The sequence below is a fragment of the Lagenorhynchus albirostris genome, chromosome 1 (genome assembly GCF_949774975.1).
Source record: "Lagenorhynchus albirostris chromosome 1, mLagAlb1.1, whole genome shotgun sequence".
Taxonomy (NCBI): domain Eukaryota; kingdom Metazoa; phylum Chordata; class Mammalia; order Artiodactyla; family Delphinidae; genus Lagenorhynchus; species Lagenorhynchus albirostris.
Genome location: NC_083095.1, coordinates 72826622 through 73403337, shown reverse-complemented (window position 1 = coordinate 73403337; position 576716 = coordinate 72826622). Strand labels below are relative to the sequence as shown.

Sequence of the window (576716 nt, the reverse complement as noted above, 5' to 3'; positions counted from 1 at the left end):
CCTTCAATTTGTTAATATGGTGTATCACATTGATTGATTTGCATATATTGAAGAATCCTTGCATTCCTGGAATAAACCCCACTTGATCATGGTGTATGATCCTTTTAATGTGCTGTTGGATTCAGTTTGCTAGTATTTTGTTGAGAATTTTTTCTTCTATGTTCATCAGTATAATGGCCTGTATTGGCCTGTATATTGTTCTTTGTAACATCCTTGTCTGGTTTTGGTATCAGGGTGATTGTGGCCTCGTAATATGAGTTTGGGAGTGTTCCTCCCTCTGCTATATTTCGGAAGAGTTTGAGAAGGATAGGTGTTAGCTCTTCTCTAAAAGTTTGATAGAATTCTGTGAAGCCATCTGGTCCTGGGCTTTTGTTTGTTGGAAGTTTTTTTTTTTTTTTTCTTTTGCGGTATGGAGGCCTTTCACTGTTGTGGCCTCTTCCATTGCAGAGCACAGGCTCCGGACGCACAGGATCAGTGGCCCCGGCTCACGAGCCCATCTGCTCCGCGGCATGTGGGATCTTCCCGGACCGGGGCACGAACCTGTGTCCCCTGCATCGGCAGGCGGACTCTCAACCACTGCGCCATCAGGGAAACCCTGTTGGAAGATTTTTAATCATAGTTTCAATTGCAGTGCTTGTGATTGGTCTGTTCATATTTTCTATTTCTTCCTGATTCAGTCTTGGCACATTGTGCATTTCTAAGAATTTGTCTATTTCTTCCAGGTTGTCCATTTTATTGGCATAGAGTTGCTTGTAGTAATCTCTCATGATCTTTTGTATTTCTGCAGTGTCAGTTGTTACTTCTCCTTTTTCATTTCTAATTCTATTGATTTGAGTCTTCTCCCTTTTTTTCTTGATGAGTCTAGCTAATGGTTTATCAATTTTGTTTATCTTATCAAAGAACCAGATTTTAGTTTTATTGATCTTTGCTATCATTTCCTTCATTTCTTTTTCATTTATTTCTGGTCTGATCTTTATGATTTTCCTTCTGCTAACTTTGGGATTTTTTTGTTCTTCTTTCTCTAATTGCTTTAGGTGCAAGGTTACGTTGTTTATCTGAGATGTTTCCTGTTTCTTAAGGTAGGTTTGTATTGCTATAAACTTCCCTCTTAGAACTGCTTTTGCTGCGTCCCATAGGTTTTGGGTTGTCGTGTCTCCATTGTCATTTGTTTCTAGGTATTTTTTGATTTCCTCTTTGACTTCTTCAGTGATCACTTCATTATTAAGTACTGTATTGTTTAGCCTCCATATGTTTGTATTTTTTACAGATGTTTTCCTGTAATTGATATCTAGTCTCATAGCGTTGTGGTCGGAAAAGATACTTGATATGATTTCAGTTTTCTTAAATTTTCCAACTCTTGATTTGTGCCCCAAGGTATGATCTATCCTGGATAATGTTCCATGAGCAGTTGAGAAAAATGTGTATTCTGTTGTTTTTGGATGGAATGTCCTATAAATATCAATTAAGTCCATCTTGTTTAATGTATCATTTAAAGCTTGTGTTTCCTCATTTATTTTCATTTTGGATGATCTGTCCATTGGTAGAAGTGGGGTGTTAAAGTCCCCTACTATGTATGTGTTAGTGTCAATTTCCCCCTTTATGGCTGTTAGTATTTGCCTTATGTATTGAGGTGCTCCTATGTTAGGTGCATAAATATTTACAATTGTTATATCTTCTTCTTGGATCGATCCCTTGATCATTATGTAGTGTCCTTCTTTGTCTCCTCTAATAGTCTTTATTTTAAAGTCTATTTTGTCTTATATGAGAATTGCGACTCCAGCTTTCTTTGGTTTCCATTTGCATGGAATATCTTTTTCCATCACCTCACTTTCAGTCTGTATGTGTCTCTAGGTCTGAAGTGGGTCTCTTGTAGACAGCAAATATATGGGTCTTGTTTTTGTATCCATTCAGCCAGTCTGTGTCTTTTGGTGGGAGCATTTAACCGTTTACATTTAAGGTAATTATCGATATGTATGTTCCTATTCCCATTTTCTTAATTGTTTTGGGTTCGTTATTATAGGTCTCTTCCTTCTCTTGTGTTTCTTGCCTAGAGAAGATCTTTTAGCATTTGTTGTAAAGCTGGTTTGGTGGTGCTGAACTCTCTCAGCTTTTGCTTGGCTGTAAAGGTTTTAATTTCTCCATCAAATCTGAATGAGATCCTTGCTGGGTAGAGTAATCTTGGTTGTAGGTTTTTCTCCTTCATCACTTTAAACATGTCCTGCCAGTCCGTTCAGGCTTGCAGAGTTTCTGCTGTAAGATCAGCTGTTAACCTTATGGGGATTCCCTTGTGTGTTATTTGTTGTTTTTCCCTTGCTACTTTTAATATATTTTCTTTGTATTTAATTTTTGACAGTTTGATTAATATGTGTCTTGGCATGTTTCTCCTTGGATTTATCCTGTATGGGACTCTCTGTGCATCCTGGACTTCATTAACTATTTCCTTTCCTATATTAGGGAAAGTTTCAACTATAATCTCTTCAAATATTTTCTCAGTCCCTTTCTTTTACTCTTCTTCTTCTGGAACCCCTATAATTTGAATGTTGGTGCATTTAATGTTGTCCCAGAGGTCTCTGAGACTGTCCTCATTTCTTTTCATTCTTTTTTCTTTATTCTGCTCTGCAGTAGTTATTTACACTATTTTATCTTCCAGGTCACTTACCTGTTCTTCTGCCTCAGTTATTCTGCTATTGATCCCTTCTAGAGTATTTTTAATTTCATTTATTGTGTTGTTCATCATTGCTTGTTTCATCTTTAGTTCTTCTAGGTCCTTGTTAAATGTTTCTTGCATTTTCTCTATTCTATTTCCAAGATTTTGGATCATCTTTACGATCATTATTCTGAATTCTTTTTCAGGTAGACTGCCTATTTCCTCTTCATTTGTTAGGCCTGGTGGGTTTTTATCTTGCTCATTCATCTGCTGTGTGTTTTTCTGTCTTCTCATTTTTCTTATCTTACTGTGTTTGGGGTCTCCTTTTTGCAGGCTGCAGGTTTGTAGTTCCCGTTGTTTTTGGTGTCTGCCCCCAGTGGTTACAGTTGGTTCAGTGGGTTGTGTAGGCTTCCTGGTAGAGGGGACTGGTGCCTATGTTCTGGTGGGTGAGGCTGGATCTTGTCTTTGTGGTGGGCAGGTCCACATCTGGTGGTGTGTTTTTGGTGTCTGTTGACTTATTATAATTTTAGGCAGCCTCTCTGCTAATGGGTGGTGTTGTGTTCCTGTCCTGCTAGTTGTTTGGCATAGGGTGTCCAGCACTGTATCTTGCTGGTCGTTGAGTGAAGCTGGGTGTTGGTGTTGTGATGGAGATCTCTGGGAGATTTTTGCCATTTGATATTACTGGAGCTGGGAGGTCTCTTGTGGACCAGTGTCCTGAAGTTGGCTCTCCCACCTCAGAGACACAGCACTGACTCTTGGCTGCAGCAGCAAGAGCCTTTCATCCACATGGCTCAGAATAAAAGGGAGAAAAAGTAGAAAGAGAAAGAAAGAAAGAAAGAAAGAAAGAAAGAAAGAAAGAAAGAAAGAAAGAAAGGAAGAAAGGAAGAAAGGAAGAAAGGAAGAAAGGAAGAAAGGAAGAAAGGAAGAAAGAAAGAAAGAAAGAAAGGAGGGAAGGAAGGAAGGAAGGAAGGAAGGAAGGAAGGGAGAAATAAAGTACAGTAAGGTAAAATAAAGTTATTAAAATATAATTATTAAGCAAAAAAATTTTTAAGTAAAAAACAAAACAAAAAACCCCCTAAAAACCCAGGTGGATAAAGCCCTAGGACAAATGGTGAAAGCAAAGCTATACAGACAAAATCTCACACAGAAGCATACACATACACACTCACAAAAAGAGGAAAAGGGGAAAAAATAATAAATCTTGCTCTCAAAGTCCACCTCCTCAATTTGGGATGATTCGTTGTCTATTCAGGTATTCCACAGATGCACGGTACATCAAGTTGATTGTGGAGATTTAATCCGCTGCTCCTGAGGCCTCTGGGAGAGCTTTCCCTTTCTCTTCTTTGTTCGCACAGCTCCCGGGGTTCAGCTTTGGATTTGGCCCCGCCTCTGTGTGTAGGTCGCTGGAGGGCGTCTGTTCTTCGCTCAGACAGGATGGGGTTAAAGGAGCCGCTGATTCGGGGGCTCTGGCTCATTCAGGCTGGGGGGGAAGGAGGGGTACAGGGTGCGGGTGGAGCCTGTGGCGGCAGAGGTCTGCATGACGTTGCACCCGCCTGAGGCGCGCCGTGTGTTCTCCTGGGGAAGTTGTCCCTGGATCCTGGGACCCTGGCAGTGGCGGGCTGCACAGGCTCCCCGGAAGGGAGGTGTGGAGAGTGACCTGTGCTCGCACACAGGCTTCTTGGTGGCGGCAGCAGCAGCCTTAGCGTCTCATGCCCGTCTCTGGGGTCCGCGCTGTTAGCCACGGCCCGCACCCATCTCTGGAGCTCCTTTAAGCAGCGCTCTGAATTCCCTCTCCTCACGCACCAGGAAACAAAGAGACAAGAAAACGTCTCTTGTCTCTTCGGCAGCTCCAGACTTTTTCCTGGACTCCCTCCTGGCTAGCTGTGGCGCACTAACCCCCTTCAGGCTGTGTTCACGCCGCCAGCCCCAGTCCTCTCCCTGCGCTCCGACCAAAGCCCAAGCCTCAGCTCCCAACCCACGCCCGTCCTGGTGGGTGAGCAGACAAACCTCTCGGGCTGGTGAGTGCTGGTCGGCACCGATCCTCTGTGCGGGAATTTCTCCACTTTGCTCTCCGCACCCCTGTTGCTGCGCTCTCCTCCGTGGCTCCGAAGCTTCCCCGCTCCGCCACTCCCAGCCTCCACCCGCTAAGGGGATTCTAGTGTGTGGAAACCTTTCCTCCTTCACAGCTCTCTCCCACTGGTGCAGGTCCCGTCCCTATTCTTTTGTCTGTTTTTTCTTTTGCCCTACCCAGGTACGTGGGGCGTTTCTTGCCTTTTGGGAGATCTGAGGTCTTCTGCCAGTGTTCAATAGGTGTTCTGTAGGAGTTGTTCCACGTGTAGATGTATTTCTGGTGTATCTGTGGGGAGGAAGGTGATCTCCGTGTCTTACTCTTCCGCCATCTTCCCCCTGTCCTGAATTGTGGGTTTTTATAACATATGTAGCTGTAATGCATATAACAAATATGGCCAGAGAGGATAAGAATGGTGGAGATGTAAGTAAGGGCCAGATTTTGACAGATTTTCTGTGCACTGAAACAAGGTTGGAATTAGCATGAAGACCAGGGAGAGTCCCTGCAGGGTCTTGATCTTGGGTCAGGTTTGATTTGCCCTTAGAAGGATCACTCCAGGTCCAATCCAGATGCGACTCTCTCAAATATACCAGTACATGGCCCACTTTTCCATCAAAGAGCCTCAGAGAATAGAATGAGGATGTACAGCACAGGGAACTCTGCTCAATATTCTGTAATAACCTGCTAGTGTTGGAGGGTCTCCTGCAGAGTTGGAGGTGGCTGTGTCTCACCGTGAGGACCAGGACACTGGCAGCAGAAGTTCTGTGAAGCACTCCTTGGCATGAGCCCTCCCAGAGTCCACCATTAGCCCCACCAAAAAAAAAAAGCTGGATCTTGTTTTTGTATCCATTCAGCCAGTCTGTGTCTTTTGGTTGGAGCATTTAATCCATTTACATTTAAGGTAATTATTGATACATATGTTCTTATTGCCATCTTGTTAATTGTTTTGGATTTGTTTTAGTAGGGCTTTTTTCTTCTCCTCTTTTGTTCTCTTCTCTTGTGTTTTGATGACTATGTTTAGTGTTGTGTTTGGATTGCTTTTCCTTTTCTGTGTGTGTATCTATTGTAGATTTTTGGTTTGTCATTTCAGTGAGGTTTTGATACAGCCAGCCATATATATATATGTATGTATGTGTGTGTGTGTATATATATATATATATATATATATATATATATACTGGTCTCTTAATTTCAAATGCATTTCCAATATACTGCATTTGTACTCTCCTCTTCTCATGATTGTTGGTTTTGATATCGTATTTGTGTGTGGATGATTTCCTACCTTTGCTGTATGTTTGCCTTTACTGGTGAGCTTTCCCATTTGTAATTTTCTTGTTTCTAGTTGTGGCCTTTTCTTTTCCAACTAGAGAAGTTCCTTTAGCATTTGTTGGAAAGCTGGTTTTGGTGGTGCTGAATTCTCTTAGCTTTTGCTTGTCTGTAAAGTTTTGATTTCTCCATCAAATCTGAATGAGAGCGTTGTTGGCTAGAGTATTCTTGGTTGTAGGTTTTTCCCTTTCATCAGTTTAAATATGTCATGCTACTCCATTCTGGTCTGCAGAGTTTCTGTGGAAAAATCAAAAGATAACCTTATGGGGATTCCCTTGTATGTTTTTTGTTGCTTTTCCCTTGTTGCTTTTAATATTTTCTCTGTATTTAATTTTTGTTAATTTGATTAATATGTGTTTTTGTGTATTCCGCCTTAGGCTTATCTTGTATGGGACTGTCTGTGCTTCCTGAGCTTGAGTATTTCCTTTCCCATGTTAGGGAAGTTTTTGGCTATTATCTCTTTAAATATTTTCTTAGTTCCTTTCTCTCTCTTCTTCTGGGACCAGTATAATGTGAATGTTGGCTTCTTAGACTGTCTTCATCTCTTTTCATTCTTCTTTCTTTATTCTGTTCTGCAACAGTGATTTCCACCAGTCTGTCTTCCGTTTCACTTATTCATTCTTCTGCCTTATTTATTCTGTTATTGATTCCTTCTAGTGTATTTTTTTATTTCAGTTACTGTATTGTATTTTTCAGTTACTGTATTGTATTGTATTATTCATCTCTGTTCTTTAAAGCTTCTAGACCTTTACTAAACATTACTTGTATCCTCTCTGTCTGTGCCTCCATTCGTTTTCCTAGATCTTGGATCATTTTTACTCTCATTACTCTGAAATGTTTTTAAGTTAGATAACCTAACTTCACTTCACTTGGTTGTTCTCCTTGGGTTTTATCTTGTTCCTTTGTCTGGATCGTATTTCTCTGCCATCTCATTTTGTCTAACTTTCTGTGTTTGTGGTCTCTGTTCCTCAGGCTGCAGGATGGTAATTCCTTTTGGTTCTGGTGTCTGCCCGCTGGTGGGTGAGGTTGGTCTAGAAGATTGTGCAGGCTTTCTGGTAGGTGGGACTGTTGCCTGCCCACTGGAGGGTGGAGCTGTGTTTTGTTCCTCTGGTGCGCAGGGCCATGTCAAGGGATGTGTTTATAGGCAGATCTTGGCTCAGGATGACTTTAGGCAACCTGTCTGCTGATGGGTGGGACTGTGTTTCCACCCTTGGGTTGTTTGGCCTGAGGTGTCCCAGGACTGGATTCTGCAGGCTGTTGGGTAGGGCCAGGTCTCTGTGCCAAAATGGCAACCTCTGGGAGATATCACACCGATGAATACCTGGGGTATCTGCCACCAGTGTCCTTGCCCCACAGTGAGCCACAGCTGATCCCTGCCTCCCCAGGAGACCTTCCAGGACCCACAGGTAGGTCTGACCCAGGCTCTTATGGAGTCAGTGTTTTGTCCTGGGTCCTAGTGCACGTGCAACCTTGCATGTGTACTCCAAGAGTGAAGTCTCTGTTTCCCCTAGTCCTGTGGAATTCCTTCATTCAAGCCCCCTGTCCTTCAAAGTCTATTGCTCTCGGGGCTCCTCCTCCTGATGGCAGACCCCCAGGCTGGGGATCCAGATGTGGGGCTCAGAAGTTTCACTCCTGTGGGAGAATCTCTGAAATATAATTATTTTCCAGTTTGTGGGTTGCCCACCTGGTGGGTATGGGATTTGATTATATTGTGTAAGTGCCCCTCCTGCCATCTCATTGCAGCTTCTTATTTGTCTTTCTGTGTTGAATTTTTTTTTTTTGGTAGGTTCGAGTCTTTTTTGTCAATAATTGTTCAGCAGTTAGTTGTGATTTTGGTGTTTTCTTTTGAGGAGGTAAGATCAAGTCCTTTTACTCCACCATCTTGTCTCTTTTCCTACACGAGTTTTTTTCAATAGTAAATACTACCATACTACACTATCCATGGTTGATTGTATAAGTGAATGCAAAACCACAAAACGGGAAGGCTGACTATAAGTTTTATTTGAATTTTCCACTGGGTGGAGGGTTGATCCCCTTAACCCCTATACTGTTCAAGGGTCAAGTGTCAATAATGAGTCAAAATATAAAGCATAATGGAAAAAAATGAGTTCAAAATGATTAATAGTGTTACAAATAATTTGTAGTAAAATTTGTCAAGTATGTATGAATAAAAATAAAACGACCATTTAACACTATATCTCAAATTAATTAATTTAAAGAAAAAACTTTTAGAAGATAGGAGAATTTCTTTATAAACTTGACATTGGGAAAAAATTTAAGATATAAAAAGTACTAACCTTCAGTAATTACAAAGTAAAAATGGATAAATTGATCTATATAAAAAATTTGTTGGGTAAATATGAATAGAGGTGAAATTCTGTTTATCACAGATACTATTAAGATAGTGAAAAGGAAAGCCACAGGGCGGGAGAAGATATTTGCAATAACTGAGAAAGGGTTTCTATCTAGGAGATATGTGTGTATATGTATAAATCATATCTATGTTATCTTATATGTCATTGGGAAGGCAATAATTTGAAAATATACATTAAATTGACAAATCCCTAAAAATATAAATTAATGAAATGTATCCAAGAAGTTTGAATTTTCCTATAAACAAATAAACTGATTCAGTTTTCAAAAACATTCCATCAAGGAGAGCCCCACGCTCACAAAGCTTCACTGAACATCTCTACAAAATAGTCAAAGAACATTATATAATGTCTACTGGAGAGCAGGCACTACTGATCTCTTTTATGGGACTAGCAAAACCTCGATGCCAAACCCAGTGAAGACAATATGGGAAAGGAATATTTCAGGCTAATATCACGAATATTGAGGTAAGTCAAATCATTCAATAAGGAAAAATATCATCTCAGGACTAATTTGGGTTTAGGAGTAGGTGGCATTGTATTCAAAACCCAATTGCTATAACACAATACATTGATTGATGAAATGATTATTCTATTAAAGCAAAACAGAATAAGCAATTTCTGAAGTTCACCCTCATCAATTAAAATTCTAGCAAACTAGAACTAAAAAAAGAATGTCTTTAATTTGATAAAATGTCTCCATAAAAATCCCCAAGCAGGGGCTTCCCTGATGGCACAGTGGTTGGGAGTCCACCTGCCGATGCAGGGGACACGAGTTCGTGCCCTGGTCCGGGGGGATCCCATGTGCCACGGAACGGCTGGGCCCGTGGGCCATGGCCGCTGGACCTGCATGTCCGGAGCCTGTGCTCCGCAACGGGAGAGGCCACAGCAGTGAGAGGCCCACGTACCGCAAAAAAAAAAAAAAAAAAAAAAAATCCCCAAGCAATCATTATATGCTGAAACACACAGTGTTTTTGTTTGAGAGCAAAAAATACAAGGACACATGGATAGCCATAATCACCATTTGTCTTCAGTATTACACTAGAGATTTTACCCAGTGCAGTTAAGCAGGAAATAGAAGTGAAAGGCATAAGGTCAGGAAAAGAGGAAATAAAACTTTGAATATATGATATATTATAGTGTACACAGAGAATGCTCAAGAACCTGCAGATCAGTTATTACAATTAATTAGACAGTTTGACAAATTTGTTGGGCACAAAATCAACTTAAACTTTAATCATATTTCGATATATACTGTAATACTGTTGGAAAATGAAATTTGAAAAGATTAACGTTTAAACCATGAAAATTATCAAGTAACTAAATATAAATCTAAAAAAGATGTTCAAGACCTCTTTGGTGAAAATTATAGAATTATATCAAGAAGACCTAAGCTTAGAGATATTCTATGTTCATGTTTGGAAGAGAAAATATTTTCAAAATATCAGTTCTCCAAAAAGTGATCTATAGATTCATTGCACCCAAGAGGTATTTCATAGAACTTAATTGATTCTAGATAGATGTGGAAAAATCAATGGCCCACATTAGCCAGGACAGTCTTGAAGAATGAGAATAAGATGGGAGGTCTTGCTTTAGCAAATTAAGTCATAGTAATGACAATAATGTGGTATTGATGAGGGCATAGAGACATAGACTAAGGGACAAGAAATAGAGATCCCACACAGATATGGGCACTGATACACACATATTGAACACTTGGTTTAAGATGGAGGTTTTATGGCAGAGAGTGCGGGAAAGACTATTTTCTTTTTCCCTCATAAATAAGTGGTGCTAGGACAATAAATGTCTCTATGGTGTCTTATAAGAACACATATTTATACATGGAAAAAATCCCTGACCCTTATTTCACACCATGCCCAATAATCCATTTTAGGTGGATTATAGATCCAAGTGTGAATAAGTATTTGAGAATATAATGCAACAATATCTTCATGATAGGTAAATATTTTAAATATGTTACATAAAAGTATTAATCATCAATAAAAGTATTGATGACTTTGACATTAAAATAGAGAGAAACAAAAGCCAGAGGTTAGGGATTAGAGAGAACATTTGGGTGGAGAGGGGATATATGACAGTAGAGAGAGGTATATATGCTTTTATTTTCTGTTTTAATGAAAGAAAGTATAATAGTTGAACAAATAAGACTGTGATACATTTCACAATATCCATAGCTACTTACATCTACTTTGGACTGTTTTATTACATTTCCATAAGTTACAATTTTTTTCTTCTCTGGGATGTTGGGACATTAGAGAGGGTGTTTCCCATATCTTCCCTGGGCTCCAAACACCACCAACAATCCAAATATTCTGGGCAGGCAGTTGCCAGATGGTGCTGGATCACTTCCCCTTCCCTCTTTTGCTGCTTCTTTGGTCAGAAATCAACATAGTTGGTCTTGGCTTTCTAGGAGACCAGTGTACTCCTGAGGCATTCTGGACATCATCAGGGCTGTTTTAACATCACTCTTAGAAGGACATTTTGGAAGCTCCTTGGGGGAACTTCTACTGATGAGCTTGTGTTGCCACCACCATTGTCTTTTCACCACATGTGTAAAGAAAGACAAATGAAATGGAAACACAACACTCCAAAATCTATGAGATGCAGGAAAAGCAGTCCTAAGAGGGAATTTAATGCAATACTGGCATTCCTCAAGAAACAAGAAACATCTCAAATAAGCAAAGTAACCTATCATCTAAAGGCATTCAAAAAAAAAAAAGTCCAAAGTCAGAAGAAGGAAGGAAATAATAAAGATCAGAGAGGAAATAAATAAAATGGAGACAACAAATAATGGGAAAAAAATCTATGAAACCAAGAGCTGATTTTTTTGAAGGAATAAACAAAATTAATAAACCTTTAGCCATGCTTACCAAGAAGAAAAGAGAGGCCCCAAGTAAACAAAATAAGAAATGAAAGAGGAGAAATAACAACTGACATCACAGAGATACAAAAAATCATAAGAGAATACCACAAACATATATGTGTCAACATATTGGTTAGCCTAGAAGAAATGGACAAATTTCTAGAAAGTCACAACCTGCCAAGACCGAGTCAAGAAGACACAGATAATTTGAACAGACTGATCACTAGTAGTGAAATTGAATGTCTAATTAACAAAACTCCCAGCAAACAAAAGTCCAGGGCCAGATGACTTCACAGGGGAATTCTACCAAACATATAAGTAAGAGCTTATACCTATCCATCTCAAACTATACCAAATAATTAAAGAGGAAGATACACTCCCAAATTCATTGTATGACGGCACCATTACCCTGACACCAAAACATACCAAGGCACTACAAAAAAAATTATAGGCCAATATCTTTGAAGAATATAGATGTAAAAATCCTCAACAAAATATTAGCAAACCAAATTCAGCAATATATAAGAAGCATCATACAATGTGATCAAGTTGGATTTATTCCAGGACACAAGGATCATTCAACATTCACAAACCAATCCATGTGATACATCACATTAAAAAGAACAGATAAAAATCAAATGATCATTTCAATAGATGCAAAAAAAGCACTTGACAAAATTCAACATCCACTCATGATAAAAACTCCTAGCAAAGTGGGTATACAGGGAACACATCTCAACATAATAAAGGCCATTTATGACAAACTCACAGTCAAGGATGCCCATATATGGGGATATATGTATACTTATAGCTGATTCACTTTGTTGTACAGTAGAAACTAACACAACATTGTAAAGCAATTATACTCCAATAAAGATATAAAAAAAATAAAATTGTATCAGAAAGAATAAAATTAAGGAATAAACTTAACCAAGGAGGTAAAAGACGTATAGAAAACTATAAAACATTGATGAGGAAATTGGAGATGATACAAAGAAATGGAAAGGTATCTGGCACTCTTAGATTGGAAGAATTAATATTGTTAAAATGACCTTACTACCCAAAGCAATCTACAGGCTAATGCAATCCCTATCAAAATACCTATGACATTTTTCAAATAACTAGAAAAAATCGTCCTAAAATTCATATGGAACCACAAGAGACCCCAAATTGCCAAAGCAATCTTGAGAAAAAAGAACAAAGCTGGAGTTATCACTCTCTCTGACTTCAGACCGTACTACAAAGCTACAGTAATCCAAACAGCATGGTACTGGCATACAAACAGGCACATAGAACGATGGAGTAGAATATACAGCCCATGCACCTACAGTCCATTTAACCTAGGAAATAAACTCATACACCTATGGTCCATTAATCTACAACAAAAGAGACAAGAGTCTACAATGGAGAAAGACAATCTCTTCAACAAGTGGTGCTGGGAAAACTGGACAGCTACATGTAAAACAATTAGATTAGACACTTCCTCACACCATAAACAAAAATAAACTCAAAATGGTTTAAAGACCTAAATGTAAGACCTGAAACCATAAAACTCCTAGAAGAGAACATAGCCAGAACACTGCCTATTGTAACAATATTTTTTTGGATTTATCTCCTAAGGCAAAAGAAATAGAAGCAAAAATAAACAAATGGTACCTAATTAAATGTAAAAGCTTTTGCATAGCAAAGGAAACAAAAGAAACCAAAGAAAAGGCAACCTACAGGATGGAAGAAAATATTTGCAATGATAAGACTGACATGGGGTTAATATCTAAAATATATAAACAGCTCATACAACTCAATATCAAAAAACAAACAACCCAATCAATAAATGGGCAGAAGACCTGAATAGACATTTTTTTCCAAAGAAGACATACAAATGGCTAACTGGCACATGAAAAGATGCTCAACATACAAATCAAAACAACAATGAGATATAACCTCATACCTGTTGGAATGGCTATCAACAAAAAGAACACAAATAACAAATGTTGGAGAGGATGTGGAGAAAAGGGGTCCCTCCTACACTGCTGGTGGGAATGTAAGCTGGTGCAGCCACTATGGAAAACAGTATGGAGTTTCCTCAAAAATCTAAAAATAGAACTTCCATATGATCCAGTGATTCCATTCCTGGGTATATATCCAGAAAAATAAACAAAAACACTAATTGAAAAAATACATGCACCCCAGTGTTCATAATAGCACTATTTACAGTAGCCAAGATACAGAAGCAACCCAAGTGCCAATTAAACAAATGGATAAAGAAGATATGGTATACATATACAGTGGAATATTACTTGGCCATTAAAAACAATGAAATTCTGCCATTTGCAGCAGTGTGGATGGACCTAGAGAATATTATGATTAGTGAAATAAGTTAGAAAACAAATACTATATGATATTTATATGTGGAATCTAAAAAATAGTACAAATGTTTGTATATGGAAAGTGGAAACACACTCACAGATATAGAAAACAAACTAGTGGGGCTTCCTTGGTGGCGCAGTGGTTGAGAGTCCGCCTGCCGATGCAGGGGACACTGGTTCATGCCCTGGTCTGGGAAGATCCCACATGCCGCGGAGCGGCTAGGCCCGTGAGCCATGGCCGCTGAGCCTGTGCGTCCAGAGCCTGTGCTCCGCAATGGGAGGGGCCACAGCGGTGAGAGGCCCACGTACCGAAAAAAAAAAAACAAAAAAAAACAAACTAGTGGTTACCAAAGGAGAGAGGGAAGCTGGGAGTGGCATTTAGGGGTATGTGATTCAGAGGTACAAACTATTGTGTATAAAATAGATAAGCAACAAGGATATACTGTACAGCACAGGGAATTATAAACATTATCTTGTAATAACTTTTAATGGAGTATAATTTGTAAAATACTGAATCACTATGCTGTATACCTAAAACAAATATAATAATATAAATCAACTATACTTCAATAAAAAGACATAAAAAAATCTAAAAGCAAAAACAAATAAATGAAAATTTATCTAATTAAATCTGATTTTTCTATAAAAAAATAAGCAGAAGAAAATTTTGGGGCCCATGATCCTTTTAAACAGCAAACCGTAGTAAGTATCATGGTAGAGAAGATCTGGCAGCTTAGCAAAACCAATTTTCTTTTCTTCCAGGGGGCATGGGTGAACTCCACTGTCCAGTCTACCTTGAGGGTAGGTGTGACTCTGTCACTATCGCAGGAAATGAGATGTGAATGAAATGCTGTGAGCCTCTTCCAGAGCTGGGCTGTAAACTCCCATGCCTGACCATCTAGTTTCTTCCCTTTCCACGATTTGACACAGATGAATACAGGGAACTTGGAAGCATCTTTAGGGAACTGAGACTGTGTCTCATAATCTTGGGCTGACCATGTAATTTATTACCCAACTGGAACACTTGAGAGTGGAAGGGGGCACTGCTCAGCAGGAATACTCACTTTGGACAGTGCCTGAGCAAGAAATAGACCGTGCCTGAGCAAGAAATATACTTCTATTGTGCTAGCCACGAAATGCTAAAGTTTATCTCTTAGAATTGTCAGGGTTATCGTAACTAACAAGTGCCAACTTACTTAAGCCAGCATTTTTCTAACATGGAATGTTTTTAAAAATAAAGTTGTTTTACTAATGGTAAATTTTAAATAGTGAATAAATTAAAAACAGAAAGAAGAAAAATGTCAGCCTTAATCTCACCATCCAACTGACCACTGTTAATGGATGTATTTCCATCCAGATTTTTTACATGTGTATTTTTTATAGATGTGATTACAATACTTTCAGTTTTGAATCCTATAGTTCATTCAACAAACATTTTCCTCATTTTATTAAAAAATCTATTAGTGAAGATCATTTTAGAATCTCTTCATATTTAATAAACAGGCATTTAAGTTATCTAAATCATACATAAATGTTGTAGAAAAATTAGATAAGTGGATGTGCAGGAAGAAAGAAAGGCCTAAAAGGAAAATGTATGTATAAACAAAAATTGACTGCAGTATATGCTGCTCTTAACCTGCCTTTGACTTAAATCTAATGAACATTCTTTCATGTGGCAATTGTAATTCTATATCATGACTTTTAAGTTGCCATAGTGTTCAAAGCTATGAAACTTCTAAAAAGCAAAACCCCAGTTAGTGTTGGATTAATTAGTTTTTCTAAGATTTGACTTGTGTAACTTTTTTAGGCATTACCTTCTCCACTTTTCTCGGTGTGGTTGATGGTTACGTCAGGCACCTTTTTTCCTTTTTTTTAAAAGATGTTTGTGTACAAGGTGTGATAGTGCATTTTCTCAATGTCCATTCTGCATCTCATTATTATCATTTTTGTCGATCCTTCTCAATTATATAAGCAAAAATTATTAATATTTTCATTTGCATTGATTAATTAGTGACCTTTCACTTTTCCCCAAGTGTTTATTCAGTTTTTTTAATTATGATTTGCCTATTAATGTTCTTAGCCTAGTTGACTTTCTTTCGTTTTCTCAGCTTAGTTTTTGTTCTTTTGTTTTCTTAGCCTAGTTTCCTAGAGCGGTGGATAATGTAGATGGTAATGGCTACGTAATGCGAATGTGCTATACTTTACCATCTCCCTATTTTGGACATTAATACTGATTCTAATTTGAGACCTATGATGAAATAATGGTGTGATGAACATCGATATGAATAACCCCCCTAAACACACACACACGCACTCTTTAGATCTTATGTAGGTTAAAGTCCTAGAAATAAAAACCACTAGATCAAAGAGAGAAATAATGTAAATATATTTAGATATCATTTTAAGGAAACACATACCATTAAGGGCAGTCCCGGGTTCATGATGCTACAGTCATCATAAGGTAATAGTTTTTCTTCCTAATGTATCCCGTACTAGGTCAAGTGCTTCTGTCAGGTGTAAGGGGGAAGAGTGACCCATCAGGCATTGTCCCTCAAGGCCACACACCCTTGCCTACGGTGGTGGATCTGCTGCTGGCTCTGGCTTACACCCTGGGGTTCCATGGAGCTCTTCATGGCTGACTTTCTGGGCTCTCTACATTCCTTTTGCATGACGGCTTCTCCTAAGAGTGTCGTCATTTACTGCCGTGGCCTGAAGTTGTCCCTTGTCTCACGCACATCTTACTGTTCGCTTGCTCACCTCCATGCATGTATTCAGCTCTTTTGTCACCTGTGCTCTGCCGGCTCCAGGGAAGACTTGGCAGATGGATGTAGGGACTGTCTTGTGTAAAAAATAAGTTTTTATTTGCTTTTCACCTTAGTTTTCAACGTGCTGAGTTTTGCTTTTCATATTCATGCGATTTGTGTTTCTTTTTAGTGAAATTCCTTCTATTTACGATGTTGATCTCACTTTATTCAGTGTTTGTCCAGTTATCGTGAATTTGTTGTGTTCTGTTACATCCAATGCACTGGTGGTGCTGTTTGAAGGATACAGGACATCTGGGTCACAGTGAACTGTGTTACCCTTTAAGTGTGGCATTTTGTGGATTTGTGGACTGAGGTTCATGTCTCCATGTGTGATATAACTAAAGATCAGGCTGTTCTGGCTGCCTCTCTCCTTTTTCCCTCCCTCCCTCCGGACATGGACTCCACAGAGCACAGATTGGAAACCCCAGGACCTGTGGGTCACCAAGCCTCTTCCAATTTCACATTGCCCTTGTGGAATCAAGCAAGATCATGCGTGTGAAACTCTAATGTGCAATCCAGCTAAAATACAGAGAATTTAATTATTTTCAAGACAAGATTTCTTCCAGATTCCAAATACAGGTCCATCTGTGTCAAACTGAACTTCCTAGTGGAAGGAGAGGAACCAGCAGAATTTAGAGGAAATTTCTCATCACTGCAAGTTTCCCAACTGGCGGAGGCAGAGCCTGTTATGTGCCGGTACAGTGAGAGGTCAACATTTGATCTACTGATGGAGGGCAAAGTGGTACTTTCCCACCCAGCAGCCCTGGGTCCCTCTGGCTCACAAGGCTGCCATAATCTGGTTGTCAGCAGGGAGAGTCAGGGGTCCAAGGCCAGGCCAGGCTGAAAAGGGCTTAGGCTGCTGAGTGACTACACAGGCCTTGGAGGTGGCTGAGCCCCTGGGGGATGCTGGGTTGGATCCAGGGCCTGAGCTGGCCCCACCCAGGTGGGAGATGGGTACTGGCTCCTCTGATAAGCATCAGGTACTGGCTGGCAAGTCAGGTTTGGAGGGGACAGTCAAAGGAGGAGAATTCATATGGGGCCCTGGGAGCTCTGTTAGGGAGATGAGAGGGAGGCTGGCTCAAAACAGCATGAGCTGGAAGGGAAAGGAGCTGGTGGCCAGGGCACTCAGATAGAAAACAGGGGCTGGTGTGGGACAGTAGACAGGGAGCAAGGTTGACTGAGTCCCGTGTTGGGCCCAGGGCAGAGTGGGGAGATGGGACTCCAGTGAGGCTGAGGGCCATCATGGGAACATCTCAGCCTCCTAAGCTCTAGACGGTCCTGGTTATGGGAGAAGCCTGCCCTCACTGGAGAGAGAGGCCCTGGAAACAGGAAACTGAGTGTCCATGGCATGACCCCCTGACCTCCTAGGTCCCTGGAGTTATTCTCCTTCCTCTGACCTGTTCTTTGCTCTGCCAAACTGAAGAGGGGTTGGAGACAGTGGTTGGCTTAGAGAAGGTAAAAAATTTCTAAGGCCCAGAGAGGACCATTTTGAGGGAGAGAAGATTGTCGTTTTTAATGGATCTCACTTTAGACTCAGACCTGGCAGAAGGCTAAGCACCAAAGAGGCATGATTGAGAAATCAATGAGACTCTATACAGACCGCATGGGATTGAGGGAGGAGTGAGGGCTGGGGAGAGAGGGGGAAGCAATACCCAGAACTGACAGCAGAGGGCATCCTGGAGCAGTGTGGTTGCATATTGAGGCGGTTCAATGCATAAATAGGAATTCAGGTGTAATCACGCTACAGATCCATTTATTGTGGCCCTGTGATCCCACTGCTAACCCCTATGGGATTCTTGCCGCTGCCCCAGAATGATGGTCAGCAGAGAGAAAGGTCAGTCTCAAGCTGCTGTTCGAGGCGCTTCATTGTTCTCTTTAACCAGGGCAGGAAGTGTGAGACCTTGGTGAAGACTCCTGGAGATGTCCCGGTTGATTTTCCATAGGAGAAAATACCCTGGACCACGTTTTTGCACACGAGGGGCCCGCCGGAGTCACCCTGTGGGTAGAGAAAGGAAGGGCTGAGTGGGCCTCCTTCCGGTCCTATCTTCCCTGCCACCCCAGGCTGGGTGGTCTCTGTCAGGGGCCGTGAGGAAGATCTGGGCCAGAGGAGGCCTGGTCACCTCCCTCGCTGCTGGGGTCCAGCCTGGCTATGACTGTTCTTTGCAGCTCGACTCAGGTCTACCTTTCTGTCAGTCCTCATGGAAACTCTGGTGATAACGCAGCTACGGGATGACTGATCCTTCCTCACCCCCAACCCTGATCCACTCAGGGGAGAGAATTAAATTCTGGATTAGTGGACCTGCCTGCCCAAGCTCTCAGGCTGAGGATGAGGTTATGGCCCGTCCCCTACCCAGACCTCCCCAAGATCCTCTCCCCGGGGCCTGTGTGCTTAGATGCGAGGAACCTGACCTTGAAGGCAGTCTTCACCTTCCTCGGGTCCCCCACGCAAATCTGGGTGGCCTGGCTGTAATAGCCTGGGAAGAGGGATTTGCACACTGGATCCTCCTGCACCGTCAGCTCTGCCTCCTGCAGGGTGGTGGTTTGAGTGCCCACGGCCACCTGCCCCCAGCCGGCCACACTGCACGCCTTTCCTGGCTTCACCCGGACCTTGCACCTGGGCAGGCTGAGGGGTCTCACAGCTGCAGTCCCCTTGGCCTTTCTCTCCAGCTGAGGGGAAGAGACAAGAGTCCAGCTCAGCCAATGGCCTCTGGGCTTGGGTGCCAGGATGAGGCTGCACTGACCACCCCCCTCACCTGAGCCACTGGGACTGGTCAGGCAGCCAGATGGGAGGGAGGAAAGGGACAGGTGGTAGTGGAGGGGAAACGATCTGTCCCCAGGAGGGCCGGAGGAGTGGGGAGGTTTCCTTGCCTGCAGTAACATGATGTCATTGGAGTAGCTCTTAGGATCATAGTCTGGGTGGGGGACGGCTCGTCTCACTGGGATCATCTGCTGGGTCCTCTCCTGTTTCTTGATGTTGTGGGCCCCCAGGGTGACGTTGATTAAACTGCACAGAGAGCAGAGCAGGAGTGTGGGGACTCTGCCCTGTGCTTCTCAATGACACGAGGGCAGGGATCCTGGGAGCTTTCTCAGGCAATACGGCGAAATTACTCTGAGTTTGGATTGTGACTCTCTGTGCACCCTTTCATCCTCCACTGATGCTTCATCTGACCCGTGTGGGCCCTCGCTTCTCAACCTTGCCTCTTGCTGTCACCTCTGACCCTCTGACCTCAAAACTTACCTGCCCCATTTCTCAGCTTTTCGTCACCCTAGTGCTGGCTCTTAAGATGGCTTGTTTGATGAGGTCTTGTGGTCCTGAGTTACCACGATCTCAGGGTGAGGGAGGGGCTCCCCTGGGCCCAGCCCCTGGGGAGGGGCTGGGGTCCCTGTCGGGGTCTCAGGAGGGGTAGGCTGGCTGCTGCCCCTCACCTTCCTCTGCAGTGAGCAGCCGTCAGAACAAAGTCCTTTTGCACGAGGACACCGCCGCACCTCTTCCAACTCTCCTTATCCAGAAACTGAACAAACACCATGTAGGGACGGGAGTGGGGCTTGGCCTCGTGGCCCCCGATGATCTCCTCTGAAAGAAAAGGCTGGAAGATGGGGTGATGGGAGGGGTGTGGTCAGGATGGAGGCTCAGGGAGGTGACGGTCAGGTGGGTTGACAGCACCTTGCAGACACCGGGGGAGAGTCCCCCAGGTTCTCACTGCAGCAGGATAACCTTTTCTGAACCTCAAGCCTCACAATCTCCCTCTGAGAAAGGGGTCAGTGCTTGTTCTTCAGGTCCTGCGTCAGGCACATGTGCGGAGGAGGGCGGGTCTGCCTTCCCGATGGTGGAGGCCCAGAGAATCGTGGACGGGACTCCCCGATGAGCCCTCACTCCCGCCGAGTCTCCGGGACCCCTCTAATCCTCTGCTAACATCTTGACTTGTGCCATTTTCTAATAATTACCTATGAGCTTATGGAATTGGATTTTCTAAAATCCTCATGTCCTTGGGCCTAACACAACCTAGGAGCTCAGTAAATGATTTTTTGGCTGCAAGAGTGAATAGCCTCCAATTAGCTTTAGGCTGAGGTTTGGTGGGGATAGTGCTGGTGGCATTCAAGGCCATAGGGGTGGGGGGAGGGCACTGCCAAAGACAGTGGGGCAGTTGAGGGCCTGGGAGGTGGGGGAGATGGGGCAGAAAATGAGCTGTTTGCGTCCTGGGGCAGAGTCAAGTCGCCCAGAGAGCTTTGGGTGCTGTCATCTAGCCACTTCTGATCAATCAGCCCCTGGGTTCCTCTCCTGGGCAGGAGTGAGGGGTGGAGGGTACTGAGAAATTTCGTTGGTTCTTAAGCTGGGTCCACTGACGATTCCTATACTATAGTGGATTCACTTGAGCTGCCTATTCCTGGGGTGAAGTGAGGGATTTTAGTTACCTGTGTTTTGCAGCTTCACATCCTCTGCCAAATACACAACCCACTTGCCCTGCTGGTGAGAGAGAAGCTAAGACCCACCCTTCCTCTCTGCCATCCATCCTCACTGAGCGTCTATGCAGCATCGAAATTGTTAGTCTGGGTTTGGGATGGGAGCTGGGGTTGAGAAAGGTGAGCTGGGCAGAAGGGTCAGGACTACAGTAGGTTTAGTGAGATGGGCTCTGGCCTCAAGAATGGGGATTGTCACTCACCAGTCCCAGCCCGGTGGGCAGAAGAAAGGCCATCAGGAGCAGGAGAGGCTGCATCTTCCCCGAAGTTCTGCCCAGGTTGGAGCTGCTGGTGTTTCTTTCTTCCAGACACAAAACACAGGGGATGGAAGGAGGGCAGGCTCAGTTCACACACAGACCTCCCAGACTTGTGCTCCCCCGCTGAGCCAGGTGTCAGCGTGCCACGTGGTCGTCCACGTTCTCTGCCGTGGGTTAAGTGAGAATGACACTGTCACCACACTTGTACTCCCACCGCTGAGTCACAAAGCCAGAAGAAAGAACAAGAAAGTGAAGGCTGTGGTTCAGCCAGCACAGGGGCTGGGTCCCAGAAACCCCTCAGTGACTGAATCAAGAATATCTTCATTTTTCGACTCTTGGTTCTTTTTTGATTCTGATGAAATCCTGAATAATTACACAATAGGCTAGGTCCTATTGTGTAATACGAGAGACACAGCTCCTGCCCCTGAGAGGCTGGCTGTCAGCTGGAGTAGACCTAGAATCTGTGGGTAGAGAATAAGATGGCAAGGACTATGGTGAGGGGGGTCTGCTTGGTGCCGTTGTGAGGTAGAGGCTAGACTTGCTTTAGGAGCAGGTAGACCTGGACCACCCAAGTACCCCACGCAGCAACCCCATTTCTTATGTTGCCACCATCCCAGTCTCATATTTTTGAAGTGTTTAGAATTGCTTCTTTAAATGTAAACGTTCTGCAACAAAGAGAGCTTTTCCATTTTTTTTGGTGGTTTTTTGTTTTTGTGTGTGTTTTTTAAAAAATTAATTAATTAATTAATTAATTACTTTTGGCTGTGTTGGGTCTTCATTGCTGCACCCGGGCTTTCTCTAGTTGTGGTGAGCAGGGGCTACTCTTCATTGCAGTGTGCGGGCTTCTCATTGCAGTGGCTTCTCTTGTTGCAGAGCACGGGCTTAGGCATGTGGGCTTCAGTAGTTGTGGCATGTGGGCTCAGTAGTTGTGGCTTATGGGCTCTAGGGTGCAGGCTCAGTAGTTGTGGTGCACAAGCTTAGTTGCTCTGCAGCATGTGGGATCTTCCCGGGCCAGGGCTCGAACCCGTGTCCCCTGCATTGGCAGGTGGATTCTTAACCACTGTGCCACTGGGTAAGTCCAAGAGAGCTTTTCTTATCCCACAATCTTGAACAAAATGCCTGGACTTGATATTCACTTGACCAAAACAAACCATCACTGGGTCCATTGGAAGTGAGTGACTGATTGGGTTGTGCTGAGGTGTTTAGCACCCCTCGAGCCGAGATGGGGGCTATCCCACTCAAATCAGGGTGCCTGTGAGTGGGGAGGGGCTTCCTCTATAGAAATGCTGCTTACTGGTGTGCACTGAAGGGGAAACGGATGCCGGTCATCCTAATAATTACTACCCACTAAGTATTCTCTGTCCAGAGAACCACGTCTCTGATGGCCCTGGGCATAGTAATCCTAAACATTTGCAGATGATCCCACCACTCTCACCAGTATGAGGACAGAAGGAAGAGTGATGGCAGGGAAGGCATGAGGAGTTCTCAGCAACCCAACCCCAAGTCAGTTGAAGAAACAGCATTCTATGGACTTATAGAAAAAGAGGGGAAGGAAACATGCTTAAGCATGAATGATGATTATCTTGGGATGGTGGAATTCTTGGTAATTTTAATTTTCTTATATGTTCTGTATTTAATTGTCTTTCTATGATGAATGTGTTAGTTTCTATGATGAATATATGTTACTTTTATACCAAAAACACATTTTGCCAGAGATGAAGCTCACTCACCACGCATACATTCAGCCAACAAGTTCTTCTCTTCAGTCCAACCATCTCTAAGCTGCATGTTTTAAAAATGAGGTTGCTTTTCTGAATATGTTCTTATGTTAAAAATTCAGGGGCTTCCCTGGTGGCGTAGTGGTTGAGAGTCTGTCTGCCGATGCAGGGAACATGGGTTCGTGCCCCGGTCCAGGAAGATCCCACATGCCACAGAGTGGCTGGGCCCGTGAGCCATGGCTGCTGAGCCTGTGCGTCCGGAGCCTGTGCTCCGCAACGGGAGAGGCCACAACAGTGAGAGGCCCACGTACCGCACAAAAAAAAAAAAAAAAAAAAAAAAAAAAATTCAGAGATTGTTAAAAAATAGAAGAAAATATTTACTCAATAAAATATGGGCTATAGACACCTTTGAAACATTAGGATGCCCTTGAAACCAATAATTTTCATTTCAGTGAGTTTCCTTTGGAGATAAATATATTTAAACACACATAGGTGAAAACAGTAGGAGTTGAAGAGACGCTGGCTCAGACCAAGATGGAAGAGCTGAGGGCTTCCCAGGTGGCGCAGTGGTTGAGAGTCCGCCTGCCAATGCAGGGGACATGGGTTTGTGCCCCGGTCCGGGAAGATCCCACATGCCGCGGAGCAGCTGGGCCCGTGAGCCATGGCCGCTGAACCTGTGCGTCCGGAACCTGTGCTCCGCAACGGGAGAGGCCACAGCAGTGAGAGGCCCGCGTACCACAAAAAAAAAAAAAAAAAAAAAGATGGAAGAGCGTCTTCAAGGTCACTTTGGGCTGAGGGAGGATGTGCCGTCAGGGCACCAGAGGTTGCACAGGGTCCTGGGCTCAGGACTCCAGGACAGAGCTGCGACAGGCACTTGAGCTGGGCCTGGGAATACTGAAGGCCCTTCTGAAACTCTCTCAGCCTTCGGAGCTCTGGCTGCTCTGACATGGAGAGGGAACTCTGCATGGGGAGCACTACACATTTCTAAAGCCTCCCCACATTTCTGTTTCTGGGGTTGAGAAGTGCCCCCCTCAACCCCAGAGCTTCTCAGGTGGTCCTCCTTCCAAATCTGGATTCTCCTATGTTGCCACATTGGCACTGGGATAGGGTGAGGGGAGTGGGTGTGGGTTAGGAGGAGGGCATATGGATGCGATAAGGGGGTCCTCGAGAAGAGGGTCATGTTCTCCTGAGGAGGTGTCTCCCTTTTCTGATGGAGCCCATGGTCAGCCTGGCAGGGGGAGCTGGCACTGGGGACGAAGGACTGGAGGGAGCTGGCTGTCAGTGCAGCAGGAATTTTTATTTTAGAGTTGGAAGGGTGGGTGGTGTGTTGGAGGGGGAAGCCCATAACAGATCAGAAATGTGAACGGATAGTTGCCAGACACAGTAGGTGCCTAATGAATGTGTTTGAATGAATAAAATAGGAATCAATGATTTCTGCTCAAGAGATGAAAGTTTATTAAGTTCCAGGCAGTCCCCCCTTCACCCCCTTTTGGCCCAGTACCATTCTGACCTCTATCCCAGAGGAGATGGAGGGATCCACCCCAGGGGCACGTTAGTCTGGTCCCTGCCGTTTATAGTAGCTCATTGTTTTTTGGATACAGTACAGAAGGCTCGAGACTCTGGTGTAGACATTTGGAGGTGTCCCATTCTCTTCTCCAAAGGAGACGATGCCCTGGGCCATGCCGTTACACACAAGGGGGCCCCCAGAGGCGCCCTGTGGGCAGAGAGAGGAGGGGCTGAGCCGGATCTTCTTCAGGTGTGGTCCTCTGTGCTGCCCCAGGGTGGATGGTCTCTGTTGGGGGCCCTGGCTGATATCAGGGACTGTTGGTCCTGAGGATTCAGCCTGGCCTTGACAATCTCCCCTCCTCCTCCCCAAGGAAGCCTCTGCCCATATGTGGTGGTGGGACAGTCTCCATGCCCCCAGGGAAACAGGACAGAGACTGGATAGGAGAAAAGGCTGGGGACACAGGGATATGATTAGTTCCCACTGCCCTGGACCCTCACAGCTTGGCTGTGCCCAGGGCTTTGCATGGCTAACGCTGGGGATCTCACCAAAAAAGAACCCTTCCTCTTTCTTGGGTTCCCTACATATCTGGGTAGTGGTGTTGTAATCTTTGTAGCAAGAGATGCATTCCTCATCCCTTTGGACTTCAAGGTCTACCGCCTGCAGTTTCTCTGCCATGGGATTGTTCATGCCCAGGTGCCCCCAGCCGGCCACACTGCACACCATCCCTGGCTTCACCAGCTCCCTCCTCCAGGGCAGCCTGATGGGGCTCACAGCGGCGGTCAGGTAGGCCTTCCTCCTCAGCTGAAGGCAGAGGAAAGGCATTCTAACCTACTTTTGGCCCACAGAGGCCTCAGGGACAGTTATGGGGTTGCCTTCCTCACTGCCCTGGGACAACTGAAGGGGTCATACCGGAAGGAGGGACAGGAATGAGGTCATGGGGGATTCAAAACCCAGGTATGAAAGTGTGCAAGAACCAGTGTGGCTACGTGCCCTACCTGCAGTCACATGATAGCATTGACCCACTTATTATGATCATAGCCTGGGTGGGGGATGGCTCTTCTCACTAGGATGACCTGCTGGGTCCTCTCCTGCTGGTAGATGTTGTGGTCCCTCAGGGTGACGTTGATTGAGCTGCCCCGAGAGCAGAGAGGGAGGTGGAGTCGCAAGAAATACAGGCCAGGAGCCGTGAGGAAAGAGCACAGCTTGGGACAGGGTGGGACTGGAGGGGAGAAAGTTCTAGGTGTGGGACCTGGGGCTGAGCTTCTCTGTGCTGCCTGCTTCCTGGCAGCCCGGGCTGGGTGCAAGTTCCTGGAGTCCACTTAAGGTGTTCAGTCCTGCACAGAGCTTGACCGTCTCTAAGGAAAACCAGGAATTTCTCACATCTGCACTCTGGACTCCAGGGTGCAACCTCAGCTTCCTTCCATCCCACCTTTGATCAGTCCCTTCTCTCCACGGGCCACTCGCATTGACCTGTTCCTCTCTCCCCAGAGCTCACCTGTCCTCTGAAGAGCTCTCCTATGTTACTTGGTGGCCCAGGTCTGCAACCCCTGAGAAGAGGGTTCCCTGTGAGGGGTCTACAGAGGGGTGGGGGCCCAGGTGTTGCTCCTCACCTTCCCCAGCAGTGAGCTGCTGTCAGCATGAAGTCCTCATGCACAAGGAGACCCCCCACAGATGAAACTTTTCTCTGAAGCATGGTACTCAAGAAACGCCATGTAGGGATGAGAGTGAGGCTTGGCCCCGATGATTTTGCCTGAAAGAGAGATTGCAGTCTGCCCGCTGTGCTCATGGAGCCAAAGCCTGGAGAGGGGAGATGGGAGCAGATTTGCTTTTCTTTGAGGGAATTTGACCAGAGTTCAGAAAGTTCCTGGAGATGGACCAGAGCCAGGATATGTATGAGTGTAGCACCTGAGCAGGGTTTCTCCAGTGCAGGATGGGACTGGACCTCTGACGGTGGGGACAGTCACTTACCTGCCTCCCCACTGGGGGACAGAAGAAGGGCCAGCAGGAGCATCTCTCCAGGAAGGCTGCCCAGATCTGAGTCGCCGCTGCTTCCTTCTGGTCCTTTAACCCTGGGGGTCCCCTCTGGTGTTGTGACCTTTATCAAGTGAGGTTTCTCTGAAAGTTTCACAGCTCTGTCTGATCAAGTCCTGGGGTCTGAGTGGAGCATGAACTACCAGTCACCACGGAAGGACCCGTAGCTCTCCGCTCAGCGCCACCACAACAGCAGAAAACAAGAAAGGCAGCTCCAAGTAGGGGCAGTTGGAGATGTTGTTTCAGCCAGTAGCAGGTCCCTGAGCCCTAGCAGCCTGGCTCTCAGGATGATAGATTCAAGAATATCTTAATTCTCGTGGTTCTCTTTAGATCACCAGGGTGACTGTGTATTGAGGCCTCTTTTTGTGTGAGACTGTGGGAAACATTGGAGATAACATCTCTTGCTTCTGGTGGAGGAGACAAGCCGTCACGATCAGACAAGGGTGGTGAGATCCTTGGTATGGGATGGACAGAATGGTGTGAGAGTGACGCTGAAGAGGGCTTACTCCAGTTATAAAGAACTGAGTGGTTTAAGAACAGCAGCGACATTGCTTTTACCCACGAATCTGCATTTTGGTCAGGGTACAGTGTGGATAGCAGCCCTCTGTTCCCCTTGGTGTCAGGGAGGCTTGAATCCTGGAAGCTGAATCATCTGAAGGCTCACTCACACCTACCCAGTGGTTAGCGCTTGCTGTTCACTGGGCCCGTTGGTTTCCCTTCACAAGGTCCCCTCAAGTAGTCTCAGTTCATGGGATTGTTTGGCTCCCTCACAACACAGTGGTGGGCTTCCCCAGAATGAGCATCTGCTAAAAAAAGAATGAGCCAGGCAGAAGCATCTATTCTACCCTATTCCACTAACTGAAGCGATCAAGAGCCCCCACCAGATTAAAAAGGAAGGGTCGTAGACCCCACCTCCCAGCGGGAGGGGTGTTGCCGTCATGTAAGGAGAACGTGTGGGATGGGAGATACACAACGGTTGTCGTAGCAAAGCAGAATCTGCCACACTGCTTTAGGGGTCTGGAGGGTTAGTCAGAGCCATTGAAACCACTGATCCGTCTAAGCCTAGGTCAGTGCCTTTGGATAGGTTGGGGTCTGCTCTGTCCAACCCACGTGCACTGAGAATGGAAGTTTGCCTGTCCCCAGAGCTACTCTTTTTAATGAATTACTGATACCATGTGAAGTGAGAATGGGTGCCAGGGAGCCAAAGCAGAGTACCCACACCACTATCCAGAGAATTGCATTCTGGTGTCTCTGTACCATTTGCTAAACAAATTATCCTGATCATGTCCCCATAATGGAAAAGAAGGAGAGAGTCATGGAATGGAAAACATTGTTGGTTCTAAATATCGTGATCCCAAGTCTCTTAAAAAGCAACAAAACCTTAAAGAAACAAAGCACACTCTCAGTAGGGACTCTGGCAGGGGAGCCACGGTAAATGAGAGCGTGGTGTCCAAGCCAAGCCTGCGTGGGTTGGGAATGTGCCCACTCCAGGCGTCTCTCCTGTGTGGACACACTCCCTACATGGGCTCGGACACCCTGCACTGGGCAGCCTGGATGAGTAATTAGAATACATGTGAGGCAGGGAGTGGATGCCCAAGTCTGTTGAAGAGGGTGTTCAAACAGGGACTGGCTATTAGGTGGTATCGGAGCTCAAGGGAGATTTAAAGGCCTTCATGGAGTCGGGGCAGTGGAGGGGGGGAGTCTGGCGGGATGTGTCAGAGCAGGATAAATAGGGTGAGGTGGGCATGGGTATGAAGGGGCTGCCTGATGTGGATTGCCAGAGCCTGGGTGGGGGGAGCAGGGGAGGCACTTGGAGAAGATGAGTGAGAGATCTGTTATAGAAATCTCTGTGGGGATTAATCAAATAAGTCAACATATTAAGCTAATGAGCCAGGTTTCTCACTGTCTGAGGATTAGATGGTATTGGTGGCATCAATGTTAATTCCCTGGGTTTGATCGTAGGACTGTGGTTATGCAAGAGTGTCCTTGTTTGTAGGGATTACACTCTATAAGGTATTTGAGAAGTTGACGGAGCACCATGTCAGTAACTTTACTCGCAAATGGGTCTGGAAGACAAAAGTTTTTGTATTGCAATGGCAACTTTTCTATAAGCTGGAGATTATTTCAAAATTAAAAGGAAATCTGTACCTTTCATATATACAAATAATAAACACTTTGAAGATATAATTGGGAAGAAAATCTGTTATAGTAGCAGCAAAAAAAGATGAGGGGCTTAGGAAAACCTTAACCAGAATTGTGAAAAACCTATTTGTGCAAAATGTTAAAGAACTTCTGAAAAACACAAAAACAGACTTTAGAAACAGCAAGATATTCTTAGTTCTCACATATGACAGATGTACACCAAAAAGGTACTGATTCTCCCAAAGCTAATATATAAATGTGATTATAAAAATAATATATATGATGTGATTTTTAAAAACCCACCCAATTTTTTCACTTGGTGTTACACAAGGTCTAGATTGTTTCTAAAATTTGTGTAGAAAATAAGCATGAAAGGATCACTAGGGGAATTGTTAAGAAGAAAAAGGAATAGTACGGCAGAGGGTTAGCCTATCAGATCTTAAGAACGCCTATAAAAATTCTTTCCGAAAAACAGTGTGGTGTTGTATCATGAACAGAGAGAGAGTCTAGTGAAACACAATGGAAAAATTCAGAAATATTCACAGGTATATATGGAAATGAAGTTTATAATAAAGTAGAAATTCAAATCATAAGGGAAAAGATGGACTTTTAATAAATGATTTAGGAACAACTGGATAGTCATTTGTTAAGAGATTACATTGGAGCAGTATCTTACAGAAACCACCAGAATAAAGTCCAAATATGTAAGATATTTGTATACTGAAATACACAAAATAAAACCATATATTGCCTAGAAATAAACATGAGTAAAGTCCTTTAGAAAGGGAGAGTGGAGAAAGCCTTTCTAACAATGACTCTAAATTCATACACTTTAAAAGAAAGACTGATAAATAAATTATGATTTGAAAAACTAAATTTTAAAGTTTGTATATCAAAGAAGAGTGTAAGAAAATTCAAATTACATGCAGCAAACTTGTAAAGAATTATTGCAACCTTTGTCACAATTAAGGAGCTAATCTAATATTCAAAGATCTCTAAATCCAGAAGAAACAGACCAAAAACCTGATAGAATGGGCAAAAGACCTGAGCGTTCACAGTAAAATAAATGTAAAAAATAATAAAGAGTCTCAACTTCACTCTTATTCAGATAAATAGAAACAAGAAAAGGGAAAAAGAAAATAATTATTCTACTCTATCTCATCTCTCAGATGGCCAAAAGTTCTAAAGTTAAACAGCATATACCATGGGTAAGGCTTTTTTTTAATTGGTGCTGCAGGATACATCCTTTTTCCCCCCATAAGTTTACTTTCCTCCTATCCATGTCTTTATATTTAAGATGTTTCTCATTAAACAGCACAAGGTTGAGTCTTGCATTTTTATCCAGACTAACAATCTATGTCCTTTGGAGTATTTAATCTAGTTACATTTAATGCAGCTATTGATAGGGTTGGATTGAAGAATATCGTATTGCTATGTGATTTCTATTAATGTGATTTATTCTTTGTTCTTTTGCCCTACTTTTCCTGCTATATTTTGTTGTATCTCATTTTGTCTTCTTTATTGGCTTTTAGTTATATATCTATATATTATTTTAGCTATTACTCTAGGATTACAATATGCCTCCTTCACATATTACAGGCAACCTTGAATTCATGCTATACCACTTCATATGTGAACATTGTAATGATATATTTTCATTTGTCTTCCTTCTCACCCTTTGAGTTCTTTTTGTCATACATTTCACCACTATATGCCGTAAATACTAAAGCATTTTTTGCCTTAAAGTCAATAATCCATGTAAGAAATGGATATAAATACTTTTCCACTTGGTCACTTTTTAAAAATTAGAGTATAGTTGATTTACAGTATTATATTACTTTCAGGTGTCCGTATTTTTACAGTTTATACTGACTATAAAGTTATTATAAAATATTGGCTATATTCCCTGTGTTGTACATTACATCCTTGTATCTTATTTATTTTATACCTAGTGGTTTGTACCTCTTAGTCTCCTTCCTCTATCTTCTTTCTCCCATTACCCTCTCCCCTCTGGTAACCACTAGCATTTTTCTCTGTATCTATGAGTCTGTTTGTGTTTTATTACATTCGTTCATTTGTTTTATATTTTAGATTCCACGTGTAAGTGAAAATGTACAGTATTTATCTTTATCTGATTTATTTCACTAAACATAATACCCTCCAGGTCCATCCATGTTGTTGCAAATGGTAAATTTCATTGTTTATTTTATGGCTGAGTATATTCTATTGTGCATATATATATGCCACATCTTCTCTATGCATTCATCTGTTGATGGACACTGAGATTGATTCCATAGCTTGGCTTCTGTGAACATTGGTATAACTTTTTGAACTAGTTTTTTTGTTTTCTTCAGATATATACGCAGGAGTGGAATTGCTGAATCACATGGTAGTTCTATTTTTAAGTATTTGAGGAACCTCAGTACTGTTTTCTATAGTGGCTATACCAATTTATATTCCCACCAACAGGATACCAGTTTTTTCTTTTCAACACATCCTTGCTAGCATTTGTTATTTCTTGTCTTTTTGACAATAACCATTCTGAGAAGTGTGAGGTGATATCTCACTGTGATTTTGATTTGCATTTACCTGATGATTAGTGATGTTGAACATCTTTTCATGTATCTGTTGGCCATTTGCATGTCTTCTTTGGAAAAATGTCTATTCAGATGACTGCCCATTAAAAACATTTTTTAAATTGAAGTATAGTTGATTTACAATGTTGTGTTAATTTCTGCTGCACATCAAAGTGTTTCAGTTATACATATATATATATATTCTTTTCATATTCTTTTCCATTATGATTTGTCACAGGATATTGAGTATAGTTCCCTGCACCCTGCCTATTTTTCAATTGGGTTTTTTTTTTTTTTGATAATGAGTTGTGTGAGTTCTTTATATATTTTGGATATTAATTGCTTATCAGACATATCACTTGTAAATAGTTTCTCTTATTCAGTAGGTTGCCTTTTGGTTTTGTTGATGGTTTCCTTTGCTGTGCAAAAGCTTTTAAGTTTAATTAGGTCCCATTTGTTTCTTTTTGCTTTTGTTTCCCTTGCCTGAGGAGAAATATCCAAAAAACCCCAATATATTGCTGAGACCTATGCCAAAGAGTGCACTGCCTATGTTTTCTTCTGAGAATTTAATGGTTTAAGGTCTTTAATAAATTTTGAGTTTATTTTTGTATGTGGTGTGAGAAAATGTTCTAATTTTACTCTTTCACATGTAGCTGTCCAGTTTTCCTGACACCACTTATTGAAGAGACTTTTCTCCATTGTATCATCTTGCCTTCTTTGTGGTATATTTTTTGACCTTATGTACATGTGTTCATTTCTGGGCTCTCTATTCTGTTCCATTAATCTTTGTGTCTGTTTTTGTGCCAATTTCATACTGTTTTGATTATGGTAGCTTTATGGTACCATATGAAGTCAGGGAGGATGATACCTCTAGCTTTGTTCTTTTTCCTCAGCATTTCTTTGGCTATTTGGGGTCCTTTGTTTTTGCATATGAATTTTAGGATCATTTGTTCTAGCTCTGAAAAATGGCATGGGTATTTTCATAGGGATTGCATTAAATCTGTAGGTTGCTTTGGGTCATATCTCATGTTAATAATATTAATTCTTTCAATCCCTGAACATGTGATATCTTTCCATTTATTTGTTCAACTTCCTTCAATCAATGTTTTATAGTTTTTAGAGTATAGATCTTTCACCTTTTTGAATAAATTTATTCATAGGTATTTTATTTATTTTGATGGGTTGTAATTGGGATTTTTTTCTTTCTATTTCTGAGAGTTCATTACTAGTATATAAAAAAACAACAGATTTCCATATATTCATCTTGTATCCTGCAACTTTACTGAATTCATTTATTTCTTCTAATATATATTTTTTTTTGGTGGAGTCGTTTGAATTTTCTATATATAATATCATGTCATCTGCAAATAGTGACAATTTTACTTCTTTCATTCCTATTTGGATGCTTTTATTTCTTTTTCTTGTCTGATTGTTGTGGCTAGGACTTCCAATACTATGTTAAATAGAAATTGTGAGTGTGGGCCTTTTTGTCTTGTTCCTAACCTTAGAGGAAAAGCTTTCAGCTTTTCATCGTTGAATATGATGTTAGCTGTGGGTTTGTCATAAATGGCCTTTATTATGTTGAGACATGTTCGCTCTATACCAACTTTGTCGAAAGTTTTTATCATGAATCGATGTTGAATTTTGTCAAATGCTTTATCTGTATCTATTGAGATGATCATATGATTTTTATTCTTTGTTTTGTTAATATGGTGTAGGGTTGATTTGCAGATAAGGAACCATCCATCTGTCCCTTGAATAAATCCCACTTGATCTTGGTGTATGATCCTTTTAATGTATTGTTGAAGTTGGTTTGTTAATATTTTATTGAGGATTTTTGCATCTATGTAGGTCAGGGATTTTTCTATTTTTGTATTTCCTTCCTTCCTTCCTTCCTTCCTTCCTTTCTTCCTTCTTTCCTTCCTTCCTCCCTCCCTCCCTCCCTCCCTCTCTCCCTTCCTTCTCTCTCTCTCTTTCTTCTTTCTTTCTTTCCCTCTTTCTTTCTTTCTCTCTCTCTTTCTTTCTTTCTTTCTTTTTTTCCCTCTCTCTCTTTCTTTCTCTTTCTTTCCCTCTCTCTCTCTCTTTTTCTTTCTTTCTTTTTTTCTTTCTTTCTTTCTTTCTTTCTTTCTTTCTTTCTTTCTTTCTTTCTTTCTTTCTTTCTTTCTTTCTTTCTTTCTTTCTTCTTTTGTATTTGTCTGGTTTCAGTATCAGAGTAATGTTATCCTCATGGAATGTTTGTGAGTGTTCCCTCTTCATTATTTTGGAATAGTTGAGGAGGATAGGTGTTAACTCTTTAAATGTTTGGTAGAATTCCCTTGTCAAGCTGTCTGGTTCTGGACTTTTGTTTACTGGGAGATTTTTGATTTCTGAATCAATTTCAATTCTAGTTATCAGCTGTTCAGATGATCTATTTCTTCCTGATTCAGTCTTGGAAGATTGTATGTCTCTAGGAATTCATCCATTTCTTCTAGGTTGTCCCATTTGTTGGCATATAACTTTTTTGCAGTATTCTCTTATGATTGTTTGTATTTCTGTGGTATCAGTTGTAGCTTCACCTATTTCATTTCTTATTTTACTTATTTGGGTTCTCTCCCTTTTTTTCTTAAAAAAAAAGAAAAAAACATGGGCAGTTTTCAGTATGCTACCTTGGTGTGGGGACTGGGAGCAAGTCTGTGCGCTCTTCAAGAGTGGAGTCTAGGGAGAGCCCTCCAGTAAGCCCAATGATTTTTAAACCAGCTAATGGGTCTCACCTTTTCAGTGTCAGACCTCAGGGCTGGGGTGCCTAATATGAAGCTCAAACCCCCTTCTTCACAGTGAGGATCCCTGAGTCTGTGACATCCCCTCATTTTATGGGTCATCACTAGGGATAATGGTCTTGCCTAGATATCATCCCCTCCTCTTCCCAGACTCCCTGTGTGTGTGTATGTGTGCTTTAATAGCCTTGGTTGTAGAAGAGCTATTCTGCTAGTCTTCCAGTTATTCCCAGCAAGAGTTGCTCTATATGTAGTTGTAGTTTTGATGTGTTCTTGGGGGCAGGTGAGCTCGGGGTCTTCCTACTTCACCATCTTGGGTCCACATTTTACACTTTCATTTTTGTTTTTCCCTTCTTGCTTGCAAATGGGGGAATCATCTCCCTTCAGCTTGAAGACTTCTTTTAGTATTTCTTACAGTGCAGGTCTGATGGCAACAAATTCTCTTACCTTTGTTTTTCTGAAAATGTCTTTATTTTGTCTTCATTTTTGAACAATATTTTCACTGGACATAGAATTCTAGGTTGAATTCCAGAAATAGGTTGCTATTTTTTTCTTTCAATCATTTAAAAATGTTATGTCCCTGCCTTCTGACTTCCATTATTTCTGACAAGAAGCTTGTTGTGATTCTTGTTTCCCCTAAAGTAATGTAAGTTCTTTTCCCCTCTGCCTATGGTCAACTGTTTCTCTTTATCTTTGATTTTCATTAATTTGACTATTACATGCTTAGATGTGATTTTCTTTGTCTTACTTGATTAACACAGGTTCATTGAGCCTCTTGACTCTGAATAAGAAATGTAGTCTAGCAATATGCCTCTGGAAAGTAAGGAAACTTTTGTTGAATTTTTTTCATAGTGAAATGTGTTTGTTTGCCAAAAGGGTATTGTGTGGGATACCAAGACAGGAAATAAACCCTGGAAGTTCTGCAAGTCCACAGTGAGTGCTATTGGCAGAAGTATGGTCATGGGCAGGGAAGGCAGAGCCATCCCTGTTCCAATGCACATTCCCAAGAGAAATTAGCAAGAACTTGCATCCCTTTAGATCTCTCGCCCCAGAGCTGGCTTGGCAGTTCTCTCTCCAACCACACTGGGACCTGAGTCTTCTTGTGGGTCTGGAGGGCAGGAGGGGTGATGGGAGAGGGTCTTGGTGAGTAGAGGCATTTCGTTAGAGGTCATTGCGGAGATGTTTTACTGCATTTCATTTTTTATTTCCATTACAGAGATCTTGCTTAAGCAAGGCAAGAATTTTTTCCTTGAAGGTGGGGGACAGAGGATACTTCTAAGGACAAGAAGATTTGAAGGAATCAGCATGTTTCAGGTACTTACCTGCCTCCATCCAAGTGTGCCCATGAGCAGACAGACCAGCTCACCAGGAAGGTGTTTTGAATACTTGTCAGAGAATGGCTGCCACGGGGGCCCAGAGGCTTGCTCTCTGGGGAGGTCAGTGTCTGAGCAGAGGCTCATGTCTTGTCCAGGGATGCCAGGAAGTCATCACAAGGGCAGGGGTTAGAAAACATGGAAGGCCTCTTGCTGGCTTGGCTGTCAGGGAGCCTGGCTCAGTACAGGCTCTGTCCTAACCCTATGGTGCCTCCCATCGGTCACTACAGCCTCCTGGGACTTTGTCTCCCTCATCACTCAAAGGAGAATGAGGGTCTGCAACAAAGATTCTTAAACCTGTTTTAAATCATAAAACCATTTCCTCAAAATAAATGTAATACTTGAGCTGAACATGTATGTGGCTGGGCAACTTTTTAAAATGCTGTGTTTTTTTGTTTCTATATTTTCCTTTTTGTCTTTTTCAATCAAGGAGCCAGGTCCTTAGTATGTCTTAGGGTTTTTTTCAGCTCTAAATCAGAAGCTGTGTGACATCACTGCTCTTCCTTTGTAAAAGTGCCCAGCTCATTAGGAGATTACGCTGCTGCATGCTTTGCGCACAAAAATGGGAAACGGCGTGCTTTTGAGGGTTACGTGATCCCAGGGTATTGACCCCATGGCGCAGAGCAGCATGGTGTGTTTTGGGGGCAGGATGGCACCTGCACAGAGCTGGAACTCACACTCAGCTCCCAGGCAGTGCTGCATAGCAGTGCAAGACCTTGGGTAGATGGCTGCTGGGAGTGTCTGGCGAGGTGAGCCCAGCACAGGGACATCCTTGCTCAGCAAAAAATCACATACTCTACATGTGGCCTCCAAGCCTTTCCTTCCTCAGTCTGAAAAGTCTAGGTCGTCTTGGACTGTATGGATGCAGCAGCAACCGTGATGGCCTAAAGAGCAGAGACGCTTCTCCATTTGTCCAGACCACATGGGCCTCCCTGATTCCAGTTTCATCTGCACAGGCAGGAGCTTGCAGTCATGACAGGGATCATGTTTTTGGTCCATCCAACAGGATGAGCGTGTAGACTCAGATTCTGATTGCCTTCAAACAAATACTTCATATGGGTTTTCCTACCACCTGAATGTGTGCAATGACATTCCTACCCGCTACTTTTAGAGTAAAAGAAATAAGGTTGCCCTTGTTCCTTCTTCCTCCCTCCCTGCTACCTTCTCCCCTAGGGGACAAGGATGCTCCCGTGAGCAGAGCAGGATCTTCACATCTAGAAAACAAATGACTCGTTCTAGAGTCACATGTAATAGCACTTCTACAGAGCGTAACCAGCAATAAAAATAAACACAAATGCTTTATCCCTGTGGACTTCCCACAGGGATAAAGAGATCTAGGCCCCTCAAGTGGAATCATGTGAAGGTGGGAAGGGAGAGAAAAGATTCAGATGAAAGTCAACACTGTCAGTTCCACCCGCGCTCAGATGATAGAACCTGTGTTACCGAGTCCACGCGCGCTCTGCTTGCTGCGTGATGGGCCAATAAATCAGAGGCGAGGTATCGAGGTAAGGGATAGGGCTTTATTCGCAAAGCCGGCAGACCGAGAAGACGGCCGACTAAAGTCTCAAAGCTAACCATCTTGTCTTGGTTTGGATGCCAATTTCTTTTACAGAAGAGAGATGGGAGAGGAGATGAGGAAGTAAGGTAAAAAGGCCATAAGGTTGGCAACTGTCCCCTGGAATGGCCAGCCTTCGGGAGGGGATGTACTAATTTCTTCCCTCGGGGAGGGGATGTGATAATTTCTTCTTTCTTTTTTTTAAAAATAAATTTATTATTTTTTTATTGTTTATTTATTTTCATTCATTCGTTCATTTTTGGCTGCCTTGGGTCTTCGTTGCTGCGCGCAGGCTTTCTCTAGTTGCGGCGAACAGGGGCTATTCTTCGTCGTGGTGCACGGGCTTCTCCTTGCTGTGGCTTCTCTTGTTGTGGAGCATGGGCTCTAGGTGCACGGGCTTCAGTAGTTGTGGCACGTGGGCTCAGTAGTTGTGGCTTGCAGGCTCAGTAGTTGTGGTGCACGGGCTTAGTTGCTCCGCGGCATGTGGGATCTTCCTGGACCAGGGCTCGAACCCGTGTCTCCTGCATTGGCAGGCGGATTCTTAACCACTGTGCCGCCAGGGAAGTCCAATTTCTTCTTTCTTGCAGCCATCCAAAGAAGCCAGCCATCTTCTTTCTTGCAAACATCCTGACAGGGTCAGGATGTTTCCCTAAACAAAGGCACTTTCATTTAACATTCAGGCAGAGAGGCAGGGTTCCCTGAGGCAGGCCATTGTGTAGAGACAGTATCCTTTTAGTGAACAAAAGCAACGGAAAGCAAAGGTTAAAGTAAAAGAAACAGATCCAACATGTAGTCAGATTTGGCTCCTCACCGTTACACCTATCTTATGTCCACCGTACAACCCCAATGTCTGGCACTTAGTAGGTGCTCAATCAGTGCGTGTGTTGATTGGTGAAAAACATTGTGCTTTTCAGTCCTGCTAAAGACAGGAGTCCTTTCTAACTCAAAAGGTCCCGGGTGACCAGCAGGGAATCTCGGCCTAGAGGCCAGCAGTGACTAAAGGGACAGGCTGAAAGGGACTCAGGCTACTGAGTGACCACGTGGCCAGTGGACCCTGAACACATGGCGGGCATTGGGCTGCATGCGGGAATTGAGCTGGCCCTGACCAGGAGGGAGATGGGGCCAAGGGTTCTGGAGAGACATCCCTCACGGGCCCTGCCTGGCGCCAGCACAGGCCTGGTCCCCCTGATACCCCTCTCTGCCAGGGCATGAGCCGGGATGGCATCTCAGTGGTGATGCCCTGCTGGAACCCTAGGGTGCTCAGGGTGTCCTGGGTGGGAAGGCTATGAGGAAGGGGTCAGCTCAGATCAGTGTGGTCTGGAGGGGACAGGAGTCGGTGGACTCTGAGAACTCATGGTGGTGAGCAGGGATGGACAAGAGGCAGCCTGGGCACTGGAGGCAGAGCTGGTCCGCGAGCTCCAAGGAGGGCTGGGAGGACACTCAGCCTAGGTGAGAATGAGGAGCTTCTCACGAGACCCACCCCTGCTCTGCGCCGGCCTCCCTGGCTGTGGGAGAGAAACGTCTGCTCAGGAAGGCGCCTCCCCTCCCCAGTGGTGGGGCTCTGTCCCGGAGCTGCAGCCCCAGGCTGCGCCTGCTTTGTGTCCAGGACCCACGGTGTGATCCCCTCCTCTCCGCCACGTAACACAGGGCCAGGAGCCAAGAAGCTCACCCTGAGCCCCAGGACCAGAGAGGTTCATGTTTTCTCCTGATGGTGCTCAGCGGCAGCCCTGGAAGGAGGGCAGGCCCTGAAAGACAGGTGTGGGTATGCAGGACCTGGGTAACAGCTTTGCATGGGGTTTACGGGAAGAGATGGTGGGAGGGGGAAGAGGTGGAAGCAGAAAACTGCAAAATTTGGTCGTTGGCTTTCGAAACATAGAGTGGGTGCCTATGAAGAAGGGTCAATGAGTAAACAAGAAGCCAGCCCTTCGCGCTCAGCTGAGAGACATTTATTCAGCTGCTGATACCCCCAGCCCCCCAGTGTAATTCTGGATCAGTTCCAGGGAAGAAGGTCTGGTTCCACAGTCAGAGGCTTTTCATGGTTTTCTTTATCCAGGGCAGGAAACTTGAGACTTTGGTGCAGGCCCGTGGAGGTGACCCATTTTTTTGTCCATAGGAGACAATGCCCTGGGCCACATTGTTACACACCAGAGGGCCCCCGGAGTCCCCCTGAGGACAGAGAAGGGGAAGCACTGAGCCAGGTCTCCTCCTGGTCCTGCCTCCCTGCCGTCCCAAGCCCCCTCTCGGGGAAGGCCACCTTGCATGGCCTCCAGGTAGGAGGTCAGAGGGCAGGGCAGGCCCCCGTGGTCCCCTCGGCTGCCAAGCCCTGACCCTGGACATTGTCACTGCTTCACTTCACCAGGTGGCAGCACCCTCTCCTCCCCCAGGTCTCAGATCCTTTCTCTATCAAGACGCTGTGGGACTGTGGGCTCCAAGCTGCTGTTCAGGGACATGGAAGCAGGTTGGTGGGCTGACACTCAACAGGGAGGATGAGCTCATTAAGCCAGGTGGGTTCTGAGGAGGCACCTGCTTTTAACTACCACACACTCAGGAAGCCCAGTTTTCTAACACCTGTGCCTCAGTGTGTTGCAAATTCCCGCTCTGAAGGAGCACCAGGTTTAGATTCCCCATAGGTCTTTTGTAGACTTGCAGGGGCCCTAGGCACTCCCAGCTCTGGCTGTTCCCCCTTCTCTTCCTGGAGAGAAAGGTCCCAGCTTAGAGGGTGGGGCAGTTCCCACACTGCTTGGGTCCCCGGGTCCCAGATCTTCTACAAACACGTGTCTCCCCAGAGCCAGGCAAGGTAGGTGGTCATTCTCACCTTAAAGGAAGCTTTGTTTTCCTTCGGGTCCCCCACACACAGCTGAATGGCATTGTTGTAATAATTGTGTAAGTAGAGTTCACACTTTTGATCCTTCTGTATGGTCAGCTTTACCTCCTGCAGTGTGTCTGAGTACGTGCCCAGAGCGACCTGCCCCCAGCCGGCTACACTGCACACCCGTCCTGGCTTCACCCGGGCCTTGCCCCTGGGCAGGCTGAGGGGTCTCACGGCTGCAGTCTGCTTGACCTTTCTCTCCAGCTGATGGGAAGAGGCAAGAGAGCGCAGCTCAGCCAGTGGTCCCCGGGCCTGGACATGGCAATGATGCTGCCGTGTCTTCCCTCTCACCTGAGCCACAGGGACTGGTCAGGCAGCCAGATGGGAGGGAGGAAAGGGATGCATGGCAGTGGGAGGGGAAATGATCTGTTTCCAGGAGGGCAGGAGAAGCAAGGAGGTTTACCTTTAGTAACATGATGTCATTGGAGTAGTTCTTTTCATTATAGCCTGGGTGGGGGATGGCTCTTCTCACCGGGATGACCTGCTGGGTCCTCTCCCGATCCTTGATGTTGTGGGCCCCCAGGGTGACGTTGACTGAGCTGCACAGACAGCAAAGCAGGAGGTGGAGTCACAGGAGATACAGCCCAGGAGCCGAAGGGCAGGTGACACCAGGGCCGGGCTGCAGCTGAGGGGAAATGCAGGCAACAGGAGGGCCCCGGGGGCTGGACTGTCTGTGCCCTCTGTTTGTTGGCAGCCAAGGTCGGATTCTGGAGCCAGTGGTAAGGGCACAGTGGTTCCCAAGTGTCAGCCCCAGGAAAACATGTGAAATTGCATTAGTTTGTATTCTGATACCAAGGCATGCCCTATCTCTAGTCTCTCTTACTTCAGCAATGCCTCTGACACTGACCTGCCCCTCCCCGCTGCCCTCTTTCTCACCCTCTCAGGAGCCCTCCCAGCTCATGTGTTCCTAGGAGGCTGGTTGCTTCCAGAGAAAAAGGCAGGGCTCCCTGTCAGGGGTTTTCAGGAGGGTGCGGGCTACTTCCGGCTCCTCACCTTCCCCAGCAGTGAGCGGCTGTCAGCACAAAGTCCTGTCGAATCAGGAACCCACCGCACCTTTTTTGATCATCCTGGTCCCAGATCTGAAGAAATGCCATGTAGGGGCGGGAGTGGGGCTTGACCTCATGGCCCCCGATGATCTCCCCTGAAGGAAAAGACTGTTCTGCTTGTGTGCAACCACTGACTGCACCTGGCAGGCATTGGCTTGAAGCTCAGAACTGCTGGGCACTGCAGGTCCAGCCTGGCCTGAGGTTGGCAGTGTGAGGGGCCTCAACATCCTCTTCTAGAAAAGGGAAGAGCAGCAGTCTGGGTCTGTGAAACTGTCTTCCACACAGAGTTGGAGGTGAGCATACCTGTCTTAGGTACAGCAAAGTCCTAGAGGCTTCTGAACATTCCTCTCCCGACTATGCTTTGTTTTAATGAGTTTCTAAAGGCCCTGTCATCCCGTGATGTCTAGGATAGCCTAGCTTTCCAGTGCTCAGGGCTTTAGAGTAGAGATCTAGATGTCATCATAGCCTATTTCCCAGGGCCTGACATACAGTAAGTGCCCAATAAGTATTCGTTGGCTACATGAAGGAATGACCACACCCCTGTCCACCCCCCACCGACACACACACAAAATGGGCCTCTGGAAGGGGGTTGTTGGTAGGGCCAATGCTGGTGGGATTCTGGAAAGGAGAGAAGTTCTGGTCTGCCCAACAGTGGCTTCATCCTTGAAAGAGGGGAGCCAGTAATGGCTTAGGAAGAAAAGCAGATTAAAGATCTAAATGTAAGGCCAGAAACTATCCAACTCTTAGAGGAAAACATCGGCAGAACACTCTACGACATAAATCGCAGTAAGATCCTTTTTGACCCACCTCCTAGGGAAATGGAAATAAAAACAAAAATAAACAAATGGGACCTACTGAAACTTAAAAACTTTTACACAACAAAGGAAACTATAAACAAGATGAAAAGACAACCCTCTGAATGGGAGAAAATATTTGGAAACGAATCAACGGATAAAAGATTAACCTCCAAAATTTATAAGCAGCTCATGCAGCTTAATAACAAAAAAACAAACAACCCAATCCAAAAATTGGCAGAAGACCTAAATAGACATTTCTCCAAAGAAAATATACAGATTGTCAACAAACATGTGAAAGAATGCTCAACATCATTAATTATTAGAGAAATGCAAATCAAAACTACAATGAGATATCATCTCACACAGGTCAGAATGGCCATCATCAAAAAATCTACAAACAATAAATGCTGGAGAGGGTGTGGAGAAAAGGGAACCCTCTTGCACTGTTGGTGGGAATGTAAATTGATACAGCCACTATGGAGAACAGTATGGAGGTTCCTTACAAAACTACAAATAGAACTACCATACGACCCAGCAATCCCACTACTGGGCATATAACCTGAGTAAACCATAATTCAAAAAGAGTCATGGGGCTTCCCTGGTGGCACAGTGGTTGAGAGTCCACCTGCCGATGCAGGGGACACGGGTTCGTGCCCTGGTCCGGGAAGATCCCACATGCCACGGAGCGGCTGGGCCCGTGAGCCATGGCCTCTGAGCCTGCACGTCCGGAGCCTGTGCTCTGCAACGGGAGAAGCCACAACAGTGAGAGGCCCATGTACTGCAAAAAAAAAAAAAAAAAGAGTCGTGTACCAAAATGTTCATTGCAGCACTATTTACAATAGCCAGGACATGGAAGCAACCTAAGTGTCCATCAATAGAGGAATGAATAAAGAAGATGTGGCACATATATACAATGGAATATTACTCAGCCATAAAAAGAAATGAAATTGAGTTATTTGTAGTGAGGTGGATGGACTTAGAGTCTGTCATACAGAGTGAAGTAAGTCAGAAAGAGAAAAACAAATACCGTATGCTAACACATATATATGGAATCTAAGAAAAAAAAAAGTCATGAAGAACCTAGGGGTAAGACGGGAATAAAGACACAGACCTACTAGAGAATGGACTTGAGGACACAGGGAGGGGGAAGGGTAAGCTGTGACAAAGTGAGAGAGTGGCATGGACATATATACACTACCAAATGTAAAATAGATAGCTAGTGGGAAGCAGCCGCATAGCACAGGGAGATCAGCTTGGTGCTTTCTGACCACCTAGAGGGGTGGGATAGGGAGGGTGGGAGGGAGGGAGACGCAAGAGGGAAGAGATATGGGAACATACGTATATGTATAACTGATTCACTTTGTTATAAAGCAGAAACTAACACACCACTGTAAAGCAATTACACTCCAATAAAGATGTTAAAAAAAAATAAGAAAGAAAAGGAAAGCAGAGGTGAGGAAAGGGACTGAGGAGCCTGGGGACTGAGCAAAGGCAACAGCACCAACTCTGAGGTCTGCTGAGCAGTTGCTGAGGGAGCACCTGTCTCATCCTAGACGCAGAAGCCAGGCCCACTCTGCCCTGTTCAGGGGAATTGATTATTTTCTCTTTTCCAGTTTCCGACCCTCTTCCATCACTTCTAGGAAAGTTCGACTTTCCACACAGCAAATGTAGGGCTGGAGGAGGGGATAGTACCCACTGGCTTTTCTTGAGAACAACCTTTGCTCTGTCACTCCTGCTGGAGGCGTATCCAGCATCATACTTGGGGGTATGAGGTGGGACGGGAGCTGGTGTTCAGAATGTTCCCAGTGGATAGAGGGATCAGGGGTGTGCAGAAGGGGCAGGTGATCGGTGCCAACTGGGGTAAGAGGTTGGGCCTCTGAGGGTGGGGATGGTCACTCACCAGCCTTTGCCCTGGGGGGCAGTGAAAAGGCCAACAGGAGCAGGAACAGGAGTGGCTGCATCTTCCCAGGAAGGCTGCCCAGGTCAGAGCTGCTGGTGTTTCCTCCTTGCTTTCTTTTTAGCCCCCCCAGGAGAGGAAGGAGGTCCAAGTGGGCTCAGTGACCTCTTGTTCCCCTCTGGTTTTGTGGTGCTTCATCCTAGAAGGCTTTCTACGGAAGCTGCCTCGCCCCCACTCCGTCTACCTGATGACGTTCTCTGGGTGGTTGTGTGAGAAACATGTAGTGACCACATGGGTACCCACAGATGATGACTCAGCGCAGACCACTTGTTCCAGCCTAGAGCAGGAAACCAAGAATACAGGGCGGGGACTGTAGGATGTGGTATCGCCCAGTAGAGGTCCTGGAGCCCAGAAACCTGAGTCATCAGTGGTTGAACCACCAAGGCCTCATTTCCATGCTGCTGAGTCCACAGGATGATTTCTTTAGCTGATGTGAGTTTAGGCTCTTCTCTATGCTATGATCAGACATACTGCACATGTGTCTCCTTCCCTTAGAGAGCTGACTGTCTGGTGGAAGAGAAAGAAACATCTGTGACCAGATTGCAACTCGGGAAGGGCTTGGTTGAGGGACGCACAGGACAATAACAGAGCATGGCCACCATGTACTAAATCTATATAGGCACCCATTCATCACCTTAACTTCCCTTCTAGAGGACTTTTAACATCTTTTATTTTTTTTAATTACAAATGCTCAGAGTGATAGAGTCCATCTCTCTTGTTAATGTTTGGAAACAAACGTTCTGCACTTGACATTTGGCCTAAATTCATGAATCACTCTGACCCTAGAAATTGAATCCAGGGATGATTTAAGCCTAGGTCATTCCTACTTTGGATAGGCTGGGGTCAGTTTCACCCAAACCACATGAACTGAGACAGAGAAAAGGCTGGTTCGCCAAAGGAAGTTCAAATTACTAAGTTGCCTGTACCATGTGAAGTGGGAAAGCATGCTGGCTGACCAAAGACCAATAATTGTCCTTTTAGTATTCTCTGTGCTGTGTGCAGAAAGCCACACTTCTGATACAGCAGGCCTGGCACATTATAGGATGACATTGGCTGAACAAACTCTGCTAATGATCTTGCTAAAATGGAAATGAAGGACCATTCTTTCTAAATAGCCCAAGCCCAGTTCTGTTCAAGAACAACAAAGAATCTCTCAGTGATTAGACTCTGGTGATTTAAGGTTCCATCTTTACATTTCTGTACTTTACAATTTTTCTATGAGGAATATTATGCATCAAAAGACATAATTCCAGGGAAAATATCCTCCTTATGAAAACAGATACATTTATTAAGCCTCTACTTTTTTGAACTTAGCTTGCCCAGTGGTAGAAATTTTAAAAATAAAATTAGTTTTTTTATTTTAGTGGTAGTAAATGTTATTAAGAAAATTTGAGGTACTTCCATGGTGGCTCAGTGATTAAGAATCCGCCTGCCAATGCAGGGGACACGGGTTCGAGCCCTGGTCTGGGAAGATCCCACATGATGCGGAGCAACTAAGCCCGTGCACCACAACTACTGAGCCTGTGCTATACAGCCTGCGAGCCACAAATCCTGAGCCCATATAATGCAACTACTGAAGCCCATGTGCCTAGAGCCCGTGCTCCGCAACAGAGAACCCACTGCAATGAGAGGCCCACGCACCACAACGAAGAGTAGCCCCAGCTCGTCACAACTACAGAAAGCCCACGCACATAGACTGGCTGAATGGATACAAAAACAAGACCCGTATATATGTTGTCTACAAGAGACCCACTTCAGACCTAGGGACACATACAGACTGAAAGTGAGGGGATGGAAAAAGATATTCCATACAAATGGAAATCAAAAGAAAGCTGGAGTAGCAATTCTCATATCAGACAAAATAGACTTTAAAATAAAAACTATTACAAGAGACAAAGAAGGACACTACATAATGATCAAGGGATCGATCCAAGAAGAAGATATAGCAATTGTAAATTTTTATGCACCCAACACAGGAGCACCTCAAAACATGAGGCAAGTGCTAACAGCCATATAAGGGGAAATTGACAGTAATACAATCATAGTAGGGGATTTTAACACCCCACTTTCACCAATGGACAGATCATCCAAAATGAAAATAAATAAGGAAATGCAAGCTTTAAATGATACATTAAACAGGATGGCCTTAATTGATATTTACAGGGCATTCAATCCAAAAACAACAGAATATACTTTCTTCTGAAGTGCTCATGGAACATTCTCCAGGACAGATCATATCTTGGGTCAGAAATCAAGCCTTGGTAAATTTAAGAAAATTGAAATCATATCAAGTATCTTTTCCAACCACAGTGCTATGAGACTAGATATCAATTACAGGAAAAAATCTGGAAAAAAATACAGACACATGGAGGCTAAACAATACACAACTAAATAACCAAGAGATCACTGAAGAAATCAAAAAGGAAATAAAAAAATACCTAGAAACAAATGACAATGAAAACACAACAACCCAAAACCTATAGGGTGCAGCAAAAGCGATTCTAAGAGGGAAGTTTATAGCAATATAATCTTACCTCAAGAAACAAGAAACAGCTCAAATAAGCAACCTAACTTTACACCTAAAGCAATTAGAGAAAGAACAAAAAACCCCTGCAGTTAGCAGAAGGAAAGAAATCATAAAGATCAGATCAGAAATAAATGAAAAAGAAATGAAGTAAACAATAGCAAAGATCAATAAAACTAAAAACTTGTTCTTTGAGACGATAAACAAAATTGATAAAGCATTAGCCAGACTCATCAAGAAAAAAAGGGAGAAGACTCAAATCAATAGAATTAGAAATGATAAAGGAGAAGTAACAACGGAAACTGCAGAAATACATAGGATCATGAGAGATTACTACAAGCAACTACATGCTGATAAAATGGACAACCTGGAAGAAATGAACAAATTCTTAGAAAAGCAGAACCTTCCAAGACAGAACCAGGAAGAAATAGAAACTATAAACAGACCAATCACAAGCACTGAAATTGAAACTGCCATTAAAAATCTTCCAACAAACAAAAGCCCAGGACCAAATGGCTTCACAGGTGAATTTTATCAAACATTTAGAGAAGAGTTAACACCCATCTTTCTCAAACTCTTCCAAAACTTTGCAGAGGAAGGAACACTCCCAAACTCATTCTATGAGGCCACCATCACCCTGATACCAAAACCAGACAAAGATGTCACAGAGAAAGAAAACTATAGCCAATATCACTGATGAGCATAGATCCAAAAATCCTCAACAAAATACTAGCAAACAGAATCCAACAACACGTTAAAAGGATCATACACCGTAAACAAGTGAGGTTTATCCCAGGAATGCAAGGATTCTTCAATATACGCAAATCAATCAATGTGATAAACCATGTTAACAAATTGAAGGAGAAAAACCATACGATCATCTCAATAGATACAGAAAAGGCTTCGACAAAATTCCACACCAATTTATGATTAAAACCCTCCAGAAAGTAGACACAGAGTGAACTTACCTCAACATAATAAAGGTCATATATGACAAACCCACAGCCAACATCGTTCTCAATGGTGAAAAACTGAAACCATTTCCACTAAGATCAGGAACAAGACAAGGATGTACACTCTCACCACTATTATTCAACATGTTTTGGAAGATTTAACCGCAGAAATCAGAGAAGAAAATGAAATTAAGGGAATCCAAATCAGAAAAGAAGTAAAGCTGTCACTGTTTGCAGATGACATGATACTATACATAGAGAATCCTAAAGATGCTACCAGAAAACTACTAGAGCTAAACAATGAAGTTCGTAAAGTAGCAGGATACAAAATTAATGCACAGAAATCTCTTGCATTCCTATACACTAATGATGAAAAATCTGAAAGGGAAATTAAGGGAACATTCCCATTTACCATTGCAACAAAAAGAACAAAATACCTAGGAATAAACTTACCTAAGGAGACAAAAGACCTGCATGCAGAAAACTGTAAGACACTGATGAAAGAAATTAAAGAGGATACAAACAGATGGAGAGATATACCATGTTTTTGGATTGGAAGGATCAACATTGTGAAAATGACTCTACTACCCAAAGCAATCTACAGATTCAATGCAATCCCTATCAAAATACCAATGGCATTTCCCACAGAACTAGAACAGAAAATTTCACAATTTGTATGGAAACACAAAAGACCCCAAATAGCCTAAGCACTCTTAAGAAAGAAAAACACACCTGAAGGAGTCAGGCTCCTGAACTTCAGACTATACTACAAAGCTACAGTCATCAAGACAGTATGGTAGTGGCACAAAAACAGAAATATAGATCAATGGAACAGAAAGCCTAGAGATAAACCCACACACATATGGTCAACTTATATTTGATAAAAGAAACAAGAATATACAATGGAGAAAAGACAGCCTCTTCAATAAGTGGTGCTGGGAAAACTGGACAGCTACATGTAAAAGAATGAAATTAGAACACTCCCTAACACCATATGCAAAAATAAACTCAAAATGGATTAAAGACCTAAATGTAAGGCCAGAAACTATCAAATTCTTAGAGGAAAACATAGGCAGAACACTCTATGACATAAATCACAGCAAGATCCTTTTTGACCCACCTCCTAGAGAAATGGAAATAGAAACAAAAATAAGTAAATTGGACCTAATGAAACTTAAAAGCATTTGCACAGCAAAGGAAACCATAAACAAGATGAAAAGACAACCCTCAGAATGGGAAAAAAATATTTGCAAATGAAGCAACTGACAAAGGATTAATCTCCAAAATTTATAAGCAGCTCGTGCAGCTCAATATCAAAAAAAACAAACAACCCAATCCAAAATTGGGCAGAAGACCTAAAAAGACATTTCTCGAAAGAAGATGTACAGACTGCCAACAAACACATGAAGGGATGCTCAGCATCACTAATCATTAGAGAAATGCAAATCAAAACTACAATGAGGTATCACCTCACACAGGTCAGAATGGCCATCATCAAAAAATCTAAAAACAATAAATGCTAGAGAGGGTGTGGAGAAAAGGGAACACTCTTGCACTGTTGGTGGGAATGTAAATTGATACAGCCACTATGGAAAACAGTATGGTGGTTCCTTAAAAAACTACAAACGGAACTACCATACAACCCAACAATCTCACTGCTGGCCATATACCCTGAGAAAATCATAATTCAAAAAGAGTCATGTACCAGAATGTTCACTGCAGCTCTATTTACAATAGCCAGAATACAGAAGCAACCTAGTGTCCATCGACAGAGGAATGGATAAAGAAGATGTGGCTCATATAGACAGTGGAATATTACTCAGCTATAAAAAGAAATGAAATTGAGTTATTTGTAGTGAGGTGGATGGACCTAGAGTCTGTCATACAGAATTAAATAAGTCAGAAAGAGAAAAACGAATACTGTATGCTAACACATATATATATGGAATCTAAAAAAAAAAAGGAAAAATTGTTCTGAAGAACAGAGGGGCAGGACAGGAATAAAGACGCAGAAGTAGAGAATGGACTTGGGCACACAGGGAGTGGAACGGGTAAGCTGGGATGAAGTGAGAGAGTGGCATGGACATGTATACACTACCAAATGTAAAATAGATAGCTAGTGGGATGCAGCGGCATAGCACAGGGAGATCAGCTCAGCGCTTTGTGACCACCTAGAGGGGTGGGATAGGGAAGGTGGGAGGGAGACGCAAGAGGGAGGGGATATGGGGACATATGTATACATATAGTTGATTCACTTTGTTATACAGCAGAAAGTAACACAACATTGTAAAAAAATTATACTCCAATAAAGATGTTTAAAAAAAATAAAATACTTGGGATCATGTTACATATACAATGTAATTTTCTATTATCCTCACTAAACCCTGCAACTTAAGCATTTCCCCCACATTCCTAAACATCTATTAGTCAATATCACCATAGTCTCTCTTCTCTAATTATTAAAAATTTTAACATGAAATTAATTTCTAAAATTGTTGGAAAATTAAAAAAATAATTTAAGCAGAAAGAAAATAATTAAAAATACCTGATTTCCCATCACTCATTGATAATCATCTTTAATGTCTTGAAGGGTGATCTAACATTTTTTCTCATGTATATCTGCATTTTTAAAAATCATAAGGGGATTACGCTAAATACAAGGCTGTGACCCTTTATTAAAATTGAGGTGAAATTCACATAACCTACAATTAACTATTTTAAATACAATTTAGTGGCATTAAGTGCATTCCAAGTGTGCAACCATCTGCTCTCTCTAGTTTGAAAACTTTCTCATAACCCCAGAAGAACATCCCATCCACACGGGCTGACTACTTGGTCATGGTGTATAATCCTTTTAGTGTGCTGTTGAATTCAATTTGATAGTATCTTGTTGAGGATTTTTGCATCTATTTTCATAAGGGATATTGGTCTGTAATTTTCTTTTCTTTTGGTATCTTTGGTCTTGGTATCTGGGTGATCCTGGCCTTATACAATGTGTTAGGAAGAGTTCCCTCCTCTAATTTTTTGGAACAAGTCTGGGTAAGATTGGTGTTAATTCTTCTTTAAATGTTTCATAGAATTCACCGGTGTAGAAATCTGGTCCTGGGATTTTCTTTGTTGGCAGGTTTTTGTTTATTGTTTCAATCTCTTTACTTGTCATAAGTCTGGTTAGATTTCTTATTTCTTCTTGAGTCAGTTTTGGTAGTTTCTGTATTTCCAGGAATTTGTTCATTTCATCTTAATTATCTAATTTGTTGGTGTAGAAATGTTGATAGCATTCTCTAATAATCCTTTTAATTTCTCTGAGGTTGGTAGTAATGTCCCCTTCTTTCATTTCTGATTTTCTTAATTTGAGTCTTCTTTTTTTGTTGTTGTTGGTCTAGCTAAAAGTTTGGCAAATTTGTTGATCTTTTCAAAGAACAAACTTTTGGTTTTGTTTTCTATTAATAATTTTCTATTTTGGTTTTGTTTTCTATTAATAATTTTCCAATAATCAAAATGTTTTCTATTTTGATTATTTTTCTCTAATCTTTATTATTTCCTTCCTTTTGCTGGTTTGGGTTGTTTGATCTATTTTTAGTTTTGTTAGGCTTTAATTTGTGTTGTTGATTAGAAATCTTTCTTTTTCTTTAATGTAGTCATTTATAGCTATATATTTTCCTCTGAGCATTGCTTTTACTACATCCTATACATTTTGTATGTTGTGTTTTCATATTCACTTGTCCCAAAGTTCTTTCTAATTTCTCTTGCAATTTTTTCTTAGACCCACTGGTTACTTAAGATTGTGTTGTTTAATTTCCATGTTTGTGAATTTTCCAGTTTTCCTTCTGTTATTGATTTCTAGCTTCATTCCATTGTGGTTGAAGAAGATAATTTGTATTATTTTAATCTTTTAAAATGTATTGAGAAATGTTTTATGGCCTAACCTATGGTGTATCCTAGAGAATTCTTTGTATGCACTTGAGAAGTACGTGTAGCATACTGCTGTCAGAGTGTTTTGTATGTCTGTTTGTTCTAATTGGTTTATAGATGTTCTATCTACAATTGAAAGTAAGGTATTGAAGTCTCCAACTATGTTTATAAAACTGTCTATTTCTCTCCTCAATTATCTCAATGTTTTCTTCATATATTTTGGAGTTCTGATGTTTGGTGTGTTATGTATTCTTAATGAATTGACCTCTTGTCAATATATAATGTCCTTTGTCTCTTTTAACAATTTTTCACTTAAAATCTATTTTACCTGGTATTGATATAACCACTCCAGTTTCCTCTGGGTTGCTATTTGCATAGAATATCTTTTTCTACTTTTTCATTTCCAACATTTTTGTCTTTGTATTTAAAGGGAGTCTCTTGAAAGCTGCATAGACTTGAATCATATTTTTAAATTTATTCTTCCAATTTCTATCTTTTAATTGGTTAGTTTAATCCACTTAAAATTAAAATGATTACTGATAATGATAGGCTTACCTCTGCCATTTTGCTATTTGGTTTTTATATATTTTCTGTTTCTCAATTCCTCCAATATTGCCTTCTTTTTTGTTTGCTTTTTTTTTCTACTGTACTTTTTTTTTTTTTTTTTTGCTTTACGCGGCCCTCTCACTGTTGTGGCCTCTCCCGTTGTGGAGCACAGGCTCTGGACACGCAGGCTCAGTGGCCATGGCTCACAGGCCCAGCCGCTCCATGGCATGTGGGATCTTCCCAGACCAGGGCATGAACCCGCATCCCCTGCATCAGCAGGTGGACTCTCAACCACTGCGCCACCAGGGAAGACCCTCTACTGTACTATTTTAAATACCTCTTCATTTCCATTTCTGTATATTTTAAAGTTACTTTCTTAACGGTTACTGTATTTAGTGCCCTAAATTTATACCAATATAGTTTGAATATATACCAATTTAGCCTCAACAACATACATTAACTCTGATCCTATTCAGCTCCATCTCCATCTTGTTATTGACACAAATTATATCTTTTTACATGTGTGTCCATTACATAGGTTATAATTTCTTTTTATGCATTTGTCTTTTAAATCCTACAAGAAACAAAAAGAAGTTACAAGCCCAAAATACAATACTACTAGCTTTTGTAATTATCTATGTGGTTATTTTTACCAGAGATCTTTTTTCTTCATTTGGCTTCAAGTTGCCATCTCTTGTCCTTAGGTTTCAACTTGAAGGACCCCCCTTTAGCATTTCTTGTAGGGCAGGTCTACAGGGCAGGAATTAATGATTAATTCCCAAAGTTTTTGTTTGTCTGAGAACATTTTATTTCTCCATTTTTGAAGGGAAGTTTTGCCAATATAGAATTCTTGGTTGACAGTTTTTTGTTTTTTCTTTCAGCACTTTAAATATATCATCTCACTGCCTCTATGGTTACTGATGAGAAATTGACCATTAATCTCATTGAAAATAACTTGTCCATGATGAGTCACTTCTCTCTCGCTGCTTTCTAGATTTTCTCTTTGTTTTTGGCTCATGACAGTTTGGTTGTAGTGTGTCTTAGTGTGGATCTCTTTGAGATTATCCTGCTTGGAGTTTGTTGAGCTTCTTTGATACACATATTCCTGTATTTCATCAAATTTGGGATATTTTTGGCCATTACTTCTTCAGGTGTTTTTTCTGACTCTTCTTTCTTCTTCTTCTATGACTCCCATAATGCTTATGTTGATACTTTTGATATCGTCTCATAGATCCCTTAAGCTCTGTTCATTTTTCTTCATTATTTTTTCCTTTCTGCTCCTCATACTGGGTTATTTTATTTTCCCTGCAAGTTCATTGTTTCTTTCTTCTGCCTGGTCAGATCTACTTTTGAAATTCTCTTTTGAATTTTACATTTCAGTTGTTGTACTTTTCAGTTCCAGAATTATAATTTCTATCTCTTTATGACATTCTCTACATTTTCATATATTGTTCCTGATTTGCTTTAGTTCCCTTCATGGTCTCTTTCAGGTCTTTGAGTATTTTTAAGACAGTCAATTGAAAATCTGTGTCCAGGTTTCCTCAAAAATGTTTTCTGTCAAGTTCTTTTTTTCCATCTGTGAATGCACCATATTTTCTTGTTCCTTTGTATTTGCATATTTTCATTGAAAACAGGATATTTTGAATACAATACTGTACTCTGGGAATTGCACTGTCCCCATCCCCCAGGGATTGCTTGTATTGTTTGTTGAATGATACAGTCATCCATTTGTCTAGTGACTTTTCCGAACTATTTTTGCAAGGACTATATTCCATGTTTGTGTGGTCACTGAAGTCTCTGTTACCTTATCTCTGTCTAATTGCCCCTGCGAAGACTGGCTCAATCTCTGTAAGTACAGAAACCAGGGAGATGTTTCAGAATATTTTTCGTGGCTTTCAGTGTTGTCTGAAGACTAAAGTGACAGATTGATCAGACAAGATGAGGGGTAACAGAGTCAGCAGAGCACAGCTCTATGGAACATTTATTTGCTCTATGTCTATGGTGTGTGTGTGTCATTTCTGTTGTCTTTAAGCTGGAGAATTTCAGGGCTTTGTGTCCATCCCTGCCCAGGTGACTCCTCTCTGAATTGCTAGAGGTCCCACAATTTCACTAACTACTCCCTTGCTTTAGTATCAGCTTCTCATACAGGAAGGAGATGTTACAGGAGGACCTGGAACTTCAGAGTCTCAGGTCCTGCCCTTTCCTGCCACCCTCATTTCTATCCACCTCCCTATTTGGATTGATTATTCAAGAGTTCGGTTGAGGTCCTGAATATAGCCATGTTGACATGATATGCTGATTAGGCTGAAGAGGGAGGATGTAGGGAGTTTGGGAAAATTTTTCTTTAAACTTCAATGGCTAGTCAAATGGCCAAGACTGTGTAGTATCCCTCCCAAATCCAGAAACAGTAACACAAATATAAGGCAGAGGAAAGCTTACTGAGGTGGACACATGTGGAGAAGAGCATCATACAGGAAACATCCTAAGAAAGAACCCCCACCTGGAAAAAGCCTTAGTGGAGAGACCAAATTTCTTCCTAGATGTGACCAAAGGGAGCCACACTAAGAGGTAGTGAAAACAATTTGGGACTTGTAACTTTAAGAATCTGTGTCTAAGTAAAAATAAGTAATAATAAAAACATATATTTGTAAAAGGAGGTATGATTAATCAGCCCACTGAGCCAATGAAAGAATAATATCCAACATCATAATGCTGGTTAATATTTCTTTTTCCTTTTTTAAAATTTTATTTATTTATTTTTCTTTTATTTTCTTTTATTTATTTTTTTATACAGCAGGTTCTTATTACTCATCAGTTTTATACACATCAGTGTATACATGTCAATCCCAATCTCCCAATTCATCCCACTACCACAACCCCACCACCCCACCACTTCTCCCCTTGGTGTCCATACGTTTGTTCTCTACATCTGTGTCTCTATTTCTGCCCTGCAAACCGTTTCATCTGTACCATTTTTCTAGGTTCCACACATATGCATTAATATACGATATTTGTTTTCCTCTTTCTGACTTACTTCACTCTGTATGACAGTCTCTATATCCATCCACGTCTCAACAAATGATGCAATTTCATTCCTTTTTATGGCTGAGTCATATTCCATTGTATATATGTACCACAACTTCTTTATCCATTCGTCTGTCACTGGACATTTAGGTTGCTTCCATGACCTGGCTGTTGTAAATAGTGATGCAATGAATATTGGGGTGCATGTGTCTTTTTGAATTATGGTTTTCTCTGGGTATATGCCCAGTAGTGGGATTGCTGGGTCATATGGTAATTCTATTTCTAGTTTTTTAAGGAACCACCATACAGTTCTCCCTAGTGGCTGTATCAATTTACATTCCCACCAACAGTGCAAGAGGGTTCCTTTTCTCCACACCCTCTCCAGCATTTCTTGTTTGTAGATTTTCTGATGATGCCCATTCTAAATGGTGTGAGGTGATACCTTATTGTAGTTTTGATTTGCATTTCTCTAATAATTAGTGATGTTGAGCAGCTTTTCATGTATTTCTTGCCCATCTATATGACTTCTTTGGAGAAATGTCTATTTAGGTCTTCTGCCCATTTTTGGATTGGATTCTTTGTTTTTTTAATATTGAGCTGCATGACCTGTTTATATATTTTGGAGATTAATCCTTTGTCTGTTGATTCGTTTCCAAATATTTTCTCACATTCAGAGGGTTGTCTTTTCATCTTGTTTATGGTTTCCTTTGCTGTGCAAAAGCTTTTAAGTTTCATTAGGTCCCATTTGTTTATTTTTGTTTTTATTTCCATTACTCTAGGAGTTGGATCAAAAAAGATCTTGCTGTGATTTATGTCAAACAGTGTTCTTCCTATGTTTTCCTCTAAGAGTTTTACAGTATCCGGTCTTACATTTAGGTCTCTAATCCATTTTGAGTTTATTTTTGTGTGTTGTGTTAGGGAGTGTTCTAATTTCATTCTTTTACATGTAGCTGTGCAGTTTTCCCAGCATCACTTATTGAAGAGACTGTCTTTTCTCCATTGTACATCCTTGCCTCCTTTGTCATAGATTATTTGACCATAGGTGCGTGGGTTTATCTCTGGGATTTCTATCTTGTTCCATTGACCTATGTTTCTGTTTTTGTGCCAGTACCATATTGTCTTGATTACTGTAGCTTTACAGTATACTCTGAAGTCAGGGAGTCTGATTCCTCCAGCTCCATTTTTTTCCCTCAAGACTGCTTTGGCTATTTGGGGTCTTTTGTGTCTCCATACAAATTTTAAAATTTTTTGTTCTAGTTCCATAAAAAATGCCATTGATAATTTGATGGAGATTGTATTGAATCTGTAGATTGCTTTGGGTAGTATAGTCATTTTCACAATATTGATTCTTCCAATCCAAGAACATGGTATATCTCTCCATCTGTTGGAATCATCTTTAATTTCTTTCATCAGTGTCTTATAGTTTTCTGCATACAGGTCTTTTGTCTCCATAGGTAGGTTTATTCCTAGGTATTTTATTCTTTTTGTTGCAATGGTAAATGGGAGTTTCCTTAATTACTCTTTCAGATTTTTCATCATTAGTGTATAGGAATGCAAGAGATTTCTGTGCATTAATTTTGCATCCTGCAACATTACCAAATTCATTGATTAGCTTTAGTAGTTTTCTGGTAGCATCTTTAGGGTTCTCTATGTATAGTATCATGCAGTGACAGTTTTACTTCTTCTTTTCTAATTTGTATTCCTTTTATTTCTTTGTCTTCTCTGATTGCCATGGCTAGTACTTCCAAAACTATGTTGAATAGTAGTGGCGAGAGTGGACATCTTTGTCTTGTTCCTAATCTTAGAGGAAATGCTTTCAGTTTTTTACCATTGAGAATGATGTTTGCTGTGAGTTTGTCATATATGGCCTTTATTATGTTGAGGTAGGTTCCCTCTATGCCCACTTTCTGGAGAGTTTTTATCATAAATGGGTGTTGAATTTTGTCAAAAGCTTTTTCAGCATCTACTGAGATGATCATATGTTGTTTTTTTATCTTTTTTTTTTTTTTGCGGTACACGGGCTTCTCACTGCCGTAGCCTCTCCTGCTGCAGAGTACAGGCTCCAGACACACAGGCTCAGCGGCCATGGCTCACGGGCCCAGCCGCTCTGTGGCATGTTGGATCCTCCTGGACCGGGGCACGAACCCGTGCCCCCTGCATTGGCAGGTGGACTCTCAACCACTGCGCCACCAGGGAAGCCCAATCATATGGTTTTTATTCTTCAATTTGTTAATATGGTGTATCACATTGATTGATTTGCATATGTTGAAGAATTCTTGCATCCCTGGGATAAATCCCACTTGATCATGGTGTATGATCCTTTTAATGCGTTGTTGGATTCAGTTTGCTAGTATTTTGTTGACTAATTTTACATCTATATTCATCAGTGATATTGGTCTGTAATTTCTTTTTTTGTAGTATCTTTGTTTCTATTTCATTTATTTCTGCTCTGATCTTTATGATTTCTTTCCTTCTAGTAACTTTGGGTTTTGTTTGTTCTTCTTTCTCTAGTTCCTTTAGGTGTAAGTTTAGATATTTTATTTGAGATTTTTCTTGTTTCTTGAGGTAGGCTTGTATAGCTATAAACTTCCCTCTTAGAACTGCTTTTGCTGCATCCCATAGGTTTTGGATCATCATGTTTTCATTGTCATTTGTCTCTAGGTATTTTTTGATTTCCTGTCTGATTTCTTCAGTAATCTCTTGGTTATTTAGTAACGTATTGTTTAGCCTCCATGTGTTTGTGTTCTTTGCTTTTTTTCCCTGTAATTGATTTCTAATGTCATAATGTTGTGGTCCGAGAAGATGCTTGATATGATTTCCATTTTCTTAAATTTACTGAGGCTTGATTTGTGACCCAAGATGTGATCTATCCTGGAGAATGTTCCATGTGCACTTGAAAAGAAAGTGTAACCTGCTGTTTTTGGATGGAATGTCCTATAAATATCAATTAAATCCATCTGGTCTATTGTGTCATTTAAAGCTTCTATTTCCTTATTTATTTTCACTTTGGATGATCTGTACATTAGTGTAAGTGAGGTGTTAAAGTCTTCCACTATTATTGTGTTACTGTTGATTTCTTCTTTTATAGCTGTTAGCAGTTGCCTTATGTATTGAGGTGGTCCTATGTTGGGTGCATATATATTTATAATTGTTATATCTTCTTCTTGGATTGATCCCCTGATCATTACGTAGTGTCCTTCCTTGTCTCTTGTAACATTCTTTATTTTAAAGTCTATTTTATCTGATATGAGTATTGCTACTCCAGCTTTCTTTTGATTTCCATTTGCATGGAATATCTTTTTCCATCCCCTCACTTTCAATCTGAATGTGTCCCTAGGTCTGAAGTGTGTCTCTTGTAGACAGCATATATGTGGGTCTTGTTTTTGTACATATTCAGCAAGCCTGTGTTTTTTTGTTGGAGCATTTAATCCATTCACGTGTAGGGTAATTATTGATATGTATGTTCCTATTACCATTTTCTTAATTGTTTTGGGTTTGTTTTTGTAGGTCCTTATCTTCTCTTGTGTCTCCCAATTAGAGAAGTTCCTTTAGCATTTGTTCTAGAGCTGGTTTGGTGGTACTGAATTCTCTTAGCTTTTGCTTGTCTGAAAAGCTTTTGATTTCTCCATCAAATCTCAATGAGATCCTTGCCATGTAGAGTAATCTTGTTTGTATCTTCTTCCCTTTCATCACTTTAAGTATATCATGCCACTCCCTTCTGGCTTGTAGAGTTTCTGCTGAGAAATCAGCTGTTAACCTTATGGGAGTTCCCTTGTATGTTATTTGTCATTTTTCCATTGTTTCTTTCAATAATTTTTCTTTGTTTTTAATTTTTGCCAATTTGATTATTATGTGTCTTGGTGTGTTTCTCCTTGTATTTATCCTGTATGGGACTCTCTGTGCTTCCTGGACTTCGGTGGCTATTTCCTTTCCCATGTTAGGGAAGTTTTTGACTATAATCTCTTCAAATATTTTCTCGGGTCCTTTCTCTCTTTCTTCTCCTTCTGGGACCCCTATAATGAGAATGTTGTTGTGTTTAATGTTGTCCCAGAGGTCTCTTAGGCTGTGTTCATTTCTTTTCATTCTTTTTTCTTTATTCTGTTCCATAGCAGTGAATTCCACCATTCTGTCTCCCAAGTCACTTATCCGTCCTTCTGCCTCAGTTATTCTGCTATTGATTCCTTCTAGTGTAGTTTTCATTTCAGTTATTGTATTGTTCATCTCTGTTTGTTTGTTCTTTAATTCTTCTAGGTCTTTGTTAAACATTTCTTGCATCTTCTTGATCTTTGCCTCCATTGTTTTTCCGAGGTGCTGGATCATATTCACTATCATTACTCTGAATTCCTTTTCTGGGTGGTTGCCTTTGTCCACTTCATTTATTTTTCTGGGGTTTTATCTTGTTCCTTCTTCTGGTCCATAGCCCTCTGCCTTTTCATCTTGTCTATCTTTCTGTGAATGTGGTTTTTGTTCCACAGGCTGCAGGATTGTAGTTCTTGCTTCTGCTGTCTGCCCTCTGGTGGATGAGGCTATCTAAGTGGCTTATGCAAGTTTCCTAATGGGAGTGACTGGGTGGTTAATATTTTTGATCACTGATCATAGGTCCTCACTCCACCTTCCGAGTTAGCTATGGACATTTCTTCCATTTCATACATGAGAAAACTGAGACACTGAGAGGGAAAGGAACTTGTTTTACCTCACTCAGCTTGTGAGAGTAGAGAGATCTGATTCCAAAGTCTGTGATCTTATCCATAGCTCCAGTAACTTGACCATTTCCTATATTGTTCCCCCTGTATTCTGGGGAAAAATTAACAGGGTGCTGAATAATAAAAGTTTCTGTCTATGTCTATAATGTACACCTCTGGTTCTCTTAGAAATGAAAGGTGCCTCAGTGGCTACCATACTGTGTTGGAAAAGTTCATTTGGATCCCATATTCTCTTTGGTTTTATCCTTTATATCCTGATGTTTTCCCCAACATGCAAGATAATGTCATGCTTGGCTCATAATGTGTAATCCCCTTGGGCCTTAACCTCTCATAATTAGTGCCTATTGGAAGGGGGTAGGGCCATTTCTGGCAGGCAATGACAATGGCCCAATGACATGACATTGCCTCACTCTCACCTTCCCACACTCATGCATGGCATTGGAGTCTGTTGCTATAAACAAGTTTCCCTGAGCCTGATCACTCTTGTTATGGCTAAAATCAGAACCTACAGGTGCAAGGTGTCAGAACCTGACCCCAGCTGATCAACAATGAGACTGAGCCCTGTCGTTGAGAAGAGATTCCTGCCTCAGGTGTTATCCCTGCATTTCTATTAGGAGGCTAGGATGAGAGTCAGAATTTGTGGGGTGCTTACATGACATCAAAGACAGCTTTAAGGGAAAGAACTGTCAGTGAAGATGAACCTAGGTCATGTGATGGAGTGGGGAAGTGGTACTTCCATTTTGTTTCTGTAGTAGTTATGATGGAGTGAGATGGCAGGGATGTGGAGAGAAAGTATCTTTATGACAGATATACATCTATGGGATTTCCAGAGTAATGTTAAACACTAGAACACCCTTAATTTTCCCTTGTTGCCTACTCTACTCATTGCTCAGCCAACAAAGAGGAAGATCTGGATGTTGGATTGGGGATAATTCAGTAAAACTGTTGAGTGTTTAGATATCTGGGGTGATGAGTAGGGGGAAGATTACTGAGGAAAGGAGAGCAGAAGTGGGCTTGATTGAGAATGGTGTGCCTACCCCCAGCAAACTAAGGGAAAATATAAATATACAGAAGCCAAAAAATCAGTTGGTATTGACTGCACTTCTGGGTGGGAGTGAATTAGAAGGGAGTGATGTTCCAGGTTGTGATGTTGCCTTTGATGTGACTTTGGATCTCACTTAAGACCCCACTACCCTCTGCTCCCCACCTGAGAATCTTTATCTCCCTAGGATCTTTGCCCAGCAAGACCATTTCCTTTCCCCAAGCATTTTGTTCCCACAAAGCCTAAAGGTCTCACCTTAAGCTTCTCTTCCCATCTCACTCAAGGTCTAGTGCTATGTGCTTTCTCACCATGTCTGTATGGGATGTGGCAAATGGTTTGGTTTGGGGTAGGTAAGAGAGATGCTGCTGAATCATTTACAAGAACCTCCAGCATATGACTGCAAAACTGTTCATTCTTCCTTTCTCTCTATCTTACAGTTCAGGGCACATGTAACAAAGTGTTGTTTTTCAAAAATCTAATTCACACCTAAGAATTTTTGTGTCACATCTTCTATCTGTCTTTCAGTCTTGGTATGTCATCTCCTAGTTGTAGATATCTCCTACTATTATGTTTCTCTGTTTATGACCAAGTACCAAGAAGCAAACATATATATGAACCATATATATGGAACCATATATATGAACAAAGCAAGATCTGGACCATTCCACTCAGCCCTTCAAAGTCTGCCCAAGAGAAATCAGGCACTGCAGAAACCTGCTGGGCTGCTGAGAACATTTTACCAAAGGAACTCTGGCAGGATGATTTCCTGTGATACCAATGACCATATTAGTCTCTCTGTAGTCTCTATTAGCATTCATTTGTCAGAACTTCCAGGATATGACTACAAAACTCTAGATATTTTTTATGTTCCCTGATTTCAGTTTTCTAAACCTGGAAGCCTGAGGATTGATCTGTTACTGGACCATGTTTAATTCACCAAGACATTGAATTCCACCTTTGTGGTTTTCCAGCTTCCTTTGGCATCATATGCTAAGATTTTGGCTGTGCAGGTATGAGCATGTTAAATACCTACAGATAAATATACATAAATGGTACTTGGTAACTTCTGAGAATATAATGGGGATCAGAATCAGTAGAATTAGCATTGACTTGTATCCTATGGCTTGGCCCCTTTCTCCCAGGAATATCATCTTTGCTACCGTCTTACAAGGGCAGGGAGGTCAGGCTTTTTTCTTGACTCCATAGAGGTTAAAAGAGAAAAGAAGAGGAAAGCTGTGTCCTGAGATGGTGTCCACACTGGGTTCTACTCAGTGTCCAGAGGAAAGAGTCTTCACTGATAAGGTAACTCCCAGCTGACTCATGTAGGAAAAAGTGGACTGGGATATGGGTGCATATCATAGCTAGTTTCAAAAATTTTGAGGCTGGGGCTTCTCTGGTGGCTCAGTGGTTGAGAGCCCGCCTGCCGATGCAGGGGACGCGGGTTCGTGCCCCTGTTCGGGAAGATCCCACATGCCGCGGAGCGGCTGGGCCCATGAGCCATGGCCGCTGAGCCTGTGTGTCCAGAGCTTGTGCTCTGCAATGGGAGAGGCCACAACAGTGAGAGGCCCGTGTACTGAAGGAAAAAAAAAAATTGAGGCTGTCACTTGGTGTGTGTTTTTTTTTTTAACACAAATATAATGTAGGGGAAATCCAGGAAGAGGGAAGGCAAAGAGCATTAATAATAACCCACACCATATTATGTTCCAAAGCATATATAATTTATATATGTTATCTCATTGAATTCTCTACCTTCTGCCTGGTCATTATTATTAATCACATTTTAAAATGAAAATGACTCAGAGATATTAAATGATGTGCCCAAGGTTACATGGGTACAGAAACTGTGTACACACACACACACACACACACACACACACACACACACACACACACAGAGGACACATGCCTGGCAAGTTGCAAACTTTCCTCTATATCATTCTCAGAAGTGGTGGAAGTCACAGCAGGCAGATTTCAGCTCAGCAAAGAAGAGTGTTCTGACAGAGTTCTCTTGGGATGGCTGCTCAGGTGCTTTCTCTGCAGGGAACTGTTGCAACACAGGCTGGAAAACACCTTTGTCAGGAGAACTGGGAGGTTATCATGGCTGGGGGCATAAGATCAATTTTAAGACCTTTTGCAGCTCTGAGACTTTATCTCTCAGTAGGAAGAGACCTGAGTTGGGGGTTAGTAGCCCTGGTCTCCTGTTCAGTGATGTGGTGCAGTTGCTATTCTCTGGACCTCATTGTCTTCATCTCATAAAAGAGGATTGGGCTATAGTAGAGGCTTCTTAAACATCGTTAACCATAGAAACGGTTCCTCAAATGGATTATATATGTGCGAAGGTAGCTTTTTGAAGTCAAATATCTATATCTATACCTATATCTTATATGTATATTTATACTTATGTATATAGACACAAGTACGCATATTGTTTTATGTACACTTTTTATATGATTACATACACACATGTATATATGTGTACATGTATATTTGTGTGTGCATGTGTGTATAGTATGTTTTTGTTTGTTTCCTTCATTTTTTTTTCTGAACATGATCTTAGAACATTTTAAAAATTTATTAATAAAGTACAATTTACAATATAAACGTATTAGATAAATTTTCACAAATTGAACATACCCATGTAACCAGGATCCAGATCAATAACCCACACATTACCAGCCCCCCAAAGTCCCACCACTTTGTGCTCTACTCTAGTCACTGTCTCCCAATCCAAAGCATTAACTTGTCTTCAAGAAACATAAATTACTTTTACCTATTTTTGTACTTTATGTGAATGGAATCACCCAGTATGTATTCTTCTGTGTCTGGTTTATTTCACTTACATTTTTGACATTTATCCATATTGTTGCAGGTAGCAGTAGACATTTGTCATGGACTGAATGTTTGTGTACCCCTAAAATTCATGTCTTGAAGCCCTCATCCCTGTGTGGCTGTGTTTGGAGACAGGGTCTCCAAAGCAGCAACTAAAGCTAAATGATGTCATAAGGGTGGGGCTCCATCCAATTGGTTTAGTGTCCTTAGGAGAAGAGACACCAGAAAGATTTCTCTCTTTCTCTCCATACACATTCGCCAAGGAAAGGCCATGTGAAGACAGCAGCTGTCCACGAGCCAGGTAGAGACCTCACCAGAAACTAAATCAGCTGGAAAAGAAATTTCTTTTCTCAGTTCTGTAGGCTATAGGTCCAACATGACTGTGCCAACAGGACTGGTTCCTTCAGAGTCCTCTCTCCTTGCCTTGAAGATGGCTGTCTTCTCCCTGTGCCTTCACAGTGTCTTCCTTCTGCATAGACCTATACTCAAATTTCCTCTTTTTATAAGGATACCAGTCAGACTGGATCGGGGCCCACCCTGATGATCTCATTTTAACTTAATTATCTCTCTAAAGGCTCCATCTCCATACAAAGTCACATTCTGAGGTACTGGGGATAAAGACTTCAACACATGAATCCTGGGGCTGGGAGGGGTGGGGGTTGGGTGACACCACTACACAACGCAGCCCGTAACAGATGGGAATGGGCAAAAGATCAAGATTACTTATTTGTCCAATAATTCATCTGGTTCTTTACTGAAATGCTTCAGTCTTTTAGCAAAAAATGTAGGAGTTATTGTTCTGATCTCAGATTAATGAAGAACATCTTAAACATGTATTGTCAGCCTAATGATAACAGCTCTAACAAAGAGACCACTAAGGTATAGTTTCTCAAGCACTATAGAAGTTTAGTTTTCACTCCTGTAAGTTTAAAGAGGTACACATGGCTGGAAGGGTGGCTCTCCTCCAAGCAGTTATTCCAATGGCAGCCCTGTCATCTTCAAAACGTGGCTTCCACTAACCCCTGGGGGTTTTCTAACCTAATCAATTGGAAGGGAGAAAAGAGCATTGAGGTGTTGGTAGGGCTTTTTGGGTCAAGCCAGGAAGTGGCACACATCATGTCTACTCACATTCCATTGGTTAGAACTCAGCCACCCGGACACATTTAACAATACAAGCTGTGAAATGTAGTCTAGCTGTGTGCCCAGGAAGAAGAAAAAACAAATTTTTGATAAACTGTTACAATCTTCAACAAGTCTCAAAATTCACTATTGATAAAATACTGATAAATTTAACTACATTAAGATTAGGAAAAGACAAAGAAGATAGGAGGGAGTTCTCTGGTGGCCTAGTGGTAGGATTCAGTGTTGTCACTGCTGTGGCCCAGGTTCAATACCTGGTGGGGAACTGAGATCCTGCAAGCCATGTGGTGAGGCCAAAATTAAAATAAATAAATAAATAAATAAGGGAATTCTCTGGCAATCCAGTGGTTAGACTTGGCTCTTTCAATGCCGTCCCCTGGATTCAAGGCCATGAAGTGCGACCAAAAAACAAAAATAAACAAACAACAGAAACAAACAAAATAGGAAACACAGCTCATGAAGATGAAAAGATACTAAATTGCATTAATAGTAAGAGAAGTGAAAATTAAGCCACAATTAGATACATTTCACATTTTACAGATTATCAAACCTTTCAAAATCTGTCAGTATCAAGTATTGACAAAGAAGTAGAGTGGCAGGAACTCTCATCTATTGTTGTTGAGTGTGTATAATGTTATATTTACAAGGGAAAACAGTTTGGCATTACTTTTTAAAGTTGAAAATGTATATATCTTATTTCTAGGTCTTTTCACAGGGAACTAAGAAGCATGGTTTTGGGCAAACTGTAATTTTTCCGTGATGATCTTATGTCCCTTTAAGACTAAAAGCTTTAGCAAGTGGATGCTGTCTTCTTGTGAGGAGGCTTGAGAAGGAGGGCAAAGAAGCAAATCATTCACATACTGCAACAAAGTAGAACCTCTAGAGAATTTTATATCATCTAGACCAGTCTTCAGGGTCTGTGAGAAATTAGGACTCTCAGTAAAAACCCCGAGGCATTACTGTCCTGAGGCATTTCCTCATTAAAACCCTGAGGCATTACTGAATTGATTTCCTTCCCAAGTGAAGGCAAAAAAAGTATTTGCAAGCTTTATCAACAGGAATACTAAAGAATGCACTGCATAAATCACTTACAGGAAAGGATTTGTTTCCAGTGGGAATGGACCTTAGTAGCTTATGAGGGCTGGGAACAACAGGGTGTGAAGAGATAACAATGTTGTTTATTACTTGGAGGTCCCAGACAAACCTCCACCCTCAGCCCTTTTTTTCTCACCCTTAAAATGGGAGTGTTACAGGAACTAATACAATACAAGGGATAATGAGGCCTCGAAGCTTGTAATCTTCTATTATGGGTTTTATGCCTTGAGGGGCTTCATTACTCATTGGGTATTGATCAATTCTGGGAAGAGGTTCTGAGGAATCTGTTTGAATCACAGATGGAAGGTGTGCTGTGAATTTTGCCGATATCAGTTGGAAATTTTGCCTGTAAGAAGGGTAGTGGCTGATTCAATAGGGACAAATGATCAGTGTTTCCAGACTCAGCTCTAGTATCATCAGAGATGGAGCAAATAAAAGATGTCAAATGGTCATTTAATTCACTTGGTGGTGAATTGTCAAATTCTACTGTCAAATTCTAGAATTATTTTCCCTTTTTAGGAGAAAGAAATTCTGGCATGACACTTCTCCAAGAAGTCTCAGCCTGATAAATGGATAGGGGTGGATAAACTAAAGGGAAAGTGGTGTGTATCTTTCAAAGAGCCTAGATAAAAGGGAATAGGTTCAGAGACAGGAACCTTTTGAGGTTCATTAGAGATTCCTACTATTTGAATTGTTTTGGTACTCCCGAGGCAAGGACTATTTTGTAGTAGTGGGGTCAAGCACCGAGAGTGTAGCTCTGGTGTCAGTTAGGACAATTCAAATAGTAGGAATCTCTATGGGAAAGCCCTGAGAATTGCCTGATAAAGTTGCCTAAGAATTTCCTGAGCCTGATCATATAATATGTTGTTGGGCTGGTGTCTCAGTTATAATTCTAGAGACCTTTCAGGATTTTCCCAAGTAGCAGTTTTCATCCAATGCTGGGCCTGGCCTTCACTGACAAGCATATGAACTAGCTGATTAAATCAGAGAAACCAGGTTGATAATTTGAATGACTATATTAAATTTCTCAGCAAATCTGTGATGATCTTTGGTTAATTGGGGAAAATCTTTGACTATGTCTCACAGTTCTGCTTTAGTCCAGGGAATATGAGAAATTCAGGGTTTAGCCTCTGGGTCCTCAGAAGGCTTAATTTTAAAGGGAGAGGTTCTGTTAGGTTCAGGGGAAATAGGAGCGGGGAGAGTTTCAGGGAAAGAGGGAGGTTCAATGAGAGAATTAGTAGGGGGAACTGAGGGTATGGAGGAGGCATAGGTGGTATAGGAGGGAAGGAGGATGATGGTGCCAGAGGCGGAGCCTGAGACAAAGAAGCCAGGGAAGAAAAGCGTGCGGTCAGAAGCCATGTTAGCTTTCTTTAATTATTGCTTGCCTCAGTGAATCTTAAAATCTTATCTGGCAGGGAGGCAATTTTAGGCTCCCAATAACTTGAGGAAGCCTTGAAATACCAAACAAGACAGACATTCCATTCAGTTATGGAAGTTTTACAGCTATGGTTTACCAATTTTGTTTTAAGAAATGTAAGTCTCGGGTATCTAAAGGTATTTGTCATCTAAGCAATTTGGCCTTTGGTTTTGGTGATTTCTTGGGACAGAAGGATAAAAAGTCAAGGCCTTGGGTCCAACCAATATGGAGAGTCAAGAAAGAAACTCTCCTTGTGTTCATCTGGGCCCCCAAGGGCTGCCCCTTAGCATAAAAATAAAACACAATGAAATGTACCCCCAACAGAGAAGATAGCCTTGGTACTGAGCAAAGCAGAAAAAAAAAAAAGGGAAAAACAACAAGGCTCTGAGAAGCTATGACCTAGGGCCTGTCTTCTTCATGATTTACAGCTTAGGTTCTCATTGGGTCTGAAGCAGTGGTCTTGGTTTTCAGGTGGTTTACAGGGGAAATGCCTTCAGATGCCAGGTAGAAGCATTAGCAAATCCTCTCCGAAGAAGATACATTTAGTCTAGGGAATCCTGCCATCCCCTACCCTCCCCAATCACACACACAATATCTTTTTAAACATAATAAGTGGCACATAGTCAAAATACCAGAGAACACAGGAAAACATGGCACAATGAATGAGAGCCAGGAGAAATGACTTTTAGCAGGAACAGATCAGCAAGTTCTTGAGGTTTTGGAATTATCTAGCACACATTATAGCACAAATCTTAAAAGAACTGGAGGGGAGACTTCCCTGGTGGCGCAGTGGTTAAGAATCCGCCTGCCAATGCAGGGGACACGGATTTGAGCCCTGGTCCGGGAAGATCCCACATGCCGCAGAGCAACTAAGCCTGTGCGCCACAACTACTGAGCCTGCGAGGCACAACTACTGAGCCTGTGTGTCACAACTACTGAAGCCCATGCGCCTAGGGCCTGTGCTCCGCAACAAGCCACCGCAATGAGAAGCCCGTGCACCACAACGAAGAGTAGCCCACACTTGCCACAACTAGAGAAAGCCTGTGCGCAGCAACGAAGACCCAATGCAGCCAAAAATAAATAAATAAAAATAAATAAATTTATTAAAAAAAAAACTGGAGGGAACAGGAATATATGAAGTGTCATTATGATTTGATAGAGGACTAAGCAGAACTTCCAAAAGTAGAAAATGAAATAACAAAATAAAAAATTAAATGAATCATTTGCTTGCAGATTGCAGACAGCAGAAAAAATAATTATTAATTGGAAGAAATATTAGAAGAAATTATTAGAGTACAATGCAGAAAAAACAAAACTAGTAACTATTAAAGGAAAATGAACATTGTTTATATAATGATAATCACATTTTCTAATGGCACTTAAAAAAACAGGGTAGAAATAAAATGCAAAAATGTTGGGAGAAATTAAATGAGATTAAAAGTCCTGTGTTTCTTGTTTTTTCAGGGAGGAGGGTAAATCTATTGATTAAATTTAATCTTTGATAAGTTAAGAAAACATGCAGTACTTTTATGTAACCACCAAGATAATACAAACAACGTATAACTTCCAAATTAGTAGAAGGGAAAAAAGGAAAGGTAAAAAGTAATCCATCCAAGGAAAAGTAAGAAAGGAGAGGGAAATAAACCCTGTAGAATAGTTAAGACAAATACAAAGGATAAAGTAAGAGTAGATTTAAAAGCAAGTATATCAATAAATATATTAAATATAGACATACAGAATGTTCCAATTCAAAGTTAAAGAATATCAGATCAGCTATGAAAAATAAAACCATAAATACATGCTCTGTGCAATAGACAGGTTTAAAAAGTTGAAAGTAAAAACAAGGAAATGGATATATACCATATTTATAGTAACCATAGAAAACTATCACAGGAAAAAAGAAGGTGCAAATATTTAATATCAGGAACTAAAAAGGGAATTTTCTTTTAACCAATGCCACAGAACATTAAAAGATAAGTCAAGAATGTTATAAGAAACTTTCTGCTAATAAATTTGAAATTTTAGACAAAATGGAAATATCATTGCCTAACACCTACTCAAGAAGAAATTGCATACTTTCCAGGTAATACGGAATCTACCAAAGAAATTGCATCAGCAATCAAAAATTTTCCAAGTAACCTAGATGGCTTTACTGTATATTTCCACTGGAATTCAAGGAAGGAAAACGTTTCATCTACAAACTTTTCCAGAAAAGAGTAAAACAAAGAACACTACCCATCTCACTTCATAAGGCTGGCATAGTCTTGATACAAATAACAGAATAAGACAGGAAATTTACAGGTTAATCTCATTCATGATTCATAGACACAGAAATCCTACACAAAGTATCAACTCTTGAAATTAGTCCAGCAATATATAAACAGCTCACTACATCATGAGCAAATTAGGTTTATACGAATGCAGACCTCATTTAACCTTAGGTCAATTAATTTTGCCACACAGATCTAAGAGAAAAACCATATTATTATCTTAATAAACAGAACAGCATTTGATAAAATTCAACATCCTCTCTTGATAACAAAGGTAATATTTTAGCAGACCAAAATGGAGAGAAGTTTCCTTAATCTAATAATATCTTTAAAACCTATAGAAACCATTTAGTCAACTGCTTATCTAGTAAGGAAATTGGGGTTTCTATCTTCCCCACAAGAATGCAAGAAAGCCCTTCTCTCCAGGCTGCTTTGCAAATAAAGTGTGTGACACTGGTATTCTTCTCTCAGCTCTTTTCCTTGGGAGGCTTGAGTTTAGAAAATATCGCAAGTGGGATCCTTTCAAGAATGTCTATAGATAAAAAATGGGGGAGAATGTAACAAGGAGATCCAAGGGAGAAAGCATTGCATCTTTCCTTGACTGCATTCTTCTTCTCAACTGTCATTGCCCGGGGCTTGCACCTCCCAAATAAATTGTTGTCCCTGTAATCCTTGCTTCAGGCTCTGTTATCTACAGGAGTCAGGATAGGATAAGGTGGTAAAGTACAATTTGTGACATTTGTTTCCTTGTACCTCAGGCTGGAAGTTAAAACTCAGAGGGAGTCTTCTCGTAAATTACAGAGAAGATAATCCCCAGGGATATACTTCCATTAAAATCTTTCCTCCTAATGTTATCCCCTCCTGGTAGTTCTTGGATATTTCTCCCCTCTGTTTAACCAAGGTTTATGATGGAAACCCCTTTCTTATCGCTTTTTACAATCTGTTTCTGGGGGACCAACCAGGTATTTCACCTAAATACTTTCTATTGGTAGAGTAAAGCCAGTACTGCCGCCTTATAAAGAGCATTCAGAGATTCTCAGCCCCACTGAAGGAAGGAAGCACATCCTGTGCCTTTTAAGGGCACAGCATCTCATGGGGGAAAATAAGATGTCTATACTGGCAAACCCTTTAGTAATAAAAGAAGAATTGGAGTTCAGTGCTACAAAGTCACCAAAAAAACTGCTGGCCTCAAAAGAGGTTGTATTTTCCTCCACTATTCCATATTCTTCATTCTTCCTGTTTTACAGTTGTGTGATTATTCAATCAGACAGTGACAAAAACAGGCAAAGAATAACACACTGTGCACTATTGTATGCTCAATGCCAGCCTTGGGGACCACCCACATGTAGAGCTTTACTTAATGTTGCCAGGGAACAATGAGGATGATAAAAATGAGGCAAACTAGAAAAGATGTGAACTTTAAGGCTTGGGATGAACCTGGAGTAAGAAGGGGAGGGATAGTGAGAAATAAACTGATGGTTTATAAATTACTTAGTTGATACTCAGAAGACTGTTGAAGAGTCAGTGATAGAAAAAGAGACTGACTTTGCAAGAGCTTCTTGGGATCTCCAGGAAATCAGACTTGGAGGAATCTTTTAGACTTCATTGTCGCCAAGCACTTTTTTGCATTTTTCTCAATCTGTGCAACAAAAACTTTATCTCTTACTTTTTCTGTCTCTTTGTAGATTGTTTCATTTCTGGCATTTACTCTCATCCTCTTTGCCTTTTTTGGATTACTTTTAAATGGTGTGATGTGCATACCCCTTCCTGTGTATCATTACCTTCCACCATTAAGTTTCTTTTCTAGGAGGATGCCATTCTAAAAGTAGAGACCAATTGTGTAACCTCAGTTTTGCCTTTTTCCATGAAGAATAAATTTTCATCTTCAGGAATTCCACTGGACTCCCTCTTTCCTAGTGATTTCCATCCTTCTTTTTCCTTCATTATATAAAGTGACTGTACACCATGTATCTGATGTTCCACATCAATGTTACATTCTGACATCTTGCTTCTAATCCAAACTCTAGCCAAACTAAGGGAAGGAGAGTACATATGATATACTCAGGGAAACCGGTAATGGGCAGACAATGGGAGGGTTATGGGTGGGGTCCATATGTCATAACCCTGTGCTATAGCATCCAAATGGAAGACAGACATTCCAACTTGACCAAATCAGTCATCATATAACCTTGACATTCCTTTAATTGCCCTAAATCTAAAAAATTTAAGATAATCCCTTGAAAATGTGTCATAAGAAAAATACAAAATGCTTGGGGAATGAGCTAAGGCTGAGGACTCATTTTTATTAGTCAATAACCACAATCTTGCAATTACCTGCTGTCACCACAAATCACCCTCCTAGGGTTCACTGGGTCAAAAGCGCCATTGACTCTTTATAGCCATTGTTGCCACAGTGGGAACCTCATAAAGAGATTGTTGTGGGCCTTAGATCAAAGGAAGAGATGCTATTTCCTGCAGACTCTGAGCCTTTCCACTGCTTAAACTGACATGGGAAGCCAAATCATAGGAAGACTGGAGAAGAAGTCCTTAAGGGAAGGGTTTTAATATGATACAGGTGGAGATGCAATGTCCATGTCTGGGCGATTCTTTCATTCAAAAATATGTATTGAGTACTGTTAAGTACTTTCTCTGTGTATGGCAGTCTACAGAGCACTGGCAATCAGATGGTGAGAAATAACAGATACAATTTCTAAGCTTGAGGAGTGAGACCTACATTAGCCAAATCAACACACATGTATATGATTATGAATGGTGGCAAATACTCTGAAGGAAAAAAATCATTGGAGACTATAACAGGCTAACCTGACCTTCCCAAGGAGGTAAGATTTGCCAGGCATGCACACACGCAGCTGAGGATGGAAAGTGTTCTCTGATATGTTCAAGTAACTATCTTGAGGTGGTCACACACACAGAGGTTCTGGAGGGCCTGAGCATTATGAGAAGTAATGAGGGATTTTACCAAAAGTTAAATTCTTCTGTTTTCCAGAAACTATGTGGAATTCAAAGACAAGAGGCAGAAATGAATAAATTGGAATCTTTGAATATTTAAATCTTCTGTTTAGCCAAAGGCATCATAATAGTGCAAACAAACCCCCTTTGGATTGGGGGATGATGTTTACAGTATTTGTTAAAAAATCGATATCTAGAATATATCAAGAAGTCTTTAAATCCTTGACAAATGACTCAAGGGTAAATGTGCAAGGGATAGGACAGACAGTTCATGGAAGAGCAAACTCAAATGACTAATAAATAGTTGAAAAGATAATAAACCTTACCAGTAGTCAGGGAAGTGGTAAGAAAAATCACTAGGATTTACCATTTCACACCTAGTAGACTGACAAAAATGATTAAGCTTTGCAATAACAAGTATTGTTGGGAGTATCACATGGAACAGTAGCTTTGTGAAGCCATTGGGCAATATCAAAGACAAGTGAAGGTACATATACTGTACAGCCCAGCCATCCCACATTAAGGATATACCCCAGAGAAATTCTTGCACATGTAAATTAGAGGCATGGTAAAGAATGCTCACGGCAATCTTTTTTATCAGCAGAAATTGGAAACAACCTAAGTTTCCAAAGAATGGATTAAAAAAATTGTGCTATTTGCACATATTGAAATATTATGCATTCATTAAAATGAATGAATTATACTTACATGTATCAACATGGCTAAATCTCAGTAAATACATCATTGATTTGTTTCTTCCAGGGAGGGAAACTGGATGACTAGGAGTCAGAGGTGAGAGAAGTATTTTTACTTTTTATGCTTCTGGAACCTAAATTTTGTACCAACTAAACATAGTTCTTTTTGAAAAAATACAAATAATACAATGATTCAATAAATTTAGTTTATTATTAAACAATAAAAAGGATGCAGAGGGCTTTTATAGGATAAATATAGGATGTATTATTTTTGAAAAGTTTAAAAACAGACACAGTGAAGAACAACCAGGTCACTTCTGCTCCCTACATTGTTTTGACCACCCAGACTGCTCACAGTTTAACTCAGGGTCCAGACCCACCACTTTGGTTTCTGAACCTGAGCCACTGCATTGGCTGGAAACCAAAGCTCTTGATTTTCTTCCATTATTTGCTTCTGACAATAAAGACAACAGGGGAAGAAAAATATAGCGAAGACCAGTGAAATATTGCAACCCACACAAGCTGGGAGAGGCTGGGCCCACTGAGTTCCCACTCTCCTTTCACTGCTGAGGGCAAACACCTGGTGTGCAGAGCAGCTCCTGCCCTGGACAGCCTCTCTGGAAAGCCCAGCTCCTCTGGCTGATCTCGTCAGCTGTTCTCCTTCCTCCTCAAGCTTGTTTCTTTCTTTCTGTCAGAAAATTATCACAATATGCCGGCTGAGTTGGAACAAGGCACTTTGCTGAAACCTGTTTATATGTTGTCATAATAAAAGTATAAATAGGCTGATGTCTACACTGTGACCTGCTCAGATCTCTAAACCTTGGTGTGTCTGAGTTCAGCTCTGTAGTTGGTGTGTCTTAGTCCCCTCCAGCAGGAGGATAAGGTCACAAGTCTGTTCTCTATATCTGTGAGTCTCCTTCTGTTTCATAGATATGTTCATTTGTGCCATATTTTAGATGCCACAAATAAGTGATATCATATGGTATTTGTCTTTCTGACTTACTTCACTTAGTATGATAATGTCTAGTTGCATCCATGTTGCTGCCAATGGCATTATTTCATTCTTTTTTATGGCTGAGTAATATTTCATTGTATACATGTACCACATGTTCCTTATCCATCCATCGATGGACATTTAGGTTGTTTCCATATCTTGGCTATTCTGAATAGCGCTGCTATGAACATAGGGGTGCTTGCATCTTTTTGAATTATAGTTTTGTCTGGCTATATGCCCAGCAGTAGGATTGCTGGATCATGTGGTAGTTCTAGCTTTAGTTTTCTGAGGAACCTCTGTACCATTTTGCGTAGAGGGTGCACCAATTTACATTCCCACCAACAGCCTAGGAGGGTTCCTTTTTTCTCCACACCCTCTTTAGCATTTGTTAATTGTAGACTTTTTAATGATGGCTGAAGAGGTCTATTTCATTGTTTGTTCTCTCAGGGGAATTCTCTTGATCTTTTAATTGGGAGTTGTTCCTCTGCTTCTTCATTTTACTTATATTTCTCTTGCTCCATGAGTTTAGGAGAAACAACTATCTACTGTGGTCCTGGAGAGCTATTTTTATGTGGGGGTGTCCCTGTGTAGCCTGTGTGGGTTTAATATTTTTGGTGCAAGGGCTGTTGGGATGCCTGCTGCCTCTTTCCTCAGTGTATGCTGGCCTTTATCACCTTGGTAGGGAGCGTGATTGGTGTTGTGGTGACCAGAGTCTGCACTGGATATTGAGCGGGACCTCCTCTTTGCTCTGTGGTTATCACTGTCCTGTCAGTGGCAGGGTCTGCTCCCTAGTTGTTGGAGTAGAAGCCCCCAGATCTGTTTCTGAGCTGCGTTTCTGAGCTGCAGTGTGAGGTAGGCAGGATTGGAGTCCTCCCAATGGAAGAGGAGCCAGTGAGTATTCCTCTGCCTGAGATAGTCTTCAAATTTCTTAAAGAAGCCCATGGAGAAGCAAATCCTCCTTCTCTTAATCCATTGAATGTCTACTGAATGTCCCAAGCTTCTGCTGATATCTCGTGATGTCTAAGTCCTGGGACCACTCTATCAGGACCCCTCAGGTCAGAACCAGGTGAGCATTGCCTCATGTCCCCTGAGGCCTGCTCACAGTTCCACCTGCTCAGGAACCTGCTCTTGCTTCTTCATGACCTACATGCCTTTTACTTGGGTTGCTGTTTGTGTTTCCTGAGTGTCTGACCCCTGGAGGTGATCTTGAATCTGAGACAGAGAAGGTCTAATGTCTTAGGATAGAGATGACCAAACTCAACTCTTCAGGTGACCCTGAACTGTCCCTGCCCTGTTTTTCTCCCTAATTCCATTTAAAGTCTTTGTCATTGTCACTCTTGGAGTTCATGGCATTTGAGGCAGGCAGAATCCTAAAATGACCCCTGGTGACTCTCACCCTTGTATAATCTCCTCCCCTTTGAGTGTGACTGTGGTTATGTTATGTTATATGACAAAAAGGAGATGATCCAGGTGGGCCTAACCTAATCACATGAGCTCTTCAAAAGCAGAGAGTGTTTTTCCAGCTGGTTGCAGAAGAAAAAGTCATAGAAATCCCAGGCATGCAGAGGGTTTGATGTATCATTGCTGGCTTGGAGATGGAGGGGGCCACGTGGCAAGGAATGAGGGCAGCCTCTAGGAACTGAGAGCTTCCCCCTGCTGATAGCCAGCAAGGAGATGGCACCTCAGTCCTACAACTGCCAGGAACTGATTCATGCTGACATCCTTAGTGAGCTTGGTGCTAAGGCTTCCCAGAGCCTCCAGATGAGACCCCAGCCTGGCTGACAACGTGATCTGGTCTTCAGAGACCTCGAGCAGAGAGCCTAGTTGAGCCCACCCAGACTTCCGACCTACAGAACTATGAACTCATAAATGGGTGTTATTTTAAGCTGCTAAATTTGTGGTAACTTGTTACACGGTGATAGAAAATCTCCCTCCCACTTTACGGTGCAATCCTGCTTTCGCTTCTTAGCGAAGCCTTAAGGGAATCAGCAACCCAGGGAGGTGTGAACTGTGAGCTCTTGTGAGCCCCTTGCAGTAAGAAGGGGAAAATGATGAACAGACAGCGTTTATGGAGCACCTATTCTGCATTAGGTACTATTTTAAGTGCTTTATATGCCTTTCTTTGCTCCTACAACAATCCCATGAGGTTGTACTGTTATTATCACTATTTTACTGTTGAGAAAACGGAGGCACAGCCAGGTGAAGCAGCTCTTCCATGGTTGTGGATTTAGGCAGGGGTGGAGCCAGGATTCACACTTCGGTGGTTCTGGCTGTAGAGTAGGCACACTTAACCACTACACAGAAGATTTTTATCCAAGTCAAAATTCCTTTGGGGAAAGCTTAATACATTGTGTGTATCCTTGTGAATTCCAAGCTCCCTGAGCCTTCTCTCTACCACCCACATGATGACTGTCGCCTGGTCTTCTTAGAGCTGCCCCGATCTCCAGGACAAGGTCGGGTCTTCTGCACATCCTAGGGGTGGTGGTGAGAGCAGGTAGTCTTAAGTGATTTTCTTGTGTCAGGAGTATCCTTGAGCAGCTTTCTGAGTTAAACTGGAAAAGTGTCAGAAAGAAATTTTATACCTCACTCAGGCCCTCACCGGCAGCCTGGCTAGAGGAAGTGGTGGGGTCTGAGGACCTTGGAAGCTGGCCACTGCTTGGACCTATATCCTGAGATTCTGAGGGAAACTGCTCCTGCTGTGGCCCTGGGGGGACAGCCAACTCTGCCCAGGCAAGTAGTCCAAAGACCTCATTAATCCAATAAAAAACGTCCTGGTGGTCCCAGAGCAGGGTCCCTATCACCGGCTGGGGAGACAGCATAGCACCATAGCTGTTTAGGACACTCTGGTGCAGAAACAAAATGACGGGTGTGACTTTCCCCACTAACTCTTCAGCTGCCACCACCCGAGGACTTGGTGGGGTGGGGTGGGCAGATTACTTCCTGTGCACAACCTCAGGTCTAGCCTTACAAGCTTCCTCCCCGGTAACACAGCAACCACATCAAAACATCTCTTGTAGCTCCAAGCTCTAGCAGTGTTTCATGATATACAGGCGGCAAACTGAGGTACACAGTTTCATTTCAGAGTCCATCCCTGACTCCCTTAGGAGATAAGTTTTATTAAGATTCTCCCAAGCAGCCCCAAAGATTTCCCGGCTCCTGTGTGTGGATGAAGCTTTAAGACTTAGTGTCCTCCTTTTAGAAATGGAGGCTATTATTTGTGGCTGACATTGAGAGTTTCCTGCCCAATGCCCATCCTCGCTTCTTCCTCACTAAAGAACTCCAATTTTGCTCAGAAATTTGCTCATTACATTTTGTAATGTACCCAGCTAAATATACACACCCTCCCAGACTGCTTTGCACATAAGGGTTTATGTGTGACACAGTTTTAGCCCAGAAAGTCACTGAGCAGGGTTTCTAGGAGAGATTGTTAAAAGGGCACCTTCTCTTCAGTCTTCTGTCCCTTCCTTTCATGCCCAAGAAGGAGCACTACTTATGACGTGTGACCGTCAGACGATAAGATGGATTTCTCCCTCCCTTCCTCTCTCTCCCTTTTACTAGTCTGCTCTCCTTTTCTCTCCATCACAATGTCTTGTTTCCAGTCTGTCTACGGAATAGCTGCTGATGCCTGATGAAGCACGCTCTGGGATTCACCTCCCATTACACCTTCCAGACAATCACCAAAAGGGCACGAACGTTGCAGAGAGCCACGAGACTGAAGGAGACTGCACAGAGAGAGCAGATGTCTCAGCAGTGAACCGACTGTACTGATGACACGTGACTCGAGAGAGCTCTCCCAAGCCCCCAGGTCTGGCCATGTTGAAGACCCTGGAACTATGACATGACCCTCATGGTTAGTGAAGTTAGTCCCAAGAATGGCTGATTAAGGTTAGATTCCCTGCCAGCTCAAATCAAAATTACATTGATTTATAGAAAATAAGCGAGGGGATATATTTCAAATTCTGGAGTTTAAAAAATTTATACATGTATAGCCATCATTTTGAGTGCCTATATCAATGCAATACTTATTAGTGGAAAAAAAAGTCATTGGACAATCTAATAGGACCTACAAACTAATAAAAGAGTTCAGCAATGTTTCCGGGTACAAGATGAATATAGAAAAATCAACTGGGTTCTAGACACCTACAACAAACAGTCATAAAGTATAATTTATTTGCAATAAGAGCAAAGTCTCTTGGAATAAATAATAGGTTTGTGAGATTTTTATGGGGAAAGTTATTTTTAAAAAAGAAATGGTGAAATATACTTTGTCCTTGAATGAGTAGGTTCAATATTCTTCAAGGTGTCAGTTCTCCCCAAATTAACTCGTGGATGGAATAACATTCTCATCAAAAGCCTAACAGAGTTCTTCAAGCACTTTAAGTTGTTTTTAAGATTTCAATATGAAAGTAAAAGGCCTAGAATAACCAAGAAAAATTTTGAGAAGAATAAAATGGAGGCTTACCTTAGCAAATATCAATATTTGTTCAAGGCTATATTAAGACAATGCAGTATTTACACAAGGATTTAAAAAAAAAAAAAGACCAGTGGAAGAAAGTAGAAAGTTCAGAAACAGATCTCCTCATGTTTAGACTCCATAGATGACAGAGACATGAAAAATTAGTGGAGAAAAGATGAACTCTGATCAGTGGTGCAGGACGATTGTTATGCACAGGGGCCAAAATTAAATGACATCCCCAATTCATACCAAAGATACGAAAGATTGTTAGCGACCTGAATGTAAGAAACAATTTTTTACAACTCTAAAAGAAAATATAGAATATATTTATGACCTTATGGTAGAGAGGTTTCCTTAACAAGATAGAAAAAATACAGACCATAAAGGAAAATATTAATATATTTGCCTAAGTGATAAAAAGATCTGCACACCCAAGAAGCCATAAGGAGGATAGGCCTGCTCAGGCCTGTGGTCACCACAGCCCACGGTGATCAAGGCAGTGTCAGGAAGGCCAGATTTAGGTGCTGTCGGCAGGACCTGCCTCAGACCAGCACCCAGCAGATGAGGCTGCCTTGAGAATACTCAGCAGAGGGTGGACAAGGGCAGCCTGCTCTGGGAAGTTCAGCTTGTAGCTGGGGGAATCAACTCCTCTCTCTATGAAATGTAGCTATGTGATTGAACCCCTCCGTCCCCCAAATATTATTTTGGGAGATATACAAAAAAGTTAAGTTTATCCCTTGAAGGGTAGGGAATGCCTCCTATCCCCAAACTTCTTATCCATGCCAAATTTAACCTTCACCTCTTATTGACTCAAGGGATAACTGTTAACCACATTCCTACTGCACAGTATTATTTATTGTAACCTAAGGCTTAGGGTGCTTATTTGGAATAGGAAATATCCCCAAACTGGTCCATCATGCAGGCACTAGTCATGTCTGAAACTTCCTAGCTTAGTGCCTGGAACAAAACTGAGGCTTAGGGCTTCCCTGGTGGCGCAGTGGTTGAGAGTCCACCTGCCGATGCAGGGGACACGGGGTCGTGCCCTGGTCCGGGAAGATCCCACATGCCGCAGAGCGGCTGGGCCCGTGAGCCATGGCCGCTGAGCCTGCGCGTCCGGAGCCTGTGCTCCGCAACGGGAGAGGCCGCAGCAGTGAGAGGCCTGCGAACCAGAAAAAAAAAAAAACAAAAAAAAAACTGAGGCTTAATAAACTTGTGTGAAATCTAACTGACTATAATGTCAAAGATTCTGTTAAAAAGTTCTTATACTTTCAACACGTAAAACATGGAGAAAATGGTACAATAAATGCCCAGACACTCCTCACCCAGAACAAACAGTTACCAAATTTATCATGTTTTCTTTTTAAAATGCCATTCTCAATATTATTTGGGCCCTGAAATTTGTTCCAGTTCAAACGTCAGAAATAAGTTGGAAAAAATTATGGGACCCGGCTTTGTCAGCCGCAGCATCACATCTCTTGTGACACATCAGTGGGCTCTCCAGTAAGCCCACCACAAACACCTGGGATCAAATGCTGAGAAAGGCGAGGGAGGACCCTCTTCACACTTCCTCGGGGACAGAGAGATGAAAGCTGAGAAGGAAGGACCTGTGGTCAGTTGTTTCCGTGGTGTGCCAACACACGTCACAGTTTTTACTATGCTGGCGTGTGTGTCGGAGAAAGCCAACCACAGCCCAGCAAAGGCTTTTCTGCAACGTGGAAATTGACATACTACACTCCAGTTTCAATGAAAACAGTGAATGAAGAAGATAAAGCCCACACCTATGAGGAAACTTTTCAAGGAAGAATGATCCAGGGCCAATGGCGGGATTTCTTCCCCTCAGGCCTGCATTCCATTCCATTTGTGCTTGGGCCTCCGAAGAGAACACAGGCTTATAGATTCAACTTTCACCTCCAGCCTGACGACCTTCAAATCTACAGCTGCAGTCCAGACTTAGAGACCAGCTCTAGACTTGTGATCCTAATTGGCTCCAGCACCTTCACCTAGATGCCCTAAGGACACATCAAACTCAAAGGTTCAAAACGGAACTAATTATTTCCACTTCCTCTCCAAACAGAGTTTAATTGAAAATCCCAGTATCCTCAGATTTAACTTTCACAAACGATTACTAAGTGACCCTGAAAGTCCCTGACTTGTTTTTATTGAGGCAAAATTCACATAACATAGAATTAACCATTAACCATTTTAAACTGTACAATTCATTGACATTTAGTACATCCACAGTGTTGTGAAACCATCACTTCTATCTAGTTCCAAGACATGTTCATCACCCCAAAAGGAAATCTCATGCCCATTAATCAGTCATACCCCGCTTCCCCCTCCCTCAGGCCCTAGAAAACCCTAGAGCCAACTTTCTATCTCTATTGGTTTGCCTATTCTGCATGTTTAATGTAATGGAATCAGGAAATATGTGATTTTCTTATGTCCGGATTCTTAAACTCAGCAGAATGCTTTCAAGGCTCATGCATGTCGTAGCATCAGTAGTTCATAGATTTTTGTGGCTGAATAATATTCTGCTGTATGGATATACCACATTTTGTTTACCCATCCATCCGTTGATGAACATTTGGTTTTTTCCCCCTTTACGACTATTGTGTGTACAAGTATTTGTTGCTTGTTTTCAATTATTTGGGGTGTATACCAAGGAGTGGAACTGCTGGGTCCTATGATAGTTCTATGTTTAACTTGTCGAGAAACTGCCCCACTGTCTTCTGCAGTGGCTGCACCATTTTACATTTACGTTGTACATTTTGCACGCCCACAGCAATGTATGAGGGTTCTAATTTTTCCACATCCTTGCCAACACTTATTTTCCTATTTAAAAATTCTAGCCATCCTGGTGGGTGTGAAGTGGTATCTCATGGTGGTTTTGATTTGCATTTTCCTTAATAACTAATGACATTGACATCTTTTCAAGTGCTTGTTTACCTTTGTCTATCTTTGTATTCAACTCCTTTGCTCCCTTTTGATAATGATCCCGACTTTTTTTTTTTAACATCTTTATTGGAGTATAATTGGTTTACAATGGTGTGTTAGTTTCTGCTTTATAACAAAGTGAATCAGTTATACATATACATGTGTTCCCATATCTCTTCCCTCTTGCGTCTCCCTCCCACCCTCCCTATCCCACCCCTCTAAGTGTTCACTAAGCACCGAGCTGATCTCCCTGTGCTATGCGGCTGCTTCCCACTAGCTATCTACCTTACGTTTGGTAGTGTATATATGTCCATGCCTCTCTCTCGCTTTGTCCGAGCTTACCCTTCCCCCTCCCCATATCCTCAAGTCCATTCTCTAGCAGGTCTGTGTCTTTATTCCCATCTTACCCCTAGGTGATGAAGAACCTACTTTTTATTGAGACCTGAATTTGAGTGTCAGGCTGCAAGCCTGCTGTGTGGGGTGGTCACTTAGCCAAGTGCCTCGCAGTTGCTGCAGAGGGAGCTTTCTCTTCCATCCTTGTTTCCTTGTTCTCTTTTCAGGAGGGGAGTAATAACATTAATTAAGTTCCCAGTGAATCTTTTGTCTTGGTCAGGGCACTATAATCCACATAGTTGTTCCAAGGTAAAAGCTTTCAGTGACCCTCCATTCCTCTTTCTCCCTAACCACCTACCTCCACTCAGTTATCATGTAACAGTAGGAGGAGCCGAATTTCTTAACTTTAGAAACAATACTAACGTTTATGGCTACGGATTCTTGGAAACTAACTTAATCCTGGCTTCATTTTATATTAATACCTGCATTTTCCCTTTATTTCTAATTCTTCATTTTAACATTTTGTTCTTGGCACATTTTGCAAGCTGCCTCAAATTTGCTTTTAGAAATCCAAAGTAAAAGTAAAAAAAAAAATCTTATATAGTTTAATTCCTATATAATGCTGTAAAAACAAAGCAGGTTTTATTGCTCTGCTAAGTACTCATGAAATACATGCTTATTTTGGAAATTTAGAAATCGGACACAACAAGTAAACAGGTAAAAAGTAAAATAAAAATCTTCTATAAACTCACCGTCAACTACTGTTAACATTCTGGCATGTATCCTTTTAGTCTTGTCTACCTATCATCTAGCTAGCTACACTGTTTTTTCAATTTCTACTTTTGAAAATCTTCAGTTTTAAAAAAAATTGAAATATAGTTGATTTACAATATTGTGTTCATTTCAGGTGTACAGCAAAGTGATTCGGTTATATCTCTATATATTTGTCAGATTCTTTTCCATTATAGTTTATTACAAGATATTGAATATATTTCCCTGTCCTATACAGTAAATCCTTGTTGTTTATCTATTTTATATATAGTGGTGTGGATCTCTTAATCCACTACGCCTAATTTACCTTCCCCTGACCCCGCTTCCCCTTTGGTAACCATAAATTTGTTTTCTATGTCTGTGAGACTGTTTCTGTTTTGTAAATAAATTCATTTGTAATATTTTTTTAGATTCCACATATCGTGATATCGTATAATACTTGTCTTTCTGTTTCTGACTTACTTCACTCAGTATGATAATCTCTAGGTCCATCCATGTTGCTGCAAATGGCATTATTTCATCTTTTTTATGGCTGAGTAATATCTCATTGTACATATATACCACATCTTCTTTATCCATTCATCTGTTGATAGACACTTAGGTTGATTCCATGTCTTGGCTATTGTAAATAGTGCTATGAACATTGGGGTGCATGTATCTTTTTTTTTTTGCGGTACGCGGGCCTCTTACTGTTGTGGCCTCTCCCGTTGCGGAGCACAGGCTCCGGACGCGCAGGCTCAGCGGCCATGGCTCACGGGCCCGGCCGCTCCGCGTCATCTTCCTGGACCGGGGCACGAACCCGTGTCCCCTGCATCGGCAGGCGGACTCTCAACCACTGCGCCACCAGGGAAGCCCTGCATGTATCTTTTTGACTTAGAATTTTCCTCTTTTCCTGATATATGCCCAGGAGTGGGATTGCTGGGTCATATGGTAATTCTATTTTTAGTTTTTTCTAAGGAAACTCCATACTGTTCTCCATAGTGGCTGTACCAATTTACCTTCCCACCAACAGTGCAAGAGGGTTCCCTTTTCTCCACACCCTCTCCAGCATTTATTATTTTAGCTATACTATTTTAAATGGAATTTTATTGTAAATTATTTTCTGTAATCTACAGTTTTAATCTAAAAACATATTGTCACCTTTTCCCCTCACAATTAACTAGACTTAATGGTTGTAAGTTTTTACAGTGGTGAATGTACCATTATTTATTCAACCAACTACTTATTTGGGGACAAATTATTTACATTTTCATTGTTTTATTAACACTCCTGCTATAAACATCCTTATACCTACAATCCTGCCCTCATCCATGGCTAAATGTTTTTTGATTATACCCAAACTGGGTGGTATGTGTCAGTGATGCTGCTTGATAAATGTTCCTCTGGTTGTTGAATGGAAGATTGAAAGTGCAGAGGCTAGCGAAAGACTTTTCCAGAAACCATATCAGGGTCTGAAAAAAGATGGTTTGAGAGGAGTTAGGGTTTCTCGGAGAAATGAAAGTGGAAGTGGCTGAATGTGTGAGGGAGCTAGATTCAAATTCTATATAATTGAGGCTAGAAACCAAGTAAGGTGATGCACCTGGGTCCGGCCGGCGAGGTGTCTTCCTTCTCTAGAAACTAGAAGAGGGACTAAAGCAAGCCCTTTTATTGAAAGCTTCAAAGTGGAGCACCTGGCTTCGGTTAAAGGAGCAGGGATATTGCAAGGAGACAGAGAAGGACAGGGAGACAGCACAGGGTCTCTGCCCCAGCTCAGCTTGTGAAAGAGAAAGGTCATGAGCAAAACCAAAAGCATTCTTTTCCCTAAAACTTTCTGAGAGACACCGAAGCCTGAGCAGAATTGCTGCTGGAATATCAAACTTCTTTACCAAGGAAAGCAGGGGAAGAGATGCTAACAGCACTGAGGCATGTGACGCAGTGGGGTTTGGGTGCTTTTAGAACTTCAGAGAAAACACAGCATTCTTTTGGTCTCAGTGGTGCGTGTCATTCATAAGACATTAAAGAAGCTGAGGGCTCCGTGGTGACACCACGGAGAGTGCTGAGGTACCGTGGTGTAGCTTCGCAGGCTGTCAGGCTCCACAGGGGAAAGCAAGACAGGGCCAGGGGAGAGGACATTAGGAGCTCCGTGGGTTGGCAGAGCACTCGTTTGTGAGCACTTGTGAGGCAGTTCCTTTCAGGGACATCCAGGGATTATGGGACAGGAAGAGTGAGGACGTGAGTGAGGTACTTGGACCCTGACAGTTCTATGTTAGAAGCCACAAAGTACAGATACCTCGTGGACCCAAGCTACAGGGGCAAGGGCCCAAGTACGAGCCTGTGGAGTGGAGGGTGTTCCCGGAAAGGATGGCTCACCTTGGCGTGGTGTGTGCGCCATCACGGCAGTAGGTGGAGAAGAGGTGCCTGGTGAACCACTTATCAGAAACCCCCCATGAGTGACCAGAATCTGGTGGTTATTTCTGAGAAAACACAGCCTCTTTTCTCATTTTGAAGTGAGTGAGGGAAGCCAATTTTCCCTTCCACCCCCATTCCCACTGTCCCACCCTCAGCGCACTGAGGGTGGATTCTTGCCCCTGACTGTGAATCGGCTCTGATGAAGCCCCCTCAGCATTCCCCTTCACATCAAATCAGAGTGTCAATGAAGGTCGGGGACGGGGGGAACCTGGGGCCCAGGCCACTGCTGAGGAGGGGTGTCTCTGGAGTATAGATAAATGCAAAGGGAGCTCATGAACTGGTTGGGGTGTAAGGAGGGGGACAAATGCAATAAGTGAAGCAAACAGCTTCTAGGTGTCTGGGTTGGTCCTAGAAAAAGCCAAAAAAGCTCAGGACTGGATGTGGTAGCTTCCTGTTTAACATTTCACACAGCTCCAAGAAGAATAACAATGATTATCAGCCACAACTGTTTGCTTGAATTTATAAATTAATTTGGGGAGAATTGCTATCTTTAAAACAGTAGGTGTTTCAAACTGCAACATTTAGCAATATTTTGGGGTCAAGTAAGAGAAACCTGATTTACAGCAGTGCAGACAATAATGGTGTACGTTTCCCATATGACAAGCAGTCTGGAGGTGAGCAGTCCAGGGCTGCTGCAGTGACTGCATGGTGTTTCTCATAAGTAGAGAAGAAGTCTTTGACTTCTTCTATTGGTACATGTTGATTTTTCATCCCTATGCTTATTGCTTCCATGTCATAAGATGGCTGCAGCTACTCCAGCCATCATATCTGATTTCTATCAAGAAAAAGGAAGAAGAAAGAGCAGAGATGCTTATTCCAAGAAAGCAAAACAGACAAGCAGACAACAAAAAACTATTCCAGACATCTATTTACCCCTTGTTGGCCAGAACTTTATCAAAAAGTATGCCTATCTGCGTGAAAATTTAGCAAAATACATTTCTATCCCTCTCTCTCTAAATATTCAGATTTGTTAGCAAAAAAGAAGGTGGTAAATAGATTTCAAGTAGGCAATTTGTAGATTTGCTATGCCATCCATCAACATTATATTTTTGAATTTATTCAGTCTTCTTTTATGTTCTTCATATATTTTTATTATTTTATTCTGCATATGTTTTACATACCTTTGTTAGAGTTATACCTAGGAACCCTATAATTTTATTGCTATTATGTCATTTTCTTAAAAAAATACATACTCAAATTGGTTTTTGTACATGAATTGATTTTTATATATTGATCTTGAGTCTGATTAGTTGTATTAGTTTGTAGATTCTCTTGGGTCACCCATAGAGAGGTAGACTGTCATATCATTTGTGAAAATTGACTATTTCTTTTCCTTTTCCAAACTTTATAACATTTACTTCCCTTTCCTGTCTTATTAAGTTAGGACCCCAAATACAATTTTGATTAAAAGGAATTCTGGAAAGGTAAAGCTTCTAAGATTATACCGTTAAGATATTTGCTATTTTTTGTTAGTTTTCTGTCATCCATGCAAGGCGGGGGGTGGTTTGTATTAGGATAGTGGCTGTGGAGCTGAAGAGAAGGGACTAGATTGTTGAGATATTTAGGAAATAGAATCATAAGGACTTTGTTGATTGACTGCATTTATGGGGTGAGGAAAAGGAAGGAACCGACTAAAAAAAAGAAATATTTTATTTTGACATCATTTCAGGATTGCAGAAAAGCTGCAAGAATAATACATGAATGCCTGAATACCCTTCACCAAGTTTCCAAATTGTAAATATTTTACTACATTTTTTTTCTCTCATTTAAAAGTAATTTGTGGATACATTGCCTTTTTATACCTAAACTCTTCAGTGTGTTTCCCCAAAAGCAAGGAATTCTCTTTTAAAAACAGTCCCATTATTGAAATCAGAAATTAATATTGCTATAATACTATTATATAATCTACAGAACTTATTCATATTTCTCCGATTATTTCAATAATGTCCTTTGTAGCAAAAAAAAAAAAAAAATCCAAGATCATGCATTGCATTTCATCTTGTCTCTCTTTAGTTTCCTTTAATCTGGAGCAGTTTTTGAGTCTGTCTTTATATTTCATGACCTTGACAATTTTTAGGAGTACAAGCCAGTTATTTTGTAGCACGGCTCTCAGTTTGGGTTTGATGCCTCCTCAGGACTAGATCCAGGTTTTGGACTTTTCGCTGGGATACTGCAGACGTGATGCTGAGTGCTTTTCAGTGCATCACTTCAGGAGGCAGTTGCTGTCAATTAATCCTGTTACTGGTAGTGTTACATTTGATTATTCAGTTAAGGTCATACCTGCCAAATTTCTCCAGTCAAATAGTAAAGTTACTATTTTATCTTTGTAATGTATAGGTTTCTTGTGGGGAGATACTTTGAAACTATGTAATATCCTGTTACTCCTCAAATGTTCACTTACCAGTTGGGATGGTTCTTGACTCAAAAAATTATTATTAGGATGGCTGCCAAATGGTGATTTTCCAATTCTCTCACTCCTTATACATTCGTTAGTTGACTTCCTTATGTAAGAAAAAGTCTCTTCTCTCCTATTTTTTTATTTATACATTCATTTATATCAGTGTAGACTTGTGAATTTTTACCTTATTCAGTCCTTTCTTGTCATTTGTTTTGATGCTCAAATTGTCCCATATTTGAAAAAGGAGTCAGTTTTAAGCCTAGGTGTCTGGCTTAAACAACCGATGGGTGAGGCTGCATCTAACTGAAACCAAGGAGGAGAAAAATGTTTCCCATTGTTGCTTTAATTTGCAGCCTCTCATTACGTGTGAGCTTTATTTTATTTACATATGTTTATCTCCTTTGGTGAATTGTCCATTCATACCCTGTGTCCATTTTCTTTACTATTTATAAGAACTCCTTATTGTTTAAGGATATTAACCTTTCATCTGACACAAACATTACAAATTGCTAATTGAGAGGATACAATAAGCTAGGAACTTTATCAACAATATTTTACTTAATCCTCACAGCAGTCCTCTAATATAGTATTATTTTCATTTTATAGATGAGAAGGCAGGAGGGTTTAGAAATACTGCCCATGGGCCAGCAACACAGGAAAGCCACAATTAAATCCAAGTCTGTGTGATACCAAAACTTCAATTCTTTATTTACCATTCTGCATGCTGGGAAAAGTTTTTAATTTTTTAAGACTGCTAGGAAATCTAAGGTCATCCCCAGAGTCCTCCTAAAGTTTAAACCACAAGACCAATCATTGAAATGACAACTTAAGATTCAGATTTACTGTATCTTGCACCTTAGCCTGAGATGTGTCATCACACTGATGACGTGGTAGCACTCTATACTGGTACACCACAGTGCACTGGGGACTCTGCAAAATAAATATACAAAATAGCTATATGCTCATATTCAGGCTTTTTGAGGATAAAATGATCCAGCAGGCACCTGATGAACTTTATACACTTCATACAGATAACACAGGGGGTAGATGAAGGGCACTGGTTGAGAAAAAGCAACCTGGGAAGGCCTTGAACTCTAACCCCAGGAAGGCACTTCAGCCCCTTTACCTGGGACACAGACGGTTCAACAAGATGGTCTCTGAGGCCCCTCTGGTCCTGAATTCCTGGAATTCTCCGATTCCCAAAATAGGTACCTCTTGGTTTCCTTTTTGCTTGTTTTCTTATTTTTCCCTCTTTTTCTCCTTTATGCCTTTCTTATTTTCCTTTTTCTCCTCTAATGAACATTAGGACTGACAGGGGTTCGCTCTGGAAAAATCCTGTCTGGCCCTGTTACACCCTGACCAAAATGGTCACACGCCGGTGGCCTGGGGGCTGCCCTCTTGGATTCATGGTCCCAGGAGCCCTGGTTTACAAATTATGGGAGAAGGAAGGGAAGGAATCTGGGAACTCTCTCCCTCGCCGCCACCTTTTCAGTTGCTTCGCGCGCTAACTGTTTGCACGGCGCCCTCTTGTGTCCAGACTGAGTTACTTCACTGTCTAGTCCCGGGCATTTTTTTTTTTCCCCACACGAGGGAGCAATTCAGGGAAAACTAATAGTAGAAGTTTTACTAATAATAGAAGTTTTACTAATAATAGTTTTACTAATAGTAGAAGTTTTACTAATAATACTAATAATAGGGATTTAAAAAGAAATGTACATTCTTAAAACTTAGATAATCCAATTTATTGACTAGAAGATCATTTAGAATATGGGAAGAGAGTTTTAGTTACTAAATTATTAATGAGCGCATTTGATATAGCAACTGAGAGGAAGCGTTTACTCATTTATTCCTCATGCTTACACAGCTCATTAGAGAGCCCCACATATGTGAAAGTCTTTTTAACTCATTTCAGCTCCAAATAGCTAGAGATACTATCTCTAGCCTTGACCTTTTGTCTGCACTCCAGTTGGCCTGCCCAAACTCTCCATATATGACTAGTAGGCACAGCACATGTAACTGTGTGCAGAACGGAACTTTTGATTCATCTCCTTCTTTCCAAACCTGGTCCTCCCTCCACACTTCCTCCCCCCTTTGGCACCACCATCCTCTTAGTTGCGTGGGTCCAGAGCCTAGGAATGATCCCTCTCTTTCTCGCATCGTGCTTCTAATCCACTAGAATTCCTGTTAGGTCCACCTTCAAATATATACCAAATAGAACTAAGTACTTCTTACCATTGACACGGCTGCTATCTTAGTCCAAGCCACCCTTGTCTCTCTCCTGATGACAGCAGTGATGTCCTAAGTGGTCAACCTCCTTCTTCTCCGCCTGTTCCCCAAGACCACCCTGTCATCTTCTTCTCAAACAACCAGAGTGATCTTATAAAACTCCAAGTCAGATCACATCTTGCCTCTATTCAAAACTCTCCAGGGACTTCCCATCTCATTTAGAATTAAACTCAAACGCTCTTCCCATGGGCTACATTCTGATCTTATCCTCCTCCATCCTGTCCAGCCCTCACTCCCTTCCAGCTACACTGGCCTCCTTGCTGTTCCTTGGGCCTTTGCCCCTGCTTTTTCCTCTCTCTGGAATGGTCCATGTTCAGAGTTCTTTTACTTCCATCAGGTCTCTATTTAATTGTCACCTCCTCATCACAGACTCTCCCAACTGTCTGGTCAAATAGAGCCACCTCCATACTCTCTATTCCTTTGCCTTGATTTATTTTTCTTTTTACTGCTTATCACCTGATAGTATATTACATCTCTCTCGCTGTGTTTCTTGTCTACCCTGCTCTGACTATGATATAAGATTCATGGCCAGTGACTTTGTTTTGTTCCTTTCTGAAGAAAATTCTCAGTTCTAAACACATAGTTTAGGGAATTCCCTGATGGTCCAGTGGTTAGGACTTGGTGCTTTCACTGCTGGTCCCGGGGTTCGATCCCTGGCCAGGCAACTAAGATTTTCAAGCCCTGCAGTGTGGCCAAGAAACAAACAAACCACATAGTTTATACAAAATGATGAATGAAGGAATGGATTAATTATTAGCTTGAATTATGTGAAATTGTTGACATTTTAAAAATTCTGGCTTATAAAAATAGGAATTCAAGTAGTTCATCTTCACAACATTTATTATTTCCACTTTATAGGTAATGAAACTGAAGCTCGATGAAGTAAAGTGACTTTCCCACGTGTGACGTTGTGATATAATAAGAAATATATGTATTTGGTCTTCATCGCCTGTTCCTGGCCCAGAACTTTAAAATCCTTGAAACTTCCTGAGTGATAGTCTTTTTTTTTTTTAACATGTTTATTGGAGTATAATTGCTTTACAATGTTGTGTTAGTTTCTGCTGTATAACAAAGTGAATCAGCTATACATAAACATATATCCCCATATCTCCTCCCTCTTGCGTCTCTCTGCCTCCCACCATCCCTATCCAACCCTCTGGGTGGTCACAAAGCACCGAGCTGATCTCCCTGTGCTATGTGGCTGCTTCCCACTAGCTATCTATTTTACATTTGGTAGTGTATATATGTCCACGCCACTCTCTCACTTCGTCTCAGCTTACCCTTCCCCCTCCCCATGTCCTCGAGTCCATTCTCTAGTAGGTCTGTGTCTTTATTCCTGTCCTGCCGCTAGGTTCTTCAGAACTACCATTAAAAAAAAATTTTTTTTTTTAGATTCCATATATATGTGTTAGCATACGGTATTTGTTTTTCTCCTTCTGACTTACTTCATTCTGTATGACAGACTCTAGGTCCATCCAACTGACTAAAAATAATTCAATTTTGTTTCTTTTTATGGCTGAATAATATTCCATTGTATATATGTGCCACATCTTCTTTATCCATTCATCTGTCGATGGACACTTAGGTGGCTTCCATGTCCTGGCTATTGTGAATAGAGCTGCAGTGAACATTGTGGTACATGACTCTTTTTGAATTATGGTTTTCTCAGGGTATATGCCCAGTGGTGGGATTGCTGGGTCATATGGTAGTGATAAAGAGTCTTCTGTTATTCAGTAACAAGCCTCTTTCAACCATACCTGAGTTTATATGAATGCGATGACTGGTGACTGGAAGCCCCTAAATAGCTTCTGGTTGGAGGGTGGTTGCCAGGGGAACCAACCATGTGATTAGAGGGTTGGAACTTTCAGTCCCACCCCCTGACCTCTGTGGAGAGGAGAAGGGTTTGCATTAATCACCAATGGCTCATGATTTAACCAATCATGCCTATGTAATGGAACCTCCATTAAAAACCCCAAGTGAAAATGTTTGGAGAGCTTCCAGGTTGGTAAACATATCCATGTGCCAGGAGGATGATGCTACCCAAACTCCACGGAGACAGAAACGTCTATGCTCAGGGACCCTTCCAGACTTCACCCTAGTACCTCTTCATGTGTTTTTTTATTTGTATCCTTTATAATATCCTTTAGAATAAAATGGTAATAGTAAGTAAAGTGTTTCCCTGGGTTCTGTGAGATGTTACAGCAAATAATTGTACCTGAGTAGGGGGTCATGGGAACCCCTGACCTGTTAGCCAAATCAGACAGAAATGTGAGTAACCTGGGACCCATGAGCAATTGGATTCTGAAGTCGGGGACAGTCTTCTGGGCCTGAGCCCTTAACCTGTGGTGTCTCACTAACTCTGGGTTGTTAGTGTCTGAATGAATTCAGTTGTAGGGCACCTCGCTGAATTCCACAGAGAATTAAAGAATTATCTCATGTGAAAAACTTACACAGCTGGTGTCAGAAGTATTGTGAGTAGAGAAACAGTTTTCCTTTACTAAGTCAAATTTAAAAAGGAATGAGAGGCAGACGTGGAGCTTTTCATTTCTTTCAACGCAACACGGACGGAACTCTGCGGTACATGGGCCTCTCACTGTTGTGGCCTCTCCCGTTGCGGAGCACAGGCTCCGGACGCGCAGGCTCAGCGGCCATGGCTCACGGGCCTAGCCGCTCCGAGGCACGTGGGATCCTCCCAGACCGGGGCACGAACCCGTGTCCCCTGCATCGGCAGGCGGACTCCCAACCACTGCACCACCAGGGAAGCCCCGGACAGAACTCTTAAATGGTGTTCTGGACACTGTGTTAGGTTTAGAGGCCATTGCGAAGAAGGTCTTGCCCCACCTGTCTCCCGCCTCATCTCCTCTACCTTTGTGGCCGCAGGGTCTCCTGTCTGCTCTGACTGGCAGGACTAAGTAGGGCTATGTGTACGCCGAGCTACACCAAGGTTCTGCAGAAGGGCCAGCGTCTGAACAGTGTGGACTGCTCCCCGTTGCCTCTGCAACTCCTTGCACATGGGGCCCTGCCTGCAGTGGACCTTGACCCCCTTCCTTCTGGTCCCAGAGGACATGTGAACCGCCCTCCCATACTGCTGACTTTCTGTCCATCCCCAGTATCCTGTTCAACACGGTGAAGCTGGAAGGCCCACACAGGCCACCCAGTGCATTTCTGATCCATCCTAAGAGGGTATGGGTGGGAAACCACACTGATCCCCCAGTTCTTCTATGCTCAATAAACTCTACATGCACTGGAAGGGCATCTGGAAGGGGGGAAAGGGGCAGGCTGACCTGCAACACCTTGACAGCAAAGGAAGATTACATATGCCTGAAACTTTTCTCCTCCAGACTGCTACCTGTCTGAGTCACAGTGGGGAGAGTGTGCCGTAGAAGGGGAGAGGGAAATGAAAAAGCCACATCATGGCCTTTTCCTTTTAGCCCTTTTCCATGCTTTCCTTAAATTTTCAGCTTCTCTCCTTAGTCATTTTCCCTGTCTAATGTTTTGTTTCAGAATTAGCTAGAAAAGTTCTGTTTTTCCTCTTTAACTAACATTTTGCTTATCCTGTAGTTTATTGAGCTCTAGGGAATTTATGCCTTATAAATAAATAAAAGTATTATTATAAGGCCGCTCTATTCAGAGCATTAGTTAAAGGAGAGAAGCGACATTTTTCTTTATTTGCTTAGAAATATGTTGCAGTCACAATAGTTCTCCTCCTGCCTTGAATTAATGGCATAATTACTCACAATGAGTTTGAACTTGGCATGAATTAATACACTAAAGCATGCCTCCTGTTCTCTCTTATTGCCTAATTAATTCTGAATTCTGAAATTCCCTTTGAGCCACCCAAAAAGCATGGTCACTGGATTCTGGTGCAATTATTCTTTCTTTGCAGTAAAAATCAAGTGATTTGATAATTATGGGCTGTTTCGATAGAGAATATTCCAAACTTCCTGGGAGGGAGAGAGCAGACATCATAAGGGAGCTTTATGGAAGCTTTATAGTGAAGAACCTGTACATGATGGGTGTGTAAGGGTCCCAAAGGAGACAGAACTTCGGGTGAGCCAGCTTTACTCTGAGGGAGGATGGAGGGCCTCAGAGCATTAGCCCCAGTCTTTCTGTCAGTCCTGTGCCTCCACGTCTGAAATTTCCACTCTGAAGGCCGTGCCTTTGGATTAGGATATGGTCTTGCAGAGGTTGCCAGTTGGATATGAATGAGTTGCCCACGGAGAATAGCCCAGTCATCCACCTAGGCAGGTCGAGGAGAGCTTGCCATATCATGACCGACTCTGCCCACACCCTTGTTGGCTGCCCCTTTAAGGGTAGAAGAGTCACTAGTGTGAATTTTTGGAACTCAAGACGTTGACTGGGCCTTAATGGGTAATGGATGGGGCGCTGTGACATAAGTGCAAACATAGCTCCTTCTCCTTTGCTCTCTCTTCCGCTCTACGGGGATGTGTAAATGGATTCAAGACCACTTGGATTCTGACCACTGTCTTTGACTGACTTTCTTCCTGAAGTTTTCTAGAGAGATTAAGATCCCAAGAAATAGATTCAGGACTTGAAGGAGGTCTTAGTCAACCATTATTAGGCCTTTGAACTGGTGTATTGGGCACTTGAACAACCATGTAAATTATTTGTTACTCATTGTCTGTGGCTCCTTTTGGATCCTTAAGGAATTGGGGGGAAGAGAATAATTGGCGTTGCAGGATTTTAATATTTTTCTTTGGATTTCTGGCAATGGTAAACAATATCAATGTAAAAACTAAAATATAAAATCTGGCAATAGTCATCACTCATCTGAGCATCAATTAGTTTATCATATTCCCTTTGAAATGATGGCCTTCTATTGGATTTTCCCCATCAACATGCAAACCTTCTGTATTTGTTCTCATCTGGAAAACAAAATAAAACCTAATTTCCTAAACCTCTCAACTCATTCCAGTTACCTCTCCATCTCTCTGCTTCTGTTTATGGAAAATTTATTTTAAAAATGTCACTTGTACTATGGCCACCAGTTCTCACCTCATATTCTATCCAATTCTTGCCAGTTAATTTTTTCCACAATTCGCTGAGATCATCTTAGTCAAAGTCATCAATATTCTCCCTCTTGCTGAATTTAATCTCATTTCTGTGTCTTTTTCTTTCAGGTACCCTCAGGTTTTTTTCACATCACCGTCTTCGCCCATTTTCATAAAGCACTTTTTAAATTTTTTTTTTTAATTGGCCTCTAGCTCACTCTCTTGTGACTTTCCTCTGATATCTTTGTCCATGGCTTTTCATTCTGTTTTCCTGGCCTCTCCTCTTCCCTGGGCTCAGTCTTTTTTTTAAATCTACGCTCACTCCCTAAGTGATGGCGTTGAGTTCTGTGGCCTTAAATACGTTACCTATACACTGATGACTCCTGTATTATCAACTCTCTCTACAGTAGCAAATAACTCCAATATCTAAATGCCTTCCCACAAACACGTATTTCCTGTTAATGTCACATGAAGGCTATGGTTCAACTGTGGCTCTGCTTGACTTGGCTGGACTCAGTATGACTTCTCGTTCTAGGCTGAGTAGCCCTTTTCTGGACTGTGCATTTCTTATGGTGAAGGCAGAGCCAGAGAGTGCAACACAAACCATGAAGTCGCATTTAAAGCTTTTGCTCAGACATGTGCATGCCCTCGCGTTTCATTGACCAAATCATATCCGTATCCAAACATGCAAGGTGGAGACATATTTTCCCTGCCGAGGGTGCACAGATGACTCACATGACTGAAAATGAATGAGGATAAATCATCCTATTAGAAGACAGTAGCAAGTAATTGAGAACAATAGTTCCATCCACCATAATCCATCATTGATCACATATATTTACTTCCCTCCTGAATACATCACATTCTTGCCCGTAGAAAAATTGGCCCAAGGGTTGTTTGGTATTTCAAGCAGTCACCAGCTGGCGGCACTTTCGACAGTATAACTCTCTCAGACACTTCGTTGTGTTTGTTTAATCTATTTGATTCTGGTTGAATCCATGTTTCAGTAGACATAGCCACTATTTTCTTTGAGACATACTTCTCTCTCTAGACTTAATTACAGGTACTTTGAGCGTATCATGCTTCCATGGGAACATACTCTTGATCTCTTTTCCCTGACCTATTTTTCCCAATGGGAAAAAAATTACTGGGAGCCGCCTTAATCCCATCAGAAGTCTTAATCGGTTTGCTGGCGACACCCTTGGTTTGGTCTTCACCCTGAGATGTAGTAGTAAAAGGTCTTTCTATTCCAAAGGATATTCTATTCAGTTTTATCTTTTACAGGTGGTAGATGGGCACAGTTTCATTTTTCAACCTTCAGGACCCAGAAGTTCTGAGCTCTCTACTTTACTTTCCATCCATGGAAACAGGCAGATTCCCTCTGAGCCCATCTCTTGCTCATGTTACCAGAGTTCTCTCTTTCAGTTTGTTTGCCCATATACAACAAGTATATTAGAAACACTACCAAACCTTTCACCACTGCGTATCTTGAGTCTTGTTGTTTCCAGCCTCCTATAAGACTCCTATAAGCAGGGTCCCCGTGGATGCATTTCCATATGATGTGATCCTCAAACAGTAAGGCCTGAGAAATACATCCATGAAGCACTGCACGGATCTGTCACGTTTATTTTCAGACCTTCTCAATCAGCACTCCTAGCCTCTTCCTCTAGACAATAGCTCCCGGCTGCCTTACACAGCAGGAGCCCAAGCAAGTACTTGAAGCTTAATTGATCTGGATGTTGGGAATCAAAGTTCATTAGCTCAAATTACTTCAGTTTGCCTAATTTGTTTCTCTATGTGAGCTCTGATAAGCTTGCTTTAACATCTTCTAAACTATGGTGTTTAGCATCATCAATGCCTACTCAAATTACACCTGTGGAGTAATGGACCAGGAGAAAAATGGTTTAAAAGCTATAGTTATTTTGTGTGGATATTTCTACACACATGCACAGAATGTGGAATACAAGTCACTAAGGGAGTGCATTTACATCCACAGGACAACTCTGCTCTTTAAAAATGAAACACAGCCAGAGAAATTCTTTCAGTCATTAATAATATGGTTAAGTGCTTTGAATTCCATAAACTTTGAGATTTTTTTTTCTACATGTAGACAGTGATAAATCCATTGTTATGTTTTTCTTCCAATCTGTTAAGAGACTTTCAATTAACCTGTGTGTGTTTATGTGTTTACAAATACACATATTTGTGTTTGTGGGCAAAATATCCATCTGAAGAGAGGTATGTCTCCCTAAGGATGACTACTGATCTATCGCAAGTGCAGAGAAACTTTTAGCATTGTTGAAAGTCGTATTGAGTATCTGGGAGGAATTGGCAGCAGTGGTGTTTCTAAGGAAGGGCTGAGGGGGAGAATTTCTTCTATACCCCCATGTTTAATTGCACGTATTATCTTTTCCAAAAATTAAAAACAAAACATGCATTGGCAGTAACAATAATCACAAATAATCAGTTTTCCCATAATGCTTAGGCCTGTTAGCCGTGCCATATATATATAGCTTATATGTTTATGGAAATCCAAATACCTCAATTCCAGTGCATTACAGCAGCAGACAGGTAGGTGTTTCAGAATTGTAATGACAGTCTGTCCATTGTTTCTTACATTAACATGGACATTGGATGGGAGAAAGCATGGCCAACACTGAGAATGCAGAGACCTATTTTAACATCATTATACTTACCTCAATAATTTTGTGTCCTTCTAGAATCTGGAACATGCAGATTCATTCTTTCTTTTCAAATGCTGATAGAAGTTATGGGTTCACAGTCAGGTTTATGAGTCTGTCTTTTACACTGTCCAGATATCTTTCCACATTGATAAAAATCGGCTTATTTTCCACATTTGCTTGCACTCCATGGGTGTACTCCCTGTACTAGAAATGGATAAAAATAGGAAATTCAGATAACTAGGCAAATTTCCTTTCTTTTTATTTTTTATTAATTTTTATTGGCGTATGGTTGCTTGACAATGTTGTGTTAGCCCCCACTGAACAACAAAATGAATCAGCCCTACGCATACAGATATCCCCTCCCTTTTGGACTTCCCTCTCATTTAGGTTTCCACAGTGCATTAGGTAGAGTTCCCTGTGCTATACAGTATGTTCCCATCAGCTGTCTATTTTATACATAGTATCAATAATGTATATGTGTCAATCCCAGTCTCCCCATTCCTCCTACCTCATCCTTTCTTATTTTTTAAGTCATCTAAATAATTGTATTAATCCCTGACTTCGCTTGTGTACCAAGTATCCCTGGATGGACCACATGGGGGGACAAATGATGTCGGGTGTGATTGGGGTCACGTTGATGTGCACATTGTGGTTTAGCTGGCTTGATAGCCCTCACCAATGGAATTAGAAACATCTGCCCCCTTTCAAGCTTCCACCCACAACGGCTACCTTAAGGAGGCTCACAGGGGGCACACTTCTCTTAAGAATCAATATGGGAAACAACACAGGCTGCCTAGGGTGATGTGTGAACTGCTCTTACCCCTCAGGGCACCCTCTGTGCCTCATTCACTCCAAGCCTCTGTCCAGGTGCTTCCCCAGGTCAACACGCACACCACTGGGGCTGCCTACCTGCTCAGGAAATGTCACCTGCCCTGCTCTTGGGCCCTTGTACTGCATCACCTACGTCAATGGACAGGGAAACAGCCACCCTCTTGCTTGGATTTGACCCTTGGGTTCAGCAGCAAATTTGCATAGGCCCAGGGCTGCTGTAGTGCTTTCACTTTTTAAAAAACGGCTTTATTGAGATGTAATTCATATATCATAAAATTTGCCCATGGAAAGTTCAATTTTTTGGTATATTAATTTTTAAATAGCAAAAATATATGTGACAAAATTTTCCATCTCAACAGTTTTTAAGTGTATGATTCAGTGGCGTTGACTACACTCAAAATTTTGTGCAACCATCACACTATCTCTTTCCAAAACTTTTAAAGTCACCCCCAAACAGAAACTCTTAACTATTAAAAAATAACTCCCTATTTCTCCCTCCCCTCTACTGGTAACCTCTAATCTACTTTCTGTCCTATGGATTTGCCTACTCTAGGTACTTCATATAAGTGGAACGATACAATATTTATGTTTTTGTGTCTGGATCCTTTCATTTAGCGTAATATTTTCAAGGTTCATGTAGTTTACAGCATGTATCAGAGCTTCATCCCTTTTTCTGGTTGAATGATATTCCATTGTACGGACGTATCACATTTTGTTTATCCATTCATCCGTTGATGGACACGGATTGTTTCCACCTTTTGGTTATTGTGAATGATGCCGCTATGACCATTGGTGTCCAAGTGTCTCTTTGAGTCCTTGCTTTCGATTCCTCTGGGTATATGCTTAGGACTAGAATGCTGGATCTTGTGGTTATTCTAAATTTAGCTTTTTGAGGAACTGCCAGACAGATTTCCACAGCAGTTCCACCTTGTCCGTTCCTACCAGCGATGCATGAGGGTCAGTGCTTTTGCTTTTATACAAACAGTACTCCCCATCCCTACGCCAAGGCAGGCAAACTCTGGGAGGGCTGCTCGGAGGGGGCAGCTTCAAATGACAGCCACTAGTCCACTGGTGTTTGCTTCACAGGCACCCAGTGCCCCGTTCTAATCCGGCTTGTTTTTATTCCTCCAGCTCACTCCGTTTGTGCCTGACCCCCAGGCATTGATACTATTTGAGTTCTAGCCCCAGAAATCTTTTAAGCCTTAATACAAATCAGTCAATAGACGAGGACCCTAGAGAAGGACACCCACTGTCAGCTCTATACACAAGTCTCTACATGAGTTCAGCTAGTAACACCTTTTTAAAACATTAATTAATTAATTAATTTATGGCTGTGTTGGGTCTTCGTTTCTGTGCGAGGGCTTTCTCCAGTTGCGGCGAGCCAGGGCCACTCTTCATTGCGGTGCGCGGGCCTCTCACTATCGCGACCTCTCTTGTTGCGGAGCACAAGCTCCAGACGCGCAGGCTCAGTAGTTGTGGCGCACGGGCCTAGTTGCTCCACGGCACGTGGGATCTTCCCAGGCCAGGGCTCGAACGCGTGTCCCCTGCATTGGCAGGCAGACTCTCAACCACTGCGCCACCAGGGAAGCCCAGTAACACCTTTTAAAAACGTTTCCCTAGACTCTCTGATGGCTCTAACTGAGTGGGCTGAACAATTCCATGAGAAACAGTCAATCACTCATTCAACTAGAAGTGGTTACTGATGGTGCTGCGTCTGGGAAGCAGGTACCTAGGGGCGATGACAGGTGTGAGAGATTCATTAGGGAAACACCTGTGAGGAAGGTGGGAGGGGAAACAGGGGGTGCTGGGAAGCCTGTCGGTCTGAGATGCAGATCTGACCCCCCTGGAGGGAGGAAAGTCAGGTTGGATGGAAGCGTCTTAGACTGCTTGTTGGGTGTCCTCAAGTCAAAATCGGCAGTTAGAGGCGTCCAGCATCTTCCAGGAATTGGCCTGCCTCAGTACCCCGTCACGCTCCGTCGTGGCTGAGAGCAGCCTGGAGGCGGTGTGGCCTCCTCACAACTCGGTGGTGGATTTCAGAGCAGCAGCTGGGGCCGCAGTCAGAGGGGCCTCTGAGAGGCACGATTCCAAGGAAATGATCAAGGGGGTTTATATGTGGTGACATTTAGAACGATGCTTAGGAGACTTGTGAGAAAGGCATTCTACTAAGAGGGTCTTTTGCCATTTCCTGTTAGGCGTCCTCTCTCTAGGACACTCACGCTATAAAATATTTACTTGTCATAGCCAGCTGGGGTCTGGGGGCAGCTGTGTGTGGACCTTCTTGATCAGGAAGGGAAGTACCAACCACACCAGCTTTAATAGAAAATCCCTCAGCCCCGTGTCTACTGGCCAGCGTTGGGAGTGCTTTGACAACTGTGAAATCTCTCCACCCTGATGGAATCCTTTCTCAAAGGCTCACATGGCAGGGTCAGACCTGGAAACCAGGGCTCCTGACTCCCAATCCAGCGTGTCATTCAGTATCTTTAAATGATATTTCACTGTCCCCTTCAGTTCTCATTGTTTGGGGGTGGTTTGTACCCCTGAAGACTTCAACCTGGCTTGTGATTTCACCCCAGGACGTGTGGGTATGCATCTGAAAGGAGTCCTTGCCCGGTTTGGGGGATGATCTCTCGCCACCATCTCCCGTTGTGTCCGTGTCTTACTTTTCTCTGTTTCTCCCTTGTTAAAATCTTCACCTTTCTCCTTTGCCTCCAGCATCCTTTCTTGGTTCTAACGACACACCTTGGCTGTGTCACTGCTGTTTCACTGGGCTCTCCACTCTCCTCCCAGAGCCTCACTGGGTAGATCAGGTAGGACCTCAGCCTGGGGCCTGCCTATCCTTGTGCCAGGGGACCCCATCCAGGAAGGCTGAGACCCACAGCTTGGCCACATATCAAGGAGAGAATCATGGATGTGCATGGAACAGGCTTTTGGGTTCAGTGACTCTAAGATGCCTTCCAACCCTTAAAATCCATAAACCTCTAGAATGCTATTCATAGCAGGAATATATACTTCCATGTGGCACTGAATTAAATTAGAGGAAATGCACTGGCTGTGGACAGGCTTGGGAGTGGCTTGGGTAATTAGGGGCCTATATCATGTATTACAGTATACCTTCACTGCTCCTGCCAAGGCTGTACGTTAGCATTCAGCTGTTGCAGAGATTTAAATAGTACTTGTTCCCCTGAAAGAAAACTTCAAGGTCCATTCATTTGCTAAGGGCTAATATTTTCCCCAGGGGATAAAGTGCTAGACCGTCAGCCCCTGGGCTTCAGAGACTGTGTTTACACAGTACAAGCAGAGCTTAAGGAAGTTTCCTTGGCCCTGCTTTCTCTGCACCCTCCTGGGAAGGAGTTTTGTGCTTCCCATGGTGCCTCTCTTTGGTGGGAATGAGGGTGATGTGGTCTTTGCGCTTCTGGGAAAACTTCTTCGCATAGAAGACAATGGAACATCCATTTCTGCTTCAACCTTGCTCTTGTTAAAAAAAAAAAACCAGATCACTGAGATTTTTTTTTGGTCAAGCGAGATAAGGCTTAGGACTGGAAAGTGTAAACAGCAATGGCAGGACTCCACGTCTGTAGAACCTAACAAGTTAGAGCCTTTTCACACTTAGTAATTTATTTCATCTTATATCAGTCTCGATTGGTTGGCAGGACAAAGGCTGTTATCCTCACCTTATGTGAAAAGCATTCGTTCTTTCAGTAAATAGGTATTGGGTACTTACTAAGGTTTTCTTCCTGTGTTTATGGAGTGCTTACTATATGCCAGGCATGGGCTACTTGCTAACTCATCTAATGTCCAAAGTGACCCCACGAAATAGATGTTATTATTAACCCTATTTGGCAGATGAAGAATCAGAAGCCAGAGAAGTGATGTGATTTGCCCAGGACGTTAGTAAACGGCAGAGCTAAGATCGGAGTTGTGCGGTCTGACTCCAGAACCCAGGCCCTGGGCTTTTCTGCTGTATTGATGACAGGCTATGAATCTCACGAGCAAAGAGTTATTCATTGCAACTGAGAAATGCTATGAAGGAAAAGCACAGTGTACTATGAGGAAATAAAATAGGAGTGCTAGCTTAGTCTGGTGAGGAAGGAAAGGCTTCCCCAGGGAAGTAACACTTAAACGGAGACCTGAAGGGGGAACGGGAGCACGATGGGAAGGGGGTGAGGGTGGGAGAGCAGGCTAGGCAAAGGCTGAGGGGAGGAAGGATGCTGGCTCTGTGAAGGACCTAAAAGAGCCTGGTTTCTTTGCTGAGTAAAAAACAAATACCGTACGCTAACACATATATATGGAATCTAAGAAAAAAAAAATGTCATGACGAACCTAGGGGTAAGACGGGAATAAAGACACAGGCCTACCAGAGAACGGACTTGAAGACATGGGGAGGGGGAAGGGTAAGCTGGGACAAAGCGAGAGAGAGGCATGGACATATATACACTACCAAATGTAAGGTAGATAGCTAGTGGGAATCAGCCACATAGCACAGGGAGATCAGCTCGGTGCTTTGTGACTGCCTGGAGGGGTGGGATAGGGAGGGTGGGAGGGAGGGAGACGCAAGAGGGAAGAGATATGGGGACATATGTATATGTATAACTGATTCACTTTGTTATAAAGCGAAACTAACACACCATTGTAAAGCAATTATACTCCAATAAAGATGTTAAAAAAAAAGAATTCCACACACACAAAAAAAAGAAACATGGGGGATCAGGGAGAGATGGGGTTGAAGAGATACAGGGCGAAAGATGACTTTGTAGTCCATATTAAGGATTCAACTGGGTCTAAAGAGCTCTGAGAATCCACCTGTGGGGCTTATCAGGCTCATTGTGCCTGCTGTGAGGAGAAGTGGGGCAAATACAGAAGTGGGGAGAGAGGTTATGAGACTGTTATAGTCCTGCTGGTGAAGGAGCGGAGATGGAGAGAAACGGGCGGGTCAGAGGACCCTTAGGAGGCAAAGTTTGTGGTGACACATACTCAGGGAGTCTCAGTGAATGCCAGCAGGAAGGACAGATTGTAAAGAAACATTTATACAAAGCGTTCCTTCACCAATTAATCCAGTGCTAAAGTCATTCATTTTTCATTTGAGAGTGCTAATAAATTATGATGAGAATGAAGGTGGAATGCGTTACAAAGCTGCCCATGTAGTGCCTCCTTTTTTGTTTTTGTTTTCTGAGCCTCCCTTTTAGTGCCATCATTTCTTCAAAAGGAAGGAGGTACACTCTTCCATACTTGTAGAGACCTTGAAAATATTCATTCTGTGGGAGGGGGTGTGGTCAAGGAATCCTGCAGGTGTTTGGGGGACACAGCAAAAAGGGAAGAGGCTTTTTGCCTGTGTATTGGTGTGTGTGTCTCCGAGTGTGTGTTTGTGTATATTTGAAGCCAGTTTGCAAAATCAGATCGCAAAACTCCTGAGAGAAGTCCCAGGCAGTGTTTCTAGGATGTTGCAACAGCCCATATGAAAGGAAAGACATCAACTGCTTACTTGAACTTAAAGGATGTGCTTTAAGAAAAATTACTTGAATTTACTAGATGTTTTGCCATTGAGTGGATATAACCTGGTCTAAATTTTGTCCTAACTTGGCACCGACTGATTGCTCTGACCTCCAGCTATTATTATATCCTGGCTAGTGATAAAGCGGATCATCACGTATAGTTTTCCAGAAGCCTCACAGTTGAGATTGTTTTGAGCATTTCCTTCTAAGCAGCAAAAGGTTATTGGTTGCGGGTCCTAGAACTATCCTGCCTCTATTCATCCTCTTCTTGTGGTGGTGATAACAGCTACAGAATAAGCCCGAAATAGCACATCCTTCTAGGAGATGCCATCACATCCTGATGAAACCCACCTAAGTTTGAGGCTTGTGGTTCTGCAAAGTGACTACTTATTTGATAAACCAGAAAGGGAGGCAAGCCATTGAGTTCAAAGAAAGTACAAGTGTGTGTCAGGGTCTTTGTCCCCACACTATTGCCTCTTGAATGGAGTTGTCCCATGTGTGAGAGCAGCTGACCCATGAGACAGGGAGGTTGCCTTGAACCTCACTGCCTTAGGCCATGAGACAGAACCCAATGAGGCCCCAAGATGAGCAAACACATCACACAGCCCATAAAGCCCACCTGGGGGCTTCCCTGGTGGCGCAGTGGTTGAGAGTCCGCCTGCCGATGCAGGGGACACGGGTTCGTGCCCCGGTCCGGGAAAATCCCACATGCCGCGGAGCGGCTGGGCCCGTGAGCCATGGCCGCTGAGCCTGCGCGTCTGGAGCCTGTGCTCCGCAACGGGAGAGACCACAACAGTGAGAGGCCCGCATACAGCAAAAAGAAAAAAAAAAAAAGCCCACCCGACACCTTGAAAACACTTTGTTGAAAGAATCCTTCATTGTGAAATTTCTCTAAGAAATGTGATCTGCTCACTTCCTTAATAAATCACTCTGTACTTTTTCAGTGGACAATATTTACTTGATTTGAATAAATGACTAGCGACAGGCATAAGGAAGCTCCTCATTAAAGTGCACCAATTGATTAATGACTTGGGCCAGAATCACGTTACGGCTCTTTGCTGCATTATTAGTCATTTTATAATAATGGCTTCTTGTCACTTTAAAATGCAATTTCCTTTATGGAAACTCAGTTATAATCGCATGAATTTGGAAAGGTTAGCTGGTGGGTATGTGACTTTACTTGCCCTGTGACCATACAGTGACTTTGGCTTTGCAGGAAAAATTTATGAGGCTTTTGGACAGGGTGCCCTTGAAGAGCAATGCCCAGTGATGTGTAGAGCTGGGTGAGCCCTTAGATCTTTTCCTGCCAAAGCCCTTAATGTTACAGAGGAGGAAACTGAGATACAGAGGTGACGTCAGGGCTGCCCACCCTCTATCGGCAAGCGTTCCTCAGATGCCTCTGCTGTGCCTTGTACTGTGCTAGGTGCTGGGGGAAATGCACAGCTTTGGTCTTAAGCTTTTACCCTCTCGGTGGAGAGATAAAACCGCACATGTAAGTATTTAAAGACAGCATATGGCAATATATCAAGCATGAGCAAGCGTGGTCCGTGTTGTTTTATAGCCATACTCCACACTGGGATCATTCCATGAGCCAGGGTGGAAAAGGGTGCGAGCTTTGAGGCAGAGCAGAGCAATGAGAACATCATCCCACCACACAACATAAAGCTGGGCAACGTGTGGCTTCAGTCCAGGTGATGTATGCAAAACCGTTGGGAGGGTCAGAGAGTCACACTTAGAACCAGTGTGGGTGTAAGATCAGAAAAGCCTGAAATTCCTTCTCCATGGGCTTTTCTTCCTCTTCACTCTGGCAATGTCTTTACAAATGGGAGGTCAGTACAGTACAGCAGTTAAGAGCACTGGTTCAAGAGGCAGATGGATTCAGATAGGAGTCCCAGCCCTGCCAATCAGTCATTGTATGACTTTGAGCAACTCATCTCACTCGAGTTTCATTCCCTCTGTAAAATGAGAATAATAATTAATGACTGTCTCGCATAATTTTGTGAAGATCAATTGAGGTAATGCACGAAAGTAAAGCACAATAGCCATAAAAAGGAATGAAATTGAGTTATTTGTAGTGAGGTGGATGGAGTCTGTCATACAGAGTGAAGTAAGTCGGAAAGAGAAAAACAAATACCGTATGCTAACACATATGTATGGAATCTAAAAGAAGAAAAAAAAGTTCTGACGAACCTAGGGGCAGGATAGGAATAAAGACGCAGATGTAGAGAATGGACTTGAGGACATGGCGGGGGGAAGGGTAAGCTGGGATGAAGTGAAAGAGTGGCATGGACATATATACACTACCAAATGTAAAATAGGTAGCTAGTGGGAAGCAGCCACATAAGCACAGGGAGATCAGCTCGGTGCTTTGTGACCACCTAGAGGGGTGGGATAGGGAGGGTGGGAGGGAGACACAAGAGGGAGGAGTTATGGGGATATATGTATTTGTATAGCTGATTCACTTTGTTATAAAGCAGAAATTAACACACTACTGTAAAGCAATTGTACTCCAATAAAGATGTTTAAACAAAATAAATAAATCACTAAAAAAAAGAGAGAAAAACAAATACAGTATGCTAACGCATATATATGGAATCTAAAAAAAAAAAATGGTACTGATGAACCTAGTGGCAGGGCAGGAATAAAGATGTAGACATAGGGAATGGACTTGAGGACACAGGGGTGGAGGGGGAAGCTGGGGCAAAGTTAGAGTAGCAGTGACATATATACACTACTGAATGTAAAATAGTTAGCTAGTGGGAAGCAGCCGCATAGCACAGGGAGATCAGCTCGGTGCTTTGCGATGACCTAGAGGGATGGGATAGGGAGGGTGGGAGGGAGGCTCAAAAGGGAGGGGATATGGGGATATATGTATGCATATGGCTGATTCACATTGTTATATAACAGAAACTAACACAGTATTGTGAAGCAATTATACTCCAATAAAGATCTATTAAAAAAAGTAAAAAAAAAAAGTAGGAGAAACTTAGTGGAATTTATTAAGTATAATAAAAAACAAATATAGAACAAACAGACAAAAAAAGTAAAGCACAGCCCAGTGTTTGATATTGAGCTATGCTTTTTATGGGGATCCATTATTAATATACCCAACTCAACAATGATGTTAACACATTTGCTGCTAGCAAAAAGAGAGAAGGGGAGAGAGAGTGGAGAGAGAGGATGTGTGTGTATGTACTTCCATACACCATGTTCTGGCTATTTTAGCCATCAAGAAGAGATTGGGATTATGGAATCCAGCTGGTTGTACAATAAATAGCTCTTTAAATCGCCCCAAACAACAAATGATGTTAAGATATAAACAAGGAACAGCTCATTTGTAAGTGGTCCTGTCAGTTGTTAAATGTTTACCAATCAATTTCTTTTTTTCCAGGCACAAAGAAAAACTGTGTTTCCCAGACTCTGTCACAGGTGGGTTCAAACCATGTGACAGCATTTTGGCCAATAAGATGTGGGAAGGAGTGACATGCTCCACTTCCGGGTTGAATATAAAACTGCCTGTGTGATCCCCCATTCTCTCCACTCCTACTTCTTCTACCATGGTCACATGTTCCAGACAGTATAACTACTATATAACTACTAACTGGAAAGAACATACATCCCTGGGTCAGTGCTTGTAGTAGCGTCTCACCTCCACAACCATGTTAGCATTCAGTGAACTATCACATTACTGAAGGAACTTAGAATACATTCCCTAGATTACTTATTTGCAATGAGCCATTCATGGTTAGTCATTCAGTGGCATTTTTCATATTTTTGCTAACTTTTTACTTATTTGTGCCTGCCAATGAACATCCAAACTCCTCTCTCCTATAGTAACCCAGAATTGTTTAAGGTAGATGATAAGTAAATATTTTTAGTAGGGTTAAATGGTCATCTTTTGTGGTTATCCATTTATTCCTTAACTCAGATTAGATTTAGCTTTTCACCTTTGAGTATTATATTGGCTGTGGGTTTGTCATAAATAGCTGTTATTATGTTGAGATATGTTCCCTCTATACCCATTTTGGTAAGAGTTTTTGTCATAAATGGATGTTGAATTTTATCAAATGTTTTTTCTGCATCTATTGAGATGATCACATGGTTTTTATCTTTTCTTTTGTTGATGTGGTTTATCACATTGATTGATTTTTGTACGTTGAAACATCCCATGTGACTCTGGGATGAACCCAACGTGGTCGTGGTGTACGATCTTCTTTATATGTTGTTGGATTCGGTTTGCTAATATTTTGTTGAGAATTTTTACATCTATATTCATCAAAAATATTGGCTTGTAATTTCCTTTTTTGGTGGTGTCTTTGTCTGGTTTTGATATCAGGGTGATGGTGGCTTCATAGAATGTCTTTGGGAGTGTTCCCTCTGCTTCAATCTTTTGGAAAAGTTTGAGAAGAATCAGTAAAAGTTCTTTTATGTCTGGTAGAACTCACCTGTGAAACCATCTGGTCCTGGACTTTTGTTTGTAGGGAGGTTTTTAATTTTATTACAGATTCTATTTCACTTCTAGCGATAGGTCTGTTCAAATTATCTCTTTTCTCTTGATTCAGTTATGGTGGACTGTATGTTTCTAGGAACTTGTCCATTTCTTTTAGGTTGTTGAATTTGTTGGCATATAATTGTCAGATTAGATTTGGAATGATTAGAATTGACGTTGAAGGTGGTTTTGTCTTATCCCCCAAACCCACTTCCAGTATTCCAGTGTACATGAGAAAACTGCAATAGTTTTGAGTTGCTTAGGCTAACCTAGCTCACTGCTGGAAGCATTGGGATGTGCCTTTTCAGTTCAACACCGTTTCCACTGCAAAGTGCTGCCTCCAGTCATCTAATGGGGTCAGGAGGAAGTGGGACACAAAATATGTAAGTTCTGTATGAGAGAAAGTACCAGGAAATGTCAGGAAAGCAAAGTAGAATCTGGGCCTGGGGGGAATTTGTGGGTAAGGGCAACAGGAGGAGAAACATGGGGCTGGATCTGCAGGAATGGAGGGGCAACTTCATCTAACTTCACTCTTGCTGAGGTCCGGATTGGTTACGGCAGATGGCGTGTTCCAAAGACGATGGAAACAATATCACATGTCCCACAAGCTCTTCTACAGCATGACCTTATTATCCCCCATCAAGAGGTGGTGTCTCCCTTGAATCTGGACTGCCCAATGACTTTCTAGTGATGAATAGCATGTGTCCGAAGTGATGTGTGTGACTTGCAAGGCTAACTGCAGAAAGGCCACACAGCTTTTGTCTGGTTCTCTTGGAACACTTGCCAGCCTCCAGGTAAGAAGCATAGTTACCCTGAGACCACTGTGCCAGAGAGGCCACATGTAGGACTCCAAGTTGGCAGTGCCAACTGAACCCAGCTGTCCAGCCAGACATGTGAGTGACCCCATCTTGGAGCCTCTGAACCATTCCATTTGCCAGTTGGACATCACTGAGTAACCTCAAAGTATGACACAGGAAGCAAAAGAATTGCCCAGTCAAACCTGACTGAGTTCTTGATTTAGGTAAACTGTAAGAGACTGTAAAATTGTTGTGGTTTTGGGCCACAAAATCTTGGAGCAGTTTGTTACACAGCGGCAGAAAGTGGAAAACTAGCTTCTCCTATGTTTATAAACATACCACTCAGGTATGAGAGACTCTCATTTGCTTTGTTCTGGGGATATAAGTGTAAAGTTGCATGCCCAAGTGTTAACAGGCTTGGACTCTGGAGGCCTTGTGGATATCAGTGAACCCCTACAAGGCCAGTGAACTTCTGTTTGCAGGTGAAGGTTGAAGGGTGTTAAATTATGAGTCATGGCATAGATCAAGGGAAAAACTATTTCCAGTTCAGAGTACAAACAGGAATTGATTCTAATCTGAAATGGGGAATTTAAAACACCCCACACATTGCCACAGTACAGAGAAGAAAGCTAATCATGGGAGAGAGAGTACAGGTGCCAAAGAGCATTGACCTAGAATGCTCTCAGCCTAGAGAGAGAAATTAATGGCTCAGCCTAGAGAGAGAAATTAATGGCTCAGCCTAGAGCCATTAATTAATCAGGCACGATACTTCATGAAGTCTACCAAAACAGTCTTTCTGTCCAAAGTCTCTATAGAGAGTTCCACAACTCTCATTTTTGTGCTGAGGTTCTGAAAGTTAGGGATGGGAATGGGTATGGCATGGGTGGGCGGTACATTGTATCTCCAGAGATGGCCGCAACACTACCTCTCGTTCCATGTGCAACTCTCCCATCAAGAAGGGGAATCTACTTCCCCACCCTTTGAATCTGACCTGGTGACTCCTTTGACAGATACAATGTAGTGGAAGAGATGTTCTGGGACTTCTAAACCCAGGCATTACAAGGGCCTGGCAGCTTCTACTTTTGCTCTTTGGAGGAGACCAGCTTTCATGAAAGAAGTTCAACTGCCCTCACTCAGATGGCCATGGCAGGAGAATCTCAACCTTGCCATCTGGAAAGGCCACAAGGAGGAGAACTCAAGGCCCTGGCTGACAGCCCCAGCTGAGCCCCAGCTGTCAGCCCATGCCAACCTGCCAGCTAAGTGAGTAAGGCCATCCTGGAAGTGGACCCTCCCACTTCAGTCGGGCTGCCCCAGCTGCCAGCCCATGGAGCAGAGGCAAACTACACCTGTGAGACTGGCTTAAACTGCAGAATCAAGAACAGATAAATGTCATTGTGGTACCGTGAAATTTTGAGGCAGTTTGGTATGTAGAGATAGAGAATCAGAATAGTAGGAAAATAGGGCTGGCCTGTGGCTTGAGGACATGGAACAAGGGGGGGTCTAAAGCAAATGCCAGGGCAAAGGCTTAGGAATCCAGGGACAGGCCACAGCATCAGATTCAAAAGGGGTGGTCGAGAAAGATGAAACAGATCCCAAAAGGAGAGTCTGTAGCAAAAATTAGACAAAGTGGAAGAACAGGGGTCAGGGCCAAGGAGAGGATGCCTGAGACAATGGTAAATGAAGCAGGTTTTGAGTTTTTTAAGTGTCAGACTAAGAAGAATTTTTAGTTTTTTTTTTTTAATGGAAGTATAGTTGATTTACAATGTTATGTTAATGTCTGCTGTACAGCAAAGTGATTCAGTTATACATATATATACATTCTTTTTTATATTCTTTTCTGTTATGGTTTATCATAGGATATTTAATATAGTTCTCTGTGCTATGCAGGAGGACATTGTTGTTTATCTAACCTATATATAAAAGCTAACATCTTTTCCTCAGGGGAAATAGGAGCCTCACATTCCCCAGTAACTAACCTCAGTCCTCCTACGTCCATCGAGGCTTGCTCCCTCTCATGTCCTTAGAACACTAGCTCATCCTGATGATGAAATATTTTGTGATATATAAATTTTCAAGCACCTTTTATTGGCATGGTGAAATGCTAACAATATCATTTAATTTTAAAAGAACTCCAAAACAGCTATAACCCTGAAACTAACACATTATAAATCAACTATAATTTTTAAAAAAGTTTAAAATGGTAAAAAAAAAAAAAAGAAAGAATCCCAAACCAGACAATATCCACAATATTAAAAACTGTAATAGGGGTGGAAATTTCATTATTTTAACTGCTGACAGTAATATTCCTCTTAGGGGGCAAAGTATCCATGCTTTAGAAAATAACCTGATATAAGTCCTTGAGTTAGAGGGAAGACCTGGGGATGGGAGAGCTCGTAGGAGCTTGAGCGACAGCAGGAAGTGGCTAAATTGCTCTGCATGAGGCCAGGATCAGGCAAGGAGAGCAAGGGAGGTCCTCCCAGGCTGAGGACGGTAGGGCCAACGGTGGCAGGTGGGGATTCTCCGGCAGAGAACCGTAAGAAGGGCCCGACGGATGTCCTATCTGAAGCTGCTCGCTGCAGCGCATACTTCTCTCCCCAACCTTCAGCATGCCACAGGCACAAGTATTGGATGCGAGTGGGGTTGTGTGTGTGTGTGTGTGTGTGTGTGTGTGCGTGCACATACATGAGTGTGCGTGTTGTGGGGAGGGAGGTAGACCTGGCAAAGAGCAGAGACAGCATTTGTGGAGGTAAAATCTGAACGTAAGAACTGACTATGAAAGAGTGACCTTCTCAATCTGCAGAAATTGAGAGGAGGGCTTTGGACTTCGACAAGGAGAGGAATGGGGTTGGCACCATTTTACCTAGACCTCAAGATCTGTAACGACACGGCTGGAAGGAAGTATCAAATGTCATCCCGCAAGGAAGTATCAAATGAGTTCTCTTACGGTGGGGATAATTTTCTGCTTTAGAATTTTCTCTATTATCCATGTTTTCTACAATGAGCATTTGTTATCTTTAAAGTCAGAAAAAGTCAACATTTTTTTTTAAATGGACTCATTCTGAACCTCCCTGGCTTTAGCCATCAAGTTAGGAAGGATTTAACAACTCAATCTCACAGTGAGTGTTAATGACTAATAAGGAATGAGGCTACATGTGCAGGGACATGCACACTTTCGCAGAGGACTCCTAGAGACAGTAATTCTATTTTTTTATTTTATTTTTTATGTTTTGGCTGTATTGGGTCTTCGTTCCTGTGCTCGGGCTTTCTCTAGTTGCGGCGAGCGGGGGCCACTCTTCGTTGCCGTGCGCGGGCCTCTCATTGCGGTGGGTTCTCTTTGTTGCGAAGCATGGGCTCCAGGAGCGCAGGCTTCACTAGTTTCGGCACACGGGCTCAGTAGTTGTGGCTTGCGGGCTCTTGAGCGCAGGCTCAGTAGCTGTGGCACATGGGCTCAGTTGCTCCACGGCACGTGGGATCCTCCCGGATCAGGGCTGGAACCCACGTCCCTTGCATTGGCAGGCAGATTCTCAGCTGCTGCACCACCAGGGAAGCCCCTAGAGACAGTAATTCTATAAGATAAAGGAATATAATTTCAAGGAGAGTAAGACAAGCATGACTCAAACCAAGCAGCTCTATATTCCACCTGCCCCAAGACTAATCTTTCTCTTTAGCTAAAAATGTGGGTAAACCCTGGAACTGGAAAGAGGAGAATTGTGTTTCATGAATGATGTTTGAGAAAAGAAGAATTCTCCAAGGCCTACAGACACCTACCTGTGGAAATTCTGGCTCTGTTAGGGAGAATTGGCACTAATATTTCCTAGTGAGCCTTGAACTATCATGGATTGTTTTGCCTTGGAATTTTTTTATTAGACATTGGGCGCATTATTTTTCTTTGCCCTCCAGTGTGGATAAGATCCCAAGTAGCTTGAAGACCAGGATTTGTGGATGTACCTGTCATGAGGGCAGGGACCATGTTTATCTGCCCCAGCTGCATCCCTAGGACCTAGGATAAAGCCTGAGACATACAAAAAGATATAATAATGACTAATAACAACTGTTAAGTGTTTACAAGAACAGGTTTTGTTCTAAATTTTTTTTATTTTTACTGTGTGTGTGTGTGTGTGTGTGTGTGTGTGTGTGTGTGTGTGAACATTTAAGTTCTACTCAGAGAGTAGAGGCAGAGAGGGAGGGAAACAGGGAGCTCTTGTCTGGAGTTTGTCAGTTCTCTAAAGTACGTTTTTTCTCCCTTGTTGAGAGGATGCGGTAGAGGTCAGTAATTCCTTCAGAATTCATTTGGGGACCCCTTGAAAATGAACGATAGAGATTTTCGTGTTTCTTTAGCATGTGAATAAGGGCTTGGACTCCTGGCTTTCCCATTCCAACCTCACACATTAGATGGATCGTTTGGGTCGGCCTTGCCTGGGGGTTTCGTTTGGAAGCGTGAGAGGCTTCCAAACACCTCTTAGCACCTCTGGTAAGAGGCTGGAAGGCTGAGCCGGTTCCCAAAGAGGCTGCTGCCATCCCGCAACACAAGAGGGCAGTATTTCAACAGGTCTGAGATTTCGCCTGCATCATAATGTGTGCTTCCACTATCTTCAGCAAAAAGCCTGTTGGACTGATTATTTCAGCTCAAGAATTTCAGAGTCCAGGGGAGGATGCATTTTAATGACTCCAGGGAACGGATCAAATTAAACACATTATCTCGGATTTTCTTCCCTCGCCTCCTCTCACCCGCCTTCTCCGCGGCGTCTGTCTGCGCGGCGTGGGTCTCAGCCCCTGCCCTGAGTCAGTCCCTCTGCAGAGCTGCAACCCTTGCTAAGGAACGAAGGGCCAGAAAAAGTTTCTGCAGCTTGTCTCGGCGCAGATTCTCCAAGGTCACCTTCCGGCAAGATAAACTTAGGAATCCCTGAAAGTTTCCTGCCCTGCCAGCTGAAACTGATCAGGGAAAACCAAACCCAGACCCCAGCAGCTGGCGCATCTTACCCTGGGCTTCACACCGTTCTAGAGGCTTTACATATATTATCTCTAATCTTCCCAACCGCTTTGCAAGAAGAATAGTATTGCCATGTGGCCGGTGAGGAAACAAATACAGAGAGGTTAAAAAAAAAAAAAAAAAAAGTCCAAGATCATGAAACTAGTAAGTGCTGAGCTGGGACTTACACCAGGATGACTGGTCCCAAAGCCTGGAATATACATGGCATCTCCCTAAAGCTGAGTCCCTACTGCTCTTATCGCTGTAAGTTGCCCATGACACTTGGTTAGAACATGAAGTGCACGCACTAAATGATTTCTCTGGTTGAGGGCAGAGGGGTAGGCTGCTTCTTTGGGCACTTTGAGGGCAAACTTCAAGTTCTATTCATCCTCTGCAGCTCCTGGAATAACCTGGCCTTTAATGGGTGCTCAGTGCTGCAGAGACTGAATAATTTGCACTTAAATTCTGTGACCCCTTGGGTTATTTGACAGATTTACTCATGATTTAAAAAATTTTGTTTGTCTCACCTGTATATAGAAGTTGTTTCTGCCCAGCTTCTCGTTAAAACACTCTCAGAAACCTACAAGGAAGTGTTGTATTTGCTTTCTCGGCCTTATTTTCACTGATAAAATATATAAGTGATTTTTTTAAAAAAGGCAGAACTAACTAATCAATCAAAACAAACAGCTGTAATCTGATTTTAGAGCAATCTGCATGATAAGAGTAGGCTGGGGAGAAATAATTTCCTATCACAGTGGGATAACATGCAAATGGAATTTAAACTGCAGGCTCCTTCCCCTCACAGAATGTCAGAGAAGCGCCCGGCAGAATGTGTTTATGAATGGAAAAGCCAATGGTGTTATATTTTCTCTTAGGTTATTCTCAATCTCGTTTTCATAAGGGACGAAATAGCTCTAAACATTTCTAAATATTACACTCCATATGGCCTGAATCCCAAACTTAAAAATATCTACCAACTGCCCGCAGAGAAGGTTTTTAAAAGAAAAAGAAAGAATCCATTTTATTGGAAAATCTCCTCAGAAAAGTTTTCCCAGGGTTAAATATGGGCTGCCTGCCTTGCAATATTGTTGCATCTATTCACTCGAAGGGTGGACAATTGTTTGTTAGCCGTGTCATGGAAGGTGTTGCACTAGGTGGAAAGTTGGACCAGAGGACCCCTGGGGAAGGTTCCGAGATTCTTGTGAATGAAGAACATGAATGGTGATTGCCTGTAGCCTTTACAAAGTCCATCATATGATCTTGTGAAGCGCCGGGACCAGTGACCTAACCTTCTTGCGCTATGTCAGGGGGCTCTTCAGCCTTTCCCAGTCCCACTTTCAAACTCCTGCAAACTAGGACAGGCCACAAGCTGTGAACAATACTTCAAAGAAAAATGAGACAAACTACAGTCATTCAAAATGGGTCACCACTGAGAGAAATGCGTTAGGAAATCGTAGCTGTACCTAAAATGAGAAAGCTCTGTGGCCCTCCTCACTATCTCAAAAACCAGCTGGTAATGACAGATGCAATTTTCAGCACAAGCCCTGTAATTCTTTTTTTCAAATGTGAGCCCAAATGCCGGCCCCCTAGCAAGGGAACAGCCAGGCTGATACACTGACGCATGTCTCCAAGGCCTGCAGAACACTCCAAGTTTTTGGTCGTTCACGGATAAGTAGAGCAGCGGTCCCTGCATCAAGTGGCACCGGACATTTCGTCCACTGTCATCGTTTCCTTCACTTGTTAAATACTGAGTGTCTGCAATGTGCCAGGCGCTGTTGTAGGTGTGTGGGATACAGCACTGAACAAGGAAGACAAGATTCTTACATTTTAATGGGAGAGAGTAACAGTAAAATAATGCATAAATAAGAAACTAATAGTAATAACTGCTATGAGGAAAATAAAACGTGGAAGTGGGAAAGAAACGTTCTGGGTAACTTCTTTAATGTGGCCAGTGAGGGAAGCTTCCCTGAGGAGTGGGTTGAATGAGAAGAAGCCGGCCAGGCACAGAGGTGGGCAAGAACATCCCAGGCAGAGGGCAGAGTGAGTTCAAAGGCCATAAGGTGGAAACCTCCGTGGGCTCGAGAAACATAAAGAAGGCCACTGGGGCTGGTGTGTCATGAGTGGAGAAGATTGGGTATGAGATGAGGTCAGCGGGAGAGGCTGGGGAGCAATTGAATCTTGACTGCACTGTGGACTGTGAGACCAGCTTTTTTTTTTTTTTAATAAACCTCTTTTTGTTATAAGACATAACATTATTCTGTCAAATTGCTATGAAAGTATCTAAAAGCTGGCTCTCATTTCCTATACTTACATGGTTGCAGATGGGCACACCAAGTTTCTGGATCACTCTTTAAGTAGCTGGTATTGGGGAACTCAGCCTTCCTTAGTTTCTCCACTGACTCAGTTTCCCTAAGTGGTGTGAGGATTAAGATGTTAATAAAGGTGTGTAACAGACTGAAAATTGCCACCCCAATTTTTTTTTTTTTTTTTTTTGGCCGCACATCATGGCATGCAGGATCTTAGTTCCCCAACCAGGGATCGAACCCACGCCCCCTGGAGTGGAAGTGCAGAGTCTTAACCACTGGACTGCCAGGGAAGTCCTTGCCATCCAAATTTTATATTATTATGGTCCTCGTTGGGATAGAGGGCATTTCAGGACAGCCACTGCTGCTGAGTCTATTGCTCGAATTGAGCCTCATTCAGGGTACCAGTTAGAATCCAACCATAATTACGGTTGGCAGGAATGGCCAAAACCCCCCCAGAATGATTCTCTCACATGTGAGCTGGGAGAAAAAAAAAACACTCTTGTCCTTATCAACTTTGAAAAGCCCATCAAGCATCCATTTTCTCTGGGATTGTAAATTCAAGGACAATATTTCAAAATCTCCCAAGCACCAGTAATTTTCCCCATTATATTTCTAAAACGCATATGAGGGTTTTCCTCAGAGTCCCATAAAAGCAGCACTCTCTGCTGATCTGAACAATTTTTAAAACATCATATTATTATTTTTTAAATTTTGTTTACTTTTTATACAGCAGGTTCTTATTAGTTATCTATTTTATACATATTAGTGTATATGTGCCAATCCCAATCTCCCAATTCATCACACCACCACCACCCCTGCCACTTTCCCCCCTTGGTGTCCATACGTTTGTTCTCTACATCTGTGTCTCTATTTCTGCCCTGCAAACCAGTTCATCTGTACCATTCTTCTGGGTTCTACATACATGCATTAATATACAATGTTTGTCTTTCTCTTTCTGACTTACTTCACTCTGCATGACAGTCTCTAGATCCATCCATGTCTCTACAAATGACCCAATTTCGTTCCTTTTTATGGCTGAGTGATATTCCATTGTATATATGTACCACTTCTTCTTTATCCATTCATCTGTTGATGGGCACTTAGGTTGCTTCCATGACCTGGCTATTGTAAATAGTGCTGCGGTGAACATTGGGGTGCATGTGTCTTTTGGAATTATGGTTTTCTCAGGGTATATGCCCAGTAGTGGGATTGCTGGGTCATATGGTAATTCTATTTTTAGTTTTTATGGAACCTCCATACTGTTCTCCATAGTGGCCATATCAATTTACATTCCCACCAACAGTGTAAGAGGGTTCCCTTTTCTCCACACCCTCTCCAGCATTTGTTGTTTGTAGATGTTCTGATGAAGCCCATTCTAACTGGTGTGAGGTGATACCTCATTGTAGTTTTGATTTGCATTTCTCTAATAATCAGTGATGTTGAGCAGCTTTTCATGTGCTTCTTGCCCATCTGTATGTCTTTTTTGGAGAAATGTCTATTTAGGTCTTCTGCCCATTTTTTGATTGGGTTGTTTGTTTTTTTATATTGAGCTACATGAACTGTTTATATATTTTGGAGATTAATCCTTTCTCCATGGATTCATTTGTAAATATTTTCTCCCATTCTGGGGGTTGTCTTTTCGTCTTGTTTGTAGTTTCCTTTGCTTTCCAAAAGCTTTTAAGTTTCATTAGGTCGCATTTATTTTTGTCTGTTTTCTTAAATTAATTAATTAATTTATTGGCTGTGTGGGGTCTTTGTTGATGTGCGTGGGCTTTCTCTAGTTACGGCAAGCGGGGGTTACTCTTCGTTGTGGTGCGCGGGCTTCTCATTGTGGTGGTGGCTTCTTTTGTTACAGAGCACGGGCTCTAGATGTGCTGGCTTCAGTAGTTGTGGCATGCAGGCTCAGTAGTTTTGGCTCACGTGCTTAGTTGCTCTGCGGCATGTGGGATCTTCCCGGACAAGGGCTTGAACCCGTGTCCCCTGCATTGGCAGGCGGATTCTAAACAACTGTGCCACCAGGGAAGACCCTATTTTTGTTTTTATTTCCATTACTCTAGGAGGTGGATCAAAAAAGATCTTGCTGTGATTTATGTCAAACAGTGTTCTTCCTATGTTTTCCTCTAGGAGTTTTATAGTGTCTAGTCTTACATTTAGGTCTCTAATCCATTTTGAGTTTATTTCTGTGTATGGTGTTAGGGAATGTTCTAATTTCATTCTTTTACATGTAGCTGTCTAGTTTTAACAGCACCACTTACTTAAGAGATTCTCTTTTCTCCATTGTATATCATTGCCTCCTTTGTCATAGATTAGTTGACCATAGGTGCATGGGTTTATCTCTGGGCTTTCTATCCTGTTCCATTGATCTATATTTCTGTTTTTGTGCCAGTACCATATTGTTTTGATTACTGTAGCTTTGTAGGATAGTCTGAAGTCAGGGAGTCTGAATCCTCCAGCTCTGTTATTTTCCCCCAAGACTGCTTTGGCTATTCGGGGTCTTTTTTGTCTCCATACAAATTTTAAGATGTTTTGTTCTAGTTCTGTAAAAAATGCCATTGGTAATTTGATAGAGATTGCATTGAATCTGTAGATTGCTTTGGATAGTACAGTCATTTTCACAATATTGATTCTTCCAATCCAAGAACATGGTATATGTCTCCATCTGTTGGAATCATCTTTAATTTCTTTCATCAGTGTCTTATAGTTTTCTGCATACAGGTCTTCTGTCTCCCTAGTTAGGTTTATTCCTAGGTATTTTATTGTTTTTGTTGCAATGGTAAATGGGAGTGTTTCCATAATTTCTTTCAGATTTTTCATCATTAGTGTATAGGAATGCAAGAGATTTCTGTGCATTAATTTTGTATCCTGAACTTTACCAAATTCATTGATTAGCTCTAGTAGTTTTCTGGTGGCATCTTTAGGATTCTCTATGTACAGAATCATGTCATCTGCAAACAGTGACAATTTTATTTCTTCTTTTCCAATTTGTATTCTTTCTATTTCTTTTTCTTCTCTAATTGCTGTGGCTAGGACTTCCAAAACTATGTTGAATAATAGTGGTGAGAGTGAACATCCTTGTCTTGTTCCTGATCTTAGAGGAAATGCTTTTAATTTTTCACCATTGAGAATGATGTTTGCTGTGGGTTTGTCATATATGGCCTTTATTATGTTGAGGTAGGTTCTCTCTATGCCCACTTTCTGGAGATTTTTTTTTTTATCATAAATGGTGTTGAATTTTGTCAAAAGCTTTTTCTGCATCTATTGAGATGATCATATGGTTTTTCTTCTTCAATTTGTTAATATGGTGTATCACATTGATTGATTTGCATATATTGAAGAATCCTTGCATCCCTGGGTTAAATCCCACTTGATAGTGGTGTATGATCCTTTTAATGTGTTGTTGGATTCTGTTTGCTAGTATTTTGTTGAAGATTTTTGCATCTATATTCATCAGTGTTATTGGTCTGTAATTTTCTTTTCTTGTAATACCTTTGTCTGGTTTTGGTATCAGGGTGATTATGGCCTCATAGAATGAGTTTGGGAGTGCTCCTTCCTCTGCAATTTTTTGGAACAGTTTGGGAAGGATGGGTGTTAGCTCTTCTCTAAATGTTTGATAGAATTCACCTGTGAAGCCATCTGGTCCTGGACTTTTGTTTGTTGGAAGATTTTTAAAAACAGTTTCAATTTCATTACTTGTGATTAGTCTGTTCATATTTTCTATTTCTTCCTGGTTCAGTCTTGGAAGGTTATACCTTTCTAAGAATTTGTCCATCTTCCAGGTTGTCCATTTTATTGGCATAGTGTTGCTTGTAGTAGTCTCTTATGATGTCTTGTATTTCTGTGGTGTCCATTGTAACTTCTGTTTCATTTCTAATTTTATTGATTTGATTCCTCTCCCTCTTTATCTTGATGAGTCTGGCTAAAGGTTTATCAATTTTGTTTATCTTCTCAAAGAACCAGCTTTTAGTTTTATTCATCTTTGCTATTATTTTCTTTGTTTTTGTTTCATTTATTTCTTCTCTGATCTTTACGATTTCTTTCCTTCTACTAACTTTGGGTTTTGTTTGTTCCTCTTTCTCTAATTCCTTTAGGTGTAAGGTTAGATTGTTTATTTGAGAATTTTCTTGTCTCTTGAGGAAGGCTTGTATTGCTATAAACTTCCCTCTTAGAACTGCCTTTGATGCATCCCATAGGTTTTGGATCATCATGTTTTCATTGTCATTTGTCTCTAGGTATTTTTTGATTTCTTCAGTGAGCTCTTGGTTATTTAGTAACGAATTGTTTAGCCTCCCTGTGTTTGTGTTTTTATGTTTGTTTTCCCTGTAATTGATTTCTAATCTCATAGTATTGTGGTTGGAAAAGATGCTTGATATGATTTCAATTTTTTAAAATTTACTGAAGCTTGATTTGTGACCCAAGATGTGATCTATCCTCGAGAATGTTCTGTGTACAGTTGAGAAGAAAGTGTAATCTGCTGTTTTGGGATGGAATGTCCTATAAATATCAATTAAATCTATCTGGTCTATTGTGTCATTTAAAGCTTCTGCTTCCTTATTAATTTTCTGCCTGGATGATCTGTCCATTGGTGTAAGTGAGGTGTTAAAGTCCCCCACTATTATTGTGTTACTGTCGATTTCCTCTTTCATGGCTCTTAGCATTTGCCTTATGTATTGAGGTGCTCCTATGTTGGGTGCATATATATTTATAATTGTTATATCTTCTTCTTGGAGTGATCCCTTGATCATTATGTAGTGTCCTTCCTTGTCTCTTGTAACATTCTTTATTTTATTGTCTATTTTATCTGATATGAGTATTGTTACTCCAGATTTCTTTTGATTTCCATTTGCATGGAATATCTTTTCCCATCAATTTCAGTCTGTATGTGTCCCTAGGTCTGAAGCGGGTCTCTTGTAGGCAGCATATATATGGGTCCTTTTATTTTATCCATTCAGTGTGCCTGTGTCTTTTGGTTGGAGCATTTAATCCATTCACATTTAAGGTAATTATTGATATGTATGTTCCTATTACCATTTTCTTAATTGTTATGGGTTTGTTTTTGTAGGTTCTTTTCTTCTTTTGTGTTTCCCACTTAGAGAATTCCCTTTAGCATTTGTTGTAGTGGTGGTTTGGTGGTGCTGAATTCTCTTGGCTTGTGTGTAAAGCTTTTGATTTCTCCATCAAATCTGAATGAGATCCTTGCTGGGTAGAGTAATCTTGGTTGTAGATTCTTCCCTTTCATCAATTTAAATATATCATGCCACTCCCTTCTGGCTTGTACAGTTTCTGCTGAGAAATCAGCTGTTAACCTTATGGGAATTCCCTTATATGTTATTTTTCGTTTTCCCTTGTTGCTTTCAATAACTTCTCTTTGTCTTTAATTTTTTGTCAACTTGATTACTATGTGTCTCAGCATGTTTCTCCTTGGGCTTATCCTGCCTGGGAATCCCTGCACTTCCTGGACTTGGGTGGCTATTTCCTTTCCCATGTTAGGGAAGTTTTCGGCTATAATCTCTTCAAATATTTTCTCGGGTCCTTTCTCTCTCTCTTCTTCTCTGGGACCCCTATAATGCAAGTGTTGTTGTGTTTAATGTTGTCCCAGAGGTCTCTTAGGCTATCTTCATTTCTTTTCATTCTTTTTTCTTTATTCTGTTCTGTGGCAGTGAATTCCACCATTCTGTCTTCCAGGTCACTTATCCGTTCTTCTGCCTCAGTTATTCTGCTATTGATTCCTTCTAGTGTTTTTTTTCATTTCAGTTATTATATTGTTCATCTCTGTTTGTTTGTTCTTTAATTCTTCTAGGTCTTTGTTAAACATTTCTTGCATCTTCTCGATCTTTGCCTCCATTCTTTTCCCAAGGTCCTGGATCATGTTCACTATCATTATTCTGGATTCTTTTTCTGGAAGGTTGCCTATTTCCACTTCTTTTAATTGTTTTTCTGGAGTTTTATCTTGTTCCTTCATCTGGTACATAGTCCTCTGCCTTTTCATCTTGTCTATCTGTGAATGTGGTTTTCCTTCCACAGGCTGCAGGATTGTAGTTCTTCTTGCTTCTGCTGTCTGCCCTGTGGTGGATGAGGCTACCTAAGAAGCTTGTGCAAGTTTGCTGATGGGAGAGACTGGTGTGGGTAGAGCTGGGTGTTGCTTTGGTGTGCAGAGCTCAGTAAAAGAAAGCATCATATTATTGTAGCTAACTAAAGAATAGCCTAGAAGGGTAATGACATCAGTGGTGGGACTTTAGTACCTGCTGCAGCCACAGGCTCTACCATACCTAGGTCTACCTCGCTAGGATATGCATTTTCCTTACATTTTCTATATTACACTTATATCCTATTTATAAAGGTAGCTAGAAAATTCTTGGTCTTGGAACATAGCTTTGGATGAGAAACAATCAAAAAGTATGTAAAGGGAGCCCCCTTGGGTCTTGGTGCTTTGGAAGGGTGGCCCACTCACTCACACATAACGCAAAATCAGGCTCACCTTCCTTTTGACCTTCCTCTCCCATCTTCCCGTGTGGCCCTTGGATTGTAGAAGGAAGCGTCTTCCCTGCTTTGACCTCCGCCCTGTGTCCAGATCTTGCTTTGAGCTGGCTGCCAGCCAGTCCTGTCAAGTTACCCCAGGTGATGCTTCAGGAGCCTGGAGTTGAATCCCTGCTTCTAACTAGCAGTGTGTCTTGGACGCACATCTTAACCTCTCCCAGCAGTAGTATCTCCATTTGTAAGACCTCCTGACTTGCTTAACTGCCAGCACTGTCATTTGACTAGACTTGCTGATGAATAGTTTTCCTTGTGTGGAAAAACTCTAATAGAATGGGCATTTGAAAGGATCGTGAGACCCTTTGGGGTAGTGTGGGTAAGCACGTGTGCTAACCTGCAATCCTGAAATATTAATCTCTGCACTGTCTGTAATTTACTATATGTCTAGACCCTTCTCCCAGTTAGAACATTCAAATGGAAAGAGAAAGAAATTGTTAATATCCATTTTTGTTTGACTTCCAAACTAGGTTCTTAAGAATTAAAAGGAAAGGCCTTGAGGGGCGCAGAGCATAGTATACGCCATCACAGAGTTTAATAAGAGATGGAGGGTGAGGCTGAGAGCCATGCCTTTCTCTCCAGGACAGAGTATGAGGGTCATTTGGGGTGGGGAGGGTGCAGGAATCCGAAGGTAATCCTGGACACAGCTGTGTAGGCAGCCAGAGGCTATATTAAGTAGCTGACTGAGGTGAGGGGCCCCATGAATGAAAGCAGTTACTACAGAAGAGCATGACACAGCCTGCTGCCCTGCTCACTGCCTGTGGCTCATCCAGCAGACGGACACCCACTGGGATCCTAGATGTGGCCAAGCCTCCATCCAAACTGTCCTGTGTGGGACATCTCTCACCCTTGTCATCATTCCAGGATCCTAGTAAGCTCCTCCTTCATGAAATAGAGCAAGGGATTGAAGCCAAATCTGGCCTCTGTACCCTGACACCAAATTAAATCTTGGAGACAGAGTTTTGGCTGACGTAGAAAAGAATACTGCTTTGCCAGGCAAAGGGGACCACAGCAGGCTAACACCCTCAAAACTGTGTGTCCTGCCCTGGAGGGGATAGTGAGGAGTTTTATAGTAATGGTTCATAGAGGGTGTGATCAGCTCGTGGACATTCTTCTGATTGGTTGGTGGTGAGGTAAGTGGGAGTCAGCATCATCAACCTTCTGGTTCCAACCAGTTTGAGGTCTGTATGCTCCTGGGCGGCATACAGTTAACTTCCTTCACCTGGTGGGGATTTCAGTATCTGCAAAACAGCTCAAATACATTGTTATGTATATTTCTTGAGGAGGAACCAGGACCCTGCCCCAAGGTTGCGCTATTGTTCCCCCACCCCACTGTTTGTTCCTTATCTCTGCATCCCCTCCCTTCCCTGATTAACAATTGTTTGAACCTGCTCTGTCGGAACTCAGGAAAGGTCATGGAGTTCTGAAAGAAGCCTCTTTCCTATAATCAAGAAAAAGGGGTACACAGAAAGACTTTTGTGCCCAGGAGCCCCACAGGGTCCTGCTTGGTTTCAGGACCTTGAATAGTGAAGAAAAAAAATTCTGAGGCTTGTGTGGGGCTGGGTTGTGGGGAAAAGACGCCTTATTACACATTGTCTGTGATCAATTATGATGATTGGCTGTTGGGTGAGGAGGGTGATGGAGTTTGAAGGAATCCAATATATAGCATCCTTTCCCCCAGCATTTGGAGCATAATCCAGGTAGCTTGAGAGACAGACAAATAGTTGAATTTGCAACTTGGGGAGCCAGAAATATGTGAGGCTTTGAGTAAGTAGCTTTAGGCCTTAGGTGAAATAAACATGGGTCACATGATTTTATTTTTATTTTTTTGCTTTGCGGGTTTGTAGGGCTTTGTTGTGACACATGGCTGGTTTTTACAGTTATGTGATTTTCTTTTGACTAGTGGGGTTGGACTGGTAGCTTAAGGCTTTAGATTTTAGTAAGCATAGTCCAGTGGGATTTTGACCTAGCAGTTAATGGCAACTTTATCCACAAGCAAGTAGCTGGTTTTAAACACGCAGGGCAGCGAGTGCTCAGCCTCACAAACATGCTAGAGCTGCACTGGCTTCAGTAAACACAAGCAGCTGAGGCAAGGTTTTGATTAGAGGGAAAAGAAAAAGGTTTCATAGGGAATGAAAGAATTTTTGTTGTTGCTTGGCTATAAATCTACAATCAAGCTTTAAAAAGCAAAGGAAGTGGGGCTTCCCTGGTGGCGCAGTGGTTGGGAGTCAGCCTGCCGATGCAGGGGACGCGGGTTCGTGCCTCGGTCCCGGAAAATCCCACATGCCGCGGAGCGGCTGGGCCCGTGAGCCGTGGCCGCTAAGCCTGCGCGTCCGGAGCCTGTGCTCCGCGGCGGGAGAGGCCACAGCAGTGAGAGGCCCACCTACCGCAAAAAAACAAAACAAAACAAAAACAAAAACAAAGAAAGCTACATTTCATGTGTCCTAAAAGCCATTTATGTGTGAGGATCTCACTTTAAAATGATGTGCCAGGTATAAATAGGCAGGGCTAGATCAGCTACACAGCTTCTGGTCCTTTGAAAACTCAACAGGACTATAACCAGAGATAGAGATGGACATTATATATTATATGATAATGTGGTCATTTCACCAAGAGGACACACCTGTTCTAAATGGATATGACCCTAATAACGGGAGATTCGCACTCTGAAGTCCTAGCTCTCCCCACAGGATGTGGGAGGGGATTCTCTATAGGGATCTCGTCTGCGGAGAGGGCAGGGGGCGGAGTTCTCCCAAGTCCGTGCAGGTGTGCTGCTCACGGCTCCAGACTGGGGTGCCGTGTGCAGTGTCTCTGCACACGGCCCGCTGCCGCCATCTTGAATTGACGAGTCGGGCGCAGTACTTCTGTGCACGGGCCGCAGAGCTGAGTTGTCCTGCGCGGCGGTTTTGCGTGAGGAGCTCTGGTCAGAGGCCTCTCTGCCTGCGGCAACCTGTGAGCAAGTGAAACGAGATGAAGCACAAGGGAAAAATAAAAGGTTAGACTTTATTTTACTACTCAGATTCTATTTTTGTTTCCCAGGAATTGTTAATGAGCTTTGTTGGTGACATAAGCTTTTGAAATAAGAATTCAGTTTCTTTCATAGGTATACGTTGTTTATTTATCATTTGAGGTTATCTATTTCTTTGTGACTAAACTGGTAATTTGAGTCTTAAAGAAATCGCCTGTTCATTTAAGCTGTAGAATTTGACATAGGTTGTTTATTATTTTCCTTTATTATCCTTTGAATATCTGGAGTGATACCCTTTTTGGTTCTTGATATTGGTCATTTGTATTTTCTCTCGTTTTCTTGGTAAGTCTGAGTAGAGGTTTATTTATTTTATAGATCTTTCAAGGGATTATCGTATTAGTTTCCTACTGCCGCTGTAATAAATTACCACTAATGTAGTTTAAAACAACACAACTTTATTACCTTAGAGTTCTGGGAGTCAGATGTTACAAATCAGCCCCGCTGAGCCGAGGTCACAGTACTGGCAGGGCCAGTTCCTTCTGCGGGTTCTGAGGGGAACACCCATTTTCTTGCCTTTTTTAGCTTCTAGAGGCCACCTGCATTCCTTGACCCATGCTCCCTTCTTGCATCTTTCAACTTCTTGCTTCTACTATCACATCTCTAACTCTGAGCCTTCTGTCCTCCCTAATAAGGATGCTTGTGATTCCACTGGGCCCAGCCAGATGATCAGGATAATCTCTCTGGTTCAAGATCTTTAAGTAATCACACCTGCAAAATTCCTTTTACCAGCTAAAGTAATGTAGCCCCAGGTTCCAGAGATTAGGGCATGGACATCTTCAGAGGACCATTATACAGCCTATTACAATCAGCTCTTGATTTCATTGCTTTTCTCAACTGTACGTCCATTTCCTAGTTTACTGATTTCCAATGTTATCTCTATTATTTCCTTCCTTCTTTTTGCTTTAGATTAACTTACTCTTTTTCTAGTTTCTTAAGGTGTAAGTTTAGATTTTTTATTTGAAATATTTTTTCTTTTAGATGAGAAACATTTAATGCTCTACATTTCCCTCTAAACACTGCTTTAGGTACATCTCAAAAATTTTGATATGTTGTGGTTTCATTTTTATTCAGTTCAAAACATTAATTTTGGGGTGAAGTCTTCTTTGACCCCCACAAGAAGTGTAGCTTCTTTGCTTTTTAAAGTCTTGGATTGTAGATTTGCAGCTAAGCAACAGCAACAACAACAATTGTTTCATCCGTGTACTTAAAATCTGTGACCTAGGGCTGAAAATATGTCTTCACAAGAGATAGTGGATACTAAGTAACTGGGCGGAACCCTCATTCATTTCAGCAGTGGGATGCTAGCAACACAGGGCTCCAAGGCAAATGGAAATTAAGATGTTTTCAGTATGTTAGATTGTAAATAAAATAAGACCTAGTGGCTGGCACTGCCACCATTGCGGGTTTTAAAACTTTGTTAGAAGGGAACCAGGTCTCAAATTCCACCCTCTAATGGCTGAGAAAATATGCATAAAAGGCCTTCCCAGCCACTCCCCCTTAACATGGTGAAATGGTGCCGTAAAGGTCATGTTCTTCCAACAAAGACACAGAATGACCAGCCTCCTGGCAAAGCTGCAGTCAAGAATTCTGTCCCATTTCTACTTCCCTCTCTCAGATGTCACTGAGTCTCTGCTATGGTCTTTGGCAATAATAAATAGAGGGTCTGGGAATATGATTTTGTCTGGGATAGCCGCTAAGTGCTAAGGGTTGAAGTGTTTTCTAAAACAAGGGGATGTGAGACAGGTTCTTTGATAATCTTTAGTGTTCTCTTTGGTCTCCTCAAAAGTGAGGCACATATGGGTGCAGTTGAACATTTAAGATCCTAAGAGAACTACACCTATTCCAGTGGAAGAGAACTCAATTGCAGCTGCTAAAAGAACCACAGTCCTGCATAGGGATATCCTCTAGATAGAGTCAGAAGAATAAGAAATAGGAGGATAGAATTTGGGACTTTAGTTTCTTTTGGCTTTTAACACAAAGGAAAGATAATTTGATTTTAGACTTTAATATTCAAGGAATTTAATTTTGGACGTATAATGTCAACCTGGGAAATCCATGATAAGAGAAGGTTTATACTCAAATTTGGAAAATTTTTATTGTCATTTTATTGGAATATCTTAATATCTAATGAGCTCTTTTGGGTAACGTGGCTGGACTTAATTTTGGGTGGGAAATAGAATGTGGAGTGCATGCATCTAGTATGGCTTGGGGTTTTAAAATTTATGTTATCACCCACTGCATAGATTTCTAGGGACATAAATCATCACTGTGCATTAACAGTGCCATGAAAGAATAGTGGTCAATATTGAGAGAGAAACCTCATGAACTGAGAGCTACACTATTCCAAGAGACTGCTGATTCCTCCCCCTGAATGGAGTGCCACACCTCTGCTAGACCACAGAATTAGAGGGTAAACCCAATGGATTAAGAAAGAAAAAAAAGCTGAGGAATGATAGGAGGAAACACTCCTTTCTCTTGATTCCATTGCTTGTTCAAGGTTGAGAACCATTGCATTAGAGCGGTGATTCATTACCTGGGAACTTGTTATAAATGCAGATTCTCAGGCCTCACCCAGCCCCACTGAATCAGAAACTCTTAAGTGGGCCCAGTGATGTGTGTTTATAACAAGCCCTCCAGGTGATTCTGATACATGCTCAAGTTTGTGAACCACAGCAGTGAAGTAATTCTGCTGGTCTCTTGCTACCTTCTTGCCTGTTCCTAGTGGGTGAGGGGAAGGTGGGAATGACCTATCAGATTAATACATTTGAGAGAACAAAGTGGGCATATGAGGTGCTTCTGGTACTTCTTTCTTTAGACCCTTCTGGTTCTCTTTCTTTGGAAACTGCCTTTGTATGGAGAATATGCTGTTTTGGCCTATTCTCCCCACTATGTGGGAAGACTGAAGAGCAGGCACTGCCCCCAATCAGAGAGGCCTGAAGCCTGGGAAGTTTAATTTAGGCAACAGTAAGAAGTCCGTTTGCCTTTCATGCCCAAGCCAGGTGCCCAAGGACTGTATCATGAATATCATTTCTGTCTGTCTGACTCCCGTGTTTGTGTTTGTCTCTCAGTTGTTTCTGAACTTGGGCAGTGAAGAGGGATAATACTTATTAGGTCCCCTCAATTCTAACCTATGGGGGAGGTGTGGCATATTTGCCATCCTTGAATTAGGCTAATTAAGATGTTTTGAACCCTGTTAAGCATCCTGCTCTGTGAAGGTGCTTGGGTGTGTGGATACGGAATGGGAAGCAAACAGAAATCACAGTGTTCTGTCAGAGCATTCCTAAACAGTCCACTGCCATGAATTCCTTGTTGAAACAGAGTCAAGAAGAATATTATTCACATTATAGACTGGAGGCTGTCCATTAGAAATTAGTCAAGAGCAAGAAGGGACGAAAACTCAAGTTCATTATGTTGTCTGCTAGACCCAGATGTGCATTCAAAAGTAGTGGCTCATGTCACCTTGTGGATTCTCTATGAAATATATATGGAATATACTACTGTCCATTCATGATCACAGATAATCAAGAGTCAGTCAAACTTGGGAGAGATATAAAATGTAAGACATTTCCAAAATTGGATAGAAACAAGCAGCTGGAAACTTCTTCAACCTGATTGCCATGTTTTATGATTCCAAACATGTAAATTTCCCCTTCTATGAGAGTATTTTGTGATTAACTATGCAATTTTTTTTCTTTTTATAGTCTCTGGGTATCTAAGATTAGATTAGTTACATGTCAATAAACTCTATATTTTTACTATTTCAACAAAACTGTGCTACTTCCTAGTGTTGAAGTTCAGATGAGGACACAGCCTCAGGGAGGAAGATAAAATATCATGGCAGGGCTTCCCTGGTTGCGCAGTGGTTGAGAATCCGCCTGCCAATGCAGGGGACACGGGTTCGAGCCCTGGTCTGGGAAGATCCCACATGCCACGGAGCAACTAGGTCTGTGAGCCACAATTATTGAGCCTGCACGTCTGGAGCTTGTGCTCCGCAACAAGAGAGGCCGCGACAGTGAGAGGCCTGTGCACCGCGGTGAGGAGGGGCCCCCGCTCGCCACAACTAGAGAAAGCCCTCGCACAGAAACGAAGACCCAACACGGCCAAAAATAACTAAATAACTAAAATTAAAAAAAATATATATCATGGCAGTTAAGTGCAGGATTTTGTGTCTCACTGAATCTTTTCTCAGGGGCTTGGTCCCCTAACTTTTTTGCTAAAGTAATATTTGTTCAGAATCGGGCATTATAGGGGATTCCCTCGTGGTCCAGTGGTTAGGACTCGGTGCTTTCACTACCGTGGCCCAGGTTCAATCCCTGGTTTGGGAACTAAAATCCCACAAGCTTCACGGGGAGGCCAAAAAAAAAAAAAAATCAGGCATTCTAGTTATTGACATGCAGAACCTAGAAATATAACTAATCTTGCATAATTGCCCACCAGGATTCTGTGTAAGTAGGCCCAGCACTGAGGCCCACCTTCAGGAAGGATTAAATTAAGTAAGAAGTCCAAAAGTGATGGCGAGACCCATCAAGATTGACCCCTAGAGAGAAAATCTGATCAGAAGTTTACTGCAGTTTGTCCTTGGCTTGGTAACATGTTATGCTGATTGTGCTCCAAAACTTCATTTATTGTCAGTTGTTCAGAACTTAACAAGCTTGAAGGTTTTCTTATTTACAGAGATTAGGGCCCCTGTCTGGTACACATTTAATCCATAATTTTTTAAAAATTCATTTATTTTTGGCTGTGTTGGGTCTTCGTTGCTGCGTGCGTACTTTCTCTGGTTGCGGTGAGCGGGAGCTACTCTTCATTGCAGTGCTGGCTTCTCATTGCTGTGACTTCTCTTGTCGTAGAGCACAGGCCCTAGAGTGTGCAGGCTTCAGTAGTTGTGGCACACGGGCTTAGTTTCTCTGTGGCACGTGGGATCTTCCCGGACCAGGGCTTGAACCCGTGTTGCCTGCATTGGCAGGTGGATTCTTAACCACTGAGCCACCAGGGAAATCCCTTAATCCATAATTTGAATGCACATTTGTTACAATGAAATACTATACATTTGTAGTAAAAGTAGTGTTTTTATTGTAGCACCAGTAATTCAGCCCCCCCAAAAGAAATAATAAATATAAAATAGCTGTTATTTATTTTGGATGTTTTAGAGGGTAAAGGGATAGAAGAATAATTTTGATAAGATTCCAAACAGGATTTCTGTGTACTTCCAAGTGTTCTAGAATTTGACAACACTGATACCTTCAGGGTAGTTTTCTTTTACCTAAAGTTTCTAGGGAACTTTAAGTAATTGCTTTTGTTTTTTTGAAGACAAAGAGCCTTTTAAGAGGGGAAAAAATGTCTCCCTAAGGTAACCAGGCCCGAGTTGAAAGAGAGAGCAGAAGAAGGGGTTATGTTAAAGTGTGTGTGTGTGTGTTGATGTGAAAAATAGAGGTGCTTAGGTAGAATTAACTGAGTCTGAAAGCAGGAGGGTCTAAAGAAATGCGAGGCTGGTAGCATGGGCAGTCCCGTGGAGGCTATTTATTTATTTATTTTTAAAATATTTATTTATTTATTTGGTTGTGCCGGGTCCTGGTTGCGGCAGGTGGGCTCCTTTAGTTGCGGCAGGTGGGCTCCTTAGTTGCGGCATGCATGTGGGATCTAGTTCCCTGACCAGGGATTGAACCTGGGTCCCCTGCATTGGGAGCGCAGAGTCTTAGCCACTGCTCCACCAAGGAAGTCCCTGATGAACATTCGGTTGAATGAGGTAGATACATAATTTATTAAATTGCCTCTAGGTGTTCATCTAGAACTGTATCACTTCATTTTTTTGTTTTTAATATCTTTATTGGAGTATAATTGCTTTACAATGGTGTGTTAGTTTCTGCTGCATAACAAAGCTATACATACACATATATCCCCTTACCTCCTCCCTCTTGCGTCTCTCTCCCACCCTCCCTATCCCACCCCTCTAGGTGGTCACAAAGCACCAAGCTGATCTCCATCACTTCTTGATTTGGAGGGCAACTCAGGCAGTCTCCGGGCAGCTGGGTGGTCGGTGCCTTGCAGACATCCATTTGTGCATATGGGAGCTCATACGGTGAATGTTCATCTCTAGAAGGATGCAGTCAGATTGATTTGCATATCAGCTAGACCTGCTAAGTTTGGGGCATGCCATTTCTTTGTACCCTTGGTTAATATTTGGAGGCAAATCAGAAGCTTCTAGATCCTTATGGTGCCTTGGAGCCACCACTTAATTCTTGGTCTGTATCAATTTCCCCCTCTCTGTATGGGCTCAGCCAGCATCTCCATGTAAGGGCGGTGAAAGCACCAAGGGGAAGGACTCCTGCGTTTTTACACATTACTCATGAATTTTCAAGTGTGCCTGTCGGCCGTTGATAGTGGCAGCTTGCTTAGACCTCCTGCAGGCTACTGGTCTTGGACATGGTTGCTGGAGAGGCAGCAAATGAACTGAACTCCTTGTCCACATGTCAGATCAAAAGCAAGCGGCCAGGGCTGTGCCAGGTCTAATTCACGGAAATGGCCCCAAGGAAATGAATGCAAATGTAAACCTGGCTGCTCTCTGAAAGGAAAGGCATTCCCGATCTGTTCTGTGACAACAGCTGCTGCAGAGCAAATTGTCCTGGAGCTGAAAAACAATTTGAGAAACGGCAGATACCTAGGGGTCAGTGCTCACGTAGGAGCTCTCTGTCGTAGCAGAGTGTCAGAGGACCTCAGCTGAGAGGAGACCAGAACTACTGTAGGATTCATTGCTGAATTGCAAAGAGATAAGTATGAAATGCATATTTTTTTAGGGGTTCATAATTAGCAATCAAATTCCTCTTGTAAACAGAACATTGCATTCCTCTTTGCAATGTTTAAGTGCCTTTTGATAACAAAGTCTTATAGAGTGGGTTCATTCTGAGTCACTCTTGCAAATGAGTTTCCTGAGACTTTCAGAGGAAAGCCCTGAATCCAGCTGAAAGAGGGACAATCACATTTAAATGGAAAATCTGATCCTCCTGTCTGATAGCATCTGGCATTTCCAATTTGGCTTACTTATTTGCAAATTAAACTTTACAGAAATCTCTTGGAGAAACTCAGTGATAAGCTTTTATTCTTTTCCTGTGAGTATCAGCAGTGGTAAAAGGCCTTATCCCAAATTCATAAAGAGGAGCTGTCCTGATTAATAACGTTAAGTACTCACAAATCCCCAAACAAGTTCAGGAAGTTTTGTGATAAACACAAACGTATAAATACAGAGTGCCTTTTGCTGCATTCTGGTTCTAATCTGCTCTTCTGGAGTCAGGGCTCTGGGAAACCACTGTGCCATTTTTACGAAGGTAAAATTTTTAGCAGTTCCTTGGCATTTGGGGTTACCAATTATTCTGCTCTTTTTTCTTTTTCTTCTTTTCCTCTACCTTTTGTATTATTATTCTGCCTTTCTCCTTAGGAAGCAGGCTTCCAAAGCATTCCAGTGATGAGTTGCTAATTGATGGGACCTGTCCATTTGAGGATTATATTATCTTCTTCCTTTCCATAAAATCCCCTTAGGTTCCAAGTCATAGGCCTAGTGATAACTTCCCCACTGTCCTTTATGTCCTCTCAACGTCTCTGGCATCTAGCTTTGTACAAAAGCTGACTCACAAAATTGGCACAATCACTTTGTGAACCTGGAAGGATCTGCAACAGCTAATCATGTGCACATCCTTTGACCTGGCAGTTCTACCACTTGGCTTGTACCCAACAAAAATGGGTATACATGCACACAAAAGAAATGTACATGAATACTCATACCAGCACTGTTGAGAATGGTAAAAAGCTGGAATCAACTAGCTTACCATCATAGGTAATTGATTTAAAAATGTGGTATATTTATAAATAAAATACAAAGATGAGGATGAACAAACTGCAACTAACAACATGAATTACCATCACAAAAATAATGTTGAGCAAAAGAAGCCAGACACAGGAGTATAGGGTGTGGGTGTACTTCAGAAATGGCAAAGCTAATCTATGGTGTTAGAATAGTAGGGATGGGGTGTCAGATAGGGGCAGGAAGGAGACACTACTAGGGCTTCTGGTGTTCCAAGATGATCTGCTTCTGGATCTAAGTGCTGGCTATATTGTGTTCATTTTGTGTACTTTTCCATTTGTATGTTATATTACAAAATATATATTTTTTACTTTAAAGAAAAAAATTAAACACTGAAAATCACTCTGAGATACATTCCTCTTTTTCCAAAAATAGAACCATTTCTGTACAAAACTTAACCAAACAGCAAGCTCAGTTCTACCACTGAACAAGCTACCCATGGCATTATCTTAGTAGTCATAGTTATTAGTGTCCGTGGTAAAGCTTTGCACCTAGCTAAAAGCATTTCTAGGGTTGGTGAGCATAATACCTACAGAAATTTGACAAATATTTTAGAGCCTATTGTGTACCAGGTGTTGTGTCAGTTACTGGGGTTAGAAAAATGGGTAAGACCCAGACCTGCCCTCAGAGAACTCCTTGTCTACTCTATTTCTAGACTTCCCTAGTCTCCTACTTTGCTCCATCCAGGTCCCATCCCACACACTCTGCTGAGCCTACCATGTTTCTCCATCTTCCTCTCTTGTCTCCTGTGAATACATCAACTTTCCACTCATGTAGCCACACTGCAGCAGAGTTGAAACAGCTAGCGCACTGGGGCAGGAAGTCAGCTGAGAGCTGGATTTCAGATATCGCTAGAATGTACCCCTCTCCGCTCTGAGTTGCATGAGTGTCAACCACCACGACCCCTGTTCAGCTACTCATTGCTAAAAGCTGATCCCTTGAAAACTCAGCTCTGATATTTGCAACCCTGCATGGTGTATTAACCTTTCAGGCCACTATATGATCAGTTAACACACCAGAGTAATTTGAAGAATTATAACCAAGTGGCATCCAGCATCATCCAGAAGTGCTTACTAATAAAGTAAAAATTTCTCAGAAATATGCTTACTGTTTAGATACTGAGGTATATTCTAACTGTGGTTCCAAACCTGGGGCCCCTGGATCTCTAGGCAGGAAGAAAGGTCCTTAAATTATTTGTAGTAATGTTAAAAAGCCTCACAGAAATTGCCTTGTCATTAACAATAAGGTTTACAGGCTAGGTAAAAGGTAAAATTTTTGGCTTGATTAGAAATAAATAATCTTTGTATAGTGAACTTGGTTATTGCCTGTTGATCACAAGTTCTAATTGACAGTTTTTGATGACTATGATAAATGCAGATTGGTAAAGGAATTAATTATTGTTTAGCAGAATGAGTTTTCTTGAAAGATCAGTTTCAAAATGTGAGGTCCCTGAAGTTAATAAAATAGTAAATTGGCTTTGTGACTGTGAAAACTTTGGCAACTACTCATCTAGTTCAATGTCTTGCCCTTCTATAGGGCCAGCAGAGGGCGCTGGAATTAAATTATTCCCTAGAGCCATTGTTTCAAGAGCACTAGATAACTCAGGAGAGGAGGATTGGACCAGAGGAAGAGGCCCCTGCAGGATGGAGAGTGACCACACTGGGATGGCGAGTCCATTTCATGTAAGAGTGTTGAAGGAGTCGGAGATGTAACACGCAACAAGGAAGGAACAGTTTTTTCATGGCGGCACTGTTTTTATCATGTTCTTTAATTGCTCACAATAGTTCAGAGGTAGTGTTTGTCCATTTAGGGCGTAGCACCATGGATAAGCCCACCTCTGACCTGAAGTGTCATTGTCATCAAAAGCAGGTATGAACATGTTAAAACAGTGGAGTTGTCTTGACATTTCTGGGCTTGGTTCCTCCTCCTCCTCTGTCTACTCTTCCTCTAGGGAGGACCCTGGCAAAAGTATTCCAGGCATTAACATGTTGGAAAGGGAGGTTCTTTTTGGTCAGGGGGTATAAGTCTCCCACTTCTTCCTGCCCAGAATGTATAAGGAAAATGCAACTTGCTCTGTCATCCTGAAGGAGGCTCTGCGGCAGGGAACACACACAGGACCGTCTGCACACCATCATTTCATTTCCTCTGCAAGACTGATTGTCTCCTTCTGGAGAAACTGAGCATGGGTCATCTTGTCTCACCGCTTTTTTTTATAACTGCACGTTCCACTGATCACTACTCTACAGATTCACATCGAGTTTCATTAAGGCATTTAACCTACTTAATTATAAGAATTCTTGCACTCATCATTTCTTCACATTTTAAATGTTCCTACAGTGCTCAAATTTGTTTACTCAAGCTGGATACTTGAATTCCAAGCTAATTTTATATATTCAGACTTTTTCTTCTCTCTTTCTATTTTGAATAAGTGCTACACAATTGGAAATGTAACCCTTGTGTTCTGAGTCCATGTAAGAGAAATAGAATGGGCAACGCCTTCTATGGCATCCCTAACAGCTCAGTCATCTTCCTCACGTTTGAATGCTTCTAATGATGGGGTTAGGAGAGGGTGCTGTAACTCACAAGGCAAGATTTCTGGTCATCTGATATTAAATAGAAATCTTCTTTGAATTGTCCAACAATAGATCCCACTTCTGATCTTCTTCCTCTCAATTGTACTTCAGATCTTTGAAAAGCACTATCCAATTTTGCCTCTAATTTTCTCTTTCCTGAAGACTGAACATGTCTAAGATCTTTAATAATGTCTTATGTGACACGAGCTTCTTTTCTCTCCTTTGTCATCATGAACAAAAATTTTCTATTTGTCAGTATCTCTTAAACTCTGTATCCCTCTACCAGATAAGGAGATGACTAGATTTTTGAAGATTCAAGGAGCTTAGGCTGGCATGGAGGTGAGTCTGGGCTGATCATGGGGCTGCAGGATTTGCAGCAAAGAGAAAGGCAAAAGGCAACGACCTTATGCAAAGTTTGGATCCAAGGCCAAGCTGAAAATTCAAGCACAGCATTTGAATCTAATGTAACTGGGCCAAGAAGCAGAAACCAGCTAAGAGGTGGGTTCAGAACAGAGTGCAAAGGGTCCCTGATAGCCCCTGTTGCATCACCCTAGGGTGAGGAAAGGACCTTATGTGCTTAAGTAGTTTCTATCATTGTATCCACATGGGTTTGACCACATCTCTTAGCTCCAACTGAGTGCATCTGCTAAAGATACAACTAGTAGTTGCTGATGATTCCTTAGTGATGGACAGCTGGTGATAAAGGTTTGCTTTTTATGGTAAGATATTTTTGAGCTCAGTAAAGATTTTGTGGCTTTTCTCTGTCACACAGGGGGGTGTGCCTGGTGGTTTTTCTGATACCACTTATGACATGAAATATGTGTTTTACTTCTATCAATACATTAATTCTTCAATTCTCTGACACCAACTTGCTGTCCAACAATTCAATACAATTTTGACACTATCCAGAGTTAGCAAAGACCCCACAGGTTAAGGGCTCAGTCCCACAGGACTACCCCCACTTTAGACATCAGTTGCACATGGGGTGCCAACTACCCACACTTCTGTCTGGATGAATACAGATTTGGAGGTTCCTATGACCCACCCTGAAGATTGATAATTTGCTAGAATGACTCCTAGAACTCAGGAAAATAGTTTACTTAATGGTTGCCAGTTTATTATAAAGGATACAACTCAGGAACAGTCACATGGAAGATATACTTAGGGCAAGGTATGGCGAGGAGGGGCTCCAAGCTTCCATGCCCTCTCAGGGCATGCCACCCTCCCAGCACATCAGTGTGTTCACCAATCCTGAAGCTTTCTGAATCTCTTTGTTCAAGTGTCGTTATGACCCAATCTCCAGCCTCCTTCTCCTCCCCAGAGATTGAGGTGGGAGGGGGATGGAAGTTCCCACACTCTAATCACTGTGTTTGGTCTTTCTGATGACTAGTCTTCATTTGGAAACTATCTAGGGACCTCCACTGTGAGTCATCTCATTAGTATAAACTCAGGAATAGTGGAAAGGAGCTCATTGTGAATGACAAACAACCCTCCTACCTATTACTCAGGAAATTTCAAGGGTTTAGGAGCTCTGTGCCAGGAACCAGGGACAAACATCAAATATATTTTTTATTACACCATAGGGGACAGCAAGGTGGCCTCTAATATTGATGTTCAAATTTCCCTTTGAGAATGAAATTAGACAAACCAAACATGTAATGAATTGTATTGGCTCCTAATCTCTAAGGAATAATCTGGGAATGTGTGATGGGTAGTTTTCAAGAACAACTGAGCTAGAAAAATATTAACCCAGGTCAATCCCTTGAATATATGTCAGTTTTTGCTGGCCTAAAGCAGTAACCTTATCAATTTATATAAACAGACAGAAAAAAAAAGTGGCTTAAAAAGATTAGATGTAGTTATCCTATGAGATAGAAAAAGGTAAGGTACAGTTCGTTCAGCACAGGCAGGGGAGAGAAATAACCTGGATCTAGGAGAAGTGAGTTATTTGAATTATCCTAGAGGTATTCTCCATTGTGGAGCAGGAATGACTCATCAGACCTTTGTATGTTTGGATGAAATATTTCTCACAACTCTCCATTTCTCTGTGGTCTGATTCTGTGGTTACCAACAAGGCACTGATTGTGATTCAGTTTTTTTAGGTTTCTTGATTGTAAGAAGGCACCATGGAACGTAGATGTGGAGCATCTGGCCACTGGAAAGGGATAGGTCAAATTGGAAAATTGTATCAATATTTTCATTTTCCTATATAGGTAGAAAAGTTATAGTTTGCATGTCAGCCACATGCATGGCTTCAGTAACTGCTTACTCCCTAATCTATGACCTCTGGCTAGATCTCTCTTCATAGATGCACCTCATTGTCTAATACATCATCACTAAGTCACACCCACAACTTCAACTCAACCTGTGCAAAACTGAACTCAACAAAACTTTCCCTACGCATCTCCTTGAATACCTCTACTTCAGTGAATTACCCCATCTGGTTGCCTGGAAGCAGGAGCGGCATCACAGGCCCCCACTGCACCCTGCCTCACCTTTTGGAATTAACTGCCAAGTGCTGCCCATCCCATCTCATCTCCTCAGACCTGCCCCCTTCTTGACAGGATCACAGCATTAGCTCTGGTCTCATTGTCCAGGACCACCCAGGATCAGATTCAGGCAGGTCTCTTGTGTTCCATTCTGCCTCCTGCTGCCAGAATAATGCTGCTAAAATGTGAAGCAGCCCATGTCAGTTTTATACTTGAAATTCTTCAGTAGCTTTCAGGATTCCAGACTTCTAGCTTAGTGCTAGGGCCCCCCTTGAGATGCCATCTCAGTTCCCTCCCCCCCTTCCCCCCTCTGCCCCCTGCAAAAGACATCCTGCGTTACAGTCTTCCTTATAATTTCCCTGAATGCATCATGCAGTTCTGCACCTAGGCTACCTAATACAGATTGTTTCCTCTGCCTGATATAGTCTCATCTTCCGAGCAGGCCCCTCCCTTGCTGTCTTCACAGCAATGCTCTTTCTCCAGAAAGCCTTCTCCACAGCCTCCCTTTAACCCACCTTCCTCAATTTTGAGAACCCTGATTTTTTTCCTCTAGTAACATTAGGGGATTATCTATGGCATATCCCATGCCATAAGGTACTGCAGTCTTGGTTACCCATCTTACACCCAAGATCTCTTAGAGGGCAGGGATCTAACATGGTTAAATGAGTAAATACATGAGAACAGTAGCTCTCATCGAATGTTTGAAGATCTTTTATTTATTCAACATATTAGTGATTTATCCTAAGACCCTGAGGAAGAAGTAAATACCAAGGAGCAAAAGTTACAGGGAGGCCAATTTTGGTTATTTTTAGAAATTTTTTGTTGCTAACAAATATAGCTCCCTTAAAATTAAATCAGCTGTTTATGAGATGGGGCGCTTCCTGTTACAGGAGAAGTTCAGGTAAAGGTTGGACTCCTTTGTGAGGCTGTTACTGGGGAGCTTCAAGCATCTGATCGGGACTGAACTTTGTGGTTGTCATTAGGCTGGTCACTAATGTTCTGCCTCTCCCACCACAGACACAGAGAACCACTTCTCACCCTCCTTGAAGTTAGGCACCAATGTGTGATTGGTTTTGGCCAAAGAAACGGGAGCAGAAGTGATGTGTGTCATTTCCAATCCGACTCCCACTACTTTAGTCATCATAGAAGCAATGCCGAGGTGATGCGTCTGTTAGCCTGAGGCCCTGAGTGACCCCTGGGAGCAGAGCCCCTCTGCTGGCCTGCATTAGACGTGTAGAAGGAGTGAGAAATCAGTTTTGTTGTTTTAAGTCACTGAGATTTGGGGTTTATTTGTTCCCAGAGCATAACCTGCTCTCTTGACTGGTAATACTCCTATGGTCCCATCCAGGCCCATGAGTCTGTTGAGGGAAATAGAGGGGTTGAAGGGGTTCTGGGGAAGGCGATGGTATGTGAAGATCTCAGGGGAACATTGTGGAGAGGAAGGTAAAGACAGCTTGTAGGTTCTCACAGCTTGGTCTTGGCCCAGGCCCGTGGGCTTATAAGGAAACTTTGCTGTTTCAGAAAAGTTATGATAAATCTCTTTATGAACTTGAGACTGATGGACCACGTTCAGCAGGGCATCACACGCCAGACAAAGGCCACTGGCTAGAGATGGATGAAGGTACAGCTTCCCACCTGGCCAAGTTGATTGGGAGGCTATGGGGCCAGTGAAGAGAGGGACTCTGCCTGGGCCTGAACTCCAAAGTGTGACTTGAGAACTAGTGTCAAGAGCCTGGGGGTGAGGACTCAGTTCTTGCCTTGGATGTTAACTGTGTGACTTTGGGCTGTGGCTTAGCCTGGCTGAGCCTTAGCTGCCTCATACATAAAGGAGATTAGAAAAACTTCCCGGCTGCCTCACGGGACTTTTACGGTGATAATGTGCCTGGAAGTGCTTTGTAAATTGAAAATCACTAATCAGACATCAGAGACTGTCGCTCTTGTTCTTGCATTAATATTCTCAGCCTCTGCTTGCTTTGCCTGCTTTCCCTTCTTTTATACACCTTAGCTGATATTCTTCAGATACAAGGCAAAGATTGTAGTGGTAAGCTCTTCCGTTTAATAGTGCTTTCACGTATGCAGTCCTACCCTGCATACCCCATTACCAATCTTGCAGTAGAAATTTCTCCCTTGGTTTATTAAAACCCAAACCTCACAAAACATACATATTTTTTAAAACATTTTTGATTGATGTTTACATTTTTAAAATTTATATTACATCCCTCCAAATCAGTACATCACGTTTAACAAAATGGCATGAAGAAGTCTTGAGTTCCAAATATAATTGGCAGAGCTCCAGAGTTCTGTGTTTTGGAAAGCACACGCAGTGTCAACACAGCCTTGCTGGGACCACGGGGCTGAAACCGTGGGGTTATACAAAAACCGCCATGTGTCAGCAACCTTCTTAATTGTTTGGTGATAGGAGAGGGTTGTTTTAAGCGTTTTCCATTCTAGCATGAGAGTACGTTACTCAAAAATAAGTGTTTTAGTTTGGCTTTAGGATAGTAAATGGGCATTTTGGTTTCAGGTATACTGCTAAGTTTTCCATTTACAATTATGAGAGTCTCTGTATTAGTGTTTTCTTGCAGAAGAGTCATAAGTAGATTACTGACTTTAAGCATGAGAAATAGGCATTATAATTTGATTTTGATCCTCCTCATTTGTGAAGTTGAAAAGTATGAGGCTCAAAAGAGTTCAGGATTTTTCCCAGAGTCCCACAGCTTCTTGTGAAGAATGAATCCCAGCTGACTATGACACATCTGTGCTTCTACCTTGGCCTGCTGTCTCTCCAGTTCTTTCTGGGCTGGGCCTGTGTTCTTCTGGTGGGCTCTGGTGGACTCTGTCAGGGGCTGTGTCTCTGTACAGAGACAGCTCTGCAGAACCAACCTCAACCCCCTCCCCAGCCCTGGGACAGCTCAGGTGTCTAGGGAATGATCTCTCAAGTGACGTGAACATGGCATTCTGTGTCTTAGCTTGGGCTGCTGTAACAAATTCCCATAGATGGGGTGGGGCTTAAACAACAAACATTTGTCTCTCACAGTTCTAGAGGCTGGAAATCCAAGGTCATGGTACCAGCTTGGTTGGGTTCTTGATGAGGGCTCTCTTCCTGGTTTGCAGTTGTGTTTTCAAGTGAGGAAAGAATAAGGTCTAGTTTTTTCTTATAAGCACACTAGTCCCATCATGGGGACGCCACCTTCATGACCTCATCTATGCTAATACCTCCCATAGGCCCCACTTCCTAATACCATCGTACTGAAAGTTAGGGTTTCAACATATGAATGTTGCGAGGACACAAACATACAGACCATCACATCCTGGGACAGGTTTTTGTCTCAGCAGATACCAGGTAAATTCTCTTTAGTAACATTTTCTCTGGCCTTCACCCTGTATTTAAGTCTGAGTTCTCAGATTGATTAGCCATTGGGAGATAGTAGAAATTACTCAAAAATCACAATAGCCAGAACAGTGAAATATTGTATTTTAGATTGTTTGATTATGGGAAAAAACCCGATCAACTAAACAAACAAAGAGGGTTGTTGGAAAGATAACGTGATAGCTACAGAGTCCGTGGGTTGGAAGTGCAGCCTAGGCTCTCGAAGGATCCAAAGCAGGACCAGTCGGTGAGGCAGAAGCTGCCGTCTCTGTTCCTTTGTGGTCACAGTCTCTTACTTCTGTGTTCCTCTGGGAAAGTGCTCCTTTTATCCCTCTTTTTGCTACCACCTTTCTCTGATCCGTTTGAACTCAGGTTAAGGATGGCCCCTCTAGCCCTAGCTCTAAAACTTCCTAACAGAGAGTAGTAATAGCATTTGTGCACCAAATCCAAATTCTTGGGAGGCAGAAGCTACCTGATGTTACCTGAGTCATATGGTCACCCTGATTTGATCAGTTATCACAGTAGAAGGGGTTATGGATATACATGACTGCAAAGGTCCACCCCTGCCAGGAGGATGGGATGGACACACAGGACCCAGAGGTTTGGCCGAATAAACAGTCCTGCAAAACAATTACAAACGAGTTTCAGATTCACCCTTTGATTCTAAGGGGAAATAGAAAAAGGAAAGAAAGGAAAAAAAAAAAAAGACAGATATGGCCTTTAATCATATGTATGTGTACGAAGATGTGTGTGTGTGTATATACACACATACATACATGCACATCTCTCTCTAGACCTTTGGGATTGCGTTCTTTAATGAAGTAAATCCTTCTCTCCACCCCCTATCTTTATATCAGTTTATTGCCTTAGGTCTTTATTGCCTTCAGGGCTGAGGTCAGCAGGGTATATTTCAGTTTCTCAGAGTGCTGGTGACCCAGCTGAAGGGACTACACAGAACCAAGATAAAGTAGGGTACGGGGTAAGGTCTGAAAGACAGCATCTTGTCTTGTTCACCGCAGTGCTTTCTTCGTCCCCAGTACCAGAACTGGGCTTGGCAGGTAATGGGCACTCAATAATCTTTAATGAGTGAATGAATGGGGCCTAAACCATTCATCACAATATAGATAACCAGAGCTAAAATTAGAACACCAGGCCGGAGAGACCAAAGAGTGACAAGAAGGTAATCCAGGAACAGGCCTAGCAGTCACCCAAAACTGCCTGTTTCCTCTCTCTGACACATTTGAGGGTAAAGCGAGGGAGGAGTGAGGACAGATTACATTTAAAGACACACGGGCAGGGCAGAAACAATGATGACATACTTAATCTTATCTTAAAGTTGCTTTTATACTTGTTCATCTCCTGTTTCATTTGCAAGCTTCTTGAAGGCCAGAATGGTGTCTGATTCATTAATCTCTCCTTCTAGCTCCTAATAATAATATACACACAGCTCACATTCAGTAAATATTGGTTGAATGAATTAATAAATTAAAATTCTGGGAAACCAAGAAAAAAATCTCAGTTGATCTGATTTAGCTTTTTTTTTTTTTTTGCGGTACACGGGCTTCTCACTGTTGTGGTCTCTCGCGTTGCGGAGCACAGGCTCCAGACGCACAGGCTCAGCGGCCATGGCTCATGGGCCTAGCCGCTCCGCGGCATGTGGGATCTTCCAGGACCGGGGCACGAACCCGTATCCCCTGCATCGGCAGGCGGACTCTCAACCACTGCGCCACCAGGGAAGCCCTGATTTAGCATTTTTAGTGCAGAAAGTGAACTTCAATAAATTTTTTTGTCCTTAAGAATTCAAATACTTGTCAACAATGTAAGAATGTTGGGGGATAATTGTTTAGCTTTTGTCTTCTTGTAAAAAAAAAAATATATATCATCTGTAGACAGAGGACTTTTTCTTAAAAGTTTGATATACAACTGATTTCAACACTTCATGTTGACTGAGAGCATCCTCCTAGCTTAATTTCCACTCGTGATATTTACTGTATATTTTGTGTACTGTATATTCAGTCAAATAACATGAGACTATCTAAATGATATAATTTCTATACAAGTTTTGGTTGTAACCATTACACAAAATAAGCTGCATCTAATATTAGCTGGAGCAGTTTTTTATATTGAATTTGTATCCTATAAACTTGCTAAACTCATTTAGTAGTTCTAGTAGCTTTTTTGTAGCTTCCTTAATATTTTCTATATATGATCATGTCATCTGTGAATAAAGACAATTTTATTTAACTGTCGTCCAGAAAAAGGCAAACACTCTTTAGAGGAATGAAACAAATCTAGCACTCAGTAACATAAACTTACCAGTGTTCAGCACCTAATTAAAAGTTATTAGATATTCAAAGAAATAGGGAAATGGACACATAACCAGTAGAAGAATCAGTCAATATAAACAGACCCAGAAATAACAGAGATGATTCAATAAGCAGACAAGGACTTCAGCTATTCTATATCCTCAAGGATTTTAAGGAAAACCTTTACATAATGAGGAGAAACATGGAAGATATAAAAAACCAAAAAGAACCAACTTCTAGAGATGAAAAATACATATTTAGAAAAAATACTGTATGGGATTAATACTGCATGTCCCTCCAGGACCTTAGCAAGTCCACTTTCTGTCCCTTGAATTCCCTCTTCCTCTTCTGAACCCTAACAGGGTCAGGCATAACTCCCTCCCTGCTGGGATCCAGGAGGCAAGGACTGAGGGAGGTTGGGCTGCTGTCAGCCCCACCATCTGCAGTGTTTTGTGATCGTCTCTCATTCTACAATATTCGGGGCTACATCCCAGTGTGTATTTGTGAGAGGAGGGTGCGGAGGCGGCTTAGGTGATTATGTCTATAACTTGCTTTGATTTGACCCTTTTTCTTGATACTGTTTATTTACATCAGTTTCCAGTGTTATTAAGCAGCTATTTTATGGTCCTCAGTCACTTCTCCTCTAGAAGATAGATGGTAGGTTCACAGACAGAAGCCTTGGGAGGACTCCTGGTCTTTGGTTGGGGGTTGCTCAAATCCTCTTTCCCTACACATTTTTATGTAAAATATAACCATTTGGCCTCTGCTCCTAGAACTAGGGCAATCAGAATCTTGTTTATAGACACAATTGTTGAAAATTACCTTGGAATATCCCACTGTTATAGGTATATACAGAGGAGGTGAGAATTAGACCATAAAATCTATTTCCCAATTTTCAAAAAAGTTCTTCCAGCATTTCCGTAAAGCGCTTGTGTGACTAATAGGCTATAAATAAATATAACTTTGATGCATTATGCAACATGTAGTCTGACTGGAACTGAGACAAATGAGGCAAATAGAAGCTCTATTCAGAATCATCAGAGTCTTCAATGATAAAGTTCAGGGAAAGCATATGTGGTTTTTTCCCCAAGCCTGAGCACATGTAAAAGAAGTACTTTTGGATAACCCTTGTATGCAGTCGTTAAAGTTCAAGTATTTTTATTTCTCCTTTTTGTAAGACATGAGAAAAATTACAAATTTATAAAAAACATCTAGGAAAATTGGCAAGCATTCCCCAAAATATATTAATGGGAGGGGGGTCCCCTTGAGTTACCCATATCTGTCTTGTTGCTTTTTTCATTCTTGTTTTAATTTAGTTTTAATAGGTAGAAAAATCGCATGGTTCAAAAATCATATATAATTGTATACATGTGTTTGTGTGTGTGTATATATGCATGTACAGTAAAGTGACTCTCTCCCAACCTCTGTTTCCCATCTGCTCAGATCCGTACCACCAATGGCATCACTGTTATTAATTGCTTGTTTAGCCATCAGGCACATCTTTCTTCAGATTCAAGCTGTTACCAACATATATTCTTATTTTCCCACCTTTTTTTACCCAAAAGGTAACATACTGTTACACCACTGTGTACCAGTAGCCTGCCAAAGGCAGAGTGGTGGAAGTGTCCCATATAGGCTTAAGAGAAATGTCAGCAATTGTTTCATCAGCAACTTAGACCAATAAAAGAGTTTTGGAAGAAGGAGTGTTGACTTACATTGCTTAGAATTATTGGCACATGGTTATTTTTTAAAAAAAGACTAGTTTTTAGCCTGTTTTAAAAATTGCTTTAAAATTTCTACAGACAGTGAAGCTTGGATTGCCTGTATCAGTGGCACAGTGCTACCCCCACTCTGGTCTTACTACATCTGTTTTCCCAATATTCTGCAGATCCTTCCATATTAGTGGAGAGAGAACTCTATTTTTATAGCTGCAAAATAGTCTACTGTGTGGAAGAGCAACAATTTATTTACCTAGTCCATCGAGGAGAGTTGATGGTCTTTTAGGGTTGCTGACAATCTTTTATTTTTACAAAGTGTGCTGCAGTGAGCAACTCATACTTGATGTAATTTTGCGTACATGCAAAGTATCTGTAGGATAAATTCCCAGTTATGGAAAGCTGAGACAAAGGGGTCTATGCATCTGCAATTTTGATAGAAGTTGGTAAATTTCTCTCTATAGGAGAGAGTAAATTTACCCTCTCGCTGACAAGGTGCAAGGCTGCCTATTTCCCCACGCCCAGCTGAGAGAGCGTGTTATCAGAATTGCTCTATATTTGCTAACCTGATATGTGAAGAAAGATTTATCTCAGTGAATTTTTAATTTAGATTTTTATTGTGATTGAGTTTGGACATCATTTCATTTCTTAAAGTGGCATTTTATTTCTATTCCTCTTCCTGTGAACTCTCTGAGTGTGCTTTGCTGATTTTTCTAATGGCTGATTATTTTCTTATCCATCTCTAGGAGTTCTTTACATATTAGAGAGATTAGCCCTTTGTGATTTGTGTTGCAACTATTTATCCAGTTTATCATTTGTATTTTAACCTTGCTTATGGTATTTTTGATCATGCAGAAGCTTGTGTGTGTGTGTGTGTGTATGTTTGGGGAGGGTTCAGTGTGTGTGCAAAACTGCAGTTACCAATATTCTCATTATGACTTCTAGACCTTGAATCCTGCCTTTCTCCTGTGAACTCAGGATACCTCAAGGTAACCAAGTAGTTGCTGAGGGGAGATTTTTCTTCATGGGAGTATCAGTACTTCACCTAATAAATAGAAAAGGAATGCCAGAATCAGAATATCACCTTCTGCAAGCCCTAGTGGGTTAATGAATCTGGACACTGATAATCAGCGGCTACTAACATCACAAATAGGGAGAGAAGCAGGCATTAGGGCCTCCTAGTAGAAATGATAAAATCGCTGCTGAAGGGATCTTGGCAAAATAGTGAATCTGAATCTGATCAAGGCTATAGATCTAACTCTCAGTTTACAAAAAATACAGATGAGAGTAAAGGATGAACAAAAAACATTTCTTCTCCATGGAAAATTGGTACTTGGTTTAGCTCTATTTCCTTGAAAATGAGCTTCTCTTCCACAAGTGAGAGGCCAGATCTTAAGCTAACTCCATCCTGGAAAGATCAGATTAGCCAATTGTTGGGTTATCAAAACATTTTATTTCTTCCTGATTAATTACAAACGCAGGCCCTATGACTCCATGGGGGAAAGCAATATCCATTTCCAGGGACTCATGGGAAAAATTGTCTGATGGAATTGCATGGGCCCTATAAGCTCAAGTCTTTTTCTGAAACCCTTTCCCTCTGTGCCCATATTAAACTGATAGCTATTCAGAATAGCTCACATTACAGAGCAATTGCTACTCCCCAGCCAACTAAATGCCCAATTAGTCTTTAATAAAAACAGCAGCTTGTACAGCGCCCAGCAGAGAAAGGTATTTAACAAATCCTTTATTGCCCAATTCATTTAACTTGGGTGACCTACATAATATTTATACCATTTTTTTCTAAAATAAATACTACCGATGAGTTGACTATAATGGAATTATCTTGACTAACTCCTTTGTTACAAAGAAAACTAATCCACAACTGGGAAGGGATATGCATTATTCCTTTTGTCCTCACATTATCCCTGTCAAGAACAGGAGAACTGGTCATCATTATCATTTTAACATAGACTCAATTTAGGGCACAGTTTCCCTTCTTTTTTTTTTTTTTTTTTTTTTTTTTGCGGTACGCGGGCCTCTCACTGTTGTGGCCTCTCCCATTGCGGAGCACATTCTCCGGACGTGCAGGCTCAGCGGGCATGGCTCACGGGCCCAGCCGCTCCGCGGCATGTGGGATCTTCCCGGACCGGGGCACGAACCCGTGTCCGCTGCATCGGCAGGCGGACTCTCAACCACTGCGCCACCAGGGAAGCCCCACTGTTTCCCTTCTTGGTCCCAACTTCTAATCGCCTTTTCTCAGAGGTGTGCTGGAGTGCAGGCAGGCAGGGATAACGGTCCTTACTTGAGCATCAGCACAGGAAACACCTGAATGGTAAACTCCACAGGAACACGTGTACATGACAGTAACACTGTGGTATTGGGCTTCTTAAAATAGAGTTATAACCAAGAGGGTTTCTTTTTTTTTTTAACATCTTTATTGGAGTATAATTGCTTTACAATGGTGTGTTAGTTTCTGCTTTATAACAAAGTGAATCAGTTATACATATGTCCCCATATCTCTTCCCTCTTGCATCTCCCTCCCTCCCACCCTCCCTATCCCACCCCTCTAGGTGGTCACAAAGCACCGAGCTGATCTCCCTGTGCTATGTGGCTGCTTCCCACTAGCTAGCTATTTTACGTTTGGTAGTGTATATACGTCCATGCCACTCTCTCACTTTGTCACAGCTTACCCTTCCCCCTCCCCATATCAAGAGGGTTTCTTTTTAAGTGAAATATCAAAATACATATTCTTTTGGATTTACTAGATTCCTTAAATCAGCATTTCAACAATTTTGAGCTTAATTTTGACCACCAGTTCCTCTTGCCAGAGAGCTGGCCGTAGCTCTTTATCAGGAGCATCCTGATATAGTGTCCATGTTCTACTTCTCTATCATTACGTATTAATATGTTGTCCTTTAAAAATTTATGTTGCGGAGGACTCAGAAGATTCCCTCCTCAAGGTATCCAGTGTACAACTCGTAGGTTAAGAGAGATTTGCTATGCTTGCTACAAATTCTAATGAGGGCATTTTTTTTTCCCCTGCACATGGTGATAAACATGCTGTTTTCCTCTCACTTTTACTGTCTGCTTTGAGTTTGTGCACAGAGCTCTCAGCTGTGCTGCTCACCCCCACGTGCTGCCTTTGTGTGCGTTTGCAGCAGAATATTCTCTGCCATCTTATTGTTCATTCTGAGCTGACCTGCATGGGGGCAAGTGCTCATTTGTTTTTGAGACACAACATGGAAAGAACGTGGAATCTGGGATTGAAAGACTGGGGTTCAAAACTCAGTTCTGTTGCTTACCAGACATACGACTGAACAATTCAATTAATGTTTACGGTTCCCACTTCCCAAATCTCTTCAATAGGAATATTACCAACCTTGTAGAATTTTGTGACGATTAAGTGAGATAATATGTAATAGTTCAAATACATAGTCCATGCTTAACACTCTATTTCATTGATTATAAAACACACCATTATGTGTTGATAATATTTTCTGGGAGCAGGATTTAACATTAGAAGTATATGTACCAGAAGATCCTGTGCATCAAAAGAAAGCTGGTGATTTGGAAAAGTGGACAATGGCAAAAACGGGAGTGTAGAGTAAGGAAAAGCTTTACCTAGTTGTGCCTGGCCCAGGAGATAGAAGGTAGCCTGAAATTTACAATGTTTTTGAACCATGTTTTGGTTTCCTGTGATTCCTGGCTATATTATATAGGACTATTTTGACTACAAGTAAAAGAAAAAAAAAAACCCAAGAGATTCCGAGGATAAGTCATGAAGTCCAAGGTGAAATCAGATGGCCTAAGACTGCTAACCTGTCCTAGGACACCTGCATGGGTGGCTTCCTACAATCTCTTCTCCAGACATTGGGACGAATGTGCTCTGCATTAGCTTCTTCTTATTCACACACAGGGGAGGTGGGACAAAGGGCGCTGAGATTTGGGTGTGGGCCTAGGGGAAAGGGGACACGGTAGCCCATTGTTATGCTTTGATTCAAGACCTAGGTCTGTCTCTAATCTAGACAAGGAAATTCCCTAGCCACAGAGGGACAACATGGGCTTGGAGACAGCCCACTGATTATAAAATTTAAGGACTCAGGAGCCTGTATCCTGATCTTTTCCAGTGCCTTTCTATTTGCAACATCTGGTGTACTTGCGTGAAGGAAAAGACAGAATGGAGTGAATAAAAAAGAATCAAATTAGGAATTTCAGTGGTTGAAAGGGACAAAGAAAATCTTGTAATTCAGAGGCATCTAGAAGACCTGACGTAAATAAGTGCTGTCCCTTAGTTATACTTAGAAGACACTCTGCCCCTGCTGTCTCTCGTAGATCCTCCTTTTCCATCACTCTAGCAATACTTCTTTTATTTTAATTCTTTAAACATTCAAGGAAGTTTCAGGTTGTCTAAAAGAGATTCTAGGCATAACTTCTTTTCCATCCTTGGTAGAACAAATGATCTCAGGAGCTTGCTGAGAGAATCTTTGAACTGAACATCCATCAGACTGTTTATATCCATCAAAAATGCATCAAACTCTTTCCACATTCATCAAACCATTTCCTGTGAGGCAGCCTGTGGCTTCCCTCACCAGGGGGACGTCAGTCAAGAAAATGGAAGAGGGATGAGCATGAAGGCCAGGGGCTGTTCAGTCTTGCCTCAAGATAGCAGTTCAAGAAGAAGTAGCAGCTTCTTACCTCACAAGAAAAGGTATCTAGTGGGGCTGCGTTCAGGAGGGACAGAAACAGGTGGGTATAGTAAATAGAACAGACCAGAATACATGGGCTTAGGCCTGGGCAAATGGTTTGACATCTTAAAGGTCAGCATGACACCAGGATAAGGTCTTTGCCGTTTTAAGGCTAAGCTCAACTAACTGTATCCTGAAGCCAGGGGACTCCCCATGGGCATGAGGTTCTTTGGGCAGAAATAAAATGATTTCTCTACCTTTTGCTCTAAGCTCTGAGCTCCCAGCTTGCTCACCAAATTGCTGCATTTTGTGTTTGCTGACGCAGAAGAATAGCACTTCCTTATAGCATACCACCAGATGGTAATTGGATTCTAATAATAGAACAAAATACAGAGAATTCCCAGTGCTTGGCTAGGTTTTAACTGATGTGACAGCAGAGTGCCAGCCCCTCCACTGTGTGCACATGTGGGGAATTAGCTGTGAAGATTCCGGCCTGTTAAACTCTCTTAGAAACCCTGGGTCGGGGGGGAGTCACACAGTTACTGGTTGGGGTGGCCCTAGGGGGCTTTCTCTTGCTGGGTTGTCTCTAGATGATTGTCTGCTCCTTGTATTTTCAGAAATCCCCATGTGAGTTTGGGCTTCTGCATTTGAAGCCAGCTCTTTTCTCTTCTCTGCAGTCTCAGTAGGGGGAAGTTTTCTGGAACCAGTGATTCAACCTCAGGAAAGAATCCAATTTCTCTCTTCACCACCACCCTCAGACCACGTCCTAAGGTTGTGGTCTCCCAGGAAGCCCCCCTGCCACAAAACATAAAATACCTTGGATGGAATTGGTTTTTGCCCGGAGTCTTGACTTGAATTTCTGGAAAAATGGGAATTGTGTAATTTAGATAGGGGGATAAGTGACCTGTAGCACATCTCTATTTATTTATTTATTTATAAATTTATTTACGTATTTATTTATTTTTGGCTGCTTGGGTCTTTGTTGCTGCGCACAGGCTTTCTCTAGTTGTGGTGAGCGGGGGTTACTCTTTGTCACGGTGCACGGGCTTCTCATTGTAGTGGCTTTTCTTGTTGCAGAGCACAGGCTCTAGGCACGCAGGCTTCAGTAGTTGTGGCACGCAGGCTTCAGTAGTTGTGGCACGCGGTCTCAGTAGTTGTGGCATGCGGTCTCAGTAGTTGTGGCTCACAGGCTCTAGAGCACAGGCTCAGTAGTTGTGGCTTGCGGGCTTAGTTGCTCCGTGGCATGTAGGATCTTCCTGGACCAGGGCTTGAACCCGTGTCCCATTCATTGGTGGGTGGATGCTTAACCATTGCACCACCAGGGAAGCCCACATGTCAATTGATCTGTGCTACCTAGAGGACATGTTTTTCAGGGAAGCTGCTCAGCATGAGTAAGTCTTAAGAAAGTTGGACTCCCCTGAAAAAAGAGGGCCAGCTGGCCAATGCTGTCTCTGTTTTCCAGAGATCTTTTCTGAAAATGTGCCCATGATGGCAATCCACTAGTTTAGGGCCCACCTACTAAAGACCTAGGACTACAAACGGACCTAAGGTTATCACTGATTTCTTGATTAATCTAATAATATTAAGCACTAGTATTTGCTCACAGTACTATAGAAGCTCCCCCTGCCATGACCCCTCCCCCCCAAATCAGGGCATGAGGTCTCCGACCTAAAGGAACCTACAACCTGAATCATAGACTGAGCCTCAGAAAACACATAGACCAGACTTCTCTTTTGGTAGTTGAGGAAAATAAGGATCAGATAAGGAAAGTGACTGGTTCAGTGATGAAAATAAGTGGTAAAAGAGCCAGGATTGGCATTTAACTTACAGCTCATATTCGTAATTATAACCACAATGCAAATCTAAACTGTGTGTGCACGCTGGAATAAACTGGAAAAGGAAGGGGGGATGTGAGAGCAGGGGGAAGGCCAGAACTCAAATGTCTTCATGTCTGACCTCTGTGGCTAGCCTTGGGAGGGACTGTGGACAGCCTAGCAGATGGTTTGGAGAGTCTGAATGCAAACACTTTACAACCTCTCTGCTGGGTAGGCTCAGAGGGATCACTTTAAGCTGAGCAATGAGGGAAGGGTCCTACAGGTAGGAACATTTGAACTAAACTTCAAAAGTTGGCTGTAATTCAGGTGAGGAGCAATAGTAGGACCAGCAGGCCCAGCCTGGGTCAAAAGGTGAGTCCTAGACATTTGTAGAAGGACTGCAATTAGTGTGAAGCCTGGCGCCCTTTTAAATGTGGCTAGGGTGAGAGCTAAATGTCTTACTCAAGAAAACGGTTAAAAGTGCTTAAAAGCATCAGGCATTAAACATCAGTATCAAGAATGAGAAAGTTAATTGTCTGAGGCAGTTGTAGGAAGGACTCAAAAATGTTGCTGTTGATAAAGTTAACTTTTGCCCTGAATCCGGGTGTTTACATGTATGCAACTGTATTCTGGGATCCATTTCTACAGGAGACCGAGAAAGTTTAAAGATTGATATTATAATAATAGAATTCCTGTGTTGATTTTGGAGACTGAATATGGGCTGAAAGGAAATATCTGGTGAAGAGCAGAGGTTAGCACTCATGGAGCTAGGTGTTCTTTGGGGGCTTGTGTTAGTGAATAAATTACTTCGGAAATTACATATACAGATGTTTCCTGCCTAATATGACCTAATATGAGATGTTGGCTGCCTCCCTTGAACCAGCCCCAAAGATGTCACATAAACAAGTTTGATGCATCTAATAACATGGCAATGAATGGATGAATGGATGAATGAATAAAAGATCCTGGGAGGCAGAATGTGATGGGGTGGCAGGGAGAGATGAAATATGGGGGGAGAGTGTGAAGAGGGAGAGAGGATCTGGTGTCACAATGGAAACAGAAGTTTTCTAGTTGTATCCTGGGGTATCTTGCAGTGCTGGGGCAGAAAATTACTTGCCAGGCTGAAAAAGAGCCTTGCTGGCCCCGCACCAGCTAGGAACACCAGGGTGACATCAGGGAAGTATCAGAGCCCACCTGAGTGGAGAGCAGATAATAATTGGGGCAGTGGAAGGCCAGGAAAGTTCCTTTCCCAGACCTCCCCACCCCACAGTATAAATTAAGACCATGGGTTCTAAAGCCGAAAAGTCCAGATTTTAATCTTGGTTCTACCATTTACTGCTCTGTGACTTTCAGGAAGTTACCTGCTTTCTCTCTGTCTTTGTTTTCTCATCTCTAAAATGGGCATCATAATACTACCTAACTCTTAGGGTGGTTTAAAGGATGAAATACATGTAAAAGGACTTAAACCTGGACTGGTACGTAGCAAATACTCAAGAAACGTTAGCTTTTAAATTTAAAAAAAAAAAACTGGAGGAACTTCCCTTGAGGGGCAGTGTCATGTTTTTGGGAGTTGGGGAGTAAATAGGAAATGGTGGAGCCCAGAAGTATGTTTTTCACACAATGCCTGTTTCCTAAGCTCACCAGAAAAGGCACAGGCAAGGACCTGAGCTTTCATCCCTTATTCTAGATACCCGCTATCAGCCAACGCAATTGAAGCTTCCAGGGTAATATTAGTCACAGGGAAAAGGTGACAATAAATTTATACTCTCAAAGAAAAGCTACAAAAGGAAAACATATAGCAAAGGATGTAGAATTAATAAACCAAGCAGATTTAAATAAGCATTTAGATAAGCATTTAAATAAGCATTTAAATCAGATTTAAAATAAGCATAGGAAATACCCTCAATAGGATAAGGGAGGATTTTGGAAAACATGAACCAGAAACAAAGAAAAACTGACTGAAGATGCTAAGAGTGAAAAATATAATTGTTGAAATAAGGAACTTAGTGGATTATTTGGATAACAGAACGGATATAGCTATAAGAATGAACAAATGAAATGAAAGCGCAGGTCAAGAACTCTCCTGGAAGGTTTTAAGAAAGATTAAAACAGTTGAAACTATAAAAGTGAAAGTTAGGAGAGATGGAGGATAAAAATAGCAGTTAACATCGGTATGTTAGAAATCTCAGGAGATAGCAAAGATAAGTATAGGAGAGAAAAAAGCAATTAAGAATTTTCCAGAATTAGAGGAGGATATGATAGATTTTGCCGTGATGGTCCCCAGGTTGTTTCAACTCCTTATATTCATGACCTGTGGTAGTCCCCTCCACAATGACTCTAGGCTTGACCAAGTGACTTGTTTCAGCCAATGGGGTAAGAGAAAAATGGATACAGAGAATTTAAAACTGCTGCATACTGGGACTTGCCATCTTTTGTTGCTTTTAGATGCCTGAGCTACCACATTAACAAGTCCAAGATAGCCAGATGGATAAGGAAAGACATATGGCCCAGTTGACCTATTCTTCCAGTTGACATCCAGCTAACACCCAGACGCAGAACTATTTAGCTGATTAGCAGCTCACCACAGAGGAAACACCAGCAGAACCCAGCCCAAATTGCCAACTTATAGAATATAAGTTGATAAAAATTTATGCTTTAAGCCACTAAGTTTTGGTGTGTTTATTACACAGAAATAGAAAGCTGATACAGAGTATGTTAATAGATCAGGCTGAGAAGGCTCAAAGTGGATTAGACAGGACAGATTTAAACACACACACACACACCCTTATAACAAAAACATAAAAGGCAAAGGGAAAATTCTAAAATATTTTGGAAAGGAAAAAGCAGATCATCTTCAAAGGAAAAGGAATCAGTTTAACATCAGAATTCTCAACAATTCTGATATAACAAAACTGATAATATTTTTAAAGTATAAAAAAAAGACCTTCAGGGACTTCCCTGGTGGTCCACTGGTTAAGACTGCCCCCCACCGCTTCCAGTGCAGGGTGTGTGAGTTCAGTCCCTGGTCAGGGAGCTAAGATCCCACATTTTTTGCGGCCAAAATACCAAAATATAAAACAGAAGCAATATTGTAACAAATTCAATAAAGACTTTAAAAATGGTCCACATCAAAAAAACTCTTAAAAAAATAAAAAAGAGACCTTCAAATCCAGAATTTTATATCTAACTAATCATCTAAATATGAGGGTAAAATAAAGATATTCTCAGACATACCAGGCCCCAGAAGATTTACCATACAAAGGCTACTGGAGAAAATCATTAGAAGAATTTCAGCTAGAGGAGAAATTAAAATCAAAGGCTATGGTTGTGAGGATGAGAAAATAAAACAGTAAATTTAAGTTTGGTCTGAATAAGCACTGAAGAAAGGAAGGAAGAATGGGAGGGAGGGAGGGAGGGAGGAGTGGGCATATTCTTAATAATCCAAAAGTAAAATTTTGGATGATAGTAACAGGAAAAGATTGAACGCATCATGGTTAAGCAGTAGGACTCTAGAGCCACATGCTCTGGGTCTAAATCCTGCCTTGGCCATTCTAGCTGTGTGACTTTAGATGAGTTACTTAGCCTCTCTGGGACTCAGTTGCCTCACTTGTAAAATGGGATTGGTAAAACAGAACCCATATCGTAGGGTTATCTTGATAATTAAAAGAGCATCGTTTAAAAATCCTTGGATTCATACCAGGTTTATAGTAAACTTTCAATAAATGTTTGATGTTGTTAATATGAGGAGGGGACTAGAGAAAGATGGGAAATAGACACTTAAATGATCCAAATGAACCATACTAATTTAGATAGGAAAAAAAGCACTTTGAAGAAAATGACTTGAGTGATATGAGGATTATGGATGCAAAGTACCAGGGACAGAGCCCCACTTCCTTAAAGCATTCCAGGGAGGCCCAGGTTCTCAGTGAGGAATGGCTCATGCTTTCCATGCAAGTACAGCCCCAGAAAGAGGACCCAGATGTGTAAAGATTCCTGAACCTGTGTGTGGTACAGTCGCAGCAGAGCCTCTCATTTCCAAGGAGATATGTGAGCTTGAAAGATGACGTTCAGTGACCCAGGGAGCAATAGCCAGAGGGGCCTTTCTGAATAGCCTGCTCTGCAAATGAACTTCAGGACTTTCACATGTCCCTGGGGTCGGGGAGGGCAGGAGGAGAGGGAACCCTAGCAGCTGAATTTCCCACCAGGTTAGAGGAATGGGGACCTCAGAGTCAGCTTCATTAAAGAAAGTGTCACATTTCTTGCACATTGTAGTTTGTGCAGTAGGATTCAGATGTCTACTACAAAAGCAATTCTTTAACTTCCTTGTTTATTCTCCATTTCTTCCTCTTCCTTCAATCCAACCCTATAATAGTCATATTAGGAAGGAATACCTACTATTTTGACTGGATTCAGGAAATGGTGTTAATTACTAAAAATATCTCGTGACGACAGCTGTACTTTTTAGTCACATCAACGTCCGCGTGGGCTCCTGCTCAGCTAATATAATAAGGCTCAAAACAGTGTCTCTTTAGAGTGAAGAGATCTTTCTGAACCCTAACCTGAAAGTCAGGTAAGAATATATTTTGGGTCTCAATTCAGTAGGAAAGGTGACAGTGATCAGAATTCAAGACCCTCTTGCAGAGCTTCTTGAAGAGGTGACATCACCACCGCCACCACCACCATCATTCCCCTGGCCTCACCTGATTCAAAAACCAGTTCTTATTTTTAAACAATGCCTATTGGCACCAAACATTTCCCTCCTGTGTTCCTAATTTCACCAGTAACTTTAGATCTCTGATCACTCCAACTCCAACAGTGGTTTTTTTAGAGCTTAGCTCAGTGAGAATGGCCACACTATTTGGGAAATGCTCACTCAAGTCTTCCGTTGTACTATCAAAATGTATTATCATGGAAAAATGTTACCCAACTGGCCAATTTCGTAAGGATATTGTAGCTCCAAAAGTCTATGGCTCTGCATATTATATTGTGTGATTTTTGGGGGCAAATTAGCCTCTCCAAGCCTTGGTTTCTTTATCTGTAAAGTGGAGGAAGTAACTAGATTGATCTGATAAGATTATAATGAGGCTAAAATGAGATAATACATGTAGAGCACTTAGCAAAGTGACTGGCTCATGGTATTTTATAGTAAGTGCTTAACAAATTTTTGTTACACATGGCCTTGGTGGAAAGGGAGAGGTTTGTATCAGTCAGGGTCCAATAGGGAAAACAGAAGTCATGCTATGTAGTCTGGGAATTACAGTTCTTAATATAGAGAATTAGGGGCTCATACAATCACTGGAATTGCTGGGGGAGCCAAGGGTCAGGGAAACCATCCCCTAAATCTCAGATTGAAGCATTTAATGGTGGGGGGCTTCTCATGAGCTCACCAGAAATCATGGCAATTCTCAACAGTTTCTGGGGCATCCCCACCAGTGATCTCAATCTAAGTCATGCTGAAAGTACAGACATCAAGAGCTTGCTGGGAAGCTGCTAGGAATCCCAGGTTGCCACTGCCCACAGAGAGCAAGGCCTCGCCTTCTCTCCCACCTGTGTTTTCAGGTGAGAGCCTCTCAGAGGTAGACTCCAGCCAGGAGCCAGAGGGAAGGGGATTCTGGGGTATGTAGTTCCAATGCTTTGTTTGCATCCACACTAAAGCATTAAGACTTCTTCTCAAGTAGCCAACTGAACTGGTTTCTCTTCTTATATATCCACTCAGTATAGAGCAGAGAAAGAGTCCGGAAACAAAAGTCCCAGAATAACTGAGATTTTACTGTAATCTGCCTAGACTTTTTTTTTTTTCCAGAAAGAACTCTTCTCATGACCTAGGTATGTATTTCTTGTTAAAATAATGATGGCTTGTATTTGTGCATCAGCTTTCAGGTACTTCACTGGGTTGTTGTGAAGGTGAAAATGAAGACAATAGTCATGGAAGTTCTTCATATATATATATATTTTTTTATTGAAGCAGAGTTGATTTACAATTTTGTCTTAGTTTCTGGTGCACAGCAGAGTGATTCAGTTTTATCTTATTTATCCATTCATCCGTAGATGGACATTTAGGTTGCTTCCATGTTTTGGCTGTTGTAAATAGTGCTGCTATGAACATTGGGGTGGATGTATCTTTTCGAATTAGAGTTTTCTCCAGATACATGCCCAGGAGTGGAATTGCCAGATCATATGGTAACTCTATTTTTAGGTTTTTAAGGAACCTCCATACTGTTTTCCATAGTGGCTGCACCAACTTACATTCCCATCAACAGTGTAGAAGGGTTTCCTTTTCTTCACACCCTCACCAGCATTTGATATTTGTAGACGTTTTAATGATGGCTGAAGAGGTCTGTTTGATTGTTCTTTCAGGGGAATTCTCTTGATCTTTTAATTGGGAGTGGTTCCTCTGCTTCTTCAGTTGACTTATACTTCTCTTGCTCTATGAGTTTGTAGACTTTCTGTCATTTGTAGACTTTTTTTTTTTTTTACATCGTTACTGGAGTACAATTGCTTTACAATGGTGTGTTAGTTTCTGCTTTATAACAAAGTGAATCAGTTATACATATACATATGTTCCCATATCTCTTCCCTCTTGCATCTCCCTCCCTCCCACCCTCCCTATCCCACCCCTCCAGGCGGTCACAAACCAGCTAGCTGATCTCCCTGTGTTATGCAGCTGCTTCCCATTAGCTATCTACCTTACGTTTGGTAGTGTATATATGTCCATGCCTCTCTCTCGCTTTGTCCCAGCTTACCCTTCCCCCCCCCATATCCTCAAGTCTATTCTCTAGTAGGTCTGTGTCTTTATTCCTGTCTTACCCCTAGGTTCTTCATGACACTTTTTTTTTCTTAAATTCCATATATATGTGTTAGCATACGGTATTTGTCTTTCTGACTTACTTCACTCTGTATGACAGACTCTAGGTCCATCCACCTCATTACAAATAGCTCAATTTCGTTTCTTTTTATGGCTGAGTAATAATATTCCATTGTATATATGTGCCACATCTTCTTTATCCATTCATCCGATGATGGACACTTAGGTTGTTTCCAACTCCTGGCTATTGTAAATAGAGCTGCAAAATGAACATTTTGGTACATGACTCTTGTAGAATTATGGTTTTCTCAGGGTATATGCCCAGTAGTGGGATTGCTGGGTCATATGGTAGTTCTATTTGTAGTTTTTTAAGGAACCTCCATACTGTTCTCCATACTGGCTGTACCAATTCACATTCCCACCAGCAGTGCAAGAGGGTTCCCTTTTCTCCACACCCTCTCCAGCATTTATTGTTTCTAGATTTTTTGATGATGGCCATTCTGACTGGTGTGAGATGATATCTCATTGTAGTTTTGATTTGCATTTCTCTAGTGATTAATGAAGTTGAGCATTCTTTCATGTGTTTGTTGGCAGTCTGTATATCTTCTTTGGAGAATTGTCTATTTAGGTCTTCTGCCCATTTTTGGATTGGGTTGTTTGTATTTTTGTTATTGAGCTGCGTGAGCTGCTTGTAAATTTTGGAGATTAATCCTTTCTCAGTTGCTTCATTTGCAAATATTTTCTCCCATTCTGAGGGTTGTCTTTTGGTCTTGTTTATGGTTTCCTTTGCTGTGCAAAAGCTTTGCAGTTTCATTCGGTCCCATTTCTTTATTTTTGTTTTTATTTCCATTTCTCTAGGAGGTGGGTCAAAAAGGATCTTGCTGTGATTTATGTCATAGAGTGTCCTGCCTATGTTTTCCTCTAAGAGTTTGATAGTTTCTGGCCTTACCTTTAGGTCTTTAATCCATTTTGAGCTTATTTTTGTGTATGGTGTTAGGGAGTGATCTAATCTCATACTTTTACATGTACTGTCCAGTTTTCCCAGCACCACTTATTGAAGAGGCTGTCTTTTCTCCACTGTACATTCCTGCCTCCTTTATCAAAGATAAGGTGACCATATGTGCGTGGGTTTATCTCTGGGCTTTCTATCCTGTTCCATGGATCTATATTTCTGTTTTTGTGCCAGTACCATACTGTCTTGATAACTGTAGCTTTGTAGTATAGTCTGAAGTCAGGGAGCCTGATTCCTCCAGCTCCGTTTTTCTTTCTCAAGATTGCTTTGGCTATTCGGGGTCTTTTGTGTTTCCATACAAATTGTGAAATTTCTTGTTCTAGTTCTGTGAAAAATGCCAGTGGTAATTGATAGGGATTGCATTGAATCTGTAGATTGCTTTGGGTAGTGGAGTCATTTTCACAATGTTGATTCTTCCAATCCAAGAACATGGTATATCTCTCCATCTATTTGTATCATCTTTAATTTCTTTCATCAGTGTCTTATAATTTTCTGCATTCAGGTCTTTTGTCTCCTTAGGTAGGTTTATTCCTAGATATTTTATTCATTTTGTTGCAATGGTAAATGGTAGTGTTTTCTTGATTTCACTTTCAGATTTTTCATCATTAGTGTATAGGAATGCCAGAGATTTCCGTGCATGAATTTTGTATCCTGCTACTTTACCAGATTCATTGATTAGCTCTAGTAGTTTTCTGGTAGCATCTTTAGGATTCTCTATGTATAGGATCATGTCATCTGCAGTGACAGCTTTACTTCTTCTTTTCCGATTTGGATTCCTTTTATTTCCTTTTCTTCTCTGATGGCTGTGGCTAAAACTTCCAAACTATGTTGAATAAGAGTGGTGAGAGTGGGCAACCTTGTCTTGTTCCTGATCTTAGTGGAAATGCTTTCAGTTTTTCACCATTGAGGACGATGTTGGCTGTGGGTTTGTCATATATGGCCTTTATTATGTTGAGGAAAGTTCCCTCTATGCCTACTTTTTGGAGGGTTTTTATCATAAATGGGTGTTGAATTTTGTCAAAAGCTGTCTCTGCATCTATTGAGATGACCATATGGTTTTTCTCCTTCAATTTGTTAATATGGTGTATCACATTGATTGATTTGCATATATTGAAGAATCCTTGCATTCCTGGAATAAACCCCACTTGATCATGGTGTATGATCCTTTTAATGTGCTGTTGGATTCTGTTTGCTAGTATTTTGTTGAGGATTTTTTCATCTATTTTCATCAGTGATACTGGCCTGTAGTTTTCTTTCTTTGTGACATCCTTGTCTGGTTTTGGTATCAGGGTGATGGTGGCCTCATAGAATGAGTTTGGGAGTGTTCCTCCCAAACTATATTTTGGAAAATATATTTTGCTATATTTTGGAAGAGTTTGAGAAGGATAGGTGTTAGCTCTTCTCTAAATGTTTGATAGAATTCGCCTGTGAAGCCATCTGGTCCTGGGCTTTTGATTGTTGGAAGATTTTTAACCACAGTTTCAATTTCAGTGCTTGTGATTGGTCTGTTCATATTTTCTATTTCTTTCTGATTCAGTCTTGGCAGGTTGTGCATTTCTAAGAATTTGTCCATTTCTTCCAGGTTGTCCATTTTATTGGCATCGAGTTGCTTGTAGTAATCTCTCATGATCTTTTGTATTTCTGCAGTGTCAGTTGTTACTTCTCCTTTTTCATTTCTAATTCTACTGATTTGAGTCTTCTCCTTTTTTTCTTGACGAGTCTGGCTAATGGTTTATCAATTTTATCTTCTCAAAGAACCAGCTTTTAGTTTTATTGATCTTTGCTATTGTTTCCTTCATTTCTTTTTCATTTATTTCTGATCTTATCTTTATGATTTCTTTCCTTCTGCTAACTTTGGGGTTTTTTTGTTCTTCTCTCTCTAATTGCTTGAGGTGCAAGGTTAGGTTGTTTATTCGAGATGTTTCCTGTTTCTTAAGGTAGGATTGTATTGCTATAAACTTCCCTCTTAGAACTGCTTTTGCTACATCCCATAGATTTTGGGTCTTCGTGTCTCCATTGTCATTTGTTTCTAGGTATTTTTTGATTTCCTCTTTGATTTCTTCAGTGATCACTTCGTTGTTAAGTACTGTATTGTTTAGCCTCCATGTGTTTGTATTTTTTACAGATCTTTTCCTGTAATTGATATTTAGTCTCATAGCATTGTGGTCAGAAAAGATACTTGATACAATTTCAGTTTTCTTAAATTTACCAAGTCTTGATTTGTGACCCAACATACGATCTATCCTGGAGAATGTTCCATGAGCACTTGAGAAAAATGTGTATTCTGTTGTTTTTGGATGGAATGTCCTATAAATATCAATTAAGTCCATCTTGTTTAATGTATCATTTAAAGCTTGTGTTTCCTCTTTTATTTTCATTTTGAATGATCTGGCCATTGGTGAAGGTGGTGTGTTAAAGTCCCCTACTATGAACGTATTACTGTTGATTTCCCCTTTTATGGCTTTTAGTATTTGCCTTATGTATTGAGGTGCTCCTATGTTAGGTGCATAAATATTTACAATTGTTATATCTTCTTGGATCGATCCCTTGATCATTATGTAGTGTTCTTCTTTGTCTCCTCTAATAGTCTTTATTTTAAAGTCTATTTTGTCTGATAGGAGAATTGCTACTCCAGCTTTCTTTTGGTTTCCATTTGTGTGGAATATCTTTTTCCAGCCCCTCACTTTCAGTCTGTATGTGTCTCTAGGTCTGAAGTGGGTCTCTTGTAGACAGCATATATATGGGTCTTGTTTTAGTATCCATTCTGTGAGCCTGTGTCTTTTGGTTGGGGCATTTAATCCATCCACGTTTAAGGTAATTATCGATATGTATGTTCCTATTACCATTTTCTTAATTGTTTTGGGTTTGTTTATGTAGGTCTTTTCCTTCTCTTGTGTTTCCTGCCTAGAGAAGTTCCTTTAGCATTTGTTGTAAAGCTGGTTTGGTGGTGCTGAACTCTCTCAGCCTTTGCCTGTCTATAAGGTTCTAATGTCTCCATCAAATCTGAGCCACATGGCTCAGAATAAAAGGGAGAAAAAGTAGAAGGAAAGAGGATAAAAGAAAATAAAATAAAGTAAGGTAAAATAAAATAAAGTTATTAAAATAAAAAAATAATTATTAAAAAAATTTTTTTAAAAAATGAAAAAAACGGACAGATAGAACCCTAGGACAAGTGGTGAAGGCAAAGTTGTACAGACAAAATCTCACACAGAAGCATACACATACACACTCACAAAAAGAGGAAAAGGGGAAAAAATAATAAATCTTGCTCTTAAAGTCCACCTCCTCAATTTGGGATGATTCGTTGTCTATTCATGTATTCCACAGACGCAGGGTACATCAAGTTGATTGTGGAGCTTTAATCCGCTGCTTCTGAGGCTTCTGGGAGACATTTCCCTTTCTCTTCTTTGTTCTCACAGCTCCCGGGGTTCAGCTTTGGATTTGGCCCCGCCTCTGCGTGTAGGTCGCTGGAGGGCGTCTGTTTTTTGCTCAGACAGGATGGGGTTAAAGTAGCCACTGACTCGGAGGCTCTGGCTCACTCAGGCCGGGTGGAGGGAGGGGTACGGAGTGCGGGGCAAGCCTGCGGCGGCAGAGGCCAGCGTGACGTTGCACCAGCCTGAGGTGTGCCGTGTGTTCTCCCAGGGAAGTTGTCTCTGGATCCCGGGACCCTGGCAGTGGCGGGCTGCACAGGCTCCCCGGAAGGGGGGTGTGGATAGTGACCTGTGCTCGCACACAGACTTCTCGGTGGCGGCAGCAGCAGCCTTAGCGTCTCCTGCCCGTCTCTGGGGTCTGCGCTGTTAGCCGCGGCTCGCGCCCATCTCTGAAGCTCCTTTAAGCAGCGCTCTTAATCCTCTCTCCTCGCGCACCAGGAAACAAAGAGGGAACCAAACGGTTTTATTTATTATTTATTTATTTATTTATTTATTTTTGCGGTACGCGGGCCTCTCACTGTTGTGGCCTTTCCTGCCGCGGAGCACTGGCTCCGGACGTGCAGGCCCAGCTGCCACGGCCTACGGGCCCGGCCGCTCCACGGCACAAACCCGCGTCCCCTGCATTGGCAGGCGGACCCTCAACCACTGCGCCACCAGGGAAGCCCAAACGATTTTATTTTTAATTTCCTCCTCTCTTCCAGTTTTTTTTTTCTTTCCCCAAGTTGTTTGCTCTGTTAAGTGTGACTCCAGTGAAATTCAGTTAACACAAATATAAGTAAGTTGTTGTAACAGGAATCAAATACCTTACCTCTGAAGTCCTTAATGTTCATTACCCATTGTTAGCTAGTGGCATCTTTAGTTTCTTCACTTGTCAGTGGAACAGGTAGTCTCATTAGGTGAACAACCAAAACACCACCAACTGTTAAGTTTGAATATAGAAACTGATATTCCATCCATCAATTTCAAACCAGTTGTGCTGGAGAGCACTGGAGTGACGTTTCAGTCTTCTCTCTCAGATAGAAGCAAACTTGTAGGGAGCACTTGAATGAAAAACTTCAGGTTTGGCAAAGCTCCCAAGGCCCCGGACAGCAGACGTGGCTCCGCTTTCACAATTTAAAAGAAAAAAATCTATGTTCTGGCTTAAGTAGTTCACTATCCAATTGTGATTTTCTCTTTCCTATAGATTCTTGCTTCTTTTCTATTTAGAGAAGACCTGTCAATACTTATTTGAGGATAGGTTTAGTATTGCTGTATTCTTTTAGTTTTTGCTTATCTGAGAAATTCTTTATCTCTCTTTCTATTCTAAATGATAACCTTGCTGGGTAGAGTATCCTAGGTTGCATGTTTTTCCCTTTCAGGGCTTTGAATATATCTTGTCACTCACTTCTGGCCTGTAGTGTTTCTGTAGAGAAATCAACTGATAGTCTTGGGGGGGTTCCCTTGCAACTAACTCTTTGTTTTTCTCTTGCTGCCTTTAGAATCCTCTCTTTACCTTTGCCATTTTAATTATAATATATCTTGTGTAGGTCTGTTTGGGTTCATCTTGTTTGGCACCCTCTGTGCTTCCTGTACCTGAATATCTGTTTCCTTCTTCAGGTTTGGGAAGTTTTCAGCTGTACTTTCTTCAGATACATCTTTGATCCCTCTTTCTCTTCTTCCAGTGATGTAGATATTATTAATCCAGGGCTACAAGTGTGAAAACCAAGGCTCAGAGACTCTCCTAGTCAAGACCTCTTCAGAACCTGCCCTACCACTATACTCCTTAGTGTAATAAGCGAATAACTAAGTGAAATACACAAACAAATAAGAAAAGCCTATTTGTCCCGAAGGTGAAAATAATCCCAACACAAAATTTTAAAACTATGTTACTAATGTTAAAAAGGTTTCAAGTCATAAGCATCTTCTGTCAAGTTATAATCAGATTGAGAGAATATTAAATGCAGAAAGGACTCTACGGCCCAAACTCCTTAGTCCAGGAAAGCTAAACCTCTTGCCTAAGACATATCACTTGAAAATAATGGGTTTAGAACTTAAATTTAAGGGCCTGGACTCCAAGATCCAGTGATGGTTATTACAAGTTGACATAAACTTGGTGTATTGCGGTGGTAGTTTTAGCTTCTGAGATTGCCTTCAAAATTTTCCATTGTTCTTTCTCCACTGCCCATAGGAATTAATGATATCAGAAGCCTTTATATTAGACAGTAAGCCTTTGATTAAATTTGGAGGCACAAGCACAGAGGTTTGGCCAACAGTAAAGTAATCCAAGACAGGAAGTTAGCCTGACATGGGTTCTAAGGAAGGTAGCTCCAGCATGCCTTAAATATGCTGAAAACAGCTGCACCAATTAAAAGGCAATTAACCGTGTAAGAAATGGAAGTGCTACAAAATTGTTCTGTTTAAAAGTCTAAATGGGGATTGATGAGGTGTACTCACTGAGTGAGAAATGTGTGCCGAGATGAAGGTTACCCGTTTTTCAGCTGATGGGCTTGTTGCTCCACAATACCAGCAAGACAGCTTTAAAAAAGACAGCTCGAAAACAGTTCTTTCCAGAGTGTGGGAGAGTGGCATAATTTCTGCTGGCCCTGGCCTGGGAGAGAAAGAAATACAAAGGATATAAATGGGGATGGGGTTGGAAGTGGAAGGAAACAGTGAGAGGAAAACGGTCTGGCAATTCTGCCTTGGCCTGAAACCTGTGAATCTGAGCATTAAATGGTCTGAGGGGTGGGACAGAAACAGCAGAACGTGAAAATGATGTTTTGAACCAGGAAAATGAGCTAATAAGAACTTTACAGATTGTAGTAATCAATACTCCTCCTTTTGGAGAAGGGCCATCCCATCTTTTCTGTCTGATTTCATTACTCCACAGTTCAGGAAAAAATGCTCAGGTTAAATCCTGATATATCAAATATTTATCACCCATTTCTATATTATGGGCCTCTCTTGGGCACCAGATAATAGGATGAATCAGTCAGGGTTCAGTAAAAGGAACAGAACCACTATTCATCATGGAATAAAGGGTTTATTACAGAAACTAGACCTAACTCAATTATATGGTAGGATCTGAGGAGGTGAAGGTGCAGAGTGGAGTTGGAGGATCAGAGAAGGAGCCTATCCAGTCTGTATGAAATGCCAAGCACGTCTGACCTTTAAGATTGGACTTAGCAAAGGAGAAGTTCATGGGAGGTCTGTGGGCAGCTGTGCCTCTGTCTGAGTCTGCTGGCAAGTGCGTGGGGAGGACCTGGAGCTATCCTTGGTCAACAGGATCAACAGTCAGGATAGAAGAAGAGTACACAGAGGGGAGGAGAGTGCAGACAAGCTGGACCCCACTGGCACCTCCGCATTCTAATCTTGGTGACCTTCGCCAAGTAACGGACGCTGCTTCACTTCCACCTTCCAAGTCCCATGCAAGTTCCTCTCTTGGCCAACTCTCAACCAGAACCATATAAGGAGTGGATTTTAGCAGACCAGTTAATGGAGTTGGTGCAGGACAAACCTCCCCACAGGGTGAGCAGTGATGATTGGCGCGATCTGGTGTGGAGCTGAGATTTCAGGTTGCATTGCAGGGTGGGAGAGAGAGGGGGGAAGGAGGGAGAAGGAAAGGAAGACCCAGAGCCAGGTCAGGATGTCAAGGGGCAGGTCATGGAAAAGTTGGGTGATCTGAACATTTCTGAGAAGATAATACTGGCTTTATTTCACTGTGGGTGCAATGCTCATTTTAAGCACTCAGTTATGTTGCCTTGAAGGAGGGGCACATGTTCCTAGATGTTAAAAGAGTTCTCGTCAATGAGAACAGCTTGTAACCTGTTCTGTATAATCAGGATTTCTCCCTGTCAAAGTACCAGGACATGTGACAACATACAGAGTTGGCTGGAGCCACCCAGATTCACGTATCTTTCAATAACAGACATTTTTTCTACCTTGAGTTTGAATGACAATAAGAGGAGGTGCTTGAGAGGGGCTCAATTACGTTATGGATGAATTCTGTACAAGCCTACATAGGTAGGTAGGTAGATTAAAGACTTACAGATATGTAACATAAGCACTATACAAATAAACCAGCAATGTGCTCACCATCCACCGTTTCTTTCTAAATCGAGCATTAGCTACTAAGTCACGTTATTTTACTGATTCAGGTATGGGCACTTGCCCAGGAATAGATTAAAAAAAATTTTTATAGAGGTTGCCCTGGATCCCGCAGGTGGTAAATTAGAATGCCAAACCCACATGAAGGCAGGCTTAAGGTTACAAATTCTCACAGGAAATTTTTGTAAAATTTCCAACCAGAATCCACCTCAAGATAGGCCAGCTTCCCTGTCATCCTTTGCTGGTGAGATGACTCTTTTTTTCCTATTGTGTCTTTGTAGGCCTTTGAGGGACCTGAGTTTATGTGGGACCTCCCACTACCTGCTTCGCGTGGGCCTAAGGCTTTGTCTCTTGCCCCCAGCACTGCCAATAAAACCTAAATCTTAGTTCCTGTTAAACGGGCTCCTATTTTGGCTCACAGCTCTGCTTGCAGGATCCTCTTGGAATTTTTCTCCTTCCTTCTGAATTCAACCAAGCATTTAAAAAATATTTGATATATTTTATGCTATATTTCCAGGTGTTTTGTATCAGTTCAGTGATTTAAGAATTACAGATTTCTGGGAAATGAAGTTGCCAAGATAATCACTAAAATTTCTTCTGGCTGCTGCACACTGAAGCACCATTTCACTGGAATTCTAAGTCCTACACAGAATTGAGAAAGGCCTAGACAAGAGAGTTTTCCTCACATCTTATCCTCTAAGAGTGGGGGTGTGTGGGAGTATCCCCATCCCATTATCCTATATGTATCATATTGTCAGGGGTCTTTGAAATTGTGGAAGACAGCTTTTGTTTTTCAGCTTTCATTCTTTTATTGAGTTTATTGATGGTGAGAAATCTAATAATTACCGATCTCTCTGAAGGCAAAGGACCAACCAGTCCTTGGTTTAGGTGTCTTAGTGCTCAGCTGTGGCTTTGACACTCCGTATTAATGATCTGTTGAATAATGGAGACAAGCTCCTGGGAATTGCTGGATCTAGCAAACCATCTTCTCTTCGCTCCAGGTGTGCTGAAGATAATCCAAGCCCACAAGCCAATGTGCCTTTTTAGATTAAGAACCAGTCAGTACCTAGAATAAAGGAACAGGAGTGGAAAATCAACTTGTTTTTTGCACTCCCAGCTGGAAACATATAAATGTAGACTTTGACTTGCTCTTCCTTTCATTTATTTGAGTGCTTCTTCCATGAAGGTAATAAGCGTCTCTTACCTGAGAAAGCGTATGAAAGTGGAAACAAAATTTATTAAATCAATAAATATTTATTGTGCATCTACTGTGTCTGTGTTAGGCATGAAAAGGAAAGACCTCATAAAACAGGTCAGAAGGTCAAAGGAGACTGGCAGATGGTGGGCTGCTCTGGACCTACGTTTGCTAATTGTATAGATGTGGTTCACATCAGGGACTGAGTAGCCCCAGGGAATGTCCTCTTGCATATATGCAGCATCAAAGAGTTGAAACAGGTGACTGGGGTGGGGTGGGGCAGATATACTTCCCTGGTCTCCCAGAAGCATGTCCTGTTGAAAACTTGATGTGACAGTCAAAAGTACCTAAAATCAGATGATGTGTGAAATGAAAGTCACAATTCTATTCATTCTATGACAGCATAAATAAATCTTCAGGAGGATAGAAAATAAAGAGAATGATTGTGAGTGCTATTTTGTACTTTAAAGTTACAAGTGTAACTCTTCTGTATTTCTTTTACCATTTTATCTTCCTTTACAATCCACTTGGTTTATGGGTAAGTATAGGCTTCTCAGTTTCCCTCATGCTCTGACACTGGCACATATCTCCCCACCATACCAGCATCACCATCCATTTTCCTTTTTAACTGCATCATCTTTGTTTCCATTGGTATTCAACCAGTGGTAGGTATTGTCACAAACTTTTCTGACCTCAGCCCTTTCATATCAAAGCTTTGTAGAACACTGTGTTCTCTCTCCCAAGAAAGGGGTACTTGTGAGTAGGGGCAACATGAGATTAAGCAGTATGATGGAGTGTGATCTTCATGAGGCTAGGGTCAGTATCTATCAGTGCTGTAACTCCAGGATGGTAGTTTCCAGTGCCTGGAAAATAGTCACTGCTCAATAAATATTTGTTAACAAAATGAATAAATGAGTGAATGAGGAAAGGAGGAGAGCTGTAGGAAAGTCTACTGCAGAGAAGTTTAAGGGAGTCCCTGCTGCGAGAAACGTCTTCCCCCAGGCCAGGATCGTTGGGGTAAATAGCTTTCTCAGGTTCTCAGTTGAAAGAATATAGATCTGCTCCCCGCTAAAGACCAATGAAGTCCTTCCAGGTTGCTGACACCTGAGAATAGTTGGGCGTACTCTCAGGCCTTAAAACCATGATCATTAAGAGAGATAGGGGGCTTCCCTGGTGGCGCAGTGGTTGGGAGTCCGCCTGCCGATGCAGGGGACATGGGTTCGTGCCCCGGGCCGGGAGGATCCCACGTGGAGCTGCTGGGCCCGTGGGCCATGGCTGCTGGGCCTGCGCGTCCGGAGCCTGTGCTCCGCAACGGGAGAGGCCACAACAGTGAGAGGCCCGCGTATCGCAAAAAAAAAAAAAAAAAGATAGGGAGTTAAAGCTGGCAAGAAAGAAGTCAGAACAAGTGTGCAGAAGGATATAACGCATCTTCCTTATACAACGTCATCAGCATCATCAGTGGTCTTGGCGGCGGCAGCAGCACCACCAGGCAAAGTGTATTAAAAGTTCACACACCGAAGTGTCCTGCTGAGTACTGCAGAAGGGCAAAGTGACCGCCACTATAGTCTCAAATTCTGGAAGCTTGGAGAGCCCTTCTGTAATCCCACTTGATACGGACCACAAACTCACAGCTAATCGCTGTGTCTGCACTTCCCTTTCCCTGCTGAGAGATAATGCCACTCCTCCCCCTTTCCAAGATCCTCATTAAATAAGTTGATTAAATACAAAATTAATAACTAAATATAAATGGAACTTACGTGAATAAAAACAATATAAATATATAAACATAAAAAGAAATGAACATCTAAATGCACTGAGTTTTGTATCCAAATAAGCTGAAGTATTTTCCAGCAGCAGAGGTTAGGAGGAAGGGGTAAGTTAAGGAGAGGAGGATGGGGAGGAAAGAAAGGGGTCTAATAGCATAGCAGTTAGGAAACCCAACACTGAATAAAACTTGCCCAGTCATAAAATTCCCTTAAGCTAGACTCTGAAACATCCCCATTAACCAAGATAAAGTGCTCACAGATATTCAACCAGTCTAAGCAGTTGGTTTGCGGAACATCTAAATGTCTCCATTATGAAAAGAGATACTTTCTCGTTCAGAAGCAATAATGAGCTGTTTCTCATTGATTCCATTGAGAGGGAGGCTAGGGGACTTCAATAATTTCTTTCCTCTATGATATTTCTGCAATTGTAAAGTTAAAAGTTAATGTTAAGAGTTAAAGAGAATCCCACCTACCCACCCACTCACACCATGGCTGAGGTAGTTGTGCTGAGCTCCTATAAATGTCTCACTTACTGCAATCTGATTTATCGTCCTCAGTCCCATCATCGAACAATTTGAAGCTACACCAAACTAATTTAAGATCACGATGACCCTAAAATTTAACAAATACAAAACCCCCACTTTTTCTTTCTGAACCTTTCTGCTCACTTCAATTCCTCTTTTCTTGGCTTTCTTCTCTTGCTACCTGAGGTCATTTCTCATGTCTCCTTTAACAGGATGTTCTTCTTTGCTGACATTAAATGTTGTTGTTCCCTGGTGCCATCCTTGGCCTCTCATCTTCTCACTTTACTCACTGTCCCAGGTGATCTCATCCCCTCTCAATGAGTCAGCCAATCTCTAGGTTAGGCTGCTCCCCCAGCTTCATCATCATAGAGCCAACTGCTCTGTGGGCATTTTCAACTCAAATTCAAGATGTCTAAAAATGCTCCTTCATCCTCTTTCTCAAGCTGATTCTCTTTCCAAAATTCTCTCATTTTTTTTTTAACCTTCATCCATTCAGCCATCCAAACTAGAATTCTAGTAGACAAACTTTGATTCTTTCCTCTCCCTCACTCCTCATATCTTTTTTTGTTTTTCTCTTAACAGTTTCTCTGATCTGTCTCTGAAGGGCCATCTTAAGTTTCAGAGCTCCCATGGGACTAAACCCCAACCCTCTGTCCTCACTTACTTAAAGGTTCCTGAGCACTCTTCTCAGTTAAGTCTTTTGTATGTAAATCTCCATCTCAGAGTTGGTTTTCTGGCAATCCTACTTACGAAAATTGGTGCCCTGGGCGATCCAAGGAGATGAGCTCTGTAATGAGATTTTAGAGATGAGTTATTCACTGGCCAACTGGCAACTGTATGGCCATTCAACTTCTCCCTTTACCTAATCCTGCTTCCCTCACTCCCTTAAAGATGTTGTTCCTGAGACCACTACCCAGTAAACGCCTTGTACACAGATGTCTGTCTCTGTCTCAGAATCTGCTTCCCGTGAAACCCTTTCCATGGCAAACATTGAACCACTTGCATGACACCCACATGCATCACTGTTTCTTTCTTCAGTGCTTTTCTCTGGGAAGAAAACCCTTCCCCTCTTGGGTGGTCTGTTGCCTAGATCCCCTTCAGGAATGAAGGGTTTATTTCCCCATCACCTGAAATCATTACTGGGAAACAGCCCTCTTTTGAAGAAAATGACTCATCCTAAGTCACACCTCCTTCTAGGGGTAGCCTGCATCCAATGGCTGATCCACATCATGGTATGATGGCCTGGCTTTCTCACTCCTACTTGGAAAAACTCTGAAGGAACCACATCTGTCCTGGAGTTCTTACTGAATTGGCTGAAGCCTGTGTTTAGATTGTATCATTGCTCAACTCCTCCCTCTCCCCAATCCTGTATCCTTCTGCTCCCAAGAGTATTCGCTAATAAATATCTCATGTGCTAATTGCCACCTTAGAATCTGCTTCCTGGTGAACCCAACCTGTAACGTCCCTCTTTTCCAATGTAATTCTTACTCATCCTTTAAGAACTCAGACCAGAGGTCCCCGTATCTAATACCCCCCCACACAACTATACCCATACAATCTCCCCTTCCAGACTGGGTTAGTGTTCCTTTGTTAGTGTTTCCATAACATCCTATATATGGTTCCATCACAGAAATTCTCTCTCTGTCTCTCTCAATATTTATCTACTCCTGTAGTTTTCTCCTGCACTGAACAGTGAGGCTTTTATGTAGCCCAACTGATCATCCCAGGGGCAGAAGAACGAGCACTAAAGTACGCATCAGAGATCTGAATTCTGTTCTCAGCCCTCCTAGTAAATTTTCTATCTGCCCTTCTCTGTGTGTCAGTTTGCATAATGATAAAATGGAACCAGTAATCTCTACCCTTCCTCCCTTACCCAGTGAGTTTAAAATCTATCGTTATAGTTGTGATTGGGGAAACTCCAGGCAGAACTCCCTCAGGGGTGGTTATATATACTCTTCACTTAACGTTCACCCATCCAGCCTTCCACAGGGTCAACACGAGAGCTAGCTGTTTGCAAGGAGACAGGTGCAGAGCACCAGACCAGGGATATGCCAATGTCAGCAGAGGCCAGAGATTTTCTGGGGCAACTGAAATTTAATTTTTAATCCAGATCATTAATTAAGCATATTTGAATATAATTAACTCTTATGCTTGTGTAGCACTTTGCATATAAGCACATTCCTAAACCACAAAAAGAAATCCTTTATTGGGCCATGCAATCCAATTTAGGTTTGGAAAATTATAATTCTATATACACGCTGAATTAAAGTAGTAAATTGGCATTTTGATTTATATAACGGCCCTGTATGCATTCGATTAGTGTGGATCCATTCCCTGGACACCTGTGTAATAAAATTTAGTTAAATGTTCAAGGCGGATGTTGTGACTTCTTTTTTTTTTTCTTTTTTTGAACGAATAGAAATTTTTCATTTTCAGTCACAAAGCAGCAACAACAGACATAAAAATGATACAAGTGCTGTGGTCATTCAAAGAAGGCATAGAATAGATACAACAAGCATCTCCTCTATGACACAGGGAGCTATTATACTCAATATTTCGTAATAACTTATAAGGGAAAAGAATGTGAAAAAGGAATCACTGTGGGCTTCCCTGGTGGCGCAGTGGTTGAGAATCTGCCTGCCGATGCAGGGGACATGGGTTCGTGCCCCGGTTAGGGAAGATCCCACATACCGCGGAGCGGGCTCGCTGAGCTTATGCTCTGCAATGGGAGAGGCCACAACAGTGAGAGGCCCACGTACTGCAAAAAAAAAAAAAAAAAAAAAAAAAGGAATCACTGTGCTGTACACCTGAAAGTAACACGACATTTTAAATCAACTATACTTCAATTAAAAAACAGACAACAACAACAACAAAAAACCCAAAGAGGTCATAGAAGTTTTAATGAGATTCCATAAGAGAAGCCAAATGAGGACGGGAGAGATGGCTTTTGAATCAATTCAGAGGAGAAGTCGCAGAGAAACTTGTCTTTGACCTGAACTTGAGTTTCCATTAAGATTGCAACACAGGGATATTACAGATGAAGGTAATCACATAAACTTACTATACTGAAACTTGCAGAGGTTACGAGTGTTGTTCAAGATCCCAAAGCAGGTACATTGTGGAATCAGAATTTTAATTGAGACCTAATGAACTAAAAACAAAAGAACAAGCCCTTTCTGTGATACCATGTTGCCTTTGAAGTCATTTTTTCGGTGGTTTGGTAGAAACTGGTTACAGTGTTTCTTGCAGGAATGACTAGTTCTGTCCCCCCCGCCGTTCCCCACCCCCGAGTTGATCCTCAAAGTTTCCTTTAGAATGGACTTGCTAAAATGCAGACATACAAGTATTCATGACGCCTGTGTCCAATCATTTCTCCTGCCATTGCCTACTTCACTCTTAGGATTATATGAACAATTCACTGTCTTGAATTATGCTTTTCTCTCCTCCAAGAATTCCTTTCTCCCTATGGGGCATCTGGGAAACCCACTTCATTTTTCAAAACTCAATTTTGTGCAGTCTTCTTTTTAGTGTTGTGATGACACAGTCCTTTTGGCTTCCCTTGCACTTCTGCATGCCTGATTGTTGCACTCGCTACACTGTATTGTAATTGTATTTTTTACATATCTCTGTCTTCTCCTGGGCAATGTTCCTTGGGGCCAGGGACTACCTTTTTTCATCTGTTGATGTTGCCTTAGCATGTTACTTGTTGTGAAGTAGTTAGTTATAAAAATGAGATTTGATTAAAAATTGTTATATACATATTAGTTATTATCATTTACAGATATAACAGGAAAAAATATTAATGTTGGTGCTGAAAGTTCACTTCTATAAATGGTGGTGGTCCTTGACTTCACTTATATTATTTTTCCCTCTATTTTATATCTTTCTACCTGATATCTCTTCTTTATTTCCATCTGTTTCTTTATTACTAAACCAAGAAAAACAGGTATGAGGGTAGGGCTAGGCTATACTTGGCTGGAATAGTAAAGAAATTGTGTGGGGTTTTGGTGAGAAAATCCTGAAGCATACAGGTCTGCATCTTCCCTTTGAGGCATGTGGAGGGGTCTGCTTCTAAAGAGTTTTATTAGCAACTAATCAAGATGTTTTTGCACGAGGCTCCTGATTAGCTGTTGGTGTACTAAGGGTGAATCAGAGTTAGTGTAGTTTCTGATTCGTTTTACATTTTCAGTGTGGACGATCTTTATTTTTTTCATTCACACACACACATTGTATTTTATTTTTACAAGAGATAAATTGGCACCAAGCATTGTAAATGGATGACCATAACAAAAGCAACAATGATTGCAATTACCAAACATGAAACACATTCATACTATGTCATAATATTGACATTCAGTCCAGTAATCCTCCACTGGAACAGCTCCTTTACTTTGCAGTGAAAATTTATTTGTATACTTTTCGCCTCTGAGTCCTTGTGGGATTTTTTTTTTAACTCAAAGTCACAAAAATTATAATCATCCTCATCAGTTCACTCAGTCCCATGTAATTAATTTTTTTTCATCTTGATCTTTTGTTAGCACTTTTATGAATTCATCAGTTTTCCATTCGAGTTCTGAAAATGCTTATTCATTCAGTTCAGCAGTATAGGCAGTTACCAGAAACCTGTACTTGTCAGAGTCTTTTCCATGAATTCCTTGAAGATGAAACCCTTTTATAGGAACACTTTTGCAAAAGCATCAGAGTACACCCAGAACTGTCTGTAAATGACAAAAGACTTAAAAATGACCACGGTTAAAGATTTGATGAAAGTTCATAATAATGCAATTGACAAGGAAATTTAGTAATTTCTGAGGTATACATTTTAAAGTAATAACTAGAATTATGACTTATAACATCATACTAGAACATATAAGATTTTTAGAAATTTCATGTAATGTCTGAAACATTTATAAACATATTTCCATACAAATAACCCAAAGAAAGTTTAGTATTAGTTGTTTTTTTTGTTGTTTGTTTTCTTATACTGCAGGTTCTTATTAGTCATCAGTTTTATCCACATCAGTGTATACATGTCAATCCCAATCGCTCAATTCAGCACACCACCATCCCCACCCCACCGCGGTTTTCCCCCCTTGGTGTCCATACATTTGTTGTCTCAACTTCTGCCCTGCATACCAGTTCATCTCTACCATTTTTCTAGCTTCCACGTACATGCGTTAATATATGATATTTGTTTTTCTCTTTCTGACTTACTTCACTCTGTATGACAGTCTCTAGATCCATCCACGTCTCAACAAATGACTCAATTTCATTCCTTTTTATGGCTAACTAATATTCCATTGTATATATGTACCACATCTTTATCCATTCCTCTGTCGATGGGCATTTAGGTTGCTTTCATGACCTGGCTATTGTAAATAGTGCTGCAGTGAACATTGGGGTGCATGTGTCTTTTTGAATTATGGTTTTCTCTGGGTATATGCCCAGTAGTGGGATTTCTGGATCATATGGTAATTCTATTTTTAGTTTTTTAAGGAACCTCCATACTGTTCTCCATTAGTGACTGTATCAATTTACATTCCCACCAACAGTGCAAGAGGGTTCCCTTTCCGCCACACCCTTTCCAGCACTTTTTGTTCGTAGATTTTCTGATGATGCCCATTCTAACTGGTGTGAGGTGATACCTCATTGTAGTTTTGGTTTGCATTTCTCTAATAATTAGTGATGTTGAGCAGCTTTTCATGTGCTCCTTGGCCATCTGTATGTCTTCTTTGGAGAAATGTCTATTTAGGTCTTCTGCCCATTTTTGTATTGGGTTGTTTGTTTCTTTAATATTGAGCTGCAGGAGCTGTTTATGTACTTTGGAGATTAATCCTTTGTCTGTTGATTCGTTTGCGAATATTTTCTCCCATTCTGAGGGTTGTCTTTTCGTCTTGTTTATAGTTTCCTTTGTTGTGCAAAAGCTTTGAAGTTTCATTAGGTCCCATTTGTTTATTTTTGTTTTTATTTCCATTACTCTCAGAGGTGGATCAAAAAAGATCTTGCTGTGATTTATGTCAAAGAGTGTTCTTCCTATGTTTTCCTCTAAGAGTTTTATAGTGTCCAGTCTTACATTTAGGTCTCGAATCCATTTTGAGTTTATTTTTTGTATGGTGTTAGGGAATGTTCTAATTTCATTCTTTTACATGTAGCTGTCCAGTTTTCCCAGCACCACTTATTGAAGAGACTGTCTTTTCTCCATTGTATATCTTTGCCTCCTTTGTCATAAATTAGTTGACCACAGGTGCGTGGGTTTATCTCTGGGCTTTCTATCTTGTTCCATTGACCTATGTTTCTGTTTTTGTGCCATATCGCCTTGATTACTGTAGCTTTGTAATATAGTCTGAAGTCAGGGAGTCTGATTCCTCCAGCTCCGTTTTTTTCCTTCAAGACTGCTTTGGCTATTCGGGGTCTTTTGTGTCTCCATACAAATTTTAAGATGATTTGTTCTAGTTCCGTAAAAAATGTCATTGGTAATTTGATCGGGATTGCATTGAATCTGTAGGTTGCTTTGGGTAGTATAGTCATTTTCACAATATTGATTCTTCCAATCCAAGGACATGGTATATCTCTCCATCTGTTGATATCATCTTTAATTTCTTTCATCAGTGTCTTATAGTTTTCTGCATACAGGTCTTTTGTCTCCCTAGGTAGGTTTATTCCTAGGTATTTTATTGTTTTTGTTGCAGTGGTAAATGAGAGTGTTTCCATAATTTCTCTTACAGATTTTTCATCATTAGTGTATAGGAATGCAAGAGATTTCTGTGCATGAATTTTGTATCCTGCAACTTTACCAGATTCGTTGATTAACTCTAGTAGTTTTCTGGTGGCGTCTTTAGGATTCTGTATGTATAGTATCATGTCATTAGCAAACAGTGACAGTTTTATCTTTTTCTTTTCCGAATTGTACTCCTTTTATTTCTTTTTCTTCTCTGATTACCGTGGCTAGGAATTCCAAAACTATGTTGAATAATAGTGGTGAGAGTGGACCTCCTTGTCTCGTTCCTGATCTTAGAGGAAATGCTTTCAGTTTTTCACCATTGAGAATGATGTTTGCTGTGGGTTTGTCGTATATGACCTTTATTATGTTGAGGTAGGTTCCCTCTATGCCCACTTTTTGCCGAGTTTTTATCATAAATGGGTGTTGAATTTTGTCAAAGGCTTTGTCTGCATCTATTGAGATGATCATATGGTTTTTCTTCTTCAAGTTGTTAATATGGTATATCACATTGATTGGTTTGCATATATTGAAGAATCCTTGCATCCCTGGGATAAATCCCACTTGATCATGGTGTATGATCCTTTTAATGTGTTGTTGGATTCTTAGCTAGTATTTTGTTGAGGATATTTGCATATATATTCTTCAGTGATATTGGTCTGTAGTTTTCTTTTTTTGTAATATCTTTGTCTGGTTTTGGTATCAGGGTGATGGTGGCCTCATAGAATGAGTTTAGGAGTGTTCCTTCCTCTGCGGTTTTTTGGAAGAGTTTGAGAAGGATGGGTGTTAGCTCTTCTCTAAATGTTTGATAGAATTCACCTGTGAAGCCATCTGGTCCTGCACTTTCGTTTGTTGGAAGATTTTTAATCACAGTTTCAATTTCATTACTTGTGATTTGTCTGTTCATATTTTCTGTTTCTTCCTGGTTCAGTCTTGGAAGGTTATACCTTTCTAAGAAATTGTCCATTTCTTCCAGGTTGTCCATTTTATTAGCATAGGGTTGCTTGTAGTCATCTCTTAGGATGCTCTGTATTTCTGTGGTGTCTGTTGTAATTTCTCCTTTTTCATTTCTAATTTTTTTTTTTTTTTTTGCAGTACACGGGCCTGTCACTGTTGTGGCCTCTCCCGTTGCGGAGCACAGGCTCCGGACGTGCAGGCCCAGCGGCCATGGCTCACGGGCCCAGCCGCTCCACGGCATGTGGGATCTTCCCAGACCAGGGCACGAACCCGTGTCCCCTGCATCGGCAGGCGGACTCTCAACCACTGCGCCACCAGGGAAGCCCCCATTTCTAATTTTATTGATTTGAGTCCTCTCCCTCTTTTCTTGATGAGTCTTGCTAATGGTTTATCAATTTTGTTTATCTTCTCAAAGAACCAGCTTTTAGTTTTATTGATCTTTGCTATTGTTTTCTTTGCTTCTGTTTCATTTATTTCTGCTCTGATCTTTATGATATCTTTCCTTCTGATTACTTTGGGTTTTGTTTGTTCTTCTTTCTCTAGTTCCTTTACGTGTGAGGTCAGCTTGTTTACTTGAGATTTATCTTGTTTCTTGAGGTAGGCTTGTATAGCTATAAACTTCCCTCTTAGAACTGCTTTTGCTGCATCCCATAGGTTTTGGATCATCGTGTTTTCATTGTCATTTGTCTCTAGGTATTTTTTGATTTCCGCTTTGATTTCTTCAGTGATCTCTTGGTTATTTAGTAACGTATTGTTTAGCCTCCATGTGTTTGTGTTCTTTGCTTTTTTTCCCTGTAATTGATTTCTAATGTCATAGTGTTGTGGTCAGAAAAGATGCTTGATATGATTTCCATTTTCTTAAATTTACTGAGGCTTGATTTGTGACCCAAGATGTGATCTATCCTGGAGAATGTTCTGTGCGCACTTGAGAAGAAAGTGTAATCTGCTGTTTTTGGATGCAATGTCCTATAAATATCAATTAAATGTATCTGGTCTATTGTGTTATTTAAAGCTTCTGTTTCCTTATTTATTTTCATTTTGGATGATCTGTCCATTGGTGTAAGTGAGGTGTTGAAGTCCCCCACTATTATTGTGTTACTGTCAATTTCCTCTTTTATAGCTGTTAACTGTTGCCTTATGTGTTGAGGTGCTCCTATGTTGGGTGCATATATATTTATTATTGTTATATCTTCTTCTTGGATTGATCCCTTGATCATTATGTAGTGTTCTTCCTTGTCTCTTGTAACATTCTGTATTTTAATGTCTATTTTATCTAATATGAGTATAGCTACTCCAGCTTTCTTTTGATTTCCATTTGCATGGAATATCTTTTTCCATCCCCTCACTTTCAGTCTGTATGTGTCCCTAGGTCTGAAGTGGGTCTCTTGTAGACAGCATATATAGGGATCTTGTTTTTGTATCGATTCAGCAAGCCTACATCTTCTTGTTGGAGCATTTAATCCATTCATGTTTAAGGTAATTATCGATATGTATGTTCCTATGACCATTTTCTTTATTGTTTTGGGGTTGTTTTTATACATCCTTTTCTTCTCTTGTGTTTCCCACTTAGAGAATCCTTTAGCATTTGTTCTAGAGCTGGTTTGGTGGTGCTGAATTCTCTTAGCTTTTGCTTGTTTGTAAAGCTTTTGATTTCTGCATTGAATCTGAATGAGATCCTTGCTGGGTAGAGTAATCTTGGTTGTAGGTTCTTCCCTGTCATCACTTTAAGTATATCATGCCACTCCCTTCTGGCTTGTAGAGTTTCTGCTGAGAAATCAGCTGTTAACCTTATGGGAGTTCCCTTGTATGTTATTTGTCATTTTTCCCTTGCTGCTTTCAGTAATTTTTCTTTGTCTTTAATTTTTGCCAGTTTGATTCCTATGTGTCTCGGCGTGTTTCTCCTTGGGTTTATCTTGTATGGGACTCTGCGCTTCCTGGACTTGGGTGGCTATTTCCTTTCCCCTGTTAGGGAAGTTTGTGACTATAATCTCTTCAAATATTTTCTCGGGTCCTTTCTCTCTTTCTTCTCCTTCTGGGACCCCTATAATGCGAATGTTGTTGCGTTTAATGTTGTCCCAGAGGTCTCTTAGGTTGTCTTCATTTCTTTTCATTCTTTTTTCTTTATTCTGTTCCGCAGCAGTGAATTCCACCATTTTGTCTTCCAGGTCACTTATCCGTTCTTCTGCCTCAGTTATTCTGCTATTGATTCCTTCTAGTGTAGTTTTCATTTCAGTTATTGTATTATTCATCTCTGTTTGTTTGTTCTTTAATTCTTCTAGGTCTTTGTTAAACGTTTCTTGCATCTTCTTGATCTTTGCGTCCATTCTTTTTCTGAGGTCCTGAATCATCTTCAGTATCATTATTCTGAATTCTTTTTCTGGAAGGTTGCCTATGTCCACTTCATTTAGTTGATTTTCTGGGGTTTTGTCTTGTTCCTTCATCTGGTACATAGCCCTCTGCCTTTTCATCTTGTCTGTCTTTCTGTGAATGTGATTTTTGTTCCACAGGCTTGTAGTTCTTCTTGCTTCTGCTGTCTGCCCTCTGGTGGATGAGGCTATGTAAGGCTTGGTGGGGGGGACTGGTGGTGGGTAGAGCTGACTGTTGCTCTGGTGGGCAGAGCTCAGTAAAACTTTAATCCACTTGACTGTTGATGGGTGGTGCTGGGTTCCCTCCCTGTTGGTTGGTTGGCCTGAGGCAACCCAACCCTGGAGCCTACCTGGGCTCTTTGGTGGGGCTAATGACAGACTCTGGGAGGGCTTATGCTAAGAAGTACTTCCCAGAACTTCTGCTGCCAGTGACCTTGTCCCCACGGTGAGCCACAGCCCACCCCACAACACCTCTGCAGGAGACCCTCCAACACTAGCAGGTAGGTCTCATTCAGTCTCCCCTGGGGTCACCGCTCCTTCCCCTGGGTCCCAATACCCACACCACTTTGTGTGTGCTCTCCAAGAGTGGAGTCTCTGTTTTCCCCAGTCCTGTCGAGTCCTGCACTCAGTTCCCACTAGGCTTCAAAGTCTGATTGTCTAGGAATTCCTCCTCCCATAATCTCTTCTCAAATTTGCCTTTAGTCACAACACATTGGCAGCTTAAAATCAGTCCTGGTAGGAGTATTTACACCACAAAAATTGGCACATGTTACAAATTAAGGCCTTATTTATTTCCTTTAGGGAAATAAATTTCCTTTAGGGCTTCCCTGGTGGCGCAGTGGTTGAGAATCTGCCTGCCAATGCAGGGGACACGGGTTCGGGCCCTGGTCTGGGAAGATCCCACATGCCGCGGAGCAACTAGGCCTGTGAGCCACAACTGCTGAGTCTGCGCGTCTGGAGCCTGTGCTCCACAACAAGAGAGGCCGCGATAGTGAGAGGCCCGTGCACCGCCATGAAGAGTGGCCCCCGCTTGCCACAACTAGAGAAAGCCCTCGCACAGAAACGAAGACCCAACAGAGCCAAAAATAAATAAATATTTTTTAAAGAAGAGTCTGTTGTGAAACATTTACCAGCACACCACAGTTTGCAGCTAATAAGCAGCTGAGCCAAGATTCAAACTCACATCTGTCAGTCTCCAAACTCTTGCTCTGTTCCCCTGGCTAAGAGAAGCCACAGGTTGATATAGTACCTAGCACTTTCCTAAGGCTCTGAAGCTCTCTCTTCTGAAGACCCCCCAGCCTCCACCCCTTCCCAACTAAATTCTGCTAACTCAAAATAGGAAGGAAAGTTCAGCCAGGGGCTATCCAGAATTCCCTTTATTCTCTTTCAACTCTTGCCAAAAAGGAAAGTCCAGTGGCGAAACTGTTAGTGAAAAACCAAAGAGATAAAGATAATTTGGATTCTGTTTGGTCGGTATCTGTGAATAAATGCAAAGGAGGAACTGAGTAAAACATTAGTTCCCAAATGCTTTGAGGAGCCCCGCTGGAGAGCTGTTTTACTTGGCAGTGAGGAGAAGGACCCCATGGAAGCCTTAATCAACACCATCTAATTAAGGAGATGGAGTTTATAATCTCTGGGCCAAGTGTCCACCTGCTTCCCATTTCCAGTCATTTAGCACACATTAAAAGTGAACAAAACATAAACTCAGAACCACCTCAGTGATACGTTACATTTCCAAGACAGGAGTAAGATGAGAAACTAACTTCAAAAGAGAGAAAACAGAATGGGCCCAGTGCCCTGAAATCTGGCACGGACTGGGGTCAGATATAGAGAAAATGACTTTTAATAAATAATTTTGTTTTTAGTGACACTGGACTCTCCACTGGCTGAGATGATGTATCAAGCTCTAGGCAATATTAATAATCTTGCATATTCATTTTGCATATATTTTATAGTGTTTTATGTGTTAGTTCCATCTTTGGTTTTAAATAGTTCTTTGAGGATAGAGACCATATCTATTAAGTCTTGACAATAATATGTTAAGCACTTTTTGCACAGTGAATATGCCCTTAGAATGAGTTGCTTGTACTGGTGATTGTCTCAGACTTGCAGAGCAACACCCTTCAGGGCCATCCCTCTATTTTCGCACAATGACAAATTTCCCATAGCCCTTGAGCTTTGCTCCTGCTTACTCTGCTTCAGAGTAAGGGAGTTGGGATGGTCAGGCTGGAGCTGGCTTTAGCACAAGGCAATGTTCTGCTCACACCCAACACAGAAACCACCATCTGTGACCCCTGTGGAATCCTCTGCCTTCTCAGTCAGTGTAGGATGTGTACATTGCCTGCTCAAGAACAGCCCAGGCCAAAAGGCAAGTCTTGAAAGACAGCAGAGGAAGACTGTTTTTCCAACAAATCTAGGAAAGTATGGTTCAGAGGAAGCATTTGCCCTTTGAGGACTAGCAGTGAGCGCATTAACAACGTCAAGAACAGCATAACCAGGATTTTGAAAGAACTTTAGTCATAGGGTGGAATGGAAGACAACTTGATTTTCCATTTCCCCCATGCACATCTGCTCTCATATAGTTTTCCCTCACCCCTTAGATAAAATCTACAGCAGATTCTCTAGTTTCCAGGTCATTCTCAGATAAGGAAAAGTCCTGTGGCCACTACATATTACAAAATAGTACTGACTATCTCAGTAACTAAAATTTCCAGCCTTGTGTAAGAGTCAAAATTCCAATCTTCATTTAAAAAATAATGTTTAAAACTCCTCCCTCCCCCAGTTTGGCATTGTTGATTATAGAACGCTTTCAGTGGAAAGGAACATGAGGTGGGAGCAACTGAGTGGTTGGTTTCTTCTTTCTTGATTGTGCCCTCACCCCACTCCACTCCCAACTGGCTAGTTGGGATTTCTGTTCCTCTCCAGTGCTGGAGTGGTGGGGAGGGACAGGAGGTTAGGAAGTTCTTACCTGATTGGTGCAGTCGTGAGCTGGCACTGCTGTCTCCAGGTCTGGCAGATGTTCAGTGCTCTCTTGCTTTATTGCGCTAGTGAGAACCTCCAGTAAGTACAGTGTTGCTCATTTCTGATCTCAGCGTTTTTTGTTTTGTTTTGTTTTTTTGTTTGGAGATGCTATCATATTTATCATAGTTTGCTAAAAGTTTTTTTTAATATGAATGATTATTGAATTTTATAAAATTGTTTTATATTCATGTGATGATCAAATGGTCTTTTTTCTTTATTCTGTTACTATGAGAATTACACTGATTTTTAAAATGTTAACATTTGCACTCTTGGATTAAACTCCACTCAGGATGTTGTTGTCCTTTCCCAAATCACTGGATTTGGTTTGCTTTTGCTGTGTTTAAGGTTTTGCATCTGTACTTTTGAAGAAGACTGACATTTTTCTATCTTGCAATGTCTCTATCAGCTTTTGTTATCATGGTTATGATGTATTCATAAAATGACTTGAGAAGTACATACTCTTTTTCTGTTGTCTGGAAAAGTTTATGTAAGATTGTTATTTCTTCCTTAGATGTTTGATATACCTCACCAGTGAAAACATTAATCTTGGAGATTTCTTTGTGGGATGAATCTATTTCTTTTGGATTGCTCTGTGAGTTCTTTGGAGATGCCCTCATCACTAGGGACTATTTACCTATGAACCTCTGCTTCAGGGGATGCACTTTCCAGCTGACTGCCTGAGACCCCAATATTAGTCTGCTTTGTGCTGTCATAACAAAATACCACAGACTGGATGGCTTAAATAACAGACATTTATTTTGTCACGGTTCTGGAGGCTGGAAGTCCAAGATCAAGGTGCCAGCAGGGCTGGTTTCTGGTGAAGGTTCTCTTCCTTGTAGATGACCACCTTCTCACTGTGTCATCAAGTGCACATGAGGGAAGAGAAAGAGAGCTCTGATCTCTTCCTATAAGGACACCAGTCTTATCAGATTGGGGTCCCACCCTTATGACCTCATTTAACCTTAATGACCCCGTTCGAGGCCCCTATCTCCATATATAATCATATTGAGCTTCAACATATGAATTAGGGGACACAATTCAGTCTGTAACAATCCCGGTTCTCTATGACTGCCTCCACACAGAATCTCCCCACTTCTTTTCCCACTGCTCCTCCAGGTGTTCTCATGGGCAAGGTCCCTCTGAGATGGTGCTGGTCTCTCTCTCATGCTCTCATTCTCTCTCTCTCCCTCCTTTTATCTCTGCTGCACAGAAAATATCTTCATCTTAAATCCTTCAGTAGAGGGCATGAAAATTACTTCGAAGCAGGGACTTCTACACTGTTTTCTCATGATGCTTCTGCTAGCCTCTAGCTCCTTCAGATTTCTTATCTGTGAGTCAGACACCAGAGAACTGCTCTCTAGGGGGCTCATCTGAAGCCCTCTGCAGGGCCTCCTTAATATCTTTATCACTAGGCTTGAGGTGAGGTATCAGCCTCCCTCATGGAGAGGGTAAAGAGGTTCATAGTCTACTGACCTCCAAATAAAAGGCTCTCTCCAATTCCCATCTTTCCTTTTGGTCTCTTCAACCTCTTTATAGGCTGCAGCTGAGTAATGGGCTAAGAGTCACAAAAACTGGCATTCACATACCCCCATTTCCAGTTCTCCTTAAGTAGTCGAATAACACCTAACAGTCTTGAATTCTCTGCTGACATTGAGCCTGTGTCCTGTTTTAACCTGCTGCTACATTAGCTAGCATGCTATAAGAGTCTATATCAACAAATTATATAGACAGGGACACAGAGATTGACAAATATTTTAGACTGAGACAGTTTCTAAGAAATGCACATCAACAATTTAAAAATAATACTCTACAAAATTTGCAAGTCTATCATCATCCTTCTTTCTGATAATTTCCTGAGTTTATCTCAGAACTTAAAAAACGCCACCAGCGCTCAAAGTAGACAGTTTTGCATCTTATGGTGCCGGACTCGCACTGGACCACACTTAAGTCTCCCTTTGAAAGTGAGGACCCAGGATACCACATTCCAGCTACGGCATCTCTTGCTCAGATCCCAGGTCCACTGCTCCAGCATTAGAAACAGACTTTGGTTTTTTCACAAGGTGCTTTACTCATGGTTGCCTGAGAAGCTTGGGCCACTGTGCAGAGGAAATAGATGAGGGAGTGAATGTAGTCAGAGCCTTAAAAAATTTGGGGGCAGAAATGAGACTCTAACCCAAGTTTGGAGAGATGGAGAAAGGCATTCCAGTGTCTCAGCTAGAGGGAGAGCAGAGGGAGGGAACTCCATGGCTGGACACAGAAGGCAATTTCCAGTAGAGGGAAGTGTCAGAGCACAAAAATTGGTGGGGTAGAAATTTATAATTATCTGTCTGCTTCTGAAACTTGACCTGCCTAGTTTTGAGGCTGTTTGCAAATGTATGTTGGAAGCTATTATGGACGTACTTTTTTTTTTTTTAATTGAGGTATTGTTGATATACAATCTTCTGTTTCAGGTGTGCAGCAAAGTGATTCAGTTATATACATATATATAACTTTTTTAGATTCTTTTCCCATATAGGTTATAACAAAATATTGAGTATAGTTCCCTGTGCTATACAGTAGGTCCTTGCTGGTTATCTATTTTGTATATAGTAGTGTGTGTATATGTTACTCCCAAATTCCTAATTGATCCCTCTGCCCACCTTTCCCCTTTGGTAACCATAAGTTTGCTTTCTATGTCTGTGAGTCTGTTTCTATTTTGTAAATAAGTTCATTTGCATCATTTTTTTTAGATTCTACAGATAAGTGATATCATATGATATTTATCTTTCTCTGACTTACTTCACTTGGTGTGATAATGTCTAGGTCCATCCATGTTGTTGCAAATAACATTATTCTTTTTTATGGCTGAGTAATATTCCATTGTATAAATATACCACATTTTCTTTATCCATTTATCTGTTGATAGACATTTAGGTTGCTTCCATGTCTTGGCTGTTGTAAATAGTGCTGCAGTGAACACTGGGGTGCATGTATCTTTTTGGATTATGGTTTTCTCTGGATATATGCCCAGAAGTGGGATTGCTGGATCATATGGTAGCTCTATTTTTAGTTTTTTAAGGAACATCCATACTGTTCTCCATGGTGGTTGTACCAATTTACATTCCGACCAACAGTCTAGGAGGGTTCCTTTTTCTCCACACTCCCTCCAGCATTTATTATTTGTAGACTTTTTGACCATGGCCATTCTGACTGGTGTGAGGTGATACCTCACTGTAGTTTTGATTTGCATTTCTCTAGTAATTAGTGATGTTGAGCATCTTTTCATGTGTCTGTTGGCCATCTGTATGTCTTCTTTGGAGAAATGTCTGTTTACATCTTCTGCCCATTTTTTGATTGGGTTGTTTGTTTTTTTGATATTGAGTTCTATGAGCTGTTTGTATATTTTGGAGATTAATCCCGCATCGGTTGCATCGTTTGCAAATATTTTCCCCCATTCTGTAGGTTGTCTTTTCGTTTTGTTTATGGTTTTCTTTGTGGTGCAAAAGCTTATAAGTTTAATTGGGTCCCATTTGTTTAGTTTTGTTTTTATTTCCATTACTCTAGGAGACAGATCCAAAAAGATATTGCTACGATTGGGCACACTTGATTTTAAAACTCTGGAATTCTTGTTATGCTAGGGTGGTCTGGTATTGGGGGAATTGTTTACAGCCACCAGAAGTTTCCTATAAATTCCAATTTAGTGACAGTAGATCCATGGCTGATGAGTCTACTCCCATGATTTCACATGGAGAAGCAGCAGCAGTGGATGTATGATGTACATAGAACACAAATTTGAAAGACCCAAAATATTGAGGAGGTTACATTGCCAGGAACTAGCTTCTCTTTACCTTAAAATGTTCTTAATTTCTCCCACATACTTTTTCCTTGTTCAGGGTTTGGGTGCTGCACCTCAGTGACCACTGTGGGTGAGATATTATGTTGGCTCCAAATAGATGGCTTTGCTTGTGAAAAGAGTACAGCCAGCCATCATAGGGAACAGTTGAAATAATCATGTATATGATACGAGATAGTCACAGTGTACTTTTTCAAAAATAATTTTTTTTATCATTTTTATCTTTTCAAACTGATTTGTGCTTCTGGCTGTAGCTTAAAAGAAGGAATGGGGGCTTCCCTGGTGGTATAATGGTTAAGAATCTGCCTGCCAATGCAGGGGACATGGGTTTGAGCCCTGGTCTGGGAAGATCCCACATGCAGCAGAGCAACTAAGCCTGTGAGCCACAACTACTGAGCCTGCGCTCTAGAGCACATCAGCCACAACTACTGAGCCCACATGCCACAACTACTGAAGCTTGCGCGCCTAGAGCCTGTGCTCCGCAACAAGAGAAGCCACTGCAATGAAAAGTCTGCGCACCGCAACTAGAGAAAGCCCACATGCAGCAATGAAGACCCAATGCAGCCAAAAATAAATACATACATAAATAAAACTCAAAAAAAAAAAAAGAAGGAATGATAGCATGGGCAGTTACTCAGGTTATAGCGGGATGATTATGAGACTATTGGGCCACTTGAAGAAAGCTAGGATCTTTTGGCTCTTTGGGGGTAGTGGATGAGAGAAAGGGTAAGAGGTCAGGAAGGAGGTTAAGGAAGACAGTGAGGGAGAACAATTCCTTGTACCTACTGTTGCTTGCACTGCTTTCAATGTTCAATCCTAGTGAAAGAAGTTGCCCTGAAATGAAGAGAGTTTAACAGACAATTCTGGGGCTAGGGCCACTGTAACAAAAGCACCTGGTGGCTCAAACAACACGAATTTATTGTTTCACTGTTCTGGAGGCCAGGAGTCAAGGTGTCTACTAGGTTGGTTCCTTCTGAGGGCTGTGAGGGAAGGATCTGTTCCAGGTCTCTCTCATTGGCTTGTGGAAGGCCATCTTCTTTTTTGGGGGGTGGGGGGGGGGCGAGGAATGTTCCTGTTGCCGCTGTGTTATACTTTTGTTGGAGTTGTCTTATTTGGTGCCGTGAAATATGGAGAGAACATTAACAGGTTGGTGTATATGTATCTTTCTATTCAAATATTAAGCAAACGTTTTCAGTAATGAAAGCATGAATACATATCTGCATGTTTTTTAGACAAAGATGGGGAGGGGGAAGCAATCATTTGGAAATTAAAACAATGGAAGGCCATCTTCTCCCTGTGTCTCTTCACATCAGCTTCTCTCTATGTGTGTCTCTGTGTCCAAATGTCCACTTTTTGTAAGGGCACAGTCATATTGGATTAAGGTGTACTCTAATGGCCTCATTTTAACTTGATTGCCTCTGTAAAGACCTTATCTCCAAATAAGGTCACATTCTGATACATTGGGGGTTAGGACTTCAAAATATGAATTTTGGTTGGGGAGAGTCACAACTGAACCCATCAATAACAGGTACCATCAGTGAAGGATGCTGATTCATCCCTGAGGCTCTAGTGTTGATCACATCACTTACTCTGTTCACAGAAGAGGGGGCAGTGCAAAGACATGAGTGAGGCCACTTGGCTCTACTCCCCATTTTGTCCCCTACTATCCATATGGCCCTGGGCAAGTCCCTTCTCTTCTCTCAGTCTCTGTTTTGTCATATAGAAAATGAAGGAATTAGACCGAAGCCCCTGAAGTTCTGACCTTCTGTGGATCTAAAGAAAACTGCAGGAAATAGTCAGGATGTTGGCAGCTGCGGCCGCCCAGTGGATCTCAGAGACACACTTTTGTCAAGGAGCACAGAACCATTGCTCCTTCTGTCCAGGCAGAGACTTAAAGCCAGTTAACGCCAGGCTCAGGGTGAGTGTTCTTTTGAGTACTAAGTAGATTTTCAGATGGTCCAGCTCTCTCAGAATACAAGCTGTATGTTTTCCTTGGCTGGCTTTCTTCCTGTTGTAAGCCGATGAGAGGATTAATGCTGAGAGGCTTTACTTCTGATCTTTAGGAAGGCAAAGGAAAGTTAAACAAGAGGACGGGATCAATGCAGCGTCGTTTCCGCTCACAAGGACTTAGAATCACAGGTGTTAAAGCTGGAGCCCTCGATGACACCCGGACGAAGTTCCTTGTTTTATAGCTAGTGGTATCGAGACCTAGAGAAGTTCCTCGGTGTCACTCACACCCCTGGTTAGAGGGAGCATCAGGATTAGAATCCAGCTGCTTGAGGCATGATGCTACATTTCCCTCATAGAAAGGAGCGTACATTCTTGTGTCTGTGGAAATTAAGATTTGAAAATGCTTTCTGCGTCAGCAACTTTGGGAGTGTCTGCCATGCTCAAGAGCCAGCACTTCTCCCACTTCCCTGAGAGCAGCAGTGTGGTGGTGGGCTGGGAGGTGAGGCAACCATGTTAACAAACCTGACCCTTTTCCCTGAAGATTAGGAGTTGGGTTTAGCAATTCCAGTCTGGCCTTGGCTCCCCGTCAACCCTAGAGCTGGGCTGTGGCCATCTTCCATCTGCCGAGTGGGCTAACCGGCACACAGGATGGTCGTTGGCGGAAGAAGAGACGGGAGATGGCGGGACCACACTCTCTGGTCCCAGGGGCTTTCATATTGCAGTGCAGTCCTCTCAGAGGCTCTGCTGCTTTCCTGTCTCTAGGGTCTATGAAACACCTGCATCTCAATATGAAGCGTCCTCCTCGTTTTTCCCCCTAAACTGGTTTGAATTGAATTAGTGCTGTTACTTGCCACCAACAAATTTAACTAACATGGTACCTTCTTACAGGAAATGAGTCATCTTTAGGAGCTGAACACACATTTTATTTCCATTAAGTTTAATGGACATGCCATCACAGGGCACCAGTGTTCTCTTCAGCTCATTCCAGAAGCCAACATAATAGCCATCTCTCTCTCTCCCGTCCAGTCAGTTGCTACATCTAGACAGTTTTTCTTTCATAAGGACTCTCAAATCTATTGCTCTTATCCATAACTAATGCCTCTAAATTTAGGACCTTATTTCTTCATGCTGGTCATTTGCAATAATGTCCCAACTGGTTGACTGGACTCTCATCTCTCATTTTCAGTTTATTGTCCCTTCAGATGCAGCTCCTGAAGCTCACTTATTATGACCTTGTCTTTAAGTGGCAGGACTTTAGCCACCAAATAGGACAGTGCTGGGAAGGGGCTAAAGTAGTGAATTACTTTGCTATTGTTACACAACAAATTACCATACATTTAGCAAATTACCATACATTTACATTTCTGTATGTAAAACTACACCCAGTTCTGTAGGTCAGACGTTCAGCCAACTTGTTGGATTCTATGCTCAGGGTTGCCAAAGGCCAAAATCAAGACATTGGCCAGACTAGGCTCTTACCAGGAGGCTCTGGGCAAGAATCTTCTAAGCCATTCAGGTTGTCGTCAGAATTCAGTGCCTGTGCAGCTTTAGGCCTGAGGTCTCCATGTCCTTGCTGGCTATCAGCTGGGGGTCACTCTGCTCCAGGAGGCCACCCATGTTCCTTCTCACATGGCCCCTCCATCTTCAAAGCCCATCGGGGCATCTAGTCCTTCTCATGCTTCCATCTCTGACTTGCCCTTCTGCTACCAGCTGGAGAAAACTCTGCTTTCAAAGGGCTCATGTGGCTAGATAAGGCCCTCTCTTTCTGATTAGTAACCTTAATCACATCTGCAGGATCCCTTTTGCCATATAACGTAGCATAATCATGGGAATGGTATCTCATCATATTCACGGGTTCTACTCACACTCTTGGTGGAGAGATTATACCAGGCCAAGGGTCACTAGGGTCATTCTTAGAATTCTGCCTACCATAGACAGGGTCATGGATGGGATTGCTCACCTAAGCAATTTGGGAGAGGTCAGGTATATGCAGTGCAATGCACTGAAAGCATGATCGGTGACTTGAGTCCGAGGTGGGTCAAGGCAGCAGTGGGGCCAGAATTGGAGACAACAGCTACACTTTTTCTGCTGTGTGTTTGTGGTGGCAGAAGCAGTATAGGGAAAGAGAGCAGTGGGAGGGAAATGTGCCACAAGGGGAAGGTGGTGGAGAGTTATTTGTTATTATAAGCCTTATGAACAGATGGCCTAGTGGATCTAGAAAGGATATTTCTTTTCTTGGGGCAACCAGAGCTCCAGCAGTCAGCCTTCTGACCAAATTTTTCAAGAGTTTTCCCGTATTCCTCAGTCTGGCACTCAGAGCCTTCCCTTTACAGTCTCCAAGTTACATTCTGGCCTTATTTCTCACAAATCCACGTAATGCATCTTCTGCTGAGGTCTGGTACATAGTGAAATTGGTAGTGTGGTGGTTGAAGCCAGCTAATTGTTTCCCAAGAAGAATCACAGGGGGTGCTGTTAGTTCGCTGAATTTACGGTGATCTGGGATCTATCTCCAGGCTTTAGGCTTGCACATTTGATTTTGTCAGCACCCTGAAAGCAGGCCATGCCTGCGGTAGTGCTCAAATAGACACTAATAATATATGCCATTTGTGTCTCCCTTGCCACATGTACTGATCATTGCCTCTCCTCCACTGGTTCATCTCTGCTCTGTCTGGAGCTTCCGGCCTCTCAACTTTGGCCCAGGAGGTAGTTCTTCCTGAGCCCTTGCCGAATGCTCCCCTTTTCCAATAATTGTAGCAGAACAAGCTGCCAATTGGTAGGGCCAGTGCAAAAATGAAAATGCGGTGCTTTTGTTCAAAATGATTAAGAATTTCAAGATGGTGACTGCAGAGTACTGAAGCCAGTGTGGGGTCCGTGTCACTGCACAGGTCAAAGCTCAATAAGCCACCCTCAGTTGTAGGGCTTCCCTGCTTCTCCCCACCCTCATTCCTGTTCACATCCACTTAGTAGATTCTCATAGATTGCTTCTGAATGACAACTAAGGATCTCAGATGCGCTGGAATGATACGGAGCTCTCGAAAGTTCTCTAAATCCATAACCATTGCCTTGAGTTAAGTCTTGGCTTAATGTATGCTAGAAAAACAATAACAGATGTGTCTGGTACTTTAAGGAGAGAATGGCAACTCAGAATGGGAAAAGTCATCCAGACTTTGAAATATGGAATACTGATGGGCCAGACCATGGAAGCAGTAAATAGTAGGGAAGGCAAACGACCTAATTTTGGAGCTGCAAGACTTACTGGGAAGGAGGGCAGAGTGAAAAAATGAAAATATAACCCCCACCTAGCAAAAATCAAGGCTTTTACGCTCTAGAGACCTGCTTTTTCTAAGGGTGCCAAAGGTATTCTCAAAAGCGCCTTGGTGTAGGGTTGGCACGGGGGCGTTGGATGGAGGAGCAGGAGAGGTGGGACAGAAGTTCTGTCTTTAAAATAATTATCTAATGAGCTTGGATAATTAGCAAGGCTGCATTGTGCCTTCCCCTCCTGGGCCTGACAGGACAGTGAGAATTTATGAAATGGCTGCTGGCAGATGAATGGGGATTGCCTCCGCCATCTGTCTTCCAAATGATCCTGTAGGTACAGCTATTATTTCAGTCAGACGCTGGCAGCCAGGCCATTGTTCACAGCCTCTGTGAAGAATAGCGGCTGTCGAGGGTTTGGTAGGTGTTACGACTTCCCACAGACCCGTTTTCAGCCTGTCTGAGACGTTAAAACATGCAGCGGACACAGGGCCTGTGACTGACCAGGAACTTTTAGTGGTCTTTTCCCCTCTCCCCAGCCACTCTACCCCGAAATATGCAATATTTCCTGTATCCCTTCCTCCCCGCTCCTCCTCACTCCCCTCCCCCCCGTCCCCATTTCTTCTCCTCACCCCTTTCTCCTCCTTTCTCTTTTTTTTCTCTTCCTCTCACAAAACTACACAAATATCTTGGGAGAAGACTTAACTGTTGCTTCCAGGAGGCCTGGAGTGAAGAGAAGGGAGTGTTGAGGGAGAGTGTGCAAAGGAGACTAGACAGAAACCTCTGCAAATTCAGCCAGAGGTCAGCCCTGGAATCCTAGGTGGTATTATCCCAGGGGAGGAGGGATACAAAGAGGAATTCAAGAACACAGAAGACGAGGTGCCCCCAAAAGACATGCAGCATTAGTTACTGCATTAATCGTGGCTAATAAGGTGGCTAGAAGACATGGAGGCTCATCAGAATCCCCCAAAGGTAGGCGTGAACTTGAGCACACTAAATAGCTTCCCATAGTTCGATAAATGTCCTCATTTATCAGCATTTTAATTTTCATCCCTTTATGGAGCAATTTGAGTGACACGATTCGACCCGTGCCTGGTTTGATGTGACATGTGGATTTGAAGCCCCACACATAGCTCTCACCTCCGCACTCCAAAGCACCCTCCTGGCACAGACCCAGAGTTGAGTCTATCCTTCCCACTGTCTGTCCTCCTATCTGGAGCAGGAAATGTCTTTGGAAGGATAGCACCTTGAGAATCGAGTTCAAATGTAGGATCCAATGATTGCTCTTTAAGACAGGTAAATGTGGCAAGAAACCTAGAACTCACTGTCTTTTCAGTGTTGCTTATAGTCTTATAATCTCCCTCTCCAACTCTTCCTATTCTTCCTTTCCCCAACTCTCTACCCACTACCACCATCCTGCTTATTGTAATGCTTCAAAGCAAAACAAAACAAAAATCCTTCTCAGCTGCTTCAGCTGCAGGAGGTGTCATACATTAAAATCACTATCTCATTAGACAATGTAAATTAAGTTTCCTCACTTTAACTTTGCCAGGAAGAGAATCTGAGTACTGTATGTCAGGTATTGTTGAAATGTCTGTTTTACTCACAGTCAACCAAAAGTTTTTTCTAAGATTTCAGTGGCGTGATAACTTGGGTATCATTTTTTAATTCTGCATTGAGATCCAAGTTCAAAGCTATTCCTAACAGGGTATGGAGTGTCCAGTGGCTTCCTGTCTAGTGCTCTGTCATTAGAATGCCCACGTGGTTTATCATGGTGCCAGACACTTCTGAGAATGAAAGTAGTCCCTACTCATGCTTACACTAGGATGACAGTTATAAATTTGGACTGTCCTGGAAAAACCTGGGCACACAACCTCCTGCCTGTCATGGAAAGGCTGAATAGGAGAAGCATTCATTCATTACCTCCTCTAAATGCCTAAAGCCCTAGCTGAACTTGTCATCCATTTGGCACTTAGTATATTCTGCTTTAAATTTTTACTTCTCTTCATATGGATCTGTGCTTGAGGTTGGGGTCTGAGGTTGGCTCTCTGTGGTTTCAGAGGGAAACCCTACCCCTGCCACCACCTTGTGGGCGATCCCTCCTGAGAGCTCACTTACCTCCCCTTGGGGTTAAGTACTATATCAGTGTCCCTTTGCTTCTGTAAGAAATTGGCTTGAACCAATATGAATTTATTATTTTATACTTGCGGAGGTCAGAAGTCCTCAGATCAAGGTGTTGGCAAGGCTGTGTTCCTTCTGGAAGCTCAGGGCACAATCTGTTTCCTTGCCTTTTCTAGCTTCTAGAGGCCATTTGCATTCCGTGTTTTGTACCCCTTCCTCCATCTTCAAAGCCAGTGGTTTACCATCTCCAGTCAGTCAGTCCCTCTCCCTCTCCCTCTCCCTCTCCCTCTCCCTCTCCCTCTCCCTCTCCCTCTCCCTCTCCCTCTCCCTCTCCCTCTCCCTCTCCCTCTCCCTCTCCCTCTCCCTCTCCCTCTCCCTCTTCTCTCCCTCCCCCTCCCCCTGCCCCTCTCCCTCCCCCTCCCCCTCTCCCTCCCCCTCCCTCCCCCCTCCCTCCCCCTCTCCCTCCCCCTCTCCCTCCCCCTCTCCCTCTCCCTCCCCCTCCCCCTCCCCTCCCCCTCCCCTCCCCCTCCCCCTCTCATTGCTTTTTTTCTGATTCTAACCCACCTGCCTCTTTCTTATACGAACCCTTATGACTACATTGGGGTCACCTGGATAATCTGGCCATCTCAGAATCCTTAATCACTTCTGTAAAAATCACCTTTTACTCATAGGTTCTAGGGATTGGGACATGGACACTTTTAGGAGGCCATTTCTTCAGCCTACAAGGGCCCTCTCAAACCAGTCTTTAAGGTTGTTTGGTCAGACGCTTTGTTACCAAAAGGTCACAGCCATCATTAATGTTCTCATAGGTTCTTTCCAGTCTGTTTGAATAGAGGAAATATGTTCTTTCTAAGGTATTCAGGGGGAATGAGGAACGCTGGTGTGTGGTAGGCTACAGAAGTACTATCAAGCTGATCAAAGAAAAGAGAGAAATTCTTCCTCAGGTGGCTTGGGAATTCACCTGCTGGCACTGCGCACATGCTCTCAAGGTCTCTTCTGGCTCTTGGTTTGCATACCTCGGTGTACCTACATTCATGGTCTGCATACATGCTTCTTCTAAGAAGGGTCTCAGAGGAAACCTTCAGAAAACAGTAGAGCTATCTGGAATGTGAGTTCATCAGCACCCTCTCCCCAGGCCTAAGCCTCCTTAGGAAGGATCAGGTCTGTTCCTCCCATTCTCTGCCCCACTCTCATTCCCAGCTCCACCTGACTTGACAGGAAGCACCAGCTGTGCTGCAGGCATCCGTATTTCAGAGTAAAAATATCTATCACACTTCCCCCACCTACTACCACACACAGTTTCATTGGTGACCTGTTGATGTCACCTCTGTCTTAAGCTCTCACCCTTGCCTTCTGTTCCAGGGATGTTATGCTCTCATGCTCTTTCTTCTGCACAACCAGTTAGTCTTTGTACAGCATGTATTGGCACAGCTCACAGGTGCCTGTAATTTCCTTTTTTTTTCTTTTGGCCACGCCACGCAGCATGTAGGATCTTAGTTCCTTGACCATGGATTGAACCCGCGCCCCCTCTGGTGGAAGTGAGGAATCCTAACCACCAGACCACCAGGGAATTCTGGTCTGTAGTTTCAAAAGTATTTTAGATTTATTATTTGTGAAAAGGAAGACCTCAGCTTTCTCATAGCCAAACATACATACAACCACTACCACAGTAGAGTCACCGTGCATTGAATGCCTACAGTATGCAAATTGCCGTACGTGTAGTTATCTCGTTTAATCCTGACAGCACCCCTATGAGATGAGTAGTATTTTCTAATATTACAAGTGAAGAAACTAAGGTTTAGCAAAGTGATTTCTTCAGTGCATATGTGTACATACCACACATGCACACTACACATGCCCACACAGACACATACACAATTCTCAGCAGAGTTTAGGTTAAAAAAAAAAATCCAAAAATTAATATATAAATGGAAGCAGTAAACAATGTTAAAGAGAAAAATACTTTAGGTTGGTCTTTTTTGAGGGTAGAGGCATGGTAAAGCATTACAGTAACATTTGTCATTCATGTGTGCTATGAACTGAATGTTGTATACCCCTAAATTCATATGTTGAAGCCCAAATACCCAATGTGATAGTATTTGGAGGTGGGGCTTTGGGGTCGTAATCAGCGTTAGATTAGCTCATGAGGGTGAGGTGCTCATGATGGAATTAATGCCCTTATAAAGAGAGGAAGAAACACGAGAGCTCTCTCTCTGCCATGTGAGGAAACACTGAAGAGGCAGCCTTCTACGAGCCGGGAAGTGTCTTCACCAAGAGCCAAATCTGCCTGACACCTTGATTTTAAACTTTCCAGCCTCCAGAACTGAGAGATATATTGTTTAAGCCACCCAGTCTATAGTGTTTTGTAACAGCAGCCTGAGCTGACTGAGACAATGTCCTCATGTAATACATGAACACACATATGTTATTTACTAATGTGTGCTCTTAGATATGCAGACATAATTGAAATTCAGTCTCAGCTCCCTGGGAGATGGCTGTTTAGCCATGAGAGCAAATCACATCTATACATTACAGCAAAATGTGCCAGAGTATCAGGAAAAGCCATGGGAGTGTGTAAGAAGCGGTGGTAACAAGTCAGCTTGGCAGGAACATCGGGAAATTTTGGGCAAGAAAAGATGTTGACTGAAACCCTGAATAATAGACAATATTTGTTTCTTTTTTTTTAACGCCTTTATTAGAGTATAATTGCTTTACAATGGTGTGTTAGTTTCTGCTGTATAACAAAGTGAGTCAGTTATACGTATACGTATGTCCCCATGTCTCTTCCCTCTTGCGTCTCCCTCCCTCCCACACTCCCTATCCCACCCCTCTAGGTGGTCACAAAGCACCGAGCTGATCTCCCTGTGCTATGCGCTGCTTCCCACTAGCTATCTATTTTACGTTCGGTAGTGTATATATGTCCATTCCACTCTCTCACTTTGTCCCAGCTTACCCTTCCCCTTCCCTATATCCTCAAGTTCATTCTCTAGTAGGTCTGCATCTTTATTCCCATCTTGCCCCTAGGTTCTTCTGACCTTTTTTTTTCTTTCTTTCTTTTTTTAGATTCCATATATATGTGTTAGCATACAGTATTTGTTTTTCTCTTTCTGACCGACTTCATTCTGTATGACAGTCTCTAGGTCCATCCACCTCACTACAGATAACTCAGTTTCGTTCCTTTTTATGGCTGAGTAATATTCCATTGTGTATATGTGCCACATCTTCTTTATCCATTCATCTGTTGATGGACACTTAGGTTGCTTCCATGTCCTGGCTATTGTAAATAGAGCTGCAATGAACATTGTAAACCTGACTCTTTTTGAATTACCGTTTTCTCAGGGTATATGCTCAGTAGTGGGATTGCTGGGTCGTATGGTAGTTCTATTTGTAATTTTTTAAGGAACCTCCATACTGTTCTCCATAGTAGCTGCATCAATTTACATTCCCACGAACAGTGCAGGAGGGTTCCCTTTCCTCCACACCCTCTCCAGCATTTATTGTTTGTAGATTTTTTTTTTTTTTTTTTTTTGCCGGTACGCAGGCCGCTCACTGTTGTGGCATCTTCCGTTGCGGAGCACAGTCTCCGGACGCGCAGGCTCAGTGGCCATGGCTTATGGGCCCAGCCGCTCCGCGGCATGTGGGATCTTCCCGGACTGGGGCATGAACCCGTGTTCCCTGCATCGGCTGGCGGACTCTCAACCACTGCGCCACCAGGGAAGCCCTGTTTGTAGAATTTTTGGATGATGGCCATTCTGACCAGTGTGAGATGATATCTCATTATAGTTTTGATTTGCATTTCTCTAACGATTAATGATGTTGAGCATTCTTTCATGTGTTTGTTGGCAATCTGTATATCTTCTTTGGAGAAATGTCTATTTAGGCCTTCTGCCCATTTTTGGATTGTTTTTTTTTTTGTTATTGAGCTGCGTGAGTTGCTTGTATGTTTTGGAGATTAATCCTTTGTCAGTTGCTTCATTTGCAGATATTTTCTCCCATTCTGAGGGTTGTCTTTTTGTCTTGTTTATGGTTTCCTTTGCTGTGCAAAAGCTTTTAAGTTTCATGAGGTCCCATTTGTTTTTGTTTCTATTTCCATTTTCTAGGAGGTGGGTCAAAAAGGATCTTGCTGTGATTTATGTCATAGAGTGTTTTGCCTGTGTTTTCCTCTAAGAGTTTGATGCTGTCTGGCCTTACATTTAGGTCTTTAATCCATTTTGAGTTTATTTTTGTGTATGGTGTTAGGAAGTCTTCTAATTTCATTCTTTTACATGTAGCTGTCCAGTTTTCCCAGCACCACTTATTGAAGAGGCTGTCTTTTCTCCACTGTATATTCTTGCCTCCTTTATCAAAGATAAGGTGACCATATGTGCGTGGGTTTATCTCGGGGCTTTCTATCCTGTTCCATGGATCTATATTTCTGTTTTTGTGCCAGTACCATACTGTCTTGATAACTGTAGCTTTGTAGTATAGTCTGAAGTCAGGGAGCCTGATTCTTCCAGTTCCACTTTTCTTTCTCAAGATTGCTTTGGCTATTCAGGGTCTTTTGTGTTTCCATACAAATTGTGAAAGTTTTTGTTCTAGTTCTGTGAAAATTTCCAGTGGTAGTTTGATAGGGATTGCATTGAACCTGTAGATTGCTTTGGGTAGTGGAGTCATTTTCACAATGTTGATTCTTCCAATCCAAGAACATGGTATATCTCTCCATCTGTTTGTATCATCTTTAATTTCTTTCATCAGTGTCTTATAATTTTCTGCATTTAGGTCTTTTGTCTCCTTAGGTAGGTTTATTCCTAGATATTTTATTCTTTTTGTTGCAATGGTAAATGGGAGTGTTTTCTTAATTTCACTTTCAGATTTTTCATCATTAGTGTATAGGAATGCCAGAGATTTCTGTGCATGAATTTTGTATCCTGCAACTTTACCAAATTCATTGATTAGCTCTAGGAGTTTTCTGGTAGCATCTTTAGGATTCTCTATGTATAGTAGTATCATGTCATCTGCAAACAGTGACAGCTTTACTTCTTCTTTTCTGATTTGTATTCCTTTTATTTCTTTTTCTTCTCTGATTGCTGTGGCTAAAACTTCCAAAACTATGTTGAATAAGAGTGGTGAGAGTGGGCAACCTTGTCTTTTTCCTGATCTTACTGGAAATGATTTCAGTTTTTCACCATTGAGGATGATGTTGGCTGTGGGTTTGTCATATATGGCCTTTATTATGTTGAGGAAAGTTCCCTCTGTGCCTACTTTCTGGAGGGTTTTTATCATAAATGGCTGTTTAATTTTGTCGAAAGCTTTCTCTGCCTCTATTGAGATGATCATATGGTTTTTCTCCTTCAATTTGTTAATATGGTGTATCACGTTGATTGATTTGCGTATATTGAAGAATCCTTGAATTCCTGGGATAAACCCCACTTGATCATGGTGTATGATCCTTTTAATGTGCTGTTGGATTCTGTTTGCTAGTATTTGTGGAGGATTTTTGCATCTGTGTTCATCAGTGATAGTGGTCTGTAGTTTTCTTTCTTTGTGACATCTTTGTCTGGTGTTGGTATCAGGGTGATGGTGGCCTCATAGAATGAGTTTGGGAGTGTTCCTCCCTCTGCTATATTTTGGAAGAGTTTGAGAAGGATGGGTGTTAGCTCTTCTGTAAATGTTAGATAGAATTCGCCTGTGAAGCCTTCTGGTCCTGGGCTTTTGTTTGTTAGGAGATTTTTAATCACAGTTTCAATTTCAGGGCTTGTGATTGGTCTGTTCATATTTTCCATTTCTTCCTGGTTCAGTCTCGGAAGGTTGTGCATTTCTAAGATTTTGTCCATTTCTTCAAGATTGTCCTATTTAGTGGCATATAGTTGCTTGTAGGAACCTCTCATGATCCTTTGTATTTCTGCAGTGTCAGTTGTTATTTCTCCCTTTTCATTTCTAATTCTATTGATTTGAGTGTTGTCCCTTTATTTCTTGATTAATAAGTCAGGCTAATGGTTTATCAATTTTGTTTATCTTCTCAAAGAACCAGCTTTTAGTTTTATTATTTCCTTCTTTTCTTTTTCATTTATTTCTGATCTGATCTTTGTGATTTCTTTCCTTCTGCTAACTTTGGCATTTTTTTGTTCTTCTTTCTCTAATTGCTTTAGGTGGAAGGTTAGGTTGTTTATTTGAGATGTTTGTTGTTTCTTAAGGTAGGCTGTATAGCTGTAAACTTCCCTCTTTGAACTGCTTTTGCTGCATCCCATAGGTTTTGGGTCGTTGTGTTTTCATTAATAGACAATATTTGAATGGGGATGGCATCCTGGGCCAGCACACATTGTGACCAAAGCCCAGGAGGTGAGAGAACCGGCCTCCTGTAGTAGAATTAGGATTGCACTATCATATGTGAGAGTGAGGAGTAGGTTGGGCAGGTGGCTGGGGTTAGATCACCTAGAACCTTGCATGTCAGACTGAGGAATTCAGGTTTAGTTTTGCAGGTAATGAGGATGTTCTAAACGTTTTTGAGCAGAAAAGTGACATAAATGAGGGCTCCCAGAATGGTAGCCATAGCCTATGAGCCAGATACTACCTACTGATGTGTTTTGTTTGGCTCAAATGAGGTGGTTCACATAAAAATGTCTACTCTGGTTTCTCTTTTAAAAAGTTGGAGGATATAGCAGGACTCGCCTGCTTCCCATATAGCCACAGTGACTGAAACTGAGTACCAGCATGCCCTTTTAGGGCATACACTCACCACGTTCAGTTAGCCACAGTCCACACCACTCTTTACTTCCTTCTACAAATCTATTTCATTCCATTTTATTCCCTGTTTGTCCTCTGTTGGCATAAGAATATGTGAACTCTGATGTAACTGATCAGTTTCTGAAGATGAATCTGACAGTACTTTCAGGCAGGTTTGGATTGGGGAGGCAGGGAAATACTACTGCAACCCCCAATCTCTGGTGCAGCCCTCAGTTCATTTTGGGTTGTATTCAATTTGTGTGTTTGCCTTTCCCACTGGAGTAAAAAGTAGAACTCTTTGAGACTGAGTATGAATTATCTTATTATGAAAAACACATTGCATACAGCAGACTATTGATAAATGTTGACCAATTGGAGTAGTTCAGGTCAACATTAGTGAGGGTCAGAGCTAGGTTAGAGACAGAGATGGAAAAAGTCATGCAGGAAAGGTGGTGTATAAGAAATATGATTGCCAGATTTCCACTAACTGAAGCGATCGTAGTAATAAAAAATATTAACTCTCTTAATGGTTTTACAACAAAATTTTATCCCCATGAGATGAGCACTATTATTATTCCTAGTTTATGACTGAGAAAATGGAAGGGAAAGGGAAGGAAAATCAAGGAGAGCAAGTTTTTCAGCCTAAGTAGGATGTTAAGAGAAGGAAGACAGGCTTGTGAGGAGACAAGATGAATTCAGATTTGGACCTGTTGAGCTGTGTGGAAATTTCCAGCAGGAAGCCAGAAATTCAGTTCTGGAGTTCAGGAGAAAGGTCAAGGCTAGAGTAGTAGAATTGCCTACAAGTAAAAAGAATTAGCGTGTGGAATGAATTCGTTGACTTGGAAAAAGGTGTGTAAAAAGAGGAGAGAGGAAGTACAGAATTTTTGGAAAAGTATGCCGTTGGGGTGGGAAGAAGGCAAGTCAGAAAGCTAGAAAGTGGATGACTTCAGTGCGACTGCAGAGAACTGGTCATCGAGTTTTGGACTGGGTTGTCCTTGAGAGAGCAGTGCCAGCAGGATGATGGGGAAAGAAACCAGACTTTTAAGGCTTAGTGAGTCGAGACCATTCACTCACGAAATCTGTTGTGTAGGAGTCGCGAGAAGGTGGTATCTTAATGGGTAGCAAGGGCAAGAAAAAGTTTTGAACAGATTTCACGATAGAGGAGGCAAACATTTGTCCTTTAAGAGAAGGAAAAGTGGGGCTTCCCTGGTGGCGCAGTGGTTGAGAGTCCGCCTGCCGATGCAGGGGACAGCGGTTCGTGCCCCGGTCTGGGAAGATCGCACATGCCGCGGAGCGGCTGGGCCGGTGAGCCATGGCTGCTGACGCTGCGCATCCGGAGCCTGTGCTCCGCAACGGGAGAGGCCACAGCGGTGAGAGGCCCGCGTACCGCAAAAAAAAAAAAAAAAAAAAGAAAAGAGAGAGAAGGAAAAGTGAAGGAGGAAAGACTAGCGATATAAGAAAATGAGGTTATTGTTGATGGAGTAGGTCTTTGAAGAAGCAAAAGGAAGTGGGAATCAAGGGCTCCAGAAGAGGGATACTCATTAAATAGGTACAGGAATACTAAAGTTGGGAGTGCAGGAGATGCAACAGAACTTAGATAAGGAGGTGGGAGGAGTGAAATTATTTTCAATAGGATAGTCTTGATCTTAGCAAAGTAAGAAATTAGATCATTTGCCAGAAGTAAGGGATTTGCCAAAAGAGACTTGGGGAGAATGATTACAGGCCGGAACAGATGCTGTGCCCAGTTGCCTGAGAATCTACTGAGATGTTATATCAGGCAGGAAAAATAAACCATGCCAGTTATTGGAATAGACAGAATTTAACATCAGTAATCACTAATTAGTTAAAAGTGGTTAATTGCTCAGGGGTCCAAAAGCAGCAGGTGCAATGTTCACAGAGTCCAGCTCCAGCATCACACAGTAGAGCAAAAAAGTGTGGATTTGGAACTGAGAGACAGTTAACTGATAACTGGTGTAGAAGAATAAGAGGGTTGCCCAATACCACAGTTAATGCTTAGAAAAGCATTATTCCTAAAGAATAGGAAAGTACTAGAGTCAAGGAGAATGCATTGCCGCAGAAGGTGAATGGGAGCAGTGGAGTACCTGACTACACCCAATATAGAACAGAAACACAAAAACAGAGTGTATTTATTTTATTTGTTTTGGGGAATTAACTCACCCCCGATAACTGCTTTCCGTCTTCCAGAGCTGGAGAAACTTACTGTAATTCAGCTGCTTTAATGAGGGTGAGCTAAGAAACAGCGATCTGAGTGTGGATACAGTGTGGGTGGTCGAGAAAAGCTGGTGGTTGAAGACCAGCAGAGCACGAGCCTGGAGGTGTGGCTGAGTTAGGGGGGCAGGTTCAAGTGATGAGAATCTTGAGAAATGTTGACAATTTGCCTTCAAAAATGTGGTCTTCTTCAATAGTATTTGATTACCAAGTGTCATCTAACTGTGAGTGAGGCTAATATCTTTTCATGTGTTTAGGTATTTGGATTTTTTTTTTTTTTCTGTGAACTCCTACTGGTCCTGCATGGGGGCTTTAAGTGGAGGACTGGTTCATTTATGTAATAAGAGTGTCCTAAGTGCCTGGTAAATCCAAGGTCCTGATGCAACCTGGTGAACTAAATAGACATGGTTCCTGACCTCTCCGAGCTGGATGTGGGCGAGACAGTAAAGAAAACAAACGTATAAATACACGTCTCCATCAGGTCTATGAAAGGAAAGAAGGGATACTGTGAGAGGAAAAGGCAAGCGATCTCCTTGAGATGTGGTGGTCAGGGAAGGTCTTTCTGAGGAGACATTTAAGTGTAGACTTGATAGATGAGAAATGAAGGGCCACGAGGAGAGTTGGGGAAAGAAGTACTCTTGGCATCAGAGACAGCATGTGAAGATTTTACGTGCAAAAGAACCTCACATTTTTGGAGAAGTGAAAGATGGCCAGGCCAGTGAAAGTACAGTGAGTAATGAGGTGGGATTTATTTCCTGTCGTGACTGAACTCAGGGGGATCGAACTCTTGAAGGCTTAAGCAGACCTGAGCACTATATTCAAGGCTTGCTTTTCTTAGATAAAAAGCCTACAATGAAATTTTAGGCCAGTGTCTTGTGTGGGTTTACTTGTGGAATTATGGCTTAGAAGCTGACATCTGCCCACAGGCAAGGCTACTCTTGGACCATTCGTCACAGAGAAGGATGGGTTTGAATGGCTTCCGAAAGAAGGGTCAGTCCTTTTCCCTAATTGCCCCTTCCTGTCACTCACACTTTTGTAAGGATGGTATTTGGTAGAGTTAACTGCTATCCCCCCAGTGGCAACATCAGCCTCCTTTTGCCTCTCATCCACACTCGTTCCACCTCGGGGAGGAGAAACTGAGTAGGCGGAAAACTAAACAGGGGCCCTAAGGAAGCCCAGGGAAGGGGGATCGACTGCGGTTCGCATTCCCGTTCTCCATGTGGGGTCCTCAAGCTCTCTTATCTAACATAGCTGGTGAGTGGCATGTGCATGAGGACAGCCGCGCGTGCGTGTGTGTGTGTGTGTGTGTGTGTGTGTGTGTGTGTGGAGGGGGGGGGACTCACCCACCATGGAGAATCTGGTGGAGCCCAGAGGAACAGAAGCATGAGTAGGTGGCTGAGACCTGCTTGGCATTAGGCCTGGGAGGAGACAGTTATGTCCACTTCTAGCCCTTTATCCTGCTTTTTCTAAAGGGAAAATGAGGCCAGGTGAAACACGCCAAAGGGGAGAACAGAGCTGATGGCCCCGGTCTTCCCTAGTTGGGATTAATGCTGCTCCCAGTGAGTGGAGCTGAAGAGTGTCTAGTCTTTCCTGTGTCTGAAAGAACGTCCTCAGATCGCATCCTTTAATCAGTATCCTGTCTCTCTGGAATAACTGTCATTGCATTCACATTTACTCAGTGAATTCCTAAGACTTTGGCCGTTTCTGTGGCCCTCTTCATGTCAGGCTTACCTTAGGACACCCAGACACAGTAAGGACATGGACGTGCCTCCATGTAGCCCCTGGTCCTGAGGAGTATGTCCATCCTCTCTGACTGGTTCCTGAAATGTTCTGTTTTCAATCAGTCTTCCCACGTGGGTGGAGAGCACTTTATATACTAGGATGTCAGAACTCTCGAGAGTTACCTGTGGTCCTGGGGTGAGCTGCATCCAGGAGACTTGCCCAGGAGTTCTTTCCCTGAGCCCCTGGAATGCTCTGAATCTTTTCCCTTGGGGTTGCCTCTAAGCCCAGTTTTCCCCTTCCCTGAGCAGTTTGGGACTGTCTCTTACTCCTGCCTTTGTTCTGCTTCCCAGATGGCAAGTAGCCTCCAGCTGTCTGTGGGAATTTTTTTTCCTTGAGAGAGAGGGAAGAGAGGGGTAGTGATACCATCTAGTACTACAAGGATGGACCTGTAGAGGAAAGGGGGGTGGTGTATAAAGGAATCCCTTAGGCACTGGGTGGGAACAGTTGAAGATCAAGGTTTTAGTGTATAACCCACACTTCTTTAGCACTTTGTACTTCCCAGAGCTCTTTCACATTCCACACATCTTAATTTACTCACCGGGACTCTGAGCCAGGCAGGGTGTAGATTATTTTCCTTTGAAAGGTGAAAAACCACACAAAAAAATTATGTAATTTGCCTGAGAACAAAAAGCTAATGACAAAGCCAGGAGGTTCTCAGCTAGAAAGGATTTTTATAAAGAAACTTGCATGGCTTGCAATTTGTTAAAAAATAATGCATAGTGTAATTTTTAGAAAAGTAGAGTTTGGGATTTGGGGTGGGGCAGATCCATTGTTATAACTAGCCTGATCCTTCTTGCCTGGATGGTCCTTTACAAATGACTTATTTCCCAAATCATGTTGGGTTTACTTGGACATCATAAATAATAGCACCATGACAGTCGTGGGGAAACAGTATGCTGCCATCATAGTTTTTCTGGGGTCTTCTTTCCTTCTTTTAGCTGAATGTCTAAAGATGCTTCCAGAAAAGAAATGCTATACATATGTAGGCCAACCTTGAACTTCTTTTTAAAGAGGAGTATGAATTGCTGCCCAAAGGGCATATCAGATAATCTCCTAGACCATAAGACCACTCATTGCCATTCCTGTAGTTGATGCCACAGACACTAAAGACAAATTCTCTCAGTCCTCTTTCTTGTGAATTTAGTCTTTTGGGAAATTTCCTCCAGAAAATGGCTACCCCTGGGCGCCTTTAGACCAGAGCCTCTCCTTTATCCCAGGGCTGGAATATATGAAATATCAAGGGAATCTATGTCCATAGATCATAAAAATGGCCAAAGAGGCCTGGAATGTCTGCCCATGTGCCCTGTACCAACATGGATTTAAGAAAAACATGTCCATTCTTCTAGCCAGCAGTATGGTCTGGCAGGCATCGTCAGCCTGCAAGGTTTACTACTTTATTTTGGATCCATCACAGAGAATAGCCCAGCGCTGAGCTGACGTACATGAAGCCTTATGTACCAGGCACGGGGCTAAAGGCTTTACATTCATTATTTCATTTAATCGTTATGATAACCTGTAAAGTAGATAGCCACTCCCATTTTAAAGCTAAGAAAACAGGCACAGAGAGAGTCAACAACTTGCCCAAGACCACCCACCTGGTAAGACTGGAGCTGGAACTCAAAGCAGGGCAGGACCACAGGGCAATGCTGCCTCCAGTAAACCACCACAAGGGGGCGTCCTGCCCATGTCCACTCCAGTTAAAGGTGTGCTTTATTTTTAGTCCCCGGGGGGTGTGGGGTGGGACACAGTTTACACATTGTTCGTTCCCACAGTTTCTGTCCGAATGCTGAGGCTATTTCAGTATGGGAACGTTTCAGACCAATGTACAGGCGTCCACCAGTATCGGTCACTGTAATTCCAGGTGTAAAAAAAGCAAAACTCCTTGAAGGAAGCCACTGTACTGTGAATAAAAAAGTATGTTTGATCGTAGGAACCAGATTTTCCTTCCTGGGGCAGTGGAAGAAAGGATTGGTTTTACGAAAAACTAACAGAAAGCTTCAGGTTTCAATCACCAAGTATGTAGTAGTATAATTAAACAGAGCACTTGGTGCACGTGGTCAGAGCATATAAGAGGAGTTTTCTTCAGAAGCTGTGAACCATCCCAGCCATGTTTTAGCTCTCAGGGGAAAGCTGAGAATTCATGAGCTCATTTCCCTTCTTTCCATGTCATCTGACAAATAATCCGAGTGGTAAAGCAATTGGGATACAGTGTCATAGGACAAAGGCTCCTATTCAATGTTGATAAGTGAAACCTGGGACTTGTCGGAATGGCGATTCCTGTCCAGCCTCTGACACATTCAGGTATGAATGTGTGATGGGGCCAGACCCCACTGAAACAGGCGTCCTTGAACGGGTGAGCACTTAAAGACAGGAAAAGAATGTATGTTCTGTAGGAACAGCTCCACTCTGAGAGAATCAATAGCATTTAAAATGCCTAATAGACAAAACGTGAGCGCAGTGACAGTGCACCTCAGTGGTCATTTTAGAATCTCTTAGGTCTGTCCACTGGTTCCTGTGGGACTGAGGGAGACAAGGTGGCTTTGCCCAACCAGCCTACATCCTGCAGTGCCCAGTGGGACAGGCCACTGAAGCAGCCCCCCCAAAGACCTGCAATGCCCAGGACCATGACTCATCAGCAGAAAGAAGAAAATGTGGCAGAAAACTTCAGGGGTGGGAGGGGGTTGGGAAGTGAAAATCCGACTCAGGAAATCCTGAGGCTCCAGATGAGGCTCAAGGGAGAAAATATAATGGGGGTCAAGGCAGAAGGTTACACTATAGCAGTAATCCAGCTTAAAGGCACATTATGTTAATTTCCTTGACGGCTTTTTTTTTTGGTGTTACGCGGGCCTCTCACTGTTGTGGCCTCTCCCGTTGCGGAGCACAGGCTCCGGACGCGCAGGCTCAGCGGCCATGGCTCACGGGGCCCAGCCGCTCCGCGGCATGTGGGATCTTCCCGGACCGGGGCACGAACCTGTGTCCCCTGCATCGGCAGGCGGACTCTCAACCACTGCGCCACCAGGGAAGCCCCCTTGACGGCTTTAATTTGCTGGTTTAAATCTAGTAAGCATCTGGAGAAGCCAGGTGCCCCACTGCTCAGGCCTGCTGGAGCCATTTTATTTTCTTTGCAAAAGACAAGATGACTAGGGGCAACAAGAAGGCAAAATTGGGAATAAAATGTGTACATTTTCCAAAGCCTCCCCAAATAACTGTGACACAGAGCTTGGATGGAGAAACTGCCCTAAGCCACTATAAACCAGCACTGTAATACAGGTAACACCTTAGGAGGTGTTAGCTTAAAGCTGAACTTAAGAAATGTCGGAAAGCAAGGCGAAGGGCGTGGAGGGGAGAACGGGGAGAGGGGGTGATGTATAAGTAGAGATCAATTTTGCATCAGACTGGCTCTGGCTCTACAAAATCATTTTATGTATATGTACTCCCTGGATTTTCAAAAAGCAAACCTAAAGGAAATCCATCTTCTGTATCATCTTGTGGAAAGACAGCCATTAGCACACTCACGTTTACTGAAATAAAGTAAGACTTGCCTCGTGGGTGGGATGTGTCTTTCTTCCATGTCTCAGTCTTTGTATTTCTCATGCTCTGATCATGGCCCACCTGAGGCACTTTCAAATTTCACTGACCCCTGGAACTATTGTCTCCTGCCAGTCTATGTCCAGGTAGGCAATAAGGGGTCACTAAGAGAATTCAGGTGAATCTAGGAGTGCAGCTCAGCTCTTTTTAAAAATTTTATTGGAGTATAGTTGATTCACAATGTGTTGTTAGTTTCAGGTGTACAGCAAAGTGATTCAGTTATACATATACATATATTCATTCTTTTTCAGGTTCTTTTCTCATATAGGTTATCACAGAATACTGAGTAGAGTTCCCTGTGCTATACAGTAGGTCCTTGTTGGTTATCTATCTTATGCATAGTAGTGTATGTTCATCCCAAACTCCTGATTTATCCCTCCCCCACCCCCATGCTTTCCCTTTGGTAACCGTAAGTTTGTTTTCAATATCTGTAAGTCTGTTTCTGTTTTGTAAATAAGTTCATTTGTATCATTTTTAAAAATTAGATTCCACATATGATATCATGTGATATTTGTCTGTCTGACTTAGTATGATCATCTCTAGGTCCATCCATGTTGCTGCAAATGGCAGTATTTCATTCCTTTTATGGCTGAGTAATATTCCATTGTATATATATATACCGTATCTTCTTTATCCATTCCTCCGTCTATGGACATTTGGGTTGCTTCCATGTCTTGGCTACTGTAAATAGTGCTGCGATGAACATTAGGGTGCGTGTATCTTTTCTAATGCCGGCTGTGTGTATGCATATGTGGATGTGCATACATATGTCCAGCTACCACCCAGGTTTGCCCATGCCAGGGAAAGGAGGGACACAGGATGGCTATCATCAGGGAATAATATGGAAACATTTGCACTTGTTTGAAATTTATTTCTGGTATTTTTATCCTCCCTCTTCTGTCTCACCCTGCCCTCAATCTGCTTGTTTAGGCAGATGATGATTGATAAGTCAATACAGTTGACTTTTGAACAATGAAAGGGTCACCCCCCAAATAATAAGAAATCCGCCTATAACTTTACAGTTGGTCCTCCATATGTGTGGTTGGTTGAATCTGGATTCAACCAGCTATGGATTTCGTAGTACTGTAGTATGCATCTATTGAAAAGAACCCCACATATATGTGAACCTAGGCAGTTCAAACCCGTTATTCGAGGGACAACTATAGTTTTTTCTAAGCATGTTCTTGTTGACAGCAAGAAGGAAAGGCATTACTGATTTAAAAAAATATACATTTGTATTAATTCTCCCACAAAATTTGAGAGCTGGTTATGGTATAATTGCTAACAAAAATTATACTGAAAGAAAAGGTCATCTTTGCAAGTCAGTGGGTTTATAATTAGTTCACAAGAACGGTGCCTTTAAATACCTAATTAACTAAAGGCCAAGTCCTCATCTAGGCAAACCATCTCTCTATCCTTTTTTCTCTGGAGAGTGGAGGTGGTAGCCTTTCCCTTCCACCTGCAGTCCTCCCAGGAAATATTTCAAAGTCTGCCTGCTTCACTGTGTCTATGCCAACCTACAGAGGGTTGTTTTGCTACAGCGATCACCAAAGCCACTTCCCTTGAAAGCAAATGGCGATGCAATAAGTTGCATTTGCTTTCCCATAAAAACAGATTGACATAATTTGATCAAGTCTTCTTTCCAATTTAAAAGGACATGAAAATAGTCTGCTGAATGAGGGCACATACAGTAATATGTACTTGAGTTGAGCACATCACTAATATCAGCAGAAAGGTAACGACTAATCAGCTTAACTGCTTTGCCCATGAGAAGAAAATAAAAAACTTAACTCTTGCTGGATAGAAGCTCATTGTCTAAATTAAGGTTAGTTAATTCTTTAGTCTTTTTTACATTTCAAGTTCTCCCATTAGAATGTCCATGAAGAAATATTATCAGAATGCTAATCCCAACTCTTATGTCTCCTGGAGGCACACAGGGTCTTCCCATTAGCAACAAAAGTGTGACGTTGCCTACCTATCTGGTAGTGTTTGAGAGATTTCCCAAATAACTGAGAGAAACGAACTTTCATCACAGAGTTCAAATATTTAATGACAAAATTAGAGTTTGCTGTATTAGTGAATCACAGAGCAGGTGTTACTTGTCTCTGAAAGGAACAAAAATGATATTTGACATCTTAGGGAACTTCTGAAGAATTAATAACTGTACAACAGACATCAGCAGTGTCACAATTCTAAAATTTAAAAGCGAAGCCTATCTTTAATATCCTTTATTGAGGGCATTCTGTAAATATTTTACATAAATGCATAACCTTTGTTAGCCACAAAAGTAGTATTAAGACAGATTTCACTGTAATTTTAAGTCTAACACATAATCTTTATTTTTTCAGAGCTTAAAAAAGTTAACTACTGATCTTGTTACATTTTACAAATACCTTCAATATGAAACATTAACCTGAATCACTGTCTACTTCCTGTACACAGGTACCTAATAGTACTAGGGAAGAATACTACAGCTACATTCCAGGAAGAAGTGAGAACACTGGGAAGTCTCTTTTCTTTACGAGTTGTCAATACAATTTAAGAAATCCTTCACTGAAATGTAGTATTTCCAAAACTCAGTAGTGAGGTGCAGAAATGAAACAAAGAAATTAAATGTATTTTAGCAAGCCACTGAATTGGTCCCAAATAATGTGAGTCATTTTAGCAATTTTCTCTAGGTTAGATTGTATTAATATTTTGTATTGAAGCACCTTCTACAAAAGGATAGCAAAGAACCTCATGTACGTCATCACAGGACTCGCTCCTGTGCAAGAAGTCAGGAGGTCCGGGAGGGACTGGGGTTGCTCTTTGGCCTCTTCTGTGGGCAGAGGCCTAGGTAGTAGGACTTGGACACAGGGAGGTCAAGGACATGACCACAGTCTGGAAGCAAATCCATAGAGGAAGGTAAAAACAATGCAGACAGGCTTTCTTCAAATCCTGGATATTTCCAAGAAGACTTCTAAAAGGATAAGCAGAGAGTGAGGAAAGAGGGCAAGATGTGGAGTACTTATATTTATGAAGAGTGACTATCACAAGTCTACCGGAGAGGAAAAAATCTCACATTTCATAGTATGCTTATGACCTCGCCCTCTGCTACTCTAGAAGCAGCTTCACAAACACTGATGTTAGATACGTGGCGACAAATCGAGTTTGGCTGATTGTCGGGGCGTTTTAGACTTACCACTTCAATTATTTATACCAACTATCTATCTGAAGCTAGAATTCACTTTGGGAAGATGAATATATCTGTGTGTGTGCGCGTGCGCACGTGCATTTTCTATACTGAGGCCTGCAAAGAAAACCTATGCGGCGTGAGATTTTCCGCTTTTCTTAGAAATTGTAAATGCTTCTGATGGTACTCACCAGACAGCAAGTTCCTGGCTTCTTTAAACTTTTAAGACACCAAAAGAAAAGTACAAAATATTAGAGTACATTTATATAGTTTACCCGATAAATTTTACAGAGAGTTTTCTTGAACTGGATCATCTCCCTAAGAGGATTCAGAAATTTTGTCTCTGGCAAATCCCATCTCCCTTTTGACACATAGTGACTGAGATCATTTTTCCCCACAATAGCCCAATTTTCTGTCTCCCTGGGAATGCTTTTATCAGGAGAACTTAAGCTATTTAGATCAGCATAAATAATCCCAAAGTCATCATATGCTGCTCTGTAAGAGCCTGCAATACACATGGCCTCAATGGGTAGGAAGGAATAGAAAGGGGTCCTGAAGATCCAGGCAGCTTAAAAAAATCAGTGCATCACAGCGGGAGGCTGAGCATATGTATCTGGGATGTACAGCTTGCCTCCTTGTTTCAGGACGACAAAGCACAGCTTTTATATTTAGCATTTTAACCTTCTAAGAAACCGAACTCCCAGACTGAAAATCCAGGCCTGTGTTGAGTGATACAAAATCAGGAGCTGTATGAACCAACCCCATTCAGTCTGACTGCAGTGTAAAGGCTTCATGACTGTGCTGTTTTATGTCAGACCAGGCAAGTTGCAATTGCCATGAAATGCAATTTGTCAAGAAACCCACACTTTAAATTAGATTAATAGCAATAACAACATCAAAACCTCCAAAAATCAGATACCAAGAACCGAAGGCCATTTCCCAAGGACATCATGAAGGCGTCCCTAAACAGGCATGACTTTGTAAAAAGAGAAAAAAGATTTAAAATGTAGTATCTTTTCACATTATCCTTTACACAGACCTTTATCTGGACAAATCAATTCTTGATAAAAATCCAAGCTCTTTTCAAGACCGGCTACCGTAATTTGGGACAGTGACAAAGAAACATTCATGAATGCACAGAGGTTTTTAAATGGGCTTTTCCTTAGGTCTTTCATCTCAAAATTTTATTCTTTATACGGTAATTCTAAATAATCAGCCTGGAAACAAGTAATGGAAGAATTTAAACTGTAGCTCAGAAAGTAGATTTCTGTCTGTGATTCTGATTTGTTTTTTTGAATGCTGGTGATGGCTCATGCAAAAAGTTCCTACACAAAAAGCAAAATCTAAGACTGCTGTTTCCCCTGATAAATCCAATTGTTTTTTCTAATACAGATTTGTGTCTCAGGATTTAGAATCTTAACCTTCAAATTAAGAGTACCTAAGAGACTGAGTGAAGCCAATCACTGCTTGACTTTTATTTCCAACCAGGAACAATAACATCTGACGTCACCACATTAAAATGTCCTCCTGCTTAATATCAGGAAAAAAATACAGTTTAGACCTAGCTCAATATATCATTTGGTCCGAATTTCATATTCAAACTACCAAAAAAAAAAGAGAAAGCCTTAAAGAGGAAACACATACAGACACACGCATACACACAGTGGGAAAAAAATAAAGCTGATGCTTGCAGCATTTCTTAGCAAGATTATTAGGGAAACGTATAAACACAACACCTTTTCTCTCATATTAACATCTGAAAAGGAAAAATAACCTAAATGTCCACATTTTGGGGAAAAAAAGCAAGCGGAGGTCCAGAATTCTTGTAAAAACTGCTGAACAAACTTCATTTTCTCTTCAGAGGTCACCAGGAGAGGCAGTTTCTCAACATTTGTGCTTCATGGCAAGCTAAGGAGAGAAAGGGACACAAGTAAGATGTTATCAGCAGTGGGGAGAGTTCCTTTGCTGCTCCTTCCCCACATCCGCGATGAGAAGCGACACCAAGATCCTTCTTGCTGTGGCAGATCACCATTACAGTGCACAGTGGCACTCAGCACATGTGCAGCATGTCCCTAAACAGTCCACTGAGCACTGCATTTGTCACTCGTCCTTCCAGTGTTGTTGTCGGTGTACGTGTCCAGGTCAGGGAGCGTGCTACGTGATGTTCCTTCATGCCACTGAAGGAGCAAATGGAAGAGCCAAAGTAGAGGCAGAATGAGTGACCTACCCTAGAAACAAAGGCCTCTGGGCTCCCAGGTTACTAGTTATCCAGGAAGACCAACACTCTCCAAATGTATTTACTGACATCTCATAAAGTATTAAAAATCACCAACTGTAGAGAAACAAACAAGCTGCAGTAATCCACGTAATATCCTGGACATTCAACCAGGTCCAAAGCACTTGACAATTAGACTGTTTTACCAACCAGGACTGAACAATAGACCAAATTCAGACCTTGACTTACTGCTCTCACTGGTATTTGAAAAATGTGGTTTATTGAAATGTTAGATCTGTATAAATGGGAACACCAAATACCACTGTATCATTCAGTAGCTTCCCAAGCCCAGCTGGAGCCCATGATAATATATTTAAGGAAATGTATGCAGGTACAAAACATAAGATTAATCTGACATTGCTTTCCTTAGCCAGATCCCTTCCAAGGAGCCCATATACTGACGTGAAGCAGAAGCAGGGTTGAGGCTGAATTGTGATCCCTCATGTGTCTAGAGTCTGGTATTAGGGACTAGTCCCTGAGACTGGGGCTGGAGTTACTGGGGGTAGTCATGTCGCTAAATTAATCTCTACTTGGGCAGCGTCAGCTGGAAGAGCTCCAGGTGCCTGTACCTGGTGAAGCCAGCCTAAGTGAATACCCCCAAGGACCTTTTGCAGTGCTGATGCCACCAGCCAGTCAACTGTCAGATGGCGTTTGTGAAGCCCTGAGTGTGTCCAGGCTGCTGTGCTCAGTGCTGTGGGTGTCAGATGGTGTTTGTGAAGCCCTGAGTGTGTCCAGGCTGCTGTGCTCAGTGCTGTGGGTTTTTGCCAAGAAGGTTAACTCCTGAACTCGAAGAGTTTACAGTTCGGGAAACATGGTGGGTGGAAATGGCAGAGCCAGGGCTCTCTCTCAGATCCGTCCCACTCCCTGGCCACACTCTGAGCCCCTCCACTGTATGGCCTCCGCTTCTTGCTCTGTCTCTAGTTTCAATACATTATTTAGCGATGTGGACCATTCAAATCAACACAGAGCTGTTAAGCGTTGTGCATAATGAATACCCAGCATAAATATTTGATCAGTTGCTGCTGTCCTGTTATTCACTCAGTTAACCTTCAGCTAATGGGCTTTGCCAATTTACCCACAGTCATTAATCCTCAGCAGCAGTCGTGTTGCTTCCCACACCAGACCCTGGTTACCTCTCCAGCGCAGCTGGGACTGGCACTAAGGGGAGCCCCAGCCGAGCAGGCCCATGCCAGTTCAGCTTTGCAGAAGTACATGTGGATTGGGCATTTTGCCACCTGAGGTATTCTTGCATAAAGGCGCATCATTTCCACGCGACCTCTTTTTGTTTTGTTTTTTCTTTAACTTCCTGGGAGTTAGAAGCTTTAGAATATGGAAGGCACGATACGGTTGCTTCCCTGCTACAAATCTGCTGTATGACCTTGAGCGCGAAGTCACAATTGCCCCGTACCTCGGTTTCCTCCTGTCTATAAATATCATCTCCAACTCAAATGCTTATGGATTAATGTAGATGTCAGAGTTCCTACAGAAGAGAAGTTAAAAACTTCCTTTTGCTATATTTTTGTTTTCTTAATGTTTCATGGAAAGCTTTCTCTTTCAAAGCTGTGTAAATGACTCCATCTAAATAACAACAATAATAGAAAAAACAACAATAATAGAAAAAGTTGTTACTCATACAGGGGGTATTTTTTAAGAGGCCTGGACTCTTGAGGTCCCTTCTAGCTCAGACCCACAGGGAGTAGATGACCGTGGTAGGGACAGAGGCAGCCATTCCCTGCCAGTGAGGGAAATGCCACTCACCACTCCCTCCCCTACAAATGTGCGCCTGTGCAGAACAGGGCAGATCACGGTTCTTTTCTGTGGGAAATAAACAGCATCTGAGGATGCCTAGGTGTGGGTATCCCTCTCGCCTGCTGACTCACCAGCCCACGCAGGCGTCAAAGCACTGCACACACTGCACTGCTGCACTTTCTGAAGCAGAGGAGAGTGAGCAGGCTGCTCTGTGGCTGAGCTTGACTTCCCTAAGGTCTGAGACTGTACCAAGCTCATAGTTCAGGAAGGAACCACGCTTCCCAAGCCAGGCTGAACACAGCCGGTGGAGAGGGGTTGCAGACACATTTCCATTGGCTCTGCAGGAGTCAAGCGCCCACATGTCTTGATGGCAGGCTCCTACAAAGGTGATCCACTCACTAATGTACCCGGGTCACTGTAGGAGTCCTGGGAAAATCGAGAAAGCCACAGATAGCCTCTTCTGTTGCAGTCCAGAAGGTGTGCCCTACTCTCCAGCTGAGGTTGCATGCTCTTGTTCAACCAGGGAGCCCAGAGGAACTGTCACCCAGCACTGCCTTTCTCTGTCAGGGCTCTAACAAGTGCACTGTGTCTCGACGTCTAAACACAGCCCACTCTTTATGAGTCAACAGAGCCATGTTTGGGGAGGCAGTGGTGGAAGGCCTGGGTTCCATCTCTGAACTCTCTCCTCACCAGTAGGCCTGGCAGGGGCTTGGCCAGTGAAATGACATCTTCACAGACAGCCTACACTAGTGGGACAAATCAGGAGTCCTGGTCCCTGGGAAAATAGCCACCCCTTATTTCAAGAGGTCAACCTCCTCCTGAGGAATCCTGCCCATGCTGGTGATTCATAAGCACACATCCCAGACGTGCAGTTTTAGAAAACTGCAAGTCTGGTTATTACTGTGTCTCTCTCCCACTCCCTCAAACACAGTAAGAGACACTAGCAGCCCCTCCCCCCCAACCCTTACGCCACCCACAGGAGAGGAAGCCAGAGTAAGTGGAGACTGCCCCCTGCCGCATCCATCTCTACGGAAATAGGGAACTGGCTGGTACCAATCCTCCCAGTGGTCAAAGCCAGAGACCCCGGTGCCTTTGGGGGCCTAATCAGTTTCTGTTCTGACAGGTCCTGTTTGCAAGGGCTGCTCTGTGTTTAGAAAGTGTCAGCATTCAGCAGGAGGCCCTCCCACCCCCCCTTTGGAGGGCACAAAATCTTCACCACCAGTCCCTCCCCACCCCTGTGCTGGGATCCTCAGTCACATTTCTCCAACCCTCTACTGTGCTCATCACTTGATGGATTGGAGCAGGCTCAGCAGAAACCATTTTTATGGAAACAATTATAACTAATATTAACTGAGGTTTATATGCACCAAGTATTGTACTAACCAATTTATAGGTTTGAATGCATTCAATTCTCTCAGCACCCTAGGAGAAAGGTACTATTATTAGTTAGCCCCATTTTACTGATGAGGAAACTGGGGCTTAGAGAAATTAAGCCCCTGACCAAGGTCATGGAGTTGCTAAATCAAACACAAGATGTTAACTACCATACCATACTGTCTTCCCAACTACCTAGCAAACTTGGCCACAGTATCAGGGAAACAGGGTGACCAGGGCCAAGAATTCTGGCCATCTGGTTAGGTTATCCAACCCAGTGTTTGTATGACCTCCTCTGGGGCGGAAAGTGACATGGATGACCTCCAGGTATTGTCTACTCCGCATTAGGAAGAATGATTTCACAGACTTCCTTGGTAACCTGGTTCATGGCCTCATCATTAATCTAAACTCTTATTTTAGCAGAATGTTATCAGTGCACCATTGAGTGCTCTATTCTGTATAACAAGACACGAAAAAGAATTGCTGCAGTATCGCCCTTCCCAGACTTGAAGACAATTAAAAAATAATTCCTGTAGTCTTCTCTTCTCCAAATCAACACTTTAAATGTTCCCCCAGACTTCCACTGCCCATCTCCCTTTTAAATCACTACAGTTGCTGTTGCTATAAATGAAGTTGGGTAGGAATTCTAACATCTCCACTCCATCATTATTTCTATATCACGAAGGCTGCAGAAGGGATGAGGGGAACCACAATTCTGAGCTTGTTCCCTCTGTGACAGCCGCAGCAAGACAGGCTCTGGCCCCCAGCAGGGCTGCCTGCATTTTCAGCCAGGTTTGAACTCCAAATGGGCCCCTAAGGCAGCAGTACAGTAAGACACTGTCATGATAGGGAATTGATGACACAACGAGACAGGTCTGTGCAAAGGGGATGCAGGAAGGGCAGGCTAGATGCACCCACTCAGATCTGGATCTGCAGTCGGGCCTGGGCTTAAGCCTGGGGAAGGGGCCGGCCTGGCTGACCTGGGGAGATTTTTCCCGTTGCTTTTCAGGTTGTCCATTCTTGGTTCCTCAGCAAAAGCGGGGTTTTCTTTTTGAAGCACATTAATTTTTTCCCCAAAGGTCACCTGAAAAGCCTATCTTGAAAGGCCAGATCATGAGTCTGACATGCCAACAATTATCAGCAAAAGTTGTTTCTGGAAACCTAAATTCAAAATCACTAGCCAGAAAGGAGCTGCCCTTTGATCCAAAGTACAAGAACAGTAATAAATCCTCTTTTATCACCTGACCAACAGGGCTTCTCTTTCCTTTGGATTGTGACCGCCTTAGATAGCTGGCTGCCAATAAAAACTCCCCCTTCCCCTTCAGAAAGGCACATTTTCAGTGCATGTGTACACCTGAGGCATGTGGAAAACACCATTCTCTGGACCCAGAGGCAGGTGGGAATTTTGCAGGCAGCTCTGCACTAGTCAGGTCAGCCTTAGGAGGTCCAAGGCCCCTCCACAGGGGAAACTAGCCCTGCGGTGCCCTGGGACTAGAATTTGCTTTTTTGTATAGTAAAGAGATAAGAACACAGGATGCGAGGCTCATGACAGCATGGAAAAGTAAGCACAAGAGCCCACAGTCCTCTTTCAAGCACTGGCTAACAGAGGAGGGATATTCTTACACCTGTCCTGCCCCCACCCCCATCCTGTTCCCAGAAATGGGAGCCTTAAACTTCTGGGTAGGAAGTAAAGATGGTCCACATTTCCCAAAGATACGGGGTCAGAGACAGGGATGGAGACAGCAGAAACGAGATAACCAAAGAAACAGGTCCAAGAAGAAATCTTCCCAACTCTGGCACTTACTAAGTAGCAGAAGGAAACTGTATACAGGGGCCAAAAAGGCTTGACTTTGTCCCTCCCACCTGGGAAACATACTGAAATAAAGTTTTGGGCACCAAAGCTCCCTGACAACCCAGAGCTGAGCCCTCGGCCGCGCTGCGGGACCCACCTTGTGTGCAGTTTCTGCAAACTGCTGGGCGCTGTTCTTCATGTCTTCCGTCTTCTCCTCTGCGCGGCCTAAGCGCTCCCCACGCTCGTTCAAGGCCTGGCTCGCTTTCTGCACTGCACTGGTCACGCTGTCGGCCGCTGAATGGAGGATGCTATTTCCTGAAAGGGGACAGGAAGAGCATCAGAAGCTGGCTCGGCTGACCTACAGTGACACCCCCACCCAGGGTGAGCACCCCGAAAAAGCAAGGTGGGTCAGACTCTGGAAAGGCCTTGAGTGTCTAGGAAACAAGCCGGCTTTTCTTCTGACTTGGTCTGACTGACTCGCTTTTAGGAAGAATACCCACTGACGGTAGGACCTGGGCAAGTGCTGAAGGCTGCTTTCGCAGCCCCATCGCTGACAGCACTCGTTTCCGTTCTGCCGGCATTCTGTTTGGTGAGGCTCAGAAGAGCGGGGTCCATCTGAATTTAGGACTTGGCTTGCAAAGGTAGATGGGAACCCTAACAAGTCCATAGAATTAGGCAAGTTTAGTGAGGCATATCTGGATCATATGAGCATTTCCTCTTGACCTGGGGTTTAGATGGATAACCACAGGAAAATTGGGAGTACAGAACTTCTCCAGATAGGATGCTCTGTATTCCTTTCAACTGTTCCCTTCCATTTTACCCCTTCACCCCTATATGCACAGCCCCACGTAAGAAGCTGTGGATCAGTCTCAAAGTTCAGAGGAGGTATGTCAGTTCCCAACCTTGAATCCCGAGCCATGGCCTGGTTGGTTGGTCCTCTTTGCCTCTGATCTCAAGTATATGAAATATGGGGCCTCAGCACTGTACTTAGCCAGCAGGTAAAAAACAGTGACAGAAACCTGTCCTAGAAGGAACTTGGCACTCCCAGATTCATGAATGATGATACTGAGAAAGTTGAAAACCATCACATTTCAAATGGTTATGCATTCGTGACATCCCAGGTACCAGGACTGGAAAAGAGATCCAACAGTGACGAACTGGCAGGTGCGTAACCCATGGAGACCTAGAAACTTGCCAGATTACAACCAAAGGAGATTTATAGCTGTATTTTGTTAATGCTGAGTGGAAGCTAGTTAAATGGCATTTTATGTAATAGCTTTGTGTCTTTGAATACGTTTTTATTACATCATTTAACTTTGTACCTGGGATGGATGCATCTAGCCACAGACAGCTTTTAATAGAAACGTAATTTCCACTGGTCTCAGCTGCAAAGGCTTCCTCATTTCTCCTCTGTGGGAACAGTCTGTGGTTTGTGGAAAAGGATCTCAGGCAAAGAAAGTACCTGCCCCAGAGGAAGCACTTTGTAAATTGTTTTCCATTTTTCTTCTTTAGGGGTGGATTTCAAGGGCTTCCACTCTGCACTAAGGGGAGGAGAATGGAGTTAGCTCACTATTACTCAGCTGCCTCAACCACTACTGGAGCCAAGATAAGTCAGCACAGATTAACAGAGGAGGTGTGGCTCTGGAGAAACTGGCTGAATGCAAGGGCTGGAATGGAGGTCTGTCTCGGTCTTCAGAACAGATTTAGGAGGAGAAATCTGGGTTCCCATTTGCTTTCATATCATGGTTATGATTATAGCCTATCACCACTGCTTAATATTTGAATAGCATTTTGCAATCATAAAGCATCTTTACAAATATTGTCTCATTTGATTTTCATAGAAATTCTACTGAGAAGACTGAGACTAGGTGAGGTTCAGGGCTTCCACAAGATCATGTCACTAGGGAAGTGACATAGCTAGCACTGGAACCTGGTTTCCCAATGCCTTTTCCTTATTCTGTACCTTCCTCTCTGCAGGTGTGGCGTTGGTCATGGAAAGCAATCACTATGACAGAATTGTGAGAATACCAGCATAGATAGGTTTTGACAGGTTATTTCCCAAGGTAATGCCTGACTGTTTCTGTCCTAAAGAAACCTATTCCTCTTGGTAAATGAAGAGTTATTGCCTAAGCTGCATTGCAAGCCAGGTGCTCCCAAGAAGGAACAGGCCAATGGGAAGGAATAAGACAGTGAAGGGACTGAAGGTGCAGAGGAGTTGGGGGAGGGCACAAGAAAATCTCCCCTTCCTGCTTCCTTCCACATGCCCACAGCTTAGCCGCCAGAGGCTAGAGAAAAGATGGGGCAGGGTACCTGCAACTCCACAGCCAGGAACAGCTGCATTAAACCAAAGGGATTTTAGAATTAGTTTTCATAAAATCAAGAGGGTATATAACCAGGATAGGTTTTCTCCCCATCGGAACTGACCCTCATGGTGCCCTCAAAGTGAGACACATCTGTGTTTCTAGAATGAATCTGCTTTGTGTGAGCCATACTGTTTTCCTGTCATGACTTTCTTAATCTTGTACAGACGTCAGATCAACACTGCACCCAGTTTTATATGATACTGTTTAACCAAGAGTTGTTATAACTAAAAGAGAACCAAATGCTGTCTTCATTATTCAGTGATGACACTGCTGACCACTATCAATAAAAAATCCACCTTCAGTTATTTTCAGCCACGAGGATGGATTTGAACAAATCTCATCACCTCAGTTGAAATGTCCTCCCCTGGTTTCAAGTCTACCTGTATTTCAGGCTCAGTGAAGTCCCATCGCCTTTATCAAGGTTCAGGTCAATTACATTCTCTTCTCAACTTTGTAAGAACTGTCTGTATCCTTCTTGGGTGACTGATCAAGTACAGTCATGGGCAACTCTTCTACCTCATTTCTTCACCCATAGATGCGATGACTTCCCAGCTGGATTATATATTCCCTGAGGGCACCTTTCGCTCTGCTGACCATTCCCTAAATCCTGAATCTTCCTCCTCTAGATTCGGGTCTCCCGCTTGCTTGCTCTATTCTCTCTGATATCTTGCAAATGCTGTAATTCCAGGGTTCTGTCCTTGGCCCTCTTCTCTTTCTCATTCTGCAGACTCTCCCTAGGACAATTCTACTCAGCTCATGGCTTCAATGACCAAATTTTTGCTTTTTTCTAGGTTGCGCTGCTGAGGCTCCAGACCCACGTTTTCTTACTGGGCAACTTCAGGTGAGTCACCGAAAATCATCTTGAATTCAATGTCTACACCTGACCCCATTAGCACACCTGCTTGTCCTTTGGGGTCCCCTGCTCAGTCAATAACTCCCCTATCTGCCCAGCTTGCTCCTCAATTCAGAAATCTGGGAGCCCAGTCCAGATTCCTCCCTCACTTTTACCACATACAACTACAAGTCACCTGCTGTCCAGCCCTCTACTCTCCGCCCTCTTTGCCAGCTTCATTATCTCTCTATGGATCCAGTCCCTCTTGCCTTCAGAGATACAGCAATAGCCTTTTGTTGTTAGGTGTCCCCACACCTTTTCTGGTTCATCTTCCACACATTTCTGTAGTACACTTTTAAAAAGGCAAATTTGTTACCATCTTCTCACTGCTTCCAAGAAAAAATTGAGAACTTTGCCCTGCCTCACTCTCAGCTTATCTTAGAACCTCATCCATTTTTCCTCTCCCTAGCGATCTCCAATCCCACGCCTTGCCAGATTACCTAAATTTTCGCAGATGTGTCATGTTTCTTTTACCTGTATGCTTTTATGCTTACTGCTACCTCTGTGTGAACTCTGAGTCTCATCTTAGCCTTCCCACTTACTCCTATGTGCTTCAGTACACTTCAGACCCCTTTCCTAGGAAAGACTGTCATGTCTAGCCCACCCTAAACCATTGTTGCCCCCAACATACACAGTATCTTGTGTCTATTTCAAATGGTGCATTTATCATAATGCATGTAATTGCTGGGTATCTAGTGTGAGCTCCTTGAAGGCAGGGGCTGGGCCTTTCTCACTTTTGTATTTGCAATCCCTGGCACACAGGAGAGACTCAATAAATGTTGGTTGGCTTAGAGGCAGGAAAAATACATCATCCTTCTAATGATTTCTCCATGGCTTAGCAGAGGGTTGGACACATGACTGATGCTGTTACATGATCTAACTAGGTCTTCAAATTCTAAACTTGCCAAATGACTAAGGGTTTAGTCTGTGTCTAATGAAGCCAGCTATCTCACCTAGAGATTGTGCCAGGAATTCAGTGAATTAAGTCAACAACAAAATGCAAAAAGGGGAATGCTTTTGCTATAGTGAACGCGAAGAGAAAGTTGGTGAAAAATCTGTTGTTACCAGCCTTAAAATAAACAACTACAAGGTATAAAAATAACAGAAGTTAAATAGCTTTTAAATCCAATGCAAGAATAGCAGTTGCCTGACCACTTACTACGTTCTAGGCACTTACTAACATCTGCTCCTCACAACAGCCTTATGCGATGGCACATCACTGATCCCGTTTTTACCAACGCGAGCACCAACGGACAGAGAGAGGGTTAGCAGTGCACCAAGGATCCCACAGTAAGTGAAGAGCAGAGCTAGGTTTTGAACTCAGGAAGCCCAGCTCCAGAGCCAGTTCTCTTACTCACTGTTATATTGGCTCTCCATGGGAATTTTCTTGTATTTGAGATTAATACAGTCTGCATTAACTGTATGGAATGAAGACTTCAGTGTAGCAGTTCCTAAAGCATTTCTTAACGCCATAATACAAAAGAAAACATCTTGTCATTATTACAAGCTAAAACAATTTACTATAGAAAATTTAGAATACATATTACTATAAAAAGGCAATAAAATCGTGTAGTATTCAATTGCTTAGAGATAAACACATTTACATTTATGGTACATTTTATTCTAGTAATTTTTCTGTCTATGTTTTTCTAAAACATGGTTGTGGCCATACTATATATATTTAGTATTGTATCCTATTGTGGGTACTTCCCCATGCCACGAAAAATTCTTTGAAAATACTGTTTATAATGGCTACATAACACTGTTGTAATTTATTCAATTATTTCCCTTTTCATTATTGGGTGCGTGTTCAAAAGTGTCCATCCTTCCTTCCTTCCATGCACACCATTATATTTCAGCTTCTGTATACACTGCAGTGTGCTCACCACCAAAAGTTATCTATTTCATCCTCCTCCGACCCCGTTCCTCTCTGGTAACCACTACTCTGTTCTTTGTATCTATGTATCTGTTTTCCTTTTGTTTGGCTTGTTCATTTTTTTAAAAATTAATTTTAACTTAAAAAATATTCCACATATGAGTGAAATCGTACTGTATTTGTATTTTTCTTTCTGATTTATTTCACTTAGCGTAATACCCTCAAGGTCCATCCGTGTTGTCACAAATGGCAAGATTTCATTTTTTTATGGCTGAGTTCCATTGTCTATAAACACACACACACACACACACACAGACACACACACACCATATCTTCTTTATCCATTCATCCATCAGTAGGCTCTTAGGTTGTTTCCATATCTTGGCTTTTTATAAACGATGCTGCAGTGAACACAGGGGTGCATATATCTTTTTGAATTCGTGTTTTCATATTCTTCAGATAAATACCCAGAAATGGAATAGCTGGATCATATGGTAGTTTATTCTTAATCTTTCGAGGACTCTCCATATCGTTTTTCATAGTGGCTGCACCAATTTACATTCCCAACAACAGTGCTGAGGGTTTCCCTTTCTCCACACCCTCTCTAACACCTTTTTGAAAATAACCATTCTAATGGGCATGAGGTAATATCTCATTGTGATTTTAATTTAAATTTCCCTAATAACCAGTAGAATTAAGAAAACAGTTCCATTTACCATTGCAACAAAAAGAATACCTAGGAATAAATTTAACAAAGGAGGTAAAAGATCTACACATTGACAACTGTAAGACACTGTTGAAAGAAACTGAAGACACAAAGACATGGAAAGATATTCCATGCTCATGGACTGGAAGAATTAACACTGTTAAAAATATCCATTACTTAAAGAAATTTACAGGTTAAATGCAATCCCCATGACATTTTTCACAGAACTAGAACAAAAAATCCTAAAATTTGTATGGAACCACAAAAGACCCCAGATGGCCAAAGCAATCCTGACAACAAAGAACAAAGCTGGAGGTATCACACTCCCTGACTTAAAATTATACTGCAAAGTTATATTTAATCAAAACAGTATGGTATTGGCAGAAAAACAGACATACAGATCACTGGAAATGAACTGAGAGCCGAGAAACAAATCCACACACACACGAAAAATTAATCTACAATAAGGGAGGGAAGAACATGCAACAGAGAAAAGATTGTCTCTGCAGTAAATGGTGCTGGGAAAACTAGACAGCCACATGCAAAAGAATGAAACTAGACCACTATATTATACCATACACAAAAATCAACTCAAAATGGATTAAACACTTGAATGTAAGACCTGAAACCATAAAAATCCTAGAAGAGAACATAGGCAGTATGCTCTTTAACTTTGGTCTTACCAGTATCTTTCTGGATATGTCTCCTCAGGCAAGGGAAACAAAAGCGAAATTAAACAAATGGGATTACATGAAACTAAAAAGCTTCTGCACATTAAAGGAAACCATCAAAAAAAAAAAAAAGACAACTTACTGAATAGAGCAAGGTATTTGCAAATCATATATCTGATAAGGGATTAATAAAATAAAGAACTCATACAACTTAATAACAATAAAAAACAAAAATTAAAAAATGGGCAGAGGATCTGAATAGGCATTTTTCCAAAGAAGACACACAGATGGTCGACAGACACATGAAAAGAGGCTCAGCATCACTAATTATTAGGAAAGTTTTGTTTTTAAAATGAGGCTGCAGTTACTTTTTTGCAATTACATGCGCACACACACACAATCTTTGTCCATAACTCTGATAGTTCCTCGAGATTAAACTGCTGGTTCAAAGGACACACACGTTTTTGAGGCTCTTGGTGCACGCTGAAAATTGCTTCCCCGAAAGACTCATTCAGTATTCAGAGCTATTCATTTGAGTGCATGCTATGTGCCAAGCACTGCTACCTTGACAAACAGGCAGAATGACTTTGAGGGAGTGTTTTAAATTCTCTGATCTTTAGTTTCCTCATCTGTAACTCCACCTCATGTGGTGGTTGTAGAAGTTAAGATGAAGATGTATGTATACAAAGTGCCTACAGGTGCTCAGTGAATGTCTATCCCTCTACCTCCCTAAGACCACATCTACTCTAGGAACTTTGGAAAAAGTACACAATCCCACCCAGTTTCTTTGCATGTCTCCTCTTTTATCTTGGGGCTAAGGGTCTTGAAGCTCTCAGGAGACACTTAGATCTGTGTATACTTGCTGTGTGCACCTCAGAGAGAGCTGAACACATGTTCATTAAATCAAGGCATGCCTTGTAAAGAAGGATGCTTAACTCAAAAGTTGGGGCCCATCATACTGTGCTGAGTTAAATCTGGAAATAAAAGTCTCCTGAGGCAGATAGAACAGTAATTCTCTCTAAATAGGCAGGAAGCACGTTAATACCCAAATTTATTCAAACAGTCTGAGAAGAGGCTGTCAACCACTGCAAATAATGTCAACTACTTTTTGAACTACAGTCTCTGAGAATAGAGCAGAGACCAGTCTTACTTCATTGATGTTGCATTCACATTGGTTCTGCTTAATATGTGCTTTAAAAAATATATTATGCTGGCATATTTTACGTTAAGTGATTGAGAAGACCTTCCTGAGAGAGCAATTTGAGATAAAGCTATAACGTTGTGTTCAGTCACTGTTTGAAAACAATGAAAATAAATTTAAATGTATAGGAAAATGAGGGGAAAACAATAAGGTATATTGAAAAGTGACAATGGAAGAGAAAGAATTTTTTTTAAAAGCACACAGACCACACCAACAAATATAAACATAATTTCTTTATATCATCCTAGACTTCAGGTTGTATCTTGGTAATCAAAATTCCTAATTCTATAGCTAGTAAAGAGTCAATTTAAATAGAATTTTCAGCAGGTATTTCCTATATTAAACACACATGTAGATATATGAAGTGCAAAATACTCATCATGTTTGGAAAAAAGCAGGAAAATCATCTAAAAAATAAACGATTGATAAACCTATGGCAGTCTATACTCGGAGTTGAGTAAACATGGTCATCTCAGGGCACTCTGTTTTTTTCAGGGCACTCTTTTAAAACAGAAATCTGGTAATAGTTTTGCATGGACTATTTGTATTCTATAATCAGTTTAACCACTTAGGAATAACTGTACAATAAAGCCCCATTTATCCAAACTAATTTAAAGGAAAACCAATTATGAAAAAAACTGGATTTGGGTTTTAGTACCATAAAATTAAAAAATGGGCAGGGAGATCTATTTTAATTTTTTTCTATTTATTTTTTAAAATTCAAACAAAGTCACAAAAATTATAATCATCCTCATCAGTTCACTCAGTCCCATGTAATTAATTTGTTTTTTTATCTTGATCTTTTGTTAGCACTTTTATGAATTCATCAGTTTTTCATTAGAGTTCTGAAAATGCTTATTCACTCAGTTCAGCAGTATAGGCAGTTACCAGAAACCTGTACTTGTCAGAGTCTTTTGCATAAATTCCTTGAAGATGAAACCCTTTTATAGGAACATTTTTGCAAAAGCATCAGAGTACACCCAGAACTCTCTGTAAATGACAAAAGACTTAAAAAGGACCACAGTTAAAGATTTGATGAAAGTTCATAATAATGCAATTGACAAGGAAATTTAGTTATTTCTGAGATATACATTTTAAAGTAATAACTAGAATTATGACTTATAACATTATACCAGAACATATAAGATTTTCAGAAATCTCATGTAATGTCTGAAACATTTATATTAACATATTTCCATACAAATAACCCAAAGAAAGTTTAGTATTACTTGTTGGGGTTTTTTTTTTTGTTTTTTTTTTTTTTTTTGTGGTACGTGTGCCTCTCACTGCTGTGGCCTCTTCCGTTGCGGAGCACAGGCTCCGGACGCGCAGGCTCAGCGGCCATGGCTCACGGGCCTAGCCGCTCCGCGACATGTGGGATCTTCCCAGACCGGGGCACGAACCCATGTCCCCTGCATCAGCAGGCGGACTCCCAACCACTGCGCCACCAGGGAAGCCCTGGGGTTTATTTTTGTTTGTTTTATACTGCAGGTTCTTATTAGTCATCAATTTTATACACATCAGTGTATACATGTCAATCCCAATCGCCCAATTCAGCACACCACCATCCCCACCCCACCGCAGTTTTCCCCCCTTGGTGTCCATATGTTTGTTCTCCACGTCTGTGTATCAACTTCTGACCTGCAAACCAGTTTATCTGTACCATTTTTCTAGGTTCCACATACATGCGTTAACATACGATATTTGTTTTTCTCTTTCTGACTTACTTTACTCTGTGTGACAGTCTCTAGATCCATCCACGTATCAACGAATGACTCAATTTCATTCCTTTTAATGGCTAAGTAATATTCCATTGTACATATGTATCACATCTTCTTTATCCATTCGTCTGTCGATGGGCATTTAGGTTGCTTCCATGACCTGGCTATTGTAAATAGTGCTGCAGTGAACATTGGGGTGATGTGTCTTTTTGAATTATGGTTTTCTCTGGGTATATGCCCAGTAGTGGGATTGCTGGATCATATGGTAATTCTATTTTTAGTTTTTTAAGGAACCTCCATACTGTTCTCCATAGTGGCTGTATCAATTTACATTCCCACCAAAACAGTAAGAGGGTTCCCTTTTCACCACACCCTTGCCAGCATTTGTTGTTTGTAGATTTTCTGATGATGCTCATTCTGACTGCTGTGAGGTGATACCTCATTGTAGTTTTGATTTGCATTTCTCTAATCATTAGTGATGTTGAGCAGCTTTTCCTGTGCCTCTGGGCCATCTGTATGTCTTCTTTGGAGAAATGTCTATTTAGGTCTTCTGCCCATTTTTGGATTGGGTTGTTTGTTTCTTTAATATTGAGTTGCATTAGCTGTTTATATATTTTGGAGATTAATCCTTTGTCTGTTGATTCATTTGCAAATATTTTCTCCCATTCTGAGGGTTGTCTTTTCGTCTTGTTTATGGTTTCCTTTGCTGTGCAAAAGCTTTGGAGTTTCATTAGGTCCCATTTGTTTTTGTTTTTATTTCGATTACTCTAGGAGGTGGATCAAAAAAGATCTTGCTGTGATTTATGTCAAAGAGTGTTCTTCCTATGTTTTCCTCTAAGAGTTTTATAGTGTCCAGTCTTACATTTAGGTCTCAAATCCATTTTGAGTTTATTTTTGTGTATGGTGTTAGGGAGTGTTCTAATTTCATTCTATTACATGTAGCTGTCCAGTTTTCCCAGCACCACTTATTGAAGAGACTGTCATTTCTCCATTGTATATCTTTGCCTACTTTGTCATAGATTAGTTGACCATAGGTGCGTGGGTTTATCTCTGGGCTTTCTATCTTGTTCCATTTATCTGTTTTGTGCCAGTATCATATTATCTTGATTACTGTAGCTTTGTAGTATATTCTGAAGTCAGGGAGTCTGATTCCTCCAGCTCCGTTTTTTTCCCTCAAGACTTCTTTGGCTATTCCGGGACTTTTGTGTCTCCATACAAATTTTAAGATGTTTTGTTCTAGTTCTGTAAAAAATGCCATTGGTAATTTGATAGGGATTGCATTGAATCTGTAGATTGCTTTGGGTAGTATAGTCATTTCCACAGTATTGATTCTTCCAATCCAAGAACATGGTATTTCTCCACCTGTTTCTGTGATCTTTGATTTTTTTCATCAGTGTCTTATAGTTTTCTGCATACAGGTCTTTTGTCTCCCTAGGTAGGTTTATTCCTAGGTATTTTATTCTTTTTGTTACAATGGTAAATGGGAGTGTTTCCATAATTTCTCTTACAGATTTTTCATCATTAGTGTATAGGAATGCAAGAGATTTCTGAGCATTAATTTTGTATCCTGCCACTTTACCAAATTCATTGATTAGCTCTAGTAGTTTTCTGGTGGCATGTTTAGGATTCTCTGTGTATAGTATCATGTCATCAGCAAACAGTGACAGTTTTAATTCTTCTTTTCCAGTTTGTATTACTTTATTTCTTTTTCTTCTCTGATTGCTGTAGCTAGGACTTCCAACACTATATTGAATAATAGTGGTGAGAGTGGACATCCTTGTCTCATTCCTGATCTTAGAGGAAATGCTTTCAGTTTTTCATCATTGAGAATGATGTTTGCTGTGGGTTTGTCGTATATGGCCTTTATTATGTTGAGGTAGGTTCCCTCTATGCCCACTTTTTGCAGTTTTTATCATAAATGTGTGTTGAATTTTGTCAAAAGCTTTTTCTGCATCTATTGAGATTATCATATGGTTTTTCTTCTTCAATTTGTTAATATGGTGTATCACATTGATTGATTTGCGTATATTGAAGAATCCTTGCATCCCTGGGATAAATCCCACTTGATCATGGTGTAAGATCCTTTTAAGGTGTTGTTGGATTCTTAGCTAGTATTTTGTTGAAGATTTTTGCATCTGTATTCATCAGTGATATCGGTCTGTAATTTTCTTTTTTTGTAGTATCTTTGTCTGGTTTTGGTATCAGGGTGACGGTGGCCTCATAGAATGAGTTTTGGAGTGTTCCTTCCTCTGCAATTTTTTGGAAGAGTTTGAGGAGCATGCGTGTTATCTCTTCTCTAAATGTTTGATAGAGTTCACCTGTGAAGCCATCTGGTCCTGGACTTTTGTTTCTTGGAAGATTTTTAATCACAGTTAAAATTTCATTACTTCTGATTGGTCTGCTCATATTTTCTGTTTCTTCCTAGTTCAGTCTTGGAAGGTTATACTTTTCTAAGAATTTGTCTGTTTCTTCCAGGTTGTCCATTTTATTGGCATACAGTTGCTTGTAGTAGTCCCTTAGGATGCTTTGTATTTCTGCAGTGTGTGTTTTAACTTTTTTCATTTCTAATTTTATTGATTTGATTTCTCTCCCTCTTTTTCTTGATGAGTCTGGCTAATGTTTTATCAATTTTGTTTATCTTCTCAAAGAACCAGCTTTTAGCTGTATTGATCTTTGCTATTGTTTTCTTTGTTTCTATTTCATTTATTTCTGCTCTGATCTTTATGATTTCTTTCCTTCTGCTAACTTTGGGTTTTGTCTGTTCTTCTTTCTCTAGTTCCTTTAGGTGTAAGGTTAGATTGTTTACTTGAGATTTTTCTTGTTTCTTGAAGTAGGCTTGTATAGCTATAAACTTCCCTCTTAGAACTGCTTTTGCTGCATCCCATAGGTTTTGGATCATCGTGTTTTCATTGTCATTTGTCTCTAGGTATTTTTTGATTTCCGCTTTGATTTCTTCAGTGATATCTTGGTTATTTAGTAACATATTTTTTAGCCTCCATGTGTTTGTGTTTTTTACATTTTTTTCCCTGTAATTCATTTCTAATCTCATAGCATTGTTGTCAGAAAAGATGCTTGATATGATTTCAATTTTCTTAAATTTACTGAGGCTTGATTTGTGACCCATGATGTGATCTATCCTGGAGAATGTTCTGTGTGCACTTGAGAAGAAAGTGTAATCTGCTGTTTTGGGATGCAATGTCCTATAAATATCAATTTAATCTGTTTGGTCAATTGTGTCATTTAAGCTTTCGTTGCCTTATTTATTTTCATTTTGGATGATCTGTCCATTGGTGTAAGTGAGGTGTTAAAGTCCCCCACTATTATTGTGTTACCATCGATTTCCTCTTTTATAGCTGTTAGCAGTTGCCTAATGTGTTGAGGTGCTCCTATGTTGGGTGCATATGTATTTATAATTGTTATATCTTCTTCTTGGATTGATCCCTTGATCATTATGTAGTGTCCTTCCTTGTCTCTTGTAACATTCTTTATTTTAATGTCTATTTTATCTATTATGAGTAAAGCTATTCCAGCTTTCTTTTGATTTCCATTTGCATGGACTATCTTTTTCCATCCCCTCACTTTCAGTCTGTATGTGTCCCTAGGTGTGAAGTGGGTCTCTTGTAGACAGCATATGTAGGGGTCTTGTTTTTGTGTCCATTCAGCAAGCCTGTGTCGTTGGTTGGAGCATTTAATTCATTCATGTTTAAGGTAATTATCTATATGTATGTTCCTATTACCATTTTCTTAATTGTTTTGGCAGGTCCTTTTCTTCTCTTGTGTTTTCCACTTAGAGAAGTTCCTTTAGCATTTGTTGTGGAGCTGATTTGGTGGTGCTGAATTTTCTTAGCTTTTGCTTGTTTGTAAAGCTTTTGATTTGTCCATCAAATCTGAATGAGATCCTTCCTGGGTAGAATAAGCTTGGTTGTAGGTTCTTCCCTTTCATCACTTTAAGTATATCATGCTACTCCCTTCTGGCTTGTACAGTTCCCTTGTATGTTAATTTCCATTTTTCTGTTGCTGCTTTCAGTAATTTTTCTTTGTCTTTAATTTTTGCCAGTTTGATTACTATGTGTCTCAGCATGTTTCTCCTTGGGTTTATCCCATATGGGACTCGCTGTGCTTCCTGGAATTGGGTGGCTATTTCCTTTCCCATGGTAGGGAAGTTTTCGGCTATAATCTCCAAGTATTTTCTCGGGTCCTTTCTCTCTCTCTTATCCTTCTGAGACCCCTAATATGCGAATGTTGTTGCGTTCAATGTTGTCCCAGAGGTCTCTTAGGTTGTCTTCCTTTTCTTTTTTTTTTTTTAACATCTTTATTGGAGTATAATTGCTTTACAATGGTATGTTAGTTTCAGCTTCACAACAAAATGAATCAGTTATATATATACATATGTTCCCATATATCTTCCCTCTTGCGTCTCCCTCCCTCCCACCCTCCCTATCCCACCCCTCCAGGCGGTCACACAGCACCGAGCTGATCTCCCTGTGCTATGCGGCTGCTTCACACTAGCTATCTACCTTAAAGTTTGGTAGTGTATATATGTCCATGCCTCTTTCTTGCTTTGTCACCGTTTACCCTTCCCCCTCCCCATAGCCTCAAGTCCATTCCCTAGTAAGTCTGTGTCTTTATTCCTGTTTCACCCCTAGGTTTTTCATGACCTTTTTTTTCTTAAATTCCATATATATGTGTTAGCATACGGTATTTGTCTCTCTCTTTCTGACTTACTTCACTCTGTATGACAGACTCTAGGTCTATCCACCTCATTACAAATAGCTCAATTTCGTTTCCTTTTATGGCTGAGTAATATTCCATTGTATATATGTGCCACATCCTCTTTATCCATTCATCCGATGATGGACACTTAGGTTGTTTCCATCTCTGGGCTATTGTAAATAGAGCTGCAATGAATATTTTGGTACATGACTCTTTTTGAATTATGGTTATCTCAGGGTATATGCCCAGTAGTGGGATTGCTGGGTCATATGGTAGTTCTATTTGTAGTTTTTTAAGGAACCTCCATACTGTTCTCCACAGTGGCTGTATCAATTCACATTCTCACCAACAGTGTAAGAGGGTTCCCTTTTCTCCACACCCTCTCCAGCATTTATTGTTTCTAGATTTTTTGATGATGGCCATTCTAACTGGTGTGAGATGATATCTCATTGTAGTTTTGATTTGGATTTGCATTTCTCTAATGATTAGTGATGTTGAGCATTCTTTCATGTGTTTGTTGGCACTCTGTATATCTTCTTTGGGGAAATGGCTATTTAGGTCTTCTGCCCACTTTTGGATTGGGTTGTTTGTTTTTTTGTTATTCAGCTGCATGAGCTGCTTATAAATTTTGGAGATTAATCCTTTGTCAGTTGCTTCATTTGCAAATATTTTCTCCCATTCTGAGGGTTGTCTTTTGGTCTTCTTTATGGTTTCCTTTGCTGCGCAAAATCTTTGAAGTTTCATTAGGTCCCATTTGTTTACTTTTGTTTTTATTTCCATTTCTCTAGGAGGTGGGTCAAAAAGGACCTTGCTGTGATTTATGTCATAGAGTGTCCTGCCTATGTTTTCCTCTAAGAGTTTGATAGTTTCTGGCCTTACATTTAGGTCTTTAATCCATTTTGAGCTTATTTTTGTGTATGGTGTTAGGAAGTGATCTAATCTCATACTTTTACATGTAGCTGTCCAGTTTTCCCAGCACCACTTATTGAAGAGGCTGTCCTTTCTCCACTGTACATTCCTGCCACCTTTATCAAAGATAAGGTGTCCATATGTGCGTGGGTTTATCTCTGGGCTTTCTATCCTGTTCCATTGATCTATCTTTCTGTTTTTGTGCCAGTACCATACCGTCTTGATAACTGTAGCTCTGTAGTATAGTCTGAAGTCAGGAAGCCTGATTCCTCCAGTTCCTTTTTTCGTTCTCAAGATTGCTTTGGCTATTCGGGGTCTTTTGTGTTTCCATACAAATTGCAAAATTTTTTGTTCTAGTTCTGTGAAAAATGCCAGTGGTAGTTTGATAGAGATTGCATTGAATCTATAGATTGCTTTGGGTAGTAGAGTCATTTTCACAATGTTGATTCTTCCAATCCAAGAACATGGTATATCTCTCCATCTATTTCTGTCATCTTTAATTTCTTTCATCAGTGTCTTATAATTTTCTGCATACAGGTCTTTTGTCTCCTTAGGTAGGTTTATTCCTAGATATTTTATTCTTTTTGTTGCAATGGTAAATGGGAGTGTTTTCTTGATTTCACTTTCAGATTTTTCTTCATTAGTATATAGGAATGCCAGAGATTTCTGTGCATTAATTTTGTATCCTGCCACTTTACCAAATTCATTGATTAGCTCTAGTAGTTTTCTGGTAGCATCTTTAGGATTCTCTATGTATAGGATCATGTCATCTGCAAACAGTGACAGCTTTACTTCTTCTTTTCTGATTTGTATTCCTTTTATTTCCTTTTCTTCTCTGATGGCTGTGGCTAAAAATTCCAAAACTATGTTGAATAAGAGTGGTGAGAGTGGGCAACCTTGTCTTGTTCCTGATCTTAGTGGAAATGCTTTCAGTTTTTCACCATTGAGGATGATGTTGGCTGTGGGTTTGTCATATATGGCCTTTATTATGTTGAGGAAAGTTCCCTCTATGCCTACTTTCTGCAGGGTTTTTATCATAAATGGGTGTTGAATTTTGTCAAAAGCTTTCTCTGCATCTATTGAGATGATCATATGGTTTTTCTCCTTCAATTTGTTAATATGGTGTATCACGTTGATTGATTTGCGTATATTGAAGAATCCTTGCATTCCTGGAATAAACCCCACTTGATCATGGTGTATGATCCGTTTAATGTGCTGTTGGATTCTGTTTGCTAGTATTTTGTTGAGGATTTTTGCATCTATGTTCATCAGTGATATTGGCCTGTAGTTTTCTTTCTTTGTGACATCCTTGTCTGATTTTGGTATCAGGGTGATGGTGGCCTCGTAGAAGGAGTTTGGGAGTGTTCCTCCCTCTGCTATATTTTGGAAGAGTCTGAGAAGGATAGGTGATAGCTCTTCTCTAAATGTTTGATAGAATTCGCCTGTGAAGCCTTCTGGTCCTGGGCTTTTGCTTGTTGGAAGATTTTTAATCACAGTTTCAATTTCAGTGCTTGTGATTGGTCTGTTCATATTTTCTATTTCGTCCTGATTCAGTCTTGGCAGATTGTGCCTTTCTAAGAATTTGTCCATTTCTTCCAGGTTGTCCATTTTATTGGAATAGAGTTGCTTGTAGTAATCTCTCATGATCTTTTGTATTTCTGCAGTGTCAGTTGTTACTTCTCCTTTTTCATTTCTAATTCTGTTGATTTGAGTCTTCTCCCTTTTTTTCTTGATGAGTCTGGCTAATGGTTTATCAATTTTGTTTATCCTTTCCAAGAACCAGCTTTTAGTTTTATTGATCTTTGCTATTGTTTCCTTCATTTCTTTTTCATTTATTTCTGATCTGATTTTTATGATTTCTTTCCTTCTGCTAACTTTGGGGTTTTTTTTTTCTTCTTTCTCTAATTGCTTTAGGTGCAAGGTTAGGTTGTTTATTCGAGATGTTTCCTGTTTCTTAAGGTAGGATTGTATTGCTATAAACTTCTCTCTTAGAACTGCTTTTGCTGCATCCCATAGATTTTGAGTCGTCGTGTCTCCATTGTCATTTGTTTCTAGGTATTTTTTGATTTCCTCTTTGATTTCTTCAGTGATCACTTCGTTATTAAGTAGTGTATTGTTTAGCCTCCATGCATTTGTATTTTTTTTTTTTTTTTAACCGTACACGGGCCTCTCACTGTTGTGGCCTCTCCCGTTGCAGAGCACAGGCTCCGGACGCACAGGCTCAGCGGCCATGGCTCACGGGCCCAGCCGCTGCGCGGCATGCGGGATCCTCCCGGACCGGGGCACGAACCCGTGTCCCCTGCCTCGGCAGGCGGACTCTCAACCACTGCGCCACCAGGGAAGCCCGCGTTTGTATTTTTTACAGATCTTTTCCTGTAATTGATATCGAGTCTCATAGCGTTGTGGTCGCAAAAGATACTTGATACAATTTCAATTTTCTTAAATTTACCAAGGCTTGATTTGTGACCCAAGATATGATCTATCCTGGAGAATGTTCCATGAGCACTTGAGAAAAATGTGTATTCTGTTGTTTTTGGATGGAATGTCCTATAAATATCAATTAACTCCATCTTGTTTAATGTATCATTTAAAGCTTGTGTTTCCTTATTTATTTTCATTTTGGATGATCTGTCCATTGGTGAAAGTGGGGTGTTAAAGTCCCCTACTATGAATGTGTTACTGTCGATTTCCCCTTTTATGGCTGTCAGTATTTGCCTTATGTATTGAGGTGCTCCTATGTTGGGTGCATAAATATTTACAATTGTTATATCTTCTTCTTGGATCAATCCCTTGATCATTATGTAGTGTCCTTCTTTGTCTCTTCTAATAGTCTTTGTTTTAAAGTCTATTTTGTCTGATATGAGAATTGCTACTCCAGCTTTCTTTTGGTTTCCATTTGCATGAAATACCTTTTTCCGACCCCTTACTTTCAGTCTGTATGTGTCTCTAGGTCTGAAGTGGGTCTCTTGTAGACAGCATATATAAGGGTCTTGTTTTTGTATCCATTCAGCCAATCTGTGTCTTCTGGTGGGAGCATTTAGTCCATTTACATTTAAGGTAATTATCGATATGTGTGTTCCCATTCCCATTTTCTTAATTGTTTTGGGTTCGTTACTGTAGGTCCTTTCCTTCTTTTGTGTTTCTTGCCTAGAGAAGTTCCTTTAGCAGTTGTTGTAGAGCTGGTTTGGTGGTGCTGAACTCTCTCAGCTTTTGCTTGTCTGTAAAGGTTTTAATTTCTCCATCAAATCTGAATGAGATCCTTGCTGGGTAGAGTAGTCTTGGCTGCAGGTTTTTCTCCTTCAACACTTTCAATATGTCCTGCCACTCCCTTCTGGCTTGCAGAGTTTCTGCTGAGAGATCAGCTGTTAACCTTATGGGGATTCCCTTGTGTGTTATTTGTTGTTTTTCCCTTGCTGCTTTTAATATGCTTTCTTTGTATTTAATTTTTGACAGTTTGATTAATATGTGTCTTGGCGTATTTCTCCTTGGATTTATCCTGTATGGGACTCTCTGTGCTTCCTGGACTTGATTAACTATTTCCTTTCCCATATTAGGGAAGTTTTCAACTATAATCTCTTCAAATATTTTCTCAGTCCCTTTCTTTTTCTCTTCTTCTTCTGGAACCCCTATAATTTGAATGTTGGTGCGTTTAATGTTGTCCCAGAGGTCTCTGAGACTGTCCTCAGTTCTTTTCATTCTTTTTTCTGCTCTGCAGTAGTTATTTCCACTATTTTATCTTCCAGGTCACTTATCCTTTCTTCTGCCTCAGTTATTCTGCTATTGATCCCATCTAGAGTATTTTTCATTTCATTTATTGTGTTGTTCATCATTGTTTGCTTCATCTTTAGCTCTTCTAGATCCTTGTTAACTGATTCTTGCATTTTGTCTATTCTATTTCCGAGATTTTGGATCATCTTTACTATCATTATTCTGAATTCTTTTTCAGGTAGACTGCCTATTTCCTCTTCATTTGTTAGGTCTGGTGGGTTTTTATCTTGCTCCTTCATCTGCTGTGTGTTTTTCTGTCTTCTCATTTTGCTTATCTTACTGTGTTTGGGGTCTCCTTTTTGCAGGCTGAAGGATCGTAGTTCCTGTTGTGTTTTGTGTCTGTCTCCAGTGGCTAAGGTTGGTTCAGTGGGTTGTGTAGGCTTCCTGGTGGAGGGTACTAGTGCCTGTGTTCTGGTGGATGAGGCTGGATCTTGTCTTTCTGGTGGGCAAGTCCACGTCTGGTGGTGTGTTTTGGGGTGTCTGTAGACTTATTATGATTTTGGGCAGCCTCTCTGCTAATGGGTGGGGTTGTGATCCTGTCTTGCTAGTTGTTTGGCATAGGATGTCCAGCAGTGTAGCTTGCTGGTCGTTGAGTGAAGCTGGGTGCTGGCGTTGGGATGGAGATCTCTGGGAGATTTTCGCTGTTTGATATTATGTGCACCTGGGAGGCCTCTTGTGGACCAGTGTCCTGAAGTTGGCTCTCCCACCTCAGAGGCACAGCACTGACTCCTGGCTGCAGCACCAAGAGCCTTTCATCCACAGGGCTCCTTAATTTGGGATGATTCGTTGTCTACTCATGTATTCCACAGATGCAGGGTACATCAAGTTGATTGTGGAGCTTTAATCCGCTGCTTCTGAGGCTGCTGGGAGAGATTTCCCTTTCTCTTCTTCGTTCTCACAACTCCCAGGGGCTCAGCTTTGGATTTGGCCCCGCCTGTGCGTGTAGGTTGCCGGAGGGCGTCTGTTCTGTGCTCAGACAGTACGGTGTTAAAGGATCCGCTGATTTGGAGGCTCTGGCTCACTCAGGCCGGGGGGGTAGGGAGGGTCACGGAGTGTGGGGCGGGCCTGCGGGCGGCTGAGGCCGGCGTGACGTTGCTAGCCTGAGGCGTGCCGTGCGTTCTCCCGGGGGAGCTGTCCCTGGATCCCGGGACCCTGGCAGTGGCGGGCTGCACAGGCTCCCAGGAGGGGAGGTGTGGATAGTGACCTGTGCTCGCACACAGGCTTCTTGGTGGCGGCAGCGGTGGCCTTAGCGTCTCATGTCTGTCTCTGGGCTCCGCACTTTTAGCCGCGGCTCGCGCCCGTCTCTGGAGCTCTCTTAAGCAGCGTTCTTAATCCCCTCTCCTCGTGCACCAGGAAACAAAGAGGGAAGAAAACGTCTCTTGCCTCCTTGGCAGGTGCAGACTTTTCCCCGGACTCCCTCCCGGCTAGCCGCGGTGCACTAACGCCCTGCAGGCTGTGTTCACGCCGCCAACCTCAGTCCTCTCCCGCCGCCAACCTCAGTCCTCTCCCGGCGCTCCGACAGAAGCCGGAGCCTCAGCTCCCAGTCCCGCCCGCCCCGGCGGGCGAGCAGACAAGCCTCTCGGCTGGTGAGTGCCGGTCGGCCCGATCCTCTGCGCTAGAATCTGTCCGCTTTGCCCTCCGCACCCCTGTTGCTGCGCTCTCCTCCGCGGCTCCCAAGCTCCCCCACTCCGCCCCCCGAAGTCTCCGCCCGCGAAGGGGCTTTCTAGTGTGTGGACACTTTTCCTCCTTCACAGCTCTCTCCCGCTGGTGCAGGACCCGTTCCTATCCTTTTGTCTCTGTTTAGTTTTTTCTTTTGCCCTAACCAGGTACGTGGGGGGTTCCTTGCCTTTTGGGAGGTCTGAGGTCTTCTGGAGCATTCAGTAGGTGCTCGGTAGGAGTTGTTCCACGCGTAGATGTATTTCTGGTGTATCTGTGGGGAGGAAGGTGATCTCCGCGTCTTACTCTTATGCCATCTTCCCGGAAGTCTCTTCCTTTTCATTTTTTTCTTTATTCTGTTCTGCAGCAGTGAATTCCACCATTCTGTTTTCCAGGTCACTTATCCGTTCTTCTGCCTCAGTTATTCTGCTATTGATTCCTTCTAGTATAGTTTTCATCTCAGTTATTGTATTGTTCATCTCTGTTTGTTTGTTCTTTAATTCTTCTAGGTCTTTGTTAAACATTTCTTGCATCTTCTCGATCTTTGCCTCCATCGTTTTTCCGAGGTCCCGGATCATGTTCACTATCATTATTCTGGATTCTTTTTCTGGAAGGTTGCCTATGCCCACTTCATTTAGTTGTTTTTCTGGGGTTTTATCTTGTTCCTTCATTTGATACATAGCCCTCTGCCTTTTCATCTTGTCTATCTTTCTGTGAATGTGGTTTTTGTTCCACAGGCTGCAGGATTGTAGTTCTTCTTGCTTCTGCTGTCTGCCCTCTGGTAGATGAGGCTATCTAAGAGGCTTGATGGGAGGAACTGGTGGTGGGTAGAGCTGACTGTTGCTCTGGTGGGAAGAGCTCAGTAAAACTTTAATCCACTTGACTGTTGATGGGTGGGGCTGGGTTCCTTCCCTGTTGGTTGTTTGGCCTGAGGCAACCCAACACTGGAGCCTACCTGGGCTCTTTGGTGGGGCTAATGACAGACTTTGGGAGGGCTCATGCCAAGGAGTAATTTCCCAGAAATTTTGCTGCCAGTATCCTTGTCCCCATGGTGAGCCACAGCACCTCCCCCCACCTCTGCAGGAGACCCTGCAACACTAGCAGGTAGGTCTGGTTCAGTCTCCCCTGGGGTTACTGCTCCCTCCACTGGGTTCCGATGTGCACACCACTTAGTGTGTGCTCTCCAAGAGTGGAGTCTCTGTTTCCCCCAGTCCTGTCGAAGTCCTGCAGTCAATTCCCACTAGGCTTCAATGTCTGATTCTCTAAGAATTCCTCCTCCTATTGCCAAGACCCAGGTTGGGAAGCCTGACATGGGGCTCAGAACCTTCACTCCAGTGGGTGGACTTTGTGGCATAAGTGTTCTCCAGTCTGTGAGTCACCCACACACCAGTTATGGGATTTGATTTTACTGTGATTCTGCCCCTCCTACCATCTCATTGTGGCTTCTCCTTTGTCTTTGGATGTGGAGTATCTTTTTTGGTGAGTTCCAGTGTCTTCCTGTTGATGATTGTCCAGCAGGTAGTTGTGATTCTGGTGTTCTCGCAAGAGGGAGTGAGAGCACGTCCTTCTACTCTGCCATCTTGGTTCCTCTCCCCAGGGAGATCTATTATATGCAAACTGTTAGTAGTCCAGGAACATTAGTAATTCTCATATTGTATACCCAAAGTGTTCAGTAATAATTTATTCCTTGAGTAGATTAAATAGTTCCTATTCTATTCTTGTCTACTGTATTAATTTTTTTTAGCAAGAGTATTTTCATGGGTAGACATAAGGTTCACTTAAGTCTGGTCCAGTATTAGTGACATTCACATTAATTTAGGTATAAATCTATAGGATGCACTCAAGATGTGTTTTCTTTTTTTTTCTACTTCCAGTCTTCATTGCCCAGCTTCTCTACCATTAGAGGCCATATGAGCAAAAGACAAGAAAAGTCACATGGAAACTTGGTTCCCTGATGGCAGGGTCCCTTTTCAGTCCTAAAGGCCCCCTGAACCGTGTACATACTATTCTGCTTCCTGAGATGAGCAGCCATCTCCAGCCCTGTCGGTGGTAATTCAGCTGCATGGTAATTGTGATACTTCCAAGGAGGTTCTGCTTAGGACTGTGACTTGCATTAAGCATTTTATAAATGAATAATAATTTAAATAATAATGATGATATTAATTTCTACAGAGTGATTAAATGCAAAGTCCCACCTGGTGAAACAAGTTCTTATTTCACAGTCTCCATTAATTATCTGAGAGCTTGGGTAAATTACCAAGTTCTTTCTACATTACATTGACTAATCAATACTAATCACACAGCTGCATCTCAATGTAGGACAACCTGTAGGAGCCCCTTAGAGATGGGAAATTCTTCCAAACTGCTAAATTTTAAAATTTCATTTGTACTTTTGTGGTAGTGACTAATCAGATAAATTCTGTTACAAATCCAGGTTATGTTACATCAGCTTTCCAAAAGGAAGAGTTGTTAACCCATGCTGGGCACTGATGCAGTGTGAACATCAGCTAGTTGCAGAAACTGCTACAATTCACTGAATGGTTACTGTGTGCAGTGCTATGTTAAACTGTCAAATTCCTCAAAGCAATATATTCTTACCCTACTTTACAATCAAGGAAACAGGTGGTCAGGAAGGGGAGATAGCTTGCCCAAGTTCACCTAGATCTTGACCCTGAAGCTCTTTTTAAAAAATCATTTTGTAAAATAAAAATTGTATATATTTAAGGTGTACAACATGATGATTTGATATACATATACATAGTGAAATGATAACTACAGTCAAGTTAATTTTAACATAGCCTTCTCACATAGGTACCATTTTTTTCCCTTTTTTTTTGTGGTGAGAGCACCTGAAATCACTCTTCAGCAAACTTCTAGTATTCAACTATAGTCATCATGCTACGCATTAGATCTCTAGACTTATTCATCCTACATAACTTCAACTTTGTATCCTTGGACCAACACGTTCCCATTTCCCCCACCTCCCTGCCCATGGTAGCAAGGCACAGAAAGAAAAAAACCTGCATGACCTCACTTATATATGGACTCTAAAAAAGCTGAGTACATAGAAACTGAGAGTTGACCTCAAAGCTCTGAACAACTATGTCAGCATTTCCCAAAGTGGTTCTGTGGTTTAAAACAGTGCTACATAGAAAGCTCAATTCTATGGTACATGACTTTATGAAATGCCAGTTTTGGAAAACTGGCAAACAAAAACTGGGAAATGAAAGGTTTTGGAAAACCTTTAATATACGAACATAGATTGTAATCAAAAGAAGGTAGGGGTGGGAGCAGGAAAGATCTGCTAGCAGAATTTCCCCAATATATTTACTCACAGGTTCCTTCTGCATAGATTATCTTACGGTGGATTTCTGCAGAATCTGTTTTGGGAAATGCTACAATAAAGTATACTGATTGCTCAGTTAAAGCAGGAAAGATAAATCAATCCAGGCTGTCCTCATCATTTTAGCAATAGATGGACTAGTCATATAATTACATTAAAAAGGCTTGCTTTATAGAGGCAGCAGAACAGATATAGCATGCTGAGTGGCAGTTCCAGAATTATCTTTTGTCTTAAGTTGGTGGCTAATTTCAGGGACCATGAAACTTGTTTGTTTCCTGCAGCTGGATGACAAAGAAAAATGGACTCAGAGTTCAGGAATACTTTGTAAACCCATAAACTCAAAAGTCTACTTGAAGGAGACCTTGGAGTTACCTGTTGCTGGTATTACCAAAGGAAGAAGAATGGACCGTTCTATCAGGTGATTCTCTTCTGCTGGCAATGTTAAAGTAATTTAGTGGAACCTTCGCCTGTTCCCGAGTCAAAGGCATGTGCATAGCTAAGAACTCAGGAGAAAGCCCCATGGACCCTCCCTGTCCTATAAAAGGTATGAGTTCATACCCTCCTTTCAATTCACTGTCCCAGTATTTTCAATGGCAAGGCTCAAACATTTAGGATTTTATTCACGTCCTTTAAATGCTTAAACTCAGGCTATGTAAAGAAATTCGCCAGTCTTTTTTAAAAAATTTATTTTATTTGTATTTATTTTTGGCTGTGTTAGGTCTTCATTGCTATGTGCGGGCTTTCTCTAGTTGTGGCGAGCGGGGGCTACTCTACATTGCGGTGTGTGGGCTTCTCATTGCGGTGGCCTCTCCTGTTGCAGAGCATGGGCTCTAGGCACGCAGGCTTCAGTAGTTGTGGCGCGTGGGCTTAGTTGCTCCGCGGCATGTGGGATCTTCCCGGACCAGGGCTCAAACCCATGTCCCCTGCATTAGCAAGTGGATTCTTAACCACTGCGCCACCAGGGAAGCCCCACCAGTCTTTTAATATTCATTGAAACTTGGTCCTTATGAACATGCTCTTCCAGGAGTTATAGGGCATCAGGACTTCTTTTGGTTCTCTTTTGTTCTCAGAGGGCATCAGGACTTCTTTTGGTTCTCTTTTGTTCTCAGAAGGGTGGCTGAAATGCAGCTTCAAAGAGGGAACCCTTCTCCTGAGGTCAACCACCTAAAGTGCCTCTAAGTTTGGTAAAATTGATTTTGTTCTCTGTCTTTGGTGTGTATGGCAATAAGGCAGCGATGATCGGCAGCTCTCTGCTTTTATTACAGTTGGAGGCGAGGGCTTTTTACTTTAATAACCACAGTTTCAAGTCCTGATAGATACAATTTGAAAACCCTCTACAATGTTACTGGCCAAAACAAATTCTGTTCAACATGGGCAGCCTGGTACTTGCTAGCTGTGTGACCTTGAATGAATACCTTACCCTCTGGGCTTCAGTCTGTTTCCTTACCTTCCGTGAGGGTTGATCTAGTACCTACCTCAAAAGATTGTTGGGAAGAATGAATGAGGTTGTACAAGTACGGCACTTAGTGTTGGGCACATAGCCAACACTTTAGCCATTTAGACACTTCAGTTATCTGGCACTAAAGAGTCTTTCCGTTAAGCTTTCCACTTTAGCTCATCTTTCCTTCCCTACTCTCACTCACCCTGAACCTTGCTGAAGGAAGAGTCTACTCCTATTCCCAGGCACTCTACTTTTAGTGAAGTGGCTTCCAGCCCACTCTCCTAACACTGTCTCTCAAATTCATCAATGACTTACCAAGTCTACTGCTTAAGTTTCCTTCACTTGGCCACTGGACTACAAGTGGGCTGACTTAAAAGCTGCTTTTGCCCTGGGCTTCTATAACACACTGTTTCTTGATAACCTCCCCAGAACCCCCATCACTTTGATTCTTCCCAGTCAGTTTCATTCCTTTCTTGGTTAGGGCTGTGAGGTCAGAGAGGTCTGGGTTTGAGTATGTCTCTGCCATGTACTAGCACTGTGACCTCAGGTCAATTCCTTAAGCTCTGTGAGCCTGTGCTTTTCTCATAAGCATAATGGTTATAAAAACAGTACCTCTTTTTCATAGAGTTTGTTTTGAGAATTAAATAAAATATATACTTATCATAGTGTTGGTAGTGCAGTATGAACTTAATATACACTGCAGTATTAGTAATATCTGATTCATTCAGCACATTTATTGTAGAATAAACATGGGTTAGACATAATCTATACGTGTCTGCTTCTCAGATTTTACCTTAACATTAGCCTATTCTTTCCCTCCTCACCCTCCATCTGACCTTTTCCGCCTCCTGAATTCACTATTAGTTAATGGCTCTTCTGTCACCCAGCATCCTACACTCAATTCACCTTTAACTCTCCATCACATCCAAATGTTCATGCAGTCCAGGGCATTTATCTCAGCAAGGGCTCTTCACCCAGCTCTCCACTCTATCTCTAGTACCTACCAGGTCATACCGGACCACCACGGGGGCCTGGGTGGTTTTCCTGCCACTGGTCTCTCAGTTCTCTAACACAGCATGCCCGTCTTTCCATACTGCTAACCTGATCATGGTTCTTCCTTGTCTCAACCCTTTTGTTGGCACACTCATAATACAACACAGTCAGCTAAAGCAGTCCTTCCTGATTTCATGCCATGCTACTTACCGGCCACCCCCAGCAGACTCCAATCTCTTTCTACTGCCTAATTTTTTGACAAATTTTAGAAAAATCATTAAAATTTTATCAGTCTCTTACTATAGGTAGAGTGTATAATAAACGAATTTGGAAAAAATGAATGTGAATAACAAGGAACACTGGGTCCAGCTCTGTCCTTAAGAGTGTCTAAACATTGGCAATAGCAGCTTTCAGCTTTTTTTTTTCCAACACTGATAATTAAATGCAAACCTAGCACTTAGGTTTTGGTGGCTAACACGGTTTTCTGCTCGAAGAAAGCAAAGTTCTTTGGAAAGTAGTGAATTCTATGCCTTGGGGCAAGGAAAACTCAGGTCTGAAATGTCTTACTGCCAGACAACGAGGATACCTTCAAGGATGGTAGGGCTAATGCTGAAAGGAAAGAGAAGCCAGTTTAAAGCAGGTCCTACTAGACAAGTTGTGATATCAATTGTGATGTCAGAACTTCAATAGCAATAAAAGTTATGACAATGAAGAGGATAATTATAATAATTTTATATAACTTTGTGGAAGCCATAACTTTTTAATGCTGAGTTAATATAAAATGTACAAAAATGAAGTTGAAATCTAAAATAACTATAATTGGATGCTTAATTTATTGACTTTAATAAGTAAGGATTGGGACCTCAGAGAAGATGGCGGAAGAGTAAGACGCGGAGATCACCTTCCTCCCCACAGATACACCAGAAATACATCTACACGTGGAACAACTCCTACAGAACACCTACTGAAGGCTGGCAGAAGACCTCAGACCTCCCAAAAGGCAAGAAACTCCCCACGTACCTGGGTAGGGCAAAAGAAAAAACAGAGACAAAAGAATAGGGACGGCACCTGCACCAGTGGGAGGGAGCTGTGAAGGAGGAAAAGTTTCCACACAGTAGGAAGCCCCTTCGCGGGCGGAGACTGCGGGAGGCGGAGGGGGGAGCTTCGAAGCCGCGGAGGAGTGCACAGCAACGGGTGCGGAGGGCAAAGCGGAGAGATTCCCGCACAGAGGATCCGTGCCGCCGGGGCGGGCGGGGCTGCGCGCTGAGGCTCCGGGTTTCGGTTTCCAACCGAGCGCAGGGAGAGGGCTGGGGTTGGCGGCTTGAACATAGCCTGAAGGGGTTAGTGCACCACGGCTAGCCGGGAGGGAGTCCGGGGAAAAGTCTGCACCTGCCGAAGAGGCAAGAGACTTTTTCTTCCCTCTTTGTTTCCTGGTGTGTGAGGAGAGGGGTTTAAGAACGCTGCTTAAAGTAACTCCAGAGACGGGCGGGAGCCGCGGCTAAAAGCGCGGACCCCAGAGACGGGCGGGAGACGCTAAGGCTGCTGCTGCCGCCACCAAGAAGCCTGTGTGCGAGCACAGGTCACTATCCACAGCCCTCTTCCGCGGAGCCTGTGCAGCCCGCCACTGCCAGGTTCCCGGGATCCAGGGACAACTTCCCCGGGAGAACGCACGGCGAGCCTCAGGCTGGTGCAACGTCACACGGCCTCTGCCACTGCAGGCCCGCCCCGCACTCCGTGCCCCTCCCTCCCCGCCGGCCTGAGTGCGCCAGAGCCCCCGAATCAGCGGCTCCTTTAACCCTGTCCTGTCTGAGCAAAAAACAGATGCCCTCCAAAGCGACTTACACGCAGAGGCAGGGCCAGATCCAAAGCTGAGCCCCTGGGAGCTGTGAGAACAAAGAAGAGAAAGGGAAATCTCTCCCAGCAGCCTCAGAAGCAGCGGATTAAAGCTCCACAATCAACTTGATATACCCTGCATCTGTGGAATACCTGAATAGGCAACCAATCATCCCAAATTAAGGAAGTGGACTTTAGGAGCAAGATCTATGATTTTTTTCCCTATTCCTCTTTTTGTGAATGTGTATGCTTCTGTGTGAGATCTTGTCTGTATAGTCTTGCTTCCACCATTTGTCCTAGGGTTCTATCCGTCCATGTTTTTTTTTTTAAATTTTTTTCTTAATAATCAATTTTAATTTTAATAACGTTATTATACTTTACCTTCGTTCTTTCTTTCCTTCCTTCCTTCCCTCCTTTAGACAACGAATCATCCCAAATTGAGGAGGTGGTCTCTGACAGCAAGATTTATGATTTTTTCCCCTTTACCTCTTTTAGTGAGGGTGTATGTGTATGCTTCTGTGTAAGATTTTGTCTGTATAGCTTTGCTTCCAACATTTGTCCTAAGGTTCTATCCGTCCCCTTTTTTTTCCCCTTTTTTTTAAATAAGAATTTTTTAATTCAATAACTTTATTTTATTTTTACTGTATCTTCTTTCTTTCTGTCTTTTTTCCTTCTTTCCCTCCTTCCTTCCTCCCTCCCTCCCTCCTTTCTTTCCTTCTTGCCTTCTTTCCTTCTCCCTCCTTTCCTTCTTTCTTTCCTCATACTTCTACTAATTCCCTCTACTTTTTCTCCCTTTTATTCTGAGCCGTGTGGATGAAAGGCTCTTGGTGCTCCAGCCAGGAGTCAGGGCTCTGCCTCTGAGGTAGGAGAGCCAACTTCAGGACACTGGTCCACAAGAGACCTCCCAGCTCCACATAATATCAAACGGCGAAAATCTCCCAGAGACCTCCATCTTAACACCAGCACCCAGCTTCACTCAATGACCAGCAAGCCACAGTGCTGGACAACCTATGCCAAACAACTAGCAAAACCGGAACACAACCCCACCCATTAGCAGAGAGGCTGCCTAAAATCATAATAAGGCCACAGACACCCCAAAACACACCACCAGACGTGAACCTGCCCACTAGAGAGACAAGATCCACCCTCATCCATCACATCACAACACAGGCACTAGTCCCCTACACCAGGAAGCCTACACAAACCACTGAACCAACCTGAGCCACTGAAGACAGACATCAAAAACAGCGGGAACTATGAACCTGCAGCCTGCAAAAAGGAGACCCCAAACACAGTAAGATAAGCAAAATGAGAAGACAGAAAAACACACAGCAGATAAAGGAGCAAGATAAAAATGCACCAGACCTAACAAATGAAGAAGAAATAGCCAGTCTACCTGAAAAAGAATTCAGAATAATGATAGTAAGGATGATCCGAAATCTTGGAAATAGAATGGACAAAATGCAAGAAACAGTTAACAAGGACCTAGAAGAAATAAAGATGAAACAAGCAACGATGAACAACACAAAAAATGAAATTAAAAGTACTCTAGATGAGATCAATAGCAGAATAACTGAGGCAGAAGAACGGATAAGTGACCTGGAAGATAAAATAGTGGAAATAACTACTGCAGAGCAGAATAAAGAAAAAAGAATGAAAAGAACTGAGGACAGTCTCAGAGACCTCTGGGACAACATTAAACGCACCAACATTCGAATTATAGGGGTTCCAGAAGAAGAAGAGAAAAAGAAAGGGACTGAGAAAACATTTGAAGAGATTATAGTTGAAAACTTCCCTAATATGGGAAAGGAAATAGTTAATCATGTCCAGGAAGCACAGAGTGTCCCATACAGGATAAACCCAAGGAGAAACACGCCAAGACACATATTAATCAAACTGTCAAAAATTAAATACAAAGAAAGCATATTAAAAGCAGCAAGGGAAAAACAACAAATAACACACAAGGGAATCCCCATAAGGTTAACAGCTGATCTCTCAGCAGAAACCCTACAAGCCAGAAGGGAGTGGCAGGACATACTGAAAGTGATGAAGGAGAAAAACCTGCAGCCAAGACTACTCTACCCAGCAAGGATCTCATTCAGATTTGATGGAGAAATTAAAACCTTTACAGACAAGCAAAAGCTGAGAGAGTTCAGCACTACTAAACCAGCTTTACAACAAATGCTAAAGGAACTTCTCTAGGCAAGAAACACAAGAGAAGGAAAAGACCTACAATAACGAACCCAAAACAATTAAGAAAATGGGAATAGGAACATACATATCGATAATTACCTTAAATGTAAATGGACTAAATGCTCCCACCAAAAGACACAGATTAGCTGAATGGATACAAAAACAAGACCCTCATATATGCTGTCTACAAGAGACCCACTTCAGACCTAGAGACACATACAGACTGAAAGTAAGGGGATGGAAAAAGATATTCCATGCAAATGGAAACCAAAAGAAAGCTGGAGTAGCAATTCTCATATCAGACAAAATAGACTTTAAAATAAGGACTATTAAAAGAGACAAAGGGGCTTTCCCTGGTGGCGCAGTGGTTGAGAGTCTGCCTGCCCATCAGGGGACACGGGTTCGTGCCCCGGTCCGGGAGGATCCCACATGTTGCGGAGCGGCTGGGACCGTGGGCCATGGCCGCTGAGCCTGCATGTCCGTAGCCTAAAAAAAAACAAAAAACAAAAAAACCTTATAGGTGGGCTTCCCTGGTGGCGCAGTGGTTGGGAGTCTGCCTGCCGATGCAGGGGACGCGGGTTCGTGCCCCGGTCCGGGAGGATCCCACATGCCGTGGAGCGGCTGAGCCTGTGAGCCATGGCCGCTGAGCCTGTGCTCCGCAACGGGAGAGGCCACAACGGTGAGAGGCCCGCGTACCGCAAAAAAAAAAAAAAAAAAAAAGACAAAGAAGGACACTACATAATGATCAAGGGATCGATCCAAGAAGAAGATATGACAATTGTAAATATTTATGCACCCAACAGAGGAGCACCTCAATACATAAGGCAAATACTAACAGCCATAAAAGGGGAAATCAACAGTAACACATTCATAGTAGGGGACTTAAACACCCCACTTTCACCCATGGACAGATCATCCAAAATGAAAATAAATAAGGAAACACAAGCTTTAAATGATACATTAAACAAGATGGACTTAATTGATATTTATAGGACACTCCATCCAAAAACAACAGAATACACATTTTTCTCAAGTGCTCATTCTCCAGGATAGATCATATCTTGGGCCACAAATCAAACCTTGGTAAATTTAAAAAAATTGAAATTGTATCAAGTATCTTTTCTGACCACAACGCCATGAGACTAGATATCAATTACAGGAAAAGATCTGTAAAAAATACAAACACATGGAGGCTAAACAATACACTACTTAATAATGAAGTGATCACTGAAGAAATCAAAGAGGAAATCAAAAAATACCTAGAAACAAATGACAATGGAGACACGAAGACCCAAAACCTATGGGATGTAGCAAAAGCAGTTCTAAGAGGGAAGTTTATAGCAATACAATCCTACCTTAAGAAACAGGAAACATCTCGAATAAACAACCTAACCTTGCACCTAAAGCAATTAGAGAAAGAAGAACAAAAAAACCCCAAAGTTAGCAGAAGGAAAGAAATCATAAAGATAAGATCAGAAATAAATGAAAAAGAAATGAAGGAAACAATAGCAAAGATCAATAAAACTAAAAGCTGGTTCTTTGAGAAGATAAACAAAATAGATAAACCACTAGCCAGACTCATCAAGAAAAAAAGGGAGAAGACTCAAATCAATAGAATTAGAAATGAAAAAGGAGAGGTAACCACTGACACTGCAGAAATACAAAAGATCATGAGAGATTACTACAAGCAACTCTATGCCAATAAAATGGACAACCTGGAAGAAATCGACAAATTCTTAGAAATGCACAACGTGCCAAGACTGAATCAGGAAGAAATAGAAAATATGAACAGACCAATCACAAGCACTGAAATTGAAACTGTGATTAAAAATCTTCCAACAAACAAATGCCCAGGACCAGATGGCTTCACAGGCGAATTCTATCAAACATTTAGAGAAGAGCTAACACCTATCCTTCTCCAACTCTTCCGAAATATAGCAGAGGGAGGAACACTCCCAAACTCCTTCTACGAGGCCACCATCACCTTGATACCAAAACCAGACAAGGATGTCACAAAGAAAGAAAATTACAGGCCAATATCACTGATGAACATAGATGCAAAAATCCTCAACAAAATACTAGCAAACAGAATCCAACAGCACATTAGAAGGATCATACACCATGATCAAGTGGGGTTTATTCCAGGAATGCAAGGATTCTTCAATATACGCAAATCTATCAATGTGATAAACCATATTAACAAATTGAAGGAGAAAAACCATATGATCATCTCAATAGATGCAGAGAAAGCTTTTGACAAAATTCAACACCCATTTATGATAAAAACCCTGCAGAAAGTAGGCATAGAGGGAACTTTTCTCAACATAATAAAGGCCATATATGACAAGCCCACAGCCAACATCATCCTCAATGGTGAAAAACTGAAAGCATTTCCACTAAGATCAGGAACAAGACAAGGTTGCCCACTCTCACCACTCTTATTCAACATAGTTTTGGAATTTTTAGCCACAGCCATCAGAGAAGAAAAGGAAATAAAAGGAATACAAATCAGAAAAGAAGAAGTAAAGCTGTCACTGTTTGCAGATGACATGATCCTATACATAGAGAATCCTAAAGATGCTACCAGAAAACTACTAGAGCTAATCAATGAATTTGGTAAAGTGGCAGGATACAAAATTAATGCACAGAAATCTCTGGCATTCCTATATACTAATGAAGAAAAATCTGAAAGTGAAATCAAGAAAACACTCCCATTTACCATTGCAACAAAAAGAATAAAATATCTAGGAATAAACCTACCTAAGGAGACAAAAGACCTGTATGCAGAAAATTATAAGACACTGATGAAAGAAATTAAAGATGACAGAAATAGATGGAGAGATATACCATGTTCTTGGATTGGAAGAATCAACATTGTGAAAATGACTCTACTACCCAAAGCAATCTATAGATTCAATGCAATCTCTATCAAACTACCACTGGCATTTTTCACAGAACTAGAACAAAAAATTTTGCAATTTGTATGGAAACACAAAAGACCCCGAATAGCCAAAGCAATCTTGAGAACGAAAAAAGGAACTGGAGGAATCAGGCTCCCTGACTTCAGACTATACTACAGAGCTACAGTTATCAAGACAGTATGGTACTGGCACAAAAACAGAAAGATAGATCAATGGAACAGGATAGAAAGCCCAGAGATAAACCCACGCACATATGGACACCTTATCTTTGATAAAGGTGGCAGGAATGTACAGTGGAGAAAGGACAGCCTCTTCAATAAGTGGTGCTGGGAAAACTGGACAGGTACGTTTAAAAGTATGAGATTAGAACACTCCCTAACACCATACACACAAATAAGCTCAAAATGGATTAAAGACCTAAATGTAAGGCCAGAAACTATCAAACTCTTAGAGGAAAACATAGGCAGAACACTCTATGACATAAATCACAGCAAGATCCTTTCTGACCCACCTCCTAGAGTAATGGAAATAAAAACAAAAATAAACAAATGGGACCTAATGAAACTTCAAAGCTTTTGCACAGCAAAGGAAAGCATAAACAAGACCAAAAGACAACCCTCAAAATGGGAGAAAATATTTGCAAGTGAAGCAACCGACAAAGGATTAATCTCCAAAATTTACAAGCAGCTCATGCAGCTGAATAACAAAAAAACAAACAACCCAATCCAAAAGTGGGCAGAAGACCTAAATAGACATTTCTCCAAAGAAGATATACAGACTGCCAACAAACACATGAAAGAATGCTCAACATCATTAATCATTAGAGAAATGCAAATCAAAACTACAATGAGATATCATCTCACACCAGTCAGAATGGCCATCATCAAAAAATCTAGAAACAATAAATGCTGGAGAGGGTGTGGAGAAAAGGGAACACTCTTGCACTGCTGGTGGGAATGTGAATTGGTTCAGCCACTATGGAGAACAGTATGGAGCTTCGTTAAAAAACTACAAATAGAACTACCATATGACCCAGCAATCCCACTACTGGGCATATACCCTGAGAAAATCAAAATTCAAAAAGAGTCATGTACCAAAATATTCATTGCAGCTCTGTTTACAATAGCCCGGAGATGGAAACAACCTAAGTGCCCATCATCGGATGAATGGATAAAGAAGATGTGGCACATATATACAATGGAATATTACTCAGCCATAAAAAGGAAACGAAATTGAGCTATTTGTAATGAGGTGGATAGACCTAGACTCTGTCATACAGAGTGAAGTAAGTCAGAAATAAAAAGACAAATACCGTATGCTAACACATATATATGGAATTTAAGAGAAAAAAATGTCATGAAGAACCTAGGGGTAAGGCAGGAATAAAGACGCAGACCTCCTAGAGAACGGACTTGAGGTTATGGGGAGGGGGAAGGGTGAGCTGTGACAGGGCGAGAAGAGTCATGGACATATACACACTAACAAACGTAGTAAGGTAGATAGCTAGTGGGAAGCAGCCGCATGGTACAGGGATATTGGCTTGGTGCTTTGTGACAGCCTGGAGGGGTGGGATAGGGAGGGTGGGAGGGAGGGAGACACAAGAGGGAAGACATATGGGAACATACGTTTATGTATGACTGATTCACTTTGTTATAAAGCAGAAACTAACATACCATTGTAAAGCAATTATACCCCAATAAAGATGTTAAAAAAATGATTATTAAAATACTTGGATATTTGATTTCTTCTATGTATTTATCTCTCTATAAAAGTATTATTTGTGTCTATCTGTACCAATAGCAATGGGTAGAAACTGTTCCAGAAAGGACTGATTGGTGTCAATGGTCATTAGAAATGTGGCTACCTGTTCAGATCACATCTGCTAGGAGAAGAGTCATTAGAAATGTGGCTACCTGTTCAGATCACATCTGCTAGGAGAAGAAACCACTGGATAACGTGACAAATTACAATAAGATAGTAATGAGGCATCTGTATGTTTCCTAATATACCAGATCAGTGTATAATAATGACATGGTGGAGGACTATGTAATGCCGGCCAAGCAAAGCAGAGGGTACCCTGATCTGGAGGAAAACTCATCATCAACCAGACGGACTCACATAAAAACCGTGGGCTTAACAGTTCTGCTGATGTGAAAGTCCAGTTACGAAAAGGGACCCAGTGAGATATCCAGGGACTCAGGTTTGAATCACTTTGTGAGAAGTCAGGCTGTGCCCTGTCCAAAAGCCAACTGTTTGCCAACCCAATTCCTCTAGACTCAGGAACCATGAAAATAAGCATTTCAATTACATTTAGAAGATCTATGAAGAAATAAAGAAATAATGAAGACATATTAAACTCATGATGTTGCTAGTTCATAACAGGCTTAAATATAATATTCTTTTAAGTATTAGAATTGTTATTTCTGTATATGTCTTATCTGTTTAAAGTATCTAAAATGTTCAAAATAATCAGTCCCATTAAATTGCAATAAACAATGTTTAAAAGGGTAAGAAAATTTGATTTTCCAAGTTTTGTTTAGTAGAAATATTTTAAAAGTTAAGCATGAAACAAAGCAAAAAGTATTTTCTCTCCATGCACAACATCCCACCAGTCTTTAAAGAATACAATCAATATCTTCAAACATACCATCTCTCTTCTTGCCTCTGAGATTTTGTACACTCTGGTTCTTCCTCAACCTGTGATGCCCTTTCTTTCCTGGACTACCTGGTAATTTGCACTCCTCAGATGTCACCCCATCTTTTCCAGATTTCCCTGCTGGTTGTTTGTTTATTCACTGAAATGTTTTTCAGTCATCTTTTATCTGCCATAGGCACGGTCCTAGGTAAAAGAGACACGCTCTCCCAACACACTGTCTGCACCCCCCATGCCAGGCAAGGAGCTCGTCTAGAAACGAGGCAAATTATGTATAGTTTAAAACAATATGTGTAGGTGTATGTATGTTATGTACACACACACACACACACAAGTACAATTTAAAAACTGCAGGGCTGTTAAACAATGTGCTGTGATAGTGAATTCAAGGGAAGGGGAAGCATCAGTAAGGAATACCTGTCTGAAGAGCTAATATTTAAGCTGTGATGTGAAAAGACAAGCTGGGGCAAAATCCATGTGCACAGGCTTGAAAGGGGGAAAAGAAACTTGTGTGTTTCATGAGCCAGAAGACTGGTATAAGCTATAAAACGGGGAACATGGTTTGAGATGAGCCTAGGGAGAGAAGCAGGAGTGGATTACGTAGGGACTTATAGACCATGGTAACGAGATGGATATTAAGTGCAACTAGCAGCCATTGCAGGGTTTTAAAACAGGGGTAACCTGGACCACGGTCATCTTTTACATTCTTGCTGTAGCTATAGTCTGAGAACAGGAGCGTGAGGAAAACCAGAATAAACAGTTAAGAAGCTACTGCAGTAACTCAAGTAAGAGATACTGGTGGCCTGAGCTAGAATGATGTCAGTGGAGATGAGAGCCGTGGACAGATTTAAGACATATACTGAGGGACTACACATGGGAGATGAGAGAAAAGGAAGAACAGGGAGTGAATCCCAGGTTTCTGACTTGAGCAAGTAGGTATATATCTTTACAAGACAGAAAAAGTTGTTGGAAAGACAAATTTCCTTGGAGGGTGAGCAGATACGAGAATCAGGTATTTCATTTTGGATAATTTTATGCTTAAGTTGTCTTTGAAATATCTAAGGGAAGTCAGTAAGCAAATAAGATATTCCTATAGAAGCTCTGCAGAGAAGTCTGTGATGGAGATGAAATTTCTAAGTCACCAGCATAGAAAGAGAGTGGGAATGGGTAAGCTTACCTAGAAAGCAACATGAGAGAGAGAAGGGAAGGGGTCCCCAAACCATACCTTTAAGAATTTTAGCCTTTAGAGTAAGGTGAAGGTAAAAGTGCCTGCAAAGGACACTGAGAAGAAATAGCCTGAGAGGCAGGAGAAAACCCAAGGTGAATCCGGCATAGTGGAATCTAAGTCAGGACAGTACATCCAAAAGGCACTATAATAGTGCCAAGATAATTCAATGGGGAAAGAGTAGTCTTCAGTTAGATGTACTAGGACACCTGGATATCCACATGCAAAAGAATGAAGTTGGACCTTACCTCACGCCATACACAAATTTAACTCAAAATGGATCAAAGACCTAAACATAAGAGCTAAACTGTGAAACAGAGAAAGCATAGGCACAAATCTTCCTCACCTTAGATTAGGCAATAGCTTCCTAGATATGACCCCAAAAGCACAAGCAACAAAAGAAGAGTAACTTCATCAACATTAATAAGAAGATTATGCTCCCTCTTCCAAGCTTCCCTAGCACTTTATCCATGCCTCCATTACTATATTTAACACATTGTATTAAAATTACCCATTTAAGTGTCTGTTTAGCCAAACAGACTGTGAATTTCTTATATTTTCCTGACTTTTTCCTCTTTATTTGTATATTTGGTGCCAAGGAGGGCACCCAACCTATACATCCCGTGCATTATGTGGCTGGTACTACTCTATGAACGTACGTACATTTTTACAAACATGCAATAAGGATACAAAGGGTGGAAAATACAGAGAAACCTCACCAAGGAGAAAGAACTCACCAGGGCTAATTTATTAACATGGAATAGGAAGTTAAATGGTCTTGGATTAAAACAATAAAAGGTTGAGTGGTTTGAGGCTCTAGAAATAGAGAACAAAGACTGAGGTTGACTATCCTTTACAATAATCAAAAATGAATTTACTGTGCCCTTTAAGAAAATACGATTGCCACGTGTAGTATGTGTCCAGCCCAAACTGTTTCTCAGAGATGTTTTACCTCAAACTAATTCAAATTGTCTCTTAGTCCTATTGCCATTAAGTGATCAGCCTCTTTGGGAGTTTAGCGTGACTTCTTCATGTAAAACAAGCTAATATCCCTATGCTTTCCACTGGAAAGCAACTTAGGGATCATCCAGTTCCTAGGAGAGAAAAGTGTGGTTGGAGGGGTAAGTGAAAGGACTTGCTCCAGGCACATCCCAGGTACTGCAGAGCTGACCCTAGAAGCCATGTTTGCTGGCTTGGAGCTCAGTGAGGTTTTCAGCTCCATCATGGTCTTCAACGTTCAAGAAAAACACATGCAGAAGCTGAGAATCAGGCAGTTGATTTCCTTAAGACAACCTATACGAGTGTCCCCTTTGGAAAGTGTGACCCTTAACAGCAGTGAATATGTACCCAAACACCAGTTTGTGATTTCAGTGTATGATACTGCCCAGCTCTGATTTCATAATCATAAAATCCAAGGGGAAAATCATACACTTCAAGGAAAAGTGTACACATATACGGCACCAGGGATATCTTATATGGCCAATTTATGTGGTCCAAAGGACTGAAGAATTGTGAGGAAAACTTTCAATTACTGCAAGCTCTTCTGACAGTTCAGTCCTTAAACTGGCAATGTGACGAGACTCAAACAGTGCAGCACGGGAAACCTCTTATCTTGAGCAGGTGAAATAAGGCAGATGAACTTCCACAGACAAAGATAAGCCTGCTGCTAAATTTCAGGCGAAATACGCTGAACATAACAAAAACCTTCTATTACAGTCACTGGGGTTACTTTACTACTGGATTAGGTCATTATTGTTGTAGTTAAATCCTATTTTTTAGGAGATAAGAGAATCAAGTCAGCCTGCAGCCATGACCTATTTCCTTTTATGATATTTCAAAGTTTGGGTCAATTACGCTTCAGACATTGTCATGGGTAACAGAATTCAGCAGACAGTTCACTGAACTTCAGTTTCTCTTTCTGACTCTGTCCCATACTGGCACCCTTATGAACTTGAGAGTCATTTAATTTCTCGTTTTAATATGGTGAATGCAAAACCGGAATCTCACCTCACAGATAAACTGGGAATATGGCAATGAGTGAGCAGCTATGCTGACATATGTCAAGTACAGTTTCTGTCCAGGCTGATAGCTGTACCATCTCTCTGGTATCATACTTAATTTGGAAATGGATATAAAATTCCAATGGCTTTCGTGACTATTCATTAGTTATTCTACAGTCTACATGTATTTTGTTTGATTACTAATGAATTCCTGTGACACATTTTACTTCCTAAGAAGAATGCTCTGAAAACTCCTGCCAACTGGTCATTAAAATCCACTGCAATTATCATCAACTGAATCGAATTATTCTCAGTTACATAAAGAATTTTAATCTATTCTGTATCATTTTAAACACAAATATTTTCAATTTATATTAACAAGATACAAACTGAAAGAAAGAATGCTCAACCGACTGTAGACCTGGATGTCTATTATGAAAGTTACAAATGCAGCCCATTTCCATTTGTACTCTTCTTACTAGGGACTATGACTTGCTAAGTGCTTGCTGTGTACCAGGACTTGTGCTAAATGCTTTACATCCATTATTTTATAAACCTTAATGGCTACCCTTTAAGACAGATACTCTTATCCCCCTCTTAAAACTGATAAAAGTCAGAAATTCACCTAAGATTATAATGCTGGTGACAGAATCTTGATTCGAATTCAAGTCTGTGTAACTCTATTATCACTTTTTTTTTTTTTGGTATCATAAGAGTTTCCTAAGGATACACCTTGTGAGGCGAAATCTTTTTTCTTTTCCTCACTTTGTTATCCTAGTTTTATTTTATTCATTTAAAATTTTTATTGGAGTATAGTTGATTTACAATGTTGTGTTAGTTTCAGGTGTACAGCAAAGTGAATCACTTATATGTGTACATGTATCCACTCTTTTTTAGATTCTTTTCACATATAGGTCATTTCAGAGTTTTGAGTAGAGTTCCCTGTGCTATACAGTAGGTCCTTATTAGTTATCTGTTTTATATATAGTTGTGTATATGTCAATCCCAATCTCACAATTTATCCCTCCCCTCCTTTCCCCCCTGGTAACCATAAGACTGTTTTCTACATCTGTGACTCTATTTCTGTTTTGTAAATAAGTTCATTTGTACCATTTTTTTTAGATTCCACATATGTGTGATATTATACGATATTTGTCCTTCTCTGTCTGATTTACTTCACTCAGTATGACAGTCTCTAGGTCCATCCATGTTGCTGCAAATGGCATTATTTCGTTCTTTTTTATGGCTGAGTAATATTCCATTGTATACATGTACCCAATCTTAAAGTACCAAGGGTAGATTTTCATTTGTCCCAGCCGCATGATGTATGCTTATACTTAGGATATGAACATGACATTCACATGCTGTTTTCCTTCCCTCTTCATCACCTGGTAACCTAAGCCACAATTCTTCCTCCTGGAATTCAGTTCTGATTCCCATTCTGTCTATGCTTCCCATAGAACCTTTAGCATTTCTCTGATGAAGTATTTTATTATAACGTACCCAAACTGTTGGTCTACTTATTTGTACTTGATCACAAGGGAAGCCCCTTTAGTTTTTGGCATTTCCAGGTATGATGTCTATCATTTATTAGGTGTCCAAGAGATGCTTGTTGAATGGATAGTGAACTGATAAAGACAGTGGTTTTACAAAGATGTGATGAGGTTACTATTTATGACTAAATCGTTATTTTCATTGGTATTCTCTTAGATTGTGCTATTCTAACCAGCACACAGAAAGGATCAAATTCTGGATGTCCTGAAATAAAATTCCAGTTTTACAGCATTTTTCTAAATTGTTTGGGATTTCTTTGTATTCTGTCAAAGATATGATAATGTACAGAATACAAGCTCAGGATATTTGATTGCTATAGAATATGTTACTTTCAAACGAAACAGCCCTATTTCCAAAATTGTTGTTATGGTTCTGGTGGGGAAAAGATGACACACAAAGTGAGTGAAAACCAAAACAGATTTTGCTTCTTCCTGTGTTTACTCTACTTAGAATATATGAAGGAAGGCATGTTTTTCACACCTCCTGTTTAAATACCACACGTTTAAAAAGGATTAAAAAAATAAAAAGGATTAAGCATTGAAAACTCAATTTAGAAGAATAAACTTTTCATATATTTCATCCCTTGCCAACAAACAGGTTAAACTGTTAACAGAATCACATCTAAAAGATAAAAATTTCTGTCAATTTAAAAATACCTTGCGTTTCACTCATTGGGTTTTCTAAGTATCATTATAAGCCACTTGTAATCTTTGTTGTGTGAAGGATCTTTAGATTTTGAGGAATAAATTTTGGTACTTTTAAGGTATGTAACTGTTACATATCACATGAATAATACAGAGGCTAAGGCTCCTTGAAATTTATAAGGTAGAGAGACCACACAATGCCGAATAAATAATGATAATCCGGTTGGGGTGGGAATAATGGAAGGAAGTATGGTGGCCAGTGATTAGACTATTGCAAATATTCCAGGAAAAGATGACAAGGGCCTGAGCTATAATGGTAAAGATAGAAATGAAAAAGCAGAGTTTCAAGAGACACAGAGGGAGCGCCCAGGGTAAGGGAGAATGGCTTGTTAAAGATGACTTGTTTGCTGACAGTATATCATGGATTTTGAAAGGGAAAAAGCAGAGTCTTTGGGTTGGTAACTTACTGTAAGATCAGTTCAAGTTACCTGATCAGAAATTACGGATCTCAAAAAGTGCTTCTCCATGATACACACAAAGGGTTTGGTGGAAATAATGATAGGTGTTGACAAAATTGTGTTTCATTTTCCTTCTTCCTGGATACATAGAAAGTATCTATTTTCCAGCCTTCCTTGCAGTTAGATTGGTAATACAGCCAGCAGGCTGTAAGCAGAAGCAATGAGTCACTTCTGGGCTGAGGTTATGAGAAGTCCAGGGTGGCCTTGGAGCTCTCTTTTGCCCCATGGAATTTGACTCTGGAAGGAACTTGTTGAGACGGTGGATCAACAAGATGCAAGCAGACTGGATCTTTGAGTCACCACTTAAAAGCTGCCCTCAAGAGGAATTCAATTCACGGAACTTGTTGAAGTGAGAGATAATGTCTTATTTGTTAAGCCACTGAGATTCTGACATATGTTTGTTATCATAGCATAACCAAGTGTTGTCCTGACCAATAAAAGGGATGATGTTCACATTTTCAAAACATTTTGAGGAGAGTAACCAGGTTTAGAAGACCTCCTTAAAAGTGTTTTATTTAACTAAATGAAAGGTTCTCTCCTTGTGTTGTAGATGGCCATTTTCTTGCTATGTCCTCACATAGCACAGAGAGGAAGCAGGCTCCCTTCTAATAATTAGGGCACTAATCTCATCATGAGGGCTTTATTACCCTCATGACCTAATACCCCCCGAAGGCCCCACCTCCTAATACCATCCACTGCAGGTTGGGGTTTTAACATATGAATTATGGAGGGGAACAAACATGCAGTCCATAACATTATCTAATTAAAAATACTAAATTTTATTTTAGAAAGTTCTTTTTTACTCATTTCTGTACTACAAGGATAAAAAAGTAGGTGCTATTGAAAAATAAGCATTAACCTAATTTTATGATTTAAAATATAAAAACAGACTTTAATACACTAGTATAAGTATTATTATTAAAATCTCATTTTTTGCTTTGAATTTGTAGCTATAGCTACTCTTAGTAACAAGATTCAAAATGTCATTTTCTCTGTGCAGTGTAGATTCAAATACCCATTTTCTACTTGCCTTCTTATCAAAAATGTATCCATGGGTAAACGAAAAGAAAAAACGGCAACAAGGTAAGAAATAGTGTATTGTACAAGACAGACCATATACTGCAGTCACTGTGACCATTAGGACTGGAAACAGCAGCAGAGAGAAGTGGGATGCTAGCCGTCACTCCACCCTTCACTGCCACTCAAGAAAGCCAAGAGCAATACCCTTGCTCACCTTTTAGTGAGTGACACCCTTGTAGGTATGTATGAAATCATACTCAAGCTTTGGTACTTGAACGGTTTTTAATAACATTACTGGCAAAATGCAAAACAGTACCACTGGATTCAGTACAGAAAGGGACTTTGTAAGTGTGAAATATTTATTTTGCACTGAAGACCTGGTCAAAATACTAAAGACAGATAGCATCTGAAAACTCATAACTCTGAAGTGAAAGTCAGCAACCAGTCAAGAGAGTATCTATTAACTGACAGACTAAAATCTCATGTTAGTTCTCGTTATAGGAGGAAACTAGGGTGGAAGTAGGTACGGATCAAGGTCAACAAGTGAAAGAGGAAGATGAATAGGAAAAGAAATCTTTTTCTTAATTCTGTAAATCTTCAGAAAGAAATCTAGCTTCAAGTAAAATCTTACATGAGTCTAATTAAGCACTTTTACTGCAGGATGAAGCTATAATTAAAGCTTTCCCTTATATGGCTTACTAACTTGCAGCTGCAAGCAGAATGTTTTTACGTATCATCATATCGGCATTAGCTTGACAAAAGGCAGCAATCATTTCCTTTTGTGAACTAGAAGACATCAAGAACATGCATATTTTGATTCACGTTAGTCGATACAGACGTAATTATTAGAAGTTATAGGGAACCTATGGCGTTGCAGTTTTTTCTATTCTCTTTTTCAGGTAATTGAACACTTTGCTTATTTTGAATAAATGTAAGTTGACACAAATGATCTAAAACAAGACGTTGAAACAGCAGGGAAGATGGAAGAAAATAGGACAGATTCCTCAGCTCTGCCGAACACAGGAAAGCTTAGTATTCTTAAAGACGAAAAGGAGTCTGAGAACTGTGCAAACTTGAGGGGCCACCAGGCAGTTTATTTCCATGGAAATATTTAAATGGATACTCTTGGTAAGAAGCTAGACTACTATCTTTCTTGGTTTAAGTTCAGGAATAGAAGCAGATCCACCATTAGTGATCTGATCATTTATTGCCACCCAGCTGTACCCTCAAGCGGCATATTCACATGTTAAGTTTTTCCACACATGTACTTTAGTCAAAAGCAAGAAAAAGAGGCAGCAAAAGGTGGTTCCGTGGCTTTGGGGGTGGTGGGCAGGAGGAACTGCGTGAGCAGGTTGGAACTGTCCCTAGAACTTTGGGGCTGAGTCCAAGTAGAGCACCTGCCAGCACAGTCACCCAGAGCTCTGCTACACAGGGACTTGGGCTCATTTCAGCGAAGGCTAGGGCAGAACGTGTTGGTCAAATTAAATAGAAAGGCAACAAATGAGTAGGAAACATAACACTCGTTATTACTCAAAGAGGTCTAGGCTAGTGCTCTGACCTGACTAGCTGTAGATGAGCATCTTTATCTTGGACTTCCCCACCCTAAGGGAGGTCTGCCAGAAAGACTAGGTCATCTCTAGGGAGCATAAGTGTCCGAGAGGCACTGGTGAGCTGACTTGATGGTGGCTGGAAATAGGAACTAAAAAGGAAGCACAACAGCTAATGACCTCTTGGAGTTTGGCAACCAAGAGAATCTTTTCCTTCTTGTTAAATTCTGGTTGAGGATCTGGATTCAGTTTCCCAACTGAGAGCTTTGCTGGCTTTTAAATGAGCAACAGACGTATTTGTTGTGGTGTGTAGTCATGGAAATGGGCAGGATGTCTGCAAGATCGGTGACCAGTTGCATCCAGACTCCTCCTTACCACCCAGGAGGCACATACCCCCAGGGAGCTGCACGACTCCTGACAGAAGAGATCATAACATCCAAAGCTGACATCTCCTCTTTTGCCATCACACTCTGGCAAACCCAGGAGGTTCCTTACTCAGGGGAGTATCAGTATGTGCTCTATGCCATAACAGTCTATAATCTCCATCCCTCTCTCTCAGCAGCTGACGCCACAGACTCCATCCCTGGGAAAAGACGTGAGAAGAGCAAGCAATGCTGCTGGAAGGACAGTGCTTGGTAGCAGCCAAGTGCAGAACTTCTGGTTGACCTTAACTTATTAAAAGCTGAATTTGGCTGACTAAACACACACACACACACACACGATGCCCTCCCATTTAAACATTCCCAACAGATTTAAATAGCGATGTTTTCTATAAGCTGAGATTAAAAAGTCAATCATTCTGAAGAAAATGAAACAAAAAATCCAAAGCAGAGAAGAGGAAAGAAAAGAAAAAGATAGTCCCGATGATCCAAGTCCATCAGAGATCTCCTTTCTCAACAGGGAACCCGGCCAGGCAACCCCACAGGGACTTGAGTTCTGTGATTATGAGTGGAAGTTGCATGTCTGTCCCTGTTGTCTGCCCTCTTTCTGTTCTGTTCTCTAATTTTAAGACATATTGGCCTTGACAGCATCCCTTAACAAAAAGACCAGCAGCAAGCTCTTAGGTCCAAAATCTGATGTTTCCCACACTCAGAGAAAGGAGTGGGATTCCCTACCATCTTCTTGTAGACTGACAGATTTATGCAGTCACAAAAAACATTATGGGGGACTGGAACCATACCACTGCCAACTTCCCTCTAATTACATTACCCTTTATATTTTCAAATTATGCTAAAGCCCATAATCAAATGCATCCAGAAATGCTGTTTTTGACTAACTAAAAGTTTACTGAAAACTACTACTCTAGGGCAGGAGTCTGCAAACTTTTTCTGTAAAGGGCCAAATAGTAACTATTTTAGGCTTTGAAGGCCATAATGTTTTGGCATAACTACTCAATCTGTTGTTGTAGTGTGAAAGTTATAAGCAAATATGTAAATTAATGGGCATGGTTGTATTTCAATAAAACTTTTTACCAAACAGGCTGGATCTGGCCTGATGCCTATAGTTTGCAGATCTCTGCTCTAGCCTCATAACTAAAGTTATTCAAGGGTGGTACCAGCCCACAACCAATTTATTCAGCACATGGTGTTGATCTACCTTAAAAAAATAACTAACCATTGGCAAAACAGAATTTTGCTTATGATCAAAATAAACCAAAATTTGGAATACATGATCTAGCAATAGGGTATTACACCCCGACCAAAAAAAAAAAAAAAAAAAATCAGTCAATTCTATGTTTAAAGAATCCCATTCCTTGTAAACTGATACAGCCACTATGGAGAACAGTATGGAGGGTCCTTAAAAAACTAAAAATAGAACTACCATACGACCCAGCAATCCCACTACTGGGAATATACCCTGAGAAAACCATAACTCAAAGAGTCACTTACCACAATGTTCGTTGCATCGCTATTTACAATAGCCAGGACATGGAAGCAACCTAAGTGTCCATCGACAGATGAATGGATAAAGAAGATGTGGCACATATATACAATGGAATATTACTCAGCCATAAAAAGAAATGAAATTGAGTTATTTGTAGTGAGGTGGATGGACCTAGAGTCTGTCATACGGAGTGAAGTAAGTCAGAAAGAGAAGAACAAATACTTTATGCTAACACATATATATGGAATCTAAAAAAAAAAAAAGGTTCTGAAGAACCTAGAGGCAGGACAGGAATAAAGAAGCAGATGGAGAGAATGGAGTTGAGGACACAGGGAGGGGGAAGGGTAAGCTGGGACAAAGTGAGAGGGTGGCATGTACATATATACACTACTAAATGTAAAACCGATAGCTAGTGGGAAGCAGCCACATAGCACAGGGAGATCAGCTCGGTGCTTTGTGACCACCTAGAGGGGTGGGATAGGGAGGGTGGGAGGGAGGGAGACGCAAGAGGGAAGAGATATGGGGATATATGTATATGTATAGCTGATTCACTTTGTTATACAGCAGAAACTAACACACCATTGTAAAGCAATTATACTCCAATAAAGATGTTAAAAAAAAAAAGAATAAAGCAGTCTTTGAAAAAAAAATGTTAAAAAAAAAAAGAATCCCATTCCTGAGAAAGTGACCGTTCCTAAAAACCTAAGAAGTATGGTAACCATATCTATGGTGTGACTTGTAATTCTTGAAAAATACTACTAATAGTTAATACGTACTGAACTACTCTATCCCAGACACTATAAAAAATGCTCTACAAGAATTAACTCATTTAATCCTTACAACAACTTTGTGATGTAGGTAGTTATTATTCCCACTTTACAGATGGGAAAACTGAGGGCCAGATGAATAATTTGGCCAAGATCATAAGGCTAGTAGGTGAAAGAGGTAGGATTCAAACTCATGCATTCTTGCTCCTGTATCTGTGATCTTAATCACTACTCTTAAGACAGCAAGAGGAAAAGGAAGGCCAGTCAGTGCTTAGCCCTGGGAGTTCCACCTCACAGATAGATGGTTGGACCTCTCTGTGGATTAGCAAATATTTACTGACTTTTAATCATGTGTTGGCATGCCTAGTGTTTTACATATATTATTTAATCCTACTCACAGTGCTATATGGGAGGAGCTATTACCCTATTTTAACAAAAACCATGGTTTAGGGAGGTTGCGAATTGTGTAAGGACTAACCTAGTAAGTGATGAAGCTGCCTAAGCTGGCTCTGTTGGGATGACCATTTTGAAAATAAGATGATCACTTTCTGAACACCTATTTGTAGGAGGTTCATGTTACTGAAGAGGGAAGACCACATTCTAGACCAGAAGGCGCCAGGTGTTCTCTTTATGACACAGGGCTGTGTATGTGACAGAGGCCTTTACTTTCCCAAATGAGATCTGTACCACAGGGTTACATAGAATTCAGTTTCCTTCTTCTGCCATCAACAGATTGATTCCTACAAATATGGCTTTGACTGTGATTCTGTGTTTAGCCTTTCTTGCTTGTCCAGGCATCGTGCCAAGCTGAGTCCATCAAACTCCCAGAGCTTTTCTGGCATCTGCTTATTGTTCAAAAAGGGATTGTTAGCATACACTTTGGACCATTTCATTCTGCTGGCTTTATGCTCTGAGACCACAGCTATGAGAGCTCTCTCTGGGGGTCTACCTTGACCTTTACTGTATTTGTCAGGCCTTCCCCACATATAGGGGTTTGCAATTAAGAGACAGCTACTCAACTCATCGGAGATAGTTTGCATCCTACATTCTCTTAGTTGATTTTGGATAGTATTCAAGAGAAGAGAGGAAAATCCTTTTTTTATTCCACCATTTTAAAACCAGAAGTCTAACAGATGCAACTATGACTTTTTTTCCCTATCAAAGTCAAATTAATTCAGTAATTCTATCATTCTCAGCACAGACTTTAGCATGGATTAACTATCCACTGAACATACAGCATATATTCCTTAATTATGTCTAGAATTTTAGCTCCAGTTTTTTAAAGGAAACATCCAAAATAATTTAAAAATAATCATTAGGCAATTTAGTTTGGTGATGTATTTTTACCATATTCGCAATCACTGTTGTTTCTCACATCCTACTCCTTCCCTTTGGGTTCACTTTGCTCCATGTTGAGGTATATCATTTAGTAGCTCTTTCAGCAAGGGTGGAGGAGAAAGCAAATAATCTTTGCCTGTTTGAAAATATGTTTTTCTCTCACTTCTAAATTATAGTCTAGCTGGGTATGGAATTCTAGATTGACAGTTATTTCTGGAAATTAATTTATTGACTTCTGGCATCTCTTAGCGCCGGTAACAGCCATCAGTTTTTCTTTCCACTGTAGGAAACTTTTATTTTTAGTATCTTTGAAGATTTTCTCTTTGTCCTCAGTGTTTTACTCCTTCATTATGTTTTTGTCTAGGTATAGCTTTGTTTAATATTCAAGTGTGGCACTTGGTGGTATTCTCAATCTGAGTCTTCAATTCTGGAAAAGTTTTAGCCCGTATCTTTTGGAATACTGCTTTCTCACCATTCTGATAGACTCATCTTCAGAAACTCCTATGAGATGAATGGTAGAGCCTCTTCTATCTTCCATGCACACCTGCCCCTCTAAATTCTTCATCTCTCTGAGCTGCATTATGGGTGAATTTCTCATTATTTTACAATTCATTAATTCTTTAACTGTGGCCAATCTAGAGTTTAATCTCACAACTCAGTGTATTTCAGACTATATTTTTTCATTTTCACTCCTTCCCACTACCTCATTTTTTCATTGAGTTTGGTTTTGTTTTGTAATATCTGATTTTTTCCTGATTCCTTTATCTTTTGAGTATCATAAGCATATTTATTTTAAAGTCATTTTCATATTGCTCTGTTTTTTCATTTCATTTGGAGTAAATTCCTTTTTTTTTTTTTTTGGATTTCTCATATATTGTAAAATTTTGGTTAGTACATTCTTCCTGAGTGGAGAATTTTAATTTCTTCCCCCTTCTCCTCACCACCTTGGTCCGTTCTCCCCTATGTGTAGTTTTATTGATTCTGGTACTGGCCCCTAAGACAACTGGGACTTAGGGTGATGGTCTGAGGCTCCTGTCCTGGGTGCTATTCTGGATATTGCAGAGCCAGTGCCAAGCCAGTGGGCAGCTGGCTCCAGGTCTTGGGGGGGAGACTATGTCTTCTTTCTGTTGTCTCCCCAGGAATGCAGATTCTTTCTTATAAACCACTTCCCCACAGAGCAGTTGGTCACGGCTTTTTTGTAGATTCCTTGCTTGGGCAGAGAAGCTGTGGTTCCAAAAAGCAAATGTGGCTCTGGTCTCCTGCTTTGCATGGGGTACTTTTAGTCACTGTTACAGCATGGAATTCAAACTACCTCTTTCCAGACTTGCAGCCCAGCAGGCAAGCAGCTTCACTCCTACTAACTGCTTTGTGATTCTGTTATGTTGCTGGTTTTCGCATACTTACCTTTTTCCTGAAAGTGATTCTTTCTTTTTAATTTCCTCTATTTTGTATGTGGTGGTGCTGAAGGAGCCTTAAAATGTGAATTCACATCAAACTGCACCAAGAGTCAATTTTTAAAACATTCATTTTTATCAATATAACAATCCAAAAATTCTACAATGTTCAGCAGTGATAATACTTATTTTTCCATTTGTTCTCACCAGCAAACAAAGAACAAGCTGATTATATCCTACTGATAGATTCTCTTATTTACCTAGGCCTGGCTAATTGAAAGTAGATGGACCCAAATGATGAATTTCAATTTACTTTTTTTAAAAAAATATTTATTTATTTATTTGGCTGTGCTGGGTCTTAGTTGCGGCACGTGGGATCTTCATTGCCATGTGTGGGATCTTTGTTGCAGCATGTGGGATCTTCTGGGTGTGGCATACGAACTCTTTAGTTGCGGCATGCGTGTGGGATCTAGTTCCCTGACCAGGGGTCAAACCCGGGCTCCCTGCATTGGGAGCACGGAGTCTTAACCACTGGACCACCAGGGAAGTCGCCTCAATTTACATTTCTTAACAGAAAAAAAAAAAGAGTTGAGAAGCTGTAGTTACTCACTGGTCCTGTTGATTTTTATCTGTGTTAGAACTTAAAATTTCTGCAGCTTTTAACCTCATCTTAATCAGAAAGAAATCCAGCTATTTGTACTTGTGTTTACTCAGCTTTTAAAGGATGAAGCTGAGAAGTATAATAGTCCAAAAGACGGAAGGCTTAATTTTGGAATTTTCTTAATCAGCATTGAAGAAAGCTTTAACACATTCTTCCAAGTCTTTTATTTCCCAAAACAAGATACATATATAATCTATTTTCAAAGGCTGCCTTACCTAGGACTCCATCTTAATTTCCTGTGCATGTTGCTGGCCTATAAGTGTTTATTATGCACAAGAGTTGAATATAAATGTACCATACTTTATATAACATGTATTCCTGAAAATTTATGTATATCTTATATTTCAACAAATAATATTGCATTTTCTTTTTTAAGTATAATATGATTTCAAAGATGTGTTCCTAGAGGAAAAGAAAATAGATCTGAAACACCATAAGAAAGGGCAGCATTAGGAAAGTGAACTTAATCAAACCCTTGACTGGAAAATAACAGTGATAAAGCAATGAATGCTATAATTCAAATGTTATCCTGAAAACACAGCATTGACCAATGTCAAGAACTATACTAATTGCTGATGAAATGAGAATAGAATCTCATTTTGTTGGAGGGACACTTGGAACTTTTAGACAAAAACATGCATCAGTGATAGCTTTGAAGAGTTTCTCTACTTTTCTCTAACGGGGAAGGCGGAAAGGTAGGTTTTAGGAATAGACAGGTTCAAATCTTGATTTTCCTTTATTATCTATGTGACTTTAGGCATGTTAAGTAATGTTAGGAGACCCCGTTTCTTCACCTGTAAATGGGGATAACAATGATGACTTTTTTGGATTAATGTGAACTAAAAGAATTGTCTGGCATATGGTAGGAACTCAATATGGTGACTACCAGTGTTATCACCATTAGCTGGCTTTTTTTTCCTACAAGAAAAATGCAAATACAAATACATATGACTGTACCTCTACTGTATCTGATGTAAGGGACACGCTGAAAGCTATTTATCTCTGTATTTCTACTCCCTCCTCTGTGTCTGACTGGAATTCAGATTCTATTCAAAATAGGAGGGAAGGAAGGACAATAGCAAGAAGGCAGAATTTCAAGAAAAAAATAATTATATTAATATAATTATTAATTATAACAGCTACCACTACATTCCACAGTACTCCCTATGTACCATGCTAAATGCTCATACATGCCCTTATTTAAAATCTTATAACAACCCTATGGAATAAGCATTATTATTCTGTTTAAGAAGAGGAAGTCAAGCTTACAGTTTAAGTAACTTGTCCACAGATAGTAAATGACAGATCAGAAATTCAAACCCAGATCTGTGCAAAGTCTTTTTCTTTTTAGTGTCTAACCTACCATACTGGGAAGACAGGGTGTAAGAAACAACACCACAGGGAAAGAAGCACACACCCTAAGCAATACAGAAAACTGTTGAATTAATATTCTAATTGCATTTCAGGGGCTCATGTTAGATCACTTCTAAATGTATGCTGAGTTAAAGAGAGAAATCCAACCAGCTAATGTGAACTTGTCTGATGAGTATGTGTTAAATACACCTGACCTTGACATTTTATACCAAAGCTGAAGAGGGACTGTCAGTCTCAAGAGGAATACCACCAAGGTATTTACAAGTAGGGCATTAGGGTCATTTTCTGAGGATGCAGGAAGGGAAATACGAAGGAAAAGGATGATCTTTAACAAAACCAAATGGCCTACAACATCTTCATCATCAAAAACTTAAATACTAAGACTTCCTAGGAACTTGTACAGAACCTGTGTAATTATTTAGGAAAATCAATTCCTTACGTGAAGAGAAAGGTACAAATATCCCAGTTGGTAAAGTAAAGAACTACTGGATAATCTAGCACATGGCAAGCCCTTTCAGCTACTTAAGTACTGGGCTTTCCTAAAAAGTTTAGGTGTTTCTAAATGTCTTAAATTATAATAGATTAGTACAAGTAATACAGTCTATAGGTAGTATTTAAAAGTATATCGTATGAAAGGAAAAAAATTAAATGTAGGACAGTATTATACAATCGCGTACATTATAGCTCTTAGAAAAATGCTGTGGTAGGCAGAACACCAGCCTCTCAAAGATGCCCACATCCTAATTCCTGTAACCCGTGAATATGTTACTTTACATGGTAAGAGGGACTTTGCAGCTGTGCTTAAGGGTCTTCAGATGGTAAGATTATCCTGAATTACCTGTGTCGACCCAATATAACCACAACGGTCTTTATAAGAGGGAGGCAGGAGTGTAAAAGCCAAAGAGAGAGATTTGGAGATGCTACACTGGGGACTCTGAAGATGGAGAAACAGGCCACACACCATGGAATACAAGCAGCCTCTAGAAGGTGGAAAAGGCATGGAAACAAATTCTTCCCTAGAGCCTCCAGAAGGAACACTGCCTGAAGACCCACTCCAGACTTCTGACCTCCAGAACTAGAAGATAATAAATTTGTGTTGTTTTAAGCCACTAAGTTTGTGATAATTTTGTACCAGCATCACTCGGAAACTAACACAAATGGCCAACATGGTAAACATACTGTGGATAGAAAAAATATATTTTAACTCTAAGATGAACAATTCGCTTTTAAATGATGTAAACCTTTAAACAATTCTAATATTTTCTGTCTTATTCAAGTTTGAAAGTCAAAAGCTTAAGGAAAATACACAAGGATTGTATACTGACACCATAAAGACTTTCTTAAAATTACAAGTGTTTTTTCTCTCCTTCACCTGGTGTCTAAGAAACCTGACATTACTAGAACCCAACCATCAGGACAGGCTTTTGGCTTTTATCACAGATGTGAGAATCTACTCTGACCTTGTGAAAACCATCTTTTTTTCCCCTCTGTAAGTCTCAACCTCTTATAATGGGAACTGGAAAGAAGATCAATAAAATCAACCAACTGTGAAAATAGGTCCATAGGATGGAGTGAAACACTGATAGTGGGAATAATATACAATAGTATACATAATCACAAGGAGATTAGATCTGGTGCAATATTTATATGTGAAGCATGGAATGCTCCTGACTTTTACCCATCATACTCTGTCCTGTTTAATTCTCTGGGTTATAAGGGACATGAAGCTGATTCTGACCAGAATGTTCTTGATCAGGTTCAATGAGGGGAATATCGATTCCACTTGAAAGTTCTTTTCTATAGGGCATAGCATTATGAGTGATTATGACAATTGAGATTTTCTCAAAGTATAAATAATCAGCTTCTGCTTAGGTATCTAAACTCAGAAATACTCTGAGTCCTTCCCACTACTGTCTTTTTGGCATGGACTATGAATTTAAATAAAAGAAAAACAAATAGTTGCTTTCCCACTAACAGCATCCACTAAGTTTAAAAGGCGCACATTTGTCACCTCACAATTTAACCACTCAAAAGTTAAAGTAAACAAATCCCTAGGCCAATGAAGACTTGTCCTCATTCTTTTCCTAAAACATGTATTTTACCTCAACATAATGACATACTTTATTGCCTTCCTGTCACTCAAGTCTTGCAGTTGAAGTGTTTCTGCTGAAGGTGCTCTCACAGTGAGAAAATACTGAAGACATTCTTCCCCTTTCATAGGTGGGACCCACTGAATGGTAAATGGAACCTATAGTAGCATCACCTTTGGATGTTATATGAAGCTAGAACAAAAACCAAATCAAACCAGCCAGCCAAAAGCTAAGCCAGGGTTATCGTCCATGTTCATTTACCTGACAATGAGAGGAGGCTACAGATGGTCAGTATGATGTATAAAGATAAGCCAAAGCTTGTAGGCAAGCTACAAGGGTGTGACAAGGGACCCTTGTTAGACCAGTCACTCCCATTACTGAGAAAACCATCAGACTGGTCAGACAGGAGGCTAAATTTTTTTTTTTTTTAAGATGTTGGGGGTAGGAGTTTATTAATTAATTTATTTTTGCTGTGTTGGGTCTTTGTTTCTGTGCGAGGGCTTTCTCTAGTTGCGGTGAGCGGGGGCCACTCTTCATCGCGGTGCATGGGCCTCTCACTATCGTGGCCTCTCTTGTTGCGGAGCACAGGCTCCAGACGCACAGGCTCAGTAGTTGTGGCTCATGGGCCTAGTTGCTCTGCGGCATGTGGGATCCTCCCAGACCAGGGCTCGAACCCGTGTCCCCTGCATTAGCAGGCAGATTCTCAACCACTGCGCCACCAGGGAAGCCCAGGAGGCTAAATTTTTTAAGTGGCGGCTGCTTCTAGTTCTTGAGACCCTAGAACTTCTTACTCTTTCTCCATAAATGAGAGCCTTTGGTCTGTTGGTGTCCCCAAGAGTCAATGGCAGGCTCCTTTCACTGCTCTTGCAGGAAACTAACTCCTCAAAACCAAGCCAAAGACATTCAGACTCAAGACTGAGCTTTCTTCCCTGTGCAAAAGTAAGCAGGAATCTCATGTTTGATAACAAAAGAGCTTTAGTGGAATTGCTATACTTACTAATACTTTAATTTGCATTTCACAGCATTTTTCTGTGTAGAATAGCCACAATAAGACATGAATACTCTCAGTTCTTCTAATAGTCCTTCTTTAGCAGTCTGTCTCACATTTTTCTCTGTTTGTATCTGAACGGCTAACCTAACATTATGCCTGGGAGATTTCCATCTCAATGTATCCTAAAGTCCTAATAATTGGCCACCATAAAGTTTATTTATCTACATAACAATAAACATATTATGTTTTCTATATTGGTTATGGTAGCTAGAAACTGGGATGCCCATGAAGGTTGCCAGATAAAATATAGGACACTCGATAAAATTTGAACTTTAGACAAACAATGGATAATTTTTTAGTTGTCTCAAATATTGCATGGAATATACTTATTCTAAAAAATTATCCATTGTTATCTGAAATTCAAATTTAACTGTGCATCTTCTACTTTTGCTTCCTCAATTTGCCAATCCTAATGCTCTTGCTTCTTGCAGGACACCTAATGAACCCAACCCTGGGTAGGCATATTGCAAATGGAAAGGTGAAAAATGTTTGGTCTTGTAAATCTGAAGTCTCCACATTCAGATTTATATCAATGTCCAAATTTCAAATAACTACTTGTGATAAACTTAGTGGCTTAGTCTTATTTTGATGATCAGATACAAGGCTGAAATTTTTAAAAGCCTAGGATATAATGTGAGAAAAAAGGCCATTTCATTTACTCCTTCACTAAAGGTTTTAGAAATCTCATATTCCTGGGTCGTTTCTCAGGTACTATGCGCAAGTTCCTTACCTCTGTTCCAGGGAAGGAATAGGACTATGGCCTTCAACCCTGAAGATGATCTGTTCTGCTGTCCAAACAGTGTGTGCTCTGAGTGGGTTCCCCCAGAAGTGGGAATGAATTTGACAAATCACTAAATGACCATTTTTAGAACCAGTTACTGTTCTTGTGAATTTACAGCTTCTCTTCACTAAAATTCCAAGTAATTTTAGTTCTTGATGCTTCTGTGTTACAGCAGAGCAACAACTTTTAAATGCCAATGATGGAGTTTTTATTGGTCTATGTGAACTAAGAAAGATAAGAACCAGATGTAGTAAGTTTTTCATAAAGGTAAATGTTTCCAATTTAAGGACTAGCCCTTATGTCCTTTGTATCTTTTAGTATTAAAGTAAACTTTCTTTTGTGAAACTGGTGATGCTGGATATGAAGATTTTTTTTTTAACATCTTACATAGAAAACTGGTTGGCAAACTTGTCTCCCAAATTCTTCTAAAAATTGTTATTTGTCTCTAAATCTAGAAGTATGGGAATCATGCAGCATGCCTTTTATGTCTGTTTTGGAAATACCACTTCCTGTCTAACAATATTAAACAATTTTACCTCTGATCCATGTGTCTCCTTTTGGGGCTGTGTAAAGAGAACTGGACTCAAACTGTTGTTTTGGTAAAGGCAGCAGTAACATATGCATTCTGTAAATGTCAAACATACAATGCGACACATTCAGCATTCTATAAACCAGGCAAACAACTCAGCATTCCAGATGTCTGAAAAGCTCAGCTCCTTCCCACTTGGAACAACGAAATTACTAATTTTTTTTTTTTTTTTTTTTTTGCAATTCTTATGGCCAACGTGGATTAGGAAAGTTTAAGAATATTTTCTTACTCCTTTCATAAGAAAGGGCTTTTGATAAATATCCTAGAAGAAGTCTTGTAATATTATGAATAGGCATATAGCAATTTTTAATAGGATATTCAGGCATGTACTGGCACTTCGCAAAAATCCCATCTGACCGAATATTTTAAAATTCATTTTAATCCCCACAGCATTCCTTCAAGGTATACGTTGCTATCCATGATACAGAGAGGCTGAGTGTAAGTTAAGCAGCTTGGAGAAGGTTACAGAGCTAATGAGTGAGGCCATCAGAAACAGGGGTAAGTGAATCTAGTCTGTGCTCTTTTCACTTTATCAAGTTGTGTGTCCCTTTATCCACTTTATCAAGTTATGTGTTCTGGTTGATTCTGAAAGTAGAAATGGCTCTCGTCTACTGCAGATTGTTTAACCATGGGAAAGACAAAATACGTTCATGATCCCTGTCGTGCCAATAAATGATACCTCAGAAGTCCCCTTTATGTAGCTTTGGTTTGGTTCAAGATTTTGGTGGGGAGAGATGATTCACAAAGCACTTAATGCACAAAGTCACTCTGGCTTAAGACGACTAACCATAACCCACCAGCTGTTTCACAGCATGCATTTCTGTGTGGCTTACAGCCAATGAGCAATGAAAATCACATCTGTGACCTAATTTTTCTTTAGTTACTAGTCATTTATATCATGCATAGAACTGGATGGGACCTAAGGAACTAGTCCTTGGTTACTCCAATTTTCTTACTGAAAATAAAAGCATCTGCTTTTAATTCACCTTTTGGGAATAAGATGAAGTATTGAATAGACTGACTATCAGAAAATATGAGAAAGCACACAAAATGCCCAACATAATGATTGGTAATGTCATCGTAAATTTTAAACATACATACATAAAAGATTCAGATCAAGAAACACCTCATAGCTTCTGCTATAATGTCCTGCTCCGAAGAACGCTCAGCCAGTGTCAGATGGTTGTTAGTACTTTGTGTAGCACAGTATATATCAAACTTGTGTTTGACGTAGTAGTTACACTGGTGGGATTCCAATAACCAAAGCAAAAAAATCCCCCAAACTGAGCTTTTCCAATTGTATAGTTTAAATATTTGTACCATTATTTTTATTGATGCATAATTTTTGGTTTCTATTCTTAATTTCTTACTCTCTCCAAAAAGTTTCTATAAAGCAAGTCTTAAATAAAATATCATGCTGTCTAGGAAAGGATGGTATGGGCTGCCATGAAGAGGACGGATTGATGGGACAGTGGTGGGTAAGTCTGCATATGTATACAATTAATATCATTAACAGACATTTAGAGAGAACTTTCAAACAGAAGTTTTAATTTGAGCCGCATAAATACCTTGTTAAATTGGAGTTATCTCCTGTCTGCTTGACTGAATCAATACAGGGAAAAGAAGACCTGTGCTTATTGAGGGAACTTGGAAGTCCTGGTCCCCACTGAATGGATGGGGAATAAGTGAGAAGCCTTGACCGAGGTATTAGCTCCAGCCCTTATTTAGCTGTGGGACCTCAGGCAAGTTCCTCATACACCACTTTCCTTGTTTGTATCATGGTACAGGATAACTGAAGTTTGCTACTTTGTTATTTCCTCAAGGGTAACAAAAACTCACCGGAGGAACTATGACATGGATTCCTCTAGGTCTAAAGAACTATTAGAAACACTTCCTGACCCTCTCGTAACAGCGAATCAGCTAAGCAGCCTGGCCTGCCCCTCACCTACGTGTCATCAAGAAGCAACAATATGGTGGTTTTCATACGATTTAACTCGGTATGTGAATTATAATCACTAGCGTATGTCTGCACGCATCCCTGAGTATGTTGAATTTGAGTGGTAGGGGCAAAATTACACGTGAATTTATTCTTGAGAAATAAGCAACTCTTTGTAATGTGCCTGTGGTTGGAGCATGTGTACGAGGGTGAAGTTCACATCCCACAAAGCCATTATTCAGTGACAGAAAACATTAAAACACGAGGAAGAACTGTACAAATTATGGCAAATGTTATAGATTGTACTAGAGCACTACATTCATATATTTGGATTAAAAACCATATTGATCACTTTTTTTTTGTAAGAGCCCTGTTAGGATGCATACATGTGCTCTTTGTGTCATCTATCTGTTACCTCACCTTACACGTGCCCATGCCTGGGACACTCACAAGGTGGAATATTCGCACACCTTGCCCAGGGATATGCCCCTTCATTGTTTGGGAGAAAAGTACAATACAAAGTCACAGTCTGAATCCTGACATTCTGTACCACCTCAGGGGAATCCAAAGTAAAGCAATCTGGTTCTTCTTCAGCATGCCAATCAGCAGGGGCAAATGAGGGCCAGCCTGCTATGAAGCAGACATCAGAGACATCTGTGTCCCCGGAATTCTAAAAGAGCTCAGAAGTCTGGGCTTTATACCATCATCTGAAGGTCTGCACATAGACAGACAATGCTTAAGAAATACCCTTTGATGATGATAAAAATACATGGCACTGCAAAATAGCCTGTTTCGTGAAAAAACAATCTGCCATGTTCCAAATTCTGAATATAGATAACATTGAAATGAAACTGTCTAGATTAACTGTTGCAATAAGAGAGAACTCATTTCATCCTGCCCTTGTGTGTCTGTCAACTGTTAACCATCCCTTAAAATGCAGCTCAGCCATCACCTTGGTGTATCATATTGTTTCATATCTGTTTACATCTGATGTCCCTCCAGGAACATAAGTAAAGTTGCCAAAGGCGTCTACTTGGTTGTTGGATGTCGGCAGGTAGCTCAGTACCTGTCAGACAGATGGTGCTGAGTAAATGCTTATGGAACCAAGTGGGACTCGAACAATGTAGGTGGGGCACCCCTAAAGGATGACCCACATAGAACAGATGAAAGAGTGAGAGGTAATTGAATGAGGTAGCCAAGGGTGTTTGGACTCAGAATTCAAGGAAAATGCTAGGACATGCTTCAGGTTAAACAGAACCTTGCCATGAGAAATAAATTACTTTTTTGTGTGCAAATAATTTACCGCGCTTACTAAAAAAGAAAATAGGTTTCAAAGCATTTATTTTGTGGTTCTAACACAGAAGTTGCCAACACCATTCAAGATTTCCTTAGTTCACAGAATTAGGCATAAAAATAATAGGCCGACAGTAATCACTACAGAAGGTCAGTGTAAATAAAACAGCAATGGGGAACTATGAGGGATTTGCTCACATTTTGTCAAGAAGCATGAAGAGAGCAAAACAAAGTCCCCCTTGGGACCTTGACTTAATATGACAGGTCCATTATAAGTAAACTGATGCTACCACTTGGGGCAGACCATGTTGCTCTCTTGAAAGCAAGTCTCTCTTCTAGAGTCTGAAGTTCTACATGTGTGATTAACTCCTTCAAGGCATCTTCGTAGTACAAATGTGTTATCACACATATAACAGTATATCATTTATATCATCATCTCTGCTTACTATAGACAGAAAAAAACTACCATCTTAGAACAAGTAAATATGACCTATATGAACCCAAGACTTCACCTTCAGGGCCCTGTCGCTCCTGATGCTGTGTGATATTCCAGGAGCCAGATGCTCCACACCTCTACCTTCCTTCTCTGCAGGTTACTTGGTAGCTTAGGGACCCAGCAACTGAATAATGGCTTTGTATTTCTAAAGGTGACTGACCTTGAATGAACTACGAGAGAGGTAGGGTGGAGGTCAGGAATGACCAAGGCTTGAGGACAAAGTCCTTCAACCATCCAGACAAGAGAAGATGGCTGAAAAGATGCTGACTAAGGCAGAAGAAACCAACGCTTTCTGCTTCACACCTGCTTAGAGCATCCCGCTGTCTTTCAATTTATGGGGGTCTTCACAACTGTAGGCTTTGGCCATGTCTCCTGGATCCTGTAACCAGCACCAGAAGATCAAAGCTCCCCAGTTTATCCTCTGGAGATAAGGAAATATCATGTTTGGAGGACAGAATTTCAAACAATCCAAAGAATTTATTTCTGTGTAACTGACTTTCCCCAAAAAGAAAAACCTGGCCATATGGAATATATACAATCAATAAATATAAGAGAAGAACTTCATGAAATTGTAGATGCTTAAATGATAATCCTATTTGAACTGGTATTAAAGAAACTATGGGGGACTTCCCTGGTGGCGCAGTGGTTAAGAATCCGTCTGCCAAGGCAAGGGGCACGGGTTCGAGCTCTGGTCTGGGAAGATCCCACATGCCACGGAGCAACTAAGCCTATGCGCCAAACTACTGAGCCTGTGCTCTGGAGCCCACAAGCCACAACTACTGAGCCCACGTGCCACAACTACTGAAGCCCGCGCGCCTAGAACCTGTGCTCTGCAATAAGAGAAGCCGCCGCAATGAGAAGCCTGCACACCGCAACGAAGAGTAGCCCCTGCTTGCCACAACTAGAGAAAGCCCGCACGCAGCAATGAAGACCCATTGCAGCCAAAAATAAATAAAAATAAAAATTAAAAAAATTAAGAAGAAACTACGGTTCAGTGGGAATCAGACAGATTTGTCCTTCAAAAGTCCTTCAAAATCACTGGGCTTCAATTTTCCCAATGACGGCGGTTAGATCAGAAACAAAATATCTAAGAGGTCTGATGAGTGGCCAGGGCTCCCGCATCTTCCCCATTGACTAAAATAGCCTCACTTTCATCTCTTTAATATATTGAAATTCTCATGAACAAAAACAAAAAGCAAAATGATTTTAGAGGTCCCGGATGATTCCATCATATTATCTTAATCATACACCTCAATAAAAGTAGGAAAAGAGTTAAAACTGCTCATAATCTCTGGCCCTCTCCTCTTAGCTCCTTTTTTTAATACCTAGGAATGTGCTGGCTAAAATATATCCCAAAATTCCTGCACAACTCCAGGGGCCACCATTCATACCAAAGACAATATCAATGGTGTTCCCTGGAGCATTCCACTCAGTGACCCCAAAAACGATGGTTTTAGAGTGGCGAGGGCCTGTGTTTGAATCTCAGCCCTGCCACTTGAGGACAAAGGCTATACGATCCTTGGCGAGCTGTTTAATTACCTCTCTGATCCTATTTCCTTCTCAGTAAAATGGAGATAATAAATTGTATTTCCAAAGACTGCTGTAAAAACTAAATGAGATAACGTATGTACAGAACCTGATGGAGGACAGCACACCAACAGCAGCATCAGTTCTCTAAAATTACAAAACCTATCACATTTCACAGCATGGAAAACAATTTGTGTCTAGCACTTACGGCCCATACCGTAAGGACAAACCAAAAGATTTTGTGAAATTTGGAACAGATCTCATTTGCTGAAGATGGGGTAGGTACCCTAAAAGTTAAAGGGGTCAGAATGTAGTGACCTGAAAACTGCACAATTTTTTTAAGTCTCTGAATTGTGATAACAGGCAGAAAGGAAGACTAATCAGCATGCTAATTCACTAGGGTGTGTTGGTACAACTGTTATCAAGGATAGGCGACTGTTTAGATAAGACAAGCTGTACTCACTAAGGATGTATGTGCTGCCAGCAAATTACCATGTGTCTAATTCAAACTTTTTTGCCTTCCCTGGGAATCTAGAACTGGGCAGTATTTAACAGCACTAAATCTTTTGATTCTTAAATTAAGAAGTGACTAGCCTACGCAATAAAGCTATAACTTATGAATTACAGATTCTCAAACGACCCGACAGATTGTAGATATCATCTAGTCTAACCCCCATATGTTACACCAGGGAAGACTGAGGTCTGAGGAAGATGAGAGACACATCTAAGGTCACAGAGGGCAGAGCCAATTCTGGCACTTGGTCTCATGAACTTATTCTTTTTCTTACTACAGGAGATCAATCTTTAGTTTTACGCACTATACATACCGACAGTTTAACTATGGATATATAGATTCTTGTCTCAACTCAGCATAATTTGGGGTTCATAGGGCAGTGGAAGACATCGAAAGACTGGGCCAATGACAGAAGCAGCTGGGCGGGAATGTGTGGAAAGGTCTGAGGATATTCGAGAGGGTAATGCATATGGAAAGGCTGTTAGGGGCCTGCCAGTCTGGGGTTTGGGTAGTGGCAATTAGGGTCTATTAAGGGACCAAACATAGAATGATTCTCCACATCGAGGACGTAACAAAGTGACTAGCTCATAGTAGGTACTTAGTACTTACATGTTGTGTGGTTGGATGATGAGCTAAGAGTGAATGAAGGAATGCAAGGGCCTGTTCTGAGAGAAGAAATGAGAGCTTCAGAGACAACAGAGAAGAGGGCTACCTAGCGCCGTCCCTTATGGGAGAGTTCCCAGAGCTCTCCCTAACCTCTGCAGGAAGGGGGCGGCTTGTTTCCCTCACGGGGACGGAGGAGTGAGTCTGTGCCCCCTTGCTTCCGCCTCCTATTTCCACTCTGAGGAAATGCAGTCATCCCCATGGAACCGCCTCTGCTTCTGATGCCCTCTGCTCCCAGGATGGAACCTGGAGAAGTGGAGTGCTCGAGAGAAAGTCTGTCTCCAAGAGCAACAGAAATTTCAAATCCACACGTCACACTGTTTTTTAGAGGAGACTCTGCTTAGGGGCCAGCTGGGCAAGCTACTGACCGTACTGATACTGACGGGGGGAAATGTTTCATAGCAGGAACTTAAGATCAAGAAACAAATGTGATTCTAGGATACTAGAGAAGATCCTAAGGAAGAATGAGGGAAAGCTGGGGTTGCCTGGTCAGTTTTCCATTCCCTGAAAATGTGACCATCTGTGGTCCTCAGCCTGGGTGCTTGAACCTTTGGCCAAGTCTGTTAAGGCTGGATTTGCAAAGCAGGATTCATTTGAACAACACTGGTGGCACAGACATGATAGAGTCTCATCATGTTTTCCAAACAGTAAGAGGTTAGTGTTTGATATTTCCTTTCCTTTCAACATCTATGTATAATATTTTTTTCACTTTTGTACCATAGGATGTAGTCACTTTGAAGAAAATATGCACTCATCACCTCGTATTTCTCTAGGACTAAACAGAGAAGTGATAACACAAGAGTCTTTATCAGCATCTAAGAGAGACCTTTCAAGGTTCATACGATGTGAGCAACTTCCTATTTAAGAGGCACACTAACACTTCAGTGGCAAATAATGAAGTATTGACAGCATTTTCTCCCACAATATCTAGCAGACTAATGGCAAAATGAGAGTGTGCGTAGCAGCTGTTGGGACAGAACGATGGATTCTGCCTCATGTTCATATGAAAGATAGATACAGCCCAAGGGGAAGATGTACTGTCTCTATTGTGACCTTCACTTACATTTGATTAAGACAAAGTTGGTACATTTTTAAAAAGATGCTCTCAAAACCAGGAGAACAGGTCAGTGAAAAGACCAATAATATACACACTCTTCCTCAACTCCCATAGTGACTGGCAAGGCTTTATATTTTTAGCACAGTTTCAAGTCTCTAAAAAGAAACGCCACCTAAAAGAAATGTGCTAAGCACCCTCTAAGTGTTTCTCATTAACTTGCCAATGCTGGTACTCGTTCCTTAAGGCTGGCTCACAGCACTCATCCTACTTCAGCTGTCTGCCATTCAAGGAATAAATGTGAGACTAGGTGCAATTTGAAAGAAAGGGACTGTATCTGTAGGAACGGTCATATCAGTATTTGTAAAATATCTTGAGAAATACTAGGAAAAAGCAACCCAGGAGAGTGTTCTGTGATGAAATGGTAGAGAAGAAACCAAACGGAAAGGTTTTTCTAATAAAGGGACAGGTTTGTTCTCATCGTACAAAGAATCTTAGCTAAGGAGTTAATTCCTTTTAAAAGATCAGCTTTTGGATAAGAGTGAAAACATACCACTGTGTCTAGATTAGCATGCGATGAACTCCCAGAGTGGTCCTCACGCGGTCCAGCTCTGAGCGTCCGGATTCTTTTTTTCTGGTCTTTAATTACGCGGCTGAACACCTAACTGTATGTAAAAGTGCATCTAAGGAAACAGAATGAGTAAAGTCACACAAACGCCCACTCACCTCCCATGATTTTGGACTGGCAGTTAATAAACTCTGGCTTCCTGTCCGTGAGGTAGCGCTGGCAGGTGTGGTGGAGGATCTGGAAGAAGGTGCATTTTTCTGAGGCCGTGCTGGCTACCCACTGGTCAAAAGCATTTTCAAACAACAAATCAAACTCCGCAGAATCCTGGAAAAGACAGTGAAATAACGACTGATCTCAAGCTATAAAAACTGCTGCTTCCAGTTCACCACGTTAAGAGACTCATAAAGGCTAAAACACCTTTCAAAGACTTTTGTCCTAATCACAAGACTCATTTAACTAGCACCTAGGTGCACAGAGAGTATACCTTTCTCTCCTTATCAAGCAGACCTCAAATCTCATGGCATTTTTAGATGTCCCCAGGAAGTTAAGAGCACAGAAGTCCCTTTAGCTTAACTGCTTATCAACTTGTGTCAGAATTCAGACTATGCATTGCCTTCCCAATTACTCGAAAAAGGATTCCTTTAGGTTCTTGGCACTGAACAGTATTAATCTTGTCCCTAACCTTCGGCAGGAAAAGATTACCCCTTACTATTACAGTATATAGTTACATTTTCTTTTTCCTCATTATTTTTTTTTTTTTTTGCGGTACGCGGCCTCTCACTGTTGTGGCCTCTCCTGTTGCGGAGCACAGGCTCCGGACGCGCAGGCCCAGCAGTCATGGCTCATGGGCCCAGCCGCTCTGCGGCATGTGGGATCTTCCCGGACCGGGGCACGAACCCGTGTCCCCTGCATCGGCAGGCGGACTCTCAACCACTGCGCCACCAGGGAAGCCCTCTTTTTCCTCATTATTGATGTATTTTATGGTGAGCGTGTGAGCAAAGGGAATTCACTTGGAATACATAACTCTACCATAGAATGTTTCTCTTATTAAATCCAATGGAATCCTAATACATCATTTTCAAGGTGCAGTTCATTTATTTGATTTTTGGTAAATAAACCTCATCACTGGTGGCATTAGGAGATAAATGGAGCTTCGATGAACATGGTTTGTCATATTGATAATCACAGATGTGATTATCTGAATCTGCTCTTTGCACTTGGCTGATAAACATATTACTGGAGTAGCACTTCTTCAATATTCATCCCCTTAGGCACCTCCGTCAAACATGATGAAAAGGTTTATAATTTCCCGTAAGAAGGGCACAGGAATCAAAAAGTCTTAGCCACATAACTGAAATAGAGCAATAGTCTTGTTAAAAATGACTCAGACAACCATCACCCTGCCAAGGTCAATGAGAGAGTCATTGTGTGGAAAGAACACCTTCGCTCAGCACTGGACAGTTCACTCACCCGATTAGGATCGATGCCATTAACCTGGCGAAGCTGCTCAAGCATCCACTGTGATCTCCGCACGAACGACGTGGAGCCTTCAAACTGTTTGACCTTCGTGATGGATGCCTGTGTGGGTTTCTTGTTTGTCACTGCCAAGAAAAGACCAGTCAGATTAGTGGGTGTGCAGGGTGGTCTGGGTCCTCATTCAGTGGTGTGTCCATCTTATACCTACATACATATGTGCAATGAGAGAGAGAGAGAAAAACTGATATATCTGTTGTGTGTATAGAGAGAGAGAAATATACATATGTGTGTATATACATGTGTATGTGTATGAGTACAGAGGGGAGGAAGAGGGGGGAGGGAGGGAAGGAGGGAGGGAGAGGGAGAGATAAGTACAGAGAGAAAGAAAGAGAAGCAGAGAAAGAAAGAAAATGAAAATGAATGAATATGTGTACCTTTAGTAAGAGATGAACTCAAAAGAAATAGAAACTATAACGTGCACCCTCAAGCAGTTACAATATACTTTTAATTGTAAGGGCAGCTTCATTTATGCCGTCATCCACTCACATTGAACACAACAGGAATAAGTAACACCAAGCTCCTCTAATGGAGGCTACAAATGCACAGTGATGTCTAGCAGGGAAAGCAGCATATGGGGCTGACAGGCATCAGGTAGGGGTAGTTAGGAAAGGCTGCATTTGAAAGGAAGTGCAGGTTACCGGTTCCCCTAGGGAGCTGCAATGCATATTTCTAATGTTATAGTCCAGTGTAAATATTCCAGGCTTTAGTGAGAAGATAAGAAGTAATACTTCACTCAAAAAAAAAAAAAAAAACCCCAACTATTTGGCTTTAAAATATAGTCAGTTTGTACCCAGTTTGCATCTGATTATAACCCCTGCCCCTCTCCACATATGAATTCCTGAGGCCACCACAACTGTAGGGCCAGGACAGTTCCTCCTCCTGGCCTTAGTCAGTTCTCCCTTCCATGCTGAGGATGGACCTTGTCACCTCTTGGACAGAGGTCAAGTACCAGCCATCAGGAGAGAGTCACTCTGAATATTTCTCTATCTGCTTACTTCATGATTAGAGCCTCAAGGGAGGGGAGGTAATTAAGTATTTTAGAAGGGTTTTCCTAAAAGCTCCTCCTGAGCTCTGCCTATAAGAATTGTAAGTTTAAATAGAAACGATGCTCTTAAAGGAGCCAGGAAAAGTGGAAAGCATTCCTTGTAATGAATGCAATCCTAGTAAGACTGTGCATCAGTGCTACATTCTTTCTTAGTTTCAAATAAGCCCACAGATCCCACACTTGCAAATAACCATGCAAATGCTCAACAGATGGCAAAAAGAATCCTTGCGGGATGAAGGACAGAAAACACCTATTCCAGTCATGATTGGTGGTAAGAAGGCTGTCCTTCACACATACCAGAGTTTTATCACAGCTTCAGTGTCTGGGGTCATGAAAGCAGTGACCAAGAGGGGAAAGAAATGTGGGCACCCTGCCTTTAGGGTGGGTAAGAACCCTATGGTACAGGACCGGGCTGTTTTTCGGATCTCAGTACAATCTTCTCCCTTTGTTCCTAACCAGAATTTGGCAAACATTTTTTAAAATTTTCAAATAATGCTTAGGTTTACTGCCCATTATTCAGTTATATTTGGCTAGAAGCTTATGAACATTTCACACCAATTACATTTACTTTCACGGTTAAAAAGTCATCATCCCCTTAACACCCACGATCAAGGAAATGTTATAGTCCTCCATTCACAAATGGCCTGTCTAGCCTACAGCTCCATGTATAAGTCTGCTTAAGTCCCATTAGGAACAACCATTCCCTTCACTAAATTCACACAATATTACCAGTCTGCCAGGGCTGTCTGTCCACTCAATTTAATTCATTCATTTTATGTGTCTATATGACACAAAGGGAAGCTCTAATAGGTTTCTCTGATAGTCAGGCCCTGCTCTGCTGTTTTAATGTCAAGGGAAACAACACACCTGGAATATATGTGGGTCCTAAAATGTGCTTAAACGATTAAAGAATGCTTTTCAATAACAGGAAAACATGGGTTCCTGTATTAGACACACACCCCTAAACACACACAGAGGATTTCCTCCTTTGTTTATGTAAATCACACGACATTTAGGCATCCTGGGAAACATGAAGGCTTTCCTTCTGACTGCAGTTAACTCATATTTTTATTTCTGGTCCATTTATTTCCAACTAGTTTATAGCATTATAAAAGTTCAAACATAAAGCAAGATTGCCGTAATTATTGGCATGTTTGAGACTGACACTTTTAGGAAGGCAAGTTCCACTGGAAGTTTGTCACTGAAATGAGAAGGGCAGGAACTCCACCCACCCAACAAATGCCCCACGGAATTGTTCAACAGCAATCGCACTGCAGAGTGGTCATTTTTAACGGAGGCAGTTACAACTTCATCCATTCCTGACTTTTTTCCCTCTATTACGTTATTGCTTGCCAGTTCTTGGAATCTGATAGTTTTCCTGGGCACTGAGCCCGGTTTGGTTTTAATTTTTGTTTATTGTTATTATCTCCAACATCCCAGTTTCTATTTTGAAGGAGGTGCCTTAAAATGATATTATTATATACACATTACATAGAATTAAATAAAGACTTTCCCCTGCTGAGGTCAAAACAGTTGTACAATCACACCACTGCCAGACTTTGAGTTCTGTGCTAGAAGGAGGCATGTTTTAACCCCTTCCTCTTTTGGTGTTTTTAGGACCCATAGCTGTTAAAAATAAGTCAGTCAGTCAAATTCCAGATGTCTAGTGAAAAACAGCAATTCACCTTCTCCTTCCCAAGGAAAGCTAATTGATAGCACACGCTGGAAAATGCAACCAAATGATCTGAATCAGTAATAGCATAGTGCTGTATGTCCAACTACCCCCATATGGTAGACTCCATATTCATGATTTTGAATAACTTTAAAGGCGAGATAATCAGGGCATTTCTGTCATGCCTTGATCATTCATGAGGAAAAGGGAAATATGTAGGCATTCAAAGGGGATATGATATTCCCAGGTAATACTGCAGACCACCCAGAATCAGCCTGATCCCCTGGTTTTCCACTCCGACCCGCACATCGAAATCACCTGGGAGTTTTCCAACAAAAACACCAAACACTGTCAATCAGAATCCCTGGGGGTGTGGCCCTGGCATCCATATTTTAAATCTCTCCAGTTGACTCTGAGGCACTTTGACTGTTGAGAGCCACTGAATCATGTATTTAGTCATTTAACAAATATTTATGGCATATTTATTAGATGGAAGATACAGAAGGAAGTTTTATGGCAATTCAAATATTGAGTAAAAAGTGGTTCTGAATCAAGAACTTTGGTGGGGAGGAGATGAGAATGATGCAACAGAGTATTAAAGCATCACAGGAAAAATGACATAGGAGTCATCTGAGGTGTGTAGGTGGGGGTGCTTTAAGGACCAAGGTAGAGTTGGGGAAAGTCAGGGAGGTTTCATGAAGCAGCCACATTCCAGGAATTATAACATTAGCCCTCACCTGGACGTCTGTGATTTTCCCCAAACCGGCTTTCTGACCAGCTTGGCTATTCAAACTGAAATACATAAGACTGAACCATCTTTTAAAAACTCCTTGCCAAAGAAATGTTGAGAAAGAAGAACAAAGCTGGAGGTGACATGCTTCGGTAAGTCAAGTTTTGGGGTTATCCAAGCCTAATGCTTCTTTTCATTCACTCCTGGAACCCACTGCTTTCTATGGTGGCATCAGAGGAAGACAGAAGCATGGGGCAAACCGAATCCAGGTCCTTCTGCTACCAGTTGTGACAAAAAGAATGTGGTTTTCATGGCTGCATGCCTTCTTTCAGCCTTCATGTAGACTTATCTACATCTCAGCTGTAGTTAAGAAGCAGTGTTAGGAACTCTTGTGTCTAGAATGTCATTACCATCATTACTCTAGTGGTGTAACATCTCCTTCTCATGAACTAATGGTGTAAACAGTTCTTTTAAAAAATGGTCCAGGGGCTTTCGTGGTGGCACAGTGGTTGGGAGTCCGCCTGCCGATGCAGGGGACACGGGTTCGTGCCCCGGTCCGGGAAGATCCCACATGCCACGGAGCGGCTGGGCCCGTGAGCCATGGCCGCTGGGCCTGCGCGTCTGGAGCCTGTGCTCCGCAACGGGAGAGGCCACAACGGTGAGAGGCCCGCGTACCGCAAACAATAAAAATAAAAAATGGTCCAGCCATGAAACACTGTACAGAAATAAGACACTTAGCCATAGTCAAAGAGTGGAGATCACCAGCCTTGCTTTTGCCCAGTGAGAAAATTCTATTTAATCAAAACCAGAGAAGCCAGCCAATAGTACAATACCATCTAGTCGATCAAACCTGGTCTTGTATCAAGTTAGGAATTGGTGGAAGAGGGGACAAAGGCTGTTATCAGAAAGGAAAGACAGAAATGCAGGTTACTTGCATGTGATGCTAAATGGCAGAAAAACACATACTCTGCCAGGGATTAAGAGGCTGGTCCTCCATTTCAAGGTCCAAAGGTTGTGAGACTGCTTTTTTTTTAAAGTCACTCTTTCCTCTACAATCTCATTATTCAGAGTATCATTTCTCAATCGTCCCAAACAGGAAAATCAATTTTGCCCAAATACAAAGCATCTAGTCTCAGTCCTAAGACATTATTTTAAAGAAAACAAATAATCAGCATTTAAAGAAAATGATGACTCACAACCTCTACCATCTCATTTTTCATAGATATTATATTTTCACTAACACAAACATTTCTTTACACATTAAAGTCACATTGAATCATCTTATAACTTTATGTGGTCATTTCTTATTTAAAAAAAAGGTGAAGAACAAATTGTAGTATCTACAATATAATTTGAGGTCAAGGCTAGGCAGCTAAAACGTAGAATTTACCATACCTATGTACCTAAGATACCTAAAAATGTCTGTCATCATGCTTAGCTCTCTCCTGATCTCAGAGTTGAGTGAAAGTCAGCATTTTGTGGTGTGACTTAGCCCTCTGCTCTGCTGGACTCTAAGGGCCAGACGTTTTGATTTCAATAAGACTGTTGATGAGAAAGAAACAATTTGGAGCAAGGAAAAAAAGTGACGTCCACATAGAATCTCATCAGGGCTGCTCTCTGGCTGTGTCGGAGGTGACAGACATAAAGGAAAAAAAAGAAATCCTCTGAGATGTGATTCAGGAAGTAAAAGCAAGATTGAGCATGGGTGCTGGGTGCTGATGTGGTACAGAGACGGGCTAAGAGGACAAGGTGAGAAATGATTACTTGGAACTGTTTTTCTTAATGCTCTTCCCAAACCCTAATGTATGCTAATTCCAGGTGGATTTCACAGTATCTATGGAGAAATAAATTTCCAGTCTGAGGCTGCATCAGCAATTTTATGCAGTGAGATGGCTGAATGTTTACAAAGCTTAGAAGCAAAAGTATCTAGACTGTTACCTCACATACTTTCAGAACAGGGACCCGTCATCACTGCTACGGTGAGTGGGGAATGGAGCCTGGCGCTCTCCCCACAAGGTTGATCATTTGCTTCTCACGTGATTTCTCAAAGTGTGTCATAATTTAGGGACACAGTTGTTTAGATTCCACAGGCTCCCAAACTAGACCAATTCATGAAATGGCCAAGCTTGTCTTTGGGGCCCTATTCCTCTCCTTCCATCTTAGGTCCTGGGGGCTCTCTGGTCAGATTCCTCACAGGACCCAAATGGGTTTGAAAGGGTATTCTTCAATCTGCATGTGTTTAGGAGGAAAAATTTAATCCAAATAAACAACAGCTGCAACAACAAAAACGATGGCATTTCAGTCATGACCACCAAGCCAGTGAGGAAGAATACAGGATGCCCTTGTACAGTCCCTGCTCCACTAACTCTAAAGGGGAGGGAAGGGGAGAGTCCTGCACAGGGCTGTGAGGTTTGTTTTTTAAAGGCAGACTTCTATGGTCTACAGGAGGGATAATCACCGAGAAAGGAATTTTCCATACAAACGATTCCTTATTTGGTATCACTAGGTCCTAGGGCTGTACCTACATCACATTCTCATCTCCAGACTGGAGGGGGAGGAGGATGAGATTCAAAGTCGAGGAAATTTCTCCAAAAGGATACCAAAAGAAATTTGTATGGGAAACCTCTTTTTTCTAAATAAGTTTGGAGGAGTCCTTCAGTAGAAGAAGAATACAAAACATCTTTCATCAAGCATTCTTCAGGAAGGATTCTTTTAATATGAAAGTACAGCATCATACCCAAAGTAGCTGACAGCTACACATCTGTAGAGCAAGCAAGCCCCCTAAACTAACTGTGCAGGAAGTACTAGCTGGTTTTAATGTTTCCAAATTACCAAAAGGAGACAGCATTACTTCTGGAATGTACAACTTCAATGTCTCATGCCAACATGAGCTCCAAGTTAAAAATCTAGTCTTGGGGGGGTTCCCTGGTGGCGCAGTGGCTGAGAGTCTGCCTGCCGGTGCGGGGGATGCGGGTTCGTGCCCCGGTCCGGGGGGATCCCGCATGCCGTGGAGTGGCTGGGCCTGTGGGCCATGGCCGCTGAGCCTGCGCGTCCGGAGCCTGTGCTCCGCAACGGGAGAGGCCACAGCAGTGAGAGGCCCGCGTACCGCAAAAAAAAAAAAAAAAAAAAAAAAATCTAGTCTTGAGAATTCCCTGGTGGTCCAGTGGTTAGGGCTCTTGTGCTTTCACTGCTGGGGCCCAGGTTCAATCCCTGCTCTGGGAACTAAGATTCCGCAAGCCTTGTGGCGCTGCCAAAAAAAACCAACAAAACCCCAAAATCTAGTCCCTTCCAATTTTAATCTTCTTACCCCTGTCAATAATTTTACTTTAACTATAAAAATACGTAGATTTTTATTTTGAAAGGGTATTCTACTTTTCAAGTCAATGACAGGCTCAGGTACATCACAGGTAGTCTTGGACTGTTAAACCTTTACCTTGAAATCAGGAAGCTTAATCCCCAGAAGTCTTGAGTTCCCATCTCAAGATGGGTGCTCCTTGGGCTTCCCTGGTGGCGTAGTGGTTGAGAATCTACCTGCTAATGCAGGGGACACGGGTTCGAGCCCTGGTCTGGGAAGATCCCACATGCCGCGGGGCAACTGGGCCCGTGAGCCACAACTACTGAGCCTGCGCGTCTGGAGCCTGTGCTCCGCAACGGGAGAGGCCACGGCAGTGAGAGGCCCGCGCACCGTGATGAAGAGTGGCCCCCGCTCACCGCAACTAGAGAAAGCCCTCGCACAGAAACGAAGACCCAACACAGCCAGAAATAAAAATAAATTAAAAGAAGGCTCAACATTAAAAAAAAAAAAAAAAAAAGATGGGTGCTCCCCCTCCAGACCAGTACCACGATGCCCTCCCTATTATAAACTGATACCCGGTGCCACTGCAGGTACACACCTCCTATGTGAGAAGAGTACCCCCCGCTCCCCTGCAGTGAGATTGTAAAGACAGAGCAACAGAGAATTTGCTAATGGACTAGGTACCTATAATAGCAACATATAATATCACTAGGTTTCTGGAAAAATCAAAGCTGCTATGACTTAGCAAACATATGCTATCAAATATAATGACAACTAACAGTCAAGTAAAGACAGATTTATCTGCTCTCTCTGCTTTCCCTCCTCCCTGCCACCACCACTTAATACTTACAATAATATATTTAATGTGAGGGTGTACATCACTGAAGTTCTAAAGAAAGTGAACGGTGTCACTGAGAACTTGTCACCTTCACGCTTTACTATGTTAAGTGGGGGACTAAGATCTAGCAACATGTTCTAGGTAAAACGAATGTCAATTATATTAGTGAAAATTATCTGCAATTAAAATTAGCTGGATTTATTTTCGTAGACTCTAGGTGATATCTACTAAAGCTAAACACGCATATACTCTTAAGACCCCGCAATTCTAACCCTGTGTCTACACAACAGAAGTGAGGGCTACATCCACCCTTCTGCCTGAAGCAACCCAAATGGACAAAGTATATGAAACAGGGAATGATAGTGTGATCCCTGAGACACAGGAAATGAATGAGGCCAGCCCTACAACTGCCCTCGTTTCCGGGTTTGAGAGTTTTGCAGGCTGTAGTGCAAGGAAGAGGAACCCAGACAGAGACGGTCAGACTCCCTACACTGAGGAGACAGGGCCGAGAGCGCAGGGAGATCAAGGTCATTAAAATTCTCAGGACAGAGGCATGAAGAGAACTACACGCACAGAGAACTCTGGAGACCTGCAGAGATTTGGCCTTAAGTATTTAGCTAAGTACTTCTCACCACAGGTGTGTGAGGAAACTACCTGAGGCCAGAGAAAGAACCACTCAAAATGAACAGAGGAAACAGTACTCCAGGCTCCAAAAGGCCTGGGCATAGTGCCTATCCCCACCAGCCTGACTGGAAAACGTCAAGATTCAGGGGGCACTGAGGATACACAGAGGGGTCTTGCCCTATGAGTGAGGAATAATTAGCCCTAGACTGAACAATGCTCTAGTCTTGCTTACAGATGACAATGGTGTATGATTTTATAACATATGGAAAAGTAAAATGTGTGACAATAATAGCATATCCACGTAACATCCTCCCATGGTTCTTTTAGAATAAATATTCCTATTAAAAGATTCTGCTCAGCGGTGGGGTCATGTCAGGGAGCTGGGAACCAGGCTGTTCCCTCACACAGTGAGGAGTAAGGGCCCCTCTTCACAGCTACCGAGAGATGGGGAAGTAGAGGCTGCAAAAATGATTCCATCTTTTCTCACTGTAAGGGGCGTTTGAGCTCTAAGAATGCTTTTTAGCAGCTCCCACTGGTAAAATAGGTATTGAATTTCTACCAAGTATGGCATTTCCCTGAAGAGAACTGCTGCTTGGCCTGTACTTTTCGGTATATAATAGATAACGTGAAAGGAAAGTGTCACGTTCAAGGAGTCGCTTTTTCAAGTTTTATTCCCAGCCTTTGAGCTGCTTGTAGAGTAATGTAATTCATTCTTCAGTCAGGTAGCTGCTGCTTTGATGCCTTTGTCTTTAGATGCTCTGTTTGTAAATCTCTCCTAAGAATAGATCAAAAATGATGTTTATATCTGTTTCCAGAATTGAGGAAGTAAGAACAGAATGAGGCTTTATGACTGCAGTTAACCCCTTCTGTTTTCTTCATTGTATATTACGGGATTTGGTATTGGATTTAATCTCTTTCAGAAACCATCACTGTTCTCACAAATCAAGGCATTTACTTCCCTGGCTTGGGCCTGTTTGTTTATTTGTTTGTTTCACAGTTACACTACATAAACCAGACATATTATACGCTTTCCATATAAAATATGAAGTTTCAATAACTAACATTAACCAGGTTTTTTAAGTCATCGTATGTTTACCCTTTACCCAGAATGCATGCAAATTGATTTTTTCCGCAGGTATATAGGGAAAAGTTTAAGGAAGTTAAAAACTCAAGCACAGTGGGAAACCTTGGGTTGCTGAATCTCATGAAATCATGTTTTCAGGGAGGCTGAGACAAACAGAATTTTAAGAGAGATGCTGCTAGAATAAGGCTTGCAGGAAAAAAAGATTGTTTAAAAGGCTTTAATCCACAACTTCTTCTCCTTCTAGTCTCCTAACAGTTCTATAATTTCCTGGTTTTTTACCATTTTCTCTGCTCTCCTTAGTTCCCAGGATACCCCTCTTTTCTAGTAAGAAAATAGATCAAGCCTTACAACCATGGCTTGATCCTGAAACAGACCAGTTGAGCCTGATATAAGTTGTTGGCTTATTCATGGTTTCTGGTGTTCTTCCTCCTTTTGTCTTCTTCCTTTGTTGATTCACTCATTCATTTATGTGTGTGTACCTGCACTGGCACCGGGTATCAGTTTATAATAGGGAGGGCATCGTGGTACTGGTCTGGAGGGGGGAGCACCCATCTTTTTTTTTTTTTTTTTTTTAATGTTGAGCCTTCTTTTAATTTATTTTTATTTCTGGCTGTGTTGGGTCTTCGTTTCTGTGCGAGGGCTTTCTCTAGTTGCGGTGAGCGGGGGCCACTCTTCATCGCGGTGCGCGGGCCTCTCACTATCGCTGCCTCTCCCGTTGCGGAGCACAGGCTCCAGACGCGCAGGCTCAGTAGCTGTGGCTCACGGGCCCAGTTGCCCCGCGGCATGTGGGATCTTCCCAGACCAGGGCTCGAACCCGTGTCCCCTGCATTAGCAGGTAGATTCTCAACCACTACGCCACCAGGGAAGCCTAAGGAGCACCCATCTTGAGATGGGAACTCAAGCCTTCTGGGGATTAAGCTTCCTGATTTCAAGGTAAAGATTTAACAGTCCAAGACTACCTGTGATGTACCTGAGCCTGTCATTGACTTGAAAAGTAGAATACCCTTTCAAAATAAAAATCTACGTATTTTTATAGTTAAAGTAAAATTATTGACAGGGGTAAGAAGATTAAAATTGGAAGGGACTAGATTTTCGGGTTTTGTTGGGTTTTTTTGGCAGCGCCAAAGGCTTGCGGAATCTTAGTTCCCAGAGCATAAATAGCATAAAACTCAGGACGGGAAAAAGGGGATGTGAAATACTGGGAGGTTCTTATACTATATAGGAACTAGTATACTATCACTCGCAGGTAAAGCACGTTAAGTTAAAGGCGTATGCCATAAACTCTAAAGCAATTACTGAAATAACAAAACAGAGTGAAACTAATCAGAGATGGTTAAGTTTTAAGTGTCAGTTTGGCTGTGGTTAGGCCATGGCACCCCAGTATTTGGTCAAACATTCTTTTTGATGTTTCTGTGAGGGTGTCTTGGGATTGACATTTAAATTGGTAGACTCTGATTGCACTCTGTAATGTGGGTGGGCCTCATTCAATCAGCTGAAGGGCAGAATAGAACAGCAGACTGACTTCTCCAGGGCAAGAAGGAATTGTGGTTTTCAGAGCTGAACTACAACATTAGTTCTTGCCTGGGTCTCCAGCCTGCCAGCCCACCCTGCAGATTTTGGACTTCACAGCCTCCACAATCGCGTAAGTAAATTCCATATATAAATATAAACACGCACACTATAAATATTATATATAATATTAATATATACACATCCTATCGGTTCTGTTTCTTTGGAGAATCCTGACTAACACAATAGCTAATAAGCTAACAAAGAAAACAGCAACAGCTAAAAGAATAAAATACTTAGGAATATATTTAACCAAAAGAGTACAAGGCTTGTATAGTCAAAATCACAAGACATTACTGAAAGAAATTAAAGAAAACATAAAAACATCTTGTATTCAAGGATTAGAAAACTTAATGTTGTTAAGTATGGCAAAATCGCCAAATTCATCTACAGATTCAAATGGAGAGACATACTGTGGTCATGGGTTAAAAGACTCAATTTTAGGGCTTCCCTGGTGGCGCAGTGGTTGAGAGTCCGCCTGCTGATGCAGGGGACGCGGGTTCGTCCCCCGGTCCAGGAAGATCCCACATGCCGCAGAGCGGCTGGACCCGTGAGCCATGGCCTCTGAGCCTGTGCGTCCGGAGCCTGTGCTCCGCAACGCGAGAGGCCACAACAGTGAGAGGCCCGCGTACCGCAAAAAAAAAAAAAAAAAGAAAAAAGAAAAAAAAAAGACTCAATTTTATTAAGATGTCAGGAGACAAGAATATACAAGGGAGAAAAGACAGTCTCTTCAATAAGTGATGTTGGGAAAACTGGACAGCTACATATAAAGAATTAGATTAGAACATTTCCTCACACTATATGCAAAAATAAACTCCAAATGGATTAAAGACCTAAATATAAGACCTGAAACCATAAAACTCCTAGAAGAGAACATAGGCAGAACACTCTGACGTAAATCATAGCAATATTTTTTTTGATCTGTCTCCTAAGACAAAAGAAATAAAAGCAAAAATAAACAAGCGGGACCTAATTAAACTTAAAAGCTTTTGCACAGCAAAGGAAATCATCGACAAAACAAAAAGACACCCTACTGAATGGGAGAAAATATTTGACTGATAAGGGGTTAATATCCAAAATATATAAAGAGGTCATACAACGCAATATCAGAGAAACAAACAACTGGATTAAAAAATAGGCAGAAGACCTGAATAGACATCTTTTCTAAAGAAGACATATAGATGGCCAAGAGGCACATGAAAGGATGCTCAACATCGCTAATTATTAGAGAAATGCAAATCAACACCACAATGGGATATCACCTCACACCAGAATGGCCATCATCAAAAAGTCTACAAATAACAAATGCTGGAGAGGGTGTGGAGAAAAGGGAACCCTCTTGCACTGTTGGTAGGAATGTAAACTGGTGCAGCCACTATGGAGAACAGTATGGAGGTTCCTCAAAAAACTAAAAATAGAGTTAGCATATGATCTAGCAATTTCACTCCTGGAATATCTGAAAAATATGAAAACGCTAATTTGAAAAGATACATGCACCGCAATGTTCACAGAAGCATATTTACAATTGCCAAGATATGCAAGCAACCCAAGTGTCCATCAACAGATGAATGGATAAAAAAGATATATTCTTCTTTAATATTCTGTCATTACTCAGCCATTCCAAAAGAAGAATGAAATTCTGCCATTTGCAACAACGTGGATGGACCTAAAGAGTATTATCCTTAGTGAAATAAGTCAGGCAGAGAAAGACAAATACTGTATGTTATGACTTATATGTGAAATCTAAAAAATAAAACAAATGAATATATATAACAAAACAGACTCACAGATATAGAAAACAACCTAGTGGATCCTAGCGGGGAAGAGGAAGGGGGGGAGGGGCAAAATGGGGTATGGGATTAAGAGATACAAACTACTACTATAAAGTAGGAAAGCAACAGGATATATTGTATAGCAAAGGGAAACATAGCCATTATTTTGTAATAACTTTAAATGGAGTGTAATCTATAAAATATTGCATTACTATGTTGTACACACATGAAACTACAGTAATACAATATTGTAAATCAACTATACTTCCACTAAAAAAAAAAAAGCCAAAAAAAAAAAAGGATGTCAGTTCTTCCCAATATAATCTATAGATTTAATGCTACTGCAATCAAAATTCTTGCAGGGTTTTTAGGCAGACTATGACCAATTGATTACAGAAATTCACATGGAAATGCAAGTGATCTAAAAGAGCAAAAATAACTCTGAGGGGAAAAAAGGAACAAAGTTGGAGGACTCAAACTACCTGATTACATGACTTGTCATAAAACCAAACTAATCAAGATATTATAGTACTGGCATCAAGACAGACACATAGATCAATGGAACAGAATAGAGAGTCCAGTATACAGATCTTCCTTGATCTACAATGGGGTTATGTCTCAACAAACCCACTGTAAATGGAAAATATCTTAAGTCAAAAATGTACTTAATATACCCAACACATTGAACAACATAGCTTAGCCTAGCCTACCTTAAACGTTATCAGGACACTTACATTAACCTACAACTAGGCAAAATCATCTAACACAAAGCCTATTTTATAATAAAGTGCTTAATAATAAAGTGTGTAATATCTCATGTGATTTATTGAATACTACACTGAAAGTGAAAAACAGAACGACTGTATGGGTACAGAATGGTTTTAAGTTTGTTGTTTGTTTACTCTCGTTACTGCATGGCTGAGTGGAGCCTGGCTCGCCGTCGCTGCCCAGCATCATGAGGGAGGATCATACAGCATGTTGCTAGCCCAGGGAAGATCAAAATTCAAAGTATGGTTACTACTGAATGCGCATTGCTTTTGCACCATCGTAAAGTCAAAAAACCGTAAGTTGAACCATCATAAGCTAAGTTGGGGACCGCCTGCATATGGAAAACGGATTTTCTTTTTTAAAAATTCTTTTTCCTAGTTTTCTTTCCTTTTTTTATTTTACTTTCCTTTGGCTGTGCCATGTGGCTTGCAGGATCTTAGTTCTCCAGCCAGGAATCGAACCCAGGCCCCCTGCCGTAGAAGCACGGAGTCCCAACCTCTAGACCGCCAGGGACTTCACCGGAAAACTGATTTTTTTTCAACAAAAGTGCAAGGGCAATGCAGTGGATAAAGGATCGTTTTTTTCAACAAATGATACTCGAACAATTGAATACCCACATGCAAAAGAAAAGGAACTTCAGCTCATACTTTGTACCATATACAAAAATTAAGTAAAAAATGTATCAAGAGATCTAAACGTAAAAAGTCTAAAACTATAAAACTTGAAAGAAAACAAGAAAATCTCTGTGACCTTGGGCTAGGCAAGGCTTCTTAGATATGGCACTAAAAGCACAACTCAGGAAAGGATAAATTAACTAGGATCAAAATGAAAAACTGCTCTTCAAGAGAATTAAAGACAGGTCACAAAGTGGCAGAAAATATTTGCAAATCATTGTCTGGTAAAGGAGTTGTATCGGGGTATACTTTTGAAAACTCTCAAAACCCAATAAAAAGAACCCATATAAAAAAAATGATCAAAAGATTTGAAAAAACACTCTATTAAAGACAACGTGGATGGGAAAAAAGCACAAAAGATGCTCAACATTATCAGCTATTAAGGAAATGAATACCTGATGAGGTACTATGAGGTACCATCGCACACCTGTTAGAATGACTAAAATTCAAAAGGCTGACCATGCCAAGTATTAGCTTGTGCAAATATTCAGAGCAGCTTTACTTGTAATAGCCCCAAACTGGAAAAACTTTAAGATCCATCTCAAAATAATTATGCTGAGTGAAAGGCAGACCAAAAAAACACCCCACAACAGTATATTCTATATGTTTCCATTTACATAAAATTTTAGAAGTGCAAACTTACATATAAAGACAGAAAGCGTATCAGTGGTTGCCTGAACATATGGAGTGGGATATGGGAATGCTCGGGGCCACCGAGAGATTACAAAGGGGTACAAGGAAACTTTGGGGGATGAGGGATAGGTTAATTACTTTGATTGTAGTGATGATTTTGTGGGTGCACACATGTAACAAGTTACTAAACTGTACCATTCAGATATGTGAAGTTTCTTCCAGATTGGTTATATCTCCATAATGCTACTAAAAAAGTCACAAAACTAATCTATAGTGATTGTGGTCAAAATGGAGATTACCTTTGATGGAGGTAGAAGGGAACCTTCTAGGGTGCTGGAAAGGTTCTATATGTTGGTACAGGTGATGCTTACTTGGGTTTACACACATATAAAAAGCTCACTGAACTGTACACTTAAGATATGTATACCTTACAATATGTAAGTTATACCTAAATAAAAAGTAAACCAATGATAATAATAATGGAAGGGTTTGAGAATTTCCCTGTAGTGGTGCTGTGAACTTCTTTGCTACCAGTTTGTCATCACCAACCCTGACAGATGTATCTCAGCACTTGCCGCACACCTAGCTCATTCCAAGGTTAATGTCAGTAAAAGAGTCACACCACCCAGAATGTTCCCCACAGAGGAATAACGTGCAAACTTGTAAGTTTTCTTAGTCTGTTCTGGCTGCTTATAACAAAGTACCATAGACTGGGTGGCTTATAAACAGAAATTTATTTCCCACAGTTCTGGAGGCTGTGAAGTTCAAGATCAAGGCAAAAGCATATTCAGTGTCTGGTGAGACCCCACGTTCTGGTTCACAGATAGCTATCTTCTTGTTGTGTCTTCACATGGCAGTAGGGGAGAGAATGCTCTAGGATCGCTTCTTATAAGGGCGCTAATCTTATTCATGAGGGCTCCACCCTCATGACCTAATTACTTCTCAAAGGCCCCACCTCCTAATACCATCATGTTGGGGGAGTTAGGATTTCAACATATAAATTGGAGGGGAGAAGCACAAACATTCAGTCCATAACAGAAGTGAATTTATTCACTGCAATTCTGATACTTGCTTTTATAAAAATCTACCTGTGGGACTTGAAAGTATATCCTACTTGCAAAGCTCTCCACGTGGGCTAATGGTCCCCTTTTCTGCTCAACTCTTTTGGAACCTTTCTCCAGTTACCCCTACTCTTGGTTGAAGCTTCCATCACTCCCTCTTTTCAGACTTCTACTCTGACTGTGAACGTGCTTAATGTTTTCTTTTCCCATGAGAATCTTCTGTTGACAAGGCCAGTCCTCAAGCTCCATCCATTCTTTTGAGAAATGTGGTAGTGAGTGAAAAGAGGTATGTGCGCTTAGTCCCTCACTGCTTCTCCCATCACTTCCCTGCCCACTTACCACTCTCCAGAAACTGCTCTATGAAAATTAAAATGCCTCCAAACTATGTTACCCAATGGTTTTTCCTTCTGTCATCATCTTCCTTGTTTCACTGCAGCACTGCCTGCAGTCTAGACACACTCGAGACAATCCTTCAGGCATTCTTTGGACATAACAAGGCTTTTGGGCACAACAGTTAATGCCAAAGCTCAAAGGTGGCAAAGAGCTGGACATGTTCAAAGAAGAGAAGACTGGTGTAGCAAAATAGTGAGAAAAGGAATGAATGAATGAGGTCGCAGACACAAGTGTCAGATTGTGAAGGCCCAGGTGGACAAGGCTTTGTAAACATGAAGCTGGAGTGTAACGGGTCTGATTTATATTAAAAAGAAAACCGTCTAACTGTTGTAGGTCATGGTTATGGCAGGAGTGTGCATGAAAGCAGGGAAAGCACTTAGGAGCTTCTACACAGAAAAGGGACAGTGTGTCCCACTCTCCACAGCTGTTGAGCCCCCAGAGGAAATCCTCAAGGTCAATCACCAAGTCCCAGTCCTCTTCCTACTCTAATGCCTCATGTACCGTAAGCCACTGTTTATTAAACATCTCACTTTGCAATGTCAGAATAAAGATCACTCTCTGATTTGTACTTTTATTTATCTGTATGTGCTATCTCATCTACCACATTATAAACACCCTGAGAGTAAAAGATGATGTCTTTGCATACTTCAGGGCACCTGGGAGAGTGCCCTACACAGAGTCCTAATTCAATCATGCATCACATGAAATACCTCCATTCCCATCAGAAATAAGCAAGTTTTTGCTGTATGTACTGATGACTGTGCTTAGCAATATCTCACCCACCCTCCTCTCTTTTTTGGCCGTGTCTCTGTTTTTCTTTTTCTGTCTGGAGTCATTTAAGGCAATGTCAGGGAAGGAAAAAAAAAAAAAAAAGAATAACCAGGCACACCTGATTACAAATTCCGACACGTAAAGAGCTGCTTCTCGCGCACAGAAAGCCAGCACCTCCGTGACTTCTGCTGCAAATTCCAAGGTGGAACACATTGTTAAGCGCTTCATTAGTATTTATGGAACAGCCTAGGAATCATTTCCGAAATAAATGATGCCACTTGTATTAAATGAGTCTTCCTGAGAAAAATCCCTGGGGATCTTTCAACAGCACAGCCTCGATGAAGATTCAGAACAAAAGGAGTAAAACGCCTGACCCTCTGGTGCCCAGTAGAGATACATCCAGCTTCCTCTATCCAACTCCCCACCGATGACCTCCAAATAAATCAGAACATAAGTGGAGGACAAATGGTCTTCGGGAGGTGAGGCACGACTGTGGATACATCAGTTCTTCTCAAAACTCAGCTAGTCACGATGTCCGCAGGCCTCCACTTGCCTGTCCCGTGGTATCATTCCTCTCCCTCATACTTACAGCCTAGACCAGGGGCCATTCTGATTAAGACCCATCTGAATTGGAGAGCAGTCATTGTACTGCGCTGTTGTTACTCTGTGCCAGAGAGAGAAGCAGCTGCTCTCAGTAAATGCTGAACTGGTCACTAAACTCTGTGCCCAGGGGCTCAGGGATATAGCTGAGTGCTCACCTAGCCCTTCAGTGTATACACTATGGAGTGCAGTTCCTTGGTTTGACTGGATGTCACTGTGTATCTTCACTATGAAAGTAAAGGCATTATATTAAAAAATGAACGGCAGGAGTAAGCATAGTTCATGTGCGGCTGAGAAGAAACTTGCTGAAGGGTCATGCATGCCAGTAAGTGCACCTACTAACTTTGAATTCTCCAACTCTTTGCATGAAATTAATTTGGCACCACAACCTCAGTCTACCTGGATTGAAATTTGGGACAGAGGTCACCAGTTGTGCATTCCAAGTTAACTTAAACTTGTTTTAAAACTATATTTAGCACTTAGAACCAGGGGCCAAATGTGTGAATTCCTTACATCAACAAAAGACTAAAAATTGTAACTTCTATTGACCCCTTCAAAAGCAATATTTTGCATTCTTTTAGTGTACAAACTAAAGTTTTATTCAGTTTATGACACTAGTTTGATAGAACTAAAGCTCACTTAACCGATCTTATATGTATGATTTGAACTTCTGCCTATGCAATCAGTGATATGGAATTACAGAATTGGAAGATGTCTTAAGAGGTTTATTCCCCAGTCTAGGTCTTACCTTTGGGCATGTTACCTTCTCAGTTACTTTATATAGGTTATTTTTCTACCTTTTTTAATGTCCATAATAATAATTTACAACTCACCCTAATAGTTGAAATGCTTCATTGATGAGAAACTCTCCTTTTAGGTGATGATTAAAGCCACTTGCGTTTCACATTCTCTTAAGTCATCATTTAATTGGTCTCCAGTGTTCTCCTAGTTAAAACCCTCCCAGTTCCTTCAGCCTTCCCATATTGGGTTTCTTTTTCAATCACTACCACCCATGGGCCTTCATGTTCCCTTCACCAAACCAGATCTAAGTACAACAGTTAAAAAATGGCGAACACAGGGCTTCCCTGGTGGCGCAGTGGTTGAGAGTCCGCCTGCCGATGCAGGGGACACGGGTCTGTGCCCCGGTATGGGAAGATCCCACATGCCGCGGAGCGGCTGGGCCCGTGAGCCATGGCCTCTGAGCCTGCGCGTCCGGAGCCTGTGCTCCGCAACGGGAGAGGCCACAACAGTGAGACGCCCGCGTACCGCAAAAAAAAAAAAAAAAAAAAAAAAAAAAGAAAAAAAATGGCGAACACAATGCAACATATTCACGTTCAGCATTAGATTGATGTGGGTTTCTATTCGGTTATGTTAGTATTTTTTAAACCCATGATGCTGCATGCTTATGTTCATATTCTCTACCACAAGTATTTACAGACCCATTTTTTGGTCACATCATCTCTCAAAGAGATTAGAAAAATTTTAATCGACATTTAAAACATTTCTCTACAAGCAACACCAATATTTCACATCCTACTTTGTTCTTTTTGCCACTATTTCCACATAGCAGGTATCATGCCCATTTGGAGCTCCCTGAGGGAGAGAAACTACTTCCTATCCTCACTAGGGAATTTTACACTATGTGGGCATGGCTTCTGGTCCATCCCTTTTCCATCCCCGCACTCTCGATCAAAGTTCAGGGAAATATCTTCCTCGCATGCAGGAAACATCAGTACTGACCGTCTGTTGAATGAATACTCTGACTATCAGGGAGTGGGGGTTGATGAAAGTGGGAGGATGGCATTAGAAATAAAAAGGCACAAAATGAAAGGCTCTGCACGAAGTCTCTCTGTGTAGGTGTATAATCGGTAGTTTGCCATGGTTTCAACAGTGGCCGTGGGGAGGATGGGTATGTGCTGTAGGTCTTGTTCTGTCAAACTGTACACCAGATGACGATGTCAGGGGTCCAAAGGTCACCAGAACTCTCACAATGCAGCAACCAGCCGAATATTTACTACTCGCGGAAGCAAATGATAAAAGATCTCATCTCCAGCGTGTGGACACCACACTGTGCTGCTGCTCTCCAGCCAGGGTTCCCTACTGGATGGTACCCAGAGGGATTGGGGTAAGACCAGATCACAGTTTTCAAATGTTAAGATCGCTAACTCGGCAACTCTGATGTCTTCCCATAACCTAAGGTCTAGTCCACTCAGATATCATTGCCTAGGACCATAGACTCAAAATCCTCACCTTGCTCATCAGAGGCAGTGACTCTATAAGAACCTGATTCCATGGGACAAGTGAGGTAACACAGGCACTGCGTCTGCCTGAGGGGCTTTGGCTACGATCTGGTGCTTCTTCCTTGTGCCCCTAATGGCTACAGGGATCAAATTCCTGATTATCTCCACAAACATCCTAATGCAGGACTTCCTAGACTAGATACGATTTTTTTTTTTTTTTTTTTTTTTTTTTTTGCGGTACGCAGGCCTGTCACTGTTGTGGTCCCTCCCGTTGCGGAACACAGGCTCCGGACGCGCAGGCTCAGCGGCCATGGCTCATGGGCCCAGCCGCTCCGCGGCACGTGGGATCCTCCCGGACTGGGGCACGAACCCGTGTCCCCTGCATCGGCAGGCGGACTCTCAACCACTGCGCCACCAGGGAAACCCTAGATAAAAATTTGTACCAATTTTTCACCATCTGACTCCACAGGCCAAGGAGAGCCATTCCCAAAGCAGCCTTTGCTGAGCCTTCAGCGAATCTTACTACCTACAGGTACTGCCACTTCTGTGAAGATGGAAAACTCTCCAGGAACGAGCAATATCAAACAAATAGAGAAACTAAACTACGCCAAGATTCCCACAAAGATTCACGTCTCCAAACACAAACTGTAGTCTAGCAACGCATTCACAGACTCCTGGTCTCTCTCAGTTGCTTTCATTTCATACCTATGGTCACTGATAACTGGGCATGTGCATTTTGGAGTTCCAAGTCACTTGTGACCCTGTATAGACAGATCATACAAGCCAGCACAAAGCCATAAGCACTAGCAAAACTGTGCCAATTCCACACAGACTTTGAGGAAGTGACTAACACACATCACAAAGGCCACTTTAGGGTCTGATGTTGTTATAAGAATAGAATTAATGCTTCTTTCCTATGTGCTTCCTCCACTAAGGAGGTCCACGATGTCACTGAGGGTTCTACGGGGAGAAGCCAGTGTCCACCCCAGATGAATCGCAAAGCTGCCCTCTTGATGGCTAGCCACCATCACAGTTAGCAAGAAGTCTTTGCAAATGGTGCTGGGTGGGAGTCCTTCCCATTGCTGTCATATGTAGAAGATGCTATCCTGATGGGTAAACCATTCCAAAGCCCTGATAATTCAAGTCTGAATGGTGGAACTTATTTTCAGAAAAATAAATGTTCAATTCTTTAAGGAATACAATGCAATGGCTCCTAAGTGTCCCTGGCCCCCATCTCTCCAGCCTCACGTTCTACTCCACACCTCCAAGACCGACTCCACCAGGGACTCAGCACCACAAAGTACCAGGTTCCTCCCAGGGCCTTGCACACATCCTAGACCGCCTGTCTGCACACCTCTGCTCTTTCTGACTTCTCAGCCTGGGGGGGTTTAGGGCACCTCCTGCAAATCTAAATTGTGTGCATCCGTCACAGGCCAACTCTGGATCCTCCTTCAGCCACGTGACTTTTCCTTGACACAAGACGTTCCTTCCCAAAACGTCCATGGTATTCCTCTCTAACACTCCTTTTAGGGCTTTGATGTACTGAATCTAATTCAGGAACACAAAGGAAATATGCTGTTTGCAAACAAATGATTAGTCCTAAACTGCCAGTTTTAAAAAACAAAAATTTAGTAGGTGAAACCTTTTTTGTACACATCTTATCATTCTACTCATTTGCTCAGGAAGCATTTCCCCCCTGCAGGTAGTGCAAAGAGAAGCTCCAGCCAAACTTGTGACGAATTAGCAAACATTCTAAATTCAGAACACAGGAGACCCCCTCAAATGAAAATGTATTCCCTGATAATACTGCAGTGGGATCTTGTTGTTAATTAATTCATTTTTGGCACTCTAGGCAAAACAGGATACAGTTCGTGCTTCTCAAGGGCTTTCAGGTTACATTTAGATGAAAAAAATAATCAAGCAAGAGATGGTAGTTATATTTCAGGACCAACGGAGGGTTCAACAGGCCAGAAGAGCCAGGTCATCGTTCAGGGAAGGCACATTCTAAAGGGAGACCCTAAGAAAGAGAAGCAGCGGAATCCCTGAGAGCGGGAGGACACATTCAGGAGAGTCACTCTCTCAAGTGCAAGAATGAATGCCCCAAAGCCACATTTCTAGAGGGAAGAGAGTAAGGGTGGAAACGGCCACAGTGTGATTGGCTGGGAATCCTGGTGAAATGGACAGATGAGAACAGTGACTTCCGCGTCTGGACTGGAGCCATCGTGGCGTCACCACAGAAGGAACCATAGGAAAGGTCACTTCCTTCTGCATGCCACATTTGTTTTTCTTCCTTTGTGCTGGACCACGACCATTAACTTTCCCCCTTCTCCTGAGGGCGCCTTTGGAAGGAGGTTTATTCTACAGATGAAAGTCCATCTCATTCTTCCCTGACAGCTGGGAATAATGAGGGTGTGTGGGGAGAACTCATAGGGACAGTGTCCAAACACAGCAGACACAGCCGCGTCTGCCTGGACTCCTGTGTGCGATCTGTTCCTAAGACAATGTGTCTAGCAATCCGTAGCCCACTGCACTCCCCTTAGCTAGCCGAGGTGCCTATTCTTGATGATGGGCAGGTGCTGAAGATCTCCACTGTCAATTCTGCTGCCCTATAAGTGAGATGGGGAAGCATTTATAGGATCCCAAACTAAAATGAGCATACATCGAGCACTCCGAGTGGGAACATCTCATCTTCAGTAATGGCAATTTCTGAGCGCGCGCGCGCGAGAGAGAGGGGCGGGGGGGGGGGAAACCTGCTTTGTCCTTGGTAAAATGCTCACTCCTTCTCTTCTCCCTTAGAGGAAGGAAGATTTGCTGGCCAGTGGTCTGAACTGAGAGGGGCAGGCTCCAGGCTGTATATCAAAGCCAGAGGAGAGGAACAGTCACTCAGATTCTGACGTCCAGTGCTTATGCCCTGATGTCATATTTGCGTTATAATGGAATTCACTACACTACTAGCCTTCTTTTCTGTTGTTCAGGCATGTTCAAAAGAGGATTGTTGAAAGCCCCGGCCCCAGTTCCACCCACAGGTATATACCACAGGCTCCGTCCCATGCATGGCCGCCATGCTTGAAAGGCTTCTGAGAAACCCAACTGGCTTCTAATGTAAACAAGCTTTGTTCACCGAATATAAGCCAAGCAGAAAGCTAGTATGGTTCATGCATTGTCATGGGTGGACGGTCATCTTCATTGAAAGAGTAAAGCTAATTAAATGGTTATTTTTCAGATATGAGAAAAGAGTTGTTTGCTGAGACAAAGAAGTAAAAAGGAATTTATGTGAGAAGACATAACATGTTTCCTGCTGGGAGCCTCAGAAAAGTCCCTTTAAAAGAGCCACAGCTCATCTAGGCATTTACTGATTAGGCTCCGTGATGAAGAGGGAAGGTCAGTCAGGTTGAGTAGGGTGTAGGTGAAGCAGGGACTGATCGAGCAAGGGGATGTACTGAGAGCAAGTGAACAGCCATCTTGAATGACCTGATCATACCGGGAGAAAAGGAATTTTCCTCTACACTTATTGGTTCTTCTGGCTGGTCTAAGAATTAAATTGACATCAGACAGATTAACAGGAGATAATCAAACAAAGGTTTAATAACATGTATTCATGGGAGATACCCAGAAAAACTGAGTCATTAGCCCAACTGTCCAAAGCCCTTACCTTCAGTACTTTCCTCAGCTATAGACAAAAGAAGATGTTGAGGGTGGAGAGAGTCAGTTATGGGCGGTTACCAAGAAAAGCACCGTAAACAACGGCGACTGTGATGCAGATTTAGTCCCGGCCTTCTCCACTGATAAGAATTTCTAGATTTTGTCATCTTTCTCTTCTGATACAGAGAGGGAGACACCCTTACAAATGGAGATTTCCCTTACAAATGTAAATTTTTCTTACAAAATAGCAACTCCTATTTGGTTTTCAGAGCCCTTCCCATGTCTGCTGTCTCTCAGAAAAGAAGAAGAAAAAACAACTTAAAACAATTAATATGCCAGAGAGACATATTTTAGCATGGGAAATTCTGCTCCTGTATATCATAAACTCCATTGTATCATTCAATCTATTCCTTATCCGTTCTCATAAATTACTCTACTGAATTGTTCTATAACCACAGAAATTGAAGCTTATTAAATACTATGTGTGTAAAAAAAAAAAAAAAGAGCCACAGCTCAAACTGCTGTCTCCTGAGAGGGAGGGAATGTTCCTTTCTGACATCTGTCATGCTCATTAAATGGCTCTCCAGCAGGGGCCAACGCTTCTGGTATCGAATCACCCCACAGCTCCTCACCTGCTCCTTCATGGACCAGAACGGCATTCTAGGCTCAGGATTTGGCCTAGAAACTAAGCAATGCCCTCTGTGAAGGGAGACGCTGCTCTCTGTGGAAACCAACCTTGCGTCCGTTAGCACTGGACTAGAGCTCCCTGAATCCCAGCACTGCTTCTAAGCAGGGCAAACTTCAGCGAGAGAGAGCAATGCACTGGGAGTCAGGGAGCTCTGGTCTTGCGCCCACTCCGCCTACCTGTCTATGGGTGTTTTAGACACGTGTCTTTTACCGTGTGGGTCTCAATGTCATCATTTCTAGGGTGAAGCTACACTAGGCGGACGCCACGTGCCCTGGCCAGCGTTAACAGTCTATGACTCTCGAGTCACATGAATGCACACGATGATGCCCGTTTTCTCAAGTGTAGGCGTCTCACTGATAGAATGAGAAACAAACTCAGAAAACCATTATACAGATAAAAATAGTAAGATTGATCTTTCTATTAATATAATTAGTTAAATCAATGAATAAAAGCAGAAAATATAAACGATCCATTCATTTAAAAATGTTGAACACATAAAGGGTATCTTGAATTCCTTCTACCCGGTCATTGTTCTAGACTCATTCTTAGATTCTTTTTTCTTTAGCAGGGACCTTTTTTTTTTTAACATCTTTATTGGAGTATAATTGCTTTAAATGGTGCGTTAGTTTCTGCTGTATAACAAAGTGAATCAGCTATACATATACATATATCCCCATATCTCTTCCCTCTTGCATCTCCCTCCCTTCCACCCTCCCTATCCCACCCCTCTAGGTGGTCACAAAGCACTGAGCTGATCTCCCTGTGCTATGCGGCTGCTTCCCACTAGCTATCTATTTTACATATGGTAGTGTATATATGTCCATGTCACTCTCTCACTTCGTCCCAGCTTACCCTTCCCCCGCCCCATGTCTTCAAGTCCATTCTCTATGTCTGCATCTTTATTCCTGTCCTGCCCCTAGGTTCTTCATAACCATTTTTTTTTTTAGATTCCATATGTATGTGTTAGCATACAGTACTTGTTTTTCTCTTTCTGACTTACTTCACTCTGTATGTCAGACTCTAGGTCCATCCACCTGACTACAAATAACTCAATTTCGTTTCTTTTTATGGCTGAATAATATTCCATTGTATACATGTGCCACATCTTTATCCATTCATCTGTCGATGGACACAAGTTGCTTCCATGTCCTGGTATTGTAAATAGAGCTGCAATGAACACTGTGGTACATGACTCTTTTTGAATTATGGTTTTCTCAGGGTATATGCCCAGTAGTGGGATTGCTGGGTCGTATGGTAGTTCTATTTGTAGTTTTTTAAGGAATCTCCATCAAACAGATTGTCAGCCCTGCTGTTTCCCTTTGCAGGGCTGATGAAGCACTGGGATGAGGCGTGGTGAGGGGAGGTCTCTTGGCGGGAAGGGAGAATCATGGGATGAGAACACTCTTCTCTGGGGAGTGGCAAAATGATATGCTCCTAACTCTCCTATATTCCCCTAGAGGAATCATAGCTGAATATGAGACATTTATGTAAATTTTCTGTTTCGCTTAAGAAGAATTTAAACTGCCAACACTTGGATCAGAAAGGAGTATGACTACTCTATTTTCCTGGGAAAATCTGAAGGCACAAATAACAGTCATTCAACAAATATTTACTGCATGCATACTGAAGGCAAAGTGATGGATAAGCAGTGAGGGACGAGGGAGATGAGTTGGGGGGGGCGGATAAGGACAAGGTGATTCAAGGACAGCCCTACTGCACAGGAGGTTTGCATTTCAGAAGAGAATCGACAAGTCCCCAAGTGCTCAAATATAAGGCAGGGTATGATAAATACCACGATGTAAGATTTCTTACCACCAGCAGGTGTGTAATTAGGCGTCTGGAGGAGGGAAAGAACATGCTCTGAATGGAGCTGGGGAGTGGGGTGAGAGGTGGGTTTCTGTAGTTGCAGGACAGCTTCTTTAGGAAAGATATGTCATCTGAGCTGTAGCCAGAAGGATGGATAAGCCTTATGAGGATCAAGCCAAGAGAAGCAAAACAGATCTGATTCACGCCTCCAACCATCCCTGTGCTTCCGTAACTAAAAAGATGACCCTCCTGACTGGGAACCAGAAATAAGACCACCAGAGAGCAGCTGATTTCTTTTAAATTACCTTGACCTGGGATGAATCTCAAGACAACCCATTTCCTGGCCAAGAATCCTGGATACTCCTTGGGGCTCAAACTCAATGTTTAGGAAGTAATTTTGTTAAATGCGTATTTATATTCAAAAGCAGAACTGTGAGCTTCCTGGTCTTGTTTCTTGGCCTCAACACAAAGGCACAATTATTTTCTTGAAAAGGAAATGATTCCAGTGCCCTTGCCCAGGCTCCAACGACTCACTCCTCCTTGCCCTTAATTTTCTTCCTCTTCTTGAAAGGGCACCCACAGTTATCACTCACACTAGCTCGGGACAAACTACACAGGGTTTGATGTAGAAGCAGCAATGGTGTGCTTGTGCTCCTGTACAGACAGTGGGAACAATGTTTCTGAGCAAGAACACTTAGAATCCTACTTCCTCTGAGATCTGCCATCCATTAACAACTCAGCTGGGGCTTCCCTGGTGGCGGCGCAGTGGTTGAGAGTCCGCCTGCTGATGCAGGGGACACGGGTTCGTGCCCCGGTCCGGGAGGATCCTACATGCCGCAGAGCGGCTGGGCCCGTGAGCCATGGACGCTGAGCCTGCGTGTCCGGAGCCTGTGCTCCGCAACGGGAGAGGCCACAACAGTGAGAGGCCCGCGTACCGCAAAAAAAAAAAAAAAAAAAACCAAAAACAATTCAGCTGTAGGGCTAGGTTCATCTCATTTTAAAACGTAAGTCAAGAGCTCCAAACTGGTAATTGGGCATTTAACTGGGATTGCGAAGGCACTTACTGGATTCTAACAGCTTCAACAGGCAATGTTTAAGAACATTGAAAATGAGAGCAACGATGAATCAGATGCAAATGGAAAGTTAATGAATTTGGGCACTATAATTTAACACAGCCAACTAGTATTTTGAGCAGAAGATGTTGATTGAGCTTGGTTGGTTTTCTTCAATTTCCTTACATGCCAGGGGTTATCAAAATATTTTACTTTTTAAGCTTGGCTTCCCCTGTCACAAAACTCCACCTTAAAAGTGTTCAATTCAATTCAGCAGGTATATATTTGGCCTAATATGCAATTGGGATTGCTTACGCCTATAGGGGATACCAAGGAGTCTGAGCGCTATGAACATGACATGGTTCAACTGTGAAAAGCACATTAGAACCTGGCCCCTCACTGGGGCACCCAGAAGACAGTCAGCTAGATGGCCGTCAAGCAAGTGAATGGTCCTTTCGTGACGATCTTGACCAAAGACCTCAAAGCCATTTATAACGACTGGCAGTGCCTCTTTACTCTAAATTTATTTAAAATTTGTATTTTAAATGGGTAATAATATTCACATGATTCAAAATATATTGAAACTGAAAAAAAACAAAAACACTAATTTGAAAAGATACATGCACCCCAATGTTCACAGCAGCATTATTTACAATAGCCAAGACATGGAAGCAACCTAAGTGTCCATCGACAGAGGAATGGATAAAGAAGATGTGGTGTATATATATATATATATATATACACACACACACACACACACACACACACACACACACACAATGAAATATTACTCAGCCATAAAAAAGAGTGAAATTTTGCCATTTGTAGCAACATGATGGACTTGGAGGGCGTTATGCTAAGTGAAATAAGGCAGACAGAGAAAGGCAAATATCATATGCTATCACTTATATGTGGAATCTACAAAATACAACAAACTAGTGAATAAAACAAAAAAGAAGCAGACTCACAGATATGGGGAACAAACTAGTGGTTACCAGTGTGGGGTGGGCAGTACTGGGGTGGGGAAGTGGGAGGTACAAATGATTGGGTATAAGGTAGGTTCAAGGATGTATTCTACAACATGGGGAATGTAGGCAATATTTTGTACAAACTGTAAATGGAGTGAAACCTTTAAAAATTGTATTAAAAAAACCCACATCAACCTTGGGGTTAAAACAAACAACAAACAGAGTAACATATTGAGACATCTTACTCCCACTTCTGTGTCCATATACTCCCATCCCTTCCCTCCTCCCTTGCCACCTTGCCTGATTCAAATTCAAAAATTGCTCTCTCCTTAGGAGGTAGTTTGATATCTGCTTGAATAGATTTATATGTAAGGGAGCTATTATGCCTATTCCCATTCTTACTGAAATGAAACTGTGAGCCAGATAGAATGACTATAAAAAAGTACGCAGTAGCTGAAGTTCTCATTATACTGTGTTTGATCAGGACCACCACAGGCCTCAGTGCTGAAATTGACAAACACGAGAAAAGACTACTGAGAATCTATAACAGAATCAAAGCATGTGAACTCTGAAGAAAGAAAACAAACAATGAAAAACTAATGGCCAAGTAAATTTACACCGCAGGAGACATGCCACTGAAGTAGGTTAGAAAACAGCTTCCTTTTAAAGAAAAGGAAGGAAATTTCTGTCTATTCAGTTCATCACCCCTATGAAATAATTAGTAATTAAGTATCACATAGAAAATAATATATAAGATTGGGTTCATTATGGCTATTGATATCTTCTCTATAGCCTTTATATATAATATGAATAGAAGTCTACCTTCTTGGGACTTCCCTGGTGGCGCAGTGGTTAAGAATCCACCTGCCAATTCAGGGGACACAGGTTCCATCCCTGGTCCAGGAAGATCCCACATGCCGCAGAGCAACTAAGCCCGTGAGCCACAACTACTGAGCCTGCACTCTAGAGACCACGAGCCACAACTACTGAGCCCGCCTGCCTCAACTACTGAAGCCCACACGCATAGAGCCCGCACTCGGCAACAAGAGACGCCACTGCAATGAGAAGCCCGCTCACTGCAACTAAGAGTAGCCCCCGCTTGCCGCAACTAGAGAAATCCTGCGTGCAGCAACAAAGACCCATCGCAGCCAAAATTAAGCAAATAAATAAATAAATTTATAAGAAAAAAAAAAGAACAGAGCAAGAGTAAAGAGTTCTGTACCCTAAAGCTTTTTCCTGTAATCCATTTTGCTATTGGGATAAATGCTTAGTATAAGATACTATTTGATCAAAAACACGCCCCCCCCCACCCCGGCCCCAACACACACATCTCTTGCGCTCTTTCCTGTTCCAGGCTGGCTCTCGAGTCTGGATCAATATCTCTTTCATTCTCACTCCACCATCTCATTTGGTACACTTTCACTCATCCTCCATCCAAGATAACCGACTCTCTGGGTTTGTTTGAAGGCAATTCTATTATAGTCCTAAACCAATTATTTTAAGAAGAGATGAGGAAGTAAGGAGACAAACTGTTCAAACAACTTGACAGAATCCACTTTCTTCCTCTCCTTTTAATGTTCCTTGCCTCTCCACACAGCCTTTCTTTCTCTGAGCTCCTGGCACACTTTTTTACAAAACAGAAACAGGATCCTGCCTGGCAGGAGATGCCTCTGTGAATAATACAAAGCCCAGCAGAGACACTGATTCCCACACAATTGCATGGCAGCTCTGAGGGGCTCTGGAGGGTGGCACGCTCCCCACTGTGGGTGTCTGGCTGCCCTGCTCCCAGCCCACTCCTGACATGGGGGCAACACTTACATGATCTGGTTCTTGTTCCCTTTTATCTTCTTGGTGTGCACTCTCTCTTCACTCATTCACTGGTGACTGTTTCTACCACTAGGCTTGACAGCCATGTGCTCTGAGAAGGGTGTGGCTGCATTTGTGAGCGAATGACTAAGAAATGACAAGGTAGAACTGACATCTGTCTTCTCTCCTCATCGTATTCCAAGTTGTCTCGTGCTAAAGGGTACCGACAAAACACTTTAAAAACCAGACTTACTAATTCACTATGTTGTTCAGAACATCCCTTAGGGAAACCAGTGGAAAGGTCCTGAGCTAGGCCCCACTAGGAATTCGCCTCTGACATTGAAGAAGACAACACAGTGGCTAGGAACAAGATCAAAGATTTTGAACATTTCCTATAAAACCTATTCCCAACCTCTTGGGGTACAATAATGCTTAGTTCGCATCTATGCTTTTCCTCTGCCACAGGTAAGACTGAGGTCTGTGCTAACAAAGGCTTTGGGTTCAAGGTACACAGAGAAGGAGAACCTTGGAAGGATGGCAGAACCTCTGAAGGTCAGAGTTGGGAAACATACAATAGGAAGCAATAGGACCACATCCCTGGGACCTGCAGTCCAGCTGTATGATTCATTGCTCTCTGCCATCTGGTGCTGGGAATTTAGGCTCTGGGTGTGTAAATGAGAGGTAAAGTTAGACATGAGAGCAAAAATCTGGAAACAGCCCAGTCCCTAATAATAGAAGAAACACTTATTTAAAATGACCAAATGCAGGGCTTCCCTGGTGGCGCAGTGGTTGAGAGTCTGCCTGCTGATGCAGCGGACACAGGTTCGTGCCCCGGTCCGGGAAGATCCCACATGCCGTGGAGCGGCTGGGCCCATGAGCCATGGCCGCTGGGCCTGCGCGTCCGGAGCCAGTGCTCCGCAACAGGAGAGGCCACAGCAGTGAGAGGCCCGCGTACCGCAAAAAAAAAAAAAAAAGACCAAATGCATAAAAGTGGGTCAGGAATGGATCAATGATGAGGACATGTCATGAACCAACAATTATGATGAGCCTACTTCTCCTGCAGAGAACAGAACGGGGAGCAGGGATGGGCAGAGGGCAGGACTCAGCAGAGTAGAACGTGGGCAGTTCCAGTTTCCAAAAGGTTAGATGAGTCACGTTTCATATGCTTTTCCACATTCATCCAGCAACGGGGTGTTTTCTCATTGCTCTGAGAATCTCCAAACCAAGGATACCATTTGGATACTATTCCATTGTTTTGAGACCATTGTTCTCACACTCTTTTCCTTCCCTTTCCACCTATTTGCTTCCCCACACACCTAACTTAGCAGGTGAGGTCACCACCAGAGAGCTGCCAGAGATTTGATCACCTTCTGGATTTTTCTGCAAATCTGAACAGAAGAGAAGAGTGGGCATCCTGGGGGGAAAGGCTCAGGCTGCCTACAGTGTCTGTGGGTCATTAATCCAGAGGCAGCACTCTCTACACCGTCCTTTGAACTCTCTGACTTCCTGAATCTCCTCATTTTCTGCAGACCATGGTGGGTGGCCAGCGCCCCAGGCAGCAGACGCAGTTTACACTGGAAGACTCTGCAAGGTTATGGCGGGAAAGCGGGGCCCTGTGAGGAAGCCGACTTCAGAAAAGAACGCCAGTCAATATTTGAGCCTCCTTTCAAGACATCATGAAAAGGAATCTAAACTTTAGAGCAAGCAGAAAAAAGCTTGCAACAGGACAAGACGTTAAGAATGACAAGTCAAGGTAAAACTGCAGAGATGACCCTCTCACTGAGCATCTCGGATTCCAGAAACACAACTCACACTTCTGTCTATTTACAGCCAATCACCACGTGGAGACATCTATGTGGGCTGTCCTGGAGTTTCCTAAACTCCCTGAAGGTGGGGGACAGGCCAGGAAACTGCCGGGGGGCTGTCTCCAGCACGGATATGCATGCATTTTCAAAAGCTGATAATCTGGGCCAGCATGTGTGCGCAGGATAACTGCAGTGTTAGGAGCCAGGACAATCTGGTCATCACCCTGGATTTGCAGTGGAAAAGAGAGAAGAACTGTGCCTACAGGGGCTAGTGGTCGGCTGGTGGGATGGTGCACAGTGCAGATAGTTGAGTATCTCCATTAATAGGAGAGGTTCATTCCAGTTTGCTGAAAATTGCCTGCTAGTGGCCTGCAGATGGAAAGGTGCAAATGAGGATGTTAGCTTTCTTCTCTCCATACCTCGGCAGGGTCCTCCCCTCACTGTTTGGCACATCTGAACCTATTTAAGACAGTTCCTACCTGAAACGGCCACTGCCCATCAATACCTACCCTTCATCACTCTTCCGGGTGATGGAGCATAAGAAGGGGGCTTCCCATACCTAGCAGACTTGGTCCCAGCCTAACTAACTATGAGACGCCTGACCCTCGTGCCTTTGCGTCCTCCTGGGACCCAGCAGGAGGAGATGAGCATCCCCAACCACAACCTGCCCCACCTGTCTCTCGAGCTCTACTTCTTGCCCAGCCTGCACTGACCAGCACCTACTCAGCTCTCTTGCACATGCCTCGATGGGGCTTTATCTATTTAGTCACCCTCTTCCAGTTTCCTACCCACAGTCGTTCTCAGTAAAGCCTCAAAAATAAATAAATAGGGCTTCCCTGGTGGCACAGTGGTTGAGAGTCCGCCTGCCAATGCAGGGGACACGGGTTCGAGCCCTGGTCTGGGAAGATCCCACATGCCGCGGAGCAACTAGGCCCGTGAGCCACAACTACTGAGCCTGCGCGTCTGGAGCCTGCGCTCCGCAACAAGAGAGGCTGCGCACCGCGATGAAGAGTGGCCCCCGCTTGCCGCAACTGGAGAAAGCCCTCGCACAGAAACAAAGACACAACACAGCCAAAATTAAAAATAAATAAATAAAAACCTTAACCTGAGTTGCCAAAACTCAGGTTAAGATAGTAAATAAATAAATAAATAGATAAATAAATGGAACCCTTACATGAGATCTTCCTCGACTTCCTAGCTAACTGGTTCCAGCCACCACCTCCCCCCACCAGGAATTCAATTTTTCATATGCTCCCTCATGCATAATCAGCTCCCCTTGATATATAATTCAAATTTATGTTCCAAAAAGCCATCGACATTTTTGAAACGTGCATATGCTTTGAGTCCGTAATACCATTTCTAGAAACTGCTCCTGAGGAAATAATAGTGTGAACAAGTTTTAGTTACATGGCTAAGTCATGGCATTGTTTATAATAGTGAAACATGGGTAATAACTTCCATTTCTAATAAGCAGGGATTGGTTAAATACATTCTGACCTGTTTTCTTATAATGGAATATTATGCAATAATTACAATGCTATAACATGTTTAATGATATGTAAAGCTGTATATTAGAAAAGGAAACTATGAAATTATATGCATATAAAAGCATATACATTTAACTATATGTGAAAGTACACAAAAATACAGTGTTCCTCTGAGTCTTAGAACTGCAAGCCAATTTTTTTTAACTTCTCTGTACTTTTCAAATTTTCTACAAGCATCTATTATCTTTTAATAAACTTTTTACTTTAGAATAGGTGTAAATTTACAGAAAAGTTGTGAAGATAATACAGACATTCCCCCACATCCAGTTTCCCCTGTTGTTAACATCTTACATTAGGGGGTACATTTGTCAAAACCTATGAATCCATATTGATACATTATTGTGAGTGTGGGTTAAGTCCACACTCTATTCAGATTTCCCTAGTTTTTACCTAATATCCTTTTTTTCTTCTGGGATCCATCAAGGATACCCCCCAAATTGATATCAGGGACCATGAAGACAGTGTTCCTGAGTGATAGTTTCATCCAACACCCATAACTGCTGAGGCATCTGCTTTAAGCTAATTATCTAGACATGGGAACTCCTTACTCCCCAAAGTCTCCAAGGTGAGTTGAGTACTTTTAAAGGCTGCTATTAGACATTTAAAAAATATTCCAGAACATTCTGTTTATTATAGAAAAACGACCCACTGCCGTCACTGGCCTGGAATCTGCCCCTGAGTCTCCACTGTGCTGTTTGGTTCGGGGAGCTGACTCCCTGACCAGCTATTTGTTCTTCCATAGTGTCTACACAGCCCTGGGATTCTTCTGCAAAAGCGAACGTAAATGTCAGACCATCGTCCTCAGGAAGAATGCCTTTTAAAAATATTTTGAATTGGAACTTTCCTACAACACTAGCTCTTAAATAATTGGCAAAGGAAAGAACAAAATAACAAGCTATACTTAAAAGGAAGGAAAATAACAAAAACCAAAATCCTGTTTTATTAAAGGCTATCTTCCCTCGGTAAGACAGAATCATATTCACTTTTTAGCATGTAACTTCTGGCTCTCTTTGCAAAAACGCCATTTCTCATACAGAAGAAAAAGAAAGAAAAGGCTTCAGTAAGCCATTGAGAGTCAATGGATCCATCAGCTGCTTACAGTCTGTGGAGTGAGGCTGGTTGCAGACTAATCCACTCCCTTAAAGGTATACTCGAAAAAAACCCAGAACTGTTTCCTCCTGTCAAAACGCATTTATAGGTTCAAATATAATTAAAAAAAATTTTTGTTAAAAGGACTGGAATGGCTGCAAACGGCTCCTGATTTCCATCTTCCATTCATAATGGAAATTCAGGAACAGAAGGTACCCATATCTCCATTTCTGAATCAACAAATCTTCATTTTAAATTTCAGTGACATACTGAAGGAATCCAATTTTGACTTGTTTCCCAAAGGATGGTGATTTTCATATAGCTCCCCTTTCCAAAAGCAATAAGAAAAATCCAAAGCTTTGCCTATTTGATCCAGGAGTCGGTAAGAGATGGGGAGCATTTGCTGACGTGGCATTTCAAACACTGCATCTCTATGGCTTTTCCCCAAACATCCACTCCTCTGGCATCAAAGGAATTCTCCTGGCAAATCAGTCTTCAATGCCAACTTTCCAAAAAAAATGCACATATTCAGTCCTACCTCTAAACCGTCCATGTTCATATTCTTGCCCCATGAGAGAGAGGTACACTTAAAATGAGATACTGAATTTTAGAGCTCCTTACTGTGTACCGTGATGTGGCTTTTGCCTTTGTGTCAAAAGTCACACGAGGAACAAATATTTTCAAAGTTCCGCAGGGAAAAAAACATAAGGAAGGGGGCTTCCCTGGTGGCGCAGTGGTTGGGAGTCCGCCTGCCGATGCAGGGGACACGGGTTCGTGCCCCGGTCCGGGAGGATCCCACATGCCGCGGAGCGGCTGGGCCCGTGAGCCATGGCCGCTGAGCCTGCGCGTCCGGAGCCTGTGCTCCGCAACGGGAGAGGCCACAGCAGTGAGAGGCCCGCGTACCACAAAAAAAACAAAAAAAAAACATAAGGAAGTGTGTCTTCCGCTGTTTTGTCGGTAACACAAGTAAAGAAGCTACCTTCCTAGATTCTCCAAGATCGACTTCACTGCTCTCTCCATCAGAGCTCTGCTCTGGCCCAGCCATGGAAAATCAAGAAGCAGGAACAATGTACCCATTTGGAAGGAAAAAAGTCTCAAGGCTTTATTTTAACCTGCTCCTTCAAGGTAAAATAAAACTTTGTGTGGTATCCCTGGAAATCTGGAGGACCACGAGTTTCTGTGCTGTTTCTCTTCTTCACTTTGATGCAAAGTGCTGCTTATAAAAAAAAGTACAACCGATGCCTTTGAATGCAGAGGCTTTCTGAGCTGTTGCCACGTCTTCTTCCAGGTCCTGCTGAAAAACGCTAGTCTTCGTTCTCTGGTGAGTCTCTCCGCCTCCAAAGTAAGTGTCCTGAGCAGAAAGCTTGTTTTCTGTACTCAAGATTGGGCATATCCAAAGGCCACGGGGCAGACTGCTAAGGTTGGGCAGGCTTGCCACGGGAGAGAGGCACCTCAGCACCCTGTGAGTTCCTGGAACGGACAGGCCTTAAGACCATCACCCCCAGTCCGCTACCTTCACAGCAGGGTGTAAGCAAGGGTCAGAAAACAGATGACCTGCCCAAGATGGTGGACCCTAGTACAGCTCTGGATCTCCGGTTTTTCTACTTGTAAAAGCAGTTTGACCTGTGAACCCACAAATGAAGGATACTTACTCTCTCTGCTATTAGCTCAAGGTTTGCCTTCTCCCTGAAATCCTCCCTATTCATTCCATTTAGTCCAAACTGACCTTTTCTATAACATCTTTGACCTCTAAGTATTTTCAGGTTGAAGAGGACCTTAAAGAGCCCTGGCTGTGTGAATTCCCTCCACGACACCTGTGTTGCTTGAACTCACCTAGTGAAAGGACATTCACTACCTCTTGTGGATGGATGCCCATTCACTCCATGTACAGAAATATACAAACATGTTTCTCAAGTCCCAGAAAATAAATCTGGCTTGCCTTTCATTTACTAATCCTTAGATATCTGAAATTAATCTTCATGAATTTGCTCTTTTTTAGGGTAAATATACCTAGCTTTTTCATCTGTGTTCACACACTACCTTGTATCCTTTACTCAAATTGCTTGAATTTCTGACCTCCTCAGCCAGACTAGAATCTCCTACGGGGTAGGACAGCCCGACGAACGCTTTTTGTATTGTTACATAATTTTGCTGAATCTTTTACTAGCTCCAACAGTTCAGAGTTCATAAAACAGAGAAAAGAAGCATTAGCTGTTCTGACACTGTACTCCGTGACACAATCTTCAATCGGTGCCAGTATTTTTTTTTTTTTTTTTGCGGTACGCGGGGCTCTCACTGCTGTGGCCTCTCCCGTTGCGGAGCACAGGCTCCGGACGCGCAGGCCCAGCGGCCATGGCTCACGGGCCCAGCCGCTCCGCGGCATGTGGGATCCTCCCGGACCGGGGCACGAACCTATGTCCTCTGCATTGGCAGGCGGACTCTCAACCACTGCGCCATCAGGGAGGCCCTGTTATTCAGCTTTAACCTTTAAATAATTATGCTTTGTCCAGCACTTCATGCAGACTGAACTCACATCTGACTTTCAAAGTAACACCACCATAATATTCTGTATTATTTTCTTCTCGTGCCACATGCATCTTAGTTAACTCAGAGTTTTAAAAAAATTACCAACAAAACAATTGAGAAGGACTTGCTTCAGGTCATGCAACTAGTTAGTAGATAAATTTGGATTAAAATCCAAGTTTTCCAACTCTTAGTAAAAAATACATTGCCTTTTCTTGTATCCAAATAGGTACTGAGCTATCCCTCTACTCCCTAAATCCTCCCCAAAGAGACAGCCAAACACGTTCAGTGAAAACATGAAACCCCTTACACCATGTTTCTACACAATTAACATGAACTACAGACTCTAGTTCATCTAATTTCTTCTGTATCCTAAGTGATACCAGGGCTCAAAGTATTAAAGAACACATTTTGGCAGAAATGGAATTCTGCTTCCACAAATTTATGAGCACTTGACAGTCAAGGCCTCAATGAAAAACCCTCTAAACTATTATACTCGATATACCCTTTATCTTCCCTTCGGTGCTTTGTTTCATAACAGACTTTTTAAGTGTACCATTTGTTAAAAGTACATGTATCTATTCTGATTTTTTTTCTCAAAATCAGCAAACTACTGAAGCTGTTAATTTATCACTAAGAACTAAGAAATTCCAAACAAAAACCATTATTATCGTTAGAACACCTTCCATGGTTCAATTTGATCAATTTTTCCCTTCCATGGTTCAATTTTAGTCTCTTTCTTCACAGCAAAAACAAAAAGGTTTATGTTTTAGAGGAAATTCACTCTCCTCATCTGAGTTTAGCCCTCCTTCCTAAAATCTATATTTGGATTCAACAATCAGTGGTCTGAAACATTAATGGGCTTTCCGCTGAGCCATTCCCCTTTTTCTCTTTTTGTTTTGCAAATAGAGCTGATTAAATCTTTGCTGTAGGCACCAGGAATGGAGAACACTGAGAATCTGCTGATGTGAAAGGTTTCCCTGAACTCAAGCAAATCATTTCTGATTTGCCACAAGTCCCCAGCAGTAGCATGCCATTTGGATGGTGGATATAAATTCCCATCACATAAAACATAACGAAAGAAAACCAAAACACCACTCCTTTCCCTACACTAAGGGTTTAAGGCAGAGATGTGGACTGCAGATGCTTCCCATTAACTATATTCAAACCATCCTGAAGAACAAATCTTTGGTACTAGTGCAGCTTGAAGCAAGTCCTACCAGCAGTGAAGGAAAGAAATCAGTGTATATTTTAGGACACATAGCATTTCTTTCTTTCAGCTATTCTCCATTCTATTTTAAGCTTAGACACACACACATACACAATTAACCCTAACAACACACAGTTTAAAGACACACATTTCATAATTACTTTTAATAACTAATCAAGTGAAGATATGGAAAGCAAATCAATACCCTTCTATTCCTCATGAGTCACAGAAAAGTTAAAACACCTCTCAGGTCAAGACCATGGGTCTTGACCAAAACAGACAGTCCATAGCAGCTTGGAGAAAATAGGGACTATGCTGAAAGAAGAAAACTTAAAGGAAAAAAAAAAAATCTATCATGAATACCTTCAGAAAGATAACATTAGGTGATCTACTGATAAAATAAGGAGAGGACACTATAAGATAGGAGCATTCACAGAAGAAAAAATGTACTTAGATATTATATGTGTATGTACATATGAATTAAAAAACCTCAATTACTCAATTGCAGGGTTAGAAACTAAAGTCAAGGAACTGAAAGACAAACAGCTGAAAGACAGAAAAAAAAGTAAAAGAAATTAGAGAAGCAAATCCAGGAGTGTCATACTGCAAAGGGTCCTCTGCAGATAACAGAATCCATTCTTTTTAGTTTTAGCAGAATCATTTCTTACAATACATTAAATGGCATAATCACTGGAAGGACTAAAGAAACAGGTTTGGGATTGAGCTTTCAGTACAACTCCCAACCTACACCAAAGAACCAAGCCACAGAGGGAGCTGCAACCACTTGTAACATCAGGAGACTCCCTCCTGAAGTGGCAAACTGCCACATACAGCTGCTGAATCCAGAAGCATGTTACTGTTGCCAGGATCAGAGAGTCACAGCTATTGCTCTTGGCTCCAAAGCCAGGCTGTGCCTGCCACAATCCATATAAGCAAAATGAATGGCAAGGAGCCTGCTTCCTGACCCTCACAGAGCTAGTGAGCAAACACTGGGATATCTGCTAATGCTGTCCCAGGGTAAAAAGCCTCCATGACCATGTTTGCCAACAGAATAGGAAGTACAGTTGAATCTAAAGCACATCCAGAACACTAGCTGCAAGACAGTCTGAAAATATATAGTATTTAGTTTTCCAGCCTCTGAAGTACCCAAAGGTAAACTAGAAGAAAGTTGGAATGGATGTGAGGTAATTCGCCACATTTATCACAATGTTCTCTACATACGAATAACAAGTTTAAGAAAAAGAAAAAGTAAAAGGGAGGGGAGGGAGGGAGGAAAGAAGGGAGGAAAGGGGGTCATACACAAAATGATTCAAGAGAATTTGAAAGAAATAAATTTCAACACTAAAGGAGGCCACTGAGTCCAAGTACAACAGATGAAAAGAGACCACACCTAGATATATTACTGTGAAATTTCATAACGCTGGGGATCAAAAGATCTTACAAGCTTTCAGAAAAAAAGAAAATAGACATCATATAGGAAAGATCAATAATTTGGAAACTTTTGTACTACTCAACAGCAATACTGGAAGCCAGGATGCAGTAGAGCTACATTTTCAAAGATTTCAAAGGAAAATCATTCCAAGTGGGAATTTTATACCTAGCCAAGCTATCAATCAAGTATCAGGGTAGACTCGTAACATTTGCGGTTGTTTGTGCCTAGTGTGCTGTGAACATAAGGGCTCCATATTGACCCTCATTTCAAGACTTCCCTTTATCGCTCTCCTGTGTTGAATCCCTGTTTCTTGTATCTCATGTTTCCCTCTTGTTCAGTTATACCCTTGTTCTCAGGGAGTTTCCTAAGGAAGGGTTTATAATAACGTTTATACACAGATATGTTTGGGTACTGGGTTAATTGGGGTCCAAATAAAGCCCAAAAACAAGTCAGGAGAAAAGACTGCCTCTGCCAATCGTGGAGTCCTTCAAACGGGCTTAACGGACATTTTATTTTCAGGCAAAAATGTGCCCAGTTTAAAGAAAGAATGGGGCACAGAAAATCAACAAGGACCTATTGTGTAGCACTGGGAACTATACTCAATATTTTGTAATAACCTATAATAGAAGAGAATGTAAAAAAAGAATATTTATATATATATGTATAACTGAATCACTTTGCTGTACACCTGAAACTAACACAACATTGTAAATCAACTGTATCTCAATAAAAATTAAAATAAAAAAGGAGAGGGCAATCAATTGGGAATTTAAATCTGTCTCTCCCAGAGCTTCTCCCTCTGTAGGATAAATGGGGACTAACGACCCCTTGAATTACACTGTTTATATCTTGTGATGTGTAGCCTGTTTGACAAAAGACAATGTTACTGAGGTGACTAAAAGATCACAATCTGATTTCACACTAAAACTTCACCATTAATTCATTCTCTCCCCCTCCTGCCCCATACTATAAAGGAAGAAAAGTGTCAGGAGACCCCCTAGAAATTTACTTAGAATTCTTTTGAATACTATATCCTGTTTAAGTAAACGGAGGAAAACTTTTCACCCAAAACTGGTATTAGCCGTGAGGGCACCCCATCTCCTTAATAACTTAGAAAAAGTAATCTGAAAAAATATTTAGGTAAAACTTCGATTTGTTTTACAAATATGCAAAATCTCCATGACAAATTAAAAGATTAATGGAACACCAATCCTTCTCTTCTGACATCTGCATCATAAAAATTCTAATGTCTCAAACAATATACTGCTTCTTCCATCTCATGACCTTCAAGCATGAATTTTCCTCTTCCTGGAATTGCCTTCCTGCCCCTCCACTTTTTTGTTAACTCTGATTCATCCTTCTAGGACAGCTCGAAAGTCACATCCTCTGGACAACCTTTGCACAACTCCCAACCCAGATCAGGCCCCCTTTATAAATGCCCATGGCTCTTAGCACTTTTCTTTCTTGGTACCTATTCTCAGTGTATAATTACATATTTATGAGACTGACTGTGTCCCCCTCACCCCACACACACTAGGTCTTTATGACTATAGCGCAGTGTCTGTTTGCCCACGTGTTTACAGTGTCTAATACAACGCAGGCAGCCAATGAACACTTCATGCATAAATAATAGAAAAGAAGGAAAGAAGAAAGTAGATAGAGAAAGGGAAGGAAAACAAGAAGAGAGGGAGGGAGGGAGGGAAGAAGGGAGGATGGGAGGGAGGGAAAAGAAAGAAAAGTCTAGGTACAAATCCTGAGTTTTGGAAGTAGTATTTATTTCTAAATTAAATCAACTTTTTTTTTTTTTTTTTTTTGCGGTACGCAGGCCTCTCACTGTTGTGGCCTCTCCCGTTGCGGAGCACAGGCTCCGGACGCGCAGGCTCAGCGGCCATGGCTCACGGGCCCAGCCGCTCCACGGCATGTGGGATCTTTCCAGACAGGGGCACGAACCCGTGTCCGCCTGCATCGGCAGGCGGACTCTCAACCACTGCGCCATTAGGGAAGCCCTAAATCAACTTTTTATTGTGTATTTGAGGACTTTTTATTATGTATCTGTTTACTTTGCTTTAGAAATTTCAGAGGTTGCCAGAGGACTTGGGAAATGAACCAGATGCTCCTATCCTCTAACGAGAAATTTCTGAGAGGGAAGAAAACATGGGGCCGCATCCTCAGAAAGCGATCCTGATTCTGTGCCAGCCACACCCCGCCAACGAGAGTCCCTCTTTCCAGAAGAGTCATGCAAAGGGCAGCGCCCATTCCCGCTCCACACCGCTCTCTCTGTGAGCGTTTGGAGCAGACCGCCTGAGCAGGTGTCTGACCCTGCACTTGGGCCCAGGTGTCGCCCTGACATCCCTGAGTGGCAGTCCTCTGGGCTCTGCGGCTCCCACGCTGCTCCATCTGGCCCGCGGCCCCAAGAGCTGCTGAGCCTTGGCAGCCGCCAGGGAAGATGACAAATGTGAGGCATGCTGCCAAGATGTCACCGAGAGGGGGCTTGGAGGGAACCAGGAGGGAGCCGAGTGGACCCTGCGCATTTTCAACTATCAACTACTACAAATAGAACTCCCAAAGTGCAGGGAAGGGAGGAGAATGAGCCTCGTTTTCCACATTCTGCGGCTCTGAAGAGCTCTCTGGGGAGATGTGCAGCGAGGACCAGGGCCCAGGAACCGCATCTCAACAGCAAGGGGCGCTGTGATCTCAGCCTCCTGGTGATGGTGCGGTGCAGCCAGCCTGCTCAGATGTCCAGAGATGCTGGCTGTCCTCAAATGATTAATTTTGATTCAGTGGTAGAAATACTGACGGAGAACAAAGGGAGGTTGACCTTACACGTGATTAAATACAGCTCTAACAACAAATATATATCTCTTCTTTTTCAGATTCTTTTCCCTTATAGGTTATTACAAGATATTGCATATATTTTCCTGTGCTATAATAGTAGGTCCTTGTTGGTTATCTATTTTATATATAGTAGTGTGTATCTGTTAATCCCAAACTCCTAATTTCTCTACCCCCTTTCCCCTTTGGTAACCGTAAGTTTGAAAAACTTACCACTCTTTCTTTTTTTTTTTTCTTTTTTTAAATTAATTAATTTATTTTTTGGCTGTGTTGGGTCTCCGTTGCTGTGCGCGGGCTCTCTCTAGTTGCAGCGAGCGGGGGCTGCTCTTTGATGGGGTGTGTGGGCTTCTCATTGCGGTGGCTTCTCCTGTTGTGGGGCACGGGCTCTAGGCACACGGGCCCCAGTAGTTGTGTCTCGTGGGCTCTAGAGCGCAGGCTCAGTAGTTTTGGCGCACGGGTGTAGTCGCTCCGCGGCATGTGGGATCTTCCTGGACCAGGGCTCAAACCCGTGTCCCCTGCATTGGCAGGCGGATTCTTAACCACTGCGCCACCAGGGAAGCCCCAAAACTTACCACTCTTAAATCCACTTTGCAGATGGAGAAATAAAGGTACACAGAAATTAAGGAATGTACCCAAGATCACACAGCTAGTTGGTGGTAGAACTGTGATTATGATGTAGCCACATTTGGCTTCAGAGGCTGTGCTCTGCCCTGCCAGCTGCCTCCTAGGTTGGGACCATCAAACACTTAGAGTGTCAGAATGAACAGTATATATAACAACAACAACAACAAAGCCCATCTGTGTGAGATGTAAGGTATTTAAGAGGGATCTGTGATTTCCTGTTACGACTAAAATCTTGTGAGTAATCACCAACAGAGAATCTCACAAATAGCAATTGGGACTGGGAGGGATACGCCCTAGTCAGATACTCCATTCTCCTGGGCTCAAATGGGAATAAAAATATATGCCCTCCCCCATTAATATTTTCCAAGAAATCTTACGTTAGAGACTAGACCTCCCTAATGACATTCAAGTATAAGATCACAAATATCACTAAAGGATCAGCCAGATTTACAATAAAATCATGTCTCTTTTGGGCAAATGACATCTTACAAAAAGACCATAAAATATAAAATAATGATAAAATATAAATAAGAATAAAAATCACAGTCAAGGATAATAAAAATATGCATACAGCATCAAACCAGAGAAAAAGCAAAAGCACATGTCTATAGGCTCTACGGTGAAAGCAGCAAGGGACCTGATTAAGTCATGCTGGAGAATTTGGTCTTTGTTTCAGAAATTAAGCAGGACTACTTTACTTAGGTTTGCATTTGAGAAATAAAAACATTCTGGCAGAGTTGATGATTTCCTGAACGGAAAGGGACAAAAAAGACAAAGATCAATTTGGAAAGCATCCTGGTGTTTCACAAGACAGAAGATGCAGGTCTGAAACACACAATGCAAAATGACAAGGATGTGGTAACTGACATAAACGTAAAAGATGAAAAAAAATTGGAAGACCAAGTTCAATTCTAACGTTTCTAGCTCAGGGAAAGAGATAGAGGGTGATATAGTTGATAGTCATTCACGGGAGGGAAGCCAGGAGGTGCTGTGTGACGCCTGGACTCAGGTCAGGTGGAAATATTTAATAGGCAGCCTGGCAGGGTGGAGGGGGCAGAGACAGTCTAGTTTACTGGAGGAGAACCAGAGCAGGCTGGTCTCCTAGGAACAGGAAGTTAAGGCTGCTTAGAAGAGCTCTAAACAGATTCCACGTAGCCAAATTCGCAGAACACACTGCATTTTCTTTTGACTATATTCATAGTCTGAGGGTTGGCTTTGCCCACACGTGTATGCTTTATGGGGTACTTACTTACCCACGTCTCACAACTCCACTCACGCTTGAATAACTTGCCTATAGGCCAGCGGGGCAGGGGAGAGCCCCACTCTCCACTTAACCACGGAATTCTTGCATTGCACTACAAGGTGGCAGATGAAAAGCTGATGGAGAATGTACCTTCCTGCTTGTGTAACTTCCTAGAAACTTTAAAAGTTTCCCATTCTAACACTTCTGTTTATTTCTTGTCTTTTTAAACTAATGCTCAGGAAATTTTCCCCAGCTGCTGCTCTGCTGTATGCCAGCAGCTTTATGATGCTTGCCTTGAGCCTGTCTGGTGATTTTTCTTTCCCTCTCAGGTATTAGTCCTGACCTCTAAAATAAGATTCTAAGTAAATAATGCCAAGTCAATAACTATTTTCATCTCAATCTCAACCATGGTCAGTGTGTTAAGCACCTCAATGCCTCCAAGAAATGCTTTCCTCACTGAAATCAGTCTAATTTATAGTTGGTCAAGCTAGTGACATTTTCCAATATCAATAGCAAAGGAGCAAGGTACAGAACATAAAACCGTCCAGATTCTTTCCTACTGAAATGACCATTTGATTGACTACAGCCATGAAACTAATTTAAGAAGTCACAGGGGGGCTTCCCTGGTGGCGCAGTGGTTGAGAGTCCGCCTGCCGATGCAGGGGACACGGGTTCGTGCCCCGGTCCGGGAAGATCCCACATGCCGCGGAGCGGCTGGTCCCGTGAGCCGTGGCCGCTGAGCCTGCGCTCTGCAATGGGAGAGGCCACAACAGTGAGAGGCCCGTGTACTGCAAAAAAAAAAAAAAGAAGTCACAGGGAATTCCCACGTTACCCCCTTTATCCCTTTCTATTTGTCCCATTAAGAGCAATTAGAAGTGAATTAAATGTAACGTGCTTACATTTCACGTAGACTGCCCTTCTTCCTCTCTGACTTGAACCACAGGCTAGGCACACTGGCATTCATGCTCTGGGAAAGTGCAACTTGGAGCTGCCCTTCTCTCTCTAAAGAGCTGCGGCAGCACCCAGCCACTCCTGGTGGTGTGTCCTTGTGTTGGGCAAGCTGCCCATATGCCAGATGATGCCTAGTAGCCGTCCAGATACACACAGAATGGAAGTTATACTCATTCACACACTACACACTCAAAGATACAACTGAAACAAAATAAATTCTCTCATGTGCACACAAGATAAAGCGCTGCTCCAATACAATACTAAGTCAGGATGCTGAGAACTTCAAAAGTGGCAGCTGGAGCAGTTAAAGAGCGTGGGCTCTGGAGTCAGCTCACGTGGGCTGACATCCCTGCCCCACTTCTCATTAGCTGTGTTACCACGGACACACTGCCTAACCTCTCTGGGCATGTGCGTCCTCACTAGTAAATGAGGCAATGAATAGACTTCCTCTTAGGGCCATCTTGAGGATTAAATGAGATAGTTTATGTAAAGTGATTAACACAGTTCCAGCACACAGAGCTCACTGAACATCAGTTAATTAATACTTACGTCCATCAACATCATTCTTATCACAAACCAAAAGAGAACACTCTGGGGTATCTTTGGTAGGCTCTGTCCAACCTCAGAAATCTAAATGCAGAATAGGCAGCAGAACTTCTGAAAGGGCTGTCTTAGGCAGAGGATGTCACAGATGAATTCTTCAGCCCTTCAAGTCCATAACCCAGTATCCCCAGATCGATTACCAACCTGTCAGTCTGCCGGCACTAAGCTGGTTTTGCATTGCCCACAGACGTTTCCCACACTTTGATGTTCCTAAAGGCATAACTGATTCCAGTTTTGCTCTAGCAAGAAACTGCCTATATACTTGTTACTAGAGACTATCCCATAAGCACTGTCATCTGTTATAGATTTAATTTCTAATGGAGCTACACAAAGGAGAAAAGACAAGAAAAACAAAGGCAGCACTTGTGTGTGGACTGATGTTAAGGCCACAATTTGGGTTTAGGTTCTGATTCTGGAGACCTGGGGCGGCTACTTGTTTTAAGAACAGAATCTGCCGTCGAGCGCCTCATAGTCAAGGAGACGAACTAGAACAGTTTAAATTATTAGAGGCTTATTAGTATGCAGTTACCTGGATCTCACTCAAACCTGGTGAAAGAGAATCTCCTAGGAGGGGAAGGGGGAACCCAGGAATCTGTACTGTAACAAGCAGCATTTCACGCATATGATGGTTCAAGAACCACTATTCTAGGGCTTCGTAATTTAGCAGATGATACACACATGCAAGCTATTCTAATACCAGGCAGTCTTTGATAGGTGGCATAATAAAGGTACGGAATATAGAGGCTGAACAAAAGAGAGAAAGAGTTGTCCCAAACAGGGAAATCTAGGAGGACCTCCTGGAGGGGAGCCTGGAAGGCAGTGAGGATGAACAGCAGAAAAAAAGCCAGGCCGGGAACAAGGAGCAGTGGAACACAAGTGTGTCACCGATAGAGGGAACCAGCTAAACAGAAGTCCCAGGAGTAAACAAGTCTGGAATATGTCGAAGCAGGTAAGTATGGCTGTGGCCCAAGTGAGTGGCTTGTGGGGAGGGGTTACTGGATGGCAGACAGGATGAAAGGTCTTTAATGCCAGATGGGGTCTGGGTCCCAGTGTCTCTTTGCCAGGAACTGCTGTGGAAGGTTTCTGCAGAGGGAAACCTTCTGAGCGGATCTGAGCTTTGAGAAGGTGAGTCTTCTCCGGTGAATTAGAAAGGGTTACTCAGACCCACAATCCCTTATCCACTTTCCAAGATCCAAAAAGCCACGGAAAGAAAAAGATTTTTTTTTTACCTCATTTGATGGCAAAACCCGCCATGAAACGAAGTGGGGTTACCTCTAGTCATTATTTATTGATCTCACCGTGAATCTTCATACATTCTGTTGCAAAAATATTAATATTTTTGATTAGGGATATTGCCCCAAGCCCCATGTGGGGATATTATAATATTTAGTTCACATACTATATACAACATTTCTGAACTCAGAAAATTTCTGAATTTTAAAACACATCTGGGACTAAGGTTTTGATGAGGAACTGTGTACCTTTACAAACACCAAGGAGGTTTAGTGGCCGTGGTGCTTTAAGAAACCAAGGAAACCTTTTAAGAGGCGATATCAATATATAAGTGTGAGTCATCAGAGCCATGTTTCCTAGCAGCCAATTTCCCTGGACTGATGTGGAGGTGTGTCTAAAGGGGAAGGTGCCTTTGGACTGTCCGGCACTTACAATTCCTCCTTATTATTCTTATCAGTCCTTGCTTCCCTGTCTCTCCAAGTGTAAACAAGCAAAGCCTAGGATGCTGCAAATTGGAAAACAGACGGTGAACCAATGTAGACAGAGGCCATTTCACCTTCACACAGCTGTCTGTCTACACGTGAGTCTCTGTACATCAAACCCAGCAATCTCAGGGCTGCAGAGCTCCTTAGAAATCACGATGTTCAACGCATTCATTTCCCAGATGAGGAAACTGAGGACAAAGCAGGCAAGTCATCTGCTGAACCTCTCACATCAGAGACTTTCTCAGTAAGTATCTACTGAGCATCACAAGTTTCCATCTCTGACCACAATCTCTTCTAGAGCAAGGAGTCCACCTATCATGACTAGATGCTGCCTCATACAGGGAGCATTTAACAAATACTCCCTGACAGTGATCCTCATTAGTACAACTGCACCACTGGGGAATATTACTGAAGCCACTGAAACCACAGGCTTTTCTAACCAAGTACTGAAATGTCAAGGGATTTAGGTTTGAGTCCAGGCTATAGCCATGGCTCACCTGACAAAAGAAAACTAAGGAAATAAGTCTCTTTTTTTCTTTAAAAGCATTTAAATTTCTATAAAGGCATTAAGTATAGATATAGATGGATAAATACATATGCAAACTCCTAGAAAAACCAGAGGGAAACAGAACTGAATAATTACCCAACTTCCACGAAGTGAAGAGCTTCTAAACTTAGAAATGATAGAAGAAATGGCAACAGAAAATTAATACCAATTTAACTATCTACACTCATTTAGTTTTATATGCTTTTGAAAGATCATAACCAAAATAAAAGGCAAAAAATACAAGAGGAAATATTCTTAGCAAATAGTTCACATATAGGTTGTGTTCTTTTCTTTAAAAGAACTCACACAAATTAGCGAGGAAGACACCAACACTCCAATAATCAGGTTAAGGACATGAACAGACATTTCCTGAAAGAGCAAATACCTTTACTAAGCAAGTCCATGACCAAATTGTTAGGCACCCAATAGTGAAACACAAATTAAAACAGTACTAGGGGCTTCCCTGGTGGTGCAGTGGTTGAGAGTCCGCCTGCCGATGCAGGGGACACGGGTTCATGCCCCGGTCCGGGAAGATCCCACATGCCGCGGAGCGGCTGGGCCTGTGAGCCATGGCCGCTGAGCCTGCGCGTCCGGAGCCTGTGCTCCACAACGGGAGAGGCCACAACAGTGAGAGGCCCGCGTACCGCAAAAAATAAATAAATAAAACAAAACAAAAGTATCTATTTAAAATGATTATGCAACCAGTGAGGTGATGTTTAATTAATCCCAGGTAATAACAGGAAAATGCTTATGACTGATGATTAATGAAAAGATTAGGAATCAAAATGGTTTATAAAGAATAATTATAACTTGGAAAATAAATGAAGTTAACCTATGAATAGAAAAGAAAAAAATCAAAGCCTGATTGGAAACAAAATGATTATATTTGGGTGGCAAGCATATAAGTCACTTAATTACTTTCTTCTTCTTACTAGTTTGTGTTTTCCAAAATCTCTCTAGATATTTAATATAATTTGATTTGGAAATTTATTTCAATGAAATTAAAGCACTACATTAAATAAACAGTGATTTGTCTTCCTTCATATCCCAGTAAGAATGTCAAAAGATACTTCTTAGAAAATGATGTTAAAAAGTTCAAATTAGCACAGGTATTACTGGGATCTCTTAACACTTCAGAGAAACTGCTCTTCGCCAGGAGGAATGTGAAGTGCTTTTCTGCCTCACTGAATCATGGTAGCTGGTGGGGGTTGGGGGGGTGCTATAGTTATCACCATCTTACACAGGGCACCAAGAAAGTGAGTAACTTACTCAGATGTCACACATCTACTAAGCATCCTGAGTGATGCTCTTAGACACCGTGCTAGGTGGCCGCTTGTTGACCTCTAACCTGAGAGGGTCCTTGGATATCATTAGTACCACCTTGCATAAAGAAAGAAGTACAGAGAGGTTAAGCAACTTGCTAAATGCCACACAACAAATTACCCAATGGGTAAACAGAGCATCATGTTTTACAGATTGTAATTTACAAACCGTAAGAAAGATGAAAATGAATGCATACAATCTTAGTTCATCTGCTCGATTTTGTTCCTAACATAAAATTTTTCATTTTCCATCTTCTTAGGAACTATATTAAGGGAAAGGCACATGTCTATCGTCTGTGAGGGAGACACAGAGGGAGGGAGAACGTACATATTTCCCTGAAGTCCTAAGGCTAACACACCTCAGGTTCTTTCCTCTCAGTTCTATCGGAGAGCTACATTTCAACCCTGGTGGGATAATGTTATCACCGAAATGTTTTTGTCAAAGCACCTACTGGGTGTGGTACTATCCCAGGCTCTGTAGAACAATAGACCCCAACAGAACTCTGAGCTACAGGAGAGCAGCAGAAGAGTCAAAACAAAATACAACCAGTTGCCAACAGCAAGAAAGAAACTCTGCATTTGCTAATTTTCTAATCTATCATGAAGTCCAAAATAAACTCCAGGCTTTCCTCCTTGCATCTGGTACAGATTAAGAGTCAGACCTCTGTTGGGAGAGCAATCTTGGAAGAGCTCTACGCCAAATAACTGGGCCAAAGGATGAGAGAAAGTTTTACAAAATTGTTCCCTTGAGCTACTGTGGCTTAGTCATGCCTAATTTTTTCAGTGTGAGGTTTCTGGACCCGTCTCCATGGGATCGAAAAAGAAAGAAATGGAGTCCATACCAGACTGTGAAAATGATAGGATCCAATGATGTTGCCATAAAAATCATGAAAATGAATTATCTCCCCATCCAACACTGAAGCAATCAGCCTGTCCTATAAGGCAACTATAGTGTATGTCTTCTCTAAAGGAACCAGGACTCCCAACTGCCTGGCTTTTACTAAATATCAGAAGTAAATGATGACCAGCAAAATCTGACGCAGAGATGAAGGCAAAAAACTCAGGATGTCTGCTTAATTGGGAGAAGGAACAATTCTGCTTGTGGCAGCATTAAACTGTATTAACCCAGGACAGACTGAGTCTTGAAATTTGTAACTTAAAGCAAAACATTTACATTTAAAAGCCAAACCACAAAACTGAGAATCTAATTACTAGTCTTATTTTAAATAAATAGAGGAAAAAATAATTGGCCTGTATACACAGGATTTTTTTGTTTGTTTGTTTTTTGGCTTTTTTAGCTACGGAAAAGTAGGATTAAGTATAGAGTATATTAACATTTTCTTTCATTATATAAAATCAAAATGTTCTCAAATCCAGCTATTTAGGGTCATTTTAGACATACATTTTTTTTTAGATAAACTAAAAAGGACACCACAACATACCCACCATGATGTCATGCATGCATTAATGAGTGAAGAGATAAATAAGACTGGCAATACCAAGCAAAGGCTAGGATTTTGAACAACCAGAATATTTATACCTCTCCAAGCAGACTGTAAAGTGTTATAAGCACCTGGAAAACTGTTGACAAGTTCTGATAAAATTAAGCATCACGTTCTTATGACCCAGCAATTCCACTCCAAGTTGTGTACCTGAGAGAAATGAGTGCACGTCAAAGACAGAGAATGGAATGTACATACAAGCAACTCTATTCATAATATGCAAAAACTGGAAGCAAGCCAAAGGCACACCAGCCGGAGAACGGATCAACAAAGTAGAGCGTATCTAGCCCGTAGAACGCTTCTCAGCAATAAAAAGGAACTGTTTACACCACCGTAAGCAACAACATGGAAGAATCTCAAAAGCATACTGAACAAAAGAAACCAGACCTAAAAGAGTGAATACACCCTGTATGATTCCACTTATATGAAGTTCATGAACAGGCAAAACTAATCAATGGTGAGAAGAGTCAGAATACTGGTTACCTCTGAGGACCGGGGCTTTTCGCCGGTAAGGGGAACACAGGAGCTTTCTCAGATGCCAGAAGTGTTCTATATCTCAATCTGGGGGGTATTCACACATGTAAAATGTCATCAAGCAGTATATTGAAGATGTATGCATTTTACTGCACATGTGTTATCCCTCAGTAAAATAATGAACAACATTGAAGACATTAGTATCTTTTTCTTCTCTTTATTGAATGATTCTCTAAATTCTATTGTGCTTTACAATTTTCATAAGTTTCACATACATGATTTTTTAAAAATCTCCTACCTTGACATTGCCCCCCGCCACTGGTAATTACTAGTTTGTTCTCCATATCTGCGAGTCTGCTTCTTTTTTGTATTCACTAGTTTGTTGTAGTTTTTAGATTCTACATATAAGTGATATCATACGGTATTTGTCTTTCTCTATATGACTTATTTCACTTAGCATAATGCCCTCCAAGTCCATCCATCTTGTGTAAATGGCAAAATTTCATTCTTTTTTATGGCTGAGTAGTATTAATTTTATATGTATTTATGTATGTATGTGTGGTGTGTGGGTATGTGTGTGTGTGTGTGTTTGTGTGTAACACAGCTTCTGTATCCATTCATCTGCGGATGGACACTTAGGTTGCTTCCATACCTTGGCAATTGTAAACAATACTGCTATGAACATTGGGGTGCATGCATCTTTTCAGTTAGTGTTTTTGGGTTTTTTTTGGATATATACCCAAGAGTGGAATTGCTGGGTCATACAGTAGTTCCATCTTTAGTTTTTTTGAGAAACCTCATACTGTTTTCCACAGTGGCTGCACCAATTTAGATTCCCACCAACAGCATACGAGGGTTCCCTTTTCTTCAAATCCTCGCCGACATTTGTTATTTGTGTTCTTTTTGATGACAGGCATTCTGACAGGTGTGTGGTGATATCTCATTGTGGTTTTGATTTGTATTTCCCTGACGATTGGCGATGTAGAGCATCTTTTCATGTACTTGTTGGCCATCTGCATGTCCTCTTTGGAAAAATGTCTATTCAGGTCGTCTTCTGCCCTTTTTTTAATTGGGTTGGGTTTTTTTGTGTTTTTGTTTTTGATGCCGAGTTGTATGAGCTGTTTATATATGTTGGATATTAACCCCTTATTGGTCATATCATTTGCAAATATCTTCTCCCATTCAGTAGGTTGTCTTTTTGTTTTGTCGATTACTTCCTTTGCTGTGCAAAAGCTTTTAAATTTAATTAGGTCCCATTTGTTTATTTTTGCTTTTATTTCCTTTGCTTTGGGATACAGATCCAAAAAGATGCAATTTTTTAATATTAAATAATTTCATATCTGTGCATCTAAAGGACAGCTAAAAATCTGATTATAGGTAAGAAATACTTATTTTTTGCTAATGAAAGGATAAGTGCAAGAATGTCCATTGTAAAATTGTTTCTTACAGGTAAAAATTAGAAAAACAAATTTGAATGTCCAATGACAGGGAATTGGTTATGGGTATATTTATATGTTAGAATACTATACCTGAACTAAATAAAAATGTTACAGTAATATTTGCCAGAGACAGGGAAAGATAAAATCTAGCAAAAGAAAAAGCCAGGTATAAGAACATTTATGGTTCCTTTTATATGGGTGTGTATGCAGAAAAGTACACTGTTGAATATAACAGGCTTTATCTTTAGGTGATATCTTTTTTCTTTTTAAGTCAGAATACCAAGACATAGTCTGCAAGAGTGACTGTAGAAGTAATTTAATTGTAAAATTAGACATCTGTTGTATTTATCTTAAAAAGTGTTAAGGGTTAAATAGAAACAATCTTGAGGAAAGCAAGAAAGCAGCAGGGCACTGGCTGGAGAAGAAGCCCACTGCAGCTGCTCTACCAGCCACTTAATTTTCCTCACTTAACTGTTTTAAAGTAGTAGAATCTTTTTTTGAGCAAAATCTAAGCAGATCCCCTATATATAAAACAGGTAAGAACAGGGGTGGGTGGTGGGCGCAATCTCCAACCCGGCAACGGGTAAGAACAGAGCTGCTCTGGTAGGAGGAGGGGTAGGATGCTGGAGTATCAGGAATTATGCTTTGCTATCCCCTGACATATCTCCAAGTCCCAAATGACACTGTGAAAACCAGCATTCTATGTAACAAATTCAAACTTCAAGCGCTAAATGTTCCATCTCTTAAACCTAACTTGAAGGCTTCTTTCCTCCTACCTACGAACACTATCTTATATAAACCTTTTTTTTTCCCCCTGACTGGCCTAGTTACTGATTCCAAGGATACCTTGTATATCCCTGATTCCACCTTTATCCTGGAATGCTCTAGTGTTCCCCCTTTACTGTATTACTGTTTATTCTTGAAGGCTCAGCTAAATTTCCATAACTCCTTGTTATATCTTTCTAGGTAACAGCAACCTGTTGAAAACTCTCCTTCCCACAAATAGCTCTAGTTGGTTAATTAACTTTCCAAATTCTCCATTAGTTATCTACTGCTGCTGTAATTACCATTCACTTAGTGTCTGAAAACAACACAAATTTATTGTTTGATGGTTGGTTAAAAGTCCACCATGGATCTCAATGGGCCAAAATCAGTGTGTTAGCATTCCTTCTGGAGGATATTTTCTTGCCTTTTCCAGCTTCAAGAGGCAACCCATATCGTTGGCTCAAGATCCCTCTTCTCCATTTTCAAAGCCAGAAAAGGTTCTTCCCTTTTAGGGAACGTGCTTAGGTTGGGCCCACCTGGATAATCTTGAATAATCTCCTCCTCTCAAGGTCCTTAACCTCTAATGACATCTTTTGCCCTGTAAGGTAACAAAGTCATAGGTTCTGGGGACGAGGACTTGGATGTCTTTGGTGGGGCCATTATTGCGCCTACCACAGATGCTTCTCTAAGCATCCTAAGAGTGAGGACCACTTCACTATCCTTTGAATAACTTCACAGTGCTACAGATAGCTGACAACTGATTATCAAATATTCACTAACACAGTTTGGTGAAGTACGTAGTTACATACACTACTTGTCTATCTCTCCCAACTAGTTTTGTGGGAACCCTTGAGTTCAATCAGTCCTTTTTCCAATCAAGAGAGAAAAATATGAGAAAGTTAATCAAGAGATAAGATCTGATATCATCTAAGGTGATGGAATTTGATGAGAAGGGTATAGCAGAGCTTCTGGGGATTCCTGCTTCATTTAGACATTTTTCTGTTTGTAGGTAATTCCATGGGCTCTTTGTATAAATACCCAGGATTGTGGCGGGTCTAAATTCAACCAGGAGATCCATCCTAGAATTTTCACCAAGGATCACACTAAGTTAAGCAAAATACTTTGTAGTTTATTTATCTTTGAATAAGCTTTTGCATTTAATTTGAACTTTGGTGTATCTATGAAAGACGGCTAATAACCACATTGAAAAGTGCTTCCAACAAGCAACTGGTAACCATTTTATCAGAGGTTTAAAAAAATTTTATTAACCAAGGTTTTTTATATTGAATCCCTCTGAATTATCACATGTGCCTGTGCCTTTGCTGTAAGTTTTCCAGATCTGTTAGAGCGCTCATTTTTGGTGTTCACATTTAATTCGGTTTTTCTCTACTTTTGTTGTCTTGTTGAAAGACTGTTTTGGGAGATTGGGATTGACATATACACACTACTATATACAAAATAGATAACTAATAAGGACCTACTGTATAGCACAGGGAACTCTATTCAATACTCTGTAATGGCCTATATGGGAAAAGAATCTAAAAAAGGAGTGGATATATGTATATGTGTAACTGATTCACCTTGCTGTACACCTGAAACTGAAACAACACTGTAAATCAATTATATGCCAGTAAAAAATTTTTTTTAAAAAGTATGTAAAAAAAAAAGGAAAAAAGAAAGAGTGTTAAGAATGGATTGGACGTGGGCTTCCCTGGTGGTGCAGTGGTTGAGAGTCCACCTGCTGATGCAGGGGACGCGGGTTCGTGCCCCTGTCCGGGAAGATCCCACATGCTGCGGAGCAGCTGGGCCCGTGAGCCATGGCCGCTGAGCCTGCGTGTCCAGAACCTGTGCTCCGCAGCGGGAGAGGCCACAACAGTGGCCAAAAAGAAAAAGAAAAAGAATCGATTGGACGACCTGTTCAGAGACTCAAGGTAACCTAGGCATACTTTGGTATTTGGGCTCCTGTCTAAAAGCTCTCCTCTAACTGCCCAAGTGCCTGTGCAGTGTCTCTCCAGTGGCCTTTGCTAGTTATTGCATTACATTATGCTTATTTAACTTTACATTTTACATCCCATGCTTTACAACTTGAAAACAGAATTTTCATCTTTATTTTCTGTAATGCCTAGTACAGTCCATTAAAGAAAGTTCTCTATATTTTTTCCTCCAGTTTTACTGAGATGTACTTGACATACAGCACTGTATATATTTAAGGTGTACAGCATAATAATTTGACTTATATATCATATATATGATATATACATCATATATCATGAAATGATTATCACAAGTTTAGTGAACATCCATCATCTCATACAGATACAAAATTAAAGAAATAGAAAAAAAGTTTTTTCTTTGTGATGAGAACTCTTTGGATTTACTCTTAACAACTTTCAAATATAACATATAGTAGTGTTAATTATATTTATCGTGTTGTACAGTACATCCCTAGGACTTATTTATCTTATAACTGGAAGTCTGTACCTTTGAACAACCTCCCTCCAATTCCCTCTTCCCCCACCCCTGGTAACCACAAATCTGATCTCTTTTTCTATGAGTTTGTTTGTTTTTGAAGTATAATTGACCTACAGCACTATATTAGCTCCCGGTATACCACACAGTGATTCAATATTTCTATACATTTCAAAATGATCACCACAATAAATCTAGTTACCATCTGTCACCAAAGATTTTACATAATTATTGACTATATTCCCCGCACTGTACATTTCATATCTGTGACTCACTTTGTAACTCAAAGTTTGTACCTCAATCTCCCTCACTTATTTCTCTCCTCCCTCCACCCCCCCTAAGTTTTCTATAAATGTTTGAGGGATGTGTTACAATTGGTACATAGATGAAACTCCAAAATTTAATATGCTTAAAAGTTCAGACAGAGATGACCAGAACAACCAGTGTGAAGTCTCTCTATTGTAAAAACAAAATCTACTAAATGAGAATGCTTTGTTTTCTATACTTTAGGGATATAACACAGAGGGGTAAAAAAGAATATGAACTTCAAAGTTAGAAACCCAAGTTTAAAGCAAAGGTTCAACCATTCACTCCACTGAGAAACGTGGACAAACTATATTATATCACTGAGTTTCAGTGTTCCATCTATGAAAATGGGGGTATTGCTTACTTCACAGAACATTTTCTAGGCTTAAATGAAGATTTACATAAAAGGGCCTGTATACGTATATACTAGTTTTATCTTTCCGACTCTGCTTCCCTCTCCCTTCCCAACCAGGTTTTGATATAGTCCCTTTGAAGCACGAACAATGACATTCAGTCACAAAACTCAAGGGCCAGCCTCAGGGCACAGGCAAAGGATGCCAGAGGTTTAGCACCAGGAACATCACGCTCATGAATGACCTTGTCACTCATTCATATTAGAACGAACAGAGTTAAGGAACTGAAATGAAATACATTCCTCAAGTCCCACATGTCCAGTCCAAACACAGACCCCCAGTTATTAAACTGGTTTTACGGAATAATATAGGTGATTGCATCCTGCTACAACTTCACACCTACTTGGTTAGGTCAAGCACTCCATCTAAGTGACAGGGGACCAGTGCTCTAATACTCCCTTGATTCATCTAAAGCAGATCTATTTGACTATAGCCAGGTGCTGGAAAGTTACCATGTCATTCGAATATTGGTTATTAAGAGGATGCCGAAAGACTTCAGCCTGAGGGTTTTGAGTCTTGGCTTTGTCACAAGTGGCAATGTGGCTACAGGTAAATCACTCGTCCTCTCTGTGCCTCTATTCCCCAAATACAAAGCTATTCTTTCCAAATAGAGGATTCTGTGATTTACTGGAATCTGCCATGGTTTGTATGGATTTTTTTTTTTATTGGATATCAGAAAAGGGACAGATGAGTGGAATCTAAAAAATAAAACTAGTGAATGTAACAAAAAAGAAGCAGACTCACAGATATAGAAAACAACCTAGTGGTTAACAGTGGGGAGAGGGAAGGGGGAGGGGCCAGATAGAGGTATGGGATTAAGAGGTACAAACTATTACGTATAAAATAAATAAACTACGAGGACTTGTACAACACAGGGAAAATAGCCAACATTTCATAATAACTATAAATGAAGTATCACCTTTAAAGACTGTGAATCACTATGTTGTATACTGTAACTTATTTAATACTGCATATTAACTGTACTTCAATAAAAAATGCAATTAGAAAAAAAGAGGTACAAACTAGTAGTTATAAAATAACTAAGTCACAGGGATGTAACGTACAGCACAGGGAATATAGCCAATATTTTATAATAACTCTTACGGTGTATAATCTATAAAACTATAAAAATCACTATGTTGAACACCTGAAAGTAATATAGTTTTGTAAGTCAACTATACTTAAATAAATTTTAAAAAAGAAGAAGAAAAGGGACATGAGAAACCATCTTAACCAGGATTCAGACTTAACCATCTACACATCTACTCTTTGGGGCTATTTATTTGAAAGTTCCTATGGTGGCTTAAATGTCTGGAGGCTTGAGTTCAAATTTCAGCCTTGCCTGTACACAAGGTCGCCTGAGTCAAATTATTTACATTTTCTAAGCTTCAGTTTCCTCATCAGTAAAGTGGGCTAATGATGTCTACGTAGAGGAGTGTCATCTCACACGAGGAACGTGGGAAAGTGATTGCAAAGTGCCTGGAATGCAGCTGACATTGAATACATGTTTGCTGAACCTGAATCTTGCTGTGCACTCTCCACCCTACAAGTCTGGTCTTTTGCTCTCCCGTCCCAGTCCATCTAAGGAAGAAAACCTTGAGAACCTACAGGAAGTCTGCTGTTCTGATCTACAAACAGCATGGATCTCTGGCTCTATGACCCATGGAGCAGAACTGCCAAAGGAGGAAGATAGTCCATGAGGCTAGTTATCCCAATCCAGTTCCACATGTTGTGCAATCCTCTCCCAGCTGGAATCACCGTTGTTTCTATAACACTGTTTTTCACTTACTCCAACAAATAAATACTTAAGACTTTTTATGTGTCAGTTCCTAAACAAAACCTTGGAAGAACAACAGAGGGCCTGCTTGTGGTCGAAGCTCACGTAGCTTTTGGCTCCTACACCTGCGCACGCGCGCACACACACACACACACACACACACACACACACACACACACGTCCTTTGTAGAAGATGGTGCCACGGTGCAATGGGAGATAAACTGTGGGCTACAGAAACCCGCCTATCTGTTGTAGCAAGCAATGGTGATGGAAACCTGAGAGTAAAAACCTGGAGTAGAAAAAAGGCATGGACATATACACACAGAACACTCATCAACCACTTCTAATGATCATTTAATCATACACTTTCCCTAAAAGGTGAATGCATCTTGATTAAAGATATACTTCCATTGTTCCAAATAATCAGATTTTCTTTAAAAAGTCCACGAATGAATTCTATCACCCCTTTATTTAGAGATCTGAGAGTGGTCTCTACTCACCTCAATTCAAACCTTACTACTGTAAAATAAATATTATGTTACTTTTCAATTTGCACATAAATTGTCCCTTTAGACTAAAAACACCCAAGGTTAAAGACGTATTAATGATATTCCACAATAAGTAAAAATTTTAAAAATCAGGTACGTATATATGTGTACATTTTACTTAGTCTTTTTTTATGAGGCCATTTTAATGACTTTCACATACAGCAATCCAAGCAACGGGTCAGAAAGAGCCACTGTCTCAACTGCCATTGACTCTGACCTTTTGTGTGCAGAAAGTATATTTAGCTTTCTAGCTTGGAGACTTTCAAATACAGAATACTGTATACTTCAGCAGTATTTCCCTTTTTTATCTGCCATCTTATTTTTTAAGTCATTTTATTTGGATATTTTAAAGGACTGTTTTGTTAGGAAATCTAACCTGAAAATGGAGTATTCGTGACAGATTTTAATTTAAGGGCTACAGGAAAATGAAGGATAGAGCTGAATCACAAGGTTTTCATATCCCTCACTAGAGGGAATCTTACTGAGCCCAATTTCTAAGCAGGCAGTTTGACTGACTCTTTACTTTTTCTTATACAGTAGGGAAATACTAGGTCAAGGAGATGAGTTGTCTACTTCACTTTTTCCCCTAGCAGAAAAAATGAAAAAATCAGGAACTGCTCAAGAATAGCAAGATACAGATTTGGAAGCATTTAAAAAATAAGTTTTTATTAAAAACTTATTAAATTTCTGTTTAATTTTAAACAGAAATTAAAATTTTATTAAACAATTTATAACACCAGGAATTGCTTCCATTATAATGTTGCATGTAGAGAGCATCACACACAGCTGTCTACATCTATGCAACATCACCTCAGTTATATAAAAATACCTTGGAAGCATCAGGAATGATTGGAAAAACACACTAAAATGTTAGCATCTGAAATTGGAATTTCTAAGAGTCTTCAAGTTTTAAGTGATTTCTCTTCTTCTCTATACTTTTTATTTAAAATGTTTTTAAAGAATGAGAATGGATTGGTTTTTCATTGTAATTTAATTTTTAATTAAAATTTTTAATTAAAAAACTAAAAGTAGTCACCATGAATTGTTCTCGTACTTGAATAAATGATACCAATAACGCTGTTTCCAAGGAAAAAGACACTGATGTTATTCCGCCTTTTAAAAAAGCTTAATTACCAAATCCTTTTTTCCCACTTCTTGTGAAGTGTGCTTCCTTCTGCTCCTTCTTCTGACTCTCCCTCCTCCGGTTAGATCTCTAACTGTTGGAGCATCCCAGGTCTCTGTCTTGGCTATACTCTCTTCCTATGTGATCTTAACCATCCAATGTATTCCTTTAAGTACCACTTCAATGCTGAAGCATCCAAAGTCTGTATTTCTCCTCCTTGAACTCTGGATTGCAACCCCCTACCCGACAATCCCACCTGGGTGTCTATCACAGGTCTCTCCAACATAACATTGCCAAATAGCATCATTGATTTGCTCTCTCCTCCCTTTCCCAGTCCTTCCTAATCCTGGAGTCTTTCACTTAAATGGTGTCACTAATTTACTCAGTTGCTTACAACAAAACAGTAGAAACTATCTTGATTCCATTCTTTTCCTAACCATCTCAAAGAAGTCAATCCATTATCAAGACTTGTTAGTGCCATCTCAACATATGCCCTGAATCCACTGCGTCCTACCACTTCTGTGGCCTCCACTTGGCCACAGCCAGCCATCTCTCAAACGGACCCCTGTACCGGCCGCCTAAGTGGTGTGCACTATGACCCCATCTGTCTTCATGGTAGCAGGAATGCAAAACATGTCATGTCATACCTTTGCTTAAAAGCTGTCCCCCACATCCCACCATCCATATGATAAAATCTAAACTCTGTATCGTGGTTGACAAGGCCTTTATGGGCTCTGGACCCACCTACCACCTCAATCTCATTTATTCTCCACTCCCACTGTGCTCCAGCCACCCTGACCTTTCTTTGGTCATTGAACTGCATCACTTTTTGTCCCCCCTGCCTGGAAAGCGCTTTCCTAAGTCTACCTTCACACGTGGTCCTTGGCCTACTACTCAGACCAAACAGATCTAAAATTTCCTCATAAGGCTTAGGTTGTGCCGGGACCACCAGGCCAGCAGCTTGCCTTGAGAAGACACAATAGACCGCGAGCAGTCAGAGGCTGGACTGAGCTGCAGCGCTGGCAGAAAGGAGCTCGTCATTCCCCGCCCGCCCGTCAGGTTCCACTTTGGGCAAACCCCGTCACTCCTAGTAGCTAACTCGAGATTACACAGCTCAAGGACAAGTTAATGGGATTTGGCAGAACATAAAAGGAAACCAGAAATTACAAAGGAAAATGCACTTAAAATAGAGATAGGTAAAATACGCAGTAGTAGAATCTGTGCCAGCTAAATGCATCAAACCGTATTTGCATTTCTGTGTTATCTTTAGGGACAAGCAGGAAAAGAGATGCAGAGTCACTTAAGTACGTCTAAATCTGTTAGAATCTGCATTGAACCTGACTTGACGACTCCTGAAAAATCAGAATATGGGGCATCTATAGGGACCAAAAATGCTACGCTCTGGTTATATAGATTTGGCCTTGAATAAGGTCAATTTACAAACTCCAGGGCTGCCCATCAGGAACCTGGCCACAGGCGCTGTCCAGCTCCAGCCAGAGAGCACTGCAGCCCACAGGGCCCCATCAATGTCATCCTGTCTGGATCTCACAACAACCCTGAATCTTATTTCCACGAGTTTATAGATGTGGGAACTGATGTCCAGGGATTTTATGCAATTCGACCAAAGAATGAGCTATAAAAACTCAACCATGTCTTAGTTACATTAAAAAATGAAGTCATGGTACAGGAAGGGGCAGTGTTTTGGAATCCAGCAGACAGGCTAGTCCCGGTCCTGTCATCAGCCAGCAAGTCGCCTTGAGCAAGTCACTTATCTAGGCCTTAGTTTCCTCATGTGTAAAAATGGGTGTAATAAGAACAGCTTTAGCCCTGCCCCAGGACTGTTTTGAGGAGCAACTGCGACCTCTGATCACATCGCCTATGGCTGGTCCTCAGCTCACACCACCCATCCACACTGCCTCGCAGCTGTCCTCACACGAAGCACACTCCCGCCTAAACCTCCCTCCACTTGCTGATCCCTAGAACGCGCTTCCCTCGACACCCACAGCTTGCCCCTCACTTCCTCGAGGGAGGCTCACATGTCCCCATATTAGAGAGGCCTTCGCCAACCACCCAAAACAGAACAGTGGCCCCTGCCTCCAACCCACACTGCTTTTCACCTACCCTCTTTTATAGTTCTCCACGGTACGTATTTCTTCTCCATCTGACATGTTCCTTTGTTCTCCTGTCTTCTCGTAACTAGACTGTCAACTTGATGAAAGTAGGGATTTCTGTCTACTGCCTGGTATCCATGAAGCCTAGTACAATGGCTGGCACAGAGTATGCCCTTTAAACACTTATCTAATAAATGGAGGAGAGATGTGAATAAACTAATTGTATGAATGAACGTATCGTGATTATCATCTTCTAGTCCCTTCTGGTCTGGCTACCATAAGACAGGCAACTATAGCATTCTTGGTATCAAAATCTGTGTCTTTGGGACTTCCCTGGTGGCGCAGTGGTTAAGAATCCGCCTGCCAGTGCAGGGGACACGGGTTTGAGCCCTGGTCCGGGAAGATCCCACATGCCGTGGAGCAACTAAGCTCGTGCACCACAACTACTGAGCTTGCGCTCTAGAGCCCGCGAGCCACAACTACTGAGCCTGCATGCCATAACTACTGAAGCCTGTGTGCTTAGAGCCTATGCTCCGCAACAAGAAAAGCCACCGCAATGAGAAGCCTGCACACCACAACGAAGAGTAGCCCGTTCGCCACAACTAAAGAAAGCCAGTGTGCAGCAATGAAGACCCAGTGCAGCCAGAAATAAGTAAGTAAATTTTAAAAAATCTGTGTCTTTAATCAGAGTAAACTTCGCAATTCACAATTTTGTATATGACAGCGGATCACAGGACTAGAAAACACATATATATGATAATCAGTTACTAGAGGCTGATTTTAACAACATAAGTTTTAGCAAAGCCCTCAAACCTTCTATGTCTATCTTTACTGCTTATACCAGAGATGTTAAAAAACCATCACCACTCAGAAATGCCTTGGCTGGGTAAAAGTCAGAAAGTAAAAATAAAATTCCTCACCACAGAGGAATCTCACAAGAGACTGTCAAAGAGCTTCTGAACAATTCAGCAGCCACCTCTGAGTAGGAAAGAAGGAAAAAAAGGATGAAATGGTGGTGATAAGGCTTAGCTGTATCCATAACATTAAAAAAAAGAGAATGAGAGAGAGGAAATACGGCAAAATATTAAATCTGGTGACTTTCTATAGGTTCAAGCTGTTTTATAATGAGAGAGGGAGAGAGAGAGGGAGGGAGGGAGGGAGGGAGGGAGGGAGGAAGGAAGGAAGGGAGGAGTAGCCAGTCTCCATCACAGAGACCAGAATCTGCTATCTGAGCTTCTCAAAGATGGAAAACTCCTTCAGAGTCACCCAGACCAATCTGTATCCACAGCATGGGTATCCCTCCCCAACAGCCCAACAATCAGTCATGTGCCCGCTCCTCAATCTTTCTTTCACTGGCAAGGCCTTCTTCCATTTCTTGGAGTGAGTAGTCCAAGCTCTTATTCTACTCTCAGGCTCACCCCAGCAGCCTCATGTGCAGCACAGGACCTCCCATAGCTGAGGAAGACCAGAAGAGTTCTTCAGTTCCTCCTTGTCTCCCGCTAAACGTGTGTGTGCTAGTTGGGAAACCCTTCATTTAATTGAAATCAGCCTCTCTGTTGACTTCTAGCCACAGGTCTGTGTGCTCTCCAGTCAAAGGGCTACTCAACCTTCCTGTCCACATGGCAGCCCGCCAAACACTGCAAGACAGCAAGTACACCCCCTTGAGTTCTTTCCGTGTTAAACTTTACCTTGTGCATTGGGAAGAGAGAAGCTCACCTAACCACCAATGGCAGACAGTATCTGTTTGGCATGCGAGGTCCATCAAGCTGGTATTCTGTAAGTAACGTTATTTCTCTACGTACCCACTCTGAACAAGGAATTCACGGAACTCAAACATTTTTTAACTGCTTGAGATATGAGTGGATTAGAATTTAATGTGATTATTTTTCTATAGCTTTAAAAGTAATTTTAACAAAACTAAGGTCCCAGATTAGCTTTTTTCAATTAAATAATTCAAGACCTTAAAAACTATGTTGAGATATGTAAAGTATCTAGATGGATGTTGTCAAAAATCACTTGATAGCACCATTTGGTATTGTTAGTAGGCAGAAGTGGCTGGGTGAGATTTATAATGGGTGATAGGAGATGAAGCCAAAGAAATGTGAAATGCAGCAATTAGTGTTTGCCAAATAATTGTTAAAATCTTCTATGACTAATAATGTATTCGAGTTTGTAATTTAGATGTACCTCCATCTATTTAAAAGGCACACAGCCTTGTCTTAAGTGCAATACTTTATCTAAAGGTTTAAACAACAATTTATTTAAAAAACAAGATGTCTTGGAACGGCAGTGGGTACAAGTGAGTGAATATGAGTGCGTTAGATGAGAGCTACTCAAAGTGTGGGCCTCAGGCTGTTCTATCCCCTCCTGTTCTGTAATAAGAGAAGAAATTGAGAAAGAGTATTCAGAAACTTTTGTAGAACTTGAAGAGTAATTTTATGACTGTTGAATCTAATAATACTTTTTTAAAAAAAATGTGGATATGTCTTTTTTCATTTCATTTTTCTACCAATTCATTTTTACTCTATGTACTTAAAGCAACGGTCCAAGCAGACTGGGAATTTAAAAATGGGTCCTTCAGCGCACAGCTATTTTGAGAAGCCAGCACTAGATTAATTGGAATTTGAGCTCTTCTTCTTCTTTAGACAATTTTTTCTTTGCAGTCCTGAGTTATGTGCCCAGTCTGAATGCTGCAAACACCTACACAGTCAGGAGGTGGGTGTAATAGGGGAGTAATGCACAGAACCATGAACAGGTATGAAACTCAAATGATCCTAAAAGATGCTGAACAAGAGAACTTCCATTGAGGGGATTCCACAAAAAAAAGCAGCTCAACCGTTACAGTTGCTCACTCCTTCACTGGCCAAAGGGAAATTATTCCCTCCTTGCTGAGGGGCCACAGTCCTGGAAACAGGAGATGAGGACCACTTAATAAAGAATAGGTCATCTCTGTGCGTGTTCTGGGCTACTTTCAGAAGAGAAGGACTGTATAGCCTCTTTTAAAACCCTAGCTCATGGGTACGCTGAGAGGAAGGGCAGGAAAGTCTATAAGGCAATTCGTCTTCATTGGAAAATTTTTAAACAGTCAATTTGAAAAGTGAATTGCTTTGCTGTAGTGTATAATTTCCATGTTTTACCTTGTGTTTTAAAGGCATCAATCAAAAACAATGAGTGATGAAATATTTTCTGTCTAAAAAAACCCTGCTGTCTTGCGTCACACCTTACCAATCTCAAAAAAGCATCACCAAGGAAGTGGAAATGGGATAAGGAGGTCACCAGGACAGGGGTTTGAGGATGCAGGTAAGGACTCAAGAAACACTGCAGCCAACAAGCAGCATGGCTCTTCCCTTTCCTTTGCTGCGCCCCTTGTTTTTGATGTCAACATATCATTCTTTTTTTAGCTGCTCAGCGTTACTGGGATTTACTGAGTCTTAAATTATGCATTATATTTCACTGTCGTTTGGTAACAGACAGTAAAGCTGGTAACAGAAAATATGCCACTGTGATGCAAAAAAATGAAGTTATTTAAAATTAATTTCTCATGGATTTTATCTTACAGATACCTTAATTTCTGGTGGCTGAGGTCAATATTTTTCTAATTAATCATTTGTCACTGCAGGACTATCTTCCAAGTTTTGATCACAAGATGTATTTTAGAGTTTTCCTTGATCCTTCATTTTTCAGTACAACAGATTAGCACCACTTCATTACTAATATGGATAGCACCCTTTAATATTCTCTTAATCATAAGATTGAGGTGTGAAGTTTGCATCCTAACTGGACAGTCAGACGCTTACCTTTGTGTTTTTCTTTGTCTTCTAACTGAACTTCAAAATCCCAGGTGATGCAATGATTCCTTGTATCGGCCTTAATAAATGAATGGAAGAAAAATCTACACACTCATGACAATTACACATCTTCAAAGACAGAGCTGACTGTACTGTCCTTCCCCTTCCTAAAGAAGCTATCCATCTCTCTCTTTCCTCGCTTAGAAGACCACCTGGGACTATCCTGTGTGCCAGGCCCTTGGCCCCTCACATCCCTGGCATGGACTCTGCTGGTTGTCTCCAGGTGGCTCTCTCTTCCATGATCCTGTATGAGTTGTCACAATGACTCTTCCCTTTTCACATCTTTTGCATTTAAAATGTACGTTCAAAGGATGGCCCGTGCACGATTCTCTGATGGAGATTTGCGAGGATGGATTAAGATGTACGAGCTTGCTTCTGCACTTCAGTATTTCACTCAACAATTTCCAACGGATGTAGCTCTTGGCTTCACAGTTTTGTTCATTTTCTGAAAATTATTTCCTCAACTGTTTCAAATGTGAGTACCAGGCACCAGGATGGCTGCAAAGCAAAACGGTACTCTCCCTCAGCTTTCGCCATTATTACCAGAAGTTATTTATCACGATGCTTGGGTCAACACAGTCTTTTTCAAGGAGGAGAGAGGGGACTCATGGATGAGGGCAATCTGTCATGTTTCTCAGAGCTTAACAAAAATATACAATTGCATTTCACATCATTACTGTCTGCAGGGGTCAGGCTTGGAGCTCCCAGCATTCCTGTAAATACTTCAGCATGGAGATGAAACCAAAATGAGTATATGGAGATAACGGCACAAATGACAGGGCTTGGCAAATACTTTCAACTATGGTTCAGAACCACACTCTGATGTAATTCCTTCAGCTAGTATAAGTGAGGTTTTCAAGAACCAAGTAGATGGTCCATCGAGTTACCCAGACGTTACCCACAGGTTGCGGCGTGGATCCTTTCACAGCTAAAACAACGGAACAACAACAACTACTCCCAATGATTATGGCTGCTATTACTATTACAGTTGTATTTCATCCTAAGCCAGCCACCAGAAGGCACTGGCTCTTACTTACCAAAAACAGCACATTAGGTAAACCATTTGGATTTTAAATATAGTCCACTAAGGAGAACATACAAATTTTTAACTTTGCTTCATCTCCTAGCAAGGAAGCTAAGTCATAAAGACTTTTTATAAAAGTTATAGAAATTAGCATAGACTAGGAAGTCCTGATATACTCATACAAATGAACAGTCTTCCTTTCTTTTTCTCTCCCCCTTTCCAATCAACATGGGCACCCACAACCACATAAAACTAAACTCGGCCCTCCATATCCACTGATGTGAAACCCACGGATATGGAGGGCTCACTGTACTCATTGTACTTTGCCATTTTACATAAGGGACTGAAGCATCCAAGGATTTTGGTATCAGTGGGGCTCCTGAAAACAACTGCCTGCAGATACCATGGGATGACTGTACTTCTAATCCAGCTCCAAGATAAATAATCTTTATCAGGTGAAGGTGGAATGACAAATGACTCAGTGAGTCAATCAATGTCTCCCCCTTTCCCTCCCTGGACTAAGTTTTACATAACAAAAACAGACTCCCTCTTGTGAGAGCACCCGAATCACAACTACCTGCTGAACAATCATCGACAGGAAGACATTGGAACTCACCAAAAAAGATACCCCACATCCAAAGACAAAGGAGAAGCCACAGCGAGATGGTAGGAAGGGCGCAATCACAATAAAATCAAACCCCATAACTGCTGGGTGGGTGACTCACAGACTGGAGAACACTTATACCACAGAAGTCCACCCACTGGAGTGAAGGTTCTGAGCCCCACGTCAGGCTCCCCAACCTGGGGGTCTGGCAACGGGAAGAGGAATTCCTAGAGAATCAGACGTTGAAGGCTAGTGGGAATTGAGTGCAGGATTTGACAGGACTGGGGAAAACAGAGACTCCACTCTTGGAGGACACACACAAAGTAGTGTGTGCATCGGGACCCAGGGGAAGGAGCAGTGACCTCATAGGAGACTGAACCAGACCTACCTGTTAGTGTTGGAGGGGTGCCTGCAGAGGTGGGAGGTGGCTGTGGTTCACCCTGGGGACAAGGACACTGGCAGCAGAAGTTCTGGGAAGTACTCCTTGGCATGAGCCCTCCCAGAGTCTGCCATTGGACCCACCAAAGAGCCTGTAGGCTCCAGTGCTGGGCCATCTCAGGCCAAACAACCAACAGGGAGGGAACCCAGCTCCACCCATCAGCAGTCAAGCAGATTAAAGTTTCACTGAGCTCTGCCCACCAGAGCAACACCCAGCTCTACCCACCACCAGTCCCTCCCATGAGGAAGCTTGCACAAGCCTCTTAGGTAGCCTCACCCACCACAGGGAAGACAGCAGAAGCAAGAAGAACTACAATCCTACAGCCTGTGAAACAAAAACCAAAACCACAGAAAGACAAACAAGATGAAAAGGCAGAGGGCTCTGTACCAGATGAAGGAACAAGATAAAACCCCAGAAAAACAACTAAATGAAGTGGAGACAGGAAACCTTCCAGAAAAAGGATTCAGAATAATGATAGTGAAGATGATCTAGGACCTCAGAAAAAGAATGGACGTAAAGATCAAGAATATGCAAGAAATATTTAACAAAGACCTAGAAGAATTAAAGAACAAAAACCTAGAAGAATTAAAGAACAAACAGAGATGAACAATACAATAACTGAAATGAAAACCACACTAGAAGGAATCAATAGCAGAATAATTGAGGCAGAAGAACAGATAAGTGACCTGAAAGACAGAATGCTGGAATTCACTGCCACGGAACAGAATAAAGAAAAAAGAATGAAAAGAAATGAAGACAGCCTAAGAGACCTCTGGGACAACATTAAACGCAACAACATTCCCATTATAGGGGTCCAAGAAGGAGAAGAGAGAGAGAAAGGAGAAAATATTTCAACAGATTATAGTCGAAAACTTCCCTAATATGGGAAAGGAAATAGCCAGCAAAGTCCAGGAAGCGCAGAGAGACCCATACAGGATAAACCCAAGGAGAAACATGCTGAGACACATAGTAATCAAATTGATAAAAACTAAAGACAAAGAAAAACTATTGAAAGCAACAAGGGAAAAATGACAACTAACATACAAGGGAACTCCCATAAGGTTAACAGCTGATTTCTCAGCACAAACTCTACAAGTCAGAAAGGAGTGGCATGATATATTTAAAGTGATGAAAGGGAAAAACCTACAACCAAGATTACTCTACCCAGCAAGGATCTCATTCAGATTTAACAGAGAAATCAAAAGCTTTACCACAGCAAAAGCTAAGAGAATTCAGCACCACCAAACCAGCTCTACAATAAATGCTAAAGGAACTTCTCTAAGTGGGAAACACAAGAAAAAAAAAAGAACTGACAAAAACATACCCATAAAAATTAAGAAAATGGTAATAGGAACAAACCTAACAAGACCTATATATATGCTGTCTACAAGAGACCCACTTCAGACCTGGGGACACATACAGACTGAAAGTGAGGGGATGGAAAAAGATATTCCATGCAAATAGAAATCAAAAGAAAGCTGGAGTAGCAATACTCATATCAGATAAAATAGACTTTAAAATAAAGAATGTTACAAGAGACAAGGAAGGATACTACATGATGATCAAGGGATCAATCTAAGAAGAAGATGTAAGAGCTATAAATATATATGCACCCAACAAAGGAGCACCTCAATACATAAGGCAACTGCTAACAGCTATAAAAGAGGAAATCGACAGTAACACAATAAGAGTCGGGGACTTTAACACCTCACACCAATGGACAGATCATCCAGATAGAAAATTAATGAGGAAACACAAGCTTTAAATGACACAAGAAACTGAACAGATTTAATTGATATTTATCGGACATTCTATCCAAAAAGAGCAGATTACTTTCTTCTCAAGTGCACATAGAACATTCTCCAGGATAGATCACATCTTGGGTCACAAATCAAGCCTCAGCAAATTTAAGAAAACTGAAATCATATCAAGCATCTTTTCTGACCACAACGCTATGAGATTAGATATCAATTATAGGGGAAAAAAACGTAAAACACACAAACACATGGAGACTAAACAATATGTTATTAAATAACTAAGAGATCACTGAAGAAATCAAAGAGGAAATCAAAAAATACTTAGAGACAAATGAAAACACAACGATGCAAAACGTACGGGATGCAGCAAAAGCAGTTCTAAAGGGGAATTTTATAGCAATATAAGCCTACCTCAAGAAACAAGAAAAATCTCAAATAAACAATCTAAGCTTACACATAAAGGAACTAGAGAATGAAGAACAAACAAAACTCAAAGTTAGCAGAAGGAAAGAGATCATAAAGATCAGAGCAGACATAAATGAAATAGAAACAAAGAAAACAATAGCAAAGATCAATAAAACTAAAAGCTGGTTCTTTGAGAAGATAAGCAAAATTGAAAAATCATTAGCCAGACTCATTAGGAAAAAGAGGGAGAGGACTCAAATCAATAAAAGTAGAAATGAAAAAGGAGACGTTACAACAGAACTGCAGAAATACAAAGCATCCTAAGAGACTACTACAAGCAACCCTATGCCAATAAAATGGACAACCTGGAAGAAATGGACAAATTCTTAGACAGGTATAACCTTCCAAGACTGAACCAGGAAGAAATAGAAAATATGAACAGACCAATCACAAGTAATAAAATTCAAACTGTGATTAAAAATCTTCCAAGAAACAAAAGTCCAGGACCGGACGGCTTCACAGGTGAACTGTATCAAACATTTAGAGAAGAGCTAACACCCATCCTTCTCAAACTGTTTCAAACAATTGCAGAGGAAGGAACACTCCCAAACTCATTCTATGAGGCCACCATCACCCTGATACCAAAACCAGACAAAGATACTACAAAAAAAGAAAATTACAAACCAATATCACTGATGAATACAGATGCAAAAATCCTCAACAAAATACTAGCAAACAGAATCCAACAACACGTTCAAAGGATCATACACCATGATCAAGTGGGATTTATCCCAGGGATGTAAGGATTCTTCAATCTACACAAATCAATCAATGTGATACACCATATTAACAAACTGAAGCATAAAAACCATATGATCATCTCAATAGATGCAGAAAAAGCTTTTAACACAATTCAACACCCATTTATCATAAAAACTCTCCAGAAAGTGGGCATAGAGGGAACCTACCTCAACATAATAAAGGCCATATATGGCAAACTCACAGCAAATATCATTCTCAATGGTGAAAAACTGAAAGCATTTCCTCTAAGATCAGGAATGAGACAAGGATGTTCACTCTCGCCACTATTATTCAACATAGTTTTGGAAGTCCTAGCCACAGCAATCAGAGAAGAAAAAGAAATTAAAGGAATCCAAATTGGACAAGAAGAAGTAGAACTGTCACTGTTTGCAGATGATATGATACTACACATAGAGAATCCTAAAGATGTTACCAGAAAACTACTAGAGATAATCAATGAATTTGGTAAAGTTGCAGGATACAAAATTAATGCACAGAAATCTCTTGCATTCGTATACACTAATGATGAAAAATCTGAAAGAGAAATTAAGGAAACACTCCCATTTACCATTCCAACAAAAAGAATAAAATACCTAGGAATAAACCTACCTAGGGAGACAAAAGACCTGTATGCAGAAAACTATAAGACACTGATGAAAGATATTAAAGATGATACCAACAGATGGAGAGATACACCATGTTATTGGATTGGAAGAATCAATATTGTGAAAATGACTATACTACCCAAAGCAATCTACAGATTCAATGCAATCCTTATCAAATTATCAATGGCATTTTTTATGGAACTAGAACAAAACATCTTAAAATTTGTATGGAGACACAAAAGACCCCGAATAGCCAAAATAGTCTTGGGGGAAAAAAACAGAGCTGGAGGAATCAGACTCCCCGACTTCAGACTATACTAAAAAGCTACAGTAATCAAGAGAATATGGTACTGGCACAAAAACAGAAACGTAGATCAATGGAAGAAGATAGAAAGCCCAGAGATAAACCCACGCACCTATGGTCAACTAATCTATGACAAAGGAGGCAAGGATATATAATGGAGAAAAGCCAGTCTCTTCAATAAGTGGTGCTGGGAAAATTGGACAGCTACATGTGAAAGAATGAAATTAGAACACTCCGTAACACCATACACAAAAATAAACTCAAAATGGATTCAAGACCTAAATGTAAGACTGGACACTATAAAACTCTTAGAGGAAAACATAGGAAGAACACTCTTTGACATAAATCACAGCAAGATCTTTTTTGATCCACCTCTGAGAGTAATGGAAATAAAAACAAAAATAAACAAATGGGACCTAATGAAATTTAGAAGCTTTTGCAAAGCAAAGGAAAATACAAACAAGACGATAAGACAACCCTCAGAATGAGAGAAAATATTTGCAAGTGAATCAACGAACAAAGGATTAATCTCCAAAATATATAAACAGCTAATGCATCTCAATATTAAAATAACAAACAACCCAATCAAAAAATGGGCAGAAGACCTAAATAGACATTTCTCCAAAGAAGACATACAGATGGCCAAGAGGCACATGAAAAGCTGCTCAACATCACTAATGATTAGAGAAATGCAAATCAAAACTACAATGAGGTATCTCCTCACACCAGTTAGAATGGGCATCATTAGAAAACCTACAAACAACAAATGCTGGAGAGGGTGTGGAGAAAAGGGAACCCTCTTGTACTGTTGGTGGGAATGAAAATTGATACAGCCACTATGGAGAACAGTATGGAGGTTGCTTATAAAACTAAAAATAGAACTACCATATGACCCAGGAATCCCACTACTGGGCATATACCCAGAGAAAACTACAGTTCAAAAAGACACAGGCACCCCAGTGTTCATTGCAGCACTATTTACAATAGCCAGGTCATGGAAGCAACCTAAATGCCCATCGACAGACAAATGGATAAAGAAGATGTGGTACATATATACAATGGAATATTACTCAGCCATAAAAAGGAACGAAATTGGGTCATTTGTAGAGACATGGATGGATCCAGAGACTGTCATGCAGAGTGAAGTGAGTGAGCAAGAGAAAAACAAACATTGTATATTAACGCATATATGTGGAACCTAGAAAAATGGTACAGATGAACTTGTTTTCAGGGCAGAAATAGAGACACAGATGTAGAGAACAAACATATGGACACCAAGGGGGCAAAGTGGAGGGGATGGTGGTAGTGTGGTCAATTGGGCAATTGGGATTGACATGTATACAGTAATATGTATAAAATGGATGACTAATATGAACCTGCTGTAGAAAACAATAAAATTCTAAAATTCAAAACAAAAAAAAGAACCTAAAAGAAAACTGCAATCATCCTAAAAGAAACTAAAAATATGGTTTATGCTTTCAGAAATTCACTGACATTTCAAAACTCGCTTCTTAATAGCATTCAGCAGACAGATGTTTTATAAAAATCATTGTGTTTTAACTATGATAGTTAATGCAGTTACAACTTTGATTTTGAAGTAACTACCAGCAAAAACTGAAAGACTCTAATAGATAGACACGCTGGTCAGTGAGAGATCAGCCTTTCACTGAATGAATTAAGGTAAAATCACTCCCAAGAAATGCAACATACAAGGTCTTCAAGCCCTGGACTTTGGTTAGGTGCGGGTTTCATGATAAAGGAATCAGATGATGCCTGCCTAAATTGCTATGAAAGCTTAACTGAACCTAGAGAAAAGTAAAATTGACCAATTAGAGGGATCCAACTCTTACCTCCACTTCATTCGTAAATCGCCTGGGGGAAATTTATCACGAAAACAGCCAGATGGGCACTCTTCTCAAAGCATAAGTCATGTAACACCTTTGTAAGGCATGACGTGCATAATACACCAAAAGACCCTCCAGATATGTCACCCTGACATCACCTGGAGCATATAAATCAGGCTTTGCAACTATGTAACTAGCCACAGCAACATTTCTGATTATTCTAAAGGCAATTTTTCATTTCTTCAAGAAACTGAACTTCTACCTGACTGCAGCTGTTGGAGTGTATCTGAAATAGACTTATTTTGAAGGGTATGGGAGAAATATTTTGTTTTATTAAAAAAATTTTGTTTTGGTTTCTAGAAAACTTAAGGGAAAACTCAGGGTCTAGATTAAAATGCATCCAAAGTTTACCAGTTCCTGAATTCCCCCTAGAATCTTGGATCCTGGGGGACCTGACTTCTCAAAATGTGGTTCATGGGCCAATAATATCAGCACCCCTGTGAGATTCTGCATGGACCAAATGTGGAATCTCAGGCTCTACCTGTATATACTGAATTCAAATTCATTTTTTTGTTTTTTAACATCTTTATTGGGGTATAATTGCTTTACTATGGTGTGTTAGTTTCTGCTTTATAACTAAGTGGATCAGCTATACATACACATATGTTCCCATATCTCTTCCCTCTTGCCTCTCCCTCCCTCCCACCCTCCCTATCTCACCCCTCTAGGTGGTCACAAAGCACCAAGCTGATCTCTCTGTGCTATGCGGCTGCTTCCCACTAGCTATCTATTTTACATTTGGTAGTATATATGTCCATGCCACTGACTTAGATGCACATTTAAATTTGAGAAGCACTACTTTAAGGAACCAGTTCTTTCCAGAATAAGGATCTCTCCAACTTAGAAATCAGAAGTAGTTAACTCCTGGACACACACATCACCATTCCTACGCCACAATTACTTTCCAGAGACGTCCTAACGTGAATAAACTAGGGATGGCACAGAGCAATCCTATGGTTTAGGAATAGCTGAGAAAAATCCGTCTCTGCCCAGGAAGCAGAGCATAAGGAAACCAGAAGAGGAGGAATAAAATGCATTCGGGCCCCTGGTGCACTTGATAATTTCCAAGGGCTTAAACAGTTGAGCAACTCTAAATTAGTGAGGAAACGGTGATATTAAAATCCTTTTTTTCAACAGGCTTCCCGATCATGGCAACTCAAGTAATGATTTTGTAGAAAAAAATCCAATACCATCAGGAATGAAACAAAGACTAGAGGAAAAGGGGAAAGGACGAGGTAGCCAAAAGTGTGTTTGATTTCCTAAATTTCGCACACATTTTGACAAGGTATTGCAACCCATCTGGGAACAGGAGACTCCTTATACATTCTTCACTGAAGCCCGTGAGAAAAGCCTGTCACCAGCATGGGGAATTCCAAACATGGAACATGGCCGCAGCGGCATCCCTTCCCAAACACCAGCGGCATGGGAAACACCCAAAGATAAACCATGGGAGTTAACATTTCCAATTAAAAATTAACTGTATCTAAGCCCCGGAAAAACTGGATATCCACACGCAGAAGAATGAAGCTGGATACCTACCCCATACTACACACAAAAACTAACGCAAAATGGATCACAGATCTCAAAGTAAGAGGTAATGTTCAAAAAATCTTGTTATAAATTTTTGTGATGTCGGCTTAGGCCGTAGTTTCTTAGATAAGACACTAAAAGCATATGAGCTAAAAGGAAAAAATAAATCAGACTTCATCGAAATTAAAACATTTTGTGCTCAAAAGGACACTATCAATAAAGTGAGAGGACAACCCACCGACTGGGAGAAAATATATGCTAACCGTGGCTCTAATAAGGGACTTGTATCCAGAATATAAAGAACAACTAAATAATACAAAGACAACGCAAGGTTAAAAATCAACAAAAGATTTGAATAGACATTTCTATAAAGATTGAATAGACATTTCTATGAAGCCATTTCTACAAATAGCTAATGAGCACATGAAAAGACACTCAACATTATTAGTCATTAGGAAAATACAAATCAAAACTATAATGAGATACCACTTGACATCCACTGGGATGACTAAAATCAAAAGGACAGATAATAAGAAGTGTTAATGAGGATGTAGAGAAATGGAAATATTTGCTGATGGGAAAGCAAAATGGTGCAGCCAACTTGGAAAACTGGCAGTTCCTTAAAACGTTATACTTACAGTTACCATATGACCCAGCAATTTCACTCCTAGGTAGATACCCGAGAAAAATGAAGGCATGTGTTCTCACACATACTTGGACACAAATGTTCATAGCAGTACTGGTCATGAAAGCCCCAAAGTGGACACAAACCTATATTAGTTTTCTGTTGCTGCTGTAACAAATTACCACAAATTTAATAGCTTAAAACATCATGAGTTTATTATATTACAGACTACAGGTCTCATCCTTCCTGGAAGGACTTGGGGAGAATTCCATTTCTTTGCTTTTTTTTTTTTTTTTTTTTTTTTTTGCGGTACGCGGGCCTCTCACTGCTGTGGCCTCTCCCGTTGCGGAGCACAGGCTCCGGACGCGCAGGCTCAGCGGCCATGGCTCACGGGCCCAGCCGCTCCGCGGCATGTGGGATCTTCCCGGACCGGGGCTGTCCCCTGCATCGGCAGGCGGACTCTCAACCACTGCACCACCAGGGAAGCCCCCATTTCTTTGCTTTTTCCAGCTCCTAGGATCCACCCACTTCCTTGGCTCATGGAATTTTCCTTCCTCTATCTTCACAGGCAGCAATATTGCATCTCTTTGACTCTTCTCCCACAGTCCTTTGACAAAAGACATGAAAGGCTGTCCACTTTGAGGGACTCATGCGATTAGAGTAGGTGCACCAGCTAATCGAGGGTAATCTCGTCTCAAAAGGTCCTTGACCTTAACCATATTGGCAAAGTCCCTTTTGCCATGCCACAGGTCTGGGAATAAGAACATGGGCATCTTTGGGTACTATCATTCTGCTTACCACTGACTCAAATGTCCATCAGCTGATGAATTAATAAACAAGTTGAGTCATACAATGGTATATATTACTCAGCAATAAAAAGGAATGAAATACTGATATATGCTACAACATGGATATTCATGTTGTAGCATATATCAGTATTTCATTCCTTTTAAAACATTATGCTATATTAAAAGAAATTATACTAAATAAAAGCAGTCAGTCAAAAAGACTGTATCTTTCTATTTATATGAAATGTCCAGTATAGGTAAATCTACAGACACAGAAAGTAAATTACTGGTTGCCAGGGGATGGTGGGAGGTGAGGAGTGGCTACTAAGGGGTATGATTTTTGGGGGAAGGGGGTGTGATAAAAAGAGTTGTGTAGAGATAGTGATATTTTCATAAGTCTGTGAATATATTAAAAAATGGAATCATACATTCTAAATAGGTGAACTCCATGGTCTATGGCATATATCAATAAAGCTATTCTTTAAAAAAAAAAAAAAGGTAGGCAGCAATAAGGGGACAAAAGAATGGCCCCTGATGGTTTTATTTAAATGGTGTCCATACTAACCTACAGTCACTGTCAAAGGAGCTGGAATTATGGGGTGTTTGTGACGAGAGGAAGCCACTGATAGTCCTAAGAATCACGTACACATTTAATTTCTAAAAATGGTGTGATTAGTTCTTAACAAAAAAACAACCAAACAAAAAAATTAACTGCAGGCATAGATGTCTAACCCATGGGAAATCTTGTTTAGTTGGTGAAGTGAAAGAAAGGAAAAAAAGTTTCACTTAATGAAATACTCTAAAATTGGTAGTCAAATTGCTGAAGAATAAGGATTTATCTATTCAATACAAATGCTTTATTATAATAGAGACTGAATTATGCATCATTCTGATACTGTCTGCTACCCTGTGACAGCACATTCTCACCCTGGACCACCACGGAATATTGACAGATCGAATATGCGAAAGCAAAATCGTAACACCTCACGTGTGAACATTCATTGCCAAATACTTGGTTTAAATATTAAATTTCCATTTTATTCTAAACTAAGTGCCTGAAAGAAAGGAACTTCCCAACTGCACTATGAAGTAATGCGTGCTTTTCAACTCCGAGGCCGTAGGCTCAAGCTCCCACACGGGGAGGACAGCAAGTGCTCCGAATCTAAGTATGTGCTCCCTATGAGAAGGCCGCTGTTGCCATGACGGAGGCTGTGTCACCTCCCACAGCCTGACTCCCTCCTTCCCAAGACCCGCTGCTCGGGGTGCGATGTGTCAGGGCTGCCCGTGTTGCCTGCCTTTTACTTATGCAACAGACACACTCAGAAATCAAGTACTTTCGGGGCAATTTCTGCCTCACATGCTTAAAATAACCTCATTAACAAATCTCATTCTGACATGGGTGCATCATACAGTAACTCGTAGATCATATTAAACAGAAGGAAGATGAGGGAGAATGGATACATGCATATGTATGCCTGAGTCCCTTTGCTGTGCACCTGAAACTACCACAACATTGTTAATCGGCTATACTCTAATATAAAATAAAAAGTTTAAAAAAAAAAAAGAAAAGAGAAGGAAGAAAGGTTTCTAGGAAAAGAAAAACTACCCCATAACAAATACACTGGCAGGAATGTATGGTGTTTCATTTCCTAGTTCTTCACAAAAACATTTTGGATGTTTCAACAACTGATGAATAAATGCAAAATAACCCCCTAAAACAGATTTTAAGTTACCTTTAAGGCTCATCAGACTCCTTTAAAGAAGAATTATATCTCTTCAGAAGGATTCAATGGGATTTTTTTTTAAACCACATTGCCCTCAAGTCAGGTTAAGTTCTGCTCCTACTTGGAAATTAGGAGCGAATTTACCCCATCTACGATGATTTTAACAAACCTGTGAATACGCCTCACACCTGTGACTCTGCTAATACCCTTCAGTCCCTTTTGTGTAAAATAGTAATTTGGTGAATTAAATAAATGTATACTTGTTCGGAAAAACAGGAGTGGGAGAAGGGGCGTGGTGTGCCTGTGTATGTGTCCGTGTACGCATGGGTACATAGTTAAGGATGGGGTGGGTGCGTGGGGAAAAATGAGATTCATCTTTTATAAACTTTGACTTGCTTACAGTGCCCAAGAGCTGACATTTTGAAGGTATGCTTGTAATAAGAAGAAAAATAGCTACTCAGGTGACAACATCTAAGAGAGACAAGTGAGGTCAAATGGAACACTATAGAAGCTTCATTTGTGTCCTAATAGGGAATATAAAGGAAAATGAGAGGAGAGAAACCCTCAAAAAAGTTTAGCTTCCCAAAGATTTTGATATCTAGAAACTAAAAATTCTTATGTAGCTCTTGGTCTTTCCAATTTAAGGGAACAGAATATCAAAACAGCATCCATGTATCAAAAGGCACCACAAACCAGTCTTGAAACTCATGAGTGTACTTGTGCCTGGTATTCAGAAAAGCAAAGAAAGCAAAGAGATTAGGACCTCAATACCCAAAACACACTGGAGGAAGCTATGTAAATGTCTGGTGTTTGTACGCTAAATTAGGTTTCAAAGAAGGTGTGTTAAATGTGGCCATTTTTAGAAAAATAACAAGACTATCATTTACAAGTCATCTTTAATGTTTTTAGCAGTTTAAAAACATTTGCTCATTAAAATCCTCAACAATTTTTAATGTTTGATCAACACTACTTAACATTTTCTCTTTATTGCTTCCAAAGAGAGGAGGTGATCGCTCAGGGGTTGTGCTATATACTTCCTTGCTGGTAATAGTTTATCCTTTTTCTAGTTTAATGAGAATGAAACTCAAGGCTCCTAAGTGCACATTTCTAGCTATTCTCCTTTTTTTTTTTTTATTTTTAATAAAATGTTCGCCATACGTGATGGTTGATTTTACGTTGTCAACTTGACTGGGCTAAGGGATGCCCAGGTAGCCAGTAAAACATGATTTCTGGGTGTGGGTGCGTGTGTGTGCACGTGTGTCTCAGGAAGATGTAAGCATTGGAAGGGGCAGACTGAGCGAAGCACATCGCCCTCACCAATGCGGGTGGGTGTCAACCAACCCACTGAGGGTCTGAAGAGAACACAAAGGTGGAAGAAGGGTGAATACGCTCTCTGCCTGAGCTGGGACAGCCATCTTTTCCTGTCCTCTGATATCAATGCTCCTGGTGGTCAGGCCTTCTCTCAGGTTTGAACTGGAACTTCACCACCTCCTTCCCTGGGCCTCCAGCTTGCAGGTAACAAATCACGGGACTTAGCCTCCATAACTGGCTCCATAAATGAGCCAATCCCTCATAACAAATCTCTCCGTATTTATCTATATATATCCTATCGGAACTATTTCTCTGGAGAACCCTGATTCATACACTAAATCTTATCTGAATTGGAAAAATTCTGTTAACCAGCCAGGCCTCTGCCCCAGTGGAGTCACACGGCTCCCGGAGGACCTCAATAAGCCCGGTCTCCCTCTTCTTCACCTGACAGTCAATCCCAACGCCTCCCTCAGTGTCAGACCCTTCAAGCCCCGACCGTCGCACAGTTTCTCACCTTCAGTATCAAACGTCCTGAGACATCTAACTTTTTATATTATGAAGGGTTTGCCAAGCAACCTGTTTATAACTGGAGCCTGTCTTTTCCCACCAATATGGTCTGTTTCACTCATTTCCGGGAAACAGGAAAATGAGCTCAGCGGAGCAGCACATGCCATGACCACCAGAGGATCTAGAAATCTGGCAAGTGGGATGCACTGCTGATGGCACGACAGACACAAGGCACCAGAGGCGAGGCTTAGTACTTATTAAATCTTAATAAATCTGGCTTTGGAATCAGAGAGACCCAGTTTCAAAGAGGCTCTGCCTTTTCGTCACTGCCACTCAGTAGACAAGTTGTACCATCTTCTGAAGCTTCATTTTTCCTGTCCGTAAAGTGGAAATAGCACTAGTTACCTCACAGAGATGTGGTGAGGATTCAAAGAAATATTTGTAAAGTACTTAATTAATACAATGCTGTACATACCAGCTCTCAGTGCATGGTAACAATGACTGCTGTTCTCATCCACTGAACAAAGCAAACCTGGTGTGAGCTATATATTCCCAGCTCCACCAGGAATCTATCTGATGGCTCTTTAACAGTTTAATAAGGTGCTGAGAGCAAAATGGGATCTCCATGAAGGAATTTATAGTTATGGCCTAAGAAAAGGAATTTCACTAAAATTTGCCAATATTTGCTAACACATGCCAACATGCATTGGCTTAATTCAATCTATATAATATCCTTTATTTCTGGCTGTCAAGTGGTATCCTGTGTAAGTTGTTTCTTTTTGTTTAAATGCAATTTCATTGTAACAGGGCAGGTGGCTAGACCAATTCAAGGTTTAAAATTAACTGGCATTAAAGTAACAGGAACTTGTTATTATCCCTTTTTGCTACCAGCGGAAGGCCTATCCCTGTTTACTCCAGAACAAAGATCCATGGTGCCCAGGCACACGCACAGAGTCCCCAACAGCTCAGGAATGTCAGGCAGCAAATTACAGTCATTTTCTCATAGGAAGGAAATCACCCCCATCTGCCTATTTTAACCTACTTTATTGACTACTGCCCTTCCTACTATATTTTAAAATAAGAACATGGCTCAGAAGCTCCAACCCTTCCTCTTACATCTCAGCTATTTCTTGTTTCAAAGTCGCCCCCCCTTCCCACACTCTCTATCACTTGGTCCCTGTGCTCCCTGCTTTCTGCTGCCTACCCCCCACCATCACCCTTACTTGGTAAGACACCCAGTGGACTCCCACATTCCTCCATCTTCATCCTGCTTCTTCAGGACACCATGCATCATGTTCCGGGCCTTGCCAAGACTCCTTTCACCCCTCAGGAGTTTACCTGGGTCTTCCTTTTTACAATTGGATTTCTTAGGCTTCTTCCTTTACTCTCTCAGCAGTCATCTCACCAGAATGAGCCACCCTCCAGCCCCTCTATTAGGTCCTCTGTCCTTTTTTCATCTCTTTCTGCCTTCTCCCCTCAATTCCTCTCCCTCACACTTCCCTCTCTCCAGATGGAAAATTAGCACACAAGTCCAGACCTGAAGGTCACTTTAGAGCTCATCAAAATCAATTCCCTAACTTTTAGAGAGAAGAAAAATGAGGCTCAGAGGTACTAAGTGATGTCTGCAAAGCCAGGCAGTCAGTATGTGGGGGAACCAAGAGCAGACCTGACCACCTTTTTTTTTTTTTTTTTTTTTTTTTGCGGTACGCAGGCCTCTCACTGTTGTGGCCTCTCCCGTTGCGGAGCACAGGCTCCGGACGCGCAGGCTCAGCGGCCATGGCTCACGGGCCCAGCCGCTCCGAGGCATGTGGGATCCTCCCGGACCGGGGCACAAACCCGCGTCCCCTGCATCGGCAGGCGGACTCTCAACCACTGCGCCACCAGGGAAGCCCCCTGACCACCTTTTGATTCCTGGTCATATGTGCTCTCTGGGCAGAAGTGTAAAACAAAGTACGTCTCAAGTGGAAGGATGCATTTATCTTGTGCCCAGGCTGCGGCTGGAAAGGGCAGCATTCCTGCGGACATAAAGGAATTAGAAGGCTATAGAAAAAAAGATGCATTCTAGGAAGAATGTTAAAAACAAGCAGAATTCCAGCCATGAAGATTTAGTACGGGGAAGGTCAGAAATAAGAAAGGGAAAGAGATTATCTTTACAGACATAATAGCCTGACTGTGGCAAGAGGAAAATGAGCCCTTGGTGATGTATTTTAAAGAGAGGGAAAATAACGGCATTGATAGCTCTGATAGGTGAGAAGCAGACGCAGTGTTGAGAGCACTTTTAACTAATGAACACGTACTTTAGATGGAGAAGTAGATTCTGACCATTAATGAATTTAAACGAAAGAATGGCATGTCCAGTTCAATGATGGACTTACGATACAGATTTGAGGTATCTGGAATTTAGTATCTTAATCTTTAATCTGATTCCTAACCCTTAGTTAAGAAATATTCCTTCTTTTTGCTTAATTTTAATATGCAGTATTTCTGACATTCAATATAAGAAATAATCCATAGCAAACACCTCACGTATCCATTCCTGATCACATTTCCCGTCCCCGACAACGGTGACCAAAACCCTGAATTTGATGTTAACAATACCTCTGCATGTCATTATACTCATATGTTACTAACTGCACATAATATGTAACATTTTTTATGTTTGTAAACTTTATGTAAACGGCAGCACAGGAAATATTTCCTCCCACAACTAGCTATTTTTGCTCAACATTATGTTTGTGAAGTTTATTCATGTTGATTCCTGTAGCTTTAGTTACTGTCACTGCTATATAGTATCCCATTTCATTAAAATAGCACAATGTATTCACCCATTTTCCTATGCTCAATTTTACAATATTACAAACAATGTTGCCCTGAAAATTCTTTTTCGTGTTTCCTTATGAACATGTCCGTTCCTCTAGGGTGTAGCTTGTAGCCGAGCCCTATAAACATATCTTACACTTAAGGACCTGCTGCCAAATGGTTCTCCAAGATGGTTGAATTGATTTACATTTCCATTCACAAGGTGTTAGACTTCCCATTGCTCTATACCTTCACCAATGCTTGTACTACCAAATTTCAAAAACTTTTTCAAGCCTGGTGAGTGTGAAATGGCATTTCATTTACATTTTCCTGATGACTAGCGAGGCTGAGCATCTTTCATGCTTACTGCTGACTCGCAGTTCCTCTTCTTTGACCTACCTGCCCCAAGGCTTTGTCCACTTTCTACTGGGCTGTTCTTACTGATTTGTGGAAAATTCTCCTTCTATTCTAGTCCTTTGTCAGTTACACAAAGTTGCAAATATCTTTTCCTTGAATGCAGCGATCTTTCCATTTTGTTGATGGTGGTTTTCTGTGCACAAAAGATTTTCATGTTAACATAGTCAAATTAATCTTTTCCCTTATGATTTGTCCTTTCTCTGGTCATTTAGGAAATCCTTCTTTACCCTGAGAAAGTAAATATAGACTCCAACATATTTTCCACTAAAAGCTTTAAGCCTTTGCTTTTTACATTTAGATCTTTAGTCTACCTTGAATTGATTTTTGGCTTTGGTGTGAGCTAAAGGTTCACTATCTTCTCATCAAACATAATCAAATGTCGTGTTCCAATTATTGAACAGTCAGCTCATCCTTGCTCCACTGACCTGCACTGCCAGCTATCAAATATCAAGTTTCCACCTGTGTGTGGACCATCAGTTTATTTTACTTCTTCACTCTGCTGCATTAGCAGTCTTCCATTTTTGTGAAAATGGCTCAGAAAATGTTCTTCTTATTCTGGGATAAACAGAGACTCAAACTATACTGAAATGGAGATGCTGAGTGGTTGACAGGCACACTCACAATGAGCTAAGGGACTCATTTCTAACCCAACAATGCAATTTTGTCTTGGAAAAAATTTCAAATTACTACAGGCCCCTGAGTTCACTTAGAAGTAGATAAAATCTCAAACTCCAAGGGAGTAGTTAGAAAAAAGTAAGTGTGGCAATGGTCAATGACCTACTTTTAGTTCTTATTCATTAACTCTGCGCCCTATCTGGTGTTTCTACATTCTCACTAGCCATCTCTTCACCTATCGATTTCCTCGAAGAATTCAATAAGACAAGCACGTGTTTACCGCATAAAGACACAGACCTACTAGAGAACGGACTTGAGGATATGGGGAGGGGGAAGGGTAAGCTGTGACAAAGCGAGAGAGAGGCATGGACATATATACACTGCCAAACGGAAGGTAGAGAGCTAGTGGGAAGCAGCTGCATAACACAGGGAGATCAGCTCGGTGCTTTGTGACCGCCTGGAGGGGTGGGATAGGGAGGGTGGGAGGGAGGGAGACGCAAGAGGGAAGAGATATGGGAACATATGTGTATGTATAACTGATTCACTTTGTTATAAAGCAGAAACTAACACACCATTGTAAAGCAATTATACTCCAATAAAGATGTAAAAAAAAAAAGTGGATACCATTGTACCAAGATACTCTTCCGCCCATTCAGTTAGCAGGTTTCAGTCCAGTGCTGCATTCAGGGTAGGGTACTCAATTTGAGAAACTACTCGCAGTCACGAATGCACCCCACCTTCATTAACACGTGACAGGTAGAGAGATACGGAATTACATAGGGGTAAGACTTGCCCTTAAAAGGGAATTCACAATAGAATATCATTAAATGGTGAATTCCCCTAAAAGCATTTTCATTTAATTATTCACAAAATGTGGTTTAGACAACAATCCCAAGAGTCCTCCTCTGCTCACTACAAGACACACCTAGATAAAGAAGACAGCGTGTGCCCACGTGTCAGCTGCACACGAAGCACACTGCAATCAGATGAACACAAAGACCCTAGGCACCCTGAAGATCGGAATATTTCCTGCCATTACTAGAGACTTTATGCAACTAGTTCCATTCCAGGCATAAGCAATTACAGAAGCAAAACAACTGAAGTAACATGGGCCAGAAAACACGGTTAAGAAGATGTCACTGCTACTCAGGTATTTGCTTCCATAATCGTAAAACTACAATAGCAGAGGGAGATGGGAACCTTCTGGTTCAGCCCTGGGAGCTGCCCTGTCCCGGAGGAAATACCAAGGACAAGGGGTCTCAGCATTTCTCTACACTCAGATGCTTCTCAGCTCCATAGGATTTTTGAGTCATTTCTCAGAAACAAGCAATTCTACTTTTTTTTTTTTTTTTTGCGGTATGCGGGCCTCTCCCTGTTGTGGCCTCTCCCGTTGCGGAGCACAGGCTCCGGACGCGCAGGCTCAGCGGCCATGGCTCACGGGCCCAGCCGCTCCGCGGCATGTGGGATCTTCCCGGACCGGGGCACGAACCCGTGTCCCCTGCATCGGCAGGCGGACTCTCAACCACTGCGCCACCAGGGAAGCCCAAGCAATTCTACTTTTAAAGTATAACAGAACCATATACATGGACCAAGCAAAATTGTAGTAATTGCTTAATTAATTGACCTTAGAAACACTGAATAAGCTCACACACAGGTTTTTACAGTATTCCATAACCTGTGAATACCCCCCAGAAAGAAATTTTATAATCTCCATCCTTTCCCTACGTTAAAGAGGGTAAGAGAGAAGAATCCAACTGAAAAACAACTCTCTGACTTGTTTGGAAGTTACCTCACAACACAAAAAAATCAGCATTTCACCTCGGCCCTGTCAGAAGTCCCCTAGACTATGTCACCTAGAAAACCGGTAAGGGGCAAGTGTTTCTGAGTGGCTTAGGCGTAAAACAAAGACGCAACAGTACTGTTACAATGGAAATATTTCCTCAGGGAGGGCTCTGATACATTCTCAAATATTTCTGCTCTGCTGCCTGCCTAGTTGTATTCAATTTTTGGCAAGGAGCTTTTATGCTTGTTTCTTTCCACTTTTCTTCTTTGGATAAAAAAACAAGCAAGCATTTATTCGATTTCCCACCAGTCTAGCAAAGTCCTGATGAAAAAAGGAAAGGGAAGGAAAGGAAAAAAGGAAAGGAAAAAAGTTCTTGCTAAAAGGGGCTAGAACACAACGGGAACTGAGAGCAGGTGGTGAAAATTAGGACGAGAAGTGAGGGCCTAATAGGGGAGATTAAACCCACTTTCTGAAATTGCTTCTCTAGATGTCCCTGGGTTCGCAACATTGTTCTGCCTAGTCAGGTATGGATACCTCTTCCTCCAGGTAGGAACCGTGGGGTTAGTCTATCTCATGGCCTTTCATTCGGGCAAGTAACAAGTAATGTCAGGCAAGTTAAAGAGGTGAGATTTCACACATTTTTACTCCCTGTGATGGTTGAGAAAAACGTATAGGCTAAGGAACTCTTAGTACTCTGCTACCATTGTTTTGGTGTGTTCATACCTACAGCTGGAGAGTAGTGCTGTAAATAAATAAATGCTAAATTAAGATTTAAAAAACTATTTCCAAACTCATGGTTACCAACGGGGAAAGGGGTGGGGGATAAATTAGAAGTTTGGGATTAAAATATACACACTACCATATGTAAAATAGATAACCAACAAGGACCTACTGTATAGTACAGAGAACTATACTCAATTATCTTGTAATAACCTATAATGGAAAAGAATCTAAAAAAGAATATGTGTGTATATATATACAAACATACACACACACACATATATATCTGAATCACTTTTCTGTACACCTGAAACTAACACAATATTGTAAATCAACTGTATTTCAATAAAAATTTAAAAAAAAAAACAAACAACGATTTCCAGTGCGGATCTAGTCATTTGCCAATAGGAAAGGATAGCACAACGGATCAGAACACAAAACCCGGCCCTCAGTTCCTATTCCAGCTCCACACTAACCACTGCATAAATGAGGCCAAGTTACTTCACCTTTCCACACCTGGCTCCTCATCTTTAAAAGGGAGGTAATAATCTGAACCATGCCATACAGGTATAGATCAAAGGAGCTAATACACATGCAATACTTGGAATATTACCTGGAACAGACTGAGCGCGTACTCTGGAAAGGTTAGGCCATCTGCTATTTTCTTTTTTTTTTTTTTTATTTAATTTTGCGGTATGTGGGCCTCTCACTCTTGTGGCCTCTCCCGTTGCGGAGCACAGCCTCCGGACGCGCAGGCCCAGTGGCCATGGCTCACGGGCCCAGCCACTCCGCGGCATGTGGGATCTTCCCGGACCGGGGCACGAACCCACATCCCCTGCATCGGCAGGCGGACTCTCAACCACTGCGCCACCAGGGAAGCCCTATTTTCTTTTTTAAAAATAAAGTTTCTGATTGCTACCAGCCAACGCTGGTTCCCTAATTTTAAAAGAGTGGGTGAAATTCAAGGTTTTTGGTGGACTAGAACAAGTAAAAGCTTGTGTGTAGAATACTACAGGTGAAGATTAGAGGTATAAGGAAACCATAATGGATGAAGTGCTGTACGATATTCAGGCACCGTGTGAAGAATCAGGCGTTTTGTGAGCCACCACCGAAGAAGAATGTTTATGAACGCAGGGCTGATGTGCGTGAGTGATGGAGGCCGCCTCGGGGGTTTCTGCGCTTCCACACCCAGCCCTGGTCCCTGGCCGCCCCTGGAGGGTCCGTCCACTCCCACCCTCCTGGCTGCACAATCCATCTTCCCTCCAATCTTAATCTTTGGTTCTCAGTGGCTGAGGGCGCTTCCTCCTTGGCCTCTGGGCTGTGTTGACATCCTTCTGAAATAGAGTCGAGTGAAACAAGCGAGAATATTTTTCATGCTATCTATAATTGCCAAAGGCAAGGGCATATTATGCTCAAAATCCTTTAACGAGCGTTATCACTCAAATCTTGATTTCCAGAGAAAGTTTTTCTAACTATTATACTTTGCAATAACCTTTTCTCTAAAGACATCTTCAAAGAACAGTTTATTTATTTTCTAAATCACTCCTGACGTTGTCCTTTTTACCCGCTTCTGTGCTGCGTCAGACCCATAGTCCTTCTTGGTCCAAGGGATGAACTGCAGTAGCTTTCCTTTGGGTGACATTAGCAGAAATGTCAACCAGCTATGTTTGGGGCTTATTTTTCTTTATTATAGTTTGTCTCCCTTCACTGTGCTGTGTTAACATTTAAAATGAAATATTCCCAAATCTTTACATTTGCAACTTAACAAAAAGTCCTTCTTCTCTAGTTCTGGAGAACTATAATTAATCCGGGGCTTAATTCTCACTAATCTTCATTTACTGCACAGACAGCCTTTGAATTACTATCCAATGTTGTTACACCTCTGCGCACAAGTGAGTGGAGGGATGGGTGAAGAGAGAGTAGAAAACTGAAACACAGAGGTGCCTTGAGGTGCCCTGCCTATCGCAAGAGAGTTCCCCCGAATTTAGAATAATCAAGCCCTAACCAGAGTGATCTGTCAGCACCCTACAGACTTCTCACTTTCCTTAGAAAACCAGACCTAATCGATACAAATACGCATCACTAACAACTGGAACATTAAAAACTATGTACAAGTACATAGGGGAACAGGAGGGTTTAGGCCCCAGCACCACGGAAATGACTGGAAAGCTGGGAAAGAATGTTCTGGAATGTAGAGATTCCAGTTTAACCTTGCTCCCTGTCAATGCTTCTAAACAAACCACGTGTTGGGGTTTGTTTTGTGTTTTATTTTTTCCTCAATTTCCGTTTTTATTCTCATCACAGCCATATGCTAAGTTGTTCATTTACAATTTTAATGGTGTCTCTAGCTCATAAACTCATTATTGCTTTTCCTGCTAGCTTATTAGTCTATTAGCAACCCCACACTGTGAACACGGATTAGAATTGGATAACCTACCCGGCTTTTGACACCACTTTCCAGTTTATGAGCAGTCACTTCTGATACTGATAAACCTATACATAGAAACAAGAAACCCATAGCTGAAATAAATTAGTACCTTGGTGATTGAAGCAAAAACATGCAATCACCAGCTCAGAGCTTCCAAGCCAGGCTGGCAGTCCTCGTATCTGATCACTGTTTACTTTGATTTGTTTGTTTCAAAGGTACTTGAGACCATGCACTCCCAGATTTTTAAACATTTCTAGTATTCTGGCACGTGGGTGTTCAGAAGAGAATAGACTTTTTAAGTGTTCTTTAAATTTACTGAAAAATGAAAGCCCTCTGAATATCAATCCACGTAGTTCCCTTGGGTTGGAAACTAAAACCCAACATAGGCACCAGATTAAAAAAAAAAAATAGTGACATTCTACAAGGCCAATGGATGACAGAAGATATCAGGTAAAAGTTCAGCAGAGCAGCAAAGGGAAATATGCCCTGCAGGTTTCCAAACCTCACCCTGAAACCCAGCAGAAAAGAATATGCTCTAAAACAGAGAGTGAACACAGGCCTCCAAAAAAAAAAATCTGTGCTTCACAAATCTCGTCACCTATCCCAAGAAGAGACTGGCTATTTTGAATAAAATCTCTAAGTTTGGGGAAAATTGTTCTCTTTGGCAAGTCATAGGCCTTTCAGAAAAAAGTTGTTCCAAAATCAAAGAGTTCTCAGAAGCCTTTCAATCTTTCCATTCCTTGGACACCGTAGACACTGCAATGGCAAACATCTTCGTTCCCTCTTTCCGCACACCTGCACAGAGCTGCAACTGTTTCCCGTCCATCACTTTAAGGTGTGAGACACACAGGCTGGATTTCTGAACATCTCTGTTCCCTTAAGACAACATCTAGTGCAAACCATTCCTTTTCTGGGACAACAAATTATTTTGTCTCTAACCAGAGACTGCAGAGATTTCAAGTAGTAGCTGGCAGTTCTAAAAAGCATTTGTGCCCACATCGGCAGTTTCAGGAAATTTTACTGTTGAACTTCCCAGGAAGCTGATAAACATCTGTCTGGTTTCACATTTAGATTCTTAGTACTAGGAGAATGTACAGCACAAGTGGAATTTCTTCAAATTAGATATTTATACCAGCAACAAAACGTTATAGACTGTACCAGCTTGAAAAGGCTGAAGGGTAGAAAAAACAATGTTCTACAAAGGATGGGCGAGTGACCTCTGTTTCACCCTGGGCATCGTTCAATAAGCTGGAATGAAAACACGTTCCACTGAAGAACTTTCCCCTTCCTCCCCTTGGATCCCAGCCCTTAGAAAAGTGTAGTCTGGCAGAAATGCTAGCAGTGTCACACCAAAATGGCTTCTGGACAATGCAGAAAATATGTAGCCTCCTACTCACACAAAGCAGCACTTCATTACTATACGAAAAAGAACATAGCTGTGTCTTCAACGTGCAAGGCTGACCTTTGAGAGGCACCTGAACTTACAAATATTCCCCAGGCCATAGGTACAGAAATATTGTTTGGTTTCTTCAAGACCTGCTATGCTTCTGTTAGCACAGGACGAATCCACTTTTGAAACCAAATCCACTTTAGGCCGTGATGTGTTCCTCTGACGGCTAATCACACTTGCTCAGGGAGAGCAGGACCATGACAAATCACTCAGAGATAACATGGTCCGCGCTGGTCTCAGATCTCACTGCACCTGCGTTTTCCTAAAATTGTGGAAAGTATTTTTTTTCATGTATTTTTCATTTGTCCCTTGAACTTGTAGTTTCTGAGGAAAAGCCCCATTTCCTTAAAAAAATAAAGCATATCCTTTATAATGAAACCTTGACCACACGTTTTTGAGACGTGTGCTAGTTATAACACAGATTTTATGAACACAACTTTTACCTGCATATAATAGTCTTGAAAATAAATTCTTTCACGATGACTGTTGCGGGGAGGGGGGATGCTCTGTGCCTTTTTCTCTATGAACTAAATAAATCACTTCATTATTCTGGTGATCACACCCAGAATGTCTTCCATCACAATTAACCAGTAACATGAAAGAGAACATTTCTTGAGACATCCTACTCAGATACAGAGAAGGGTTGGTTTACTAAAATCACAACTGTATGAAAGAACATGGACAAGGGCTGAAAAGTGTGAGTTTGAGTAACAGGATTAAGGATTTCGGCTCTTTCACAAGAAAACGTTTAAATGGTTATTACACTGATATTTGAATAAAAGTAATTAAAAGAAATCACCTGGAAGTATAAAAATGAATACCTTCTTGTGTAAGCATATTGCACATCCTCAGAAAGCTATTGTTTAACCAACTTCCCCAACCCAAGATGAAAAAGTCGGATGCTAAGAGTTATTGCCCATTTTCTCCCTCATTCCTCAGAGCTTCCACCAAACTTCTGGCACAGCTGGGCTTCTTTCTTTTGGGGGAAGGAAAAAAAAATACACTTTAAAGACAGACTCACTCATTCAACCATATTTGCAGAATACCTGCCATGTTTCAGGTACTGGAGTATGGTGAGCAGGACAGTGGGATGGGTGTAAGAGCGGGGGGCACAAAAAGAAAGGATGGAAACCTCTCTAGGAGACTCATCTTCCCAGAGAGAAATTCTGTACCATCTAGAGCTGTATTTTACAAAAACTGATATTCAAATATAGCATTGAATGAAACTCATTTAGTAAATATGAAAAAGTGGAAAGGGCAAATGTAGGATTTTTATGTGCACTCAATTTCTCAAAGCAATAAACCATTTTACCATAATGTTTCCTGCAGAGCCTCTCCACTGGAGATAGATATTGCTGGACAACATTGATAATATAGGAATCTCCAAATTAAAGAAATAATTTTTTTTGGAAATAATTTTCCAAATTAAGGAAATAAATTTTGGGCAATGGAGAAAAGGGTAGAAGATGTAGAAAAGGTAGAAAATAAAGTTGAAAATGAACTGAAGGTAAAATGTCCAAAAAAAAGAACAGATAAAAAAACAAAAGCCAGGAAAAAAAATCCATATGCATGATTCATGTGAAAAAGAGCTCATCAAAAGTCAAACTAAAGCAAAACAAGTAAGAATGATCTGAATTTTAACAGGAAAAAGAAAACTGGAAGTACGTGCAGTAAACGAATTGCAAGAGGAAGTGAAATTTAAGATAATTCAAGATGAAGTCGGATGGGCTTTGCATACAAAAAAATAGTTCTGTCTGAAAACATAAGAGTAAACATGTCCATAAAAATATAAAACTTCTACTTTTAGAATACACAATTATGGAATTATAATAAGCTTGGAATTATAGAATTATAGAATTAGAATAAACTAGAATAGAATTATACTAGATTGCTTTTTCTTTGAAGTCTTTCCTTGAAATCCAAGATTAGTTGACATATCTCCACCTAGAAAGGGTTTCTGCTCAAATGTTGCACTGTCCGTGGAAATAATCATTTCCTGATAAACACATACCACAAAACAACTTAGCATCCATGCATGGACCAGAAACAACTTGGCAACTCTCATTCAGATCTACTTTCACAGGAGAGACCTAGCCCCGGAGTCTCAAACAAACAAGAAACACAGTAGAATGCATATAGCGTCACAGAGCACGTGTGAGGCTTCCTTTCATTTACAAGTAGCTTTAGGTTGGGTAGGACCACATGTCTTTGAACTTAGCTTAGTTTTTGTGTGTGTGTGTGTGTGTGTGTGTGTGTGGTACGCGGGCCTCTCACTGTTGTGGCCTCTCCCATTGCGGAGCACAGCCTCAGCGGCCATGGCTCACGGGCCCAGCCGCTCTGCGGCATGTGGGATCTTCCCAGACCGGGGCACGAACCGCTGTCCCCTGCATCGACAGGCGGACTCTCAACCACTGCGCCACCAGGGAGGCCCTTAGCTCAGTTTTTGTATCTGTAGCAGGTTAGCTCTGTCGGCTAGAGACCTGTGTTAGGTCACAGTCAAGACTTAGGGCCATTTGGGAGTCTAATGGCTTTCTCTGTTTCATTAGTCCCAACTCGACTTGAACACTGGCCATTTGCCTTTTCAACACTATTGTGTACACACACACACACACACACACACACACACACACAAACACAGACTACGGGCAGAAGAATACAGGTGGATTGTTGCTTAGCTCACTCAGGGGATGCATCAGACGCACCAAAACCAGAGGGGCATGCTCTCTGGATGCTGAGTCAGCAATGCTGCCTCAGACAGAAGAGATCACTAGTTTGTAGTGAGATGGAGAAACGGAAAATATACCCGCAGGAAGAATGTAAAGGAGAAAAATCTACATTCGCTTCGCAAAGGCCCTAATCTCATGTTTTGGTTTTCATCATATCCAGGTCACTACTGATTATTGAGATGTACTGTTATTAATGTAACTCTAAATAAGTAAAGAAATTATCAATTAAACCGTGACACAATGCTTTCTGACCACACTCTTCTATTTCATACTTTCTGAAAGAGCTCTTTTAGATTCAGACTTATCATATATCACGGTGCTCTGTTCCTGTGCCTTTATAGATACACTGAATGGCATAATCTTTTTGAAGGCAGCTTACAGGGCAATTAAATCCCATCTACCTTAAATGACGTGATGACAATATGGGCAGTTATATCCAGCCTGCACAGCAATCACAATTATGTCACGATGGCCACCTGGCTGATAACAATTTAAAGATGCCACAGACTCTAAGATATATCCCAACTGCAGAATAAAATGTAAAAAAAAAAAATACATCTTAGAAATATAGGAAACAAAGTAATTTATATTACCATTTCTGACTATAGCTGATATGTTTTAAACATGTGAACACCCAGAAACATGATAATAATTAAGCAATTATTTTCCTGGCTATAAGTTTTGTCTTTGAATATTGCCATTTGACATTAAGCTTTAGAGTCCCTGTGTGTGTATATGTGTGTACATGTGCACACAGCCATTTGGCTGAGATGAAAGAATATTGCCTGTGTACGTTCAGGTTTTCAGAGATTTGGGTAATCATTTTGCTTCCCGTGTTCTGGGCTTTATGGATGGAAGGCATTTTAGAACTGCCAATCAAAAATCACTTATACTTTACCACTTTACAAATGCAGTTAACACGTTAATTAGATGTAAAATTATATACAAAAATTCTGCCTAGCTTTATGTGGGCAAGAAAATAATCCATCTTGTTTATCTACAGTGCACACATCGTATCAGGCAATGGAAATCACATAAAACTTTAGAAAGGAGAACATCAGGCCTAGATTCCTGCATTTGGCTGTTGGACTGAAAACACAAAATACGCAGGGAGCATGACAATCTCAGCACTTTTTTTAAAAATAGAAGTGGTGGGCTTCCCTGGTGGCGCAGTGGTTGAGAGTCCGCCTGCCGCTGCAGGGGACACGGGTTCGTGCCCCGGTCTGGGAGGATCCCACATGCCGCGGAGTGGCTGGGCCCGTGAGCCGTAGCCGCTGAGCCTGCGCGTCCGGAGCCTGTGCTCCGCAACGGGAGAGGCCACAGCAGTGAGAGGCCCATGTTCCGCAAAAAGGAAGGAAAAAGAAAAAAAAAAAATAGAAGTGGCAATATTAACCACAACGTGTAAACAGGTAACCGCAGGAGAGCTGCTTCATCAGATGCTGTGCCCTGCTTACCAGCACTGAGGATTGCTTATCTCCTAATATCTCTATAACAGCTAACACAGTCATGCAAAGATTCAGTCTTTCAAAAGATTCCATTTCTCTCTTCTTTGATGATTTTATGATTGTAATACTTAACTTCACACTTTATCTCTGCTAAGAAAAATAACACCCCACCACAAGAGCCCTGTCCATTTTACATTAGACACTGTTCCTCCATTTCTAAGGCATTTAAAAATTGATGTCTACACAAAGTACAAAACAAAGTTTGCTCATTATACCAGAGCTAAACTGCATTATAAGGAATGATGTTTGAATTTTTAAATATTATTTGCTCCTAATGGGAGCAAGTCAGCCCTCGCCTTCCTGGAAACAGAACAAAAAGCACCTCCGTGGTGAACCACACCCAAAAGGTTTCACAAAAGCCCTAACCATCAAGTCCTCTCCCCATTAGCCAGACATTCCTATTAGAAAAGTCACCATGCTGATTTAAGACATGGTCTAGTCCAGTTTCTGCATAAACACTTGTTCAACATGCTCAAATAAGCCTCACTGGTGAACTAACAAAGCAGGCTGTTGATGTCCAGGGGAAAAAGGACACTTAAGTGTCAACTTCAAGGACCCAGAGAGTGCCATTAATCCAGAACTGAAAAAAATTAGGTGGGTACGAGGGACTGAAAGGCAGTAAATTAAGTACATCTCAACATTATACAAAAAGAAAATAACCACATTGCACTCATTTGCCTTTGTCTAAAGAGGTACGATTAATTTAGATGAAGCTAAATACCAAGATGTTTTGCTGCATTTGCCTAATAACATTTACATCCCCTCGTGGTGATCTGGTGGCCAAGGCAACAGAGATACTGCATCAGCAGACCATATGGATGAACGTAATTCTGGATTTTGGTGTCTGAGTATCTTCCTGACTTCTATTCTAGTTTGGGAAGTCTTAACTCCAACCCTAGATGCTCAGTTAGGCAACTGAAAAGCAATGGTTTCCTCTGGAAACAACAGAGATAAATGAAAGATTTTAGCAAAAGGTTCAATTAGATATATGTACCCTTGGAGTTACAGCTTTGTTGGGCTAATCTGAGAAGGGAAGATGAGGAAGTTTCTGTTGTTCTGAAGGTGGGAATGGCCATTATCTCTCAGTCAAAGCTATTAGGATAGGTTTATTGCATTCCTACTATGTATACTGCATGTGCACTGTATCATGATGTTACAACACTAGAGCTTCACTGTCCGATAGAATGAAATGTGGACAACATTCATTTTCTAACAGCTATATTAAAAAGTAAAAAGAAACAGATGACATTAGTAATTTATCTTAATTAACCCAACATGTAATACACATAAAAACGTTATTTCATATTCTTTTCTTTTGTACTAAATCTTCAAAATCTGGTGTATATATTAGACTTACAACACAACTTAATTGGGACTAGTTTTTTTTGTTTTTTTTTTGTGGCACGCGGGCCTCTCACTGTTGTGGCCTCTCTCGTTGCGGAGCACAGGCTCCGGACGCGCAGGCTCAGCGGCCATGGCTCACGGGCCCAGCCGCTCCGTGGCATTTGGGATCTCCCCGACTGGGGCACGAACCCATGTCCCCTGCATCAGCAGGCAGACTCCCAACCACTGCGCCACCAGGGAAGCCCGGCGACTAGTTTTAATTACAAGTGTTCAAAGTCACATATAGCTTGTTGCTGCCATACAGGACAGCACATCTCTAGACCTTTATATTACAGAATACAGCAAACTGAGGCCCCATCCACATCCTTTCGAAAGAGAGGGGTTCTGTTGCCTGTTTGCCCAGTATCTTAAAAAGGTATGTCATTACTGACCTCCTACACTCCAGTCCCCAAATATTGCTGTCTTTTTGAGATAGTCATGTTTTTATAAAGCTGAGAGAGCAATGTAAGCCCTAGAGATTAACTTTGGGGGATGACCTGCCTGTCTATCCAATTGGTACCTGAAGAAGAAAAACACCCAACTGGGGTAAAAAGGATGAGTTTTACTGGGATGGTTCCCAATATAAGATAAAATGACAAGATCTGGTATCTAGAAGGAATGGAGAAGGATGGTTCCAGTTCCAAAACTCTTACCTTCACATAGGCACACGTAACCTTAGTGGGAAATACGATTGCTGAAAGGGACAAGGCAAACAAAGTGCAGGTCAGAATTGTGATTATGGAAAATGGACATTCGTATTGAAGGCACTCAGCCAGATGGTGGGTCCATGGGCGAGAAGTGCATGAAGTGTTTGTACAGTCTGTGGTTAGGATGATGTTCACCTTCCCTTTATCCTGAATCTGTCATCTACTGCTTTTCATTATTGCTCTCCTGCTGTGATGCTCGACGCCTCATTTTTGACCTTTCAGTAAATAGGCTGTCTGTAGACTGATAAGGACCGTAGGTCGATTTTTATGCTGGTGCATGTCAGAGACCTGCTGACCTGCAAGCAAACCTTTTTCTGAAATCAATGCCCTTCCTCTCTCTTCCCACAGCAACTTCCCCCACTCCACTCCACCTCACCCCAAACCCAAATAGACAATGAAGCTAAGTAATCATACAGGGACTTGGCAAGTAGGATCTATTATGTGAACTGGAGAGATGAAAAATGCAGCTATGACATCTGACAACAGAACCAGTTTCTTTAGGCTTTATCCATTAATTCAGCTAACAGTACTGAGCAAATACCTTCTGTCAGACACCAGGTTAGACACTGTGTTTAGGATGCTGAATAACATATGGTCACTAACCTCAAAGTCCTGCCATCTAGGAGGAGGGAAGACAAGCAAACCTAAACTACAGGACAATGTGACTAGGATACACAAGGACACTGTGGGAGTACAGGTGAGGGGCATCCAATCAGGCTGGGGGACTCAAGCAGGGATCTGGGACCGACATGTGAGGGGAAGTTGGAAGGACTCACCAAATTCAGATGAGTACAGAAATAGGAAATGCAAATAAAGGAAGATGGAAAAATATGCAAGTTCATCAGATTAATCCACACGGCTGACACAGACACGAAGGTTGTGCGTGGGGTTAGGGAAAAGAGTGGCCATTATAATATGAGTGTCAGAGGTTGTGAATAATAAAGAAATAAGCAAACAACAGATCATTACAAGCTTATAATTCTAAATGGAGTCCCAACTTTTGTCCAGGGGCCATTACGGACTAGACCCTGTATCCACTAGCTACTCCAGGTTCACTGCCATGAATACAGAGGCCAGCAATAGGTTCTGCCCCTTGGGGTCAGGCCAGGAGCCCTCCACCTGGTGCACCCCCCCTACCTACTCCTAGGTGTCTACCCTTTTTTGTCTCAGTCCTCCCTCTTCCTTGGCTACTTCCTCTGCCTGAGTGAGTGCCATCATATGTACTTAACTCAGGGACCACCAGTCCCAGAGACTTGTACAAATTAATGAATGAGGTAATACTTCCTCAGTCTCTGAGAGCCCCTGAGTACAGGTCCAGGCGCTGCCGGCTGAACGCCAACAGGCTTCCATGCTGTACATCTGCACATCTGTCTGGGGGAGGGGCTTATTTCAACTCATCCTGTGTTTGAGAAATGAGACTGTGAAGAGATTGGCTGCTGAGAAGAGGAGAGAATGAGAATCTGGGGCTGGGAACACAGTCAACTTGTAAAGAGCAATGATTCAATGAAACTGCAGGATGGATTTTGACAGGATTCCTGAAAGAAAATGAAGGGAAGCAGAATAAGCAGAAGAAACCAACTCTTCAAATAGGTCTTGAACCACTTTCGATCCCTTCGGTGGAGGCCTTAAGAGTGATAATGAGACCAAAGGACCAAAGGCACACAAGTGGTACCATCTGGGCCTCATTTTTATTGGAGAAAATTAGAACCATATTTCAAAGCAGACTGGATAACCAAATGCACATTGCCAACAACTCCATCCAGAGGAGGCAGAAGGGTGACACCAGTAGATTACCTGGAAATGGCTCACCCTCACTGGGTGAAGGTGGGAAGGAGGAGGTGAGTGTGTGAGAAAACTCCCCAGTGGTTACAGTGGTATCTGCCACATTCAGTCCCATCATGAAAGGGACGAGATTAAGGACCCTCAGGGGCCTCGGTGGGTGGGAGAGAGTGTGTTCTGCAGAAAACTGTCATCACAGTGCATGAACAGTATTCTCTCACCCTCTTCCCAAGAATAATGAAATGGCCAGAATCCAACGGTCAGTTATCTTGTCCTCATGCTTTGATCACTGACAGTTGATCACTGACAGTTTTAATTTTTATTCAGCATTTATTGAACACAGCCACCCTTGATGTGAGGGCAGGTAGTGAGTGCTGTGAAGACCACGAAAAGTGCAAGTCAATTACTCACAAGTGGCAGGAATCTCCACAAAAGGTAATGGGGTGACTTGTGCCCTTTTGGCCTCTTCCCAATTCACAGACCAATAGCTAAGTGCATATTTAATTGTTTTTGAACTGACTGCTAGGAAGCAGAAACATCAAGATGGGTACCCTTACTAGGAAAGAGGAAAGTGACGCGGCCCAGAGAAGAAAACAAGTGAAAGAAGTGTCAGAGAAAAATCTTAAGTTAATTAGAATCAGTTCTTTAAGGTGAAGACCCTTTCAGAAGATGTGTATGTTCACTCTCCAGGGAATGACAGGGCTATTAGTAGCCCACCCAATATTCATTTTCTTCTCAACAGAACCCTGATTTTGGCGATGGGAAGGTGGCACTGTGTTTTCAGCCTCACTCAAGGCCGAGCGCGGCTATGTGACTGAGTCTTGACCAATGAAACGCACTTGCTGGTCGCCTGGGTTTCTAGGAGAACTCTTTGAAAGCTGGCTTGCTCCTTTTGTCTCCTGGTTTGACCCTTCTGCCTTCCAGAAAGGCAGGTGTGACCCTGCAGGTGGCCCATTCCTCTTGCAACCACAAGGCAACTCTGGCAGAGCTAAAAGGCGGAAGAGTGGCGATACCCACCCTGGACGCCTAGATGAGAAAACGCATTCCCAATCTGTTGAAGCCACTGTTTATTCAGGTTTTTCATTATGTGCAGCTGAACGGAATCTTAACTGATAAATGATTTATTCTCAAAGTTCCATCAGAATCAAAACCTTACATGTTTTACATCTGTTCTATGTTCCTTATGACATTCAGTAATTAAATCCTGAATTCTTTGTTAAAAAGGTACACTTAATGAAAACTGCCAGGTTTCCTTCTGAAGTCAAGAAGGACATTTGAAAACTTAATTGCTACGGATAATAAAGACCAGTTTTTCTTCACTACTGAGCTGAATATATTCAGTACAATGCACTACTATATAATTGGATTATAAGATTTAGAAAGGAATAAAAATTGGTTTCACTGGTTCGTATAATGCCTCTAGCTTGACCTTTAAGTAAAAATCATTCGGGCTTCCCTGGTGGCGCAGAGGTTGAGAATCTGCCTGCTAATGCAGGGGACACGGGTTCGAGCCCTGGTCCGGGAAGATCCCACGTGCCACGGAGCGACTAGGCCCGTGAGCCACAACTACTGAGCCTGCGCGTCTGGAGCCTGTGCTCCGCAACAAGAGAGGCCACGACAGTGAGAGGCCCGCGCACCGTGATGAAGAGTGGCCCCCGCTTGCCACAACCAGAGAAAGCCAACACAGCCAAAAATAAAAATAAATAAATTAAAAAGAAGGCTCAACATTAAAAAAAAAATCATTAAAAATTTTGAACAGCAGGGACTCCAGCTTTGACTTAAACGTACCAATGAACTGGAATGAACACCTGTTTTCTTACTTAAAAAAACTTGTAACTTGGTGATTCAAGATTGTTATTTATGTATATAGTCAATGAAATTCATTTGTTGCTCTTTTGTATTAAGCAACACGAATTTCTTCTTTTTTTAAAATTAGTTAATTTATTTTTCTGCGTTGGGTCTTCATTGCTGCACACGGGCTTTCTCCAGTTGCAGCAAGCAGGGGCTACTCTTTGGTGCAGTGCACGGGCTTCTCATTGCAGTGGCTTCTCGTTGCAGAGCATAGGCTCTAGGCACACGGGCTTCAGCAGTTGTGGTACAAGGGCTCAGTGGTTGTGGCTCACGGACTCTGGAGCGCAGGCTCAGTAGTTGTGGCACATGGGCTTAGTTGCTCCGCGGCACGTGGGATCTTCCCGGACCAGGGCTTGAACCCATGTCCCCTGCATTGGCAGGTGGATTCTTAACCACTGCGCCACCAGGGAAGCCCAACATGAATTTCTTACATGCTTTGTTTTCCCTCCAAACACATTTTGAACAGAAATTAGGGCTTTTTCTCTTTCTTTTTTTGCCATGGCCTTTCTCCATCTTTCTTTAGCCAGTCAAAATGTAGTTTCCTCCCCAAGAAGAGGCCAGAGTATGCAACAAAAAGCTGTCAATTCAAGGAACGAATGAGTAAAAGGAGCCTGACAATTCATTTTTTTTTTTTTTATATTTGAAGATGAGTAATAGTAAAAGCAGGAGGAACCCTATGGAGTTCTGCCATCGCACAGAAGGTCTGCTCATCGTCAATCTTGGACATGCTGACCACCACCAAGAGCAGCCAAGGGTATAACCACCTCCAACATGGGCGGGAAGCCTCGCTCTCAGGCAGAGGTAGATAAACACAGCTGTTATTCTTCTTGCTTTTAACCCCCCCCCCATGAAAAAGTTCTAATTAAAGTTACTTTAAAATGCATCACAGTCGCAGAATCCTTGCACCATCAGCCATGCTCAGGCAAACGTGGGGAGGGCATTAGGGATATGGGGGAGGGTTTCCTTTGGAGCCCATCATTTTCCCCAGTGAAAACCCGAGAGTGCCTTGAATCGACCACAATGCACTGGTCACATTATCACATTCAGATCAAAGCTGGAGAGGCTGGAACTAGAAGGAGCTTGGGAATCTTGTCCAGGAGTCTGAGTTGCTGAAGAGTTTGAAACCAGTCTTCAATCCAGGGCTCTCATCACTACACTGCACTGTGAACACTTTGAGCATGAAACGTGAACACTTACCCATTACAGTCCTATCCCAGTTTTTCCTACCTTTACTCTGCTCTCTATATTTATATATAACCTCCTTTCTTGTTTCCCCTAAACCCTCCTATCTTCAAAACCTATGGTCTTTGGGCTTCCCTGGTGGCGCAGTGGTTGGGGGGTCCGCCTGCCGACGCAGGGGACGCGGGTTCGTGCCCCGGTCCAGGAAGATCCCACATGCCGTGGAGCGGCTAGGCCCGTGAGCCATGGCCGCTGAGCCTGCACGTCCGGAGCCTGTGCTCCACAACGGGAGAGGCCACAGCGGTGGGAAGCCCTCGTACCGCAAAAAAACAAAACAAAACAAAACAAAACCTATGGTCTTCTTACAAAATCCCAGCCATCTTCTTGGGTTCTCTTTTTCTTTTCCTTTAGACCACTCTGTCTCCTCTCACATTTTCTTTCTCCTTCATCTATTTTCCCCTAGGACAGTCCCTCCACTGCCTAATGGAAGGCACATTGGAAAACCTCTGAGCCATTATGTGGGTGTGGGGAGCTTGGGTGGAATGTGGAAAGTAAACAGAACTGGGAGCCAGAAAGCCTGAGCCTCAGCTCTGATTCTATCACTAGCAGATGATCTGATCTTGGGGAAGGAGATTCTTCTCACTAGGCTTCTATTTCCTGTTGGCAACACGAGGGCAATGGAACCAATGCTCTCTAAGGTCTATAATTCCACAAACCATTTATTAAGTAACTACACCATGGATGATGTTTCAAAAGATATTGTACCTCCAAGGACTCACCATTTATTGGGTACAAAAATAATTCTCAAACTTGACTTTGTTTAAGAACCAACCAGGAAAACTTGTTTTAACAAGCGGATTCCTAGTTCCCACTTTGACAGATCCTAGTATGGTAAGTCTGATGAAGTGGAGCCCAGGAATCTGCTATTTTCTGCATATCTCGCATTGTCCTAAACTGGTCAGCCTTTGGACAATACTTGAAAACCCTACCCTACAGAAAAGGAAAGTCAGACCATCACTGCCACAATGTCCGTAAACAGATGGATTTGCCCTTCCCTCAAGGAGTTCCCTATGTTGCCAAATAATAAGAATTAAAAAAATAGTGGCTGACATTTACCAGACATTGACTAGGTGCTAGGTATTGTTCTAAGGGCTTTATGTATGTTACAAACTTATACTGACTCATTGAATTCTTCTCAAAAGCATCTTAATTAGAAACATAATTTGATAATTTTTTTCTAAAATTAGTAACTACATGACTTTCAGGAATGCACACTGGATTTGGGAACAATCAAAATGGGTGAAGTCAAGAGAGTGGACCAATAAAGGTAGATGGGTCAAAACAAAAATGATCTTAAAATGTTTGCCCCAATGTCTGGTGGACTGGATATATGTCTTCTTAGAGTGTGTGGCAATTGACACCTAATAGGAAACCAAGATACTGAATGTCTGAAACCAAAGAAAGATAAATGCAACTATTCTTTCCTTTAACGAATAGTGGAGTCTACTCGATATACAAGTTTATGAGAGAAACAAAGATTAAAAAGTATGTAACAGCACCATTTATGGAATATTTTCTGTATTCTAGGCAGTTTATGTAAATTCTTACTGTCATAAATACCGTATAAAGATTAGAAATAATCATCCCTAACACTTACTGATCAGAGCACTAAGAATGTAGAGAAAGAGAGGAAGTATAATAGCAGAGGACCCCAGGGCAGAGCCTGAGAGTCTCCAAATTTAAGAATTAAGGTACAGGAGATCTGCAGTGGAGACAAAAACAACAGTTAGTGATGGGGTGGAAGGATAGCCAAGAGAGAAATGATTTTAAGGCAGAGAGATGTCAACTGTGTTGAAAACTACTAAGAGATGAGGTGAAGAGGAGGGGAAAGCTGGCCAGTGGGTTAGCACAGGGGCTCCGCACAACCCTTTCAGGAGCAGAATTCAAGTGGGGAAGGTCTTGGCCAGACTGAAGTAGGCTAAAGGGTGAATTAACAAGTACCCAAAACAAGTGCAGACATCTCTCCAGGGATATGAGGCTAAGAGGAAAGGTTGGCAGGAGGTCTGGAGTCATAAAAGGATTATTTTTTGAATGGAAGACATGAAAACATGTAGGTGTACCTATGAGAACAGTTTCCTAGAGCTCGATGGAGAGAAGACAGCCAGAAGAGCATAGAAGGTATGGGATACAGATGACACAGAGGGAAGGGCTAGCCTTTGAAAGGAGGCAAGAAGAGAAAGATGAATGCGGCCAGGATTTTTGGTAGTTGGATCAAGAGACTAGAGTCCTGTAACTTAAGAATTTATGTGACGTGGGTAACCGAGAAATTGCTCATAAGTAACAACCTAAGAAAGTACAGAAGTCATAGCAGATCACTATCAAAGTCAAGAGCTTATTAACTAATAAACAGAAAGGGCCCCATCTATCAGTAAAATTCTCCCCAAATAATCTAACCTCGATTAACAAGGTGAAACAGGTCTTCTGAAATAGAAAGTAAAGGGAGAACACAGTATTAATAATACAGAGCTCCATATGTGAAGGGAAAGCAAAAGAATTCACAGTTATTCTGACTCTCTGGGACCAAACTAGTTTGAACAAGAAGCTGTGGCTATGCTCAGACAGGAGTGACAGCCATGACGGGCACAGTTCACAGAAGGCAACACAGATGGGTCTTTGAAGAAAACAGGAAGTGAGAAGCATGAAATGGTGACACAGACAGTGATGGAGAAGTAATGAGAAAATCCAGAACAATTCTGACAGAATGCCAAGGAGGCATGGTGTACACATGTCCAAGAATGACACACAAAGACCAATTACCAACCAGAAAAGTAACTGTCAACTACAGCGGGAAGAAGCCAGAACTGGGAGGAAGAATATTATTCACACATCAGCTACACAAAACAGAGACGTTTCCACAAACAAAACTTCCATTCTTAGACCCTGCACATTCTTTACACGTGGGGGAAACTGACTAAATATGAAGACTGGGGAGTGGGCTGTTCTACATAACAGTAAATAGGCAGTGATAAGAATGTATAATATTATAGCTAAAGTTTAATGACCAAAATAAAGTCTAAATCCACACACTGCTCAATTACAGGATGATACCATCACCTGCCAAACAGGCTTCTTGAAAGGGAACACCTTCTCCCCACATGCTACTTCCCAAGATGTACTTGGATTCATAAGGATCAAGGATTAATAATCAGAAGTACCATCTCATTAGATAAGCCCATATGTCTACACAGATTGATCTCTGCTTTCAAGAAGATCACTCAGATTTTCACTAATGACTAACAGCTTCTTAAGTCAGATCAGTCTCCAGTCTGAAAAAAAAACCTTAATTTAATATAAAAAAAAGTCTCTCTACGCAGTATCCTTTGCCCCAGTATTAAACAAAAGGCACAAAGTGCTACATCCCTGAAAGTGGAAGTGAGAAAAGGTGCCAGATCTCACTTCCTCTGGAGACAGGAAACATGCTTGAAAAGGACTCACACTTTGAAAAAGTCCTAAAATTTGTGAAGACCCATTTTTGAACCCACAGTGGAGCCTGATAAAAGGGCAGGGCTTTGCTGAGACTCCTAAGCAATGGCCCAGCCCTGCGCTTAGACCCAAAGAATCTCTGAGGGGAGACTCTAATGGTGATGAAAAGCCTGGATGTCATACGCCCTTTAGTGAAACTTTGAGCCTACCTCTCAAAGTCGGCGGGAATCGGGTGCCTTACATAAAGCATCTCTGGGAAGTGCCAAGAGCTCAGGCTCTGGGGCAGGCACTGGGAAGCCCTGTGCCACTGAAGTATCTCACAGTCAGTAACAGACTGCCTGTTACTGGCCCAAAGAGGGACCACCTGACGTTACTCTCATATGGTAGATTTTCTGAGCTTAGAGAACTCTCTTGAAATAGAAAAACCAAATGAGAACTGCCTTCTGCCCACGAGCACCTTGACAGCATCTTCAATGATTCCTAACTACCACTTTCTCCTCTTTCGGTGCCACCTTGGCAGGGGCGGTCCCTGATTAACCAGAGACCAATAAAGTGTACAGTTCATCCTTAACAAGACTTTTAAAAATTAATAGAAGGTGAGAGAGGAAAAGAGAAATCCCTGTCTCGGAGAAATAAAAAAGTATTACCGATTGTGTCTCACATAACAATCGCAAACGCGATCGGTTATAAATTCCTCAAAAATATCACACAGACTCCTAAGTGCTGAAGGAGATGGGTCTTTGCCACGTGACACTGGTAGCTGGTTCCATAGCTTAAAGTGGAGAACAAGATCTAGTGGTCATCCTAAAACTGATCCTACCTTCTTCCTGCTACCTTGGTGCATGACTTGATGCCCAGTGTCCAGAGCTGATGACATCAGTGGAGAAGGGGAGCACACACAGAGCAAATGCAAAGATAAGGAGGGCTTCCCTTGCGGTGCAGTGGTTAAGAATCTGCCTGCCAATGCAGTGGATGCGGGTTTGAGCCCTGGTCTGGGAAGATCCCCCATGCCCTGGAGCAACTAAGCCCATGCACCACAACTACTGAGCCTGCGCTCTAGAGCCTGAGCCACAACTACTGAGCCCACGTGCCCTAACTACTGAAGCCCGCATGCCTAGAGTCTGTGCTCCGCAACAAGAGAAGTCACTGCAATAAGAAGCTCATGTAGCACAACAAAGAGCAGCCCCTGCTCACTGCAACTAGAGAAAGCCCGCACACAGCAATGAAGACCCAACACAGCCCAAAAAATAAATTAAATAAATAAATTTATTAAAAATAAAAGAAAGATAAGGAAAGAACTAAAAGTAATTATAGGGGGAAAGACATGAATCCATCTGAATTAGAACTAAATTCCAAAGGAAAGAGCACAGAGTATAAGCATTAGAGGGAATATATTTTAGCTATAGTCAAAAGCTGGTTACATACAGCTGGATACCTCATCACACAACGCCATTATTTTGACATCTAATATCTTTTATTTAAAAATGCTAACAGAAGTATAAAATGCATAAGGAAGAAGGTAAGCTTTTTCTCTAAACTTGGTAGCGATTCTCTCTTCCTAAGTTTGAAGTTTTGCTTAACCTTCGTAGTTTCAGAGAAATGAAGAAACTAAAAAGGATTCCACAGAAGAGTGAAACAGACAACTAAAGGGGTGAAAAGGGGGTACTTGGGTTAAGCACTACTTGACCCTGAAAAGACTGAAACGCCCCAGATTTCTAAGAGTTCTTCCCAAAGGAATCATGGCAAACAATTCTCCATTTTCATCACATTGGGAGAGATATATCCTGACAAGACGGTTATAAACACAGTTCGATACTTTTTTTAATTTTTTAATTTTAATTTTTTATACGGCAGGTTCTTATTAGTCATCAATTTTATACATATCAGCGTATACATGTCAATCCCAATCGCCCAATTCATCCCACCCCCACCCCGCTTTCTCCCCTTGGTGTCCATACGTTTGTTCTCTACATCTGTGTCTCTATTTCTGCCCTGCAAGCTGGTTCATCTGCACCATTTTTCTAGGTTCCACATATATGCGTTAATATACGATATTTGTTTTTCTCTTTCTGACTTACTTCACTCTGTATGACAGTCTCTAGATCCATCCACGTCTCTGCAAATGACCCAATTTCGTTCTCTTTTATGGCTGAGTAATATTCCATTGTATATATGTACCACATCTTTTTTATCCATTCATCTGTCAATGGGCATTTAGGTTGCTTCCATGACCTGGCTATTGTAAATAGTGCTGCAATGAACACTGGGGTGCATGTGTCTTTTTGAAATATGGTTTTCTCTGGGTATATGCCCAGTAGTGGGATTCCTGGGTCATATGGTAATTCTATTTTTACTTTTTTAAGGAACCTCCATACTGTTCTCCATAGTGGCTGTATCAATTTACATTCCCACCAACAGTGCAAGAGGGTTCCCTTTTCTCCACACCCTCTCCAACATTTGTTGTTTGTAGATTTTCTGATGATGTCCATTCTAACCTGTGTGAGGTGATACCTCATTGTAATTTTGATTTGCATTTCTCTAATAATTAGTGATGTTGAGCAGCTTTTCATGTGCTTCTTGGCCATCTGTATGTCTTCTTGGGAGAAATGTCTATTTAGGTCTTCTGCCCATTTTTGAATTGGGTTGTTTGTTTTAATATTGAGCTGCACGAGCTGTTTATATATTTTGGAGATTAATCCTTTGTCCATTGATTCACTTGCAAATATTTCTCCCATTCTGAGGATTGTCTTTTCATCTTGTTTATCGTTTCCTTAACTGTGCATAAGCCTTGAACTTTCATTAGTTCCCATTTGTTTAGTTTTCTTTTTATTTCCATTACTCTAGGAGGTGGATCAAAAAAGATCTTGCTGTGATTTATGTCAAAGAGAGTTCTTCCTATGTTTTCCTCTAAGAGTTTTAGAGTGTCCGGTCTTACATTTAGGTCTCTAATCCATTTTGAGTTTATTTTTGTGTATGGTGTTTGTTAGGGAGTGTTTTAATTTCATTCTTTTACATGTAGCTATCCAGTTTTCCCAGCACCACTTACTGAAGAGACCGTCTTTTCTCTATTGTATATCCTTGCCTCCTTAGTCATAGATTAGTTGACCATAGGTGCATGGGTTTATCTCCTGGCTTTCTATCTTGTTCCATTGATCTATGCTTCTGTCTTTGTGCCAGTACCATATTGTCTTGATTACTGTAGCTTTGTAGTATAGTCTGAAGTCAGGGAGTCTGATTCCTCAAGCTCTGTTTTTTTCCCTCAAGACTGCTTTGGCTATTCAGGGTCTTTTGTGTCTCCATACAAATTTTAAGATGTTTTGTTCTAGTTCTGTAAAAAATGCCACTGGTAACTTGATAGGGATTGCATTGAATCTGTAGATTGCTTTGGGTAGCACAGTCATTTTCACAATATTGATTCTTCAAATCCAAGAAGATGGTATATCTCTCCATCTGTTGGTATCATCTTTAATTTCTTTCATCAGTGTCTTATAGTTTTCTGCATACAGGTCTTTTGTCTCCCTAGGTAGGTTTATTCCTAGGTATTTTATTCTTTTTGTTGGAATGGTAAATGGGAGTGTTGCCTTAATTTCTTTTTCAGACTTTTCATCATTACTGTACAGGATTGTACGAGATTTCTGTGCATTAATTTTGTATCCTGCAACTTTACCAAATTCACTAATTAGCTCTAGTAGTTTTCTGGTGGCATCTTTAGGATTCTCTATGTATAGGATCATGTCATCTGCAAAGAGTGACAATTTTACTTCTTCTTTTCCAATTTGTATTCCTTTTATTTCTTTTTCTTCTCTGATTGCTGTGGCTAAAACTTCCAAAACTATGTTGAATAATAGTGGTGAGAGTGAACATCCTTGTCTTGTTCCTGATCTTAGAGGAAATGCTTTCAGTCTTTCACCATTGAGAATGATGTTTACTGTGGGTTTGTCGTATATGGCCTTTATTATGTTGAGATAGGTTTCCTCCATGCCCACTTTCTGGAGAGTTTTTATGATAAATGGGTGTTGAATTTTGTCAAAAGCTTTTTCTGCATCTATTGAGATGATCATATGGCTTTTATTCTTCAATTTGTTAATATGGTCGATCACATTGATTTGAGTACATTGAAGAATCCTTGCATCCCTGGGAAAAATCTCACTTGATCATGGTGTATGATCCTTTTAATGTGTTGTTGGATTTTGTTTGCTAGTATTTTGTTGAGAATTTTTGCACCTATATTCATCAGCGATATTGGTCTGTAATTTTTTTTTTTTTTGTAGTATCTTTCTCTGGTTTTGGTATCAGGGTGATCATGGTCTCATAGAATGAGTTTGGGAGTGTTCGTTCCTCTGCAATTTTTTGGAAGAGTTTGAGAAGGATGGGTGTTAGCTCTTCTCTAAATGTTTGATAGAATTCACCTGTGAAGCCATCTGGTCCTGGACTTTTGTTTGTTGGAAGAATTTTAATCACAGTTTGAATTTCATTACTTGTGATTGGTCTGCTCATGTTTTCTATTTCTTCCTGGTTCAGTCTTGGAAGGTTATACCTAAGAATTTGTCCATGTCTTCCAGGTTGTCCATTTTATTGGCACAGAGTTGCCTGTAGTAGTCTCTTATGATGCTCTATATGTCTGTGGTGTCTGTTGTAACGTCTCCTTTTTCATTTCTAATTTTATTGGTTTGAGTCCTCTCCCTCTTTTTCTTGATGTGTCGGCTAATGGTTTATTAATTTGTTTAACTTCTCAAAGAACCAGCTTTTAGTTTTATTGATCTTTGCTGTTGTTTTCTTTGTTTCTATTTCATTTATTTCTGCCCTGATCTTATGAATTCTTTCCTTCTGCTAACTTTGGGTTTTGTTTGTTCTTCTTTCTCTAGTTCCTTTAGGTGTACGGTTAGATTGTTCATTTGAGATTTTTCTTGTTTCTTGAGGTAGGCTTGTATAGCTATAAACTTCCCTCTTAGAACTGCTTTTGCTGCATCCCATAGGTTTTGGATCATTGGGTTTTCATTGTCATTTGTCTCTAGGTATTTTTTGATTTTCTCTTTGATTTCTTCAGTGATCTCTTGATTATTTAGTAATGTATCATTTACCCTCCATGTGTTTGTTTTTTTTACGTTTTTTTCCCTGTAATTCATTTCTACTCTCATAATGTTGTGGTCAGAAAAGATGCTTGATATGACTTCAATTTTCTTAAATTTACTGAGGCTTGATTTGTGACCCAAGATGTGATCTATCCTGGACAATGTTCCATGTGCACTTGAGAAGAAAGTGTAACCTGCTATTTTCATATGGAATGTCCTATAAATATCACTTAAATCTATCTGGTCTATCGTGTCATTTAAAGCTTGTGTTTTCTTATTAATTTTCTGTCTGGATGATCTGTCCATTGGTGTAAGTGAGGTGTTAAAGTCCCCCACTATTATTGTGTTACTGTCGATTTCTTCTTTTACAGCTGTTAGCAGTTGCCTTATGTATTGAGGTGCTCCTATGTTGCGTGCATATATATTTATAATTGTTATATCTTCTTCTTGGATTGATCCCTTGATCATTATGTAGTATCCTTCCTTGTCTCTTGTAACATTCTTTATTTTAAAGTCTATTTTATCTGATATGAGTATTGTTACTCCAGCTTTCTTTAATTTGCATGGAATATCTTTTTCCATCCCCCCACTTTCAGTCTGTATGCATCCCTAGGTCTGAAGTGGGTCTCTTGTAGACAACATATAGATGGGTCTTGTTTTTGTATCCATTCAGCAAGCCTGTGTTTTTTGGTTGGAGCATTTAATCCATTCATGTTTAAGGTAATTATCTATATGTATGTTCTTTGACCATTTTCTTAATTGTTTTGGTGTTGTTTTTGTACGTCCTTTTCTTCTCTTGTGTTTCCCACTTAGAGAAGCTCCTTTAGCATTTGTTGTAGAGCTGGTTTGGTGGTGGTGAACTCTCTTAGCTTTGCTTGTCTGTAAAACTTTTGATTTCTCCATCGAGTCTGAATGAGACCCTTGCCGGGTAGAGTAATCGTGGTTGTAGGTTCTTCCCTTTCATCACTTTCAGCATATCATGCCAGTCCCTTCTGGCTTGTAGAGTTTCTGCTGAGAAATCAGCTGTTAACGTTATGGGAATTCCCTTGTATGTTATTTGTCATTTTTCCCTTGCTGCTTTCAATAATTTTTCTTTGTCTTTAATTTTTGCCACTTTGATTACTATGTGTCTCGGGGTGTTTCTCCTTGGGTTTATCCTGTATGGGTCTCTCTGCGCTTCCTGGACTTGGGTGGCTATTTCCTTTCCCATGTTAGGGAAGTTTTCGACTATAATCTGTTGAAATATTTTCTCAGGTCCTTTCTCTCTCTCTTCTCCTTCTGGGACCCCTATAATGCAAATGTTGTTGTATTTAATGTTGTCCCAGAGGTCTCTTAGGCTGTCTTCATTTCTTTTCATTCTTTTTCCTTTATTCTGTTCTGCGGCAGTGAATTTCACCATTCTGTCTTCCAGGTCACTTATCCGTTCTTCTGCCTCAGTTATTCTCCTATTGATTCCTTCTAGTGTAGTCTTCATTTCAGTTATTGTATTGTTAATCTCTGTTTATTCTTTAATTCTTCTAGGTCTTTGTTAAACATTTCTTGCATCTTCTTTATCTTTGCCTCCATTCTTTTTCCAAGGTCCTGGATCATCTTCACTATCATTATTCTGAATTCTTTTTCTGGAAGGTTGCCTATGTCCACTTCATTTAGTTGTTTTTCTGGGGTTTTATCTTGTTCCTTCATCTGGTACATAGCCCTCTGCCTTTTCATCTTGTCTTTCTGTGAATGTGGTTTTTGTTCCACAGGCTGCAGGATTGTAGTTTTTCTTGCTTCTGCTGTCTGCCCTCTCAGAGTTGGATACTTTATAAATGGGAAATATTTCTCAGATGTAGAATGAATGAGTAAACTACCTTTAATGTGGCCAAAATCCATTTCCTTAAAATTTCAGCTTAATAAAAATAGTAATGTGTTTTCTACGTTCTAAATCTAAGATCTAGAAGAAATATCTTTCTTACACCTGTCAATTTTCAACTGCAAAAATACATTTAGGAACCCTACATGCCCACTAAGTAATTTATAATTCATAATGGCCCCATATGTAGTGGGACTGGCACTTTATCTGCTGCTGTTGAGAGTGTAAGTTGGTACTACCTCTTGGAAACCTGTTTGGCAGATATACTGAAGCTGAAGAGGTACATACTCTTCTACATAGTAATCATATTCCTGGTACATACCTAACAGGAATATGTAGGTATACAGTCACCTAAAGACACGTACAAGAATGTTCATAGCAGCACTATTTGTAATCATCGAAAACCTGGAAAAAGCCCAAACGTCCATAAAAAACAGAATGAAATGCATTTCAAATATCCTGCATTTGTACTCTTCTCCTCTCATGTTCATTGATTCGGGGGTGGGGGGGGGAAGGATAAATGAGGAGTTCAGGATTAACGTATATGCACTATTATATATAAAATAGATAGTCAACACAGACCTACTGTATAGCACAGGGAACTATACTCAATATTTTCTAATAACCTATAAGGGAAAATAATCTGAAAAAGAATATATATATATGTGTGTGTGTGTGTGTGTGTATGTATATATATACACACACACACACATTTATATAAATATGAATCACTTTGCTGTACACCTGAAACACAATATTGTAAATCAATTAAACTTCAATTAAAAACAAAAACAAACCAAAAAATAGAATGAAAAACTGTGGTATAGTTTTTACAATAGAATGGTACTCAGTAATGAGAATGACAAACTACAGCTATATGCAACAGCAAGGGTGAATCAATCTCACAAACGATACTGAGAGGAAGAAACGAAGGACTAACTAGTACATACTCTAGGATTTCGTAAGTTCATAGACAGGCAAATCTAAACTGTGGTGATAGAAATAAAAATCACGGTTATCTTGTGGGGTGGGAGGTATTGAAGAGAGGGACACAGGGAGCTTCTGAGGAGTTGATAATATTTGGGTTCTTGATCTGGGTGCTGGTTACAAAGCAGTGTTGTCTTTGTGAAAATTCACTGGGCTATACATTGATAATCTGTATACTTTTTCGTATGTAAATATAAATTTAAGCTATTAAGAGATTAGCAATTGTAATGTTTAGGCCTTACCTGGATTCTAATTAGAGTTGCATAAAAACATGTATGGATATGGATGAGGTATAAAAATCATATTTTTTTACAGTTCTTTCAAATTTTCACACTTTATTTGAATTTATATATACGAGAGGTAAATCTATATGGGGCAATTGGGAAAGTTGAATACTGACTCCATGATATTAAGGAATTTGTTGTTATGATATTGGTATTTTGACTGTGTTCTTTTAAAGGTCTCTGTCTTTTGAATATATATATATATCGAAATATTTAAGAATGAAATGAGATGACTTACATGAAAATGATTCAGTGAGGGGAAGTAGATGGGAAATAAATGCAACAGGACTGGCCAGGAGAGTTAACTGTTGAAGGTCGATGATGGGTACATGGAGTTCATTATACTCTTTATACTCTTCCCTCTACTGTTGCATATTTATAATTTTCCATGAAAAATTAAAAAAAAATAAGTAGAAAATCCCATTCAGAAAAATAATAAGCTTATTGCAAGTCTGTAGGCCAAGTGGCCTATTTAAGTAAATGCACATAAATAATACATGTCAGCATAGTTCTCATGTATTATATTCATATTATATTCACCTATTAATACCATAGACATTTTTTTACCAAATGTTTTCTAAGCTTCCATAAAGTTCATTCCTAATATTCTGCACAACAAAAAGCAAATCTGAAGATTTTACTTGGTTAAACCCAAATATCATTTTATATTTCTTTTTTTGAGTTATTCTAGACAAAACTGAATTTCTGAAGTGGCAGGACTGTGACTATTCATGCTCTACAAGCAGCATTTAATGTTCTGAATCATGAAAATTTAACCCCGACCCCACAGTTAAGACTCTACCATTAGAACAAAGCTCTGGGTTGAAAGTATTCTGAAGTATTGTAACCCAAGAAAAATACACTATGAACTAGACAAGTACCTCATCTCACGAAGCATAGGTAGAAAAAGGTACATTTTCCCTCTTGGTTTGTTTAATGCTATCAACAAATTTTGTCAAACAAGCACAACAAGAAATGATATGACCAAAGGACACTCTAGCTCAGAGGAGGAAGCCATACCATGAAGTTTCTAACAGTAAGGAAATACCCCCAAACCTATTTTATTTCTTCATATATTTGCAAGCACATGCAAAATGCTCAATGGACAGATCTGTTCCCACTTAAATTTCTATGAAATTTCTGACAGACAGCATGAAGGTAAGAATAATGTCTTCTGCACCTCTGATAGCATTCCTTTGTGTCTAAAGGAATGGGCTTTGTCTAAATGTCTAAAATCCTGAGTGCTGATAATGTAGAATGTTAGAGGGAACAGCTCACAGCTGTCATAACAAATTACTACAAACCATGGGGCTTAAAACAAGGTACGTTTATTCTCTCACGGTTCTGGAGGTCAGAAGTCCAAAACTTAGGTGTCAGCAGACCATGCTCTTATCAAAGGTTCTTGGGGAAAACCTGTTCCTTGCGTCTTCCAGCTTCAGAGGCTGCCAACACTCCTTGACTTGTGGCCGCATCACCCAATCTCTGACTCCGTCTTCACCTTCTCGTCTGTGTATCTGATCTACCTTTGCCACTCTCATAAAGACATGTGAGGTAGCATTTAAGCCTCACCAAGATAATCTGGGGCAATCTCCTTATCTCAAAATGCTTAATTACATCTGCAAAGAACCTTCTTCCAAATAAGGTAAAATTCACAGGTTCCTGGCATGAGGATGTGGACATACCTTTGGGAGCCACTATTGGTCCTCCGGTCCATGATGCTCCCTCTGTTTACTGTGCTGTAGTCACACTGGCCTTCTTTCTGTTTCTCAAGGTTGGCTTGCTCCCTTCTGTCACATGGAGCAGAGAATGTTTGCCTGTAGCCCCCCTTGGTTCCCCGCCCCTTCCCGAGACCCCTAAGTAAACTCTTTTCCTACCATCACATCCCAGTTAGTCACTCACTTCCTCCTGAAGACATCAGGTTCTGCTCTATGCTCTCTTTCATAGTAACCAACTCAATGTTTTATAGCTGATTATTTATGGCTCTCTCCCCATCTCAACACCATAAATGCAGTTGACCGTGTTAATCGATTTTTGGTCCACAGTAAGATCTCAATAAATATTTATTGAATGAATGAAAAAGTAACTTGAGCTAAATGGTGGCCCTGAGGCTTAGAATCACTGATACTCATAGCAGAGGTTAGCATCTTCAGAAAAGACAGAGAAAAGGCTAAGGGCATGAAGACATGGAGTGTGTAGTAAGCACTACTTGGTCTCCTTGGGTGGGGTGGCGGGGCCTCAGAGAGGGCTGGAAAAGAGAGTGGGTCCCAGTGGGGGCTGAGCATCCTTGCAAAGGCTGCCGACTCCCAAGAAGAAAGGGGACAGCGAGCTGGTCACTGGCTCTTAGACATGAAAGTAGCCAGTTCTTTTCCAAAGAAAACCGGCCCATCTACATTTCCGGCATGCATGGGAGGGGTTGCCAAATCTCCTTAACTCAGGGAACAACCAGGGAAATAAAATTATTTCAAACCCTAACTGCTTCCTAAGGAGGATAGGTCCTAATAATGACTAGGGTTGTTTTATCTCCATTTTGGTTTAAGATGGGTTTGGGCGAGTCTTCAAATGGGTTTGGTTAAGCAAGGGGAGGGGGTAGCACCTGAAGAAGTCCTGAATTGCTCTGCCTGATGGCAGGGGAGAGCAGGCTGAGGAGGACAGGAGGTCCTCTAAACAGAGCCCTACACTCTTCATAAAAAGGCGGCTTTGAGAGAGAAGTCCCGTGGGGAACAGAGGGTGCGTTACCCGCTGTCAGTACATGAGGTAAACACCCTCTCCCCCCCTACTAAGGAAACTTCACGGTGTCTACACTGTTCACTAATGCCCTCTGCTAAGTGAATCACCCTAAGTGAAGGTCTAACGGAGCACTGAGATCTGCATGTGAGCTGACCCTGACCCAGGGTCACAGATATGGAACAGGTATGAGCAGGAGACAGGTGAGGAGAGGCCAAGTGCTATCTGGGTCCCACAGTAATTTACAACCTCTGTGTGCGTGTGTGTGTGTGGTGGGGACATGGGTCATCTTTCCTATAAAATGAGGTGGCTATAAGGCAGTGCAACAGTGGCGCTAAAATAAATGATCAACAATTCCCTCTTAGGAATATTCTCTGAGGAGAGGGACACAGCCTGATACAGAAAGCAGTGGTTTTAGGAAGCATGGAGGCTAAGTGCTCAGGCTCTGGAGACAGAAGGATCTGGTTTGAGTCCCTGCTCCAATACTTACGGGCTCTGTGATGTTAGGCAAGTTACTGGACCTCCCTGTTGCTCACCTTCCTCATCTGAGCAAGGGGGTAACAAGCAACCACGCCTCTCTGGAAAGAGTATAGGTACAGACAGATAGATACTCAATATAAATGTATATGTGTATATATATTTAATCCATATATATGTGTGTGGATTAAATAAGATCATGCATGTAAGCTGCTTAGAACAGTAACTGGCATATAGTAAGTGTTCAATTAATGTTATTTGTATTGCTGTTCCCATCTGAAAAGTTCTTTTATGCTCAGCTATTGGTCTATAAAAGTCAAGTTGAATGTGGCAGGAAGGGAGAGGAACATCCTTAGTAAGATGCCTAACTGGTCACCCCCTTCCAAATGGTCAAAGGACTAGTGGGATGCCTAGTGGACAGACGTTAAAGTGATCGACCCCCCTGGGGGCTGGTGCCCCACTCGACACGGGAGTCCCATGTCTGATGCCAAAGCTCCCACAAGCCACGCGTCCAAACTCTTCTGCTCCAGCTGCCACAAGAGCCACCCATCCTGCCGTACCTTCTCCATCATCATCACACAGGTGGAAGGGAAAGGGTTAACGTTTATTCTATTTTTGGATCTGGTCCCTGGGGTCCTGGCTGCCTCCTTTGCTGATAAGGGCAAACAGGTTGGAATGTAGGTACCCCAGCCACTCTGGACACCACCAGGAACAATTAGACATTAAGCCCAAATGGCAAAGTGAGATGGGGTCATTGCCCTCAGTGGAAGTAAGCTGGGCATAAGGCCTATGATGGGCAGTCGGTGGCTGTGGTCAGGCTGCTCCTCAAGGCACAGCATTTCTCAGCCTGCAGGTGGTTCCAGGATCTGGCCCCGCTTCCCTCAGCAAGTTCTTCTCCACAGAGACCAGGGCCAGGGCTCCAAACCAACCAGGTGGACAACCAGGAGACGACAACCACAGTAGCAGCAGCTGCCGTTCAACCCACCTAGTACGTGCCAGGAAACATACCAGGTGCTTCACACATATCACCTCTAATCTTCACAACCACACGGAACGTTCATCTTTATTACCTAGGAAACCAAGGCTCAGAGAAGAGAAGGCACTTGCTCAACATCACACAGCAGGTATCAGTGCAAGACTCAAACCCAAGCCTGACTGACTGCCAAGGCCCAGTTCTTTTCTCCACTATATGATGCAGCTACTAGCTACTGATCCCCATGCGCCTCCGAAAGCACAAGAGAGAGTTTAATTTCCAACTGACAAACAACTGGGTAACTGAACACGAAGAAACCATTGCCTACCGGGTATTTGATCACGTGGGTCAATGGAATTAAGGGAGAAAACAAAAAACAAAAAAAAACATGGCATCTTTGAATAGACTGGAGTTACACAGAAAAGAACAAGCCCTCAGTAAGGAGCTAGGACCAAGTTACAAAGGCTGCCGCACCAACAGCACAGGGCTTCACTGCTGCCTACTGGGATGAAGGGAGTGACACCTCATCAGGGACACAGTTGAAATGCTACAGACTAAGTCGTCAGGGGCAGGCTTTCACTCTGAAAGCTTTTAATGGTAGGAAAAAACATCCAAATGAATGGCATTAGCTTGCATAAAAATGAACATGGAGAAAACAGAATGATAAACCAGAAGTTGGTTTTCAGAGGTTTCTTTTATATCTTTAAAGCGTGTTATCAAACTGCAGGGAATCCAAGCTCTTTGGAGACTGGTGGCCCAGCTTAAAGCCATGGCTGTGTACAGACTTGTGAAGGCTGCCTGCTGCCTGCGGGGGTTTAAGGCTCTCCACCCAAACAATGACATTTTAAGAAGAAGAAAATTAAAATTGACAGTGTATCAGCTTAAAAAAAAAAAACTCATGCTAAACGACCAAGCAAGTGTCTGTGTGCTTTGTTCTTGTAACACACGGATTGACTATTCCTTCCAAACAAGATACTGGAACTTAGCTCTTAACAGAGGCAACACTCATGCTAATGCCAGGGCCACGGCACTTGGTGTCAACAGGTAGCATAGCCATAAAGCAGTCGGGTGGGTCCCACTGTTTTCTTCCCTTGAATGTACTGCTGTTCAAGCATTCAAGGTATCCTCAGGGCTCTTAAGCTCTCTTAGGATGGAGCTACATTTTGCACGATTCTGTGCATGTATACAAACACACAGACACACACCCACACACACTAAGCTTAGTGTGTTGTCAACCAGCATTCACTGAGGTCTCTGGTATGCCAGGCTCTCGGCAGGTGGCCTTGTTTAACTTGCACACCAAGCCCACATATGAATTGTACCCCCACTGCGCAGCTGAGGAACGTGACTCACAGGGGTCAGGTGCGTTCTGTGACCCCAGCTAGAAAGGGACACGGTTGAGCTTCGAACAGAGCTGTGCCTGAGCCCTCCTATGCTTTCACCACACCAAACCTTTCAGCACATTTAATGATGTTAAGTATCATCCAACCTCCTCGCTTTAAACTGAAACTTGTCACTTATTTGCTCTTCAGAAAAGACGGATAATTTTCATCTTCAGAAGGGATACTGTTATACAAGTCACTATGGCAGTGACAAAACTTACGATCAGGCTCCTAATGTGTGTCAAGTTCCTTGGACTAGAAACCCTCTTTGGCCCCTCCACAGATTGCCATTCCTGTTGGAGGAACGTGCAAAGTCACCAGCTGCTGCTTTCTTGCCTTTTCTAGTTCAGTCTATGACAGATGACTAATGTCTCTTACGCCTTGTCACCAGTAGAAGAACACTTCCAAATGTCAGATGAGGATGATGAAGAAACTAACATTTATTATATTCTGGGGCCAAGCAAGGTGCTTTATATATATATATATATATATATATATATATATATATATCATCTCATACAATGTTTTCAGTTCTCATAATAGTCTACCAAGAGAGCTATTTTTAACCACCGTTTTACATAAGTGGGAACTGAGGCTCAGAAAGGCCAAGCTGATTCTCTCTAGGTTACACAGGTTATACGACTAGTCTGTAGTAGAACCAAGATTGAAATCCGTATTTTTTCTGTCTCCAAAACTTCTGCCCTTATGCAGGGTTGCTTCTGGTCACTTTGATCCTGGAAATGGATGAAAAAGATTATGCACACAGAAGCAACACTTGATTAGCCATTTCTGGGCCCTAGGTTTTCCCCACTCGCTACACTATGCGTGACAAAAAGCCTCCAATCAGAAGGGCTTCTGCAACTTCTCACCAACACGGTGTACCTGACTTGTCAACATAACACAGACAACTCTTATCTTTTCAAGACCCATTAGAGACTTCGGAAAATGATGCTCTACAGAGCACCTCTCATCAAAGTAAAACTTAAAAGTTCTAATTGGACTCAGTGTGGTTAGGCTAAAATTAGAGTAATCCAACTCATAAGTCTAAGTAAGTCATTCCAATCCAAATCTTGTTTCCAATACTGCACAGACCAACGTATTTATGATAGTACTAACTACACTGTATAATGCCAAGTGCTGTATCCTCAAAAGACTTTAAGTATCACCATCCTATTCTTACCTCCAGGCGAAAATTAAACTGGTCACAGGGAAATTTAAACTCATTGCCGCAAGACTCTCCCCCCTTGCTTGTGACCTGTACGGTATCCCCAGTCCAGATTCAAAGAGCTCGTTTTATGCTCAGAGGAAGAAGATTCCTTTCTTCCTCTGACCTCAACATTCACAGAGCTATACTGTAGCTCAGAATAAAATTAGATTTTGGAAGGAAGCGAGTTTGAAATATTATGTAGAAAAATCTTGGCAACAAGATCCCTATCACATCACGGTCTCAAAGCCAGAGAATTTTATCTGTAAGGCTGGCTAACAGTGATTTAAAAAAAAAAACACCACAAACACACTTTTTGAAACTGAAGTAGGCATTTATACTCCTAAGTGCCCTTGGTCAGGAAGTCACTTTATGAAAACGAGTGATGCAAGGCTCCTTAGTATCAAGTTGTGTTTTTTTCTGCAACACTTTTTGTTAAAATGCAAAAACCAACAGTGGCCAAATTAAATGAAATCAAAGTCCATTTAACAGGCTGTCCTCTAAAATTCAAGGTAAAAACTGTCACCACACAAAAAGGTTCCAAGCAAGAGTCCTTAAGTATTAACGTTGAACAAATGAATGCTTCCAACATGGACATGAGGAAATAAGCACTATGGAATAATGATCAAAACAGGACACCCTGATAAACACCACATGTTTATCTAGTGTGTGTATCAACCCCAGATATAATATCTTGAGAAGGTACAAAATGGGTGATAGGAATTGTTCAATAAATGCTCTCAGTGTTACTACCACCACCAGCATCACTAGTCTTAGAGGGGTTGCCATGTTTTGCAAATACAAATGCCCTCAGGGAAGGTATTCAGCTTACATATCCGTCTGTAAAGGTTTTCATAAATTATAGTATTTCTCTCCTAACATCTCAGAGCAGTCACTCTGAGGAACTGTGTTTTCAATAGTATGAGTGAGGGAACAGTGGCCAATTGCGATGGGCTGCAAAGGGTATTAGTACCTAAGAGGAGCTGAAAAGGACCCCTGAAGCGAGCAGCCACAGAGAAAGGGGAACGGAGGGTAAACACGATCTCTGAAATACACACTCACAGAGTCAAAGGCAACCCAACCTCAGAACTATGCTATTTCTGGTAACAAAAGTGATACTTTTAATAGGTCCGAATTCCATGGAAAAGGGAATATTCTGACTTATGTTTATGTAAGATGTGACACAGCTGAATGCCTTTTGGAGACCTAGTATTTGAATTTAAGTTCAAAAATTTCTGTCTCAAAGAAGGGTGACATAGCCATGCTCAAAGTAAATGGTCTCTACAACTCTAACCTAGGAAGTATAACAACTGACAAAGAAAAATAATTATGTACAAAAGAGGAAATGCACTAACAAACAGAATTGCTCATACGGGAACCAAGGACATTGCTCTATCAGCAAAGAATGAGGCTCCCCTGGATGAATCAATAAACGTCAGGCCCAGAAAGGAAATGTAGGTTTCCCTTTTTTAAACAGTACAAAAGGCCAAGAAGCTTCAGAACTAAATCAACCATGTCCGACCTGATGATAGTGTAGGAAAAGCAAAGCCACAGTTGTTTACAGCCAGTCCAAATCAAACCAAACATTAGAACTGAAACAGATAACTATCTTCGCCAGATCTCAGTTTCCAAAAGGAGAGCCACCATTTGCAACTACCAAACGCCAAGCACTGTGCCAGGCCCCGCACCTGTGTTAGGACACTTAGTTCGCACAGCAGCTGGCTCTCTGCCTTCCGGAAAGCCGTGGAATCACTGGGGGTGGGTTAGGGGCAGGAGTGGGGCTTAGGCTGATTCCAAAGGGCAGTTTTATGCTCACTGCTTGGGGCAACTACGCCTAAAAGCCAGAAATTTTACAACAATCATTTACAGTCCACCAGCCAGAAGTTGTCGTTATTGTAGCAAAAGCTTCCATCCCCCATGACTCTAGCTGGGGCTCTTCAACCATTTTTTTTAAAGCATTTTTAATTAATTAATCAACTAGTTTTTATTTATTTATTTTTGGCTGCGTTGGGTCCTTGTTGCTGCGTGCGGGCTTTCTCTAGTTGCAGCGAGCGTGGGCTACTCTTCGTTGTGGTGTGTGGGCTTCTCATTGCGGTGGCTTCTCTTGTTGCGGAGCACGGGCTCTAGGTGCAAAGGCTTCAGTATTTGTAGCACGCGGGCTCACTAGTTGTGGCTAGCGGGCTCTAGAGCGCAGGCTCAGTAGTTGTGGTGCACGGGCTTAGTTGCTCCGCGGCATGTGGGATCTTCCCAGACCAGGGCTCGAACCCATGTCCCCTGCATTGGCAGGCGGATTCTTAACCACTGCGCCACCAGGGAAGCCCTCCAACCATTTCTGACTATGCAGCCCCTCAATAAAAAATTATGAGTATTAACTGCCAATATATGCATGCTTGTAAGTTACAGACTTGGACTACGGCTCTAAAATATTACGGCAATTATAAAACATACAGTAAAGATATAAATTAGAAAACAATTATATTTTAAATAGAAATTCTAACATTTTCTTCTCTTAGCCCAATAGATCAGGCAGTGCATCACATTTAGAGACAATGACATTTTGGCTTTTCCCCTCGAAAACACTCTCACTGGGCACTCTCCACTATATGGGTCCCCAAGCCCAGGAGGAAGTGACAGAGAAGTGAGACAAGCCTGCACACTTGGCTGTTACAGGTAACCCACGTCCAGTTTCTTACAATACCCAGACCCTAGAACGGACAGAGCCACTTCCTTGATCGGCAGCCGACAGGTTCTTCCCAGGAGTGAGTGGTACAAGTGAAAAGGAAAGGCACAGAGATATATCCTCCAATTCAGTTTAGCTACGAATCTCATCTCTCGTTGCGGAGCACAGGCTCCGGACGTGCAGGCTCAGCGGCCATGGTTCAAGGGCCCAGCCGCTCCACGGCATGTGGGATCTTCCCGGACCGGGGCACGAACCCGTGTCCCCTGCATCGGCAGGTGGACTCTCAACCACTGCGCCACCAGGGACGCCCCCAGGGCACGTTTTCTTCCTTCTTTTGCCTGACTGCAGTGGTTCTGTGATGTCAGCCAAGCCATCCAAGCCCCTGGGCCTCATTTTTCATATAAAAGTTGGTGATGTATTTGAGAATGACTAAGGATTCTCCTAGCTATAAAAATCTAGAGTTCTGAAAGAAAATTCCTCAGAAGTTAACTTCCCTCAACCTATTTGCTCCACAGGTTCAAATGTTGGATCTGATATAATGTCATATGTGAATCATTAAGGAAATGCACTGGCCTAGGATACAAAGTATCATATGTTTGGTTGACATTTACCACTTCCCCCATCCCTCACCTAACAACAGTATAGAAGATGTCGAATGAATGAGTACGTGAAACAGACCAAAAAGATGTGGTGAAGAGCCACCTCTTTGAAGGAACATGAGGGCTGACTCTAGGTAAGACACATGCCTTCTTTTTCTGCAAACACAGTTGCACACACACACGCACGAACACCTGCAAATGCACGTGAAAATCGCCTAACGTCCCAATCCTAAAGGGAGCAGGCATCATATGAACCTCAAAGAACCTGATCTAGAGCTTAAATATCATAGAGATGACTAACCAGCTATTAAGCATACAAACTCAGAGGACATTTTACTTTTAAGGCGTTCTGGCAGACGTGGGCTTTGAGATAAGCTTATTTTAGCCCACAGAGCACTGAGATTCCAGTTGCTCCTACCACTCAGGAGCAGTGTGGAGGTTTCCTCTTACAAGTTATGCGTGTGCCTCAATCTCCTCACCTGTAAGAGGGGTGTTTTCTAAAAAGGCAAGACCAAGTTCCTTATTTCTCACTGTGAAAATTGAAAAAACAAAATATCAAGCAACAGATGAATGTTCAAATACTCTACAGTACCCAAGAAGCCATTAAAATTAACCCCATAAAGACTGTAAAAAATTAACACTTTTGTTACCATAAAAATGAAAAGAGAAGACAAAATTGTACCTAGAGTATTATAAAGGGGAAGGGGTATTAAAAAAAAAAAGTGAAACCGAAACAGCCAATGTCACAGTTTTTACATGATTTTTCCCATTTTTTTTTCTCTTTTTGGTGGTACTTTATGTTTTTGATAACACATTTACATTTATAGGGAGAAATACAGTTGAAAATTCATGGATCCAAAACCAGTTGATTCTTAACTACCCACAAGGTGGAAAGGATTCTAACCAGAGAAAAAACTTGTGTATCTGCTGCTTAGTCATATTAGCTGGAAAACCAAAAAGGACAACTCTCAATTCTGTTGCTTCCTCTTATGAAAATGGAAACTGAGATCTCCAGGAATCAAGGCTGGATATATTCTTGTCATCTCAAATCCACTTGCCAAGCTGCTGTAGCTTCTCAAAGAAGCATAATTTTTTAAACCGATATAAACATCAAAATGTAATTGGGCATGGGGTCTACAACCTAAGCTACATGGGAGCCACATGCGGTGAATAAAAAATAATTTGTGTTAAAACGGTGTGTACGGGGGAGGGGGAGACAGTATGAATATCCTCCGAGATTTTTAATAAAAATAGAGTTTCCATTTTTCCCTTGAAAGCCGACTTTAAGGAAATGTGTAGAACTGAAAACGACTGCTGTGAGAAAAGACCATTCAGGGAGAGTTTCGATATATTCGATGCTCATTAAATGATCATTTATTCCCCTGTAATGTGAACTCTTTCATCAGGAGAAACACTTAAGTGCTTCAGAAATTTGAGATAACAGCATCCCACTGTAGGTTACAACAGAAGCATTTATAAATTGCTCATTTTTGATGATTCTTCAAGTCTGGATAAATCAGACAAATCTACGCTTTCTTCTTGGTAACTGGGCTGTTAGGTAGAATAAAAACTCCTGCTCAGTAACCTGATGAATTCCAAGGGAATTCAAAGACCACCCAGCAGCATCTTAAACAAACAAACAAACAAAACAAAACCAAAGGAAAAAGAAACACTCCAGCTCACAGGCCGGAGCTCCAGCCCAGACAGTGAGCCCGAGCCAGCAGTCCCAGCCAAAGGGGATTTTGCCTGATTTTCCCCCCAGACACTTCATCTGTTCCACAAAGGGATGAGGTGTGTACAACATGGACCCTGCCGTCTAGGGAATGGCAGTCTGGGGAGGTAAACAGAAAGCAGAGTGACAAATACAACCTGGCAATGCTAAGTGCTATCATGGAGATGACAGGGGAGACCAGGGAGAAATGCGAGCAAGTCTCAACACTCTAACGAACTGGTCATCTAGTCTCAAGCAACCTCACTGTCCTCGTGGTCATTTATAGTTTCTTCTGGAAAATTCTGCGTGTGGTTTAGCATGACTGTAACTGGCATGGAAATATCACTCGTATTCATTCTCTCTCTCTCTCTCTAAAGGAAAGGTAACAGGAAAGAGCTGGGCAAACAAGAACTTGATCTGGGCTGAAAAGCTGGGTCCAGGCATTTGTACCAGCCTCTCCCACTTCTGCTGTTTGCTTAACAGTGCACTTGATTGACCCCCAAAGGATGTTTGGTTTTATTTTGCTTCGATTTTTCTTTTGATCAGCGAAGATAGGTGTAGGAAAATAACATCTCCCATTTCAGGGACAGGAACTCCACTAAGCCAGTTCTAACTCCCCACAAAAGGGGATAAAGAGGCCTGAACACAGGACCCCCGCAGCCAATATACCCAACAATGTGCAAATACTCATGAGATCAGAGTGAACGTCTTCAAACTCTCAGAAATAGAAGAGCAGTGGGCTTCCCCCTAGTACTGCCGTTTGCGTGGGGTCGTATAATTCGGAACAGAGAATTCAGAGAAGCTAGGTTTAGAAACTGGGAGTCAGAATGACCTTGAGATCCCTGGCAGGGGTGGGACACAGAGGGGAGGGGAAAGTGAACTTGAGAGGGAAAGGGAAAAAGTATGGAAGGGGAGGTAGGAAAATCCCAAGACAAATCTGGGTTTTCATGGGATTTTTGTCTCACATGACATGGGTCACAGAAGCCTATCTGACATACATTCACATGTTTTCTAAAATCTGCAGATGAATTACGTTTGTATGGCAATAGCAGGTGGATGTCCCATTTAGTGACAAGGTAATAATACTGTTCATAAAGCTGAGTACTTTCTAGGAATCAGGACTTATACACACACACACATACATACACACACACACACACACACACACACACACACACAGAGTTCAGTTAATCCTCAAAATGCCCTTGGGATATGGATATTATTTCCATTTTACAGATGAGAAAACCGAGTATCAAAGACTTGAAAGACCTAGTACAAGCCAGTATTTTACCCCAAGTCAGTCTTATGCCTACCCCCGTGTTCTGCACAGCTGGGCTGGGAGAAGGCCTGGAGCAATAGAGACCCAAGCGCCTCTGACTGCAACTTACTAATGAATGAACCCCTGATGATGTTTAACACGAAATACAACAGCAAAGAGCACTAACATCTAAAAGGGGTAAAAACGACGACCACCAAAGAACGCATGGGCATGAATTAAAACCCTGCCTACTGCTAGGCTGCTGTTTAGGACACTGGCCAGGTTCCCAGCACCTTGCCAGCAACATCCCAGAAGGAGAGCTGCCTTAGTTTGCAATCTCCCGAACCTCCACTTGCTCTACCTTTGCAATTAGTCAAAACTAATCAAAATGAAAATAAGCGAATCAGCTGTGAAATCCCTGTTCTGCACAGTGGGCTGTGTGGTGGGAGAGAGCACAGATGGAGTTTCCTTTTTAAAGGAAATGTTTTGGCACTAGCCTCTGTTAAGAGTTTTCCCTTGTTTCCATCTGGTTTTAGTATTGGAACACGTACATGAGAGAATGGAAAAAGAAAATTCTGTTGGCGTGCCAAACCACTAGAAAAGCTAAGGTGGTCAACAGCACATCCTCTAAATCCTTGGAGATTAAAACGCTTTGCACAAGGCATGTTGTCACATTGTTTTTAAGGAAGGGGAGAGTTCATTTTCTTGGGTCCAGGCCTGTCCTGAAAAAAAATTTTAAAGAGTGCACACTTGGGAGGGAGAGGGACCCAGATTTGAGTCTCAGCCTTACCACCATCTAGCTGTCTGCCCCTGGGCAGTGTACCCACCCACTTTAAACCTTGGCTATTGCATGGAAAGTAGAAACGACAACAAAAGCCACATCACAAAGCTGTTGTGAGGATTAAATGACATCACATCTGTTCAGTGCTTTGTTCTCCATTTTTGGAGTCTCCTATTCACAAGGCTTCAGAAAAGACAAATATTATTACTACCAGTTTTCTCAGGAAGAGATCTAGAACCATCAGGGAAACTCTAAAACAACTTTAAGGCATCTACTTTTTTTTTAACTGCATAACTGAAGAAAAGTTCATACATGGCGGTATCCTTGTCAGGAGCCTCTCAGAATTTCCCCGGGGGAATTGATTTTCTCTAAGACTCGAATACATCCGCTGACACTCTCATTCTCCTGTGGGGCTTCCTTAACAGCCTAGATACTGGTGTAGAGGACTGTCACCTCCCAGCCAAAACCAACCAAGGCCTAAACTGGTAGGAAAGTAGAGTAATCGCGAAACATGATTATCTCTAAAGATGTACGAGGGAGTGTGAGAAAAGATGCTTGGTTTGGGAAGTCCTCTCTCATATAACTCTTATGCCTAAGAGACAGACAAACAGAGAAGCACAGTGTCTAAGGCAATACAGGCCTAGAATCAAAGCACCTGGGTTTAAATCTCTGTTCTGTATCTCACAAACCGATGACCTTGGACCAGCCAGCCAATTGAATTCCATATGCTCAGTTTCCTCATCTACAAAATGAGGATGGTACTGTTATCTACCTCATTGTCATAAGGATTAAATGAGTTAATATATGTAAAGGGCATAAAACCATGCCCAATATAAGAACTCAATAAATACTATTACTACTATTAGTATTATTACTACTCCTAATTCATAGGGGGACTGGTGCTTCTCTAACCTTATTGAGCACTGAAGCATGTGATGGGTTCATGGCAGGTGCTACACTGAAGGTCATTTACAAGTGACACCTGGTGGCAACAACCGCTGAACCAGAAAACAGTGCAGAAGAAAACCCTCTCTACTTTTAACTTCATGTAACCAAGGATATCATTGCAAATGTTTTAATCCAATGTGTCTATGCACGTGTCACAAAAGGGCCAAATTCTCAATGTAAAATATAATAGAAGATATTATATTTTTCTAAAATAAAAAAGGATGTACAAAGAATCATATAATCATGGCACTGGAAATAACTTTGTTTTTGACTGCACTGCCTTCTAGAGCTACTTAAAGTTTTAAGGCTGGATTTACATACCAAATCTCTATGATAAAGAGATAAAAAGCTTACCCTGGGCTTCCCTGGTGGCGCAGGGGTTGAGATTCAAGGCACACAGGTTCGAGCCCCGAGCCCCGGTCCGGGAAGATCCCACATGCCGTGGGGCGGCTGGGCCCGTGAGCCATGGCCGCTGAGCCTGCGTGTCCGGAGCCTGTGCTCCGCAACGGGAGAGGGCACAACAGTGAGAGGCCCGCATACCGCAAAAAAAAAAAAGCTTACCCTGATGTATATTCCAAATGGAGGAGAGTTTATTACTCAATAACCTCAGAAATGAGATAGAAGACACAGTACAGGTCAAAACTGTTCAACGTCTTTATGAATTTTGAAGAGTTAGGGAGAAACCTGTTCCTTAAAATATGGCTCACTCTACACCACAAGCCCTCCTGACCTATGTCAGAAAAAATGAGGTGCTGTGGCACTACAAGCATGGCCAATGGGGTCACAAGGGCTGGGTGGATTTCTGTTACTTCAAAAGTGGTGACCCTGGGACATCACGACCTCTCTGATGAACACTGGTGCCTTTACCTGGGAAAAGAATATACCACCCAATTGGGATAGGGATAGGGATGTTGTGAGGATTAACTGGAATTAAAACAAATAATAAAACATACACAGGATGATTTTTATTTTCTTCTACATAATATCTGAAAGATTGGTATTTTCAATATTTACTACTTCTATAACAAAGTATAATAACATATATATCATTATTACAGTTGTTTTGTGTCTCTTCTTTCACTACTAATACCTCTGTCCATCTCTGAGTTCACTGTGGATTTCTTCATTTTTCCTGGATAAAAACTCTTAGAAAGTCAGCTCACCACTCCTGAATAAACCATTTCTATCAAGGTCAAATTTCATCTGTCTTGTATTTTTTCCTTCTCTCTCTTCTAATATTTATAGACCTTGTTATGAGATCCTGTCTGACTTTAGAAAGTAGATAAAAAGAATTTCTTACGCCAGATCTCTGACAATTAACTTTGGTTACCCTAATCCAATAGCAACCTATAAAAAATGTCCTCAAACCCTCATAATTGGTTTGAATGTCCATTTGGATTATTAACAACCTGAATTTCTCCCTATAGGATTATGTATGAAACAAGAATGAAATGTGCTATAAAATTTCCAAGGGGGTTCAGAATCCTAGAACCTCAGGGCCTAAAAGAAGCTTTGAACTTGTCAACTGAATTGAAGCCCACAAAAAATTCAGAGCTTTGACCATGACTAGTCAAAAAGAAAAGGACTAAGATGTATTCTTTTGATAGAATTGAGTACCATAAATATATCATTATGTCAAGTACAACAATTAGACAACGCAGAGCGTAACTCCCCAAGATGGTGAAACTTCTCAACCTTAGCTTCAGTATATCTCATGCATGACACTTTCAAGATACAGGTAAGTTTCCCCACTACCCCTAGTGCTACATTAGTAGGGCCTAGGTGGAACCAGGCCATCCATAAAATTCTAGAGGTTATTCTAAGGAACACCCAGGACTGGCAACTACGGAGATAAAGAACAGTATTGCCAAGTCCTAGCCTCCTAATCCCCATCATTACCTTCCATGGGGATCCATTTATATAAATGGTTTCATCAAAGATCACTCAGAACTTTTTTTTTTTTTTTGCGGTACAGGGGCCTCTCACTGTTGTGGCCTCTCCCGTTGCGGAGCACAGGCTCCGGATGCGCAGGCTCAGCGGCCATGGCTCACGGGCCCAGCCGCTCCGTGGCATGTGGGATCTTCCCGGACCGGGGCACGAACCCGTGTCCTCTGCATCGGCAGGCAGACTCTCAACCACTGCACCACCAGGGAAGCCCAAAACTTTTTTTTTTTTTTTTGCGTTATGCGGGCCTCTCACTGTTGTGGCCTCTCCCATTGCGGAGCACAGGCTCCGGATGCGCAGGCCCAGCGGCCATGGCTCACGGGCCCAGCCGCTCCGCGGCATGTGGGATCTTCCCGGACCGGGTCACAAACCCGCGTCCCCTGCATCGGCAGGCGGACTCTCAACCACTGCGCCACCAGGGAAGCCCAGAACTTTTTTTTTAAATAATAAAATTTTGCTCTCTACAAATCTAAAATCATTCTGAAAAGATTAAGATTCTCTGTTTTAAGAACAGAGAATGTTTTAATCACAAAAATTAAAGTTTATGTAAGAGAATGTATTAATTACAAAAACGGAAGTTTCTTCATGCTCCTTCTATGGGAAGCAGCCAATGAAAGATTTTTATCCATTTACGTATATGAAGGGTAGCATCATACATCATGCATACTGAATTAAAACAGGATCAGGAAAATAGATTTTAAACAGGAAATTATGGAATGTTCAGTAGGTAACTGGCCTCTAATAGCAAATTGATATTAACTTCTTAGCATGCTTCTACTGTAGTATTTTTTTTTGATAGGTAAGAAGTGCACTTATTTAGAGAGAAACACACTCCAGACAGTGTCTAGTGTAGTATTATAGACCCAAATTTCATGGAGGGGGCAACTGATTATAGAAATAGTTGTAGGCAGAGCTTGCTTTACAGTTTGAATGAGTTAACAGCTCTAAGTTATAAATAAAGTCCATACTATCATCAGATATTTAGTAAGCTATCCATTTACATAGCATCTTCCATTTAAGTATCTACTGTGTCTATACTCAGCAATGTGCCAGGTGCTATAAGGAACCATCGAGACACAGATCAGAGAGATGGAAGCACAGGTTTACATGATACACAGCTGCTTCTGTCTGAGGACTCAAAAGGCCATCTAGGATAACTTCTCATACCTTTAAGGGAGAGGGCTAGCCTCTGTCCATCTTACAGAGCAGACTAAGAAGGTTAATTAATTCTTATGATCATCCCACAAGTGACTCTGTAAGACATTTTTTAGAATCAATTTTACCAAGATATGTTTACATATAATAAAATGCACCCATTTTAAGTGTGTAGTTTGATGAGTTGGTGGTTACTTGTGATACACCCAAGTAAGCACCATCACAATCAACATATAGAACCCTTACACCATTGCAAGAAATCCCCTCCCTCCTTTGCAATCAATCACCAACTCCACCCCCTGGCAACCACCAATGGGCTTTCTGTCACTATAGCTTAAGTTCTGTCCATTCTAGAATTTCATATAAATAGAATCATACATCATGTCATCTTTTCCATTTTTTTTCACACATAACACAAGGCTTTTGAGATTCATCCATGTTGCTGCATGTATTGGTAGTTCATTTAATTTCCAGGTAGCATTCCACTGCATAGTTATAAAAATAATTTTATTCACTCACATATTCACTCACTGAGTTCTGATTTTTGGTTATTATAAATAAAACTGTTATGAACCTCTACGTACATGTCTTTATGTGGACATATGTTTTTATTTCTCTTGGGTAAATGCCTAGGAACAGACTTGTTGAGTCATATAAATGCAAGTTTGACTTTATAAACAACTGTCAAATTGTTTACCAAAGCAATTCTATCATTTTTACATTCCCACCAGCAAAGTATGAGAGCTCAAATTGCTCCACATGCCTGCCAACACTTGGTATTGTCAGCCTTTTTAATTTTAGCCATTGCTGAAAAGAGAAACTGGAAACCAATGCTTTAAGAATGTTAATCACAGAGGCCTCTCAGTATGTAAGTATCTGCATACCATTCAAGAAGCCAGCCAGGAAGTCCAATGAGAAACAATCAAATTCTATCCCAAAGCTCCGTGGATGAACTGGAGAGGTTATTTCTCTCCTTACACAATTATAGCTAAATAACTCAAGAAAGATCTTATTTCCTTTGCTCCAGCACCATTTTGGATTTCCCTAGAGGATATACAACCCGCCCTGAAAATAATAAGTCTCATGATCACAGGCCTCTCCCTCTCAGATTATAAACTCTGCCAAATACTGGTGGAAAAAAATTCACACAAAGAATCATTACTAAAAGACACTGGATATATAAAACACCCATGCTTACATGCATATGTTGGCAAACTTCTAAAGCTTTGATACTCTTCTCTTTAAAAAAAGAATATAACTATGCTGTTTGAAAAGTGGTTAAAAATTATTTGCAGACACTGCCCTAATTTGGACAAATTTTGCCTATTCAAAATGGAGAGCTGGTTTTCATCATCCACACCACAAGAGTTGAAGGGCTCGGACTCCCAGAAAGCACAGGAGGTTCACACTGATAGCAGGAAGGAACAGCTGTCATTCCAGGGCTCTGCTTTCACTTCACAGCCTCCTATGTGAGTTGAGCTACAAAGACTAAACAGGACTAAACAGGAGACAAGGAGGAACTCAGAATCCAGTTCATCTTTCAAAGAAGCCGCCCTTCCTCTGCCTGGAACGCTCCCTGCACCCACACCATTTCTTTTCAGAACCAGTGAGGCCCTACTTTTCTTGCAGCTCTGGGTTCTCCCAACCAGGTCAAATCCTCCTCACACATGCTTTCACATCACTATATTTTTCCTCTTTAACCTTTTCACAGTTAATAATTATGTTTATTTTAGTGAATAAAATATTAATGTCTACTGCTCCTTCCCCAACAAACAAGGTAAGCTTCATGAGTTTTTCTCCTAACTGAACCGCCAGCACCAAGAGTGCTCAGCACAGAAAAAGTACTTAATAAATATGTACGTAATTAATTGATTACTTGTTAATTAAAGCAACACCTTATCAAAGATGTACTGATAGGCCTCTACGCTTTTCATGAGTTCGAAAATAAAGGTGGCTGCTTCTTTCTCGATTACAAGAAAAATCAAACTGCAAAAACGCTGTGGGTGTCAAAGTTGCCTGGCCTTCTCCTGCCCCAGTTTCCATTAAATCAGCTGCTTAAATGTCAGATCTGCTTTGTCAACCTATCCTCTCAAAATTCAAATCCAAGAAAAGGATGAAGACTTTCAGAACTCAAGACTGTCCTCCATTAGAATGCAACAGAAAAGTAATTCTCATAGTCGCAGGCTTTAAACCTGAAGGTCTTGGTGATTTGTAAAGGAAATGCAGTTATCCAATAAGTCCCCGGTCATTATCTCCTATGGCAGGGGAAATGGTCATGCTCTTTCACCGGGAGAGGGAATTAGAGGCCCCATATCACTCTTGCAGACCTCATGATCAGAAAGAGGCTGACAATAACACATGCCTAAAAGGCAAACAAAACGGCCCTTTTCTTCATCCACCTTTTCTGCAACTGCCTGTCCTCAAGAAATCTCAATGAAACATTGAGAGAATGGAGGTTAATTAGAATATTATGTGTCCCTGCTCATCCCATGTTCAGCTCAGCCCAAATACAAAACAAAATTTCTTTTAATGCATTCTATTCATTATTGGTATAAGCGAAAACTCTAGAATTCAAATTTAAAGATGTGGAAATATTTTTAAGACCTGAACCTCATTAACAAAATACTAGGAAGGTATTAGGAAAGGCTACTTCTTTAGTTATTAACTGAGCCCCTATTATATGGCAAGCACTGCTCAGCACACTAAAGGAATGCAAATGTCTTCCAACAGTCACCAAATCTTAACCTAATTGTTACTTGGGATTAAAGAAAGACCAATATTTCAAGGTCAATTCTCATTCTAACCATTGAAAAGGCATTCTTACCAAAGGGTTATATTTCCATTTTATTTTAAACTAAGATACAGTCCTATTATTATCTCTACATGTTCTTTCTGGAAAAAAAGCTATTTCCACCTTGAAATAAATTCTGATAAACAAATGATCTGAGGCTTAATTTAAAAAAAAAAAAAAAGCTAAAAATGGGTCTAAAAATAAAGTTTTATTCCCAAGCCACAACTGAAGAAAATTGGAAAAAAGATGAATTAACGTAAGCCTAATTCCTCCATTGCCCACTTACAAGAAATATCAGAAATATTACAAACGCTCCAGGTGCTCAGATTAGCATCACCCATAGTTCCATGGAAAACTTATCCAAATTTCATCTCAGAACACTTGGTATGAATTCACAGTAAGTCCCACAGATATCCTACAATCACAAACGGAAAGAGAAAAAAAGAATCCCACAAAATTCTAAGCTTAACAGAACAGATGTCTCTTCCTGACAAGGAACAGCTGTCAGGCAAAGCTGTGATTTATGAGCTGAGTCTACTTTCTCACACTCCATACAGTGTCGATATTTATCTTGAGACCAACTATTACTGATTATTGGCAACTCTTAAGAAAAAGAAAAGTCAATGAAACTCAGGCTGCTGGTAGTAACAATTATGCAAATACCAGGAAGTGTTCTAAAACAAAAAATCTCAGAGGATAGCCCACCTTCTGTCAAGGCCCTAGTGAAGGAAAAGTATGGACAAACAGAAGTGTTTGCCAAACCCTTTACAGATGCTCTTAATGAAACTGAAAGGACATTAAAATTGCACTTCATTACCTTTCCGTACTAGGCAACATCAAAAGCCAAGGTGCCAGGAGCAAATAAAGATCAAAGAAGGTAACAGAGAAACAGGAAAGGAATGGAAAGGCAGGTGTATCCAAACCTTGGGCTATAACCCTCCTGGACACCTTAGAACTAACTGCTTTAAAAAAGAAGTTGTTTTAATGATATTCATATCTGATTTTCATTACCTGACAGGCAGATGTAAGTTAAATATTCGCCTTGACCTCCTGTTGCCAAGAAAGGAATCTTTTTCTTTGTCCTCCTCTTGACTTGGACAGCTCCCAGCATCCTTTCATCAAGAGGTGCAAAAATTTCCTTGCTGATGGCAGACTTGGCACTCATTGTTGACCAAGCAAGCAGGGCACGCAGTGAATTTTCTAAAGAAAAAGAAAAGGCAAGCTGGATTGGCAGTATTACAAGGGCTCGTATAAGAATGAGCAGCAGATATGAACCAGCAATCCCACTCCTGGGCAAACAGCCAGAAAAGATGAAAACTCTATTTCAAAAAGATACATGCACCCCAACGTTCACAGCAATACTATTTACAATAGTCAAGACATGGAAGCAATGTAAACCTCTATCCATAGATGAATGGATAAAGAAGATGTGGTGTACACACATAATGGAATACTACTCAGCCATAAAAGACAATGAAATAATGCCATTTGCAGCAATATGGATGGACCTAGAGATTATCATACTATGTGAAGTAAGTCAGAGAAGGACAAATATCATATGATATCACATATGTGGAATCTAAATAAATGATATAAATGAACTTCTTTATAAAACATAAACAGAATCATAGACATAGAAAACAAACTTATGGTTACCAAAGGGGAAAGGGTAGGGAGGGATAAATTGGAAATCTGGGATTAACAGAAACACACTACTATATATAAAATTAGATAAACAACAAGAACCTACTCTATAGCACAGGGAACTATATTCAATATCTTGTAAGACCCTAGAATGGAAAATACATATATATGCGTAACTGGATCACTTTGCTGTACACCTAGAACACTGTAAATCAACTAAAATAAAAAAAAAGAATAAGCAACAAGTTGATTCACACATGAAGTAATTTTCAATTTGTGGTTGAAATGCGTTTGAAATGCGTTGAAATGCGTTATAGAAATGCATTATAGAATCATTAAAAGGCCTTTACATTTGTAATAACTGTGAAAAAACTCAAACAAAAAAGGAATACAGATTTACTCGCTGAAAATGACAAACGCAATGTGAGATGAGCAGCACAAAATGAGATCTAGAAAGTGTGTCAGTCTCTATCCCAGCTGCACCTGACTCTAACAGGCAAGTGGCACCCACCCCATTCCCATCCTGTAAGGACCATGATTTCACATTTCCAGCTGAGACCTTTCCACTGTCTAAAAATCTTTAAAGTCAAGAGTTCTTTATGCAACTTCAAAATCTCCTTTAACTCTAATGTAAACCCATTTCCCTAATTCTATTCATAGCAGAAATAATTATATCATCCACCACATAATAACTATATATGCAACAGAAGCCCATTAATCTAATCACCCTTCAGCTGCTCTGGATCAGGCTAAGTAATTAATCCCTATTTATTAGCCTCTTTCAACGGGTCCTATTTTCCATTGCTCCTCTACCTCTCATTGCCACGCTCTGGACCCTCGCCAAATTCTCCACAGTTTCCTTCAGCCAAAGTGGACACAGCATTCTAAAAAAATGTCTGACTAATGCCAAGTATTTTGGAAATGTTACCCAGCCGTTCCCACATGTTATGCTCCTGTGGTTAACTGGCAGTGTGTGCCCAATAATTAAGAAAATAAAGCATCGTGTTGCTGACTCCCAAAGAGCCCCCCCCTTCAAATTTACATATACACAGACCCCATGTTATATTTAGTTTTCCAAAGTTGTACTTCCCTAAAGGTCTTGATTCTGCTTATTTGTGTCTATTAATAATTCAAGGTCAATCTGAATTTTAACCCTCTATCATCCAAAAACTCAGCTGCAACTTGAGTAAATGAGTAAATGTTTTCTATTCCAACATCCTAGTCAGAGTCTATGTCTTAAGCAGTAACCAACATTTGCTCAAGCAAATAACAAATCAGAACTAAAGGTGCAGAGAAGGCCAATGGGTTGGTCATGCAGGCTGTACAGAGCATTCAGAGATCCTGCAGAGGGATCAACAGCACAGCTATATATGGTAACAGTAGCTCAAAGAGCTGGTCAACCTACTGTAAAATCAAGCCAGTTGGTAAACAAACACCTATTACGTGCCACCTCAATGCTCAGTATAGAGATATAAGAAATAAGATATGCTCCCTGCTCTCCAGGAGTTGATTACTGACTACATCAAAGGTTTCTCTTACATCCAGATTATTTATGATGCAAGACCATGAAACATCCTTCCCAATGCAAGATTCACAAATGCTGCCCACACAGCTGTCCACCTGTAACTGGTCCCACACCTGTAACCTCATGGTAGGAAAGAGATATATTAAAAAAGAACCTTCCCCTGATTAAAGAAATTTCTCGTGGTTTCAGTTCTGTAGTAGGTTTTCTTAGTGGCAGCAAGAATAAAGAATAAATAGTGTTGGTGTTTATTATCTATCTATACCTCTATCTATACATTATAGATCTATGCCCAGATCTATGTGCTCAGATCATGCCATTTTATCATTGCTATCAGGTTCTTCATACTAGCTGAGTACAAAATGATGACGGAGTTTCTCAATGTGCTGACCTCTAACTGACACCCTGTGATTTCCTAGAAGTTAGCAAACAGAATTTCCCCCACTGCGATTTACCCCATGACTTTGCTATGCAGGGTGTTATAATTTACAGGGACTTTTTTTTTAAAAAAGAGAGAAACTAGTTCTTTTCTAGCTCCAAGGCCTCTCACCTCTCAGCATTTGGGGACACATGAAAGAGAAAGCCAGTGGTAGCACGGTGGCTTCAAACGTCCGATAAAAACAATGTAGAAAGAAAGTCATCTTCCCAAACTCATCAGGCATTCTCTAACCAGCGCCTTCCCAACTGTGACAAGGCTTTTGCTTTTCCAACTCAGATTCACATTTTTCAAAACTTGTGGTTAAAAGAAATAGAGAGCTATCATTGTATTATGCAAAATCTGTCAGAGAAAAAAAAAGAAAAGGAACAACATGCATGTGCTACTAAATTTTCAGGAAATCTTGCTCTTCTTTTGAAAAACTGGTAAGAAATGGAAATGGCCTTTTGTTGGTTTTTTTGTTGGTCAGTAACTTCACTGACCACAAGTTTGGAATCAGACAAACTTGGGTTCAAATCTTATCAGACAATCAGACAAACTTGGGTTCAAATCTTATTTCCCAAACTGAAGACCTGTGTGTGGGTAAATCTCTTAAAATTCAGACCCTCAGTTTACTCACTGCAACATGGAGAGAGCTTCACCTAATTCACGGAAGCACTGAAAGAATTAGATGAAACAATGCATGCAAATCACTTATTCTGGTGCCTGAATCATAATGAATGCTTAAAGTGGAAAATTTTTATTAACTCTCCTACTAAGATATGAAAAATAAAAGACCCTCTGAACTTGCAGAAACTGAGTAAATGGAGCCATCCATAACAGAAGGTATTTGTAAAAGAGAAACTCGATTTTATTTACCACAGCTTTGCTTTTCTCACTCATGGGTATGAAACCCTCTAAATATGGATAAACAGTCCAACATATGGAGGGCTCTGTATAAAGTGTTATCAGGATGAGCTATTTATAGGTTTCACCCTCAGGAAACTCACTGGCAAGAGACTATCAGGCTCATTTTTGTTGTTGTTGTTGTTGTTGTTTGCGGTACGCGGGCCTCTCACTGTTGTGGCCTCTCCCGTTGCGGAGCACAGGCTCCGGACACGCAGGCTCAGCGGCCATGGCTCACGGGCCCAGCCGCTCCGCGGCATGTGGGATCTTCCCGGACCGGGACACGAACCCGTGTCCCCTGCATCGGCAGGCGGACTCTCAACCACTGCGCCACCAGGGAAGCCCAATCAGGCTCATTTTTATGGGAAATTGTCTAAAGTTTTTGTCCAGGCCAAGGATACTAACAAGCCTGGGAGCACGCGTGTATGTTTTTGATGCCACCTGGAAATGGGAACGGACAGTGAATCAGAACAGAAAGAATCAGAACGTAAAAGGGGTGCTAATGTAGCTTCATGGAAATAATCTATGAGTGTCTCCCAAACCTGACTGCACATCTGAACTCGGCAAGGAGAGCTTTTCAAAAATGCAGACCCCTGGGCCCCTCCTTTAGCCCCACCAAATAAGAATCTTGGGATCTGTAGTTTAAACAACTCTCTAACTGCAGCCATCCTGACATCTAAGTGAAAAGCTGACAGCCTAACTAAGGAGGAACTGTGGGGATGGAAAGGAGTGTATTCTCAGGAGAGAATACAGGAAGAGAATGTACAGGACTTTTTCTCTCCATTCAACCAAGCAGATTTCTCAGCTCTTAGATCTTCCTACCGGTAAATCAATGTCCAGCCCAGAGCTGGACCTCTTTGTAAGGAAAACAAGATGAATACACAGCGGTGGTACACCATTGACCACAGTTACTCCAACCTACATCACCCTGAAGGGGAGCAGGACATGCCGCCCCGAAATATTCTGCTTTAGTATATTGATTGTTTTGAGCCAAAGGTATCTGAAAAACAGCAAATGTAGGGACAGGCTTTCTCTGAATTCCCTTTATCTGTCTAAAGACAGATCCTCCAAAAGGAACTCAGTTGTTATAAATCCCTTCTCCAGGAGTTTCATCCACCAAAGACTGATTCTTGCCACAGGACAGTAGACTAGAAGTCGACACCGCACTCAGACACACTCTGTCACAAACTGTCACACCTCCCATCTAGTCTTGTAAGGGCCCATTCATCTTCTCTAAACATCTTTTTCTCTCCCCTAAGAGGTCTACACCCCGTCCCCCTTCCCTAATAAGATGGTATTTAATCCTGAATTCTAAGCCACCTTGGGAATTATTCATTTTTCCCGGGGTATCTCCCATGTATACACAAGGTATACATGTTAATAAACTTCTGATTGGTTTTCTCTTGTTAATCTGTCTTTTGTTACAGGGGTCTCAGCTAAGAACTCAGAAGAGTAAAGGGAAAATTATTTTTCCTCCCCTACAACCCATGGACGTTTTCTTTCTTCCTGGTCCACAGCTTCTAAAGGCTATAATTACAAAGTTTTCCCATCCAAGAAACCAACCTACAATATGATTTGCAAGTCAAAGCAGCTGGCTGCCTTAAGTGGTAGTTTTGGAAACTAATCACATTTAGCTTTCCTCTCCCTCAAGCTTTTTCATCTATCTTCTTCTCCCTTTAAGCCATCTAACCCATAACCACTTTCGTCAGCACATTGTTATGGTAGTGAGATGGCCCTGCACCTACTATCCTCCTCTCCAGGAGGAGTTGTAAACTCCAAGGACCTCACGGAGGAGGCAGATGAAGTACATAAGGGGTAGAGAGGTAAGATGTTTTTGCATTCCAACACTAACATTTTCTATTTCCGGTACTTGAACTGACACGTGTCCTCTGTGGTCAAGAGACAAGGAGGAGTGGTAGGAACTCATTAAAACCGCAGATGACCTGTGGTGGTGCACTCATCATCCTGCAGGTGGGTCTAAGGCGGTGGGGCTGACCGGGCTTAAATATTTCTCACCTGAGAGGTAAGCGCGGCCTCTGGTGAAACAGAGGCACCATTTATTTCCCTTAATATTATTAGATAACAAATTCTCTAACCTCATTCACTTGCCACGCTTCACATGCAATCTTCTGATCGTGGTATAGCACTGGCTATGCCAACACGAGTAATCTGGACTGGATGACGATTATATTCCCATTGCCAACAAGTAACCAGAATGCCTGGGTTTAGACCTCACCCTCTTAAACTACTTACTATGACTCAACCCTGAGGTAGATGCACTCAAAACCAGCCGATATCAAGTTCCAGAATTCTGCAAGTTAACAGGAAACAGGATATCATCCCAGAACACTTTTGGGGAGAATCAGCTGGTCTCTACTAGTGCATGTGAACTCTAGTGAGGTGACCTCAAATAACTTAGAAATAAGGTTATTCTCTAAGATAGGACTTCTCTACATTGCCACTTTGTTTCCGAAATTCTACAAATGCAACTTGACTCCCGCCTTTAATTGGATGACAGATCCCATTGCCTTCCTGGTTTTAAATCCATGTGTCTAGCTGGCAACTGAGCATTTCCACTAAGAGTTAATTTAGACTCAGTCTTGTCTCTCCAACCCTCCAAGTCCCCGTAACAACTAACCAATGACCAAGTTCTGTAGATCCAATTTAATATTTCTGGGCACCACCAGATCCTCTTCACTCTCACATCCTCTCCCTTAATTCGGATCCCCATCGTCCCTGGTTTGAAAGATTTGGATGCCTCCTAAAAGGGTTCTAGTACCACTCCCATCTTGCTACCATTGTCCCTCTATACTGTCCAAGGTAATACTCTAAAGGATAAATACGATTCAAGTATACCTGTATTCAACTGTTTCTACTCCATGCCTCATGTCTTGAAAGAGAAACACAATTACCTTGACAAGGAACTGGGGAATGTTATAAATATTGAGGCCAAAGTAGAGAAATGTTAAATTGCTTCCCTTAAACTCCACAGTATTTAAGTACTAAAGGTTACAAGTCAGATGTTATTACACAGTCGTTAAACTTAGAGATAATCTAAAAATGTTAACTGTACTCCAAAATCCAAAAACTTCACTTAGTAGCCAGAAAATATGCAACTTGTTAGGCAATAAAAATCAATTTTATTTTTTCTTGTTTCATAAATTAAGACCAATGAGATAATTTGAGGTCAATTTAGCTACTTTATAAAAATTTACGCAAGTAAGGGTTACTGATTATTATAAATATGCAATTCTACTTCTTCTTAGACAACTTTACTCTTGGATAAGACAATTCTCAAGATGAAAACTTTAGTCTATCCATAGCATGTAAGCATGAGGATAAATTAATTAGACGAAAGTTTCAACCTACCAGCCAATTTTTCCATGTACTTCAACTATTACTCTCAACTAAAAGTTCTTATAAATAGAATCTAAAAGGGGAGCCAGATATGCCACTAGACTAGACAGATAACTTTAATCTGGTGATACCATTCAAAGTTGAAAACTGCAATCACTATGAGTTCATCATTCTTTCTGGTAGAAACAACAAGGGCTAAGGAAGGGGCTTGCCAATGGTATAAAACCAGAAGGGGATGGCAGACCAAGAACCCACACTTAAGATTTCACAAGACTTACAAAGATTGAGACTAAGTCAATGTCATACAGCAAATCTGCTAAAAATATCCTAGAAAGAGCCAGAAACTTATAAACAGGAAAAATAAAAATTTTAAGTATAGGTATAAAAGCTAAAAATATTCTCTATTCTGCTAGAGAAATATTTGGAGATAGACCAAAAAATATATTAAAGGGGGAATTCCAAACAAAGACTGTGTATATCAACATCAACTGGGGGTGCCCAGGTCTTGTTCACACAGATTCAGGGGACCTGTGGGGGCAAGGTCTGGGATTTGTTTTCTTGATGATATCTTTGATTTATTCCACTGTACAACCAGGTCCAGATCCACTGTCTCTGGGTTTTTGTTTTTTTCTCTGTATTTAATGAATTATTTATAAAATAAAGACTCCGTAAACCTTTTTTGAGAGTACACGGCAGATGCTCTGTAAAGCTCTAGTAATGAGTCACTGAGGTTTGTACAGCACTTCATGATTTACAAAACACCTCCGTGCAATCCCAAGTATACAATCAAGACAGCTGCTAAATGCATCTTCCAAACTTGCTCTTTTTGTAAATTAGAATCTTTAGGTATGTGCATTTATGAATGGTAAACTATGGCATTTTTAACCCACCCCTATTGGTCTCAGGATTATGAAGAAGTTATAATTCCTCTCTTATGGAGATTAGTATTTGAACTGAAACCTCTAGAACCAGCAACTCCACTACTAGAGAAAAAGGAAATGTTGTGTATATTATACATCATGCATGCTTACTTCAGATCCATTTTTAAGAGCAAAACATTATACACAACCTAAATACCCATCAATATTCAATCTACATTGTTAAAATGCAGTATAGCCCTTCAACCCAATGGACTATCACATAACCTTTCAAAATCATGGCAAAGATCTATAGATACTAACTTGAAAAAATGACATAATACAGAGTGCAAACAAGGAAGTTACAAGACAGAAAATGAGCTCATGAATGTAAACGTATATGTGTGTACTGATATGCATAAAGAGATTTCTAGAAAAAAGTCTGCCAAAATGTTAATATGATTATGTCTGGGTTTTGAAACAAAGAAAAATAGGTCTAAGATTCTGCAGGGCAGTATTCTTATTCCACTATAACTTGACTACAGTGTTCCTTAAAAAAATTTGTTTTTGAGGTACACTCTTTCTCCCCAAACTGGAAGATATATCAAAATTTATTTTATTGAGATCCAATTATCAGTCTGCCCTACTCTCTTTTCAACTCCAGTCCAGGCATGGTGTCGGGAATCCCAAAGGTGAAAGCGGATACATTTCCACCTTCAAAGAGCTGTGAGAAAGGAGAGCAGATGTTGTGAATGATTACCACAAGGCCTGGAAGTGATTTTGGTGAGAAGAAAACGTCACCTTTCCTCTGAGCAAATGCAGCTCCGTGCCGGGACCCACGACCTGGTGAGCAGAATGCCAGCCAGATGTCCACTTGCACCTGTTCGCTTGGACACAATCCCTGGAGCAGTGCAAAAGCAGCACAACCACACACAGCAACCCTGGTCATGACTCTTAGCTCCTTGAGGAAGGAAAAGAAGCTCTTTTTTACCATCAGGCTACCAAATACCATAAGACCTGGCTGGCTTTCTCTTCCGTGTATATACTAACCCTCCTCTTGTATGAGACATTACGTTCACAGGATCCTCCAAGCCGGTGACTCATGTCTGCTTTAATTATAAATCTAGACTATTGTCATCTCCTCTTTCCTTGTTTATATGTTCAGTGAGCACATTCTTCTTGTAGGCTTAATATCCAAAGAACAAACCCTTCTCTGCACCCAGACCACAAGACCTGTGTTTACACAAGTTTATTTACGTGGTGGGTGGACTTTTTAGCCGCCTTGTCGATCACTTCCTAACTTTAACAGATGATATGACAAAGCCAAAAAATAACATTACCAAGAACAAAAAGAGGCTGCTGGGAATACGCCATTTGGAGGATTTGTTGAGGGATTTATTCTGTAATAGAACCTCCACATTCACAAGTTTAAATTTCCAGGATCAGCTAAGTTGGTCCTACAGTACCCATATACCGACTCGACAGTGATGGGGAGAAATAAAAGTACCAAAGGGAAGGGCAGGCTGGGGTGCACTCACTGGATTATGACAGAATTATTGATCCAAAGTGTGAGGCAGGCCTTAAAAATGAGTTTAAGCGTATCAAAGAAAGAACAAAGGGTTATAAGGGAAAATGAACCAAAAGGAGCTCCAATTGTTGGCATCTCCCAGTTTTCGAGTACTCATGTCATTGTGGTGCCCAACAGCTAGTTGGCAAACGAACAAAACAATATGTTGGCCTGAGAGCATTGTTTATTAACAACACTCATTATAGACAAATCTATTCCAACCAAATATGGACCAAGCCACACGAAGATTGACAACATGAAAATAAACATTTTAATTGTGTGCCACGCTCTGTACCGATTGCTGAATTAGTGTGCTTCTCCTACTTACACTGAAGATAAAACAACGGGGGAAACACTGAACCCACACATGAAAGGAAGTGGAAGACAGTGTGGTTCAGGTGTTTTCTCTTTTTGATGTATACAGAAGTTTACAACAGAAGTTTTGGATTAAAAAATAAAGACCAAACATATCAACCATTAAAAACAAACAAATCAATGAACAAATCCTCCAGTAAGCATAAAATAAGCCTTTTATATCGATATTTGTTAACTCAAATCTTAGGTAAATTATAAATTCTCTTGATTCAGCTATTTCTGTTTTAGAACAGACCTGGAATATAACACTACAAAGGTAATAAACCTTTAAAAAGACCCTCCAATTTTAAGTGTATGAAACCTACAAAACCCAGAAAAGTAGTTGAAACAAGTTTATATATTTTCTAAAAATCTAAAAATCAGAGCAAAACTTCTCAAAATAGTCTCTGAATCATCAATTCTGAGAATATTTCCTACTTGAATCCCTTATTTGGAGAATATCATCACTTTATAATTTCTTGAGAGAGTTTCAATTCGTCTTCTGTAATTGACGTTTTATCAGTGTTATACTCTGACATGAAGTCCTTCACAGCAATGAGGGGCGCAGAAGAAATGTGATACATCCAGAAGCCCTGTTATACATATTTACACTGTCAACTTAAAAGACTAAGGACTCTGTCCTTCAATGGCTCAATTTCACAAATGAGATTATCAATAAGGTCATTAAACTCTTCCCATACGGATCAAGCCAAGGATTGTCATTTCGACTTTAATCAGTCTCCCCAACAATCAGGTTCATGATTTTGTGCCTGTGCAGTGTAACCTGAATGGTGCTGAAAAAGATTCCCTCCCAGCCTCCAAAGGCTTTTCCCGTCAGCACCTCAAATTCCGACAGGAGTTGTGTACACTTAAACGTGTGACTTTGGTATCTGAAAGTTCTCATTAATACACATTTTTATGTGGGAGAGAGGAGGGTGAGATTCCATTTCATAGATGAGGAAACTAAAGCTCAGAGTAGTTAAGTAAGTTACTCTAGATCATGCAGCTTTTCAAGGGCAGAGCTAGGATGTGAACCTGGGAAGCGTGATACTTGTAGTCTTTGCTCTCTCTATCTCCTATTGAAGAAATGAAAAAGGTAGGAAGAGATGAGATAGAAATACATTCCAGGTAAATCAAGACAAATTCATCTGCTTCACAGTTTTGCCTCTGATCAGCCTTGCTTTCGGGTAGACAAGATACTGTTATCATCCCTGCCCAGCTACTACAAAGGTAACGGGTCAGGCTGGAGTGTGAAGTCGTTCTTTCTGGATATCTGCTCATCTTGGGCGTGCAGGTCATGCTGTGATACTGGCAGAGAGGATCACGTAATCTAGTTAGAATAGAGCTTGTTTTGATTCCACAGATGAAAATTGGGGAGTTCAGAATGCATTAGCAGAGAGTCTGTGACAAAGCTCTATCTCCACAAACAGGACAATGCCCACCAAAGCCTCATCACAGCTGTTTGCCACCCTCCTTTGGAGACCAGCTGTTTATAACAGGAGTCAACTCCTGGGAGGATCTTGGATGGCTGCCACCAGGCAGTTTTATGAACTTGCAGGCTATTTTCCAAACCGGAAAAGGCTTAAAAATGAAAGGCACATATTTCAAAGGTTTCTGCTGGTTCTCAGGGAAAACTCCTCTTTCCACTTCCTCTGCTGTATTACCCCCCTCTAGTATTTCAAAAGCACAACTGGGACCCTCCTTGTTACCTCCTACCCCATACTCTTTCTGTGTCTTCTGTCTTCCACTGCCAAGGCTTCAAGCAACCTTAGCTGCTTCCCTAACAGCAGTGCCCCTGGCTTCCCACATTTGAAACGCTTGGCAAGAGGAATTCTATCCACTTGACTTTACTGAGTAGGATCTCAGCAAGACCTTCCAAATGAGCCAACCAACAACCATTGCTTGACCAATTTGGGGGCCCTACCCACCAGCAGCTTATACTTCAGTTGAAAGATGTGTGCAAGTTAGTATGTTAGCATTCTTAAGCTTACACACTTAACAGCTGGAAGTGATCTAGGGATTGTCTAGCTCATCCAATTCTCTTCCTTAAATCATAAGAAAACTGAAATCCAGAGGGTAATTCCCAAATCATACAACGAAAGAGTAGCAAGGCCAAGATGAGGGCTAGCCACTATTCTCCACCTTACCGCGATGTTCTCCACATAACTGCGATCCCAAGTTTGTGGAAGGTGAGAATAGGTGGTATGTCAGAAGGGAGAGGGAAAGAGAGAAAATATCATTTATTACAGTGGCGACTCTTCTCAGATTCATCCTTTTTCTCATGAATTGGCATGAAATTAAGTGTTGGACTAGAATATCCCTAGCCCATAGATTTCTAAACCTCAACTTTTGGCTATCACCTTCTATTCCCCTGAATTTTCACAGTTTATGTTTTCTCATTTGGCTGTCGAGGCCAAAAGCAATGATGGCCTGCCCAAGTGGAACAGGTTGAGACAGTCCAAGAAGCACAGAATTGTTTTGGCCAAGTCCCAAGCCACAGGGCTCTGTGCTGACCCCAACTAACAGGAGCCCCTCCTACCGTCTCAGTGCTCTGAGCCACTGGAAGGAGAACATGCCCTGGGCAAAGGCACAAATCTATTACCAGTCTGGGAATTAATGCTCTGGATTGGGGGGTCTCCTGGAAGCACAATGCTAACCACACCAAGAGCTGGGATCAGCTCTTATAAAGGTTTCTCAGTACTTATTCCAGGCCCTGGAAACAACAGGGGAGGAAAATAGGAATCTGTCAAGTCCAGTTCTTGTCTTTGGAACTGCACCCTTCAGCCTCAGTACAAAAACACCACCAGGTGCCTGCAATCTGTAATCAGTGCTCTATTAAAATGCTCTCAGAAATGCCGAAATTATCCTGACTTCCACACGCAGCTGCACAAGGTCCTGTTGGGTAACTGAAGAGTCTCTACAGGTTCACTTGAGACTCCCCAGAAGCAACAAACTAGAATGCCTTGGTTAGGATCCACCATCCAATCAACAGTGAAATCTCCATGTGAGAGGGATGGATCAGTGGGTAGGCAGGCATCCCCGTTCTATGCATTGGGGATGCCACAGAACAGCCTACAAATCCAGGTCAGACTCAAGGTCCATATGCAAATGCAGGTTCTGCCCCATTCGCTCAGTTCTTCTGTCATTCAATGTCAACCCCTTTCTTAGTCAGCATGTTCCAGAAAATAACTAACTTCTGACCTAACCAGCTGTGCAGTGTTTGATAGGGAAGAAAAATCTATCAATTGAAAATTGAATACTACTCTAATACTAACTCAGGTTAATACTAGCACAAGTTTATAGTATCACACATTAACGAATTACACAGACGTTCAAGCACACGTAATCCAGCTCCAGAATCCAGGACAAGGGCATAGTGGTCACTACCCCCCACTCAATCTTCTAGATGTTGGGTGGTGAAAAGAAGGCTAGGTTTGTCATCAGATGATCAGGTCTGAGCTCTGTCTTTGCCTTTACTTGACGAATAATTTTGAGTAAAATTCTAGATCTCTGAGAGCCGTACCTTCAATTTTAAGTTGGGGTAGTGCCACCCACTTCACAAGACTGTTGTGAAGGATGAAGGAGGAGGAAAACAGCTCCCTGGGTCAGCCTGCTTTTACCTGGGGTGCCCTGGTCCTTGAAAGGCAGACGGGCATGTAAGCATGTCAGCTTATACCTGCAAAAGCATATACACATCACAGAGTATCTTACAAAGCTTACTTCCAGTGTCATCTTATTTCATCTGCCCAATTTATGAGGGAGGTTATCATCTCTCCCAGACAGGTAAAGAGCGTAAGGTTCAGAGAAGGGAAAAACCTTGATGGCTCTGCTAGACTCAGCCGGAAGAGAGATGGGTTTTCTTCCTGCAGTCCTGTCCTGTTTCCATTGCACCTCTCTGCCTCACCATATGGAACTGCCAGCTTACACAGGAAAATAATGACAGAGCTAACTGAAGTCTGCCCCAATGTGGATGCAGTGTTGCTACACAAGAGAGATGCAGGGTTGTGTAGACATTTAAAGAAAAAAAGGGCGAGAAAAGAAAAGGCACACCCAAGGAGCAGAGCTGGGATAAGACACAGCCTCACTTATTCAATAGGCAACACTGTCCTAGACACTGAGGACACTCAGGTCAAAGCAGTCCTTTCCCTCACAGAGTTTACATCCTAGTGGAGAAGAAGAACAATCAACAAGCAAGCAATTCTATGCAGCATTTGAGAAGAAATTAATTAAGACTGGTCCAGTGGGTTCAGCAATTAGGGAAGGGGCTGATGAATAACAGTCACTATCATTCACCACTCACGGTCAGACAGGGAAATACATCATGTGGAGCTAAAGCTCTCCAAGCCTTCTAAGAGGACAACATCCAGCTTTGATGACCATTTCTGTTCCAAACACATTATTCCTTATTATCAGAGGTAACAAAGAAATTCCACCGTGGGACGGGACCTATCCTTCTTCACACACTTACTGAGTAATTTCCGTGACGTGGGCTTTGTACGAGGGATGGAGATTACAGAGCAGTTAGATCCATCCAATGGAAAGAGTCTAGTCGAGGAGAAGCACAAGGAAACAGGCCACCCTGGACCAAATGAGTCTGAGGCTGCTGCTTCACAGCAGCAGAAGAGGCAGGTATTTTAATCCTTCAGAGGCTGGTGATCAGGAGCTACTTACTCTGCTAAGCCTGTCCTTGAGATGTAATTAAAGAATGTATTTAGGTCGACCTGCACGGATTATGCAGGGAGATCCACTTTGATGGAAAACCATGGAAGCTGTTAACTCTGAGTCACCTGACACATGCCTGGGCTTCCACCTGGGATCTGTGCCAGGGTTGTGCCCTGAATGCTTCAAGACAGACGGACACAGGCGGACCTAAGGTGAATGCAGAGGACTCCCTGGAGGGACACACTCACTTCTGCACAGACCCTACACATTTTCAGAACAGCAAAGGGCAACTCTGGGCACATGTATGGGAGGAAACATGGTCAGAGAAGCTGTTACAGAAAAAAGGTATCTGAGACAAATATAAACTCCTCAGATGTCCATTTGGTACTAAGTCTTATGGGGGTTGGTGGGAGGAAGGAAGGTGAAAGGTGAACTTTTAAAATGTACATCCCCACCTGTTCACTGAAGTGGGGGTGGACAGACCTGAGGTCACCAATGGGTAGTTTTGCAAGAATAAATGTTCTTGGCCCATGTACATTTTAAAAATACATATTTTAAACTGAAACCATTTCCTCTAAGATCAGGAATAAGACAAGGTTGTCCACTCTCACCACTATTATTCAACATAGTTTTGGAACTTTTAGCCACAGCAATCAGAGACAAAAAAGAAATAAAAGGAATCCAAATTGGAAAAGAAGAAGTAAAGTTGTCACTGTTTGCAGATGACATGATACTATACATAGAGAATCCTAAAGATGCTACCTGAAAACTACTAGAGCTAATCAATGAATTTGGTACAGCAGCAGGATACAAAATTCATGCACAGAAATCTCTTGCATTCCTATACACTAATGATGAAAAATCTGAAACAGAAATTAAGGAAATACTCCCATTTACCATTGTAACAAAAAGAATAAAATACCTAGGAATAAAACTACCTAGGGAGACCAAAGACCTGTATGCAGAAAACTATAAGACACTGATGAAAGAAATTAAAGATGATACAAACAGATGGAGAGATATACCATGTCCTTGGATTGGAAGAATCAACATTGTGAAAATGACTCTACTACCCAAAGCAATCTACAGATTCAATGCAATCCCTATCAAACTACCAATGGCAGTTCTCACAGAACTAGAACAAAAAAATTCACAATTTGTAAGGAAACACAAAAGACCCCGAATAGCCAAAGCAATGTTGAGAAAGAAAAACAGAGCTGGAGGAATCAGGCTCCTGGACTTCAGACTATCCTACAAAGCTATAGTCATCAAGACAATATGGTACTGACACCAAAACAGAAATACAGATCAATGGAACAGGATAGAAAGCTCAGAGATAAACCCACACACATATGGTCATCTTATTTTTGATAAAGGAGGCAAGAATATACAATGGAGAAAAGAGAGCCTCTTCAATAAGTGGTGCTGGGAAAACTGGATAGCTACATGTAAAAGAATGAAATTAGAACACTCCCTAACACCATACACAAAAATAAACTCAAAATGGATCAAAGACCTAAATGTAAGGCCAGACACTATAAAACTCTTAGAGGAAAATATAGGCAGAACACTCTATGACATACATCACAGCAAGATCCTTTTTGACCCACCTCCTAGAGAAATGGAAATAAAAACAAAAATAAACAAATGGGACCTAATGAAACTTCAAAGCTTTTGCACAGCAAAGGAAACCATAAACAAGACCAAAAGACAACCCTCAGAATGGGAGAAAATATTTGCAAATGAAGCAACTGACAAAGGATTAACCTCCAAACTTTACAAGCAGCTCATGCAGCTCAATATCAAAAAAACAAACAACCCAGTCCAAAAATGGGTAGAAGACCTAAACAGACATTTCTCCAAAGAAGATATACAGATTGCCAACAAATACATGAAAGGATGCTCAATATCACTAATCATTAGAGAAATGCAAATCAAAACTACAATGAGATATCATCTCACACCAGTCAGAATGGCCATCATCAAAAAATCTACAAACAATAAATGCTGGAGAGGGTGTGGAGAAAAGGGAACCCTCTTGCACTGCTGGTGGGAATGTAAATTGATACAGCCACTATGGAGAACAGTATGGAGGTTCCTTAAAAAACTAAAAATAGAACTACCATACGACCCAGCATCCCACTCCTGGGCATATACCCTGAGAAAACCATAATTCAAAAAGAGTCATGTACCACAAGGTTCATTGCAGTTCTATTTACAAGAGCCAGGACATGGAAGCAACCTAAGTGTCCATCGACCGACGAATGGATAAAGAAGATGTGGCACATATATACAGTGGAATATTACTCAGCCATAAAAGGAAATGAAATTGAGTTATTTGTAGTGAGGTGGATGGACCTAGAGACTGTCATACAGAGTGAAGTAAGTCAGAAAGAGAAAAACAAATACCATATGCTAACACATATATATGGAATCTTAAAAAAAAAAATGGTTATGAAGAACCTAGGGGTAGGACAGGAATAAAGACACAGACATAGAGAATGGACTTGAAGACACGGGGAGGGGGAAGGGTAAGCTGGGACGAAGTGAGAGTGTGACATGGACATATATACACTACCAAATGTAAAACAGATAGCTAGTGGGAAGCAGCCGCATAGCACAGGGAGATCAGGTCGTTGCTTTGTGACCACCTAGAGGGGTGGGATAGGGAGGATGGGAAGGACATGCAAGAGAGAGGAGATATGGGGATATATGTATACATATAGCTGATTCACTTTGTTATGCAGCACAAACTAACACAACATTGTAAAGCAACTATACTCTAACAAAGACGTTAAAAAAAAAGAAAAAGAAAAAATGCATATTTTATGTGAAACCGATTTCTAGTTTCTCCTGAAGATCCAGCAACATTAAGTAGTCCTACAGTCTTCTCCCAGCAGCCCCCCCTCCCCCCACCACTGACCACGGTCCACAGTCTCAAATTCATCATCCCCACCACTATTTTATTGCCCAAACTGAGGCTTAACATCAGTTGACCATCCTCCAAGTTGCCCTGCTTTTCTTATATCTGGCCTGTTGGCTAATTTATTTCTGTATGGTTATTGAGTATGAATAACCTGATGTAGATACTAAATTAATTAGCATGACTGGGAAAGTTTCTAAGAGCCCATAAGGCAGAGGGAGCACAGTTTAAAAAAAAAATGTTACTGCCCAATGGGAAAGTAAAGCCGAGATCAAGAAATCATCACATGAATCTGGGGGAATTAAACCAAGGGTATCAAAATAAACAAAAACAAGCCAATGTTCATATCACTCTGTCATCTTAGAAGTTTATATACACATCCTATTCTCACCCCTCCCAACAAGCCAACTGCTCTGAGAAAGTGCCACCAGGCTCCGGAGCCACAAATACAAATGAGGTGAAACGTGGAAGGTGGGTACTCCTGCAGCCTCACACACAGCCACCCGGAGGACACTTGTGGTATATGTATCAAAAGCTCTGAAAATTGGCACACAGCAATTCTACTCCTAAGAATACGAAGGAAATCATCAAACAAGTGGGCAAAGGTGCATATGCAAGGATGTTTATCTACTTGATTGGTTCTCTTAAAACACCAGCCTGGTAGTTTTCTTTCACGGATATCATATTTAATCTCAATATAAATCGTGAAGAGTCAGTGTTCCACAGAAATTTGAAGGCCCAAACCTTCAAACCTACCCGTGTTTTCCTGCTTTTGACCAGGCATTTCCTTGAGTGTCTAGTAGTTTGTGCTAGACTGGAGACATGCACATGAGAGGCAGGACAGGCATGGGCAGGAGGCTTCACCGGAAGAGGCCCAGAACTGCAGGGGGCTCTCAATAACCGCTGCTGTCCTAAGAACCCCTGGCTTCATGAAGAGAGCTTAAACATATAAGACCTGCATTTTGTTTTTCTAAAAGAATGTATAAATCTGGCCTTTTGCTCATAGCCCATGCAGCAGACTTCTTAGATGTCTGTATTCACCTCAAAAATACCTAGACAGCAGTAAATGACACGATGCCAAACCATCATTCCCAGGACAATCACCATCTGTCTCACACCCTGTGTGAAATACCTAGCACTGCACATCATTATAAACGTGGTCTGTTAATTCTATATGTATGTGCATGTGTGTATGCTCCTATAACACAGAAATCCTCCTGTGGCTCTGGATAGCTGTATCCATTTCTCATTGGTAAGCCCCACCCAACCCAGCAAAAGCTGGGAAGCTCTGAAGAGAAAGAGGACAGGTTAGGGAACAGGAACTTTTACAGCTAAATTAAGACTAAATAACATGTTTAAAAAAATACTCCAGTGCCTTAATTAGTTTGAAGTTATTTGGTGTTGGTTGATGGCTGCAGCATTCCTTGATACTTAGTTATTTACAAAATAACTATGCTGATTTCCTCTGTTCTAATTCTACCCCTCATTTATCATATGGTTCTCAATGGTATGTAAATATAAAGACAGCTCACTGTAGGGACTGAGATAGAAGAAGTGCAAATGATTAAATGCAAAAGTCATGTCAATACAGTGCGGAAAATGAAATTTTTCTTTTTTTTTTCTATGCAATTAACCCAGAAACCACATGGAAATTAGCCAAGAAAGAATGCTCAGTAATAAACAAGCTTGATTACAGAAGCCCAGCCCCATAGATACCTACTCTATCTATTACAAAATTAGAGTGCTCTAAACTCTTAACAGGAGTTGAATGGAAAAAAATCCAAAAAGATTCTGGCTTGAGATGTAGCCACTCAGCTGATAGTTTTATGATGTCACATCATTAACTACTAAAGAACTCATAAAAAAACAAAAACAAAAACCTCCACAACCAGACTTTCACAAGACACAGAGAAAAAAAATAGAAGAAAAGGCATAGGAAGAAAATAGAAGATTCCATGGTGTTTCCAAAGACCCAGGTCAATCAACAGCCAAAGACAATATCTCTAGAGTAGTTGTTTACAGATCAGGGAACTCATTTCATGGAAGAGGAAAGGCAGCAAGCCAAAGGCTTAGCAGTCCCAGCTCCTCCAATACATCTTACTATGTCCAAGCATCTGGCCTCACCATACCAGCAGGAGGCTGCCCATCACCAGATGTGGGCTCTAGTCTACTAGACAGAATATAGGCTGAGCTGGTGACCAATGTATGTAGCTCGCAGCTAGATTAAGGCGTGGAAATTTCTTTTCCCTTTTTTTTTTTAAAAATGAGCATTAAGAGAGTCTCCACCATTGTACACAGGGTGTGTTGGGTGTTACACATAACATTTAGTCCATGGGTTTCAGAATGGCTAGACTGCATCGTGAGAGAACCAGAGTTGAAATGGACATCACTGAGAGCTGTGGATTCAGATTGGATGATGGGGTCCCATGACTGCTTCTCAATGTAGCAGCAGCTGACTGTGACTTTGGGGTGCTTCCTGTTAGGAAAGGGGTAAATGAATGTGTGGTTTTACCTATGAGGATTGGGTTACATTAGTAGAGGATATCTTTGGAACTATATGTAGGAAGTGAGTTAGGAGCTAGGCAGGGAAGGGATGTACAGGACAGGTCACAACTCAAGATGCCTTGCTTCTCCCTTTATGGTTCTCAGGGGAGCTACCCAACTGCCTGCTTTTATGAACCACATGGGTACACCTTCCCAGTCCAAGCTGAGTGGAACAGGAAAGGCCCTTGACCCAGGAAGAGTCAATCCAGCTTCACATTAAGTCAATCCAGCTTCACTTAAAAAGAGAAGCTGGGCCAATCAGATTCTGAAAGAAAACAGTTAATGACCCGAATAGCAGTGGAAGCTGAAGCTTTAACTGTCATTTATGATGCAGAGAGAGGCTGAAAGACAGATTCATGTAAGGCAAACTTAGAGAGAAAACTGACCTGTAGACTGAGGAAAGGATGGTGCAGATATGCGGAGAGAAGGAGAGGGAGAGAGACAGACAGACAGATAAAGCAGACAGAGAAAAGGAAAGGAAACACTCAGAGCCTCTTGGGTACACCCAGTTTTCTGGTTCATAAGCAAGGTAATGAAAAACTCCTATTTTCCTGAACTAATTGGAATGAGTTGCTCTTACGTGCAAACAAAAGGACTTACTGGAAGCAATGAACATTGGCAAGCAACTTAAAATCTAAGTATGTATCTCACTTTCTTTATTCATATAACAGGCCTAACACCTGCCCAATCAGTTCACACAAGCCATTGGGGGAGCACAGTCAGATTACTGTGAATGCGTAATTTGTTGTTACCGAGGGGTGTGGATAGTAGAATGACAGCAAGTTCACAGTTCTAAATAAACAGAAAACTTTCCTTGCCTATGTTAACCTGCTCAGCTCACTGAGCTTTTATTATCCCTAAAGGCAAGACAAATCCAGTCAAAAGACATATTCATGCAAGACGACTTCTGGACTTTATGTAAGAGGGGAAAAAAACCCAACCAATTCAAGGTTATGATTCCCACAAACGCAAACCACGCTAAATATGTCAGCTAAAAAGTAAAGAAAAGAATGCCTAGAAGACAAACTTTGGTGACAGACAAGTAGACCTCTGAGAACTGTCTTGTCTCCACTTGTCTCCATGCCTGCACAGCCTCAAGGGCCCTACTTCTCACACAGAACTTCCGACTCCAGAGCTGGTAGACCTCCCCGCCCAGCCTCCTCCCCTCCACACCCACTCCCAGCTCCCACGTGGCGGGGCGGCACCCGGTATGGCCATTCTTCCTCCCGCTGCTTCTCCTCAGGCTGGACTAGCTGCCCCTCTTAGGTACCCCATGTGCAGCTTTATCACTGGGCCTGGCATATTATAGGCAACTGTACGTTTCTGCTGGTGGGTCTGTGTCTCCAACCAGATTCTGAGCTACTGGAGAATGTGGGCACCTAGCACAGTGGCTGGTACATCACAGGGCTGAAAAGGCCTGTCTTAAACGCATGCCTTTAAGGTCCACGCTCCTCTTGTCCCACCATCCCTGGGCTGGCAGGTTTCCTGATAAGGGTACTACTCAGCTCCACAGTCATGCTGAAGAGACTGCTGTGACCATCTGCTAACTTTTCTTTCCCTTGGCTCTGCTGCCTTCATACCAAAAACAAGACCATGACCAACCCGGAGAACGCATGTTCTATGCTCCATATTCTCCCTAAATATATTAAACGGATTTTTTTAAAAACAGAAATTCAAAGATACAATCTTACCAGCTTACATAAAACAGCTTCAAGACCGTAATGCAGGGATCCGCAAACATAAACAGCCACATAGTAAATAATTTAGGTTTTGCAGGCCATAAGGTCTCAGTCACAACTCCCCAGATCTGCCGTTACAGCATGAAAGCAATCACACGCAACAGATAAATGAATGCGCAGCCTGTGTTCCAATAAAACTTTATTTACAAGACCAAATGGCCAATCCACAAGCTGGAGTTTGCAGATACATATAATAACCCAATGAAACAAACACATATCACAGATATACTCATGTGCAAAACAGCAATGCCAGATGCTGAGGGATGTGCTGCAGTGTCCCAGGCCCACACTATTCTAGAGGACAACCACCCGTAAGTAACAATGAGAAACAGGCAGACTTGATGCGTATGGTACAGAAGCACCAAAAACATCCAACAGTAAACCTCTGAGCGCCTGAACTGTTGACCACGACCTTCTTTTCCAACACTCTTCCCTGATCTCTGGGACATCACGTGCTCTGGTTTTCTTCCAACCTCTCTGACCACTATTTCACGGTCGCCTTCACTAACTTGTCTCCACTACCTTGTTCGTTCCTAAAATGCTGTTACTCCTCCGGGTTCTGGCCTACAGCTCTCGTCTCTGCCGTCTATAGTCTCCCTTGGCAATTTCATTCATTCCTAAAACCTATAGGCTGAAAACAAATCACATCTACATCTTCTTCCCAGGCATCCACAATGAATTTCCATCTGGATGCACCACAGACACATCAGACTCAACAGTCCAAAATGGAATGAATCATCTTCCCCTAAACAGTTTCCGTGTTCCTACGTCAGAAACCAGAAACACAAGCCTCCTCCTTACCTCCTCCTCCTTTATTCCCTCTAATCTATGCCCTCATCCCTCACAATATATCGGTTGCCAAATTCTGTTTCAATTCCACATTCTAAATTTCTCCGCATCTACCCACTTCTTTTTCTCTTTCTGTCCTTGCCCTCAGTTAGGCAGCCATCATCTCCTGTCTTGATAACAACCTCTGAACGGATCAACCAATATCCCGGTTTGCCTCCCTCCAACCCACTTCCCACGGTAGAGCTAGAGTTACTTTTCTCAAATACCTGGGGCAGATTATTTACCAGCCGTCTTGGCCCAAGCCCACCCTTTTGTACTCTGCTTTATGATGCTGGAGCTAGAAATCTGCAAACCCCATTTTCCAGACTCCCTTGCAACTGGTTTCTTGTTCAATTCTGCCGTTGCGAGCCACTGGCAGATCTGAAGACAGAGGTGGGGAGAAGGAACTCTCCTGTTTTCCAGCTCCTGTTGGACTTCACAGTAGCAGCTATTCCAGTTCCCCGTGCTTTTAGCACTCTATATACTAGCCGTGGACCCCCCTGGATGGTGGGAGCACCGGCCATAAGGTAAGTCCCTCCCCAGAGGCCCACGCAACTCCTCGGCAGTTGGCCCGTCAGCTGTATGATGGCCCCTCTGAGTTTCTAGGTTTAGTTAACCACACCCATTCCCTTTTGCTCCTCCCAACCCCAGGGACAGCAGCCGTTTCCTGAAGTTACAAATCTCTGTGTTACCTCTGCTTCCACTAGTTATTCTTTCAGCCCTCCGACACCTTGTGTCTCCAATTCCCTACGTCAGATCACCTGTATCTGAAATATCAGCCTGGCATCTATTTTCTGACTGGATCCTGGCTGATGCAGTACATGGTACCAGAACTAGTTCCCAGGAAATCAACCCCAAACGTGGGATTCTGGGACGGAGTTGCTTACCTCTTGGACGTTGAAGGTGATAACCTCGTGCTTCCCAATGCACTCCCTACACAGCCGCCACTGTGATGCTTATAGAGTGTCTGCCATCACCTCATTGGCTCACCAGTGCCATCAGGAAAGTGAAACCCACTATGGCGCTCAGGGTTCTAGAGCCCCTGTTTCTCTCTCTAGCTTCTCCCCTTGCCACTCCTTCCTCCTTCTCGTGTTCCAGGCTTCAACCACTCTGAACTCCTTTCCATTTCAGAACCACTCTCCTCCTTCATTCCCTTCACGAAGCTGTCCCCAGCCTTGTATATGGTGCCCCTGATCCTCTCTGTTCATCCAGTTAGCTCCTACTTAGCTTACATGACACCTTCTCCAGGAATTCCTCCCAGATTTGCCTGCAGCCTAACTTCACCCATTATAGCAGTAATGATACTGCCTGTTAACTCTGTCTTTACTCTGTATTCCCACAGAACCACGAATTCTGGGAAGACAGGTACTATGTTTATCTTGCTCCCAGTTTTAATCCCACATAGCAGGTTTTCAATAATAACTTGTTGGATGAGTGAACAAATCCATAAATAAGAAGGTGTAGATTAATTCCTACAAGGGAGATGTGGAAATGCTTCTTAAAGAAGGTAGGATTTTGCCCTGGGCTGCTAAACCCAATCTCCAGCACTGCAGAAATTTTACAGAAATTATTATCCTTAGTTTCCATGGACTCCCAAAATAAGTAAAAAGAATTATTTTTCTTCTAGGGGTATCCAAATTATCAAGCAGCTCTTGAAAAATAAGCTTCTTGGGAATAAAACATATCTTTGGGATTTATCCACAGGCAAACCACCTGGATAAAACTACCTTAGAAATATAGTGACTGGGACTTCCCTGGTGGCGCAGTGGTTAAGAATCCGCCTGCCAATGCAGGGGACACAGGTTCGAGCCCTGGTGCAGGAAGATCCCACATGCTGCGGAACAACTAAGCCTGTGCACCACAACTACTGAGCCTGTGCTCTAGAGCCCGTAAGCCACAACTACTGAGCCCGTGGGCCATGACTACTGAAGCCTGTGAGCCTAGAGCCCGTGCTCTGCAACAAGAGAAGCCACCGCAATAAGAAGGCTGCACACTGCAATGAACAGTAGCCCCCATTTGCCACAACTAGAGAAAGCCCGCACCCAGCAACGAAAACCTAATGCAGCTAAAAAATAAGCAAAGAAATTTATTAAAAAAAAAAAAAAAAGAAATACAGTGATTGAACCCTCCTGGATGTTTATCGACCCATACTTTCCCCTTTTAGAAGGCCTACCTGGTTTCCAACATCTGTTCTAAAGTAAACTGTGTATAAGATCCCAATACACTTTATTGCTTTCCTTTCAAAAACCTCACACACACCAGATTTCAGAACCTGCTTTAAATCAAGTATGTCATAAACCTGAACAGTACTTTCAGAACTCAGTAAATGGAAAGAAAAATGCTTCAATGAGGTAAATCTCTTTCTATTAATCTCGCTATATAGATTTACTATATATATTGGAAATGTGTTTCCATATTTGGAACTCAGTCTTACCCCCACCCCAAATAGTTTAAATAATAAGAGAAATGGCTAACTTTTCCTGAAGTTTTGTAACTTTATAGGTAAAAGTAACAGATCTACATGAATTTTACTTCTCAAAACTTACCTTTCACACTTTAAATTTATTTATGATGAAATAGGTCAAACAATGGCCAAAAGCTTCTAGGTTAATTTCTTGTAATGCTTCTTGGCCATTTAGTAGACTTGTTTCTGCTAAGTAAACATCATAACATTTTGCAGTTCAAAGGTTTTTGTCCTCAGGAATTTGGTTAACCATTTACTTTTTCCCTTGATCTCTTCTTGGTAGCAACAATATACTTTAGCATAGATCAAAGATGGCACACATTTCTTATTATGTTCAGCGAATTATATTAAGACTATTCTTTTTTTTTTTTTTTTTTGTGGTACGCGGGCCTCTCACTGTTGTGGCCTCTCCCGTTGCGGAGCACAGGCTCAGCGGCCATGGCTCACGGGCCCAGCCGCTCCGCGGCATGTGGGATCTTCCCGGACCGGAGCACGAACCCGTGTCCCAGGCATTGGCAGGCGGACTCTCAACCACTGCACCACCAGGGAAGCCCAAGACTATTGTTAATATAATTAATAGAATAGTCTTCGTACAACACTTAATAATGTTAAAATTGCACAGCAGCACAAAAGGAGAAATCATTACCTAAAAGCTGTTTAGCTTTTCAAAATAGGAAGCTGTCTCTACTTTCCATCATTACTCTACTCTCTCTTGACTTTGACAATGGGCTAGTGCTGGCCCTGCCCCCTTTCCCCTTGCCTTCCTTCCTCACAGCCAACTCCTTGGTCAACTTGCAACTGGCAGCCTAGATGGCGTTGCTACACCTGAAACTCTCAGCTTCATTTCCCTCTGTCCCATCCTGAGAAAGCCACTCAGAACAACAATCCCCAAACCACTTCTCTCGTGAGTTTCAGTTAAACCTTAATTATCTCGTTCTTGGCATCACATAGGGTTTCTTTGCTTCTCTTTTCAAAAAAAGGGAAGGGGGAAGGAAAGGAAGTAAAGACATAGCTCTAGAGCTACCAAGACATGAATGAGTGTGAGCACACCCTTCCTGAGAATTAACAACTAAAAAAGTGAAAGTAAAAAAGTTGAGGCCCCAGTTAGGTGGAAGGGCTCACCTACACGCCAGCTGCAGTTCTGACAACTCTTACTCTTTGACCTCCTCGCATTATTTGCCTCTTTGTGCCTGCTTTGGTCTCCTCAACTGTAAAATAATCATGACATTAATACCTACCTCATGAAGTATCATGAGGATGAAATGAGATCATTTACACAAGCTGTTTAGAACAGCACCCACCATGGTCACTCAATAAGTGTTACCTCTCATATCTTTCTTTGTATCCTAAAAAGGCCAGTCTACTCACACAAATTAAAGTGGAAAAAAATCGATAAGAAACAAGAGATATGAGAGAAGAAAAATGGCAAGAAGATGGGCCTAAAGTAGAGGAGCTCTTTAGGTATGATGAGAAAAGACACTGAACGTGGATGTACACAGAACATTAGGTAGGGAAGAAATTAGGCCAAAAGAGAGACACATCTAAAGGTGAAGGAAGCACTGTCATCCAACTAGCTTAGTGGCTTGGCTATAGAGTCTTCAGACCTGAAAGGGCTCCCCTGTCCTGCTAGGCTAGAGTTTTCCACCAGTGCTCCCCCAGTGCCCTGGGGGTCCCACAGAGTCCCCACAGGAGCCTCCTTGAGGATGGGGAGGGGGAAGTCTCAGCATCACTTCCCACCCATCAACTATTCTAGCTCAAATAGAACAGTTCCACTGTTACCTGTTTTATTTGCTCCCAACTTAAAGACGAGATCCTTTGAATAAAAGTTCTATTTCTAAAGAAAAAAAGGGAAAAATAAAAGCATAAAAGGCCACTAATCTAGTCCAACACTCTCATTTACTGCTTGAGGGCAGCATTCACGGTTTACTCTTTCCTGGTTATATCCCAGATGGGAGCACAGAAACTCAATTAAGGTTGTTGGTTTCAATGAAAACGTTCTTTTCTTTCAACACTCTGAAGATATCACTCTTCTTGCTTGCATGGTTTCTGATGAGCAAGAAGCCACTGTAATTCCTATCCTTGTTCCTCCACAGGCAAGGTGTTCTTTTTCCCCTCTGGCTTCCTTCAGGATTTTCTCTGTCTTTTGTTTTCTGCAGTTTATATAAGACATGCCTTACTCTGTGTGTGTGTGTGTGTGTGTGTGTGTGTGTGTGTGTATTGTTGTTGTTGTTGTTTTGGGGGGGTACTGTGATATAATGGGAAGTATATATTTGGTCTTTGTCCCTGGTTCCTGGCACAGAACTCCTAAAACTCTTGAAATTGCCAGAGTGATAGGAGTAACAGGAGTGTCTTGTTATTCATAAAAAGCCCTTTCCAGCCATACCTGAGTTTATGCTAATAAGGTGACTCCTGTGGACCCTTAGAAGAGAGCTTTAGGATGGGGGCTGCTTGCCACAAAGACCAAGGCATGATTAGAGGGTTGGAATTTTCAGCAGCCCTCCTTTCCTGGCCTCCAGGGAGGAGAGAGGGGTTAGAGATTGAATCACCGATGGCCAGTGATTTAGTCCATCATGCCTACATAATGAAACCTCCATAAAAAACCTCTAAAAATGAAGTTTTAGAAAACTTCCAGGTTGGTGAACATACAAAGGTGCTAGGAGGGTAGCACACCCAGAGAAGGCATGGAAGCTCTGTGCCCCCACCTCCCCACATACAGCTTGCTCTGTGCATCTCTTCCACCTGAGTTGTATCCTTTATAATAAACTGGTAATAGTAAGCATAGCACTTTTCCTGAGTTCTATGAGTTGTTTTAGCGAATGATCCAACCTCAGGGTGGTAGGGTCATGGGACCCCAGAATTTGTCGTTGGCTGTGCAGAAATGTCGGTAGCCTTGAGCACCCCATTTGTGGCTGGCATCTGAAGTGGGGACAGACTTGTGGGACTGAGCCCTTAACCAGTAGGGTCTGCACTAACTCCAAGAACTAGTGTCAGAATTGAACTGAATTGCTGGAGACCCAAGTTGGTGTCAGAGAACTGGAGAATTGGTGTGGGAAAAAAACAACAACACATATTTGGTGTGGGGTGTGCGGAGAACCCGCAGGTATTGGGTTGGCCAAAAAGTTCATTCAGATTTTTCTGTAACATCTTATGGAAAAACACAAATGAACTTTTTGGCCAACCCAATATTTATCTCAAGCTTCCTGGACATGTGGTTTGGTGTCTGTCATTAGTTTTCAGATATTTCTTCTGCTCCTTTCTTTTCTCCTTCTGGCATGGCACATATGCTATGCCTTTTTATATTGTTCCACAGACTTTGTATGTTCTATTCTTTTTTTAAATTATTTTTTCTCTTTGCATTTAAGTTTGGAAAGTTTCCATTGATCTATCTTCAAGTTCACTGATTCTTTCTTTGTCAGTGTCAAGCCTACTTACAAGTCCGTCAAAGTTACTTTCCATTTTTGTTACTATGTTTTTGATTTCTAGCATTTTCTTGTAATTATTTCTCTGAGTTTCAATCTCTCTGCTTACATTACCCATCTGTTCTTGCATGTTGTCTTTTTCCATTAGAGCCCTTGACATATCATAATTCATTTAATTTCCTTGTCTGATAGTTCTAACACCTGTGTCATAAGAGAGTCTGTTTTTTGCTTATTATGTTGTCTCTCTAGACTGTGCTCTTTCTTACCTGTTTGCATGCCTTGTAATTTTTTGTTGAATGTGGGGCAGGTTGTGTCAGTCGATAGGAAGTGAGGTAAGTAGGCCTTTAGGGTGATGATTTTTTATTTTTCCATCATAGTGACTATAATGAAAGCAGAGGGTAGCATTACCTTCCACAATAAAGCAATAAATATTCTTGAACTTATTAATTATTATTCCCTGTTCAAACATGTACCTTCTGTTAGGGCTCTGGACTGACTAGTTTCTCAGGCTACCACTTGAAGCAACACCATTTAAACCACTGTGAAAGGTGGGATCACAATACCAGTCAAGGTTAGAGACAGCACTAATTTATCCACATTACAAACTAGTTGCTTTTCTTATAACCCAACATACAGTTGTGGTAAAAACATTCTCCACAACTAATTCCTTTAAGTAGATGAGACTGGACCAGTATTTTCAGGCCTCTATAATGTCATTTAGGCCAGTGAATTGAGATGCAGAAAAAATTTAACTTCTTTGCTATTAATCATCACAGACTACCTTGAGAGAAGATAATCAGCTGCATATTTCCAACATAAATGCTTACAATTTAAGTAACTATGACAGGGAAGCCTAAACAATTGAGTTCTTGAGACTTCCTAAGTCCTGTTAAAGAAACAATGGTTTCCCCATCTTCACCAAGCCAGCTGAAGTTTAGCAACAAGTAAGTCCGCACTGAAATGTTCACATCGCAGATTCTTGAATGTAAGGGTCAAACAATCAAAGATGTGAAGATGATCTTTTGCTTCACTGACTTTTGGCAAAAGGATCATAAACTGACAAAAGAAGTGAGAAGAGCAAGATCAGAGAAAAGCTCTGGCCAGCTTCTTTCAAAGTCACCTCTCAGCTGGAGAGGAAGGAAGGACTAGTGAAGAAAGACATGGAAGGTAACCCCACTGCTGCTCAAAGGAAGATATGCTGATGAAACGCCTAATTTCTTTCCTAGCCATTAGTGTCCTCAATCCTGTTAAGTCATCCTTCTGTTGTGTTACCGATATTAAAACTTGCTCTTAAGAAGGAGCATAAATCCCTGAGGGAAAGATTTCAGCTGTAATTGTATTACGGGAAACAAGCCTAATTACGAATGTGCATGTATCTCTTTACAGAGAATTCTCTAGAACCTTTGCTGAGTCAAGCAAGACCTAAGATACAAACCTAGTTACCAGGCAGATAAAAACTAATCTGTTGTTCTTCTATTAAATCAAGCGGCATAGTACATATAATAACATGAGAGGACTCTTTTGCCAAGAAAAGCATAGGAATGTGCCTCAGTATCATCTACCAGACACGAGCCCTACAAGTACCTTTGGAACCAGGTCAAGACACACGCTACTACACTCATATAGCAACCATTTAGCCCATCACCTCTCTCCCTTCTCAAACCTCATGCTGGGTGACTCCTGTTATTGGCTAAGGCCAGCATCACAAATGTAAACAAGGTGAAACATCACGTGAATTGACAGCAACACATCCGTAGCAGGAGTGATGTTCACCATGGAAAGGACTATTCGCTGAGCATGAAACTAGCTCAAGAAGCTCTTCCAGCATAAGAGATTTAAGTAATTAATTAATTCATCAAACATTTATTTAGCCACACATAATATATAAAGCACGGTGCTATGCTCTGGGGTAAAGGACTAGGGAAAGAATACAAAGATAGCTGAGGTGTGGCAATCTGTGGATGAAGGTCTGACTGGATTAAGAGTCACAGACAAACAGCACCTGAAGTCAAATGTACCACTCAGCTCTTAATAAAATCACTACCTGGTGAAAAATGGTTTATTCCTACAGGAAATCCACTCAATTTTTTTCTTCCAGTTTTGTTGAGATATAATTGACATATAGCACTGTGTAAGTTTAAGGTGTACAGCATAACGATTTGACTTACCACAATAAGTTTGGTGAACATCCATCATCTCATATAGATACAAAATTAAAGAAATAGAAAAAAATGTTTTCTTGCGATGAGAACTCTTAGGTTTTACTCTCAACTTTCATACATAACATACAGAAGTGTTAATTACATTTATCATGTTGTACATTACATCCCTAGTATTTATTTATCCTATAACTGGAAGCTTGTACCTTTTGACAATTCCACCTCCCCACTCCCCACCTCTAATAACCACAAATTTGATCTCTTTTTCTATGAGTTTGTTTGTTTTTGAAGTCTAATTGACCTACAGCACCATGTCAGTTCTTGTTACACAACACAGTGATTCAATAGTTCTTCACATTTCAAAATGATTACCGCAATATCTAGTTACCTTACAAATACATCACATATTTACTGACTATATTCTCCACACTGTACATTTCATGCCTGTGACTCATTTATTTTGCAACTGGAAATTTGCACCTCAGTCTCCCTCACCCATTTCTTTCCTCTTCCCACCCCCTCCCTCTGGCAACCACCTGTTTGTTCTCTTTGACTTGAGTTTTTTGTTACCTCCAGCTGAGAGTACCATTTGAGGTGGTCTGGTCAACTAAAATATTTGTGGACAAGAGGAAAAAAGAAGAAAATCAGGGTTAGCTAGCACTCTACCCTCAGCCACTGGGGCTACAAGAAGAAGCGTAGCTCTCTGTAAGCACTGAATGGTGAGTGCAGTAATAAGCACACAGCCTGAACCTATAAGCACAATAACCACCCCCTTCCAAGAGCACTGATTCTGACATTCAGGTAGAAGCAACTGGGTCCAGGGTCCCAATGAAGTAAGAGTAAAGCCCTGAAACTGTGGTTTTTGCCTCTCTCATTGACCACACAGAGAATCAGTATTAGTAAGGGAAGGCTAGTCACTGCTGAAACAGACCTCAAAATATATTATGGCTCAAACACCTCAGAACTTTGTGCCTGGGAAAGGGGTGAATGAGGTCTTCCTCTTATTCACACTGAAATAGGGATTCAGGCTGCAAGGCTCTGCCATCTTTATCAGGGTCACTCTATTGGCTAGAACTCAGTTACCTGTCGCACGTAAGTGCAAGGGAGCTTGGAAAATGCATTCTTGCTGTGGGCTCAGGAAGAGGGAAATGTGGGTTTGGGTGACTAACCTACAGCCTCGGCCACTGTATTTTATGACTTTTCCCTCCCCTTCCAAGCTTTCCCTTGCTCTCTGTGGATATATATGGATGCATGTCTGTACATATGTGTGTGTGTGTGTGTGTGTGTATATATATCACACACACATACATATATAAAACTATGTTTTATACAGTAAACTTTTGATCCCATCTGTATAATAAATGCCAGGGAGCCTCACACAAAGATGGGTGACCCTTTATTTGGAAGGAATGGGAATAACTGGATATTACGACGCAGGTGAAGCAGCTCATGAAGAAGCTTTGCTTAGCTTCCTCTGAGAGGCACCTTCAGACAAGGGGGATAAACCCTCCCACGTCCACACTTCCCTCAGGGACCTTATCAAGATCCACCCAAATAATACACTCATGAGGGGCTCATCTCCAAGCTGGCAAAATACTAGTACAGTACATGATTTCCCCTTATAAAGGGAGCGAAATGCTTGGTATTTCCTTGAGACCCTCAACGATTCCATTTTCTGGCTAAGAATCATCACGCCTTAGGATCAGCACTTTCGTCACCAGCACTAGAAGTTGGCTTTTTTTCTCAGAGCAATCTTTTACAAAGAAAGCATATTTCACTTCAAGTGTGCATTTTACACATTCAACGAGGGGTAGAAACAGTGCTGCCCTGGAATTTGGACACCGGGCAACTGCTAATCCACCACTCTTAGGTTAGTTACCCCATACCCACCTCCCAAAGCAGTTGACTGAAACACCACGCCTCAGCAAAAGACCAAATCAGCATACGCTACGGACTTTTCGTGGTCTATCTCAAATGTGGAATCACTGGTTTGCAAATGATCTACTATATACAAATATACTAGACCACACATTCTGTTGGCAAGGTATATACATGATTAATCTTGTTATTCCCCACAATGCCTTGTCTATATACCATCACTCAGTAAACATTTGCTGAATGAACACCATCATTTGAAAAATTTGTCATCTGTAAGTCCTCTGCATGTGTCCACATAAGGGCTGCCAGTCTTGGGGATTCAGCCACATGACTCATTCTGTACACAATCTTGCTAATAGGTGTGAGATAAACGCCTTCCGACTGTGACAGTGACAATGCTGGCAATAAGGTGACAGCACGATCAGCCACAAAACAGAAAGGACTGGGCTGTTTCATGCCTGTGGGTCTACTCAGGCCCCGGAAGTCGTGCAAGACCCCAGGTCCTAATACGGTTCCCTCAGCCCTATTCCTATCTCCCATCCCTGTTTTAATTTTCTCCAGAGCTCATATTGCCATCTGACATATTTAACTTATTGGTGTGCCTTTCTCCCAACAAGAAGCTCTATAAGGACAAGGAATTATGTCCATGTTGTCTAGCACCTAGAAGAGTGCCTGGTACACCAGACGTATTCAATAAACATTTGTGGAAGGAATGGATGAAATAAAGAAGATATTTGGATTCTTTTCTCCAAATCTGAAGATTTTAGCCACAAAAGAAATGATCCCTGCAATACTCCAGCATGGTTAGATTCTTCTGACCTAGTAAGAACATCTCAAAAAGAGATCTCACAGACAACACATTTGTTAGGTCATAAAGCAGGGTTTCTAGAAACCCAAGTTATTATCATGCCATCTTAAAGTCCCCAAATAAACTGAGAATGGACAGAATCTCCCGGAGTGGACACATGTTGGGCAGCCTTTCACCAAACAAGGACCACACGTGCAGGCCTTGCTCCCTCTCCATTCTAGACACTTGCCCATGGAGCCGGCACCAGCACCTGAAGCATGAAACCAAATAAGAGGATGGGAAATTCCTTCAAACAGCTTCAGAAACCAATTTTCCTGAGTCTCACACGAGCAAAATGATCAGATCCTAGACCCAGCTCTACCCATGGGAAGTAGCCACAATTCACTTAAAGGAAGAAAAAATATGGTTCAAGTTCAAATTCTCAGCTTTCCAAACATGGCCATGACCTGATAAAATAAACTCCTTTAGGTTAAGAAATCACTGAATGTTAATATTAATTTACCAAACTCTTGTTTGAACTTTAAAATCCGCATTATATTTAATTTTTGGTATATGGGAGAACAGTGTCTATCAGGAACGATGATCCTTGTTCATTTATTCTTCTGTTGACTCTCAAACAGTAATTAAATAATACTCACAAAGTAATGGTAAAAAGACTACCAGCTTGAAAATGTGTAACACAAATGATATTTTACACACCAAAATGTTTTTATACATTTTACACATCAGAAGTTTTTAGAATTTACATTCTAAAGACATTAGGATCTAACAATTCATAGAGGAAGGGCAAAGTTTCTAAATCCCAAAACTCTCACTGTTGTGGCCTCTCCCGTTGCGGAGCACAGGCTCCGGACGCACAGGCTCAACGGCCATGGCTCACGGGCCTAGCCGCTCCGTGGCATGTGAGATCTTCCCAGACGGGGGCACGAACCCGTGTCCCCTGCATCGGCAGGCGGATTCTCAACCACTGCGCCACCAGGGAAGCCCAGAAGAGTTGTTCTTATACCCTTAACCATACTTTTCAAATTTCCCACTAAGACTCTATTCAAGTACATTCTGGCCAAAAGGTTTGTGTCAAGTTTTGTTTTCGTTTTGTTTTTTTCTTTTTAAAGTAAGTACTACCCTAGTCAGCCCACCAGCCAGCCAATATGTATTATGTGTTAAATCTAGTGCTAGGCATGGGGAATAATGAGACTCAGATATAACTTTCACCGTGAGCTACTGGATAGATTCATCAGCAAGTACAAAGGATACACTAGATGATAGCCAAGATTGTTTCTAGCAAATTTGTTTTGTTTTGACTTCAGAACAACTTTAAACAACTATAAGACTTTTCAAGACGTCGAGTTAAGTCAGGCAACAATGAAAAAGTGAAATTTCTAACTTAGGGGTTTGGGATTAGCAGATACAAACTGTTATATATAAAATAGATAAACAACAAGGCCCTACTGTATAGCACAGGGAACTATATTCAATAGCCTGTAATAAATCATAATGGAAAAGAATATGAAAAAGAATCTATATATGTATAACTGAATCACTTTGCTGTACAGCAGAAAATCAACTACACTTCAATAAAAAAATTTTTTTAGAAAGTGAAATTTCAAAATAGTTCGGTAAGTAGAGAAATCTTTTTTTTTGGCCCACCACGTGCTTGCAGGATCTCAGTTCCCCGACCAGGGACTGAACCCAGGCCATGACAGTGAAACCCTGGAATCCTAACCACTAAGCTACTAGGGAACTCCCAGTAGAGAATTCTCCATCACTGGGTTTAATACCTGATGTTCTAAAACTTAAACATACACGTATCTTATTTCCTGGAGACTTTTTTCCTCTTAATCTCATGTGCAGATCACTTGAGTTCTTTGCTTTTCCATTTTCTACTTGCTTCTCAAAGCAACAGAGAGAAAAATTACACAAATTATACAAAACTATAAAAAAATTATGCAATAAAAAATGCAATAAAAAATTAAACCACATTTTCCCCCAGACCTAAGTCCACAAATGTCATGTTCCACATATCATAGAGCATAGTCAAATGCACACAAAAGCTCTCCCCGCTCAGTGAAACAGAAACCCAACAAGCCCAATCTCACTCACTAAGGAACATGGCATGGCCACAGTGTCACATACTCTCTGAGAACTCACTCCAACTTGGTGTTGACCCTCAACTAAACAGAGCAGCTTTTCCAGTCCCACTGGCTTCTGGGCTCCAAAGCACCTACATATAGACTCTTCATGCAAAAATGACATCACACACAAAAAACTTGCATTTAATACCAAATCAAAATACCACACGTTTGAACATCACACGATCCTAAATTTAAGCAACAGTGACTGCCACTGTATGTTACAAATCACTCAATGCCACTGCTTATCTTTTCTTGAAAGAGTTAAAGCACCCCCCAGAGAGAAATGCTGTTCTAATAGGCCATCCCCACTTTTCACACCAGTCCAGCTTCACCTCAAGAGTACAGAACACAACTGCTCCCAACAGTGGCTCACTGAGCTTTGGGGGAACAGGCAAGAGGTCTTCAGAGCTGCAAAAGTACACTGGGAGAGCCTAAAAGAGTTTCCTGTTCCTCGTGGGAATCATCGGTATAATGGATCCCACATCCAAGTGCACTCGTGTAATTCTGAGTTCTCACCAGTAGAGATGTTTGGCCAAGGCAGTCGTCACAGAGTTGTCACATTCTGGCTCACTTTATGATGGAGATTCTCCCTGAGACTTGGAGTGAGATTTATGGACTACTCCAAAGTTGCCTGGAATTAGACACACAGCAAGAACAAAAATAATCTGGCCCTCATTTTCACCTCAGTAAAATGATTCTCCAGTAAACCTGTTCAGGCCATTAAAATCAATTCCCACTTCCTAAGCTTTTCTGTTCCTCCTTAAGAGAAAGAAGGGCATTAAGTAAACAAAACCTGAATTTTAAATCTGACTTCAAATTGCCTGGGGCTAATTCATACTTAAGTAAATAAATAAGTGTGGCATAAACTAATAAATATCTCATATATATGTAAAACATGTTTTTATAAAGCATTCACCTACCTTTAACTCAGCCTTTCCGTTAGGACTGCACTTCATGGAAAACTCCACACACACAGCACCTTCCCTCCTAGAACTTCAAGGTCCTTATGAAGGAACAGAACTTTCTAAACAGGAAACCAAAGTGTAGAAAGGCGGGGCCATTTTCCTCAATGACACCAGAACCCAAAATTCCTGACATTCCCCAGCCATAAGTTCAAGGCTTGCTACATCATAAACCACATGCTGTGGTTCAGTGAGCATATGGAGACAGGACGGTTCAGTGAACTGAACATGAAATTTAAAAAAAAAAACTTTTTTTTGCAATTTGGTCAAAGTGGCAAATATGAAAGAAAATAAAATTTTGACATGACCCATGGTAGTGCCCATCCCTATGAAACACTACCTTTACTCTAACTTGCACGTATTCTAAAACTATCTTCACAACATCAATGAATGACTTGCTAGAAAAGCCCAGGCACCTGACTTTACAAATCCATAAATCTAAATGCAACCAGTCACCTAGAGCAGATATTTAAATCATTTTGCTCTGACATTTAATGTCGAGAAAAATCACAAGCAAGGCTCCAGTGGAAAATGAGTTTGCTCATAAAGAAAAAAACATATCAGTATTCAAAATCTACTTTCCAACAAAGACATCTGCATTTTACTGAGAGTCCTGAAACTCTGGACAAGTTCTTTGCCTCACTCCCCACCTGAACCACAAAGTAATGATGAAGCACCTGAACAGTGATGTGAGCTCTGAGTCAAGCTTCCTCTATGAGGACACTTTTCCAGATGGCACCTGAGGCTGTCAGGTGTTTCTTACTTTGGCAAATACTCAAGGACGTTACGTAAGGCTGATCGCCTCTGGTACATACACTAGCTTCAGAAAGCCGTTTTGAAGGCTTACTTCCTTTTCTTATGATGGAAGCTCTCCTGTGTGGCTGGGAAGTAAGAGTCAATGTTGTTCAGTATCCAAAAGAAGACGCAGTTACTGGGAATGGTAAACAAAGGACAAGTTACTGAGTTCAGCTCAACACAGTGAGACAAAGTAAAGATGCCCCCAAGGAGCTAGAACTGCAAAATCCAGTGGTTTTAAGTAGCCATCTTTTAGAGGTTTGTATACTATTCAGTGATGGAAAAATTATTTTATTTATTTATAATTTGATTGAAGTATAGTTGATTTACAGTGTTGTTAATTTCTTTTGTACAGAAAAGTGATTCATTTAAACAAATATATATTCTTTTTCATATTCTTTTCCATTATGGTTTATCACAGGATATTGAATATAGTTCTCTGTGCTATACAGTAGGACCTTGTTGTTTACCCATTTTATATATAATAGTTTGCATCTGCTAATCCCAAACTAGTGACGGAAAAATTACTGTCCCAGGCTTAAGGCACCATTATCTGAACACTGCAGGATGTTTTCTTGCAGGATTTGATTCAACGAACTACAAGATGAAAAAAAGGTATTTCTAAGCTACATGGTCAAGCAATCAATCAGTACCTGGGTTCAGAAATTAGTGGGAAACGCATGAGCCATTATTTTTTAATTAATTAATTAATTAATATTTTTGGCTGTGTTGGGTCTTCGTTGCTGTGCACGGGCTTTCTCTAGTTGCCGTGAGCAGGGGTACTCTTCGTTGCGGTGCGCGGGCTTCTCATTGTCATGGCTTCTCTTACTGCGGAACACAGGCCCCAGGCGCGCAGGCTTCAGTAGTTGTGGCACGTGGGCTCAGTAGTTGTGGTGCGCGGGCTCTAGAGCTCAGGATCAGTAGTTGTGGCGCACGGGCTTAGTTGCTCCGCGGCTTGTGGGATCTTCCCCGGCCAGGGCTCGAACCCGTGTCCCTTGCATTGGCAGGTGGATTCTTAACCACTGTGCCACCAGGGAAGCCCGCATGAGCCATTATTGAATTCCACGGGCCAAGCAGGCTTTTCGCCAGATGACTGAAATCTTTAAAAGCTGCCATGCTAATGAGTTACTACTGCATTCTGAATTTCCTTACTGTGACCAGAAAAACAACATATTCAGTGCATGGTTTTACATTATATCATGGAGCTATAGCAACCACTCATCCTGCCTCTACATCTGTTTTTCCCTTTTTGACAGCCATTCCGTTGGAGAAAAAGAACTGCTAATTTTGTTTGGTGGCCTCTAAAATGTACATGTCTGGCATTTCGGGCAGTGTTTACAATTTCTAAGCTTTAATTAATCATAAATTTTGGATATCAGTGATTGTTTTACAGGGAAAACAACTACTGCATAAAAATCTACGTTCAAATTCTGGTTTTGCTATTTATTAGCTTTGAGATTTGGAGCAGATCACACCCACATAATAAAAGAGTTGACAAAAAAGGGAGCTGATTTACAAGGTCACCAGTGATTCCATGTACATGGCAAGAAATGTTTAAAAATGAGCCTAGAGCAGCAGTTCAAGTTTTTTGGTCTTAGGACCCCTTTACATTCTTAGAGATTACTGAAGACTCCAAATTCTAGAAAACAAGAATATACACACATTCCAAGAGCCAACATGTAGCCTCTAGAAAACTCCACTAAACACATAAGAAAATAAAAGAGGTAAACAATGTCTTAGTACCACAATGAAAACTGTTTTGACTTCACAGACCCCTTTCAAAGGGTCTTGGGAACCCTCAGGCACCTTCAGATTATACTTTGAGAACCACTGGCCTCGAATATCTTAACATACAGAAAGCAGAGAAGCTGTCAAAGACCACTAGAATCATATCAAGAGGATCCAGGAGTCAGCACCGAGGGACTCCCACTGGCTAAAGACAGGACAATTTTAGTGTCAAGAATAAATGCAATGGACTAAAACACCAATATTTTTTCATTTATGAATTCTTCATGAATCACATACCTCTCTCACTCTCTCTCAATGGCTACCTTTTGAGGACATTACTAATTAGCTGGCTAATGGAGCCAACAACAGTTGACCCTTGAACAACATGGGTTTGAACTGTGCGGATCCACTTATACGTGGGTTTCTTTCAGTAGTAAATACTACAGTGCAACACAATCTGCTGTTGGTTGAACCCACCAATGGGGAGGGTCGGACTATAAGTTATATGTAAATTTTCAACTTCATGAAGGATCAGCACCCCTAACCCCCATGTTGTTCAAGGGTCAACCGTAATTACTTTAAAAACCGGTAAATAAAGAGAAAGAATCAGACATATTTCCTGCCTTTCCTACATAAATTTTACCCAGGAGAACCAAGTAGCTGATTAGAAAAAGTTTCTCTTTATTCAAGTATTTCAGTTAATAAATGAAGAAATGATGGAAATGAAGATTTTGAAACCCCTAATCACCATTAACTGTTCACATCTCTCTCTTTTTCTCTCCTTCTCTGTCTCTCTCTCACCACACTCACACACTCACACACACACTCACACACACACACACACACACACACACACACAGAGGGAACTGGTGTTAAATGCCTCCTGATGAGAGTACACACATAGAGTATTCTTGACAAAAACTGGAAATAGAATTTGACCCAGTCTCTAGATGTGACTACCAATTCCCAAGAAATTTGGTGGCTAAAGGAATATGTTAAACACAGGAACACTTGACATTTAACTCTGTGGGATGTTATTGGCAAAATCCAGCCAATAGACCAGAATAAATGGTCTGGTTTGGCAAAAAATAAATTGCAAGGAAAAGATAGTGAAGGGTGAACCTACAGACTAACAGGAACTGAAGAGGCATGTCAATCAATTGCAATGTCCGGGCCTTATTTGGATCCTGATACAAACAAACCAAAAAAAAAAAAAAAAAAGAAAGAAAACAGATAAATCTCAGCCCTGACTAGATATTTCATATTTGATTATATTACAGAAGTTCTTAAAGTATGGTAATATTACAGTATTAAAAGAAAAGAAAGAGTCCTTTTTTTTTCAGAGATGCGTATAGAAATACTTACTAGTGAAATAATAGGATGTTAGGGATTTGCTTCAAAATAGTCCAGGGTGTGGGAAAAGAGGTTGGGATCTAAATGAAGAAAGATGGCTATAAATTGACCATTGTTGAAGCTGAGAGAAAGGCACACAGGGTCCATTGTAATGTTCTATTTCTGTATGTTTGAAATTTTCCACTCCAAAAAAACAGAAGTGGCCATGAAAACATCTGCTTGTCTTCTCCAGCGATTCTGTGAGCTGGGAAGGCAGGTCCTCTCTGCCGCCCAGCACTCAGCAGCATGGACCACACAGCAAGTTTCTGAGGCACTCCATGACCCAGGCTGCCAGCTGACCTGTGACAGGGTAGGTTCAGCAAAGAAGCCCTGAATCCGCTGTCTCTGAACCTGAGACATCTTTCCAACAGAGCAGGAAACAACACTGCATTTAGAGTGTGATCCTAACCGAGAAACAAAAACTCAACACAGAGAAAGGTGTAAAAACTCTTCACAGATAAAGAACACACATGAAAACAGTAAGTTTAAGGTTTTTGTTGTTGTTGTTTATTCTCCCGGGTATAGGGACTACGAGAATTTGCTTTTCTTTGCATCTATTTCTCTGAATTTCCCCAATTTTCTGCAATTACTGTATTAAATGTGGGAAGACACCTAATAAACTATTTTTAAATCATCTATAATACCAAAACTCTATAGACAGTTCTTTTTAAATAGTAAGAATATTTTCTTTGTTATATTTCTGTGAACCTTTCCATGCTTCAGATAAAGGAAGAACATTATAATCATGAAGAAAATATTAAAAACTATCATTGAGGGATTTTTAATTCAATTATGAAAGCAACAGAAAAACATCCTTTTTATATTTGGGAAAGGGGAGATACTCTTCATTATCTTTTCCTCTATAAAATAAAGGAGAGATGCTATTTTTAAAAAACCCCGTCTGGACAACCTAGCCCAAGAAAATCTCTTGAGATTCTTCTAAAACCTCAGTTTCAGCACAGGAAGCTGGGGACAAACAGGGGTGTCTGGGACCTAATGAAAGACCTTCTTTCCAGATACTGGACAGGTCTGGAGATGTGCATCTATATACATCTATGTATATGTATATCCCACCACCACCCCTCCCCTCCCCCAACCCACCCCACTCCTTTCCATCAGTTCAGGAAAGAGAAAGGGAAATTTAGTTTAATGCCAAGATTCCACACCTGGTAACACCATATTCTCCAAGGGAAGATGCGTCCCACAAACAAAAACAGATTTTTTTTTCTTTTTTAGAGAAAATGTTCCTTTCAGATGAAGATTCTTAAAAAAAAAAAAAAACTAGGCAACAGCTTAGAATCCTATGCCTGCTTCAATCATTTCACTTAGAAAATGAAAGAATATGTGTGCCGCATCTATTAATAATTGAACATGAAAAAAGAAAGACATTGGAAATTGGCATCGATAATTGCTATGTTTTCCACACGGGTCTAATTAAACTTGACTTAGACTGTACACTGCCTTTTTTTTAACCCTGCCATTAAATAAACAAACAACAACAAGAAAAAGAAGCTGAAACTGGTACTTCTCCTGTGCTTTATATATACTGTGGGAGGCTGTACTCAAATCAAGGGAAAAAGTTAAAATGACTCAACATATAGCATTGTAACCTTGAAGTTAAAGAGTGTGAGACTTCGACTACATTTCCAACGTGAAAATCACCAACCTGACATTTATGAGACTTTGAGTAAGCTGTTTAACCTCTCTGTGCAGCATGGGTTCCTCTTGTATAAAATAAAGAGTGGGAGTGTCATAGGGCTATACTAACTGAGATGAGAAATGGAAAAATTCCTAGGACAGTACCTAACACATACATGCTCTATAAGTGCTACCCTATTACTGCTATTATAACTTAATACACCTTTTTTCTACTCTATCCTCTCCCTTTTTTCCTTTTTTCATCCAAGAAACAAAGATTTTACAAACTTCTAATTCTTTAGCCTCATCAGTGAATACTGTAATCTATTTTAAACCTGGACTCTTCTACTTTCCCCAGAGCAGAAACTTTTTGTCTAGGAAAAAAAAAAAAAGCAAAAACAAGGATGCAGTTAGATTTCCCTTTAGTTTATGAATGGTAGCAGATTCCTAACTCCCTGAACCTAGAAAAAATCTCTCACAGTTTCTGAGATCCTAGGCAATCCTCAGAATTAGAGACAGTCACTCCCCAATCCCCACCAGATGCCTTTGAACTGGGGATCTAGTTTCCAATTCCACTAAGTCACTCATGGCTCTTTTGAGAAAATAAGTCATTCAGACAATCTATGCCAATAAGAATGATGGGGAGAAATTCACATGATTCTAGAGAAAGGAACACAAGTCTTAAGAATATTCACATGTCATACACAGCTTTTACTCAAAAGAAAATTCTAGGTGTGTTGTACTATCAGGGAGACTCCTGGGTATGAAATAGGACATGAAAAAACAAACAAAAAAAACCCCAAGATCATTATATTCTAGGCTACAAGGAGTCAGAAAGGGGAAATGGAATGAGATTCACACATGCTTTAGGTTCTAAAAACATGGGAACTGGTATGAGAACTGAAAGCAAAGTTAATGTCTTGCATTTAAGAGAAGTTGGCAGATAAAGGAGATAAAGAAATCTGAGGTGAGTACTGTCCAGCGGTACAGTGTACAGTGCTGAGTAAGCGGTAAAAGATTTAGTAGCAATTAATATGAAATAGTCCAGTAATGGCATAGTCAAAGGCCTAGGTATCTCTGTATATATTTGCACCCAAGCTGAAGTGAATGTAATGGGACAAATCTTTTATTCACCAGAATTCTCAGAAAATAGGCAGTATTTATTTGTGCTAGCTGTTAAGGTATAAAGTGAGGAGTTGTCCCACAGCTGCCCCTATGTGGATAGAACTTTGATACTCGAGTGAGAAACAATATGAAGGAGGGGTGGAATCAGTAAAGCTGGGGAAAGATCACATATGTCAAACTGTGACTCTTCGAGTCTTCACAAAAGCCCATCTGATGGGACTCGGTTTCCCGGGGAAACTGCGTGGGAAAAAGTGTTGCACTCAGAACGCACGTGAGTGACACGAGAGCACTTTAGGACACAGACGCTCAGACGCTCAGAGGCGTGAGCAAGGAAGACACAGGAATGTGTGGAATCACGAGAAGGCTCTGGGTTGAGCCAAGTTTGACTAAAGACCTCCAAAGGGCAGAGAAAACCAGTTGGTACTCAGTTACCAAGATATAAGATTGATGGTCTAAGGAAAGGATGCAAGTGCATTAAAAGATCAAGACTCCATGGGGACCTAAAAATCATGGCCATTTGACTAAGGGTGGCCCTGGGCCATCATATATCTCAACGACTTACTAGGCTCTAAGGAATCCCTGGGGGACACCAGGAAGCAGGAGCACTTAAACTGGACCTAGCTGCTTCTCCCAGGGCTTGGATCACAGCAGGCAGCTGAGCAGGGGCAGACAGACAGCACAGCAGTTGAGATTTCCAACTGTGAAACCAAACAGCATGGGTCTGAACCTCAGTTTGTCATCCACTAGCTCAAACTCAGTGCTTGTTCTGCCTGCTCAGACATCCACCCCTGAACTTTCCCTCTTTCCAAATTCTCCTGGTTGTGGGTCACTAGCAGGTCTTCTCCCCAAGTAAAGAAACACAGGATTTCTCGACAACATACAACCCCATTATCCTCTGCTCCCATGTCAGTAATTCCAGAAAACACATTCTTCCCCTAATCTTTGGATGGATTCCTTTCTGTTTTGTCACCATGGTGCTGCATTACTTTTTTTTTATTTTTTTGGTATTACTTTTTTATTCTCGCATCCTTCCCGCAGTGTACACAAGCAGGTCTCCCAGAAATTCTCCATATATCTCAGACCTCAGCCACTGCCAGGGCTTCGTGCTCACCTGCAACTCGGTCCTTACATAGCTAAATGCTGAGCGCCCGCCCCAGGCCTCGGCAGCAATGCACTAGAACCCGAGTTTCCCACAAAGCCTGAAGGCTTCTCTGAGACCAGGCTCTTCTCTGTCTTTTCCAAATGCATTGTCAAAGCTGTGACCTTTAATATTACGGGAGGCTCTCATTATTCCTAGAACCCCACACCCTCCTGGTTTTCCAAAGTACTGACCCAGAATTTACCTAAAAAGGAGCAGACATAGAGGACAACCATCTGAGAGGAGTAATGTGCTGAAATATCCAGGGCTAAACCTCTAAATTTATGCTATTATTTGACATCGCCACCCAGGGTTAGGGTACCCTCCGGACACTATCCCTTTCCTCCTGTCTTTCCACATTCCTCCCTCAAGAGTGAATTTTCAGAGTCCTTGGTCCGCTAGGAAAATCCTGGTTCCAGAGCCCAGAGAGCTGCATCCAGGTCCCAGTGTACCAATATAAACTATATGGCCTGTGGACGGTTATCAGTCTTCTCCAGACCTCAGTTTCCTTCTATATAATATTTTAGATGCTGACATCTATTTCCTGCCAGCTGTAACACTCTGTGATTCTAAAGTCCCCATTTACACTTTGGCCTCAGTATAGAGAACTACCACGACATGAAAATGCTGAGGTTCACTTCATGTAGGAGATTAGTTCTTAAGTGATAAAATTCTTTAATGTGGGATCTTTCTGACCAGCCACCTAGGCCCAATAAGAATAGCTACCATTAATGGCCTACCCCGTCCCAGGCAATGCTCTTGGCAGTTTACAAAGTCAACTGAGACTTTAAAGGACCTCAAGGAGGAAAGGGCTCCTTGGCTACAATTTAACTCAGCCCCCTCTGCTCCGTTGAGCCCAAGAAGCAATGCTTGGTAGACTTACACCCCACCTCCCACTTTATAAGCTTTACAACAGCAAGTAAAGATGTACACAAAAGTACAGAAGGAATTAATAAGCCACAAGAAGACTTACGTTGAGAATGAACTCAGCCTTTCAAAAAAAATTCTAAGGACAAAGCAGGTGGTTTAGCTATTTAGAGAGCAAGAAAAAATGATCAAGGCAGGGTCTGAACTATTGCTTTTGGGTAAAACAGTATAAAACAGCAGAGGTCAAGGACATGCCATGCTCATCAGCAACGCTTTGTTCTCTTTATCGGAGAAAAATGAAGCAATCCTTAAAGGCCTGAAGTCCCAGACAGGAGGACCCAAGTCTCCAGACTCTTGAACACACCAGATCTAAAGGAACTTGCAGACTGTTCAGCCTTGAGTCCGGTAAAGTGATTCTTGTTTTGCGAATAGTTTGAGAACAAAAAATATCCAAGGTTTCTCACAAACTTAACAATCTATAAGTCTATGAAAGAGCTAACTTACTAAGATACACAAACAATATACACAAAGGAGTCAGAAAAAGGAAAGATCTAGTATCATTTTGGACTTGGCTTTGGCCTCACTGGTCAGGGTAAAATGGATGTGAGATGGAGAAGGGGGAGGACAGGCCTTGGGATGGGGCAAAGTACAGGTAAGAGTAGGGATAAATAAACAGGTTCCTTGGGGAAGAATAAGGAAACAGCCCTACAGAGAGCAGAGTGGTGGCGGTTGGCAGCAGAGCTGCTCTGGGCTGTAAGACACTTCATTCTGTGGCAGATCTCTGAGTCGTCTTCCCCTGTGCTCTGTCGCTTATCTAATCTGTTCAGAATCAGTAACAAATAGATGCTGTATCTGAAAGCCTACACGCTTGAATTTTTTTTTTTTAAGACTCTAGACTGCTGCATCCTGATTACTTGGTGAGGATTTTTATCACAACCTTCAGATGTTTTGAGATTATCAGATTTAGCATCTTATTAAACGCAAATCCCAAGGTTTTTTTTCCCCCCCTTGGTGAGACTTCCAAACCTTTTTCCCCCCTCACATATAAGCAATGCTGGCTCCAACGCCTTACCATTCAGAGAAGAACTTTTTGAGCTCTCGGATTACTGCTTATAAACTACCGACTGATGGGCCTGCTCGGGTTCTGTTACTGCCAAAGCACGACACACGTTACAAATAACAACAGATGTCTCTGATATAGCTTCCTACTTACCCTGCCTTCAAAGCTCATCATAGTGAGAGCCACAAGGGATCCAGTTAAACATGGGCTCCTCTTAAAGGTTTTGATTACACCATCAGTCACCTTCAGAAGTAACATGACTATGGAAGGCAAAAGAGCACCAAATCATTCCAGCAACTGAAAAGTCTATGAACTCAAGAGGTTTAAATGATTTACATTTTCTGTACCAAAAGTGATTAAAGACACAGTTTTCCTAATATCACTCTCTGGACATATTGCAAAAACAGAGGTAGGCCCCAAACCACTTCAATATACTCTTCCATTGAAATCAAAGGGAAGGAGGTTAAGAGGAAATGGATAACCTATTCTTATTAAACAGCCAACCCAGATACAAATGACGTTGAACCCTGACCAAAATTCTCCTTTCCGGTCTTAGTCCTGCAATGAGCAAGGGAGACCTGAATATCCAAAATCCATCACCACTCTGGTCTCTGTTCCCTGGCCTGCCTCACCTCCAACAAAACCTCTCCAGCACTCCACCCAAGACTCACCACCCAGCATCCCTCCTCTGACTACAATACCCTCAGCTTCGGCTGCCTCATTAAAATCCCCTTCATTGTGATCAACCATTTGGGCCTCATCTGAAGTTTCATTTCATGTCCCTTCTTACTCAGCTTCCTTTCTAAAGGCCAACATCTCCATAGAGCGCATCCCATAACACCCTTGACAAATGCCCTCAAGTTACCTTGCTCACCCTTTTGTCCTTCCTCTTCTGCCAAACCCCATAGCTGATACCTATGGTAGCTCTGTCTGTGCCCACAAATGAGCACCCAGGCACTGCCGAGAGTCATTCAGTATTCACGAGCACCAACCACTCACGAGTCAGTCCTCCACAACGCTGGGTGATCCCACCCACTCATTCGCCCACTCTCCTCAACTCTTATTTCACTTTCAAAGGGCCACCCCTTCTGACATCCACACCACCATCACCCCCATTCCCAGATGACCTTGCCTCCTAACAGAGAAATGGAACCTATGGCACAGCAACTTCTCATTATCAGACTAACTTACTACTGAACTTCAGCTTCTGCCCTCCCGTTGCATCCTGTTCCCTCCTCTCCCCCAAGGTCAATCTCTCCACTGGGCTTTAGATCCCACTTCACCCCACCTTCTCAGACTCATATAATCAATTACCCCTTGTCTCTTCTCTCCTGTCTATTCAACCAGCTTCTCCCTTTCAACCAGATCTTTCCCATCAACAATTCAACACACTCGAATCCTTTTTTTCTTTTTTTTTTTTTTTGCGGTATGCGGGCCTCTCACTGTTGTGGCCTCTCCCATTGTGGAGCACAGGCTCTGGACGCACAGGCTCAGTGGCCATGGCTCACGGGCACAGCCGCCCCGCGGCATGTGGGATCTTCCTGGACCAGGGCACGAACCCGTGTCCCCTGCATCGGCAGGCGAACTCTCAACCACTGTGCCACCAGGGAAGCCCTCGAATCCTATTTTTAAAGCTTTCTACCCTCAACCTCATGTCTCCAGCTAGTGCTTTGTTTCTTTGCTTCCTTCACAGGAAAAATAAAGATTGTCCTCCTTGGATATCTCCCATTTTTCCATCTCCCATTCATTTTTCAACCCATTCCAACCTAGCATGGCTCCATCACTCACTGAAACAGCTCCAGGCTGGATCAATAATGATCTCTTTGTTGCCAAATTCAAATGAGAATTTTTTTTTTCACTCTTTATCTTATTTGACATCCTGACAGTATCTGGCCATGTTGATCAATTTCTCCCTGAAACACTCCTTGCTTTGGCCTCTACAATCAATGTTCTTCCTGCCGCCATGGCTTCCTTCTCTTTGCAAGCTTATCCTCCTCTGCCTATTCTTCCAGGGTTCAAACTCTTCAAAGCTTGAATCTAGGTCTCCTTCCCTTTTCACTCTGTATCAGCAGCCAAAAGTCCAACTACCCACACGGACAAGCAAGTTAATACAATTAAGGGAAACAAAGTTGACTTTCACTTCCCCCTCAGGTCTACAATTTAAAGCACAGCAGAACCGACAGGATAGCTGGCAACAGACCTGAAGCATCAGGGTCAGATGACAGTAGGGAGAGGTACAGACTATGATAAAATGGAGAGCAGATGTTCCTACTAAAACAACAATTACTTAGCTCAAGCCAAAGTCCTGATATATAAATGAAAACTCACGATTTTTAAATCTTGGCAATTAAGATTTCTTTCTGGTGTGAATAAAAGAAATCCTGGGTTACACCAAAAGGAGAATTTATCAGCTCATTTAACCGCAAAGCCTAGAGGTACAGCTTGCCACAGGGTTTAATCAACATGATCAGGGCCAGTTTCTCTATCTGGATTCTTCTGTGTCCCTAATTCTCAGATAAGATCTACCCTATGGCAGCAAGGCCATTGCTAGACCTCCAGACCACATCCTGCCAGGTTTAAGCAGAAAAGGAGAAAGATTCTCTTCCTGGAGTTTCCTCTACCTCCCACCCCCCAGTCTCAAAATTCCCTCTGATTAGACCAGCTTGGATTATTAGAAGGCCATTCTTGAACCAACCATTGTGGCCAGCGACTCAGGAATGATTGGCCAGCCCTGAGTCCCATGCTTCATTCAGAGTCAGGGGAAGAACTTTACCTAAGGCTAAGGTCTGAGACTGGGGGATAGGGAATTTCTTAAAAGGAAACTAGGGTGCTGCCATCAAAAGACAAAGTACACTTGGGGCAGCCAAAAACCCATAAACATGCTACAGCAACTTGTTCAAATATTTGAAAAACACTGCACAGGCCAAATAAAACAGGTTTGCTGGCTAAAGGTGGCTTGTCAACCTCCGGTCCCAATCCTGCTTTCTTGTTTCCTAGGTGATCTCATCCAAGCTCAAGCCTTCATCTACCATTTCTATAACCCAAATGCCACATTTTTTTATCTCTGACTCACAAATTCAACTGCCTACTCAACATCTTCACTTGGATGCCTCAAACTCATCTCAAATTCAATGTGCCCAAAATGAAATTAATGATCTTCTCACCCCACACTCCTCTCCCATCCAATGCTGGCCTTACTCAGCGCTCTTATTTAGGGGCGGGGAGGTGGAGGGAAAAGTAAGGGGCGATAAAACCAACATGACTGAGGTACTGCTTGAAAGAAAAATAAAATCTTTCAGGAAGTCCAAGTGTAAGTCAACTGAAATTCTGTTGTTACTTCAAATATTTAAGAAAGACATTTGATATCTTAATTCATATAGATTTGCAATTTTCATTTTCCAACTCTTCCCAGTTTTTTTTTTAACACACATAGAAATCCCTAGTGGCACACTGGTTAAGAATCCATCTGCCAATGCAGGGGACACAGATTCGAGCCCTGGTCCAGGAAGATCCCACATGCCGCGGAGCAACTAAGCCTATGTGCCACAGCTACTGAGCCTGCGCATAGATCCTGCAAGCCACAACTACTGAGCCTGTGCGCATAGAGCCCTTGCTCCGCAACTTGAGAAGCCACTGCAATGAGACGCCCGCACACAGCAACGTAGAGTGGCCCCTGCTCGCTACAACTAGAAAAGCCTGCGCGCAGCAACAAAGGACTCAACGCAACCAAAAATAAATAAATAAAATTTATTTTAAAAACCCAGAAATACCAAAGGCAGAAAAATTGTCCAGGGACCTTGGAAGGTGCTTTTGTTTGCATGTTAGTTGGCACAGCGGTAGTTTTCTAGTAAACATATCTGATTTGATCCTGACAACAACTCAGGAGGTTGGTAAGGCAAATTATTACCATATTTCATCAAATCTAAGAAATCACTGATTCTAAGATGCATCATTTTATGCACCACTATATTAAACAAAAACACCACAAATTAAACCATAACATATAATGCACTATAAAACACATCTTGGGCTTCCCTGGTGGTGCAGTTGGTGGCGCAGGTGGTTGAGAGTCCGCCTGCCGATGCAGGGGACACGGGTTCGTGCCCCGGGCCGGGAGGATCCCACACGCCGCGGAGCGGCTGGGCCCGTGAGCCATGGCCACTGAGCCTGCGCGTCCGGAGCCTGTGCTCCGCAACGGGAGCAGCCGCAGCAGTGAGAGGCCCGCGTACCGCAAAAAAAAAAAAAAAAAAAAAAAAAAAAACACATCTTGTTTTAAGATAAAAATGTATGTCTTAGAATCTTTGAAAAACATTATCATAAGCCTCATTTTTCAGATAAGGAACCAGAGGCTCAAACACTTGACCAAAGTTATAATTAACAAGATGAAGAATGGACTTGAACCCACAGGGATCAGTTTCCTAATTTGTCTTTCCCCGTCTAGCCCCTGGGTCTGAATGACCTCTAGAATTTCTTCTGGGGCCCCCAAAGCTTTTCTGATACAAAGGTGGTAAAAGAAATCAGAACTGAATCAGCTCAATAAATGCTTTAAAACTGACATGGATTCTTAAGACTGAGAATAATTTAGACCTTGACTTTTCCCTAACGCCTAGACAGCCTAGGAAATACTGCTAGCATAAACAGCAGTATATGCCAGGTGTGTAAGAAAAAGATTACATCATTAATTTCAGTGCTAATTCAGTAGGGTTGACACAAAACTTACAGGTGACTACTGGTTTTAAGTATGAATCACAAGATGATTCTCACTTGTGAGGTGATATTACTGGGCATCTAGTCAAGGTAAAACTTTCATTCTTTCATAATAAAATATGCCTATTTAATGGTTTTGTTTCTTTCTTTGTTTCAAAGATAACCACCTGGAAATGTGCCATGTTATACCTAATGACTGCAAAGCAAATGTATAAGCCTAAGAGTTCCAGTCAGTCTGTGCAAGAAGCCTTTTGATTTCAACACCTAACATCCTTTAAAAAGGAAATTTGTTACAAAAAGCCAAGAAATTTGGTGTGAGATCTGAATAGGACAGAACAGGCTTAATTCATGACTTTTTAAAAAAATTTAAATCTAACTGTTTTGCATTTTGTATTCCCACAGCACTTAGTGCTGTGTCCTAAACATAGAAACTGCCTAATAAGTACGCATGATGAGATATACAACAAGAAAAACGACAGCCCCTCTGTTTTCACAAATGTTTCTTCTTCCTAGGACTGTGCTTGCTCCGGAGGAGAAAGTTTAGCAAATTCTTGGTGATGCCTATTGTGAGCTTATCAAATTTAATACTGCAAGTCCTCAAGGAGCTGACAGTCTAATCAAGTACAAAAGATACGCTGGTGGCAGATTACCTTTAAGTATGCTCAGTATCTGGACAGTATATTAAAATGTTTTAATATCACTTTCAAGCAGGAATGAATATAGAATTAGGAGAGCTGGTACAGCCGGTTGCTGGATATGACCTTGGGCAAGTCACTTCTTGAAATGTTTCCTTAGTTATTACCTACCCATCCCCCAAGGCTACTGCAAAAGAAATTAAGGCTGGAGAAATCTTTTGAAAACCCTAAAGCACTATACAATATAAGTATTATAGGACTATTGCCCAGAATATTTCAATGACTTCTTTTGGGGGTCCCTTAAGATAACGTTAGAGGGCTCTTACTAAAATGCGAACCCAATCATTCATTCCCAGGTTTAAAGAATCTTCACTGCCGAAGGATAAATTCTTAACTATTTAGCTTGGTAGATAAGGTTCTTCAAAAACTGGCTCCTCTGCAGCCCCATCTCTGGCTTTACTTTTCAAAGACCACAGCAAATACACAACTGCTCCTTGATTACATTCTCTTCCACATTTCTTTACCTTTGCAATTTTGGTGAAGTTTCGGGCTGTGATTATCCCACCACAGGCAGGAATCCACAGACTGAGCACCTTCCGCATCATTATGAGTCTCTGAGCTTCTCCAGGGCAAAAAGAGCCAATGCCTCATTCTTCCCAATTCCTAGTACAAAGCCACAGCAGCTCATTAAATACTGCTTGAGTGACAGACAAAGGAGGTCCTCATTTGCATGCCACACAAAGATGGTACCCAGAAGAGAATCTCAAGAGAAGGCTGTCACAAAAAAAAAAAAAAAAAAAGGCTTAGGGCTTCCCTGGTGGCGCAGTGGTTGAGAGTCCGCCTGCCGATGCAGGGGACACAGGTTCGTGCCCCGGTCCGGGAAGATCCCACATGCCGCGGAGCGGCTGGACCCGTGAGCCATGGCTGCTGAGCCTGCGCGTCCGGAGCCTGTGCTCCGCAACGGGAAAGGCCACAACAGTGAGAGGCCTGCGTACCGCAAAAAAAAAAAAAAGGCTTAGAGGCCCTAATAAAAATACTACAGGCCCACATCTCTTACCCAAATCCCATACAGCCAAATGTATTTTGGAATGCAAAAGTTTTAACATTTTAGAAATGTAACATGTACTTTATGCTCCCCGTAAAGTGTAGGTCAGCACCTCACACTCAAACACAGTAATACCTCTGCAGCGAAACTGACGGATAACCACACTAAACAAGATAAATGAAGAATATAAATAGACTCTTGCTCAAGGGAGGTCTTGCCGCCAAATGGATTACAAGAGCTTTCTGAGCATCTTGGAATTAGAGAGAAAGGATGGGGGGTCCGCATCACCAGATGTATGTAGATGGTTCCCATTCATTTCATCATCTGCTCAGAAATTCACTATGGCAGGACTGACCTATATTAGGCAACAAAGAAAACTGGCCACTACCCAAACAGCAACATAGGCTATAAAATATTCTGAGAAGAAGGGGCTCAGAGGCACATGCAAAGAGTCTTTATCACTGGCAACTGTAGTAGCTTCTAAGAACATTAAGGGGGAAAAAAAACAGTAATCATTGCCGGATCCAGCACTGCAAGACCAGGTGAGAAAAACAGCGCAGGAAATGAACCAGGAAATGAACGTATGAATGACTGTGTAAATAAATACTATTAGAAACTCCTACCACTGATTTCTAAATGTATCTCCAATAGTGGGGGCAGAACTGTACACATACAAACAATGGCCAAAATCAAGCTGTCCCGGACCAACACAACTTGCTTCCATATCAAAATAGAAACAGCAATGCATGTCCCCTGCTCTCTAGAACATCAGGAAAGAATTACACTTTTTGCAAATAATATATAGATACAGGCATCTATCACATATATTTTTTAAACAACGAGAAAGACTCCCACGAATGCCTTGCATGAAAAATTTGTTTTAGAACCAAGTGCTTTCCTAAGAAACTGATAAGTGCCTTTCTTTCTAAAAAGTACTAAGTAAGTAGGAAGACAAAAGAGATGACATAATCCCATTTCCAGTGAATCCTAACACCCGGACACACATTTTGTGGTTACCTATGAATCTACATTTCTTATTCAGGGTGTGGGAGAACATTTATACCAGGCACCTCAATTCTATCAGGCAATAGAGGCCGACGGTAATAGCAAGAGCTACCATTTACCCTACTGAGCCCTCACGACAGACAAGGCAGGGTGTTGAGCCCTTTGAAAGTCTCAATTGATCCTCACATTAAAAATAGAACCTACATTATAGGATATCATTTTACACATAAGAAACTGGATCTTTCAGTAAAAATCCCAGAGCTTTTAAGAAGGAAAGCCAAATGACTGCAATGTCATCTCTTGCCAACTACATGGTTTCTACTCTGGAAAAAAAAAAAAAAAGGCACAGCTCATTCTCCGTAGCACATACTTCTATCCTCTACTATATATACAGCTTTTTCAGTAACTATGTAGTATAAGCAACTCCTGTCCCCACCTAGAGCTTTTCCCATGTATCCCAGCTGAAAATGCGCTCTCTCTCCTTTCTCAGAAGTTCTCTTTGAATGTGCCCCACCCATCCATCCATCCATCCATCCAACCATCCACCCTCTTTTGGGTACCTATCATACATCAGGCACCATGCTAAGATACAAGATGTACAAGTCACAGTCCCATCCCTCAAATGTTCAGTCTAGACATGCAAGCAAATAATCACACTTGAGCATGATAAGTTATATACGGCACAGGAGTAGCACAGACCAACTCTGCCTCAGGGTACAAGTTCAGTGGTCACAGAAGGTTTCAAAGAGGTGGTATCTGAAGAGTGATTGCAAAGATACAAGACAGACAGGAGGAGAAGGGCATTTAAGGACAAAAGAATGAAAACGAATGATGCTACCAGGGTACTTCATGCCATCCAGAATAGCATCAAATGACAACGGAGAGAGAAAGCTGGGACAGAAGGATGGAGACGGCCAATAGAGAAGCAAAGGTCAACACACCGTAGTCCCCAAAGACCAGTCTTCTGTGCCTGTCTGAGCTCAGCACCTAAGACAGCACCCCGCCCCCACAGGTGGGAGAAAAGGGAGGACGGGGCAGACACATGGGCAAAGGGAGCCAAGGTACTCATCAACTCACCAGGAGAGCCTGGCCACCTCTGCCCAACATGTTTTCCAACTCTTCTCTTAGTACCCTTACTGTTACCCCATAAGCCCTGTGGATTCTAAGCACTAATGTCTTGGTGCGTTTGTTTTTTTTTTTTTTTTCTTGAAGCCAGTATCTGCCAGTTAATCATGACTTTGAGACCTTGAGTTGAGGATAAGATGCTATTCTGTCAAAGGTTCTCCATCCTGAGGGTCAGCTCCAAGAGCAGCACAGAAAAAAAGACATGCTCACTGAGCTGGGCAGAAGAAGAGAGAACTGATTTTAAATAGACAGCTTTTAAAGAGAAATAGGTCATAGATCAACAGTCACAGAGAGCATCAATATACCAGGGCACAGTGAGGACTGACAGAGCTGACGGGTTCTTATCCACTCCTCCCAGGCCTTTAAAGCAGTAATCCCCATGAGTTCTGAAAGTGCTCATCTGATTCATGGAGTCCAATCTCCTCTTTAAAAGAAAAAAAAAAAAAAAAACCTCTGTTGCTATATAATGTGTTCTTTATTTTTAATTTAAGTGGATTTAAATGAACTGTTATGAGAATTTCCTGACGCCCTATATGATAATTAGACACATCCTGATTTCCTACACAAACTCAGGGTGAAAAATCATGAGTCCAAGGATTCATCCTTCACAAAGGCCAAGATAATAGAGAAAGGACAGTGTGTTTCAACACAGATACAGTCTCCTCCGAGTGGAAATTTGACCAGATCAGCCATAAAATATTGGTATACTTCAAAATTATTTATTCATACATACAAATAATAGTGTCAAATTCAGTAAATATTATTTATACAGCTATAAATTTTTATATTAATTTTAGAACAAGAGAAAGTCATGGCTTGGTTCTCCCCTTGTACTGGATCATTTTAAAGCTTTGGTTACCATAAAGCAAGGAAACAACTGCTAAGAGACAATGACCTTAAACTGAAAGCTAGATTTTAAAACAAAGAATCTTAGGAATATTTTACAGTTCTAGAAAATCACAGTGAGCTGAGAAACAAAAGCCTGGAATTAAAGAGTCCTTGGTTTACTACTGATTCATGGTAGAACTGTAGAGCCTTGGTGTCCTCATCTGTAACATAAGGGAATTAAGAAAGCCTTAGGTATTCACTGAAGTGAGTTCCTTATTCCCAAAGCAAGAGGCTTATTAAAACAAATCAAAACAAAAAACCTTCGAGGAAAACATTTTAGGATAAAAAGAACTTTAGACACCTGCAGCTGTAAGATAACACAGGTGAGAAATGTTTACTGTCGCTCTGCCGGAGACTGTGACCTACATCTTAGTAACACATCCAGGACCTAGTCATTTAGTTACACCCACTCAAAAAATAAAGACGTGGCAGACCTTTTTACCCCTCCCATCACAATGCATAACTTGTGTTTACTCAGTGCACCGTAAAATTCAAAATACAAAGCACTACTTGTAAGTTTCTTTCTTTTGGCAGGAAGTGAATAAGTTCCCATGTCCCCCAGCCAAGTCCAAATCTGAGGTGTTCAACCTGCACACATGCATGGGATCATATAATCTGCTAGGAAACAGGTAAAGATGCTGCATCAGGTATCCACAGTCACTGGGGGACGAGGGCAACACCTGGCTCTTCACACCTGCTCTAGAATACTCTACAGGAATTAAATGTGATAGGAAAATGAGTATCTTACCAGGAGAAGTTTTCATTAAAATTTCCTCACATTTTTTTTCTCAGATGCCTCATTTTATCTAGGGAAAGCTGTGTGACTATGAATGAAATCAAATTCTAATTTGTTTAGGAAATGGTTTGGTTATCTGATTACCCACAGCCCAGAGCTTTGCCCCGAAAAGCAAGGCTACGCAGGATCTAAGGTGCTAAGAATAAAGAAACCATCAAACGAAGAAAACATTCTACTGTGCAGTCTCAAAAGAAGTCCAGAGGCTTCTTTACTGCTTTGAGACAGAAAAATAGGTTATAGTTTCTACGTTCTGGGTACTCAACTTTGAGACAACATTCCAAAGCTCAGTGGAAGGGGGTCAGCTTGTTGGGGTCCATGAGACAGGAAGGGTGAGAACAAGCCTCTGCGATGGCCAAGTGTATTTTTGTGTCTCTCCCAGGCCCTTCACATCCCAGGGCCGGCTGGATTCCCCAGGGTCTATCTGAAAGCAATCCACCCAGGACACTCTTTCCAGGAATCATTTCTGAAGGTCTTCGTTACACACCGAAAGCCATTAACCCACTCTGTTTCACAGAAAACTAATGGGTGATTTTTCCCTTAAGATCAGGAATGAATGAATATTAAAGAATTCAGCAACATTCTGCCTCTTCTGGTCAGATTTTCTGTAAGTGCTCATCTGGAGAAAGACTCTCTACATAGAATAAAGTTTCCAACAGTGACAATATTCATGAACACATCCTAGAGTATTTCCTGGGTGGCTTGCCAGCCACTTAAAAGGAAGAGCAGGGCTTCCCTGGTGGCGCTATGGTTGAGAGTCCGCCTGCCAATGCAGGGGACACGAACGGAAAGATCCCACATGCTGCGGAGCGGCTGGGCCCGTGCGCCATGGCCACTGAGCCTGCGCGTCCGGAGCCTGTGCTCCGCAACGGGAGAGGCCACAACAGTGAGAGGCCCACGTACCGTGAGGGAAAAAAAAAAAAAGAAGAGCAAAGTAAAGCCTACAAGTCAGACTATCCTGGGCAGGACATGGACCAGGATACTGAAAGGCCCTCAGCTGCTCCCCTAAACAACAGGAGCCACAGGAATCGTGGGGTTTTTTTAATAAATTTTTTTATTTTTTATTTATTTACTTTTGGCTGCGTTGGGTCTTCCTTGCTGCACGCGGGCTTCCTCTAGTAGTGGTGAGCGGGGGCTACTCTTCGTTGCGGTGCGCGGGCTTCTCATTGCAGTGGCTTCTTTTGTTGCAGAGCACGGGCTCTAGGTGCAAGGGCTTCAGTAGTTGTGGCACGTGGGCTTCAGTAGTTGTGGTTCGTGGGCTCCAGAGCGCAGCTCAGCAGTTGCGGCGCATGGGCTTAGTTGCTCCACAGCATGTGGGGTCTTCCTGGACCAGGGCTCGAACCTGTGTCCCCTGCATTGGCAGGCGGATTCTTAACCACTGCGCCACCAGGGAAGCCCAGGAATCGTGTTTGGAAATGAGTGCCCTGAAGCCTGAGTTCTCCTCTCCTCTCCCAACCCCCACCAGGAAGAGGACCCACCCAGATTCCAGGGTCTATAACAGGACAGGGTGGAAACCAGACCTTCGCCATCAGCACACAGTGTTCTGGCTGCAACAATTTTGATTCCTCTAACACTCATCAGAGGCGAGGCAGGGTGGGGAAAAGGGAAGGGTACTAGTGGCCCTCAAGTAAGACAGAGCTAGGTTTGACTCCTCAATCACGCTGTCTTTCCCTTTCTAAGTCTGACTTTTCATCTACAAAGTAGGAATACTCACAACAGTTAGTACTTCATAGGTTACTATAAAGATGAAAAGAGATCAGGAAACTCAGGCATTGAGCACAGCGCTTTCCTCCTTCCTGCTCACCTTCCATCCCCCTCCAGGCAAGCCTTACAAATAATGTTTTGTTTTCTAAGTCACCCATGAAGCACCCTCCTTATTCACTGGGCTGGGTTCTGAGAGGTCTGCTGTTTCCCCAAATCAAATACATTCTCAAAGGGCATTTTGAAAGCAACTAAAAATATCCAAAACAATATACTCAAAGCAATTCCAAAAATGTTCTCAGCAATACTTTTGGAGTTGGTCTACAATCTTCCAGAGTGACGGTCTGTAAAAGGCAAACATTTAGAAGTGAAGTGCTTTCAAGCTTTCAGGTGATCTCACAACTTGACAATTGCCCTGAGCCACAGAGCCCGGGGCTCCTCAACTTGGCAGCAAGTTCCCTGCTAAGGGTTTTATGCCTCTGCCTATCCTCAGCCTGCTGGGCCTCCTGCAGGAGGGGATCTCCAGAAATTACCTCTGAGAATATAATCCGATCTCACTCACAGGTGATTCCCATCACTATAGATGTCAAGGATTTTTCACAGATGTTTTCATTTTGTTTTTAAAAGTGAAACAAACAACACAATTGAAAAATAGGCAAGAGACTTGAACAGGCACTTCACAAAAGCAGATATCCAAATGCCAAATATACAGGCAAAGACACTAAGCTTCCAATAGTGATAAGAGAAACGCAAGTGAAAATCATAATGAGAGCCCTCTATACAACATCAGAAAGGCTAAGATTAAAATGACCTATCAGGGGCTTCCCTGGTGGCACAGTGGTTGAGAATCTGCCTGCCAATGCAGGGGACACGGGTTCGAGCCCTGGTCTGGGAAGATCCCACATGCCGGGGAGCAACTAGGCCCGTGAGCCACAACTACTGAGCCTGCGCGTCTGGAGCTTGTGCTCCGCAACGAGAGAGGCCGCAATAGTGAGAGGCCCGCACACTGCGATGAGTGGCCCCCGCTCGCCGCAACTAGAGAAAGCCCTCGCACAGAAACGAAGACCCAACACAGCCAAAAATAAATAAATAAATAAAATTGAAAAAAAAAATGACCTATCAAAGTAAGTATTGGCAAGAATGTGGAGTAATGGAACGCTCACTCACACCAGATGGGACTATAAATTGGAATGGCCATATTGGAAAACTCTTTGGCGTTATCTGCTAAAGGCAAACATAGTCACATCAAAGGAACCAGGCATTACAGAAACACCCACATACGCACACACCAGAGATGCATACCTATGGGCACCACCAAAAACATATACACATGGATGTTCACAGCAGCCTTATTCGTAAGAGCCAAAAACGGGAAACAATTCGAATGTCCATAATCAGTAATTGCAGTGTATTTATACGATGGAACATAATCCAGCTACTGCTGCATGCACAACATGGATGAATCTTACAATGTTGAGGAAAAGAAGTTAGACATAAAAGAATACAAAAGGACCAGCGTATTTACGTAAAACTCAAAAACAGGCAGAGGTGATCTACAGTCTTAGAAGTCAGGACAGCGGTACAATGGAGGAGGAAGTAACGGGAGGGGACACACCGGAGGAGAGATTCCAGGGTGCTGGTGGCTCTTCCTCTCTTGAGCTGTGTTAAGAATAAATGGGTGTGCTCTTGGAACAGAAATTCACTACACCGCACCCATGGAATCTCGGCCTGTTTCTACGTTAAGTTAACCTTCAAAAAAGTCATTTTCTTTAAAAAGCAAACCCACCTGGATGCCTCCTCCTTGCAAAGCCAAACAGGGCAAACTGATTCAATTAAGCAGTCAGGTCGGGTAAGAAGAGCAAGAGACATCAGGCCACACGCCGTGCCTGCTCCCAGCTCCCTCCCTTGTGAGCCTGTGGCTCCCAGGGAGTTTGACTCCCTGAGTCTCACTACTCATCAATCAAAAACAGCTGGGTAATTAGGAGACTCAGATGAGATAGGAGAGCACTTCGTATCTGTCCCATTGGTATCCCAACATTGGTTCCTAGGACTGTGGCACCTACCGTAGCAGGTGCAGCTGGAAAGCAGGCAGAACCTGGGGAGACTCAGGGAGATTTTGAGGAGCTTCGGGGGGTTACTTTCAAGAGTTTTAGGAGCCAGTAGCATAGGTTCTCTGTGAAATTTCATATCAACTCAAACAGGAGTTATTGTACTTTGTATTCTCTCTGCTGGGTCCCTAGAGCCACTCTGTAATAAGCTTTCCATCATAAAGAGAGCACTTTTCAGGTCACGTTTGAAAATGATGCGCACGCTTCCTTTCGGAACATCAAATTTCCTTTACTCTCAGTTACGTTCTCATTCTGTCTCAAGCCTCTGCCTTCATGAGACTTCCAATCTTGGTGGGTCTCTCTCTAGATGTCTTAAGTCTCCTCTGGGACCTGGGTTAGGAATCAGGCCTCTTCAGGCCTGTTCAGCTATTCAGTGCTTGGAATAGCAGGCTTGACCTCGCACAGACTCAGGGCTCCTTTAGAGCCCTGGGTCAAGGACAAGCAGCCTCAACATTCCTGGAAGCCTGTGAGAAGAATCCCAGGCCCCCCCACCTCGGTCCCAGTGAATCAGAATCTGTGCCTTAACAGGATGCCCAGGAGATTCACCTGCACTTAAAGGTTTGAGAGGCACTGACCTAGGTCACACTGCCTGTCACCTGACAAACTGAGAGGCCCAGGGCTGGAGGTCATAGCCTCACCCAGGTAGTGGAGTTCATTCGAACAACCCCTCTGTGAACAGCCTCCCCGCAAGGCGGGGCCCAGACGAATGGGCCATGGTACTGTACCTGTTTTCCAAATCCAGGGTCACATTTTCCTGGAACTTGGGAGTGGGCAGAAAAGGGCAGAGGACAAAGGAGGCGGGGAGAAGGTAAGACAGAAAAGGTGTGCCTGCCCTCATTTCTCTGCAGCGCTCAGGAAAGCCGGGGTGGGACGGGGGTGGGGGTGGGGAGAAAGGTAATATTGGAGCACGGAGCAGGCAGGAGAGGGGTGTCTACTGAAGCTTAGCCAGGCTTGTCTTGTCCATGAGAGCAGGAACCCTGAAACTGGGGCACCTGGTTCACCTGCAGCTCTCTACGCGGCAGCTTTGGGGTCTTACACAAGTCGCGTTGAGACAGGCTGGGACCCGGGACCCCTTGCTGCAGTGCTTGCACCTGGACAAACACCTCCTTGAGCAACAAAATGCAAAGAAACTATAAGGGACTAAAAATAACTACATGAAAGCACAGTCGCGGCAAATTATGGACAAGATACAAAAAGACCCAAGCGCCACTTCTGAAGAGCCCGGAGGAAAAACAGGGTGGGAGGAGCAGAAATAGGATACTGCGCATGCCCCCTGCACTCAACACCACCAAAGGGGTGGGCAGACCGCCTAAGCCCCCCTCCTGCCCAACCCTCACGCCATGTAAGGAACCAGCTCATCTCCCCCTTGGGGAGTGAACGAGGGAAACTGTTACTTGTTTTCTCTCCCCGCCGTTGCAGCAGGGGCCCCAGTAAAGCCTTACCTGAATTTCTTTTCTGGCCTCTTATCAATTTCTATTGATTAACGAAGGCCAAGAACCCTGGCTGGTATCAACATGACCTCTCCATGCCTGTTTTTTGAACTGTAAAATAGGGATAAGTAATAGTACCTACCTCTGAGAGCTGTTGGGAGGATGAAAGGAATCAGTATCTGTAAAGTGCTTAGAACCATGTACTATGGAAGCACCTAATCACCTCTAGGGAAACATTATTCAAATAATATACGAACAGAAAAATTAATAGACAGGAAGGGGGAATCCCAGGAGAAAGCAGCTGTCCAGCTCAACATATTTTTATTGATTCTCTCCTACATGCCAGACACACACACAGATCCCAGTCTCTGGAGGAGTTCACAGTCTGGGGTGGGGGGGTTTGAAAGCAAGGCTGTTCATAAACAAGATTTCTGAGTTCAGCATTCCCTGTTCCATTTTTAAAAGTCAACCACCAGATAGACCAGCGAGTGTGTGGTTGGCAAGGTCAGAAAAGGATCTGATTAAAAGGAGAAAGTCTCACTTTCCAGTGGATGAAACTGGGAGAAACGTCCACTTTATCAGCACTGAGCTCTTTATATAAGCACCAAATTTCTACCTTCAACTTATTTTTTAAACTACTGTTACAGTTGCATAAGGATTTAATTTTAAAAGGACTTACTTCAGGGACACCCAGCTTTCTACACCCAGCTCCTTATTGCTACTTAATGATAGGGTAGATTAAATGCTTCAGGAATAATATTAACTTCTCAACCACTAGATACTGCTGGCTGTCACCTTGGACTGTGTGAGGCGACATATTCCTAGGAAGTCGAAAAACAAAGACCAGCACTGACATACACCCTCTCTGACCAGCAGTGGTTATGAAAGGTGATTACAGGGTAACACATGTATTCACTCGCCTGAGATCATTCCCACTTGCACCGTCGGGAAGGACAGTGCTGTGCCGGTGAGGCCTAGTGTATTTGGCTTCAACTCTGATACCTTCTCTTTGATTACTAATGTTGGCACAGCGTGGGTTTAAATGCTTAGCCCCGGCTCTGTAACAAAGTGGCCCTTTTCTTCAGAGCCATTGGGCACTAAAGGCCCACACCTGCCAATCCACAAAACAGTCCAACGAGGTGAAATAGGGCAAAATTACCATCCTTAGGAAAGCAGTGAATTTCAGGCTGTGAAGACTGGAAACTCGTTTGATTTACTGCACTTGAGGCTTTGTTCAAATCTTACAAACTGGGTGTAATTTCTTCCCCAGGGGAAAATGAAAAGGAGCCATCAACTTCACTGAAACAAAACACAATCTCTTATCTCCTCCCACTTTGGATGACGACAAAGGAGACAGAAAGAGAACAAAAGCTAACAGGCCACCGTAACCCTGAGACAATGCCCTCGCCTGAGCCGGCAGTGCTGAGGGATGGTCCACACTTTACAGAGGCCCGTCATCTTAGGGTGCCCTCACAGGTGCTATTCATTTGAGCCTCAAACCAAGCCCATGAGGCAGGCCGGCCAGCAGGAACTGGTCCCAAATAACAGCAGAGGAAACTGAGGCTTGGTGAAGGCAGTGACCCAGGGTCCAGGTGCCAGGATTTAGCTCCCAATTCTTCCTCTTCCATTGTTTCCCATTCACCTAATTCAACCAAACCTTTCCAGAGTTGAATAGACTCACCGAAGGTAAACTAATGAAATGCCCAGATTTTCTACAGCCAACAATGAAGCGAATATTTTCAACCTAATCCCAAGAAACGTTCACTCCCGCTGTGAATGAAACTCAACGGTGTGCATTTTAGGTCGCTTTATCGCCTCCCGTCTGCATAAGAGATGAAAGTCAGTAAGTGAGGGGGGAAGGCAGCCAGGCAAGGATGGGCCGAGACCACCACACAAAGGAACCTTAGCACCAACTGAGCAGCCCAGGGCTGCCCTTCTGGTCAAAAAGAAACCAACTCCATGATAGCAGATTCAAGACCCAACACCTTGGACTTCCCTGGTGATACAGTGGTTAAGAATCCGCCTGCCCGTGCAGGGGACACGGGTTCGAGCCCTGGTCCGGGAAGATCCCACGTGCCACGGAGCAACTGAGCCCACGTGCCACAACTACTGAAGCCCGTGTGCCTAGAGCCCGTGCTCCCCAACAGAAGTAGCCCCCGCAACGAAGAGTAGCCCCCGCTCGCCACAACTAGAGAAAGCCCGTGTGCAGCAACGAAGACCCAACACAGCCAAAAATAATAAATAAAATAAATTAAAAAGAAAAAGACCCAACACCTTGACTGAAAGTCAGCCAGACTCAGCTGAGACTAGCTCTGTGACTTTACCAAAACTATGGTAATTTAAGAATTAATGTGCAAATTTACATTGTTCTGAGGATGATTCATGCCCTTCTCCCCTACAGCCTCTCCCCCTACCCCAACCTCACCCACACAAATCAGAAAACTTTTCGAAGCTCTTGGCTTTCTTCCATATACTTTTTCCTTAGTCCTAACAGTGGGATTCTTAGCGCTTGTGGGAAGGAGAAGGCAAAGAACATTAAACATTCCAGGTGCATCATATTAGGTACTTTTCTACAAGCTAGGTCTCCCCCTGATCTTACAGATAAGAAAACCATGGCTCAGGTGTTAACTACCCCACCCGAGTTCCCACAACAAATTAATGGTAGAGCCACATTTCACATTCAGCTCTGTCCCACGCCATTGCCATCTTCACACCGTATTAGCTTCTACTCACAGAATGATCCGTGGACTGGCAGCACATGCATCAGTGGGAGTTTGTTATAAGTGCAGAATCCCAGACCCCAACCCCTACTGAATCAGAATCAGCACCTTAACAAGATCCCCAAGTGCTCTTGTCCACGAGTTGGAGAAGCACAGCTAGGCTACACTACACTGTTAAAGGGGGTAGAAAGTCTCTACCAAGGGAACAACTGTTCCAGTGGTGTTTAACCTCATTTAGCATCATGACTCTTGCACCCAAATACACTGATGCTCGTGTAGTGCCAAGTACCACATGAATCCTGTTTAATACATAGACTTTTTTTTTTGGTACGGGCGCAGCCGCCCCGCAGCATGTGGGATCTTCCCGGACCGGGGCACGAACCCGTGTCCCCTGCATCGGCAGGCGGACTCTTAACCACTGCGCCACCAGGGAAACCCCAGAGATTTTTTTTTTAAGGACAGTGTTGACACAGTTCCACTAACAACTTAGAAGATGATGCTAAAACGTCTACCACAGTCAAATCTTAAGGGAGAAGCTAAACATAAGCTGCCCGGTCAGCCCTGCCCACTGCCCTCTAGTGGATCACAGCAACGAAGCCTAAATATGGAGTTAGTCCCCAGAGCAAAGCCCAGAAACACACTCCTCTCTGAAGGTCACAGGGTATTTGCCATGAAAACGATCCCACTGACTCAGAAGCAACTTGGCACACGACCCTCTTAATTCAGAGGAAGGACTTTGGGATGAAAGAGTAACAGAAAAATCCTAAAAGATCCAAAGACAAACAAGGAGAAAGGAATTATCTAGTTACCTTTTTTTTACCCAAGAGCAGAAAATTTGCCCTGAAACTGATAGGCTATTCCTGCATCTCTCTCTCTCCACGTTTTTCTTTTTATTCTCCTTTCACTCTACCCACAGTGGCATTCTTACTGTTTTTCTTTTAGTTGATATTCACTATAAGTCACCCTTTTAAAGTGTACAATTTAGTGGTTTTAATGTATTCACAATGTTTTAATGTATTCATAAAGTTGTGCAACCATTCCAGAATATTTTCATCACCCCCAAAAGAAACCCCATGTCCATCAACAGGCCCTCCCATTCTTCTTGCCCTGCCCCCCAGCTCCTGGCAACCGCTAATGTAACTTTTTGGATTTGCCAAAAAGTGGAATTGGTCATGGGCTACCCTGATGTTTAACATTTTGAGGAGGAACTGCCTGTTTTCCAAAGCAGCTGCACTATTTTCCATTCCCATCAACAATGTAATGTAGGAGGGTTCTGATTTTTCCACATCCTCACCAACATTTGTTATTATACATCTTTTTGATCAAAGCCATCCTGATGGGTGTGAAGTGGTACCTCACTGAGGTTTTGATTTGTATTTCCCCAAGGACTAATAATGTTGAGCATCTTTTCATCCCCTTATTGGCCATTTGTATATCTTACCTGAAAAAACAAATGTATATTTAAATCCTTGGCCCCTTTTTTTAATAAATTTATTTATTTCATGTGTGTATTTTTGGCTGCATTGGGTCTTCGTTGCTGCGCGCAGGCTTTCTCTAGTTGCAGCGAGCGGGAGCTACTCTTCGTCGCGGTGCGCGGGCTTATCACTGCAGTGGCTTCTCTTGTTGCAGAGCACGGGCTCTAGGCGCTCGGGTTTCAGTAGCTGTGGCACGCAGGCTCAGTAGTTGTGGCTCGCGGGCTCTAGAGCGCAGGCTCAGTAGTTGTGGCGCACGGGCTCAGTTGCTCCGCAGCATGTGGAATCTTCCCAGACCAGGGCTCAAACCCGTGTCCCCTGGCAGGTGGATTCTTAACCACTGCGCCACCAGGGAAGCCTCTTGGCTCCTTTATAAATTGGGTTATTTGCCTTTTTATTGTTGAGTTATAAGAGTTCTTGCTTATTTTTGAAACTCCAGTCAAGTTCCCCTCTTCCTGAAAAGCTCTTCCCCCAAATATCCAATATTCTTCAGCTGGACATACATTTGAATTAATCCCTCTGCACCTGGAACCACTACCCTCTGAAAGCCTGGGAACACTTTCTCTCTCCCTTTCTGTCCCATGCACCCCTCCTTGCTTTCAACCTGGGTGCTGTGCCCCCCTTTATCCACAACAAGCTCTCCTGTGGTCACGAGAACTCATCTGCTACTTCAGTGAATTTACAGAATCAAGAAAGAACTTGACGACAGGTTCTTTGACCACTGCCACAGATTCACACGGTCTCACTCTGTGCTAGGCACATCGCTTGTCTTATGTGCTCTGAAAGGTATTTATTTATATGCAGGCACAAGTACGACTTCACACTTCTGCTCCCTAACACCAGCAACCTAAAACACCCTTTCTCCTCTCTACAGAAGTGCTACGCATCGTTGCCAGAGTTTTCATAGTCTAGCCCATCCGTATAGGCTTCCTCAGCCACCACAGCTTCAAATGGCTTCTCTCTACTCTGAAACAAACAGTAACCACCTGTACAGTCCATGCATCAATTAATATCCATAGCTTATGAATGCCCCTATATTTTAGAGATAGACCAGGTGAAACCACCCTACCCATAGATGGTGTTAAATAATATATTAGAACTGCTGGGGTGTGCTGATTCAGTAAAGCAGTCCTAGAAGCTACACACATAACCTCAAAATGCTCTGGGAAATGTCTGGTTAGATAAATAGAACTAAGTTTCTTGTTGTTGATATCGTTAACTGCAGTCCTTCTCAGAGTCTTTGATACAAGGATGAACACTGAGAATCTCTGAGACAGGGGAAAATAACAGGCAGCGCTTCCAAATTGATTTGACCTTTACAAGACCACACCTATTAACATCCACCTAACAGTATTCTTCCCAGTGCTCTGGGAACTGCTGAGCTAATTGGATGACTGCTCAATTCTATCAGCTGGACAGCAGGAAACACATTTTCTACCCAGGTCAGGAACCAAACTTGCTTTGTTTTAGGATGCCATTCATTGGAAGCCACTGTTAACATAACAGGTTACAGGAAGAGAAGAAAGAAACCATACATTAAATGTGTTCATAATTTTTCAGACCCATCTAGATTTTTGAAATTGGAAAATGATGAAATGTGAAAAGAAAAAAAAAAGGATCTTAGAAATGAGCTAGTGCAGTATAAACTGAGTGTTATTTTAAAAGAATCCTCTAGGACAGTTGGGGAAGAGAGCCTTCCAGGAACTGACCATGACTCTCTAGGACCCAGTAACAGACCTGATGATCAAAGAGAAATAAAGTTATCAAAATGACTGTCTCACAACAAACTTAGCCAAGGGAGCCAAGATACCAAGTGGTCATGTGCTGAAAAAAGTGAATAACAGTGATAAGGAAAGAAGCTTCCCCACCCTGGAAAAGAAATCCTCCCAGCAAAAAGTAGGGGTAACACCCAAAATATAAATATCAAGTTATAGAAAAGAATTTTAAAATAGAAATTTTCTGTACTCCTGTTAAGTAGGAGAAACCATTTATATCAGTGATTAGTGCATCTAAAGAATTTCAAGCTGAAGGTTGTGTCTACTGAGGGCTGATTGCGGTCAGGAAGACAGGCATGGGCCTTGCAGATTTATCTGCTGGAACACTAAGTGGTACACTTGAGTTTTTGAATAGGTTTCTGATTTACTGATAGGTTTCTCTAGTGCTAATCACTTGAAAACGAAAACAAAGCACAAATGGAAAGCTGAGATAAAGACTGACAGTCAGCTGGACTCCATTTGGTACAGCAACACAAGAGCCCCTTGGACACACAGTCCACTTGGGTGCTACGTAAACCTTATTTCTGCCCTCGAATATCATCTCGGGAATCTTCCTGACTCCAGCAGGTTCCCGAAGCCTCTCTGATACAAAGCAGCTAAAATTCAAGGCCACAACCTAGGCCACCTTAAGTCATAGTGAACTGTCAGCCCTGGACCATAGCTTAGGGGGCAAGGAAGAGATTAAGGTTGGGTTGTGCCCAAACAGTGCTCGGATTATAAACTCAGCTACACAGAGCAGCACTGATACTGCACAGCTGCTCTCAGCCCTCAGACAGTGGAGGGTCTCCCTCAGTTACAGCCAACACTACCATCCTCTAGAAGCAATGGAAGGCCTTCACCAGATCTGACCACCACAGGACATCCGTCACCTCCCCCAAGGCCTACGTAAGCTGTCCCTTCAGAGAAGACACCACACTGCAAATTCTTTTTAATCTTGCTCATAAGTGATTCACCTGTTCTCCAATCTTTCTTTGGTTTTTTTGCGGTACGCGGGCCTCTCACTGTTGTGGCCTCGCCCGTTGCGGAGCACAGGCTCCGGACACGCAGGCTCAGCGGCCATGGCTCACGGGCCCAGCAGCTCCTCGGCATGTGGGATCTTCCCGGACCAGGGCACGAACCCGCGTCCCCTGCATCGGCAGGCGGACTCTCAACCACTGCGCCACCAGGGAAGCCCCCTGTTCTCCAATCTTAAGGTTTAAGCTGCCAGAACTTCTCGAAACCTCCTCTCCACAAACGTCTGAGATCCCCAAAGAAAGGAAATAGGGTAGTTGCTGGATTTATCAATATCAAGGTCACCAACTTCAGCCTATCCAAGAGTGTCCTGGACACCAGAGGCTAAGTATTTTACAGTATGAAAAGAAGGAGGAACTTCTTTTGTGTAAAATTCATTCATTTGAAAAGCAATCAGAATTATCTACACTGGACAATGAGAAGTGGCACAGGTATCAGAAATAGAAAATGCCTCAGGCAAGTTCCTAAAACATCCTGAAGAAACCCTGTCTCCACACATGACATATTAAAATAATGGTGTTTCTGAACAAACCTCACCTCTCTTACTCTCTCTCTCACCCCCTATGTCAGTGATTCTATAGGCATGGTCACTGGACCAGCAGCACTGTCATCACCTGGAACTAGTTAGAGATGCAAATTCTTGGACCCCCCCCCCCCTTCCCCTCACCCTAGACGCAGAGAATCAGAGGCTCTGGCAATGCAGCCCAGCTAGCTGTGATTTAACAAGCCCTCCAGGGGACTCTGATGCTCCAGTTTGAGAACCACTACCCTAGGATTAGGGAAGGTGCAGCACCTGGGGGGGGAGGAGGGGTCAGGAGCCTGATTAATCCCTTATTAACTGAGTGAGAGACATCTCACCTGTTCTTGCCTCTCATCAGCACTGGCCCTCAAGCTCACAGTCTGATTCCACTGATGAGGGGTTGAGTCCCTAGTTCAAGGTCACTATTAGAGACCATGCCAGAGCTCCAGCCCCAGGTCTGCTGACTCCTTCATCAACCTTGGATCTCAAACTGGGGTCTTGTTAACATGCCAGTTCTGGGGCCCAGGATTCTGAACATTGATGAGGCACCCCACCACACTCCCATCTCCTAAACTACACCTCGCTGCTTCCTTCAGATCAATACAAGGACTGGAGCCTCAACCCTTAAAATCAAAAAAGAGATGGATTTAAGGGAAGAGAAAAAAGAAGATAAAGAGCGACTTCCAAAGCCCTGAGAAACCAAACCTTTTGGCGAAGAGTGGGTGGAGGAGAGAAGATTCAGGCAGCTTGTTACAATTAAAAGAAGTAGTTAATTCAAAAAAAAAAAAACTGAGTAAAGAGCACAGCCACAGGAAAACACAATTGGTGCTTTAAAGTTTTCTTAGCACTTCTGATGCCCATTATCTCCCCCAAGTCTCACAACAACCCTGCAGTGAAAGGAGATAAGGCCACTATTATCCCCATTTGACAGAAGAGAAAACTGAAGTTCACAGTGTCCAACAATTTGTCAGTTAGCATAGTAATCCGACTGTAAACCTAAATCTTGACCTCGGGTCTATCTCACTCTAGAACCTGTGTACCAACACCAGGTGATTTCCACATTTGGAAATCTGCCCCAAAGCAGATTCCCACCCCCACCCTCAGGAAAAAAGCAAAGAGAAGAACATGTAGCAGAAATGGTGATTCCCTAAAACATAGTACTTGAGCAGTGCGTGGGTTCTCCTTTAAGAACTTAACACACAAACCCAACAGCCAAGGTGTTCAGTCAAAAGACGGGGGGGAATAAAAGAGGCATATTTCTAGCCTGCATAATCATTTCTGGACCAATTCCCACTAGCAGCCTCGGAGGTGAACAGCGGCTCACTGCCAGGCTGAAGCTCCTCCATCCCCCGGTTATGACAGAGCAGCTCTGACTCGTGTGCAGGCAAAACCCCAAAACTCAAAACAAGAAGTGAAAAAAGTGGAGCTAGGAGAACGGTCAGCATCCTCCACATTCTCGTAATCCACATAACGCCAGTTCCAGGGTCCTGGGGTCCCCTGGAACGCACTCTTAGGAGATGGTGGGACGAAGTGGACATTCTTGTGGACCCACCGCCCCTACTCCTTCCCACCCGGTCCCTGAGGAAGAATAACCGAAAGGGGAGAGGGCTCGTTATGAAGTCCTGGGGCTGGAGCCCAAGCCAGATACAGCCCAGGCATCCTCTCCTAAGGAACAGTATGTCAACCCAAACTCTCCACCTGGCCTTCCCCTCCAGGTCCTGTCCTCTGCGAAGATGAGCCGGGTGGGGTTGGTGGCGTGTTGTAAAGCTGAGAAAAGACTAGAGGAAAAATCAGGCCATCCACCTACCCCACGTTCCCCGCCATGTGTGTGAGGCTCCATTCCAGTGCGCACCGTAAGCACTAACTCGGAACCGGGCGCCCTTGGCCACGTCTGAGGTTGAGAAGGGGGCGTCGCCCAGCTAAGCGTCCCGGAGGCAGGGAGCCATTCCCGCCCGGACAGCCTACCTCAGATTTGGCAGGAATGATTTTCCTAGACGCCAGCCAGGGAAGCGAAGATCTGGTTGATTCGTGGATTTCAGCCGGGGGCGGAGGAACTTAGCCCAGGGGCGCAGCTCCTCCACACTGGGGGCCTCAGGGCGGCACCCTCGGGGCTATCCTACCGCGAGGACAGTGAGGAAAGAAGGGCTCCATCCTCAACTTTCTCGGATGAAACTGCTCGGCTCTGCGGCTTGCCCAGCCCTGCCCGCACATCGGGTCCCAGGTTTGGGGAGAACCAGGGACCCGAGTCCCTCTCGGCGCGCACAAAGCAGCTGCGCCCGAGCGCGCGGCCCCCTCTCCCGTCGCTCGCCAACTTGAAAGCATCTCCCTGGGCGCCTGCCTACTCCCTCTGCCCCGCAGCGGCGTCCCCGACCCGGCCACGCGCCTCAGACCCAGCGCTGGGCGCCCCAAACGCCGCAGCTTCTGCAGCCGCATCCTCCACCCTCCGCAACCCCCGGCCTGGCCTCTGCCTCACTCGCCTGGTTCCCCACGCCCCGGCCCTACCTTGCAGCCCGGTTCGTGCCCCGGCAGTGCCAGTGCGCTGCACGCGTCCCAGCCCGCAAGGCTCCTCCCCGGGAGCTGCCCCGCGCGGGGCTCCGGGCTCCGGACAAGGCTCGGCCGGCCCGGGTGCTGGGTAGCCGCCGCTCGCGGCTGCCGCGCCGGCTCCAGCTGCCGCGCGCAAGGGGGAGGGGGGGAAACTCCCGGCAACTCCAACTCCAGGCGCTGGAGCTCCAGCTGCAGCCGCGCGCCCGCCCGCCGCCGAGTGCTAGCGCCTGCGAAGCGAAGCTGCCCGTGCGGCCGCCTCTGAGCATGCCCAGTGCCGCCGTGGGCGAGCCCCAGCGCCCTGGGCCGGGGCAGATGGCCGAGCTGGGGGCCGGGGACCCGCCCCGAGCTCCGGAGCGCCTTGGGTGGGGGAGGGAGGGAAGGGCCGGTGCCGGGGAGGGGACCCTGGAGCAAAGGGCGGGGGAGAAACAGTGAAGGAGGAGGGCCTTGCAAGTTTCACGGGTCGTGGGAAGTTTGTGGGTGAGAAAGGCGAGCTGCTTCTGTGAGCCTCTGCAAGCCTAGAAAGGACAACGAGGAAACATTATTCTCCCCGAGAGAACAAGTGGACCCAGCAGATTGGTTTTATCCAGTGCACTCGTTGCTTCAAGCCTAGGGTCGCCAAAAAAGCGAATAGGGCCTGGCCGGCAATGTGAGTGAGTGAAACGGGTAGCAGGCGGCGAACTGGAGAGAGCTCTGAAGGCAGAGCCACTGGGCTGCAAACTCCCGTTGGTATCCTGGAAGAATCGCGGCCTGCTTTGGCTAGAGTTTCTGATTTTTTTTTCAAGAAATGACAGAGATTTCGATTTTTTTTAATGTAAAATATCCTGGTTTTTCAATCTTGATAACTAATTCAGATTTTAAAAAGCACTCTGGACCAAACAAAATACATTTGAGTTCCTTCTCTGCTCAACCCCACAGCCAGCCAGTGTGAGGACTGTGATTTCTGCGTTCTTTTACCAAAGAGCAGCTGAGTGCCCACTGTGCTTTGGGAAGGCGCTGGCGAGTATCCGAGATGATTCAGATTGCCATCAAACTACGACCAGTTACTAAGGGAAGTAGGTTTTCCAGACAGAAGAGAGTTACAGATAAAGACTGAGGCATTCAAGAAGAGAAGTAAGATACTGATACTAATGTGGAAAGGGGTGTGAGAACTGACTCTTGGGAAACATCTTTAATAAAAGTACCCAAGTGGAAAGTCACCGTAGTTTCCATAACAGAACTCTGCTGAGGCATTTTTGGAGTCTGAAAAAGGAAAAAAGGGAAAACCAGTAATATGACCCTGTCTTTATTTTAAATTTTGATATTTTTCATTTTCTGTATTAATTTTAAAAATATTGCATTAAAACATGTATCTTGATGATTGGGTTCTTTGATGTCCCGTTAAACTGTGCAGCCCGCCTCATCCTAGCCCAGGCCCTTCTGGGGTGTCAGATGGTGGTACCCCGGTCTGCTTGATTAAAAATATAAGGGGCAAGAAACACCATACTGACATGGGAAAGAGCTGGAGTAGTGGATGGGGGCTGAGGCAGAGGACTTGGGTGCCATTTTGTAGAACCTGAACTTCATTTTGTAGGCTGTGTGGAGCTAGCAGATGCTGGGGGAAGAAAGCGACAATCAGAACTGAACTCTAGGAAGATGGGCTGGACTGCAGACCCAGGAAGGTGGTTTGGAGGGGGAGAATGGGAGAAATGGGGATACCTAGGGCATATTCATGGTTGTGGTTTTTTGAAAGTCAGAGGGATTTCCCTAATAAATTCACGTGTCTCTGCTTATTTCTTGTGGTAGGGCTAGCTTAACGCCAACAGGTAGGGCTGCTGCATCTTAGCCTCAGCCATTTTCTACCAGGTTTCCATGGGCAAATGGCTCCACTTCTAAGCTGCACTTTCCTCATCTGTGAAATGGAAAACAGTTCTCATAGCGTTTTTTGAGAGGATTTAGAGCAGCAATGTATGTCTAAGGGCTTTGAAAACTGAGAATTTAAGCAAATATAAGGCATTGTTCTTATCTACACATCATCTATATGAAATCTGAATTTAAACAAGGAAGCTATAGCTTTACAAAAATTGTCTTAAGTAGTAAGCATCTTTGATTTAGCAAGCTCTCTCTCTCTGTGTTTAGGATTCTGTTACAAGTCTTCAGAATCAGCTTTTGGGTAATTTAACGATTTTGTGAATTAAAATGTCCCTGTATAGAAAGAAATAGGTGAGGGAGATTAAGAGGTACAAACTTCTAGTTGCAAAATAAATGAGTCACAGGTATGAAATGTACAGTGTGGGGAATATAGTCAATAACTATGTAATATCTTAGGATGGTGACAGATGGTAACCAGACTTATCATGGTGATCATTTTGAAATGTATAGAAATAGCAAATCACTATGTTGTGTAACAGGAACCAACATAGTGTTATAGATCAATTATACTTCAGAAACAAACTCATAGAAAAAGAGATCAGATTTGTGATTACCAGAGGCCAGGGGTGGGGGGGGAAGGGGAATTGGATGAAGGTATTCAAGAGGTACAAACTCTCAGTTATAAGACAAATAAGTACTAGGTATGTAATGTAAAACATGATAAATATAATTAACACTGCTACACGATATATATGAAAGTTGTTAAGAGAGCAAATCCTAAGAGTTCTTAACACAAAGAATTCTGTACCCATATGAGATGATGGATGTTCACTGAATTTACTGTGATAATCCTTTCATGATTAAGTCAAATCACTATGCTGTATGCCTTAAACATACACAGTGCTATATGTCAATCCTATCTCAGTAAAACTGGAAGGAAAAAAAGTCCCTGTACTAGTTTCTATTGTCACCTCCCTTCTACCACCTTCCTTTTTTAAATCTTCCTTTTTACCTTTTCTCAGTATTGCAGATCCCCCACCCCACCCTGCTCCATGACTACCCTCTAGCTCACCTACAGGTCATGGTGTAGTCCTGCCTCAGCCAGACACCTGGGACTTCCCTCAGTGCCCTGGGGGATACTCCCTGCAGGTGAGCTCATTGGTTGCTGCATTCATGAAGAACAGACCACTGCTTATCTATGGGAAGCATTTTAAGCATGCAGAACTCTCAAAGAAAAAAAAAATACTTGGTGTTTACATAAGCTTTCCAGAAGTTATGGAAAGGAGGAAGTACCTAGCCGAGGACTTATCACATAATAGGTAATTACAAATATTTGCAGCATAAATAGCAATTTCCATCATCAAAATCTTCGGTATCTCTGTTCCGCCTCCCACAGTTCCTAAGAATTACTTTTAAAAATCACAACGGCGGGGCTTCCCTGGTGGCGCAGCGGTTGAGAGTTCGCCTGCCGATGCAGGGGACGCGGGTTCGTGCCCCGATCCGGGAAGATCCCACATGCCGCGGAGCGGCTGGGCCCCGTGAGCCATGGCCGCTGAGCCTGCGCGTCCAGAGCCTGTGCTCCGCAACGGGAGAGGCCACGACAGGGAGAGGCCCTGCGAAAAAATAATCACAACAGTGATAAGGTTGTACAGAAGAGCAAGAAGAACAGGATGTAAACATTTGTCAAGGGAGGGACTCTGTACTTTTAAAGTAAAATGCTTTGTCTACTTAAATTTTAAATTAATTGTATTTGTTTTTTAAATATTTTTAGTAGTAGTAGTAAATAATACATGATATTAAAAAGAAGCTCAATGCAAAAAAAGCTCAGTAAAGAGAAAAAAAGTGAGTTTCTCTCCCCAAGAACTACTATTGTTATCAGTTTCTTGCATATAATTACAGAAATACCCGATGAGCGTGAGAACAAGCATAGTTGGCTTTTTTCCTTAAAGTCTGATCATAAAACTATAGAATTGAAAAATACCTTATATAGCTCATCAAGATACCAAATTACAGACTTTTAAATGACTATTATATTTTGGAATAGAAAAGGAAACCATGAGAGCAGTTTTCTCTTATGGCACAAGTCAACTCATGGTCATAAGGACACCAGATCACGTGGTGAAACCCTCCTTCTGAGCATTGAGTGGTACAAGAAAAAATTGAGTTCACCTAGAGTTCTCCTGAAACCCATAATGCCCACTGTCAACCTCAACCTAAAACACCCACAGATTTAGATATCCTAGGTTGCCCAGGGCTGTAGAAGGAGGTACTGTCTAAATAACAGTTGGAATGAAGTGATGTGGACAAAGAGAGCTTGATCTAGGGAATTGTGCATTATAAATCACTGTCTTTTTTTTTTTTTTGCGGTACGCGGGCCTCTCACTGCTGTGGCCTCTCTCGTTGCGGAGCACAGGCTCCGGACGTGCAGGCTCGCGGCCATGGCTCACGGGCCCAGCCGCTCCGCGGCTTGTGGGATCTTGCCGGACCGGGGCACGAACCCGCGTCCCCTGCATCGGCAGGCGGACTCTCAACCACTGCGCCACCAGGGGAGCCCTATAAATCACTGTCTTTAAGACCATCACTATGGTATAGCATCATCAGTAACAGTATGTCTTCAAGTCTAGCAAAATCTGCATTAAAAAAAAATCCTTCTATACAGCATAACTGACAGCGTTCTAAATTCTTCATTCCAACCATGTGACTTCAGGTAAGTCTCAGTTTATCAGCTTTTAGGTTGATTCATATGAAACTGCCATTTTTGTTGGTCACAGTTACTTGAATATTGGCAATTTCACATGGTTCAATCAACCAAAAATGATACATTGTTTTTAGACCTGAAAGGCTCTTTCCTTTAAGTGGGTTGGCATACCATTCATTTTCCCACAAGAGCTGTGTCACTAAACCAGCTCAGAGAAGCCTATTTAATATTTGTGGGTTTTAATGGTACCAGAGTTGGGCCCAGTCTGTACAAAAGGGTCAAAAAGGAGGACATTTCTCTTCCTCTGTTGATGAGTACAGCACCAGTCTTGGTTGGTCTTAAAATAGGTAAAAAATAATCTTTAGCTCCTTTTGTGCCTTTTTCCCCACTATTCTCCCCAAACATCTCCTAGATGTCTTTAGTGCACACCCCTATCTCACCCAGATTTGCTGTTGCTTTCTAGTGTTAAAAATCAGCATTCCTTTAGTATACTACAAGTTAGAACTAAATAAAATAACTTGATTAATAAACTAAATCACACTTATCTGTGGAAGATTATCCATCTTCCCAAAGATATATGTAATTTTAAGAGTATTTTGTGGTCCCAAAGGGACATTTCCATAATAAAATTCCAGAGAATGAAAAGTGACAAAAGAAACAATTCTGGTCGTGAGGGGTAGAAACAATATATTGAGGACAAGGAACTTTTTTTAGTTCTGTTCCCTATCATTCTATAGTTTATAATTTCTTTCCATCCTCCTTCTTCAACACTATGGTTTCTTTTGAGGTTTGGTTTTTTTTTTCCGCTTTCCACAGTGGTTCCCCTGGCAATAGCAGTGAGCATCCCCAGGCTAGGATAGGTCTGTGGCTCTTGCATGTATGTATCATTTGTAGATTGGGAATAAAACCTCTCATTTCCAGTGACATGGATATGGTGGGGTCTGGAAGACCTGCAGAATTCAGTGGGCTAGTGGAGCTTATGCTTGGGATCCTATTCTGTTTCCCACACAATTAGTCTTGGTTCGTGCTTTTCCTTTTTAAGGTTTCTAGCCGGTTTATAACTGGAGTTTGTAAGGTCGGATCTTAACAAACGGCACCGCGAAACAGAGGAAAGCTTCAAGTGAGCTTTATTAGGGAGCGCTCCCGGGCGAGGTTCACTGGTCCGAGAGAAAGGGGCCAGAGAAGTCGCACCCGGGCGAGGGTTGGGCAAGATTTTATAGGGGAAGAAGGGAAAGGGGTGTGGTGAATCTGGGAGGGCGCAGGGTATTCCTTATTTGGTGGTCTTTTCCGGTATCCTGGGGGACCGTTAGTCCCGCCCCTCGAAAGACGGGAAGGCTGGGCTGGATTCAAAGCCCCCAGGTCAGTTCCTGGAACTGGGTGGTCCGGAATGTCTCCAGGGCAGTTTCTGGAACTGGGTGGTCCGGAGAATTTCGGTCTGATGCAACCTGTGAATCTGATTGTGTTCCCCTGCCTCGGGCCAGTTGGCCTTACAGAGTTCACCTTTTTTTGACTGAGTTGTCGTGGGACAACACTCTGTCCCTAATTTACTAAGCTTCTGGTTTCTTTCTCTCCTATGTTTTCGAGAGCCAGGGTAAATATTAACTATTGACATGAAATATGGTGGGACGGAGTCCACTGCCATTCACTGTAAGAGAACATTACTGAGAGGCATGGCAAACTGTCATTCTCATTCTTCCCTTTCATCTTTATTGGTCTTCTGTTTTCCTCACAGCTTCTTTCTGCTTCTCTAATGATACTACTTTATCCCCTAAGCTGCTTCAGCTTTCATATACCAACATATAGATAAGACATAGGCTAAAACAAGAAACAGTTTCTTGAAAGAAATGAAACCAAAGAAGTTTTAGTCTTGCAAAAAGACTTGGTTACATTCCAGACTTGGTTGCTCTTTTATTAAACTGCTGCAGGCCATGGGAGAAAGGACATGAATTTTATTTTAGACAGATCGAGTTTGAACCTCTGCTTCAACTCATTCTTGTTTATAACCTTGGGCAAAGTCTAAATACTACATTTCTTATCTCCAAAAACTGCATATTACTATCCACTTATGGCTTCAGTTAGAGAATTAAATGGGAATACATATGCAATACACTAAGCACAGTACCTGGCCCACAGCAAGTGCTGAATAAATATTACTTCCAACCCATCTTGGTAACTTCCAGAAAAATGGGAGGGGGAAACCAAAAGAGTGTTTTAGATTTCCAATCTGAGCTGTTTCTAAGAAGCACTGCCTCTGCTATAGCAATCATATTTTATCTCCATAGATGCAGTATAGCATTCCTGTTTTCACAAAAACAATTTTACTTATGTAGAAAGTGCTTTTTACAAAATTTCCACCTTCTCCTGTCCAGGTGTCCTAGTGTTGCCACCTATTACTGTATTTCCAAAGAAAAGGCCTAAGGTGAGAAGCGGGGGGATGGAGAAGGGGTATTAAAAGTTTAGCGATTTCATCATTTGTACTTATTAAGTTAGGACTCAGGATTTACTAAGACATTATACAGATACATAAGTTTAAACAGTGACTAGTTCTGAATTTCAATCACAAATAGTCAAGTATGACTCCTCTTATCTCTTGACTTGCTTGAATTAAAAATCTGGACGTATATAGCCGAAAAATAAAAGTCTGCTAAGACAATTACGATCACCTTTTGCTGCAACAGAGCTCCCACCTTAACTCAGACCTGGTTTGTTGTGTTAAGTTCAGAGTTTGGTAGAGTGAATCATCCTAATTCCTCCTTCCTTTATTCAGCAATGTTTTTGAAAGACCTATTTTTGTTTCCAAATGACTTTCTCCACCAAGATCCAGAAAAGCTGCTAGGCTTTGAGCGAACAAAGAATCCCTTCTTCTGCCTGGACACACAGAGCTGCTATCTCTCCCCAAGTCTCTGTGCTGCTAGTTTGGAGGATACAATGATGCAATCCATTCACAGTCTGAGAACAGGTCATCTCTATTGCATCCAGCAGCTCTTTTCCTTCTGTTTGTTATGGCCCCTGAGCCCTGCCAAAGACTAACAGTGAAAGAAGCTCCTGCTGCTGCGTCCCCAGAAGCTTTTCAGGCCATGCAGACCCGCCCAGCCATAGGTGGCCCTATAATTCCCTGTTGCTGCTGCCTCACCTTGGAAACGTGCAGCTTAGGACTTTGCTAATCAAAGTGCACTTTTCAGACTAGCAGCTTCAGCATTACTTGGGAGCTTGTTAGAAATGCAGATTCCTGTCTACCCAGACCCGGTGAATTACAAGACTATAATTCATTTGTACATTAAAGTTTAAGGAGCACTGCCCCAGGACACCCAGCCAAGAAAGACAAGGAGAAAATAAAAGGCACTTTAATGGTGAAATCTATTTCCTTTGCCCTGGATGCCCTTTCTTACTCCAATCTGCAGGCCTCATCTCTGCGTATCTAAATCCTACCCTGTTTTTCTCTGAGCTGTCTGAAATGCCTGCTCTGTGGAAATCTTTACTGATTGTGTCAGCCAGAGGCATCTCCCACTCATTTACCTGGATCTTCCCTTTGGCTCTTAGCAGGTCTGTTTACACTGTACAAGTATGTCTGCATGAGTCTAATCCAACCTGCTTGAGGCCTGAGATTCGCCAGAACCTTCTTTATATCCTCTAGAGTGTCTAGCACAGTGGGCCATGGGAAAGAAAAAAAAAAGCGTATTTATTAATCGAAAGGAAGGAAGGAAGGGAGGAAGGAAGAAAGGGAAGAAAGAACTCCATTAGTGAAGTAAATGTTTCTGAAAAACTGAGTTCAGCCCCAGGTGTGGACTTGAGCCTGTTTGAAACAGGAATTTAAAAGAGCCCCAATACACTGGGCATGGAACTGTCATAGTTTCCAGAGCTAACTGGACTAGATTAGATTCAAATCCACCCCATCACAGCACTCACCATCTGGAACTGGCCCAAAGCAGGCCTCTTTCTGGAACAGAATCACAATTCTGTCTGCTAGGGCCTTGACCCCTAGCTTTTAAAAAGTATGCTGTGGGCTCTGAAAGGAATACCTCTTCACCCACTTTCTGTCCTAGGTCTATTCCCACTTGAAAGTTAATATACTCATTTTTTTCTTTAAAAAAAGTATTTTAAACATATATTTCAGATTCTAATATCTTTTCTTTAAAAAGAAATCTTATTGAAAAAAATATTTAGTGTTCCTAATTCAAGTTTTTGTAATGCATCCTTTAGTAAAGGCAATGAGTTTCTGGCTGCAAGTTACAAGTTAAAAGAACAAGTCATTTTATTACTCTTGATAGCTGAGTCAATGAAAAACCTTGACTCTAGATCAGATGTCATATTCACAATAAACATATCTTCCCAACAGACATCCTGGTGTCATTATAATTTTACCACACACAAAATATAATGGGAAATGTTCCTAGGATTTAAGGACTTATAAGAAATTAGACTTTACTAGTGTCAATACTGTTGTGACTCATAAAATGAGTCGATGACCCACATGCAGAGGCTTTGTTGTAGGAGTGGAGTTCACAAAGGGGAGACATGTTTTCTTTGATAAGCATTTAAAAGGTTTGACCAGGGCTTCCCTGGTGGCGCAGTGGTTGAGAGTCCGCCTGCCGATGCAGGGGACGCGGGTTCGTGCCCCAGTCCGGGAAGATCCCACATGCCGCGGAGCGGCTGGGCCCGTGAGCCACGGCCGCTGGGCCTGCGCGTCCGGAGCCTGTGCTCCGCAGCGGGAGAGGCCATAGCGGTGAGAGGCCCGCGTACCGCAAAAAAAAAAAAAAAAAAAGGGTATGGGTTGCATTTTTGGATGATGAAAAAGTTCTGGAACTACTTAGTGGTGATGATTATACAACACTGTGAATGTGCTAAATGCTGGTATACACTTTAACATGGTTAAAATGGTAAACGCCAGGTATCGTACCACAGTTTGAAAAATCAGGCCAAAAAAGAAAAAGAATTAGTAGGATCAATGAAAAAGGCACAAATATTCCACTTCAGAAGTATGTTTAATCAGAAAAATATATTTAAATTATTCTTCCAGTATTGCTATTGATTTCGTGCAGTAACTCTGCCACATCCAGTTTAATAAGCATGTCTTATTAAGGTTGTTATCGGCAGTCATACTTCACACTGAACAGAAATGCTGAAATGAGCATAGATGGTCATTTGCCTTCAAGTAGCTTTCAATTTTATAGGGAATAAAGATGGCTAATAAAAATGTCTAATATAAGACAGAGTGTCAAAAAAGCTATGTAAGAGAGGTGACCAAGGTGCTAAGGAAATGAAGAGGATAATTAGTTATTGGAGAAATCATCGGGGATGCTGAAGCTTTGTACTTGATCTTCAAGGATGAGTGTGATTCTGGCAATCACATAAGGTGCTAACGGAGTCAATCTAAGTGAAGGGAAGAAGATGAGGAAAATTACAGAGCCAAGAAATAAAAGGTGGTTGTTATGGGGAACAGGGAGTAGCCATGCTTGCCTGGGGGCCATGGTTTAGTAGGCCAAATGATGGAAGTTAAGGCTGAGGAGGTATCAAGGACTTGTAGGATAGAACTGAAGACATTTAGAGTCTGAAGGTGATTTAGAAGTAATTTTTTCCAACTTTCCGTCTACAAAATGGATCTTTCCTACAGCATCTGACAAGAGGCCATTCAGTCTCTTTTGGAATTCCTCTAGTGACTCAGAAGTCACCAACTTCTAAGACAGCCTGAACTGCTGTTAGATGACTAAAATTGTTAGAGTTCTTGTATTGATTGAAAATCTGCCTGCCCACAATGTCTATCTATTTATTTTAGTTCTGCCTCCTAAAATGATTTTTTTTTTCGTATCAGCTCTTCTAGTATTTAAGTCAGGAAATATGTTCTCCTTTTTTGCTTCTCTTTTCTAATTTAGATATTCCTGGTTGCTTTAATTGTTTCTTTTATGACATGCTTTTTAAGACTCCTGCAATTACTATTTATCTGTTCTCTGTAAATTCCTGCATTCCTATGTCAGTGTAGCAATCAATACCAGATTTGTTTCTCTAGGTCTGGTCTAAGTACCATCACTTCTGCTCCTAATACAGCCTGAGGTTCTATTCAGGTCCTGGCAGGCACGTCACCAACTTAACATATATTAAGCTTAGGGTCAATTAACACCTGCCTAAAATTGTTTTTGGGAGTGCAAATATTAAGTCAGTTTTCCCAATCCAGTACTCAAGTGTTGAACTTCTAAATTTATCATTTAAAAATTTCATTGTGTTAGATTTGTCCTATAATTATATACTATGAGCACTTTTAGGATCCTGATTCTGTGGTCTGGTATACTGGCTTTTCTACTATCTTCTTGCCATTCATTAATTTGGTAAGCATGCTTTTGATGTTGACATTCAAAGCATTAATAGAATATTTTAGAGAAAATTGTAGAAGATATAATTCTAAACAAACCACTCTATTTTCCCTTCCAGGTAGACTTCAGTCATTAATTGGTCATCCCTAATTAGAAAGAAATGGTCATTGAACTAATTATGAATTCAGCCAGGTATATTTTCATTGGCAAATATTTTAGTATTTTGTTTACAGATTTTATTATGAAGCTTATTTTTAACTGCATTGCCAAAATTAACACAGTGTCTTTGGAGTTAAGATTTTGGGACTGGCATCCAACACAGCCAGCTACTAGCCATGACCTTGGGAAAATTATTTAATTTCTCTGTGCTTCAGTATCCTCATCTACAAAATGTGCGTAAAAACGCTACCTATTTTTTTTTGTATTAAATGAACTATTGTTTAGCATAGTAAAAATAAGAAGACATTAATTATTATTATTATGGTGGCTTTTAAATATATCCACAAATTCTTTGATATTTCTTGCTCCAAGAGGTGAAGCTTAATATTTTTCCCCTTGAGTGTGCATTGGTCTAACCAATAGACTGTTCATCGTTTTTCCACAGAAAAGCACTGTGGCTACCTCCTTGCTGTCTCTTGGACTGCTCACTCTAGGGGATGTTAGCTGCCATGTCTTGAAGAGTGTGTTATTTTTCTATTTCTGTGCAACAAATCACCACAAATTTAGCAGCTTAAAACGGCACCCATTTATTACCTAGGTCAGGATTCCCACATAGCCTGGCTAGGTTCTTCTCAGGGCCATTAAGTGTTTTTGAACAAGGATATTATATGTAGAATATGCTTGCAGAAGGCAACTTTAGTAAAAAAAATAAAATAAAATAAAAATCCACAGAGGAAAACTGGAAGTAGGGAAAGTATTTGGGTTGCTATCTAATAGTTCAGGATGGAAATAATGATTGTTCCCAAGTTGCCAATGTAGCAGTAAGACTGGATAGAGAGATTGGAAGGGAAAACCACTGAGGAAATAGAACCTACTGGATGTAGCAATTTGAATTACTATCAAGCATGGATGTCAAGTCCTGGGACTTTAGGGGTCAAGATATATAAAGGAGGGGGAGACAGATAAACATTTGACCCTTGAGCAACTTAGGGGTTAGGGACACTGACCCTGCATGCAGTCAAAATCCATGTATAGCTTTATAGTTGGCCCTCTGTATCCATGGTCCTGCATCCATGGATTCAATCAACTTCAGATCCTGTAGTAAATATTTATAGAAAAAAAATCCACATGTAAGTGGACCCAGCAGTTCAAATCCATGTTCTTCAGGGGTCAACTGCATATGGAGATTTGTTCAATGGTGGTAATTGTTCAAGTTGTGTGTGGATGACACCCCATGGGAGGGTTTAAGAAACAAATAGAGCTGAAAGAAGAATGTTAGAAGATATTTAAATTTAGAAGTGCTGCAGATATAATGTCATAGACAGACAGAAATGAGTCATTTTAAAAAGTAGAAGGAGAGCGATAAGAGTTCAGTGAGAGACAAGAGTTTCAAAAAGGAAGGAGGTGAGTAATATCAATTGATGCCCTATCTTAAGGTTAGAGAGGGTGAGGACCAAGAATTTAAACTACAATGAATTTAAAAGAGTATTGTATTCTTCTAGAAGTTTGATAGTTTCAGTTCTTACATTTAAGTCTTTAATCCATTTTGGATTTATTTTTGAATATGGTGTGAGAAAGTGGTCCAGTTTGATTCTTTGGCATGTAATTTTCCAGTTTTCCCAACACCATGTTTTGAAGAGGCTGTCTTTCCCCCACTGTATATTCTTACCTCCTTTGTTGTAGATTAAATGTTCATATAAGTGTGGCTTCATTTCTGGGCTTTCTATTCTGTTCCAATGATCTATGTGTCTATTTTTGTGCCACTACCAAATGGTTCTGATTACTATAGCTTTCTGGTATAGTGTAAAATCAGGGAGCACAATACCTCCAGGTTTGTTCTTCTCTCAAGATTATTTTGGCTGTTCAGGGTCTTCTGCACTTCCATACAAATTTCAGAATTATTTGTTGTAGTTCTATGAAAAATGCCATTTGTATTTTGATAGGGATTGCATTAAATCTGTAGATTGCTTTGGGTAGCATGGTCATTTTAAGAATTTTAATTCTTCTAATCCATGAACATGGTATATCTTTCCATCTGTTTGTATCTTTTTCAATTTCTTTTATCAGTGTCTTACAGTTTTCTGACTACAGGTTTTTTATCTCCTTAGTTAGATTTATTCTTAGGTATTTTATTCTTCCTGATGTGATTGTAAATGGGATTGTTTTTTTTAATTTCTCTTTCTGATAGTTCATTGTTAGTGTAGAGAAAGGCAACAGATTTCTGTATATCAATTTTGTATCCTGCAACTTTACCAAAGTTGATGAGTTCTAGTAGTTTTTCGGTGGTGTCTTTAGGATGTTCTCTGTATAGTATCATGTCATCTGCTAACAGTGAGAGTTTTACTTCTTCCTTTCCAATTTGGATTCCTTTATTTCCTTTTCTTGCCTCATTGCTGTGGCTAGGACTTCCAATACTATGTTGAATAAAAGTGGCAAGAGTGGGCATTCTTATCTTATTCCTGATCTTGAAGGAAGTGCTTTCACCTTTTCCCCATTAAGTATGATGTTAACTATGAGCTTATCGTCTATGGCCTTTATTATGTTGAAGTATGTTCCGTCTATACTCATTTTGTTGAAAATTTTTATCCATAAAACTTCTAGAGGAAAACACAGACAGTGTACTCTTTGACATCAGTCTTAGTAATATTTGGGGAGGGGGGATTTGTCTCCTCAGGCAAGGGAAACAAAAGCAAAACTAGACAAGTGGGACTGCATCAAACTAAAAAGCTTTTGCCCAGTGAAGGAAACTATCAACAAAATGAAAAGGCCACCTACTGAATAGAAGACATTTGTAAATGATATATCCAATAAAGGGTTAATATCCAAAAATATACAAAAAAACTCATAAAACTCAACGTCAAAAAACAACCAAACAAAAAACCAAAAGTTCCAAACAACCTGATTGAAAAATGAGCAGAGCATATGAAGAGACATTTTTCCAAAGAAGACATACAGGTGGACAACAGGCACGTGAAATGACACTCACCATCACTAATCATCAAGGAAATGTAAATCAAAACCACAATGAGATATCACCTCACACCTGTCAGAGTGGCTATTATCAAAAAGACAACAAATAACAAGTGTTGGCAAGGATGTGGAGAAAAAGGAACTCTAGTACAGTATTGGTGGGAAGGTAAACTGGTGCAGCCATGATGGAAAAGAGTACGGAGACGCCTCAAAAAATTAAAAATAGACAACTATACAATCCAGCAATTCTACTCCTGGGTATTTATCTGAAGAAAACAAAAACACTAATTCAAAAAGATACATGCACCCCTATGTTTATAGCAGCATTCTTTACAATAGCCAAGATTTGGAAGCAACCTAAGTGTCCATCAATAGATGAATGGATAAAGAAGATGAGATATAAATAAATAAATATATATATATAAATATATATATATAAACCGAATATTACTGAGCCATAAAAAAGAATGAAATCTTGCCATTTGGGATAATATGGATGGACCCAGGGGTATTATAGTAAGTGAAATAAATCAGAAAGATTTCACTTACATGTGAATTTCACTTATATGTGGAATCTAGAAACAAAACAAATGAACAAACAAAACAAAACAGAAACAGAGTCATAAATACAGAGAACAAACAGTGGTTGCCAGAGGGGAGGGGGTGAAGGAAGGAAAGAAATAGGTGAGGGAGATTAAGAGGTTACAGATTTCAAACTGCAAGATAAATGGGTCACGGGTATGAAATGTACAGTATAGGGAATATAGTCAATGATTATGTAATATCTTTGTATGGTGACAGATGATAATTCAATTTAATGTGGTGATCATTTTGAAATGTATAGAAATATTGAATCACTCTGTTGTATAACAGAAACTAAGACGGTGTTGTAGGTCAATTATATTTCAAAAACAAAGAAACAAAAAAAAGTCAGAAAAAGGTTAGATTTGTGTTTTCCAGCAGCCAGGGGGAGGGGGATGGGGAATTGAATGAAGGCAGTCAAAAGGTACAAACTTCCAGTTATAAGATAAATAAGTCCTAGGGTGTAATGTACAACATGATAAAAATAATTAACACAGCTGTATGTTATATACAAAATTTGTTGAGAGTAAATCTAAGAGTCCTTACCACATGGAAAAATACGTTTAAATGTTTCTTTAATTTGTATCCATATAAGAGGATGGATGTTCACTAAACTTATTGATAATCATTTCATGATGTATGAAGTCAAATCATTATGCTGCACACCTTAGACTTACGCAGTGCTATATGTCAATTATATCTCCATTAGACTGGGAAAAAAAATGTCTTTAAAGAGGTGATTAAGTTTAAATGAGTCCATTACGGTGGAGCCCTGATCCATAAGAAGAGAGACACAGGGGATCATATGTACAGAGAAAAGGTCATGGGAGGACACAGTGAGAGGACAGCTATCTGCAAGCCAAGGAGAGAGGCCTCAGGAGAAACCAAACCTGCTGACAGCTACCTTGGACTTCTAGGCTCCAGAGCTGTGAGAAAATAAATTTCTTGTTTAAGTCAAAAAAAATAAAAAAGTGTATTGTAAGTAAGAAGAGAGTAGCCAGTGTATCCAGTGTATTTCTAAGTACAACAATCTAGGGAAGCTGACCGAAAATATAGAAAACATTTTCCTCGTAAAGATGAGAAAGAATTATTCTCTGTAAAATATTCCAATTCTAATGTTCTTCCTCTTTGGAGCTAGAGAATCCTGGGAGATTTCACAGAGTGATTAGTTGAATATTTCTCTCAGTGGAGGTTGCTGAATTTAATTCATTGCCCCAAAGAATAATGCTGCATCTTAAGTGCTTCTTGAATTAAAAACTCTGGACTCATAATTTGGTCGTTAGTCATTCTCTGCTCTCAAAGCCACCTTGAGAATGTTCTTGCAATCGACATACCTGACATCTGTCCTTCAAGACATCTGATGCCTATCCCTCCCAGTCACCACCACAACCAGACTGCCCTGGAGCGACCAAGCTCCTGGCAATCTCAGGGGAAGGAGGGCCTACCTCATCCAAAAACATTAAACAAGATTATAATATAACAGCAAAATTGGCACCTAGCAGAACCACAGTGAATGGGTTTGAATAAGCACTTGCCATGCTGTGTCTCTTTTCTCCAGCCCATGCCATTTTTACTGAAGACAGTGTGTTTTACAAATATACACGTCATTGCTAATCTTCCTATTCTCTTTTTCTGCTAACTTAATCTCAGGAAAATTGAGCTCTCAACCCCTCTTTCTTTCTCTCTGCCCATTTTTCCTTAGCTCAGAAAACAGACTTAATCAATTCTGATAAAAGTAAGAGGACACTAATTATACACCTCTATCAAGAACATTAAATGTATATACTTTGAAATTAAATTAGGCTTTGTAAAGAACTGATACCATTAACTTCTGAAGTCCATGAAAAGAAGGAACTATTGCTTTGGAAACATGCACAAAATTTCCCTATACCTTATCACCGTCCTTTAGAACGTGTTTTTCCTTAAGCAGCAATATTCTGATTCTATGTGTGTGTTCAGTTGCTGACATTTGCAGAAGTTTGGTTTTCTGCTATTTCTCACTGCTAATATCTAATAATTCAGACATGTTATGAGAAGAATAGGATTGTGTACATTCCAGAAATTCAGCTGCTATCTTTAGTTATGTTTCTATAAGAAAATGCTTTCTATTTACATTCCTGACAAATGATTTCCCAGTTTAGAGCACAAACCATTTGAAAGTTAAAGACTGTCTGTATATATGTAACCAAAATATCTTTTAAATATCTTTTCTTTAGGTTAACCAGTCTGAATTTTCTGCTATTATTCTGTTCAAGTTATTTTGCTGTGAGGTATCAGCACAATCCTTCTGTATTTAGGAAAGTGAAGAAGCAGCATGGTTATGTCCTTGGAGCTAATCCTGATTCGTGTTCCAATCCTGATTCAATCACTTGCATGCTCTATGACTTTAGGGAAATTATTTTACTTCTTTTAACCTTAGTTTTCTATTCTTTAAAATAGGAATGATGTAAGTGCCTATCTCTTAGACTTATTGTGAAGATTAAGTAAGGTTAATATGATAAATTTCTGTCACCCAGCAGGTGCTCAAGAATGACCATTTCTAGGTAGTAGAATGGCAGTCTTTTTTTTTTTTTAAATCATGTACCCATAGCAGTAAAAATATTTTCATCATATAACCCTTAATTATTTATTTACAAATTATATACATATTCCTTCTTGACAAACATATTATGGGCATAAAGGTAAAATTTAAAAAGAATGTGACAAAGATAAAAGAAACACTACTTAAAAATAAATAAAAATATGAAGTATATATGGGATGTTTTTTGCTTTTTAAGTTTTTTCAAACATTTCCAAACTCCAAGGCAACTCCATATTTTTGTAATGAGTTAGAAAATTCTGTTTCCAAGATTTTGTGTGTGTGTAGAAATAAAAATGTTAATGAATGACACATCATTTTCAAACAAAAATCACACACTGATCTAAACATTTCTAAACACCCATTTTCAGAAGGCTGTTTCCATAGTACTCAAAAAGAAGCAGTTACTTTCTTACTTATTGCTAAAATCTCACCTCCACCTTGATGGACAGATTCATTTCATTTTGTTTTGTCTTAATGTTTGTAGGAGGTTTACTACTGACCGGCATTTATCACAGAAAAGTTAAGCAAATTTTCTTTTTTTTTTTTTTTTTTTTTTTTTTTTTGCGGTACGCGGGCCTCTCACCGCTGTGGCCTCTCCCACCGCGGAGCACAGGGTCCGGACGCGCAGGCTCAGTGGCTATGGCTCATGGGCCCAGCCGCTCTGCGGCATGTGGGATCTTCCCGGACCGGGGCACGAACCCGCGTCCCCTGCATCGGCAGGCGGACTCTCAACCCCTGCGCCACCAGGGAAGCCCCAAATTTTCCTTTTTTTTCGTATCTACTAGGATGCTCCACATTGATCAAACAGGATATTGACTAGGGCACATCCATCCTGATTATTGTCTGCCTCTTGTCTTTGACCTGTCTGGATGGGCAATTGGGGTTTCTCTACTTGTCTCCCCCAGATCCTCACAGAAAAGATCAGCAAATTTGGAAAACATTTCTTCTCTGTAAAAGAAAACTATATAATTCACCTTTAAGTTTGACAAGAGTTTGAAATGTTTTGCCATGGGGTAACCATGAACCTCTCTGCAGCACAGACACTCCTTGTCTCATGAGTACATATTTATTTAACAGAGATTTATACGGAGCTTACTATTCTCCAGCCACTGTTTTAAGCGCTTTACAAATATTAACTCAGTTAATCTCATAATTACATACATTATCAATTCAGTTTCATTCCCATTTTACAGATGAGATTAACTAAGGCAGAGACAAGTTAACAAGAAACTTGTTCCAAGTCAGGCAGGATCTGACCCTAGCCATTTTGGCTTTAGAGACTCTCCTTTTAACAGCTAGACTCCAGTGCCTAGGAGTCTACTAATGAAGATAAAATACTTTTAATTACACTTAGCACCTGTAAACTACAACTTACTGAAGTTTGCTAGAAGCAGAGATTGGGTGAGGTTGCCAATACCAATCCTTCGGTATCATGGAACTCCTCTACTTCCCTCTGGAGACCTCTGGTGTTGTACACTCATGTGACCAACTAACGAGTGAACCAAGTGAGGGACCTAGTATGGAAGATATTAGTAACAATCTATTTCTTATTTTTTGTATACATGTAAGTAGGTGTTCTAATATTTTCTTCTCATACAGTCCTCAGGGGTATGAGTACCTCTCTTTGGAGATAACCTCTGTAGAATCTGAATGTATATGGAAGAAGGGCTGAAAAGATTTGCTTGTGACTACTTCCAAAGCTGGAATTTACGTCATGTGTGAGTGTATGAGGAGTGGTCCCTCTGGGGACCACTCTAAGGTGGTCCATGTTTTTAAATACATGATTTTAAATCCATGTTTTTAAATGGATATCCATGTTTTTAAATACAGAAATCATGTTAAGTTATAATCAATTTGTATAAATGAGTTTGTACTATACTAACAGTATATTTTGGAATCTATCATGGATGTGTCACAGAAAACTTTCTAAGGATTTTCCCAGGGATAATGTGAAGCATTAAAATTAATTTATTGGTTTACTCTTCTCTACTTCCAGGCATTGAAAGGATCTGTTGGGTGAAAAGGCTTACAAGTAGTTCACACTATTGAGTTGACTGGAGGAACTTAGATTCAGGAGGGTTAAACAAATCTTTTGCTTATGTTTCAGATTGGACACACTATCTTTTTATTTTTCGTTCATAGAAATATTAAGATTAGTTTAATGTTCTATTTTTCTAGAGAAGATCTCCACCTCAAGTGGCGGAACTATTCTTCTTGATACATTGACTTTTACATTGCTCTTCAAAAATAAGAGAATCTGATTTCCACATGACTTATGAATGTTTTGGATGTTTAGGGATGGCTTACGTATTTATTTTTCATAGAATTATCACCATAATTATCATAATGCTGTTAACATTATTGCTGTGGATAAATGATTTCTTAACCTGTTTTTATTCAGTACTATAATAATACAAAAATAGTTAAATGAATAGAAACTTCTGGAATATTTGGATGTGACATGCCACCCTAAAAAATAAGAGCATTGCCTAATGCTAAGATGAACTATATTTTATCACTTTAGGTTCAGAATGAGTCTGATGAATTAGTCTCACTGAATAGATTGTAATCCCTGGAAGGTAGTGGTTAACCTTTTCTGTTTTCATACATCTAGGATAGGGTTGCTAAGCAGGACCAGGTAAATCCTGTTGAATAAGTGAATGATTTTCTGTCTGGGAGATCTGATTTCCCTTAAGGATGTCACAGGACAGACCTGGACTCAGGTATACTTGGGAGGTTACATTTGCTTTGACGACTTTCTCCACGCTCCAAAGGACTTTCTTGTTGACCCCTCTCAGCTTTCCAATTTCCTTTACTTTGTTTCCCCCTGATTTCATGTGTAAGGATCAAGAGGGCTTTCATGATGGAAATGATTATATTTTAGAACGATGAGGAAAATCTCAATGTACATATGAACGCCTTTTAATATCCAGTCCAGTTAAACATCATGTAACTGATCCTTACTTATTTATCTGCTTATCTATTTAAATTCAGCGGACTATGACCCATATGGAGGAACACGGTGTCAGAGAACAAAGAGTCTAAGTTCAATGACTAGAGAGGGGATTCTCAAAGTGTGAGAGTCCTTTGGGCTGTGAACCAATCGAAAGCAAAGCGCGACCTTCCTTCAGTTTTTCCAGGTGAATGATACAATTTACGTGGATGGTAAATTTGTATTCAATTTGACTGTCCTCTCAAGTGAGTTCTAAAATTTTATAAACTAAACTAAACTAAAATCCTATCTATGTTTTGCTATGAATTCTGGCGGCCATGCATTGATGGATTTGTAGCAGGTTCTTACTGAGCCTGCCTGTGAGTGATAGTTACTTCGTAGGATAATTGCAACACAGATAGGATGTAGACTTGGCGTTTATTTTCATTCTCTTTTTTTAGCATAGATTGTGATTAGTTTAGTTTCATCATTATGTATTTATTTTCGTTAAAGGTCACTTGGTTAATCCGACAATCATCACAATGCATATTTGCACTGATAGTATTTGGCCATTTTCCCCTATAACTAGATTTTAAAGACACACCTGTAATCAGTATGAATAATCTGTCCCTCTATTGTTAAAACGTATATATGTAACTTTTCCCAGAATGTGCTTGTATAATCACACTTCACTGTTAATCACTGAATTCATTTTCTGCTGGAAATGAATGGATCAAGGAGGCCTTTACACACTTATCTAGATCATCCAGATTTTATATACTTGGAGTGTGTCCAGTTCTGACTGATTCCAATAATGAAGACAGTTATTCAAGTCTAGGTCAAGACTGTCAATAAAATTTAAAGAAAGGAAACTGACCCAACTCCAGATAGCAGGGATAGTAATATTTTGCATAAATAGAGGTAAAGGAAAGAATGTTGGGGATTGAAGAACTTAGGATCATTTTTTAATATTTAAGGTCATTTTCTAATATTGAAGGTTTATACCTACATTGTCCAACTCACTAGCTACTATTCATATGTAGCTATATAAATTTCAATTTAGATTAATTAAAATTAAATAAAATAAAAAATCCAGTCCCATAGAGTCACCAGTCATATTTCAAGCGCTCCATAGCTTCCTGTGACTACAGTAGTGCCTTCTGACCAGACAGCACAGATTTAGAACATTCCTATCGTCACAGAAAGTTCTCCTGGAAGTACCTGTTTAGACCATAAAACATCTGAGCAAATTTTATTCAAGAACTAGCAGTGGTAGCTGGCAGAATGATACACTGCACTCCCAAACTGTTCAATTTGAAGAAGGAAGAAGAAAACAGACTGTTATTCAATCTAAGATAAATAAAGGAACCCACTAAATGGAAGAAATTGTCAGCTAACCTGTAAGCCTGGAAAAGGGGAATGTATTTTGTGGAACATAGGCCTAACCATTTATGTAAAAAAAGTCACATGTTAGTTGCAATCAAAACTTGTGAGACTACCTGTGTTTGCAGTACGAAATGGTCTCACACCCTTTAAAGAAGTCTAAGCTTCAGAAATGCGTGCTTCAAGGTAGGGATATTCCTTTTTTAACTTGGGACAGTCTGCTTGGTGCCTTTTCTAAATAAGCATCAATATTAATTCTTACATAAAAATCACAAGATGCATGAAGCTAAGCACATCGTGCGTAGAGCTGCCCATCATAGCTTGACTACTTCCTATGTTTGGAAATTTCCCACATTAAGAACCCCACTTCTCCAACATAGAATTTCTGACTTTGAAAACAAAACTCAAGCGCCTCAGTCTCCTTTGCAGCTGAAACTCAAGCAAGTGATCCAGGTTCCACCAGTCAGTGACACCCACACAAGATACACCCACTGATACCAGAACCAAAGGAGACGGGCTCCACGTGTGACTTTGGTTGTTGCTGCTGTGCGTGGTACCCAGTTTTGATAGTGGTTGCCGCAGCAGTGTTGGGCAGGCCAAATGCCTGACACAGAAGTGGCCCTGGTACCGGCTGTAGCAGCCATTTCGGTCAAGTTGCAAGGTTTAACACTTAGCATTGGAGGTGGTGGTGGCCATTTCCTCCTCAGACCAGTTCTGTGGTTTGGTCATGAACATTCTTCTTGAAAATTTAGCCTCCTGTCATTCTCCAGCTCTCTCTTTTTTTCCTATGAGCTATGTAATACCCTTTAATAAATCCTTTTTCTGCTGAAGCTCTCTGGAATGGATTCTGTGGTTGCAGCTAAGAACTCTGGTGATATAGGCAATGATGCCAGTTCATGTTTTGGATTCATAGATATGAAGTAGTTTGCTCATTATGCATTTATCACATGCCTGCCAGGCTCTGGGTTGGGATCTCACTGAAGTTTCCAACTGGAGCATCCTTGTGCATGATGGTAGCAGGGAGAGATAAAATATAGGAGGTGAGACAGGGGTTGGACATGCTGAGATTGGGAAGATTCTTCTTTTCTGCCATCCTAAATCCAGTCTGTCGCCAAATCCTCACAATTGTATCTCTTAAATATCTTTCCCATACCTCCTTTCTCCCTCCATAGTCTTTCATTTACTTGGCAAACATTCAACTCCGGTATTTATTATTTTTCACTTAACTTATCAAAATAGCCAATTACAACAATAAGACCATGTAGTTCCTTACACACCATACCTTTACTTGTGAATGCATCTTTGCTAATGCCGTTAAGAACCTAAGAAACCCTGCCCTTCCCCTTATCCATGTGGACACCTCCTATTTATACTTCAAGACACAGATTATGCCTTTCCTATTACACATACTACATTGTATGATAATTATGTGGTTTTTAATTCAGCTTATCCAACTGGACTGAGAGGTCCTTAGGGCACATATCATGTTTTATTCACTGTTGTAGCTCTGGACCTTGCCCCAGTGCCCCAGTACACAATCAATACTTGTTGAGAGAACAAGTGACTTATAATTTATTTATTACATGTTTATCCCCTTGTCCAGCTTCTTCAGAAGAGTACAATGTCTGGCATATAATAGGGACTCAATAATGATTTATTGTGCACATTAATGAGGTTCATATGGGGCATCTGTTGAAGATAATTGGTGGAAAAAGCAAGATTATGATTTTGGGGCTTCCCTGGTGGCGCAGTGGTTGAGAGTCCGCCTGCCGATGCAAGGGACATGGGTTCGTGCCCCGGTCCGGGAGGATCCCACATGCCGCGGAGCGGCTGGGCCCGTGAGCCATGGTTGCCAAGCCTGCGCGTCCGGAGCCTGTGCTCCGCAGTGGGAGAGGCCACAACAGTGAGAGGCCCGCGTACCGCAAAAAAAAAAAAAAAAAAGATTATGATTCTGATGCTTAGAATAGAAGCCAGGGCTGGAGATTAGACTTTGAGAATTGTGAGGTGGTGGTTTGTGGCAGCTGTGCAAGGCTCCCCTTATATCACTGACTGTAGGGAGTGTAATTGACCGATGGCTCCAGCTGCTACACTTTGAAATACTTCCCGTATTTGCACCGAGGCCAACTTTCCCACGCACAGCTCCCAGGCAATGAATGGGTGCAGAAGGGAAATGGGGGCTCCTCTGATAAGTGACTGGTTTGCGGACTCTCCAGTGACTTTGGCAAACATTCACAGAATTGCACAGCACTCCAGGATCCTTCCACCCGACTTTCCCTCCCTCTCTGTGCCTCACTTAGGTTCCGACTGGCATCGCAGTCTGGCAGCTTTTCAGCCTCTACCAGCTCCCTTCTTACTTGCCTTTGCATCTTGGGTTTTGCTTCTCAGAGGACCCTAACACTCTGTTGAAGCAATGAAAGTAGATTAGTTATTCAAGGAGAACCACGAACTGAGAAGAGCTAAGAGCCAAAGAGAGAAGCTTACAGGCATGAATATTTAGGGAGTGGGAAAGAGAGTACTGGGGGAGAAAGCTAAAAACAGTGGTCAGATAAGCAGGCAGACAACCAAGGAGAGTAGTGTTCCAGAACGGTCATCACTGAGTGTGTTTCATTCCAGAGCTTTTTCCAGGCATGATAAAAGTTAAAAATTTACCAAGAAGAAATAAGAAGGCTAGAGACATTTTAAAAAGAGAGAGAGAGAGCAGCTGAGGTCAAGATTTTTTTTTTTTTTTTTTTGCGGTACGCGGGCCTCTCACTGTTGTGGCCTCTTCCGCTGCGGAGCACAGGCTCCGGACGCGCAGGCTCAGCGGCCACGGCTCACGGGTGCAGCCGCTCCGCGGCATGCGGGATCCTCCCGGACCGAGGCACGAACCCGCGTCCCCTAGCATCGGCAGGCGGACTCCCAACCACTGGGCCACCAGGGAAGCCCAAGATATTTTAAGATAAATTAAACAGATAATTAAAATAAAAGTAATATCACAATACTTACATAAAGTTATTACATTGTACACCTTAAACTTACACAATGTTATATGTCAATTGTATCTCAATAAACCTAGAAAAAATGTTCAGGTGAAGAGAACTGTATGTGCAAAGGCTCTGGACAATGCCTTTACTTTGAGTAATAAAATAAATTAAAAAAAATAGAAGCAGTAAACTAAATATATGTTACCTGTTCAGATTCATAGCAATAAACATTTTAAAAACTGATTTACAGCTAAGAAAGGGCACTTCTGTTTTCACACATGTATTACTTCCTCTGTTTTCTATATATCCTTTCTCTTATTATCCTTATTATAATAATATACATATTAATAATAATTATTATTATATCATTTGGCATGTATACCAGATAGAAGTGTTGGGTGGGCCAAAAAGTTCATTCAGTTTTTTCTGTAAGATGACTCTAGTAGCACTTAGTTTTCTTTAATTTCATTTGAAACAATTTTGTTAGATTGTATTATGACAGCTGTGATAGTGTGCATTTTAAAAAAAACATCAAAATTGGTGAATTTTTGTGTAGCCATTTTAATACAGAAGATGGAAGAAAAAAGCAACATTTTCGGCATAGCATGCTTTATTATTTCAAGAAAGGTAAAAACGCAATTGAAACGCAAGAAAAGATTTGTTCAGTGTATGGAGAAGGTGCTGTGATGGATCGAACGTGTCAAAAGTGGTTTGCGGGACTTCCCTGGTGGCTCAGTGGTTAAGAGTCTGCCTGCCAATGCAGGGGACACGGGTTTGAGCCCTGGTCCGGGAAGATCCCACATGTCACGGAGCAACTAAGCCCGTGTGCCCCAACTACTGAACCTGTGCTCTAGAGCCCACGAGCCACAACTACTGAGCCCACGTGCCACAACTACTAAAGCCCGCACGCCTAGCGCCCATGCTCTGAAACAAGGGAAGCCACCGCAATGAGAGAAGCCCACGCACCACAACGAAGAGTAGCCCTCGCTCGCCGCAACTAAAGAAAACCCGCGCAGAGACGAAGACCCAATGCAGACATAACTAACTAACTAACTAAATAAATAAATTTTAAAAAGTGGTTTCTGAAGTTTCATGCTGGAGCTTTCTCGCTGGACGGATGCTCCACGGTCGGGTAGACCATTTGAAGTTGATAGCGATCTAATCCAGACATTAATTGAGAACCATCAACGTTATACCACGCGGGAGACAGCCGACATACTCAAAATACCCAAATCAAGCGTTGAAAATCATTGGCACCAGCTTGCTTATGCTAATCGCTTTGATGTTTGGGTTCCACATAAATTAAGGGAAGAAAACCTTGACAGTATTTCCGCATGCAATTCTCTGCCTAAACGTAATGAAAACATTTCGTTTTTAAAACAAATTGTGACAAGTGATGAAAAGTGGATACTGTACGATCGTGTGGAATGGAAGTGATCATGGGGCAAGCGAAATGAACCACCACCAACCACACCAAAGGCCGATCTTCATCCAAAGAAGGTGATGTTGTGTATAGGGTGGGATTGGAAGGGAGTCCTCTCTTATGAGCTCCTTCCGGAAAACCAAATGATTAATTCCAACAAGTACTGCTCCCAATGAGACCAACTGAAAGCAGCACTCAATGAAAAGTGCCCGGAATTATCAACAGAAAACACATAATCTTCCATCAGGATAACACAAGACTGCATGTTTCTTTGATGACCAAGCAAAGACTGTTACAACTTGGCTGGGAAGTTCTGATTCATCTGCCTTATTCACCAGACATTGCACCTTTGGATTTCCATTTATTTTGGTCTTTACAAAATTCTCTTAATGGAAAAAGTTCAATTCCCAGGAAGACTGTAAAAGGCACCTGGAACAGTTTCGGGAAGATGGAATTACGAAGTTGCCTGAAAAATGGCAGAAGGTAGTGGAACGAAACGGTGAATATGTTGTTCAATAAAGTTCTTGGTGAAAATTAAAAGTGTGTCTTTTATTTTTACTTAAAAACCGAAGGAACTTTTTGGCCAACCCGCTAGTATGGGAGTGTGGATGGGTGGATAATATGAGTCTCCTAATCATGGGAATTGATGTAGAGGTGGTTAAGCGACAAGAGTAGTTATTGAAAGTTACTCTAAAGAGAGAGAAAGGCTGCTAGACCATCTAAAGAAAGAATATGTCAAACAAAAACACAGCCAGCAACAGAGGCAGAACAAGAAGAAAGGCACAGAGCCCAATTCTTCTAGTGCTCATTCAAGGAACAATCAGCAGAGAGGGTTCTATGATGGTTAATTCTACGTGTCAACTTGCTAGGGCCGTGGGGTACCCAGACATTTTGTCAAATATTATTCTCGGTGTGTCTGGGAGGGTGTTTTTGAATGAGATGAACATTTGAATCTGTAGACAGAGTAAAGGAGATTGTCCTCTCTATAGTGGGTGGATCACATTCAATCAGGTGGGGGCAAGAATAGAGAGAAAAGATACCTTCTCCTGAGTAAGAGGGAACTCCTCCTGCCTGACTGCCTTGCGCTGGGACATCAGTCTTTTCCTGCCTTAGAACTGGGTCTTGAGCCTGCCTGCTTTCACACTGGATTATACCATCAGCTCTCTGGTTCTCAGCCCTTCAGACTTAGAGAAAATGTATACCTTCAGTTCTCCTGGGTCTCCAGGTGATCACGACAGATCTTGGGACCTTTCGGCCTCCATACTGCATAATCATGTGAACCGATTCCTTATCATAAAAATCTCTTCCCTTCTCTCTCTCGCCCTTCCTCCCTCCCTCCCTCCTTGTCTCCTACACACATACACACACGCACACACACACACACACACCCTTATTGGTTCTATCTCTCTGGAGAACCCTGACTAAACAGGGTCTTTGCCAAAGAACCAGAGAGTGTGCTGCCCCATATGGGCATTATTGGTACATATGGGCATAACGGTCTATTGAAAGACTGCCTCTCATCTTATTGATTCTGCCTCTTAAATATTTCCTCTCCATTCACAATGCCACTACTTTAAAGCCTTTATGATTTTGTGCTTTTGCAATCTAAATCCCTGTCAAACAGGAGACACTGCTTTGGGAAAGATCCCCAGTGTTCTCCTTACTTGCTGCAAGTAATACATCCTTCCTTCTCCTGCTCCTTGGCTTTGTTGTGTCTTTTGGTTCAACACCCACTAAGAGGTGAACCTGGTTTTCAGGTAACACATTTCGGCAACTCTGGCAGGACCTCTTGCCTAACCCCTTTGGGTTCCTCCAGTTCCCAACAGGGGATGCAGTGGGCTGCAGCAGCTCACCTGGAGGAATTCATCTAATTTGCTGGGGGACCTTTGAGGAAGGGTAGAGGGGAATCCCTTTTGGTGTTTAATTTGTTGGGTCTGGGCTCAGGGGCCGCTCTGGACATCTTGATCTGGAGAGACCCTTTGGAGAAGTGAGTGGTATTTACCTCGCAAATTAGCTTCAGGGCTCTATCTCAAGGAGGGGAGAAGACATGATTCAGGAACTTCGGGGAAAAAAATCCCTGCCAAACAGTTTCTTCCTCCAATGCACCAGAAAGATCTTTCAAAGTGCAAGTCTGATAATATATTTCCATTGGTTCAAATCTTTCCATGGGTTCTGGTAGTGTTTCTAAATCTAGGTGTTGGCTAAATAGGTATGTTTGCTCTGTGAAAATTCATTGAGCTGTGGATGTATGAGTTATGTACCTGTGTGTATGTCTGACTTAAATAAAAAGCTATATTAAAAAATCTCCCCATGGCTTTTCATTGTCTCCAGGATTGAGTCAACCCCTTAGCTTGATATTTAAAACCTTTGGTGATTCTTGTCTTTCCAAAGTCCTGTCACTTCCCCAGTCTACTCATACCTCATTACTTGTGTCCTACAAATAAACTATCTTTTTTCTTAACTATTTATATTTGCTCTGTCTGGAATGCCCTTTCATTTTTGTCCACCTTCTTAACTATTATTCCTCCTTTGAGAATAAAGCCAGGTAGTGTCTTCTGGGATCATTTTTAATCCCTCAAGGCCATTCTTTCTTGTTTTCCCAAAGTAGACCACACAAAGCTCTAACACACATTCATCACATTGCTATACCTATTTATTTTTATTTCTGGCTCTTCCATTAGATGGTAAATTCCTCTATGACCTGGAATATGTCCTATATATTTTTCTCCAGTATCTAACATTGTGTTTGGCATATAGTCCATACCCACAAACATGGTTTTAACACACGAATGAGGGAGACAGATTGAGGAAAGGTAATAAATGAACCATGCTTTGAAATAAATTACAATCTAATTGAGTAAATGAAATATAGACACATAAAAAGTTAAAGAAAATATGATACAAAAATAAATGAGTCACAAGCAATAAATTGTTATATGTTCAATCACAGCAACGGACCCTAAGTGACCCAGGTGTCAGAGGAGAGAAGTGGTCAGGTCGTAGTACAGTAGGGACTCGACATCAAGATCTGAAAAGCTGCACAGCATCTGGATTGCTGGAAAGAAAGAAGAAAGATATTCCAGTAATGAGGATCACTTAAAATATCTATGAAGAAACAGCTGAGTAAATAGAACAATCCCATTCGATCGTTTTTTAACATGGAAGGATATGGATAAAACAGTAACTTCAAGCAAGGAGAGGAAATTTACACGGAGGATGCTATGCTACCTTTTGGACAGTTGAGTTTGAGGTGTCTGCAAAAGACCAATTAGAGCTGTCTGGAAAGTGGTTAGAAACTGAATCTTCATTTCAAGAGAGAAGTAAGAGATACAAATTTGCTAGCCAGTCACACGTGAGCCAATGAATGGACCTGAAAAAGAATATAGAGAGAGAAGGTAAGGGGTTAACAATGGGACCTTGGGGGAAATCTATATTTAAGGGATAGAAAGAGGAAGACGTGCCAGAAAGGGAAATCTGATATGTGTCAAGAAAATAGAAAGGAACTCAGAGGACTGGAGAGCCGCAGGGCCAAGGGAGGAGAGAATTTTGAGAATCAGGGGGTTGTTGGTGGTGACAAATGTATTAGAGAAGCCAAGAAGGCTAAGAACTGCAGTGAGGCTATTGCATTTGTTTTGGGGGAGTTAAATGATAATCTTCAAGACAGCTATTTCAGTAGGGTGCTAAAAACTGAAAATAGTACAGAGGGTTGAGGAATCAGTGGGAAGTTAGGGAGGGAAAGCAAACCTCTCTCAACAAGAATGGTGTGAGGGAAAGAGGGATTGGCCTGGTAGCTTGAGAGATTAGCACAGCTAAAAAAGGCCCTTTTTTCTCAGATGACTTATGGGAATGTTGTGGGTACAGGAGAAGTTGATTTTTTTTTTTTCCCAGAAAGAGGTGGAAGATGCCAGAGAGAGATAGGAGATATTCAATCGATGAGCCAAAATCCAAGACCATATATAAAGGCAAAGAACCAAGGCCAATTAGAAAACACAAGGGAGGAATATTTGAGTATCCTGGGAAATTCTGAGGTTTGTAAGAATGGAAATAGGGAAAACACACTTTGGAAGCCTTCCATCTTCTTAATCAAGTCAGAAGTGAGGTTTTGAGGACAAGTGAGATGAGCTTAGGAATGAAGTAAAGAGAAACACAAAGCTTAGTATTGAGATAAGAAGAGACAGACACAAAATACGGCTATGTAGGAAAATGTTTGTCTATATGTATATTAAAGATGCAATGTGTGTGTGTTTAAATGATTAATATGTATTTATTGTAAAATCCCATCACCCAGAAATAAACATTGTTAGGTGATATTACAGTGGAAGAATTTAGGAAAGTTGATGTCTAACTGGATAACTGGATAACAGGGCATAAGTGGGAGAGAATTAGCTGCCTGTGTCATTGGAAAGGTATGTGTGGCTTGCCAGAACTGCAGCAGTCCCAGGGACACCAGGTTTGGGCATTAGATTTGCCGTGGAAAATTCAAGAGATGGATTCTCATAACTTTACATAAGCGGAGACCTTGATGTGAATTAATGATCAGCGTGGGACCGTAGGTAACAGAGTGAAGATGGGGAGGAAAGAAAAGAATAAGGCAAGTGCTGTGACCAGAGGCTCAGGGGGCAAAGATTTCCAGCTGTGTTTAGTGGGACAACGAAGTCAAGGAGAAAGAGAACAAGGAATACATCAGTTCCAGGATTAGCTCCCTGGGAACCTATCCATTGATTTTCTTTAAATTATGGCCTTGCTTTCACAATTAGTTTTAAAATGGATTATCCCACAATACCACAAATTGTTGCTCAGATTTTCCTCTGAAGGGTTCATAACAAGACAGAGAGAAATTATTTATTTTCCAGCCTTAAGGAGTGGAGTCTATGCAGGACTCAAAAATTTTCAAAAGGAAACCGAATTTGCTTTGAAAGCCTTTATAAAATGCACCTTTACTTTCATTGTTTTGGTTTGCCACGTCGGATTTACTTCATTGTTTTTCACAGGACAGTTTCTGCAGCCTTCTAGGACAAGATGATTTTCCTTCCCAGACATGCTTCCTGCCAATATATATAGAAGCAATATTTTTGAGTGTAATATTCCCCGGAACTATCTTGGCATTTTTGCTGAGAGACAGATTAAACTGGAGGGAGGCTGACCAACAGCAGCCCCAGAGAACAATATTCTTGAATGGATTGTATCTAAGTCTTGGGTTTTTTAAATTTTGAAGCTCTGTATTTTTAATGGAGGCTCTTAATTCAGGCATATAGATGAGAATTCTTTAGATGTAAATAAAATATATATTAATCACAGGTGTTACGTGTGATTAGCAATATACCACAAAGAAGGGAAGTGATATTTTAGTATTTTGTTCCACATATTAATGCTGCTAAAATTAAATTCTCTATCAGTTCTATCCAAAATTATTCTTACAACCACTTAGAGAGAGCTTTCTTTCTCTGAAATATTTTTCCTGCCTCTCACTCATGCATAACAGAAAATTATTCTGCATCTCATCCAAGCTCAAAAAAATCCCAGTTTTAAGTGCATGCTTAAATGGTGCCAAGAGAAAACTCAAAATAGAAGCCTCAGGACAGAGAGAGATCATTTTGTTCAGTAAGTTGAAATGTAGTATTAGAGGTTAAAATAAGCCCAATTGGTTATCCAGGTTAGTATTCAAAATTTCAAGTTGAAACTTTCAAGGGATGCGTAAGAAGGAAGGAGCAAACAATGCCAGCAGGAAGTTTTCTGGATCATGTCTTCTGAAGACCTCCACATATGGATCCTAAGCATGTGGGCAGGGAGTGTTGCTAGGTGGGGTTGACTCAAATTTATTTTTTTAAATTTGGGACTGTTGTTGGCTGCGTTTATCATCAAACAGAAAATAATTACGGAGATACTACGATGTGTATGGCATTGTGTGTAAGCGTAGCTAAAGCTAAGATGATGAGGTCCAAGCTTCCATTCCAGGAGACACCAGGAGTGGAATTTGTGGTGGTTGGACGGAGCATGCAGGAGGCAGGCTCAGCGAACACCAGGCTGAAGAGATCCTGCCAGAACTGTCTCATGCAGGTGCAGCCTGTTGTGTGCAGCCTTTCTCACAGCAGAGTAACCCTGGTATAAGCCAGCTCCCTTCACTTTAACAGAACAGTTATCAGAGTGATGCTTCTTGGCACACAGTGGCTCCTTGGCAGTCTTCTCTGTCCCACCACCCATCTGCCTTTAAAGACAGAGTTAATGATGGCAAATCTGTACGTCGCTATCTCTCAGACATGCTTCAAATCTACGGAGACCTAAACCAAGCTACCTATCTCTGCTAGGATGGAAAAAAAAAAATCAGAGTGCTTATCAGCCTCCAGAAGTCACTTCCATATTTACCTGGAAATAATTTTAGGCAGGCAATATTAAGGAATTTCAAAGCTAAGGCTAAACCTTCACTTCTGTTTTGCTAGAATGACAAACTACAGTAAATATTCTCTAAGCCCTGAGAACCCATTGGCTGTAGATTAACAGTATGTAGCTATGAGTTGAAGAGACAGTTTGATGGTGAATAACTTTATTCTCACACTGTTGAAACTCACCCCTTTAGAGGATACTTTTCCTATTCTCTTTCTCATTTCATCACTACCAGTGAAAATGGGTTTCTGCACCAGGATTCAGAAAAGAAAACCCTCTTGGATCATAGAGCTAAAAGTAATTCATTCTAAGCTTTTATACAAAGCATTTTGCAATTTAGTAGAAGAGTGAAAAAGGTTTTTTCCAGCTCTACAGTCTATATGCAGGCATCTCCTAAGTCTGTTTTTTCAATTTTCTTTTCCATGGTGTAATTGCCTCCTGGCTATCCTGTTTGGATGTCTCCAAGTTACCTGAAGTTCAACTCTGGAACTGAACTCTTCATATCTCCCCTCCAAACATGCTCTTCCTTCTGTAGCAAATATCTTAGGTAATGGTTCATGCTCCTTGGCAAACTTCTACTCATCCTTCATGGCCTTAGCCTAAATATCACGTCCTCTCTTGTGACTTTCCAGCTCTCCCAAGTCAAGTTAGTTGTTTTTGTTCCTATTATCTCATGCAATTTTTTTCATACTTTCACTTAGTTGTTTTTGTTCCTATTTTCTCATGCAATTTTTTTCATACTTTCACTGTTTTTTTAAAATACTTTTCTGATATTTTTTTTGTTGTTATAAATTTATTTTTGGCTGCGTTAGAGCTTCGTTGCTGCATGCGGGCTTCCTCTAGTTGCGGTGAGCAGAGGCTACTCTTCGTTGCGGTGCGCAGACTTCTCATTGTGCTTGGTGGCTGCTCTTGTTGTGGAGCACAGGCTCTAGGTGGGCGGGCGTCAGTAGTTGTGGCACGTGGGCTCAGTAGTTGTGGCTCGCAGGCCCTAGAGCGCAGGCTCAGTAGTTGTGGTGCACGGGCTTAGTTGCTCCGTGGCATGTGGGATCTTCCCGGAGCAAGGCTCGAACCCGTGTCCCCTGCATTGGCAGGCAGATTCTTAACCACTGCGCCACCAGGGAAGTCCCTACTTTCACTGTTTCATTTACATACTGTGTCATGATTGTGAGCTCCTCAAAAGCAGGGACGCTTCCATGTTCTTTGTAAGCTTGCTGCTATAGCGAGGCATGGTGTAGTTTACACGATGAAAATGTTTGTTGAATTAATTTATATACATCTGCTACTCTCTGTGTCCTTGGTCTTCATGCATACATTTATCAAGGGCAAGGCATATTGTTTTACCATATTCCGAATGTAACTTACAAGCTGTTTGATCTCGATTGTCTCTTAACCACTTGGATTCAGTTTCCTCATTTATAAAACATAGAAAAGATGTGACTCCTTCTTTAAATGATAACAAAAATAATAACAACAGTATATACATATGTCTTTCAAGTTTTTTCTTCCTCTTGACGAGCTCTTTTTAGAGGTCTGGCTCAAAAGGATAGTTGAAGACAATAAAAGGTGTTACTTTTGGTTTTTGTTTTTATTGTGAACAAAAAAGATTTTAGGGGCAGCACAGGAACTGTCTTCAACTATAAAAAGGGCTTTCATGTGGAAGAAGGACAACCACGTGGCTGCAGGAGCCAGAACTAGGACTGATGAGTGCGGGTTATTAAGAAGCATTTAAACATCAGATCGAGTCCGCTGTATGTGGTCTGGGTCTTACGTCCCAGACGTAAGGATTTCAAGGATCAGTAAAATACCTATGCTACTCCCCAAACTTGGACACTCATATCAAGTTTTCAACATTGTATTTTGCCAAACGAAAAACAAACCAAGCAACATCAAAAAAGCAAAACCATTTTCTACTATGAGCATCATTTCATAAAAGAGAGATAATTTTACCAAAAAAAAAAAAAAACAACACAGGAAGGACATAATAAAGAGTAAGTCTTTTTGGGTAAGGAAAAGAGAAAGCTTACAATGATACACACACACACACACACACACACACACACTAAATTTTTCTTCTCATTTTGTTTAGATCTTGCAAATATCAATACTGATTTAATGGGCCTGTAGGTCAGTGTTTGAGCTTGTGTGCTAAGCCCTGTTTAAGCCTGATATTCAACTATAAGGGGTCAAGATACACAGATACATAGAGATTTACATATATACCTATATATTTAATTTGGAGTCGTGTAGGTCTAAGAAGGTATTTTTCCTCAAATATTAAGAATTATGAAACCTGATGTATAGTCATGTTGCTTTGACTTACTTTCTGCAGTCAGAACATTATATTTTTGAACAAGATCCTTGATTTTCACATAGCCTCCTGCGTCCTGTTTTTCCTTGAATCTGTAAAATGAATCAGTGTTTGCTGGTCTGGAATTCTGGACGTTACATGTAATGCTGGATTCTTAGTGTGCTTCAAGTTGTATCTTTAAGAAAACCTTACTGAACAGGGCTAGGGCACTGTAGGCCAGGAGACCTTTTTTTTTCTCTCTCTCTTGCTGCTGTGGTTTCCTGTGCAATATTGGGTTGCTCCTGCTCTGAATCAGGGTCCAGGATGAACCCAGCATGAGTGTGCTCTCCTGAGGGTGGGAGAGGTGGGTGTAGGGTTGTTTGGCCTGATTCAGCAGCTGAAGGGAGAGCCTGTCTCTTAGGGGAAGGGCAAAACCACTGCTTGGATGAAAGGACAGAACATTAGGCCAAAGGGGAGACTGATCTCTGTGCAGGTTAAGACTTATACAATAAATTATAAGAAAGTTTGGATTCCCAAGTTTATGAGACTTGGTGGTGAATTTGACAGATTACAGGAGCCATGGAAGGCTGACACTCAGAGCCCAAGTCTTATCAAGTAGTAGTATCATTAGGTATGGAGTTTGTACTGTCACTTTTTTTTTTTTGCATTGTCACATTTGTTCAGTCAATTTCTCCTCAACATAAGACACTTTAACAGAGGTGCTTCTAGAAGCAACATTTTATTTTTCCTAGGCAACTAGGTTATACTCAGGAAGTTACATTTAACATCTTGTGGTCATAAATACGAAGCACTGCCTGTCTTCTACCCAAGGCTACTGTAAAGCTGTAACATAAATAAAGGTTTTGGATTAAAATTCTCAATAACTTTTATGCATTATTAAAATGACCTACCTTATGAAGATAAGGAATTTGTCTTAAGGAATGCTAAATGACACACCTGAGTTATAACAACAATTAAGGGTAGTCATAAATTGAGAAATATATGTATATGTACTTGTATGTCTCAAATATCTTTGAAAAATTAAGAATGTAGATTCATTTCTGGAATCCAAGAGTAAGATACAGTGAGAGAATTATTTCCCTTTCTCTCCCCCAATATTTAAATTGAATGTACAAAGTTGGTGTATCTTTCTCTCATCCTATCTATTGATTTGAGAAGAACTTTCACAAACTCTTTCCAGAAATTAGACTAAGCACCACAATAAAATCCCCCCAAGCTCGTCTAAGCCTGAAGGATTGCAATTTATTGCAATCTTGATGTATATCTCCCAGCAGCACAACCATGGAACTAAAGTTTAATGCTGTGCAAGGATCACCCAGAAACCCCCAGGGTTCAGTCTGTCACCCTAGAGAGATGACTTGAAGAGAGGCTTTCTGGAAGAGTCTTAGCTACGTTCCAGATAGCTCCTGCGGTCTTCAGAAGTCTTAAGGTTCCATTTGGGTGAAAATGGCATAATACTTGTCTTCCTCAGACATGAACTTCAAAGGGAGAGAAGTGGTTTTAGGTCTAGTGTCTCATTCCTTAAAAGAGAATATTGTCCATATTGAGGTTATCCCTACCGATGTGAAATTGAGATTTTTCAGGGAATTATCTGGGTACTTCAGGTAATTAATCAGATCAAGAATTTCCTTTGATCTGAAATTCTCAGGTTAGTGAGATAAGTGTTGGTAAGTGTGTAAGTATTGTTTGCCCTTCTCTGTGGCAGGCCGGAGTGGTTTTTCTAGTAACTGTTTGACTAACTGCTCCATTCTCCACCTCCACGTGCAAAGAGCCTATGCCCCTTGGCTTACCTTAACAGTCTCTGTTTCTCTTCCCAAAAATTATAAATTGTTTGAACTCTCTTAGAATATTTTCCCAAGGTACTTCCTTTGGATATGGCAGAAAGTAACCCATCAACCCCATGTTGAAGATGCAGAAATCGACCCAGATGGAGACTCTGTTGTTGTCCGTGGAGGCTCCGCCAGACCCCGGTCTTGTGACTCACAGTCAGGTGCTCTCCCTCCCACACTGCATTGTGGAGCGTATTCCTTGTTGCCTAAAATTACACAGAAGCCGCTCAAAGCTAGCAGGACCAGTTCTCCTTGTAAAGTCATCCCGTCTTACTGATGGAGGTCTAAGAAGCCCAAGATAAAAATTAACTTCAAAGCCAACCACTGAAAGATCTCAAGTGGGCAGGAAGGGAGGTCTGCCTGTTGTATGAACACTTAGAAATATTCATCTCTACCGACAATTTATCTGTTCCTATTTTTTTTCTAAGGCACCCTTTCTTTTTCTGCTATCTCAGAGTCAGGATTATTTGGAGAGCATGGCAGCAGTATTCCCCCCCTCTCCAACCGGATTCCTAAACTGGCTGAACTATATTAATCAGGGGCTGCCCCGGACACTATGTAAAGTAATAGATTAAGCTACCAGCCTGGTGTGAGAAGAGCATCTGTTGGCTTTTCTCTGCAGTGCAGCTAGAAGGAGGCCATGGCCTGGCAGATAATCCCTATCTATTAGGGCAAGAATCAAGGTACCCGATCAGGTAATGCCCTAATTGGATTTTCTCTACAGCAGAGCAAAGAGTTGCCCAGAGGAATCACAGTTTGACAGTTTCCTCCTTCAAATGTGAGGGTCTGGCTGCAGGGACAACCTGTTGCCACCTTGATCCCTGGAGAACACATGGCATGAGCTCTTCTATGCTCGATGCCCACACTGTCATGGATTTAGAGTGTGAACCATATCTGCAGGTGTCCTCAATTTTCACTTTCATTATGTTTGTATGTCATTCTGAGGTCAGACACAAAATGGAATGTGGGGTTGATAAATCAACTAGATAAATAAGGAGGAATTGGTAGTATAATTTTGGCAGATTTGTCGTGGCATTTATAATGCCGAATTAACTGAATTATGTCAAAGCTGCACGGACTTCGCCTCAGATCATGTAAATGTGTATTGGTCATTAGAGTTGAAGGTGAAAAATTTAGTAAAAATTTATTCGGCACATACTAAATACAAAGCACTAAGCTGAATTCTGTACAGCTGTTGTATTTCTGAACTTTTCCACGTCATGTACATTTTTGAGGTTCTAGCAAACATTTACTAAAGAGCAATGATTTGCCTTTATTGAGTTGATGATTCTCTTTTAATTTGGATGTTATTTATGCTGTGTTGTGTTATAAATCATTTTAGAAAATAATATATAGTGATGGTAGCTGTGTTTTCACTTGCATTTGCTTCTTTCTGCAAGCGACGTCTCTCATTTAAATAAATAAGAGCTAGGGTAAATATTTCCTGTCTTTCAAAAAGAATTACAATTTATCAATTAAAAGAAAGGATGGGGAGATTTAAGCATGGCTTAATCTTGCTATGGCTTATGGATACAATTTAGGAAGACTCCCAGAGCCCACAGATTTAGACAGCAATTGGTGATTCCAGACTTCAGCCCATTTTCACCTGTGTTGTCTCTTGAGCATTTACTACCACTCCTTCTGGTGATATAATCTCTAGATTGATGGGAATTGGAGAGGTCCAGCAAGGATTGCTTTGTCATGGAGATTCAGTAAAACCTAATTAATTCCTTTAACCGTGGGTGCTAGGGTAGGTGGGAGAAAATGTATGACTGACTCCTTTCCCTCCTCTGAAACAGTAAATATTCTTCCCTGAGAGAAACCTCGTGCATTCAAAGTATTTTCTGTGGGTGCTTTGAACACGACTGCAGTTAGTAGAAATTTTTCCGTAATAATAGTAAATATTTTTCCCCTCAGAGGAAGGCAAAAGGGTCCACATCTGAACTGAATAAAAATCCCAGCCTCTAACCTTCTGACGTCTTTCGGCAGCTTAACTGTAACCATGTATCTCTTGCTTTGGTCTAAACAGCTCTGTTGAAAGGCTGAGACCCAACCTTTTGTGATGAGACAGAACTGGAATCTAGCTTTTCAGATGGGGATAGGATCACTTCCAAAGGCCTTGGTGACAGGTCTCAGTGCTGGGGATCAACATGTCCTCATGAGGGCAGGATCTCTGAGTGATGGACCAGACGCCCAGGAGACTTTATCTATGTACAGATATCAGGGAGTCAACTCAGGACACTCTGCATTCCGGAATGAGGGGCAGTTGGGGGAGGGGCACAAACACCTGGTAAACTGTTGAAACGGAAAGAAATTTCTAATTTTTCCCACAACACAAGGAAACAGAGTGGTATTAGAGTACAATATCAACTGAGAAAATAAAATACAGTAATGGTAGTCATTACTATATGGAAAACTAAAACTATTACTGTTACCATAAGGGAAGACTAACCAATCACCAACTAAGCAGATAAAAATTTACCAAGGAATTCATTAAATCAATGAGGAAACACATAAGCTGCCTTTTTGCATTGTATTGGTGATTTCTTTTTTGAAGTAAAATTAGCTGCTCGTTCCTTATTGTGTTATTTCCTTGAATCAATTTGCGACTCTCATACCAGGATGCTTTTAACTCCCTTCTTCTGACCATATTCAAGGTAGAATCCCATTCCAGAAAGCTTGAGTGGTTCTCCAGGATTGAATAAGGCACCAGGCTTTCCATTCTACCTACACCGTTGACTGAATCATCCCAACAATGTTCCGAGATGGTTAGTAATATTCGTATCCCCATTTCATAGGTAAGATTCTACTGCTTATCATGCTTCCTGGCCTGCCATTGCCTGCCTTCCCCAATCCTGCTAATTTAGCACCGCATCCTCTCTGAGGAGTCCCTGATGCAGCCTACAAACGTGTAAGGTGCCCAACTGCACTACTGGGGTGCGATGTCTTAGGGTGAGGCAACAATGGCGCCTGTGTGCCCACTGGTCAAGGGCTTTCCCCTCCCCTCCCCCACCGTGTCTGCCCAGTCTGTGCAATAGCACTTGTCTCCTGGTCTCCTCTGCTTGGACTGCAGCCTTGCCATCAACCCCAGCGCCCTTGATTGGACCCCTGACACCATGCCTTGCCCTGACCAATCTACACCATCACCCCTCCCATTGGCCTCTCCCCTGACTGGGACTCCTAACGGCAAGCTACAATACTCTAGCAATTCTTTGAATCCCTCCCATTTTGCTTGTAACTAGACTCCTGGATTCCAGACTGTATGCATCACCTTCCCTGACTGCCTTTGCTCCCTGTGCTGGGCTGACACTTGAGAGTCTCCTCCCGTATTTCGGATCTCAGCACAACATTTGAATTTTCTTCCTTCTTTGGTATCAGTATTCTCCCTCCCAGGAGCGGGTCTCAGTTTTGTGGTGCCCATAGCTTATTCAATTTGGGGAGCTTTCCTAATATACTACAAAATTATCAATACTAACGGGTAAAAATGTAAATACTCGTTTAGAATGAGAAAATAAATCACAGCATGGCTCCTTGGAAATTTATGTTTCTTTCTTCAGAGATCTCTTTAGGCAGTTTATCAGAAAAGCTTACATGAAATGCTTCCTGTTGTAGCCTGGCTTCCTTTTACCACTTAGAACACTCAAAGCATATTCCTGGTGCTCAGAGAGGCCAGCGAGAGTGAGGGGCCTAATAGCTCTAGCCTCACTGGATTCGTAAGTCACTCTGACCCCTTCATTGTGGCTCTGGGTGAGAACTCCTTGCTCTGAACTTCAGTTCTATAGAAACTTAACTGAGAGAAAGAGAGAGACAGAGACAGACAGACAAAGAGAATGAGGAGAGAGAGAGAGAGAAGGAGACAGAAACTGTATTTGTATATGTGAAAGAGAGAGACTGTGTGTGTGTGTGTGTGTGTGTGTGTAGGTGTATAAGAGAGAGATGAATTCAGATTATTCCATCCAGCCTGCCAGTCCTCTCTCCTCTAGTGTGGACCCCCTTTCTTTCCTGACATTTTTTTTTTTAATTTATTTTTGGTTGCATTGGGTCTTTGTTGCTGCGTGCAGGCTTTCTCTAGCTGTGGCGAGCGGGGGCTACTCTTCATTGTGGTGCACAGGCTTCTCATTGCGGTGGCTTCTCTTGTTGTGGAGCATGGGCTCTAGAGCATGGGCTCAGTAGTTGTGGCACACGGGCTTAGTTGCTCCGCGGCATGTGGGATCTTCCCAGACCAGGGCTCGAACCCATGTCCCCTACATTGGCAGGTGGATTCTTAACCACTGCACCATCAGGGAAGTCCCTTGACATTTTATGTGCTGTTATTTACTGATAAACTGAGCTGCAGGAGAATTGAATACAGTTATAGTACTTCCTATTATGTCTTGGGGCGTAGTCAGGCATGAGTTGATTAACCACCTTGGGATGGGGCACACGTGGGGAGGTAAAGACCTAGAACACACACAGGCAGGCCTAGGAGGTCTGAGAGGGCGTGCAGGCTGCTAGGCAGAGCGTGGTATCTAGAGGGCGAGGAGACAAGCAATGATGTCATCTGGTGAAGCCGGGAGCATCAGGGAGGTCACCACTGGAATAACATTGGTCTTGATGGAACAATGGAGCCAGCACTGTGGCTTTCTCCTCCTTAAACAAGGGTTACAACAGATGCAAAGGGCCCAGCAGCCAGCAGCTGGCGTGCATGGCCTCTAGTGACGGAGCGCCACCTGGAGTTTAGTGGAAGAATTTCAATCCCTAGGGAAGCTCCCCCTGTCAGAGTGTGGGAGTTCAGAAACAAATTTAAGGGTTATTGGGAGAGGAATCAGGAAACGGATCCATAGGTTGGTTGAACTGCTAGAAACAGGATCAAAGTGGAAGACTAGATCTTGGAAAGACTCAGAAGCAACACATGGAGGCCAGATATGTTTGTGTTTTGGGGACAGAGGCATCGACCACTTACTTTCTCTATAACCTTGAACAAATTATTTAATTTCTTTGGGTGTCCCTGGTCTCTCTTTTCATTCTGTATAAAATAATAAAGGTGTAACAGGGTGACTCTGACCAAATGAGGTAACATCTAGGTGCATAATATTGACTATATTTTTTTCTCTAGTGCATAATACAGAGGCTGGTGCACAGTAGGCGTTTTATAAATGTTTGTTAAACTGTGACACGTCACCTACCAGGTGACTGACATACAGATATATTTATATTGATAGATAGGCAAATTGATCTATACAGATACATAAATCTGTGCATATGTGTATAATTATATAAACGTACCTATATATTTATCCAACAACCATCTCTTAGTTTTTGAAACTGACTATAAGGTCAGGGCCAGAGTAGTGTAAGTCGTGACAAGCCTCAGTCAGAGAATGTGAGGCTAGGAGTTTTAAATTCTTCTTGGAGGAGCCAGGGCCGCAGGTGTGGGTGAAGAGGCCCTCGCCAGGAAGAGAGGAAAGATTCAGAGATGAGAACTGGACAGACTTTGACTTGTTTGTCCTAAAACACCATCTCTAGAGTTAAACAGAGTTAAAACCAAAGTTCAGAGTGATTTTCCTAAAGCATGTATTACTATTTGTTTTCATGCTTCTGACTTTTAAAAAATGAGGCTCAGCTCCTGTCTTCCTGGGAAAAGACTCCAGTTAAGTTTTCAGTGAACTTCACCATTTTCCTATTTGCCTCAAAGGCAAGGGATAATGATGCATTCTCATTGATTCTCTATTTGGTTTCCAAACTGTGATGTACTTCAATAAATTTTTTGGTGTTACTTTGATCCAGTGAAGCCTAGAGCAGCCCTGCACTTCTTGGGGTTTAAGTTTAGCCTTGAGTGACAGACTGCTTGGTCAAGAACAGAGACCATGGGGCTTCCCTGGTGGCGCAATGGTTGAGAGTCCGCCTGCCGATGCAGGGGACACGGGTTCGTACCCTGGTCCGGGAGGATCCCACATGCCGTGGAGCGGCTGGGCCCGTGAGCCATGGCCACTGAGCCTGCACATCCGGAGCCTGTGCTCTGCAATGGGAGAGGCCACGGCAATGAGAGGCCCGCGTACCGCAAAAAAAAAAAAAAGCTAGACAGGGAGGTTAACTGGATATAGAAGGTCCTGGTAGGTTTTTGAACACACTGTCTTGCAAAATAGTACCACATAAATTAAGGATTTCCTTTTAGGAACTATGAAATTCCTTTGAGACTATACTGTCATGTTTTATCCTTTCCAGACTCTGTGGCGTAAGAATTTTTCCACTCATTTTAAAGATGATGATGTTGTGGCCCAGAGAAATAAAAATTAGTTCGTGATCACCTTGCAAATTCACCTCACGTATTAAGATTAAATCAGCATGTGTTAGGGTAACACAGGGAGGAGGACAGGAGACAGCCTGTACTTCCCAGAGAAAAAGTGTTCAGCAAACATGAATTCCCCTTGGTTCTGTCTTAGTTTTAAAGACTGGGCTTCTGCCCTATTCTCGTGACCAAGCCGCAGCTTCGCCCACCTCCATGGACCTCTTTGGTCCTTCCATGCCTGTGTCCCGGTGTGGATAACCTCCTCAGATTCTGATAACTTTCAAGACTGAGTATCTATCTCTGAACCTGGCCTTAGCTATGACTATGCCTCCTTCCAGACTTTTGAAGGGAGCTGCTGGCCTCTGCCTGCCTGCCGTCTACTTGGATCACTAGGGATCACCATGCCCTAGCCTCTTGCTTGGGCAACCCATCTGATAGCCCCTTGGTGTGACTTCCTGCCTGGAAATTCATCCAAGTACCTGCATCCAAGTGGCAGGTGGGCCAGGTTCCTGGGCCCTGAGCTCTATCAGCCTGATCCATCCGTCTCCTTCCAAGTTGCTTTTCCAACAGTGGAGCTTGTTGAAAGTAGAGATGCTTGGGCTTCATTCTAGACCAACTGAATTAGAAGGCCCCATGGTGTGGCCTGGGCATCTATATTTTAAAATATCACCCAAGGAGGATCTTGATCCAGCTGTTTAGCAGTCTGCCTTCCAGGGAACACTGATGTAGGTACTTAGACTACATGACCTCTAAGGCCTCTTGCAAGCCAGTGAGCCTATGGCTGGCTCAGAGTTAGGTCAGGTTCATGAATTAAATTCAGGTCAGCACACTTCATCTCCTAGGAGTTTCTAAAACTACTCCTTCAACAGAAAAATTATTTAATCTCCCCTTCGTATCTCCTCTGGATGAACCCATCTTAGCGACCACTACATGGGTATTAGAAGTCCTGCAGGATAGCTTGGACATTTCTCTGCTTCTGCAGCTAGCATTCTAACTTGTTCTTATTCTAAGGTTCCTAGGAGGCAGGACTCTTGCCATGTTTAAAGCCTGACCTTGCTTACAGGCTCCTGAACCTACATTTGCTCTTTGCTGTCACTGCCTCCACCTACTTTCAAGTTTCTTCTTAGAATGATCATCAGTCCACATTCAAAGCCATCTCTATCAAAGCCATTTCTTTGAACTCTTCTAAAGCATAATCTGGGAACATCAGAGATTTAATGTCCTTTAAAATACTGTGAAAAAAAGATAGTTCTGCCTAGATTGAATCCTCCAGATTCATTAGTTACCAGGCTAGGTCTTACTGATGCACTAAAACATTTGTTGATGTACTAAAACTTTTTAAAACTTGATTTTATAAACCGAGAACCTTGGAAACTTTTAAACATCTTCCCGTGAAGTCGTTTAAAAATTTTATATATTTGTACATCATTTTACTTCACCTTTACATATGCCACGGGGTGCAGTGTATTAACGCTAGTGATTTCATTCCTTTAGAGCATCTGTATTTGTGCACTGCAGAGAGTTCTTGTGGTAATAAAGAGTAGTTTTATTAGAGAGCAATTTATCCCTTGACTATTTTCATGCTACCCAAAACAAGACAGGTTTTGTAAGTTTTGGTTTCATAGACATGCCAGTTCCTAACATTTTCGGTATCATAGAAATCAATGTCTCTGAAAGCATAATGATAATAAGAATATCTTAGATTCCCAGTATAACCAAGAATATCCTGGCATGAATTCTGAGGTCATCAATTTGTGAAGAACATGAAGTGCTGAGATGAAATTAGAGATAATCACTCAAACAATAGGTGGACAAGAGGACTGGGAGAGAGACACAGTTTGTCATCATATCCCTGACAAGGGATATTTTGGTTAGCTTGCCACATCAACACCTTGTTTATCATAGTAAATATTTTCCCCACCTAATTATTCTCAGGCTGCTCTATCCCTGCCTCCTAGCTATCGAGCCCAGCCAGATCTGGAAGAGATTGAAGAAATGACTAAGTTGGCTTCAGTTCTGGGCATGCTGGATGTTAGCCACAATAGAAGCCTCATTGAACGCATGTTTAGGACATGGTAACACATTGGGACACACGAGGGGATTTGGCCAAGAGCTCATTATCTGGCCAACAGCTCATTCTCTTCCCAGTGAATCTCCAAACCAGCAAAAATGTGGCTGGCGTGACTCTAAAGTAACATGCAGTATTTTCATGAGTTTGTAGCCCTTTTAAATAAAACAATGAGAAAAGAGGTCATTTCCCTTTGTTTCAAGATGGAAAGATCCGGGGTTGAGGGTGGTCAGGATATAGTTTTGAAGTAGCTTTACTAAAGTGGACTTCCATTTAATTCACCAAGGAAGCTGAGTAGATGCAGGAAGAGTAACCAAGGGTGGGAGATACTTAGCAGTTGGGAGGACCAGGGACATGCTTTCCCTGGGCACTTCAGAAGGATAGTTCATATTTTCACTAGAGAATATTCAGCCTAAGTTCCAAAAACATTTACATGTTCAATCTGCTTTTTAATTTGTCAAAGAAATTCTGCAAGTTAAGTCCTTAATTATTGGACCTCAAAAGTGGTTAATCTTCTAACTATAGACCATAAAAGTATATTAATTAAAGTGGAATTGATTTTAAAATACCAAAATACATTTGAAAACACTCATAATAATTCTGAGACAACAAAAGTAAGATAGAACAAAATGTCCAAAAAGGTGTATAATACCTCTTACTTCATGCTAAAAAAAGTGAATTTAAAATTAGATATTACCGGGCTTCCCTGGTGGCGCAGTGGTTGAGAGTCCGCCTGCCGATGCGGGGGACACGGGTTCGTGCCCCAGTCCGGGAAGATCCCACATGCCGCAGAGCGGCTGGGCCTGTGAGCTATGGCCGCTGAGCCCGTGCGTCTGGAGCCTCTGCTCCGCAACGGGAGAGGCCACAACAGTGAGAGGCCACAACAGTGAGAGGCCCGCGTACTACAAAAATAAAAAATAAAAAATTAGACATTACCTAGACTTCCAGTTTAATATAAGTCATGTGAGAGATACCTTATCGGTCTTCTCCTAACATTCCATGAAAATCCCTTTGAAAATGTACAAGTGTTTTTTCAGTTTTTGATTGCAGCCGTTCTGATAATCAGTATACAGGACAATCATATGCTGGACTCTGGGAGGATTTCCACAGACTGCCACATCAGTGGTGTTGGACTGAGAAGCACAGTCGTGGACTCTATTTATTCCACCCTCTGTCTTGGCAAAGTACACATCATCTGGCAGAAGAGAGGAAAAAGCTCTCTGTTACAGTCATAGCCTGTTCCCTAGCTCAGGGCTTCTAACCAGAAAGTCAGGCAACCACATTCCTTTCTGCATGAGGACAATATTTTTTAGGCAGCCAGATCAGGGCTTACCTCCTCTTTCCTTTCTTTTCTCTTCAGTCTTGATTAGAGACTATAGGTCTTAGTAGAAACTGGGCCAGATGTGTGATGCAATGTGGGGAATGTTCAGACATAATTGGTTGTGGTAGTGCATGGAATTGGGATTGTCAGTGTGACAGAGTGAGGCAGAGACCAGAGCCTGGAAGCGTGAGTGAGTGACGGTGTTGGAAGGTGGGGTGTGTGTGTGTGTGTGCGTGCCCGTGTGTTAGCGGGGGGCTTCAAGGCTTGTCTTTAGAAAGAGGTAATTGCAGACTGTGCCCAAGTCTTTTACATAGTCAAAAGATTCCGGCGGTGAGAGAAGGAAGTTCCAGCAAGTGTTTATTGAGTACCTACTACGGGCCAGATGCTGTTTTGGTGGTAGAGAAACACCAGTGAAAAGGAGAAACCAGGGCCTGGTTCTTCTAGGGGGTGGGAGATGTTGGCTGGCAGGGCCGGGGGTGGGGCGAGACAGACAGAAATAAGCAGACCAGTGGAAAAGTGTAATTTCTGATAATCATCAGTGCTGCGACTTCCCTGGTGGCTCAGTGGTTAAGAATCTGCCTGCCACCGCAGGGGACACGGGTTCAAGCCCTGGTCTGGGAAGATCCCACATGCCGTAGAGCAACTAAGCCCGTGCACCACAACTACTGAGCCTGCTCTCTGGAGCCCACGAGCCACAACTACTGAAGCCTGCGTGCCTGGAGCCTGCGCTCCGCAACAAGAGAAGCCACCGCAACGAGAAGCCCGCGCACCGCAACGGAGAGTAGCGCCCGCTCGCCGCAACTAGAGAAAGCCCGTGTGCAGCAACGAAGACCCAACGCAGCCAAAAGTAAATAAATTTATAAAAAGAAGAAAATCATCAGTGCTGTGAACAAAATAAGATGGGGTAATGTGGCAGAATGAATAGGGGTCCTCAGACCAATCCACAGTGGCCCCAGCATACAGTGGGCCCTAGGTTGCAAGGCTTATCCAGAAGAAACCAGAACAGATGGAGTAGAGGAAACAAAGTTTGATCCTCACCATACTCTATTATGCAGGTACTATTATTGTCTTGTTTTACAGATGAAAAAAATAACCAGACAATGCATGGCAAAGACAAATTCTTAAGAGAAGATTTACAAGCAGTTAATAAATATTTGGAACTTGTTAACATTCACAAGTAATGAAATAAACACACTGATAATTAAAGGAATGAAATTTAAAATTACAATTAGATGCCATTTTCAATCAATCAAATTTGTGAAGATTATAAAAAAAGACTAAATTATTGCTAATGGTAGTGGCATAAGTTTGACCACTTACGCCATTTGCTGCTGAGAAGGTTAACTGGTACAACTTTTAAGTAAAACTATCCTACCTGCGAGAATAAATCCCAAGGAAATTACCAGAAAAGCAAGTAAGATTAATATGCTGGATATATTTTTATTGTAGTATTATTTTTAATAATAATAATAATAATAAATTATTTTTAATAAGGTATAAATAATAAAATTAAACAATTTTAATAATAAAATAAATAAATAAAATATATTTAATTTAATTTTTTTATTTATAATTTTTTATTTTTATTATAAAATTTTATTATTAAATAAAAAATTTTTTTTAAAAATTATTTAAAAAAATAATAAAAATAATTTTATTATAAAATTATAAATAAAATTTTTATTTTATTTATTTTTTATTATATTTAATATATTATAAATAAATAAAAATTTTAATAAATAAAATAAAATAATAAAAATAAAATAAAATAAAAAATTATTTTTTAATAAGGTATAAATAATAAAATTAAACAATTTTTAATTGTTTAATTATTTTTTTATTGTAGTATTATTTTTAATTGTAGTATTATTTATACAGTCCCCAAATTGGAAACAACATACATGTCTGACAATAGGGAAATACTTCATATATAGAACCACTATATAATCATTAAAGATGATGTTCATGAAAATTTATTAATGACATGAGGCAATGATTGTTAAAATATTAAATGAAAAGGTAGGCTAAAAATTGTATATATGGTATGATGGAATTTTGGTAACAGAAGCACCTGAGGTCCAAGACCTCAACTAGAAATGACATTTCCAGTTTCCCTTGGCAAGGTGTGGCCACACAAGCAAGTTCCAGCCAATGCATGTGAGCAGAAGTGATGGACGCCACTTCCAGAACATCTTCCCAAAAGAAAGCTACTTGCCCCCTATGTCCTTTTTCTCCCTTTCCATAGGCTGATATATGATGCGGTAGTTGGTAAGCCAATTTTGACCATGAGGACAAGAACAACACTCTAAGGAATGACAGAACAGTAAGACAGGCGCCTAGGTCCCTGGATGGTCTTGTGGAGTACAGCTTCTCCCTGCTGAACCTGTCACGTGGAACTTTAACGGGAGAAATAACCTTCTATCTTGTTTTCAGCCACTGTGGTAAGAGTCTTCTGTTTAAGCAGCTGAACTATATCCTAACTAGCACAGATAGCAACTGTGTAAAATAAATTAACATTTTCATTCCTTATAATTGTTTCATACTTAAGAACACTAATGGCCTTAGTAATAACACTGAGTAAGAGGTCCTGATAGGAGTTTCATTAATAAAAGCAGAATGTTTAACATTGTGCCTCTGCTATTCTGGCAATCAGATATACATATGTTTCAGAAAAGCGGCAGATGCAGTTGTAAAAAGATGAAAGCTTTGCTTAGGTCTCTAAGTGGTCTCAAAGCTATAGAGTGTTAGTGGCGATTTTTGTGTTCCACCCCTGTCCCTGGCATGCAGTATGGGATATGTGTGCTGATTTATCCAGTTAGCTCTGTCTGATCTTTAAGGGGAGGCTTCTTGTACTGCGAGTGGCTGTATGAAAGCAAATCGGTAAGAAGGAGAAACAGAAGAGTGAGAGGCATGTCGTTCTCTCTGGGCAACTTTACTTCCTTCTCTTCATCAGCATCACTTGCTAGAACCTAGATAAGCCTTGAGCATTTGCTCCTGGGAGGCTGTTAGAGACTGCTTTGCAATGTCTTATTCTAGCAAAGGAAAAACTGCGGTAGAGCAGGAACAGGAGGTGAGATTGGGGGTTAAGGACGTAGGGTTTATATCCATTTATATTGGAGACTGAATTAAGAGGGGGTGATGGTGCCTAATTGCAGGTCAAGTCCAAATCCAAACTTGGGAGTGGTAGTTCTGGGTTAGTGTCAGGCAGGTTGTGAAATCCAGAGGAAGGGGATGAGGCTTTTAGACTATAGGGAAAGGATGAGGAGACAATGAGGAAGAATAGTGTCCTTCAAGAAAATCTTTCTAAATATAAGGTAGAGAAAGAGCAAGGACCAAAGCCCAACCTTTGGCAAAATCAGCTGGGTGGACAGAGACCAAACAGCAAGCCCTAGTCCGCGACTCGAGCAGGGGGCAAGACTATGCCAGGTGGCACCGACGCCCCGTGGGTAGAGGGACAGACTCTAGGACTTCAAAGGGCCTAGGCAGAGGAGATGAAAAAAGGTAAGGAATTCTTACACTTATTGAGTCTAATACTCCTTGTACTTGGATTCTTGCAGCATTCCTGGGAGCACCCTTCACAGAAATGTTTAGTGATTTGATCGAGATGATGAATTTATTAAGTAGAGGATATAGGCTTGACTGACTCTAAACCCACATTCTTTCTTTTATGCCATTTTGGGGGTTCTTCAGGGATTGCTGACCAGTTACCCTTCCAGAAGGTGAGTGTTGGAAAAATCAAAGACATTTCCCAACCTTGATGACCTGCAGGGTGAGAACTACTGACTGCCCGTAAGCCTCTTGTTAGTTCACAGAGAGAAAAGAGGAAGCCTACAGATAGATAGGGAGCTGCCTAATTAGGAATCTGAAGGATGGTTCTTTCCCACTTTCCCAGAATCTTAGCTTGCTATGTTCCAGATTCACTCCAGGGTGTCATATACTGTCTGTCAATGACCATAGCCATCTTCCAGAGGACCCTCAGGACCCTAATAGTCTTTAAAGGAAACACTATGCATCGGATGAATGGATAAAGAAGATGTGGCGCATATATACAATGGAATATTACTCAGCCATAAAAAGAAATGAAATCGAGCTATTTGTAATGAGGTGGATAGACCTAGAGTCTGTCATACAGAGTGAAGTAAGTCAGAAAGAGAAAGACAAATACCGTATGCTAACACATATATATGGAATTTAAGAAAAAAAAATGTCATGAAGAACCTAGGGGTAAGACAGGAATAAAGACACAGACCTACTAGAGAATGGACTTGAGGATATGGGGAGGGGGAAGGGTAAGCTGTGACAAAGCAAGAGAGAGGCATGGACATATATACACTACCAAACGTAAGGTAGATAGCTAGTGGGAAGCAGCTGCATAGCACAGGGAGATCAGCTCGGTGCTTTGTGACCACCTGGAGGGGTGGGATAGGGAGGGTGGGAGGGAGGGAGACGCAAGAGGGACGAGATATGGGAACATATGTTTATGTATGACTGATTCACTTTGTTATAAAGCAGAAACTAACACACCATTGTAAAGCAATTATACTCCAATAAAGATGTTAAAAATAAAAAAATAACTGAAAATATTTTTTAAAAAAGGAAACACTATGATAAAATATGAGAAAATGCTCAATCTTATAACTGATCAGGTAAAAGCAAATCAAAGGAACCACATTAGATACTATTTTCATGCCATCATGTAGGAGAAAATTATTTTAAGATCCAGTTTCTTTGAGAATATAGAGAAGATGGAACTCTAATTTGTTGTTGGTAGGCATGGAAGTTGGCAACATGAATTAAAATCTACCCTGAAATCTCCTCTTTGGCATGTTTCTTCCAGAAATAACCATGTAAGTGTGCAAGGATATGTGTACAATGGTATTTACTCCAACACTGCTTAAAAATAGAAAACTGAAACCAAGCAAATATCTATTCATAAAAAAAGAGTTAAACAATTACAGTGTATTTCTCCCTAAGGAGTACAATGAAGCCATTTAAAAATGTGGTTGAACTGTATATACTTACATGGGAGGGTACCCAGGATATATTGGGTTAATGAGAACAACACAAAAAGGTATACAATGGACATGGGAAAAGGTCAGGGAGGACACATACCATTTAGTGGTTACTTTGGAGGAGAGAAGGTAGAATGAGGAAGGGGTGGATACAGTGACCTTCACTCTTCACACATTTCTTCATGCTTTGAACTTTGGGAAGATACATCAAGCATTTATTATTCTCACAATTTAAAATAAACTCATAAAGTAAAAGTGAAGAACAGTCAGTAGTAGACCATTATCCTTCTGGGCCAGAGGCAGAGAATGGTAAGTTGAGGTCATGCGTGACTCTGGACCAGTGTCTACACAGAAATACAGATATATGCTGAAATTTGCTCCACTTAGGAGAGCCACTAACATCTGCTCCTGGCAGAACTGCTGCTGGTAGAACAAGAATCCAGTTTCTCCTACATACCAGTATACTCCAGCCAGTGTTCCCAGTAGCATTACTATCTATTCTTCAGCAATACTTTTGACTCTATACTTCAGAATGACCTATTTTTCCCCTGAAGCAATTTTTTTAACTTTCTCTTCCCCTCAGTTTACATTTTAATGCTTAGTGTGTTCATGACACTGTAAGATTCTTTATAATAGGTGCTAAAATACATGCAAAACTTTCGTGAAATTTTTCATGGATAAATAATAGTCAGTGCACCAGAGATGTCATTGGCATGTAGTATATGGATGAAATTAAACTCAGATAATAATGACAAAGAGGTTCATTTTCTTCCACTTGTACACATAATTGATTTCCTCTCATTTATCTTCTTTAGAAAGTAAGTGTTGAAAGGTAGATATGGAAAAAAATCAAGTTTGTGGTAATTTGCTACAGCAGAAATGGGAAAGAACCTAATATAACCTGTCTACTTTACTGTAAGTTGTCTTCTTGGTCTGACCCTTTAACTTTACACAGTTCCCTCTGGGCACTAAGAAAGAGGTTCTGAATGTGGCCAGGAAGTGGATTGCGCTGCTCAACGTGACAGTTTCACCTATTCATCTTTCTCCCCTTCAACTCCATCTGTCTCTTCACTCTTCTTTCCAGCAAAGAGCTCCTTCTCAGCACTGTCTCAAGAGTTAGAAACAAATGGCTGGGAGTACACGTAAAATAATAAGGCATCTACTTGAGATAGGATTGGTTTTAGGGCAGTGTTAGAACTGGAGGCTTGAGGCCATATAAGTTCAATGGTAACTGCTTAGTCAAAGCTTATGATTGATTATTTATGGCCATTGGAAGTTAGATTGCTGTTCTGTGAATACAACGAAGTAGAACTACATTATGCTAGGTTTAGGCTAATAGATATCTGTGTAAATGACACTGGGGACTCAGGTTCCACTCTCTAAATGTGAAAGAAGTCATAAGCAGATAAATGAGATGAATAAATATTCACCAGATAAGCTACCTGTCCTAGTAGATTAGTCATTCACAAACCTTAAAATACATAAAAGTCACCTGGGGACCTTGTTAAAACATGTAGATTTCCAGCTCTGCTCCCAGTAATTCTGACTGAGTAGGCCTGGGATGTATTTTAGATATGTGCCCCAAGTGATTCTTATGCAAGGAGTCAGTGGAGCACACAATAAGAAAGAATGGCATTGAATAGCAGAAACTGCTTGGGACAGAGAGCAAACCATTCAGATGTCCCAGAGTTTTGACTTAAAGGGCTATCTGTAATTTCCAAACATTTTTTTCTGCTTTGATCCTCTTCACATTTATATATTCTTTCACCATTACCTCATCAGATAGGAATCTGAAAACCATGGTGGGGGTAGTGGGAGAGTTAAATGTGCCAATGAGAGGGGCGGTCACACATCATAGTCTCCAGGTGGGCATATGTAAAGCCCTCCCAGATGCTGATAATATTTCCTACTTCTCACTCCACTCACCAAGAGGTGATTCTTAGCTTGGAGAATAGCCAGTGTCTCTTGGGGAATTTCTGGGTGTGAGGAGACTTTTGCTAACACTCAAGGCACCAGAGAACTTGCATTGTGGGTGAGTAGCAGATAAGGCTTGGCTTTGGGAATGTTCCTTCCCTTCGAGGGTGGGGAGAGATAATCTGGTCCCTTCAGCATGAGGGCTCCCCCTCCAAATTCTAGTCTTCCTTTGATCTGGGCTGGGGGTGGATGGTGAGGTCCCTGCCTACAGTTATGCAGGCTGCAGATGCATTCCCAAAGGGTGAGCATAGCTGGAGTCCAGTCCAGATCCTACTCACTAGGCCAGATGTTAGAGCAAGGCCAAGGGCTAGAAACCGAGCAGGACCTTTGAGTTGTTCTGCAGAAACTAAGAACCACATCCACGTGGAGGATGGTGACTACATGCTGACCACAACCATGTAGACCCCAGACTGGTTGGAACCAGAAGGTTGATGGTTAAGTTTCCCGAAACAGCACCCTGTTACCTCATCACCAACCAATCAGAAGAAAGTTATGTTCTCGGTAACCCTCACTCCAAATGTTGCCTTTAAAAACCATTCTCTGAAAGCCGTTGGGGGGCTTGTGTCTTTTGAGCCTTAACTGCCCATACTCCTTGCTGGGTCCTGCAATAAACACTGTACTTTCCTTCATCGCAACCCAGCGTCAGTAGATTGGCTTTGTTGCATGGTGGGCAAGTGGACCCGAGTTTGGTTTGGTAACAGGCTCTGGCTAGCCAGAGAAATGGGCACCTTTAAAAAATCTGCACAGGGTCTATGTTAATTATGACCCTGCCAGGTGGCATACCCAAAGATCTCTGAGTCTTAATGCCCTCCTTGACTTCAATAAACTAGGTCTTGTGGTGATAGAAGGAGGGAAAACAGAATGAAATTTAGGGAGAACTCTGTTTACTGCTGCATTTCCCAAGAGTTGGAAATCCCTGCTTTTCTGACAATTATGGAGCTCATGAAGATCCCACCCAGATGACCTCCTTTAGGCTGTATTCATCTACCGCTTGGAAAAACATATTCCTAAGTGAGTGACACATAATCCCCTTGGGTACTGTCAATCCCCTCACTTGCCAATTTCCAGCTTATCAGCTAGAGTTGCTTAATGCCTGAGGCCAAGGTACTGCAGTATCTCTTAATTAACTAGTTGCAGACTGCTAATTAGTTTACTGCAGAATCTCCTCAGTATACAAAGTATATTGACTCCAACTTGGAAATGCCTCTGAGGCCTCACAAAACATCTATTAGGAGAGATGCCTTCTTAAATACCACCCGTCTCAGAGCTCAGAAGATGGAGGATAAGGGAGAGGCTGGAAGGAAACAAGCTTGAAGGAGGCATGTTTCACTGCTCATGCCAACCCCTTCTCCTTTATATTTTCTGTGTCAAAACCATCTCTCAAGAGAGTCTATAGAAATATTTGCCTTTTCACAACCTACTTCACTCTCCTGGTGATGAAAACAGTTCTTGAAATGCTACACCCTACCCTTTCTGAGTGGGCTCATATCCCGAATTCTCTGACTACAGCAAGATTTGGAGAGGCGCCTGCTGTTGCCCATCCTGTGCCTGGAGCTGCAGGAAGCCTTTCTGATTCATGATTTCAGTGGTTGGCTTTTGAGCACCTGCTGACCAGCCTTCTTGGTCCAGATCTAGTCTTTCCTCCAACCTTGCTGGCTGAAGTATCTGTGACTTCCTGTAGAAGGCCGAACACACTCTCCTTATTAAAATGAGATGAGCAGGTGCTCAGGAGGGTATTACAGATCATCAGCTGCCTAATCTTTAAAGCTCTTAATTGAGGAATTCTCCCAGGTAGACCATTTACTGTGCTTTCCCTGTACAGTCAGGCATATGCCGGCCACCTTGTATAGAATCCAACTCAGTCTCCACATTCTGTGGAGCTAGGGATCCATCTCCATTTTCAGTTGAGAAACTTGAGGTACAGAGAATTTGGATAACTTGTCTAAAGTCACACATCTTACTAAAAAACAAAAGTAGGGACTTCCCTGGTGGCACTGTGGTTAAGAATCCGACTGCCAGCACAGGGGACACGGGTTCGAGCCCTTGTCCGGGAAGTTCCCACATGCCATGGAACAACTAAGCCCATGTGCCACAACTACTGAAGCTCACGCACCTAGAGCCCATGCTCTGCAACAAGAGAAGCCACCGCAATGAGAAGCCTGCACACCTCAACAAAGAGTAGCCCCCACTCGCCGCAACTAGAGAAAGCCTGTGCGCAGCAATGAAGACCCAACGCAGCAAAAAAATAAATAAATAAAATAAATACATTTAAAAAATAAGTAAAAAACAAAACTAAACAAACACATAAAAAGTAGGGGAGGAATAGTGCTTCACAGGGAAATGGGGCTGCAGTGAAGCACTTCATTCTGAGAACAAATGCTCATTTGGGAAGAGCGTATTTTTCTATCTGACTGGTCTGCTGCAGACCAGTGCTAGAGTAATAGTTGCTGGATTTAAACATGATTTTATTTTGTTGGTCTCCCTTTACTCTTCAATTACTTACAACTTGAAGCTGAACTTGGCCAAAGTGGAGATTTCAGGCATAAAGTTATTTCCACTTTTTCTTCTCTTCTGTCAGTTTAATAAATACTATAGTGACTGCTCTTTTTCCTTCTAGAAGAACACACTTTGTAAATGAGCGTGGGGCAAGAGAAAATGTCGGCAGGTCAGCCGAAGTCAACAGCTCTGTGTCAGTGGTTCACAACCTTGGCCGCACATCAGAATCACAGGAGGAGATTTAAAACCTCCCCGCATCAGACACACACTCAACCTGCTAAATTAACATGTCTGGGGGAGGGGCCAGGCACCAAAATCAGCATCTCTGTATGTGGACCAGGCATCAGTGCTGTTTTTAAAGCTTCTTGGTATTTCCGGTGTGCAGCCAGTTGGGAACCTCTGCTCTAGCAGTGATTCTCCAAATTCTTATGTGCACAGAAAGCACCTTGTTAAAATGTGCTTGTTAAAATGGGGCCTTGTTAAAATGCAGATTCTGATTCAATAGGCCTGTGTAGGTGCTGAGGGTCTCATTTCTAACAAGTTCCCAGGTAAGGCTGCTGCCGCTGCTCTCCACACGTTGGGGAGCAAGGCTCTAGATCAGCGGTTCTCAAAGTGTGGTCCTTGGACCTGCAGCATCAACATCACCAGGGAACTTGTTAGAAATGCAAATTCTTGGGCCCCAACCCAGGCCTAGTGAATCAGTAGCTCAGGGGGTGGAGCCCAGTAATCAGGCTTAACATGGCCTGCAGGTGATTCTGATGTATCTAAAGTTTGAGAACCACTGCTAGATAATAGTTTCCAGTTTGCCTCAGTGTTTGGCTTTTGAGAAACAAGCAAGCGGATTTCCCCAGCTTATCCACAGCAATGGAGAAGGCTTACTACAAGAATATTTGTGGGAATAAGAAATCAGGTTTCATGGGAACCCAGGAAAAGTTGCACAATCAGGATATGTGTGACCAACCTCCGTGGCACAGCAAGGCATCCAGGAACTGGGATGTGGTCTGGGAGCATGGAGTGTGATTCAAGATCAGGAACGGCAGGCCAGGCTGACTCATCGCTTGCCCAGCTGCAGGAGTTTCTTCCTGGTTTGTTCCTCTAGTGCCTTAATCCTCTCATGACTCAACAATTCTGCCTCTGTTTACAGCAGAGTGGTTTAGCTGAAGTCCTGGAATAAGGCTGCTTGAGTTAGAATTCTGGCTTATTCTCTGTATGACCTTGGGCACTTTACCTAACCTCTCTGGGCCTCAGTTTTCTTGTCTGAAATATGAGAATACTAATTGTATCTATCTTGTTGTAGGATTAAATGAGATAACAGGTGTAACCTGTTACAGGATCTCCTGGGACCCAGTAACTGCTCAAAGAATAAAGCTGTCATTACTGTCTTCCCATTATATCTGTCCCAACTGACTCTCAACGTCAACCTTAAGTTTACATGTTTGAGAAAGAGACACAGATTGCTGTCGTGAGTCACTATGGTGGGTATAGGGCCAAGCTCGCCCACCAAGCATCTGTGGTCATGCTGTGTATTTGCTGTTTGGGGTTGGATGCTCTCCTCTAGTCCATAATATTTCACTTATTTGAGAAGATCCATTCATGCTATAACTAAAAGGAGGGAGAAAGCATGTGAGATATAGTGTCACCAGCAGGCCACTCTGGGGCTAGTCCAAGGCAGCCTGCCCTTCATGGTGGTGTTTCCCTAGCATGGCCCAACTAGTCTAACCACGCACCTATGACATTCTGTGTCTGACTCCACAATTTGGAAACCTGTTTTTACTTGAATCAACAAGATTTCAACTTAGCATACAGGTTACAGAGTGGAGACGCTGTCACACTATTACTGTCACTTCTGTCTCCTCTGTTTGAAATCACAGGATCACCAAAGCAGGGAATTTAAATGAAAGGAGGATGTGATGCTCATTGACGGAGGCAAAGAGGATGCCGACCTAAGAGTAAATACTACACGGTAGGGGCTTCCCTGGTGGCGCAGTGGTTGAGAGTCCGCCTGCCGATGCAGGGGACACGGGTTCGTGCCCCGGGCCGGGAAGATCCCACATGCCGCGAAGCAGCTGGGCCCGTGAGCCATGGCCGCTGAGACTGCGCATCCGGAGGCTGTGCTCCGCAACGGGAGAGGCCACAACAGTGAGAGGCCCATGTACCGCAAAAACAAAAACAAAAACAAACTACACGGTAAAAAAAAATCATCTCCTTCCCACCCTCCCCGGGAATTTGAAAAGAAATGCCTTTGTCATTGTTTTGGCTTGGAGAAAACAGGAGCTGGTATTGGTCACTTAGAGACACTTTTCAGCTCGTTTCCTGCAATAAAGGCATTGGGTTAATATACTCCAGTGTATGGACTTCGTAGTTTACAAATACTAAAAGCAGTTTTGTGATGAATCCTCCACAGGTAAGACAGTCCTTATTTGACTATGTGGTAACTTCTACCTCTTTCCCTGTTTACTGATTTCTGAGTAATGAGATATAATCATGCCAAGTGTGAGATGCTTCCCTTTATAGTTTTGAATTTGCATAATAGCATTCCATGCTTGATCATCTGGAATATCTCTGCTGTCTTTTCTTAATCCTTATGGAAAAGCAGAGAGAAAATTGTATAATAATTATAATGAAAAGTCTTATAATGAACTGAGGTCACCCCATGGCTCCCCTCCCTCCCACCTGCACCCTGAAGTCATTAGTTTCTTATTAGAAAATTTAAGACCTGGAAGAGCTGTCTGGTTCAGTGTCTGACCTGAGTAACCTTGGGTTTACACAGATCCCTTTGAAAGGAAATAAATTCTTGCGGGCCTAGAGCACTGTATCATTCTATAAAATACATTAAATATGTAAAATACAGGAGACCTTCAAGATGGCGGAGGAGTGAGACGTGGAGATCGCATTCCTCCCCACAAATACATCAGAAATACATCTACATGTGGAACAACTCCTACAGAACACCTACTGAATGCTGGCAGAAGACCTCAGACTTCCCAAAAGGCAAGAAACTCCCCCACATACCTGGGTAGGGCAAAAGAAAAGGGATGGGACCTGCACCTCTGGGAGGGAGCTGTGAAGGAGGAATGGTTTCCACACACTAGGAAGCCCCTTCACGGGCGGAGACACGGGTGGAGGGGGGAAACTTCGGAGCCGCGGAGGAGAGCGCAGCAATAGGGGTGCGGAGGGCAAAAAGGAGAGATTGCCGCACAGAGTATGGGTGCCGACCAGCACTCACCAGCCCGACAGGCTTGTCTGCTCACCCGCCGGGGCGGTGGGGGGGGGGGCTGGGAGCTAGGCTGCGGCTTCGGAGGTCAGATCCCAAGGAGAGGACTGCGGTTGGCGGCGTGAACACAGCCTAAAGGGGGCTAGTGCGCCACAGCTAGCCGGGAAGGAGTCCGGGAAAAGGTCTGGACTTGCCTAAGAGGCAAGAGACCATTGTTTCAGGGTGCGCGAGGAGTGGGGATTCAGAACACTGCCTAAACGAGCTCCAGAGACGGGCGCGAGCCGCGGCTAAAAGCGCGGACCCCAGAGACGGGCGGGAGACGCTAAGGCTGCTGCTCCCGCCACCAAGACGCCTGTGTGCGAGCACAGGTCACTCTCCACACCCCCCTTCCGGGGAGCCTGTGCAGCCCGCCACTGCAGGGTCCTGCGATCCAGAGACAACTTACCCGGGAGAACGCACGGCGCGCCTCAGGCTGGTGCAACGTCACGCTGGCCTCTGCGGCCGCAGGCTCGTCCCGCACTCCGTGCCTCTCCCTGCCTCCCGGCCTGAGTGAGCCGGAGCCCTCGAATCAGCTGCTCCTTTGACCCCGTCCTCAGCTGCTCCTTTGACCCCGTCCTGTCTGAGCGAAGAACAGACGCCCTCAGGCGACCTACACGCAGAGGCGGGGCCAAATCCAAAGCTGAGCCCCTGGGAGCTGTGAGAACAAAGAAGAGAAATGGAAATCTCTCCCAGCAGCCTCAGAAGCAGCGGATTAAAGCTCCACAAAGCTCCACAATCAACTTGATGTACCCTGCATCCGTGAAATACCTGAATAGACAACGAATCATTCCAAATTGAGGAGGTGGACTTTGGGAACAACAATATATATATTTTTTTCCTTTTTCTCTTTTTGTGACTGTGTATCTGTATGCTTCTTTGTGTGATTTTGTCTGTATAGCTTTGCTTTTACCATTCTCCTAGGGTTCTGTCTGTCCTTTTGTTTTGGGGGGGAGGTTTTTGTTTTTTTTTAAGTATAGTTTTCAGCACTTGTTATCATTGTTGGATTTGTTTTTTGGTTTGGTTGCTCTCTTCTTTCTTTTTTTATTTTTAAAATTTTTAAATTAATTTTTAATAGTTAAAATTTTTTTATTTTAATAACTTTTATTTTATTTTTTCTTGCTTTCTTTATTTCTCCCTTTTCTTCTGAGCCGTGTGGCTGACAGGGTCTTGGTGCTCCAGCCCAGTGTCAGGCATGTGCCTCTGAGGTGGGAGAGCCAAGTTCAGGACATTGGTCCACGAGGGACCTCCCGGCTCCACGTAGTATCAAGCGGCAAAAGCTCTCCCAGACATCTCCATCTCAACGCTAAGACCCAGCTCCACTCAACGACCGGCAAGCTACGGTGCTGGACACCCTATGCCAAACAACTATCAAGACAGGAACACATCCCCACCCACTAGCAGAGAGGCTGCCTAAAATCATAATAAGGTCACAGACACCCCAAAACACACCACCAGACGTGGTTCTGACCATCAGAAAGACACGATCCAGCCTCATCCTCCAGAACACAGGAACCAGTCCCCTCCACCAGGAAGCCTACACAACCCACTGAACCAACCTTAGCCACTGGGGACAGACACCAAAAACAACAGGAACTACAAACCTGCAGCCTGCAAAAGGAGACCCCAAACACAGTAGGATAAGCAAAATGAGAAGACAGAGAAACACACAGCAGGTGAAGGAGCAAGGTAAAAACCCACCAGACAAAACAAAGGAAGAGGAAATAGGCAGTCTACCTGAAAAAGAATTCAGAGTAATGATAGTAAAGATGATCCAAAATCTTGGAAATAGAATGGAAAAAATACAAGAAATGTTTAACAAGGACCTAGAAGAACTAAAGAGCAAATAACAGTGATGAACAACACAGTAAATGAAATTAAAAATTCTCTAGAAGGAATCAATAGCAGAATAACTGAGGCAGACGAACAGACAAGTGACCTGGAAGATAAAATAGTGGAAATAACTATGGCAGGGCAGAAAAAAGAATGAAAAGAATTGAGGACAGTCTCATAGACCTCTGGGACAACATGAAACGCACCAACTTTCGAATTATAGGGGTCTCAGAAGAAGAAGAGAAAAAGAAAGGGACTGAGGTAAAACTTGAAGAGATTTTAGTTGAAAACTTCTCTAATATGGGAAAGGAAACAGTTAATCAAGTCCAAGAAGCACAGAGAGTTTCATACAGGATAAATCCAAGGAGAAACATGCCAAGACACATAATAATCAAACTATCAAAAATTAAATACAAAGAAAAAATATTAAAAGCAGCAAGGGAGAAACAGCAAATAACATACAAGGGAATCCCCATAAGGTTAACAGCTGATCTTTCAGCAGAAACTCTGCAAGCCAGAAGGGAGTGGCAAGACATGTTTAAAGAGATGAAAGGGAAAAACCTACAACCAAGATGACTCTACCCAGCAAGGATCTCACTCGGATTCGACAGAGAAATTAAAAACTTTACAGATAAGCAAAAGCTAAGAGAATTCAGCACCACAAAACCAGCTTTAAAACAAAGGTTAAAGGAAATTCTCTAGGCAGGAAACACAAGAGAAGGAAAAGACCTAAAATAACAAACCAAAAACAATTAAGAAAACGGTAATAGGAACATACATATGGATAATTACCTTAAATGTAAATGGATTAAATGCTCCAACCAAAAGACATAGACTGGCTGAATGGATACAAAAATAAGACCCATATATATTGCTGTCTACAAGAGACCCAAGTCAGACCTATGGACACATAGAGACTGAAAGTGAGGGGATGGAAAAAGATTCCATGCAAATGGAAATCAAGAGAAAGCTGGAGTAGCAATTCTCATATCAGACAAAATAGACTTTAAAATAAAGACTGTTACAAGAGACAAAGAAGGACACTACATAATGATCTAGGGATCAATCCAAGAAGAAGATATAACAATTGTAAATATTTATGCATCCAACATAGGAACACCTCAATACATAAGGCAAATACTAACAGCCATAAAAGGGGAAATCGACAGTAACAGAATCATAGTAGGGGACTTTAACACACCACTATCACCACTGGACATATCATCCAAAAAAAAAAATAAGGAAACACAAGCTTTAAATGACACAGTAAGCAAGATGGACTTAATTAATATTTATAGGACATTCCATCCAAAAACAACAGAATACACTTTCTTCTCAAGTGCTCATGGAACATTCTCCAGGATAGATCATACCTTAGGTCATAAATCGAGCCTTGGTAAATTTAAGAAAATTTAAATCTTATCAAGTATCTTTTCCAACCACAAAGCTATGAGACTAGATATCAATTACAGGAAAATATCTGTAAAACATACAAACACATGGAGGCTAAAAAATACACTACTAAGTAACCAAAAGATCACTGACGAAATCAAAGAGGAAATCAAATTATACCTAGAAACAAATGGCAACAAAAACATGACAACCCAAAACCTATGGGATGCAGCAAAAACAGTTCTAAGAGGGAAGTTTATAGCAGTACAATCCTACCTCAAGAAAAAAGAAACATCTCTTTTCTTTTTTTTTTTTTTTTTTGCGGTACGCGGGCCTCTCACTGTTGTGGCCTCTCCCGCTGCGGAGCACAGGCTCCGGACGCGCAGGCTCAGCAGCCATGGCTCACGGGCCTAGCCGCTCCGTGGCATGTGGGATCGTCCCGGACCGCGACACGAACCTGCATCCCCTGCATCGGCAGGTGGACTCCCAACCACTGCACCACCAGGGAAGCCCTGAAACATCTCAAATAAACAACCTAACCTTACACCTAAAGCAATTAGAGAAAGAAGGAAAAAAAAAAAAACCCAAAGTTAGCAGAAGGAAAGAAATCATAAAGATCAGATCAGATATAAATGAAAAAGAAAAGAAGGAAACAATAGCAAAGATCAATAAAACTAAAAGGTGGTTCTTTGAGAAGATAAACAAAATTGATAAACCATTAGCCAGACTTATCAAGAAAAAAAGGGAGAAGACTCAAATCAATAGAGTTAGAAATGAAAAAGGGGAGGTAACAACTGAAACTGCAGAAATACAAAGGATCATGAGAGATTACTACAAGCAACTATATGCCAATAAAATGGACAACCTGGAAGAAATGAACACATTCTTAGAAAAGCACAACCTTCCAACACTGAACCAGGAAGAAAAAGAAAATATAAACAGACCAATCACAAGCACTGAAATTGAGACAGTGATTAAACATCTTCTAACGAACAAAAGCCCAGGACCAGATAGCTTCACAGGCAAATTCTACCAAACATTTAGAGAAGAGCTAACACCTATCTTTCTCAAACTCTTCCAAAATATAGCAGAGGGAGGAACACTCCCAAACTCATTCGATGAGGCCACCATCACCCTGATACCAACACCAGACAAAGATGTCACAAAGAAAGAAAACTACAGGCCAATATCACTGATGAACATAGATGCAAAACTCCTCAACAAAATACTAGCAAACAGAATCCAACAGCACATTAAAAGGATTATACACCGTGATCAAGTGGGGTTTATTCCAGGAATGCAGGGAGTCTTCAATATACACAAATCAATCATTGTGATACACCATATTAACAAACTGAAGGATAAAAACAATATGATCATCTCAATAGATGCAGAAAAAGCTTTCGACAAAATTCAACACCCATTTATGATAAAAACCCTGCAGAAAGTAGGCATAGAGGGAACTTACCTCAACATAATAAAGGTCATATATGACAAACCCACAGCCAACATCATTCTCAATGGTTAAAAAGTGAAACCATTTCCACTAAGATCAGGAACAAGACAAGGTTGTCCACTCTCACCACTATTATTTAACACAGTTTTGGAACTCCAAGCCACAGCAATCAGAGAAGAAAAAGAAATAAAGGGACTCCAAATCAGAAAAGAAGAAGTAAAGCTGTCACTGTTTGAAGATGACATGATATTATATAAAGAGAATTCTAAAGATGCTACCAGAAAACTACTAAAACTAATCAATGAATTTGGTAAAGTAGCAGGATACAAAATTAATGCAGAGAAACCTCTTGCATTCCTATAACCAATGATGAAAAATCTGAAAGAGAAATTAAGGAAACACTCCCATTTACCACTGCAACAAAAATAATAAAATACCTGGGAATAAACCTACCTAAGGAGACAAAACACCTGTATGCAGAAAACTATAAGACACTGATGAAAGAAATTAAAGATGATACAAACAGAGGGAGAGATATACCACATTCTTGGATTGGAAGAATCGACATTGTGAAAATGACACTACTACCCAAAGCAATCTACAGATTCAATGCAATCCCTATCAAACTACCAATGGCAGTTTTCACAGAACTAGAACAAAAAAATTCACAATTTGTATGGAAACACAAAAGACCCTGAATAGCCAAAGCATTCTTGAGAAAGGAAAATGGAGCTGGCGGAATCAGGCTCCCTGACTTCAGACTATACTACAAGGCTACAGTAATCAATACAGTATGGTACTGGCACAAAAACAGAAATATAGATCAGTGGAACAGGACAGAAAGCCCAGAGATAAATCCACGCACATATGGTGACCTTATTTTTAATAAAGGAGGCAAGAATATACAATGGAGAAAAGAAAGAGGAGAAAAGACAGCCTCTTCAATAAGTGGTGCTTGGAAAACTGGACAACTACATGTAAAAGAATGAGATTAGAACACTCCCTGATACGATACACAAAAATAAACTCAAGATGGATAAAGACCTAAATGTAAGGCCAGGCACTATAAAACTCTTAGAGGAAAATATAGGCAGAACACTCTATGACATAAATCACAAGATCCTTTTTGACCCACTTTCTAGAAAAATGGAAATAAAAAAAATAAACAAATGGGACCTAATGAAACTTAAAAGCTTTTGCACAGCAAAGGAAACCACAAACAAGATGATAAGGCAACCCTCAGAATGGGAGAAAATATTTGCAAATGAAGCAACTGACAAAGGATTAATCTCCAAAATTTACAAGCAGCTCATGCAGCTCAATATCAAAAAAGCAAACAATCCAATCCAATCCTAAAATGGGAAAAAGACCTAAATAGATATTTCTCAAAAGATGATATACAGATTGCCAACAAACACATGAAAGGATGCTCAACATCACTAATCATTAGAGAAATGCGAATCAAAACTACAATTAGGTATCACCTCACACCAGTCAGAATGGTCATCATCAAAAAATCTACAAACAATAAATGCTGGAGAGGATATGGAGAAAAGGGAATCCTCTTGCACTGTTGGTGGGAATGTAAATTGATACAGCCACTATGGAGAACAGTATGGAAGTTCTTTAAAAAACTACAAATAGAACTACCATCCGACCCAGCAATCCCACTACTGAGCATATACCCTGAGAAAACCATAATTCAAAAAGAGTCATGTACCACAATCTTCATTGCAGCTCTGTTTACAATAGCCAGGACATGAAAGCAACATAAGTATCCATCAACAGATGAATGGATAAAGAAGATGTGGCACATATATACAATGGAATATTACTCAGCCATAAAAAGAAACGAAATTGAGATATTCATAGTTAGGTGGATGGACCTCAAGCCTGTCATACTGAAGTAAGTCAGAAAGAGAAAAACAAATACCGTATGCTAACACATATATTTGGAATCTTAAAAAAAAGGGTTCCGAAGAACCTAGGGGCAGACCAGGAATAAAGGTGCAGACGTAGAGAAGGGACTTGAAGACACAGAAATGGGGAAGGGTAAGCTGGGATGAAGTGAGAGAGTGGCATGGACATATATACACTACCAAATGTAAAATAAATAGCTAGTGGGAAGCAGCCGCATAGCACAGGGAGATCAGCTCGGTGCTTTGTTATCACCTAGAGGGGTGGGATAGGGAGTGTGAGAGGCAGATGCAAGAGGGAGGGGATACTGGGATATAAGTTTATGTATAGCTGATTCACTTTGTTGTAAAGCAGAAACTAACACACCATTGTAAAGCAATTATACTCCAATAAAGATGTTTAAAAAAAGAAAAAATTTTTTAAAATGCCAAAAAAATGTAAAATATAAAACTATACATATGTGTATAGAAATCATGAAAACACAAAAGATTACATATTAAATATAAACAAAACTACAATCAAATATTTCAAATTAAAGACATTATAGAGGATATATTGGTTTAATTTAAATTGTCAATGCTGGATACATTAATAGAAAGATGCATTTTCATAATTATATATTTTTTTCAGATTATATTCTATTATAGGTTATTACAAGGTATAAAATATAATTCCCTGTGCTGTACAGTAAATCCTTGTTGCTTATCTATTTTATGTACAATAGTTTTTATCTGTTAATCTCATACTCCTAATTTGTCCCTCCCTCCTTCCCTCTCCCCTTTGGTAAGCATAAGTGTGTTTTCTATGTCTGTGCATCTGTTTCTGTTTTGTATATAGATTCATTTGTATTATTTTTAGATTCCATATATAAGTGATATCTTATAGTATTTGTCTTTTTCTGAATCACTTCACGAAGTATAATATTCTCTAGGTCCATCCATGTTGCTGCAAATGGCAATATTTCATTCTTTTTTACAACTGTGTAATATTCCATTGTAGATATGTATTCCACATCTTCTTAAGCCAATCTGTGTCTATTGATGGGCACTTGTGTTCTTTCCATGTCTTGGCTATTGTAAATAGAGCTGCTGTGAAGATTGGGTGCATGTATCTTTATGAATTAGAGTTTTCTTTTTTTCTGGATATATACACAGGAGTGGGATTGCTGGATCATATGGTAGCTCTACTTTTTAGTTTTTAAAGGAAACTTAATATTGTTTTCCATAGTGGCTGCACTAATTTACATTCCCAACAACAGTGTAGGAGGGTTCCCTTTTCTCTACACCCTCTCCAGCATTTATTTGTAGACATTTTGATAATAGCCATTCTGACTGGTGTGAGGTGATACCTTATGATGGTTTTCACTTGCATTTCTCTAATAATTAGCAATACTGAGCATTGTTTCTTGTGCCTGTTGTCCATCTGTATGTCTTCTTTGGAATAATGTCTATTTAGGTCTCATTTTTTTATTGAGTTGCTTGTTTTTGCAGTATTCTTTTGTATGAGCAGTCTGTGTATTTTGGATTTTAACCCCTTGTCAGTTGCATGATTTACAAATATTTTCTCCCATTCTGTAGGCTGTCTTTTCATTTTGTTTATGATTTCCTTTGCTGTATAAAAGCTTTTAGGTTTAATTAGGTCTCATTTGTTTATTTTTGCTTTTATTTCTTTTGCCTTGGGAGACTGATCTAAGAAAATATTGCTATGATTTATGTCAGAGAATGTTTCGCCTATGTTCTCTTCTAGGAGTTTTATTGTGTCCTGTTTTATATTTAAGTCTTTAAATCGTTTTGAGGGTTTTTTTGTATATGGTGTGAGGAAGTGTTCTAATTTCATTGATTTACATATAGCTGTCCAGCTTTCCCAACACCACTTGTTGAAGAGACTGTGTTTTCTCCATTGTATATTCTTGCCTCCTTTGTCAAGAATTAATTGACCATAGGTGTGTGGGTTTATTTCTGGGCTCTCTATTCTGTTCCATTGATCTGTTTGTTTTTGTGCCAGTACCATACTGTTTTGATTACTGTAGTTTTGTATTATAGTTTGAAATCTGAAATGGTTATGGCTCCAGCTTTGTTCTTTTTCCTAAGGAATGATTTGAAAATTCTGGGCGTTTTGTGATTCCATACAAATTTTAGGATTGTTATTTCTAGTTTTATGAAAAATGTCATGGGTACTTTGATAGGAATTGTATTAAATCTTTAGATTGTTTTTGGTAGTATTGCCATTTTAGCAATATTAATTCTTCCAATCCAAGAGCATGGGATATCTTTCCATTTCTCTGAATCATCTTGAGTTTCCTTTATCAATGTTTTATAGTTTTCAGTGTATAGGTCTTTGACCTCCTTGGTTAAGTTTTTTCCTAGGTATTATTTTTTACATGGTTTTTTTTTTTTTTACTTTCTCTTTCTGATATTTCATTATTAGTGTATAGAAAGGCAACAAATTCCTGTATATTAATCTTGTATCCTGCTGTTTTGCTGAATTACTTCTAATAGTTTTTGTGTGGAGAATTTAGTGTTCTCTAAATAGAGTGTCATGTCATCTGCAAATAGTGACAGTTTTACCTCTTTCTCCTCCAATTTGGATACCTTTTATTTCTTTTTATTGTCTGATTGATGTGGCTAGGACTTCCAATACTATGTTGAATAGAAGTGGTGAGAGTGGGCATCCTTGTCTTATTCCTAAATTTAGCAGGAAGGCTCTCAGTTTTTCACCATTGAGTATTATGTTCGCTGTGGGTTTGTCATAAATGGCTTTTATTATGTTGAGATATGTTCCCTCTATACCCACTTTTGTGAGAGTTTTTTGTCATGAATGGATTTGGAAAATTGTCAACTGCTTTTTTCTGCATCTGTTGAGATGTTCATGTGGTTTTTGTCTTTCCTTTTGTTAATGTGGTACATTACATTGCTTGATTTGTGTATGTTGCACCACCCTTGCAAAACTGGAGTGAATCCAACTTCATCATGGTATATTATCCTTTTTATGTATATTTTTTTAATTATTTATTTAAAGATGTTGGGGGTAGGAGTTTAGTAATTTATTTATTTATTTTTGCTGTGTTAGGTCTTCGTTTCTGTGCAAGGGCTTTCTCTAGTTGTGGCAAGCGGGGGCCACTCTTCATCGCGGTGCATGGGCCTCTCACTATCGCGGCCTCTCTTGTTGCGGAGCACAGGCTCTAGACGCGCAGGCTCAGTAGTTGTGGCTCACGGGCCCAGTCGCTCCGCGGCATGTGGGATCCTCCTAGACCAGGGCTCGAACCCGTGTCCCCTGCATTAGCAGGCAGATTCTCAACCACTGCGCCACCAGGGAAGCCCCCCTTTTTATGTATTGATGGACTTCATTTGCTAATAATTTGTTGAGGATTTTGGTATTTATATACATCAAAGATATTGACCTGTAATTATCTTTCTTTTGTAGTGTCTTTGCCTGATTCTGGCATTAGTGTGATGGTGTCTTCATAGAATGAATTTGGGAGTGTTCCTTCCTCTTCAGTTTTTTGGATTAGTTTGAGAAGGATAGATATGAGTTCTTCTTTGTATGTTTGTTAGAATTCCCCAGTGAAGCCATCCAGTCCTGGGCTTTTGTTTGCAGATTAAATCTCAGATTCTATTTCATTTCTAGTTATTGGTCTGTTCAAATTGTCTATTTTTTCTTGACTCAGTTTTGGCAGGCTGTATGTTTCTATAAACTTGTCCATTTCTTCTAGGTTGTCCAGTTTGTTGGCATATAACTGTTCATAGTATTCTCTCTCTTTATTTCTTTTTTTTGGTGTATTTCTGTGGTATTGGGTTTTTTCTCCCCTTTAATTCCTTATTTTATTTATTTGGACCCTATAGTTTTTCTTCTTGGTGAGCCTGGCTAGAGGATTGTTGATTTTGTTTATCTTTTCAAAAAAAAAGCACACAAAAAACCATCTTGGTTTTATTGATTTTTTTTCTATTTTTTTAAATCTCTGTTTTATTTGTTTCCTCTCTGATCTTTATGTTTCCTTCCTTCTGCTGACTTTAGGTTTTGTTTGTTCTTCTTTTTCTAGTTTTTTTAGGTAGTAGTTTAGGTTGTTTATTTGAGATTTTCCTTCTTTCTTGAGGAAGGCCTGTAGCACTATGAAAGTCCCTCTTAGAACTGTTTTTGCTGCATCCTATAGGTTTTGTAAGGTTGTGTTTCATTTTCATTTGTCTTGAGGTATTTTCTGATGTTTTCCTTTGATTTTATCGTTGACCCATTGTTTTTTTCATATCATGTTGTATAGTCCCCGTTTGTTTCTTCCTTCCCCGTTTTTCTTTCTGTGGTTGATTTCTAGTTTCATATCATTGTGGTAAGAAAAGGTGCTTGGAATAATTTCTATCCTCTTAAATTTGTTGAGGCTTGCTTTGTGACCTAGTATGTGATCTATCCTAGAGAATGTTCCATGTGTGCTTGAAAAGAATGTGTATTCTGTTTTTATTTTTTTGGAGGTAGTGTCCTATAGATATAAATTAAGTCCAATTGGTCTATTGCATCATTTAGGACTTCTGTTGTTTTATTGATTTTCTGTCTGGATGATCTGTCCATTGATATCCATGGGGTGTTAAGGTCTTCTACTATTATTGTATTGATATTATTGTCAATTTCTCCCTTTATGTCTGTTAGTATTTGTTTTATATATTTAGGTGCTCCTATACTGGGTGCATATGTGTTAACGAGTATAATTTCCTCTTCTTGTATTGATCCCTTTATCATTATATAATGCCCTTCTTTGTATTTCTTTATAGCCTTTGTTTTTTTCTGATATGAGTATTGCTACCCCCACTTTCTTGTCATTTCCATTTGCATGAAGTATATCCTCCCATTCCCCCACTTTCAGTCTGTGTATTTTGCCCTGACGTAAGTCTCTTATAGGCAGCATATTGTAGATTAAAAAAAAAAAATACAATCTGCCACTCTGTCTTTTGATCAGAGTGTTTAGTCCATTGACATTTAAAGTGGCTATTGATAGTATGTACTTATTGCCATTTTAATCCTTGTTTTCCAGTTGTTTTTGTAGTTCTTCTTTGTTCATTTCTTCTTTTTATTTTTCCTTTTTGTGGTTTGATGGTTTTCTTTTGTATTATGCTTGAGTTCTTTTCTTTTTGGTTTTTGTGAATCTATTGTATAATTTTGAACTGTGGTTACCATGGAGTTCAAGTATGTTGACCCATAACTATATCTACTTGCTTTCAACTGATAGTCATTCAAGTCAAACATATTCTAAAAGATCTACATTTTTATACTCTCCTCCCTCACATTTTGTGATTTTGATATCCTATTTTACATCTTCATACTTATCCTTTTACTCTTCATTGTAGTTATAATTGCTTTTATAATTTTTTAAATTGTTTTTTAATCTATGTACTGGCTTATGTAAGTGATCTTCAGTATTTTTATATATTTGCTTTTTCTATTGTTATTTTCCCTCTCCTATAGATTCTTGCCTCTTTTCTATTTAGAGAACACTCTAAAGTATTTCTTTTAGGGTTGGTTAAGTATTGCTGAATTTTTTTTTTTTTTTAGTTTTTGCTTATTCCTGAGAAGTTCTTTACTTCTCCTTCTATTCTAAATGATAATCTTGTTGGGTAGAGTATCCTAGGTTATGGGTTTTTCCCTTTCAGGAGTTTGAACATATCATGCTACTCCCTTCTGGCCTGCAAAGTTTCTGCAGAGAAATCAGCTGATAGCCTTATGGGGGTTCCCTTGTAATTGACTCTTTTTTTTTCTTGTGTCTTTAGGGTCCTCTATCTTTCACTTTTGTCATTTTGATTATGATATGTCTTGGTGAGGGTCTTCTTGGGTTCGTCCTGTTTGGGACCCTCTGTGCTTCCTATACCTGGGTATCTATTTTCTTCTTTAGGTTTGGGCAGTTTTTAAAAAATATATATATATATATTTTTTAAATGTCACCTTTAAAAATTTTTGTTTATTTATTTTTTATTTATTTATTTTTGGCTGCATTGGGTCTTCATTGCTGCACGCAGGCTTTCTCTAGTTGCAGCGAGCAGGGGATACTCTTCTTGAGGTGCACAGCCTTCTCATTGCGGTGGCTTCTCTTGTTGTGGAGCATGGGCTCTAGGAGTGTGGGCTTCAGTAGTTGTAGCACGTGGGCTCAGTAGTTGTGGCTCATGGGCTTAGTTGCTCCACAGCATGTGAGATCTTCCCAGACCAGAGCTCAAAGCTGTGTCCCCTGCATTTGGCAGGCAGATTCTTAACCACTGTGCCACCAGAGAAGCCCATATTTATTTATTTGGCTGCATCAGGTCTTAATTTTGGCATGTGGGATCTTTGTTGCAACATGCGGGATCTTGCATTGTGGCATGTGGGCTCTTCATTGTGGCACGCGGGCTTCTCTCTAGTTGTGGCGTGCGGGCTCTAGAGTGTGTGGGCTCAGTAGTTGCGGTGCAAGAGCTTAGTTGCCCCATTGCATGTAGGATCTTAGTTCCCTGACGAGGCATTGAACCTGCATCCCCTGCATTGGAAGGTGGATTCTTAACCACTGGACCACCAGGGAAGTCCCAGTTTGGGCAGTTTTTAACCATAATTTTTTCAAATACATTTTCAGTCCTGTTCTCTCTGTCTTCTCCTTCTGGAACCCCTATTATGCGTGGGTTGGTACATTTTATATTATCCCATAGATCTTGTATGTTGCTTTCATTTTTTAAGTTTGTCTTACTGTCTGGCATTCTGATTAGGTGAGTTCCATTATTCTATCTTTCAGATCACTTATTTGTTCTTTTGTGTCATTTAGTCTTCTATTCATTGCTTCTAGATTGGTCTTTATCTCAGCAATTGAATTGTCTATTTTTGATTGGTTCAATTTTTATAATTTCTAGTTACTTGTTTCAGTGATCTGCATTTCTATTGATAATCATTCTTAATTCAGTTAGTATTTCTACTACCTCCTTTTTCAACTTGAAGTCTAATAGACTAGTGAGCTCTGTTTTGTTAATTTTTCTTTCAGGGGATTTCTCTTGTTCTTTCAATTGGGAGTAGTTCCTCTGCCTTTTCATTTTACTTAACCTTCTCTGTCTCTATGAATTTAGGAGAAACAGTTATCTACTATGGTCTGGAAGGGGTGTTTTTATGTGGGAGCATCCCTGTGTAGACTGTGTGCATCCAATGTTTTTGGTGTGAGGGCTGGTTTTGGCGATGCCAATCACATCTTTCCTCAGGGTGTGCTGCCATTTTCCCCTTGATAGGGGGTGCAGTTGGTGTTGTAGTATCTAGAGCCTTGCTGAATGAAAGGCTAAGCTTCCTCTCTGCTCCCTGGCTGTCACTGCCCTGTCAGGGGCGGGGTCGGCTCCCAGTTGTTGGAGTAGAAGCCCTGAGGGTTGGGTTCAATCAGGTTCCATTGCCCTTGGGTACATGCCCTGCCCCAAAGGAGGTGACCACTGAAGTAAGTGAGACCCATACAGTCACAGAGGACATATGCACCACCTGTGTAGGCATCTGTGGTTCTGCTCAGAAGCAACCCAAGGTCCCGTTCCTTTTCCTGTGTGCTCATCTCAGATCTGGTGCAAGGCTGTGGTGTAGAGTGGGCTAGGGATGGGGTCAGAGCATTGTGGCTGCAGCAATTGAGGTGTCTGCGCTGCTGCCTGATATCTGGGCTGTCTCTGTGGCAGTCTTCTCCTGGGACCTGTCTGCCCCAGATCCAGTGCTAAGCTGTGGTGTGGAGTGGGCAGAGTTGGGGTGGTTTTGCTGGGAGACAAATTGCTAAGTACTCCTGGGCTTCCCTGGTGGCGCAGTGGTTGAGGGTCCGCCTGCCGATGCAGGGGACACGGGTTCGTGCCCCGGTCCGGGAGGATCCCACATGACGCAGAGCGGCCGGGCCCGTGAGCCATGGCCGCTGAGCCTGCGCGTCCGGAGCCTGTGCTCCGCAACGGGAGAGGCCACAACAGTGAGAGGCCCACGTACGTACCGCAAAAAAAGAAAAAAAAAATTGCCTGGTACTCCTGAGCACACTGACAATGGCCGTTGCCACCCCAACTAGGCCACACCCTAAGCCCTCTGGGCGGTCTCTGTGTAGCTAGATGAGTCCCCTCCCAGGGCCTGTCTGCCCGAGATCTAGCACATAGCTGCTGTGCATTCTTGTGGTGCTGCTCTGTGTACATGCTGATGGTGTCCCCCTGGCTATACCTGCTGCCCTGTGTGTTCACTAACAGTGGTCTCTGTAGTTGCACCCAGATCACACCCCAGGTGCCCCGGTCTGTCTCTGCACAGCTAGACTGAGTCTCTGCCCAGAGTTCATGCCAGACTGTGTTGTGGAATGGGTGAGGCTGAGATGTTCACCCCTTCAGGTTGGGAAGTGCAGCAAGGTAGCAGCCACCAGTGCAAGGCTCTCTCCGCCCTGATTGTTAGCAAGCCAGCATGTGTGCACGCCTCATGAGTAGAGTCTAGGCTTCTCTACCCCTTCTATCTGTCTCAGTGTCTCAGTGGATTTCCCAGCAGGCAAGGGGGCTTGTCTCCTCTGCGCAGGGCCCCAGGCTTGGGATGCCCAGATTGTGGCTCGACCTGCTCATTCCCCAGGATGAAGGTCTGCCCGTGCAGACCCTCTCCTCCTTACAGATCCCTCCTAGGAGCTCAGGTCCCCACAGTGCCTTTTTTATCCATCCTCCCTGGTCCTGGTTATGTGGAGGTCTTTCTTAAAACTTTGGTCATATAGCAGTTCTTCTTCTAGTTTCCAGTTAGTTTTCCATGAGAATTTTCCACATTAGACATATTTTTGATGTGTTTGTGGAGGGAGGTGAGCTCCATGTCCTCCTACTCTGCCATCTTCATCCCCCTCCGTTGGCATAATTACGTCTTACTCATGACTGTTTTCTCTTCATTTTAATGACTGCCTATCGTTATTTATATCGTAGTCATTTTCATTATTATTCTTTTGCTATTTTAACAATAGAGACATGTTAAACCTTTAATGGGTTGGCTAATTTAGAGTGCACACTCCCACACTGAAAACCAGAAAGTATCCTTTAAGGAAAGGATGCCTACTGCTTATTTATTGGGAGCATGAATATGGCACTGGACTGCAACATCACAGGCACTCGGATGTTTAGCTTTTCAACAGTCATGGGCCATAAAACGACTCAATTCTCCCATGACTTGTCTCTGTTCAAATTGCTACAAGTCTTGCACAATGTATGGTAACATCATTGGTCCTTGGGTTGCTGTATATCTGATTGTAAACACAAATATATAGGAACCCTTTGGAACCTCGTATTCATCCAGATGACATGAGCTATGTTTGCATGACTATTTGTAGTTAGATTATCATCAAAATGAAAACACAAACCTACATTATCATAGACTTTTTGGATTTTAAGAAAATCTGAGGGCCTTCAGGGACCCTAGGACTCTAAGTTAACAAACACTGGTTGAGTTACTACCTAAGTTTCACTTCATTTAATTCTCACAAAAACCGTATGAGGTAGACATTAGCATCAACCCAGTTTTACAGATGAAGTGTGGCGAGGTTAAGGAATTTTCCCAGCATCACGTAGGCAGTGAGAGAAAAACCAAGATTCCATTCCAGGTCTATGTGTCTTCAAAGCCTCTCTTCTTGAGATCTCTCAATACCCCGACCCCAGAAAATCTGTCCAGAATCCTCAGGGTACTACAAAGGAGTGATTATTGGGCAGGCAGGGCCTCATATCTTTTGTACAGTTTCTTGAGGAACTCAAGACAAAGGTGGCAATCATAAGATGAACTAATGCAATGCCCATTTTGCAGGGCAAAAATCTCAATTTTAATGAGAACTCATTTACCTCACACGTAATTTCTCTCAGAATCAGTTCCAAAGCCCTTCAGGACTGATCTGCACATTTTAGGCCACACCTGAGGCCAGTGCTAAGATGTATTGTTGGATGAGAATTGCTAATGTCGTCAAGTCCGGCATTTTGCTCATTCATTCATTTGTTCATTCATTCGTTGCACAGAATACCTGGCTACCCTTCTAGGTATTCTTCAGTATAAAAAAGTAACTCACACGTACTGATCTTCTCATCTATAGAACCAGAATTTCACTCCTGTTTCTCAAACCACTGGGCTCAAGTGCCTCCTTCTTTAACCACGTAGAGGGCATGGATTTCTATAAAGTAGTAAAAAAGCATTGACTAATTTTGGCATCAGAAATTCTGGCTGGAAGTCCTGCTTCTGTTGCTACAAGTTCTGAGATGTTGTGCAAACCACTTCTCTCCTCTGAGCACGTTTCCCATCTTTAGAATGAGAATATCAAGAAAGAATTCACAGGTTTATTGTGAGGGGTCCATGAAACCATGTGTATAACAACATTAGGGACTTTGAAGCAAAGCCCTTTTGAACAAAGCCCTTTTGAAGCTTTGCTGATTTTTAACAACGGATCTGGTCGTTATTCATTATGTCCCCGAATATTTATAGACTACCTAGTAAGTGCCAAGATCTATGTTTTCACTGGAAATACGGCGATTAGACATGGTCACTGATTTTAATGAACTTACAGTCTAGTAAGGGAGGCCGGCATTTTTTTTTTAAAGTCAGAATGTAATAAGATAACATGTATTATTGTAGAAATATGTGCAATGAAAGAGAGGCCCTAATCAAAGTGGCTGGAGTGAGACAGCTGTATAGAGCAGAGACGTGAGCTTATCCAGCAACTACCAATAAAAATCACGGACACACAGCACCATGGTGTGCTTGGGAAGGAGGTCAGTGAGGTGGGGGAGCCTGTGAGGCAAGGATCACTTGGTCACAGAGAACCAAGGCCCTCTACTTTTGCTGTGCCATGATTAGATTCAGTTGTAATGCCCACCCATGCTATTTGCTTTCTACCCAGCATTGGAGAAAGTAATTACTTTGTGCCAGTTTGGAATGCACTTTGAGGATGAAAAACATCAAACATGGTCTCCATGTAACTGGCTTTTCCTGATGTTTTTGCAATTGGGCAGCAGGCGGCGCCAGCTCTGAGAACTGTAGGGGCAACTTGGCATGACGTTTCTTCTTGCTCTCATGGAGAGGGCTCCTTTCCCCTTGGTAGGCTCTGGATTTCCTCTAACTAGACCATTGGCCTCTGCATTGTTGCTGTTTTGGTGGCTCGCTTAGGCCTCCAGAGCTAGAATACACTTGGCCAAATTCACTACAAACAGTAGGAGATTTTACCCCTGCAGTTCTTTAGGAAAAAGGTAACATTGCCATTTCCTCTGCTGAGGTCGATGCCCGCAGCACTGAATGCATTAATCTGTCTGTTTGCCTGATTGAATTGGACAGAATATTTGGCATCTTTCAACCCCACCCCCCGTCATCATTATCGCCTTGTGACTTTTGTGAAGAATGCAGTTCCTATCACATTACTGTACAAATTCAATCAAATGATGCCTCAGGCAGCGTTGACATCTTCTGAATGACATTTTCACCAAATGCCCCCAACTATGTGGATGGGATGGCATCATCCACAGAGCTAAGGACGTGCTGCTGGAGGCTATTTTATTCTCAGTCCACTGCCTTAAACCTCAGGGAGCAATTAAATACCTGTGTATACAAGATGATGAAAAGAGAACGTGAGAATCATAAACTCTGCGAGCCCTTTTGAAGTGATTGGACTACAACATGATTTCACAGCCTACTCATAGCCAAAGGCCCTTCTTACAAATAACTTTCCCAGTCGGAATTTGAAAGTGTGTGGGTAGTTCCTCCGAAGTGTGGTCCAGTTCAGAGGTCTCCTGAGTGGGACAATAATAGCCTAACAGCCACAAGACAATCCATTGGTATGCAGGAAAAAGATGTTAGAACTCATATATTTGTTTAATTTATAAAAGAGAATGAATTGGAGTTTTACTCCAGGCAGTAAAGAAATCAGTATTGCCCTCAACTGGTCTGGATGTCAAGCGGTCACGGTACCCTGGGGGACAGGTGGAGGTTGCAGAGCCCTGGTACCATTCGCTAGTTTCTTCCGGTATCTTGGGACATTTTGCAGTTTATATGAGCTTGGTTAAGTGAGAAGGGGTCTTAAAAGACTTCTATTTGTAAAGAACAGACTAGTGGCTACCAGTGGGGGAGGGGCAGTACAGGGGTACAAACTATTGGGTGTAAGATAGACTCAAGGATGTAATGCACACCCCAGGGAATAGAGCCAATATTTTGTAATAACTGTAAATGGAAAGTAAAATTGTATAAAATTTTCAAAATTGTATAAAAATTAAAAAATTAATAGAAAAAAGACTTCTGTTATGAACCGTATAATAAAGGTAGTATTAGTTAAAAATGCAAGGTCAGTGGCGGAGCTGGTCACATATGACACCATGTTGACCCAAAACTTTAAAACGATGAAAAAAACTCTTTAAAATATGGATTTTGTTATGGGCTGAATTGTGTCCTCCCTATCCCCCTACCCCCCCCAGTTCATATGTTGAACTTCTAACCCCCAGTACCTCAGAATGTGACCTTATTTGGAGGTAGGATCTTTACAGAGGTAATGAAATTACAATGAGATCATTGGGGTGTGTCCTAGCTCAACATGACTGCTATCCTTATAAGAAGAGGAAATTTGGACACAGAGACATGCATAGAGGGAAGACCATGTGAAGACACAGGGAAAAGATGACCACCTACCAGCCTAGGAGAGACGCCTGGGACAGATCCTTCCCTCATAGCCCTGAAAAGGAAACAACCCTGCTGTCACCTAATCAATCTCAGACTTCTAGCCTCGAGAACTGTGAGAAAATAAATGTCTGTTGTTTAAGCTACCCAATCTATGGTACTTTATTATGGCAACCCTAGCAAATTAAAACAGATTCACATCCAGTCGAGACGGGGTAATGGGCCTCAGTCCTTACATATTATGCCCTGAGGTGTTGGTTAATGATAGTGTGAAGCCATTAAGACTAGAAGGACATTTGAAACTAAGCTGGGAACAAAGAGCTGCAACTGTGTGGCTGAACTCAGCACTGGGAGATGGGATTGCCCTTTCTCAGGGAACCCCGGAAATCTTCACAGGGGTCTAGACCACAAAGGCTCCTTTCAGCAGTGGGCGCACTCGCAGGGAGAATCAGTTTTCAACATTGCCACCATGTGGCAGAGAGAAGCAGTGGCAGCTCGAATCCAATCTGGACTCGGGAGAGTGAAAGCTGAGCGGTGCTTTCTCTAGAGTATGGAAGCCCAGCACTTGGGGACAGTGTGTATGTGGGGAGGAGGCTTCAAGAGGCTGGTATAAGATAATGTTAGATAATATAAGACTGATATTAGATAATATGACTTTGAGAAATTAATTGAAAAGTAAAGAGAAAACTATTTGTAATTCAGATTTGTAAGCAGGTCTAAGTGGCTATGAAGAATTAGATTAAAAAAGAAAAATAGATGTAGCTCTAAAGCATTGACTTTCATCTCTCTAGAAAACTCAGCTATCCAGAAACTCCCGTTTCCTAAGGTTCTGGATTGAGGAGATTTTGTTTTGGGTTTTTTCTGTCAGGGAATGAAGTAAAATGATAGCGTTTTTACTCTGAATTTAACTCAGAATTGCATAAATCTCTGAAGGAGAAAGTCTCTAATGATCTCAGATGATGTCTTGTCTATACCTTTTAACATCTTTGCATTTCCTCACCTTGTGGATGAGGAAGGATATTAGAAAGGGGATGATGAGAAAAGCGTCCATCACGTTAATTACTGACTGAGTTACATCTGTCCTCAGTCAATCGTCATCAGACAAAACTCGAAATTTCAGTCAGGGTCTGGGTTAATTTTGCTCTGGGTCTGATAAGGAGTCATGGAAGAGTGAGCAATGAAGACAATGAAAGCGAGACATTTTTTTCTTTGTTAATTATTTTATCATTCATTGTTGGTTTAGTATTTATCTGGTTTTGGAAATAAATCAAAACCTTAGATTTGGAAGGTTCTATAATGGTCTTTTACCCCACTAAGGATTTTCTGTGAAATCCTTGACTTTTTGTGACAGGAGGTCAATCAATGTAGGATCTGCTAAAACATCTAGGAATGGAAAACTCACTACTTTATGAAGCAGGCCACCCACAGAGTATTCAAAGTGGTGGTTTGAGAGCAGCAGGGCAACACGTGGAGTTAGTTAGAAATACTGAATCTCAGGCCTCACCCCAGACTTGCTGAATCAGAATCTTCATTTGACAAGACCCCCAGGTATTTGTATTCATTAATGTTTGAGAAGCACTGGACTTTTCCATTACTGAATGGTTTTGAATGTCAGAAAATAACATCTCACTAAGATCTGCTGTACTGATGCCTCTGTGGACCAACCTGCATCCTCTCAGCGTTGTCGGGCCCCCAGCCCTCGGCCGCCAGTCCCGCTTCCTGCCACTCCTGAGTTGTAAAGTCTTGGCCTCTGCTGCCATTGTGGTCACTTTGTCTTTTCACCCTAGAGTTGTCTCTGACCTTCCTTGGGGTCAAAGCTGGGATTCGACACAGTCTTTGTCACGCTCACTATGGGGGGAGCTGGGGCAGCTCCAGTACCCAGGTCTGATTCCACTGGACCCACGGGGGCTCTGGCTGTCTCAGTGCCCCGGAAGGGGCAGAGGAAGGTCACTAAGAAGTGTAGGGGTATCTATATGGGGAGAGGTAAGAGGTAGGACGGATCCAGAAGATAATATTGCTGGCTTTTCCTCCTGCGCTAGAGTGCATTGGTCCACCCACCTCTCCAGAACCGTCCTGTATGACCAGCTGTGGTTTCTGGAAACTGTGGGCAGCTTGGTAACATACTACCTTGTATTTGCTCTCCCTTCTTCCCTGCCTCACATCTCTCATTTCAAAAAAAAAAAATTATTGGAGTATAGTTGACTTACAGTGTTAATTTCTGCTGTACAGCAAAGCGACTCAGTTATACATACATATTGATACATATTCTTTTTCATATTCTTTTCTGTTATGGTTTATCGTAATGGAAAGGGGATGATGAGAAAAGCACCCATCACGTTCATTGCTGTCCTCAGTCAATCGTCATTAGGATATTGATTATAGTTCCCTGGGCTATACAGTAGGACCTTGTTGTTTATCCATCCATATATAGAAGTTTGCATCTGCTAATCCGAAACTCCCAGTCCTTCACATCTCTTTTCCTTTACTTTTTTTCTCGAGAAAGCACCCCCAAATGAAACAGTCAGACCTAAGCTTTGCCTTAAAGTCTGTTTTCTAAGGAAACCAGACTAAGACATCTGTCTTCTGTGAGCTTTACTCACTGCTTCTAATTCTGCCACCTGGTTATCTCTGGAATGGTTGACATCATTCATACATCTTCTTCCTTCAAATTCTAGAAGATGCCTACCATGCCTTCTGTCTTCTTGGCTGGACGCTCTCAGTTCCTTCAAGATTCCTCAAAATGCAGTTTTTAGGTTTTTCACCATTGTCCTTTCTTTTTCAACTGGGACTCCTTAAGGGCTCCTCCCAGCATGGTCAGTGCAGGGCTGAGCTCCTGGGGGTCTCATTGTTTTAATTATAGGCCTTATATCACCGCGAACACAGCTGCCTGAGCTGAGCCTGTTCGTGTGAGGGGAAGCTGGCTATTGGGGTTGTGGTGATCTGACAGTTAAAATGAGCTTAGGGAAATTAGGCCACAGGGAGCCAGGCAGATCTGGTTTGGTCTCTTCTGTGTCAGCTTCTGAAGGAGGGCCAGGCCCTCTGCTGGTACTGGAGCTCCTCTAGGGTGTCTATGGCCCTTAGAAACACATTTGGGCTGACCTCAAGCCAGAGCATGGTGGGACGAAGTGCTCAAGTTACTTGCCAGTATATAGTGTATACATGGAAAGACATGGAAAGATGTCCTGGAATTTTTTTAAATAAATTTATTTATTTTTGGCTGTGTTGGGTGTTCGTTGCTGCGTGCGGGGTTTCTGTAGTTGCGGTGAGGGGGGCTACTCTTCGTTGTGGTGTGCGGGCTTCTCACTGTGGTGGCTTCTCTTGTTGCGGAGCACGGGCTCCAGGCAAGCGGGCTTCAGTAGTTGTGGCACGCAGGCTTAGTTGCTCTGTGGCATGTGGGATCTTCCCAGATCAGGGCCCGAACCCATGTCCCTTGCATTGGCAGGCAGACTCCCAACCACTGGCCACCAGGGAAGCCCTGCCCTGGTATTTTTAGTTGGAAAAAAAATTTACAAAAGATTGTGTATTGTTTTAATATAGTATATTCATAAGAAAAATAAAGATGTTGGTATATGAGTGCACAGCAAAATGTAAACAGTTCTTTGGGTAGCAGATTTTAGGTAGTTTCCATCTGTTTTTACTTATTTGTGTTTTCTTACACTTATTTTTTTGTTTTCATGTAATAGAATCCATTAATTCATTAACCATTAATTCATTTGACAACTATTTATTCAGTATCTACCTCTGTCAAGCATTGTTCCAAAAACAGGGATTTTGTGCTGATTATAAAATTCAAGCACAAATCCTCTTATGTCTACCTTCTTTTTAACATTCCTTTGCAGTTAACCACTTCCACAATTTAGATGGATCCTTCTGGATCTTTTCTCTATGTATTTGATAATATTTAGGTGAGTTTTATTTCTTTACATATATTTATAGATTTTTAACATGGAAGATCATACTATGGCTACCTTTTGGTGACTTTTTTTATAACAATATTATATCTAGGAAAAATTTTCATGCCACTTTTTTTAATTGTACCTCATTAAAAAAGAAAAAAGGAACTGCACGTTTCCATAATTATTTAATAAATTCCCTTATTAATGAGTCCAATTTATTCTCTGAGTTTTCTTAAAAACATACACACATGCACACACACACAATGGCAATAATTTGTTGGGTGCTCTTAGGTTAAAATTTAAAAAGGAATACTTAGTCATACATGACTAAAGGCAAAAGTTACCCCCAAATGGCTGGATATAGCAAGTTACTCCTGATATCTGTGGGCTAGATTAAAGAAAATGACTGTCGAGTTTTGGTCACACTTAAACTTGAAATTGACTGTTTGGTGGATAGAAATTCTTAAATTGAGTCAGTCCTAACACATTTTCCAGCATGTTCTGTGGTAGACAATATTTTATAAGCAGATTAAATTATTCAAATTATTGATGCCATTGAAATAATCTTTAGGCAGATGAAAAATGTTTAGATTTATTCTTTTCCCAAAGGGAGAGAATACTTCCCTTCAGTGAGTCATTTGATTTTGATGATGTTTGTTGGGAACCAAAATCTGGTGAGAAAAAAATCCCTCAGACTCTCTCATACTGTATTTAAGATTTTAAGGTTTTTTTATTACAAGAGTTTGAGATCACAGAGGAAGAAATATATAACTAAGTAAGAGTTAATAAGAGAAAAACAGTATTGCTTAGAACAGGGCTGTGAAATTACCTCCATTCCTGACTTGCCCTTCTTTAGGGCCCTTGCTTACTGATTGTTTATTCCTCTATGTATTTATTTCTTCATTTGCCTAGTTTCATTTATTTATTTTTGTCTGTTTTGATTGCCGACATTGTTTTGGTTGCCCCATCTAGGAATGGACTCAGCTGGGACCTGAAGTTTATAAAATTTGGTGGCCTTCCTTAAAATACAAAATTAGGTTTTAAAATGAATATTTATTTAAAATGAAACAAGAAATAACAATTTCCAATTTTTAAAATGTGAACAAATACCACAAACATCACAATGTCCAATTTTATTAATGGCTTGTCACACTTAAGAAAACTTTTCTTCTACACTCTCTTGGCTGTGTATCTTTGATCACCTCTTTGTATGAAAATAATTTTGTAATTATTGTTATAAAATAAGAAATAAGACTTTCATCTGCCTGGTTGATTTCAAAATTTAAACATTGATACTTGAAATGCATAAATTTGCAACTTCACATATAAATATATTCAATAGTTTAAAATACCTTTATAGGTTTGCATTTTGAAAACACAAGAATTCTAACAAATGATAGGTAAAATGATTTCTACCAGAAAATAAAAAAATTGTATAAATTGTACATTTATAATTGTATACTCTGCATTATTGACTATTCTTTTTTTTTTGACTACATTCTTGAGAATAATGAGCTTCTGTTTTGACTAATTGTTTATGACAATTGAATCTCCTATTGCCAAATTTATACATGTGGTGATTGGAAGAATTCTTTATAGGTCAGCCTCTACCTTGGTATACTTCTAACTCTTTCTTCCTCCACTACCCACAGACTTCTGGTGAGGGCTGCCTCAGGAAACACTCATTTTGCGATATGACCTCTGGTCCTGAATCTCTGAGTTGAGGGCATGTTGGGAAGTTGGGCAGAAGTATTCCAGGAAGTCATGCCTACACAAGATGGCTAGCATCAACTATACAAGAAAGGGGCTGCAGATGCCATAAATCTACCAACTCAACATAGCCGAATCCCCAGAATGTCTGCAGCTACTCTCACCAACATGATATAGAGGGAAATGTGATCTAGGGAAAATGCAAAATGGAAGAGACAGTGTTTTTTACCTATTGTAGTCAATATTTTACCTTCTACAAAATTTTACAGAAACATATGACTCTGTGAACACCTTGTTAAGGCTCTTCCCTGAGCTTTATAGAAGACTATGCAGTGAAGACCTTTGAAGTGCAGGTTTTATTAATTTTATGATAAATTTGCTTCTGAAGGCTTTTAACATTATTTTCAAAACAAGAGAGGGAGGGAGAGCAGGAAAGAAGAAAGGAAAGAAGGAAGAGATTGAGGGAAGGAGGGAGGGAAGGTCAAACTTGAGTTACTTACATGGAGTTTGTTTGAAAGCCATGCCTGCTTCATATATTTGAAAAATACTTGTGCTTCTAACACTAACACATAACTGGGTTAACATATATGTCACACCATGTTAAAATATATGTAAAATTAACAAGACTGTTTTGGTGCTTGTCTTCAAAAGTTTAGAGTCTGCAATTTCAAGCGTTACGCTATGGACTTCAGGTCTGAAAATTATACATCAACTGTGCCTTAAGTTTTTCCTTTTACTTATCCATAAAATTTTTAAGTAAAATTTACATAAAGTGAAATGCACACATTAAGAGTGCAGATCAACGAGCTTTGAGAAATATATGTCTCTGTAACCCTTACCCCAATCAAGATATATTTCTATCACCCTTAACATTTCCTTCTGCCCCTTTCTAGTCAATATTCTTCTCCTGCTCCAAGAAAACAGTTCTTCTGATTTCTATCATCATAGATTAGTCTTACCTGGTCTTGGACTTCATATAAACAAAATCATATACACTGTTTTGTGTCTCATCTCTTTTACTCAACAAAATGTTCTTGAGATTTAACCATGTTCTTCTGTGTATCAGTCGTTCATTCCTTTTTATTGATGAGTAATATTTCATTATATGGATATACTTTTGTTTACCCA

General features: G+C 41.6%; 4 protein-coding genes across 8 annotated transcripts; all 4 read right to left on the bottom strand.

The window, feature by feature from the left end:
- Nucleotides 1-18213: 18213 nt before the first annotated feature.
- On the bottom strand, nt 18214-21232 carry LOC132530675 (granzyme H-like). Its single transcript, XM_060167994.1, has 5 exons — nt 21129-21232; nt 19894-20054; nt 19336-19471; nt 18877-19134; nt 18214-18463 (listed from the first exon to the last, which is right to left on the bottom strand). The coding sequence occupies exons 1-5, from the start codon at nt 21180-21182 to the stop codon at nt 18287-18289; spliced, it is 786 nt and encodes a 261-aa protein (XP_060023977.1). The 5' UTR covers nt 21183-21232; the 3' UTR covers nt 18214-18286.
- A 3220-nt stretch (nt 21233-24452) lies between these two features.
- Nucleotides 24453-31120, bottom strand: LOC132528044 (mast cell protease 3-like). The gene is given in 8 exon segments (XM_060164072.1): nt 24453-24614; nt 24953-24986; nt 24988-25208; nt 25403-25538; nt 26018-26073; nt 26075-26157; nt 26376-26418; nt 31112-31120. Coding segments are annotated over 8 exon segments (744 nt in total).
- A 7739-nt stretch (nt 31121-38859) lies between these two features.
- LOC132530664 (granzyme B-like) lies at nt 38860-43525 on the bottom strand. Of its 3 annotated transcripts, none has more exons than XM_060167984.1 (5): nt 43450-43525; nt 40700-40847; nt 40110-40245; nt 39653-39910; nt 38860-39003 (listed from the first exon to the last, which is right to left on the bottom strand). In XM_060167984.1, exons 1-5 carry the CDS (start codon nt 43508-43510, stop codon nt 38860-38862), a joined length of 747 nt encoding a protein of 248 aa, XP_060023967.1. In that variant the 5' UTR covers nt 43511-43525. The 3 variants fall into 3 exon arrangements, with proteins under 3 accessions (XP_060023967.1, XP_060023951.1, XP_060023958.1); XM_060167968.1 differs by having other exon boundaries at nt 39845-39910; nt 43450-43510; XM_060167975.1 differs by lacking the exon at nt 39653-39910 and having other exon boundaries at nt 43450-43510.
- Nucleotides 43526-211544: 168019 nt separating this feature from the next.
- Nucleotides 211545-492251, bottom strand: STXBP6 (syntaxin binding protein 6). Of its 3 annotated transcripts, none has more exons than XM_060167954.1 (6): nt 492007-492251; nt 420698-420886; nt 285694-285824; nt 284382-284547; nt 220040-220197; nt 211545-214600 (listed from the first exon to the last, which is right to left on the bottom strand). In XM_060167954.1, the coding sequence occupies exons 2-6, from the start codon at nt 420849-420851 to the stop codon at nt 214577-214579; spliced, it is 633 nt and encodes a 210-aa protein (XP_060023937.1). In that variant the 5' UTR covers nt 420852-420886; nt 492007-492251; the 3' UTR covers nt 211545-214576. The 3 variants fall into 3 exon arrangements, with proteins under 3 accessions (XP_060023937.1, XP_060023920.1, XP_060023929.1); XM_060167937.1 differs by lacking the exon at nt 492007-492251 and adding an exon at nt 491470-491653; XM_060167946.1 differs by lacking the exon at nt 420698-420886 and having other exon boundaries at nt 492007-492132.
- Nucleotides 492252-576716: the final 84465 nt, after the last annotated feature.

Bases quoted from the DNA above. Each gene is read 5' to 3' on its own strand.
- LOC132530664 (XM_060167984.1), bottom strand. From the start codon at position 43,510: ATGCAGCCACTCCTGTTCCTGCTCCTGTTGGCCTTTTCACTGCCCCCC. The intron at 40,848-43,449 runs GTGAGTGACCAT...CTTTTCCTTCAG, and splicing joins GCCCCCCAGGGCAAAGGCTG to GGGAGATCATCGGGGGCCAT. The intron at 39,911-40,109 runs GTAAACCTCCTT...TCTTCCCATCAG, and splicing joins ATGACATCATGTTACTAAAG to CTGGAGAGAAAGGTCAAGCA.
- LOC132530675 (XM_060167994.1), bottom strand. From the start codon at position 21,182: ATGCAGCCTCTCCTGCTCCTGATGGCCTTTCTTCTGCCCACCGGGCTG. The intron at 19,472-19,893 runs GTGAGGGGCAGC...CTCTCTGTGCAG, and splicing joins GCTGCTCACTGCAGAGGAAG to TTTAATCAACGTCACCCTGG. The intron at 18,464-18,876 runs GTCAGGTTCCTC...CTCTACCCACAG, and splicing joins AGGTGAAGACTGCCTTCAAG to GGTGACTCCGGCGGGCCCCT.
- STXBP6 (XM_060167954.1), bottom strand. From the start codon at position 420,851: ATGAGTGCCAAGTCTGCCATCAGCAAGGAAATTTTTGCACCTCTTGAT. The intron at 285,825-420,697 runs GTAATGAAAATC...TTTTCTTGGCAG, and splicing joins AACTTACATCTGCCTGTCAG to TGACAAACAAGAAACCCACA. The intron at 214,601-220,039 runs GTGGGTCCCGCA...TTCTCTCCTTAG, and splicing joins TTGCAGAAACTGCACACAAG to CTTGCCATGAAGCACAAATG.